This window comes from Pseudoliparis swirei, chromosome 9 (genome assembly GCF_029220125.1).
Source record: "Pseudoliparis swirei isolate HS2019 ecotype Mariana Trench chromosome 9, NWPU_hadal_v1, whole genome shotgun sequence".
Classification (NCBI taxonomy): domain Eukaryota; kingdom Metazoa; phylum Chordata; class Actinopteri; order Perciformes; family Liparidae; genus Pseudoliparis; species Pseudoliparis swirei.
The window spans coordinates 5,896,833-6,390,739 of NC_079396.1; the positions used below are offsets into that span (position 1 = coordinate 5,896,833).

General features: G+C 44.2%; 1 protein-coding gene and 1 pseudogene across 4 annotated transcripts; both read right to left on the minus strand.

Annotated features, from left to right (window-relative positions):
* Positions 1-177,833: 177,833 nt before the first annotated feature.
* plxna1a (plexin A1a) lies at positions 177,834-435,073 on the minus strand. Of its 4 annotated transcripts, none has more exons than XM_056423991.1 (33): positions 434,922-435,073; positions 399,978-401,379; positions 377,932-378,114; positions 312,432-312,563; positions 300,562-300,662; positions 298,473-298,596; positions 298,048-298,201; positions 296,773-296,872; positions 285,442-285,556; positions 267,013-267,213; positions 258,311-258,407; positions 250,811-251,034; positions 243,267-243,418; positions 241,350-241,470; positions 240,654-240,790; positions 236,406-236,573; positions 227,043-227,136; positions 225,285-225,521; positions 222,811-222,954; positions 215,658-215,892; positions 209,842-209,984; positions 204,929-205,026; positions 204,377-204,535; positions 199,644-199,710; positions 196,411-196,557; positions 195,639-195,798; positions 194,365-194,468; positions 194,195-194,291; positions 191,252-191,442; positions 188,547-188,716; positions 187,370-187,582; positions 185,074-185,224; positions 177,834-183,380 (listed from the first exon to the last, which is right to left on the minus strand). In XM_056423991.1, the coding sequence occupies exons 2-33, from the start codon at positions 401,166-401,168 to the stop codon at positions 183,285-183,287; spliced, it is 5,706 nt and encodes a 1,901-aa protein (XP_056279966.1). In that variant the 5' UTR covers positions 401,169-401,379; positions 434,922-435,073; the 3' UTR covers positions 177,834-183,284. The 4 variants fall into 4 exon arrangements, with proteins under 4 accessions (XP_056279966.1, XP_056279965.1, XP_056279967.1 ...); XM_056423990.1 differs by having other exon boundaries at positions 209,836-209,984; XM_056423992.1 differs by lacking the exons at positions 177,834-183,380; positions 185,074-185,224; positions 187,370-187,582; ... (13 more) ...; positions 227,043-227,136; positions 236,406-236,573 and adding an exon at positions 237,992-238,537.
* LOC130199637 (histone H3-like) lies at positions 288,027-288,469 on the minus strand (annotated as a pseudogene).
* Positions 435,074-493,907: the final 58,834 nt, after the last annotated feature.

Here is a 493,907-nt window from a genome sequence, read left to right on the forward strand (position 1 = left end):
ACACACACACATAAACACACACACACACACACGCAAGCATTTATGTACACAGACTTCATGAATATGAGCACAGACCCAAATGCATGCGCTCTAGCACGTACTAATAGTGTGTTAATACTCTTAATACAAACGACCACAGCAGAAACACACACTTTTATTATAATCCATACAACATTTTTTTGCTTGTGATGAAATGACCCTGTTCTGATTCATCTTTATATCTCATCCCTTGAGGTTGGACTGGACAGAGGAAGAGCAAGCGGATGAAGATGGGGATGAGGGAGGGGGATGGGCAGGAGAGAGAGAAAGAAAGAGAGTGCGAGAGACTGCAAATCCTTTACAAAGGCAAGTCATTGATTCTGGGATGGGGAATTAATGAAGCCTGGGCCGGATATGACAGTACAGTGTCAGACAGTGAAGAGTTATGCAGGCCGTTGGGCTCTGGCAGCCATTAGCTTACAGACAGTGTGTGTCTGAAGATGACAAAAGAAGAAGCAGGACAAGTTAAAAAGGCATTCATTAAAATAAAAATAAAAAGCCAAATCTGCGGCCCAGCGTAGGCGCATCTTGAGGCGGAGCTGTCGATCCTAATGGTGGTTTTCACTCAAAGCCGCTCAGCGCCCGCTCTTATCTAAAACAAACGCTCCGTGGTGTCGTTTCCTTACTGATGAGTCATGCTTGTGATAAATCAAGTGTAATGTGTCGGTTTTTGTGCCTGATTTTTGCCAGAAAGAAAATGTGCTCCCGGCTATATCAAACAGTCTTTTATCTTGATGAGTCAAAACAGAATAAATGTTCACATTATTGCTGCACAAATACCATTCTACTTTCTGTCTGAATATTTCTATATGCTCTAGATTTCAAATGCCAAAGTATAAACAAATCAAACAAATGAAAAAAATTAAGTGAAATACTCTACACAATGTTTAAAATATTTCCTTTTTTTTACTGACGCATTTACCGAGTCAGAATAAAATAGAGAACCCATGTTAAATGGCGATTGTTTTTGGACACATTAACAAAGAAGAGAAAGGTCGACTGGTAAATTAATGCAGCTTCATTATCATCAGGTTTCGGCTGCTTAGTAATGCCAGGCGCGAGAGTGGTGCAACCCCCCGCCCCCCCCACCCCCACCCAGGGACCTTGGTTAAAATGATGAAAGCACCACAACGGCTGCCGCCGCTTTCCACGGATTTTTAGACGCAACATGTGAACGGCCCTGAAAACAGTTGCCTGAAGGCAACGCGGTTGCATGGATTCTACGATTGATTTTACGTTTACAATTAGTGATTGACTGTCTTAAGTTGTGAGGGATGGACTGCAGAAAGCTGTAGTGTACAACACACACACACACTACACAATTCTTGGTAGGCTAAGTATGGCTTTTTTAGTGTTGTAAAACTAGCTTTAGCTTACAGTTTTCACCAATTGGTTTAATGGAGGAGCAGCCTGGTCTCTAAAAATTGCGCTGTCTATTGACCCTTCGCTAAGACCCACCCTCAAATGCAAACTAGCCAATCAAAGCGTAGCGTCTGCCATTTCCGACCAGGGTCTGACATCTATAGGCCTACGGCTAGTTTTGTGGCTCGTTTTGTGGATTTTGGAGCAAGTCTATACATTGTGCAATTATGATACTCGTAAAGTGGAGAGGTTGGAAGAGGATATATAGTTCTAAAACGTGATGTTTCTACGTAAAAGGATGCGGAGCTAACATTAGCAGAGTACGTTAGCACATCAATAGCATTAGCACTTCTATGCTACGCTATGTGTCGGCTACACATCTTGCTTTTGTTTTTTTAATGACTGAAAGAGTAAATAAAGAACCACTGGCTTCACAGGAACAATGTTCCTCAATTTCATTGTTTTTTGTCTCGATCATCAGGTAATGTGATGGTTCACTTTTACTGTGTGACCTGTAGGCTTAGCTTCTATTTGTTTTATCTTTTTAACCTGTTTTCACTGCTCATTAAGTTTTACATCGTGCATAAATTCTTCAAACGCATATTACAGACCTTTCGATCTGCTTCTCCTTGAAATCTGTTTATTTCTTCCCCAAACATTTCTAATATTCATACAGTGAGTGCACTGAGTGACAGTGTGGACTCCATGGTAGCTCTGACAGTTGGACTGAGTAGCAGAGGGGCGCAGGGCTCGAGTTTCGAGAGAAGGTATTATCTCCCACATTACATTTGTATTTGACATTTCACAAATATATTTGATCAAAGTCTCAAGAGAAGGTCGCGGTGAATGGACGGTCAAACGATGATGTCATACAAGGTACCAGTGCTTGTGTTTTGTGTGAAACCAAAAGTAACTTATTTGAATCCAAAACATGGTCTTTTACCATGGTCCTTATCAAGTAGTTCCCTTTCCCTAAATGTCACAGTGCAGCAAAAGCATTAGATATCTTTATTAAAAATGTATTTTAGTTTTAGAGATGTTAAGTATTCAAAAATCCCCTGGTGCTGAACTGAAGAAAATGTCCGGAGTCGAAAAGTTATAATAAAATGTATTTAATAAAAAGTATTACCAATAGTTGATAATAACTAATGCTTTAGTAAATTGTGTAATTCAACAGAGACGTCAAGTTTCAACATATCTCTGGTTTTCAGAAATGTACGACGGCAACGTATCTGCACCGGGTCGGCAGGGAGAATAAGCTAATGCTAAATAATCCATTTTATTCTGATTCCAGTGAATGTGTGCAAAAAAGGAAATTCATATTGCAACATGTTTTGTATTTCACTTTGTCTTTTTCGGGCATTTGAATATCTGTGTGAACTTTTGTATGACCTGGCCTGCTGTGGGATTACACGTCTGCATATGGTTGTGTCTTTATCTCTGCGTGTCATACTCACTTACTTGCCAGAGATAAATAATAGCACAAGGCCTTGAAGCTGCACCGGCGCACATTACCCGATAGATCTGAAGTGACAAGTGTTCAGGGCAGATTCATCGCAAACACACTCGCGTGACAGTTCAGCGGGATGGTTTGGAAAATTCACCAAAAGGATTTAAAATGTTTGCTGAAAACATCTCAGAAGAGAACAAGGCTCTGATTATGTTCTGATATTAAGGCCAATTATTTATTAATATTTTCTATTTAAACATTTAATCATCAGAGATGTGAAAATAAATGGTGCAGATAAAAGTTCAGAGTTGCAGCTATTTTTGGACATGTTATCCAAAAAAACTAAAAAAATATATTTAAAAAGAAAAGGCAGTCTTGTTGAGCGGATGATGAAGTCTCAATTTTCTTTCACTCCTACATCAATGCGTGGCCATCCGGCCAGTCAATCATCATCAGATATTTTCAGGTAATATCTCAACCACTTTATCACCGGGAACAATTCAAAGGAAGTTTGCTAACGGTCTAATCTCGGTCGAGATGAAAAATGTCAATATTCATTCCTGTCAAGGAAATATATGACACCTGAGATTCCCCGGAGAGGAATGAGGGACACGCAAGCATTTTCAACTCAGACATTGCTCATGCTATGACAGTCTCTCTCTCTCTCTCTCTCTCTCTCTAAACCGCGATAGAGGCTCATTGAGGGAAGGAGGCAGCACTGATTATCTGAAGGTATTCCTGTCTGACCTGGATTGGAGGGTTATTAGGGTGAAGTGGTTTGACTGCCTGGTCCTCTCCTCTCCCCCCTTCCCCCTCCACTCTCCTCCACTGCCTCGCTCCCTCCCCTCTCTCCTTCATCGCAAGCCATTAATGCAGAAGCATAGCTGGGTCCGCATCTAAATGTTTCATTATAGCAAGAGTGGAGATACCAATTTCTTTGCCCATCTCTCCTCACTTCTCCCGACGCACTCCTCTTCACCCCCCCCCCCCCCACGCCTCCTCCTCCCTCCCCATCACACACTCCACCCGCCGTCTAACCCCGGACCGAGGGAGGGGAGCATGACAAATTTAAATAAATGAGAGAGGAGAAATAAAAAGTGGCGTGGGGACAATGCCAGTGCCCGGCTACTTCTCTGGTCGGAGAGGAGAAGGACGGCAGAGAGAAGAGGACCGTGATGGCAAAGGCAGGAAAAGCCTTGTGAGGATCCAGCCAAATACATCAAGTGAGAAAATGAAAAGGGGGGCGGGAGGGGATGCGAGAGGGGGCCGAATGGTGAGAAGGACAGATTATTTATCCAACTACTATTATCATTTCACCACCGGCTGTCCTCTCACAGCTCTGAGTCCACTGTTTCATCCCCCCCCCCCCTGCTCCCTTCTCTCCTCTATGAGTAATGAGTGGTGGTAATTGGTGGATCTCTTTGACCTTTCCTCCTCTTCACCTCCATGTGTGAGCGTCCATGTATGCATGCGCTCGCGGCTCAGGTTGCGGTACATGACAACATGTCCTCCTCTTTCGATCCAGCTCACGGAGCGCTCCTAACAATGTTTTGCGATGTAACGTGACAAATTGGGCCGACCCTGTCAGAGAGGAGGATATAGGCCATAATGGTGTCGAGTCAAACACAGATACTTGTGTCAAAACAATCCCTCTCCGGTCAGCTTTACTTCCCACTCATTAAAAAAATTGGGCGTAAAATGCGACTTCTTTTAATGGTAGCTCCCTGTGTGAGGGCTGAGTCTTCTATTTCTCTTCTTTTTTTTTTTTGCACGATGTGAGTTTTATTCAAAGTAATTGCTTTGCTTGTCTGTTTCAAATTGAGCTGATTTCCAAAGTCAAATGAGAAAAACCTGAAAAGGAAAAACAAAACTATAAAATGAGCTTAACAATATGAAATATTGTAAACTAGATTGGTAGATGTGCCCCGAATAAAACAGGTCAATTTAACCCCTTGAATAAACATTTGATCATGATTGAATTCCAAAAGGCCAAAGAGGACCTTTGGAGCCATCGTCGGTTCTGCTGTCGAGTTGATGTGAAGCCCGTCTTCTGCACTGTAGACATCCGACATGATTGGAAGAGAGGCTTTAAAGGGGGACACCACCTACATTACCAAATCCAACAGGTTATTACCATGGTCAAGGAAAGTTTGATTAATATTTGTGAGCTACTCTCTCTCTCTCCAATGCCCGTCACCAGAGGAGTAAGTCTTAAACGTATGACGTCATCACATTTAAAGTCTGGACTTGCATAATAGACAATGAATGGGAGAAAAAAAGTGGAAAAGTTTCATGAAGACAAATGCTCCACTAAACAGTCCGAATGGCAAAAAAATAATATTTGAATTGTTCTCGAGTCTGTACCATCAGGTGACGAAGGCAGCAGTGTTCGGTTCAGTCCGTGGTCACAGGCCCTCTGGCTCTGCAGGTCGATGCTTGTCGGTGTCTCACTTAAGGTCGTGGAAGGTGAGCCTTCCCCCTTTTATCTTCACAAATCTGTCACAATTATCTTTATTTGCTCACGCATTCCCACCCCGTAATCCACCAGTTGAAGGGTTTTTGTATTTTGCCAAAATCTTTGTTGAATATAGTTTCCTCTCCCTCACCCCGAGTGCAACTACAGCGTGTGCGATTCCCTGTTCCCCCGTCAAGAGCCGGGTCGTGACACCGGCTGGTTGAACATAAGCCTCGTGACAGCTTCAACGTGTGAGCAGCGTCCAGTCGAACTGCAGTCAGACTCGACATGCAAGTCCTCTCAAAACGTTTTAATTCAGCGGGGTAATGAGGAAAGGACGGACATCGTTGCCAACACTCGGGCTTCTTGTCTTCTGTCATTTCCTCTTTTTTTCGACATTGCATTTCTCATTTACAGCATCTCTTTTGAGCGGCTATAATTGATAGTGTTGTCAGAACAATGTGTCAAATGACAAAGGAAACGGGGCTCTTACATTCGCCCCGCATTATAGAAAAGAACCTGCTATCAAACATAAACTGAGTCCAGCCGAGGTGTAACGGGCCTCATCTAAAAGGTCCTGGCACTATTTGGTAGAAAATACGCAAAATGTAATTTAATTTCTTAAGGAAATGTAAATCATTCGACAATAAAGATTTCTATTTAAGACACACTAATAATAGCAGGCGTGATCAGTTCATACACGGTAAACGGCAGATAGGAATGGCGGCATCACAGCCTGATAACGGTAACAGTGTAACAATGTATTCAGCGTTTGAAAGGTGAGACAAGAAGAGAAAGGGAACCGGGTATTTTCAGATCTACGAGGTGAAATAGCGTCCCTCGGAGGTGTCCTGTGTTTGAGCTCCCCAGGCCATTCCTACTCGAGCTGAACTGAAAGTGAGCGCTCTTTTTTAATCTATATAACAAAGCAAACATTTTAGGTGTCCCTGCATTAAGTTCAGCTCATTTCCTAAGACCGGCTTCCTGGTCTCACCGCGTAGCAAGTTAATTCATCTCTGATACCCGAGGATACCGTATTTGTAGATGTCGCCTACCTGTTGCTTTGGCGTCTGCGTGGAGAGATCGGGCCAATAACAACGTGTGTGTTTTAGCTCCTTGTGTGTACTGCGGCAACAAAAAAAAGATTCTCAGCATACAACAGGTGACTTTATTATCTATGAATACAAATGTAATCAGTGAAATGTCACTTTGTGTCTTTCTCCCACAACTGATGTTTGCCTTAAGGCTCCACGGTGCTGTTGTGTGTGTGCGTGTGTGTGTGTACCTCTATGAATGACATCGCAGGGATAATAATTGTTTCATACAGTCACATTTAGGAGACTTACAAAAGTCAGTGCCCAGACTCTCTTCCTGTAACCACGCCATTTGGCTCAGCAGACACAACCGCCAGACAAAATGTCAACAGGTGGTTTAGAAAAACCTATTTGGGAGAAAACAGAAGCCAGACGTTTGAATTACCTCAGGACCAATCTCTGAGCATTGACAGTTTCTAGCGTAGCGAGGCAACATTAATACTGCCATTACATATACTTATTTATAATTAGTAGTTCTTCTTTTCCTCTCTTTCTCTCTCTGCTTTCAGACAATGACTTCTCCTCTACACACACCAACACACACACACGGCGACTGGGGTCTCGCGATGTCACGGGACCCTCGCGAATTACGGGACCAATTTTTATACCAAAAAAAATATCTCAGCAGGCTTTAACCTTTTAAGCACCAAGCTATTTGTAACCTGTTTGTAAGTCAGACGGCACGGCCCAATCAGCGCCCTGTGAGGAGGTACCGGCAGATAAGCGACGATGGCAGCTCCTAAAGCAATAGCATCAGTCAGCATCAGAACTGGAGAGTACTTTTTTTTGATGGAGATGTTTTCGCTCTCCTCTTGACCCGCTTTGTTTTACGAGATTGATTGACAGGTCACCTCCAAAGTATATTATTTCATGTAATTTAAAAAAAACTATTTTTTAATTATAAGACAAAAGACAATACATAGACATAACACCTCTAAGGACGACAACACAGTGGACAAAACATCATAAAGTCAGAGTATTGAGAAAAAGAAAAAAGAAATAAAAAGAAAGAAATAAAAATGCGTGTGTGTGTGACTTGTATTTAATTAAATTTTTTATTTAAAGAAACAAAATACATTGACGATGGCAGATGTATATGAGTGTATGCATGTACGTGGAATTGAATTGGTTTCCAGGCAAAGGAAAATAATAAAAATAAATGAATGAATTAAATTTTTTCTTTTTTTTAATGCCCGCTCTTCAGAGGGTTCTGTGTAACAAACCATCTGGCGAGTTTGGGTTGGTATAAATTAAACAGAACAAGGTCTGAGCATCAGGCTTTCCTCCGTGCTTCAGCACCGATATTGATCGGTCCATAAAGATTACAGGGAATGAAAAAAAACTACAAAATACAGACGCCTCCTAACCCTAAATCCCAAGACACCTTCCATGTACGCTTATGAGTTTTGCTCATGAGATCGAGTCAGGAATGGAATGCATTAATGAGTCCGATTGATAATCTTCACACGTCACAAAATGCGATCAAAGCTTTTTACAACAAAATCAATCCTGATCTAGGACCCTACGAAGGATTCTGTTTATTCACTTTATTAAATTACCTGTTGCAATCCAACCGCAGCAGGATCGGTTTTCCCAATTGAGAAATTGGCACATTTGTTACGCATGAAGGCACACGAGTGGTAACTTCCATAATGATTTAAATCTCCTCATATGGCCACAGGATTGCTCATGGTCTAACACAAATTAATACTCTGTATGTCAACTGAAAAGATATAAGACATTTAACAAAGTTTATACAGCCAAATGGTTTGTAGCAACGGCGGTGTCCTCAGGCTGAGTTCAGGTCCATCAGAGCTGAGGGGACATTTTTATTATGATTTAAAGCCCCCCAGAGAGTCCTCTTCTCTGGAGACTCTAAATATATATATCATCCATCCTGGAAAATGTATTAATAAAGCAATCCTGTCCCTTCAAAATTACCTTCCCGAGCAACGAAACTGCATTTTCAATAAGGTTTTGGGGGCAGGGGGAACTTTTTTTTCCTCCCGACATACGGTCGTAGTTTTAAACAAGAGATCAATGTTGTGAATCGAAACAAAACTAAATGCAAAAAAAAAAAAAAAAATACTTTAAAATAAGTCAACCGTCATTTTGTTTTCACACGGGACATGGAAAGCAGCTTTCTAAGTCCTGTGTTTGTTTGACTCATTTATCCAACCCAACCTCCTTCCTACAAAACATGCACTTCCATAGACTTTTATAAAAAAATAAAACGTTTTGAGGAGAGATCAGGCTGAAAATGGGGGTGCTGCTACATAAATGCAAGGCTTGTTTTTGCAAGGGTGGTATTATTATGTGCATGGACGCGTCTCCATATACAGAACACGTAGTCTCTAATATTGAATTTAATGATTATTTTTTTCGTTCAATAAATTACTTTAGCTGAAGCAAATAAAAAGAACTTCGAGCTGCAGAAGTGATCGCCTTGGGTGACATCGGCCCACGTCTGCCTGAATAAGGGTTACGGTGAAGGTTGAGGGCCTGTAGTGGTCAATGTAAAGTTTCACGAATAGACACAAACACATGTGTGGGTTGATGTGTGCTTATGTAATTGGGCCTACGTGTTATCTCACAAACATATCTAGCCAGAGCTCTGGAGGCAGTACGATTCTCATTGCTTGTATTGCACCTCAGTGGAGGAGCCAAGGAACCAACGTTTCTTAAAGTGCAAATTAGGCAAAAAAGGAAGTCTGGTTGTAGTGTAAAGAGAAAGAAACATAAAAAAGACATCAGGGGTGCAGTGTAAAGACTGAACATTATTTAGTCACTTTCTCTTCCCAATACTTCTGTCCTCTACCCAACTCTCCCGCTCCCTTGATGCCTCCATCTTTACCCACTGCCCTCACTCACGACCTCCTTACTTTCTGCTCTTTCCCATCCTTCTTTCCCTGTTGCCCTCATTACTTCATCTCAGGATTCGCTTCCCTCACTCTTTCTTTACAACGTACTCTTCTAGACTCACCACAATCTATCTTTTTTTCGTTCCCACCTCTAAGCCTTCCATCTCAATCACGTCAACCACACCTCCCCCCACCCAGTCATCCTCAGCTCATCCATTCATCTCCACCATAAGCTTTTCTTGAAAACCCCAGTCAACTTCCCTCCCCATCCGTGAACCGCTTTTGTGCAGCGCACTGATTTCTTTGCACCAATTTCCCTCACCCACCTCGAAAAAATCATTAACACCCTTCTGCTCTTTATTCATCTACCACATTTCTTTCTCCCTTTTCTGTTTACGATCTGGGGTCATACGCCCTGCACTTTTCTTCTGTTGTGTGACAGCAAGGCAGAGAGGCAGATAAGTCATAATGACACAAACAAAACAAAAAAAGTTCCTATCTTTGGGTTTAATTCACACTTTAAAGCACTTTCCATCAATTTAAAAGCAGAGCCAACGTGGGATTGAGGACCTTGAAAAGAAAATAAGCCTGATACATTATTCAAGGCTGAAAAGAAAGAAAAAAATAGTTATGCATAGAGTCTTCGGTCAGACTCAACTGCATGAAAACGTGTCTGGCCAACACTAGTTCTAGTGTATCTCGGTTGCATGGGGCCGTTGGGTTTGTGCCGATCTTCAAATATAACGTGCAAATACAATGACTTAAAATACACCTTTAGCCTGTACAGTACAAAAATAGTACTTTCCAAGAACACATATTTGGTTAGCACGGTAGGAAACAAACATGTTGACAGAGTTTCAACGCAAACATATGTGGAAAAAAACTGCAGTTATAGCTCCAGCAGGAAGTGGAGAGTTCTGGGCTCCAGGGCAGCGTCTCCGTGCTGTGAGCCAACACCGACACCACGCTACTGGAGGCCAGGGCCCTTTGGCTGTGAAGGAAAGTACATGAGAAACCGGAATCAGGGCTGGACTAAAGACTAATTTTAAGACGCCTGATACAGTAAAATTAGTCTTTTTCTAATGGTTCACAGGAACACTACCTTTCTTGTCCATAAGGGACAGTCAAATGCAACACAAAAAGAAAGTTCCTCATAGTAGCTTTAACTTCCTCTATCTGGTGTGCTGACAAAATGAGAAACTAAAGGGCACTCGATTAATGACAGACAGGATAAGGGTATAAGGCTCAGACCTAAGGGTATAATGCATGTATTTTTATATTCTTAACAATGTTCATAGTCATTGTTAGGTTGTAATAGTTTATTTTGATTTTGCACATTAGAGGAAGTCTTATGCTTTAAATGAATACATATAATAAGATATTATAATAGGAAATATTAGGGAGAATATTATTCTGATTGTATTATGGGATTTATTGTGGAGCATAAGGGAAAGACACTGTATTGACTGTATGTGATGTTCAAATGTCAATGGCAAGAAGTAATGTTTATTTCAGAATTGTTGGAGCCGGTTGAAGCCCGTGAAGTGACTCTAATGCGGACAATAACAGACGGGACTTTTATTGTGAAAATACTTGTTTAGTAACTTGACGTTTGACCTCTCCATTTTGATAGCAGACTTTTATCCAACAGGAAGGTGTTAAAGGCTGAACTAACTTTGGAGAGTAGGTGATTGGCTGATTTGCGACTAACACTCTTTCGTCTTGACCCGGGTCAGACAGCAACACCTGCTTGCTTCGAGCTTGTACCTGTGGAGCCCGCGATCACCACGGAACCCACGATCGTGAGCTTTTGGTTGTTTGTTAAACTTTTGTTTATATTTCTTGCCATTAAAAATCGTTAAATTGATTCATCGCATTCTAGTCTTGATTTCCATCGAGCGTGAGGGGCCCCATCATAACTCACTCTTTATCATCGTAAAAATATACAACAAAATGAGGTTTGGGTGCTCATCAGTCAGTTCAGCAGCAAAGATATTACTGATTCAAACCTCAAGACATTAAATAAATATATAACGGAGAACGGCATCAAAAGAAACTCATCTTTATGTTCTGTTCATCGGGTTCTTTGAAGCATTCCTTCAGAGTTTAAATCACAGCATTTCCTTTACATGTGATACTTCTTCAAAAGAGGTAGACAAGTTGAGATTTTTTTAAAACACGTACAGCCTCGTACCCTCGTGGTGAAATGAACTGAGCATTTAAGGTAGTCCGACAACACGACTTCGCCAGCAATAAAAAGTATGTTAATCAGCATAGGGGAACTACCGGGTTCACCGGCCGCTGCCGGTCTTCCTGTCAGCGAGGCATTTCACGCTGGTAGGCTTTGATTAGGAATTTATTTTTACACACAGAAATTGAAAAAAACTAAAACTTGAAACTGAAAGACAGAACTTGGAACTTCAGACCTCAGTAGCAACTTCTTTCATATGGGCATGAATCAGTGAGGCCGATATGCCTGCCCCTGGCGCTGCCTCTGCTGAAGAAGGAATTGCACTGATCTGCATGTAAAGAAAACCAAGACAGACTGCCGAAAAATCAGATTGGTGATCTGTCCTGTGAATCAGGGTGATTATTGTCAACTAAAACAAAAATGAGCAGTTAAAGAACTCAAACTTTACTTAAAGCATATTGTCTGGTTGAAGTTTAAATGAACATGAATTCAGTTCCAGTTTATTTTGAATAGCCCATTCCCACAAATTTGTCTCAGAATGCTTTACAATCTGTACACATAGCACATCCCTGTCCCAGGACCTCACGTCGGACCAGGAAAAACTCCCAAACAACCCTTCACGGGGGAAAGAGGGAAGAAACCTTCAGGAGAGCAACAGAGGAGGATCCCTCTCCAGGATGGACAGGAGTAATAGATGTCATGTGACCAGAAGGAATCATTACAGAGTTACAACATATTCAATGAATATGACAGAGTGTATGAATAGTTGGAATTAATTTCAGCATGAACTTTTTTAATATTTAATATCTAGGGCATGAATTTGTCAACTCCTGTGACATTGAGCAACAGAAATTAAATGGACGTGACATTTAAGGAGACCGCGGGTGCTCTGTTACAATTGCTTCACATCAGACACTAAAGCAGCACTTTAAAAAACATGAATCTAAATTAAAAATGACTAATTTTGCAATAGACAAGCGTCTGTGTGGCTGGGTATGCAGAAAAGTGTATTCAATCTCATTTGAGTCTCAAACAAATGGACAATGAGAATCAAAATTGCAATAAAAGAGATGAAAAAGGCATTTGTTCCAAGTGTTCATGTGTCTCGTTTATATGTGCGTGGTGGTGTGTCTGTGTTCATCAAGAGGTTGACAAGTAAAGTAGATAAAGAGAAATTGGAAAAGACTTCTCTATGGAATTAATTACTTCGGGAGGCTGAAATGATTTTTCCTTTTGCCGAATGGAATACAAAAATGAAAACAGTCTTTCTCTTCAAAACATTTTCCTTTTGTGTTGACTCTGTGCTTGAATTAGTTTTCTACTATTTAGATGGCACCCATACTCAGAACTATTTCTTTTCTGTCGCAGCAAAACTTTGGTTCAGAATTCTTATGCCAACACATATCTCTTTTTCAAGGACATCATAACCACGCAGAACCTTTTTATTATAGATCGTGAACACAACTCATAGGCCCGAGGCACTGCGAGTACTAAGGTGCAGGGAGGAGGCGTGTGGGACAGATCAATACATTGACAGAGGGCTGGCCTGAGGTTGTCTATCAATCCAGGCAAATCTTAACAAAGAGATATTCATCCTTGCTCAAGGTTTTAAAACAAGGCTGGTTTTGAAACTTGAACAACTTTTATGAAAAAGCCACAACAGTTCATGACACAAATGCTTGACTTTGTTCCCCTCAAGGATAGCTCTCACACGTCATGGTGTTTTTGTGCCACTATGTGCATCTGAAATTGACTTTGTTTATCCATCCAGATTCTTGATGGTCTACCCCCTCATTAATGACTGAAGTTGTTTGTGTACAAAACACCTGAAAATAGGAATAAGGTATGTTGAAACGGTGAGAATGTGGCTTAATTTAGGATAGCTGTGTGTTTTAAAGTGTCACACTTAAGTTCCTTAAGAAACAGCTTTCAACAAGAGTCTACAGCCTAGCTAGCTGCTCAGTGAGGCCAGCACAACAGTGCGTCGAGCTAAATGCTACTGCTAGCATTGCAACATGTAAACACTGACAATGCAGACATGCTGACGTTTGCTGTTGGTATGATGTTTAAAATGTTCAACATCGTAGCGTGTGAATATTAGCAAATAAGCCAAGAAAAAACGTCCGTACATCTGAGGCGGATGCAGGGCTCTCATGTTTTGATGACATGAGAGTCCCCCCCCCCCGCAGAGCGAAATTTTCGGATATCAGTCAGTCGCGCGCAATTCCAGGATGCTATATTTTCATTGGTTGCTGGATTAAATCTTACCCAGATGCAACAGATACGTTTTTTTTTTCTGATTGGCTATTGTGTAGCCCATTTCTTTTTTTGGATTGGCTAATAAGTGGCACCTCACAAGCAGAACTCCAGGGGAGCGCTTGATTCCTCCACAGTGAGGGCAGCGCAGCCAGCTCATGTTTGCGCGCTGCGGCACATTAAAACATTAAATAGCCGAGAGTTTTTTTCAGCGTGAGAAATACGATGTGTGGCGGGAGTGCGTGACTTAAGACCGAAATGCGTGAGTCTCACGCTCAATGCGTGACAGTTGAGAGCCCTGTGTGTAGGTACTTGGTCATCAACTTTGATCTGAAGATGGTGTCAGATGAAACGGTTAAGGGCTCACAAGAATCAAAATGTATCCTGGGTGGAGCATCAATGCTTGTATCAAGTTCCATGACAGTCCATCCCAGAGTTTTCAGTACGTTTCATTAAAAACCACAAAAGTCAACCTCATAGTGGCATTAAAGGAAAAGTCAGAGGTTAAACCTCAGTTAGCTACAACCTCTGGGGATCATGAATGTCTGAAGACACTTCAAGGGAATCGACAATGCCGTCAGAGAGCCGAGCCTTATCGTGTCTGAAATATTATTGTCATTAATTGGCCGGATAAAATAATTATTGAGTTGGCCAACAGGAAAAACCACCATTGCTGATTTGAAGCCTCTATTATTCAATTTACCCGACACTCTCCAAGACTGGTGCAACATTCTTTCCACCCTTTTGGCAAAATTGTTGCAATAAATGCTAACGTGGCTCAGGCAGTCACAGTGAACATGACACACGACACATAAAAAGCGTAAGATTTAAACCCACAAGCAGCTCTCCACCCTCTAAAAAAGCACAACCTAATATAATTTAGTTTCCATCCAGTCTGTTTGTATTGGCTCAATTATAGATATCCTGAGGGAAATATGCAGATGTTGGGCATGCTGGGAGTGTGTACATTTATGAATAGTTATCAAGAACACTTTGTTAAGAAAATAATTTGAAAATGTAATGCACGAGAAGTACTTCCTGCCCTCATTTGAAGTACAAGGTTCCAGCTATGCAGAGTGCTCCCCACCACCTTTCCTGATAAGTTTGTTACTATGCCAACTCCTGAAGGAAAGATTTTTGAATAATTAGTTTTTATTATGGTACTGTACGCTCCATTCTGCTAAAAAAGACGAACAGCACATTTAGAAGGCCATATTACTGAAGGATGGCTATCAGTGCAAATCAGTAATGACTTTGTACTCTTAGACACAAACAAACCGTCTCACATAGTGCATGTCTAATTGTGATTAAAGCACATAGTGTACAACAGTATAAAGTAAGAGGGTATTTCGGAGGTATAGATTGATTGTTACCTCAGTCCATACAGGGCTATTAGGCCTTGCACACCATTTCAGCAACAAGGGTGCATGATATTTCAGTATTAAAATCAAAACTAAAAACAAGTATAACACTAACACCCACTGCAAGCAGACAAACTTGTAATCAAAGTGCAACAGTGTCTTTTCAACTTACAAACAAAGGCGGAATTGGCCGAGAAGGTGAGAGCTTTCGTCGTTGTCTGAGTCAGAGGCTGTGACCAATTCTTGGAAGCAGTACATACCAATGCAAATAAGCACTGACGGAAAGAAAATGGTTTGTTTGTTAATCTTTTTGCCAGCACTAGTTATCATCATTATCCTTAGTTTTTGGTCAACATTTATTCATGCCAACAACGAGGGTTTGGAGAAAAATTGACTTGTACTTTCATTCAAACAACTCCATTTTATTTAAATCCCTAGTTGATTTAATTGAACAAAGACAGATTTTTTGTGAACAAGATTTATGGACTAACTATAATTAAAAGCTACTTTCAAGGTTAGGATTTGACACTTATTATGAAAGACATCCTTTGATGAGTTTATTAAACAATATCTTTTCTAGGATTCATAGAGAAGGTTCAATGATCACAACCTTGACTCGCAACAACATTTAAACGTGACTTAGATCTCATTAGTGATGATCTGATAGTATACGATAGTCATATACTGTAGCCTGCTGCCTAATGAGTCCTGTTACCTCCGAAACTCAAAGTACATTTTCTTGCTCATACTGTTCAAGAAGCTTTGGCTGAGAGGCTCAATCATCTGCAAAATGGAAAAATTATACATGTGGAGTTTGGAATAACAAGTACGCTAGCTAGCGTTAGACATAAATACGTTACATCTAAATTGTAATAGCCAGCTTTCGCTTAATAATCAAAACAACTCAACTATATTTGGCTAATTGACATTCCCAAACTTGAACATGTGAGGGAATTAAGGTGAGCAGGACACTACTGTGACAAACTTCGCCAAAAGGTGTCCACTCTAGAATGACTTTCCCGCCACTGATTATTTCTGACCCCTTCCAGAATTGACCACATTTACGTCCTGTATAAATGTGGATAGAGACATGTTCAGAGACACATGGTAGCTTTGTGTTACACTCCCACTCGAGGGAAACATCAGTGCCATGACAAACTGGAACAGAATAAGTCAACCGTCTTCTCTGTTATCAGTGAAATAACTCTCGATTGTACCTCATCCATACTGGCGGATTAACACAAAATAAATTCTTCATTTTAGTTCAAGGCTCAACGTTAGATTAGACTATCAATCCAACTAGCTATCAAACCTGGCAGCCAACCCAGCGGTCCCAGTCAGTTCTGTATGAAGTTCAGTATATCGTTCTCTCTCCTTTGTGTGGCTCGCTATCATGTTTTCCGCATCTTTCCGTTATCTCACCGCATGCAGCTGCGCACCCTGCTACGAGCAGAAATTCACCAAGGGCCACTTCGGGGTGAACGCCAGAGAATTAGCTATTGTGAATATGCATAAAAATCACTTCAATAGGCAGTAAGGGAAAAAGGAAGAGTGACAAAGACATTGTCTGCGTAGCTGGCATCGATTTTTCTCGGATAAGACCGTCTGTGGACTCTTGTTTGAAGGTTTAGACTGTGGGTGTTGGGGGAAGCAATCATACCAATTACTCTCTCTGTGTATGTCTGTGTGTGTGTGTCTTATAATGAACCCGTTTGTCTTAAATCTTTTGCTCGTTCATAAAATATAGATGTTACAGACTCCCATTAGAATTGCAATGGTTATTTATTATTTCTGTGGGATGAATAATTCAGTTTTCTTTTTTTTTCAAATGCAGCACTCAAAAAGATGAGACGAGAATAGTCATCATTAACAGCCTCTCACTGCTGTTGCTGATGTGACACAAAAAACTATCACTACCACTGGCCTGGCCCCAGTTTGGCATCAGCCAGTGAAAAAATTCCAAATGAGGCAAAAAAAACACACGATCTGCATCGTGACTAACAACGTCCCTTAGCTGTTATAATACGGTGGAGGGGGGGGGGGTGCTCGTGAGAATGTGCTCACCTGTGTGCGCGCATCACGGCTGAGCGATGCGCGCGCCACTCGCTGTAAGTGCTGCGCGTGCAGACAGCATTTAACGGAGCGGAGCAGCGCGTGCGCTCTGATCGCTCTTTTAATGAAGTATCGATACTAGAAATATGCTAAATCACATCATTTTTAACGTACGGGTACTTTGTTAGTATCGCTACACCGTGCAGCGTGACAGCAGCAGATGTAGCAGACTAACATTCAAGCTAACCTAACTTCCCAAACGCTGTGGACATCTGAACGCTGATTGGCCGAGACGCGACACGTCCCATCAAAGATGTTCTATTGCGAAGAGCACCACTCCACATTTTCTCCGCGTCTCACTGCAATCTCAACGGCAGCGGGCCAGGTGAAAAAAATAATAAATCGGAACGCGTCTCTGGTATTGTTCAGGGGGCCGGTCCAAATGGGGAGGCGGGCCGAATCCGGCCCGCGGGCCGTAGTTTGGGGACCACTGCCTAACAAGCACTCCAACAAATACAGATCAGAGATTCTAACATGGCATCAGTAACTTCTGAGTTTGATTTTCCTTTGGTTATTCTTCTTCTGTCCAAGTCTTACTCACCTCCTTTTATTCTACTCTCACTAATCTTCATTCTCTGACGTGCTTTCTTCCCTCTCTTTGCGTCAGTATGCGACAGGTGAGTGGGGAATTGGAAATGGGACATCTGAAAGAGGCCAACTACGACACAAGGGGATGAATACTAACATCCGCACCTCTGCCACTTTCATCGCAACATTTTTCCTATTCCCCATCTCCCTCTTTTTCTTTTTTACTTGTCACACTGACACTTAAGTAGCTACTAAAAAAAGTGTATGGAGAATCTAAAGTTGCATCACAACACCAGGGAAAAACATATAATTTAGGTGCCACTATAGACACCCATTGGAAAACAGGCTCTAATAACAATAATAAAATGGCACGAAATGAAATGGCTAGATATTTGACGGGATTTAAAAAGGTGTGTTATAATGTGGGTCCAAGTCAAATCAAAAGGTACAATTTCATTATTTGAGGTAGATGCGTTCCTTAACTGTTTACGGTTTGTACCCTTCCATGTCTTCAGCTTTTGTTTCTACCTTTGAAATTGACCATTCACTAAATTCCTCCTCCAAAAAGCAACTGTCCAATCTCAGCTTAGAATATTTGGCCTCGAGGTAAGCCACGTGCCAAGTCCCTAGCTGCTGCGTTAACACCATGGGAACTGTTTGGCTACAAAGACACAGAAACTAAAAATACAAAATATCTAATACATTTAAAGTTCAATATTGTACGAATGTACTATTGCACAGAGGCGTAATTCGCGTTTCAGAAATCTTCTTTGCAACTCCGCCAACAGTTGAAATGTTGCAAAGCTAGCCAGCGACACGGCCATTGTCTGTATGCACCGTAGACTGTATATAAAGACCTTTTATTATAAAGAGGAGTAAGCTAACATTCCCTCAAAGGTAAAGAATGGGCACATTATTAGTTATGTTATTTTCATGTATCTTTTGTAGCCCTCTTATTGTCACAACAGTCAGCTAGAAATACAAAAATGTCAGCCGGAGACATTCTTCAACCCAAGGTACATGTTAATTAGCTAGCTATAGGTAATCCAATCTGACAGCTTGGTACTACAACTACTAAATTGAAAAGAAGAAGTGTGCTACAGTCAACGTCTTTGTGACGCCAACAACCAGGAAGCTTAACCTCCCTCTTTGTTTCACATTTCTTCATCTATTTTTAATCTTTTTTTGTTCTCCAACTGTTTTACTCTGTATTTGTGTTCAGCTGGTTCCCCACTGGCCTTTGATGGCGAGTCCACTGCGGTTGCTATGAAACCACTGATATATCTAAAAAGCCTCCATACAGACGGGGAGAGTTCTGCTCTTCTTTCAGCTGCCAGTAATTGTGAGGGCTTTTGAGATTTGTGGTACATAATATAAAACCGTCTGTACCGCATTGCGTTCAAGAGGGAATCAACTGCAGTGGTGTTGTCGGACAAGCATGCAGGCAGACATTGGCGAACGATACCGGCGTCCTTCATGCTATATTTCTTTATCCCCTCTCAATTTCATTTTTGAAGCGCTCCAATGGAACTAAGTGAATTTTATAAATGGTTTGACTGCGTCAGAGGTCAATGGAAAGATGCAAAGACACCTTGAATGGGACAGTCTCCTCCAACCCCCCCCCCCCCCCCAACAAAATCAGATACATATTTTCTTACCTGTAGTGCTATTCATCTAACTAGTTGCCGAGTGTTGATGATGTTGTCCGTCGAAAAGACTGCCCTCTTTCAAACATTATGGAATTAGATTGCCCTCGGATTGTGGTGCTCAAAGCTTCAAGAAAACATGATGGAAGTCATAAAAATCATGATTCCATTGGATAATCCATCCACTATATTGTAACCAGTTGCATGTAGGAACTATTTTATTTATACCAAACGACAACCACCAACCGTTTCACCACGCAGAAAGAAGTGTGCATCAGCACGGATCAAGCTTACAGTTGATCAGTTACACTCACCGACACTATGAGGCATTAGGGTGTGTTGGTTTCTAGCCTCATCCTCTCCCTTACACCCAATTGATGCCTCTTTGTCTCACTCTTTTGACGACTGGAGATCGTAAAACTCTGTCCTCAAGGATAATGACAAGAAAGGACACAGTTGCTTCCAGTGGCATGAGTGAATGATGAATATTGTAGCACGTTAAAGGTTAATAGACCAGGGACGGATCCACCATTGCACATCATATGAATACAAAAATAAGAAAATATCAGATCATCACTGTGGTTGCTGTATGCCAAGGGCGAGTTGATCTGATGGGACACCATGTGAGGTGAAGTTTATCATGAAGTTTGATCATTTTCCAAGTATTATACTAATCCTTACTCAGTCATCTGTGAAAAACAACTTTTTTATGCTGACCTTATGTATAAACCACATAGAGCAACGAAGAGTCAAATTAGTTGTATTTTTACACATACTTGTCCAATAAAGCAAAGTACACACACAATGCAGTATATGAGCGTGCACCATGTGTGTGTGTGTGTGTGTGTGTGTGTGTGTGTGCTGGAGAGAGACAGAGACGGTGTGAAAATACCCTGTAAGTTTCACTCCAGCGCCTCTCATCCTGACAGCCCTCTGCAAGGCCGGGTCACCTCAGGGTCAGCCCATTTCTGATTATCCCAGATGATTGGCGGCTCTGTCTGCGGCCATGGGTGAGTGCTTTGCTGTGACGTCAAGCCTTATTGGAGGAGACCTGAGTTCAGGGGCGGGGTCAAAGATGGCAGAGGAGGGAGATGTTAGCTTATGATTGGTTTATGAGTGACAGCCTGACGTAGCATGGCAGGCAGAGAAGAAGAGCGAAACAACGGGGTCAAGGTATTACTCGTATGTTGTATTGGATTAGTTACCTTGGGGTTGGTAATGAGGTTTGAATATGAATCAGCATCAGACACATTAGTTTGTGGAAGGACAGTATGTTGATCATTATAATGCTGCACCTCAAAAACATCAATAATCTTTATTATTAAAAGTGCAAGTGGGTAAAATGTATTGGGAAAATGTAATATTGAAATCCAATCACACGAGGCAGAGTACTCCGACTGCTTTGAAGTTGCCATCATTTAAGTACATGAAGCTTATAGAGATCTGTACACACAGAAGGTTTGGTTAGCCGGATGCTGTCGTGCTAATGCCGTACTTTTCATTATAAATCAACGGGGACCGATCCAGCATTGACAGATACGGGAGTAAGGGACGTGAAGCACTTGTCGGAAAAATTAAGAAAACATGAGAACACCAGGACACACATGGATAACTCCGTCAAGCAGCAATATTGGCCAAAAGGAAAGTCGCTACCAGCTGGATTATTGACACAGGATTGAGGTGAAGAAACAAAATGAGGAGGTGGATAAAAAGAGGCACATTTGAATGCTCACAAGATTCATAAAAATGTTCTATTCGATGTTATATATACATATATATATATGATTTATAATATACACAAATTATATTTTAATAAAATATATTTATGATTTTTGAGTTTTAAAATATATATAGTTGAGCTTTAATATATATATATATATGTGTTACAGCTCAACTACAATATGTAAATGCATAATTACTGCCAAGATGAAGGTTGAAATAAAAACTCCAACACTGCCATGGTAATAATAAATTGAATGTGAAATGTCAGTTTTCTATTTTGAATCGGCACACAGCATGGGATAAACTTGATTTAAATATCAAACGAGACATTTAAATTGTCACAATGTCACTTTCAAAAAGAGTATTCTCAATCATTTTAATCACTGGAGATTTAGGTTGGCGGTATAAAAGGAAAATAGATTTATTTCAGTTTATTTACATTTTGTTTTAAGGTCCGTCTATATGCAATAGGTTTTTTTCACACCAGACATTTTGATATAAAAGGAAAAGCACAGGTGTTACCAATTCCATTAATGACGGCTCTTCTGTGTTCAAATGCTCCAATAAGCCACGACAGGGTGACCTGAAACCTAGGCAGCTAAATTAATTCAACATAAATGTATTTCATTAGTTACACCTGTGCTTTTTTCTTCTATGAAACACACATTTTCCCAACTTGGGCATTTATATCCGATCGACATCCATTTTTTTAAGAATGGTCTGAAGATGAACAAAATTGGGAGTTTAAACCTTGACGTTGTGTGGACCCCAACACACACACACACACACACACACACACACACACACACACACACACACACACACACACACACACACACACACACACACACACACACACACACACACACACAAACACTTTGTGTGGTTTGTTATGTTAAAGAAAGTTGCTGTCACTCAAATGTACATCATCAAATCCTCTCAAAAATAATCATGCATGATGCTGGTTAAGGCCTGAGCACATTTACAACAAATGAAGAAATGTGTCATTGGTCAAACTAATGGAAAAAGGAAATAACACGTTTTGTCCGATAAAGTATTAAACCTAGCCAAGTCAATAACTTATTTAGACAACTGAGGTTAAGCTCACCTTGATAGGTCTTTGTTCTGTACCATAAGGCCCCAGTTAGAATCCCAGCCAGGGCAAAATTTCTTGGATTTTATATACATGACTTTTCGTAGAGACACATGATGTATTCATATGGTCACATTGTCACAGCGCCACCTACTGACTACACTGAACTTCCTCGAATCTGACCCAAACTTGTCATGCTTGATAAAAGTTACGGAGGATATCGACAAGCCTATTTTCAGCCAGTCAAAGCGCCACCTACTGGCGAAAGGAAATCGGAGTATAAGGCATCGGATTCACATGTATTTCATATGACGAGGTCTACACTTCACGTAGAGACGCATGATGCATGCAGTGGCGTGCCGTGGGCCTGGGCCTTCAGTGAGGTCCTACACAGTCCCACCAGAATTAATCCACCTCTCATTACATCATTATGATGCCATGGCTCTAGACACTATACAGTTAGACAGAGACGCAGTATAACCAGGCGTTACGTCACCTTGAAATTGACATTTTTATTCAGAGAATTGCAGGGGAAGAGTACAATACAGTACAGTTCAACTAATAGGCAAGAACATACTCAAGTGCAACAGAGTTATATTAATATTCTTCTTCTATCCATTTCTGGTTGACAAACTTTGAGCTTTAAGTCCAACATTTTTTTACAGTGTGTTCACTAAACAGCGCATTGTCGCACCCAAAGCAGTTTCACCGTGATGATGAAGATGAAAGTTCCTGTTTACCCAAACACATGACACAATTGTCTTTTCAATATTTCCCTATTGTTCTTCACCTTTTCATTGTGCAGATCGGTTTCCCTGCGCGCGTGTTCGTTGATCTGTAGATCCGCTCGGGTGTCCCCAAAAGTTTTCAAAAGCACCGATGCTTGAAAGTGCCAAGCCGTACTTTGGTGTCTCGTTGCTGCCTTGGTTAGACAACTCAAGTTTGCAAAGCCAGTGTGGCTCCCAACACCAAATCGATCACTTGCAAATAACAGGCATTCCCAGCAGTCCGGTGTGCAGAGCTTCTCGGAGCCTGTGAGCCATTGGTAGCGCTCGTAGTTGGAACTTTGAAAGTGGCGAACGAACCCCTTCCCCGCCTGTGACGGGCTTTGTAGCGTCGGCGTCGGTCTTAAAGTTCGTCTTGAGAATGGCGTTATAATTATATCCTCGACCAAATCGATATCTTCTCCTCCTTCCGCCATTGTGGGTTGAAAAAATAGCTTAGTAGTACGCGAATTAATTCGTTTATCAAATTCAGTTTCCTAGTTCTGAGGTTCTGCATATACCTGCCCATAGGCCCCGCCTCTCAATATTGGTAATCCAATCAAAAGACGTGCACGCACTCCGCCTGCTCGCTGCTCCTGTGCCGGTTCCGGGGCCAGCTAGCAGGCCTACAGGAGCCAACTCTAAAGCTGATTGGTTGACACAACATTGTCATTCCCATTCACTTGAAGCTACCAGCGCCCGCAATGTTGATTCTGAAGGCCTCAGGGCAGATTTTAACCCCCTGGCAACACACGATGGCTGAATATGATTGGATAAAAGATCTAATATAAAGACCAGCCCTCCAAATCTCAACCTGGGGCTGTAAGCAGTGCAACCAAGAGGAAAGCTATGAAATGAAGAGTATAACTCTTATTCTGGGGAATAATTGAATCCATATTTGTGAGAACATTTATTTAAAAAAAAAATTATATTCTGATGATGTTTAGGCCAGCAGAGAAGGCCTTGCTGGCCCTGACGGCCCACCATTGGATGCATGTATATGTTCACATTGTCACAGCGCCACCTGCTGACTCCACTGGACTTCCTCTAATCTGCCCCAAACTGTTCATGCTTGACAGATGAGCGAGGACCCGTTCAGCGCTGCTTGCAGCTTGGATTTTGGCATAAATCATGTGCACACACATTTTTATTCAATCTGATTAAATACCCATATTTAATATTAGCAAACCTGGACTTACATAATGGATCATGTTTAAGTGCTCTTCGAGTGAAACACTCAAACTCTATTTGCCAGGCTTTATAATCAATCAATGAAATGCCATTTGAATGGCAACTTTCATACGGGTTATATCAATTCATAGCCCTTGAAAGGATATTGATAAGTCAATTATCACAGCCTGGATATAAACACTTCAACAACTACTGCAGAACATTAGAAGACTGTTGAAGGACAGAGGAGCTGTCTGGTATATCTGCAGGGTCCACTATACCTTGAGATAGATAAAGCTTTTCTAAAAGGTGATGTATGTTTGGGAGGAAAGCACTTTCAGTGTAGAATACAGCGGTGCAGCTGCCTCCCCTCACTCATCTTCCCTCTCTTACACTCCTAACCGTTGCTCTTAATTCATCCTCCCTTTCTTAATCATTTCTGCACTTCAGCCCTACTTTGATACGCTGCCTCACATCTCCACCTCCGTTCACGCTCCTCTTACTTAAAGCCTCCTTCCCCGCTTTCCTCTCTCTATCCGTCTCTGCTCAGACTTATCCTCTTTTCCGCCCCCCCACCCAACACCCTCCGCTCTGTCCATCTTCATCTCTGTACACTATCTCTCTCTTTCTACCCTCTCTCGACCTCTCACTAATCAGTGTCTCATCCTTAAAAGCTTCTTGTTACAGCGAGAGAAAAAAGAAGATGAAGAAGAAGAATTAAAAAAAAGGCAGCGCTTCAGCGTAAAGTGAGCAATGTTGAGGCCAATCTTCTCCACTCTCTCTCTCTCTCTCACGAGGGTCCATCTAAGCTAAGAGGTCAAGTGCTGCTAAGGGCTGTTCGGATCACATCAAATCCACATCTAACTTCACCTCAGAGATTGTTAGAAATAGTGAGATTCTAATTAAGCTCCCAGAGCACAGTCAAATGTCAGCAAACTGAGCCTGCAAAATGTTAGCGAAACATTCCCCCGCCTTTGTTACAACAACAGGAGAAGAATGTCAGGTGAAAGGTCAAATGGATTATTGAGCCAACCAATAGCACCCATCTCAGACTGACCATATAAACGTTGTGCAGGTGATGTGGAGAGGAGTGAAGAGGGTTCTTTTAACACCTCGACGCCTTCAGATGAGTAAAACAAGTATGGAAGTCAAGACAGAACCTATATTGTGATACAGAATTAACGTAGTTTATTCGCGACCATTAATATGTTTATTTGCGATCATTAACATAGTTTATTTGCGAGCATCAATGTTGTTTATTTGCGAGCATTAACGTGGTTTATTCGCGAGCATTAATGTGTTTATTTGCAAGCTTTAACGTAGTTTATTTGCGAGCATTAACATAGTTTATTCGCAACCATTAATGTGTTTATTTGCGAGTTTTAACGTAGTTTATTCGCGAGCAGTAACGTAGTTTATTCGCGAGCATTAATGAGTTTATTTGCGAGCATTAACGTAGTTTATTCACGAGCATTAATGTGTTTATTCGTGAGCATTAACGTGTTTATTCGCGAGCATTAACGTGTTTATTCGCGACCATTAATGTGTTTATTTGCGAACTTTAACGTGTTTATTTGCAAGCTTTGACGTGTTTATTCGCAAGCATTAATGTGTTTATTCATGAGCTTTAACGTGTTTATTCGCGAGCATTAACGTTGTTTATTCGCAAGCATTAACGTTGTTTATTCGCAAGCATTATTGTGTTTATTTGCAAGCTTTAACGTGTTTATTCGCAAGCATTAACGTTGTTTATTCGCAAGCATTAATGTATTTAATTGCGAGCTTTAACGTGTTTATTCAAGAGCATTTATGTGTTTAATTGTGAGCATTAACGTAGTTTATTTGCGAGCATTAACATCGTTTTTTCACGCGCATTAATATATTTATTCGCGAGTAGTACCGTAGTTTATTCGTGAGCATTAACGTGTTTATTCGCGAGCATTAACGTAGTTTATTCGCCACCATTAAAATAGTTTATTTGTGAGCATTAACGTAGATTATTCACGAGCATAAATGTATTTATTCGCAAGCGTTAACATAGTTTATTTGCCACCATTAACATAGTTTATTCGCGGTTGTCGGTCCCGCCATCTGGTAAACTGCCTGTCTAGTCATCAAAGTTAAACTGCGGAAAAACAATCCAATAAAACACATAGAATAAAATAAAAGTTTAAATAAGCAATACAGATTTGTACAGTAAACTCGTTCATGAGAAACTTCAACTTCCGTTTCACTTCAAGCAGAGCAATTAGTTTGCGGTTAAGTTTTGAGATTTTTTGGATAAGAAGTTGCCATTGAGTGCATTTATATGCATCCCAATATTCAGGCTACTGCCTTTGATCTGAAAAAGACCATATTCCTAATAAATAGTTTAAACGGCTGATGAAAAATAAATATCCCACCAATATTACTGTTTACTCTAAATGATTGGCTAGTTGGTTTGTGAACAGGAAAGAAGATGTGTGGTAAGAACCCCTATTGAGAAGCAAAAATACATCCAAAGATTTCTCATGAAAACCAGAATTATATCGGCATAAACAATATGTCATAGTCACAAAATGCTCCATTTTATGAATTACGTTTTTTATGTGCCATATCAAATTCAGAATATTGTCATGATAGCAGCTTAGAACAACCTTCCTTTTCTACTTTGTAGAAATACAGTGTTTAATAACAATTCAGTCCAAAAAGTACATTTAGGCAAAATAAAAAAAAAGAAAGAAAAGACGCAGAGAATCTCAGCTCCTGTCCAGGGAAAGGTTGAATCACTGTTGCCGGACACTGTATGATGGGGACTTGAGACTGTGCTTTAGAAATGGTACTTCCTGCTCCTTTAACCTTTGACATCTCAAGTAGAATTGCTCCTCGGCTTTATTTGCCCCGTGTGTCTAACTTAAAGAATGAGAGGCAGGTCGCTTTTGAAAATGAGAAGATCTCAGCAAAAAACTCTCAAAGGATAAAACGAGGATAACAAGTGATTTTCTGTCTCCTAAAATGCAAAAAGTAAAAATGTCCCTAAATCAAAGGCCATTCTTGTTTTTTTTATGCACCGATGTGAATATCCTCCTTCCGATGATTGCGTTTGATTTGGCATGCAGGGGCCTCTGGGCTGTAATCATAAAGCAGCATTTCTAGCAGCGGGGGGTGCCTTTTGTAGTTGTTTTGAATGAGTTGGAGGCATTGTGTATTCTGCGTCTGCGCTCCAGGTGCCTCTCATTTATTAACCACTTGTTTCACCCCGCTTTTATTAACTAGGCACCTGCACTCCCAATGGAAAATGGACGTTCTTTTATAGGCTCCAAGCATAAAACAACACTGCTTTACCTCTTTTGTTAATTTTTCTTAACCCTTGTGTTGCCTTCGGGTCAATTTGACCCGATTCAATGTTTCACCCTCCTGTTACCTTTATATTTACTAATATATTTTACCCTTGAGGTCAATATGACCTCAGCTATTAAAATCTCCAGAAAATTATTAGAATTAATATTGTTTTCCAAGTTTAAGTGTGAGGTACTTTATGTTTGTTTGTTGACTCCCGAAAGAACACCGACATTAAACATTGAATCGGGTCAAATTGACCCGAAGGCGACAGAAGGGTTAAATATTGAATCGGGTCAAAATGACCCGAAGGCAACACAAGGGTTAAACTCTTGTCGTCTAATCAGATGATTGAACAGAACCGCTAGGTCTGATGTAAGCGAGGAACATGTGCCTGTTTGCCTCTACCCGTGCTGTTTCCGTAACAGAGAATATGAGAGAGCAACAGGCTGAGACTGAAATAGATGCTAAGTCTCGTCTTTTAGTTAGCTTATTACTTTACTTATTGTTTTTCTTAACTCGCAAAATGATTGACAGCTGGTGATTTTGCCTTGTTGCTTGGCAACAACAAAAAAGACACTTTGAGCGCCTCGGCTTCTGCGCAGCCTTTTCAGAATAAAGGTCTTTTGAAAACATGCTCCATCTATTGTACCTCTAGTTCGAGGATGCTGAATGACACAAAGAAAACACAGCGGTGGAACCAACTTGAGACTCGGAAAAATGAGCGGCGGCCTTTGCTTCGCATCTCACTTTAAATATGCAGCGTATTTTGGTAAACATGCTGCCGGTGTCTCACACATGCACACACTGCAGGGTTTTCGCCCGGAAAATGTCAGCTTACACGATGGTCAATACCTGATAACCTTTTTATGCTCGATCAGAATGTTTAACTACCGGGTTAGGCGCCGCTTAAAGCAACGCTGCAAAATGTTTTTTCAAATATCAAATGAAAGTTTGTGGCTTTCAAAGGTTTGTAACTTGGGGAGGTCAGTGGCCGTCGTCGCCGGTGACCCAATTTAATGTCGATAGCAAAGTACCAAATCGAAGAAAGTTCTGAAACACGCCGGGAGGACAATCCACTTCTCAACTCTCCATATATAAACTGAATTTTCCAAACACCTTTTTGCTAAATATGGCCAAAATACTAAAATATTATACGTGCTTATACATTCGATTTGGTGAAAGAGGCTCTGCTTTTGGAGTGAGCTCTTGCCGCATCAGGGCCATCACATATTCACGTGTACTGATATACACATATATGAAAAAAAGAAAAGAAAAAAAAAACTTTCTAGCAACCAAGTACTACATATAAAAGTGTAGTGTGGAGTATTCTGGGGGGTTCTAATAGCAGATATGGAATATTATATTCATAAATATGTTTTCATTTGGGTGTAAAACCTGACACTAGGAATCTTTATGTTTTCAATAGTTTAGAATGAGCCCTTTATATCGAGGGTCCTCTTCACAGAGAACGCCATGTTGCACTGCCGCCTTTCGAGGGTCTCTTATGTCTGGATTTTGTGCCTCCTTGATTCCTCACTCCTCCGTCATGTGACCCGTAAATAGTTTTCAGTGCTCTCACATCCCAATTCCTGAAATGCATCTCGAGGAGCAAGAAACGAGGAACGAGGATCTAGGAGGCTGGCCGAAGGAGCTATGGTGCATCCTTTACGAAAGTCTTCTCGTTACCCGAAAACAAATAATGACCTCAAACCGCAGCAGGAGTCCACCAACGTTTTCCTTTTGTATTCATAAGTTGTATTTATTTAAGACGCTCAAACTTTCTGCAGTTCACCGTTTGTGTCGTGCCTCATGTGGCTCAGCGCTAACCACATTCCTTTGTGGCATTTCTCCTGCTACTACTATTTTATCTTGAAAGTAGGTTACATCCAATTCAACTGCCATAATCCTGCACACGTCAACTTCTTATATCAATAAGAATATTCTCTTAAATGTAGCACTGATTTACCGTCTTTCATGTTGCCATATAGAGAGACAGGACTGTGTTTGTGTATAATAAATCATATATCAATCATATGTCCCTCTTTATTTCTATGATACTTTTCATACAAACGTTTAAGCTTCATATATAAAGCCTTTAATATACATGTACATACACACACACATATATATATATACATATACACATATAGATACATAGATAGGGGGAGAGGGATCCTTCTCTGTTACTCTCCTGAAGGTTTCTTCCCTTTTTTCCCCGTGAAAGGGTTTACAAATATTTTTGGGAGTTTTTCCTGATCCAAAGTCATGTGTACAGATTGTAAAGCCCGCTGAGGCTAATTTGCCATTTTGGGCTATATATATATATATATATAGCCCAAAATATATATTATATATATATATATAAGTATTTGTTTTTAACGCTGTGTACAGGTGGTTATACTTGTATATTCCGGTCATGACACGCTGTGCAGTCCGGCGAGGAAGAGGCGCCATGAGTTGTGTGTCACGTCGCCCACCCGCTCGGTTTCACTGATCCCAAACGGCTGGTGTTGGTGGTTGTAGTCTCACTGTTGAAGACACGGAACAGTAGGACTGCCTGTGCAGGCACGCACACTCCCGGAGTGTGATACACATCAAGAACAATGTCCTCCTCCTCCTCCTCTTCCTCCTACTCCTCTTCCTCCTCCTACTCCTCCACCTCCTCCCCGGTGTTAGTAGTTATCTCCTTCCAACAGAACACGAGTGTGAAATAAAACCACGGCATGAGTCGGTGATGGAATAAAGTGTGTGTGTGTGTGTGTGTGTGTGTGGGATAAGCGGAGGCTAAATCAATTAATGGCAGCGAAATGCCTCAAAAGATAATAAAATCTGATTGCATTCAGACGTTAAGTTATCTCCCTTATCGCTGTTTATTGATCACATTTAGCTGCATCGGAGCTGTATTTTAGATACAGTATGTGTTCATCTATTGCTTATGCAAGCTAAACGCTTTCCAGCTGCCACCCCACGTTAAAGGTTTACCACTGACGGAACAGTAGGAGTCCTCATTGTGAAGCAGCTATAGGAAATGCAATGTGTGTGTGTGTGTGTGTGTGTCACAGTCCGTTAGCGGTGCTACTCTGGAATACAAATTGGTCCGCACAACAAGATACAGGCAGCACTGGGGGCCATTTGGTCAGGAGGTCAGTTAAATATTGTCTGGAGGGATGCTACATGGGAGAAAACGCCCAGAGTGAGTGAGATGTTGCAGGAGGAGCCGTTTGTGTATAAACCGTTGTGCCATTTCAGCAATGGCTTGAACATCACTGTCCTTTGGCTTTTCACGGTGCTCAAATAAAAGCGGACTCAGTTCAAATACATTTGCGTACAAAGACGCAGGGCCGAAGCCGTTTCATCCGCCACCGATCTACCGCGTGCACAAATCCTTTCTACTCAAGTGTCTTGAATTGCTATTAAAATGGCACCATTTTTGTGGACTTTATTATTATGTAGGTTCTCTTTAGCCCAGATGTCCCACTTCCTGTGATTGGGTCAGATAGTGCTCTAACTGCTATCGAACCGCATTAGGGTTTGCTTGGAAAGGGGTTGAGACCACCCCTCTCAAGTGGTTGTTTTGGACTACTGCTTTCAAACTAGGGTTCAAATTAAACCAGGTTTAACTGTTGGAGCCGAAAGTCATGTGCTCGCTGGTCTTCGAGGCTGTACTTGGGCGTAGACACTATTTGTGTGTGCAAAGTCTCAATGGAAATGCTTAGATGTTATTTCCATCAAAATGTTTACCGTGTCCATCGTCTTAGTTTGACATGTCGGCATGATAGCATGAGCACAGCGTAAACTTTTGTCAGGAAGCAAAAACAAAGTTCTGACTTTTTAATGGTGCTCCATGAAAAGTTGTGTTTTTCCCTCCGGGGGCCCATGAATGCCTCTACATAATTCCATGGCAATTCCATTTTCGTCTCGAACTAAAACGGCGGACCGAACGGGTCAGATTTCTGTTGCATTTTGTTCTCCGGAGAACAATTTGGATTGATTTTACTGACCCACTTTCTAGATGGTGCCTCCATCAAGTCAAAACTAATTCCTAGTTTTGTTTTTATTAAATATGCTGTCGATATTCATAGGCCCCAGAGGAAGAATACTAATGTCTGCAGTGTGCCCCGTGACCTTTCTTACTTTCACCATACACAAGACACATCCAAATCCAATGGCCATGTTTTGGCAGAATGCCCATTTCCGACATTCACATTTACGCTCGCCAAAGAATAAATCCCTCCGTGAGCTTTCTTCTTGAAGCGCTCTCATGCTACATTTTCTGAGAGGATATATCTCACGATCCACAAGACAGACGACTACGAGGATGTACTTGCCGATCACATTCATTAGTCTACATCCCAGAACATCTTTTAGCCGGTAGGTTATCTATTCGACCCACCATTGTCATGTTACCGGGTAGAATAGACAAGGGAGGCTGTACTGGTTGGTGGCTTCGGGCTTTAAGCCACCAACAAGACGCATGAATCCAAATACCTACTTTAATCACCTTTTACATGTACATTGCATTATTTTCCAATGTATTACGTAATGCAATTCCTTAGTGTTACCAGCGTATACTACTGTTCATCACAATGACTAGGCACGTGCACAGATAGACCCCTCGTGGTGCTCAAGCACCGGCCCTTTTGCTCTGGATGAGAAAAAGTGCCTCTTATGCTGGAGACACATTTTGAATATCAATTGAAAATAAAAATTACTCTCTCTGTCATCAATTCCCCCAAATGTGTTTTGATATTTGACAGGGCATTTATTGTAGTTCTTGTGATGACCCCCCCCCCCCACCAAACATGCTCCGCGGCGTTCACGAGCCCCCGCCGTGCCCCCCCCCCACCCCCTTCCTCCTCGCAGTTTATTATATGGCATTTTCGCTCCTTTGATTTTGTAAATGAAATTAAATTGTAATTGTTAATAGAAAACATGTCATTGTGTTCAGCTCTCATGTCTCACGACACAATGTGTTTCAGGTGTTGTGAACAAATTACTTGCCAACTTCAAGTTACAGTGATCAACAGATAAATAATTTTGGCGATGGGTGCTCTATTTTTTGGTTTGAGCACCTGCCCCCAACATGTCTGTGCACGTGCCTGACAATGACCATCAACATTGTGATTTCCCCATTATTTCATCGGACTCATCCAACTTTAAAAGGCAGGACCAGGTCACGCAGGGGCCACTGTGGCAGCAGTAACATCAAACGAGTGCAGTGAGTATTGCTGGGAATACTAATGGAAGCACAACGCATGAATAGATCCTTGTCCCACCTACTGTACAGTGGTAGCTAATGCATAAAATACACACAAATACGAACATGCAAGCACATTAACTCTCCCTTCCACCCCTTCTCTCCCTCACACAAACACAAAGCAGTAAAAAAACACTTCCCTGTCCACGAACTAACTAATGCATGCTTTGAGGGCTGTATTATCTCCCTCTACATCATTAATGAAGAAAGGAACATGGCAGCAGACCTACAAATGCGTCCATTAATGTGTGCAAAGAACCCCCCCCCAAAAAACTGATGACAACTAGATTTGAACTCTACACACACTTTTTTACACCTTTTATTTACAAGCTTTTGTCTCTAAATGTCTTTGCAAGGCATTCCAAATATTGCGACAGCCCATGGCCCACTGGTGAAAGTATGACAATATGTATATATATATTCAGTATTACCAACGTCTGTGGGGACATTCCCATGGGGGGGAAAAAGCTGTTATAAGTTACTGCTAATGAAAACAAAACATTTGCTATCGCTGCAGCTTCCTTTTCAAGGCATTTCACTGGGGAAACGCAAGATGACTTTTATTGTGAAGCAGTGGCGGGAAATGCACTGTGTTTGTCAGCGAGCTCGACACTTTACTGCTATCGTACATCAACAATGTGCCTCCGCAACAACGACAACGGAGCCAAAGTGAGTTGTGAAGACGGAGCTCTTGCAGGTGGCAGGCTGCACACCTGCAACCTTTCAGCAAGGTACTATTTTCACTTCTGCTGTGTGTGCACTGATGCCATGTGCAGCACTAATTGAGGTCACTGCTGCCCGCAAAAGGGTGGAAAAAGGTCAATTATTGTCGAACTTCTTTATTAAAATGACAGTAGTTTGTTTTCCTTTCCCCAGTCTGCTGGGAGCTAACCCTGCCCTGTGGTATTGAACCGCATTGGCTGTTAATCCATCCTGATTTAAAGTCTATGGATTGCCACTTCAAAAGGCCCTGGAAATGACTCTCAATCAACATCACATTACAAGTGATTTGTATTTATTTGTAAGTATTTTGGGTGCTTTTTACGGCTCATTGCCAAGTTGACAGACAAAAGACAATAAATAAAAAGAAATGAGAAATGACTAGGAGATCCAAGAAAAGGGACTTGAATCAAGGCGGTGCGGGTCATGGTTCACGGCACCTCAACCCCAAGACCCCCGTGGTTTTGTCGTTGCAGGGGTTCAGTTGGAAAAAGGGGATGTGGTTCTGTTTACCAGTCAGTTTGTTTATGTCAGCAGTATCATTGAAATCTGATTAAACCACATGCACACCGTCCTGATGACTTTTTGAACGGTACACTCGCAATTGATACCAAACTTTGATTTGTTGCCTATTCAGTCACAAGAGTAAATAAATACAAATAATAATATTTCACAAATATTAAGGAAGAATGTGAGAGACGGAAGAAAAAAATCATTATATGCAACTCTCAGCCAAGATAATGATTGAGAGAATCCAGCTGGACTGAGTTTAATGTGAGCGCTATGTTTTCCTAAGTGAGAGAAAATTACATATTTAAGACACAAAAAATACAGATTCATCGATTAAAGGTGCTACAAATGCAAGACTGGGAGCATTTTTTATTGCCTCTTCATGGCTCTCAACATGGCGATGGCGGCTCACAACTAACAGCGAGAACATGCACTAAGAAGCAGCGCGGACAGTACAGTAAACAAAGCACAGAGATGCTCCTCGGATAATACATCATTCTCTGCTCCGGTAGTTAATCCAAAATATATGTTGAAAAGTTGTTTGCTGCAATGTAATCACTCTGAATATCTAAAGTGGCACCTTTTTAAGATTAGTGTTATCAGTGACGTTAAATGCCATTCAAACTATGTTTTAATAACGTCCTGGGTGACACTGGGAACCGATTTAACAAAATATGCAAAGACAATTACGTTCCAGAGACGCAAGCTGGTGGTCCAGGAGGTACGTCAGCAAGAGGAGGCAGCAAGGTGTGCAAAAGCTGTGTCACAGGCAAGGCAGGGGCAGTGGATGAATTGGGAGGGAGTGGAGAAGAGGAAGATCTCCTGGCAGGAGCTGTGGGAGATGGAGGCATTTAAGGCTAGCTTCACCATCAGGGCCACTTATGATGTACTGCCGTCTCCCAAGAATCTTAGCCAGTGGTACGGAGAAGACCCCACATGCTCCCTCTGCCCGACTCCAGCTACACTAAAGCACATCCTGGTGGGCTGCAAGACCGGCCTCACTCAAGGCCGGTACACCTGGCGGCACAACCAGGTGCTACAATGTCTTGCGGCAGTGCTGGAGAGTCGACGGATGAGCGTCAATGCCCTTCCTCCACCATCTCGTAGGCCGGCAACAACATTTGTCCGGGAGGGCGGGGGCCAGGCCACTCTCACCACTTCAAGACCAGAAACTGGACAGCTAAGTGGGGCACGGGACTGGAAGATGCTGGCAGACCTAGGCCAGAAGCTCCGCTTTCCAGCAGAAATAGCATTAACAAATCTGCGACCAGACCTTGTGCTTTGGTCGGCCTCACTCAAGCAAGTTTATATCATCGAGCTCACGGTGCCCTGGGAGAGTGCGGTGGAGGAGGCCTACGAGCGCAAGAAGATAAGGCATGCGGACCTTGCAGCAGATGCACATCAACGAGGCTGGAAAGCTAGGGTCTGTCCAGTTGAAGTAGGCTGCAGAGGATTTGTAGCCACTTCTATGACGACTTGACGGGGCGCCACAGAACGTAGGACTCAATTGCGGAAATGAGGAAGTCAGAATTCAGGAAAAAGTAACATCTTTTACTGGGCAACATTTAGAGACGAACCGACAGACAAGAGGTCGACACAGACTAAATACAAAGGGGAATGAGGCACAGGTGGAAACAATGAGGGCGGGGTCTGCAATCACAGGAGGGCGGCACACAAGGAGGGAGGAGTCTGAAACGAGAGACAAGGTGAGTGACAGACAACACAACAGAAACAGACAGTGAACACAGAACTACCCAGAGGGTCTGGGTGTAACAGTACCCCCCTCTCTATGGCCGGCGCGTGACGGCCCAGGTTCGTCGGGGAACCTTAGGTGGAAGTCTCTGATGAGGTCTGGGCACAATATGTTGCTGGCCTTCTCCCAAGACCTCTCCTCTGGGCCATATCCCTCCCAGTCCACGAGGTATTGTCGACCACGGCCTCAGCACCGAACCGCCATGAGACGCTTGACAGTGTAGGCAGGGCCGCCATCGATGAGATGGGGTGGTGGTCTGGTGGCAGGAACCAACCGGCTCTCCTTGGCTGGCTTCAGACGAGCCACGTGAAATGTTGGGTGTACCCTCATGGGTCTCGGGAGCTTGAGCCTCATGGCTACAGGGTTGATCACTTTGGATATTGGGAAGGGGCCCACGTACCGAGGAGCCAGCTTGCGCGACTCCGCATGGAGGGGGAGGTCCCGTGTGGACAGCCATACCTTCTCGCCGACGCGATAGTTAGGGGCCTGGGTCCGCCGTAGATCCGCCGTCCTCTTGTACTGGGTTGAATTCTTGAGGAGGGTCCGGCGGGCTCGGTCCCAGGTGCGCCGGCAGCGGCGGACCATGGCCAGAGCGGAGGGGACTCTAGACTCCTTCTCCAGAGCAGGAAACAGCGGTGGCTGGTAGCCATAGGCGCACTGGAAGGGGGAGAAACCAGTGGATGATGAGGGAAGAGTATTGTGTGCACACTCCACCCAAATAAGGTGTCTGCACCATGTACTGGGATTCTGGGACACCAGATAGCGAAGGCCTGTCTCTAACTCCTGATTCAATCGCTCCGTCTGACCATTGGATTGGGAGTGGTACCCAGAAGACAGACTGACCGTGGCACCCAGGAGACTGCAGAACTCCCTCCAGAACTTAGACACAAACTGGGGGCCCCGGTCCGACACCACATCTGCAGGGAAACCATGGAGACGGAAAACATGAGATAGCACCGCCTCCGCCGTCTCTTTGGCGGAGGGCAACTTAGGCAGGGGAATGAAGTGCACCATCTTAGAACATCTGTCCACCACCGTGAGAACGGTGGTGTTACCCTCGGACAGGGGAAACCCAGTGACAAAGTCCAGAGAGATGTCCGACCAGGGGCGATGTGGAACAGGTAGCGGGCGTAGGAGGCCAGACGGAGGACTTCGGGGAACCTTGCTTCGTGCGCACACCTGACATGCAGACACATACTCTCCTACCTCCCTCTCCATCGCGGGCCACCAGAACCGCTGCTTGATGACGAACATAGTCCTCCGCACCCCGGGGTGACAGGAAACTCGAGACGTGTGCCCACTGGATGACCTGAGCTCGGAGGGAAGAGGGTACAAACATCCTATTGGGGGGCCAACCGTCGGGAACAGAAACATTTGCGACAACCCGTCTAACCCTCTCCTCAATGTCCCACGTGACAGCCCCAACCAGACAGGATGGGGGCAGAATGTATGAGGGGGGTTGGGAGGGGCACCAGGATCAAACAGCCGTGACAGGGAGTCAGGTTTCACATTCTTAGAACCTGGGCGGAAAGATAAAGAAAAGTTAAATCTACAAAAGAATAGAGCCCACCTGGCCTGGCGAGGGTTCAGTCTTTTCGCAGGTACTCAAGGTTCTTATGATCTGTCCAGACAATGAATGGGTGCTCCGCCCCCTCCAGCCAGTTCCGCCATTCCTCCAGAGCCACTTTGACGGCGAGAAGTTCCCGGTCACCAATATCATAATTCCTCTCTACCGGTGAAAGCTTCCGAGAGAGGAAGGCACAGGGGTGCAGCTTATTATCGTTCGTGGATCTCTGGGAAAGTATCGCTCCAATACCCATATCTGAGGCATCCACCTCCACCACGAACTGCTGGCGGGAGTCTGGGAGGGTAAGCACCGGAGCAGTGGTAAATGCTCTCTTAAGCCGTTGGAAGGCAGCGTCAGCAGTGAGATTCCACTGAAACCTAGCGGCAGGAGAGGTTAGAACATGCAGGGGGGCTGCAACAGAGCTGAAGTTCCTAATGAACCTCCTATAGAAATTAGCAAACCCCAAAAACCGTTGGACCTCCTTGCGGTTGCTAGGAGTGGGCCAATCGGTGACTGCTTCGACCTTCCCCGGCTCCATCTTCACCTTGCCCTCTGACGCAATAAACCCCAGGAATGAAACGGTAGCGACGTGAAACTCACACTTCTCCGCCTTTACAAACAGTTGGTGGTCCAGGAGGCGTTGGAGGACCTGTCTGACATGACCCCGATGAGTCTCTTCATCGGGGGAGAAGATAAGAATATCGTCCAAATAAACAACAACAGAGAGGTTAAGTAGGTCCCGGAGAACATCGTTCGCCATGGCCTGGAAAACAGCTGGAGCATTGGTTAGTCCAAAGGGCATTACGAGATATTCGTAATGCCCACTAGGGGTGTTGAAAGCAGTCTTCCACTCGTCCCCCTCCCTAATTCTGACCAGATGATAGGCATTTCTTAAGTCGAGCTTGGTAAAGACCTTAGCACCTTATAACAAATCAAATGCCGAAGAAATAAGTGGGAGGGGGTACCTGTTCTTGATGGTCATGTCATTCAGACCCCTGTAATCAATACAGGGGCGGAGAGTCTTATCCTTTTTGCTGACAAGAAAAAAAACCTGCTCCCGCTGGAGATGAAGGTCTGATCAGACCTGCAGCCAACGCGGAGGTCACATAATCCTTCATTGCCTGCGTCTCAGGCACGGACAAAGAATAGAGCATTCCCCTGGGAGGAGAAGATCCCGGGAGCAGATCAATGGCGCAGTCATACTCCCGGTGCGGAGGCAAAGCGGTGGCTCGGGCCTTATTAAATACATCCTTAAGGTCAAGGTAGCATGTTGGTACCTTGGAAAGGTCCGGGTAATCGGGATCCAGCATAGGCGCTGGCTGGGACGTAGGTGAGGGTAAAGTCTGAGATGTTCTTGTGGGGAAGCATGTCTCAGAACACTCACTCCTCCATGCTATCACCCTCCCCGAAGCCCAGTCCATGTGAGGATTGTGTTGAGTAAGCCAGGGGTGGCCCAAAATGAGGGGGTGTTGCAGGGACTGGAACAAGTGAAAACAGATAGTCTCCGTGTGATGGTCTGGAAAGGCTAGCTGTACAGGAGACGAGCGATGAGTTATCCGACAGAGTAGACGCCCATCGAGGGCACTAGCTTCCAAGGGTCTGGCGAGGGGGTGGACCTCCAACCCTAGCTTGCAAGCCAATTCACTGTCCATTAGGTTAGCATCGGAACCGGAATCCACCAACACCTCCTGATTGAGAGAGGCGGTTGGAGAAATGATAGAAACCCTTGGGAGTGACCGAGGGGGAACTAGGTTGTACGGCTCACCAGTGTTGTCCCTCTCCCTGATGAGCCCGGTCTTTTACTGGACAGGAGGCAATGAGGTGGCCCCTCTGGCCGCAATAGATACACCTGCCCTCTCGACGCCGACGCTGCCGTTCCTCGTGAGTCAAGGTGGTCCTCCCGATCTGCATGGGTTCTTCAGCGGAGAGGTGGGGAGCGGAGTTGCTGACAGAAGCAGCGAACCCAGGGGCTGGGCCGGTAGAGGGGTTGCGGGGAAATAGATCTTGGTCAAGGCGTGGACCGGATCTCCCGTGGAGAGAAGGAGGGGCAGGACCAGGGGCTGGAAAACTAAAAGAGCGGCTAGGTCTCTCTCTCCTAAGCTCCCCAAGACGGCTCTCCAGCCTAACAGCAAGAGCGATTAAGGCATCGAGACTCTCAGAGTCATCCCTCACAACTAGTTCCTCCCTCACTGGGTTATTTAGTCCCTTGAGAAAAACCCCCTGGAAAGATACATCAGACCACCCAGAACCCTGCGCTATAGTCCTAAAGTCAATAGAGTACTCACCTACGCTGCGGGGTCCCTGTCGTAGTGAGAGCAGACGTGAGGCAATGTCTTTATAGCTAACAGGATGATCAAAAACCTTCCGCATCTCACTAGAGAAGAGTGGGAATGAGGAGTTGGCGGGAGACTGACGCTCTCATATGCTAGCAGCCCAAGCTAACGCTCTCCCAGTGAGTGAACCCATAATAAAGGCAAACTTAGCTCTATCAGACAAATACCTAGATGGTTGCTGGTCAAAGACTAAGGAGTACTGCATGAGGAAAGATCTGCATGTATCCAGATCTCCAGCATACCGCTCTGGAGCAGGGACGTGTGGCTCCCGGGAGCCAACGGAGGGCTGGGTAGGAGGCAAAGGAGGAGTCGGGGCTTCTGGGGCCGAAGAGAAGTGCTGTGTTGCAATCTGGTGGAGCTGCTGTCCAAGTTGGTTGACGTTAGCCGTGAGGGTCTGGAGGGAATCCATCATGCTCTTGATCCTGTGGTCGTGACCACCCACGAGGACACCTTGAGAGGCGATAGCCTGACGGAGATGATCAGAGTCCGCTGAGTCCATATCTGGTCTGTTCGTACTATCACGACTTGACGGGGCGCCACAGAACGTATGACTCAATTGCGGAAATGAGGAAGTCAGAATTCAGGAAAAAGTAACATCTTTTACTGGGCAACATTTAGAGACGAACCGACACAGACAAGAGGTCGACACAGACTAAATACAAAGGGGAATGAGACACAGGTGGAAACAATGAGGGCGGGGTCTGCAATCACAGGAGGGCGGCACACAAGGACGGAGGAGTCTGAAACGAGAGACAAGGTGAGTGACAGACAACACAACAGAAACAGACAGTGAACACAGAACTACCGAGAGGGTCTGGGTGTAACAACTTCAACATCCAGGCTTCTTCGAGAGATGGGAGTGCGGGGGAAGGCCCACAGGCAAGCAGTCAAAGACCTTTCCAGGGCTGCTGAAAAGGGAAGTCAGTGGCTGTGGATTAAGAGGAAGGACTCCACCTGGGCTGTCGGATGAGTGATGACATCTAGGGAGTGAGCCCGGGACGCCGGATCTCACTGCTGAACCCTCTGGAGATGTCGTGGGTCAATCAGCGAAACATCGAAGAAGGAGGGCGCCCACTTGATAACCCATAGGATGCCATCAATCATTCGACCAGCCCACGGAGTCTCGAGTATGCAGAAAGGGATATTTAATTCAATTCAATTCAGTTTATTTGTATAGCCCAATTTCACAAATTACAAATTTGTCTCGGAGTGCTTTACAATCTGTACACATAGACATCCCTGCCCCAAAACCTCACATCGGACCAGGAAAAACTCCCAAATAACCCTTCAGGGGGGGAAAAAAAGGGAAGAAACCTGCAGGAGAGCAACAGAGGAGGATCCCTCTCCTAGGATGGACAGATGCAATAGATGTAATGTGTACAGAAGGACAGATTTAGAGTTAAAATACATTCAATGAATATGACAGAGTGTATGAATAGTTCATAGTAGGCATATTCCACGATGGAGACCTCCACGATCCATCAGGCAGATGGCGGTGGGGAGGAGGAGTGGGCGGAGTCTCAACAGGACAGTGGCGTAGTCATGAGCAGGAATTCCACGACCCAGACGATCCATCAGGCAGATAGGATCTATGCCGTCTCATAGGGTCCGATGACCCCATGAGACGTAAAGTCAAAAGGACTTCGGGAGAAAGCAGAGTTAGTAACGTGTGATTGAGAGATGAAAATTCATCCTTAAGGAGAGAAAAAGAGGAGATAGGTACTCAGTGCATCCTAAAACGTCCCCGGCAGCTATAAGCCTATAGCAGCATATCAAGGGGCTGGACCAGGGCAAACCTGATTCAGCCCTAACTATAAGCTCTGTCAAAGAGGAAGGTCTTAAGTCTACTCTTAAACGAGGTGACTGTGTCTGCCTCCCGGACTGAAATTGGAAGCTGGTTCCATAAAGAGGAGCTTGATAACTAAAGGCTCTGGCTCCCATTCTACTTTTAAGACTCTAGGAACTACAAGTAGTCCCGCATTTAGTGAGCGTAGCTCTCTAGTGGGGCAATATGGTACTACAAGCTCCTTAAGATATGATGGAGCATCACCAATCAAGGCTTTGTAGGTTAAGAGAAGAATTTTAAAAGTGATTCTTGATTTTACTGGGAGCCAGTGCAGAGCAGCTAGTGCAGGAGTGATGTGATCTCTTTTCTTAGTTTTAGTGAGAACACGAGCTGCAGCATTCTGGATCAACTGGAGGGACCTAAGAGATTTATTAGAGCAGCCTGATAATAAGGAGTTGCAGTAATCCAGTCTCAAGTAACGACGCGTGAACCAATTTTTCTGCATCTTTTGAGACAAGATGTGCCTGATTTTTGAAATATTACGTAGATGAAAGAATGCAGTCCTTGAGATTTGCTTTACGTGGGAGTTAAAGGACAAGTCCCGATCAAAGATAACGCCAAGATTCTTTACAGTGGTGTTGGATGCCAGGGCAATGCCGTCTACAGAATCCACATCACCAGATAATTGATCTCTGAGGTGCTCAGGGCCGATTAAAATTACTTCGTATTTGTCTGAGATTGACATCAAGAAGTTGCAGGTCATCCATGTTTTATGTCTTTAAGACATGCTTGAATTTTACAGAGTTGGTTGCTCTCCTCTGGTTTTATCGATAAATATAGTTGAGTGTCATCTGCATAACAATGAAAGTTTATGGAGTGTTTCCTGATAATATTGCCCAAAGGAAGCATGTATAAGGTAAATAAAATTGGTCCAAGCACAGAACCTTGTGGAACTCCGTGATTAACGTTGGTGGTTATCGAGGCGTCATCGTTTACAAATACAAACTGAGATCGATCTGATAAATAGGATTTAAACCAAATTAGTGCCGTGCCTGAAATGCCAATCGACTGCTCCAGTCTCTGTAACAGGATGTCATGGTCAATGGTGTCGAATGCAGCACTAAGGTCTAACAAGACCAGGACAGAGAGGAGTCCTTTATCTGCTGCCATTAAGAGGTCATTTGTAATTTTCACCAGTGCCGTCTCAGTGCTGTGGTGTTTTCTAAATCCTGATTGAAATTTCTCAAATAAACTATTATGATGTAGAAAGTCGCACAACTGATTTGCGACCACTTTCTCAAGGATCTTGGAGAGGAAGGGAGGTTAGAGATCGGTCTGTAGTTAGCCAATACCTCTGGATCCAGAGTGGGCTTCTTCAGGAGAGGTTTAATAACAGCCACCTTGAAGGAGTGTGGTACGTGGCCTGTTAGCAGAGACACATTGATAATATCTAATAGAGAGCCGCCAATTAAAGGCAAAACGTCTTTAAGCAGCCTCGTCGGGATGGGGTCCAAGAGACAGGTAGACGTGTTCGAAGTAGAAACCGTTGAAAATAATTGGTCACGGTTGATAGGAGAAAATCCTCAAATATACACCAGGGCATACAGCGGTTTCCAAGGCCATTCCACTTGAGGACAGATTGGCACTGGTTATGGGCAAGAGATTATTAATCTTGTCCCTAATAGTTAAAATCTTTTCATTAAAGAAGTTCATAAAGTCATTACCACTAAGGTTTATAGGAATGCTCGGCTCCACAGAGCTGTGACTCTGTCAGCCTGGCTACAGTGCTGAAGAGAAACCTGGGGTTGTTTTATTTTTTCTATTATTGATGAGTAATAGGCTGCTCTGGCATTACGGAGGGCCTTCTTATATGTTTTAAGACTATCTCGCCAAACTAAGCGGGATTCTTGAGATTAGTTGAGCCATATGCGTTCAAGCTTTCGTGATGTTTGCTTCAGTTTGCGGGTCTGAGGGTTATACCAGGGAGCAAACCTCCTCTTCCTCACTGTCTTCTTCTTCAGAGGGGCTATCGAGTCCAGTGTCATTCTCAGAGAGCCTATGGCACTGTCAACAAGATGATCAATCTGGGACGGACTAAAGTTAGACCAGGAGTCCTCTGTTATATTGAGACGTGGTATCGAATCAAATACAGAAGGAATCGCTTCTTTAAATTTAGCTACAGCACTGTCAGTTAGACATCTGGTGTAGAAACTTTTGACTAATGGAGTACACTCCGGTAGTATAAATTCAAAAGTTATGAGGTTGTGGTCTGACAGAAGAGGATTCTGTGGGAAGACATTCAAATGCTCAATGTCAACGCCATAAGTAAGAACAAGATCAAGCGTGTGGCCAAAGCTGTGAGTGGGTTTCTGTACTCTCTGACAGAAGCCAATCGAGTCCAACAAGGAGATGAATGCAGCACTAAGGCAATCATTATCAACATCCACATGGATATTAAAATCTCCAACAATAATAACTTTATCGGTTTTAAGAACCAAACTTGATATAAATTCTGAGAATTCAGATATAAACTCTGAATATGGACCTGGTGGCGGGTACAGAATCACAAATCGAATTGGCTGTAGTGTTTTCCAGGTTGGATGTGAAAGACTAAGAACAAGGCTTTCAAATGAGGTGTAGTGTAATTTTGGTTGAGGATTAATTAATAGGCTCGATTCAAAGATGGCTGCTACTCCACCTCCTTGACCGGTGCCTCGAGGAATGTGAGTATTAATATGACTTGGAGGAGTCGATTCATTCAGGCAGACATATTCTTCATGGCTCAGCCAGGTTTCAGTTAGGCAACATAAATCAATGTGATTATCTGATATTAAATCATTCAGTAACACAGCTTTAGATGACAGAGATCGAATATTTAGGAGACCACATTTAATAGACCTATTTTGTTGCACTGCTGAAATAATGGTGTTAACTTGTATAAGGTTATTGTGTACGACTCCTCTTCTGCTTACTTTTGATTTATTTAATTGAAGTGGCCGTGGGACAGACACAGTCTCTACTCTAAAGTCAAGGGTGGGTAACTGCTCGAATGGAAGAGCAGAGAAGGGTGTTAAACTACAACTCTGCTCCCGGTTCCTGATCTGAACCCTGGGTTGTCATAGATTAAGTCCGGTGATCAACTTGGTCATATTCGCAGAAATGAGACGCGCTCCGTCCAACGTGGGATGAATGCCGTCTCTCCTCATCAGATCAGGTTTTCCCCAGAAAGTCTTCCAGTTGTCTACGTAGCCCACATTATTCGCTGGGCACCACCTCGACAGCCAGCGGTTGAACACCTTGTCCTACATAACAGATCTGAGTAACGTTAAATGCCATTTAAACTATGTTTTAATAACGTCCTGGGTGACACTGGGAACCGATTTAACAAAATATGCAAAGACAATTACCCAAAAATATAATTCTTTGTGTTTTCTATATCAAAAAACAATCTTCTTTTAGTCCTGTCAATCCAAATATGTCCTCACATAAAAGTTTTACCTAATAATGAATTTAAACCAATGATATCATGAAATTATTCAATAAATCAACTTTTAGTGACTCAGGAGGTGGCCGTATTGTGCCCACCCCACCCCAAAAAAGAAGAAGAAGCCCTGTTGTCGGGTCGAGAGAGGAAGGCGAGCGCACGACTTAGCAGCACGACAAAGATGAATTCAGAAACAGTCTTGGCAGAGAATCAAATGCGAAAAGTTTGCTTTAGAACTAAAACCCCACTCGAATGTACCTTTCCAGTGGAAAATGCATCTCAGAACAGAAATATGTCCTGACTTCCGCTTCACTGGGACTTTATGTGAGGTTACTACCCCAACTTGTCTTCCGAGCCAGACCCAAAAACAGAACTTTAATGACCTGTTTTAGCTGAGTGGGAGAGATACTGCGGTAAGGAAGAGTTGGAGAGGTGGGAGATGAGGAGGAGATGGTGCGTATTAAATATGAATACCCCCCCATCTGTACGTTGCCTTTACCCTGTCCATCCACAAATCCTCTTCACACCCAGTCCACCATACTGCTCCCACTTGACAAACCCTAAACACCCGATGCATAATTCACTTCCCACCTCACAACACACACACACACACACTCAATGTACAAAATGTTAATAACATGTATATTTGTTTGTGTAATGGTATTAAATGAGATGCATTTCTCAGATATTTACCTTGAAGATAATGTGTAAAAAAAAAACCATTCTTGTGGAGGGATTTTAATCTACTTGTTATGCATCATATCACACTTCAAGGAGGTGTGAGTTAAGTGTGTGCGTGTTTCAGTGCCGCGTTAAATTCATGCGTCGCGAACAACGCACATTATTAGAACAATGACAGCTTATATCATAATATCACGTCGGGAGAAGAAGTTCTGATGAAGAGAGCTCGACGGCCGCTGATGGAAGGAGACGAAAGGGCTCACGATAAAGAGAGCACGTACAAGACATGCAGAAACAGAGAGAAAGAGAAGAGAGGGCAGATCAAAGCTGCTTTCCCCGCTCTTTGCAGCTCTTGATTCGCAGCAGCGGGAGGTGGTGCGCTGCGAGTGTTTCCATCCCCAGTCGTAGCTCCCTGGCTTTGTTGTCGTTCGGGGAGCGCCGCCGTCCCCGCTGGGCTGCGTACATGCCAGTCAGGCAGGCGGCCTGCATCAACGAGCCAGGCAGGAGAGGCTTCTTTTTTTCTTTCCAATCGTACAGTATCTCGCTCTCTCACATGCCCGAGTCCTTTTTTTTCTTCTTCTACTTCTTTTCCTTTTTTTTCTATGTTATGTCTCTAATAGTTTGGCCATGTACTCCCCTTGTATTGCTCTCCTTTGCTCTCTCTCTTTCTCTCTCTGGACTTTCTTATCTCGAAAACCAACTTTTTTCTCCTTCGCGGTATAACTTTCTGTCCTCCGAGGACAAGTGCACAGCACACTTGCAAAACTTTATTCGCAGCCAGACAGTTGGTAGCGGAGGTGGTAGAGCTTGATAGAAAGTGAGGTGTGTGTGTGTGTGTGTGTGTGTGTGTAAAGGGTGATTAAAGCTTGGTTTGCTTCGCGGAGCTTCTCTCTTTTTCTTGCTTTTTGCTCTTCCTTCCTTGCCCCCTCTTTATTTCTCTTCACACAGCGGCCCGTGAAACGTTTTTGTTTCTCAATGTTCCTCTAAAAGAGCAGTAGGGGGCAGCCAACAGAAAGGGGCCTCTGATAAGCTCCCATACATATCACAGCGGAGGGCGATCCCCCGCGTTGCGCTAGCAGAACGATTAAAAGCTACCTGTGCCAAGTGATTGTTGCCGCGTCCCAGTGCGAGGCGCCCTTTCGCCGGGTCGGCGCTGTTAAATTAAAAAACAGTAAAATAAGATTTTGCCACAATAAGGGCCGATAATCGGTCAGCGCGCTGATAGCGGGAGCTTTATCCATCTCATTAACCACTCCCTCGATAGCATTCATGTAATGGAGGAGTCCATCACGGCAGACAGAGGGCAGCTTGTTGGAAATAATACCATTAAGAACATGCTAAGTCTTAGAGAGCTATTATCCCTGTGGGCAGATGTCATGGGACGTGGTATAGTTGTGAATTGAAGACGTCGGCAAAGCTCTAATTGCGCTCATATATTTAGCTGGACCTCCCAATCTGCTGACACCGAGGGGCTGCAGAGTCATCGCCTGTCCAGTTGACACTTAACATAACCCAATTTGGTCCAAAAACTACACGCGGTAATTGTACATCGGGGGATATACATAATGTCATAAGGAGTAGAGAGGCACCTGTGGGACTCCCCCGCCCCCAACATCGATCCCACAGCCCACCATCCGGAGAAATTATGCACATATTACACAATTCCACACCTCATTATTTTCATCCAATTAAAGTCTGTGCCAATTGTGGTGCGGTGGAAATTAAAAGGTGAGGAGCAGGGACCAATGGTCTCTCGGATGCGCAAAAAAACTGACAAAATTAGGGTTTCCTAAAAAAAAAGAAAATTTGACCGTAAAGAATAATGTGGAATATGACAAAATGTGGATGAAATTTATGAAAATCATGAACATTAAAAGTGTTATTTTTGTTCAGAGCTCCTGAATTGAATAAAGAGAAAAGTAAAACTATGGCTGCTATGCGTTTGTCCTCCGCTGCGCTTTGTGTCTGTGTTTCATCGAGAGAAGGACTCAGCTCACACACCCCACACATACACACACACACACACACAGGCTCGCTGATGCATTACCGTTTCTTTCTTTTCTATTGTAGGTTCCCCAGGTGCTGTGTTCTAGAGCTGACAGTCGGCCTTGTGACAGTTTGTGACTCGTTCACGTCAGATTGATGGCACATTTGGATTTGGCTCTCGACGGAGGCGGTCGCACTTTTCTCCCCCTCTCCTCCCCATGACCTTCCCCTCCCTGCTTGGCTCTCTCGTCTTGTCTGTCTGTATACTTGTGAAGACTCTCTCCTCTCGCTCTTACAATTCTAAAAAAATGGGGCGTAACGTAATCAACTGTAGCAAACGACTACACTTTCTCATTCTCTCGGACGAGGTGGGAACCTGCCTGTCTGCTGCCTGTCTGATGACACATATTGCACGAAGCGCTGGGTCTTGGCGGTAGCGGAGTCTTGTGCTTAACACCCCACTCTCCCGTGGAGGACGAGAAGACATCTACATATTCATGATTTGAACTTTGATTACAGGATTTTTGTTGTTGGCGCTGCCCTGGTTTATCGGAAAATTAAAGAAGCGGTGACGGCCGTTAAAAGCCCCCGCCCCCGGCGATTGACGGGGACATGAGTTGGCAGAGAGTGCACTTTGTTGTAACCTCATGCATGACAACGTCACCGAGAAGCCGACAGCTGGCAAATGAAAGCTGGCAATGAAAAATTCGATTTGAAATCCTATTGGCAAGCGGGAGAATAGAATGTGATGGGCTGTGGGTGAAAAAAAGGTGCAGCTACTGGAAGACCAAACAATCCCAATCTTATCTGCTTCTGAAGGAGGGCCAGGGCCCAGGCCCACTGGAACAACAACTCAACAATCCTGAAGCGAGACTTCTCATTCCCATTCCCCCTTCCTCCACCCACACCTGTGTGGTTTTTTCTCCAGGCCCCTTCAGGCCATCTCTCCACCATCTCTTCTGCATCTTGTGACTTGAGAACTTTACTGGGGGTTGACTGGGGAGGAAGGACCACACACGACACACACACTTAACAAACTGAAATGCACTCCCCCCCTACCCCCCCCGCCTGCTTTGCTGCTTCCCACAGGCTCGGGCCAGCCCGGGCTGGTCGGGCTCGCCAGGGCGATGGACGGGCTAGGCTGCTTATCGGTGCTAGTTTACCTTCACCCCCCCAATAGCGGGGCTATGTCTTTGGATGGCCTCCCCCCACCTCCCCCCCTAAGATGTGGTGCAAGTCATGTCATGTTTTTGTCTGTATGGTGCCAATGGTGTTTCTTTCTCCCTGCTCCCACTGTACCCCTCTGGGGCATAGTCGAGGGGGCTTTTTTTTTTTTTCTCGCCTCTCTTCCCTTTCATCTTGCAACTTTCTAGATTCCACCCTTTCCTAGATGGGCGCGCCGGGGTGTCGTATCGATGTTTGATTTGGACATGGACAAGATTCCCAACCCAACTCTTAAAACCATTGCTCCATGGATTAGTGGTCTCAAACCCCACAGCCGTACCTTTGACTTCCATCTCTTTAGGAACAGTGACCACCATCTTTCCATCAAGCTTTAACAAGTGCTGCCCCGATGGAACCATTCCTTAACCATGTTTTTTTTGCTCTAACTACAGTTTCCATTACATTTTTGCCATACTGTTTGTCAGCCATTTGCAGCTTTTGTACACGTGAGAATTGTAAAACAATGGCGGACATAAAACAACATAATCTCGGCTATATTGTCCGGAGAAAGGGTTGCAATATTGATAATGCCAAACACAAGTATCAAACTGGTACCAGTGCTCTCTTTATTTTTCACACTATTATAAATACAAATATTTTACTTTAGATACATTTTACCTGGGAACAATCATGCCCTCGGTATATCTAAATACTGTGTTGATGACCCTGAATGTAAATGCTTTTAAAAAGTCCCTGAATGCAGCACACGCAGGTCAGAGGGGAGTTAGCGTGAATTCAAGGTGTACAATAACAACAAATATTGCATCTCGAAAGCACTGTTGGTCATAAATCTGCTTCTCAGCGAAGTTATATTAGACGAGGCACATGCTTTAATTCACACACACGCTTTAAAATCAACCCAAAACTTCACACGTCCTTGGCACTCAGACAACCGACACAGAACAAAACACGTCGTCTTTCAGAACATCATGTGACCCCTTTGAGTGCACTTGGCATTGGCCTTCGAACGTGGCGACCCAGCTCTTTGTGTAGACACGGAGGGTCACTTGTAACTCAGACCTCGGGCGGATGCTTGGAAGGGGGACAAATCAATGACAAGGAGGTTTGGGCAGATTTGAAATTGACAAACTGTGAAAAGGGGGATGAGGGAGCGGAGGAGGCACCCTTCAACATGAATCTTTGAAACAAACAAAAAAAAGGTTTGCTGTAAAAAAGAAAATCCAAAAGAAGTTGGTTGGAGTGTTATGTTTTTATGTGAGGTGCTTCAACAGTCATACGAAGAAAATTCCGTCATAAAAATAACTGATCTATTGTGAGCAGAAGACACACGATCTCATTAATTGAACATTCTTTGTTTCTGCGAGGAGCTCACAACACAAAAGCAACTGTTTCCACGGGGAAAATACTCACATAGGTAGATTATCAGCTTATTTTAACATTGCGATGGCACGATTAAAATATTATTTAAAAATAATGATCACATTATCCTTCATTACTAAATCTGTATCACGGTGACCGACGCCTTCAATAACAAGTGGTCAAACGATGACATGGCCGTGGCTGTGTTGCACAGGATCGGTCTGATTCAGTTCAGGTAACGATGTTTGATTGCGTCACATGCCTATAGATTATTAAATCAGAGCAAAATGTTGCAATGTCAGGGAAAAATAAAACCATTGGAGTTATTCTAAGCTGTTGAAACAATAAGTCATAGTCAGGCGGAGATTTGTGGGAAGAAATGTATCGCAACTCAGAAATCAATTATCTGGTGATGTGGTTTCTGTAGACGGCATTGCCCTGGCATCAAACACCACTGTAAAGAATCTTGGTGTTATCTTTGATTGGGACTTGTCCTTTACCTCCCATGTAAAGCAAATCTGCATTTTTTCTCAAAAAGATGCAGAAAAACTAGTTCACCCTTTTGTCACTTCTAGACTAGATTACTGAAATTTCTTATTGGCTGCTCTAATAAGTCCCACCAGTTAATCCAGAATGCTGTAACTTGTGTACTCACAAAAACTCCCCTGCACTAGCTGCTCTGCATTGGCTCCCTGTAAAATTCAGAATCACTTTTAAAATTCTTCTCCACACCTACAAAGCCTTGATTGGTGATGCACCATCATATCTTAAGGAGCTTGTAGTACCATATTGCCCCACAAGAGAGCTGCGCTCTAAATGCGGGGCTACTTGTGGTTCCTAGAGTCCTAAAAAGTAGAACGGGAGCCAGAGCCTTTAGTTATCAAGCTCCTCATTTATGGAACCATGCTTCCACTTTCAGTCCGGGGGCAGGACACAGTCGCCTCATTTAAGAGTAGACTTAAGACTTTCCTCTTTAATAGTGCTTATAGTTAGGGCTGAATCAGGTTTGCCCTGGTCCAACCCTTATATATGCAGCTATAGGCTGCTGGGGGACTTTTAGGATACACTGAGCTCCTCTCACCTCTTCTCTCTCTCCTTATGGACAAATTTACATCTCTCCATTGCACATTATTAACTCTACTTCTTCCCCAGAGTCTTTGTGCTTTCTCGCCTAATAGGGTCCATTGGACACAGCGTCTGAAGCCGATCCTGGCTCCTGCCTTCTGCCTCCCCTGCCTCCTTGCCCCTGCTTCCTGCACACAGCCCCTGGCCTCCTTCCCAATGGCCCTGCCTGTCAGGTCTTTGTGACGGGGTGAGGCTCAGGTGCAGAGAGACAGGCTGGACGCAATATAAATAACAAAAAAAGCACTCTTTAATGAGGCAAAACCGTTTACAAAAAAACAAGGTCCAAAAGGGGCAGGCAGAGGATCGTCGGTCAGGGCAGGCAGGCAGGCAGGCAGGGTCGAAGCAGGCAGGATCAGATACGACAGACAGGACGACGGAAAAAAGACACGGAACTAGAGGCGACAATCCGACAGCAGACAAGGGAAAGACTGACACAATATATAGGGGGGAAACACAGGTGTACGACATCAGACAGTAACGAGACAAGAGTGGCTGAGGGCAGGTGCAGGGAATTAAACAATTAAGACAGAGAAGACACAGAGGAGACATAGGAGACACGGAACACAGGAGAAACAGAACAGGGTGTTACACTGCCTGCTTCTCTGTGCCTCCTGCCTCAAGGGCTTGGCCTCATTGGTCCGGCCTCTTTCGCGATGCCTCCTGCCTCCTGCCATGGTCCTGCTGATACCCCCCCTCATGGATTGTGGCGGTCTGGATCGTGGTCCATGCCTAATACTCATTATTCATACATTTCTGTCATATTCATTGAATGTGTGGTAACGCTGTAATGCTGTTCATTCTGTACACATGACTACATCCGATGTGAGGTACTGGGAGAGGGATGTCGTATGTTTATAGATCGTAAAGCCCTCTAAGTATAATTTATTGATTTTGAGCAGTACTCAAACTGAATTGAATCACCCAAGCAGGGTAAAACATACATAGAAAAATACAGTTTTAAACTCCTCCCACCAATGAACTAGCTCTGACTTTTCTGTATTTTTTAACGTCAGCAGGTTTCAGTAGATTCTAGTAAATGCACTGTTGTTTCGTTTATTCTCGTCAACAAGGGAGAAAAGCGAAGACTGTACCGAAGAGAACAACAGCTCTATGAGCGCACATCCTTCTATGTGAGAGCTAATTGTTTGTACTAATTCTCTTTCCAATTCACTTCCCCCTGCCTGCTATTATCAGAATCATTAGGCAGAATAATTAAGCAATCGGGAGGAGCATACCTACCTTTGTGCGAGACAATTGCATAGAACTGCACGGATATCTGCCCACTTGTCTTTGCTTGAGCGTCGGTGAAGTGATTTTCAAATTAAAAGGACAAAAAGTTGACGTGATGATGGTTCCGGGTGTGTTTACACCGACTGATTATCCTCTTATCACTTCTCTCCTTGGAAAATATGGTGTTAATAACACGAATAAGCTCTGTGTTTTGTCATAGAAATAAGATACGTTCACTTGTTTACACTGCAGTTTATTTTATTTTCGTCTCCGACAGAGAAAGAAAATCTCGAAAAATAATGAATTTGAAATTGTATGCAAATATAGCTGTGCTGTCCTGGTTTTGTGACATCCACAAGAAAAACAAAGTCCTGTATTTTGCTCTCCTTTATCTTTTGCTGTGTGGTAGATACCCTGTACCGGCCTATATAATGATGATCTCTGTGGGGAGATTTCTTTGACAGAGCAGGAAGAGAAAGGATATACGTCAATAAAAACCACACTGGAAACAATTGGTGCATACTTATTCATATTTGATATTCAGAGCATTATTATAGCAGCGAAAAACTATTTGCAATGTAAAAACACGGTGAAGAAAATGAAGTCGCTCTCCCTTTGTGCGTGTTGTTATCTGAGCTTCTCCTTGCTTTATAGACATAGCCAGCATGGCCGCGCTGCTTTCAGAGCACGTACGCCCAACTCGTTAGCTCATGTCTGATGCTCTGCACTGAGCTCACACGGCGATTCCGCCTCAGATAAACACCGTTTCCGCTCTGTCAGCACCGTTAGCTGCAAGCACTGTTAGCTGCAAGCACCGTTAGCTGTAAGCACCGTTAGCTGTAAGCACAGTTGTCTGTAAGCCCCGTTAGCTGCAAGCACCGTTAGCTGTAACCACAGTTGGCTGTAAGCACTGTTAGCTGCAAGCACCGTTAGCTGTAAGCACTGTTAGCTGCCAGCACCGTTAGCTGCAAGGCACTGGCTCACCTGTCACCCTGTTGAGAGCCGTTGAGAGGCCAGGCAAATCTAAAGTCACAGTGATCGTTGACAACCAAATTCTAATCAGTTCATCCTGGACTCTTTGAGCAAAAACTTGGATGAAATTCCCTCCAGGTGCTCCTGAGATATCGCGTTCACAAGAATGGAACTATAGGCACACAATATAACTATGCAACTGGAAGAGGCTGCACCTGGGACGTCATTGTGGTCAGACTAATAATAATAAACTCACTGACACACTTGTCAGAAACGTCACTGCAGCAACCGATTTATCATCCAGAAAGTTTAGGACATGTGTAGTCCCACTGTAAATGAGTCTCAACGAGCTGACGGGGCCGGCTGCTGCCACTTCTGCTTATTAGGATCACATTAATTAGATTTTTAATTAACCGTACTACTGACTATAATTCACTGCCAAGACTCACACATCGAGGTTGTCAGGTGAAAACCACGTACCTCCATAAAGTCGGCCCCCAGGGAGCAGTTTGAGGCTCGATGACAATACACTTTTGTAATTGGTTTTGGACAGATTTTATGAGCATGAGAGATTCCATGGACTCACAGAAGACCAGATATGAAAACATGATAATTACTAAACTCGGTGATACGGAGTGTTTTTTTCCGACGAGACATGGGCATTCACACATGCGTGTGCTGACGTGTCCAGCCTACGCAATGAAACAAAAGCCTGTAACATGCACTTCACACTCTTACTTTGCCAGCTGGGTGAGTTACATCACAAGTTGTGCGATCACTCGCATAGAAGTTGCCCGATCACTTAAATGTTACACCGTCAGCACATTTCTTTATAGCAGAAGACGACGACAGGACAGCCGGAGGGCCGTCAGCTGCTTCGTTAGGGATCTCGGCATATCCAATTAAAGAGTTACGACTGTTTGGTTAAGGGAAAGAAAGCTTGAGAGGAAAAGAGAAGCATTAAAAGTGTGTGTGTGTGGGGGGGAGTGAAGGTCAGAGAATGTGTGAATGCAGAGATGAAATGATCCAATATTAAATCGTGCAGCCTAATAATCCTGAAGTCAATCAAAGCCCAGGTTATAAGATAATGTGAGTAGCCTCAGTAAAACAATGTAAAAAGACTTTGACTACCAATCCTTCAATAATAACATAACATATTACCAAAATGCTTTGTAGAATTACATTACCCTTCTTTTTTTTGACTGTTTACTGTTTTTTACTGCCTCCAGTTAGTTGCATACATCGTTTCGCCCACATAGATTTCAACAATGAGGAGTGACGCCACTAAGGAACATTCAGTACCGTGTGCTGGCCAAGAGACACTGCTTCCACTGGTGCTTACTACAGAATGTGATCTCAACCATGACATCAGGTTTATTCATTTTCAGTCAGTTCTGAGAACTTGCCACAGCACAGAGAGGAGAGGGCCTTCAAGATACCCAAGGTTTTTTTGAAAGCCGAACAAATAAACCACGGAATCCATCAGCTATCGGTCTGAGTGGGTTCTCGTGTAGCCAAGACATCCTTTCCATCCATCCTTTTATTGTTTTCAGGTTGATTAGCAGAGTTAGCATTAACTACAGTTTGAGTCAAGGATTATTTCACAAGTAGCCTGTTAACAAACTGGGTTCCCAGATTGCATTAGGAGCTCTGCCACTTTCACTCTCCACACAGACCTCTTACCTGCATGAACCCAAAGCCTGCTTGAATGTGATTGGTCTAAGCCAGGGGTGCTCACACTTTTTCAGCATGCGAGCTACCTATAATGTGACCAGGTCAAGACGATCGACCGCCGGGGGGGGGGGGGGGGGGGGGGGTCTGCGGCGCGCGAGACGACGAGCAGAGGACTGTGTAGCGTAGGATCTCATTTACCCAGTATTTGAAGTTTACTAACTCAACAATAAGGGCCCAGCTGGCTAGCCCGTTCCTTCACTACAAAAAACACGCAGGACACAAAGCAAAACACAAAAAACACAACCCGGAATACAGTTCATTCAGTGACTTTCAAGTTTTATATAGTTCTTCGGGTCAAAAGAAACAAACATTGTCCTTTAACGGAAAACCCGACTCAAAAGGAGTCTGCAGATAACTGAAATATTTATCTTATCACGTTAATTAAATAACATATAATTTCCAAAACCACAATGAAATAAGTGTGTGGGGCAGTGGGATGTGTGCAATGGCAGGAGGGTGGAAATGTCCTGTAGAGTCCAGTTCAGAAGGTGTGTGTGTGTGTGTGTGTGCACATGAGAGAGTGTTTGTGCGGAATCACGTTGAATGCTGTCGTTCGTAATCCTTATTCCCTAAATGTGCAACGTGTAATCTTGTTATCTACCTTTATGAATGTATCTGTACATACTGAACAGGTGTAAAGTACATCGCAGGCTGTAATTTAAAGCTTTAGCAGATATTTATGTATTTTTAGAATTGGTACATCGATTGAGGTTTCTGTTCAGCATGCATTGTAGGTATTTCACTGGCCTTTCTATCCAAAATTGGTATTTCACATTCATCCAGAGTATCATATTAAGGAGTAATTATCAAAGCAGCTTCATGAGATGATGCAGGAGCCAAAAGGCAAGAAAAAATGGAACGCATAAACCTACACACGGAAGTTGAAAACCCAGAGGAACATTGTTTATAGATGCAATTCAGTGAAAGCCTTGTGTAGACATTTTAGTTTATTGTTTATTTAAAGCTACTGCATATATGGCATCTAATGGATTGCTTCAAGAAGGTCTTACATTAAATCATAATAACGCAAAGGCAGCAGAGATCTCAGACAACTGGCATGCCAAACAAATATATCCGCTTCAAAGTTAGGATCAGAAATACACCAGAAGGCTATTCCTTACTAAAGACTCTATTTAAAGCTGCCCTAACCAATATTTTTTACATTTAACGTAGATCCAATTTTGTTGTGTCGTATAAAAGAAATTACTAATAGTGATGACCTCACAGCAGATTACATCTTTTAGCTCCCCCAATAAGAATCTCTTACAGGAAGTGGCACAACACAACATGTTAATGTTCAGGTGTTAAAGTGGCCATTTGAATTTTTTCCATTTTGATGAATCACCCACTGCAGATCTTGGAGTAACTCAAGAGTAATAAAATAGGCACCACAAACGGAAATACATAATTAGGAAGCATGTGTGGAAGCCAATCCCAAGTCCATTCTCTTTTTCGAACAAACCATTCATCATTACTCCGCCATGAGGTTGACTGTTGTGGTTTCTCGTGAAATATCTCAGCAACTACTGGACGGATTGAGATCACATTTGGTGGAGACACCCGTGTCCCCGTTCGGAATGAAATACAACGGCTCCAGTGACCTGCAAACAGGCAACACATTTTATTTGTCAGAAAAATGACGTGCTTATAACTGCACAGCCACGGCTAATTAGTAGGACGTGTGATGGGCATGCCCAGTGGGCCATTAGCACGTGAGTGTGTGTGAGTTGGTGAATAAGATGCAGGTTGTCATGAACACATCATGTAAGTTCAGTCCATGTAACATGAATGCTATTGTCTTTCGTTTTCCTGTTCACAGCCTTCTCCCTTTCCCTACATCTCAGTGTTGATTTTTCATTATAGGCTTGAGACTTGATTTGAAACAGTTGTTATTTGAGCACTTACCTGTATATTTTGTGTTCTTTCACGGTAGCATTCCACGGGTTAATGCGGTGACCGCAGCCGGCGGCCAGTGCCAGTGCCTGCCAGTGCATTTCCACTCCAGCTTGGCGGAGATCCCGGCGTTGGCAGCCTGCCTCACCTGGCCAGCGAAGCAGAGCAATGTGGTCCAAATATCTATAGAGCCCCCCCGGGCAGCTCAACCTCACATTACCGGCCAGCTGATTAGCATAGACGCTTTGATATAAAGAAGCACACACTGTCGTCCCTCCGTTCCCATTCACGCTGCTACTTGCTTTTCGTCTTTTCAAATTCTCCATTTGGCACAAGACGACTGTGTGGGTGACATGGCCCAAATGGAGGGAAGTATTAATATGAAGTATTTGGTAATTTGTTGCCATAGATTATTTAAACAGTCTGCCTTTGGTAATTGTCCTGATTCACTGGGTATTTTATGGCAGGAAAGTGCAAGAAAATGAAATAATCACTGAGGAGAATTGGGAGCATTGAATGTTGTAGAACACTTTTCAATAGACTTCATTTAATTCATCTTGATTTCAAAGTCATTTAAAAACTAATTCACAAACAGGTGAAAAGATGTATCTTGCGATTTATCTAGCGTTAGCAGAAAGGATTGATCACCTATCTTAGATGTGCCTGAAGTACAGGTATAAATGTCAGCTAAGGGTGTAGTAATTGATTAATTTGTATTTAAAATGGCTAGTAAGAGATTGAAGGTGTTATAATAAACACAGGAGTGATGTCGAGACACTGTATACGGCCCTGGGAGCGTGTGTCAATCACAGCAAGGCCGCCCTATAGCATACTCTGCTTACTCTAAATGGGTCCATCATATACTAAATGAACATTATACTGTATTGAAGAAGACTTGAAACTAGCGAGTGAGACCATCATGTTTACAATGTTTTACAGAAGTAATAAATCAAGTGAGAAGTACGGTCATTTTCTTAAAGACTCCTTGTCGCCCCCTGTTGTTCAGAAGAGGGAATGCACTTTTTAAGACACTTCCGCATCGGCTTTGCTAGCAGAACCGGACAGAACCAACATCTATGCCATTGTTTAGAGTTTGGAGTCTTGTCAAAATCTAATTGAAATCGTGACACTCCCTGCACAGAAAGAGAGTTGTGAGGAGTGAAGTGTTGAGGACACGTCCTCCCCATCCCAAATGGAAATTAGACCCCTGAAAATCATAAAAGACTAAATAAAATAATCCGTTAAATTTCAAATTACTAATAAATGGCTAGACGTTGATCCCTAAACTTGAATTTCACTGTAGCTCAACATAAAATGGTACAGGGTAAGTGCTGTAGTTCCCTTCTTCTGGACTTGTATTTACTGTACCGCATCCCACCACACATGTATTCAGATCACAAGTGAAGCACTTAAACCTTGCTTGTAATAAAAGCACTTCCTGTACGTGACGTGCCTCGGATTCTCTGTGAGCGTTAAACTCTTCCACCGGTGACAGCATCACATGGCCGTCAGCGTCGTTACAACTCTCTCTGCCTGCCTGTGTTCCCACTCTTTAAATCGTAGCTCCGACACAGACTGATGTCTCCTTAATTATTTGGCAAACAAACAAGTTGCTTGTCAACCTGTCTTAGCCTATCTCTTCATCTCCCGCTCCTTCATTCCCTGCTCTGTTGGCAGATTTCTGAATAATGGAGTGTGGCGGAGTGTGTGGGTTTTGCGAGCATGCAAACATTTATGTGTGCGTGGTATATGAATGTGCGTGTGTGTGTGACTGTGTGTGTGTGCGTGTGCGGAGTTGATGCCTGAGGGTTGTCCTGCAGCTAATCTCTAGTGACCTGCTCGCATGCCCCTAATAACAGACACACACACACACACACACTTGCTCTCCTACCGTAGAGAGCAGAGAGAGCCAGGTGAAAAAGGGAAAGTCAATGAGGGGCACCGATCCCCAAAAGAACCCCCCCTAATACATTATTCAGCTATTGTGTCAAAACACACCAATACTGTGTATTTTCAGCATCAATTATCTGTTCAAACAACATAAATATCATGTTAATTTTTGTAATTATATAGGTTCCCTATGTGTGTGGCTCTAAAGTCCAAAGAGAGTGCTTTCCTAAATCCCTCCCTTGTTATGCAGCAGCAGGATCTACTGGTTTATTACAACCCCCATCGCCTGACATGAACATCAATACTGGAAATTTGAATTCTCTTTTTTCTCTAAAACACATGTGCTGCAGCTATGGTGTGGTGGAGTATAAATTGGTCTTTTAACCCCCCGGTTTCCTGCATGGAAGTCAAACTTCCAATATGCCCGTCCATCACACTTCATTCCGTCCCTTTGGTGTAAATGTAGGCACTCTGGACTCAAATGGGGTCACACACTTGAGGACGACTTCAGAGTTTAATGAAGAGGACGTGAGGCTCTCATATCACCAAAATGCTTCAGAGTCCACAAGTGAGTCACTTAATAAGTACCATCTAAGAGAGAGCATCTCTCTTTAGGGGACACATATAAACCACCTCTCTCTGCGGTGATGCATGAACTCTCACGTTTTACATTATTACAGGTTAGTTCACTGCAGACACCAACGTGTTCCTGGCATTATGAGCAACTACACGTGGCATGCAATATTTAGTATGATGCAGCTATCCTGAATAGATGAGAAATACTTAAAATATGTTCCAAAACCTTCAGCGCATTGTGAACACATGGGGAAAGGCAGTGATATAATTAAGTAACTGCCGAAGCACAACAAAAATAGGGCTAAAAAATGAGAGAATTTTGCGATAACATTTGTCAGTTGGGCTAAAGAAAAGAAACACTCCTAATATCACTGAATGTGTGTTGATAGTTAATAGTTTGATAAAAATAAATGGCAATACCATATGTGTTTTGACCGCATTCACATCTCGCGTTTACAGAGCAGCATTATCTGTCATTTCGAGTCCTGTTTCTAATCAGCTGAAGAATGGACATCCAATATTCACTCTCTTTTAATAGTTTTTTTGGGACCTTAGGAATGGAATATCTGGCTCTTGGGCTGCTAAATGCTCCACTATGTCCGTCAGCTAGCGGCTCACTGTCTACTGATTGGCTGAGCACGATGTCGTTTTCTTTCTTCAGTAAAGCCGAGGGCATGTGCAGATTCAGGTCAACCACTTTCACATCATCTTTCACACCGCCGTTTGATAGATCGTTGTTTAAAGAAATATTGATTACAGCTTCACTTTGTAGAACTTACATTGGGACTCTTTGGTAACTGGATAGAGCTACCGACAGCTCCCGGGGAAAACAGCAGCTCCGTCTTCTTCGGAGTTTAATTTTTCCCAGGAGCTCGTACCCGCTGGCAGACAGAATTGCAAAGTACCAGCGAGACTCAAGCAACGCCAATCTATAGGCCGATGATGGTGTCACTTGCTAATAATAAGTTAAAGCAAAAGCTACGACTTTGGATACCGGACTAAATAAAATACAGTCTCAAGGTAGAAAAGTATCCAAGCCTTGCCAATCTGATACATGATACTCAATACAATACATTTCAGCTGGAGCTGTATGAATTAGTTGTGTAGCGTCTTCCCTCTTGGTTTAATTCTGTGAGAAGTGTTGCACTCTATATTACTTGTGCAACTCAGAATGTTCTATTGATGTATTTCCTCATGTTCCATGTGCATAAAGAAACATTGTGAAAAAGAGGATTTTTTTCATCATGGTTGTGAAAAAAATCGTTGCTGAATGTTGCACCGGCTCCTCAGGAAGGCACGGAGAGTTACTGCATGATGGGCCAGATTCTATGACTCATCTTACCACCGGGGCAGATCTTTTGTTTTGGCCCTATCTGTACTGCATGTGCGATATGCAGATTCTGCTTCACTGAGCCTCCCAAAAAAAAAGACCAGAAGCCACCAAACATGCATCATTGTGTTGGTGTCATGTGTACATGTATAGAGGACTCATGTGGCCCTCATTTCACAGCTGCCTCTGATTCACCAGTCAGCTGCCCGTGATTCATCATTAAGTGTCTGAGCAGTGTTTGCACGGTAGATTATGTGCTCTTTTTCACAACAGTGTAATAATACTAATTTGATGCTATTGAAGGGAAACGATATAGCTATGGAGGGCAAATGAGGGAGGTTGTTATGTTACATGAGTAATGAGCGGTGGCTGTGAAATAACTTTTTTTTCTTCTTAACCTTCAACAATTTGGCCATGAAAAAAATGAAGTTGCAATCGACATGTGAAAAAATTAAAGCTGCACTGGTGCGATGAAAACCTCATTTGTTTCAAAATTCTGAGGAGAATCTTGATTACAAGGAGCATTCAACTTTATATATATATATATATATATATACACTACCGTTCAAAAGTTTGGGGTCATCCAGACAATTTTGTGTCGTCCATGAAAACTCACTTTTATTTATCAAATTAATTGAAAATTGAATAGAAAATATAGTCAACACATTGACAAGGTTAGAAGTAATGATTAATATTTGAAGTATTAATTTTGTTCTTCAAACTTCAAGCTCAAAGGAAGGCCAGTTGTATAGCTTATATCACCAGCATAACTGTTTTCAGCTGTGCTAGCATAATTGCACAAGGGTTTTCTAATCAGATATTAGTCTTCTAAGGCGATTAGCAAACACAATGTACCATTAGAACACTGGAGTGATCGTTGATGGAAATGGGCCTCTATACACCTATGGAGATATTTCATCAGAAACCAGACGTTTCCACCTAGAATAGTCATTTACCACATTAACAATGTATAGTGTGTATTTTTGATTAATGTTATCTTTATTGAAAAAACAGTGCTTTTCTTTGAAAAATAAAGACATTTCTAAGTGACCCCAAACTTTTGAACGGTAGTGTATATATATACATTTTCTTTTTAAAAAGTTGACATTTTGTTGCCTTTGCCTTTTTGGGGTGATTTCCAAAGAGCTGCACTCAAGACATCCGGTATCTCTTTTACTGTTTACTACTTCAGAGGCAAAGCGGCGTTTCAATCCGCTCCCTGCATGCTGTTGATTATTCATATTGAATGTGAGTAATGAAGAACGAAAGTGAGATGCCGTAGTGATGAAAGAGGACGAAATAGTTAGACCAGAGGAGGGAAATATTGATAGAGAGAGAAAATAAAAGTCCAGAGAAAAGATAAATATAAAGGCAATGTGAGGAGTGTTGAACAGGGGGAAGAAATAGAATAGAAGGGAAAGAAGAAAATGTATTAAGTAGGAGAGGAGTGTACCTGTCAGTCCTGTGCTGCTCATCCTCAGGCCATCTGCTCCACTACATCAAGGGCTTTGCATTGATTAGCATGCCATTACACCCTGCACATGGTGTGTGTTTGTGTGTCATACCAACTATACTGTTTGTGTGTGTGCTCGAGTGAGTGTGATGTGTTAATGTGTGTGCATCTGTGAGCTTGTGTGTTTGTGTGTGTGTGTGTGTGTGTGTGTGTGTGTGTGTGCCCGATTGTGTATGACTGTGTTGGTCCTGTGTGTACATATGGGACTTGTTTGGCCATAATTACACCGGTGCATTGAGGTTTCCAATTGAATGCTAGTGGGAAATGGGTGACGGCCTGAGTAGAATAACCAGGGTTACAGATCAACAGGGTTTTACCCCAGGGCCTTCACCCTGATTATGGCTAGACATGAGAAAGAATGACCATCTGGGGCAGCCTGGGACTGTTCTCACTGTAGTAGTAAAAAAAGAAAAGAATCAGTGCCAATTGAGACACTTGCAGAATCTCACTGCCTTCCTAAAATCAGTTGTGGTCAAGGCTGGTTATTGAACCACAATATTTTGTTTAGTATGGACCAACTCGAAAGCCACGTTCACACCAAAAGCGTTGCGAAAATTTGCGTGGGTTTACTCGCTTGACCATTTGTGGCTTTTCGCTTCAGTTGCGCGAGAGGCGGGGCTTATCTCAGTGGCTTCATTTCCGCCATCCACCACGGAAGAACTAATCACTAGTATATTTGTTGTGGACATCCCACACATGTCGGAACATCTAACGCCCTCGTGTCTGGGTTCATAACATTGATATCATATATATACATAACATCACCCGTAGGCTCACACAGTCTGAATGACTTCCGCTTCCAGCTCTACTCGAGCAGCAGCATCTTAATTACGTTAAACATATGACGTTAACATATGACGTTAACATATGACGTTAATATATGACGTTAATATGTTATTAATATAATATATCTATAATATATAGTTAATAATTAGTTGTCGTGACAGATTGTCTCTCTGATCAAACTTGATCAAAACACAACAAATTATAAAAAAACTCTTTTTAAAATTACTAAAAACTATTTTGAAGTTAACTTCTCGATCAACATCTCATTTAGACTTAAAAAAAGTTCATATTTTATTTTCACTGAAACGTTTCTGTTACTCTCAGATAAAATACTTTTTGTAGCGATTCTGACGAAACTGGAGAAAAAGTTGTTGTTGTTGTCTCAACCATTCGCATCTGTACGTTGACTTTGCATGGGATCTAATCTAACACTTTTGGTGGGAACCCACCTTAACACGTACAAGTATTGGAGACTGCCAAGTACTCTCATCTCTGGTTAAATTTTTTCATCTTGTTTCCTTTTTGTTTATTCACATCATCCTTTTGCCAATTATATACTGTATTTGGGAAAAGTGTTTAAAAATGTTGAATGAACACGATTAAAAGCAGTTTCACACCTACGGATTTTCATCGGATAAAATACCCACAGAAATGTATTAACACTGAACTTGTGGGTTCTTATGAATGCTTGCACACATACATCCGGTCATAGCTTTTGGACAACATGGTGAAAGGTCTTCTCAATTTGCATTTTACATCCAATATTATTCAACAACCAATGTGCCAACTACCACAACAACCACGTAAAGGACAATAGATGGTTTGAGAGGATCTATGTTGGTCTCTGGTTCTCTCTCTGGATATGTTTATGTGCCAAATATACACGGGCAGTATTTAGGAGGAAAGTCATTGGGCCTCAATCTAGAAATGTGTGTAGGTTAACAGCTGGTTAGTTGGTCTAGATCAGGGCTATTCAACTTCAGTAGCAAGTGGGCCGAATAAGAAAATCACGGGGGGTGTGAGGGCCGCACAGAATATTGATCAAATAATGGCTAAAAATGAAAAACAGTAATGTATATTTCCACAGGTAAACAGTCACACACGAAAATGCATCGGTATTGTGTGGCAAAAGTGTTGCGAACAAGCATCACTATAAACATGTTTCAAAGTGTAAATATCCGCTCAAGGTAACCAGTTGTTTCAGATCCCTTCAACCAAACTGTTCCCATGAAAAAATAAGAAATGTGACTTAATGGATCAATATATAAATTACTTGAGTTGAAACTAATATCTGGTGGTGCAGTGCACAGACTGCATGTGTTTGAGTGCAGTCTCCTTTTGCGTGAAAGAGATCGAAACCAGGTCGGGCGATCTTTTTATTTGTATTTTTTCGAAAATGTATTTCTTCATACGTGGCTGTGATGCGCTGCTCACTTATACAATCGTAATCGCCCAAATGGATATGAACGGTGGCTTGAAGATCTCCAGCAATATGTTTGTGAATGTGTGACGAATCTGGTGCGCGAGACAGAGCCCCGCTGCAGATATTAAGAGAACACAACGCACGCACGCGTAGGGAAACCAGTAGGTTTGAAAACCAGTAGGGGTGTAACACCGGCAACCAACACGGGTGCGTAACATAAAGATGAAACCATACAGGTTTGGTTGAGGCAACAGTGAAACTCAATGGCTCTGGGTTAGATGTCTCAATGTATAAAAGGGGCGTGTCCGTCAGTTATATTTTTTCTTACCAAGCTATACTGATTTGCAGGCAGTCTTGCGGGCCATAGTTAAATTCAAACGGGCCGTATCCGGCCCTCGGGCCGCTAGTTGAATAGGCCTGTTCTAGATCTATGCTGAAAGCTCTATGAGCTTTTTTTTAGAGACACAAGCCCTTTCAGCTAAATGGTTAAATCATAATGCTAACAGTAGTCACATCTAAAGTCTTTGGTCCCAAGTAAAAGTCTCAAGCCGAGGTCAAGTCTCAAGTCTTTGCTCACTAGAAGTCAAGTCTCAATGTTTGGTCACTTTTAGAAGTAAAGTTTCAAGTATTTGGTCAAAAGTATAAGTCTAATCTCAATTGTGGTCACTCGCAAAAGTCTAGTCACATTTCAAACTTTTACACCGGGAAATGTATCACCTCCTGTCAAAGGAGATGTTGGACATCCTGACGAGAAAATTCAAAGACTTGCTAAAGAATGTGCCTGTAAAGTGCAGATCTAGGCCGACTATAACGAAGAGTTCCAATAATACCATATCCTCATACATGTCCACTTAAAAAAAACATTTAAGCACCCTGTCAGTGGGGAACTCGTCACAGGTTATCACACCCACATGTCCACATAGGCAGGCTAACTGGGACACATGGAGGATTTGAAGACACTGTTGGTCATCTCAGGTGTCGAATTGAGTATTACAATTTGGTAAAATGACATATCAAAACAAAATTCACATGAGCAAAACCTCTTTCAAGGTCACGTGTGAAGCAGCAGTGAAACATACTGTAGCAGACACTCCGGTATGTTTTATGGCTGAAATAAAAACTGTCTGATGTTCAACTATCGTGTCCAAAAAAAGAAGAAGATCCAGCTGAAGAAGTGCACTGAGTATTTTATGGCATAATTAATGTTTTGCAGTATAATTTGGTCACAGCTCAGGGTACCGAGCCCAACAGGCGGTTCACCGAGCCACTGCTAACTACTCTTTATATCACGGTAAAACTTCCCATCACAGCTGTGATTGACGAGAGACTCCGACCTCCAAATTACACCCGCTCAATGAAATTGAATTATGGATCATCTGAACAATAATATCTCTCTGTCCTTGCCAAGTCATCACAACACCTAATATGTATCTTGGAAATGCATATTTATAGCACTTATTACAACCAATCTAGCGGGAAGCATTCTTGTGGAGGGATCTTACTTTTAGTAGAAGCAGACTATTATTTAGATCCAAGCTTTCATTAACAGTGATTATTCTATCATTATGCTCTAATTGAATTAGAAAAGAATATGCGTGTTGAACAGGCATAATTTTTGATTGATTTCGAGAAGTGAAAGAAACCCACATGGCTGGCGACAGGTTGATATCCTTCTTTGCACCGCTGCACGGTGGAGTTACTTTCACACGGCAGGCCTCAAATGTTTGAAGCTCTGAATATTTGATGGTGAAATAAATCCCTCGGTGCTGCTGGTGGTTGGTGTTTTTGTCTTTTGTGGCAAGAGTGTGTGTAATGAAAGCACACCCTTGTACAGCAGTAGGTTTCTTTGGGGAGGCGGGGGGGTTTTGGTCTAGATGTGAGGCAGCTCCGATCACACACAGACACACAAAGACACACACGCGGCTGGCAGTAGACAGCTTGCCAGCGCGCCAGCTGTAGCATGAGGCTCCAGATCCATCTCAAGCCAGGATCAGAGCAGCAGGCTCCCTCTCATGACAACACACACACACACACACACTAACACACTCGGGAGGGGCTGTGAGCAATACCTTTAGCTGCTGCGCTGTTGGGTTGCTGCAGGGTCCATGAATGAGATATCGACGCGGGCCACAGGGAGAAGAGGAGACAATGTGAATCAAGCAGGCGTGGGGTTGAAAGCCCGGTCTGTGATTGCAAAATGGCGCTCCAATTTTAGGCCCCCAGCTCACTGCCGTCTCTGGCGGGGGTCAAAGGTGGCGATGGATCAATGTTCCAGCAACTGGATGGTGGCCCGCTAGAGGTCCAGCGGGACGTAGGAATTAATAAGGTAGTCCTCGTGCAAGGTTCCATTGTCGGACCTTTTAAAAACTGCTAATTCTCGACACCCGATGACTTGTTTCACCAGTATTTTTTTTGTCTCGACAGGAATAAAGGAGCTCGTATTGAATGTTAAGTGAGTAAATACAAATGTTAATACACGGGACGACAGGTAGACGTGACAAGCTTTTAATTTTTAAATAGCACGTCTTTGGCACACACTTGTGTCGCTAATGGATGCACTGATCCGACTGATCAAAAAGACTGTTCACGTTAATACATATTTAAACTAGAACGGGCACTCGGTAGAGCGCATACCTTCGCCGCAGCCACTTTTTTGGTACCTTTTCATGACCTTGACCTTTGACCCGATCGATCTCAACATCTAATCAAATGGTCCGCGGATAATAACCAATCATCCCACCAAATTCCATGCGATTCGGTTTAATACTTTTTGAGTTATGCGAATAACACACATACAAATAAATAAATAAATACACAGCGATCAAAACAAAGAAATACAAAGATCAAACGCCGCCGATTCAAATGGCTCGGACACGTTCTCAGGATGGACCAGGACCGCATCCCCAAGATCGCCCTACGATGGACTCCACCTGGGAAAAGGAAGCAAGGCCGGCCCAAGAACACCTGGTGGCGAACGGTGACAGCGGAGCTGAAGGAGATGAACCTAACCTGGGGCGAGGCACAGCATGCGGCACAAGACAGGTCCAGATAGAGGCAGATCGTCGAAGCCTTATGTCCCATTAGGGACGAAGAGGATTAACCCTCTGGAGTCAGGGGTCATTTTCTCGATTTTACAAACAAAATTAAATCCACCTTTAAAAGGCTTTTGCATATGACACATACTGTGTTATACAAAAAAAAAAAAGAACAATCTCAGCCTCTCTATATAATGAGCACAATTGTGTCTCAGGTACAAGTGAAAAGAAAAATATAAGCTAAAAAGAAAAAATGTAAGTTCGATTTTTCAAAATTCTTCATATCTCTTCTGAAAACACACCTTTACTTGTGGACCAAACTGTTTTTGTTTAGTTTATTAAAAGGTCAAAGGTCATCAAGTTCAAAAAAAAGCAAAATATCTGAATACACATATGTATATAAATAAAAAAAAATTTTTTTTAATTTTTTTTTTTGAGAAATTTTGAGGTCTGATGATGGTTCATCCAATATGATAAATGAATATGATAAAGATGACTGATGAAGATACAGTTTCATAGGGTTGTGCAATAAAAATGAACATTACATTAATTCTTCTTTCAATAAAATATTTATTATACATTTATGTATTATACATTCAAAAAAATAATATATATTCAAAATAATAAACAATATTGATAGAAAAACACATAATGATATATAATATAATATATGGCACATCATGTCATGTCATGTCATCCTCCCGGGTCCTCTGGCTTTACGGCCCGGGCAGGTGGAGCTGCAGGTGAGGGGCAGGGCTGCAGGGTGCTGCAGGCGCTGGTGAATTAAATATAATATAATACTAGCGCACGCACCACCACACGTAACGTAACGGACAGGACACAGTAACAGAACAGACACGTAACAGTAACGCAACAACAGATGACAGACACGGTAACGCGTAACGAGACTCTTCTCCTCGCCCTCGCTGATCTCTTCTGGCTGCGTCCGTCGTTCTCTCTTCCTGCAGCTGTCTCTGGCTGCTGCTGCTTCCTGGCTGCTTCCTTCGTTGTTTGCCGTGTGCTCTCTTCTCTGACACTCTGCTACTGACTGACTGACATGAGGGCTGGTGAGCTTCACCTGGGTGGTGGTTAGGTCCTTGTGATTTTCTGGTTGTTCATTGTTCTTCTCCAAAACGTTCAACAACCGCCGTTGCACGTCATCCGCATCTCGTGTCGTCCGATAAATGAACACTCTGTTATCTTTCTATCGCAGAGGAGGAAATGAACTTGAAATGAAATGAAGAGGAAATATAAAGGAAGAGAAACCGATTCGTGTCAAAACGCACTGCCGAGGATATTAAATTTTAAACGTAAAGATACAAACGCACAAAAACGACACACGTGCAGAGGGTTAAGATAAGATAAGATGATCAAAACATAACCTTCCGCATTCTCGAATGCAAAGGTAAAAATATGGTATGGGCCCAATACTCAGTGGTGAAAGAAGTTCTCAGATCTTTTACTCACCCTAGTAACTGATCAGAAGGAAACCACACATTGAGGTTTCATCACCCATTGATGAGCCAACTTAAGTGCTTAAGTCTGAATCACAACTATAGCCAGCTCTCCAATTGTAAGTTGTATCTGACCCTTAACCTTTGGGCACGGAGCTCCTGAACCCACTTAAAACTCAAAAACTAATAATACTTTTTAAGACATAAACAAATGTATATTGGGAATGGGCATCGTTTAACGAGTACACCATTAAATTATATGAATTTTCATATTCAGTCCCCTATAATTCACGTTTAATGATCGCACATGTGACTACAAAGAATAATGAGACAAGAGGGCCGGCAAACATATAATGATGTGCTGGACAAGGCTCTGAACTGCCTAGAGGCTAATAGCACCTCGTACTAAACAGTTTCTATTGATTAAGTCTTAGCCTCTAAATGAGTTGTTGTAATAAAATCAATCTTCATTTCATCTGGAGCCCCCCCCCCCCCCCCCATGCACCTTCATCCGTGTGAGCTCGGTATGGTGATTTTCTTTGTTCGGAAACAAATTTGACACATCAGGCACAACAGATTATCCATCTAATGAAACAAGAACAAATTCAATGCTTCACATTTATGTAATTGGCTACCATGGTAATGCTTGTTGAACAAGAAAGAAATAACTAATTTCTGAAATAAAGAACTAATCTTTGAAACTATATTTAAACCCACACAAATCAGATGGAATTTATTAAATAAAGAGTCTGAAGAAGTTTTGGGGAAAAAATATACAATTATTAGAAATGTATTGCTGCTTTCTCTTCTTATGATCATCAGGTGTAGTTGCTTATACATAATTAATTACCCAATTGTATGGCACTGTATCACTGAGCTACAAATGACTGAAACATGAACAAAAAGGGGCGTATCTCAGGCATTTAGAGTGCTACTGTGCACCATGATGGTTTTTTTTTACCCACACACACACACATGTTCTAAACTTATTCCCTGACTTCTGCTTAAAGTTTTGGTCGGACCTGCAGTTCAGCCCCGATTGTGGACTGAACACCCCGGTGTTTGGAGGCTGACATGTTGAGTGTTTCTTTTCTCTGTAAGTACGGCATGTCACCGGGGTTAAATACCACCTTAAGGAACAATGGAATTGAAAGTGAAGGCAATTAACAAATCAATAGCTGTTTAGAGCTGGCGGTTACTAGGGAGGTTAAACATCATCATTCTAGAAGTGGGGTTGGCAGCGTTGTTTTTTTTCTCCCTTTCTTTCTGAAACTTATTTTTCTTTCTTACCGCTAATTAGCAAAAATGCAACCCCCGCCTCCTTAAAAGCACTTCACTGGAAAATGGAACATTGATTTTATTTATGTTTGCATCAAGGCGCTTTATAAAATATTGAGGTGGGTAAAAAATGCAGCGAATTGATTCCGGCAAACTGGGAGGAAGAGGTCCGACAATCTAAATGACAAAGTAGAGGTTGCGCCGACTAAAACTTTTTCATAAAGGATTTTAATCTATCGCTTTGAATGAATCAAAGATGGGAATTCTCGGGGAGAGCATTGATTTTTTCAAAGTAATTGCTCACCTTGCAATCCATGTGAAAGCAAGCTGGTGTAGAGAGCACTCAAAAGCATGTTGAGCTGTGACAATGAGAACTGTGCAACACATTATGGAGTTTTTATCGGAGTAACTAATGCAGACTTGAAGTAAGCTTCATTGGGTCAGGGCAAAGCACCCAGTCTGATAACTGTGCTTCAGTCACTTAACTTAAGTTCAATGTCAAAGCTCACACATTAAGAACAAGTCTGTGATGTTCGCCCTGTATGATCGGTGCTCTGTACTCCGAGGCAAAGGGACTACGGCGCATGGCTGTCACCAGACTTGGTCAGACCTGACAGACCGGCAAGATGTTCCCCCGTCATACCGCCGGGTCGATGTTGAGGCCGACACCTCATCCATCTCCGCCCTAGCGAGCCGACTGAGTCCGCCCCTAACAAGGAGCTGGGGGAATCCAGAGACGAGCCAGGGGGAGGGTCTGGGGGGACACGATGAAGGGGGAAGGAGATGAAGTGTGGAAGGACGAGGAAGGAAAGGACAAAGGAAAATGGGGGAGGTCAGGAGAAAGTGAGAAATGGAAAAGTGAGGAGTGGGGTCGGGCAACAAGTGTTCTTTAAAATCTACAAAAGAATGGTCGGTGAGTTAGAGGGAGGGGAGGACAAAAAAAAACGTGGTCACCCTATTTGAGGGGCTGTCATTATATTATAGCTCCCAAAGGCATCCACCTTCTGAGATGGCAAGGTGACTTTTCGTGCTCAGGCAACGGAACAAACCAACTGTCAATTAGCGTTATCACCCACTGGTGGCCTTCGCAAGTTGAGCCAATGGGTCCACCGTGGTCTCCTTTTTCTATAACTTGATTTCAGTCTTAATGGCGTATGGCTTTCGCACCGGCCTAATTGTGATCAGGTATCCAGAAGAGCTATATGATCATATCTTTTAAGTTGGGAAATAAATCAATTTCATCTAAAAACACTATTAAAATAGAGAAACAGTCACTTTTCAAACCATCTGAGAAGCAACCATTGTTGGTGCACACTTGAAAGGGCAGGCACTTTAAAAACATATATATATATATATATATATAACTTTACATGTAGGCCTAATTGGATGGACCATCCTTCAAGCAAACTGTTACCGAAGCAAGTCAGAAAAAGAGCGGGAAAAAAAATGTCAAAGAGAAAAGCCTTTAGTGCTCGCTACTTCTGCGACAGAACTGTCAACAATGGAAAGAGTGGCGCTAATATTGATTTTCTTCCCCTTTACCACATGATTTTCAGACGTCAGTATTATTATTAATGGAAGGACAACAGAATTTACGCAGAGGGTGAACAAGACCATCAAAGGGCCAGCTTCCTCTCCATGATGCCAACAAACTCTGAACTGAACAAGACTGAAAACTGATTGCATGCCAATCATTTCTGTAGGATTATTTGGCATTTGATTGAAAGAATAGCCACCGACATCCCCAAGAGTACCTGAATCTAGAATCCAGCTGCACTGCTGAAATGTTCTTCCAGGAACTACATTTCTTGTCATTAAGTGTCGCTGTCAAACCACTGAACCAAGCAGAACACGCATAATCCAAATGACACGACACCACCACAGGCCCTCAAATTCACTGAGTAGCATTGAGCCTTTTGACCTCGACGACATCAACGTATGCACAAAGGTAAACCCAGGTATAACACAATAAATCATTAAGCATCCGCTTCAGCTGCAGGGCCAAAGCGACTCCACCTAACTCCACGACACTCTCCCTCCTTCCCTCCCTCCCTCCCTCCCTCCCTCCTTGTGATTTCACTCCAGAGAGAGAGTCTACCATTCTCGAGAATCTTCTCTCCACTCTCCTTAAAAACTTCTCTTCCCCCAAAACCCAGTCACTAAAAAGCCCTTCCACTATCATTAATTATTGCACAGTTGATTAGTTTTCCTCGCTTGCCGCTTCACAGCCCGGTTGACTTTTTTTTCGCGACACACTTATAAAATAGAGAGAAGCAGCGTTGCGGTGCTGAAATGTGGTCGATCGTGGTTGGAAATTAAAGTCCATTGAAAAGTGGACTGTTCAGTAGTGCGTGGAGAAGGAGAGCCTCAAGTGTATGTATCTGTTTGTGTGTTGTTGGAAAAAGAGTTGATGCATAAAGTATCCACATAGATAGAGGAGGGGTATAATTAAATGTACTATAATCTTATAATCCCCCCCCCCCCCACACAGTTTTGGTTGTCTCAATAGAATCTGATAATAGAGCTTCACAAAAGGTTTGGATGACATCAAGGTACGAATGTGTTGCTTTTATTGTATTGCGGAGCCCGCAGGTATCTCTCGTCTACGAGATCGACTTTTTGCAGACGCGTGTCTTTTTACGAAGGAAATAGGAGAGACGGAGCAGGGTAAAAAGGAAATGGGTGAAGGAGTGGGAGACGGAGGGAGTCGAGAGCTCATAGCAAAACGCACGGCTTGCAGCTCATTAAAAAAGTGCCTCTCGGAGGGCTCCAGAGGCGGCGGCCCAGTCGGACCCAGAGGCGGCAGTCCAGTCCCCTTGTCCTCCCGGCTCAATACTAAACAGCCTAATTAGACACAGGTGCTCCGTAGCTCCCTCGTGATAGCGCCTCGCAAAGACGGCGTGAGGAAATGCGGCACGTCGCTGAGCATCTCCTCTGATGCTCTGGTCATGCTTCTCCCTCCCTCTCATCCATACTGTCAGTGTATCCACTCGATCCGTCTGCCGCAGTGGGATTGTGTTTTGGCGGGATTGAGCCGCTCAACCGTTAACGCTTGTTGTTTCCGTGCCTTTCTTTAATGCTCGGCAAACTGACTGTACAGCCGGCGGGAAAAAATGCAGCATGATGGAATGACAAATAACTTGAAACTTGACACCAATTTGGAGTCCAAACTATTTCCAAAAGAATGCACTTTTAACCAGTATAGTTCTAGCATACTTCCCTTATGTCTTAGACAGCCATTCCATATATTGTTATGTTGTGCTTATTATGAAATACAATCTCTGAGCATATATGGCACTTTTATGCAATTACTTTGATTTTTGACTTCTACAAATATCTGTATGTGAGAGTATCCCTGTTTCAGGAGGACCTCCCACAATAAATGTTAAAGGTTTATTCACAACTTAAAAAATACTTACAAATAATCGTGGGCCACTTTACCAATATCGCCAAAAAAGCAATATTCTGGAAATGGAAAAGGGCAGATTCAGAGCACCTGTAAATAGTGTTCCATCAATAAAAAATGCATCACAAATAAAATCATTATGATCAGTTCACTAATATGTATTTGTCTCAAAAAGGAAAAGAGTGACTAGCAGATGATTCACCTCTAATCTGTATTAGTAAAACCTGTTTAACTTCCTGAATCTATCTTTTAATTCTTTGTTTATCTTTTTAACTGTTGTATGAAATTTGGCAATGATGAATGTCACTGGTATTACCAAATGTCTGGTGTCGTTACTTTCCTCGTGATTGGCGTGGTGCCCGAACACCATGTAACACCGACTAACGCGGCTCGGGGTTATGAGTTATGTGAGTTCTGATGCTAAATCTCTCAATCGGGTGCTGAGGATTAGTTCTGCCTGCGGTCATGCAACCTCATCTGTTCACGTGTGTAAATTATGTCAGCAGTAATTACGCACGGTGATCGTTTGAGGGATTAAAAGTGATCCCAGAGTGCCGTCGAGTGTCTTTGCACATTACTCTTCCCACAGATCCCTTGCAGATTATCCTGTCCACAAATGTGACTTTTGTCTTTGAATTAAAAGTTGATAAAGTTTGAGTCTCTGGCATTCTATTTTTTTTTATTTTCTACTTCTGTTAAGCAGCACTTCTGCTAACCATCTAGTGGATTCGCATGGAAATGTCAACAGCACCTCTCAATGTTCCAATTCCTTTTTTTAGGATGAACCACTCAAACCCACAACATGGAGAAAAACACGAGTGAAGTGACAAATAACGCAGACAGAGGGAGTGAATCACTGACAATAAGTCAGCTAGAACGAGGCAGCGACAAAGAAGGTTCTCAACGCGTGGCCTTTATCTCCACCAGACGAGCGCAGTCACCGTCTTCCATTCGTCTCCCCGTGTTCAGCTGCTGCGAGGAAGAAACGCTGAGACGCTGAGAGAGAGGAAGGCGGGAGACGAAGAGGAGAGGAGTGCAGGGGCTTGAGGAGGAGAGCATAAAATTGAAAGATCAGCTAATGGGCTTTGTCGAAACAAAGCTCGCTGAGGGGCATCAAAGGCGGCGGGGGGAGGAGGGAGGAGATGACCAATGGGGGACAATAAACACTGTAACCCCAAAGGGGGGGTTGGGGGGGGGACCTGTAAAATGAGGATGTGATGAGAGTTCTATTACCTTGCCCTTACTCCCCAGCTATCGCGTTTACTGCTAGTATACAGCAACACGCACAGCTCACATAGGCGTGACATACGGTGCGTGACATACGGTGCGTGTGAACACACACGTGTCCTTATCGGACCAGACACCCCATCATAAAAAGGCCCTCCCGGCCCTCTGCAGACTTTTTCTGACACGCAGGATTACAGTGATTTGCTGTGATTAATCAGCCGCCAGTTAAGTTCAAGCAGGTTTTTTGTAATGGTTTAATTCATGGGCGAGGAGACAGGCTTAAATCAGATTGTAGAGTTTAGTCGATTAAGCTCATTAGGCGCTTTGAAGAGGGCGGCCTTTTCTCGCATCCCTCTTCTTCCCGCAATCAGATTCAGGATGAAAATGGGAATTAATTAGGAGGAGAGGCTCCCGCTGTCTTGTCCCAATGTGATGTACCGTGTGTGTGTGTGTGTGTGTGTGTGTTTGTGTGTGAGGCTCAGTGCTTTATCCATCTCAGGCATGACCATGATGTGCTAAATCCACATTTTACCTGGGTAGCCAAATTTGGTCCACATATAAGTAAACTCTATAACTTTTAAATGTAAAACAAAAAAGTAAGGGATGTAATTGATCTTTTGACAATTGACAGACAAGTAACAATGTATCTGGAAAAAAATTTATTGAAAAAGCTGAGGGAAAGAGCTTTTCTTGGAGAGAATAGCTTGTCCGCTTAAAAAGTCTGCTCACCTTAAGTCTTGAGTCTAACCTGAAGTTGTTGCTGAATTCCTAAAGACCCTTCAGTACGTGTCTGGCAAGCACGACCAGGTCTTGAACTGTTGTAGCATTTATTAACTGACGAATGGCATTGAAGTGGCATTGAGGGGAGAAAAAAAGTAAAAAACAGAATGGCTGCGCTGCAGAAAGTGACCGCTGAGTGTTGCCACACTTGTGTTCGGATGCTGGGATGCATAAGGTGAAAAGGCTCAGGCCCATGTGGAGGGCTAGATTTGGCAACGCCTTCATGGTATAGATACGGGCCGAACTGGGATACCAAATGGCTGAAGTCTCAGGCAGTGTCGACACAGTGTACCTGGACCCGTTCTTCGGCCTCATTTATCAGGAGTCAGCTATACGCTCCTGGCAAGCCGTCTGTGCCCGATTTAGGCTGCTGTTGGGAGATGCCATTTTTGGATCGCAACTTTGGAAATGTACTGATTCTCTGAAACAGAAGCCCTGAAAAAGCACCTCCCCCCCCCTCCCCCCCACCCCAAGAGGGCAGAGAAGACTGAAACCAGGTCAGTAAGAAGACTGCAGCCAACCGAAGGAACACAGTGGCTACCACTGGGGAGGCCAAACTCAAAGTGCTCCCAAGAAAAGCCCATGTCAAACTGTGTATTGGCTTTTAGGGGAAACTGCATTCTCCCCCACTACTCATTTCCATTTACGACCGGGATCATTTGGGATTGTATCTTTGTTCATAATAAGTAACATTCGTGGCCTTTATTTTAAAGCTGTGAAATAGCTCATGTGTTGTGCTGTGTATTTCTCGCGGTAATTCAGAAAATGTCAAACCATCCCTTTTAAAAGCAACAAGAAAAACATTCAAAGTGGTTCGAGTCCAAATCCATTCTGTCATGATGTAAGAACTGATTAAATCTACGACGCGATTTATGAATACGCAAACAACATTTCAGAAATACATCCCATTATCCTTGTGGATTACGACCTCCAACTTCAGTTCCTAAAATCAAGATGTTGCGACGTTTCGGTGACAAGGCGGGGAGTATTTGCAGCGAGTCTCAGTGAAACATGAAGCCATAAGGAGAGGCGGTACTCCGGGAAGTTTTTGAGAAGCCATTTGGTATTCCCTTTGTCTTTGACTGGCCCCTTTTTACGTGGTTTAATGTGTACATCCACACACCTCAGAGTTTTCCAGATGAAGATACATTTAATTCATTGCTGTTAATTATTCAACATGACTTCATAAAGGATAGCTTTGTGTGATGAATATTTAATTTAAGGACGGGCCGTCTCTCAGCAACCCTGTATCACAAAAATTACGTTCCCCCAGACCTAAAATGCAATTTGCAGTTACGTTTGACTCAAACGTATTTCTCTCCAGATTACGTTTGTATTTGACGTATTATAATTACAAATACGTCTCTGATGAACGTATCTTTGCCGTTTGTTATCTCTCTTTTCTACAATGCTGTTATGAATTGTAAAAAGCGTCCTCTAGTCTTATTTATTATTATGTTATATATGTTGTTTCGCCTGCGTATTCTGACAGCAATAAGCGTTGTAACGGATCATATGAATTGGCGTGAAGACTTACTGCTGGTGACTCTCCTTTATTTTCTTTTTTTAGGTGACAATACATTAATTAAAACTCGGCCACTATCACCACCTCATCACCACCGAAACAGAGTTAGTCCCATACGGGTCAAATCAACTATTAAACTTGTTATAAAATGCGCATCTGTCCGTAATCTATACCATAAAGTTCGCATTTTAACCTAAAAAAAAGTGCGCTTCCTTTTAACCTTTCAAAATAAAAGTCCGATTTATCTGTTAAGCGGAAGTAGTATAAAACGTCTATATTTATTCAAACAATACAATATAAAAGTCATACATACATCAAAATCAATAAGGAAAATGCTAAACAGTCAAACAACTCAAAACAATAAACCCTTCATGGCGTTATTTACAGGTGTGTTTACTTCTCATCAAACAAAAAGAGCAGGTACCTGGAAAAATTGGGGAAATAATTTGAGAATTGTGAATAAAACATGATTTACCCTACAACTTCCACTGATATGCATGCAAACTAATACATCGCTTCACACACACACACACACACACACACACACACACACACACACACACACACACACTGACAGAAACACATAGACACTCACATACGTACACACACACACAGGCAGAGACACACACATACTCACACACAGACACACACGCACACACACACAGACAGACACACACTCACACACGCACACAGAATGACAGACACACACACAGAGACACACACAGGCAGAGACACACACTCACACACACACATTTACACATGCACACACACGCATACTCTGCAGACTGACCCTTGACCTCCCAATTGTCTCTCAGATATAACCCTACTGCTTTATATTTAATATATTATATTTACCTAAATATAAGACTTTGAGGTCATGAGGGGAATCCCCTCCAAAACTTTCAGAAGAGAAAATTGTCACCGTGCCAATAACCCTTGTACGATCCTTAAAACCAGTCTTTTAGTTAATTTTCATACTTTCAATCAACTTAAAGATCTGGATTCTTTTCAGATTCAAAGAGGGGCCTCTGAATATGAATACCCTAACGTTTTGGACCGATAGCTCTGAGTTAAGGGCCCCAAAAACAGGTCCAAAGGGTCAAATTGGGTAAACATGTCAGAGCTTAGCTTTCTTTTCCAGGTTGTAGCCACTCCCAAATGGGGTAGAATACAATTGAAATTGTTCATATAGTACAAACATGTAAGGAGTTGTTAACCTTTGAAGGAAGGAATTTTGTTTTTTCCGGGTTTTTAAACCCTTCCCAAGCAGGGATGCTAAGTGCTATATGTTGCCAGCCTACATGGTTGGGCCCCATTTGGGAGGGGCTACAACCTGCAAAAGAAAGCTAAGCTCTGACATGTTTCGAAGAAAAAAAAGCTAAAATCAGCCCAAGCTCACAACAGGGTCTCAGATTTGTTAAACCACACACCCTCTTCAAGTCCTGGATTTCAGACAGCCAATTAACTCTTGTGGGTGTTTCGGAGGAAATTTCACCCCATCACCTCATTGTAGGCCCTGTCCTGAGTGTCTGTGTTCAATTTGGGATTTCCAGGACAAATATTTAGGAGATTATGGCCATTTTTGCACTTGTCAAAAAATATGCAAATTTAAGAGAATAAGGCCCAATTTGACCCTTTGGACCTGTTTTTGGGGCCCTTAATTCAGAGCTATCGGTCCAACGCCGTAGGGTATTCATATTCAGAGGCCCTTCTTTGAATCTGAAAAGAATCCAGATCTTTAAGTTGATTGAAAGTCTGAAAAATTAACTAAAAGACTGGTTTTAAGGATCGTATAAGGGTTATTGGCACGGTGACAATTTTCTCTTGTGAATGTTTTGGAGGGGATTCCCCCCACGACCTCAAAGTATTACATTTTGGTAAATATAATATATTAAATATAAAGCAGTAGGTTTATATCTGAGAGACAATTGGGAGGTCAAGGGTCAGTCTGCAGAGTATGCATGTGTGTGCATCTGTATTTGTGTGTGTGTGTGTGTGTGTGTGTGTGTGTGTGTGATTCTGCCTGTGTTTGTATGTATGTGAGTGTCTGTATGTGTGTCTGAGTGTGTGTCTGTGTGTGTGTGTGTCTGTCATTCTGTGTGTGTGTGTGTGTGTGAGTGTGTGTCTGTCTGTGTGTGTGTGCGTGTGTAAGAGTGTGTGCGTATGAGAGTGTGTCTGCGTGTGAGTATGTGTGTGTCTCTGCCTGTGTGTGTGTACGTATGTGAGTGTCTATGTGTTTCTGTCAGTGTGTGTGTGTGTGTGTGTGTGAAACGATGTATTAATTTGCATGCATATCAGTGGAAGTTGAAGGGTAAATCATGTTTCATTAACAATTCCCAAATTATTATTTCCCAGATCTTTCCGGGTACCTGCTCTTTTTGTTTGATGAGAAGTAAACACACCTGTAAATAACGCCATGAAGGGTTTATTGTTTTGAGTTGTTTGACTGTTTAGCATTTTCCTTATTGATTTTGATGTATGCGTTTTATATTGTATGATTTGAATAAATATAGACGTTTTATACTACTTCCGCTTAACAGACAAATCAGACTTTTATTTTGAAACGTTAAAAGGAAGCGCACTTTTTTTAGGTTAAAATGCGAACTTTATGGTATAGATTACGGACAGATGCGCATTTTATAACAAGTTTAATCGTTTATTTGACCCGTATGGGACTAACTCTGTTAAGGTGGTGATGAGGTGGTGATAGTGTACGAGTTTTAATTCATGTATTGTCACCTAAAGAAAGAAAATAAAGGAGAGTCACCAGCAGTAAGTCTTCACGCCAATTCATATGATCAGTTACAACGCTTATTGCTGTCAGAATACGCAGGCGAAACAACATATATAACATAATAATAAATAAGACTAGAGGACGCTTTTTACAATTCATAACAGCATTGTAGAAAAGAGAGATAACAAACGGCAAAGATACGTTCATCAGAGACGTATTTGTAATTATAATACGTCAAATACAAACGTAATCTGGAGAGAAATACGTTTCATTCAAACGTAATTTGGAGAGAAATACGTTTGAGTCAAACGTAACTACAAATTGCATTTTAGGTCTGGGGGAACGTAATTTTTGTGATACAGGGTTGCTCTCAGAGAACACCCTTTCCAGAGGAGGCGTTCATACTTCAGTGGATGGTCACTGCCGACTGACAGGAGCGAGGACAACGTCGGGAGCGCTTGTGGTGCTCAAATGCGTTGAAACGCCCCCGGGCCCACGAAGCTTTTTCTATTCACATCCTCCAGAGGTTGTGTTGTGTCCGATTTTTTTGGTTTTTATCCCTCCACTTTGAAGTTTAGCTTTTTGAAGCTTAATTAGTTTTGTCTTACTTTTAACCCATCAGAGCCAGAGCTTGTATAATTCAATAGAGGAGCTTTCATGGACAATTAGTTCCAGATAAAAGCAGTTGTTTTTGTTATCGTGGGTTCTTCAAAAAGGAGTCGATGTGCTATGAATAAAATTCAAGCAGCAGAAACTGTTTATTTCTATATCTAAAGGTTTTCTATGGGGTTTTCCCTTCAGAATTAGCTGGTGTCTCAGTACAGACTCAAAACAATTACATTCCAAAGATCTTTCCAAAGATCCAAAAAACTTCTGACTGGATTTTCACTAGAAAAAAATGTGTACAAAATAAGTAGGCAAAATAAATCTGGACCCTTTGATGGAATAAAGTGTTTCCTAATGTTACAGTGACCATTGACCACCAAATTCTGATCAGTTCATCCTTGATTCCAGATGGCTGTTTGTGTCACATTTAAAGAAATCGCCTTCCTGTTCACGAACATGGGGTGTTTATTTTGAATGTAACATCCAGACCTCTTGGGCAGTTTTGATTGTCACTGTCCGATTCTGTTGTGTTTTCTGTCACTCACATTCAGTGCGGTTACATGCAATCGAATTATTGGCTTAGTCGGACTGAAATCGAATTATCCGTTTCATGTAAACACCTTAGTCGGACTATGTGCGGTCCGATTAACACCCCTGGATAGCTCGGTCCGATCCAGTTGATAATTCGACTCTCGCGGCATGTAACTCTGAATTCGATTCGCAACTGGACTTTGCGTCTTTGCGCATGCTCGAGATCCCGCCGCCCTCCTCCCTCCCATGTCGTGACCCGGAAGTCGAAAGAGACGATAAATTAAATTCTCTGTGTACCTTCGGCGACGGCGTCTTCTCTCCGTTATCAACTCAGCCAATAGCGCCATTTGCATTCGCTGTACTCCTATTAACACCATGGAAAAATAGTAGAGGGATGTAGCTTCGCCTTGCTCTCTGTTCGCCATCTTTCTCGAAATGTTGTTGTTGGTAGTGGTGAAGAGGTCAAGCGGAAATGGCTGTATCACCACGAGTTGTAATGAAAACAGCGCCGCCTATCGTATCGGATATGACATGCTTTCGGCCAATGATTCGAATTACTCACTGCCATGTATATTGGGATAATAGCAGATCCCCCAAAAGATAGCATAGTCCGACTAAAGCAAGATTCAAATTATACCATCATGTAAACGCACTGATTGTCTCTCGTTTCAGACACCTCACCCCCAATGTCCTTTCCTCCTGTGTGATTGCAAGCCCCGCCCTCATTGTTTTCACCTGTGCCTCGTTGACCCCCCCACCCCATATTCATATAATGAGTATATGCATGGGCCATGATGCAGATAACCACAATCCATGTAAACTGGAAGAAGTAGAGAGGAGGGGCATGGCAGGAGGTTCAGGAGGCGGGGCCCAGGAAGGCAGGAGGCAGGGCCCGGGAAGGTAGGAGGCAGGGCCCAAGAGGGGCAGGAGGCAGGGCCCAGGAAGACAGGAGGCAGGGCCCAGGAGGGGCAGGAGGCAGGGCCCAGGAAGGCAGGAGGCAGGGCCCTGGAGGGGCAGGAGGCAGGGCCCAGGAGGGGCAGGAAGGCAGGAGGCAGGGCCCAGGAAGGCAGGAGGCAGTGCCCTGGAGGGGCAGGAGGCAGGGCTCAGGAGGGGCAGGAAGGCAGGAGGCAGGGCCCTGGAGGGGCAGGAGGCAGGGCTCAGGAGGGGCAGGAAGGCAGGAGGCAGGGCCCAAGAGGGGCAGGAGGCAGGACCCAGGAAGGCAGGAGGCAGGGCCCAGGAGGGGCAGGAAGGCAGGAGGCAGGGCCCTGGAGGGGCAGGAGGCAGGGCTCAGGAGGGGCAGGAAGGCAGGAGGCAGGGCCCAAGAGGGGCAGGAGGCAGGACCCAGGAAGGCAGGAGGCAGGGCCCAGGAGGGGCAGGAAGGCAGGAGGCAGGGCCCTGGAGGGGCAGGAGGCAGGGCCCAGGAGGGGCTGGAGGCAGGGAGGGGGAGGAGGGGCCCAGGAGGCAGGACCGGCTCCAGATACATCAACGATCCATGGAAACCTAAGAGGCGAGAAAGCACAACGACTCCGGGGAAGAAGTAGAGCTAGTAATCTGCATTGAAGAGACATGAAGAGAGCCATTTTTACAATAAAGATGCATAGAATATAATTGGCTGCACTTCCGAAAGCTGTATGCACGGGGTCGGCTTTATCGCTTCATCATCTGTCAGGTTTCAAAGAGAAAAAGGAAATAAATTATTCATGTGAAAGTACGCATTATATATTTCAAAGTGAAGTGGTGGGGGTTTAAGATCAAACCAGAGTCATGTATGGTCTGAAGACAGTATAGGCCTGTTTCCTCATCCTCATCTGAGAAACAGCCCAGTTTACCGTCTCTAGCCTAATGAAGAATGCCAGGTAACGCCGGAACCGGCTCACTGAAGCCCTTTGTGTCTGAATCGCTTTTCACTGAAGAAGGAAGGCCTGTTCTAGCCTGCAGCACGCCTGTGTAGTTCTGAACGACTTGTTAAGAAATACTGTAAACAGCGCTGCATTTGAAATGAGTTTGCTTTATACATAATATATCACAAACATCGGCGTTCACAAGTAATGAACCGCTGCAGTTTCAAACAACTCTTTTGAAGAGCTACGTTTTTTCTTTTTTTTCTTAAAAAAAATAAGATTTTCCTTCTGACCCAAATCCAACACTAAATGATTTGACCATTTTTCCTCCATTAATGGAGAGATAAGTCTGGCACCAAACACAGAGAAAGAGGCTACTTCAATATTTCTTTGATAAATGGCATTTTGTTTACATTAAGCAACAATGAAAAGAGATATTACAATAAATAGTATGTGCATCGATCAAAATAATCAATGCGGCGACGTTGAGGTACCAATCTGTTGGGAGGCACTACTAGGCCATATCAGGATGTGGATTCGGACATGGAAACACTTGAACCCAGTTAAATGTGTAATATCCGTATGCACATGCGCCCCTCACTATTAAAAAGGAAAAACAGAGGATTTTGCTTTAAGAAAACAACAACACAAACAGGATGAAATGTAGAAGCTCCTCTATGACTGATGCCTTTTAAAAAACACTTGTAAAACATGTCTACGGATCCGCTGAGCCGTAAGCCAATCACTCCTGTTTGATGATAACCAAACCATCGAGGATGCCAGTTACCTCGATTATTTGTCATTCATTACCAGTGACAAATGTCGTAATAAATCCACGCGCAGCGCGGAGGCGATGTGTCATGAAAGCGCCGTCTCTGTCACACGGCTGTCGGACGGATGCACAATAAAAGTCGGTTCTACAATTAAAAACTGCTGTCTTGTTATAAATAACTGATGAAGGTATTTATTGCTGTATATATATATATAAATATATATATATATATATTTCCTTAGCTCTACTTTGTGTGAACCTATAGTTTTTACCTGCACTGCCCAGCAGCCAGCTCGGAGCAGATTTGATTAGCCTACTTGTCAGGTAGCGAAGTGATTTAGAGGTGATTGCGGGTAACGGCTCGACTCCGATGCCGAGCTTTGCAGCTGAGGAGACAAGAAACTCTCAGGACTGTGGACAGAAGGTGGAAAATGTCTCCCCATTTTGCAATTTAAAATGTTTTTTCGCAAGACGTAAAGGATGAAAAAAAAGTGCATTAATGAGTGGCGGATTTTTTTTTTATGTCAGAATAAATTAAGACAGATACTAGGTCTTTCTTGAGAACAGATCACTGGATAATTACGTATACATTAACTAATCATCCTACCTGAAAGGGGCTAAAGTCGCAGTAACTAGTTCTACTCCGGGAACTGTGGAATGAGATAAATTACTATAGCTGTGAGTACATGGGAATTTGATGATCTGCTATAACTTCACACAGGTTATTAAAGAATATCTTCTTTGCATTATTGTTTGGTGATTTACTATATTATTAAAGTATATCTCTGTGTAGATTGTTTGATAATATACTGTATTATTAAAGAATGTCTTTGGATTGGGAAATTTAGGAAGGACACTCTTTGTGTGAGGTTGGCCACAGACACACACATGCTTGTGTCTCTTAGGAAGTTCACACCTGGCTCGGAGAGGAGGGGGTAGCAGACTGAGATGCATCCTGAGGACCCCTGCGATGCCATTCTACTACCAACTATTCATACACTCTGTCATTGTCATATTAATTGAATGTGTAATCTGTCCTTCTGTACACATTACATCTATTGCACCTGTCCATCTTGGAGAGGGATCCTCCTCTGTTGCTCTCCTAAAGGTTTCTTTCCTTTTTCCCCCCATGAAGGGTTATTTGGGAGTTTTTCCTGATCCGATGAGGTTTTTGGACAGGGATGTCTATGTGTACAGATTGTAAAGCACTCTGAGACAAATGTGTAATTAGTGAAAATGGGCTATACAAATAGAGTGAGCAGGGGACAGAACGGAGCAGAGGAAGATGGAGTGATGACTTCAAGTGTCAAGGGGCGTGGACACGCTTTCGACACCGACGGAGACGGCTCGGCCAATGAGCGAATTAGGACTAATGTTTTACCTAGACAGGTTAACCAATGAGAAGTGAATATCTTCCCCTGGGGCCGGGATGCCCGGGAGGTATAAAAACAGATGTTGACCAGAGAGACGATGCTTTTTGACCTTTTGGATGACGGCAGAGATGCACTGCATGCAGGTTAGCTGCATGTAGGCCGTAATCCTTTGAGAAGCCCTCAGTTGAGGATTATATTTAGTGAGCTTGACTTACTGTTAGACAGTTAACTGCTTAGCGGTCTGTGGACGCAGTGATTCATGCTCCCTCAGCTGAGTTATACTCTGTATCGCAACCGTTATTGACCATTGGTAATATTTTCAATCAAACACTTTTTATTATAATTTGCCACTGTCCACACATTCTTCCTCGGTTCTGCACTCGGAGATTTTTGAAACACAACCGAACAAAATAAGTTTCTTCTTGCCCACTCCTCCACCAAGCATCCCTTCTTTCTTTGCTCTCAATCACCCAGGGAGGGGTCATTGTGACGCCCTCTGTCATCCGTGGTCGGCGTGACGTGAGCCCATGAAGAGATACCTGATAAACACTCACAAGACGAAATAAATAGATAAATGAAGCAGATCTATTGGCGCTGGGTACGGTCGCATAGTAATTACTTCTAATTACCTCGTCTAAAAACAGACGCATATCACACATTCGCACACAGACAGATACATTCCTACTCCGCAGCATGTAATCATGCTGCAAACATCATAATAGGTTTTTGGTTTGAAAACGCCATAATGATAGAGAGCTCGGACAATTATTTTTGTTCTCCCCTTCTTCTGATGTCCCCCCCCCCCCCCCACCCTGCACTTAGGTCCATTGTAAGACTTGCGAGACTTGTTCTAAACTGTATGATTTCATATTGAGGTCGGTACAATGCAAAATGATTATGTCTTTCCCTGTTTGTGTGTTTGTGTGGAGGGATGGGTAAATAAATAGCCTCACAAGATGTATGTGACCACCATATTTAAAAGAAACATACATATATTAGCGAGAACACGAGAACTTTGTGTAGGTAGATGTTTTGTTTGTTTTGTTTCTCTCCGTCTCTCTCTTCTTATTTCCATCACACACGCAAACACACCTTAGACAGACACTGCGAGAAAACTGCCACCGGAAGAAAAAAAAACGTGAGCGCTCGCTCACAGCCTTGCAAATAAGCCTATTAGCACATGCTAATACTATTCTGACTTTCACATTAGAACTTCCTCCAGGCTGCGGCTACGACTGCTGGCTTATTTTATATATATAAATATATATATATATGTATGTGTATAAAAATATACATATATATATACATAAATATATATATATAAATATATATATGTATATATATCTGCATGTATATTTATATGTTGACATATATATTTATATATTTGTGTGTATATATACACATACATATATATATATATAATATAAGTTTATATATAAATATACATATATGTTTATTTTATATCTATATGTGTGTGTATATATATATACTACAAGCACCCGTGCATGCTCCTATTCGCAAACTGACGACCCGCTCACACCAGCTGACAGGCGCTGTCACACACACACACACACACACACAAACATCATGCAAGTGAAATCAAAACCAGAGTTTTGAAGCCATCTTACCGTGGGGCTGTTGCCCTGGCAACCTCGTTTTTGAAGAGGAAAATTCCTGCCGAGGATCCATAAACAGGGTGGAAAATCACTCGGAGAAAAATCAATGGAACATCTATTGTTGTGGATTGAATCAACGGCGTGATACAAGAAGACATTTCTGGTGTTCAGTGGGAAATTGGTGCTGTGAATTAGAAGGAATAATTGAGAGCAGTGTAATCGTGTAATAGTAGTTGTTGTGGAGGGAGAAAAGAAAAAGACATACCGCTGTTTTAACTCGGTTTGGGAGGAATCTATGATGCCAGTCGATAAATTCAGAACTGCGGTGGCTGTCAAGGACAAACAGACGATTTCAAGATGTAACAAAAGATGTGTTTTTCACAATATAAGAGCAACTTTGTATGCATATGGCGAGTGATGTCAACGAGGCACGACATCACAAAGTAAAGTGGGAACATTTCAAATACTAAATTGCAGCACAGTAATATGAGGCCATAATGGATGCCTCAGGAAACTCAGTCGAATCTTCTGGCCTGAGAAAATATCCAATGCACATCTATACAAGAAGACTAAGTGCAACAGTGTGGTGCTAGAGATCAAACGCCGCCGATTCAAATGGCTCAGACACGTTCTCAGGATGGACCAGGATCCCCAAGATCGCCCTACGATGGACTCCACCTTGGAAAAGGAAGCAAGGCCGGCCCAAGAACACCTGGCGGCGAACGGTGAAAGCGGAGCTGAAGGAGATGAACCTAACCTGGGGCGAGGCACAGCATGCGGCACAAGACAGGTCCAGATGGAGGCAGATCGTCGAAGCCTTATGTCCCATTAGGGACGAAGAGGATTAAGATAAGATAAGAATATGAGGCCATAACACACAGTTTTGGAAAGGTTGAATACTGGCTTGAATTAATGTTTCATTATAGAGAAGGCAGGCAAAAAGTATTGAAGCTACATATGATTTACAGTCATTGCACCTGAATTAAACATCGTTATGAATCTATAAATTCAAGTTTTCGAAAGACAGCGTAAAAATTAAAATAAACACCATTCAAACTAGAGCAAAATGGAATAATTGAAAGTGAAAATATTATAATTAAATGATTATATGCTCTTTGATCAAATAGAAGTATCAAGGACAGACTGGTAACACTAGCTTCACCAATAATGTTGACATTTAGCAGAAGGTGCAGTAAGAGGAAAAGCTATAATTATCCTATTTTATTGGACACTTTCATCAACAATTTATATGCAATCATTCATTTCATCTGTATATTTCCAAATTGTTGTACTCACTCATGAATTACTTGATGTATTCCTCTATATTTCCCCTTGTAAAAAAATAACTAATTTTAATTGAATGTATTATTATGTAACCCGTATGATTTTTTTCTAACTCGGCCGATTGGAATACAAACTGAATAACCCTGGTTCAGAGTTTCAGACCCATGGCTTTGGATTGCAAATTAATTAATAATTCACAAACGGGTGAGAAGAGTCCCTTTTTAATAATTGCCCGAAGCTTATCAACAACTCTTGATCCTGTAATGACACAGCTCGTTATGAGTGAACTTGTTGCTTCTGACTGAAGAGGTATGGCTTACGTCCACTTCCCTTTTAGACTGTATTTTGACGGTTGGCTCAGGCTGAGGTTACCAACACCCTGAATGAGGCGGCTTCTGTGCCCTCACTATGTGTGTGTGTGTGTGTGCAGATGGCCAGAGAAGTGCATCCATTGGACCCTTCTGGGGGAGTCCACTGGCCCCGTGGAGAGACACACCTGTTTGAATCCTCACTAACCGACGGCTGCCGCCTCCCACTGGAATTCCACCTGTTGCTATGCCAGAGTTGATCAACGTATTCCTCTTCATAAGAAAAAAACATTTTTACTCGTCGCCAGCATTCCAATACTTTCACATTAGACATTGTCATTTCGATCTGCAGTTTAATTTAAATATTGATTCTCCACACTCACGACATTTACTTCTCGGCATCTGACCGTTTCTCTGTGTTCGCTGCCGCTTCCCGTCAACCTTGAAGTCGCATTCAGGCGTTTTGACGGCGAGTTCAATAAAGTAATAATGGTGTTATGGGAGATGAGAGAAAAAAACGCAAGAAGATACACAGATGGGGGGGAAAAAGGGAAAGGTGTTGTGGGAGTTACCTGCCCGTGCCGTGTTTCTGATGGATGGCCTTGCCTGCAGCCCTACCACTTTTAACGCTCTCGCTTTTAAGAGCTGGGGCCTTGCATGAACACACACACACACACATGGAGACACACACACACACACAGTGTTTGAATTGTTTGAACTACTTCTAATGTATCTTGCGATGCGTTTGTGTCCCGTGAACACGTTTCTGCAGAAAGCCAACTCAGCTTTTTTCCCCCCTCATTCTCCACAGACGCACTTATACGCGCCCACTCACACACACACACACACACACTCACGCACACACTCACAAAGCCAGCTTGGATTCTATATTGTACCGGCACTCTTCTTTAATATCATGACATTCAGAGGTAGTAATATGACAGCCTCTGCAAAGCAGAGTGCCTGTACCTCAATATTCATCTCACCGGGAGCTGCACAGGAGCCCTCTCACTGTAAAAGCTGTATTTTCGAATCAGCACTGAGCCCAGAATTATTGTCAGCACTGCTTTTGCGTGACTGCATTTCACTATTCATACCATTATGCCGGTAGCTGGTACTAAAGCTGCCACGGAGTCCCGGCCTCAGTGTTTGAAATGCAGTCAATTTTGTTCCCACTGAGCATGAAACCTGACGTGCTACTCCCCTTAAAAGTAAAACAGAATAAAAGTATAACAGAATTATTATTTTTTGAAGTGGGGGTGGAGGGTCTTTCTGTCCCCTCCTGTCTTTCTTGGAAACTTCTTCTTAGCCTCAGCAGGTACAAACCGTTAATCTTACACAACAGATGGCAGACATTGCCTTTTTTTTCTCAGTTCCCACCCAAATCAAGAGCTCTGTACGTGCGAGAATCTGTTAACACGTGGGTGAAGCATTGGGATGGAGGGCAGGGGGAAAAAAGGTGGCATCGCATTCCCACGAGGGACTGTGACAAGGCATTGTGGGCCATCGGCGCGGGGGCCCTGCCTCCAGTCTGTCCGTCTAGCACCCCGCCTGCCTTGTCCGAGCGTCCATCTGCCCGCCCATCGCACATGAGCCCACTCCATCCAGCGCCGAGGCTTTAACAATAGATGACACTGTTTTAGTTCTCCGATTAGCACTTTGGAACCACAGTGTTCTTTTCTACACAAAAGGAAAAAGGCTCAGAGGACAGACAATGGCAGCTGAATTTGAAATTTGCCGCAAATGGCTGAACAGCAGGAAGAAGTGTTATTGGCTCTCGCATGCAAAGGCATTGGGCGACATCGACTTAAACCACAGGGTGCTTCTCTTGGCACCACGACAAAACATGCAAGGCTGCCGCGCTTTACAATGGCCATCAGTCAACGTGGAAACTGTGAAGTCCAGCAGTTATTTTACTGCTTGGTACGTATGAAAAATGAATATAAATTCCAAATTGATTTTCAGGCTTTAATAAAGACAACGCTGATTATGTGCATCACAAGGTAGCCACGCCCTAAAACGCACTCTTGATGTTCTATTTGACACTAAATGGGACCATAATGTACTCAATGAACATCATTCTGTATTAAAGAAGACTTGAAAGTCGTGAATGGGACCATACACTCATGTTTCCTGAGCTAATAAATCAAGTAGGGTCATTTTCTCATAGACTACCATACATTCAGACTTCTTTTTTTCAAACCAGAGGTTGCAAGTTTGAGTCACTTCAGCACGGGCTTCACATTTTGGAAGTGTGCTTTAAAGAGAGGAATTCTGCTGATAGTATCTTTTTTTTGATTATTCTGCCAATATGAAAGGTAACATTTCCTGCTCAGCACATATCTGTAGATACATATCTAAAGTCTCTTTCACACCTATACTGGTTTGAAAGTACCACTTTGAATTCAAGCTATTTACTTATTTACATTACTCTTTCTTTCTTTGGAAGGTCATCGCCGGCGCTACATCACCGATACGTGGATCCACGTGAGGAAATAATAATAATTGTGCTTAACTTCTCGCCGTTGGGGGTCACACAGACTTCACTTGGGAATACATGATTTTGAGCATAAGGTCATCATTATGCTCGATGGTGTTTTGAGCCCTCACCGGCACCTTCCAGGCAGCCGCTGCCTGGAAGGAGGAAGGTGAAGGTCCCCGCCCCAGACTTCTATCCAATCAATGCGCACCCACTTGAGCGCATATTATCAAAAACTTGAGCGGAGCGCATATTCACCACTTGGGCGCTTGATTTTTTTAACCCATTTAACCCAACAATTTCAATTTCAAATTTCAAAGGCATATATTTATATTTTTTTTTTTTTTAATGTGTGTTGTGTGTGGTGCATTTCAACCTGCTAGCTAGAGATAGATGCTAATCTTCTTAGCTGTGGTGGTGTCATTTCAACCTTCAACTAAGCAAAATCTGGTTAAACATTAGGTAAAGATGCCTGTGAGGCACTTGACGTTGAGACTGGTTGACTTCCAGGCTGCTTTGGAATAAGGATACCTCTGAGGCAGCCACCAGTTTTTGGACAACTCTGCATCATATCATGTGTGGACTGCTGCCAGGCCTGCTAGGGTTATATTACAGGTTAAACAGGCATCCAGGCAGTTTTTTTTAGTTTTAGATAACTGTAAGGCATAGACACATTAGGTTTACTTAATTACTAATAGGGGCATGTGTCTCAGGAGTCATTAGGCTGTTTTTTCATTTTTCCCCGTTCAGGCAATGGAAGCATTGGCTGAAGCTGAAGTCAATTGAAAGAAAAAAGGGAAAGGAAACCAGAAGAAAGCGTAACCCCTAGTTCCCCCTTTCCCCTCCTCCCCCCCCTGTCCCCCAATAAAACAAGATGCCAAGTTCAATACACTTCCAATTCACGACACACACACATGTAGAACAATTGTTAATTGTTAATATTTTCAATGTGTGTCAACACACTTTTAAAATCCACCACCACCCTCTACATTTCTGGCCCCAAGGTGCGTGAGGAGGTCAAAAATCATTTGACCTCACCCACCTGGTTAGTGCTGGAGTGCTTGTCTGGAGGAAAAGATAAAAAAATAAAAATTCAGGATAAATAATGTCTATTAAACCTGTCAGGCAGATATAGGATTGTGGAATATTTGCATTACTTGAACTCCTCCGGCTCCCCCTGGGCCCTGAGTGGGGCCACATGCCCAGCAGCATTTTTTCTTTAAATTCGATGCTCTCCTGGCAGCCAGGCACAGCACGGAGGCGGTTGGCTTCGCAAATAACAAACAAAAACAAATCAACATATCATGACACGATTACAGTCAGTTTTAAATTTGATGTGATGTGCATATACTGACAACTGATTGACACTGATAGACACAGTGGATTTTTGGTTCTTGGCTCTGAGATATGTATATTGAAATAAAATGTGTAAAATAAATGTAAAGTAAATAGATAAGGATTGAACTGTGAGCTCCTGAGCAGCTGACAGCTTTGAGTGAGTGAGCTTTGGTCACTGTGCCCAGTCACCCCTCCTCCTACTGCTGCCTCCTGGGTCTCTCTTCTCGGTTGTCAGGTCTTCTCAGGGTACAGTGAGGGGTATTGTTCTCATGCTCTCAGGTCCTCCTCCTCTCCTCCTCTCTCCACTGTGATCTGGTATCTTTGTAAAAAAATTTCACACACTCAAAGTTTCAGGTTCAATTCAATAACAATATAATATTATCATATTTAGGATTTTCATACAGTTTAGTATTGTACAGTACAATTGTACACATGTGTCTTTCTTTCTGCCATCCCAATGTTCCTATAACACAACAAACTGTGATGGGCTCTGGAAACCAGTCACATGGTGAAAAGGGACATTTTTTGATTAGTGAAAAAATACTAGTGAAACTCAGTAGTATGTTTTTGATTGAGTTTTTTGATTTTCAATTATTATTCTATAACATGTTGTCTATCATCCCACATCTACTTTTTTGTCAAGTGCCTCACAGCATCCAAAGCCAATTGGCTGCCTGAGCTAACCCAGTAGTAAGCAGCCTGGCCTGTCGTCAGCCTCTTAATCCATCTAGATGCCTTACAGGAAAACCAACTGGATGCCTGTGAGTTAACCTGTATACCAACGACTAGCAGCCTGGCAGTCAAACACTACCTGTATGCCCTCTCAGTTATCCAAAAAACTGTGGCTGCCTCAGAGGTATCCTTATTCCAAAGCAGCAGCCTGTCAGTCAGTCAGTGCCCGCCAACAGGCATCATGCAGTAATTAATCTTACTTGTTACCAATGTTTTTAACCAGATTTAGCTCTCTACAGGTTGAAATGACACATCATTATGGAGCTCTGGATCGTTGTCTATGACGACTACCAACTATTCATACACTCTGTCATACTCATTGATTGTGTTTATGTAACTTTGAAATGCTTCCTTCTGGTCACATGACATATTGTTCTGTCCATCCTGGAGAGGGATCCTCCTCTCTTGCTCTCCTGAAGGTTTCTTCCCTTTCTTTCCCTGTGAAAGTTTTTCTTCTATTTCTTGAGAGTTTTTCCTGATCCGATGTGAGATCAAAGGTCAGGGATGTCCTATGTGTACAGATTGTAAATGTGTGATATTCGGCTATATAAAATAAACTGAATTGAATAATCGTGACGAACAGGTAGGAACAGGGCAAGACATTGCAATAGGAGAATAGATGAATAGGAGAATGGTTACTGCGTTCCCTGACTTTTTAGCGGGCAACTGCTAATATACACAAAGTAGAACCATGGGGTGTCACACAATGCTCAACACACATCTGGTTTACCATCTTTTTACTTTTAGATGAAGCCAGACATGTAAGACAAAGACGTGTAGGTCAGTATCAACTTTTAATCATAGCTTAGGTTTTGAGTTGATGCTTAAATCCCATGTCTATATCACACAGGTTGATCTGCTGGAACATTTTGGCATTGGGCTTTCTAATAAAGAAAAAAGTTCTGCAGTGAACAAAGAACGGATTATATGAACACATTTTAGCTCGACACTATCATCTCGCACACGTCGCACATGAACAGACTCACTGCATTGAACCGTGTGCTGCTTTAAGAGATCGTGGTTAGGATATTCATTTGTATTGCACTGCAGAACTGAACCAAAGATATTAGTTGTAAAATAAAATCCAGCCTTAAAGATCTTTACTATAATGGCTTGTGTGTATGTGTGTATGTATATATATTTAGGCCAAAACTGTCACAGCCAGTTTGATTCAAATCAGGGCTGCATGATGCGATGCCTTTCCACAATTTGAAATTCATGTTGTAATAACGTGAAATACCGATTGTGATTAGGCTGAAAGAGCCCTGGGGTCTGAGAGGTTAGACAGACAAAACCTTTCTGTGTAATCTGTGCATACTCGACATCAGCCAGAATGCACTGACCTCGTCAGCTGATGATAATGGTAGCCGGATGCCTGGAGAGTCTTGTTTGCACCTCGGTAGATGACCTCATATTGTCTCAAATCAGATACAGTAAGAACACACAAAGTCTCCAGGCGATCGAAGCTGTCACACTTCATAAACGAGACGATGAATAAAATCAACAGAGAGAGAGAGAGAGAGAGAAAAAAAGAAAAACGTTTTCTGTCAAGTGGGGTATTGACTTCTACCGTCTGAATATCGAACAATGTGTATAAATGTCCTCCAAACTTTCCTCACAAACTGCACAAATGCATACAATCAACTGCAGTCTGAGTTAATTTTCTCCCTGTGGCTGAAAAAAAATAAAAACTTTAACGAAGTGTCGGAACATGTGGGCGGTAAAACAATTTGTGTTTTTGACGTGCATAACATTTCAACGGAAACTTTCTGAACGCTTAATAAGAGTTATCAAGAAACTTACATAATTGCAACAAAATAGATCCGTAAAAATAGTTTTTCTTCTGCACAATCAATAGAAGAATGATTCGATTACAAAGATGTCCATAATACATCGGGGCTGTATGTAGTTGTATCTCTGATCCAGCCTGGGTCCACTTCTCTAAAATGTGGTGATTTCAACGTTACCTGGTCCGGCCAGTGACTTGAATCCTGTCTACAGCAATTCTGTGGGTCATTTTATCCTCCGACTCCCATAATAATTCCTGCAGCAGTTACCCACCATTATTCTGTGAACTGGCTGGACCTCTTGTAAGTTGAATCCCGTGCCGAGAGTTGTTTCCGTGTGACTACGCTGCCTACTTGTTTCTTTTCATTTATCAGCTCAGTGTGAAATGAGACTGAACATGTTCAGGTTGTTCCTAAGATTCCAACACCGACATTATGGAGCCATTTGGGAACCAATTTGATGATGGAAAAGAAAACGGAGAGCAAGACCCCCTGAAAGCTCATCAAATATGAGGTTCAGCTTCAGCCCAGTTAAGGTCAGAGTCTTAAAATCGACCATTGCAGAATCAAATTTACATTACAGACATATGTATTGATTATGTATTTGTTATTGACAACATTTGAGTGCCTTTTTCTGTTAAAGTAGTATGGCCACTGAGCAACTAATGGTTTCTAAAGGAATAAGCAAAAAAGGTTATTTTCGACATACCCAAAAAACCAAAAACAGGTACCACGAGTTGTGTGTCCCGTTACACAGTTACTACAGCGACCAAAGTATTGCCTCTTTGTCTTCAAATTCTATGCGTGAATCAATAATCTGTATTAGTGTTGCGCAGTTGATATCTACGCTAGCACATTTAGCATCGCGGCTGCGCGGTCACAGCAGATATAAGGACACGCCCTCTGTTGGTGAAACGTGATATCAAAGGGACATTTGTTTAAAAGCATAATTACGGCCTTACTTTGGCACTGAAGAATAATATTTAATACATTTCTATAATTTTTGGGTCGATTCATGGACATTTATAGGTACTGGACACATAATGACATCATTAATTTTCTTCTTCCGTGTTCAGGTTTGACCGAGTATGACATTTGACGTACTATAGACTCTCCCGAGGCTTTATCCTGCAGAATGTCTACGTCAATTACTGATAATATTTTGTATGTACGCAGTGAATATTTCATCCCCCACCTCCCCAATGCGGTGCTAATCTTGTCCGTGTTGAGCTAGACTGTTTTTGGGAGATTTTCCAAGGTTTGCATGTACCAGATAATGATGCAAGATATATTTTCAAAGCTCAAACTTGACTTCCAAGTTCACTCTTTTTTTATTATTTCTCTTTCATATTCTTTGCACGACTGAAAATAGAATACGTTCCATTTCAAAGACGGTTGGTTGCATCTGATATCTCCGAAAACATTTTCCGGGGATTTTTGTTATTTCCTTTTTTTCTTTCTTTCAGCGATACATTACCACGGAGCAGATTGAGATAGTTAATGCTCCAGGATGCGAGTCAGATTGGGAGGGATACGTGTCAAACCACCATAATCTTTCTATATTTACATCCACAGCTCCCATCTCACACTGTGTGTTTACCTTGGCAACAGCTGGTTTCGGATCAGCTCTGTGTTGCCTTTGGCCTCTGCCCCTTCCCTCTACTCTGCCCACTCAGGTTGCATCCCTGCCTGCTGCCAGCCAAACAGGTCTGTACCAGTGGCAGAGGGAGACACACAGAGAGAGAGAGAGAGAGAGGCAGACAGAAAGAGGCAGGAGGCAAAAGATCATCGGGGAGGAAAAAGTTCTCTCTCCAGTATGAGGGAAACTTTTGATAGGAGCTGAAGTTGTTGGCGCCGTTGCTGCACGGTTTACCCAACCGTAGCTGCTGTCAAGCCACATTCAGGCATACTTTTTTTTAAAGATACTGATTAAAAAGTTCCCATCGTCACGGTGAATCCAGTAAACGGGCTTTAAAGGAGACGTAAATGGCAAAAAATTAAGAAAAAATCTGCTGGTGGAATGAGATTCAAATGGTGAAGTTGTTTCTTCAGGTAGCAGCTGTGCTGGCTCTTATTTCACACTCAGTGCGATTACATGCAATCGAATTATTGGCTTAGTCGGACTGAAATCGAATTATCCGTTTCATGTAAACACCTTAGTCGGACTATGTGCGGTCCGACTTCGGTCCGATTAACACCCCTGGATAGCTCGGTCCGATCCAGTTGATAATTCGACTCTCGCGGCATGTAACTCTGAATTCGATTCGGAACTGGACTTTGCGTCTTTGCGCATGCTCGAGATCCCGCCGCCCTCCTCCCTCCTCCCTCCCTCCCATGTCGTGACCCGGAAGTCGAAAGAGACGATAAATTAAATTCTCCGTGTACCGACGGCGTCTTCTCTGTTATCAACTCAGCCAATAGCGCCATTTGCATTCGCTGTACTCCTATTAACACCATGGAAGAATAGCAGAGGGATTTAGCTTCGCCTTGCTCTCTGTTCGCCATCTTTCTCGAAATGTTGTTGTTGGTGGTGGTGAAGAGGTCAAGCGGAAATGGCTGTATCACCACGAGTTGTAATGAAAACAGCGCCGCCTATCGTATCGGATATGACATGCTTTCAAAGGCCAATGATTCGAATTACTCACTGCCATGTATATTGGGATAACAGCAGATCCCCCAAAAGATAGCATAGTCCGACTAAAGCAAGATTCGAATTATACCATCATGTAAACGCACTGACTGCCTCGAGATAAACGTAAACCACTGGGTGATCGTCTGCTGTACAAACGAATAAACGTACAACCGTAAAGCAAAAGGTTCCCGGAGCCGGGCCACTACAGCAATGGGATATGATGCAGTGCACCTTCAGGGGGACACCATTGTTACTACTAGGTCAGTTCATCAAACATGACTTCAATCTATATCGCAGTTAATCCAGGCGAAGAATAAAAGAAAATGGGACTGCCTTTTTGATTTTCCGGGAGAAGGGTCGATATTATTGAATTGTCATACACATGTGATCAATTTATATCGATTCCGCATTTCTCATGTCGGGCGGTTGAACCGCGTCACTTCCCGCTCGAGTGTGACGTACTGGAATTTAATCATATCAAGTTACGTTGTGGAATGAGACGTTTGGCATTTGAAATTGAAAGTGTCTCGTTGACAGGCTGATTATCTTTTAAGAGACTCGACGACAAAAAAAATCTTGTGGAAAATATCACAGAAAGCAAGCGGTGTTAGAACAGGGGAGTAGACCGGGACTTGTTCATAGGAAAATGTTAAACTCTGAAATACCCCAGTGGTAGCATTCAATAAAAGACACTGACAGAAAGTATTTTCTTATTTCTGACATAAGAGATCATTTGAAGTGAAGTTGTGTCCATTGGCAACACGAAAATGACTAAACATAGTGGCTTTAATATAACTTTTTTCCATGTAACGATACATTAATAACATTGTAGTAAATCAGACATTTTTTGTTGTTGAAGACTATACTATATAGAGAGCAATTTTTGAGATTACATTTTTTTTGGCCTAATAAAAAAAAAAACACTGAATAATTACATTTCTTCAAAGATCCCTGAAGTGTGTTGGTTTCGTCAGAGCCTTAACACATCCGGGTCAGCCTTACACTTAACTAAATGGAATATTTACAGAATTTTAGGATTAAATGTTCACACTTGTGTCTTTGTAAAGTACACAGATGTTACGACGGTATCAGCGGCACCAAAAAAAGATAAATTTTTCAAACCCCATATGATGTATTTTTATCTCTTTGTCATTCTCTTTATTGTTGACTGTCGTGACCAAAGAGCTGGAGGACAACTCAACTATTAATAAACACACACACACACACACATGCATGGCAGCAGTGCTGGCACCACACTTGACATCAGAGACTAGGGAGCATTCTCATATTCATAAGAACGAAATATGAATGAGTGCCGCGTGTATGAAAGATATGGCGCAGTTACACACTCAAATAAATCAAACATTCCTATTTACATTTGCAACAAAGTGGATATTGCAATTCCACCAATGCTGAATATTGTATAAAGGGCGTTTGTGTTCAGGCACACATCGATTCTGTTTGAAAGTGATGTGGGGCTGTGGCGTTCCTAACAAAGGCCTTGATTTATTGAACATTTTTCAAATGTGTGTTATGCGAGAAAGAATGGGAAGTTGCAATCTCGGTGTGGAGCAAACGACCTGCACCTCCACCAACACATCATCGGAACAAGGGTTTCTTTACATCATATGTTATCACCCACTAATTCTGTAAAAAGAGGGAAGATATGTGTACTCATAATTGGTGTGACTGTGGTTAGCAGGTCCATCTTCCAATCAGGGGGTTGGCAGTTCAATCCCCGCTCTATTCAATTCAATTCAGTTTATTTTATATAGCCCAATATCAGAAATTACAAATTCGCCTCAAAGGGCTTTACTATCTGTACACATAAACATCCATGTCCCAGGACCTCACATCGGATCAGGAAAAACTCCCAAGAAATAGAAAAAGAATCGCCCTAGTCGATGTGTCCATGACCTATCACCCTGAATTGCTCCCCGTAGCTGTGTCTAACATGTATGAATGTAACATGTAAAGAGTATCTTAAAAAGTCATTGTTATTATAATTCATGCAAAGCATCATGGGCCCAGGAATATAGATAGTCTTAACGTGGTTATCCCCCCTCTGGCAGTGAGCATAAATGCAGCTCCATCTGTACGTAGTCGTTGCGACGTCACTCATTGGTTCGTGGCCTGCGGTTTTAATAGCCTAGAGTTTGGCATTTTGGCCGTCGCCATCTTGGATTTTGGACATCGGCGTTTTCGTGAACGCAAGCGACCATATTTGGACTGCGGAGGATTGATGTAGAGACGCCGTAGACGGCTCTTGTAGTGGTTGCGACCTGTCAATCACAAGGTAGCCAACCCCTAAAGCATGGACCGAATACAAGCTTAAGGCACTTCTGAATTGGCTTCACTTTTCAGAAGCAAAGGTTGGTGCCTGCTTTCCGCTGCATGAATGTAACTGGCTGTAATTGACATCTCTCTCTTAATAGCCCTCAAAATAACCTCTCGACATTTTCCTCCTCTATTATTTTGCAAAACATCCACACATTAAAATACCCCCAAGACATACACACGATTAGCCAAAGTACTCCTAATACTCTGTCGTACATAGAAACAACACGATCTGACTGTCACAGCCTGAGTGTATGAAACCCCAAGTCAAGTGAGTTTGAGATGCAATCGCACCAGACCCAGGTTTCCCCTCGGTTTGCTTTGATATAGAAATAAATTCACCATTGCAACATACAGGTAGCAATACAAATGTGAAGATATAACATATACAACTAGAATGGGCACTCGGTAGAGCGCATACCTTCGCATATCACAAGATTGGGCATTGAATTATGAACATTTTGGCATTAGTTGCATGCCAATTGGACAAAAATGTATCGTGCTATGGTAAAAAAAGAGTTTGACCTTTCCATAACCTTGACCTTGACCTTTGACCCGATTCATGCGATTCAAGAACATGTTGACCTGTTCATGACCTTTGACCTTTGACCCGATCAATCCCAAAATCTAGTCAACTGGTCCCCGGATAATAAACAATCATCCCACCAAATTTCATGCGATTCGGTTCAATACTTTTTGAGTTCTGCGAAGGATTTTGACCTGTTCATGACCTTTGACCTTTGACCCGATCGATCCCAAAATCAAATCAACTGGTCCCCGGATAATAAACAATCATCCCACCAAATTTCATGCGATTCGGTTCAATACTTTTTGAGTTCTGCGAAAGATTTTGACCTGTTCATGACCTTTGACCTTTGACCCGATCGATCCCAAAATCTAATCAACTGGTCCCCGGATAATAAACAATCATCCCACCAAATTTCATGCGATTCGGTTCAATACTTTTTGAGTTCTGCGAAATATTTTGACCTGTTCATGACCTTTGACCTTGACCCGATCGATCCCAAAATCTAATCAACTGGTCCCCGGATAATAAACAATCATCCCACCAAATTTCATGCGATCGATCAAAACATAACCTTCCGGCATTTTCAATGCGAAGGTAATGAAAATCTGAAGAGGTAAAAGAGCATGAACTTGATTTCTGCTGTTCTGACTAGACTGCAGCCCAAAGAGGAAAGATATAAAACATGTTTTAATCCATCATCCATCCATTTTGCTCTTATTAAAGTGAAAAAAAAACATACTTTTACAGCGGATACAAGCAGTTTGGTCATCTACACCTGGTGACCAGAAGAAGGAAAAAACATGCTTTTTTACAATGCTTTAAAATCTAAGAAACTAACTAAATATTGTCTTAAATCTGCTTAAAATGTATCGGTGAACAACAACAGTGTAGGGAAATACATTCAAGTTATGCTTGTATTTTTTCACACCAATTTCCTGGTACAAGTGCTTTTGTGTCCACAGATGATTTTATTTGGTCTCCTGCCATCAGACCAGCTGAGGCAAATCACGTGCCTGTCACTCTACCTAATGATGAGATTTGTCCAAAAGCAATAACACCTTTGATATGTTTTCCACTTCACATGTTTTAGATATTGTTGAGCACATTGGAGAGGGACGCACCTGCATGAGATCTGATTCTCATGCCCTCGTCCCTGAAAATAATTGCTGCTTCATTCCTGTGAATACATGTGACACGGGGCCCCTTCTTTGATCACGAACACTGTGAGAAACTGAGAAGACAGCTTTCCAAAAGGAATTCAAACAGATCCGTTTTTTTCATTGACGATTTGGAAAGAATGTGTCTTTCTTAAGTAGGTATAAAGTGGTAATCATTTGAGAATGATAAACTCATGAAGGATATGGGGTTCTTTCCATTATTCATGTCATGTCTAATAGATTGCTATATAGACGCAACGATTAAGATCCCTATAGGTTCTAATAAATGTAATGTAAAAGGTACATTTACCAAAGTGTGGACAATATGAATTAGTTCCAAATATAAAAAACGCGTAGATTACTCAATAGTAGTTATGATATTTAAATTAGAGGAGCTTTCAATAAAGCTTTGCTAAAGTTGATGCTTTTCAGTAACAGCCAACATGACGCTTGAATATCTGGACACAAAGATGGAGTCAAAGGGGGTCTGAAAAATAATAAATAAGCAAGTGGAAGTGCATTATTCTTTCCAGGAATGTCGCCAGGGTCCAGTCTGAGTCGGGTGTCTTTTGTTGTTGTTGAGAAGGTCGTTCTCTTTGTGAAAACTCTGTGTGGAAACTGCTGTGTGCAGCGGCTCAAACATTCATATGCAGTGTTGAAGCATCTAGAGGAGAATGTATGATTATATTAGTGGCTTCTTAAAAATAAAATAAAGACATTCATAGTTATTTCACAATCTTTCTGTATGACAACTGTGTGTGTGTGTGTGTGTGTGTGTGCGTGTTTGTGTGTTTGCTACCTCTGGCTTCCAGCCCCCGCTTCCTATGAAGATAAAAGTCTGACTTCAGTAATTACTGATATTTCACTTTTAAAGCGCAATTTTCATTTATTACGAAACCACACCATTGCCTTCATTGCGTATTCACCGGCGGCTCGCAGGCTTTACTTTCAGCGGTTCTCTTTGATCAATAATTGAAGAAGCAAACATGCCGTCTGAAAAGTGATCCACGAACCGAGGGGAACCAGTCAACCTGCCTCAGTGTGTAAACAACTGCCGTGGATTTGGTTTGGCGGGGTTCACATGTTAAAATACTGATTTCTGATGAAGGCTCGGCAGGGATGTGAATGAAATGTCGCGTCCAAACCGCACATTTCATAACAGGAGTTCCCTGGGATTATTTATAACAATAGATCTTTTTTTTCATCAAACATAACATATTGGTCTGGGCGGCAGAATAATTTGCTAAATGCTAGGTGGCAAGTTTCTCTTGCTAGTTTCAATATGTAAAGTCATTCAATCTCTCGATGACCGTGCTTATATGGAGGACAGAAAATGTCATAAGTATAAATAAATAAATGCATGAATAAATACAGGCATACATAAATAAATGCTTAAATAAATGTATAAATAAATACAGGAATGAATAAATAAATGCTTAAATAAATACAGGAATAAATAAATACATGCTTAAATAAATGTATCAATAAATAAATAAGCACAGGAATAAATAAATAAATACTTAAATAAATGTAAAAATAAATAAATAAGCACAGGAATAAATAAATATAAGTCTACATTTCTGTATTTCTTCATTTGTTTTTGTCTGTATTTGTGTCACCACGTATTTCTTCATTTATTTATGCATGTATTTATGTGTCCTCGTATGCAAATGAGCTGTGAGTGAGTGAAGCGTGAGAGACGACTGACGCTGGTGAAGGGAACGCAGTAACTGTGCTAACACAGCCAACAGGGAAAACTACGACAGCAGTGTTCACAGAGCTAACGGTGATCACGACGCCGCCGCAGTCGATCGGATATGATATGATTGGTTGAAATCGGTTCGTACTAATGCACAAGACGACCGAGGACGGGATCTGAATGGGTAAAATATTCCTTTTTTTGATTCATCCCCACTTTAAGTAGTTCAATCAGGAGAGACTGGTATTTAGAGTTTAACAATAACTTATGAACGCCACATTCGTCTGCTCCGATGCCGTGAATGCGAGCCGTCGGTACACAGTGGGGCCCTCAGATGAACACCTGCCTTTGAGAGAGAGAGGCAGTTAATATCAGCCGGGGCCACGGACTGACAGTGATGGAATCAAGATGACACATCCATCTCAGGTCGGCAGTGCATTAGCTTGCAAATGAGCCATTCAAAATGTCTTTTTCGACACGGAAAAAGTTGCGGTGAGGGGCAGCCATTCTACTTTGACATCATCTCAATATTTTTCCCCCTCTAGTGGTTTTCTAATGGGCCTACTTAAGTAGGACCTTGCACCGCTATATCACACTGAGTGTTGCGGCGCTCGCCTGACAAGAAAGGACATTTCCCTGGAAGTCCGTGTGGCGAAGTAAAGTACACGTGGACAGAGAAGCCGGGCTCCACGTCTTCTATGATACTATCTTCTGTGAATTTGTGGACGCGTAGCGTCAAGTTGTGGCTGTTATTCTTATTCCTGAGCCCACTTGAATGCTTCTTCCTTCTTTTTTTCTTCTTTTTTCACGAGGCCGAGGCCGTCGGCTCTATCGGGTGTGAATCCGCGCGGGCGGTCAGAATCTCAGACAGGATGTCATCACTTCGTTGGGAGGAAACAACATTCTGACACCTCGGAGAGGAGTGGCGCCATCGCTGTCGGTCTCTAGGGAGACGTTTTCCCCGGCAAACGAGGACACTGTCGCGTACACACGCGCACACACACACACACACACACAAATGGATGAATAAGATGGCAGACAATTTGAGCAAGCAGACAGGCTCCGAGACAAAGTGTCCACACAAACTCCAAACACGAAAGATTTAACAGTAGGCGAGATTGCGGGGACTTTCACACCTCTCCGTCTTCCTCGTCTCTCATTTGTCCCTCTTTCGCGGTGACGGGGCCCAATGGGAGACTTGTGTGAAGGACAGGGGAGAGAGAGAGAGTGATGCGGCTGATGTGTGTGTCCATGAATCTGGGAGGTGATTGTGTGTAAAGAAACGAAAAAGCTGATTTTTTTATTAGACCGAACGTACTGGCCAATTCTGATGTCACACTCAAAGTCTATGAAGTAGTGATGACCTTCAGGTCAGGGTTTGACCAAATGCTGTTTATTTCTTTCATTCAACAATCCACCGGACCAGGTGTCAGTCTTTCGTATTTTAACTTGAAGAGACAAGCTTGATTCAAGCAGCTTCATCTTGACCTCCCATAGTTCTTCCTTTTTTTTCTCTATCGGTTTATTTTTTAAAGGTCAACAGAGTTTTATGCTGGACTTTCATGCTTGAGTCAAGAAATTGGAGATGCACCGATTGATCGGCTGTAGGTGTGCAACGGATCATCAAAAGTCGCTCGCTTCGGAATCCGGCATTGCATCAGAAGAAAGAAAAATAAGGGCCCGCTCAAATAACCTCTAGAGATTATTCGATCAACTTTATTTCTCTGCTTGCCATCGCCAAATGAGCCACATCGTCATTCTTTTTCTTTTTCCTGTCCCGTAAAGTCCTCAAACAGCCCCAAAAGTCAGTGTACAACGTCACACATAGAAATAAACATTATCCTTTGACTTTGTACCTTCATCTGTCGTGGCTATTTCTGTACACACAATTCAAATTATTAGGACATTCAAGATTATATTGGGTAGTTTGAAAAAAGAAAGTTTGCTGTTAAATGTAATTCTGAGATTGCAACATTAATCATCTCGAAAAGAAATCCTGAAAAGTAATTTGTGTGTGTGTGTGTGTGTGTGTGTGTAGTTTGTGCATGTGTTCCCAACTTGAAGCGCACTCACATAATTCCACTGCATGTTTTCCTCTGCGTGCGTACTTGGCCCGGTACCAGCAGTTTAGCTTTTTAACACCTGTGTGCCAGGCGTCGCCTCGTGAGCTGCAGCGCCGCTACACTTTCTTCACCAGGCTGCAAATGGAGTTGACTCCAGCCGAGTCAACACACATCACGCGGTCTGCGGGGAGTATATCTCAACACTCCGCGTGAATAATAGCAGCACTCTGTACTGAGGGAGATGGTGTGTGTGAGTGTGTATGTGTGTGTGTCCCTTTCTCTCACCTCTCTCTGGTTCGCCGAAGGCCTCTGCAGAGCGCCGCAGGGGGACCTTTCTTTAAAGTAAAGACGTTGACCTTTACAAATAGAGGTGGGCCGCGGCCCAGACTGCCGCTGCTCAGTATCTGTGCATCACCATACAGGAACGACGCATTTATGCCACAAGTACCTCAGGAAGGCACACTAAATGGGTTCACATGCTCTTTGTTTTTTTCTCCCCATCAGCTTTTATTTTTCCGGCCAATTTCTGGAGAGCGGTGGAAATTGGCAGAGAAAGTTTGATGACACGGACTCGAAATCTTTTCGCGACGTAAACACCCGATGATGAAAAACACTCGAGCGGTGCTTGAAATTTTATGAAAAGGCCTTCTGCAGGAGTGTGAAACTGAATGCCTTTGGTAAATCTCTGCCTGATGCCAGAGCTGCAGCTCAACGGGAGAAAGGGACATCCGATTGTTTTTGGTGGTATAAACTTTTTTATTTCAATAGAAGTGTGTTAACAACCATCTTCTTTCCTTCTTTTCCGTTTCTCCTCCTCAGCAATACACTTTTCTTTCACATCACAAACACACATTTGCATTCCTGTCGTCAAGTAGTATTCAAGCTTCAACTCTACACATTTGTACGATGGTTAACTTTGGCAACCTTTTAACCGACTTTTTCAAGAAAGGCGGTAAAAGGAATGAAAGAGGAAGGGACGCACTCTCACGGTCCAACAAGTCCGCCGCCGGTGGGAAAACATCAAACATATTTGGATGCAAGGAAGCCAAATGGCACAGGCGGCTCCTGCTTTTGCACTTTGCCATATTTTGATGTGATAAACGACATGCACGGGATGAACGTAAACGGGAATATCAGTGGAATATTCATCTTCATAAGCCATGTCAATGGCATATTTGGAATATTGTCTTTTTGGAAAGAAAAGGCAAAAGCTGGAACGTAGTCATGGAGACAAAAGGTTTCATCATGGAGGTCTGGATGGTGGTCCATGCCTACTATCAACTATTCATACACTCACCATACTCATTGAATGTGTTTTAATTCTAATGATTCCTTCTGTACACATGGCATCTATTGCACCTGTCCATCCTGGAGAGGGATCCTCCTCTGTTCTCTTGAAGGTTTCTTCCATTTTTTCCCTGTTTGGGAGTTTTTCCTGATCCGATGTGAGGTTCTGGGACAGGGATGTCTATGTGTACAGATTGTAAGGCCCTCTGAGGCAAATTTTGTAATATGTGAGAATGGGCTATACAAAATAATCTGAATTTAATTGAAAATCCTCTGGGAGCATGAATGTGTTCAGTAAGTTTTACTGCATTGCCCATCTTTTTTGTGGGTATTTCTGGCATGTCTGTTAAAATTGTATTTGGCCGTCGAGTAAAAGTCATAGTCACCAACAACATTAGAATGTGTCCTATGTGGCTGATAAGTATCCTTTGTGCTAGCTTTGCATGGACCAAAGTGTTGGTCGAGGGGAAGCTCAAAGCGGAACCAAAGGTCAGCAGGTCATCAGAAACATGGATTCACTCTCCAGGGGCCATACATAGAAAGAAGGACTTGAAAATATGACATGTACTTGTCAAGAATCAACGCCTCCACCAGCACCAGACAAAGGTTTCAGCGATCTCTTGTGGGGTGAAGAAAAAGCTAATTGTTTCATTCGCCCGGACAGCATTTTGGCTTCAGATTACTTTTACTGTTGCTAATGTTGCAACAGAGAAATTATTCTCCATTGTTGGAGACTTAACGTCAGCAGGATGGCTCCGTTTTTTTGGGTACATTTTGGACAGGAAATTGCACTTTCATTATTCTCATACAGGCAGAAGACAGTTACATGCTTCCAAATGAATGCAGTTAATTACAAAAAGAAAGCAACGACAGAAAGCTGAATACTTTTAAACTATTTGCTCTGCTTTTTTTCTTATTGTTTTGTCAGATGAGTTTAATCAACTGCCAGCTTTGTGTCATATTGCAATTTAATGGACTAGGGACACAACTGAATGGTTTGGCACAGAAATATCCTAAAACCATTGCTACGACTTCTGCATCACGCAAAGATAAAATTCTCCAAAGTTAATATTCACAACCAAGTATTATAGTACAAGTATCGTTTTGGAAGCGCCAAAAAACAAAATGTAATTACACTGTTTTTCTCTAGGTACAAGTGCAGTGATCCATCTCCTTTCATAACTAATCCAAACTGAATGACATGACATTTGAGGATTTCTTTTTTAAAATATTGTTCAAGACTAGACAAGTGTTTTTGTTTTCTTTGGTACCATGGCAGTCAAAAATGGCACTTTGAGAAAATAGAATATTTCAGGCTTAATGTGAGACAAATTACTTTTCGAAAAATAGTTTAGCAGTCTAAAGTGTGTGACGGAAAGTTTTTCTCACACACACACACAGTAATGTCTGCCATCCAGCCTGTTTTTTTGTATGTATGTTTCTTCTTCTTCTATCCTATCACATGTTCACCCATTATTGTGTTTCTTCTCTTTCCACATCCTTGATTCTAAACCAATACATCCCAATTTCTCTTTTTTTTGTTGGAAAGGGAGAGCACGCACACATTCAGTGAAGGGATACACGGTAGAGGGCGCCTCTCCAGGGTGTCCTTTGGATTAGGGTGAACCACCTGGACGTGCAGTACTTCACATGAGACAGACGTATAAAAGTGGGAGGAATTGGCCAGCTGGTGGGTGTGCGTGTGTCTGTGTTATGAGATATGCAAAGCTCCTCATGCCTTTCCCAGTGGATTTCCTATCACAACACATTACACACTTTATAGCTCTCACCTCTTAAATCCATCCTTCTTAGACTCTCTCGTACATATACACACTTAATGCGCACACGCTTGACTGCAGAATGCAAAACCAAACACACACACACACACAGAGAGAGAGCGAGAGAGAGAGAGATAGCTGAGTAACATTCAAAGACAAAGTGCAGTGGGAGGTTTGGATGCTGTCCCAGTCTTCATTGGGGAGAGGGCCAGTGGTGGAGTGACGCTGAGAGCCTGATTGGGCCCACTCTACCTCCCACATGACATCCTCTTAATGTTGTACATACAGAATGGGAAAGCTCTGCGGACATACACTCGAATTCAAAAAGCGGCTAATTAAGAGTTTTGTTCTGAATACATATTAATATTCCAGAAATAAAATAAAATGTGGAGGTTGTAAATCAATATGATGCTAAATCCAACTCCAGTTAGTGCAAATGTTCTTGTGCAAATGGAGTATTGCAAGTGAACTGTAAGCACAATCTTAACACAACGATTCACTGAAGGTTTTTGGTGATGTAATGCGTGGAAGTTTATAGTGCAGATATACGCATTGGTATATATGGCGGGCAATAAGCACCAAGAAATGTCATAACACGAATGCCATAGTTCGCTTGAGTAAATATTGCACTGTTTGTCCATCAGATGGCACGAACAGGTGTATTGTTCTACAGCAATATGTCATTACATTCTTTCATCAAATACCTTTTTTTTTTTTTTTAAAGATTGCATTTTAAAATTGGGAAATAAAATTCTGACTTTGGCAAAAATATTGTTTGTTACTTATTGAACACGAATATAACCATATGCCCAACATAATTGTTCAGATTCAACCTTTTGCTGTTGTGACAATTCTTTGTCACTTCCCGTTTGCCCAATTGTATTCGTTCTTCCTGTTTAGAGCTAGAAGCGCTGGAAACAGTGAATCATATTTAGCAGCAACGCTGTGGCTATCAGATAGTTTAACAAACCACGTCCATCGGGCACCGGTGACCGGCCTGAAATCACATTAGTACCTGTACCTCAGACTCATTATACTGAAGCACACTGTCAGAAGGGTAGACGTGAGTATGCACAGAGCAGAGAAATGAACACAAATATGTTTATCTAGGGATCAAATTGGACAAACCTGTCTTGTCCGGCTGCTAGCTAGTAGCTAAAAGTTATATATTAATTATACAATGCCGATAAGGGGTTCTTGCGTGTCGACCAGCTGGTCTCACTCAGCCAGCAGCTACTCAAAGCTCCAAAAAATGTTGTTGTACATTTTTAAATTGGCGTTATTGGATACACTGATCACAAATTGGAAATCTAAATGGTCATTTTCTCTCCGTAAGTATGATGAAAACGTAATAACTGCTTTACAAATATAAATGAAAGATAATCGTGGGTTGGCTACAGCACAACAAATCAGGAAACAACAATAAGTAATTACACATATTGGTTATTTGTAAATACCAGTACATTATTAGAAAGCCCTTTGAGACATTTAGGTAGTTCAAGACTTTAACCCTGATTTTACACGAAGATCTTTTGATCAGAGCCGATTAATAAAAGAAAATTAGAAGATAAAAAAAAAATTTTATTTCACAGGGCCTTATTCTTTACATTCCCACACAGATTGGAAATGTAATAGTAACCATAAAAGCCATGAGTGTATTCAGAGGCAGATACAGATACTTTAATGGAACTACATCTGAACCAACTCAAAGCCACAAGTTCATTGACCACGCCCGCAGAACTGTAACAGGCTAATAATAAGACAAGCAAAATGCTATGAGACACTGCACAAAGAAAAACAAAAAGAAACTATCCAACACATGTAAGTGACGCCTGTCAAAGATGGCATGCTGTTGCAAAACTAACCAGAAATGTCTCCTTCACCGTGTGGGTAGTTCACAATCACATTCAGCACACCCTCTGTGGGTTGTGTGATCCCTGCTAGCCACCATAGCTGTCATCCTAATATGATGGATTTTGATGAAATGCCTCCCACAAGATGAGGAAGAGGTACTGGTGCTGTCAAGGGCCATACACTGTGGACTTCCATTTGGATTACCCGCAGCCCTTTACTCCAACTGGCTTTAAAAGAGAAATCGTTTCAACAAAATTCTGAATTTATGTTGATAAAGACTGCGAGGCACCCTCTGAAGCAGCCATCGGTCGTCCCCTCCTCCTGGTATTATTCCAGCACTTGGTATTGGACATATTCCAAACAGAGAAGGACAGCATGGGGCCTTGTTGGGGGGAGAGTCCCCTTACCTGAGGCCAGATCTTTGGGTAAATGTGAGGATCCCAATTCTGACAGGGTGTCAATACAAAGCAATTTACGGGACCCCATGAAGAATCGACCTCCTGGATAACAGGCAATTTCTCTGCTCTGCTGGTCACCATGGCTCGCAGAAGACCAAATCAGGGCAGAGATAGCAAAGCAGAGAGAGAGAGAGAGAGAGAGAGAGAGAGAGATTGGAAGAAAAGAGTGAGGGGATGTGATTAGGGCCATACACTGTAGAGCATCAACACATGCCCAGAGTGATGCACTGTGGACATTTACACATGTACTCATACAATAGGGCTTAAGCACACACGTACAGTGCGTGCGCACACACACACACACACAGACACAGCTGATATGGATGCGGCTCAGCAGAGAGGGAGGATGGGAATGCAGTGTTCACTGCAGAATAAGAGGCAGAACCAGACCGAGAGAAGGACAGAAAATTAAACAGAGAGGCGGGAAACTCCCACTGAAAGAAAATGGATTCTGAAAAGGAATGAATGGCGTTATTAAAAGTAAAGAAAGGCGAGTTAGAAAGTTTGCTTTAGCCAAAAAAATGACAAAAGGAGAAAATTGACTGGGCTGCTTTTCAAGGTTTGGAGCTCGGCCCCTTTGTCTATCATGAAGGGAAATGCTCCGGCTTTGACGTGCATTTGTATGATTTAAGACATCGGGTCTCTCTTCATTTATTATATTGATTAGCGGGCGTGGTAGCTTTAATCTGACACAAAAACGAGACAGTGCTAACAATAATTACAATATATTGCAATGTAAAGCCCAGTCAACACATGTCCGATCAGTTGTGATTCAATATGTATTTTTTGTACTTTTAATCATGATAGTGACATCAATTATTTATTTTCCCAAGTAAAGAGCTTATACGTATGTACAGTGTAAACATGCAGAGATACACTGGATTGCTTTATAGCTAGTCTCTAAAGAGGATAAACATTACAATATGAACATAAGAGTCAGTGTCATCCTTCTGAATTTGTAAATATCATAAAGGCTGAGTGTTGATTGTGTACACTCAGAAATTGAAGCCACGTCTACGCGTCACAGACAATTTAGAAAGCTAGAAAAAGAGATGTTTATTTGAAAATATGGTTCAATTCAGTTTATTCAATTCAGTTTATTTTATATAGCCCAATATCACAAATTACGAATTTGCTTCAGTGGGATTTATAATCTGTGCACATACGACATTCCTGTCCCAGGACCTCATAGCATACATTTTGCTTCCCCTTCCGAATGTTCTTATGATTTGTTGCATCGGATCTGTCTTCATGCTCATGTCCGTGTAGCAGAGTCTCTGACTCTTTCATCAGTGTTCTGCATTGGTTAATCCTCACACCCGACCTCCTGCACAAATCAAGGGCTATGTAAAGAAATGGTTTTCCCAGTTTGGCGTGGACCTGACCTCAAACTCTCGTCAATACAGTTGGGGACTTTCTGGAGCGAGGTTTTGAAGGAGACCCTTGCCCAAAGACGGAAGGCTGCTGGTAGAAAACACGGAAAAACCAAGATGGGAAAACTGCGTGGTAGCAGCCTGTCAATCACAGGGTAGCATAGCCGGCTTAATGGTCTATTTAACTCTAAATGGGATCATAATTTACTAAAAGAACATCATGCTGTATTGTAGACGAGTTGAAACTAGAGATTGAGACCATGAACTCATGTTTAAAATGTTTACTGAGGTAGTAAATCAAGGGAGAAGTAGAGTAATTTCCCCATAGATGTCTACACAATCAAACTTCAACAAGAGGAGCCGCCCCCTGATGGCCATTGAAAAAATGGCACGTCCACATTGGCATCACTTTTGCGACCCTGAGGTTGTTGCCTGGTGTCCACATACGTTTGGCCACATAACATCTAAATCAGGGGTGTTCAATACGTCGATCGCGATCTACCAGTCGATCGCAGCGATCTACCAGTCGATCGCGGCGTAGTATTGGTAGATGGCATGACATTAAAAAAAAATTGGCCCGCCCCAATGAAATCTCCGCCCGCCACCCTATAATTTTCTCTAAAGCGCCAGATTACAGCAGAAGTAATGTAAGGTCCCTTTTCTTAAAGAGCACCTCTTTGTTCTTGTATTAAACTAAACAGCCGTCTGTTTTTGATCGTATCCAAACAACAGCATGTCATTTCTGTCTCTACGTGTCGCGTAAAAAAATCTCGCCTCGCCGTCTCGCGCGCAGCAGAGCTCCGATGCCGGCGTGTCTGCGCGCATCGGGACGGAGCAACCAAAAAAAAGTCACTTGCACCCCCAAAAAGTGTTCACTTTTTGGGGGTGCAAGTACTTTTTAAATTTCTTTATGTAAGAAATGAATTCCCTTTTTGTTTCTCTTTTATCTATTGTCCTTGGCAATTCTCATTTCTGAGAATCACCTTCCCACCCACCCGTTTTGTGATCTCACAGCAGAGCCCACCCACCCCCTTCTCCAATTCAGCCACTTCCCTGGGTGGAGGGGGGTTTCTGTGAGATTCACAGACGTAACTTCTGCTGGAAGTCACTTCTAGTTACAGACTCTGGTTCGCTGCTCCGTGACGTCACTACTCACTAACGACGTCACAGCACAGAACCAGAGTGCTTACATGTCATGTGACAATGTTTCCATGGTGACTGTAACGGATCCCCGTATTTGAATCTGCGTGAGACTTACTGCTGGTGAACTTCTTTATTTTCTTTCTTTCGGCGAATACAATTGAACCAAAAATCTTTCTTAAATACCTCCTTGTCACCACCGTAAGAGCATTAGCCTCATACGGGACCATTCAAACTATTACAACTTTATATGAAATGCGCATCCGTCCGTAACATTTAGCCGTACCGTCAAGTTTGAATTTTAACAAAATAAAGGTGCGCTTCCTTTTAACATTTCAAAATAAAAGTCCGATTTAGCTCTAAGAGGAAGTAGATTAAAACATATACAAAATCATTAAAACAATACAATATAAAAAGGCATACATAAAAACAAATAAAGCAGATACAAAAGAAGGCAATCAACATGAAACAATACACCTTTTAAGGGGTTATTTACAGTGACAATAGCCGTTTCTCAATTCAAAGTACACTGAGTACAGACTTGTGTTCTTTTGGAGTCTGGTCTTCGGAGTCTGGTCTTGGGAGTCCAGACTCCGAAGGACGGGAGGACGGGAGAACGGTCTTTCTGCGATTGGAACAGCAGCTAACTTGATGACGTCACCACATCAGCTGTTCTTGCTCATGAGTTTACTTCAATTTTTAACTGTAAATTACTTTTTACAGTCAAACAAAATATGACAACCCTGCTTTTTCAGGGTTTGTGTGTTTATAAATAAATACATATATAACATATTATAAGTAGCTCGCATGCTGAAAAAGTGTGAGCACCCCTGATCTAAATAATGGAAATAATAAAAATAAGGCTGCTGAGACACTGAGACGACACTGTGAGCGAGAGCAAGGCAGAGGGAGAAGATTCAAAGAACACACCACGTGAGGAAATGTCTCTTCTGACATCATCACATGCTGCCTGAAACAGTGCCAGGCTTATGAAAAGAGGTGAAAGGGATTCTGGGAAAAGAAATTCATAAGTTTGCCTGCTGCCAAGGGTGAATGTCTGAACTCTGTGGGAGAGGCGCAGGGAAGCCAGGGAAAGCTCCTCCAATCCAGAGCTGGTCTGTCAAGTAGTGAGTAATGGTGAATGATATCGCTGATCTCCCCCAATCCTTTTTTAACCCTTGTGTTGCCTTAGGGTCATTTTGACCCGAATCAATATTACACCCTCCCCCCGCTTTAGGATTAATTTGACCCCATTCAATGTTTAATGTCGGTGTTCTTTCGGTAGTCAACAAACAAACATAAAGTGCCTCACACTTAAACTTGGAAAACAATATTAATTCTAATAATTTTCTGGAGGTTTTAATTGCTGGCGTCAAATTGAACCCAAAGGGTAAAATATGTTAGTAAATATAAAGGTAACAGGAGGGTGAAACATTGAATCGGGTCAAAATGACCCAAAGGCGGGGGGAGGGTGTAATATTGATTCGGGTCAAAATGACCCTAAGGCAACACAAGGGTTAAAATGTCCTTGTTTCTTTTTCCAAAGGGTACACATGGCCCATGTTGGTAATTTTCTCACTTTAAAAAGTGTCCTTGGCTATTTCATGGGGGGGATATGATTGTCTGTAAAAAAAAATAAAAAGGAGGAAAAAGAAACAAATACACAAGCAAACATATATAGGAGTCGTTACATGTATACAGTGTTATAGTTACAACCCTTTGAGGGCAGTGACTATTAACGGTCGAGGTGAACGCAGCCATCATCAGTTTGAACACTAATGCCAATGTTCAGATGGTCAGATGGTTCCCTTGCAGTCAAAATTAAGAAAGCTATTAAACATATGCTTGTCATGTGTGGTCACGGGTGTCGTGCAAAAGAGAGGGAACAGGAACGAGAAAAACGCCACCAACAACATGATGACACACACTGGGAATGAGACAGGTTTATTTATAACACACAGGGTGGGAGGAGGATTGGACGGAGGGGACACAATGCTGTGCTCTTTTAAACGCTTCCTTTAGCCAGATGTATGACCAGCTTTTGAAAACACATTTGCACATACATCAAGTCACCATGGTAACTTTCATCTGGAGGGAAACACTTGCTCTTATTTACCGATAAGCCGTCCACAAATAAACCAACCATGGGTTTAAATGACACAAACTGGAAAAGTAAAAAGTTGAGTAAAAAGTAAAGGGCCTTTTTCCAAGGACCACTGGTAGCCTATAACTAGTTAAGAATCCTAATGTTACACATTTTACAAGAGCACATTTAAACACATCATAATAACTATAATAAATGATTTACCTTTTTACTAAATACAGCTTGAACATAATGTAACTCAAGGCCACCTCCATTACGTTAGCAGTTAGCTTCGTTATTCATATTGTAGGATGGTACTGCCCACAAGCTGCTAACTGCTGACGCTAACTAGCTCTTCTGCCAATCACAACGCAGTATTGCTGTTCACAGAGGAGCATCATGAGTGAACACAAGAAGGTGAGTCGTGTTTCACCACAGGTGTGTTGTACTAGTTTTCATATTAACTGTCCATTTTGGGCAGGATGTACGGATTGGGGAAAGAGTTACATGTGTTGTTGTTGTTGTTGTTGTCGCGTGAATGAGCTATTAAATGATAACCTGATATCGGATTAGTGTACATGAGTGTGATTTGCGTACTCCCTGATAACCAATTCAGCAGTTTTAACTTTATCGGTGCAGCATTTCCGAAACTTTATCGGAACAACTCAAACAAAAAGTATAACTAGACGTTAAATATAACTTCCATCAGGAACTTTACGGCTCGCTTCTCCATTTGCCTTTGACTCTTTCTTTTTTTTGCTCCGTGCTTTTGTCTCTCCTTGCCTTCACATTCTGCTTCTCGTCCCTTTTTGGAACAGGCAGGCGAGCTGATAGGGAGGCTGGATGAGATGCCCCTTTGTTGTTGACAGGTTAGCAGACAGAGAAGCTGAAAGACGGAGGACATGCGGGCAGATGCATCTCTTCCCCGTCTGCTTGAGGGAGGGCCTTCAAGCGCCTGCATTTATGCGACTGTTATTTTACTCCTGAAGTGATAATCATGAGTTTTTTTTGGGACATTTCTCTCCGTCTTTGGTCCAAAATGCTCATTGCTGGTTTTTTTATGTGTCCAAATATATCAAACGCACACAACACACAACACACACCTACACACACACACACAGAAAAATCTGTCGAAAATGATCAAGCTATTTCTTCATCTCCTTTGATCCTGTTCTTCCTCGCCCGCCACTCTTCCTCGCCCGCCAGTTTGCTTTCCGCGGCGCTCTTATCTCTGTTTCTGCCTCTGAACCATAAATGTATGAAAAGGATCGGGCGCAGCTGGGTGAATTCCCTATGACCCGGTTCCCATGGAAACGCAGGTAGCAACTCTCAAGGTGATGCTGTATTTAGAATTCTGAAAGGCGCACACACACACACACACACACACATGAACGGACACTACATTTTCTTACTGCTACTCGTTTGACCTTTTAACATATTAAACTTCCACAAACGATCCACTCGATTCTCTCGCTCGCCAGCAGGCTTTTATCTTTTCGACATGTTTTTCACTGCTGAATCATCATGGAGGCAAATTAATATCGTAGAGCCTGCTGTCTGCTTTTTAAAAACATCATTTGATCATATAGTAAACCACAGATTAGGTCATATTAGGGAGGGCAGTTAGGGAGAGCGTGGACTTGATGGTTGCTCTGACAGCTTGACAGAGTAGCAGCGGGTGTGTGTGTGTGTGGTGGGGGGAGGGGGGGGGGCTTAGCAAAGGGTCAATTATGTATTTATTCATCCATTGTGATGTCAATTTCACGGAATTTGACAACTGACATAAAAATAATGTGCAACAAAGTGCATAGAGTATTAGCTTAGTGCCTCATGAACACACACACACATTCTGACTGCAACTTATAAATGTCAATGTATGCAGTCATTCTAATGTAAGCCATGAACTGAACTGCCAGAATAATAAAAGGAATAAAAAGAGAAATAATAAAATATGCCTGTTTCCAACCGCTTCATAATGTTTAAGTAAAAAAAGTGGAATGACACCCGAAAACTAACCAGAAGTTCCGATAAACACAAATTACAAACTACGTAATAAAAGACGAGGTGAGAGGTTTGTTTGCGGCGGATGGAGGAAGTGGAGAGAACAGCGGTCGCTCTGGTGAGAGCATTGTACTCTCTAGCGCCCCCTGTTGCCTGCTTAAAGCCAGAAGAACAAGAATAAAAAATGTATACGACGGGCAGGAAAGAAGAAGAGTTGAAATGATGGCATGCCATCACCGGGCGCATCTCTCCCAGTTACTGAATGATTCATCTCAACATTGCTGATGCTGAACAGATTGCTCGTAACATCTTTTACTGAGCAGTTTACAATCAGCAGATGGATTCCTGGGCTGGCTTTTGAAATCATGTGAAAACCACATAAAGCCTTCAAAATGCTGCATTTGCCCAATTTATTTTCAGATCACATGGACGTTGACATGGACCCTACTTTCCAAGTCTCCCGTCCGGTTTTTAGTGTGCACCAGAGCTTGATTGACAGCTTTTACAGTAGCCCGAATGCACCGGAAATCAATTGAACCAAATCAAACATTTCTTGGTGAAAAGAAACTGGTGTAGTTTTACTAAAGTGATGAACTTCAAGTCGAACTTGGACTACTCCTTAGAAAGGATTCAGGATTCAATCATTTCCACGAGCTGGATTCAGTCCTTATCTGGTTTTATTGATATATTGATTGATAAAATGACTGATTATCTGGTGTGGAGTTGAAGTGAAATTCAGGGAGTAGAAAAGAAAATACTAAAATCGCTCCGTCGAAAGTGTAGAATGCTTCATACATAACCTTTACTTTGTGGTAAGAGTGCTTATGCAGGTCACCTCTTATGTTAACCCAGTTTTTAAAGCTGTAAATGTGTACTTGATGTGCTCTTCAACACATTAGTTGTGTCTATGTGAGGCTACATGGCATTTGGGGAGGGGGGCGTGTGCAACCCACAAGCTTTTATTCACATTCAGCGATATTTTTGCTCAAGTGACACTCACATACACCATTTACACACATCTTAAATGATCGTATTGTTTGTTTTAACAATGTGTGGTTATTAAATCTTGTCGCTCTCTTTTTAAGGTGTCTATATTTAAGATACAGGATTTGAAATACATCCAACGATATCAATTAGCAAAACAAAACCCCTTTTCTTCCTTTGTGTAATTGCCTCTAATGATGTAGTGACCTGCCACTGAAACAAGTGTTACCATGAGCTATTATCTCCGGAAATTAAAGAGATTACAAGGCTATCAAAAGGATATAGGCACCAAAGAAAAATTATGATCAAATACTTAATTTAGACTGCTATTTTCATCATTTCATGGAGATTTGACAAGCTCTGATTACAGCAGCGGGTTTAAATTATTGCTATCAAAACCACAAATCATGTAATGGATTCATGGGTATATTCATACATATGAATGTATTTGCATACATTTCTGCTTGAGAAACATTTAACAAATTAAACGTGGATTTAAATATGATGCCATTCGGCAGCCACCATTGACCCGCAATGCAGGCCTCCTAAATGGCCTGATGAGTGTCACTCATAATGGAGAACATAGTGGTTATTATTTACAGCCTGAATATGATGGAATGGACAAAATAAAAGATACATATTTCTACTTAATGCAATATGGCAGCATAACAGCAGCAGAAACGGCAGCCTCCACACTGACCATGAAGTTGAATTAACATCTCTTTGAAAGCGTTTCAACAAAACACGTGGACCCTAATGAAGGTGGAATACGCTGACGGGCCATATCCTTACTGGTGAAAGCGGGAGGCACTTATTTCACGGCCGAGAAAATTTAGTTTTCGAAAGGCTAAATAAATGTAAAAAAGGATGATGTTAACTTTACCGATAAATAATTCACGTGACACAATGTCCACGTTTACTTTTAGTTTCGCACAGCACATGAACAGAGGCCTCCTGGATGAAGGTCCTATTTGTTTGTTGGTTTGTTTGTTTCAACCTGAAGTTACCTCGCTTTCCCCAAATCCCCCTTCCTAGTTCAAGGCCCTGGTATTTGTACATATTGTGTACGTACATGTCGGCTGTGAAATCAACGTTTGAAATATTTATGGATTCAGACTTTGTGGAGCTACTTTAAATCTTCATATTCACACTAGTGTTATTGAGTCTGCTGTAAAGTATACAGTATTTAAAGTATATGTACACACTACTCATTCTTGGATCTTCTTGTATTATATTTATTATTAAGATCTGAAAACTTTCAACTCTTTGATCCATTTGAGATGTGCTTCATTATTAACGATCATGTAGTTTAAACAACCTTTAAAATAGTTTGGCTTTGTTCTTTCGACCATATCACGTTACATTCAGCTGAAGAAGTTAGCTTTTTATCTTCAAAGTTTGCTTGCAGAACAGCTTGGTACATTTCCTCCATAGAATCCACGCCTTAATGTCCAAAGGGATCGAAGCAGAATTTGGAATATTATTACATCCATCTTTTTTTCACTACTTTTTGACTGAAGATGGATAATTACAGGAACTAGGAGCGTTGAATCGCTCGCTGTGTGTATGAGAGAGTGACAGAGAGAAGGTGGACTATTGAAGTGTTTATGTAAGTTAATAATAATAATAATAAAAATAGTAGTGTAAATTTTAAACATTATGAAGTACAGCTTGAAGCTTAATATAGTTATTAAATAGATAGTGTTGTTTGTTTATGTCAGGATCTGGAGTTTTTGTGTCTTGTTTCCTGTCTTATTTTGAAGTCCCTGTCTCTCGTGTCCTCTGTTTCCCTGCACTTCCTGTCCCTGTGATTATCTGCCTTGTCCCTGATTGTCTCCTCCTGTGTGATTGCTAGCCCCGCCCTCATTGTTTCCACCTGTGTCTCGTTCCCTGGTGTATTTCGTGTCTAACTGCTTGTTCTTTGCCAGATCGTTTTCGTTTCCGTTCCGGCGCCAGACTGTGATTCTGCTCGGATTGAATAAACCTTTTTTATTTTTTATTCCTACCTAAACCGTTCTGTGTGCTGCTTTTGGGTCCACGTTTGTACCAGAATTAACAGATTAGATATCTTAAATAACATGTTCATGATTCACGTAACATTAACTGTATTGCGTTCACGAGGATAGGTTGGACCTAAGGTCAGAGGGACCTTGATCTTTGACCTCCACATTCTAATCATCCTTGAGTTTGACTGAATGTCCGTGCCAAAATATCACCAGGCATTGCTGAGATATCACATTTTCAATAAAGTGATAATGGACAAGATGGACAGACTTACGGAAGGACAGAGGTTAAAGGGGAGGACCCAAAAACGTGGGCCTCTAGTGTCGCCGGCGCCCAGGCGTAAAACACCTCCCTTTTTTTCCAAAGTCTACAACCACGGCCTTGAATTCTCAGCTTTATCTCAGAAAAGTGTCTTGAATAGTAAATCCTGAAACCAAATGTTCTGCGAATTATCTCTCCATCGCTTCACCTTCTCTTTGACCCTCCCATTTGTTTTCTCCTCCTTCACCCCCCACCCCTTTCTGCCATCCATCTCTCTTCTCCCCCGGGCCCCCCTGAGATCTCTCAGTATTTGCAGCCTTCTCCAGTCTTGATGCATGGCCCATTAATGAGGTGAGGTAAAGATATTGGATTAAGAGCAGATTAAAGATGATTAATGCTGCATAATGAGGACTAATCTGGTGCTCCACTGTTCCACTCTGTGTTTTAATGTGTGTTTTGCTCTGCCCCTCCTCGCTGGCTGAGTCATGCGCCTCTAGGTACAGCTGCTGAAATATACATGAGATGTTGGTTTACTGAAATAAAGAAGATCAGTTAGAAAAGAGGGCGCACGAGCTGTTTAAACAAGAAGGCTTGTGTCTCTTAAATCCACCGGGGGTAAATTATTAGCACGTGTCGACTATCCATTACGACACACACATACACACACAAACACACAGACACACACACACAGATACTTACCCTCAACACTACTACACCGAACAAACAAATGCAGACATGCACTTTTTCAGGCCACGACTTACTGCTGCAGTGCTTGAAGACACACACATGCAGACACACACACACACACACACACACACACATACTATGCCCTTGAACAGTGCAAAGACAAAGGGAAGGTCACAGACAATCATCCCATGGTCCTCTGAGACCTCTCAGCATTTGGGACGCCACCTTTGGGAGTCCCACCCCTTCCCCACTGCTCCTTCCTCCGCCTTTTTTCTGCTCCCTCCCCCTGGCCTCTCTCTCTGTCCTCCTATTTCTTATACATCCCAAATATATCTTTTAAGAGCAGCTCATGCCTAGTTTATTGCTCTAAAATTATAACGACAGTGAGCTCTTTCCGATTTATTCAAGAAAATGCGGCCACGCTGCTCATGGTCGAGTTCTCAGGTTAGAGTTGGACATCGAACACTCTGGATTGATTTAGATCAGCCTGAACAGCAGTCAATCTGGTGATAGCAACGTATTCTCTAGCGTCTCTTGTTGTCCGCTTAAAGCCAGAAGAACAGCAATACAACATTGATATGACGAGCGAGATGGAAGAAGAGTTCATCAGATGCCAAAACACAGTTCATGAATATTACAGCGTTCCTGCTTAGAGACTAATGAGGTGGCCTCCGTTAAATTCAATCACGCCTCCAGCTCTCTCTCCCAAAACTCCCGACAGTTGTCTTCATGTAAAATACAAGTTTTCGACAAGCATTGCACTAGGTGGATTTCTGTAATCTGTAAACAGCAGCAGCGCTCCGCCGCTGTGGTGGCGCTGTGTCCTCAACCACCTAGTAAACCAGGAAAAGAGAAGTCTGGAAAAGACAAGTCTGGTTTGGGCTGAAACGCTGCAAAGCTGGAGCCACCCAGCCAGCCCGCTGAAGTCTGTCACTGTCTGACTAAGCAAGTGATGAAATTACACCATTGGTTATCCATCCATCCATCCCTCCATCTTTCAATCCATTATCTTTTGCGCTTATCCGGGGGCCGGGTCACGGGGGCAGCAGGCTTGCGTTCCAGATGTGCGACACACAAGCAATGTTTTCAAGCTCTTTCTGGGTGATTCCAGGGCCTAGCCAGGCCAGATGAGCTGTATAATCCCTCCCAATGTGTTCTGAGTGAACCCCGGGGCCTCTTACCAGTTGGACGTGCCCAGAAAACCTTTAAAGGGAGGTGTCTATGAGGCCTCCTGATCAGATGCCCGAACCATCTCAGCTGGTCCCTTTTGATGTATATAAATGTGTATTTGTGGTCATATATTCAAATGCTGTGTTCACACCAATGGGGTGGTTATCCAATGTGAACTCCATAGTTTGGAGGTTGGAATCAACATCTATGTTGGTGTTTGGGAGGAAAAGGTATTAAAAAAAGTCCTCCCTCATTGACCGGTACGGTTTGGAGGGTTGAAGCCTGTTATTTGTTATTAGAAGAAATATGGCATGTTGTGGCCACATTCTCTTTTCATTATAAAGAAGTGAAAGTACAGGTCTGGTGTGATGATTTTAAAATAAAGGCTTTGATCAATGGAGAGACCATTCTGCTAGGACCATTCTTCTATCTAGCCGGAGGCTGAAATTCCTGCCAAGGACTTTGAAAAATTGTCCTATCCACACATTGCATAATTGCGAGTTTTTCTTTGCTGAAATCCCGGCATTAATTTGCCCTTTTCATTCCTCCTCCTCTACCTTTTCTGACCTACCATTCTCCAGCTAGTCTTTTTCTCCCTCCTTCATATCTACTTTCTTCTCCCCAAATCCCAATTCCCCATTTCCCTCCACACAGACTCCCTGAGGATTTGAGGCCCCGGCTAGTCAGCCTTTCCCCCATGAGACAAACACACACACACACACACACACACACACAAACGCACAGACGGCTCCATCCGTGCACACACAAAACACCAATCTCTCGGCTTCATCCCTTTATCCTCAATCACCATCCCTTTCCCAGATCTGCTCCATCCCATGAGAGGATCCCTCCTCGACCCGAAATAATAAAATAAAATCCCGCCTCCTTACTCTCCAGGCACCCCTGCCGCCCCTTTTCTGTAAAGGGGTAGACGAGCTGATGAATGTGATGGGGCAGACGTGGATGAGAGGAGAGCAATTAAAATGGTCTCTGCTCTCCTTTTTCTCTCTCCAGATCCAGAGGGAAAACTGGGTAGACAGAGATTGTGTCTGGCACTAAAAGCAAAAAAGAAAAAAATCAATCTCATCTCAATCAAAGAAACCTATTTTGAAGGCTGGATGAAGACAAAAGAACCACTGGCTTTTCATTGGACCTCCCGCATGCAGATTCAAGGGCATGTCGGTCCATTGAGGACAAAACAATAGCTCAGACAAAATGGGGCACATGTGAAAAATCGGAGAAGTGTGCAACTGTTGAGTGGAAGAGGATTCCTGCTTCAAATCCCTCAAGAAATCGAGCTGATATTGGCTTCTTCAAATCTACTGCACGGATAAAACAATATATATTAAAAATATATATATTTGGGTAAAAGCGAAACTAATAAACAATATCCGCATGAGGCGTGCAGACCCACATGTGAATCTGTCTGTGAATTGCAATGCGGCGGATTATTTAATACAGGCTATGCATTGATGTCACTTTTTGCTAAGTGGCCAAATCAATTCAGTTGACTTCAGTTTTTCAGAAGTGGAGTTTCCTGACACACATATTAAAGTTTGGAGGCAATATGAGCACATTTTGGTTTGACGCCGTATTGCTTGGCTGGAACTATTGTCTTTACATGTCCCCGATAACAGAGCGAGATTCAATTATGCAACGCCTTCTGTGTTATATTCAGTGTCTGTTTCTGGTGCCTTCTCTCCACTCTAATGCAGCAGAGATCGATAGTCTTATCAAAACCAGCTCTTTTATTTGTAAATGCAAACAGAGGCTACAATGTATTCATTTTTTACAGACCTACATGAGATCAAATTCGTTTTTATGGGCTATTTATGGGCTCCTGTAGATTTATTTGATATGATTATTGCATATTAAGCCATTTCGCTTCAATAGATCAGCCTACGATTGTCCTCAAGTAGAAAAGTAATGCTTAACTTGATTAAATGATGATGGATTTTAGATCTAAATTAAATTCAAAGGGAGAACAAATGAATCTGGTTCAGCTTTGTGTGGAGCTCCAGTCTGAACAGGAACAGGACAGAGGGCTCTCTGGCACCGGGCATCAGGATGTGCGTAAACACAACCTGCCAAGAGAGACAACATAAACCTGTTTCTAACAGCTGTCCAGCTGACTAAGATCTCTTTCTCTCACTGACTGCCTGAGTGAGTGAATGCGAGTGGCGACTGATGCCGACGATTACTGCAAGCGAGCGTTACCTGTGAGAGATTATGCCTCCAGTTAGCCGGCCCTTACCCTTCTTTAGGGCTTATCCTGGCTCCATGTGGGGCGGAGCTCGTACCATCATGATCATCTAGCGGCATTTTAGGAGTTCTTATAATTAGACGATTGAAGAAAACGCCTTCAGGGATAATCCCTGGTGGCTATAATGCAAATTCATGAGTGTAACTTTATGTCATGGTCCCTATAATATGTGTTTCTCAAGTTAGAACATGACCATGAATGTTGATGTATTAAATATCCGACAAAACAACAAATGGGATAAATGCATTTCCGACATCATAAAAATCTTGGCGAACATTCTATTTTTAAGAATATTTTGTAACCTGGATTGTTGACACACGTTTAAATAGCCTGGCAGTCTTCTTCTTCCCCGCCTTAGTTGGCACACTGCTATGTTTCTTGGCCTGCCAGCAACTGTCGATGAGTGGAATAACATGAAACCGTCGACAGAGATGGGTTTCGAACGCCCGTGCTGAGGAGGCTGTCCATGTTTTACAGACGCACAAGATACCAACGAAGCAGGGACCCGCCTTTAAAAACATTACTCCATAGCACCACCAGTGGTCAAAACCTCCACAGGGTACCTTTAAGTGTAGCTATATTACATATTAAAGATTGTACTGTTAGGATCTGAGTGTTTCCTGTTTTATGTTGAAGTCCCTGTCTCGTTTCCTGTTTCCCTGCATGCTCTTCCCTCCCTGTGCTTGTCGGTTTTCTTTCCTGATTGTTTCCAGCCACGCCCTGATTGTTTCCACCTGTGTCTCCACCTGTGTCTCCTTCCCCTGTGTATTTATTCTGTGTCTTTCTGTCTTCTTCCCGGCCGGCTCTAGTTCCCAGAGCCCTTTTGCTGTCCCGGCCGGGGCCATCTCCCCCTCTTTCGCCCCCGGCTCCCACTGTCCTACTTCCGGCTGTTCTGTCGCCGGCTTCCCCGTTCCCTGTGTCCCATCGCCGTCCTGTCCGGCTCTAGTTCCCCGTGTCCCGTCTCCATTTCTGCCGGTCCCAGTTTTTTTGAGAAAAAAGAAGAAGAAAAAAAAGGTTTATTTCCAGGACAGGAACCAAAACGATCCGACACCAGACAAACAGAAAGACACAGATTAAATACACAGGGGAACGATACACAGGTAGGGAAACAGGAAACGAGACAGGGACTTCAACATAAAACAGGAAACACTCCAAATCATAACAGTACAAGTCAATACTGTTGTAATAGAGTTTTTTTTCCCCTCAAGATAATAGATACATTCATATTTTTTTTTTTTTAAGGAATCAAATGAAAAAGGCCTGTGTCTCCAATGCACTCCACTCATGAACCTGTGTTGGTCTTCCCAATGAATGTTTAGCGATGAGACAAAATAAACACATCAAAACTGACATGCACGTGAGTATCAGAATAATTATGAAACTCTTTCATTGGGCATCCCTGAAATATAATAATGTGTTATGCTTGAGTTTAAAGATTGTTTTTAAAAGAAATGGCTCAGAAACAAATGACTTCAGATAATCAAACTACTTCAGCTGGGACTTAGGTAAAAAACTACTTTTTTTCTTCCTTTTTTTTCATAGCAGGATCCCTTTTTGTTCTTGCAGAATGCTTATCTGGCGCCATCCTATCATCCCATCAACTTCAAACTCTCCAATCAGTGAAATCAGTCAAGACCAGTGCAATCAGCGTGCCCAACAAATAGAGCTCAAATGATTGGTTTAGATTGTCAGTGTCCTCCAGAGATGCAATATCCAAAAACTCTACTTTTCAGCCACTGAGTGCTGCCTGATTTTCATCCAACTGACAGGGGCGAGTTTCTCTGTGAAAGTAATGCTGTGTCTAAGATCGAGAAGGTTTCACTCCCAATGCATCAAAAACCGTAGCGTGATGCTTGTATAGTGGCACTGATTAGTGTCCGTATGCAAAATTAAGTTTCACCTGCTATCATTATCGGCCAATATTAAGTACAAAATGATGTGATCAGGAGATCAGCATTAATGGTTTCTATTCGGCAATCCCTGATAATTCGTTAAAATGTGAACAACAAATCTGTGTTAAAATCAACAAGAAGAGAGCTAGTAAGGTTAGCAGCATTGCTAACGGCTCGGGAGGTTGCATTCAGTTTCATTATGACACGTTCAGGCTCTGTTTAGTGAAAATGAATATTGGGGCGAAGGTTAACTTTAAGGTTATCACGATATGTTTAAATATAATATTGGAAAATGTAGATGAGATGGGGGCTGAGAGATGTAATTCACTTACTAACATTAGCGCTCGGTAGCTATTATTACATCATTAAACTACAACACATTTTTTAAATAATCTTCTGTTTCCTCATCATTTAAATTGTGAAGAAAAAAACCCACTGAGTATAAAAAAGCAAAAGGATAACATTTAGAATTTTGTTATGCTTTACTTGGACTTCTTTTGAGGAGGCAAACAACTCCAAACCATGAATTTTATGATCCATTGCACCATCAAAAACCGATGCTCGAGTATTTGACACATTGGGGTTTGAATATATTGCTCAGATACAATCTGTTTCAAAAATCTGAAGTTTGGGTCCTTTTTGTGGTTCCGGTAGTTTGCTCTTGTGCACTTACTTCAAAACTTCCCAATCAGTGCAGAAGAAGCCCGGCTGGGATCACAGATTTGTGCGGTGGCTGAGTGAACGGACTACTTTCACACGGTGACCAATTAATCCCAAGCCTTGCTATATAAACACATATGTCAGGACTGAACCATGAATAAAATGGTGATAACCTAAAAATACATGCAACTTTTTCTCAACAAACCAGACTGAAACTTTGTCGCTGGGACTTAAGCTGGGAAATTGCTCCAGATTGGGTAAAAAATGAAAAATGTGCCACGAATGGTGACCAACAACCATTCAAGTTGCAGAATATATCCTCCGTCCAAAAATAATATTTTAATAATATGTCAAATTAGACATTAGAGATTAGATCCCAACCTTTGTCCTCCAAAATATAAGCAGCTCATCCTTGAGTCAAAGTGGCAGTTTGTGCCAAATTGAAAGAAATTCCCTGACCTTAAGACCTGCTAAAGGGGAGGACCTACAGACCGCTAGATGAAGAGACCCGAGTTATCCTCTCGGGACCATGAATGTCTCTCCAATAGTTGCTGAGATATTTCAGTCTGGACCAAAGTGGTGGGCCCTCCCAGTTTGTCCCTCTTCCTGTTTGGTCCATGAAGAGTTCTCCCCGGAGTCCTTTTGACTTCACGTCTCATAGGGTCGTCGGACCCTATGAGACGGCATAGATCCTATCTGCCTGATGGATCATCGAGGTCTGGGTCGTGGAATTCCTGCTACCAACTACGCCACTGCCCTGTTGAGACTCCGCCCACTCCTCCTCTCTACCTCCATCTACCTGATGGATCGTGGAGGTCTCCATCGTGGAATATGCCTACTACGAACTATTCATACACTCTGTCATATTCATTGAATGTATTTTAACTCTAAATCTGTCCTTCTGGTCACATGACATCTATTGCACCTGTCCATCCTGGAGAGGGATCCTCCTCTGTTGCTCTCCTGAAGGTTTCTTCCCTTTTTTTCCCCCTGAAGGGTTATTTGGGAGTTTTTCCTGATCCGATGCGAGGTTTTGGGACAGGGATGTCTGTGTGTACAGATTGTAAAGCACTCCGAGACAAATTTGTAATTTGTGAAATTGGGCTATACAAATAAACTGAATTGAATTGAACCTAGCAGCCCTGATGTTGAAGGGCCCATTGTTCTGGAAGTGTAAAGGACGCCCTGTCCTACACCACGTAGCGCACCACATCGTTTCCCCCCTTCGTCTCCCCTTCGGACTCTCTCTCTTTCTCTCTCCCACAATGCAACTCCTCCCTCCCAGTGGGGGACTGGTGCCATGCAGTGATGAATAGTCAGATCTGAGGCAGGAGGACGCACAATGTAGGTCGAGCTCCAGGGGTTGTCGTCTGCTGGCGTGTGTACGTGTAGATATGTGTGTGTGTGTGCATCAATGTACTTGGGTGGGGTGGTGCTGGGTACGTGCTGCTCTCCAGTGAGTGGTAGTGTTGTGTTGGGCGAGGTGGGGATGATGGAGAGTGCGTATGGCTGCTACAATATGAAGTATGGAGTGTCGGTACCACCTTATCCTTATTCACCTGTTCCCGTTGCCTATTCTATCTCTGCCATACACACAATCACACACGCACACGCACACACCTACACACACACCACCCAGAGACAAGGTGTGGATAATCAGCTCATTTGTTATGGTGCAGTGAGATTAGCGCATGAACATATGCATGATGATGAACCGCGCCGCACCAGAGTGGCGACCTTGTTCCGAGGGGACACAAAGTCGCGTGCGACAAGACAGACGGGGTAATAAACGTCAGCGAACCGAACTTCACACGGCTCTGGGGTCAGAGGAAGCTGGAGTGCAGCGGTGAGAGTAAGGCCGGGATACGGGGGTACAGGGATGTAAAGCACAAGTGTCATCGGGATCCGATGTTACGGCGAGGCCTTTGGCAGCGGTGAGATACCGTCTCAGGGGCCTGAGATGATATCGCAATAGATAAGCGACACTAATGTCAACTTGCAGAAAGTTAAAGTGTGGGAGGGAAGTCTGCTTGAACTGAAACGGGAACAGAATTTCAAAATAAAGGTGTGTTATTGATGTAAAGCGACGTTTTCACGTTGCTTCGGCGATACTGGATCGTTAATCACTGAATCGATGCATCAATCTGGATCGATGGATCTGACACGCCGAGAGGTCATGGAGTGGATGTCAAATACGCCTCCATTGTATTACGTGGATCAAACCACACTGACTCTGTGAGATGCCAGATGTCTGACAGGGAAATCTGTTCTTCGTGACAGCAAACCACGTGACGATAAACATGGGAACGTTTTTGATTCCACGCCATGGAAACATCGTGGATAAAGTGAGGCTGTTAGCTGCCTTGTAGCTACTGTAGCATACCCCTCAGACAGATGGTCGTGCACTTAACTGGTGATTTTTGTTTTTTCCTAACAATTCACAAAACTAACATAGGAGCTGTGTACAACGGCACACAATGCTAATTATGTGTTAGCTTACTCTTCGTTAGCATTAATATAGCATACAAACATAAATCCAAGAGTTACGCTAATGTTCTTAAAACATACACAGATATTACATTCATTACAATTCAAACTAACCTTGTGCCTCTTCGGGGGAATGTAACCATCTTTGTTTTGTATTTAAATCGGACATATTTGCTATAACCGTGACATTAAATCTGCGATGCAACTTGCTTAACTCCACGAGCTGCCTTCAAAATAAAAGCATCTTCTCGCAAAACAGGATACGAAACACATCTTGCTCAAGGCGGTCAAAGACATGCAACTAAAAACAAAATTGACTGACAAACAGTTTCCAAAGCCAAAACACAAATTGGGTTACATAAAGTTACATAAACCTGCCCCTTAGGTGAAGGAGCCCAGAGAGGTAAAAATCTGGATCAAATCTCCAATTAGCAGAGTTTATATTCCTATCCATTCTATTGTGATTACAACCAGTTGCATCAAAGACTACTAAAAACATTTTTTTTAAATGTTGAATATTTTCTCTCGCCACCAAGACATACATTAAAAAAAAAAATAGTTTAACCTTGATTTTGTGCCAATACATTTTTGCTATCAATGTATTTCTTATTGTTTTTCCCTGCCTTCACCATCCAAAACTAAGAAGGAAAAAAAAGACATGACATCTTAAACATTTGGAAAGCCTGTGAGACGCACAAATCAGAGAGGTATTTAAAAATGCTTTGAGTTCGTGAACAAATCAAGAGCACATTGATGAAAAGCTTGTTCTCAACACTGGAAACGCACACCCTGCCAATAGCAGCACACGTCGCACAATGTGAGTTTCTTGCAGAAATGCACTTTGTGAGACATAGGCAACTTTTCATAATGTTTTAAAATTTACATATGGTTTAAACCTTCTACTTTTTACCAATAAAACAGATCTATTCTAACGCAGTCGTTTATCTTTTGGCGTTGATGATTTGACGATGAGACTTCCCCGCCCCCATCCCGGGTTTAGAGGTGCTCCGACTGCGTGACACGTGAAGATGACTTTAAAAAGCTCGCTGAGCGAGTGTGGAGCAGACGTGAGCGAGTGTCAGTCGTAGAGAGGAGGAAGTGTTCCCGCGGAGCACAGCGCCACGCCGAACAACTACATTCACTTGCAAAGCGGCGAATTAGACTTGTGGGAATTTTAGTTGGGACACCCCAGTGCTTTATGATTATTCCTTCTCTTATTTGACTCAAACAAATACTTCCTACACATTGACTGTGATTTATTTCACTTAATTCATCTCTCTCTTCAAACCACCACCTTTTGGTCCGAAACATCTCACAGCGGTTTGTCTTACTTCTGAGAAGAAGAAAAACCCACACACACTCCTCTCTTTCCTTCTCATGTCTGTGCTTTCTATCTCCTTCTTCTTAGTGCAGCATGGTATTGCAACAGCAGGTAGGCACACCCCGAAAGCCTTTTCATCTTCTCTCCGTTTATATCTCTCTCTCTCTCTGCTTCTCTCGCGTAACAACCTCAATCTGTCTGTCTCTGTTAGCTATCGCCCCGGCGACAATAATTCTGTGATACGCTCAAGTGGGAGAACCTTGGATGTGGCATCTTCGCTCTGCTCTCGCAGCCATTTCGCTGACTTCGTTGACTGCTTATTAGAGTCCACATTGCCCATGCGGAGTGCCAAATAAGCAACTGGACAAAGCGTGTGAGATAATTTAGCATCGATACCTATGTGAGCGTGGACATATGTGTGTGTATGTGTGTGCTTGCATGCTGCGTCGGCACAAGTACTCTGGCGACTCTCAGCAAATCTGTGTGTGTGTCTGTGTGTCTGTGTGTGTGTGTGTGTGTGTTGGCCACAGTATCGGCGCCGGCCCGAGCAGCAGAACAAAACAAAACAGAGCAGAGCCGCGCTATCATCCCCAGGCAGGCCGCTGCTCTCTGTCTCTGCGCTCCGTTACCTGTTGGTCCTCATATAATTAGAGCAGCCACACTCATCCATCACGGTATTGTTGCGCTGTACGCCGGCCCGCTCTCTCTCTCTCTCTTTGACTCAGCAGCGTTACATAAAGAAACAATACCAGAGTCGAAACAAGCGCCATGAGTGTGTGTGGGGGGGAGTGTGAGTGTGTGTGATTCAGAGAGAAGGACATAGTGCAAGACAACACACACTCTCTCACAAACACACACGCAGTAAAGATTATTACACTAAGGTGCAGGTTGTTGTTGTTTTTTGTCCTGGTTGGGAGTTTTGATACACAGCCAGCTGGAGAACAGAAAACATAAGAAACACACCTGGTCTTTCTCTGTTATAGATGGGAGCCGGGCGAAGTTTGACCCTCCACAGAATTCACTTTGAGATCTGGTTTACCCACGAAGGACCGAGGGGTTTTGACTCCTGCAGACAGCCCAGGTAAGATCTGCCCAACATGGCGGGCCGGCGGTTTATATCTCGGAAAAGGGATCAGTCAGAACAGGAAAAAAAAATGCAAGGCCAAATATTTCAATATATATATATTTTTTTTTAATACATTTATTTATTTATTTTTATTTATTTTCTTTATTTCTTCATTTTCTTCATTTTCTTTATTTTATTTATTTTATAAAGGTTTAATTTGAGTAATTACCAATACTCATGTCATAGATATTGGCGGGGCTCAACAATAAGGATTGCCCAGTACATATTCTTCGAGGGTTGCTGATGGAATTAGCTGAGTTGCGAACCTTCTTCCCATAATGCATTGTTGTTCAACCACTGTGCAGCACTTTGATCAACTTCAGTTGTTTTAAAATATGTGCTCTTTGAGGAAATAAAATCTTGAATGTTAAAACTTGAGCCGCCTCGCTTCTTACTCATCTCTGATGAGAGCTGCACATGCACGGCACCGAAGGGCTACTCGCTAGAAAGTGACAAACATGTGCGTTCCAATACTCATAGAACCATTTAGCATGCCGAAAAAAGACTTAGAATGTCCCGGTACCTCGTACTATATGTCAATACAGTGTGCTAAAAATACCACCATGTCCTACTGCGCCCATTCACATTGTGCAGAAGGCAAGCCAGCATTCTTTTCTGGCTGTTCTGACCCACAATCCTTTGCAAAGCAGCCGTATGAGCAATAGGGTCAAAGTTCGAGGTGCAGCGTCATGACGAATACTCCATGCAACAGCACATACTTAAAGAAAAGGCCAGCCGCAGTTTATGTAGAACAAGTAAAAATAAGAAATATGCAATTCACTGAAAGTTTCAAGATTTGGATTGTCAACTGTTATTTGATTATTTGTAATAATCAAAATTATTTGTACACCAGCAGGTAAACATTTACTCTAAGGTTTCTAACCCACTTGCAAGTTATATAAAAACAATTAACGTTGGTGTCAGCGAGACAATATTCATTAATTCTAAAATCAAATAATTATTTCCAACAATTTACTTACTCATCTCACGCTCCACTCGCCGAGCGTAAGAATCTGTGGTGCAACTGATCATACAACTCACGGTTCAGAGCAGAGTCACGGATCGGATCAGCACAAAAGAAGGAAAAAAGAGCAACGTCCCTGATCACGTTCTTTTGTTTTGCCGCCAATACTAATTACAAATACACACCCATATATTGTGTTATTTGAGTAGAGCAGCTGGTCTACAGTGCTCCAGGCTATTTTTTATCTTTTTTTGCCACTGTTGCAAAAAGTCTTTTCAACCGCTCTCACAATTCTAAATGTTATCCTTTTATAATCGGTCTTTTTCTTCAGAAAATTATTAAGAAATGAAAACAAATGTTTACGAATTAGATTTTTTTTAATAATCTCAGTTGCTTATTTTACACAAAAATACTTTCTTTCAGCAACAAGTGTGAAACTTTGAGAGTAAATCATCTCCACCACTGAGACACCAGATGGTCCATTAAAATGACGTTTTTCACGCTGAACTCGACATAAACCATCACACACTCTGGGTAGACTAATTTATACATCTGTATACATAATTGTGTCGCTTCACAAGTTCAAATGGAGTCATTTCCACGGCTTCTGTACTGTATATTAATTTTTTTTAAACCCACATGAGAAATGTTTGTGCCCCACTTAAGACTCGCCATTAATAATTGTGTGTCTTCTGTCAACACGGATGCTGTTATTAAAAAGCAGCTCATGCCTCTGACGGAGGCGAGGAGGGCCGCAACAATACGCATGAAAAGTGGGACAGACGAGTGGGAGGAGTGACAACGAGATAATTGAATTCAAACCTGTTATATCCTATTTGAATTGACAGACAAATACTCAGTTTTGAGAATTCAATGTTTTCATTATTATTATTTAATCTCACTTTAACCTAATCTGCCTTGTAAATGATCTCCTTTGGTTAAGTCTTTTCACTCCATTTTTCATCCTAAGGAGCTGCATGCTCTGGTTGGTTGGTCAGCTTTTCCAAGTCCAGAGTAATGAGCTTTACTGGGACTACCAGTCAACCAGGATGAGCCCGGTTTAGGATTCGCTTCGGTCCGGCCGTCTCATCATTAATACGGCGAATAACGGGGTGCACCATCTCCTGTGTGTGTTATTAAAATGTCAGCAGAAAACAAACACGCACTTCATTATACTGTCTTTGCTAAACGGAATAAATTCAATTCAATTCAGTTTATTTGTATAGCCCAATTTCACAAATTACAAATTTGTAAAGGAGAGAGAGAGAGAGGGCGAGAGAGAGAGAGAGAGAGAGAGGCCCACCCCAGTGTCAGTACGGTGGTTTGTGTTGGAATAAAGTGCAAAATAAACATTTTAATCTATTTTTTCTGAAGGGAATTTAATACCAGCGGAATGACCAACTTATTTACACCTTAAAATTAAAACTTTAGTTTGCAAGAGAGGTGAAATATGTTAATTAGCACACTATTGTAAGTGTTTTACAAGTGTCAGGATAGCGCTGAGATATTTTAGGCGTTTGCTTCTTTTTCCTTCAAAATACCTCGCAGGAGGCAATCTGGAGGAAAGAAAAGGGTGTTTCCATCCTTCTTATTGAAATCGCCTCGATCAGAATACCGGAGATATGACGCCCCATGTTAAAGCTTTGAATACGTGAAAATGATTTCCTTTAATGCCGTTAATTGCCGTGTCAGCATGATCTTTGATTCCATCAACACACGGGGGAACAAACACACTGGATCACTGACCCGTTCAAAGAAGACCTCTGTGATGCTGGAGGTCAGGAAATGGTCACTCATTTCCCCCTTTTCCTCTCATTGCTCTCTTCTTCTCTGAGCCTGATTTATTTCTTCTTTTTTGGACAATTTTACTCTCCATTTAGAGTTATTCATAATCAATTAATTCCCACTGCACTTTTGTCCTTTTGGACAATAAAGTGTATTGTTAAACAGCAAAAATATTCAGGCTCCATTACATAGCTTTAATATAACAAACTAAGATATACTCATTATAATAATATCAATATGACTTATATTTCCTCTATTACTACTAATAATACATATTTAAATGAAGGGTGATACTTCTCGTATAAAGGAAACTACCAAGTCTTCAGTTTAGAAAATGAAAGTGATTTTGGTGCGGCTCTGGCTTAGCCCGGTGTTTCCCACAGGATGTTGCTGAAAAATATAGATTTTAAGTTAAATGCAAAATAAAAAAGATCTACGGGGAACTTTTTGCTGTTGGAAACACTTGTGCACTTGAAGAAAAAAAAACATATTCCTTCAGTGAACAATTGAATCCTAAAACATAGGATTGTACACAGAGATATTACAGTCCCGAGAGAGAAAAGGTCCCTTCTTCATCCTCGCACTATTATAAAGATAAACATAAGGATCCGATGGAGAAAGTGGAATAAGTGATGTGATTGTCTGTCCATTAGCCCCATTCAGAATCACTGGGATTGGATGCATTGGGATCTGTCTGATTAAGCTCAGCGGGTAGTTGATTGATTGATGACAGTGGATGCTCACTAGGCAGCAATTAATCAAAGCAGCAGGTCAGTGTCAGCAAAGAGGAGAGGAGTATTTACAAGATGGGGAAAAGGGGAGATAATCAGTCACAATGAGGTGCTGATTTGTGATGCAGGGCCGCAGACAATGAGCTGCCCGGCATTTAGCCGAATTAAAAGTTTTTGACCGGATAATAAACTGATCCAGGGATGAAAGTTCATCACAGATCATCTTGTCGGGAACGTGAATGATTGTGGTCTTTCGCCACTTCCACGCTAACGCCAAACTGCACACTGCAAATTAATCACATAAAAAGAGGATATCTTGTTTTTTGGACCAAGGTGGACGATCTCCGATAGAGAGACGGTCGACATTCGCCTCCTGAAACCATCACCACGTTTACAATCTCCACAGAGAGTTCTCGCAGCAATTCACGGACATAATTAACCTTTGTGCGAGCAGACGGGTTTTGCGTGTGTGAAAACCGCCGTCACGCGCCAGGCTATGCGCTTTCCATCCAATTAACTCCATGACCTGTTTACCAAGCCGCGTGTAGCACGGGAGGCTCCGCGACGCGAGCTACGTCTGCAGCTCTAGCACGTAGCTAATCGACAGCTCCGTCGGACATGCAGAGTTCACAATTAATTGCTGCCGTGTGCGCAAACAAAAAAAAGAAGAACAAAAACAAACCGTGGAAGGCAAAGTGTGATGTGTACACAGTGCCGTACCGATGGAGCTCTCGTATGCTCGGGCTTCACCCAACGTGCATCCTGAATATCAAATGTAACAACAAGCGCGAGACCACAGCGATACTCGCACTCAGCAACAACACCGAAGCTCAAGTCAGGAGGTCGCTGAGGAAAGCGGGTCAGATGGCAGCAAGAATCTAGTGTCCCCGTAAACACGTACTTTATCACTTTAGGTGTAGTTTCACCGCATGCTCATAGAAAGTGTTGTTGTTGTACCACATCTGAAGGCTCATTGACTTTAACAAGGGGGGTTTGTTTGAAGAGAAGTCTGTATTGTTGTTTTGTGTGAATAACAGCAGCTTTTTATGTCACGTAAGTCGAGGATGCTCCACACAGACAAATTAGGGTGCCATCTGGAACCGAAAATGGTTCTTCAGAGTGATGCCATAGAAGAACCATGTTTGGTTCCACAAAGAACCTTTCAAACCAGGGTTCTTTAAAGAACGAATTCCATAAATAGTTCTTCAAATAACCTATTAAGGTGACTCAAGGAACCTTCAAAAATGGTTCTTTAAGGCAACATTTATGGTTCCACAAAGAACCTTTCAAACCAGGGTTCTTTAAAGAACGAGTTCCTGAAATAGTTATTCAAATAACCTATGAAGGTGTTTCAAAGAACCTTCAAAAAATGGTTCTTTAAAGAACGAATTCCTGAAATAGTTCTTCAAATAATCTATTAAGGTGACTCAAGGAACCTTCAAAAATCGTTCTTTAAGGCAGCATTTCTGGCTCCACAAAGAACCTTTCAAACCAGGGTTCTTTAAAGAACCATTTCCTAAAATAATTCTTCAGATAACCTTTAACGGTGTTTCAAAGAACCTTCAAAAAATGGTTCTTTAAGGCACCATTTCTGGTTCCACAAAGAACCTTTCAAACCAGGGTTATTTAAAGAACCATTTCCTTAAATAGTTCTTCAAATAACCTATAAAGGTGTCTCAAAGAACCTCCAAAAAAATGCTTCTTTAAGTCACCATTTCCAAAATGGTTCTTCAGTAGGTGATGGTTCTTCGTAAAACCACAAAGACTTTAAAGAACCATTTAAGAACCATAATTTTTCTGTGTGTGCTACAGGCAGAATATTTCTTTTCATTTATTGTCTTGTTGGTTCTCTTTGCAATGCCGGGAAATGTAACCTGTCTCTTCTTTTTTGTTACCAAAATTGAATTACTACAAGATAATGGAAGTAAATTCTTTTTTTTTTCAATCACGAGTCAATAGAAACGCAGTGTTTAAAAAACTAAATTGCAGATAGTCACAGTGAGAAAAACTGAATCGTGTATCTAGAAATGTGGATGCATCGAGATGAATCAATAATCGTTTTATAATCGCATCGCAGCCATCGGAATCGAAAAGGTGCCGAGAGATGCCCACCTCTAATCTGCGTGGAATGAAAGCCGCTCCGAAGGGGAGATGCGATTATACGTGTGTCAAACAGAGGAGATTTTTTATTTATTTATTTATTGTATATAGTGATGAACGAAAAGCGATAAGTATCTTTATAATTGCTCACCGCCTCGCGTCGGGGAGTGAAAATATAGATACTTTGGCAATGTCCTGGATGTCTTCACAAAACATCTAATTTCTCCCTCTTTATGTGCTACAAAGGGAATACAAGTTATTACAGCCGCGAGAAAGTATTTGCTTAATTTACAATTTGACCGACACCAGTCCCTTATTACCGGGAGCGGCGTGGCCGCTGTTGAATCCTAACAGGACACGCTCATAATCTCCCATTAGCCACATTAGGGTGTTCATTTTCAGACAAATCTCTTTGATGTTGAGATCGGGCATGCTGAGGGACAGCCCACTCATCTATTCACACCATAATATCATGCGGAATTTAATTTCCCCGACTTATGATGTTGGCGATATCGTCCTTCATCTCCCTGTTTCTCTTCTCCTTTGTCAAAATACTAATTCATAAAAGATTTCACCGTCTTGGTTGTCGTATCAGTCAGTGAAGCGTCATGGCTTTAACTGAAATACGATGACCGCCGTCTCAAGACTTGAAGTGTGTTAGTGTAACAGTTTAGCTCCATACCTTCCTTTTTTTATTAGTTGTTTTCATCCTGTCTCAGGTCACGTTTACTCATAGCCGGGTATTTACAGAAACGAAGATTTCTGCCCCTCCGTTTTCAAAAATAACGTCGTACACACAAGGTCGTTTTCAAAAAAGTTTCTGTTTATATGAACCCGCATAAATACGCCGCCGGGCGCCATCATAACTATGCCAAACCTGTAGTCGGCAGTGTAACGAGAAAGAAAAAGACATGCAAACCAATCAGAATTCTCAAGACTCGAGACCTCCGAGAAGTATCCTCATGTCAAGGAGGAAATAACTTGGGCGCACCTGACAACGAAAATGAAGGCAGTCGACACTGGACGTAGGAGCCAGTGTTGCCAGGTCCGGTTTTCCCGCGGAATTGGGCTACTTTTGAAGTGTTGCCGCGGGTTGAATTTGTTGTCCGCTGGTTCGGGTAGACCTATTTTGCATGCAAATTACATTCAATTCAATTCAATTCAGTTTATTTGTATAGCCCAATTTCACAAATTACAAATTTGTCTCGGAGTGCTTTACAATCTGTACACATAGACATCCCTGCCCCAAAACCTCACATCGGACCAGGAAAAACTCCCAAATAACCCTTCAGGGGGAAAAAAGATGGCGGCGCGCACGGACGCAGCGGCCCCTCTCTGTCCTGACCATTTGGTGTTTTGTTCTGTTTTTAAATGTTTGTGCAAAAGTTCGTCCAAAAATTGTTCGTCTTCGCCTCGTCTGTCTACGTCGGAACCCAAATATAGTCGCCAGGTTCTGTTAACCATCGGCAGGACCAAACTACACGGCACTCTGGACGCTGAACAAGCGGAAACACTCGCGGAGCACGGATTACTTCGCCGGCCTACGACCACACCGACCTCGACTGCCACTCCTCCCCCAGAAAGGAGGCGCCGTAAGCGTTGTGAGAGGAAGCAGAAGAGGGGTAGGCGCGGAGGTATCCGAGCTAGGCTAGCGGCTAGGCCAACTCGTCCAGCCATACCATCCATTATCATGGCTAATGTGCGATCCTTGGACAATAAAATGGACCACATTAGACTGCTGCAGACGGAGCAGCGAGACGTGAGGAACTGCTGTGTGCTTATCTTCACGGAAACATGGCTAAACGACAACATCCCCGACTCTGCTGTGAGACTGGAGGAGCTAACATGCTACCGAGCGGACAGAGCCCTCGCTGATGGAGGAAAAACTCGCGGCGGCGGGGTATGTGTTTACATCCGGGATGCATGGTGCCGGGACGCTGCCGTGGTATGTAGACACTGCTCACCACTGGCGGAGTTTATGATCGTAAGGTGCCGTCCTTTTTATCTGCCGAGGGAATTCACGGCGATTCTGCTAGTCGCTGTTTACATTCCCCCGACCTCCAACAACAGTGATAGAAATGCGGCACTCGGTGAACTGTATCAGGCCATCAGCGAACAACAGACGGCTCACCCAGACGGCTTCACCATCTTTGCTGGAGATTTCAACCATGCAAACCTTAAGACTGTCCTTCCCAAACTACACCAGCATGTTGATTTCCTACAAGAGGAGACAACATTTTGGATCTGGTCTACACAACCCACAAAGGAGCGTACAAGGCCTCCCCCCGCGCTCACATAGGTCTCTCTGACCACATCACCGTCATGCTAATGCCAGCATACAGACCCAGAGTGAAAGCCGCCAGACCGGTTCTGAAGCAGGTACGGTGTGGCCAGAGGGGGCCTCCTGCGCTCTCCAAGACTGCTTTGACTCAACAGACTGGGGAATGTTTAAACAGGCAGCCACATACAACGACCACACAGACATTGGGGAGTACACAGACACTGTTACTTCTTACATTAGCAAGTGCATTGATGATGTGACCCATGTAAAGACCATCACCACTCAGGCTAACCAGAAGCCGTGGCTAACAGGGGAAGTCCATCGGCTGCTGAGGACTAGAAATAGGGTCTTCAGAGCTGGGGACTAAACGGACCTGAAAACAGCGAGAGCCAACCTGTCCCACGGCATCAGGAAAGCAAAAATTCCTACACAAAAAGATAACCCGGCACTTTAAAGACAGCAGAGACACACGCAGCCTGTGGCGGGCATTCAGACCATCACAGACTATAAACCCACGCCACAGAACTGCGACAGCAACATCTCTCTGCTAAACAACCTCAACAGCTTCTTTGCCCGGTTTGAAGCACAGTACAGCACTCGATCACACAAGACTCCGCCCCCTTCCCATGGTCCGGTTCTGTGCCTGTCTGCTGCCAGCGTGAAGAGGACTCTCGTCCATCAACACCCACAAGGCAACAGGTCCAGACAACATCCCTGGTTGTGTGCTGAAGGACTGCGCAGAGGAGCTTAAGGACGTCTTCACGGATGTCTTTAATACTTCTCTGAGACAAGCTGTTGTTCCATCATGCTTCAAGGTAACCACCATCATACCTGTGCCAAAGAAATCCACTCCGTCCTGCTTCAACGACTATCGTCCAGTGGCACTGACCCCCATAATCATGAAGTGCTTTGAACGACTAGTCATGTCGCATATCAAATCCATTCTCCCCCCCACTCTGGACCCTTTCCAGTTTGCATACCGGGCCAAACGGTCCACGGAGGATGCAATCTGCTCTGCTCTCCACCCAGCCCTCACCCACCTGGACAAAAAAGACTCCTATGTAAGAATGCTGTTCATAGACTTTAGCTCAGCATTCAACACAATCATCCCACAACAACTAATCTGCAAACTTGACCAGCTGGGGCTCAACACCTCGCTGTGTAACTGGCTGCTGGACTTCCTGAGTGAGAGGCCACAAGCAGTACGTGTTGGCAACAACACCTCGAGCAGCATCACACTCAGCACAGGGGCCCCTCAGGGCTGTGTGCTCAGTCCCCTGCTCTTCACCTTGCTGACTCACGACTGCAAAACCAGCTACAGCACCAATCACATGGTCAAGTTTGCAGACGACACAACATTGATAGGTCTCATCACCAAGGATGACGAGACCCTCTACAGGAGGGAGGTCAACCTTCTGACCACGTGGTGCGGAGCCAACAACCTCCTGCTCAACAACAGCAAGACCAAAGAGATCGTTGTTGACTTCCGGAAAGGCCACACCCATCACCCACCACTGACCATCAACGGTGCGGACATTGAGCAGGTCAGCAGCACCAAATTCCTGGGGGTGGAAATCAGTGAGGACCTCTCGTGGACAGCAAACACTACATCGCTGGCAAAGAAAGCACAGAGGCGCCTCTACTTCCTCCGGAAACTGAGGAAAGCAGGGAGCCCCCCATCCATCATGTGCACCTTCTACCGCGGCACCATCGAGAGCATCCTGACCAACTGCATCACTGTGTGCGGCGGAAGCTGCACAGACCACAGCAGGAACGCCCTGCAGCGCATAGTGAAGGCAGCTGGAAGGATCATGGGTGCCTCACTCCCCCCCCTCCCATCCCTGCAGGACATATACAACACCCGCCTCACCCGCAAAGCGACCTCGATTGTGAGTGACCCCTGCCACCCCTCACACGGTCTCTTCAGCCTCCTGCCCTCTGGGAGGAGATACCGGAGCCTCCGGGCTCACACCGCCAGGCTGTCCAACAGCTTCATCCACCAGGCGGTCAGGAAGCTGAACTCTCTCCCCATCCTCCCACTCCGTCCTCTTTCAGACTCACATGTCTGAATGCTGCTAGCACAATTTATGTTGTCTATATGTTCACAAGTTTTTTAATATTTTTGCACGCTATGTTGTCTATATGTTGCACAATTCACTTTATGTTGGACAGAAGAGAAACGCAATTTCGATCTTCTGTATGTTTGCACATATGGAAAATTGACAAATAAAACTGACTTTGACTTTGACTTGAAAAAGGGAAGAAACCTGCAGGAGAGCAACAGAGGAGGATCCCTCTCCAGGATGGACAGATGCAATAGATGTAATGTGTACAGAAGGACAGATTTAGAGTTAAAATACATTCAATGAATGTGACAGTGTATGAATAGTTCATAGTAGGCATATTCCACGATGGAGACCTCCACGATCCATCAGGCAGAGGGCGGTGGGGAGGAGGAGTGGGCGGAGTCTCAACAGTGGGCGGAGTCTCAACAGGACAGTGGCGTAGTCAGGAGCAGGAATTCCACGACCCAGACCTCGATGATCCATCAGGCAGATAGGATCTATGCCGTCTCATAGGGTCCGATGACCCCATGAGACGTGAAGTCAAAAGGACTCCGGGGAGAAAGCAGAGTTAGTAACGTGTGATTGAGAGATGAAAATTCATCCTTAAGGAGAGAAAAAGAGGAGATAGGTGCTCAGTGCATCCTAAACGTCCCCCAGCAGCTATAAGCCTATAGCAGCATATCAAGGGGCTGGACCAGGTGAACCTGATTCAGCCCTAACTATAAGCTCTGTCAAAGAGGAAGGTCTTAAGTCTACTCTTAAATGAGGTGACTGTGTCTGCCTCCCGGACTGAAATTGGAAGCTGGTTCCATAAAAGAGGAGCTTGATAACTAAAGGCTCTGGCTCCCATTCTACTTTTTAAGACTCTAGGAACTACAAGTAGTCCCGCATTTAGTGAGCCTAGCGCTCTAGTGGGGCAATATGGTACTACAAGCTCCTTAAGATATGATGGTGCATCACCAATCAAGGCTTTGTACGTTAAGAGAAGAATTTTAAAAGTGATTCTTGATTTTACTGGGAGCCAGTGCAGAGCAGCTAGTGCAGGAGTGATGTGATCTCTTTTCTTAGTTTTAGTGAGAACACGAGCTGCAGCATTCTGGATCAACTGGAGGGACCTAAGAGATTTATTAGAGCAGCCTGATAATAAGGAGTTGCAGTAATCCAGTCTCAAGTAACGAACGTGAACCAATTTTTTTCTGCATCTTTTTGAGACAAGATGTGCCTGATTTTTGAAATATTACGTAGATGAAAGAATGCAGTCCTTGAGATTTGCTTTACGTGGGAGTTAAAGGACAAGTCCCGATCAAAGATAACGCCAAGATTATTTACAGTGGTGTTGGATGCTAGGGCAATGCCGTCTACAGAAACCACATCACCAGATAATTGATCTCTGAGGTGCTCAGGGCCGATTAAAATTACTTCGGTTTTGTCTGAGTTTAACATCAAGAAGTTGCAGGTCATCCATGTTGCAGGTCATCCATGTTTTATGTCTTTAAGACATGCTTGAATTTTACCGAGTTGGTTGCTCTCCTCTGGTTTTATCGATAAATATAGTTGAGTATCATCTGCATAACAATGAAAGTTTATGGAGTGTTTCCTGATAATATTGCCCAAAGGAAGCATGTATAAGGTAAATAAAATTGGTCCAAGCACAGAACCTTGTGGAACTCCGTGACTAACGTTGGTGGTTATCGAGGCATCATCGTTTACAAATACAAACTGAGATCGATCTGATAAATAGGATTTAAACCAAATTAGTGGCGTGCCTGAAATGCCAATCGACTGCTCCAGTCTCTGTAACAGGATGTCATGGTCAATGGTGTCGAATGCAGCACTAAGGTCTAACAAGACCAGAACAGAGAGGAGTCCTTTATCTGCTGCCATTAAGAGGTCATTTGTAATTTTCACCAGTGCCGTCTCGTGCTGTGGTGTTTTTCTAATCCTGATTGAAATTTCAAAAAAAATATTATGATGAAAGTCGCAAGACTTGATTTGCGACACTTTCTCTCAAGGATCTTGGAGGAGAGGAAGAAGGAGGTTAGAGATCGGTAGTTAGCCAACACCTCCTCTGGAGAGGGCTTCTTCATGAATATTATAAATAAAAAAAAATTTAAAATGAAATTAATTATACACAAATCCTACAAACTGAACTGACTGTCCAGATCGAACACAACACATGGACATTGGACACACACACACCACATACACACTAAAAAAGCATTGTATATGGTGGCATCGGCATATTTTGAGTTCTGATATTGCCACACGTTTTAACCAGACCTGGGGACTGTGAAGGAGAGGCAAAACTACTGCGTACACATAGGACGTGATCATGACGGAAGCATTTTGTGAACGATACTGTACGTTTGACAACCCAAAACTCGCAAACACTAGTCACAAACAACAACAACATGAGTTCTTGGCGAAATAATGAAATGATCGCTTTCCTCCGTTTTGTGCCAACTCCCTGGATCCAGAGTGGGCTTCTTCATATCTTCTTTAAAAATCCAATCCATAAAAAATGATTATTATTTATACACAAATCCTCAAACTGGAGATCAGCATCAGCACACACACACATGACATTCCACACACACACACACACACACACCTTTAAAAGCATTGTATATGGTCGGCACGGGCATATTTTTTGTTCTGATTTTGGCCAGACTTTGTCACAGGCCCTGGCAACCCAACACTAGCGCCCACATAACGCTAACATACGTGGGTTTTTTTTATATCGTGAACCGTTTTTTTTCAATGATACCAAGTTCTTTGACAACGCAACAACGGCAAAAAATCTCGTTCAAAACAAAAAACTGGCAAAAATCCTCAAAACACGCGTTTTAATACAAATGAAAGGCCAAAACGCATGAAAATATATGTGTTTTCCCATCGTGTAAACGGGGCCTCACTAACTATCATGTCATTCCAGATCCTGCCTCCCACCTCGTCAGTCCAACTCCCTTCACCTGCCTCTGATCACTCCCTCGTTAGTCCCTCATTACCTTCACCTGGTCTTCATGCCCATCTCACCTGTTGCCCATTCCCAAATTAGTCCCTGTCTACTTAGGTTCCCTCACTTCCACTTGTCCTCTGCCAGATTGTTTTGTGTTTTTAGTGAATATTCCTGACCTGTGCCTGTTCTGACCCTGCCTGCCTGCCCTGCCCTCTGATTCTCTGCCCCGCCCCTTTTCGGACTTGTTTGCTTCTTGGACTGAACTCCCGGTTTTGACCCAGCCCGTTTTCAACTAAAGACATTCATCTTTGTTACTCCAGTCTGAGTCGTGCTTTTGGGTCCACTCTAATAGCAACGTGAAAGTTAGTGGGAGTTATTCTGCTCTTGGATGTAGCTGCTTCCCTTATTGGTCCTGTGGGAGTCCATAGAGAGCTTGGTAAGAATTAAAATGAAGAACACAATCATGGAAACAAAAATTAATTGGCTGAATTAGCTGTGCCGGTTAAATTCGCCGGTTATATCTACTCTATTTGCATTTCATATCATGGCTCGCCGCTCGTTGGCGGCCCTCCTCATAGGAGTTCCTCCTCTTAAGAGTTCATCTTCTTGAGAGTTTCTCTTCTCATGAGTTCCTCCTCATAAGAGTTCCCTCCTCTTAAAATTCCTACTCATAAGAGTTCCTTTTCTTAAGAGTTCCTCCTCATAAATATTCCTCGTCACGTTTGGTATTCTCGATCATGCCAACAACCTCATTTTTTTCCCCCTATTGATTCATAAATGATGTACGTGATGAAGTCTCTTTTTCCATAAAAAATCTGGCCCCTGACTTCCAAATAAGGGTAACCCGTAAGGGGGGGCAAAAGGCCTCCAACAAAAAGCTTGTTAAAACACCGTCTGAAATCTTCTCATGGTCAATGGGCTTGCATTGATACGGCGCCCCTCTAGTCTTCCGAAAACTCAAAGCGCTGTACACGGCATGTCACAGACGCCCTCTTTTTCCAATTTACGCCACTACTCGTGTGTTCCGACACCTCGGCTGCCTTTGAGGAGGCACTGGGAGAGCCGTCTGAAAGATTATCACATCTATGACAGATGGCTTTTCGCACCATCTTCGAGTGTGGCCATCATATTAAACTAGTTTTGTTTCTGGGCATGCTACAGCATATTATTATATAAAAGACAATATTGCCCTTCAAGCTGTCTGGGGAGGGCTCTTTACTGTACCGGAGGAAAACGTAAAATCTGTCCAATTCAAGAGGGACAATAACATGGGTTGTAAAAAAGTAACTGCGGATCCAATCGGACTGGAGCACCTCAGCTGATATTTGGTGTCAACAAACTTCCATTTATAGAGGGGGGGGAGACAGACTTTACCGGAGGTTATTCTGACTGGGCATCATCGAGGATGAGAAAGAGGCATGGGAGTTTCACCCACACATCCCCGGAAAAAATAAAATTTGGACCCGACTGCAACGTCAAGCATGTTTTGCGGTTATTAATATTACGTTTCTCCCTGTTCCCCTGCCATACCGATCCCTTCCCACGTTTCTCTTTTGTCTCTCTCTATCCAGAGACTAATTACTGAGAGGAGCCGTTGAGTGTCTCTGATTCAGAAACACACTGGTGAGAAAAAGAAAGCGTGTGCTGGTTCAGGAGTAATGCTTAAGAACCCAATTTCTGCTCTCAGACATGAACACAGCACACAACCTGAGGAATGAGTCGGGAGCATTGGGCATGCAGTGAATCGACACAAGCAACTACACACACACACACTGAGGGTGGTTACTGTACCGCATCCACAACAGAAGCTATAGCTTTGTTCCATAATACATCGATAGACTTTCATAGCTTCTTTTCCTCATGCACAATACATTAAAGCGGCGGAGAGGTGATGGGGGAATAGTTACCAGCTTATTTAAAGGTTGCAGCTTCACAGTGGTTGTCTCTGCCTCGCTGGTACTGATCTACTCGGTGTGTGGGGGTGGGGGCTCTGTAACCACAATGCCGTACCGTCTTCTAGAGCGTGCAGGGGCTGCAGGGCGCACGCCGACTGGAGAGACAGATGAAGGAAGTCGAAAACGGGAACAATAAATAGCGTGAGAGAGAGGCCTACTCTCATTAATTTAAAGTGATACAGGTAAATATCCTTTTGCGATTGAAACGCCCCCCCCCGCATATCGATTTCCCCCGTCGTCGTGCGGCCTAACGCCGTGCCATCATTTATAGACCAGGTGCTCAGCTTATCGCGCCCCGAAGCCACTATTACATTTAAGATTAGATTATGAATGATTAAAATGAACCAAGGCTGGGGCTATCGATTGAAATCCGGAAACTCAAAACACTGGCTGTTCGCTCCAGAGGCTTTTATAGATTTGGCTTTACTCGGCCCCGTAGACGACATTCTCCGTCAGTGCTCCGTCAGTTTCGCATGAAACCCACTCCGGATGAAAGACTTCTTTCACGTGGAAAATAAACAACAACATAAAAATTCACAGAATGCAAATCATGATAAAATGAGGCAGCGGCACTCGTTAACCAGCCACAAAATACCCAGCGGCTGTGCTGAAATTGCTACCGGGGGAGCAACGGTTGGAAAAAAAAGAAAGAAGAAAAGATTATTATAATTAAGTCGGCGCAAACCAGCCGCGTAGACGACAAATCATTTAAAGAAGACAAAGTGCGGTGATGACACGATACATGCCGTCAAAATAGAAACAACAAATACCCAGAAAGTCAAGTCACAGACAAGATTATTTTTTGTCGGAACAGATTGACAATCAGGGCGAGAAATTCGGTTGACGAGTGGAAATTGTCACATGTATCGACGTGTCCGCGGGATCTACATAACGCAAATCCTTAGAATGACAAACAATACAAGAAAACAATAGTGTTGAGCATCGGAAGTTTAGCCGCCAGCGACCCCGGTTGGCTCGGTGGAGGCTGGAGGAGAACCAGGAACCAGGAAGGACTGAGAGCAATGAGGAACCGTAGTTAAAGGCACAATATCATATCTATAAACTCTAAAAACACATTCACGTCCTGTGCACAAGAGCAGGACCAGACACAACTATTGCAGCGCTAATGCTTATTATTGATGAATCGTCATTGATTACTTTGGTAGTTCATCGATTCCTCATTTAGTCCATAAAAAGGTGAACATCATCCATCACCAAAGGGCCTGGGGCCAGACGTATTCAAGTAATATTCACGAGGTCCAGTTGAAGAGAATTCCCTCATGGAAAGGTCCAAACATCACAGTAATGTCTAACTGGAGCTACAGTTTAGTCCCAGAGAGAAGTTGGATTGACAAATCAAATGAGGAATGTTCGATTGAACAATATCTTAAAATATAGTGCTTCATTTTAGAAAATGTGACTTCTCTTTGCTTTAAATTCATATTTATTCAGGTGTGAAGTGATGTCAATCAAAAGAGACATGATATCCACAATATTCTCACCTTCTAAAAAGAGAATAGTGTGCATGTATTGTGGCTTTTGAAACCAGCTCTATTCTCCTCTGTTTTAATATTATTACTGTCAGGATTCTGATCATATTGGACTCTTGGGTTTATTTGTCTGTGCCTTCATTTTTCGGATGCGAGTGGGTACGTTTTCTCAAAAGAGTTGAGCTTTGCCTCGTAGTGGAGCCTCTTCACATTGCTGCTTTTAATATCCGTCACGGTCTCCGAACACACGAGGCGCACTGGTTCTGAACGGTCCGTGTGGAGAATATTGAAGAGTCTATCCAATCTTGGTTAAAGGCTCTGGTCTCGCTGTCCACTTTTCTCTTTTTAGAGAACGCCGTGTGAAATAACGTCAGTCGTACATCTCACTGCAGTGACTCTTATCGGAATGCACACATTTGATTGGCTGAGTAGCATCCCGCGATACGATGTACGTACAAGTCTTCGCGTAGGGCTCGGCGGTGTGGCCAACGTTTTATACCGCCGTATAATTTTGGATAGGGGCAGAGCACTGGTATGGCTAATGCATAAATTCAACCATCCCAAAGTCAATGAAATGTAAAGTCAATGTTATCTATATACTTTTATATTGCTTTGCAGCTCCGTGCTGCCGGCAGACAAGGTGGCCACTGTGATTAGTAAGAGCAGCGAGATGGGAATGAATTACAATATAATAAGTGTCTGATTAAGTTAGTTGTTCCGAATGCTTTTGAGGTTGTTCCCGACTTGCCTTTGCGGCAAATTGTGTCATTAATGTCTTCTCCGCTGTGTGTGTGTGTGTGTGTGTGTGACATTACCGTCCGTGAAGTCGTGTGCCCCTGTGACATTATTATGCGACCCTTGTAATAAAAAAAAACGGAAACAAGATACAGATTGGCACATTATTGTAAAAATTCATACTTACAGGGGAAATCCGCTCTCTAAATACATTTTCCTAAGTTTGTGTATCGATGGAAGCGAAATGCGTCAAAGTGGAATGGAAACAGGTGTTGCGAATAACTGGTGACGTACATGAGGCAGGTGACTTCAACGTCCACTGAAGAGACCTCGGCGCCCCCTAGTGCTGATCTACCACCAAACAATGCAGTTATCGCGTGACGCTGGGGGACAAAAACGAGAATATGTTTGCCAATTTTCTCAATTTGCGATACGTTTGGATACAACCATGTCTACAGAGGAGAACTAAAGATGTATTGTGTATATCTTGTCCTTTTTTTTCTTCTATTAGTCGATTCATAGCAGTGGCTCCAATTTAATTCCAACACATCCAACAGAAGACTGCACTTCTTTTCATGTGAACCTGTCTGTGTGTGTGTGTGTGTGTGTGTGTGTGTGTGGGTGTGGGTGTGCAATATCACGACTTCTGTGCGCCTGCCAGAGTGTGTGTGTGTGTGTGTGCTGGAGGAGAGAAGGCGATGAGAGGACCACCGCCAGTGAGTGTCTGACTTAACAGAGATAAGAGGCAGGGTCAGCGAGGAGGGGAAATGGCTCCCGGGCAGTACCTGACCCTGGATCAGAGCCGGGGAGCGAGAGGAGGGGGGGGGGAGAAATGAGACGTGACTTATGGAGACACTGGAGGCTGACCCCTGATCAGTCGGGAGCAGGGAGAAAAGAGAGGGGGGAGAGAGAGGTAGAGAAAGTGTGGAGCGGAGGGAAAGGACGTGCCCTGAATGAGGTGAAGCAGATTGAGGCTGGGAAGTGGGGTGGAAGGTGCGCTCGTGTTTGTGTTGGTGTGCAGCACGTTAAACGTGACGGCCGAGGGGTGATCGCCGACGTCAGGAGAGAGCCGAGACAATGTTTGTTCCCGAGCGTGTGCTCTTTAAGAGAGGTGAGATCCCGGGTGGGTCAGAGCACCCGCAGTGACCAAGAGGCCCGATGTTCACTGACACAGAAGAAGAAGAGGCAACACACAGGAAGTGAGAGAACGTGTGAGGTGGGAATAACGTGCGGACTTCTGTTTTTAGATGGACACCCAATAATCCCTCTTCCATCGTGGGGCATGCAAGGCTCCAATGTAACACAATTAATAATAACAATAAGGTGAATGCACTAGCATTTGATATCTGCAACCCATATTTTGATTTTCAAAATAAAATCAAGAGTTTGACCTCTCGCCATAGTTTATGGGTTAGTCTGGTTTGTGAGGCTCGGTTGATATTTTGAGTTTTTTTTCAATAATTGCTCCATATCCTCTCCACTCCTCTTTCATCTTGTGATTATGCTTTCATTTTTGAGGGCTGTACCCAATCCTGAATGGATTATTCACGCTATGGACCACATATGGCTATGTACGCGTGTGAGTCAGTTATTTTTCTCCTGAGATATCTTGAAAAAATTACATTATTGATGATTAGTATCGTTACACCTGACATATAATCATGAGATTGCCTCTTGGCTAGGTCATCATTGTAAATTGGTTCTCAATTGATTTTACCTTGTTAAATATCGGTCATATATGAGAAGCACTTTACTACTCACGAGTCACTCCAGCAATATGTCCTCGTACAACGGCTCGTAGTGCCTTAGATTATCATCTCTGATGTGAACATCATAGGCACTCAAATTTACCCCCGTCAAAAAAATCAAAAGTATCCGTGGTGATCATAGCTCTGCTTCTGTTTTCCAATACCGTGAGTGCTTGTGTATCAGTGAAATGCAACGCACCATATTTAGCAAGCATATGGGACAAAACACTTATTTAAGAAGATGTATTAAAAATAAACTATAAAACAAACAAACCATCTAAATATTTTAATTTTAAATAATAAATTGGATCATTCAGTGGAGCTGGATTAAATGACAACCACCTAAAAAGAGTCATTACAATTCATAACAACATTTACACCTTTGGATAAATACTCAAATACATTTTAAATTTGAAAATGAGAAACATTCAGTTATAAGGGATGTGAAAGAATAACTCTGTTTACTTATTTACCAGATTACTGATGTATTCTCTGTTTTCATGGACAGTATAGTTTTGCCTTTCCAGCTCATACAGGCAGTAGTACCAGCTGACACCTTCAACAATGACCTGACAACTAAAAAAGTTTACAAGTGAGCAAAAGTTGTCTTCCCTGAACTCTGAGTTGACGGTTTGGGAGCAGGGACCCAGTGTGTATTCACTGCAAGACACACAGCTTCCCTGAAGCCACTTCCTCTTTTCCAGCTTAGCTCTGTCAATTTTTCCATCTGCGCTCTACGAATTCAAGTGGGCGGCGAGAAATTCCCTTCTAGAGTCAGACTGTTCTGATATACTGGACCTGTAATTTAATTAATTAGGTTAATAAAAAAAAAGATACAAGTTAGTAGATACAGGATATTGTCCCGACTACTTTCTAGGGATGGGTCGTGATTTATTTTCATGAATTTTGAAGTCATTACATTGTTTCTGTTTTCCACTTTTTTCAGCGCAGATGTGTGCCTGTAGTTTTAGCTGGGTGGTGTTTTTAGTGGTGGAGCATCTTGAAACATGTTTCATTCAAACAAAAAAGGTTTGGTTAGTCCTCCCATTGTGCCAACAATGTAGTAGAAATGAACCTTTGATTCATCCACTTAGATTAAAAAATGCCCCCAATGGCCCTCAATCGCCCCCAGTGGCCCCCAATGGAGCAGATATTCAAAGAATGATGGAATAGTTCCAGGTGAGAATCAAATAGTATTTTTTCCTTGAAATGCCCATCCCTGCTACTTTAAATTCAATTCAGTTTATTTTGTATAGCCCATTATCACACATTACAAATTTGCCAATCTGTACACATACGAGATCCCTGACCTTTGACCTCACATCGGATCAGGAAAACTCCCAAAAAATTGAAAACTCTTTTACAGGGAAAAAAAGGGAAGAAACGTTCAGAAGAGCAAGAGAGGAGGATGGACAGGTGCAATATATGTCATGTGACCAGAAGGAATCATACTTTCTATCTACGTGTTGTAGATTGAACCTATATTGTGACCCACACCATTGGTACGTGATCAATAGATTAAATATCTTAATATCGTTATTGCGCCGACGTCATAGGGTTGATCCTCGGCTCTTTCTCCAAACCTGAGAAAACAAAGTAACAATAATGATTACAAGCGTAAAGGCAAATAATGAACAGTCTGATACCTTCAGGAAATGAACTCACAGGAAGAAAATGATAGAACATAAAAACTCAAAACAACATGGAGCAGCAGGTGAAGTGCATCCTTGGCGTACACGGCACACCTACGGGAGCATAGTGGGAGTCTCAGACTTTTTATTGGTAATAGGAGAAAGCGATGATAATATCAGAAACATTAACCTTGATATCTCCACAATCACTCGCTGCTCCGTTGCAACTTTAGTTTGATGGTGCGTGTGCGGGGCATCATCTTGCCTCGAGGCATTGTTTTTTGGCTCTGTGGTTTGTGATTACTTTTGTCTATCCTACTGCCAATTCCTCAGCTCTAACAGCAATGCGTTACTCGTAGACGCGGTTAGATATTGAGAACATTTGTCTTTTACGGCGATGAGGAACACAGAGTTCGACTTGTTTTTCAGACATGCAAAAACAATCGAAGCAAAATACATGCAACCTTGTATTTCATTTAAAGACCAATACAAATCTAACGTTATGTTTTACTTGGAGCCCAGTAGACAGTGCATGCTTGTTGTCTGTCTTGATTTGTAGAATTGGTTGGTAAAACTACTTTCGTAGTGAAATATAAACCTAATAGAGCAGAGTCAATGATCCCCCTTGTCATTATCACTGTGAATTTATTATTATTAGTCACCGGCTTATTTCACCGTCAGGTTTTTATTACTTTATATATCAAAGCAAGAGAGAGAGAGTTGATCATTGCGACATTAGCACAATGGGTCCTCCCAAATGTTGAAATGCTGAGCCTCTCAAGGTCATAGCCTTTGTGGTCATAGGTCGAGCCTCTGTAGGTCGTAGTTGGAGCCTCTGTACACTCGAGGCTCTCAAGGTCGTAGCCTTTGTGGACGTAGATTGAGCATCTGTAGGTCGAGCCTCTGTAGACTTGAGCCTCTCTAGGTCGTAGGTCGAGCCTCTGTAGGTTGAAGTTCGAGCCTCTGTAGACTCGAGCCTCTCTAGGTCGTAGGTTAAACCTCTGTAGTATCGAGCCTCTCTAGGTCCTAGCCTTTGTGGACGTAGATTGAGCCTCTGTAGGCCGAGCCTCTGTATTTCTTAGTTTGAGCCGATGTAGATCATAGGTCAAGCCTCTGCTGGTCGTAGGTCAAGCTTTTGCAGTCCAAGCCTCTGTATGTCGTAGGTCGAGCCTCTGGAGGCCAAACCTATGTAGGTCGTAAGTCGAGCCTCTGGAGGCCAAGCCTATGTAGGCCATAGGTTGAGCCTCTGCTGGTCGTAGGTCAAGCCTCTGCTGGTCGTAGGTCAAGCCTCTGTAGGCCGAGCCTCTGTAGGTCGTAGGCCAAGCTTCTGTAGGTCGTAGGTCGAGCCTCTGTAGGTCGTAGATCGAGCCTCTGTAGGCCATGCTTATGTAGGTCGTAGTTCAAGCCTCTACTGGTCGTAGGTCAAGCCTCTGTAGGCCAAGCCTCTGCTGGTCGTAGGTCAAGCCTATGTAGGCCATGCCTATGTAGGTCGTAGTTCAAGCCTCTGCTGGTCGTAGGTCAAGCCTCTGTAGGCCGAGCCTCTGTAGGTCATAGGCCAAGCTTCTGCAGTTCGTAGGTCAAGCCGCTGTAGGTCGAGCCTCTGTAGGCTTTGCAGCAGCCATAACGTCCTGGCGTTTTAGAGAATTGAAGTACTGCCTGTTACAGAGACACCGGGCACACAGACACACAGTGTGTATCCAGGTTGAAAATAACCCGCCCGCTTTTTGAAGAGACAATCACTAACATGCCTCTTGTCATGTCATAAAATTATTCAGAAAATATATTTAATAAATGTACACCATTACCTTCCAACTACCGATGTGCTATTACTGCATCTTGGCGTGACCTTTCCTGGTTACAGGCCTAAGTGGCGTGCTGCACAAGTGCCACTTGTTGTTGAACACTCGCTGTACTTTTTATGAGAGCTGCTCTACTCTTCAGAGAGGAAGTGCAAGAGGAAAATAGCAGACTTGAACATGGCATCAGTTTTTAGTTGGGAAAGTCAGCCCCGACTGTGAAAAGCAGTCACTTTCAGAGAGAGCAGGACCAGAAGCCAGCGGGGAGACGCTTAAAGGTGCGATCGTGCTTCAGTGTCAATGAAGCTTTAAGTACGAGGAGGACAGGTCATCTATATCGTCCCGCCCATCCATTTGCTATACACGCTCATCCTTTCGAGGGTCGGGGAGCCGATCTCAGCGGACGTTGAGTGACAGGTCGCCAGTCAATCATGGGGTCAACACGGTATTCAAGTGTTCTTCGGGGGGGCAATATGGCCTTAGAACCATATCAGAAGATTGTCTCCTCTACAGCACAGCCAGCATCTTACTACCACTCCTAACCTATACAACCAGTCAGAAAACTGTGATATGTCATATATGTATGACATTAAGGTGTATAATGGTATTAACATTAACTACACATTGTGTATCTGCGGTCTGCCTGGCGACCTTCATGTCAAAGGATGAACTGTCGGGTGTCGGTGCCCTGCTACATGGAACCTTTAGTCAAACTGCTCTTCCCCCATCGTATTTCATTATCTCCATCATAGGCTTATCGCAATTATTACAAATCGGCCTGATTGCAATCATTTGAGCGGACCCGCGTCCTTTTTGCATAATCTTTGGATTGAGTTGTCACTTCTATCCAGTTTTTCTAATTTTAAATAATTCATTTATGAATAAAAAAGCGTTCATATGGAAACAGCTCGGTGCACAGTGTGAGCGTAGAGTGTGATGTCATATCTCGATGTCTAGACCATGTTCTGGAAGCTGAAGCGGGAACGGTTCAGAGCGGCTTTTTTTGTGTGGTTCCACGTTGCATATCAACTTTAGAAAATACAATCAAGCGTCCTTCTAATGACTCGAATCACAAGTAAACCGACCTAATGTACCGGAAACATCAGTTTGAAAACAAGCCATTTAAAACAAATGTGCGCAGTGGAGTGAGAGGTGAAACCGCAACCCACAGCCAAAGGTTAGCAGATCCGTTTTTCAATCAGAGGGTTGGCGGTTCAATTCCCGCCCTAGCCGATGTGTCCTTGAGAAAGACACTTAACTCATAATTGTTCCCTGTAGCTGAATCTACGGTTTATGAATTAAAAAAATTATTGTAACTCGCTTTGGATAAAAGCGTCAGCTAAATGACATAATATTAGAACACTGACTGACAACCCTTTGCCAATGACCTCATCATTTCCATGAGCAGCTATCGAAGTAGATAACATAAAACAACAACACAAAATGAACAAACATTTTAGTCGTTGATTGCAGTTATTTGTATGTCAATTCATTATTAAATAAAAATTATGGATCGTGACCAATACAAAATGAACCCCGTCAAAAAAAGTTCCTTGCATACTTCTAACAATTCAATTCAATTCAGTTTATTTGTATAGCCCAATTTCACAAATTACAAATTTGTCTCGGAGTGCTTTACAATCTGTACACATAGACATCCCTGCCCCAAAACCTCACATCGGACCAGGAAAAACTCCCAAATAACCCTTCAGGGGGAACAAAAGGGAAGAAACCTTCAGGAGAGCAACAGAGGAGGATCCCTCTCCAGGATGGACAGATGCAATAGATGTAATGTGTACAGAAGGACAGATTTAGAGTTTAAATACATTCAATGAATATGACAGAGTGTATGAATAGTTCATAGTAGGCTTATTCCACGATGGAGACCTCCACGATCCATCAGGCAGATGGCAGTGGGGAGGAGGAGTAGACGGAGTCTCAACAGTGGGCGGAGTCTCAACAGGACAGTGGCGTCGTCTGTAGCAGGAATTCCACGACCCAGACCTCGATGATCCATCAGGCAGCTAGTTATGTTGTCTCATAGGGTCCGATGACCCTATGAGACGTGAAGTCAAAAGGACTCCGGGGAGAAAGCAGAGTTAGTAACGTGTGATTGAGAGATGAAAATTCATCCCTAAGGAGAGAAAAAAGAGGAGATAGGTGCTCAGTGCATCCTAAAACGTCCCCCGGCAGCTATAAGCCTATAGCGGCATATCAAGGGGCTGGACCAGGTGAACCTGATTCAGCCCTAACTATAAGCTCTGTCAAAGAGAAAAGTCTTCAGTCTACTCTTAAACGAGGTGACTGTGTCTGCCTCCCGGACTGAAATTGGAAGCTGGTTCCATAGAAGAGGAGCTTGATAACTAAAGGCTCTGGCTCCCATTCTACTTTTTAAGACTAGGAACTACAAGTAGTCCCGCATTTAGTGAGCGTAGCTCTCTAGTGGGGCAATATGGTACTACAAGCTCTTTAAGATATGATGGTGCATCACCAATCAAGGCTTTGTACGTTAAGAGAAGAATTTTAAAAGTGATTCTTGATTTTACTGGGAGCCAGTGCAGAGCAGCTAGTGCCAGGTATGCTCTGAAAGCACATCAGATTCATCATTTATCATTCCCTCTTTTGCTACTTGGGGTCTTCTTCATTAAGGTGACTTTATAATTTTACTAGAGCCTTTTTAAATCTTTCAAAAGAGATCATAAATTATCTAAATCTGTTTAACAATGGGCTTCACTTGGTCAAGAAAAAATACAGGGATATATAAATGTATAAACATATAATATATATATATTAGTGCTGTGAAAAATAACGCGTTAACTCAGTTAATCCAATTACAGGTTTAACTAGTTGTTTTTTTTAACGCATTTAACGCATGCGCAGAATGAGCTTCCAATCCGTCTGTTGTTGGTCGTTGGGACGAAAAAAAAGTCACTTGCAAAATGAGCTTCCAATACACCACTTCAATCTGAACTCTGTCCGCTCTCATGCAGACGGTCTGTTCATCGGTAATGATCCTTCCGCAGGTTCACCTACGGAAACCTTGCTACGACTTTTACTTCCTGTAGATCAGGGTCTCAACACGTCGATCGCGACCTGCCAGTCGATCGCGGCGTAGTGTCGGTAGATCGCATGACATTAAAAGATTGGCCCGCCCCTGACATGTTCTCTATAGCACGCCTTTGTTCTTTTATTAAACTAAACGTCAGTTGTTGATCGTATCTCCACAGCAGCATGTCATCTCTGTCTCTACGCGTTGCGTTAACACTTATCGATCTCCGTCTGGCGCGCCACAGAGCTCCGTGCGCGCATCGGGACCGAGCAAAAAAAGTCACTTGTCAATCTGTCCACCTTTAGATTGTATCATGGTGGAGTTAATGGTTGACAAACAAGAGAAAATGCTCTGTTTAACCCTCCTGTTACCTTTACATTTACGAACATATTTTACCCTCGGGTCAATTTGACCCCAGCAATTAAAACCTCCAGAAAATTATTAGAATTAATATTGTTTCCCAAGTTTAAGTGTGAGGTACTTTATGTTTGTTTGTTGACTACCTAAATAGCCCTTTAAATAAATAAAAAGTTGATATTTCTGATATGTTTGACACAGTGAAAATAGCCTGGGGTCAAATTGACCCCAAAGAACACCGACATTAAACATTGAATGGGGTCAAATTGACCCGAAAGGTAACAGGAGGGTTAAACATTCTGTTTAGGATGAAGATGTATTAATGTTCCATATGGAAGAAAACTGCTAAATAACTGCTGAGTTGCAGCACCATTGTATAGAAGAATGTATAAATGTATATATCCGTCTTTTGTCATAAATCTCTATGTTCTCACAAAATATACCGAGAATATCGGTAATATGTGATTAATCATGATTAATCCACAAAAACCTGTGATTAACCAGATTAAAAATTTTAATCGTTTCACAGCCCTAATATATATGTATACTGTATGTATATAAACATATATATATATATACTGTAGATATATGTACATACATATACAGGACTGTCTCAGAAAATTAGAATATTGTGATAAAGTTCTTTATTTTCTGTAATGCAATTAAAAAAACAAAATGTCATGCATTCTGGATTCATTACAAATCAACTGAAATATTGCAAGCCTTTTATTCTTTTAATATTGCTGATTATGGCTTACAGCTTAAGAAAACTCTAAAATCCTATCTCATAAAATTAGAATATTTCCTCAGACCAAGTAAAAAAGATTTATAACAGCAAAACAAAATCAAACATTTGAAAATGTCCATTAATGCACTCAGTACTTGGTTGGGAATCCTTTTGCACGGATTACTGCATCAATGCGGCGTGGCATGGAGGCAATCAGCCTGTGGCATTGCTGAGGGTTTATGGATGCCCAGGATGCTTCAATAGCGGCCTTTAGCTCATTTGCATTGTTGGGTCTGGTGTCTTTCAGCTTCTTCTTCATAATACCCCACAAATTCTCTATGGGGTTCAGGTCAGGGGAATTGGCAGGCCAATCGAGGACAGTAATGCCATGGTCAGTACACCAGTTACTGGTGGTTTTGGCACTGTGGGCAGGTGCCAGATCATGCTGGAAAATGAAATCCTCATCTCCATAGAGCTTTTCAGCAGACAGAAGCATGTAGTGCTCTAAAATCTCTTGGTACACAGCTGCATTTACTCTGGACTTGATGAAACACAGTGGACCAACACCAGCAGCTGACATGGCTCCCCAAACCATCACTGACTGTGGGAACTTCACACTGGATTTCAAGCAACTTGGATTTTGCGCCTCTTTTTGTGTCTTACCCTCCTGATGGAGGGTGTCAATGATGGTCCTCTGGACAGCAGTCAGATCAGCAGTCTTCCCCATACTTGTGATTTAGTTTACTGAACCAAGCTGAGTGTTTTTCAAGGCTCAGGAAACCCTTGCAGGTGTTTCGAGTTAATTAGACGATTCAAGTGATTTGTTTAATACCCTACTAGTATACTTTTTCATGATATTCTAATATTTAGAGATAGGATATTTGAGTTTTCTTAAGCTGTAAGCCATAATCAGCAATATTAAAAGAATAAAAGGCTTGCAATATTTCAGTTGATTTGTAATGAATCCAGAATGCATGACATTTTTGTTTTTTAATTGCATTACAGAAAATAAAGAACTTCATCACAATATTCTAATTTTCTGAGACAGTCCTGTATGTATGTACTGTACATTTATATATGTACATATATATATATACTGTATATAAATATATATATAGATGTATGTATATACATCTATAAATATACAACGTACTGTCACTGTTCTTTCAACAACAACAGAAACACAATGCCACAAATTAACACAAATCTACTCCCCTCGAAGAAGTTATTTGGGAAGTTGTCGACCTGGAAAACAAAGTGCCAACTTCCAGTGGAGAAGGCAAGGAAATAATAGTGCCATGCACATAAATCAAACCGGTCTCAACGGGCAACTGATCCTAGAAAGTAAACAATAATGTCCGCGGTAATGTGGGTGCAGCAGTGCATTGAGAAGCAGACGGTAAACACGGTCCTCGTATAACAAACTAATTATCCCGGGACTGAATTAGGCCTTAATACGCTGCTGGACAGTTGTTAACAGATTAATTGAACGGCCTGGGTCCGTCCTCGGTGCGTTGCCATGACCAAAGCTGCGGATGACAATAACCAGCCGTCATCAGGCTTCTGGGACGGGCTTTCAAATGCGGGCTAATCCAATTAATATGAGTGATTACCTGCACGCAGCAGCGACCAGTAATTCCGTGCTGAAGTCTGATTTCTTCTTCTTTTCCTTTTTATCCCACTATTACTATGCCACAGAAATCCATCGAGTGCGAAGTTGGAGGGATAATTTATTTCAATTTAAGGACTGTAATTTTAACAGTTCTTCAATAAACCATTATGAACCTCTTTTCTCCTTTCTGCATGTTTAATTCAAGCCGATACCCAAACACAAAAGACAGATTACAGATAGTTTTCAATGAAGTATTTTTTAAAGTATCTTTAAACCAATTCTTGGTGACTGTAATCCCCGTTACAGGTACCGTGTTACTCTCGTGGAGTAGCAGCAGCTCTTATTGATAAGCTTAACAGAATGTCATGCTCTGAGGAGATTCTCTTTAGATTCATCCCCTCCTCCCCTCTCCTCATTTTCTACTTTCTTTCATCCACCTCGGTGTCTTTCTGCCTCGGCTGTCGTCTCAGAACGAAATGCCATTCTGCATTAGGCAGTGAATTGGTGAAACCGATGGTTTTTGAGGATCTCGGTTCGAGAGCTTAGTCGAGAGTGAAAGAGTGTGTGATGGTGCGTGTTTGATCCTGTTTATCTGCGAGCGTGTGTGTGTGCGACTGTGCGTGCGTGTGTGTGCGTGCGCGTGTTACTGCAAAGGTGAGAGGCGAAGAGGAGAGAAAGTGAGTGAAAGAGAGCTAGAGAGGGAAGGAGGGAGCTTGTCAGCAAACACGGGTCATGAAAAATGCATGGAGGTTGTTGGTGTCAGTTTGCTGGAGCGAGAGCTGCAGAGAAAAAGAGCCCAGACAGGGGTTTCTGAACTCTCTCTGTCACCCGGCCGGCCCCGTGGCCTTCTCTCACGCTGCCTCGCTTCACACGTCCTGCTCGACGCTCGCCCGCCCCGTGCTCTACATTTGCTTTCTTTCTCTTCTTCACTGTGTTGTTATCGCTGATTGGGAACAGTCTATACCTCGCATCTTTATGGGGAGGTCCCCTTCATACATGTTCTGTAGCACAGAGAGAAAAACACGTGGCGGGAACCCAATCCCAACGGTTCCCTCTTTAGTCTACACCTGTACATGAGGGTTTTTAAACTGTGTTTCCACCAGGGGCGTCGTTAGGCCTGTTTTAGGGAGGCCAAGTTACGTCTCTCATCAATGACAGCCAGGAGGTTAGCTCAAAGGAAATGATGCACGGAGTGATATTGTAAGTCCAGGTAGTTACAGAATCTGGCTATATATAATATTTCAGTAATTGTTAACGATTTTTACCTGCTTACATTTAGGTTTATTTGAGGCAAATGAAAGGGAATAGCAGAAACTGTCTCCAGTGAGCGAGAGTGTGAACGAGTGAATTCAAAATACAAGACGTAACTATTGACATCTCTCTATTCTTAGCATTAATATATATTATTAAAGGATTTTTCTCCATTGAATGATATATCTGACACTGAACTGGTTCATCTTTATCTCAGTGATAGAGTCCAAATGAGCATACAATATCACTATGACCCTGACATTCTGTTTCTTGTGTTATATTCTGAATGAAGCAAAACTACAGAGCAACATCACTTTTTGATTTAACCAATCTATGAACTGTCGGAATCAATGGATATCAGGAGCCCCCCCGAAAAATGTTGGCACGCTGTGCGCGCAGAGATACTCAGGCTTGCCACTCAGCCTTGGGTCTTAGCCCCCCCCCCTTTCTTTGAATCCAACAAACGGCCCTGGTTTCCACCATCGGAACCATCCCAAACAATTATTTCAACCATTCACAAATCGGTGTTCAAAAAATCTAAATGTTCTCCTTCAATCTTTTATCGTAATCTATGATCCTAATTTGCATAAAACATGTCACAAATAAAGTTAATCAATTCAAGTTAATCTTCCTTCGTCCACGACACATTTTTACTGGATAGAGCTTGAACGCATCATCAATGCAACCTCCATTTACATCGGCTGTTAGCTCCTTTATGTAGCCAAGCAGGAATGTGCTGCCCGCCGGCTGCTAACAGCTAAAAGGAAGTGGCTGTCCTCCTGCCCATCTGAACAGGAAGTTGCTGTTGACAACATTATCAGGGAAAGAGGGGCTGCAAGTGTGTGGTGCTAGTTTGCGCATGTGCAGGACCGTTCAGGCAGAATGTACAGATCAGGTAGCAAGTGACATTTGTTGTTGTTGTTGTTGTTGTTCCTGTCTAGCCTAAATGAGCTGATAAATGATATGATATGGTGTTATCTGATCGTGCATTCACTCGCCGTTTCGGCTGAAAATCTTGATTACGTCTGACCTCACACATTGATTTACACGTCAGGTTTGGTGTTCCTGCGTTCATTTAAGTGTATCTTGACATAGGACACAAGGAGAGGAGTGTACCTTGACATAGGACACAAGGAGAGGAGTGTACCTTGACATAGGACACAAGGAGAGGAGTGTACCTTGACATAGGACACAAGGAGAGGTTTCAACCTTGAGAGGGAACATAGTTTGTAGTTATGTTTTTTCTCCTCAGGCTACAGGAAATGCCACCTTCAGTAATGATCACATAAACTTTGCATACATAACTTTGGTGACGATGGGTAACGATATGCAAACATATGCTCATCTTAAGAGGTTTAGTCCCATTTATATCTGAGACATACTTGAAAAAAGTGAATATGTATGCTTACTCACAGCGTCCTTGAGGGATAGGGACATCTTATGTAATCGAGATAGAACTGGCAAGAGCAGCGAGAATCAGTAATCAGGGATTAAAAGCCCAAATACTGAACGCAATGGGCCCTCCTCACAGTTAACATGATGACTAGACATATAAGAAAAGCACAGGTGTTACCGTTGGCTCCGATGTGTTTTTCTAATTGCGGGTTATCAATAAACGCAAACTATAAAATCAGTTTTTCGTCTTCTTTTTAATTGCACTGTTAAAATGTGGAAATATATATCATCCCTCTCGCTCACAGCAGTGCACATCGGGCCTCAGTTCACCTTGGCAGTCGAGGGGAAGACAAAATGCCGAATGTGTGCGGCAACACATCATGTTGAGCGCTCTACGAGACAAAGGCAGTGGGCCAAATGTGCAATTTTAAAACTGGCCCACCACTGTGGCAAAAATAAAAAGGCATGAAAAAACACCTGACTGCTGTATGTAGTAAACTACTGTTTGACCGAAGAAGAGTAGACCATAGTAACTAGTTCAACCCACCTAGTTTAGCGAATGTCTGTTGACCAGTTGAACATGATGAAAATAGTTGCAACCAATCTGCATGGTTTACATGATACACGAGGAGGAATGTGGGAACGTCTGTAGATAAGGCAATTATTTTTTATAAAAAACATTGAGTATCCCAACCTCTTCATAACTTGCCATCGACGTCCTCAACCACACCCAAAACGATAATGGAGAAAATAAAGAGCGGGATGACAGATGGCGTAGTAGGGTTCATCGTACGAGGCCTATATTAACGGAGATGAAGGCGAAGTTCTCGGAAAAAGAATGAAGACTAAACCGTCCCAACGAAACAACACTTTAAAGCTCAAGACACACGCCTACAGCTGTGCATCGACACAGCTCTAACACAATTGAAATTAGATTTGCTATTGTTATCCCGCACTACTTTGTCTTCATCAGCATATTTGACTAATGAAATGCTTTTTAATTTTAAGGTTATCCGCCTGGCTTAACATCTGCACCAGCAACCGGCCGCTTAGGAGGTAGAAGAAGATGCTGCAAGGAGACTAGAAGGAGACTAGAAGACACCAACACAATTAAAACACACAATACTGATGCAGTCCGAGTGATGAAGAGGAAGAAAGCGCAAAAGACATCGATCGACCAATATATAAGCAAAATGTTAGACTAAAACTGGCATATGCCTGCATATTTAAATCAACATTTTGATATTTGGTGATATTCAAAGTATTGAAGCAATATAATATATTCCTGGATCTTGATTTCCTCCTCCACCCTGAGTCATTTGCATGTTTGTGGGTCTATAATTCATCAATGATAAGATGAATTGTCACACAAGCTGTTCGTACGTCACAACTGGTGAAACCCTCTCGGTTGTATGTCATGTTCCAGCTTACATCCATTTCAATAATAAATGCCATCACTTCATAATTTTATCCAAATGGACGTTTGTGTGAATCGTCATTAGCATATATGAATTGAGTTAAAAACACGTCTTGTGAGGTCACAGTGACGTTGACCTTTGACCACATTGGTTGAATTCAGGTGGACGTTTTTGCCAAATTCAAAGAAATGTCATGAATTCCCGTTCCTGCATAAAACACATCACTCCAAGTATATTACTTTTTATTCAGCAACAAATAACAATACAAACAACGAACAGTAGAATAACGAAATCCCTAAAATGGTTGCCTCTAACCAAAATATTCAAGAGGCCGCCCATTCCATCCGATAACAGGGAAATGGCTGGATCGGTCCTTCTGGAGTCGTTTGACTCTCATAATTCGGGAACTGGTTCCGATTAAAACCGGTTCTTGATGCCCCGACCCTGGAAGTCCCAGAAAGCCTTGTCAGATCTCAGTCCCTGAGGCCACACAAGGACACAGACATCCCTGGTTACCCTGCTGATAACCGTAACAAAACGAAAACAAAAGTCAAATGAAAAGGCTTTCTCCTCATTTGCTGTGTCACGAAAAAACTAACCTTGTTTTGTCGCAAATTACACTCTTCGGGAGTTTGCCTCCCATGCACGATCGTATTCATTTTCAAATTCACAAACCTCAAACGCTGAAACACGCCGTCAACCGATGTTGCAGTCGCCTCCTGCTTCCAGGGCTCTGGAGAACGAGTGGGAGAGAGACGTCAAGCCGTTTCTCGTTAAACATTAAGACATTGTCGAGACATCCGACCTTAATGGACTTTGTGTGTAAAACATCATCAACGAGCGTCTCGATGAATAATTAACTGCGTTTCTGTTGAAGACGCGGCCGTGCTTTCATTCACTCGCCTACTTTCACGTAGTTCATGCAGTCCGTGTGTCTTGAAAGCCGAAGCCCAAATCACAGTGTTCCCACTATCGGCTATACTTTGAGTTGAAACAGAACCATCCACCGCCAACGCCACTGTGTTTTTGCCCGCTTCCCAGCCGTGGTTAAGTCGTCTTTTAGGCCACGCCTCTTCTGCCTGACCTTTGGCAGCAGACGAGCGGTGCTGTTTGATTCCCGCTCCCCTCTGTCAGTCTGCTGTGCGTTGCCAGCGTACAATATTTGTCTCCGGGCTCTGAGTCACAGGGAACGCTTTATGCTCAATACATATGCATAGCCTGTGTGTTGGCTGGCCTAACATCTTTATTTTTAGACGTTACTTCAAAAATGTGGCGTGGGTTTCACCTTCCCTATGTACACTACCATTCAAAAGTTTGGGGTCACTTAGAAATGTCTTTATTTTTCAAAGAAAAGCACTGTTTTTTCAATAAAGATAACATTTATCAAAAATACACACTATACATTGTTAATGTGGTAAATGACTATTCTAGGTGGAAACGTCTGGTTTCTAATGAAATATCTCCATAGGTGTATAGAGGCCCATTTCCATCAACTATCACTCCAGTGTTCTAATGGTACATTGTGTTTGCTAATTGGCTTAGAAGACTAATGTCTGATTAGAAAACCCTTGTGCAATTATGTTAGCACAGCTGAAAACAGTTATGCTGGTGATATAAGCTATACAACTGGCCTTCCTTTGAGCTTGAAGTTTGAAGAACAAAATTAATACTTCAAATATTAATCATTATTTCTAACCTTGTCAATGTCTTAACTATATTTTCTATTCAATTTTCAATTCATTTGATAAATAAAAGTGAGTTTTCATGGAAGACACGAAATTGTCTGGATGACCCCAAACTTTTGAACGTTAGTGTATGTGCGCGGGAGAGTAATGAATACGTCCCCGAGTTTCGAGTCGACTGTAGATCCTGCCCTACTTCGACAAAGTGTTTGAATTATTCCGTCACTTCAAATCTCGGGGATGAAACCTGAGTTCGAGGCGAATTCAAGGTCAAAGAGAGAGCGATGTGTTTTTGCTTGAAACTGTGACTTAGAGTGCATTCCTTAATGACATACTAACCGCGACTGTGGCTCAGTGATGATCGGGGTCGTCCTTCAATCACAGGATCGGTGGTTCGATCCCCGGCTCAAATAGCCCATGTCGATGTGTCCTTGGGAAACACACTTCATTCACCCCGATATTGCTCCTGTAGCTGAACCAACTATGGATGAATGTGAGTTAGCCATGATGGACAGATGGAATCTTAGCTCCTCCCATCCGTATATTAATGATGTCATGTAGTGTTAAAGTGCTTTGAGTTGTCGGAAGACTAGAAAAAGGTTCAATACTATTACCAACCAGGGCCACTTCCTCAGCAACGGCAGGTTGGTTGAGTTAGCTAAACATTTGGTGTCAGCACAGAGAGCAACAGGAAACCCAACACCGGGAATGCCACTGAAACACCCGTGATACAAAAAATAACATTCCTTTTTTTATGTTTCTAATTTATAATAAACAAATTCTGCAAAAAAAATCCATGGTGATCTTAATCTTTAAACTCAACAGAAAGTAATATATATATATATATTTATGAGTATGGTTCCACATCTCCCAGACAGACCACTATGTCTAAAAACAGAATACTTTACAACCTGGACCTGCTCTTGGAGACTTTCCAGTTCAGATAACTACATCCTGATCAGATGATAATTACTACCTGAATGCACCATTAAACAACTTATCTATTTTCATCAGGTAGTTCATGCGACAGAACAAACATTCAATTAAATTAAATTCAGTTCATTTTATATAGCCCAGAATCACAAATTACAATTTTGCCTCAGCAGGCTTAACAATCTGTACATATACGACGTCCCTGACCTTTGACCTCACATCGGATCCCGAAAAACTCCCAAGAAATGGAAAAAAAACTTTCACGGGGAAAAAAAGTGAAGGTAACTTCAGGAGAGCAACAGAGGAGGATCCCTCTCCAGGATGGACAGAAGCAATAGATGTCATGTGACCAGAAGGAATCATTACAGAGTTACATAAACACATTCAATGAATAGGACAGACATTATGAATAATGAGTAGTAGCATGGATCACAATCCAGATGACCACAATCCATGTAAACAGAAGGAGGTAAAGGGGGGGGGGGGGGCAGGGCCATGGCAGGATCATATCACTCACAATGAGAACCATTTCAATAAATTAAGCGGATAATTTACTACGAATAATGACCTTCAGAATGTGGAGCCTGCGAGCTTTTACGTAACAAAGTGTGCCAAAATTCGGAAGGCCACTGTCACTTCAATGTGTAATTACATTGTATATCTCCTGCAGCTATGCATATCTATTTTAATATTCATACTGAGCATCTTAGGCCCAAAAATATCTGGAGGATGAATTAGATTCCATGTTATCACATTGTCAGGCTGTACGCACAGCTTGTGAAAATAATATACAATGCACATTTGTTTCCAGGGAGGTATCAATGACTTAATATTGGGAGTTTTCTGCTTTAAAAAAATATGTAGATATATCTCAATTCTAAATGAATGCTAATCCTTTGAGAATTTGTTATGTTTTTAAAAGCAATATTTTAGTCGGGTAGTATTGATCAGAGTAACTTCTTGTTGCACTAAGTCCTAAAGATAACTCTCCTTTACCTCAAGGCCACCGTAGTTCTTCAACACGCTTTGAATGGGAGGGCTCAGCGGAGGGGTCTTCAGGGGCCCTAGATGCCACTAAATCACACACACACTCTTCCTTTAATTTCTAGAAATTAAATAGAATAAATGAAAGCGTGGGCGTATTACCTGTTTCTGCATACAGGTTCAAATGTAGAAGGTTATGTCAACTCTCGGTATATTAAAAGATGCAAATTAATTCAGGTGTTATGTTATTCCCATTTTGGTTTAAAATAATCATTTTAAAAAATCAAATAACAGTAAATTAAAATCAAATATTCTATAGGAAGAACCAGGACCAACAGGCAGAGCCACTTTGTGCGCTCCCAGTTGACTGGATGTCGAGCATGAGGCATCTTGTTGGGTATGATGGAGGCTGCATCACTGTGGGGTCGCTGTCACACTTTTTGATGGATTCAACTCACCAACAAAGTCCTCGGAGTCAGAGACAAGCACAGCAGTTGTCACAGCTTTTACCAATCCATTTTTATTATCAATTAGATGAAGTGTTGAGTTGCATGAGTGCATCACAAGATCGCTTCCTGAAAACAATGAATCATCAGTAGTTGGACACATTTGTAGCTTAGCTTGTTTTTAAATGACGCTAAAATTTCACATCTGCTGTGTTAAAAAAAACGGACCGAACCAATTACATTTTAAAAAGTGACTTGGAAGTGGAATTGGGACATAATCACTCTCGGATGAAGGGCAGCGGCTCGACCTATGACCTCTAAAGGAGGGCAGTGGAAAGGAAACTGGGAAGTCGCAAAGTATTTCAAATAGCCTCAATATTTTTTTTTTTTATTCAATTTGCCCCGACAGTGATAGCGTCTGTGTGCAAAAGTGCTTCAATCCACCTCTCTCTTTACCACATCTCTCTATGCCTGGCTAGCCCATCTTATTACCTCCAAGGCAATTTCCAAACAATCCTTCATTATTCCTTCTCTATATATCAGTCCTGTCAGCCGGACTGTCAGTCGTCTCTTTCCCCCTCCATCTTTTCTCTCCTCCCGTGTACCTAGATCTCTGTCTGCACTTTGCCGAGTCCATTGCGAGGACGAATGGTCTACCCGTCCCATGTTTAGCTTGCCTGGCTTGCATTGTGTCGGCCAGACTCGCTGTCTTTGTACATCACTGTCATGTTCCTTGACAGCCACACCTGTCTGCTAAGTACTCGTGTTTCTCCTGTCCGTCTCCATTTGTGTAGTTTGCGGCCTCCGAGTCTGAAAAGCTGGTCGTCTGAGCCGCTTGCGCCGCGCGTCTGATAATCAATGCGACACATGCGGACCCTCGGTGCCTCGACCTTGTCTGGTGCAGTGAAGTCGTCTCCGACAGGATTCTCTTTGTCTCTGTGGATAAGGGAGCTGTAGGAGAAAGATTTAAGCTTTCCGAAGCCTATGGACTCGTTTGATCACGTTTAATCCCTCAGACTTGATCAATTTACAGCCAGCGGTCGGTTAGCTTTGCTTAGCATAGAAAACGAGGATCCGTCGCTAAGCAACAAAACATTGCTTTCTGGAATGGAAATGAAGTGGCATGTCCAAAATGACGCGTTTCTCTGCCACTCCACCACTGAGTGTACTTCTGTGGACGAGGTGCATGCACTTATCTTTTTCGGACGTCAGGAGATGGAAGTACTGCATTGGGTTGCAAGTTGTCGGAAAGAAGACAACAAGATTGTGACGGACCGACTCCTCGGTCGGCCTTTTAAACATTGCTGATGGCCCAGCACCGTGAAGATTTCATCGACCCTGCTTTCAGTCGGAGTTTTCACGTCTTTAAACAAAGCGCTGCCCAAGGATTCCTGTCTGCCGTCGGGCTCATAAAGGAAGTGGGAGCTCGCAGATGTAATTTGGTGCTCGTCCAACACATGCCTCAAAGCTATTCTGCTAAATTACTTCTAAAAGCAGACGGTCTAAAATAGAGCAAACGAGGACGTGTTTCGAAGAATGACTTCACAACCAGATGTGATCTAATATCACCCAGATTTCTAGGAGCAGGCTTTAACCCTCGAGCCGACAAACATGAGACTGAATGAGTCATTTTTTTATTTTGCGTCCCAGAAGCATTTCATCTCAGATTTATTGTAACTATTTGTCCGTAAGGCAGACGGGTCTTTAGAGCAAGTTAAACATAATCCGATGATATCCGATAGCAAGGTTGGAAGACCAGAGATTGTCTATAAGAAGTAGATGTAGTCATCGTGACGTCACCCATTGGTTTGTTTACTGCAGTTTTGAAGCCTGGAGTTCTGTATTTTTTCTTCGGGAACTTCTCCATTGACTTTTCAGAACCGCGGGTTGTCACCGGGTTACAACTGCTGAGTAGGAGAATAACAAGTACCAAGAATTTAACTTTAAGGCAACATACTGTAAAACATAATTAGATCATTAGGGATGAGTTCTATGTTTCACAAAGCAAAAGGTCACCTGTTGACTCAGGCCTTTTGACTGTCTAAGCTCGGCTAGTATATAAAGCAGAGCCACATAACGATATGCTCAGTGCAAAAATAAAACACATTAGAATGTTGCATTGCTGAAAATAGAAATAGTGTAACATATATGTGTAAATAACATCGACAACCGTAAATCAGCGTAAAAAAAAGACTCACGACTGCAACTCACACACGGCACACCTGTTGGTCACTTTCTCTGAGAAACCATCAATTAAATGCTCAAACTAATAAGTTGAGATGTTAGCCGTGGCCCACGCGGGTCACACACTGTGCACAGCGCCGCCAGCATTAGCTAACCAATTAGCAAAGTATAAAAGCAGCGCAGGAGTGCTCATTAGACCAGCGGTAAACAGGATTAACACAGCGGGCGGTCTTAGAATATTAGCCCAGAACCACAGTCCATTGTAACTTTTACTGCCAGCAGTTCCCTGTTTCCATCCCACCACTTGTCTTGGTTGTTTGTGGCTTCGTAGCCCTCCTCGGTGTTATTGTAGCAGCTCGTCAGTTTCTTCTTCTTCCCGTAAAAAACGCCCGTTTCCATGATCAATGTTACTCCGTGTGTCCAGCAGCTCCAATAAATGTTTATTACAACTTTTGTTAATCGTTGTTGTTGCTCAACTGATCCATTTCTGAACAATAAATGTATGTAATTACCAATTGAGCTTTGCTATTCCGATGGCTTCTGGCCTTAGCCTCCATAATCTGGTGAATACCACTTTCATTTGTATCAATGGAAGTTTGACCACACCTGTTCACGATTACCACCTGATATTTTCTCAGTAGGCCTGTTGCGGGACTATGCTATGCTAACGGCTAATCCGTTGTGCAGGGTCTTTTAACAATTTTGTCAATGAGCGACCAACAACATGAATTAAATGAAAGTGATGAACTTCTAAACCCAAAGATAGAAAATAATTCAATTCATGTCCAGGGTATTATAATAGGACGGGAACTGACCTCTGTACAATGATTAACACGGGGTGTTGAAACGTTTGCTTTGTGTGTGTATATAATAATGCAAAGGAGTGCTCTCACGGGCGTCTGCTGCCCTCAGCTCCATGTAAGTGACTCTTGAAACTGTATTAACTACAGTATGAAAATGTCCTTCCTAATATTAGAGATCGGGAAAATTAGTCTTGATGATATTGGAGCGGTTCAGGGGTCCCTCACCTAAAAATCTAATTATGGTAATTATAATGACACATAATGCCCTGCATTTTCCTTGACCTTGACTCCCAGCAGCCTGTGCTGTAGGGCAGAGATGATGCAAACCTGCAGCACATGCTACACCTGCTTGGTAAGATGGCTGTAAAGTGAAAGACGATGCTGGTGTGACCTTATGCATCAGGGGAGGTACCATCCTTGGGCAAAGAGGAGGTTGGCAGGAACCTGTAAGGGTGCGGCTCACACGGGAAACTGATTAGGACTAGAAAAAAAACAGTGAGATTCAAAAGAACTTCTTTGCAATAGGAGATCAGAAACAGTGTGAGAGCTCCAGTGTTTCATGCTAATGCGAGCATTTTGGGATTACAGCGCTAGACAAGTCAAAGCAGGTACAGTGAACGTTTGATAGAAAGGGTGTTGATAGAGCAGTAAACCACAGGTCCAACCGCCACTTTATTATGTCAGCCTGGCTAAACTAATGCAGTCTAATACAACAGCCATGCAATAAATGTTAAATATTTTCCAGCCCATTGATATCAATGAGTATTCACAAAATAATAGAAAGGTCTTTCAGTATAATGCCTGGCGATCTAACAGGGCCCAGGATCCAAAATAGTCCTAAAGTTTAATCAACAAAATAATTTGTTTTAATAAAAACGGCACATTATATTTGACATTAAAATAGGATTTATGGTAGGGCTGTGGATTAGACCTCTCAGTTTTAGCGAGGTGTACCAAATAAACTGGCAACCAAGTGCACTGAGCTGAAAAGGAAACGCGTGAAGACAAAAAGAGGTCAAAAGACACAGAACACACAGACATAACGTGCCAGACTAAAATGTGTTTCATTGCACTGTAGAAGGAAACGTTGACATTTTAAGAGTTAAAACAAATATATATATATTTAAATGTCAGAGTTATTGAAAATAAGCATGAATCAAAAAGTCAAAGGACAACATTAGCTAATAGTAACTGCCCTCTAAAACGGCTGGACCCTGGTCAGGTCTGTTTTATGATGCTAACAGTTTGGTTTGGTTGAGGTAATAAAATGCCTTTGTTAGGATTTAGGTAAACATTGTGGTTTTGATTCAAATTACTTAGGAAGTCTTTTTTGCCAAGATTACAATAATAAACATGTTGTTAAAGGGGACATATGTTAACTTTTAGATTCATGCTTGTATTGGTTGACAGGAGTACATCTTTACATGCTTTAATTTTCAGATAATGTTATTATTCTCACACTGTCTGTCTGAGTATACCTGTCATCATCACCTTCGGCCTTAAAACACACAACAAAAAAACCCGCCTGCGAGAAGCATACGCAGCACTGTTGACCAGGTATAGTTCCCAAGCTGTGGGTGGAGTCCCGGTAGGTTCTAGAGAGCTGCATAGTGCCGGATCTGATGCCAAGTTTTCCCAATTAGACCCGATCTCGAGGTGTCCGAGGCCAAGTGCTCAGAGCCATCTGATTGTTTTTGTGAACCTCTCCAAACCAAAGTGCTAAGATGCTTTTCGGAAGCCGGGCTTAGCTCTGCTTAGTACCAGATGACTCCTCAAGCCCCATGCTGCTTCCAATACCGCAGCATTGCCTGCAGCCAAGCCAAGTGATGCAGAGAGAGAGAGAGAGCGAGAGAGAGAGAAGCAGGGGGCGCCAGGAGAGGAGAGGCGGCGGGAGACGGAGGGGGTAGATGAGAGGTCGGGAGAGATAAAAGGAAAACAGGGGATGTGGAAGAGTGACAGAGGTGGATGGAAAAGCAAGATAGGGAGAGAGAGAGAGCGCAGTGGGGTGGCGGTGGTCTAAGATGACTAGTTTGTTTGAGCATCCGTCCCTACCCGCTGAGACAGAGAGAGATGAAAGTGTGAGGATAGCTTTGGCGGCTAGTGAGAGGAAAGGTGAAGTGAGCTCCTGCGGGGACGGCGAGGAGCGAAGAAGGCGGGGGAGGGGTGGGGGGTTGTTTGCAGTTGGTGAAAATAGCTTGAGCTGAACTACAAGCTGAATTCCTAATGCCACATTTGCTTCTTCAGTCAGTGCATTTACATGCAATCGAATTATTGGCTTAGTCGGACTGAAATCGAATTATCCGTTTCATGTAAACACCTTAGTCGGACTATGTGCGGTCCGACTTCGGTCCGATTAACACCCCTGGATAGCTCGGTCCGATCCAGTTGATAATTCGACTCTCGCGGCATGTAACTCTGAATTCGATTCGGAGCTGGACTTTGCGTCTTTGCGCATGCTCGAGATCCCGCCGCCCTCCTCCCTCCCTCCCATGTCGTGACCCGGAAGTCGAAAGAGACGATAAATTAAATTCTCCGTGTACCTTCGGCGACGGCGTCTTCTCTCCGTTATCAACTCAGCCAATAGCGCCATTTGCATTCGCTGTACTCCTATTAACACCATGGAAGAATAGTAGAGGGATGTAGTCCTCGCTCTCTGTTCGCCATCTTTCTCGAAATGTTGTTGTTGGTGGTGGTGAAGAGGTCAAGCGGAAATGGCTGTATCACCACGAGTTGTAATGAAAACAGCGCCGTCTATCGTATCGGATATGACATGCTTTCGGCCAATGATTCGAATTACTCACTGCCATGTATATTGGGATAACAGCAGATCCACCAAAAGATAGCATAGTCCGACTAAAGCAAGATTTGAATTATACCATCATGTAAACGCACTGAGTGTCTCCGGCGGTCTGCCCGGCTCACAATAACAACGCTAACGTGACGATAGTGTTTCCAGGTTTTAATTTTTAACATTTATCGCCGTGTCGGTTTCAGCATGTTAGCCAATAATTAGCACCAAAAACACTAAGTACAGCTGAGGCTGAGGGGGAGCGACTCAAAGTATTGGACAAGTGGATTATTTCGACCGGATGAGAAGGTCTGGGAGATCACCAGCGTTATTACAAATTCCTTCTGAGGGGACAATGAATGCCTGGACCAAATTTCATTGCAATCCAAGAGGTTTTTGAGAGATTTCCCTCACTGGAGTTGGGTCGACCTCCATAGTGACGCTACATGAAGAGACATTAGCTCTCCAAAGTCATTAGAACTTGTCCTCCGGGCAGCACGGACATCTGTACAAAACTTCATGGCAATCCATCCGAGTAGTTAAAATACTCCTGCGTGGACCAAAGTCTTTGGACCAAAAAAACCAGACCGACTGGCCCACATTGCGATCCCCTGGAGTCACGGCACCAGCATGGCTAACATATAAAAGTAGTATCGCACCTTTTTTTCTTGCTGTTTCTAATGGGACGTCTCCGCCACTCGTTTTTTCTTTCACGGCTGATTTAATCGTGTGAAATTGTGGATATTTGTAAAATGGGCCCAGTATTGCAGAATCCGGTTTGAGTGGACAAGCCTGCAATTTTGTGATTTACATCCAATTCCAATGAGCCCCGAGGCGCCGGGCGATGAGCCCTTTGTCGATCGAGGCAGTCAGACCGAAGAGCTCACGATCCCTCGAGAGGCCGACAATGTATGTCGGCTTTTTTTTCTTCCGCGTAACACTCAAAGTTAACAAATACTTCTGTTGGCACTTACAGAAATTGTAAATATATAAAAAAAACATGTTGACAGACATGTCAAACAAGCAAAACATTTCAACATTCTTCGAGTCTGAGGTCCCTTTCTACTGAAGCACATCAGGAAGCAACAACAACCCATTTGTTGACAGACCTGTCAGATGTCACATGAATAGTCTTGAAGAACTTTTTTCTTTGCCGTTGGGATCCGTGATTAGTTTGAATCATGCAGGCTCACGTGCTTTCTGTTGCCGCATCCCGACATGCGCCCACACAGTCGCAACTTAGCAGCGCACTTAATTCATCTTTGACGGAGAGGAAGCAGCGAGGGGCGGACGTGACTGTCTGCCGCCCCGAGTCTGCGCCGCGGTCTTATTTCCCCTGCCGGTCCTCATTTATTGCGGCTTGATGTGAAGACGGACCGAGAGAGGCCGTATTAACCTACGAGGCAACCAAAACCTACGCTGGTCCCCTCGCTGTCCTTCTTACCTCATGTTGCTGTATTTCCAGGTCTATATTTTCTCACCCTCTCTCTCGTTATGCTCTCCTCCACTCTGGAGAAACAGAGGGGTCTTATTCCAGTATAATCTCCAGCTGAGAGTCGGGGGTGTGTGGCCCAAGCCAGTTTATAATGTGTGCGTCGAGGTGATGGAATTGCCAGAGAAGCCTCTGGGCCCAAATAAAACAAGAGAGAGAGAGAGAGAGAGAGAGATAGAGAGAGAGAGAGAGAAAGAGAGAAAAGTATCCCAACAAGCACAATTCAAACATGGGGGTCTGATGCCTTGAGATACTTGAAGACATAGCCAGACATTCGCGCTGTGGGCGCCGGGGGGGGGGGGGGGGGTCTGCCTGTCTGTGAGAGTGCGTGCAACCCGGGGCGTTGTATACGCACTGCTGTGCTCTACCCACTGTGACAAGTGCTACAGCCGGCAATCCACAATAACATGCAAGAGGCAAATATAAAAAAAGGAGTGGATGAAGAGGAGTGGGAGGTAACTGTGGAAACTCTGCCTCCCTGAAGGACCGTATTGGCTAGAGAGAGAGAGAGGGGAAATGGGAAAAGAAGGAGATCAGAGACAGGCAAGACAGATACGGAGGGGGTAAAAAGAAAGAAAGGAGAAATAATTACAAATACCCCGATATGCATTCAGGCCACGCATCAGCTTGAAACCTCCCCATGCAGAGGAAGAAATGAGAGTCTGAGATGGCCCCACAGAACACACAAAAAATCACTTAGGGTAATAAAGAGAGGTCAATCCCATAGAGAGCAAAGACGAGGTGTCTGTGATATCCAGGTCAGATTCTCTCCGGAGGTCTGAATCTCTCCTCTTTATGTTTTTGTAATGGGCTTTTTAATTTGATTGACGGGTTTGCCTGTCAACCCGCCCGGTCCCCGAGGGGGGCGGGCTCGACACATTTTAAATGTTACATTTTCCAACTGGCAATGGACAGTCGGAGGGACGTGAGGAGAGAAACGACACTTGATCTGTTTGCGTACCATTTGCTCCGGGAAGGACGGATGAAGGGAGAGAGAGAGAGAGAGAGAGAGAGAGACAGAGAGAGAGAGGCCAACATAAATAACGCACCAAAGCAGTTCTCTGAAATCAAAATGGACACCCTGCCGTTGGCTCCATTGCGAAAAGAATCATTGTCATTTTGTGTCATTGCTGATTGATGCAGTCACGCAACTGTCATTTTATAGCATCAGTGTTTGACTGATTGATTGATTAATCTTGTCTGATTGTCGTCACAAAGCTGTGTACATGTCCATGGAGAGAATGTTTTTGTGTTATTATTGGAATCTTTGAGGGCACTACACAGCGCAATAATTGCACACTCAATATTTCGGACACTGATTTAAACGAGGCCGTAATCACATTGGAGAAGACTTTGCCGGAGGCCTCCTTTTGTGTGTGCTTTCTGTTCAGGCACTTTCAACACCATTGAGCCCCAAGTTGGTTATATTGGTTCCCAGGTAGTTGTGAAATTTATGTTGAAGTCCATTCGCCATTTACAAGTTTGTAACTCGTAAGAACGATAACTCAAATTTGACCGTGAACATGGCTCAAGTATCTCGGGACACACACGCAGCTCTTTGCGGCCGTCCATCCCAACCGCTCGCATCAGAACGTCAATGTCGTGCCAATCCGTCCCGTAAATATTGAGATATTTCACTCCATGAAGGGTTAAAGTGTGACCTGCTGGTGGTGCGAGATAAACGGTAAATAACACTTTTTGATTGGGATTCATCCTTTGGGGACAACGGATATATGAACCAAAGTTCACGCCAATAGATTCAATAAGAAATTCAGGAATAAAAAAACAAATGTCAACTTCATGGTGGCATTAGATAAAATGTCATCAAATCATCCAAGTGCTTGAGATCTATCCTCTGGGAACATCGAATGTTTGTATACCATTTCATGGCAATCCATCCAAGATATTTTAGTTTGGACCAATGTGGACTAAAGAAAGAAATGTGTGTGCATATATATATATTATATATATATATGCACACACATTTCTTTTAGTCCAAGTTGGTCCAAACTAAAATATCTTGGATATATATATCCCTGTATTTTTTCTCGACCCAGTGAAGCCCATTGTTAAACAGATTTATATTATTTATGATCTCTTTTGAAAGATTTACAGCATATGAAAGATAAATGGAACACTGAGCACCTGAAGCCCATCTATCACATCATAACTGCGACATCTCTGACAGCGTCATTTAAGGATTCACTGGCCTCGCACTCACCGGCACAATTTCAGTCGTTTGACAAGTGTGGGAAAGTGAGTGGATACGGATGATTGTTCTCCTGAAAACCTGCTCTGCATCTTCCTGGCTCGCTGCAGGAAGGGATTTCTGACTGGATTTCCATCTGTGAGGGCTCATTATAATGTGTTCTATCTTTGTCAATGTCCTCATCACCATCACTGTGGTGAAAGTGGGGAAATCAAACAGGAGCTGTAGATTCCGCTCTGCCAGAATGCATAGAGTACAATCATGTGCCGCTTTTCATCTCTCGAGGCCTTTCGTGGTGACGTGCACTTGAAATAAACCTAAAACTTCTCACAACTTTCAAATCCACAACTTAGAGGCTATATGGGGACGGGAAATGAAAACATGAGACGAGACAGATTTAGCAAAAAAACATGTTTAATCTTTCCTTGATGCGTGTCTATTTACACGTAATAAATCTGCAAAATAGGAAAGAGCAGGATATTTACACGGCAGCAGCTTCAAGTCTGAAACTCTTAAAAAGGTATCAGAATTCATAAAGTATTAAAACTCTTCAAGATATTTTTTCCTCTCTCGACCGCTCTCTTCTTTAATCTGTGTGTGAAAGATGTTTTTTTAATTCACCTTTTTTACATCCTGTGCTCCTTCTCTGAAATGCACTCTAATGGAAGTGATCTCAGCAGGTGTGGAAGCTGGAGAGAACTGGAGGGAAGAGAAACTTTGAGTGTGGGGGACAAAATAAATGTCACATGAAGTATTACGGTTGTGTTGCAGTAGCAGCCCGGACTGAAAATGAGTACATTTTCACGAACACTTCAGAATAGATTGAGAGGCTTTCTGAATGGAAATGTGTTTATTTAGAATTATCATTAGTTTTTGTTTTTCATTTGCTGATGTACCAATTTTTAAATTTGGTAAATGCCCTGGATTCACTGTTTTGCTGAGAATTATATGGAAAACAATTGATATCGATTTCAGGTCTGAAGCATTATGCTAAATACGAAGCTAGAGCTAGGCTACGTTAGCTTAGCGGAGATACGGAAGTGGCTAGCCCGGCTCAAAGGAGTTATTAACGGGCTTAGCGGTGCTTGTCGGTGCATTTCATTTGTTCCCTCTGGGCCGAGCTTAGCGAGCCATTCTCCCTGCTTCCTGTCTTGGTGCTAAGCTAAGCTAACGGTATTCTCTCCCCAGCTTCACACTTAGCAGATATGAGAGTGGTATCGATTTTCTCTCTAACTCTGCTCCACGAATGAGAATAAGCACAATTCTGTAACAGGATAGTAAACTTTTCAGCTGTTTGGTTGTTTAACGAAAATAATACAACATATTTGATGTAAGGGGGAGTTAGCCTATCTGTCAGAGATTTTCTACGGTCACACTCCCTAAACCCACACCATGCGTTACATTACGTTAAGATCAAATGAATAAGATACAATTAGTTTTGTCGGTAGGCATATTCTACTTTCACTACGGACCGAGGCAGGCTAGCTCTTTAATGTGCTATGCTAAGCTAGGCTAAACATAGGCTGACATTTGATTTCTTAGCCAACAAACTTCTCACCTCAGACTGCGAAAGAAAGCAGAACTGTTGCATTTCAAAGTTCTTCTTGAATGATGTTGTAAAAATGCATTTTGAACTGTGCCTTGAATCAGAACCCTTCAAGTACATGAAAAAGAATAGAAATTCCCCATTTGCAGTACGGCCAGAGCCAGACGCGGTGAACGCTTCTGCGTCGGCCAATTGTCGAGAGAATGTCTTCCCTTCTCTCTCTCTCTCTCTCCTCCTGCCTCCTTCATCACTGCACGTATCCCTGTGGAAGTCGAGTGCCACGGATGCAACGGAATGGAGAACGAAGCATTGCCATGGTCTTCAAAGCGCTTCCTCTGCCGTTTCATCTTTTACCCCCAACAAGTGGGAAAGCAGAAAAAACACGAGGAAACAAAAGCACCAGAGACCAAGTCGGCCTTCTCCCGCCATCTTGCTGATTTTTTAATTATTTTTTTCTTCTTCTTTTTTCCCCATCACTTACTAAGCCTCATTGCTATTTCCACATCACTGAAAATTATCGTCACAAATCTCCATCAACGGAACAATTGAGCCGGTGGGTAGCGGTCCGACATAAACACATCAGGCCGAGTCAGTCATTCGATCAAAGTGAACAGAACGCTTTAATGAGCCTGCGGAAGTAACATCAGCTCAAACTCACCATTTACCAAGCGGAAATACAAACACTGAATACCTTCAATGAGGGAGTCTTTTTAAATGGCTATGAGTAAGTGCTGAATCCGTGTGTGGAAGAAGTGAAAAGTGGATACGAGATCGTCTCAAGTCACGAAGCTTTTCCCCCTGGATGACAATGAGCTGTGTGTTGTTACCCTGTGGAGATCAGTGGTTCAAGTATTGAAGCACGTACAGTACGTTTCACACATCTGACGGCAGATTCAACAAAAAAAAGAGCTGGCATCTTAACGACAACGACAGGCTAACGTCTAAATGTCTGGATGTTTTAAAGGGGTTCATAATCCTATCGAGGGGAAGTAATGCACGTCTTTTTCGATGCTTAGAGTTTTCACTTGACAGCAGCAGCAGCGTGTTTGGGTTAGGTGGCATTACCGGTTGGTCCAGGTCTGGTGTGTATCTTTAAAAAAAGAGAAAAGAATATGGGGCTCAAGAACTGTGTTACGCAAGTCTACATTTAAAGTGACACGCCCATTATCGGCCATGATTTAACTCTTGGGCAACCATGGAGAAAAAAGATGTCCAGTAACAGGAAGAAATCTATATATTGTACACTTTCAAGGCGATAAAATGTGCAAATGTGCACTCGGATTCATTTTTAGATTAGCATGTTAGCTCGATAGCCGACGTCAGCTAACGCGTGGCTCGTACCTAGCAGTACCGCGTAGTTACATCGTCTGATAAAAATGATAATTCCGGGGTTACCTTAATATGGATTCTTATCAGAACTTGGGTATTGTGTGCCGATTCTTTAAAGCTTAGACGGGAAGAGGATCGCTGCTCCAAGACACAAAGAAAAGTGTCTTGGCACTCTGGGAAGTGACTCAAACTCACCGATCCGAGAAATGAAAAAGTCACAGCTGCAGCTGAACAAATACCATCTGGTGCTTTGCTCACTTTCTCGCGACAGGTTAACAAGTGTGCAACCCTAACATAAGGCATGTTATGTATACAAATGCGGCGTATTGTATTTATAATTACAGTTAAGAAATGTACGTAGCTGTAATGTGTTTCTTCCCCTCGTGAGCGTGTGTGACTGCCATCGGAGCGCCGGCCGTCTTTAAAGAAGCGTCTACGCCAGTGTCGGTCCATGTGGGCGGGATGGATTGCGGGTGGCTTCTTAATGTGCTCGACAGTGTTTTGGGAGTTTCCCGGAGATCCACTGGGTTGGACTGAAGACGATCTATCGCCGAGATGGATAGTCTTTCATTTGAGAGAGAAACCTGCCGATGGTCCAGGGTTCTGCGGAAGTTCTGTGCCGTCTGATCTGGACTATAGTGTCAGCTGATTAGGCCTTTCCTTTGTGTGTGTGTGTGTGTGTGTGTGTGTGGGGGGGGGGTGGATTAGAGGGTAGCACTGCTGAAGAGGAAGAAAAAGAAAATGGTTTTGAGGCGTCTGGACCGATTTCCTTTGAAGACGCGTTCTAAAAGCTGCATTTGATGCATTTTAACCGACTTTTTTGTTCTTGTTGTTTTTCTCTCTCAAAGCAAACAGACAGGGACTTGATCTCCACCCCATCCGTCTGATCCGGTTGCCGATAGGCCCGGTTTAGTGCTCCACATGTCACAACAAGCTCTTACAGGATGGATGACAACACACAGTACATATTACCCTGGTTTTGTTCAACATCTTTCAATCTGGTTTTTTTAATCTGTATTTTCTAGCCGTTGTTATTAACCGTGTACCATTTTTATTTATTTTTTTACACTCATAGGAGAAAGGAATGTGTCGTTTATGAATGCACGTTTTTTTAAAAGCACTGCAAGATAATGCGGAGCAGCACGGGACTGGAAAGGAAACATTTAACGTGTTTTTCTTCTTTTTTGTTTTTTTACCCTACAAAACCACAAATGAAAAAAAAGAGAAAGGCCTTCGACTGGTACGAAATCACTGAACATAGATCAGGCTACATTTCATCTTCTTTTCATAAACCACATTCACGTTTTCAAAAGTGGGAACCTTCAGCCCGAGCGTCTTTCACCGCCGACCAGAAGACCGCGAGGCCGATTCGCCTCGCACGCCAAAGCCGGCCTTCATTCCGGAGCGCATGGTTGTTTTTTTCCAGGGAAGAGGAGGAGTCTAGAAAAGTGGATCAATAAGTCGTAGACACGGCGTGCCGAATGTCCAAATGACCGGCTCGGGCCTCTCTAGTCGTCTGCTGTCGCAGGAATGTCTCTGTCATCTAAATCAGCTGACCAGGCCTCCGTGTATTTGGTTTCTCTAAAACAAACACAAAAGCACTGTAGGTCGGTTTAATATACATATATATATATATATATACATATACATATTTATGTGTATAGATACATACACATATATAAATATATATATATATACAATTGTATATAAGTTAACTCTCACTTTTAGTCACTAAGCAACATTTTCATCATAGCACATCTCATTTGCACTAAACAACATTCAAAGTAAAACATGGCACAGGACAACTGTTTCCTTGTGTTTTCATAATTTGTCATCTTGGAAATATCAAATCCTCTTCGCAAACTTTTTTTTGTGTACATTACTATGGAAAACATCTCTTTTTTTTCAACTTTTTTTAAAAACAAAAGGTTTGTATTTATATATCTATATATCTCTATATATATTCATATATCCTCTTCTCTCTTTTGATTTAGCTTTGTTGTGCAAATTCAGCAGTAATACAAGTGGCACAGCACGGGGGGAGAGGACGCAGTTAAGGGAGAAAAAAACTGAAAAAGAAGAAGCTTTTAGTCAACATAAGCCGTGTTATGAAACTGAAAATGTAGAGTTGCAGAGTCGGTTCTGGAGGAAGAGTTTCCCTGCAATGTCCTTCCTCCTGGTCGTCCCTGCAGTGGCGGCAGCCCACGTGTTGCCAAGCATCCATCCTGCTGTCGTGTCTTTGAGCAACACACTGAATCCTCACCAGCTCCAAGGCTGCTGCGCTGTAGCTGACCCCGACCCCCGACCCCTGACCTCCCTGTGGAGGACGGCAACAGAAAATTCCGTAAGGGGATCGAGGCGTCGAGTATCGCGATAAAAGAATCCCTGATTCCTATCGGCTCGCAGGTCGAGCCGGCGGCGAACACCTTTCCGGTCGCGTTCCGGCTCTGCATCCAGCTCAAAGAGCTTTTTGGTCAGCGGTGCGCGTGTGCCGGTCCTGATCGTGGCCAAAGTACCCGACTGCTGCACCTGTAAGAGTCTAGATGTGATGAGGGCCTTGGTGAAGATAAACACTCTCCTGAGCTGAGGTCCATATCCGCCGAGGCTGAGGGTGCGCTTGATTTGGTTGTTGGGGGCTGGGTCGGTGGCTCAGAGACAACAACAACAACAACAAAGAACTAAAGAACAAAAGAGGGAAAAAAGCCAGCCCGGCCCGGCGTGGCGTGGCCTCAGTTCCAAACTCTGCCGTCTCCCCCGTGTGCTGCTGCTGCTGCTGCTGCTGCTGCTGCTGCTGCTGCTCGGGCGCTTGTGTCCTTGCAGTCTTCTCCGCCGCTGTCCGCTGCTGTTGGCGAGGGTGATGGCGGACAGACTTCAAACGTCGAAGGGTCAAAAATGTCGAAGGTTTGTCGTGGGAAGGCGTGTCGGTTGGCCAGCTCTCCCCGAGCCGAGGGGCGCGATCGGCCCGTCCTCAGCTGGCCAGCGCCATGGTGTCGATGACCTGCTCCAGCTTGCCGCGTAGCCGCTGTCGGCGCGACTGCTCGTCCTTCTGCAACTCCGACAGGATCTGCAAAGAACAGGATGTGGAGGCCGATTAAACTCCGCCGTCACACCCGGATCGCTTATGTCAATCCGATGTGTTTTATGTGTTGGTGCTCAGACACAGCAGCTCTTTGGCCAAAGAATAAACGACAAAAAAAAACTTCATTTCAGCTAATCTCAGCTGCCCTGTTAGTGATTACATTTCAAACTGATGCTGACAACATGGGGGGGTTGGGGGGTGGCAAACGTAATGCCTATAAAAGGCACGCTGACGGCTGCACGGGATGTGTGTGCTGAGGTCTGAACAAGGGAGGGGGGCTGTATTTATGTGTGCATTTGTCTTGGGTATGCGCCATTTCGTTTACTGTGAATGTTTGTGTGTGTGTGTGTGGGAGCGTGTCAAGGAACGTCCGTGTGTTTTTGTGCGCGTAAGGTCAGGGCACGTGTTCGAGGCGATTGGGGACCCAGCAGCTGCCTACATCTGGATAATAGGCTGTAATGAAGGGGAGCAGTTTGTTTGAATGGAGCCAGCTGCAACCAGCCAGCATAACTACTGTAATACTGTTGCTCGGGATGGGGACATGAGGGGGGGGGGGCTGCTTATCTTTCACTGCATAAATGCTTGATGAAGTTGGGAAAGCAGAGGTTGAAGGAGACCCGTCTATGAGGTACTCGGGTTCAACGCGCTGCTCATATGTATGGACTCATCTGTTTCTTGGCCGGTGCAGTGACTCTTCCCGAGTCTCCAGGAAGTCAATGCGCCCGGGCAAGAAAACACAAATTGATACTTTTCACTTTGGTTTTCAGAGGACAGATGTGGAAGGGGGGTCTCAATCGTCTCATCTACCCTCTTGAGCCTCTTTCAGCAAATGCCAAACATGTCGCGGATTTCAAAGCGTCGTGAGCGGCGGCGGACGTAAACGCGCCCGCAGTGGCGCTGCTCTCATTCCGCTCCCGTCCACACATGAGCCCGTGCAGGGAGAGTTCCTGGACATTACGGATTACATTAAGGATGGACTGCAAGCGTGAAAGGGACTTTAGCAAGAAAGCGAATGCCCGGCACACGTGCACGACTCAATGGCGACGCGTTTGAAATGTTCACGGCATGCCATTCATTCGCAGAGTGAGTTTCGAAGATGTGTGCGACACCGGAAAAAGTCCTTTCTAATACCTAGAGCTCTTATTTACTTCCCAGAGCCTCCGCCGGTTGCCTGGCAACCGCACTGTGTCTCTGCTTGCTGTAGTTTCATTATTGGCCTTCAGAAAGGGGGAGTGGTATTGATCTTCTCATCTAGTTTTCAGCAACAAAAAAAAGAATCAAATAAGCGCTTTTTTTCTCTCAAAATGATGAAACCTATACACACACACACACACACACACACACACTGATGGTTTTGTACATAAATGTTGAGTTTTAATCAACCAGCAGCAGCTCTAGCCTACTGTGCACGCAGGTCTCTCCTAATGAAGCGCCATTAGCTCCATAATGTGTTAAGCTCACGCTTTAATTGTGCACCCTGATGGCGATAATACCTTCCAGCTCTCACCAACGTGGACCGGGTATCAGCGTAATTGAATTCAAATGACCTCTTGCTATTAGTCAACACAAGTGAAGTGAAGCAGGCACACCCTGCTCCCGAGCACTTTCAACGCTCCGGTTCCCCTCCCACTCCATTTTCCTGCATCTCCGGGGGGGAGAAGGCGGGGGGGAAGCTCACCTCGTCTTTGTATTTGATAATGTAGGAGTAGATCTCGTGCAGCGCCGACATGCTGTTGAACTGGCTGAGGTGCAGGCGGGACTGCTCTGCAAGGTAGGCACTCATGTCCTGATCACTGATGACCGGCATTCGGGAGATATCGGAGTAGTACCTGGGGGAGAGACAAGAGTTTTATGCACCGCACACCGTTCGTATTCTGTCACAAAGCTCGGCTCACGGCTCGCGATTCAATACTCCGAATGCAAACGGAGGCAGCTGGCCGCCGGGCTCCTCACTGAGGGGGATGGATGCAGTTCACAGTTCCACGTTCAATATTTCGCCGATGTTTCAGTATCTCGCTCGAGGACACTTTGACGGGACCAATGGACGCGGGGAAGGGCGGTCGGGCGCAGCCGAGGACGGGTGGACCGTGTGGCGTTCGGGGGCATATCAATGTTGAATGTTGAAGTGGAGGAAAAATGATTATAGGGGGAAAAGGGAGTTTATTTTTGTTCTGCGCTAAGTGACTGAACTTTCAGGGGGAGCAGGGAAGCTCCTTTTGCTTTGTTTCACTCCAGATTTATATTGTATTTGAATATTCCCTCGTGAGCTGTGAAAGCTGTGGAGCCACTTCAGAGTTCAGCGTCTCGCACAAAGACACTTGGAGCTGGGAGGAGCCGGGGATCGCTCCACCAACTTTGTGATTAAAGGATGACCTGCTCCCTCCCTCCCCCCCTCCTCCCCGCCCCGGGCGACAGCCGCCCAGCTGATCTGATACATAGTGGGCGACAGCATCACCTAGTATATAAGTCATATTAGTGATTCTACTAATTTGAATTTAGGGTGGGGCGTTAATAGTCCACTTATTCCACCCTTTCCCATCCCAATCATTTTCATCCAGCTCCTTATTATGATAACTCGGCATTAACGGGTATCGGCTCGGGACAAAATGGCCTTAAACAGTGAGGCGGGAGTACAATAAGAATACCTAATATTGAGCTGTACCCAGACCTGTTTTCAGAATCCACCATCAACCATCTCAGGGTTTACAGCAGCGGAGCATCCTGGGTGGAGCGTGGATTTGGAGGCATAATGGAAACACGGTTTAACTGCAGCCAATTAACCGTCACCGATAAATCCTTATCTTATACTGCCTGCGGACACTCCGTCGAGAGCCCGAGGACTCGCCGCAGCACGCTCAAGTGTGTCGCTCGACACAAAGAAATGGACCCGGTACCGGGATAATTGTCTGCTCCTCTGTTGCAGCGGGAGGGAATGGGGACCATGCCCCAATGCACGCGCCATTGATTTTATTTATTTAACCTTTATTTATCCCAGTTAATCCCATTGAGATGACTTTTACTAGGGGCACAATGACCAAGATGGCGGCGTGGTTTCACACATGGCCACACATAAAACACAGACACACAAAAATAAAAATAAACACTTAAACAGCACGAGATAAAAAAATGAATACAAAAAGCGATCGTAAACACAAAAAGAGAGATGGACGTCAAGTAAACCAGTAAATTACTTTAACTAGAGAATTTTCATTCAGTGATTAAACAAAGTAGAAAAGGTATAAAACAAAGTTCATAAAAATGTTGCTGGAGTTATTTTTTAGCATTTGCTTTAGCTGCAATTCATTCTGCCGAAGCTATTTAGAAACCCCCCCCCCCCACACACACACACACACGCACAAGAAAAAAAGTTGTTTTTGAGAGATAACAGCTGCAACAAATCCATCTCTTATTTGTATGTTTTTACAACGCTTGCTACTTTACAGGTGATTTGACACTGTTGTCTTGGACCTTAATTCAAATGGCATTTTAAAATGTCACCGACGGAGCTGACATTTCACATATTTCCTACACTCTTTGTGAACTGTGTTTCATATTCACGGGACCTGGAGCGAGCTGTAATTAAAGTTGGTGACTTTTTTTGTGTGCACTAATTCAATAGAACCGTGTGGGACCAGAGAAATGCTTCCAATGCTCGTGGCGGACAAAGTTCAACCTGTTACGTTCTCCCAATCTTACGGCGGTTTTAAAAGAATCATTTACTCTGCCTCACTTTTATTTGAGGACAATTTTACAGATTAGTCAACCTTCCCAGCTTCAACAACTCATATGGATTTGTGTTCACTTCGCACTAAGAACTGTGGATGTGCTGTAGTTCACCCAGAAATATACCCAGAAAATACCACCGTTATCTCAATTATTCAGCCTGTGTTACCAAGAGTGATTATTATACAAATGGTCTTTTGTGGCTGAAGTGATGTGAACGTCCGCTCGTCTGGGTTCCACTTTTGACGTACCTCTCGACCCAGTTCTTGTAGTTGGGGATGTCTTTCGCGTAGAGGAGCTTATTGGAGGGCGAGTCCTTTCCCAGTTTGTGTTCTGACGTTGAACAGGAGTCCATGAAGGTCTGGGCCACCACGGACAGACAGGCGTCCGTGATGCTGTTCTTGTGGATGTCGAATACAAACTGGGGGTTCTTGATGACGTTCACCCAGAACCGCAGAGGAAGACTGGAGGGGCGATACAGAAGAGGCCACTTTGTTCAGGAACACATTTAACGACACATAATTAAATGCAACACGGGAAATTTGAAGTGACCGAGTGCTTCGCTTCGGCTGCATATTTTATTATTTTCCATATTGCATAACTTGTGTGCATTAAAAGCTTGTTTTTCAAGTTCATATTGTGTTTGTAATAATCTTGCACAGTGGGTGCCACGGCCCTCAGGCTGTGTAGCAGCTAACCGGTAGAACAATCTAATTGGTCATAACTTAAAAAGAGTGACCTAAAATCTTTGCAAATATAGCAAACCCTGTTAATGAAATAAATGCATACAAATGCTGCAATGCCAGTCTGAAGATATTATTAAATCGTCCAGTAAATTATGAACAAGCATCCGACACAGCAACTATTTTAATTTGTTTTGCATTTTGCAGACCTGGATTTATTGATTTAATATAATACTTTGGTTCATTTTGGTTCAGTGTTGTTCATAAAGATATTAACTTTCTAGACATTTGCAGATGGGGTATATAACATTACAGTGCTCCCAGGAGCACGGCCATTATGGTATGGGCTATTAACAGTTGGAACTGCAGGTCGCAGGATGTCCATCTGGCTCAGAAAAACGTAGCAAATGCATTACAATTCAAAGTAGCAAATGCAAAACTATCAGAAACATTCTTAATGTAGTCTTTGAATGATCACATTGTGAACTCTTCTAAAATGTAGGAAATGGACATCAAAAAGTCGAAAGGTGATGTCATTAAATTGCCATGTAGATATCCATGTAAACATTACATTGGACAAAGACGAGCAACAGATTCTCACATTTAAAAAAGCTGGAATCAGGCAATGTTTAACTTTATGCTTGAAAAAATTACTTGGGACGATTCTGGTTCCACCTTGGAACGGCATCCAATAACCATCCCACCAGCGCGGGTCTGCCAGTAACTGAATAACTCTCCCGCTCACCAGTTGCTCTTCCAGGTGTGCCGTACGTCGTAGTCCGTGATGGAGTGCTTGTCGGCCTGCTCGTCCAGGAAGTCGAACATGTACTTGATGGCCAGCGGCAGCGCGCTGCCTCTGTGGGCCGTGCTGAAGATGGTCTCGAACAGGTCGTCCACAAACTTCTGCAGCGTACCCTGAGTGGAAGGACGAGGACAGAGACAACAAGAGGAATTTAAACTGCACATTCCTACAAAGTATGAATTCTTCACAAACATATTGTTGCTTGAGAGTTGCTCGGTGGTAAAATATTAAAGTTTTAACATTGTAATATAGATGTAGGAGCCGGGATCTTTTGCAAGTCGGTAGTTTGTCTCTGATTCCTTTCGACGTTTTAATAAAGCTTATATCGCCTTATTATGGGAACTCACTCTGACCTTTGTCTTCAGAGGTTTTACTGTTTTGTTTTATTACTTGTATTGATTTCGGTCATTCGTGTGCTCATGAATTAATCCATATGGCCTCACAAACACCTCCTAAAAGAAAATCCTATGTGCCTAGGTTTAAATTCCACCTGTTAATCAGAAGAGGACCACCGTGTGAACGCTTCAGAGAGAAAGCAGAGGATGAAAATAACTACATTCTGTGCTGTGTGACAGAATGTAGTGCACCATTTCCAGCCACTTGTAGCCGCAGCACCTGAAGTGTGTGTGTTTCTAGTGTGAACGGCCCCGGTGGGAAACAAAGCAATAACCCGGGCTCTGTGACTGCCTCGCTCTGCCCACTGAGCTCTGCAGAATCACAAACAGGAACCCCGGCTCTCGGGTTCGGAATGGCGCGATCCTCCAATGACAGTGCCTCAAGATAATCGCATCAAATGAAGCTCAATGAATTCCCCTAACAACACATTTGTTTCCTAGATTCCTCCATCTGGCAGAATCTATTACCGAGGAGATGTTCGGGGATCGTATTTAGTCAGCCGTCGCGAAATGGAGCAGCAATTAATTCCTTGCCCTGGTCGCAGATCAAATGTACTGAGATCTACATAGACAGGAAGCAGAAAGACAGATATTGAGAGACAAGGACAAGATGAGTTTCTCAATTGCATTTGCCTCTGTTTTGTCATCTCACATCTTCCATCCTTTAATCTTCAATCCCTCGACAAATTACCTGCCTCCTGACATCTCCTGTATCTGCCTCCCTGCACTCTGCACCACAAGCCCACCTTTTATTAATCTGTTTCTTTTTCTTATTACCAGTGGAAATTGATAAGCCGGCTCACTTGTAACCGCTGCCCATTGCTATATTTCCATTCCCCCCGCTACAATTAGGAAAGAGACAATGAACTGAGAGACACCGGGGGAGGAAAAGAAGCCGCGTGCTGCAAGGATGGAAGATGGAAGGAATTGTTATGGGCCTGTTTATCCTTGTGTGTGTGTGTGTGTGTTTACAATCCTTTCTTACATTGGCAACCAATTTGGTTTGGTAGGTCTATTTATCTTTCCTGAGCAGCAAATATATATCTTAAAATACAATATTTCATTTCACCAACAAGCGACCCCACTGCTGAAACAGCTGACTCTATGTGGCACAACAGAGGGGGTATGGGGGTCCCACAGGGATCAGTGCTTGGTCCTCTTCTCCCTAATCGCATGACGCATCCACATTGGTGAAATTGGCGAAATCAACACAACAAGCTCTGACAACATCTCCCTCGCGTTTCCACAGTTGTCTCCCGGCAACAAGACACAACCAACACAACAACAGACATAAAGAGAAAGTTAATCAAAAACCTTTTAGTCCTCTGTATTCCTTTCTGTAATGACACATAATAACAATATGAGCCTGTCGGTGGCAAAACCAAGCACTTTGAGTGGATGCACATTGACCTCCAGAAGACGGCTGCTGTTTGCAGCATCCCCCCCCACCCCATTAATACTGGAAGAAAATGTAAAAAACCTGTTGTCGCCATTAGATACTTAGGATGGGGAAAAAAACACGAGAAAAAAGGGTCCAGGTTGATAATACTTTGAGTTCAAGTCATTAATGCACCGACAGAGTGGCCACTGGCTCGACACCCACCCACCCCCTACCCCCTGATTCACCACGAAGTGCAAATCAAACCTCATTACATGCCAATCCTTTCCTCTTGTGTGTGTGTGCTTCCTTGGTGATGGAACAAGTTACTCGACTCAATCCAGGTCTTAGTCTTTAGAGTGTCCCCCCCTCACTTCACATGATCTCCCTCCCTCCCTGTTTCTACCTCTCTCTCTAGAGAAACTACTCTCATTTCTCTTCCACACTAATGTGTAACTTCATGCACCTGCAGCCTTGTCGCACTTGGAACTGAGCGTTGTGACACTTGGCTTCTCCTCGATCTACTATGGCCGGGATGGTACCGCATTTGTACGTCACTATTGGACCAAAACGTCTGCCAACCAAATACATGCAAATGTCAATATGCTGACAGAGGAATGCTTTGAATTTTGATGATGTGTTTTGATATATTTTAAGACTCCTCAATGACCTGCAGACTCTCCGTACTCGCAGTTTCCGCAACCATCAAAGAGATGAGGTGGATCCCTTTGCTTTACAGAGCTAATAATGCACAAAAACAATACCCCATTAGGCGTCAGTGGTAAGTTGTACTGTTCCCCAATGGTTCGAAGTGCAGTTTGAGAGTTTTGTTTTCCCCTGACTTGACATTTACTTTTTAACACACTCTGTCTTACTTTTGTAGCGAGCAGCCGTGTCAGATAGATCTCAGAGACCATCTTGCTGCCTCGGTCGCCCTCCCTCTGGTCCGAATGGTCGTGGTTCTTCACCAGATGCCACAATTTAGTTCCGCTCTCCAGGTCAGGGGTTATCATGGGCGTTCGTGATCGGAGGCTGTCTGGACTACTGGCCGTCCTCAGCATACTCTCTAAAGACGGAAACACACAACACAATAGTTTGGAACTCGGTCAGCTTCGAAACTTGTGATTTAGTGATTAAAAAAAGAAAAAGAAAAGAGGCAGATTTAACTTTTTAGAGCAAATATGTATTTTTCCACAATGTTTTTTTAATTGTCTCAAATAAACAACAGACCTGAGATTTTAACATAGCATGAGCAAATACATGACATGCTTGCTAATGGCATGACAATACCTAGCACCTTCAGAGTAGTTTGACAACATTCACATAAAAAATAAAACAGCAACCACATCTAAGAAATAATAATACATAATAATACAAAAATAAACAATTCGAAAGGATTCTTATCACTTAATATCATGGTGTAAATCCTTATTTTGTCAGGTTTTACATGATTTTCTTCTAATTACTTTTAGGACAATGCGCTGGGCACTTAGCTTGATATACTTTTCTTGCATGTTTATGCATGTAATGTCCTGGATAGGGAGAAGGCACCGATTCTCATTACCTGACAGGTACAGTAACGAATAAACCAACAATCACTCCAAAAATCTACGTCTGTCATTTATTTTACTCTTTCGCTTCCAGACACTTACGATTGTATTGTATTGATATGTTTGCATTAGCTATCACCAATTTGTCCCTTGGGTATGAACATGGGATGCTTTTTTTCCCAGCAAATATACTCTTCAAAATAAATTCAACAGATTGACACGAGACAAACAAACGAGTGCATCATCTGATTTGTTCACCTACGTCGTCACAGATCACAGCACCCGTGTTTATCCACCTTTAACTTTCTGCCTCTGACCATCACAAACACCACCCCGCCCCTCGTCTCCATCATCTGTGTCTGTTTCATTACTCACGACCTGAGTGTCAGAGTTGATTCGAGCAAAACAAGAAGATGCATATATATGACTGTTTCATTTAGAAATGGAGAGGGGGCGGGCAACCAGGAAGGTGGGGCGAAGGGGTGGTGGTGGTGGTGGGGGGGGTCTAGCTGTTGCTCCGAGAGAAGAGGGAGATGTATGGGATGGACAAAAGAAAAGAGAGAGCTGCTGATGCATGTTGCAATTCCTTTATGTCCGGTGAAAGCAGGGAGAGGAGATGACAGAAAAAGCTGATGGGTGGGATAAAGGGACAGAGACACAAATAATGTGGAGAGAGATAGAGAGAGAGAGAGAAACAGAGAGGGAAGGGTGACTTGGAGAGTAATGGGAGATCGAAAAATGAAAGCGGCTAAGTGTCCTCGTGCTGTTGTTCCTCTTGCTGGCGGTGTGCTGAGTGGCTTTAATTCCAAACCCATCACATCCACTGGTGGACAACATTCACCCGTGCTCGTAAACACACCCGCCTACTCACGTGTACCCGCGCGTGTGCGCACACACACACACACACACACACGCTATTAAACCTCAAAGCAAATAAAAACTATTTTTTCCCTTTTCATTTATTCGCGTTGAAGCTAAATATCCACAGCTGTAAAGTTCTTGCAGGTTTAGATGATTCATAAAAATAAAATAAAAACTTTGATTGCAGAAAAGTAATTTTCTCCAACGACGTTGCTGCCCAATAATCCAGTACTCAAACAGTGTAGGTGTTGTGTGATTGCTTTTCATCAGACGTTTCCATTCTTGTTCAAGTCAAGGAGCCTTTGTATTATTAGCGTTATTCCAGGTTTAAATAAAGGATATCTTCGGGGGAGTGGTTAAAGTAGTGTCACAGTCACACACACACACACACACACACACACTCTCTCTCTGACCTCCTATTGGCTGTGGGTCTGGTGACAATTTAGCTTCTTGGGGCCAAGACTTCTTTGGTGCAGCCGGCTGCTTTCAGGGCCAAGAATTATTTGGTTCCTCTTCCTCGTGCCGATCGTTGTTCATCGTTTGACAAGCAACTTGAGATGCAAGGATTGACTTTTTTCCCGGTGTTTTAGGCCCAGAAATCATTTATGATATTCTCCATAAGCAGATATCTTCATTTGAATCCAGAAAAAAAGCAAAAAGCAAAGTAAATGCAAAATTGGCATCAGGCAATTTTGGGTTCCGAAATTGCATTTTGGCCTAATGGTTAATGTGCGTACTACATAACTGATTTCAAATGAATTGCATCCCGTCGAGGACCTCGAGTTGTATGTCATATCCTCCTCTCTGCCCGATCTACATTGTTGAATTACCTTCCACAAAAAACGCAGTGTCTAGTACGCATGCAAAAAAAGATTATTAACATTCTAGCCTCAGTGTTTAATGGGTACTTTTAGAGTAAATCCAGGTAGGTTGTGAGTTTAGATCAGTAGCGATGATAACAGCTGTGCATGCCTGAGGCACTGCCTATTTTGTATCAGACGAGGCTGCATTCTTTTTTTCTTTTTTTTACGACAGAGTAATTTATCTTCCAAATTGTTTAATTTTCCAGTGAAGTATACCATATTGATGCCAGGCATCTGCCGGTCGCTGACTGCCAGGTGCTCCCTGTCTCTCTAACTCTCTCTCCGTCACTCAGCTGGGAATGGAGGTGTCTACTTTAATGCCTGTCATTTACGGGCTGCTTTGAAATAGCCGTGGAATAGCTTTGGCCTGGGCTGATAGCGATGGCTAAAAAGGATTGCCATTCACAAAGAATAGAGTTCAATCATGGCCGCGATAAACAAAAAGACAAAGAGCGTATATAAAGGAATTGGCCGGAGGGGTGGGAGTCACTGACGGGACGGTTTTAAATAGTGTGAAGTCAAGAGGAAGGAACGGGAGTCCTACCGTATCTGCTGAGGCTCTTGGTGAAGGTGGAGGAGTTGGAGATGTTGTAGGCAGAGTTCTGCTTCGGCACCAGGGCGATCACGGAGCCGTCTGTCACCTGCACACAAAAGGCAAGCGGACAACATGAGCCCCGAGCCCCGAGCCCCGAGCCCCGAGCCCGTTTTCTTTACCTGGTAGTGAGCCAACGTGTTGAGTCGTTTCCAGTCGTTGTCGATCTTTGTTGTGACATCTTCATCTTGCAGAATGATTCGGGCCATGCGACCTTGGCGCCATTCTTCAGGGGAGAGATAGCAGACGTTCAGAGCAAAGAACACAACATGTGCGTGTGTGTTGCCGCTTCTACATCGAAATCTTTTAGTTCAAATTGCTTCTGGTCCCGGTCCGTATGTTCATTGGGACAGGGATGTCTATGTGTACAGATTGTAAAGCCCTTTGAGGCAAGTTTGTAATTTGTGATATTGGGCTGTACAAAATAAACTGAATTGAATTGAATTGCAGCTTCAGCTATTTGTCCTTTCCCAAATAACTCCTCTAGTCTAGAATAAACCAAACAAACAAAAAATGGCCCTGTAATTAGAAGACAATGTCACATTCACTTCAAAAGGCCCCTCGCAGCGTCACACGGACAGAAATCAACTCTCGGCGGTGCGGAGAGTTTCGAGTAGTTATTTGACATTGCCGGTCAAATTCATAAAGAATGCAATGCAGCCCATGAATTGCGTATTACTCGCAACCGCTATCTGGCCCCGCCGCGAGGTCCACAACAAACAAAGGATGTTGTGCTAATGATATTACAGCACAAATCCCTTGTTGTGTGTTTCAGAATGAAATGTCGGGCAGCTTTGTTCATTTATTCTACATCACACAACTGCTGTTGCGTCCACCCCCAAAAATAAATTAGCTTGAGTGGAGTGTGACGAGCCCGTCGTCTGGATAGGATCCCCGCTGGCATGATCACTGGGAGGTTTATTAATGCGCTTCGCTCACCACCAACTCTCTGAAGACGCTAACAATTACACCGTTACCGCGCGGGGAATATTATCCCCGATCTTATTTGCGCTGTTTTATGCGATTTGCACTATTTTTGCAATGAGGCTCAATTGTGAGGTAAGATGCCACTGTTAATGTCTGCATATTGATATAATTAATCAATTAAACACATGCGAATAACAGAGGCACAGCGACACAATTTGCTTTGCTGCAAAGTCATTTGAACCCTCTGCGGTGCAGAGTTTAAGAATTACTTTAATAGGAAGGACTTTCTTTGTGTCGTATTCATGGAGGTTTAGCGGTCGAGACGCACAATCCTTTTCGTGAATTCGCGCCCGAGATTAGAAGCAGTGTACGCCGTTGAGCACATAAATACACCCCATGGCCACCATTTTGTTCACACGTCTCATTCAGTTGGATATGAATATGCAATATGCAGCATTGTGAGCCTTACCCAGGTCCATGTCGGAAGCCTTGGGCCGCTGTGAATAGGGGCTGCCCTTGTACACGGCGTCGAGCAGCTTCTCTTTGACCTGAGTGATGGTGTCACAGTTCAGACACTTGACCGTCACCTCCTGGGCGGTCTCGTTCTCTGGGTTCACGCAGTGCAACGTCTGGCAAGGAGATAAATAAATACAAATAAACAGGTGGAAACAATGGAAAATGAAAGCAGACACAAGATGTTTAGGCTTAGGCAGAAACCCTGCGAGGAACACCGGCCACCAGTGAGATGTTGGGATGATTGCAACGCTGCATTTGAATGAACATGACATGCATTTTCACATCTGGTTTGTAGAAAGAAAAAAAAAGAAAGAAAAGAAACTGGAAATTGTTCTCGTCCGCTCAGATTGTTTGTTTGGATACAATAACTTGTGGGCGCAGATCAAAACCACTGAGGCGCGGCCTGCCGACACGTAGGTTGGTCTTTCCAATCCAAACCTGGAGTGCTTTGTTTGCAAGTGAGAGCGTGATCAACGCCGGGCAGGTTCACGGCCTTGAACTCCCTTTCCCAAACACAGCTGATGCTGCGGCCCGGTGTTTACGCTGGAAGGAAGCCTTTCCCCCCCTTCAGCATCAGACCAACTAAGCCAGCGGTGGCCGCCGCATTGCAGCCGCTGATTCGTTTGCGGGTTGCTTTAAGAGAATCTGTCATCGTCAAACTTTGCAACTCCCGCCAAGTGATTTCAGACGGAAAAGTCTGGAGACACACAGAAGGTCCAACTGACCAGGGTTTTGTAGTCTAGCTGTTGCCGGATGAGCTTGTCCTCGCTGAGGGAGTAGCGGGCTTCTCCCGTGATGGCGTCTATGGGCCCCTTCTCCATCTGCTGCTTGATGGCACAGTAGAGCATGAACAGAGGCTCCCCGGCACATTCCTGGTGAGAGAGCAGACAGACAGAGATGTCAGAGTTGCCGGCACAGTCTGACAAAAAGAGGAGTTTACTTTGAGTTGACTTCTTTTCTTTCTTATGGCCCCAAGGAAGGAAAAGAGGTCCAGAAATTTCAAGTCAAAAAACAAAAGAATCAAAACATTTTTACTGCAGAGCATATTTTCACATACAAGGAATTTATCAATGCGGGCCTGGGGAGGGGAGGCAATTTTGTGCTGTTATTTCCCATTTTCTGTCCCAGCCCATGAATCATCGCACATACCCCTGTTGGACTATTGATCGAAGAAGAAAAAAAGCTTGCGAGCGCGCATTAGTCCAACAATGCCTTTCTGCTCTTTCTTTTTTAATTGAGTCAAAGTCATTTGAAACGTACCGTTTAAACTACCATGACATCATCCTCCTCCACTTAATTAGCAGGAAACTGTTTCACTGTCGTCAGGTTATCATGTTGTGAAGCGGCCGCACAAGCAAATCAGAACTCGCTCTTGATATTATCGGACGTTAGAAGACTTATACGTCAGGATTCAGCCAATCAGGATTAAGAGTGGTATTGAGTTTGGACATATTTGAATACATACAGCCAAAAGGGCATTTCTCACAGAGATGAAGTTTTCATGGTCAGTATCGGGAGAATCTAAACCAAGAGGCCTCTCTCTCCGTCTCACAGCAGCGCCACGTAAACCCCTCTCGGTTCTCTCCCCTCGTCTCCGTCTCGGCGCTCATTCGACCCGGCACAGATGTTATAAATATGTTTCCCCGCTCAGAGACACTTGCCAATCATTAGTGTCGGTAGTCATCACTTGGGCCCAAGGAAAACACTGCCGACTGAAGTAGCGGCAATTCAGAGAGGAGAGAGAGGACATATCGCATACTCATCCTGACGAGAGCTTAATGATCGACCGTGCAGGGCTCAGGGAGATACTTCAGTCTGTGTGTGTGTGTGAATGTGTGTGTGTGTGTGTGTCGGAGATGCATGAGGTCCAGAGGAGAACAGGGGAAGGTACTAATTCATCCGTCTCACCTTCAAGCACACTCTACATATCGCTTTTTCTTTCACACACAGACACACAATCCCCCTCCGCCCCCCCCCCCCCTCTCACTGTAATACACCAATGCTCGTCGCATTACTGCCATTTCATCTTCCTTCCCCATTTTTCTTGAGTTTCCATCTTTTACCTCTTTTACATTCGCTAACGATATTGATCTGATGTCGTAATACCAGATGGTTGTTGCTGTTAGCATGTTTCAAACACATTTACCTAGTTTTGTGTGCCTGTGTTGATTGTTTGTTTATCTCTAGCTTGATGACAAATCTATGTGAAATAAAATCAGTATCAGTCTTTATTCATCACAATCTCTGTCATCTGACTGCTGTAATAGGGGTTAACATTTTTAATGACCCTAACCAAAACCAAATGTTTAAATAAAGCAGAACAGAAGAAACCTGGAGAATCAAGGACCATGACCCTCTTTTTCATCTTTTTTTAACACCTTAAATCCCCTTAAATGGTTGAAATGAAACTCAGACTTTCAACTTTGGATTCTCAGTCTCTAGAATTCAAAATAAATGCCATTATAACTCACGACTATTTGTCTTTTTGCTTCCATCCATCCACTCTGTTTGTCTCCCCCTCCTCCCCCTCACAATGAGCAGCACTGAGCAACAACATGTCCGACTACTTACAAACCAATGTTCCCAATGTGCTGGACATGCTGACAAAAAACAACATCTAATGAAGAAAAAAAGAAAGAAAAGTTGATGCCACGATTGCATATTTTTAAAATGTATTTCTATTTTGTACCGCACATTTGTATCTTTTGTTCCTTATTCAGTTTATCCCACATCCTTCTCTCTCTCTCTCCTTTTTCCCACCTCATCCTTTCTTCTACCTCACCTTTTCCTGCCTCTTCTCCCCTTCCTCGGCTGCTCTTAATTTTCATGCCCTCCTCAAATCTTCATATCTCTCCCCATCACCTCTGACCCCCCCACCCCCCTCCACCCCTCTTGTCTTCCCCATCCCACCGCCCATCGAGAAGCTCGTTAGCATCTGGGCCAATTAGGTGGGCAGCTGCTAACGAGACAGCGCGAGCATACATCACGGCTGCTTTGCTTTTCGCCTTCCGTGCTCGTCTTCGAAAAAATGTGCCTTTCGCGGCTTCGTTAAGGCCCCCTAATTGCACGCTGACATTTACACTTCGGGGACATCATGCCGTCTCTTGCTGTTCTGAAGGAGGATTGGGCTCAGATTCCTGCATCGGTAACAATCAATCGGAAATCTGCACGGGGAGATTGTGTATTAATTATTTCCTCATTCAAGAGATGTGAGACGTGGAAGATGTAGTACATGCCTGCACTACAACCGTGCTATGTACACAACACAAACTCATACTGCGATTGGGATTATACTGGCCTATAATGACAACTTCACAATGTGTGAGAGAAAGAGAGAGAGAGAGAAAGTAAGAGAGAGAGAAAGACAGAGGGAGAGAGAGCGAGGGAGACAGAGAGAGAGAACAAGAGAGAGAGAAAGAAGACCAGCTCTCCCTTCAGGCAGGCTCCGTAAAAGCAAGAGAGAGAGGAAGAGGGCAAGGAGGGAGAGGAGCGGGGTCATGGTGAGGCACATGACCTTAGGGCAGCAGAGAGGAGACCGACGGCGGAAACCACGCAGATGAAAGAGAGATCAGAGGGAAAAGAACGACACAGAGATCAGCGAGGTGGGACGGGTCGGCTACAAGAGTGAAACTAGGAGAGCGGAGAAGATCCGTGGACTCAAAAATAGAAGAAGAAAAATAACATTAAAACAGCAGAAGAAGAGCTACTGTGGGGCTTTGATGAGCTAATGTTTGTGTACTGCACGGGTAGAGGAAGAATATTTAAACGGCTGTGGAAGGAAAAAAAAACTTTTAATAACCGCAACAAGGAGAAAGAATACGGTTTTAATAAAACCCTCAAGACACAGGCGGTATGAATACGATGTGAATCCACTTAAGATGATGAGTATTCATCCGCGTTTGCAAAGAAAGAGATGTAACAAGGACGTTGTTGGATCATGCCTTGTTGTTGGGCTTACCTTGAGGAACTTATACAGCAGGAACGTAAACCAGTTGGTCAGCATCTTCTCAGCGACAGACTCCGTTCTGACACACAAGAGCAGAAAGACGACAATGAGAGGAGAACGCTGGAAACGCATCGCAGAGCGACAGGGTTATGAAAACACGCACGCATCGAGGCCACGAGGGAGCTTCTGCCGAGTTGAGAAGCAGTTGATGGTTTCCAGAAGAATGTCTCTGAAAGTGGGCAATGTGTAAGATCCAGCAAACAATACACTATATTACTGCTACAACTTTAGATTTTGCCCAATAATCAAACAAACTGATTTTTTTGGGCCTTCAGATTTATCCTCCCCAACTCCGGATTGGATTTATTATTCATAATTAATTTGACATTGGAAAATTAATATGGATTTTCTGTGCACGTTAGATGTGCTAACATTATTCATTGTTGTTCACACAGTGCTTATTATAAACTGAGGAAACAACTGTAACTTAAAGAGTTACAAAATAAGAAAATTTTGCCAAAATAAAAAAAATACATGTTTTTCCCACATTACCTGTCGTGCCATTAATCAACCAAGAATCTTTTGGTGTGAGTAGCCTGGTTTTCGAGATTGGCCCCAAAAGATATAACGGTGCTAGATGGAATTGGGCTTGTGGTGCTCAGGGTGTCAAAGTTTTTTTTTTAAACTCTCCCCCAGGTGAACAGTCAGCTTTGTCAGCTGTCAAATTGAGCAACTTTAAAGGACCCATCGTATGCCCATTTTTCCACAAGTTGATATGGTTCCTTGGGGTCTTAATGAAATGTTTGTAACATATTTTGGTCAAAATACCACAAGAATCATTTCAAACAGCACCCTTTTTACCCTGTCAAAAACACCTCCCCACAGATTTACCTGTTTTGAGTGCCTGTCTATATTTAATCTGTCTATATTTAATATTTTTATATTTTATTTAATTTGACACTGCAGTCATTAGTATTGTATTGTGTATGCATATACAGGACTGTCTCAGAAAATTAGAATATTGTGATGAAGTTCTTTATTTTCTGTAATGCAATTAAAAAAACAAAAATGTCATGCATTCTGGATTCATTACAAATCAACTGAAATATTGCAAGCCTTTTATTCTTTTAATATTGCTGATTATGGCTTACAGCTTAAGAAAACTCTAAAATCCTATCTCATAAAATTTTAATATTTCCTCAGACCAAGTAAAAAAAAAGATTTATAACAGCTGAGTGTTTGTCAAGGCTCAGGAAACCCTTGCAGGTGTTTCGAGTTAATTAGACAATTCAAGTGATTTGTTTAATACACTACTAGTATACTTTTTCATGATATTCTAATATTTAGAGATAGGATATTTGAGTTTTCTTAAGCTGTAAGCCATAATCAGCAATAAATCAGAATAAAAGGCTTGCAATATTTCAGTTGATTTGTAATGAATCCAGAATGCATGACATTTTGTTTTTTAAATTGCATTACAGAAAATAAAGAACTTCATCACAATATTCTAATTTTCTGAGACAGTCCTGTATGTTGTATATATATATACATATATATTTTATTTTATATTTTACTTTGTATACTTTGCACAGTCATTGTATGATATTTGTTTGTGTGTGTGTATATATATATATTAGTGCTGTGAAAAATAACGCGTTAACGCATTATGATTAAATTCCAGGATTAATTAGTTAATTTTTTTAAACGCATTTAACGCATGCGCAGAATGAGCTTCCAATCCATCTGTTGTTGGTCGTCTCTAACCAGCAGCATGTCATTTTGTCTCGACGTGTGGGGTTAACACGACTCCGATCTTCGTCTCGCGCGCCGCAGAGCTCCGATGCCGGCGTGTGCGCGCACATCGGGACGGAAAAAAGTCACTTGCCCCCCCCCCCGTCAACAACTCTTCTCGGCTTGCGCGCGCATCGCTCAGCCGCGATGCGCGCACACTGGTAAGCAAGTTCTGTGCACCCCTGTGTATAATAAATAATAATAATAAATATACACTTTTATTAATCCCCAAGGGGAAATTAGTTCTCTGCATCCTTAGTTATTAAGGAGCAGTGGGCTGCGGTGAAGCGCCCGGGAAGCAACTGGGGGTTCAGTGCCTTGCTCAAGGACACTTCAACTTGCAGCTAATGGGGAGAGCGGGGATCGAACCCACGACCTTGCGGTTGAAGGACGGCCCTCTTACCCCACTGAGCTAAATGTATATATCAGTCTTTTGTCATAAATCTTTATGTTCTCACAAAAATATACCGAGAATATCGGTAATATGTGATTAATCATGATTAATCCACAGAAACCTGTGATTAACCTGATTAAAAATGTTAATCGTTTCACAGCCCTAATATATATATACATATATGTTTCATTTTATATACATATATATACTTCATTTTGTATTTTAACTTCTATATCTTTCATCCCTGTTTTTTATATTTTATATTTTATTCTCGTGTGTTTAGTTTATTGGTGCTGCTACTGTGACGACAAATTTCCCCTTGGGGATTAATAAAGTATATATCTATCTATCTATCTATCTATCTGCCTGTTCCTTTAAATGCTAATGAGCCAGCTCCCCCCTCCCCCTCTCCCCTCCTCCACGAGATGCGCTCGCCTAGCTGCTGCCTGCCCAGCTAGCCATTACCTTTGTAGAAATATGGCTACTGCAGATGAAGATAGCGTCGTGCAACCATATTGTTTTGAACCAGAGTCAGACCCTGAACAAGAAGAGGCGCCCGAACAAGTTCGAGAAGTTAGGGCTCAATAGGACGTTTCTGAATGTCACTTCTACATTTACTTTTGTTTGTACATTGGCTAAGGTCTCACAGTCTTGTTAGCGGTTTTGAGAGCATAGTGGTGCTAGAGATTCGAGTATGTGAATAGTTTGTGCATGTATGAGTATGTAGCAAATACAGTGTGTTTATGTAAGTTACTGTTTGTGAAAGTGTTTGTATAAATGCAAGTAACGGGAATTCCATAAAGATATAAATGCTACATGAGTAAAGTTCCATCTGTAAACTAAAGTGTTATCTGACAACAGTAAGTGACCAAGCAGGGGCGGGGGTAACGTTTTTACCTCCATTAATTCGCGTTTAAACCTTGTTTACTTATTAAATCATTGTATTTGATGACTTATGACTTATTTGATGACTCATGTCTGTAATATGAACACAACTTTCAAATAAACTACCTGCAAAGTTGTGGTGGGGGGCGGTCCAAGGCCATGGAGCCAGACTCCCTACATGGGCGTGCTTCAAAATCTACGTAGACGTTGGTAGTGATCCCTTTGGACGCACTCAAGCATATCGTTTCTGACAGAGGAACCACAACAAGCCGCGTGAGTTGTTTTTTTCCAGCATTTTTGTGTTGGGAGTAGGGATGGGTATCGTTTGGGTTTTTTCCGATACCGGTGTTAAACCGGTACTTTTAAAACGATACCGGTGCCTAAACGGTGCCTGAACCGATACTTTTTTTTTAAACGCACAATGAGGACATTAAAAACCTCTTCGGCCATATTCCCTGTAGAAGCCGTTATCATGGAGCACTGACACACAACGGATATCAGACTGTTAACATACACAATATATGTTCTCCATTATATGCTATGTGTGTGTGTGTATATATATATATATTGTCATGTGCAGCCCTTATAGGGTTAATCCTGTCACTGTTTTGATGGGCAAAGAGAACAACCAATCAGAGGTACTGAAGATGACACGTGACAAATAAAGTTTTGCTTCTGACAGCGAGAGTTACACTGAAACAAAGTGACGCCCCATGGTCTTTATTCCTCCGTCATTATATTCCCGGTAACACCGGGTATACAGCCGGGACCGCTGTACATTAACACATCTGATGACAGACTGTCACGCTCGTAGCTCATAGCTAGCGCTAGCTACGAGCTAGCTTAAACATGGTTATAATGGATAATTTATTATTTCTTGGGCTACTTTTATGAATGCAAGACTTGCAGTCAACGTTACGGTACTAATCTGAGTTAAGGCTGCTCGTCATCATCGGTCTCCACGTGTTCAGGGGACCGGTGACGGTCTCCCCGTCGCGCCCAGCCTGACGCTGGTGTGCTCGACACCGGTTCACGCAGACCAACACGGCGCGTGCCTCCGCTGTCAAAGTTAAATATGAGAGGCTCGTAACCTGCTGACAGGGCGGAGTCACCAGAGAAGTTCACAACAATAGTTTTTTTCAATTTCAATCTGCTCAGAAGCAGAAGCACCGAAATGTGCGTTGCGTTTCGGTCCGGGTAATACCGGTTGTATTGGAACCGGTACCACATTGGCACCGGTTTCCGGTACCCAATCCTAGTTGGGAGACATGCCAGATACCCAAATTAACGTATAGAAGCACTAAAAAAGTGGAATTTTCATAATATGTCCCCTTTAACACTTTGATTAAAGACTTATTTAAGAAGCATGCGTGTTTTTCTTCAAACCACGAGGCAGAAGGATCTAAGAGCAAGAAAAATAGTTTTCACCCTCAAACGATGCATGCTGGGAAGTGTTCCTTTATGCCGACCCTCTTTCCTTAGAAACTTAATTTGATGAGTTTGGTGAACCAGAACCCGTTTCAAGTCAAAAGATCTCAAGATAGACCAACTAACGTTCATGAGTTCAACAATGAATGAATTATGTATTTATATTAAGTTTGAGTTGACACTAAATCCCTGCATGGTGTTTCACAGCGTCGTCTGTATTTGTCCCACGTCTCCCCATCGCCCTCACCTCCTGAGCAGCAGCTTGGGATGGTTTTTGCTCTCCAGGTTCCTGTCTATCAGGTCGGACAGCAGCTGCTTCAGGACTCCGGTGGCGTACTCCATCTCCCCCTGCAGGGCTGTCATGATGAGAGATGCCACATTGCCTCGGTCTCGCATGGAAAAAGACCTGCAAATAGACAGAAACGCCAGAAGTTGTTCAATAAAGATCTGAAGCTGGGCCTTAAACAACATGCCTAGCATTAAAGCAGTTTGTTTAATTATTAGTGTATGTTTAATCTTATCCAAAAGGTGTGTAGCTCTGTTTTGCCCAAGACCATTTGGTGAAGTGCTTCAGGCTAATTTTAGATGCAAAAATGTTTTTACTCTGTTTATGGATTTTTCTTCCCTGTCCTAATAAAAGGGAAAGGGCAGCCTTTCATGTTGAATCAGTCAGATTTAACCGGTGATGAATTACAGTTTTTGTATGGAATCAATTAATCAGACATGTGTTTTCTCACTAAAAACAAACAATGAAGCCTGTATGTGAACAATAAATGAAGACATGAAGAAAGGCAGACACCTCTGAGCCTCCAGGGTTCGTATGAACGTCAACAGGAAGTGCTTCTTCGTCAGCAGCTGGCCAAACAGCGTCAGAGCCTTCTCAACGTTCGCCTGGACCTGAAGAAAGACACAGAGACGGACAGTTGCATCACCGGCGAAGGGCAGCGGAGAGCTTTAGTTCTGCTCTAAATTAATGAGCATGTTTTCTTTGTATTGTGGGGGGTGGGGCACCTTCATCTGCTGGAGGACAACACATTGACCGTGTTTTAGTACCTCACACAACCCCACTTCAAATAAGAAGAACTATATGCAAAACTTGCCTGGATTGTTCTCCTTCAACCTTTAACCCATCGCAAAGACTTTCCATTATAATGAAGCTGCAGGTACATAGTATTTTTTTAGATTAATACTCTATTAATCTGCCAAATTGCTTTGTTTTGTCTGTCAAAATAAGTTTAACAATTCCAACATTCGCATGGCGACGTCTTTGACTTAATCGTTTTGTATGTACAACAGTCCAAAAGCTGCAGATCATGGTCCGGAGGTGAAATACTAGATATTAAAAACATATGCTTAAGCTACAATATGATGCACTGTCCACTACATTTGTTGATGGTATTCAACCCTGTGATTTTGACAATTAAAATCGTGTTTCAGTCCGAACGGTCACACACGTCGGTGAGGAACTGGTGTGTGCACAATCGATTGCGATGAATAGCATGCAGGATATAAAAGCTCACATGAAACTAGGATTCACTCTGAGGGGAGAGAGACTCTGAACACATGTTGTTGTTTTGCCACCGTGTAATGGGCTGAGATTGGCTTGTAAACAGCACGGTAAGACCGATTGGCTCCTTTCTCTCTCCTGCCGCACTGCTGTGTGCCGCGTTACGAGTGTTTCCGCACTTGTGTTGATTTTTTCAGGCATTTGAAATAAATGTCTTCTCGACATCGAGGGTCAGAGGTTAGGGGGGGGGGGGGGGGAATCGAAGCATCCTCCAGTGGAATGCCTAGTTATTTGTCATTGGACGCTGATACAAGAATGTGTGCATGTCCTGTATTGATCGCACAGGTCTTAAAGAAAGTTCCGTCATTTCCTGTCGCAATCGCCATTTTACTGAGTCGGTTATATAACTTGAAAGCCGTCAAACTGAATCTTTTAATCGCGCTTCTGACTGGCCCGGACCAGCCCGGCATGAGAGAAATTCCTATGTCAAATGGAGGAGCGAGGAAGAGATGGAAGGGTGCATGGCAGGATTGTGTGTGTATGTGTGTGTGTGTGGTGTGTGTGTGTGTGTGTCATGCTTGGTGACAGAGGTGCACCCTGCTTGTTCCACTGGCTGGCACCTGTCACTTCTCATCAGCAACACACTAAACCCCCTGAAGACCCCTCTCTGTCACTCAGTCCTCCTCACCGCTCTGATTCTTCCCCACGCGCTCGCCGTCGACTGTTTTGCATCATTGGCCTTCCTCCCATATTAATTTTTCCTGCTCTGTGTCTCTCTAACACACACATCATTTCTATCTCTCTCTCGCTTTCTATCTATTGTCATCCTTTCATATCGCTGCAACATCGATACTTCTTCCTCCGATGCACCATAATAAAGTGCCTGTGACTCTCTTTAAAGTGCTAAATGAGATTCTTGGGCCTCCAGGGTGGAAAGGGACTGTGATGTGTGTGTGTGTGTGTGTGTGTTTGAAAAGAGATCGTGGAAGCAAGAAAGGAGAAAGAGAGACGGATGGCGATGCATGTATGTACTGCACAGAATTTAAAAGATAGCTATCTGCACGTCGGTGTATACATGTACTGCGTGTGGTGTGTTTGTGTGTGTGTGTGTGTGTGTGTGAGAGAGCATCACTGGTGAGTAGTGTGGCTGTCTATCTTAGGGAAGAGAGCAGTCACACAGAGCAATAAAGCTCGGAGTGTTAGTTTACACAGGCCATTGGATTACACCGGCAACCCCTGGGGGAAATACAGAAGGAAATGGAAGGAAGTCTAGACATAACTATAAAACAGGTAAGATCCCTCTACCTCTCTGCCTGCCTGACACTTTAAATTAAAGGTGGACTGTATTTGTATCAGGGGACGTCATACGCTGACTGTCATATTTCTAGTGTGTATTTTGATGTGAGCCCCCCCTGGAGAAACGTAGATATTTTAGGACCTCAAAGGCAGATAAAACCTGCTGTGCATATTCATGCGAGACACGAAGCTTGACTTGCTTTCACAAAGTGAGGGAAAACTTGAGCTGATTCTATGTGGGGCAAAGACGTACAACTTTATATAATAGCAGTTTGGGGTCATCCTGGAATCGGAGTTTTGCCAACTAAAGTAACAAACGTCACCGGCGGGAGCTTCTTTTTTTGGCATAAGCTAATTAACGTTCTATCCTTCCCAGCTGGAAGGAAACTTCTGGCTGATGTCTGGTTCATGTGCTCTCTGCTGGCTGGTATCTGTACAAGCCCAAAGCTAGTTTTATTTATTGAAAAGGAACCGTACTCTCAACACACACTCTCCAAAGTTTTTTGGGGCATTGTACATTTCCTGCAAACCACTGGAAACTTTGAGCTGAAGCTTCTGAATCAAAATCACGTTTTTTAAGAATATGTTTCAAATCACCATAACCTAACGTGTCTCATGGTTAACGTTTAGGTTCGGGCAAAATAACTACTTGGTTAGGGTCAGAAAACAAGATCATGGTTTGAGTTCAAATAAAAGCGAAATAAAGTAGCTTAACGACATAAACACTAACTAAATAATCACCTTTCTTAGGTATCGTTGTGCAACAGCGTTCAATGTTTACTGTTGGTATCATGTGGGACACGAACAACGGCCTACAGGGTGAAGGTTCTGAGTTTGTTTGATTCATTCCACCATTATTTCTTCTTCAATGTTTGCTAACATCGGTTGGTGTACTGCTGCGAGTCATTTCGTATTATGGGCTCCATCTTCTTTTTATGTTTGTTGTAGAGGTGTTTTTTCACTGTGTGTGTGGGTCCACTGTACATGACGATTTAGCTTAAAGCTAACTCTAATTAACAATGGCTCAATACTGCCGATGCGTCGTGATCTGGAGTTTTTGTGTCTTGTTTCTTCTCTTATTTTGAAGTCCTTGTCTATCGTGACCTCTGTTTCCCTGCACTTCCTGTCCCTGTGATTGTCTGCCTTGTCCCTGATTGTTTCCTCCTGTGTGATTGCTAGCCCCGCCCTCATTGTGTCCACCTGTGTCCTGTTCCTCTGTGTTCAATCACCTGCACCTTCCCTATGTAATTAAACCCTGTTTGTCTCATTCCCCAATCTTGGTTCGTACTGTTTGGTTCGTTTTCATCATATTCGGAAAAACAAGCATCAGAAAAAGAAGATGTAAAAAGTAGGATACACCTGCGTCACACAATTAAACTACATTTCATATTGTATGCTGCTTATTATCCATTTTTTATGTTGTATATGTTGTTTGGGAAAGTTTTTTAGGTGAAGTGTTTCTGGTGTCTTGCACAAAAAAATGTCAATACAAAACTTAATTAAATGTTGAGCTTTTTGTTCTTTATAACTTTATGAATGTTGAAAGCTGAAACCTAAATTAGATTTTAAAAGATTTTGATTTTGAGTAAGCAGATGTAAATCTGCAAATGTGGTCAAACAAAACAATAGAGAGGATTACTTCCTAAATTCTTAATTTTTACCTACTCTGTCAGTTGTTTTATCTATATCAGCCATAGGTGTTTAGTCTCTGCTGGAAGCCTCCATGGGCTACTTTCTGTATCAAACAATGATTCGACTGTATTTAAGTAAACACTACTGTTTTCTTGACCCAAAAATAAAATAGGATGATTTATAATGAATCAAAAGAAGAAGACGTGGCAGCTATGAGATGGCTCAAAGGGCTTTTACTTCTCTTCTTCTTATTCTTTGTCTAGAAATATATAAATACACTTTCTGGGTTAGAGAGATTAAATGAAGCTGTAAAAGGTCAAACAAATTATTCCTTGACTCCAAAAAGTCAGCTCTCCAATCAAAGTCAATGGAGCAGCACCAGATTCTACATCTTAATGATACTGCTGATTGCAAACTTGGCTCTCTGGTTTCCAGCTTTGGAGGGGAGTAGTTTATGTTGACACACTATTAATTGTACTTCCCTTGGTCTCAGCCGTAGAATGTCCTTATAAATCGTGTGCACTCTCTCCATTGGGCTGTGCTGGCAAGGTGGTTGCATGTACTGGTTTAATTAATAACTTAACAGTGATGTATAATGCAAGGAAGAATCCTGGTAACCCTGAATCTCATTTCTCCCTCTGCTCTAATAAACGTTCCCTTCATATTTTGCTTTGTTTTTTGCTCTGCACTCTACTCTTCCCCCCCCCCCCCCCCTCTATCTTCTTGAACTTCTTTACATAACATTTGATTTCAGTCAATGTCAAGCATTCCTCACTTTAAAACTTCCCTCCCCTACATCTAGAGAATATGGTGAGCGTCTGTCCCCGGAGATCAAGCTAATGACGATGAGACTTCTGTGAAGCCATTTGCATTCACTGAGGCAAGCTGAATACGTCGTCACAAAATTTAGGTGAATTCCTAAACATGCAGCGCAAGTGAACTGTTCAACTGTAATAACGAATTAAGTTGTAATTTTCTGCTAATTTGAAACTAAACAAATGGTTGTGGTTATATAAGTTTCTAATTTCTTTCTACCCCATTGAGCATTAAAAGATTGAATGATTGTGTGCACGGATGCATGAACTGGAGAAGGGAGGAGATCAATATGAAGTGATGAAAGTTGGGGTTTTAGCACCTGCAAGAACTTCAATCTACTTGTTCTACCTCTGATGTTAATTAATTAGTGCAAAGGCTTGGTTGTTGGTTTGACTGGAACTGACCAATTAAGGAGAGTTTGTTTCAGTTTCAAACTCGGTTGGTGGTGTACTGACCCGTACCTCCATCTCCTTTAGCACAGGGTGGTCCTCAATGCCCGGGAACAGGACCCTCATTGCGTACGTCCGATAGTCCAGGAAGGGAATCCCAGCTCCGTCCAGCTCCTGGGTCAGCTCGTGGATGTCTGTCTGAAGCTCGGCAAACGCTGTTTGGTAAAACAATAGACAAGTAGAGAAGGTGACAGGATGAGGGATGGTGAACACGTACGGTTTTGTACGAACAAACAGTGAACATCATAGGCTATAAATGGCAAAAATCCATTGGTATTGCCTTGTGGTTTTAAGCATGTGAGAATGAATCTATTCCATAATGTTATTGTTGTGGTTTGTTTTTGACCACACGGTCCAATAAACCAATCGTGTCTAGTTCTAAAAAGCGGACACACCTTTGAAAATTGAACTCATGCTGTTACCCGATAGGAAGTGATCTTGCATTGGGCGGACATTTAACCCTGTAAGACCCCTCGTTGTAATATTACAACGTCACTTTTATCTCTCTAAAAAACACATTTGCAAAAACGTTTTTTGGGGAAAGACCATATTTACATAGTCAATGGGTCCTATTGTCTTGCCTTGCAATGCCATTGGATTGTAAATGTGTATATACTGTAGGTGTGGCCATAAGGCGATGAACTCACTCTACCTGCAAACTTTCCCGGAAGCACATCTCCTTGTTTCATTCAACTGGTTATATCAACATTGAAGTAAGTAAATTCCATGAAATATTTTTTTTGGTGATTGTTAGAATATGTAGTTCATGTAAATACTAAGTTATTGTGGAATTAATGCATCACATTAGATTTTCAGCTTGTTATGTCATTGTTGTAATTTTACAACGTTGGGTGAAAATGGTAGCTAAAATAGCAGGTGCACCTTGCACCCTACATGGAGACATTCCACTTCTCGGATGTTCAGATACAGGATAAATATAATGTATTTGATGATTCACACTTTACAAAAGGGTTATTTGTTATAATTTTAAGTTTAGACCATATTTGAATAATTCTAAATGGGTTAGGGTAACCCAAACCCTATGTTATTTCTATGTTCGCAGTGAGATATAGTCAACTGTTTTTTTAAATCTGGACTTTGTTGGTTTGCCCAAATATCTCCTTAATATTTCAAGCCAGATAATGTGTAGAATGCTTTGGAGGATGGTTGTTCAGGGACAAGTGTAAATGTTTTGGAATGTGGGAGTTGCATGTATTTTGCATTGGTCAGGGAGAGGTGTAAATGTTCTGGAATGTGGGGGTTGCATTTATAATGCAATTCAATTCAATTCAGTTTATTTGTATAGCCCAATTTCACAAATTACAAATTTGTCTCGGAGTGCTTTACAATCTGTACACATAGACATCCCTGCCCCAAAACCTCACATCGGACCAGGAAAAACTCCCAAATAACCCTTCAGGGGGAAATGCATTGTTCAGGGAGAGGTGTAAATGTTCTGGAATGTGGGGGTTGCATTTATAATGCTTTGTTCAGGGAGAGGTGTAAATGTTCTGGAATATGGTGGTTGCATTTATAATGCATGGTTCAGGGAGAGGTGTAAATGTTCTGGAATATGGGGATGTAAGAGTTCTGGGGGGGTTGTATTTTCCTTGTGTAAATGTAAGTCGAGAGCACATTAGGCTAGCCAGACAGTATTGTGTGCCATCAGTGGAGTGTATTGCCTGAATAGGATTAATTTGCATTGGAATTAGTTATACTTGAACATTCTCTAACTATTGTTTCCATTTCAGAATGCCACCAGCAAGGAGAGCAAATGCTGAAATTCTGCTACCAACTAGGCCCAACGTTGCAATATTACAACGTTTCCCTAAAAACTTACAAAAACATTTTTTTTAAATTAATCCTTCATTATCTGCATCAGAAGACTCTTACAACATCATCTGACTTAAAAAAAAAAGATTTAGATATTATTTCTATGCTTGGGTCTTACAGGGTTAAGGGAACAGCGTGCTGGAGAAAGCTAACGTAGCTTATTGCTGCGCCATCTAGTTTTATTTAACTTTCCTGTGCCAGAGTATAAACTGCTCCAGCTAGGAGTCGGCGGTAACATACGTCAATTGCACAAACAATGTTGGCTTATTGTCGTGTTAGTAACTGAGCTTATGCACTCGCTAAGTGCCAGTTAGCTAGTTCAGAGAGCTGAACCTCGCTATATGCCATCCTGAGAACAACATGCCGGCACAGAACAGAGACATGAGGAAGACGCTTGCATGGAGAGCTAATTGTGTCTCTCACTTGGGAGCAGTCCAGCTTGCTAGCGTGTTGGCCGTTAGCATGTCAGCTACAGGACTTCAGCAACTTTCCCCTCAAGTGGGGTCGTTCAATAAGTCCTTACACGCCCACATTTGGAATGATTAGTTCCCTCAGCACTGCATGATACTCCCTGTGACATACAGAGCACTGCCTTGCCAGAAATTACTTTGTTTATTGAATTACAAAGAGCCACGTTCTACCAGCTTGATGCGTAACATTGGAATCTCATTTTCATTATTTCATGAAAAGCAGAGATTGGAGGAAAATTTAGCAATCACAAGATGCTCAGCTCTGATGAGCCAAGAAGCCCACAAAGGCAACAAATAACAACCTAAATGCAGACGGGAAGAAATAAAGCAAGAGGGATAAGTAAGTAAAGTAAATATAATTTTCTTTTAAGATTATGAATTCATTGTTATATGTAGGCTAACGTAAAAAGCGGTGGTGTAATTCCTCTTCAATTTCCTCTCTCACAAATAATTCTTTAGAATAACACTTAATAACTGGATGAAAATAAGTAGTTAACTGAATTTGTTTTCTTGGTGTCTGAGCCTCGACAAATTCAATCTCTGCTTGTCAGAAGAAGAAAAAAAGAAGACCCAAATTTAATGCAATAAAAAAGGGAAAGCTAGCTTTGGGGGTGAAAGAGAGAGAGAGAGAGCGAAAACAAAGTTCCTGGAAAGGAAAGTCAATTAATTGCATGAGTGGATAATTATTAAGAGAGCGACGGATGAGTTTTCATGTATAATTTCTCCCAGCTGTTATTGGACTGTTTGGTCCACCAGAGAGATGGAGATAAAAGGAGAAGAAAAAAAATTAGGAGGGGGCGGGGGGAGAGAGGGGATGGGAGAAGAAAGAAAGAAAGATTAGGAAGTAACAAAGTGATGGTGGTAGGGGAAAGGAAATGCAGAGGACGTAAGTGATTAGGACAAAAAGACCGAAGAAAGAAAGATCAGCGTGTAAAGGTAAGACCTGGAGATAAGTGTGTGTGTGTGTGTGGGGGGGGGGGGGGGGGGGGCAGAGAGAGAGAAGAAACAGAATAGGAGATAAAGGCGCCCCATTCCTTTCACTTCATCAGCATCAAAATCCCTTCTCTATCATTAATCAGTCCCTCATTTATAGCAAGCCTGTGACTTTCACTGAACGGGGTTTTCACTGTGGCCGTAAGCAGTTTGAAGTTTCCTCAAGAATTTTTTGAGTGAGCTGCAAAACATGACTGCAAATCCTGCAAACACATTTCTAATAAACAAGACTTGCCGGTTACAGAAATAAATCAATCGAAAGTTTGCACACAAAGTTAGCTCCTGTGCCGTAGCAGTAAAATCACAGTATCACATGGAGAGGAGGTTCCTGTTACCTCTTACAACTACAACTAAGAATGTGACTGTTATTTATTCTCTAACGTTTTACATTGTCTCTCTTCAAGTCAAGACTTCCGCCACTATTAGCTATAGACGCCAATCACAACCGAACAAACTTAAACAGTAGGAATATACTGTGCCATTGACATTAGCCCAGGTTTTTGTTGGTCAATGGCACAATCCCCTATTGCTGCCGCAAGATGTTGATTAGATAACAATGTGCCTGACCAACCACACACACACACGGCCAGTCTTCAGTTGTCAATTCTGATGTGAAACTAATCCTCCGTGACTGCTAATATGCTAGTTTGGATCATTGTGTATAATGCGACTGAACCAAATGTCCCTCGTCTCTCCGCCCCCAGGACCCTCACACACACGCACACACACACGCACACACACACCCACACACACGCCCTCACACAAGGCGGACCGCCCACTTCATCTGTTCCTCCGCCCACACACACTGTCTCGTCTCTATAGGCCAGCTGGGAGTACAGCAGGCGGGGCGGGGTGGGAACACGGCCATGCTTCATTTCCTGGAGAACGGAGCGCTTTTATTCGACTCTTGATCACGTCTGGAGCCTCGTTGGGGAAAGAACAGGGGTATTTAGGTGTGTTCCTTCTTGAAAAGCGCAAACGTTGAAAAGGACGCAAGGTAAAAAACACTTTTTTTTCTCCTTCTCTTTTCTTTAATTCAACAACTGTTGCAGCTCCTCTGCGGCTGACGCCTCCGGCTCTGTGCCATGGCGGTGGTGTGACCCTATTATAACCTTGCACCATGGCAGTGTGTGCCTGTGTCATTAGATATCGAGTGCAAACACCTGGGCTGTCCTGACATCAGTCATCGACACTCAGCTGCTGAAACGTTGACCTCATCAGCTCCCTGTCAGCCCGGTCTGTCTATTACCCGTGTTTCTCTCTTCTACCTCTGGCTCATTATACCTTTAATGTCTCTGCTAACAATCAGGTCGTTACTTTGACCTCACATCAACTTTCCTCCCCCCCCTCCTCCTCCTCACCGCCCTCACCCCATCTCCTCCGAGCCAACGCTGAGCTCTTCTGCTGCCGCGGTGAGTTTTCACTCGGCGGGACACTGTTTTCCGTCAACATTTCAACAGTAAACGGGGGGAACATCCACTTCCACACACTTAAAAAAAGAAATCTATGAAAAGTTCATTTATGATGTTTTAAGTGCTTCATAATTTAATTTGTTTTCCCCTTTAATGTGTCACCCATCTGGGGCCGTGTCTATATGATGGCATAATAAAGCCAGAGGTAAAAATTAAAATAAGGGACATTATGGAGCCGGTGAAGGGGGCTAAATATACTGTATATATTCCTGATTACTCTCCCTTATCTGCCTGTTCTGACCCTGTCTGTTTTTGACTTTGGATTTATGAGTAAAAGAAACCGCAACACAACCTTTAGGATTTCAGAAAACCCATTGGCAAAACTAAACAGGTCTAACGTGTAGATAAAGTCAATGCAAACTGATGTCAGCATTATGTTCACGAAAAGAATACTTAAAGAACATGATTGAAGTTGACTATATGTAACTTACTATCTTACAGGACCTTCTTCACTCTCCGCCTTCGCCGGCCAAAATTTGGCTACCATTTTGCACTATTTTGGTGTTTTATCTCCACTTAATGACTTTATAACCTCAGATAACATTCAAGCCTTTTTTTTTTTGTCAACGTGTGAGACTTTTTTTTTCATAAATCTAACATATACACAGATAATATTAACACTTTTCTTATCGTTATTTTATAAAAAAAAGATAAACATTTGAATTAATGACCGCCTCCCCCGGCTCTGTGATCATACGATGGTTCTAACACACCGTTACATGTGTCAGAGATGCTCGGGGTAGAAACATCTCACTGAATATACATCATTTGCCTCCAGTCTGTATATTTCCGTGATGAAGGCAATATAACTGTAACAGTGTGATTTGAGATCAGCTTGGTATTTTTTGTAAATAAAACACTTTTGTACTTGCCATGACAAAGTGATGCATCTGCCTCAGTAAACATAGCCTTTCTCAACTATCTCTCTTTCGCTCTCCCCGTGTTGTCTTTGGCTTTAACGTTCGGTCGTGTCTTTAGAAATGTCCTGTAAAATGTTTCAGCTGGCTCATTCATACCATACAACATTTCGTCTTAGAAGTCCATACACGCTGTTTCCTACCTTCTTTACACTCCAGGGCCACTCTGGACTCCAGGTTGTCCATCTGGAGCTGTAGACGTTTCAGAGTGCGGTCAGCGTCCCTCGACTTCCTCTTGTAGGCGATCAGCACGGCGATGATGACCAACAGAAGCAAGCCGCCACCCCCGCCGATGCCGATAATGGCAGGAAGCGTCAGCAGGCTGTCCGAGTAGATGTGAAGAGTCCCGGGGGAGTACTCGAACCCGCCAGCACGAATCTGGAAACACACAACTGGTTTTCAGTGATCAAGAAAAGAGAAAAGAAACACACTTTGTTACTCCACTTTAATCTGAAACCCCAAAACCCACCGACGGGTTTGAAAATCACATATTCATTTTAAAAATTGGATCGCCAAAGAGAGGCTTAAAATGTCCTGGAAAACACTTTATTCTACATGTCTCTCAGCATGTATTTGTGCACTCTTCAGTGCAACTGGGAAGCCATGATTTAATTGCCTGAGATCAACAAATTGCTTCTTATTCACATCCCCCTGACTAGATTCTCCTCTGCTAGTCTGAGGAGTTGCACGCCTCTCAGGCAGCGGCCACTTCTCCAGCAACAGGTGGTTTGAGAACGGATGAGGGGGGTCGGCCGAGATGTTGAACCGATTTCTACCCCAGGCATCATTACACTTTCTTCCGGTCGGTACCGACCGGCTTTACGCCGCGGAGGCTCGCCTCGCCTGCTGTGAACGTTTGCTTCCAGGAAAGGCTGCTTCACACAGTTTTGGCAGTGGAGGACCCCACAAGTTCACTTGCCCGGTCCTTTGGAGCGACTCAGCTCCGCTCCTTCTGCATTCTCCGTGGATAAATATTTGGGGTTTTCAGACAATTTTGCCGCTAATGACCTCGTTTGTCAGTGTCAACTTTTAACAAACTGATTTAGGTCAGAGAAGCGAACGCCGGCCAAGGTTAAAGCTGTGCAAGTGGAGGTGGACACAGACAAAGTATGCACACAACACGCGGCCGACAACCAGAACACGCACACACTCATATACACACACACATGCATACATACATACAGCGTACACGTACTCACACACAACTATAAGTAATCAAACAAAGTAATCAACGGCATTTAAATCTCTCCCCAAGGAGTCCTGGTAATTATGGGTAGTCAAACACATGTAATGTGGTTTTTTTTCTTTTTTCCCCCTGACTAACTACATTTACATAAGAGCTTTGCGTCGCAAAGAGAGATAGAGAGAGATAGAGATAGAGATAGAGAGAGAGAGAGAGAGAACAAGAATCACAACGCTGGAATCCATCAAATCAAGCGATCCACCAGGGGGGTTGATAACCGATTAAAATGAGGTGTGATTATGAACTTTGAAGCTCTTCTAAGTGCACTTGCACGTTAACACTATCAAAGTCTGATTTAAAGAAATAAAATAGAGAAGCGGTGGCATCAATATCAACGTAGGCGGCGCCGACAAATTTAATCAGCAGCAGTAGAGACGCTCAGATTGGCTTGTATTGGATTAAGCAGCCAATTAGCTGCATGGACTCGATCAGGGTTAAACAGAATTTACCTCTGGGCAAAACGTAAGCCGAGAGGTTAGAGTTGGGGTTAGGTAGGCCGTATAGCAACTATCTGGAGACATGACCGAAGTCTGCGCAAGCAGATGGAGCTCCGTGTAGCTACAATGTAGATAATTCAAGTTATATTGGTATCTCTGTATAGCGTATATAACATTTGGCCCTTTCTTAAAGCGGCTCCGATCCTTTCCGAGTCGCTCGTAGGGAGGGAGCCTCTCTCTAGCTCCCCATCGGCTCAACTTCTAGCCTTCGAGCGTCTTTCGGCTCATTAAATGGGGAATTAAGCAGCTAAAGAGCCGGAGATTTCCCTCAGGAGACGCTAAGAACAGGTTGACGGGTTTAAGATTCATCCGGGTCTGTTTGTTGTTCATCCTCAATGTGCAATTAGTGGTTGGTACAGGCGCGCTCTTGTTTTGACAGAAGGGAGAAACCTTTACTTTGTATATCAGTGTTGACGGAAATGATTCCCCCAGATTGTGCCGGGATGACGGGTGGAAAGCCGAGCGCCGCGACGACAGTGCCTACACGTACCAGGATGCATTGCGTTGAGGCCATCGGCTATATCCTCCTGCGCGGCTGATGCAGACGTGCATGGATGGAAGTCAGCTGAAACACTGTGAAGTGGATCCTGTCGTCCATTATATCCTTTGCATTTCAGGATTGTTATTGTTGGAAACGTTCTGCTTTTGAGCCTTGGCTACCCAGTGCCGGCGACTAGAGAGGTAACAAGGAATGTGTGCCTTGTTACCTGGGTTCATCTATGCTCGCATATTGGACGTGCAGCAGGCCTTGCATGTAAAATGTAACAATAAAGCAAATGCTACTTCATGTGTATCATCTGATAAGAGGTCATTGCTATAACTGGTACCAATATCCGGGGGGGGAGACGTATCCTCGGATGACTGATATTAAGTTGGTGACACATTGTCTGGGCATATTTGTCTATTTTTATTCTCCTGACAGACTTTAGGAGGGAACTTAAAAAGCTGAAGGCCAAAACAACAAACACGTTTCTTCGAAGAACTCAAAGGAGGCGCTCAGCTGCCAACACACAGCTGAACATCTGAAGGACACACACACACACACACACACACACACACACACACACACACACACACACACACACACACACACACACACACACACACACACACACACACACACACACACACACACACACACACACACACACACACACACACACACACACACACACACACACACACACACACACGGTATGTCTGGGCACCCATTGGGGTCCCCTGTATGTAGGTCATTCTATACGGCAAATATTATTGTGTTACAGCTGTGCCCTTCTCTGAAGCATTCCACTATAGACAAAGATGTGCACGCTAAACACAAACATACGACAACACAAACACACACAGACACACAAACACAAACGAGAAGAGATCTGAACAGACAGCTCCATTTTTTTTCTTTGCCGATTGTCAGACGACTAACTCAAACACCCCCGCCAACACATCGCTCTGATATGCAACGTGACATTTAGTTTTGAAAAAAAGAGAAAGAAAGAAAATAAAAGGGCGTGAAAGTAAATAACCATATATATTTTATCTTCCAGTTTTCCTTGGAACTGGCTGTCTGCGTTGAGAGCTATCATATTGAATTACATGGATGAGCTGTCAGTGGCTTTCTAGGTATATTGGCTGCAGCTAGCAGGGAGTAAATGTCATAAAGATAATAGTGAATGACTGTGATAGTACATTGGTGATACGTTTAAAATGGGGGCAGGCGGTGCGGTGTGTGTGTGTGTGTGTGTGGGTGGGGGGTGGAAATACTGTTGGGTTATTCAGACACATATATTCAGAGTGAGCGCTGTGTCGCCGCGCTGATGTTTGACCTTCCTCAATACAGATGCTCCAGGAGCCGCACGGTGATTTTGAAAGTCTGCTGCCGTCGGAGTGAATCAGGGATTGCCGTCTGCTGACAGTTCTGGACGAGCGAAGCCCAACGGTTGCCCCTCGGGACACCGCTCGTAAGCTTGTTCCTAGACTTTTTTTCCCTGCCTGGCACTATTTGGTGCCGCGTCAGAATTTTTAGAGTCTGGAAAATTAAAGCGTCATCAACAGCATTCCCGCTGTGGGTGTTGATGGGGGAGAGAGAAAAAAAGAAGAAAAAAAAGCTGCATCTTACGACACAAAAGCAGGAAGTGCAACTGGGCGACGGTGATGTGGGCGACGGCTTTAAGAGGATGCAACTCTGGCACGGATTTGCTGAGAGTTGGACAAAATGTGCACATCCCAAAGGTTTATGCAGCGAGCGAGGTTCCTGGATTAGAGCTCGGAGACAAGCTTAGCGTCTGCATATCAATGGTATCCTGGAGAAACAATTCTATTCTAAATACCACCTTTTATGTTTCCGCATCAGTCGAGGACAGAGTCATGGACAACAAACTGCACAGAAAGTGGAAACTTCTTATCGTAATTTAACTCTATTTTACCCTGCTGTCATCTTACTAACGGCATTCTCTTTCGTGGACCAGGTATTGTTGGCCTGTTGATGAGTTTAACTGCCATCAATGTTATTTATGTCATTTATAATAAGTTTGGTTGCATATTATTATTTGTGCAACTCGTTTTGTTGAATATTGGTTTGTTTTTATTTGCATTTGATGGGAATTATTTTTGCGTCCAATGTTGCGCTCGGAAAAAAATGTGGTAGTAGTTTTTAAGAAGTGTAAGTGATTGCAAGATAAGTATTTCTAAGTGGACCCATTCCCTGTTGGTTGTGTGCAGCCAGTGAGGTACGCTCTGTATGTTTTATGTTTATGTTTTCGTCGTGCATATTTCTGTCCAAAATGTTTTTATGTAATGTGAACGCCAACCTTTGTTAAATTCAATTCAGTTTAAATGAATTTGTACAGTTCGACGGTGGATTGTGAAGCTGGATTGTGAAGCTGGATTGAGACGCTGGTTGACTGAAGTGCGCGTGAATCCAATAAATCAGAAACCCAAGAACGACGGTGTCGTGTATTTCCTGGAGGGAGTGATAGTCAAACTCAAAGCTGCATGTATTTCCTGGAGGGAGTGATAATGAGTCTTGAGAAGGAGGTATCTAAATAACGTAGGTGCTACATTTGCCTTGACTTGACGCAGTGTGCAGCTATCAACACTCCGCTGTTGGAAACAGGGGAATGCTAAAGGACTAAAGATGTAGAAGATGCTAGGTCAGGAACCTTTTTGACTGGAAGAGCCATAAAAGCCAAATATTTCTAAATATATTTCATTGAGAGCCATATAGTATTTTTAACGTATAATAAATTAAATATGTCTTGCTTTTAATGCGACTTCTGGTGCTGCATGATGCTGTTGGTTAGATACGATCAATAACAGACGGCTGTTTTGTTTAATAAAAGAACAAAGCCGTGCTCTTTAAGAAAAGGACCTTAAATTACTTCTGCTGTAATCTGGCGCTATAGAAAAAATTACAGGGTGGCGAGCGTAGATTTTTTTTTTTCCAACTCAAAATTGTCTGGGAGCCATATGCCGTCACTGGAAGAGCCATATATGGCTCGCGAGCCATAGGTTCCCGACCCCTGTGCTAGGTGGTGCTCTCTGATATGAAAAAAATAATTAGTTTTCTGTTGTGGGTTTCAAAAAGAAAAATCTAGACACCGACCACAAACCCTGCCAACCCACGACCCACTGCGCAATAATTCAGTATCACGAGCAATCGTGATACTGAATTCAAGTGCATCACTTTTAGTGCTGATGCGTTCCAAGCAACCGGTCAATGGACTGATCCCCAATCCATCACAAACTGAATGTCTTTGGATTTCGGGGGACTGTTAATGGAAGTCATTGTGGCGCTCATCTCCCGCTATTAACCGTAATTTCATAGAAGGAGCAATCAACGAAGATGATTCCACTAGAGTTGAGGTGGTGGATTTGGCCCATCGTTTTAACGAGGGGTCAGGTGTTTTCAGATTTTGTGCACTTTTAAACATCTACGCCAGGGCTATTCAACTTCAGTAGCAAGTGGGCCGAATAAGAAAATCACGGGGGGTGTGAGGGCCGCACAGAATATTGATCAAATAATGGCTAAAAATTAAAAACAGTAATGTATATTTCCACAGGTAAACAGTCACACACGAAAATGCGTCGGTATTGTGTGGCAAAAGTGTTGCGAACAAGCATCACTATAAACATGTTTCAAAGTGTAAATATCCGCTCAAGGTAACCAGTTGTTTCAGATCCCTTCAACCAAACTGTTCCCATGAAAACATAAGAAATGTGACTGAATGGATCAATATAATAATATTCACTTTTATTAATCCCCAAGGGGAAATTAGTTCTCTGCATTTAACCCATCCTTAGTTATTAAGGAGCAGTGGGCTGCGGTGAAGCGCCCGGGAAGCAACTGGGGGTTCAGTGCCTTGCTCAAGGACACTTCAACTTGCAACTAATGGGGAGAGCGGGGATCGAACCCACAACCTTGCGGTTGAAGGACGGCCCTCTTACCCCACTGAGCTACAGCCGCCAATATATAAATGACTTGGAATGAAACTAATATCTGGTGGCGCAGCGCACAGACTGCGTGTCTTTGAGTGCAGACTCCTTTTGCGTGAAAGGGATCGAAACCAGGTCGGGCGATCTTTTTATTTTTTCTAAAATGTATTTCTTCATACGTGGCTGTGATGCACTGCTCACTTATACAATCGTAATCGCCCAAATGGATATGAACGGTGGCTTGAAGATCTCCAGCAATATGTTTGTGAATGTGTGACGAATCTGGTGAGCGAGACAGAGCCCCGCTGCAGATGTGAAGAGAACACAACGCACGCGTAGGGAAACCAGTAGGTTTGAAAACCAGTAGGGGTGTAACACCGGCAACCAACACGGGTGCGTAACATAAAGATGTAACCATACAGGTTTGGTTGAGGCAACAGTGAAACTCAATGGCTCTGGGTTAGATGTCTCAATGTATAAAAGAGGCGTGTCCGTCAGTTTTATTTTTTCTTACCAAGCTATACTGATTTGCAGGCAGTCTTGCGGGCCATAGTTAAACTCAAACGGGCCGTATCCGGCCCGCGGGCCGCTAGTTGAATAGGCCTGATCTACGCCATCATCAAAGTAAAGTGAAGCTAATCAGAAAAATGGAGACGGTCCATGCTAATTCTGCAGATCGGTGCTTCGGACTCAAATATATGCGCCTGGAGGCTCCGCCTCCTGGAGAACCTCCCCTTATTTTCAGTAGAGGATCGAGTAAAGGCCGACGAGGAACAACATGTAAGCCTGGATCTGTCGGGAGGTTATTCACATAAATCAGCAACAAAGCGCGATGGGCTTCAGTTGTCAGTCGAGAGTGTTTTTTCTAATTCATATCAGTCAGTGTGGGTCAGGTGGTCTTTTTTTGGTCCTTTTTAAACTGCTCTTTTGATGAAATCTGGATAACTGTATCCTGACCCAGTTATTCAATGACTAAGAAAGATAAGAAGTCTGCCGCTAAACGTCTCGGTCATAAACACGCAACAAGTTCAGATAATCCAATCAATGCATTCCAAAGTGGGACGGTGAAAGAGAGAGAGAGAGAGAGAGAGAGAGGACAAGGGGGATGCGGAGTCGTGATCTGACCGTGACTTTGTGTTGTCCGGTGAGGTTGGGCCATTCACACAGCAGCTGGCTCTCAGAGAGGGTGAGGACGCAGGGAGTCTCGCCAATCAGCACCGTGTAGTTGAGGCGAGTGTTACCCGGAGCCGCTGGGATCAGGTTACGGCCCTAAACACAGACAGAGGGAGAGAGGCTCATTTACTCATTCGAACGATGCAAAACAACAGAGGTATACGGTACAGAGGAATATCAGGCTTCGGATACACAGGCATATGTTGGTTGTTTACGGCACCAATGCTTTGCATCCGATTGTTGCTTCATGAGTGAGTTTTGTTTTGCAGCACTTCTTATCAATCATGAGCCCAATTTGAAGAAATAAAGAATAATGCGACAGGAAGATGAAGAGCGTGAAATGCATATTGTGTATATTCTACAGAGGCGGATTGGAGGCACGCAAACTGTCAGAGGGTTTTGTCTTCTGTCCACTAAACTGAGATCCATTTGTGAAGTCTGAACCCCTGAGGTGTGTAAATTCGAGCATTTGTCAATTTCTGTCCCTGTTTTTCATTTCAATATCAAGTGCGCTCCTTCCAATTTGACACACACTTTGTCCGTGATGGAGGGGAGGCGGTTAGTGGTGAGGAAAAAAAGAGGGGGACTCGGGCAATGGTGAGAAAAAAACAAAAACAAAACGGCGACAGGGAAAGATGAATACAAAGAAAACAAGACGGAGAGAAAAAAACATCAGGAGATGCGGCGGCGGGAGTGGCGGAGAGGAGGTTACGGGAGAGGTTAGAAAACGATGAAAGAAACGCGCTCTGGAGTGAGAGAGAAAAAGGGATTGAGCGGCAAACAGAGCTGGCGTGTTAGACGGGGGGAGAGAGAGAGAGAGCGAGCGAGAGAAGATAGCTGCCGCGACTCCCGCTGGCTTAGCAGTGGGACGCAGAGACAGACTCCGTTTTCCAATCCCATCGTCTCTGCAGGCCGCCGCCCGGCCCCGCTCTGCAACCCTGTAAACATGCATCCCATTCCAGCTCTCGCACGCGCGCTTACACAAACACACACACAAACAAACAGATTTCAAGCAACACGGGCACTCAAGTTGAAACCACACATGGAGCTTCCCCACACACACACACACACACACTACAGGCAAGAAGCATCATGCGGGGGACAGGCTCTCAAAAACACACAAACACACACAGGAAGGCACTCACCAAACACCAAGACCAGATAAAGGTTTTTCTTTTACCCTTCTCTCTCTCTCTCTTTTTCACTCTCTCTCTCGCGCTAACACACCTCGGGAAAAACACACCCGACACTTCAGATGAGAAATTAATTGCGTGTCGAGCTCAGCGCATGCATCTCTGAGAACCCCCCCCATCCCCCCCGCCCCGCCAAATTGCATTTTAGTCCATCTCATCAGCGCTTCCAATGGGTAGGCAGTTCCACCAACAAGCCAAGCAGGAGATTTGGCAATTACCGAGAGGCTCTTTGCTAATAAATTATCATTTAAGGAATAAATTACGAAAGTTATGCTGCTTTCAATCTCTTCACGTAAATGAACAGCGCAGACACAGACCCTCTCCCCGTGATAACACGAGAGATAGTCAAGGCGAATTCTAGCCGAAGATACAGCAAAAAAAGAAGAAGCACTGAGCGCCGGAGTTCAATGCAAATGCAGCGCGTCGACATGACGCCGATCTGAAGGAAACGGAATGTCATGATGTCCCTCTATTATGCAAAGTGTGGCCTCGTAAAACAAGATGAGGCGAGTGTGTTTGACACACTTAAGTTAGATGCAGACGCCGACCCGCCGGATATTGCCTCAGTGCGAATTTTATTACCATTAACGGTCACCGGAAACAAGTGCCCACTGACCGTTAATGACAATAAAATAAACAATAAAATCCAAATGTGGTACGCGGGTCTTCGTGCTTCTCCAGCAGTGGACATTAATGACACAAATTTTAAATCGTTATTTCGTTGCCGAAGGAAATAAATCGGCCTTGGGACGACGTGTGTGGACGCTTGCTTTCAATTATATATAGGTGAGATCCCCCCCCCCTCACCACCTCCCTCCAAGAGTCAAACCATTTGAGATGTTCTTCCTTCATGAGGATCAAAATGCGAGTGAGCGAGTGTTTGCGTGTACCGGTGTGTATGTAGGCTGTGCCGTTATTAAAACAAGAAAAGTTCAATATCTTTAGAGATTCTTGAGGTCAAGCCCTTGGGAGGAAAAGAAGAAATAAAAACATCCACCACCACTCGCTGAGACCTGGGTTTGAGTAACATCTTAAGAATGTGTGCACACATCCTGTTGTTGTTGTAGTTGTTGTTGGAATGCTGTAAGTAATTACCCATCATTACAGTACATACGATAGTAGAAACAAAACACAGTGCATAAGCGTTCAGCTCCAGAGCAATGCTGATGGAAAAAGATTTTTTTTTTAAATGCACAAGCAAGCAATAAAACCAACACTTTGCGCCTCTCTGACCTTGAGAATGAGCGGCGACGTGGGCTTGAGCTCCAGTATCCCGGAGGGACTGAGCGGTTCGAACACGGGGTCGGGATAGTAGATGAAGGTCTCGTTGACGACCACCAGGGCGTTCACGTTGTCCATGTAGAAGCCAATCTCGTCCGGGCCCGTGCCAGCCTCGGGAAACCCCAGCTCCGAGTCGGCCAACGAGGGAGCCAGGCACACCATGACGGAGTTGTTGTACACCGTACAGTTCTGAAAGCGAGAGAAAAGGACGTGATTTTTTTTGAGTGGGTGAGTAGGTGGGGGGACGGCAATTCCATGAGTCGCCTTTGTATGGAACAAATGTACACTGAAGGTGAACACAAATCCCGACGCATTAATTTTCATTGTAATCAACCTTTTGAACAACCTCCTGCAGGCTATAATTCCATTTAAAAATAGATCTGTCGGGTATAATAACACATCCTTTATTTAAACACCCCGCAAAACTGTGATGCTGTTATACCTATTGGAAATGTAAATTGGTTGCAAATTTATAATCAACTGCTATTAATGAGCAATGTGCTCTTTGCCTCTGCTGGGAGCTGACACTGTTTTACACCAGTACTTTGGAGAATATATATATATATATATATATATATATATATATATATAAATATATATATATATATACATATATATATATATACATAAATATATATATATACATGATGTCATTGCCATGTTTGCTATAATTTACAGGACTTCTTTTATGTGTATGCACGTTTTAGATCGGTTACCTTAAATATATTTTCCTGTCGTTGCAACCATTTGTGTTTGCATACAGAAGATACAGTTGTGAATAACTGATTCCCTTTTGCTCTGAACTTATCGCAGAGATTTTCAATCAAGCCAAGCAATCAACGGCACCGCAATACAATCATGATGCCACTTTGATCCCAAAAACTAAACGAAGAAAAAAAGCAACTATCACGCTGTCATGAAATGAATAAGAAAGGCTCGCCAGAGGGGCCGGAAATATTTATACGACCACGCTTTGGGAACATGTCAGTATTCTTGTTTTGTAGTAAATGGGCGGCAACGTAAAAAAAGAAATCTTTAAAGTGCAAAGCAGCACTTTGAGTCGGGGCTGTGGTTTGCCTTGATAAGCGACCGCTTTATCTGCAAGTGGAATTGCCCCGCTGTTGTTTGAAGTTCAGTTCTTAACCTTGACAACTGACGGCTTCAACTCACAAGTGACAGTCACAAAGTGCTCTGTGAATCTTTAGAACCGACGTGACACTCTTCAACTTTACCGAAGTGGGACCTCGGGTTTTGCATGGATTTGATTATTTTCCCCCCTTCTCATCGTCATTCCCCTCAACACTCTCCCATCTCTCTCTCTCGCTCCATCTATCTATTTCCCCCCCACACACACATACCGTCTCTCATGTGTTTTTGTGACACAAACACTCACGCGGTGCGGTGACATTTAAAAAGCTGTGTGGCCCGAGGTAGCATTAGTCTGAAGCAGTCGCTGCAGAGAGCGACACACAGAGGCGCATGTCTGCGCATGTCGTATTCTTGTGTACGCCGAGCGGTTTGTCTGCATATGTTGGTCAGGTAATGTATGGACTGTATGCGTAAAGATGAATAATGCGTCCTGCGTGTCCTGCCAAAGTGGGTTCTTGAATTCATAATTAGTTAAGTGTGTGTGTCCCAGCATTGGCTGCAGTTGAACATAACTTTGTTGTTTAGTCTGTGTGTGTGTGTGTCATTTGCATCAATACTCACATGAAAGGATTCCGCCTGCCCGTACTTGGCCCTGATCTTCGGTTCTCGGATGGTTGCGAGGTTGGTCCCGCTCACCGTCAGCAGAGTCCCACCGCTGCGGGGATGAAGAGAGGGGGAGAAGCAGAGGGTGAGAGAACAAGAAGAAGATGAAAAAGAAGAAGATCTGTAAAATTGGTCGCAACCCAAAATGCACTGCTGGTGTGCATCTGCAGGAAGTGATGAGAAACATGTTTGCAAAGCAGCGGCATTAAGACACCGTGAGGCTGCGTACAATATGAGCTAACAAAGGGTCAATTGGGGAGGGAGGTCAGGCACAATAGTCTCCGGATTATGTTGAACAGCCAACATGTTTTTCAAAATTAACAAAATCCTGGATTTATGTGACGTACAGGAGCATAGGACGGCAGCAGAGTGCCTCCTGTTCTTAGGTTTTAGGCAATCAGCGCTCATTATGTTAAAAGAAAAAATTGACATTTAATTTCACCCAAAACTTATTTGGCATTTGCGAACTTTTGAGAAATGACGACAAGAAGAAGATTCAACACTGGCATTTTGTACGAAACTGTGTGGTTCAGAACTCCATGTGTGTAATGATAAGTTTGACTCAAGTGTATAGCGTTGAGCTCAGAGCATCAGGTATGGCTAACACTATATAATGGAGAGAATGAGGACACGGGGGGGGGAGCAACAGTGTGAGCGGAGGAGAAAGAGAATGAGGCGGTGAGAAAATAAGTGAAGGGGAAAGACCTCAGAGACACTCTACATGCTTTAATCCTAACTCCATCCACAGTAAATATGTGCATGGCGTGAGCCGGGGAAGGTCAGTGGACTGAATCCAGTAAATAACAAAGTTAGAACTTGGCTAAAGCCACCCAAGGTTTGGTTTTTGTTGGTGGGCAGTGTGTGAAGGCGGACTCGCTCGCTCTCGGTGGAACAATGTCGATATGGTTGGATCGATTCTTTGAGGAACATCGTTCTCATTGGCTGAAACTTTAAAAGTGTGTTGAGTTGAAACAACGGCAAATTCCACAAGTAAAATTGAAAGTATTGTTCGAGAGTTTTGGGAATAGTTTAGGTACCCTTTAGTGGGATGCCATCTTGGTCTGACACATTTGGATCCCAAAACACTTGTAAAGAAAATGGGAGTTAGTCTTCCCTTTTGTTTTACTGCAACAATTAAAAAGAAACTTATGGCGTTTTCATTAAAGATGTCTCATCTTCTTGATGCCTACCTTTTTTTCTCGTGGCAGCTGATACCTCTGAGGACTCTACCCTGTTTTATGCCAGTGAGTCTGTTCACTGCTTCCTCGACTATCCGTGCCCTCTGAGAAATGTAAGTTGTTAGATTCCCTACTTCTTCAGGCTGTAGAGTCATAGTAACCCAGTTTAAGAGTGATGAGAAACTCTGCTTAACTTGCACATACAATCTTTGATTTTAGAGGTAAGCATGGAACAGTTAATACATGGTTTGTATCTCTTTGTTTTCCCCCATCTGGGGATGCTAAAGTGACTGAAGTGAACTATTGTGTTTCTGTCTGCAGGTTTCTCGCTGCCTGGTGGCGGATAAGTGTCTCACACTGCTGTCTGAAAGAAAAGGATGAAATAAAACCTTGCATCTTGAAAAAGTCATAAATAATATGGAGCTCCCAGAAGTCCCATTGGACACTAAAGCATTTCTGAAAGCATACAGTGGGCCCTGAATGGGTGTTTTGGGCCTGGTGAAGTTTGAAGTTCAAACACCCACAGTTCTGATATATCTCCGTAGGCATCTAGCCGGCTGGATCTGGCGTGTACAGCATCTAATTCGCTGCCCAGAGATCTTAAAGACAAGTGGTTCTAAGATTAACTTCTGATGCTTGGGTGTTTTCAACGACGTCCGCTCTGTGCATGAGGTGCTGCCGAGGTAGGGAATGGCCAGTCGTCACTGCCTTGACCGTTAACTACTCTGTGGACTGTTTCGACTTCCATCTCTCACTGTGTTGTTCTTTTTGCTGCTTTTCAGGATTGTGAAGCTGAACCCCAGAGTGTATATCAAACATCTGGGTGTTTCTTTCTCTCCACCAGTCAAGATGGGGCATCGTACGACAAATTCTACCCCCCTGAAAAGGAAGGCAGGACCTCCCTGTGGTAGTCAGAGTCATTGCTAATTCAAAAGAAGTTCTAGGTCCCTTTTCAGTATCAGGTAACTGATCCAGGTCTGCAAGCCGTTATAATGGTCACACATGCAGACATGCCTCAAGCCACTCATTGAGGCATTGGACGAGCCTTCGTCGCTGGCTCAGCTTGCAGACAAAAGAGTACCGTCTCAAACACCCACCGCAGAAGATAACAACCAACATTCCTTATTGTGAGTTACCATGTTGTTACCAGGGTTATTTGGGAGTTTTTCCTGATCCGATGTGAGGTTTTGGGGCAGGGATGTCTATGTGTACAGATTGTAAAGCACTCCGAGACAAATTTGTAATTTGTGAAATTGGGCTATACAAATAAACTGAATTGAATTGAATTGATTTCCTGTAAAAAAAAACAAAAAAACAAGTGTCTTTTTCATCGGAGAGATTAATCCGACATTCATCCAGAAGGACTTTGTGTAAATGCACTGACGGCAGAGTAAGTGATATGGTTATACGAAGCAGAGACAAAGCCTCTTAATATCTTGGATGGAGAGTCTGGCTGGCTGACGCTAGACAATCATCTCTCACTCTAATCCAGGAAGATTTACAATAACAGCAAAAGGGAACAATAGGGAGGGGAAGGGGCTAAATAACAAAGATAGACGTACCATCTCTGGCAACAAGGATTCAAGTATTGCTATTCTTCTCAGCAAGACTTTGTCTTTTTTTTCTTTTGGCAGGTTCCTTATTACCGGCATATGCGACTGGGTGCCATTCATCTCCGATTTCTTTGGATAACAGTGTTATGTGTTAGATGTGATGGAAGCTGTTACTCGGCATATCACGTCTTTGACTGGGATATTGACAGCTGATGTAGGTGTTGCAGTATTTCTGTACTTACTGCTTACTATTTAAATTAATTTATTGTGAAACTGTATTCTTGTCACTTCTACTACAGCGGTGCTATCTTGGAGACCCACATTTTGATTGAGCAACTGGAAATTAGACACTTCAATTCACTATGGTGCCATGCAACACTGCCACGATGTCTATTCTGTTGAGTCTAATTAAAGTATAAGTTGTAATATTGTAGTACTTGAACAACAAAATTACTCTTTTTACATTCCAACATTTGTCATGTATGACCAAGGGAAAGTACTGAATTGTTCATATATATATACGATACATATACTTTTAATTAGGCCTATAATGTTGCATAAGCAATGTTTCAATAGCTGTTTGTTTGCCAGTGTAAACGGTGGTTGCTCATTCACGAGCATTACAGCACGTTGCTCTTCATAAGAGAGATGAAGGCAGCTGATTAACACAGGAGCAATGGAGCTGAGGCCACATTCAGATGAACTGTTTTTTAATAATGTTTGTGCCACAAATGCATCATGGGACTGGGCAGACTGCATTTACAGGATAATGCTGTCTCCTTTCTCCTCCTCCCCTCCCCTCTCCTCCTCCGCTTGATGTATATATGTGCTGAGTCCCTCTGTCCCTGTTGCTCCTCTCTTTGTCTAAGTGAGTCTCTTTCGCTCAGGTACATGCTTCAGGGAACCGACAACAAGACAATCAGGATGAACGCTCAGGGATCGCTGTGGAAATCCAACCGGTGCTGTCAGTATTTCTTTTAGTTTGCCCCCCTCTTCCCTCTCTGGCCTTCCCTGTCCTCTCTTTCTGTTTTACTAGTCTCTCTGCTCTCCATTTTCTCATCCTCTCTTTGTTCTTATCCTCATCCCACTGACTGTTTCATAATCATTTCATATCCTAAAATGCCCTGCAAGTTCATCGTAAAGCTGAAAACAGCAGTTGTGATTTCATCAAAAGGAGGAAGATTAGCTGAATGAAAATATTCAAACAGAAATTTTAGAAAAAATAGTCGTGGCTAACAATCATGAAAAATGGATTTGCATTGTTAGTGAATTGTAAACCGATAGTGGTGGAGAGTTGGAGGATCCAACATGGAGTACAAGTGGGATATATTTTGAATAAACAGTTAGCAGGCTAGCTAGCATTAGGACTTAGATGCCACCATTCAATAACTCTTTATTAAATTGCCTGATGTATAACATAATGCAAACAAAATACCAGAGGGCAGTAAATGGCACATTACAGAGACTGTACATGAGTGACTAGTAGTCCTAGCATGTTCCTGGCTTTCTAGAATGACAGTAGTTAGCTCTCCAACTATAAATAATAATATATCCTTTATTGATCCCCGTGGAGAAATTATTCTCTGAACCATTCTTAGAAATTAAGGAGCAGTTGGCTGCAGTAAAGCACCCACGGAGCAATTGGGGGGTTTAGTGTCTTGCTCAAGGACACTTCGGCATGCAACTACGGGGCGAGCAGGGATCGAACCGGCAAACTTTTGGTTCCGGGACGACGACTCATCCCCCTGAGCTACAGCCGACCCCAAACTACACTGTGCCAATTCACATTGGAGGATTTCTTTACTACTTTCTGGTTTGACCTATATTCCTTAAATCAAATAAATACTATGTTTAAGTAAATCTGCACTTTCAGAATATTATGAGAGCTGCCTGCTTATTGCCCACACACCTATATTTAGAGTACCCAATACTTATCTGCTAAATTCATCTTGCTGTTTTCATAGATTTGAAAATGTAGGTCCAAAAGGGCTTCTCTAACCTCTGCTGCTGCCAGAATATATTTCCTTTGTGCCGCAGATGAACACTCCTCATTGATTTATGTTTTAAGTGCTCCGGCTTCTTTCTAAATGGAATATCCTCAACGATAATGCACCCGCTACATGTTTGGAATAAACAGTGCAAGCTAAACGCCTCGTTGGCAACCAAGTTAAAAAACTTTCTACTTGAAGCGAGTTAATTAACAGTTTGCAAGCTAGCTAGCATGAAGAGCTTTTTTAAACACTTCAATACCTCTCGACTGAATGACCTGGAAACAAAATACCAGAAGGCACACAGCACGGTACAGGGGAAAAAGGGACATTTAGAAAACTACTGTGACCGATATTTAGACTACCCGGTGCAACCAGTTTTGTAATGGGTACCATTGAGCAGCCCCACTGGCGTGGTCGGTCTATTCGGGGATGGTAGTGGCTCGATCTGTAGGGACTTGGCTTGGGAACCGGAGGATGACGGGTCAAGTGTGTACTGGTATATAGAGAGGTACCATTCCACCTCCTGTGCACTGGCAAGGTGCCCTTGGCAACAGACCCCCCCCCCTCCCCCAACTCCCTGTGTAGTAGTAGCTGCCCACAGCTCTTAACACCAGGATGGGTTACGTCATGACAATTTCACCGTGTGTCGTGTCCTGTGTACATGTGTGACAAATAAAGTAACTTGCTGAAGTTGTGGCAAACCCAATACTATCTGCCGGTTTGGGAGGAGATTTGAAAATCTAGGTCCAAAATTGCTTCTCTAACCTCTGCTGCTGCCCAAATATCTTTCCACGGTGTCCCAGATGAGCACTCCTCATTGATTGATTTTTTTAAGTGCTCAGTATTCTTCCTAAATGGAATATCATCAGCCAAGTACAATGATAATGCACAATAACCCTCCTCCCCTGCTGTTTTCTCTTCTCACTGTCTTTCATCCACTCTTGCTATCATCAACCGAGCACAATGTTAATGCTATGTAGGCGTGCACGTATTGGCACAAAGGCAAACAATGAGGCAGATATGAACGGATTTGATGCCACATCTCGCTGAGTCGTTATACTTTCTACATGAGCCAACATGTGACACTGTGACAGGGCGCAGCGGGTGAAACGAGGCAGCTATATTAGAGCTTCCACGGACTGGAAGCTGCACACACAGGGTTGTTGTTGTTGTTGTTTGTGAGCTGTGTGTGTTGTGGCATCCTCAGCCAGATGGAGCAGTGATCATGGGCCAAACATCAGGGACCCTGGGAATCAGTGAGGTGTGTGCGTGCATGTGTTGTTTCTTTTAAGCGCGGTCATCACCCCTGAGTGAGCTCCCTGAAGTAAAAGCTCAGCTTTGAGCGCCACAGCGCACACAGACACAGACACACACAGTCACACACACACACACACACACACACACACACTCGCAGTGGGTGTGCGATGCAGTGATTAGGCCTCGGCTGCTTCTCGGCCGGTCCTGCTGGGCAAAAGGAGCAAAGCTGGATTCATCAACCTCTGTTCTCTAACAAGCTTTCTATCTATCTGCCACCATCTAGTGATGAGTCACTACTAGGAAGAACGCAGATAGAAAGCAACAGAGTGAAGGCAACAACAATAAACAGGATAAAAGAAGGTAAACTGAGAGGAAACAGAGTAAGATAGCTGTCTGTCGTAACATCTTGAAATACATTAGGAAGATAGGAAAAGAAAGAGATGCAGGATATCAGCGAGAATACGGAACGGGAAAGCGTACAGCAGGTGTCCTGACATATGTGAAGATGGAATAGGCCTATTCAAACAGGTGGATAACATCATACTGTGAACTCATTAGTCTGGGCAACATGTTAGGCACTGCCAATTCACAGGAGGTGGGTTTAATGGAGGAAAACATTCTCCAGGACACTCTTGACCTTCGTCACCAGCAGGCGTCAAGTTCTTAGAGATTCACTTTAAGATCCAAAATCCAGACGGAACCAGGCAGCAACCTCTTTTTGAAAGTGCCTTACACCTGCATTATGTCTCATGGCCAGCAGGAGGCGACTCCTCTAATTGCAAAAATATGTTTGATTATATAGAAGTCTATGAGAAAATTAATTCTCACTTGATTTATTAGTAAACTTTGTCAACATTAAGTTATGGTTTTTAATGATTGACAGATCCTTAAAAAATGTTTCGCTCATGAAAGGTATTTGGACATTTTTTGTTCCTGAGTGGGAGGAGAATCAAACACATATAGATAGATAGATAGATATATACTTTATTAATCCCCAAGGGGAAATTTGTCGTGACAGTAGCAGCAACACACAAGAGTAAAAACAAAACACAAAATGTAAGAAACAGGGATGAAAGATATAGAAGTATACAAGTAAAATAAAAGTAAAATACAAAACAAAATATATATGTAAATATACAACACACATGCATACACAACACACAACAACACTGACAAATCAAATACACAAAATATTAAATATAGACAGAGTGCAAAAAGCAAAGTGTGTGTATGAGTGCAGAGCTAATGAAATGCAATGTGTGTGTATGTGTGTAGTGCAAACAAATGAGATGTGTGAAGTGCAGATCAACACTATGATCTGGCAAGAGGTGATCTGTTGTAGAGCCTCATAGCCGTCGGCAGGAATGTTCTCCTGTATCTGTCCTTGTGGCAGCGGAGCGTGAGGAGACGTCTGGAGAAAGTCCTCCTCTGTCCCTGTAGGAGGTGGTGGAGAGGGTGGTCCGGGTTGTCCAATATGGACACAAGTTTCTTCAACGTCCTCCTCTCCACCACCTGTTCCAGGTGCTCCAGCTGGCAGCCGATGATGGAGCCAGCCTTCCTAACCAGTTTGTTGAGACGGCTGGTGTCACCGGCTCCGATGCTGCTCCCCAGCAGACAATGGCGAAGTGCAGCACACTGGCGACAACCGACTGGTAGAATAACTCCAGCATCTTGCTGCACACGTTGAAGGATCAAGCTTTCTCAGGAAAAAGAGTCGACTCATCCCCTTCTTGTACACAGCGTTGATGTTGGCCTTCCAGTTCAGTCGGCTGTCGATGGAGACGCCCAGGTACTTGTACTCCTCCACCATGTCCACGTCCACTCCCAGGACACTCAGCGGTGGAGGAGCTGTCGCCTTCCTCCTGAAGTCCACCACCATCTCTCTGGTCTTGGCCACGTTCAGCCGCAGGTGATTCTCCCCGGCCCACTTTACAAAGTCGCTCACCACTGCCCTGTACTCCTCCTCCCGTCCATCCCTAATACACCCGACCACTGCAGAGTCATCAGAGTACTTCTGCAGATGGCATGACTCCGTGTTGTACTGGAAGTCACTGGTGTACAGGGTGAAGAGGAAGGGAGACAGAACAGTTCCCTGTGGGGCTCCAACATCACTGACCACCGTTCCAGACAGCACACGCCCCATTCTGACAAACTGTGGTCTGCCTGTGAGGTAGTCAGTGATCCAGGAGATGGTGGACGCGTCCACACCGACCACCCGCAGCTTCTCACTCAGCAGCAGTGGCTGGATGGTGTTAAATGCACTGGAGAAGTCAAAGAAAGTGACTCTCACAGAGACACCGGTTCCATCCAGGTGCGACTGTCTGTGCCCCAGAGGGATTACAATCATTGTCAAATGCAAGAAAGATTCAAAGCACCCAGACTAAACAACTCGTGAAATAAAACTGAGGCTGAATGGGGCTTTAGAAAAGCCACTAAGTTAGGGCTCAGATCACAAGCAACCCAAGTCTGCATAATAAAGACCAACATATGTGTGTGCACGTCTGCCCTCCCTGAGAGTGAATTTACTTTCAAGTGAAAGTATTTGCATATGTGTGTGTGCTCCTCGTCTTCAATGCTTAGGCATGAAGGCAGTGTTTTCATTCAGTTTGCGTTATACAGAACCGTACTGCTTGACATGCACTAATTAAAGCAGCAAACTTCAGTCTCACACAGCTGATCAGTATTAGCTGCCTCTTCAATCACCGACCGCATTCAAACAATTAGCAAGCTGTAGGATCTTAAGAGGTAGATTTTAAAATCTCTTTGGGGATCAGGCAAGTCTCTGATTTCCTCAGCTAAAAATGTCTCACTTGAGCCAGATGAAAAATATCCAGAGGCACCGTCTGCTTGCCTCCATCAAAAACCCGTCGTCAGAGGCTCAGAACACTCGTCCAGCTTTACAGTCTGCTCAGACGGCTTTGAGAGCGCCTCCGTACATTTTGTCTAGCTAATGCTGCAGCATCACAAGCAGTGGCGGAAGAAAGTCAAGGTGCAGGCTCGGATTTCCTCAAGCCACGAGGCTTGAGGAACAACCATCTCCAAAAAAACGTGGAACTTTTTTTGTTGGTTTGGTGCATTCATTGAGCCCCCTTCAGGGACAAAGCTGCTTGGATGTATTTCAGGACCAACAGCCATTTGTTCCTCGAACACCCTCTCTCGACCAGAAACACTGTTATTTAGTGAGATGGCAAGTTGCCAGAAAAAGATACTGCGAGCCGGTTTGTCTAGAGGCATTAGTTGGGCAACAGATGGGCATAGCTGACATCAATGGACTCAATACAAGAAATTAATAAAACGACGTAATCCAGCTAAGTAAACGGTAACCACAACACAAGCGCTTACCTGGCAATGCTCCAGTCAGGCTCGATCTTCAGCACTGTGGGGTCTTCGGTGTAGTTGAACTTGACCTCAGGGTTTCGGAGCTCAGCGTCGTCGATGTCCACGAAGAGGGATGCACCGACCGTCGCTAATCCGGCTGGTGTCACGCACACTATCTCGCGGGCATTCCTCCTGGATGGACAGACAAAAAGGTTGTTGCGGGAAGGTGATCCGATAATCAATGTGCATTTCGACGGACAGCAGCCACATTCTGCGCCAGCTCGTTGAAATGCTATATCCGCGCAATGCATCGCGGGCGCAGAACTGTCGAGGTCCTGCTGTCTCATAGCAAACCCGTGATACAAATACATGCAAGATTGTGGAGAGAATATTTACAGTGAAGTGATTTTCTTCTGGAGCAAGAAATAATGCACAAATAAACCAGAGAGAAGCACAGAGAGGAGCCCTGCATGAAGAAGCTGTCTCGCAGAGTTTGATCACTTTAAACAGATAATTATAATGATAATAAAGAGGCAATGATTACTTTCTCGTGCCAAGACGTTCCCTAAATACGGTCCAGGCTGAGGCATTGACATATTTAATGACGTGCCGAATGTTTTTGTAATTATCAGTGTCCAGCCTGGAAAAGCCAATTAGTCTTATTCTCTGGAACGTCATGAGATAATCCCACTTGTGACTGACGCACTTCAGTCCAAGCAAGCCCCAGCAGGCATGGCTGCATTCTGCTGACCTGCTGGATCCGGGCAGTCACAGTTGGATCGTTTGATTGCAGCAGTGTGAGCCATAAACATCTATTTATAATTTGTGTGAATTGTACCGGCCGTCTCTAGCCTTGGAACCGTTGTTGCATGGATCACCCCTCTCTCTTCTCTCTCCTCTCCTATTTCTACACTGTCCTCTGGCAAATATAGGTGAAAAATGCCCAAAATAGGGGTTCCCTTTATCTAGTGTATGTTTGCATTTTTGATCAGATCTCAATATGCAAATTATTTAGGCTTGGCATGGGACTTAAAATATGTCAGGTCCCGGGTGAAGGCAAGCCCTGGCGTGGATGGGCGTCAGGTATTTTTAGGGCGCGCTATCTTCTCTGCCACTTGTAGCTTTTGCTGGGCTTGCTTAAAATGATGAGGTCAGATCAGTCTCAATCATTGCAAACGCACACAGAGAGACTCACAAATGCAAAACACAAAGACGTCACGGAGATAAACCACGCCACGAGAATGAAGCAAATGGCGCTCATGCGATTGGTTGAAAATCAGGGCGACATCTGATTAGCTACAGATAGGTGTATGTTGAATAAAACCGCATTTGCGAATCGAGCCACGGCATGGGGAGTCTCAAAAACCCGATTTGTAAATCGAATATAATTGTGAATTGTTCTTTGCGCATTTGTGATTATTGAGACTTATCTGACCCCAAATAAAATAGCAGGAAGAGGCACAGTTCAGGGCTCTTTTCAACTTGCCGAGTGGATTGTTTTCCTCTAGGATTAGAAAAAGTTACATCCGGCTGAGATCCAGAACCTCCACGTTTAGAGGTGGTCAGGACGATCCGATTGTAAGGCGATCACAATGTATTTACAGCTTGCATTAACATCCATGATGATGATGGTTTATTTGTCGTTTGCTAGAGTACAGGTACAAAAGCATCGAAATTGCAAGAAAGGGTGGATGAAAGATTACAGCATAACATGAGGGAAGAAGGCGAGAAAAAAACAACAACCCACCGACTATGCCCCGAGAGGGATACAGTGTGGGAGCAGGAAAAAAACACTTTAGCACATAAGCACATACATCTTAGACATGACTTGCAACGAGTAGGAAGGGGGGAGGGGAGGTAATCCAAAGACTGAGTGATCTAAGCCCATCCATTGGGGGCAGAAGGTAACCAGCACCGACAAGCAGCCAGCCGGTCCAGCAGCCTTTCACGGTGCCAGCCACAGCCCCGTCCTGTCACACTGGGGGTAAGAAGCAGGCGAAGGCGTGGGATGGGGGGGGGGGGGGGGTAGTGAATGCATATCAGTGTGAAGAAGTTTGTGTGTGAGTGGCCTGGTACGTCGTCCTCCCCCAGGCCACAACGGACAGAGTTCTCAGTCCGCAAGATGGTCGTTGCCATGGAGATAGCCTTGAAGGGTCCTGGGGAGAAAACAACCACAGGTGTCTGTGGATAGGGGGAAGGGAATGAGAGAGATTCTCACTTCAGTGATCTTCGGGGGAGTTGTTGTTCCAGTAACGGCCTTGGCCAAGTCCCGTTCTGGTAGAGGGAGCCGAAAGCAGATAAGATTGGGATTGTTTGGTCTTCCAGTAGCTGCATTCAATTTGCGCAACTATTATTCCTCCATTTTCCTCCCATTTCCCAATAGGATTTCAAATCGATCCAATTTCGTCGGGCACCCATAGGGGGCTCTTAACGGCTGTCACCGCTTCCTCAATTTTCCGATTAGCCAGGGCAACGCCAAATCCAAACAGCAGAAATCCTGTAATCATGTTTCCGAATAGGTAGATGTCTTCTACGTCCTCCACGGAAAGGGCTGCTAGGCACACGACACGCCAACGCTCCCACGCGTCCATCGTGTAACCAGCTGCAACCGTCCCGGCAGGACGGGCAGGTTCCCCGAACCCGAGCTTCTCGTCGAGAAGACGGTGTCAATTGCGTTGAGAGACCAGTTGATCAGATGATCAGTTGATCGGTCCATGGTTTTTAGTTCGAAGAGCGATGAGGAGAGAGTCTCTCAAGTATAAAACAAGACAAGACATGACGATAGGAGCCAAGCAGGGAAGGGAAGGTCATGGGGAGGAGAGGGAGAGAAATTGCGACCGCCTTCGAAGAATACATATATTATCTAAATAATATATGTATATATTATATATTATCTAAATAATATATGTATATTTAAGTTGCAAATGAGGCATGTGTGAACAGCAAAGCTTTGTTATATTTATGTGTTGGTATTATATGTGATATAACCCTTCCTCTACAATATTAACTTCCTATTAATATCAAATGTGATGCGTTAAGTGTTGGGAGCACGAGAAGGATGTAGAAACCAGTCATGTGAAGTCATGTTTAATGAAGTTAGTACCTACCATGATTGGTGCACAGACCAGGATCAACGGCACCAGTCACAAACACTGGGGGATGCAAAGAGTGTGTGTGTGTACTTATGACTGTGTGTGTGTGTGCGCGTGTGTGTCCCATAGGCAAAATAATATTTTCAATTGCAGTCCCCAGTAGCTACACTATCTAATATGTATTTAGCACAGTTGAGTGGTGGCTGCTTTTCTGGGCCACGACTTCACAGAAGCGACAGGGGGTGTGTGAGCGTGTGTGTGTGTGTGTGTGTGTGTGTGTGATGTGTATGTTCGTGTGCACACTTTAATGTATTGGCCCACGTTTTTTTCGTGCCTCTATGTGCCACGGCAGTCACACAGAAAGGGAGAGGAGTGAGAGAGGAGGGAAGGGAGAGAAAAAACCTACAACATCCACCTCTCCCAACGCCCCTTGGCCTGTAACCATAGCAACCCCATTCACAAAGAACACATGCCTACAAGCAACCGTCACGAGACGCCGCAAATACAGTCGCGCAGTTGCGGGTGGGACGGATGAAGACGCCGTTGAGTGGAGCAGACAGTTTGGGTGAAGTGGGTTGGATGACTGCGACATCAAAGCCAGCATGTAGATTAGCTAGGACAGGCTAATCCGTGCATTTGAAGAGCATGTAGCTGAGGTGGTACTTATTCCATGCATTAGATTAGAGAGTGAAGACAAAGAGATGTTGTGCGTCTGTAAGCAACTAGCATGCACACACACTTCAACACAATCATTTGGGGCGACTGAGTGAGTGGTTAACAGGTCCGTCTTTCAATCAGGGGGTTGGTGGTTCAATCCCCGCCCTAGTCGGTGTGTCCTTGAGCAAGACACTTATCCCTGAGTTTCTCCCCGTAGCTGTGTCTACGGTGTATGAATGTAACATTTAAAGTGTCTCTGAGTATCTTAAAAAGCGCTATAAAATAAATGGATTATTATTATGCATGCACGTATTTCTTTGAACCATTAATTTTCCCGTATTATCTACAGTACCTTCAGTCATAATTATGAATTGGTTTTACTATCTTAAGTGCTCTGTTTTTGTCTTATTCTTATCTTAAATGATATTCCCCTCTGTTGTGTTGTTTCCAATTTCCCCTCTGGAAATAATTAAAATTTCATTTAGATTCTAAAATACCCCCAAGAACAACAACTGTGCCTTACATTTTGAAGGAGCAGGGCTGCGGTCCGATGCTGACAGATACGTCGCTGCCCGCGTTGAGGTAGCTGCCCTCGATGGTGATCCGGGTGCCCCCGGAAATGGGCCCCTGAGACGGCTGGATGCGGCTGAAGTATGGAGTCTGGAGGAGAGAGGAGGAGAGAGAAGGAGAGAGGGAGGACACTTTATTTCTTCAGCAAATAAATCAAATAAAAAAAGGACAGAAAGCAGTGATGAGATGCTCAGTATAAAGTAATCCAACCACATGGGACACAATTGAGCATGAATGAGGTGGCATAAAAAACAGTCTATGATATAATAATAAAATATTCTTATGGATAAAATCCACTGAGTTAATATAAACAACATTTTAGAGGCGTGAAAATAAAGTACTGACTGAAAGCTCATGGAAAGTGAAATACGCACACTGGTTCTTCGTGACAGTGGGAGTCACCAGCATCTCTAAGCAATGCAGCCACAGACTAACCCAATTTGACAACTTGTATGCCCTAAATATAACACATTTAATAAGACAGCGATTGTCCATTAAAACTGATTGTGGTTGACCAAAAGAAAAACTCCTCGAAATGATCCAAGCCAATTTCAAATTGAACCCCGGTGATGTGTCAAGGAAGCGGGTTTGTCTTTGAGCCATCGCCGTCCATATAGAATAGAGTACAGCCCCTTTGCATGGCGCTTACCACAAAGGTGAATGGCCTGGGAGACAGGGCTCTGTAGTCGTTGACGCAGTCCCTCACACACACCTCCACCTGAGCTTCTTGGACCCTGTAGCTGGTCGCGTCATTCAGCAGACACACTATCCTGTGGAGGGAGAGTTGAAGGGATGGAGGAAAGGAGAGGGGTCAGGGTCAACCAAAGGAGTTTAAAGGGACAGGACACAAAATCACACGAACGCATATGTTCCCTGTAGTGCTACTCATTAATCTCGATTGTTTTGGTGTGAGCCGACGAGTGTGAAGAGTTTTTTCTTTCTTCCCGACTGCAGGCCTGCACAGAAGGAAGTATTCATTAACGCAAGGACAAAGAGGCTCGTGCTCCTGACCGCCGGCTCACCTGAGCGAGCTGAAGTCACAACGCCAAAGAGGACGCCATAAATGTTTACGTCTCTTCCTGTCACAAGCCTCTAGTCCATGAGTGGATGTAGCCCTCCTCCTGTGCTGTGAAACCAACTGCCGGCAGAAAGTACACGGGTACCACATGAAACTGCTCACAACTGCTTTTCAAAATTGTTTCCAACACTTGGCTACTCACACCATAACCTTATAAACTGATACATAGCACTACAGATAAGAGGAAGTGAACTGCTCCTTTGACACCAACCAAAACACCTCTGACATCTCACCAAAGGCTGCTTCAGTCCGTGCTCAGTATGTGTTAACCAAGAGGTTTGCACAAAATCACTGTTTCTACCCACAGTCATTATGTGCTTAAGCCTCAGCGAGTTTGGCCAATCTCATGACCGCGTCAGACTATGTATGCGTTCTACACGGCAATACGATATCTGACACAAATGTCTGGGTTTCAGGATGGGTGACTGAAAGAAATGAAAAAACAGGAGGATGACTCAGAAGGAGGGGAAGTTATATTCGAAAAAATGTAAAGATTCCTCGACATGTTCGAAGTAGTGCGTGGATGACGGGAATGATGTGCAAAATAACTGACGTGTGTGTAATATCGGACTCGAGAGGATGCCCTCTATCTCAACATGCATCGCTTCCCGACTAACTGCACGAGCGAGAGATTGTTTGATCGGCGTGAACTCAATTCCTCAGCCATGTAGGACTCTGCTGAGGAGTAAATGTCAGGATGAGAACAATAAAGGAAAGAGCATATGTAGGGAGTAATGGAGGGGAACAACAGATGGAATTTACAGACACACATAGACACACACACACTAAAATCACACACTCAGCTGCTTAGTGAGGCTGCGTGTGCTCTGGTCAACATTGGTCAGGATGAGAGGTGCTGCTGTGTGTGTGTGTGTGTCCTCAGATCAGTGAGCGTGTGTGTTTGTGAGGCAGACAATTGTTACCTGTCCAAGTGTGTGTGTAATGCATTCATCTGTGTGCCTGTGCCATTTTCACATTTTGTGAACGTCTTTCTTTGCTTGTTCGAGTATTGTGTCGCAATTTGCGTACTTTTGTACTCACTCTTGCTATTTTGAGTGCATAAGTGACAAAGTACAGCACAACACAGTGCGCTGTGATTACCCGGATGGTGTCATCAGAACTGTCGAAAAACTGTGGACCGCTGGACACTTGTCCACTCTCGATGGCAGCCATTGGCTAAGTAGTTGCTCCGGTGAACACTGCACTATGCTGTGTATATGTGTCAAGATCCAGTTTACCGTTGTCGGATCAAAGCCATCAGCTTCGTGGGTAAATCTGTTTTCTGAATGATTTGGCACTGCAAATAATGACACCGTTGCAATTGTAATTTCAGATGGTTGCACAACAGCTGTGTTCCATATGCTACAATACCCACTATTCAAGGAAGTATATCGTGTAACCTCAACTGTGCATTGAAGTGTACGAAAGCAGCGTTGGTGTGTTTGTGCTTGAATGCTTGCGAGACTTGTCCTCTGCTCCTCAGCTTACTTCTCTGCACTCACGTACTCCTCCTCGATAGGCACGCAGGGAACCTTGCCCAGCCGGACCCCCATCTTGATGTCTCTGAACTGTAGACCCAGGTTCTCCCCCAGGATGGTCACCCTGGTTCCCCCTTGGCGAGGCCCCGTCTCCGGGAACAACTGGACCAACAAGAGGATGGAGATGGAGGAGGAGGAGGAGAAAGAGGAGATGGAGGAGATTTAGTTCCCAAATTAAGAAGCAAAAGGAGACAATATATTATATTCACACATGCATGAACACATTGAGGGCACAACATGCATCCACTGTGTGCTGACCCATCCATCCAGCTTAAAGTCTGAAAACACCCCCAAATCAACACACAGGGATACCAATAAAAAAGCCTAAACACACACACACACACACACACTCACACTCACACACTCATTTAAATTTTAATGAAGAAAAATGACCCTCCCAGGATTGAAAAATACTGAAAATGAGAAAAAGAGAGGACGAAAAACTAAAAAACCCGGAACCAACCAGGCACCAAGCGAAAAGCATCATCTTGGGGGTTTAATTGAAACTTATTACGCCGGCTTGGCGGCGGGGCATCGCAGGTGCAACGCTCAGTTGCGCCGCCGAACCATAATGTGATTTATCTCGCCAGATTATGGTGCATAACGCGGACAGGTGTGGTGTGACAAAACAAATGCGGTGACTGATGGACGGTGGCTGTCAAGAGCACACACACACACACAAACACACACATACACACACAACTGCGGCACGGCAGCGCGCACACACACCTAATCCCTAACAAGCATCAGAAGGTAATTATGTGTAATCTGTCCGTTGCCCTGCTCTGCAGTGCTTGGCTGAGCAGAAATGCAAACAGGTGCCGGCAGCATGGAGTTATTATTACAACACAGACATCAACAAACAACAGACCTTGACAAATGGTGATTTATACAGTGTGGACTAGACTTGGGAATGAAAAGAAATTTGGCTTGCCAGACACACATGATCTAACTCGAAACTTTTATGCAGAGAAAGTCAGCTTTCGGACGCCTTGCTTCAGGAGGCAACAGCCACACTGTTGCCCAATGAACAGCATTAGTACATCCGCTGGAGGTTAAATGCCTTGCTCAAGGGCCCTTCATTTGAAGGCACTGATGAACGGAAGAACAATATGCATCGACTGCAAAAAAGGAAACCAGATGGTCCGGGGTTTCGTCTACTGCATTGCCGAACGTTCCCACAGAAATACAATTATAGTGGAAATCGAAAAAATTAAAGAAGGGGAAATGGAATGGAAATCATAATGAAAAATGATCAAATTGAAAGTTTAAACATGAGCGATTAGCATGAAAATGACAACGGGGAATAATTAAGAAAAATGTAACTAACACAAATGGAAAGGGATGAAAATTAAAAAGCTTACATATAAATGTACAAATGAAAAGCTGTGCCTGAAAGCCGGTTGTTACAACTCGGATATGACATATTTTTAAAAAGTGAGGAATTTGATCATCTCCCACTCCCAGTGGTAGCATCATCAGCAAATCATAAGAGGTTTGAGCCGTCTCATATTTCTACAGACAGAAAATGTATGCCATCAGAATAATCTAATCTGCCATGATCCCATAAATAACTACACATGGTTACTTAATCTTATTTTATTGTGGTAGATCGAGTACCAAATTATTCAGTGTAACAGACCGCCAGATTGAGCACATTTTGGAAGCTCTCAGCAAAAACCTTTGGCAGCATCATGCAAAGTACATACCTTACTTTAAATATGCAAAGACAGACAGGCAACATCAGTCTTAATGTGTTTAAGAGGAATGGGTTGAACTGGAACATAATGTCCAAATATATGAAGAGCTGGGTTTTAAAAACTAATAAATTCCAAAGAAATCTCTAAAAACAACCTCGGAACTGTCGCGAATTGACCTAAAAAACCAAGAGGGAGACGGAGAGCATTCTGGCCTGTGATCATGCGGCCCACTATTTGGAAGTTGACCCACGTTGGAACCTCAGGCGCCAGTACAGCCTCAGCTATCGCTTCCACAAACACAATAGCTGGTAAATACTGACCAGAGCGAGTAGCCATCGAGCTCTAGGGTACAATATGGACAACAGATGCCAGGTTGTGGAAATTGGTGCTTCAGATAGTTTGGGAAGAATGACGCTATGATACCACTTAACACAATATCAGCCCGCCACCAAGCCGTGGGACATAAACACTGGCAGGGCCACAGACAGGCAGGCAACAGAAGAAGTGGATCCGTGTAAAAGGATTACTCCCAACATTTGAGGGGGCGGGGGGGGGGGGGCACATTGCATTGAACTGGTGACGTTTTCCCAGTAGCCTAATAGGGTTAACCTGAAGCTCCAGATCATTGGAAAATGGGCAGGCCCTTTCAAAAAAAATACTTCGGGGTGGTTATTGGAAAAAACATGGAGACTGAACAAATTAGGTCAACCGGCTTCTTTCAATGGAGAAAGAACTGCTGCGAATGATTTACGGAGCCGCCAGCGTTGTTTTGAACAGACCGCCAGCCCTTTGCCCTGATTGGTCTGGAAGCTACTTGTGCCGACTCAAGCGCTCGACTTGATTCTTGCGTGAATCGCGCGACATCGAGAGAATCTGGGTGCCGTGCAAGGTAAGTCTCCTTGCCCAGATGGATACAAAAGCTATCTTCAACTTGTAAACTATGGAGTAATAAAATGCCCAGCTTAGTAATATTCATTGAATCTGTGACCCAACTCAACAACTTTCCTATGGACCATCTGTCCTTACACTTGTTTTGTGAGAAGATAGGTGAGGTTGCGATAGCTGCCGGCATATTTTGTGCAAACTGCCTCCACATGCATCCGGGCAGGCGGGATCATGATGGAACGCTCAAAACATTTGAGATTGGGGAAGCACTGAGAGAAAGAAAATAAGAAAAATAAAGGGTGCTGGATGCAACCCGGCTAAGAAACTGTAAGTTGACCAGAGGCCTCACATACTTCACTAAGGAGACTTAAGTAAGCAATAACATTGCCTCTAATGAGCCACATTTTGATCTCGAGCTATGCATCTGAAACATGATCGTTGTGGTACAGAACGTGGAGCCAGACCACTACACCTCCTAGCTGTTGGTTGAGTGCCATCATATTATTTCTGGGATATCTGTGAGTGGGTCTCGCTTGTAACCTCAGAAACTTTTGGAAGTATAAAAGTATGGCAACACATAAGATAACCATTGCTTACGGAGCCTGTGGGCTCGCAGGCAGACGCCGCAGTGTCGACATGAGACCTCAAAGCAACTTTAGACCCAGGCTGCAGTGATTTGACACGGCACGACCACATTCGAGCGCATAACCACCAACCTCTGGGGAGTATGAAGTAAAGACGCCCTGAAAGCTGGAAAACGGACCTCAGGAGGTTTTGGAGGGATATTGATGTCATACGACACAACAACCATCAAACCCTAACTCATGAGAGTTAGGATGGTTTTTAATGGATGACAGATTGAATTGTTCCCCGCGAGCAGACGAACCGATCTAGGACTAAACCGACACATGGTCCACAAACGCTTGCAAGCTCTGCCAGCTACGAGCCGCTAACCACCGGAACATGGAGCAGACCAGCGAAAAGGGCTGAATAGTCAGACTGAATGGCACATTTATTACCACTCTGCCTCACGTTGCACGCTGTTTTGGGCTGCATTAGCCAGCAAAGTTTGCGCATGTTGAGCAATTTTGCAGAGAACCGCAGTCTAAATTGAAAAAGCATGCCGTCTATGCAAAAAGGATGAATGGAGAAAAAGGATTTCCTTCCACCCGGTTTCCAATTTTGAGACAACTCAGAGCTTGAGAAGAAGTCTTCCGTGTAAATGTCGTGTAAGGGGGCTTACATGCTTTGGAGGTGGCAATAAATCAATTTCTTTGGAAAGAATCTTTGACATACTGTATGTTTTTTCTTTATGCGTTTGGCAACTTCATTTGGATACCAATGACCAAGAATCCAGTGGAGGTAAAGTAGTGTTGCGTCGTTATGTGGTGGTGTGGCCCTCATATTGCAGTCTGACCACAGGGTGGCCACATCAGATCGTCAACATTAGAGCAGTGGTTTCCTAGTAGTCTGTCATCTAGACTGTACACACATGTGTGTGTGTGTGTGTGTGTGTGTGTGGGCTGAAACATGCTGTGGTCTGAGCAGTAACCAATAGCACATGGGCCATGGAAGTGCAGCAGCTGTTTAAAAACTGGGAAAGTTGTCCATGTGTTCAGAAAACAATGAGGGGATTCTGTGGGAATGGTTCCATCAAAACGGGGAATGCGGAACATTTTTTATTTTCAGCGGGCTTTTTCTGGTTTCTTGAAACACTGCCTCAAACAAATTCATAATGTATTCATTTTGTAAAAGTTTGGAATGTTTAATTGGCCACTACATTTTCTCAAAATTAAATGTTAATTTTTTGGGAATATATGGAGAATATAACTCTATGAAGATTCATCACTGAACAACATTGTGAGAAATTGGCAACCAATACTTGGCCTTCTAAGACTTTTTTTTTTAAATTACAAAAATGGGAACAACAAACAGCAAAACATGCCTCGGTGTCTTCGGCTTGAGAGGATTCAGCTGTCTAAGCAGAACAAGACAAGACTGGAGGTCATTACTGGAGGTCGGCATGATGGACGAGCTGATGTTGGTGTCACTCGAGGGATCCACAGTCTAAGACTTTGATGCTGAAGGGTCAATGGACATGTGGTGAGTATCAGCACAAAGGTCCAGAAAACCAAACATTGAAAAGCGAGAGGACGGATGAACAAGCAACCGGTTGTACGCCCAAGTTATGGTCTGTTTGCACAGTGAGTTCTGGTGAAGAAATGTAAACGGAACATTGCCACGTAACCAGCATCTGGTGGTTTAATATAATTGATGTCCTTTTCCCTTTCAGTTTCTTTACAAGCTCGTTCAAGTCAACAGAATGCCTGTCAAGTGAATAGCTCATGTGCCGTATTTGTACACATAATGGAGGATCTGCAATGAAAAATACTAATAAAACCGTCCCGGAAGGTAATATAAACTAAACAGGTCAAACATTAATGCATGAATCAAGAGAATAGAGACATTTGTTATCGATATCAAGGTGTCTTTCACTCTTTGCCACCATAACTCTTTCGACATTTATTAGTCCCAGTCTCGCTCTGCTTGTTACTAGTTGATCACAATATAAACCCACAACACTCTAAAGCTCCTTCTCGCGTCCTTGTGCACAGCCTCATGCACATCACTCACATAAAAAAAAAAATGAATTTTTTTATTTTAATTTGAGAATGCATGTTTATTGGATGCATTTACAACGCGTATATTCTCACAGATGGTTAGTGTGTTGCTGTACGTGACCACCGTTAAGACACCAAACAGCATTATGCAGCAACACTTACTAACAAGAACTAGTTGCGGGGGAATAAAACCAGAAGAACTGCAGAAAGCTGTGTCTTCTCTCTGCGTCCTCCATGTTGACATTTACATCATTTTCTCATCCTCACACACATTTATGAAACCCTTTTATCCAGAATAAGTTATCTGACTATAAAGCGACACATCTCTCGATCTCCGTTATGTGGGTGTGTCTCAAGAACGGTTCGATCTACCTCACACTTGGTGGATGTATCGCTGGGGACCCAACGGTGTGCACTGTCAGAGGTTGCAGCTTGAACACTTGACCCATTCAATATTAATAAACTTTGAATAAACAAGCGTGGAGCTCTTGAGTCGAGCATGCTGCCCGCGGAGGGACTTTTCACGCCGTGTGTGGCATCACCAACCCAGTAAGGTTAAGAGTGAATCCCTCACCGAGTCACACGGCCATGATCCAGCGGTTGGGTCTGAACAATATATTGAGATGTAGTGAAAAGATTGACATGAAAACATCTACTTTCTCATGACATTCAGTTAATATGTGTACGTCTTTAATGAGACAAATTGCTCTTAAAACAAGTGGCCAATGTCCTTAAGGGACAGATTACAGCCCTGGTATGAAGATAATCATCTCATTCATTAAATGTTCATTTTAGTCTAAATCAAGCTTAAATATCTCATTCTATTCACAGATTGCGTCGCTGCTATGGCTGTGAAATTAATTGGTTTCCACAATAGCGTTTCTGAGAAGGGACGTTGTTCCTCACGTCTGTGACTAATACCCACTGAAAGTCAAGACGGAAAGAAAGGCGGGAAGGATAAACATCCACGAACAAAAAGGAAAGAACAGTTATGATTGATTCTAAAAATGCATCTGACAAATGCTGGATTTGTACCCTTTGAGCCTTAAAAACACTTCACAGAGAGAGAGCGACACGCAGAGAGATGACCCAACCTAAAAGACGGCTCAAGAAACAATCAAGCCAAACAAACCTCTCCGTGCCTCTCTCTCTCTGTGGAGTACCAGTGTGATGTAATAGTAAGTAATAATACCACATCCGTGCCAAGGGCAAGCACAAGGTCCCAACAAGTGTGTGTCTTAATAGCGGCACATTAAAAATGGAGCTTTTCATTCTCGGTTCAGGACACGTAGGGCTTCCGTGAGCACGGGGGGCTTCGACACAGAGAGCTGACGCAATGGCCTATCAAGGTCTACCAGCGTTGGCTCTCCGCAGGTGACTTTGCATCCTTCACGAGTTGACGGGATTACGAAGTGGTGCTCAAGGAAGTCCTGTCGCTTTTCTTTGTGTGATTTTAGAACTGTGACGTTGGAGAGAGTTTTGATGTGAGGAGAGACGGGTTTGGGGCTGTCGGATATTCTTTTCTTTTTTTTCCTACCAATTGAGGTTCTCTTGAGTTACACTGTCTCGGTTATTATACATTTATATATATATATATATATATATATATATATATATCGATATATACATACATTTAAAAGAAGACTCATATATTATAATATTTATGATTACAAGTCATTAAAATTATGAACAATTATCAAGCCACTGAGACTGAAAAGTGAGAAAATACAATTTCTTCTGCTTTTGATATTTGCTAAATCAATTGGTTTTCCACATCATGATAAACCAAATGACCCATTAGAACCTGCTATTACTACCTAAAGGATTCCTACTGTGTACACTAGACAACAGTGAATATAAATTATTGCATTTGTCGGTGTTGTATAATAGTGGTAAAACAGGTCATAATTCCATTATATTGGAAAAGTGCCTTTAGTTAGTCAAAAATAGGCCACACTGCATTCCGGTTTCTGCAGATGTAGCATCAAATGCCATTTTTGAGCTTTGGCTCATAAAAAAAAAAGCTGTCCGTATCACGTGATCTTCTTCACAAAGTTGAACTCTTCCGTGATTTGGAGCATTTTCTCTGTCTGAAAAGGCCAGCAGTCTCTCTCAGTCCACCTTGCAAGCATTCCTCATTAAGCAGTCGAACAATTCCTCAAAAGTAGCCTAAAAATACATGAGCATCCTCTCAGAATACACACACTCGCAGCCTGGTCAACACACAGTGGATTTGAGTGAACCTATGTATAGCCGCACCATGAAACACACCGAGACGCACCGCCTACCTTAGTGATCTTGGGGTGGGTGCAGCGGCTGTTTCCAGAGGTGGCGTGCATCCATCCTCCGACCTCCGCCGGCTGCAGCGGGAGGTGGAAATTCCCTCCACCGGTGCACTCCTGCCGGAGGGAGCACTTCCGGTCGTGGATGCACCAACCGCATTCGAACCTGGGCTCGGCCTTCAGGCACATGCCACAGCTGTCCCGCAACGCTCTGCACTTATACAGGTGGGCTGGGGAGAGAGACATCGTTGGTATGACTGGAGTTGTATTCGCACAAACATTTCAATGAACAGCTCACTTTATAGAACTTGCAAACCAAGACGTTCATTGGTGACTGATCGATACACGAATCCACAGACACGGCTGTGACATTGACTTTTGGGTGGTCATGGCATTTAAGATGTCAAAAAATGTGCGTGTCAGCCAGCATGCGAAAAACAGCTAGCGAAAATGGCTAACTAGCTAGCTAACCCAGCTGATTTAGCAACATGTTTTCAGTTAGCAGCAAGACTACAGTAGGACACCAAGGTCTATTATAGAGCAAAAGGACAGTCACACACTTGTTCGGCTCAGAGGTAGTTTAATTTTTAGCAATAATTCATGTTTTAAGGTTTTAGAAAGAGCTATTGTAGCAAGCCTGAGGCCGCCACCCGAGGGTTTCCCCCCCCAGCACCAAGGATCCGCCAGACCGCAAGAGGGTTTGTTCAAAGACATGTTTTATTCCGCACACACGACACCGAGCAGACCGCAAATCACCCGCCTCTGCTCACCTCCCCCTCTCCACTCTCGAGTGGGAGCTTTTATAAGGGTGGCCTCGGCTGCTGAGTGATTGCCAATCACCAGCAGCCGAGGCCAAATCAGACACAGCTGCCACAGCTATGAATCCCTCTAAGAAAATACATGAAGAACAAAAGCTAGCTTCTGTGAGGTGCAACAGGAACGTATATGGGAGCCAGAGCCTTTAGTTATCAAGCTCCTCTTTTATGGAACCAGCTTCCAATTTCAGTCCGGGAGGCAGACCCAGTCACCTCGTTTAAGAGTAGACTTAAGACTTTCCTCTTTGACAGAGCTTATAGTTAGGGCTGAATCAGGTTCACCTGGTCCAGCCCCTTGATATGCTGCTATAGGCTTATAGCTGCCGGGGGACGTTTAGGATGCACTGAGCACCTATCTCCTCTTTTTTCTCTCCTTAAGGATGAATTTTCATCTCTCAATCACACGTTACTAACTCTGCTTTCTCCCGAGTCCTTGACTTCACGTCTCATGGGGTCATCGGACCCTATGAGACGGCATAGATCCTATCTGCCTGATGGATCATCGAGGTCTGGGTCGTGGAATTCCTGCTCCTGACTACGCCACTGTCCTGTTGAGACTCCGCCCACTGTTGAGACTCCGCCCTCCTCCTCCCCACCGCCATCTGCCTGATGGATCGTGGAGGTCTCCATCGTGGAATATGCCTACTATGAACTATTCATACACTCTGTCACATTCATTGAATGTATTTTAACTCTAAATCTGTCCTTCTGTACACATTACATCTATTGCATCTGTCCATCCTGGAGAGGGATCCTCCTCTGTTGCTCTCCTGTAGGTTTCTTCCCTTTTTTTCCCCCTGAAGGGTTATTTGGGAGTTTTTCCTGGTCCGATGTGAGGTTTTGGGGCAGGGATGTCTATGTGTACAGATTGTAAAGCACTCCGAGACAAATTTGTAATTTGTGAAATTGGGCTATACAAATAAACTGAATTGAAACTGAATTGAATTGAATATGCTTTTTTCCCTGTTGTTTTTTTTGCACGAATGTGTTTTTAATAAGTGTGTCGGAAAAGCTGAAACACAACATTTTGGTCTTCCACCAACATCCACAGGGAAAATGTATATCTAATTCCTGAGCTCCATTTGTTGGCAACTAAAAAGGTAATTAATATGTCATGTACTTTGTTTAAAATGACAAGGACTTGTGAGCTCTGGTTGACATAACTACTTTATGTTTAAGCTTTGTACAGAGCCAGGAGAATTGTTTTTCCTATTTCCAATATTCATGCTAAGCTACAGAGAGCTGGTTGTAGAGAAGACAGCGTTCTCCTCTTTTGACCCTCAGAGGAGAGTGCATAACAATTGCAAGTAGCCAAAAACCTGTATGGTGTTTCAAAAAAGATTTCTCTCCCACTTTTCGACAGCAGGCTGTTGAATGATGTAAATGCATGAACTTGTTACTATATTTTGGAAATACTCTCAATTTTGCATACAAATATTTGTTTGATGAACAGAAAAGTCTGTAAACTGATCATTTGAAAGAAAGCAAAGGTGCCAAATGAAGGAAGAGGTTTTAAAAAGTAATCAGGAGTTAGTTTTGAGAGCTGTGTTGAGGGGGAGGGAGAGAGCGAGAGAGAGAGAAGCATACATGAATGTTAAATGCCTAAAACCTACAGTAGGCAATTATTACCAAGAAAATAACAGTTTCCACAGATAAACAGTGGGAGAAAAAATGAACAAGCAACCTAGAGGGATGTTACAGAATTTAATTCAAAAGGTAATGTCTTCTAACGCCAATAGAGAATTAATAACTTGTTGTGTGAATTTTTTAAAAATATATATATATATATTCCCTCAACTCTGCGGAGTGGAAAAAGTCATTTAAAGTACCAGAAAAATACATAACTAGATACATACATAGTCAAAACTAAAACACCTGAGGAGAGGAGATGAAAGGCAGTGGGGGAGGAGGGGAAGGCTACATTTTAGCTGCGCCTGTTAACAAAATAGCAACACAAATTGTTCTGAATTTGAAGATGGAGAGGCCCTGAGAGGCCGAGAGAATCAGAGAAACGGATTAGAGAGCCGGAGAGAGAGAGAGAGGTGGAGAGGCACGAGACTGAAAGAATCCGTGTGATGAGTAAAAACTAGGGCTGTGAAACGATTAAAATTTTTCATCGGGTTAATCACAGGTTTTTGTGGATTAATCATGATTAATCACATATTACCGATATTCTCGGTATATTTTGTGAGAACATAGAGATTTATGACAAAAGACGGATATATACATTTATACATTCTTCTATACAATGGTGCTGCAACTCAGCAGTTATTTAGCAGTTTTCTTCCATATGGAACATTAATACATCTTCATCCTAAACAGAATGTTTAACCCTCCTGTTACCTTTCGGGTCAATTTGACCCCATTCAATGTTTAATGTCGGTGTTCTTTGGGGTCAATTTGACCCCAGGCTGTTTTTCACTGTGTCAAACATATAAGAAATATCAACTTTTTTATTTATTTAAAGGGCTATTTAGGTAGTCAACAAACAAACATAAAGTACCTCACACTTAAACTTGGGAAGCAATATTAATTCTAATAATTTTCTGGAGGTTTTAATTGTTGGGGTCAAATTGACCCCGAGGGTAAAATATGTTAGTAAATGTAAAGGTAACAGGAGGGTTAAACAGAACATTTTTCTCTTGTTTGTCAACCATTAACTCCACCATGATACAATCTAAAGGCCTCTAGTCTTCCTCTAGCAGCTGCTGAGGCAAACTGACTGTATGGGTTTTCTTCATGAACTGGGCCGTGATGAAAGGGACGGCGGGGACACCGCTGCAAAGCTGAAACCTCACCGGCCCGGACAGGTGGACAGATTGACAAGTTACTTTTTTTTTGCTCGGTCCCGATGCGCGCGCACGGAGCTCTGTGGCGCGCGAGACGGAGATCGATAAGTGTTAACGCGAAGAGACAGAGATGACATGCTGCTGTGGAGATACGATCAACAACAGACGTTTAGTTTAATAAAAGAACAAAGACGTGCTCTAGAGAACATGTCAGGGGGCGGGCCAATCTCTTTAATGTCATGCGATCTACCGACACTACGCCGCGATCGACTGGCAGGTCGCGATCGACGTGTTGAGACCCTGATCTACAGGAAGTAAAAGTCGTAACAAGGTTTCCGTAGGTGAACCTGCGGAAGGATCATTACCGATGAACAGACCGTCTGCATGAGAGCGGACAGAGTTCAGATTGAAGTGGTGGATTGGAAGCTCATTTTGCAAGTGACTTTTTTTTCGTCCCGATGACCAACAACAGACGGATTGGAAGCTCATTCTGCGCATGCGTTAAATGCGTTTAAAAAAACCAACTAGTTAAACCTGTAATTGAATTAACTGAGTTAACGCGTTATTTTTCACAGCACTAGTAAAAACCAATAGAGGAGACAGCCACATACAGGGAGAGAGAGAGAGATAAGAAATACAGGTAAATGGACAGTTGTCGTCTTTTGGGGTTTTTTAGTACCATTTGCACATCTGGTAATTTCTCTCATTAGAATCTGTTGATGCTATGATGCCGTGAACTCTTTGCTGTCACACCAGTTAAACAGATTTAAAAGGAACTGAGGTGGAAACGCAAACAGGAAAAAATAAATAAAAAAGCATGAAAGAAATCTTCTCCCCTCTCCTCCCCATCGGCAGACTTCAAAGGCAGCTTCTCACATATCCATCCGCCCGCCTCGGCCCTCCGCTCGGCCCTAATCTGATTAGCCACGGCTCGGCTTAAAAGCAGCGGCGGTGCTAATTAATGTGAATAAAATGAATGATTTAATTAACACTAACATCTCCACTGGTTCCACCGGGGCAAAGACCGGCCAGCGTCGGGCGGCTCTGCCTCAGACGGATAATGCGGCTCCGACTCGGGGAGAGAAAGACGAGGATGGAGCCGAGAGGGATTAATAGGGGATGGAGAGGGGGGCGGGGGGGCAGAGAAGGAGGAGAAGGTCTTTATGAGATTTGTATGAATGAGGAGGGTTTCATAATGCGCCTTTTTTAAACACTAAGCATCGCATTGAACTAAATCCTAATCGGTATTCTGTGAGCCTTTAGCACCAAACTCATAATATATGTAAGGCGTTGGGGGGGGGGGTTGGATAGCATTGTTGATTGAAACTCAAGTCTAAGTCCGTCGTTGGCTTTGGGTGCTGCCTGCATAAATTCTCTGCTGCCGAGAAAGTCGATTAGCGAGCATTTCTTGCTCGTGGTCGGAACTACAGGAACATACTTGTCAAGTTCACACACGGCGCCTCCAAGATCATTTCACACTCCCAAACTCTCAACACCACTGCCGGTCACGTGCAGAGCGCTCGCTCTGTTTCTAGAGTCTGCTGGCGAACGCTGCTGTAAAAAAACAACAACAGCAGCAACTCAAAAGCCCCTTCATTTAAGTTGAATTCTAACATATCCAGATGGAAGCCTCTGCACTGCCAAGAGGCATCCGCAGTTCATGTTTTACACCATGATCTTTGAAATGTACAGAGAAAGAACTCTTCATCGTGAGGAAGAGTTTCCGCCGAGATTCCTCACCAGCTCACGGTCTTACCCTTTGAACTGTGAACTTTGTTTGTTTCTAAAAACACAGTGAGCTGGGAGGAAATTGGAGGATTTGGAGAAACAATAGCGTGAACTTGTTGGTGTTGCTCGTGGCAGGTTTTTGCGACCGTCCGTGCAAATAAAATAATTTCCTTTAAACGCAGACGTAGACGAAAACTTTGCGGAGCTCTGAGAACGTCGGCTTGTCAGAGGGTTAACGAGTACAGCTGAGGCCGATGGGAATGCAGGATTTGGGACACGAGCAAAAGTACTGGAACGAATAAAAAATGATGACGGTGCTACAAGTCATCAAAGTCATTAGGAGGCGTCCTCTGGGGAACATGAATGTCTGAACCAACGTACACGGCGACCGGCAAGTAGTCTGTGAGATATTTCAGCCTGAATTAAAGAGTCAGACCGGCAAAAGGAACCATTATCGCCTTTCAGTTCCACAGTGTGGACGTGCTCAGAGGAGGGCTGACCATGACACTTCTATGTCGGACAGTTTGGGTGACTGTCCTCATGTGGCGGCGCCGGCGTGCCACATGAGGACATCCTTCATCCACCACGGAATAACTAACCACTAGTTCTGCTTTTATATTTGTTGTGGACATCCCACACACTAACGCCCTCGTGTTTGGGTTCATGACATCAACCGTAGGCTCACTCAGCTCGGTCACTTTCACCGATGAAGTTAACCGTTACGTCTGAAAGACTTTCCGCTTCCAGCGCTACGAGAGCGGAACATCTAAACGCTGTTAGAGTGTTCATAACATTATTGTCCGTCTTGTTCTGATTCAACAGCGGCGGGACAGCGATGATGAGCGGAGCAACTCAAGAGCTGATTGGCCCAAATTGCGAGATTACCGCCTCAAAATTGAAATATTTCAACTAGGGGCAAAAATTGCGCCGCTGAAAACGCGCCGCTGTAATCGCGTCGCCCCAAACGCCCCGCCCGGAGAAATATCGCGTCTGTACGTTGACTTTTCATGGGATTCGGTCGCGCAAAAAAATCGCAGCGCTTTTGGTGTGAACGCACCTTCACTTGACTGACAAGATAAATAATAATATAGCCCTGACACAAACAAATATTCATCGGTCGAGTTCTTTTCCTGATGAGGAAAGGTCACCGGGCCCGGAGTTCTAAACTACAGTCCATCGGCACGAAAAGGGGATTTATTTGTTTGTCGTGGCCAAACTTAATACAAACTTTAATCTTTGATCTTTCAGCGCGGACAGACAGACTGAACATATTAGGAGGCGCACACTTCAAACTAAATAACAAGGAGAACTGGGCCGTGACCGATAAGCGACTAATTTCCAAAGCAATCTGCGAGAAAAAAAAGAAATGCGCGTCTGACATTTATCAAAATGAGGTCACAGGGAACACAAAGGACGCCAGATTAAAAGACACGTGTCGCGTGAAAGGCTGAAAGGAAGAAGAAGAAACAATAAGAGAATACAGTAGAGAGGGGGGGGGGAGTTAATCGGACCCCAGACTTGCAAATCGCGAGCCAAAAAACACTGTGCGACACACTCGAGAGCAAGACTCACATTATCTTGTGTAATGGGACGTCTAAAATCATTAGCCTCCACCACCCAATACTAATGTATTGGGTGGCGGATAAAGAATTCACAACTGGTAATTGTTTTCCACTTCATGCACAAATAGCGATGAAAAATAATAAATGCCATCCCTCCGTGTCGCTTTCTGTCCTTCTTGGTCAATTCCTTTATTCTCCCCCCCCCCATCCGCCCTTCATTACATGCTGCATTTATCAACTTGTCATCCATCGTTCTTCTCTCCTTCTGCCAATCGGTTTACGCCATTTGTTTATCTTCCCCTCTAACATCCATCCTTATTAACTTCCTCGTTGGATGTTTTTTTTTTATCATCGCTGTCCATCATTCACTTTTTACAGAACGGATGGTACACATTCAGCTTTCTCCCCCGATGGCTGCCAAAAATGAAGTGACAGATTTCTGATGAAGGGAGGGGAGGGGCACCGTTGTTGCTTTGCGGAAAATCATTACAGACAGATAAACAAGCGGAGTTGATTAAAATGATTGTTTTTGTGTTTTTGCTCCAGCAAAATGATTGTAAGAGAGTAAAGAGAGAGAGAGAGAGAGAGAGAGAGCAACAAAATGAGCTCTACCTTGAATGTTGAACGGGTTGTCGATCACAAAGTTTCCATTCCACACCACGGAGAGGTCGACCGGGAGGTCACTGATGTCGGCGCCCTCGTAGTCATACTGAGAGAGAAACAGAGGGTCGGGGGGGGGGACACACCGTGTTAGGAATGGTTGATTGATAATGGATCCCATGCAAACAGGGAATTGTGCGAAGGCATCGTTGTCATTTGCGAAGTGATTGGCCCCCGGCTGGCTCGCCACGCAGACAGTGATACATGAGGGGAGCGCGCACACATCCGTATTCGCCACAACAGGCATCCTTTCATAAATACACACAGGGAGAAAAACAGATGGGTTACAGCTGAGCGGGCACGGGTGAAGGGGAGACAAGGGGATGGGGAAGGGAGGCAGAGGAGCTGAGATAGGAGGAGGAGGAGGAGGAGCGGCCCGAGAGGTTGAAGGCGGACGGGAATCAGACAGTGGTAGACGTGAGAGAGGACCTTATTCATTTACCCGTGAGCTAAGTGGTGGAATGAGGGTGAAGGAGAGATAAGATGCGGAGCCGTGTAAAGTGAAATTGGCATTTCCAATTTGCTCTTTGACACGCGGGATTTGATAGACGGGACTCGACCATCCCATATGGGCAATAGGGCCTGAGACAAACACACACGCGCGCGCACACACACACACAGACACACACAGAGAGAGTGAATAGGGGCATTCACACCCGATGATGTCATTTTGTGTGTTGTTGCATTCCCTGTGTGGGACATCACGGCGGTAAATAACGGCGACGTTGCGGATCAAAGCCCTCAAACTCCGGTGACCTACAGGCAACCAAAAAAGGCGGGTTGCCTGTCCACCAGCAAAGCAGATGAACTGCTGATGTCGATGTCATCAGATGAGTAAAGGTTTCAGTTCAGGCCGTCACAAACCACAGGATTCTGGAAGGTCAGCAGCACGGGGATCATCAAACACCCACTGTAGTTCACGTGAGGAGGGCTGCCGACTTTATTCGCGTCACCATTACGTCTGTGTGTGTGTGTCACACACACACTCGTCTCTCTGCGGCGTGGCCCCCATTAAACTTTAAGGATTCGGACTCGTTTGCCGTCACCAAGACACTGGGTGAGCTTGTTCTCTTGTCAGCGCCCTGCCCATCCTGCTGCTCACCACATCATGCTTTATTCATGCCGTCACATGGCTCGAAGCGCCGGCCCCAAAACCTCACTGCGACACCGCTGCCCGGTCATTCTGGGCCGTCGCCCACTGACTCGCCTCCGGGGGGACACTTTGGAGTCAAGAAATACTCAGTTTTGAGGCCAGTTAAATGCTGAAAGTGAGGCAAACGCGAGGAAACGGGACAGGCGGCCGAAAGAGAAAGAACATGAGGAGGGCAACACGATCTGAGGCGGAGGAGGCGAGCCAGAAGAGCCTCCAGCCGAACAAACATTCTCACGATGACGACGTTTGCGCCCTCCGGCCTCCGGTCCTCGTGCTCGCGCGGTGCCATGCTTACATTTGCCAATTAGCACCGAAACTCCGGGGTGCAGCCGAGGCTCATGAGAACGACAACACTGATTAAACTGACTGTGTCAGCGTGAAGTCTGGAAAAATCAATGAAGTGAGGGTGCGCCAAGTTTTAGGCAAGTCGAGATTTGTTCCGTCAAAACCCAGAAACATCCACCTCTGGGTGGCGCTAGAGGGAAAATCAAGAGATCCCCAGAGTCCAATGGCGCCGTCGTTAGGGGGGAGAGGGTGGGAGGAATCTCCGTCGGTCATTCCAAGCGTTCCGGCGCATTCCGCCCCTCGCCGTGGCCCGCCCGCCATCTGCAGCGGCATTAAACCTCATCGCGGGAGCGTTCAGTTGAGCGTCTCTTTAAGCCGACACTTTAATAATGAATCACACCGGTCTTGTCAGTCACAGGTTATTGCTCTACTCTGACTTCTTGGAATATAATTTGTTTGAAAAAACCTCTTCTCTAATGAGATTCAGTGAGTGGCACCCGCTGTCGCTTTGCACGACTTCAAGGGGCTTCCGTTAACGCGGCCGAAGCACCGCGCAGTTTTGTTCTTGACGGAGAGGAGTCTAAATCCGGAGAGAGTCTCTGCGTCTGTCTCGGTTCGAAAAATATGAAGCGTGGCATGAAAGCACATCTAATTTTGGACCGGTGCCGACGCCATTGCCTCATCTGGAAGCTGTCTTTACTGACCTGTGTGTGAATATCAAGTGAGGACCAACACTTTGAACCGAGAAGTGGGCGTTTCAGTGCAGCTAATACAGTAAACTGAAGCTTTTTTAACTGAAACCGCCACAGGAAACAAGGAGTATTATTAATCGCGTGTAGCACTCTTCCTCAACGCTTCCCGTCCAGAGTCTTCTCTGGCAGTGAGATGATGATGTGCTGTCCTCCCTGTATCTCTGGAGCTCCACAGGGTTCGACCAATACGCTGACACGTGTTATCCAACTGTAACTAATGAGCATTTTTCTTCCTGAGACCATGTCAAGTCTTTCCATTTTCACGTCACTGTAGCTTTGACACACCTGCTGAAAAGCAACTGGACCCTTTACACCCTAAATCCATCTTTCTTTGGCTTAATGAGAAACGGTTTTGCTCTCTTTTGTTTGTGTGATTTATTATCCATGCCCATGTTTCCCAACATTTCCTAATTATGTTTTCCTTTGTCCCTCCGCCGTGCCCGTCCCACTCTGGGGTATCTCTTTAGCCACCGTGTGGCTTTCTTCCGTCTGCAATCTTTCCTACCGATGTGCTGGTGAAGACGTTTGGATCTCAGACCTACACCGTAATCGATTTCATCCATACACATATATGTGATAAGCTATTTAAGACACACACAGCTTCTGGTGTCCACATTCTCTCTTGGGTATTTTTTAAATTAACTTATTGAACCGCTTTTAACTATCGGATTTCAATGACTCTTGAGCAGAGCTTTGCACAAAAGACTAGTAAACTCTGTATTGGTGGCCTATGGGTAAAAGTGTCTCCCACCCCCCGCTGAGCGGCCTCTCTGCTAGCCTGCCGTCCTCACTTCCCTCCCCTGAGCGCCCAGAGCTGCTGGAGATGAGTAATCAGACTCATTACTGAAGCCTCTGGCCAGCTCCTCCATGTCACTGCATGTAATTAATCTACCTGCTCCAACTCATACTGTAGCCCCCCCCCTAGGGAAAAGAAAATAAGTTACGTAGAGGGAAGGGTAGGAGGGAAAAGGGGCAAATAGGATTGGGTGGATGCAAGTGGAGGACAGCTAGAGAGCAGATAAGGGGGAAGTGAGAGAGAGAGGGGGGGGGGGGGGTTAGAAGAAGGGAACAAGAGGAGAGGCCATGAGAGGAAAAGAGGGGAGACGGAAAGAAGGAGAGAAAAAGAGCAACGCACAGGAGGGAGAAAGAAGAGGCAGTGAGGGGCGAGAGAGGTACAGGGACGAGGGGGCAAAAGGGGAGAGAGGGAAGTGCGGTGACATGGGGAGGGGGGTGAAAAAAGAGGGGGGGGGGTATAAAACTACAAGGTGAGCACAAAGCCGTCCCTGGCCTCATTACAGTAACACAGCCGCCTGGCTCGGGTTCATTCGTTATCTGCTCCCGCACTCGTTTATTCTCTCGCAACATGAATCGTCTCCATGTCCCCATGGATTGCATGAATAGATATGGCCCGTGCATGTGTGCGTGTGTGTATGTGCGTGCGTGAGAGTGTCTGACGGACTGAAAACTTGCCGATGTTAACAAAACAGAGCAGCTGGCTGGTGAGGGGGGGGGGGGGAAGAGAGTTGCGCTTATGTGTGTGCAGGTCATCCGTATGTAATTAGTCATGTTGAAGGATACCTGAGTGTGTTAAACATACTCTGCCCACGCACACACACACACACACACACACACACACACACACACACACACACACACACACACACACACACACACACACACACACACACACACACACACACACACACACACACACACACACACACACACACACACACACACACACACACACACACACTCGCACAAATTCTCCATTGCAATTCAGTTCAATTTCATTCAGTTCAAACTGTTTTGCATGTGTTTAATGAACTAATTGAACCAGAGTGGGTGCCCTGCTGTTGATTTGCTCAGCAAACAGTCGAGGCTGCAGTTCACATCCATGTCACGACGTCATCATTTCAGCCTATTACAAATTTTGGTGTGAACTTGTCATAATCGGTCATCCTCGAGTGCAGGGTGGATGTTGGTACCACGTTGGAGGAATCAGCTCAGGTCTATAAAATATGTAAATGTTTCCTCTTCTTCCCACCTCACCTGTCTTTTGTTTTCCACTTTGTTTCAATGGCTCTCTGTTCCTCTCTCTCTCTCTCTAGTATGGGTTTTCTCGGCTGTTATATACTCTTACTGATTTACTGTAATCATAACAGAGCATGTGCATACAAGTGAGGAGCATACGTTGTGCATGTGATGTGTGTGTGTGTGCCACTGATTAGCGTCAGCGCATGCAGTTTTTCTGCCCACATTGCATTTTATTTTTCTATCATAACTGCAGAGGGTTTTTACTGCCGATGCTTTTTCTTTGTTTAATTTTGATGTTTGGCAACTCAAAGTGCTCGTGGAAGGTTAGAGAATGCCCGTTGTCTCGTTTGAATGTTCAAATATGACTACGCCGACAGTGAAGCTTTTAATAATTCATCAAAATAAGCTTTCCCTCGCTAAGTGCAGAGTTTAGCAGCCTATAGTACGTCTATGACAACAGATCAGAAGCCGTGCGCTTTTAAAAAGATGCATCAGAACCATCTGCTTAATGTGTATTTATAAGCACTCATAAATATCCAATAATGCTTTCGAAACAAATAACCAGAACACTTTAAAAAACAATTTATATTGACTTTTAAGTCAATATAAATGATATTGTTTACAGCTATAGGAATATTAATACAATATGATCCTTGATTAAAAAAAAGAGAGAAGAATGCCTAAGTATTTTGATACTTGACCCTTAAGTCATTTAAAAATACTTTAGAATGTGTTTCTAAAAAGGATTGCCCTAAAGCATTTCTTATAAATACAATTACTCAGTGCTATAAACAGATTTTAATGTATTTTAAGTTATGCATTATAGAAATGGGCGTCATCGGGACATTCATTGCATATAAACTTATTTTCTAGTGGTGCAAAAGAACACACACACACACACACACACAGTGCCCATGTGTGTCAGTGTAATAAATCATGTAAAGCAGGTTGCTGGTTGTTGCTGATGCTACAGTCTCCGTCTGCTCCACATGATTAGGAAGAAGATCATGTGGAGAATCTCCATATGTCTGCTTCACATGTGCTTCCAAACCCCTGGGGAGGATGTGTGTGTTTGTGTGCGTGTGTATGTGTGTGTGTGTGTGTGTGTGTATGTGTACAAACTAGTGGGTAGCCACTCAGCCTGCAGGCATCGAGTCGGCGTGAGCGCTCGCCAGCGTGTGCCCTCCCGTGAGCGCCCGTGCATTCAGGCTCCCCGGTGTAGTCGAGTGTGTGCAGAGTTCAATGTTTGAGTGTTTGTCCAGGGGCTAAATAATGCACAGAGAGACAGTAAGATGGAAGGGACGAGTGTACATCTACTGCTGGCTAATTCCATCTGTGATTTATTACACTCTACTGTCCCAGTCGCAGCCAGCTGCGATACATGTACACACTCATCCCTGCTGAGAATACAGAGGACAATGGGAGCAAAGTACACAGGCTCTCAATCATAGACGGACATCTTGCCTGCGTTCATTTTCTGCAAACACTTATTATTGCTGATGAGAACCTCGTTACTCGTAGAGTGCTCAGTCTTTGATGACAAACTGCAGCTTTCTCATCCCTACGGAAGGTTTTTGAGCATCTCGCAGCTCATCGTTTGGGTTTCCATCGGACCGACCCCCCCCCCCACCAACGCCCCCTAACGTTTGGCCTTTCTCTTTGGTGGGAAAGGTTACAGTCCACATTCACTCCCGAGACCAATTTATCGGCACCAACTACGGTCGGCAGGGCTGGAAAACGAGATGCCGGGCAGGATGCGCTCAATAACGCCCACTTTTCAAATTGGGTTTGTTTCGGGGAAGAAGTGGATGGTCCAATGGATTTCCATGACTTTAAACCAAATTTCCATGACTATGTACTTTTCCATATGTAGCCAAGCACGGTTAAATCTACACTTCCCTGGCATGGGGGATTATCCCGGCCGTTTCCCTGATCTACTTATGCTATGGCCACAGAATTCTTGTGCCGCGAGTATGATGAGCGTAATTATTTCAAACTCAGCGTAAACGATCATGTGAATATAAAACATCTCTATTACTTTTCCAAAACTTTTGGAGTCCAATTTGTTTCGAGGACTTTTCCAGGCCTGGAAATAATCATTTAAAATTCCATGACTTTTCCAAGTTTTTCATGATCGTATGAACCCTGCAGCGACCCTTCAGCCACGTGACACAACTGGTCAGTGTTGATGTTTTTGTCACAGCAACTAGCGTATCGTAGTAACGCCACTTTTAATCGGACCCAAACGACGGTCTGTCCCTCAACCCAACGAAGGTTGGTTTTTTGTTGCGTAAAACTTTCTCTGTGAAGACGCAGGCATATTTTAAAACAGCCGTCTGCGTGTAACAAATAGAAATGATGCAGGCTTTCATGGTCAAACGCACACGATATGAAGCGGGAACTTTTCCTCGGATGTCATAGGAACCGTTGGAACCTATTTTGACAGTTTTTCTTGCGTTTTAAACCAAAATTCTTCGACGCTGCACCTTTTAATGAGTGAAACTGGTGGGGCGCATCATTTCTGTCGAAAGCCTGCTTGATTTGTCACAGTGAAACCTCGAGTCAGCATTCATCTTTTGTCAAAGCTGAGGTCAAGCGATGCAGATTTTTTGTTCCTGATCGATCTGCACTCCAACTGCATTACCATGCGACATTAATGTCACGCCGGCAGAATTCAGACTCAGTTTTTTAGCTGTGTTGTCACACATGGGCTTCATCGCCTACAAGCACTGGCTCGGTTTCTTTTTGCTCACAGGCATCTCGAGCGGCGGTTGTCTCGTTGCTAACTTAACCGAACAGCTTTATCTGAAAAATATCTCCCTTGTCCCCAGCTGTTCTCCTCAATATCAGCAGTTTCACTTTTGCACGTATTGTGATTTTCTTTTCTTCTCCGGCGTCACTTTCTCAAACGTGTACATCTTTCTATGCTCCGCGGTCCCTCCTTTTGTTTGTGTCCCCCCCCCACCCCCCAAGTCGGCCTGCTGAGCTTAGCCTTTCCTTCCTCCACTCTGCCTCTGTTCTATTCTTCCCATTCTCTCGTCCCTCTTTCCACTTCCTCCATCAAACCCTTTGTTGCATTGTCTGCTCCTAATTCCCTCACCCCCTCTGTGGCTCTCTCTTTCTTTCTTTCTTTGTCTTTTCGCTTTCTTCTTTTCTGTTTTAGTGGTTTGCCAGGCGTGTGTGTGTGTTTGTGTGTGTGTTTGTGTTTGTATGTGCGTGTCTGTCAGTCTACCACAGCACTGCAATTTATCATCATTCTATCTACAGCTCCCTTAATTGGATCCTATGGATCCTATCACAGTCCCACCTGACGGGGGGGCGGGGTGGAGAGGCAGAGCCTCACTCCGCGTGAATCTGCCCCCCCCCCCGTTATGTCTAGCTTCGCAAGCTGCTGCAAAGTTGTTGTCGAGGCCTGTTTATTTACCGCTTCCCCTGCTGCCTGCAGAGAGAACGCTGGGGTTTTACAAAACAATGAAGTCCACCTGGGAATGAAAGAAGGAACGGCTGTGCACGTGTGTGTGTGTGTGTGTGTGTGTGTGTATTGATACAGATTCGATATTTAAGCAATATGTGATTCATCTATGGTTTATATACATTTTTTTTTAAAGTACTGGTGTTTCATACTAATTCTGAGAAGGGCTCACCATGCTGAAGTTTAAATGGAGACACTCAAGATAGCTAGAATTGTGTGTGCAATTAGTTCAGCTCGCTGTGCAGCAATTATGTTTTGTTTGCTTTAGCGGCTCCCCCTGTATTCAAGAAGCTTTCAAGAAGTCAGGCCACTGGGGATAAATCTGACAAAACCCCCAAAAGTCTGAAATTTGAAAAGAACACTCACTTGCATGGAGCAATTACAGAAACACAAGTGACTAAATATGCACAAATTACCTTTCCAAAAACACAAAAGAGCCGTTGTAGCCATCAATATGAGCTGGAAAATCAACTTCCATAATGTGCCTCAGAACTACTTTACGTGTCACCGCCCGCCGTCAGAGCGACTGACAGGGAATCATCGTGTGTCCCGGGCACAGCGGCGGGGCATAAAACGCCAGATGCCGGCTGAATGACCCCGAGCCACCGCACAACACTCGTGCGTGACTGAAGGTAAAGACGCGGCACACGCTACCACGCGCCGGCCGGCTCCCATAGAGGACTCGCCATCAGACCCATTGTCCAGAGCAGGAGCGCTGCGTCTAGCGCTAAGTAAGTCATAATTGCCGTCGTTGATTTGCGTTTCCTGTGCCTCGCGCCCTGATTGGAGCTGAGGAAATTAACATTGCTGAAACGGTCGCTGTCCATTAGCGGGGACAGGTTGATGGAAGGCTGAGAGGCATGGGGGCGGAGAGCGAGAGAGAGAGAGATAGAGAGAGCTCCTCATACCGCATGTATAGCAAGTGCATTTTCTTTGTGTTTTTTTCAAAGCTTACCATCGTCTTCTGACACTGGATGCTGGTGCTGTTGAACCTCAGAGCCGGGACGCTGTGCGTGCTGCCCTGGATGTGGAAGATGCACTCGTAGTTCCTCTGACCCGACTGTGGCTGGGGCAGGTTCTGGGCCAGCAGCGTGATCGGCCTTATGACTCCGGCGGGCATGTAGATCTGGGTGGAGGGCAGGATCTGAGGGCACTCCTGGAGATGGGAAACACAACACATGAACAAAGGGATTGAGACGTCGACTGGGAAAAACCAAAGTGGGATGAAGATCTGAGAGACGGGCTATTTTTCCCCCCCTAATTGACGAGTAATTTGTTGCGTATTAGAAATGGCAGAACTCGCTCATGTGCATCATCGCCTATGATTCCGTTTCTTTCCAGCCACGTACTCCTCGATGCGTTCCAGCATCCCTTTGTTCTCATGGAGGAGCTTGTTTGATGATTGAGGCAGCCTAAAACCTCCTTTTAAACTATCAACTCTCGTCAGGATCAACTCTTGTCCTATTTATGAACCACTGCATATTGAATGAGAACACGCCATTTTTGGAATAAAACCCTTTCCCTTCATTATCGAGGCTGTTATGGATATTAGGTATGTCGTTGCCTAAATGAATGCACTCAAGGATTTTGTAATTCTTTCGGGGTGGACAAAAATGAGAGCCCGAGGCGGCGTCTCTGAGGAACACGGACGGTGTTAATTCTCCCCACGCCGCTGTGAAACCGCGATCGTCTGACGGATTAGAGAGGGATGAGTGAGGGGTCAGCGCCTCCGTCCAGTGCTTTCCTGCTGCTGTTAAATCAATAAGAACGGTAGCACTGCGCCATGTTAATTGACGGGAGGTCAATTAAAATCTTTTTTTCCCATCCTGAAGTAAATCAAAAGAGGCACACAGCTGTCAGATGGATTCCATGCCGCTCATGCTCTCGGATTAATTTCTGTCTTCAGTTTTCAACTGGTAAACCAATAAAATGTCATTTTAACACGTCCCCGTGCAGCATTGAGACGACAGAATGGAACAAGTTTCCAAAGAAAAAAATAAATATTTGTTTCATGCTAATTAAATGTCAGAAATGTTGCCTTTTATTTATTGTTCCAAGTTGCACAAGTTATTGTTTGTTAACGCACATTAAGTCGGACTACAAGGCGGTGACTAGTTAAGACTGCAGTGTAAGTGGATCAAAGGAGCTTTTGCAATACCATAAAGGATGTAATTACCACTTAACAAGTCGTCTCCACTAATGTGTGTTTGGTATTCCTCTGGAGATGCTCGAAACAATCATACAGGTTGTACACATACCCAACTAGAATTTATAAATGAAGTCGTCTTCCACTTTCGGCGCCATTAGGCGAACTATAATTTTCCTATTAGGATGGCAAACGTTTCTATCTGCAATGATAAATCAGTGGGAACCGCATTCTATTTAATCAGGAGTGAATACCTAAAGTCAAGCTGCCGCAGCAGCAGCCCTCATAATCTGCAGGCTGATCTCAATATGAGTCTGCTCCGTGCAGAGGTGCTGTCTAATGGAGCATCGGTAATGACTTGCAGATTGGGCCCGGGAACGGCAGGGAGAAGATGCGGAAGGGAGCGAGGGAGCGAGGGAGGGGTTTGGATATCATGGCACCGGGAGACAGCGCGCCTGGCCCCGGACTGCAGCGCGCAGCCAGAGAGCATTGATGCCATACGGGGAGGAGAGAGGGAAAGTCAAAAGTTGTGAATATTTACAGATTGTGTGACACTGTAAATACATACACTACCGCTCAAAAGTTTGGGGTCATCCAGACAATCTTGTCTTTTCCATGAACACTCACAGTTTGATTTATCAAATGAATTGCTAAATAAATAGAAAATAAAGTCAAGACATTGACGTGGTTACAAATAATGGTTTTTATGTGAAAAATTAATTTTGTTCTTTAAACTTGTGGCTTAAAGGAAGGCCAGTTTTATAGCTTTTCTCACCAGCATAACTGTTTTCAGCTGTGCTAACATAAATAGGGTTTTCTAACCCTCCGTTAGTCTTCCAAGGCGATAAAACAATGTACCATTAGAACTCTGTAAATAGGCGTCTATACACCTATGTGGATATTCCATTAAAAACCAGACGTTTTCACCTAGAATAGTCATTTACCACATTAACAATGTATAGAGTGTATTTCTGATTAATTTAATGTTATCTTCATTTGAAAAATAAGGATATAATATAATATCTAAATGATCCCAATATATATACACACTACCGTTCAAAAGTTTGGGATCATTTAGAAATGTCCTTATTTTTCAAATGAAGATAACATTAAATTAATCAGAAATATATATATATATTTGTAACGCATACTAAGATGGCGTACAGCAGAGAAAAAATGCAGAATTCATATCAGTTGAATCCGCACAGCTCTCAACATGGAGACAGCTGAGCCAGAGTCTAGCAGCTAACTGGACCAACAGGGTGAGGTGATATTTGGGTGAGAGTACATTAACATTTCTGATTTGTTCGGCTGCCTCCAACTGGGCAAAACTAAAAAAAACTTGGAACATATTCGATGCACCTTTAATACTACCCCATGAACTAAATGGAACAAATATTGATTAATTTTGTAAATTTTTTTTTTAATTTGACCGAATCAATACCTTTGGGTCATTTTGACCCGATTCAATGTTTCACCCTCCTGTTACCTTTATATTTACTAACATATTTTACCCTTTGGGTTCAATTTGACGCCAGCAATTAAAACCTCCAGAAAATTATTAGAATTAATATTGTTTTCCAAGTTTAAGTGTGAGGCACTTTATGTTTGTTTGTTGACTACCCATTAAACATTGAATGGGGTCAAATTAATCCTAAGGCGGGGGGAGGGTGTAATATTGATTCGGGTCAAAATGACCCTAAGGCAACACAAGGGTTAAGGAGATCAGCTGCCTCAGTCCATTCAATGACTACTGTTGGGTAATGTGAAAGCTGCTCATTGGAATGATAAGTAGGAGGCTGGGATGAACAGGTGTTTACCCAGTTGGCAACTCATATTTCTATATGACGTGAATGTGGTTGCGTAAGATGAGGAGGAGGAGGAGGAGAAGGAGGAGGATGAGGAAAAATAACTGAAGAGAAGAGAGACAGAAAAGAGATCAAATCAATGCCAGCAAGTCCAGTGAAGCAGATTGTCAATTAGTGAGGCTGACTGTTAAAGTTTAAAGTATTCACAGATGGTGACAGGCCGCTAATGAACTGCTTCTAGCCTCTAATCAAATGCAAAACAGGCCTAAAGAAGCCCAGGAAGGAAAAGGGGAAGTGTGTGTGTGTGAGTGAGGAGAGAGTTGATGGTGGAGTTTCTTGTCTGAAGAGAGACTGGGTTCAAGCCTCTGCTCCAATTGTGACACACACACACACACACAGACACAGACACACACACACCTTCATATGTCATGTCTTTACCTCTGCTGCACATTCTGGTCCCCATTGCCTCTCTCTCTCTCTCTACATATATACGTACATACAGAGACTTGCGATAACACAGAAAGGGAAAAGAGTGCAACACACACACACACGTGCACGCGGAGGGAGGGAGTGAACAAAAGGTGCAGGAGCTGAGGATTGTGGGAGCTGTTTCATTAGGAGTGGTGACAGGTGTCAGAGCCGAGTCTGCATCAGATAGCGGCGCAGTTTCTACACAATGAGACACAACAATCTCTTTTACCTGGGGGATTCCTCTAATCCCTTCTCTTTTGCTCTCACTCGCGCGTGATCTTGTTTTAACATTCACTTTATCTCTTCCTCTCTCGTTGTCGCCTTGTTTTTCTTGTGCCATAAAAACCGGGGACGAGTTAACCGGTTCTGACCGCTGGAAGTTTCCCAGCAGCAGCCGGCACACAAAAGCCTCGTTGGGATTTAAATTGACTGCAGTGTGAGTCGGGGACGAGCGGAGATAAACACAGATAAAAGAAAAAGGGTGAGAGGCGAGAGGGAAGGAGGGGAAGAGACGAGGCGAGGTCTTGGGAGCCATATACACTCGTTTATTAAAGTGGGGGATGAGAGTCGAGGAGGTCAAGTTCCTAACAGAGCGAGGCAGGAAATGGAGCTCTGCAACCTGGGAGACATATATATAAATATATATATATATATTTATATAAACCTAAATATTTCCCAGATGAGCAATACAGACACACACACACACAAACAAAGACACACACACAAAAACGATGTTACTTCGAGCTCTAAAAGACACATCATATGTACACACAAACCAAACGTATGCAGCAGTTATCCTCACACACACACACACACACACACGTACACAGACACACGTATACAGACAGACACTTAATCTTGCCCTCTGGCTCTGTGCGGCGAGCTAGTCCCACAGTAGCCTGTGGAATGTTTTACAGTAGCCTTGGGCCAAACACACACACACACACACACACACACTGTGATCAAAGGTGGGAAAGTAACACCAGATTTTAAAAAATGTGTCCGTCGACGACAAAACCATCGAAGACTCTTCAGGTCAGCGTTTGAGCCCCGAGGCTACGAGCTCTTTTTGTTGTTTCTTGGAGCAGAAATAAATATTCCCAATGTGTGTTATTTTGGGATATGATGACTATTTTGATCACTATTGGAGGAATGGAAGCGCCGATATATAGATCTCGTGGGGCATCTCCGTCCCACAGTCGGCTCTTTTCACAGGTTACACCGAGGTACGAGAAGCGCAGCTGTGTTCGACGACCACCACGAGGCCCCGGCTCCGGGGGTCCGGATATTGGACGTGCCGGCTCGCGAGCATCGGCCTGTTGGAATGGGTGAAATGGGACGCGGCCATTCGTGAACAGCATTCACCGGTTCCCTTAGAAACGGCCCGCTGGGGAATAAAAGCCGACCGCATGTCACGTGCAGCGGAAATATCTGGAAAATAAACGGTTGGTCGATGGTGGCGCAACGGTTCCAGGGTTCACAGAGTACCGGGAAACTGAGGCACCCTTCTCTGCTCTTCCATTCGAGCAGTTACCCACCCTTGACTTTAGAGTAGAGACTGTGTCTGTCCCACGGCCACTTCAATTAAATAAATCAAAAGTAAGCAGAAGAGGAGTCGTACACAATAACCTTATACAAGTTAACACAATTATTTCAGCAGTGCAACAAAATAGGTCTATTAAATGTGGTCTCCTAAATATTCGATCTCTGTCATCTAAAGCTGTGTTACTGAATGATTTAATATCAGATAATCACATTGATTTATGTTGCCTAACTGAAACCTGGCTGAGCCATGAAGAATATGTCTGCCTGAATGAATCGACTCCTCCAAGTCATATTAATACTCACATTCCTCGAGGCACCGGTCGAGGAGGTGGAGTAGCAGCCATCTTTGAATCGAGCCTATTAATTAATCCTCAACCAAAATTACACTACACCTCATTTGAAAGCCTTGTTCTTAGTCTTTCACATCCAACCTGGAAAACACTACAGCCAATTCGATTTGTGATTCTGTACGGGCCACCAGGTCCATATTCAGAGTTTATATCTGAATTCTCAGAATTTATATCAAGTTTGGTTCTTAAAACCGATAAAGTTATTATTGTTGGAGATTTTAATATCCATGTGGATGTTGATAATGATTGCCTTAGTGCTGCATTCATCTCCTTGTTGGACTCGATTGGCTTCTGTCAGAGAGTACAGAAACCCACTCACAGCTTTGGCCACACGCTTGATCTTGTTCTTACTTATGGCGTTGACATTGAGCATTTGAACGTCTTCCCACAGAATCCTCTTCTGTCAGACCACAACCTCATAACTTTTGAATTTATACTACCGGAGTCAAAAGTTAGTCAAAAGTTAGTCAAAAGTTTCTACACTAGATGTCTAACTGCTAGTGCTGTAGCTAAATTTAAAGAAGCGATTCCTTCTGTATTTGATTCGATACCACGTCTCAATATAACAGAGGACTCCTGGTCTAACTTTAGTCCGTCCCAGATTGATCATCTTGTTGACAGTGCCATAGGCTCTCTGAGAATGACACTGGACTCGATAGCCCCTCTGAAGAAGAAGACAGTGAGGAAGAGGAGGTTTGCTCCCTGGTATAACCCTCAGACCCGCAAACTGAAGCAAACGTCACGAAGCTTGAACGCATATGGCGTTCAACTAATCTCGAAGAATCCCGCTTAGTTTGGCGAGATAGTCTTAAAACATATAAGAAGGCCCTCCGTAATGCCAGAGCAGCCTATTACTCATCAATAATAGAAAAAAATAAAAACAACCCCAGGTTTCTCTTCAGCACTGTAGCCAGGCTGACAGAGAGTCACAGCTCTGTGGAGCCGAGCATTCCTATAAACCTTAGTGGTAATGACTTTATGAACTTCTTTAATGAAAAGATTTTAACTATTAGGGACAAGATTAATAATCTCTTGCCCATAACCAGTGCCAATCTGTCCTCAAGTGGAATGGCCTTGGAAACCGCTGTATGCCCTGGTGTATATTTGGAGGGATTTTCTCCTATCAACCGTGACCAATTATTTTCAACGGTTTCTACTTCAAACACGTCTACCTGTCTCTTGGACCCCATCCCGGCGAGGCTGCTTAAAGACGTTTTGCCTCTAATTAGTGGCTCTCTATTAGATATTATCAATGTGTCTCTGCTAACAGGCCACGTACCACACTCCTTCAAGGTGGCTGTTATTAAACCTCTCCTGAAGAAGCCCACTCTGGATCCAGAGGTATTGGCTAACTACAGACCGATCTCTAACCTCCCTTCCTCTCCAAGATCCTTGAGAAAGTGGTGCAAATCAGTTGTGCGACTTTCTACATCATAATAGTTTATTTGAGAAATTTCAATCAGGATTTAGAAAACACCACAGCACCGAGACGGCACTGGTGAAAATTACAAATGACCTCTTAATGGCAGCAGATAAAGGACTCCTCTCTGTCCTGGTCTTGTTAGACCTTAGTGCTGCATTCGACACCATTGACCATGACATCCTGTTACAGAGACTGGAGCAGTCGATTGGCATTTCAGGCACGGCACTAATTTGGTTTAAATCCTATTTATCAGATCGATCTCAGTTTGTATTTGTAAACGATGACGCCTCGATAACCACCAACGTTAATCACGGAGTTCCACAAGGTTCTGTGCTTGGACCAATTTTATTTACCTTATACATGCTTCCTTTGGGCAATATTATCAGGAAACACTCCATAAACTTTCATTGTTATGCAGATGACACTCAACTATATTTATCGATAAAACCAGAGGAGAGCAACCAACTCTGTAAAATTCAAGCATGTCTTAAAGACATAAAACATGGATGACCTGCAACTTGATGTTAAACTCAGACAAAACCGAAGTAATTTTAATCGCCCTGAGCACTTGTGTGTCAATTATCTGGTGATGTGGAGGATGTCGCCGATAAGCATCGGCTGGTGGATCGATGGGAGCCTCTAAATATACACACATCCGTTTGTGAGTGTGTGTGTGTGTGTGTGTATTTCTGAGGGTGACACAGAAGATACAGTGCAGATAACAAGAAGCTTAGTCCCGTGTTCTCTTTTTCTTTCTTTCTTTTTTTCTTCTTCAAGCCTGCAGGATCAAAACTTGTCATCTTGTCTCAAAAATGCAGAAAATGTGCTCTTTGTCATGTGAGACTGGATTACTGCAACTCCTTAATTGGCAGGGCTCTAATAGATTTTAGGTCCCTCCTCAAAATCAGAATGCTGCAGCTCGTGTTCTCACTAAAACTAAGAAAATGCACGACATCACTCCTGCACTAGCTGCTCTGCACTGGCTCCCAGTAAAATCAAGAATCACTTTTAAACCAGCTTCTCAATTTCAGCCTTGAGGCAGACTCCATCATATCTTAAGGAGCTTGTCGTACCATATACATTATAGTTAGGGCTGAATCAGGTTTGCCCTGGTCCAGCCCCTTGATATGCTGCTATAGGCTTATAGCTGCCGGGGGACGTTTTAGGATGCACTGAGTACCTATCTCCTCTTTTTTCTCTCCTTAAGGATGAATTTTCATCTCTCAATCACACGTTACTAACTCTGCTTTCTCCCCGGAAGTCCTTTTGACTTTACGTCTCATGGGGTCATCGGACCCTATGAGACGGCATAGATCCTATCTGCCTGATGGATCGTCTGGGTCGGGAATTCCTGCTCATGACTACGCCACTGTCCTGTTGAGACTCCGCCACTCCTCCTCCCCACCGCCATCTGCCTGATGGATCGTGGAGGTCTCCATCGTGGAATATGCCTACTATGAACTATTCATACACTGTCATATTCATTGAATGTATTTTAACTCTAAATCTGTCCTTCTGTACACATTACATCTATTGCATCTGTCCATCCTAGGAGAGGATCCTCCTCTGTTGCTCTCCTGCAGGTTTCTTCCTTTTTTCCCCTGAAGGGTTATTTGGGAGTTTTTCCTGGTCCGATGTGAGGTTTTGGGGCAGGGATGTCTATGTGTACAGATTGTAAAGCACTCCGAGACAAATTTGTAATTTGTGAAATTGGGCTATACAAATAAACTGAATTGAATTGAATTAGCCCGGGCTTTTCAATCACTGAACTCAACCGGCGAGTTTGGGGGAGACAACTGCAAAACACAATCAAATTGTCTCCTTGCACCAGTATGGAGAGCAAAAAAAGATGAGGCTGTGGAATAACCGACCGATGATAACCCACCAATAACGCATCGTTGGTTTCATCGACGATTCATGCGACGACTTCAACTCTGTGTCCCACTTTTCTTTCCTTCTTACTTTTGACATTTGAACAGTGAGGCTTCGAATCAGCGAAGTGAGTGAGTAACTAACATCAGTTCGGTCCAAAGCAAGTGCAACAAGTCTTTTTTTCATATTTCTTTCATTACTTCACAGGAAGGTTGGGGATCCGGAGACTCACGGATAAAACACAGTGGGAGAGTTCACGCTGTTACGAACTTGAGATTTCTGACACTTAAAATAAAGATGCGCGAGCACAAACAGCGCCTTGACTTCATTACAGCTCGATCGGAAGTCGCGTAGCCATTGTTTTTACCTTCATCATTTTTAATCAAAGCGGATTATGCTTCCTTCCCTTTGTGTCACAAGGGGAGCAACACTGCCGGGAGCTCAAAGGACTTCACGCCGCCACTCGACTTGACGAAACCACAAAGACAAACTGAGAGTCCAGGAGAATTTTTTTTTTTTTACCGTGGCGACATACATGGTGAAATCTTTGAAACAGGCTTACGTCGAGAGCGGCGCAATGGTCATGCTCCCTTTCTTTACCAGTTCCGTGTGACTCCTGCACTGAACCTGGACGAGTTGCTCAATTTGATTCACAGAGCCTGGAATCACGAATCTCCTTCAAAGGGGCTTTGCAATCCGCCTCTCTCCTCGGACCCATCAGATCAAATGTTGCCCGACTGATGCAGTCATAATTATTATGCTTTGAACTGGCTGAATTTGAGTGCAACTCAAGAGGATTACCTCTCCAAAACCACAACTGTGTTCAAAGTGTTTCCTTTTAGACATGTTTGATCTGTCCGGGGCCAGATATCGAACCCGTTTTGCATTTAGATTGAGACCTCAAAGTCAAAGTCAGTTTTATTTGTCAATTTTCCATATATCGAAATTGCGTTTCTCTTCTGTCCAACATGAAGTGAATTGTGCAACATAGAGTGCAAAAATAGTAAAAAACATGTGAACATATAGACAACATAAAGTGCAAAAATAGTAAGAAACATGTAAACATATAGACAACATAAATTGTGCTAGCAGCATTCAGACATGTGAGTCTGAAAGAGGACGGAGTGGGAGGATGGGGAGAGAGTTCAGCTTCCTGACAGCCTGGTGGATGAAGCTGTTGGACAGCCTGGCGGTGTGAGCCCGGAGGCTCCGGTATCTCTCCCAGAGGGCAGGAGGCTGAAGAGACCGTGTGAGGGTGGCAGGGTCACTACAATCGAGGTCGCCGGCGGGTGAGGCGGTGTTGTATATGTCCTGCAAGGATGGGAGGGGGGGGAGTGAGGCACCCATGATCCTTCCAGCTGCCTTCACTATGCGCTGCAGGGCTTTCCTGCTGTGGTCTGTGCAGCTTCCGCCCACACAGTGATGCAGTTGGTCAGGATGCTCGATGGTGCCGCTGTAGAAGGTGCACATGATGGATGGGGGGCACCCTGCTTTCCTCAGTTTCCGGAGGAAGTAGAGGCGCCTCTGTGCTTTCTTTGCCAGCGATGTAGTGTTGGCTGTCCACGAGAGGTCCTCACTGATTTCCACCCCCAGGAATTTGGTGCTGCTGACCTGCTCAATGTCCGCACCGTTGATGGTCAGTGGTGGGTGATGGGTGTGGCCTTTCCGGAAGTCAACAACGATCTCTTTGGTCTTGCTGTTGTTGAGCAGGAGGTTGTTGGCTCCGCACCACGTGGTCAGAAGGTTGACCTCCCTCCTGTAGAGGGTCTCGACATCCTTGGTGATGAGACCTATCAATGTTGTGTCGTCTGCAAACTTGACCATGTGATTGGTGCTGTAGCTGGTTTTGCAGTCATGAGTCAGCAAGGTGAAGAGCAGAGGACTGAGCACACAGCCCTGAGGGGCCCCTGTGCTGAGTGTGATGCTGCTCGAGGTGTTGTTGCCAACACGTACTGCTTGTGGCCTCTCACTCAGGAAGTCCAGCAGCCAGTTACACAGCGAGGTGTTGAGCCCCAGCTGGTCAAGTTTGCAGATTAGTTGTTGTGGGATGATTGAGTTGAATGCTGAGCTAAAGTCTATGAACAGCATTCTTACATAGGAGTCTTTTTTGTCCAGGTGGGTGAGGGCTGGGTGGAGAGCAGAGCAGATTGCATCCTCCGTGGACCGTTTGGCCCGGTATGCAAACTGGAAAGGGTCCAGAGTGGGGGGGAGAATGGATTTGATATGCTTACATGACTAGTCGCTCAAAGCACTTCATGATTATGGGGTCAGTGCCACTGGACGATAGTCGTTGAAGCAGGACGGAGTGGATTTCTTTGGCACAGGTATGATGGTGGTTACCTTGAAGCATGATGGAACAACAGCTCGTCTCAGAGAAGTATTAAAGACATCCGTGAAGACGTCCTTAAGCTCCTCTGCGCAGTCCTTCAGCACACGACCAGGGATGTTGTCTGGACCTGTTGCCTTGTGGGTGTTGATAGACGAGAGAGTCCTCTTCACGCTGGCAGCAGACAGGCACAGAACCTGATCATGGGAGGGGCGGAGTCTTGTGTGGGAGTGCTGTTCTGTGCTTCAAACCGGCAAAGAAGCTGTTGAGGTTGTTTAGCAGAGAGATGTTGCTGTCGCAGTTCTGTGGCGTGGGTTTATAGTCTGTGATGGTCTGAATGCCCCGCCACAGGCTGCGTGTGTCTCTGCTGTCTTTAAAGTGCCGGGTTATCTTTTTTGTGTAGGAATTTTTTGCTTTCCTGATGCCGTGGGACAGGTTGGCTCTCGCTGTTTTCAGGTCCGTTTGCCCCAGCTCTGAAGACCCTATTTCTAGTCCTCAGCAGCCGATGGACTTCCCTGTTAGCCACGGCTTCTGGTTAGCCCAGTGGTGATGGTCTTTACATGGGTCACATCATCAATGCACTTGCTAATGTAAGAAGTAACAGTGTCTGTGTACTCCCCAATGTCTGTGTGGTCGTTGTAAGTGGCTGCCTGTTTAAACATTCCCCAGTCTGTTGAGTCAAAGCAGTCATGGAGAGCGCAGGAGGCCCCCTCTGGCCACACCCACTCTGCTTCAGAACCGGTCTGGAGGCTTTCACTCTGGGTCTGTATGCTGGCATTAGCATGACGGTGATGTGGTCAGAGAGACCTATGTGGGGGAGGGGGGAGGCCTTGTACGCTCCTTTGTGGGTTGTGTAGACTAGATCCAAAATGTTGTCTCCTCTTGTAGGAAATCAACATGCTGGTGTAGTTTGGGAAGGACAGTCTTAAGGTTTGCATGGTTGAAATCTCCAGCAAAGATGGTGAAGCGGTCTGGGTGAGCCGCCTGTTGTTCACTGATGGCCTGATACAGTTCACAAAGTGCCGCATTTCTATCACTGTTGTTGGAGGTCGGGGAATGTAAACAGCGACTAGCAGAATCGCCAGAATTCCCTCGGCAGATAAAAAGGACGGCACCACGATCATAAACTCCGCCAGTGGTGAGCAGTGTTTACATACCACGGCAGCGCCCCGCACCATGCATCCCGGATGTAAACACATACCCGCCGCCGCGAAGTTTTCCCTCCATCAGCGAGGGCTCTGTCCGCCGGTAGCATGTTAGCCGCCCAGTCTCACAGCAGAGTCGGGATGTTGTCGCTTAGCCATGTTTCCATGAAGATAAGCACAGCAGTTCCTCACGTCTCGCTGCTCCGTCTGCAGCAGTCTAATGTGGTCCATTTTATTGTCCAAGGATCGCACATTAGCCATGATAATGGATGGTATGGCTGGACGAGTTGGCTCAGCCGCTAGCCTAGCTCGGGTTCCTCCGCTACCTCTTCTGCTTCCTCTCACAGCGCTTGCGGCGCCCTTTCTGGGGAGGAGTGGCAGTCGAGTCCGTGTGGTCGGTGTGGTCGTGGGTCGGCGTAATCCGTGCTCCCCGAGTGTTTCCGCTTGTTCAGCGTCCAGAGTGCCGTGTAGTTTGGTCCTGCCGATGGTTAACAGAACCTGGCGACTATATTTGGGTTCCGCGAGACAGACGAGGCGACGAACAATTTTTGGACGAACTTTTGCACAAACATTTAGAAACAGAACAAAACACCAAATGGTCAGGACAGAGAGGGGCCGCTGCGTCCGTACGCGCCGCCACCTGAATCTAGATCTGTCCGCAGCGTCGTGTTCTCAAACCCCGAATGCTCTGTCGGGTCTTCACAGGTTCTTTAATCGGACATTTTCAGATTTACGGTCACCGCCGGAAATCGATGTATCATCAAACAAGACCCAGCCTTATAGAATGAAACAGAATCATCTAAACCAATGCTAAAATGTCGTGTCACGAAACACATCAAATTACAATAAGCGTGGATTTGAACCTTCAGTTTCTAGGACAGAACGACATTCATGTGCTTCTAACCCAGTAGAAGCAACTGGGACCAGCAGGACTAGACCAGGATCAATATTTAAGGCGTATTTCAGCAGTCGGGTTTATTGAACTGCGTGTAATATTCTGTGAATGATTGTTGGTGGAGTTTTTCAAAAGAGAAGTTGAGCCGATGCGGCCAACTCCACCGACCTTTTTTCCCCCCGACACTTTCGGTATTTCAGGATTAAAATAGTCAGAGCTCGTCCTTTGCTTTTCATATTAGGGCTAATCCAGCCTGTTAACACGGAACAATGGAGAGAAGAGCAGTGATACCCGAGTTAATTCCCCCGTCCCTCTGCCTCAGAGCACCATTCAACAGTCTGATGGCCATTTAATGTATCCACTGGGACAGAAAGCACCATCAGAACTCTTTCAAAACTAATTTCCTACATATGATTACTCATGGGAGGGGGGGAGAGAACAAGGGGAACGGTGGAGCGAAGTTTATTAAGCCGAAGTGGGGTCAGGCGGGAAACAACACTTCATTAGGACTGAGGCGGCGAGTCGTCGTCGCGGGTTCTCGCTTGGTACCCTGCTGGGGATGTAAAGTGGGAACAAGGCAGCGAACCAGAGGACGTGTGAATATTTCCTATTCATGCTACGCAGACAAAAGTAAACTCTGCAACGAGGCACGACCCTCAAGTATCCTCTCATCTTCCGACTGGTTGAGCGTCTCCCGCGTCCTCCTCCCAGTCCTCCTTTCATCCACTCGCTCGCTCTTTCCCTTCTGGTGATGTCGCTCCTTCTAACTCTTCTCGGCCTGCCTCGTCCTCCCTTTTTTCTTTTCTTCTTCAGTCGCCTTCCTCATTCCTCCTATCTTGCGCATCTTCTCACTTCTTGCAACATCTCTACTCTAATATGGATATTTCTCCTCCCAAGTCTCATTTGAGTGCGCCGACAAAAAAACAACAACCAAAAAAAAACACTTTCAATCTATCGCAACATCACGGAGCTGGTTAGACAAATTGGCCACTTGGACGAATGAGCAATCCGATCGTCCGTCTTTCTGGAATAATGAGACGATTAAAAATGAGCTCTCCGACCCGAGCTTAATTAGAGGCGACCTCTGGCCTCCGGAGTCAGGCAACGAATCAAGCCGGGGATCTTATCGTTTACAATATGTTTATCAAACCGGAGCCGTCAGAGGCATCATTAGAAGCAGCATCAGTGTATTTGACACATTTGGGCATTTTAATTAACCATGTGTGTTAACTGTATACTGAAAGGGTCAGATGTGAGGCCAGCGTGCACAATCACAGCCGAGCTATGAAAAAGGAAAAGGATTGTAGTAGAAAGTCGACTGTGACTCGCAGACGGCATTTCATCTTTCTTTATTTCATGTGCACATGCTGTGGATTCATAAATGAGGCCCCTGGCTGTATTAGCAAAGTAGCTTCTCCTCTTAACAACTAGGCCACTGCCACCCTCCTCCCCTTGTGTTTTACTCCACCTCTCCCTTCTCATCTCATCTGTCTCTCTCCATTAAACACGCCAGCGATCAGAGAGGCATCTGGAGATGCATCTTTAAGCTTTAATACACTTTGAATAATTAACACACACAAACACACGTACACAGCTGTGTCGATCATTGGCAGGCGGCTCCCCCTCCCCCGGCCAGAGAGACCTAGAGGGAGGAGGGAAGCTCGCTCCGTGCCAGCAAACCGGCCCCCCGGAGCCTCGGAGCCGCGTAGCAGCCTGCGCTCCAGCGGCAAGAGGAAGACAGATGTAATTGTGACACACTGAGCTGAGAGACTAAAGAAGAGAGAGAGAGAGAGAGAGAGAGGGGGTTGTCAAGGCCTAGGCTAATTGACTTGTGGAAGGAATGAGGGAGTGGGCGAACAAGAAGAGTGCGCTCATTGGGTTAGAGATCAGACAGGAGACGGCTGGCTGGAGAAGGTGGGCGGCGGCCGGGGGGGGGGGGCACACGGCGCTCCGACGTAGCATTCCCGCCGCGGCGCACGGAGACTTGACAGGAAGGTACGGCAGTCCGAGCGACTCGTCGTGGCGATCCATCCGCTAATTAGGACTCGAAAGGCCAACAGCGATCCCCGTATCTCTAGTCACCTTCTGTTCATCGGGAGCCCAACGCAGCCGGCTAATGATTATCAATGAGGCTCGGCTGCAAAGCCCCGAATGCAGCAGCAATGCATCATGGAAACCTACTGTATGTATTGCACTGAGCGTAAGGAGGTCAGGCTTCTGGGAGGATGGAGAAGCGGGGGTGGAGGGGGGCAGAAAAGAGAGAACACAAGAACGGGAAGGGGGGTGGGGGGGGAGGAAAAGGAGAAGGACTGGGAAGAGGAGGAAAGGAGGTGAGGAAATGAAGATCGCAGTGAGTCAGAGATGATGGGTCGCAGCTTCACACGTTGGAAAGGTCAGCGCCTCCATCGTTACATGAACTGTTTTGGAGCGGCGGACGCGGAACAAGCGGCGGCTCGTAATGTTCACTTCCTCCGTCGGGCTCGAGTCTTGACGAATACGTCATCCGACCTCAACACTTTCCCCCAGAACACGAGAATCCAAATAACTGCCGCTCCACTGAAATGGACACTGGGGGGACACAGCGGAAATACGTCACTGTTTTGAATTCATGCGCACGCAGGAGGATCGTTACTTGGCAGCCATTTTGCTGTCAGTCACGTAGGGCATTAATTGAATTTTTGTGGGACATGAAATATCCTGAGTGAAAAGCGCTCACCATGCAGGACGAACGAACGACTTAACGAGTGAGCGAGCGGCAAACAAATACAAACAGCCCCCCCTCCCTTTTTGTTGTTGTTGCTTTCTGACACTACTTCTGTCGCTTTTTTATTCGCGTCTTGAATCTGGATGGACGTCATCGGAACCGACCACCGTGGGCCGCGCGCCGGGCTGCAAAGTCGGCGCACTAATGTCGGGATTCGTCGGAGCGGAGCCAATTTGTTTGTCTCGGCGTTTGTTTCTCCCGGTGTTTGTTTCTCCTTTTTGTTTCCGTTCGTTCGCTTTTCCGTTCATGGCCTTCTCAAGTGTTTCCCTGAGTCTGGCAATTTTCTGCCTGATCGCCCCTAATGTGCCTCTCTGTTTATCCGTTGTCACAACACAGCTGATTTATATATATATTTACATATCCAGGAAGTGACATCGACGGATTAAATTTACTTTCAGGGGGGGACACACACACAAACACACAAAATAATACACTATACATTTTTTTCAGTTTATGCACAGGATGAAGAAGGAGAAAAAAAGAAAGAAAGGAATTTTTGTGATGTGGAACCGATTCACAGATGCCATGAGTTTGAATCAGATATGAAGTGAAGAAATATGACAAATGCCTCTGGGAAGATAACCAGTCTAGTGTGAATTCAATCACTCTGGCAACCGACTGCTAATGACACGGGGGGGAACTTTTCCAGGCAGCGGAGATGGCCGATATTGCTTTCGGCAGGGGCTACGAACTGGCAAATTGGAACAAAACCGAGGCTATGGGGAGATAAATGTGTGACGACAAACCGGCCGCCGTTGGCTCAAGTGCGCTTATGCATAGCTTCACGATGTCATAACCACGCGATGACACGCCCGCCGAAGTCACTTCACTCGCTGCGGTGTAAGACTTTCTTAAAGAAATGTTACTTTCTGGATTCTTGTTGTACTTTTGGTTGAGTGCACTTATTGTTAGTCGCTTTGGATAAAAGCGTCTGCTAAATGTCATGTGATGTAACAACAAGATCTGTGTAAGGATGTGGTAATGACACTGGTGTGTGTGTGTGTGTGTGTCTGTGTGTCTATCAAAATTCTTCCCTGACATTTATAATGACTTGGTAACCATGGCGACGCCTGCACCAAAAGAAGATCAAGTACATCAGAAGGTAAAATAGGAAATAATAAAATATAGGTAAGGATGGATGTCAGCCTCACACACACACACACACGCACACACGGCATACTCAGCTGTCAATATTGCAGTACCTGAGGAATCCATTGGGTCACTGGACTACATCTGACATACACTGTCATATTCATTGATTGTGTTCTTACTGTGTTTTAATTTGTGTGTAATGATTCCTTCTGTACACATGGCATCTATTGCACCTGTCCATCCTGGAGAGGGATCCTCCTCTGTTGCTCTCCTGAAGGGTTCTTCACTTTTTTCCCCTGTGAAGGGTTGTTTTGGAGGTTTTCCTGAACCGATGCGAGGTTCTGGGACAGGGATGTCTATATGTGTATATATACAGGACTGTCTCAGAAAATTAGAATATTGTGATAAAGTTCTTTATTTTCTGTAAAATAATAAAAAACAAATGTCATGCATTCTGGTTCATTACAACAAATGCTGATTTTTTGTCTCTTTTTTATTCTTTATAATATTGCTGAGAAAACTAAACATCCTATCTCACAAAATTCCTATATCATAATTTTTGAAAAAAAAAGATTCAGTAAAAAAAAAAAAAAGATTTATAACAAATGTCAAAATTTTGTTTTGTTAAATGTGTTCGATTTTAGTTAGATAGTTAATTGGGATTTTCAAGTGATTTACTTTAATAGATTACTTTTTGATGTTTCCTTAATCTTTTATTTAGAATTATAGGCTTTTCTTAAATTGTAATGTAAGCCATAATGTAATATTAAAGAATGTTTTTTGCATGATTTACATGGATTTGTTTTCTTGTATTTTAATAAATAATTTTGTTTATAGAGTCCTGTATATATATATATATATATATGAGACAAATTTGTAATTTGTGAAAATGGGCTGTATAAATAAACTGAATTGACACTGATTGGACCTTTAAGTCAAGGAAATAGTCATGTGTGCTGCATATTAAAAGATATGTTTTTATTTTCTATGAATATGTTAAATTATCCATAAAAATAGCCATACAACCACAGGGAGATCCTAAATTACACAAACACACACACTTATGCATGCCTTCTTTATGCCTGCACACACAGAATGAGAGAAAAAGGGAGAACGAGTGGCATCTTGAGCTTTGTGTCCACGCAACACTTCAAATGTTACCCCCGAAAGTTCACTTATGTTTTTGAGAGAGAGGATGAGAATTCAGAGAGAGGGTGCAGATGAAACATTTGCATACTCATTCACCCCGCAAATAAATCCAGTGCTGCTTGGAGGACAACAGCTGCTGCGCCACACACACACACACACACACACACACACACACACACACACACACACACACACACACACACACACACACACACACACACACACACACACACACACACACACACACACACACACACACACACACACACACACACACACACACACACACACACACACACACACACACACACACACACACACACACACACACACACACACACACACACACACACACACACACACACACACTGCTCGCGGCCGTCTGCGTGCACACTCACCTCCGAGCTGTTGACTCGTCCTTCCTGGAAGGAGCAGTCGCCGGCGTCCTGCGTGCACATGTGGCGGTACTTGCACCAGTGGCAGGGGAAGTTTCCGTTGACGCAGGACAGGCACCTGGAGCGAGTGAGAGCAGCGAAAGGAATAGTCACCAACAATTCAATGTTATTTCTATTTCTCCACTTTCCGCTTTCCTTTTGTCTTTGTTCGGTCAGCTGTGTGGCTGCCAGAGAAGTTTCCCCACTAGAGACACTGACAAGTAACTATTTCAAGTGTCCCACAACCAATTGCCTCATATTTAAACCCAAAGTATTGATATTTTGTATTTATATTTATATATCAGGCTATAAATGAAACAAAAATAATTTGGTTTCGCCAGTAGGATCTTTCTCAATCAGAATGTATGGGGCTTTAATGTTGAATGCTTTTACCTGAGAACAAATACAACATGTAATGTGAACATTTAGGACACAAAAGACAATTCTTGTGGAAAAAAGTAAAACCCCACTTGAACGCAGATTGGACGATCGGATTGGAAAATTGCTCTTTACAAATGTTAGTATATATATATACTGTATATAAATAAAGAAATCCCACTGATTGAAACCTCCCATCACGAGCGTGGCTCATATCAAACACTGACAGACACGCCGTGGACACGCATCGACACATCGATGCCGCAGCATCAAGCGGTTACGGACAAATCTGTGGAAATTGCGTTGGAATGACGAGTGTTCGCCGCGGCCCACGTGCGCTGCGACTTCATTCCGAGGCCGAGACGGACTCGGAGAGGCAGCAGGAGGGAATCCTTGGTGATCCACTGCCCTCTTCTCATTCTCCATGCTCGCATGCTCGGAGGGCTTTACAGGGAACTCAGCTGGCAGACCAAGATAAGCCTGTTTTTATACAACACTTGTGGGGTATTTCGTCTTCAGAGTTGAGCAAAAGGAATATATATGCAACATGGATTACTGCACGAAAACAAGAGCTATCATGGCGAACAGGAAAAAAAAGAAGACAAATGCAAGGGATGTTTGTACAAAAAACCCTGCAAAAGCTTATTTTCGGATTTTGCTCTACAATTATTATTGGAAGTGATTACATTTTAGCGACGCTTTGTTTTCCTGATGAAATTAATTAATTCGAGCAATTCTTCTTTTCTGAATTCGCCCGCCAACATGTTCCGCAGGAGGATGACGAAATTGAGTTTGTTCAAAGTCTTTGCTCGCAGAGACATGCGATGCAAAACAATGTCAAGTTCAAAGGTAAATAAACAATACTTACGGAAGTCGGTTTTCAGTAGCTCTTAAAAAACAAACAAAAAACCCACTCCCATTGTCTTTGAACACCACCCCTGAACTAAATGTCCCTCGGCTGGCTTCATAACGGTGAGCTCTAATTACACGTTACGTCCTCTGTATGCTGACGCCGTTTGTGTTCAAGCAGGCGCTCCCACAGCTCAACCCACACGCTCGGCTCACCGACTCGCATCCGCCCGGGGAATCGCACCGGCAGCCCGAGGGGGTCCTTCGCCCATCGTCCAGTTACTGCTCTAACACGCGTTGACGCTGTGCTTCCAATGGAGCATTCTACTGAAGGTCTTAGCAGTGTTTTGTCATTTTGGGAGACGCTGCTCTCAATGCTAAGCTAACAGCTAGCGGGCCGACGAACAAGCTACAACAGAATGCGCCGAGGCAAGAGCGGGACGGAACTGTCGTAGAGACCGCCAACAACTGGCTTTCTGTGTGAGCATGTTGTACATAATCCTTCTGGGAGGGAGGGTATTGAAAAATGAAAAAAATAAAATGGTGGTAAGAATGATAAAACAGAAATTGTTATCGTAGGTTCAATATGGAGGAGGATGACTTATGAAGATCGATTCATGTTCGTCTTTGTCTGATTGTTCGTATATAATTGGTTGTTATGCTGTTATGTATTTTTTTATTTATTCTTGTTGCTTTTTGTTGTCTGGTAATGTGAAACTTGTAAAAACATCAATAAAATGATTGAAAGAAAGACAGCCAAAAACAAAACACGTTTCCCAAAATGTGGAACTATTTCCTCATCGATAATGTTAAAGCCAACGATGGGCTTTAAAACGACATGATATTTGAGCTTGTTATGGTTTATGGTGGGCTTAACTGTACATGCCGTTCTCGTACGCTGTTCGTCAGACACCAACGAAGAGTAATGCACCGTGAATTGTACATAACCCACTTGATTAACTTGAATGTAATCCAACATAGTGGTGAGCCGGGACAGGGGTCGCAGTCTAAAGAGAGATAAAGTCAGGCAGTGGGGAGGTCGGGGTTGGATTTGTTAAAGCTCCACAGAGTCTCAATTTGACCCTCCGTTTGCGTTAGGCTTCATGATACACTCTATCTCGTGACAGACACAACACACCGGTGATCCAGCTCTCAGATACTGTCCTGTTAAGTTGGAAATGGAAAGAAATCGCCCTTCACTGTTTGACTGACAAGTCTAGAGCAAAAGCACCATAGTGATGATCCATCAGAGGATATGATGATCAGAGGATATGATGATCCATCAGAGGATATGATGGTGTTACACTAGTCGTAGGGTAAGTTTAGGCGCGGATGCGGCGGGCCAGCTGGATGTCTTTGGGCATGATGGTGACCCTCTTGGCGTGGATGGCGCACAGGTTGGTGTCCTCGAACAGGCCGACCAGGTAAGCCTCGCTGGACTCCTGCAGCGCCATGATGGCGGAGCTCTGGAAGCGCAGGTCGGTCTTGAAGTCCTGAGCGATTTCCCTCACCAGGCGCTGGAAGGGCAGCTTGGATCAGCAGCTCGGTGGACTTCTGGTAGCGGGGATCTCCCTCAGAGCCACGGTACCGGGCCTATAGCGATGGGGCTTCTTCACGCCGCCGGTGGCTGGGGCGCTCTTACGGGCAGCCTTGGTGGCCAGCTGCTTCCTGGGAGCCTTTCCTCCGGTGGATTTACGGGCGGTCTGCTTAGTTCTGGCCATTTTTACTGCTCGTGCTCTTCTCTTTTAGTCGCCCTCACCTCCCATGTGATGAAGGTGCTGGAGAGGCTGGTCTTGGCCCACCTCCGGCCGCAGGTGAAATCGTCGTTGGACCCTCTGCAATTTGCTTACCAGCCTCATGTGGGAGTCGCCATCATCTACCTGCTGCAACGAGCTCAGTCGCACCTGGATGGAACCGTGTCTCTGTGAGAGTCACTTTGACTTCTCCAGTGCATTTAACACCATCCAGCCACTGCTGCTGAGTGAGAAGCTGGTGGCCGTGTGGCCACCATCTCCTGGATCACTGACTACCTCACAGGCAGACCACAGTTTGTCAGAATGGGCCGTGTGCTGTCTGGAACGGTGGTCAGTGATGTTGAACTGTTCTGTCTCCTTCCTCTTCACCCTGTACACCAGTGACTTCCAGTACAACACGGAGTCATGCCATCTGCAGAAGTACTCTGATGATTCTGCAGTGGTCGGGTGTATTAGGGATGGACGGGAGGAGGAGTACAGGGCAGTGGTGAGTGACTTTGTAAAGTGGGCCGATCGAACCACCTGCGGCTGAACGTGGCCAAGACCAGAGAGATGGTGGTGGACTTCAGGAGGAAGGCGACAGCTACACCTCTGAGTGTCCTGGGAGTGGACGTGGACATGGTGGAGGAGTACAAGTACCTCTCCATCGACAGCCGACTGAACTGGAAGGCCAACATCAACGCTGTGTACAAGAAGGGATGAGTCGACTTTTTCCTGAGAAAGCTTGATCCTTCAACGTGTGCAGCAAGATGCTGGAGTTATTCTACCAGTCGGTTGTCGCCAGTGTGCTGCACTTTGCCATTGTCTGCTGGGGAGCAGCATCGAGCCGGTGACACCAGCCGTCTCAACAAACTGGTTAGGAAGGCTGGCTCCATCATCGGCTGCCAGCTGGAGCACCTGGAACAGGTGGTGGAGAGGAGGACGTTGAAGAAACTTGTGTCCATATTGGACAACCCGGACCACCCTTCCACCACCTCCTACAGGGACAGAGGAGTACTTTCTCCAGACGCTCCTCACGCCCCGCTGCCACAAGGACAGATACAGGAGAACATTCCTGCCGACGGCTATGAGGCTCTACAACAGTTCACCTCTTGCCAGATCACCCTAACCCTTCTTATATTTTGTGTTTTTTATTTTATTTTTATTTTTATTTTTTATTCTTGTGTTGCTGCTACTGGCTCGACAAATTTCCCCTTGGGGATTAATAAAGTATATTTCTATTCTATTCTATTCTATTCTATATGTGTCTGTGTGTGTGTGTGTGTGTGTGGCCGGGGGGGGCGGGGGGGTCCTCTAAACTGAAGGACAATGCTCAAGAAAGACTTAAAATTGGATTTCAGTTTAATCCTCATTGCGTGTCTGTCCCTCGGTCCTCGGGGTTTATTCAGATTTCAGTGGGTTAACTCCTAAGTGGCCTGCGTTGGAGGGGCAGGAAGACTGGGGGCTTCATAGAGCCCAGCGATAAGCTGGTGAGACTGGACAGAACTGCAGTGTGAGCTTTATAATCAATGCCGGTGGATTTCCGCAGGGAGCCGGGTGGACGGAGGTTAGCTAACAGTCTGCTGTTTGTTAGAGGAGCTGGTGAGCCAGTTCCTCCTCACTATTAACCCCGCTTCATCGATTTCTTGTTGCAGGGACGTGCGTGCCCACACACACTCACAGCCGTGTTGTGTGTGTGGTACTGCCGCACACACACATATAGACTGAGACGCACCTGTACACACACACACACACACGCCAGTGTTGACATGGCAGCATTCCTCTGGGTCACCTGGGCAGTGGAGACCTGTCCTACGGTAGAGTCGTCAATGCCCGGGCCGCTGGCTCGGGTAAGTGGCTTGGCTGCTGCAATGTAGTCAATAACCCCCCCCCCCCCACATCACCCTCTATTTAACATGGCCTTTGCAACAGAGTCAAACGCCTTCTTCCTCTTCCCCGAGCTTTGGCTTCTGGCGCGCCCGGATCGATGGAACAAATCTGCAGATATGCGAGCGCTGCTAACGAGGGAGGGATGTCAACGTGGGGGCCGATTCAAATGAAGCATCTCGTCGTTATCTACTGAGCTCGCACTTTGTAAACTCTGGGCTTTAAATATATTTTTTTTAAAGGTGCTCTAGAAATAAAGTTATACTCGGTAATATACGACCGGCTGTGCTGCGTGATCTATAAATAGGCCCCTTTGTTTTTTCGTCCAATAAAGCTCGCAGTGAGCGGCCATAAAATGAGGCGCACGTCGTTAAGTTATACAGAACCCGAACCAAATGAGAGCTTTTGACTCGCAACCTGGGACTTAGACCCATGACACATTATGATTGCATCTTCTTTTGCGGTGAGTCTCAACGCACAGTTTAATCAAAGCCCGTATGAAAAACGGAAGCGGCAACACACAACATTGTGACGTAAACAGAGAAGTCGACCCTTCGACTGTTTCCAACGCGGTAAGTAGCTGTTGGCCAAAGTGAAAGGTCGGCCCGGAAAGTGAGGGCCCTTGCTGGGGGCCGGTGCCCTGCCATAAGTGCCTCTTGCCCCCGCATACATTTCAGACACCCTTTCATATTGTAATGGTCACTGCGGCGCTAACCTGTTAGCTGCGTGGGGCGCATTATTCCTGACACAATGGACACAATTGCTGCTTTACATCTCTCTTCCCCTCTTCATGCCGCCACCGCCTCCTCTTCCTCCTCCTCTTCCTTCTCCTCCTGCGTTTTTTCCCTCACCACTCTTCCCTCCAGCTACCATTTATCTCTCTTTAAAAGATGCATTATTCCTTCTCCCGCATGCTCAATTAAACTATCCCAAACCTCTGTTCTAATATTCCAACAGCGCACAGTATGGCACTAGCTTGCAGCTGTATTCGCTGTGCCGTGTGTGAGCTCCTTCTGACTGCGCGTGCACCTGTTTGCATGACGGAGCGTGCGGGGCTGGTCGATGCAGGTGCTGCATCCGCCTTTGAGAAAGTCGAGAGGGGGCCGCATGAGGTTGCACAGGAGCACCCCCTCCCCCTCCCCCCCTGCTGGTACTTGCCTGTGGGCTACTCTGCTTGTGTATCGGTGCTGGTGCCGTGCTGCACTTTTAACCCGCCTACAAGGAGAACTCCCATTATCTGCCACTGAACGCCGCAGCACACACCCACCCGGCGTGCACGGCTTCCTTCAAGGCGGGGTAAAAAGATTCGGAGGCGAAAAAGATGACGGCGAAGGGGGGAGGAGAGAGGGGTGGGGGAGTATAATATGTGGGTTTACGTTACAACTGCTGCGGTGTTAACTGCACTGTTGTCTCACAGTCCTGCAGAGTCCTGTGGGGGCCAACGCAGCCAACATCAAAGGCTTAAACAGCAGCACGCCTGTTTATGCAGCAGAGAGAGGAGGGCTAGGTGGGTGTGTTAATCAGGGGGGCAGAGCATGAACACACACACACACAAACGGGAAGGACACTTTGCGCATCAACAAAAATATGCATAACTATCCACGACGGTGCATTCACACACACACACACACACACACACACACACACACACACACACACACACACACACACACACACACACACACACACACACACACACACACACACACACACACACACACACACACACACACACACACACACACACACACACACACACACACACACACACACACACACACACACACACACACACACACGGCCCTGAGAAGTGGCCCAGGTGAGCTCTCTCCCTCCAAGCCCACTCCATTAAGACGATCTCCATACAGGCACCCCGGATAGAGCTAATTAACGGCCTATTACTATGCAGATATATTCAAGGCCAAGAGCGAAGAGCAGGCAATAAATGGGCTCGATGAACAAGACCGGGGCAAGAAGGGATCGTGGCGGGGGTGGATGGAAAGGGCTAAGAGGGGCCTGGGTCGGTTGAGGGGGAGGGAGAGAGGGATGAGAGGGGAGAAAGTAATAATGGTGGCATGAATGGGAACGAAAGCAGGACAAGTGCACTTCACACTCCTTAATACGAGTCGCTCGTAACGCGGGCGATTCCAGAACTGAAGGTTCTGGATATAATTCGTAGTTGTGTCAGTTTTAAACTCTTGCCAGTGTTTTTGGCTCGGGATGCGTGAACCACAGTCTGACTGTAGTTCCTTGTCCATATAGTTGAATTAGAAATAATGCACAGAGGGAACCATACGATACACAAGACACTTTGGAGATGGAGTACTATCTGGTTTCATTACGTCCTTATATTTTGACTTCACCTTCCCTGCTTTCTCAATTATTTGCTAGAAGATACGCTCACCTCATTTCAAAGAAAGAAGGAAAGACGGAAAATGTATTCTCCTTTTAGGATACTTTAAATCAGGGGTGTCAAACTCATTTTCACCGAGGGTCACATCCGCCTCATGGCTGCCCTCAAAGGGCCGGTTGTCACTAACACGGTATAATTCTAACTACTCCAGAACATATTGTTAAATAACTGTCTTTGCATTTGTTTATTGTTTATTTAGGTGTACTTATATAAATGTATAACTAGATATGCAAATGTATGAATATTATAAAATAAATCTATTTAATTTCATTATATTTATTTTAACCCACATTACTTTATCAAAGATCAAACAAACATTATTACATTAACTTTGTTAAAAGCTTTGTCACAGTTGAGACAGGTGGTTCTCCACTGGTCTGGGTAGTGGTTCTCCACTGGTCTGGGTAGTGGTTCTCCACTGGTCTGGGTAGTGGTTCTCCACTGGTCTGGGTAGTGGTTCTCCACTGGTCTGGGTAGTGGTTCTCCACTGGTCTGGGTAGTGGTTCTCCACTGGTCTGTGGCAGTGGTTCTCCACTGGTCTGGGCAGTGGTTCTCCACTGGTCTGGGTAGTGGTTCTCCACTGGTCTGGGTAGTGGTTCTCCACTGGTCTGGGCAGTGGTTCTCCACTGGTCTGGGCAGTGGTTCTCCACTGGTCTGGGCAGTGGTTCTCCACTGGTCTGGGTAGTGGTTCTCCACTGGTCTGGGCAGTGGTTCTCCACTAGTCTGGGTAGTGGTTCTCCACTGGTCTGGGTAGTGGTTCTCCACTGGTCTGGGGCTGTGGTTCTCTACTGGTCTGGCTTTGGGACGCACTATCACGCCTGCATGACAAGCTGAGACCTAAATCGAGGGACATTTTTAACTTCTCAAATGTATTTAATAAAAAGATGGTGCAGTTTGAACCTGAGAGTTCAGAATATCACATAACAAAACTATTTAGTAATATTCCCTTTTACAGTCAATTATGAACCAACAAGTGAATCTTAACCCTTGTGTTGCCTTCGGGTCATTTTGACCCGATTCAATATTGAACCCTCCTGTCGCCTTCGGGTCAATTTGACCCGATTCAATGTTTAACCCTCCTGTCGCCTTCGGGTCAATTTGACCCGATTCAATGTTTAATGTCGGTGTTCTTTCGGGAGTCAACAAACAAACATAAAGTACCTCACACTTAAACTTGGAAAACAATATTAATTCTAATAATTTTCTGGAGATTTTAATAGCTGGGGTCATATTGACCTCAAGGGTAAAATATGTTAGTAAATATAAAGGTAACAGGAGGGTTAAACATTGAATCGGGTCATATTGACCCGAAGGCGACAGGAGGGTGAAAAATTTAATCGGGTCAAATTGACCCGAAGGCAACACAAGGGTTAAGGACACAAGGTAATACAACATACATTACTCCTCTGTAACTTCAGACTTTAAAACATGTCTAAACAGTGCTTTCATGCAAAACATGAAATAAGAAAGTCTGGTTTTAAAAAGCCTCAAAAGATGTAATTCATGTCTCACTCACTGAACCTATGACACATAAAGCTGCTCAACAAGTCAGAGTCTTGAGGAGCAGCTTTTATACACAAACTATGAATAAATTAAACAAGGGTAATTAAAAAAGATTCACATATTCAACATTAACTTTTCTTCTGACTATAGCCTATTATAAATACTGAACAACATGAAGCAGCACTCACTTCAACCTTAGTGACCACTGACATAGACCTGATGGAGGAATTCATAATAGGGGAACTGGGGATGTTTGTTAATACAAAGTCAATGTTGTCACACATGCACGCACACGCGTCTGGATGTCCGCCGGGCGCGTGAATGACAGGACGCGAAAAATGCGCCTCATTCGGGCTGATTTTTTTAACTCGGGCGGTAAAAGTAGGCGAGACTGTTGAAATGCGCCGCGTGACATCACTGACGTCATACCGTTGAATCAGAACCTCCGGAGGATATTGATCGTCTGGAAGCGGCCGTCATCCAGACGCAGCTCCTGGAGAAGCTGCGAGCGGCTACGGATAATATAATATGTCATATTTATATTATTAACCCAGACTCGAGGGCTTGATGGTCCGACGTGTGTGGGACTTCCTCAACAGAACAAAGAGTGTGTATTTGTTCCGTGGTGGACGGTGGTAACGAACTATTATGCCACGATAAGCCACGCCCCCTCTCCGGCGCTTCAAGCGCGAGTGAAGAAGACGTGACAAATAGTCTGGCGACTGAACTCACGCGAGTACATTTAGTAAAGCAAAGCCAGGTTCGCCTCTATCTGGCGTGAACGCAGCATGAAGGAGAGTGAACAGACTGCAGTCCGCTGCAAAAAAATGACCTTCAAAATAAAAGCACAAGATTTTTTTCCTCCCTTTTTTAAGAAAAGGCATCATATTTATTTCATGCCGTCGCGGGCCACATAAAATGACGTGGCGGGCCACATTTGACCCGCGGGCCATGAGTTTGACACGTATGCTTTAAAGCATGTAAACATTTGAGGGGGTTATGACGCCATCATCAATCTATGCTTGGCAAGAGAAAGAGAAATCCACTTTCGCGTATGCCACGGATGCATTTTAATTTCAGGTGTATCGACACAAAGTGCAGATACCTAAATGAGAGGAGACCGGAGTGAGCGAGAGAGAGAGTGTGTGTGTGTGTGTAACAGTGGATCTCGGCAACTTCAGAGCAGCAGCCAAGAGTCATTTAGGAATGACATTGTATTTATTTTCCTTTAACCTTTATTTAACAAGGCAGGTCAATTAAGGACACATGCTTCAGTCATTATCAGACCCATCTCCCTGCTGCTCTGCATCCCTCCTCGTCTCTCTTTGTGTAAGTTCAACTGAAAATAGTTTAAAGACTAAACAACTAAGTGAATTATTTTAGGAACAACATATTTTTTTCAAGGTCTTACATTGCGATTTAAACTCTAGGTCTGCATATGGATTTCTACATCATAAAATAAGACACATTTTTAAGTACTTTATCTTAACAATTAAGCACATAACAACAAATTAGTGACTTTTGCCAGATTTGCCAATAAAGTGATACTGTAAGATTCGGACTGCCAGCTGTTGCTCACTTGCAAAACATTTCACTTTTCACAGCTCACCCTCCAACTCTTTAAACTCCATTAAAGTTTCTTTAAAAACAACAAAAAAGCATCTTGTGAGGAGAATGAACTGTATAACACCAGCGCGCAGAGAGCAGGTGACATTATACAGACAACAGCAGTTTCCCGTCACCCAATTAGCATTAATTAGCTATTAGCTACAGCTGTGTGTTGTCCTTGAAGCTAACAACAGTCGACGACCAAAACAACGATCACCTCTACAGCTCTTGAAGGTGTCACGCCGTGAACGTTGCTTTCTTACAAATTGCAGTTTTGATGGAAACCAATTAATTATTCAGCTCTAACAAGTACAAATAATATTGCATCAACTCAAGTAAAAAAGACTATGATTAATGACTCATTTATTCACCAAATCAGAATAATCTCTCTACTTCCTCAAACAACCAATTCAGCCATGGCTAGAACAAAAATAACAAAAATAACAGTGCTGAAAGGCCAATCAGTATTCCTATACAAAAATTAGGGACAATTCATTTCCAAGAAACACGACTGAAATGTTGTGGCCTCCCAAGCTTGGCTGCCCTTCTGCGTCTTGCATGGTTAGGAATCAATTTATTATTTCACTCACCGGCAGTTCCTTTATTGCTTGAGATTTAATTAACTAATTGATTTGTAAAAAGCTTGAATACATTGAATAATGAATTAGCAAAGGTTGCATTCCATTCTCTCCGTTCTCCATTATAGGGTTTTTTTTCCCGGCCAATATTTTAGCATTATTGCTTTTGGGAAAGAACCACAGTCACCCTTCTATTGATCAATGCTTTCTACCGGTCTGCATTTCGCTGGGTGTCGCGCCTACGCAGAGAGAAACGGTCTCACTCCTTTCATCCACTTTAATTCCACTCCATTCACACCCAGCGACAACACTTTTAATTTGTGAAACTTGAAAGGCAACAACTTACGATTGGTGGACGCTGCAGTTGTAGAAGACAAAGTCCACGCTGGCAAACTTCTTCCCCGTCTCCTTCGACTTCAGATACAACTTTATCACGCGTTGGTCACCTACGAAGAGGAACATAACACCATTTTACCAGTGATCTTTTTCTCTTTTCTTTCAACAGCCTTCCAATATGTCTATGCTATGCCATTTATATTATCATATACAGTAAGTATATGGGTTCATGATTTTGAAATGTTAAGCCTGGAGCTGAATCAATAGAATTTGAAAGTGTTACTCCGTGGAGGAAGCGCTTCAGATGCATTCATGGGTTTTGCGCAGTAAGTTCTATGACTCAGCAATTTCTAATTATGAGAATAACAAAGAAATGGATGCCGTTAAAGAGCAGTGCCCCGTGCTTTCACACAGTTAAACAAACTGAATGGAGTAAACAATTCATATTTGTGCGGCATAAAAAAAAACTGCTCAACCGAGAACATTTGTTTAGCGTCTGAAATGTCAGTTACGTGCATGTTTTTATAGAAAGTGAAACTTACCCAATTTTGACAACTGTTACCAGGACAAATTTACTGAGATAGATATTTAAAGCCCAAACGTGTCTAATATTACATTGATAGGTTGATCATTGTAAATAGGCATATAAATATATTAGTGTGACAGTGGTGTTTGGTGCCTTTTAAACAAACCAGCTCTGCAGCTCCAACCAGACTTAACTAGTTAGCGCCTGTAGGCTAGAGCGACAACAACACAACAGTAAATCTATTGTATATGAGCTGTACATTAATACAGGATTCAGAATAACTCTGTCAGTGTTGTTGGTTTAGCTAACAGGAGCTAACTGGCTAAATGTCTAAATGTACAGTAGCAGAGCTTAAAGAGACACATGATTTATCTGACCGGGGAGGGCTCTATGGAACATTATGAAAAATGGCATTATTAAATAAAAACTTGACAATAAATAAAAGTGTCTGAGAAAAACACCAATAGGAAAAAAAAGAACCAAAAATATATTTCAATACATTTCACGAATATTTTTTTAAATTATTGGTTAATTGAGATTTTACACGCGTGATTCCTATGATTATCCATTTTACACATTTCGAGGTTGTCTACACAAATGGCTGGTTTTGAATTTTAACAAAATCATTAGATATTCTTTAGGTAGTCCAAAAAGAGTTCAATTCAGAGAGCTAGGAACTTCACTCCATAATTTTACAGTTCTACAGATTTCTCACAGCCTGTTTTTTAGTTTTTTATTGGGATGTATCATTACTTTTACCTTGATCTCGTGTGATGGGGGACACCTCTTTTGTTGAAGGGGACAAGCAGAAGATCCGTCCCCCATAGATGCGTCCTTCTGTCTCGACATAGTCCCCGAAGGAGCAGTTCACTCCGGCAGACAGGCTGGGAACATTCTGCGTCTGAAGTGACAACTAGGAGAGGGAAGGAAAGGAGAAAGGTCACGGACAACATACATTTTAAATCGACCTACTTTATGAGTGATGCGAAAAGCAACGCAGAAGGATTTTGACTTTTCAGCTCAAACTTTAACTGAAGGACCGATTGCCATGGATGACACAAGAACAAGCTAAATTGAGTCTAATTTGTACATTTATCTTGCTCACATATCCCCTGTCACACAACACTACACACACACACACACACATCTAAACACACATACGTCGATACGCCCACACACTGTACCTGCACTTCAGACATGGTGACGGAGATTGTGTTGGGCTGGACGGAGAGCCGGACGCACAGCTCCACTCGGGTGGTGAAACGCTGAGGCTCCTCTGCTCGTTCGCAGTGGTTCTTCCTCGAACATCTATCGGAGGATCATTTTTCGCACATCAAATCCCCAACGATCCCGTTCACTGATTGTTTAGGATAGAAACATTTTGCTTCGTATCATGGGTAAAGTCATCTGGACTTTCAAAAAGAATGCATCAGCTGCTTCTCACATGGGAAATATGAATCAAAAACCCTTCCTCACAAAGTTAACGTTCAAGGTTGCTTGAAGTGAAGTGCGCTGGATTAGTGATTCACAGTATGTGTTGAACAGCTCCGGGATGCTGGGTTTCATGCAGAGACTTACACATATTTCAAAGGCTGTCTGTCATTATGGCAGATAGAAACAGTCGACGCAGAGCGAGAAACAAATGGGGCACAGCGCTAGCTCAGGCACAGCACTGAAGTCCAGCTTGCATTAGCTGATTGGCACCAGCTGCTCATTCATGCGTCGCCATCATTCATCAGCTGCTCGGCGATCAGCTGACCGCTCGCATCCACTCGTTTGAACACAGGTGTATATGGTGGCCTTGAAGACCTGACACTTCTCACTGTTACTCTGATAACGTGTTCATGTGTGTTTGTGTCTCAGGGCGTGAAAAGTTGGGTAAACAAAACACAGGAGACCGCTTTCTGTGTGGCGGATGAAACCAAAAGTCAACCCTGAGTAGGGCTGGGTTTTGGTACGCGGTAACTTTAAAACTTATCAACCGCAATAACCCGGTATCAAGTAGTATCAACACCTCTCCGGTAAAAAAGAAAGAATCCCTGCAAAGCAAAAGACAAATGTTTTTTTTCCTCCTCAGTCAATCGCTGCAGGTATTCTTCGATGTAATGCGGCGTGTGATTTAACCGCGACTGCAGCAGCTACGACCCAAACATCTGGGATCTCCTGCCTGCTTAAGACTCTGAGTAGTAGAGACACGTCTGAGCCGACGGCTAGCAGCTAGTGCTGCTGAAAGCGTGAACAGCGCTAAGCAGAGCTCACAGTTTATATGGATGGATGGATAGCACTGTTATGGTATCAGAATATCCTTAATAGTAATGGATAATAATATTTAAAATGGTTACTGAGCCCTAGTAAGTTTGTTATGTAATGTACTAAACTCGCCTCATGTCAAATTAAGCAGCCTAATGACCGCGTAATAACCACTTCTTATAACAAAGAACATAATAGTTTATCCTAACATAACTAGGTAGTTTTCTTGCTGAAGCCTAAGTCGTGTCACGGTGCAGTCAGTGTGACAAAAAGTCACGCCAAGAAGTCTCGACCAAGCGTCGACGCGCGTGGCGAGTGAAACATGAGAAGGGGCCGCATTGTGCAGTGTGTTTCCGTCTGGGCTCTCAACAGAATCCTCGTCGCATCTCTGATTCTCTGGGACCTCCCTGATGGAGCAGAACCTATCCCACTAAATCTGACTGTTATAAAACTGGAGTTTGTTCCCAAAATAATTGTCAATTCATTGACATAAGTGTCTCAGGAGGCAATTTACTGAGCAGGAAAAGACCCTTGGGGAAATCTGAGTTCGCTAACTGTAAGTGATTGGAGTGCAAAGGGGTCAGTAGGAGTCAAACCGTGTGCTTGTGAGATTATTCTGCACAGTTGAAGCCCCTCCCACCACAACTTTCTGATGTCAGAATTGGGGCGGCTCTATCGAAACTGTCAACACAACGAGCACGACCACTTCGAGCAGGGAGCGGTGAAGGTAGAGGCAAAGTTTGAACTTGATGTACTTCTTTCATCTCTTTTAATAAGTCTGATCAGTTTATTCTCGTGTCCAGGTGGACGTCTGGGCCAAATTTGATGGATTTTTCCCTCCAGGCGTTCCTGAGTTATCGCGGTCACGAAGATGAAGCAGATGGACAGACAGCGGCTGTTGACCGGTGCAAATGCGTCGTAAAAATGTAATTAATAGACTCTCCACATTACTGTCCGTATTTTATGTAACCACGGACAATGACGGCATGACAACAACACAGTGACCAGCGTATGTGTACTTACACATTATGGAGTACACACCAGCCGCAGTGAGGGTCCCCTGATCCCAGACAGGCTCCACAGTCGCTGTACTGCTCGCAGCTCTCCACTGGTACACGGTTGACCTGGGAATGAAACACACACACACAAACACACAGACACACACAGCGGTCTGGTTAATATCGCACACAGGGGCCTCCGTGCACACCCCAAGCAAAACGGCTTACACCATACATGTCCGGTGAACGTGGGATCTACCGGAGGTGTCCTGAGCCTGGAACGCGAGATTAGACGGGGAACAAGCCCACTGTGACTATCGGAGATAAACCGCTCTGGAAGGGTTTGCTTTTCACTCCTCGCCGCCGGAGGGGGAGAAGCAGAGGCTCAAACGCGTGTAAACACACACATGGGTTCAGATTACACCGTGTGACAATCTCTTTGTGATATATGCTGAGTATTGCCCACAGTTCTCCAGTGGACCAGGAACACGAGTGCCAGCAAGCAGTTACATCCAATAAACACAGAACATCATGAAGGAGAAAAGTAAATGGCTCACAACTGTTGGCTAAAATCAATCTGACTGGGCTGTGTATACTTTCCATCTCCAATAGATTCATGTTGTACAGAGAGAAATGCATTCACTTCCTGTATTATCCTCATGTTTTCTTGGGATGTGTATTGGTCATTTTATATTGTTTCATGTCGAACAATTTGTCCTCAATCACCTATGTTTCTCTCTTAACAGATTCAAATTGAAATCCGGTCTGAGAGCCAGACTTTTCAACCTCGGATACCCCTTCAAACCTCAGCTTTAATTGTAAATGAATAATAATAACATGTTCTTCATATTACCTTTGAGTTGTCAAAAAATTGAGAAAACAAATAACATTGAAAGGTCCCTTCCTTTCCTTTGTTTTTCACACTGGAACTTACACACGGTTGACACACACTTCTGCACTAACACCCACAAGAACATAACAAGGACTACAATTGCTTCATATCAGTGACTCCCTTGCAACGAATATGCTATAGAACATAACCGCATCGAGATAAGCATCGGGGGTTACTCCTTTTGTCTTCTAAGTCTCTCCCGGCTGCCATCTGTGTGTCTGCATGACTAAGATAAGATGAAACTTTAATGATGGGGAAATCGGAGAACTTGGGTATTAACATGGCGCCCAAATATACCTGCCTCTTAAACTTCAACCAAAGAAGTACACAAACGCAAGGGAATAATCCACTGATGGTTGTCTTTGCACGTTTTTTTCTCCCCGCTATCCGCCATCTGTCTGCTGTGTTTATCAGGAAGGGCTACCTGGAGTTTCACCCACGCGCCGGGAAATTAGCCATAAAGTGGCCGATATTGAAACGCTTTAACCACACCTGTGCGCACTCGGGTGTATTCTCTTCACTCTCCAAAATCACCAGCGCATCAGCCTCCATGTGTTTTAGCTCAACTTGCCCGAAGCAGTTTGCTGGTGACAGACGGATTGGCAGACATAAAACTGCCCCGGGCAAACACACACACACACACCCACATCCACACACACACATACACACTCGGCAGTGGAAAGTCACAATTTTGGACCGATGTTGAGATTTTCAGACAAGTTTTGGTGGGGCAGTTGTTAAATTCTTCATTGCTGACCACCCAAGAAATCCACACGCACGCACCACCAGCTGCCTCAGTCGGGTTGAAGTACGACATCAATAACACTGCAGATGCATGGGAAGGGGGGGGGCGGCACACCAGGTGAGCAGGAAGGTGGTGAGGGTTTATTTTAATGGAAGCTGCAGGCGCTGCAGTGTGGAAACCTTCAAAGGAAACAACTCTTAGAGCTCAATCACGCCACAAAGCGCAGCCGCTTCAATAACGCTGTGGCTTTGGGCCTGCGTGCGCAACCGGGCGATATAACTTCCTTTACAAAATGGATTCAAGCAGACGTCGCGCTCCTGCCCTTGCTGTGTTGTGGGAAGAGGAGGAGGAAAAGGCCCCCAAAAAGCGAAGGTTTTGGGTTCACGATTATTTTAAAGAAAAGGAAAGAGTACGGCGAATACCATCATCTATTCCGCGAATTGCGTCTCGATGACGAGCGCTTTGAGTTGTACTTTCCACTGAGTCAGTTGGAGTCGTGTTTCGAATTAGAATCATAAAGCTCTTCGTAATTAAATACCGCTAATACTAGTGTCTCGTCGGAGTTTGCCATTTTCTTTTGAATTTCCCGCTGCTCAAACTACACGAAAACCGGAAGGAAAGCCCGCCTCTTGCTTGATCCGATTGGCTGGCTTGGTGTGACATTGATGAGCTGTGCGACTCCACGCCTCGCGGCATTTAAAAGGCGCGAATGAAAGGCGCCGTGCCATAGGAAAACAATGGTTTTGTTAGCGACGCGTTTTTGAGCGTCTCGCCTGGTGTGATGGAGCCCTTAGGGGCCGATCACACCAGGCGAGACTCTGGTGCACCACACAACGAGGTAACTAGTGTAAATACGAGCGTTATTTGGGACAGTTAACATGCAGTGAATGATTGGAAAGGAGAATAAGTCTTCTCGTGCCGTTCCGCCTACACAGGCAGTCGGTAGATAGCTAGTAGGCGCCCTTTCATTCTCTTTTGATATCCTGCTCACCTAAATACTACCAAACACTCTCTCTTAGTCACATGACTCATAGCTCCAGTCACAGGCGGACAGGTGGACTGTAATATTGGACGATTTGGACCCTCACTATTTTTGCGATAGTTCTAATATAACCCTCCTTTTAGTAGTCAGTGGAAATGAATAGTACACAAGAGCATATGCACTGCGGAGGTTTTTTAAGATAAAACATGAGAAGCTACTTTCGCTGAGCCCAGAAAAATCAAAGTGTCATCAAAATAAAAACAGTACAGGAATACAGCAATACAGGAATATTACACATGTGTTGCCTTTTGTGCGAGGGATGTATATGTTTATATGACATTATTTATAAAGTTGCATCGGTAGAGACATTTTTATAACAGTACATCTCAGAACTAGATACCTGTTATCAACCCCCCCCCCCCCCTCCCCCAACCCCTTTTTATTCCTCACATTGTCAATCTCTTTCTGTGTCACTCCGCTGTACAGTAGGACACAATGGCTTATGGCGGATTCATAGCATGATGATAGTAACCTGTGTTTGATGACTATTATAATGCTACCATTACAAGGCACAGGCCTCTTACGGAACACCAAATAGCAGCAAATTGCCGTCATTACTTGCGCCTGGACAAATACCATGCTAGTAATACAGCGTATCTGATAGAGGGAGGAGAGAAGAAAAAACATGTCACGCTCAAACACAATAGCCAGGCACAGGAGCTCATTCATTGGGGCTTTGTGGTCGGAGGGCGGATGATGTATTCCAATGGAACAGTTCAATTACTGAGTTTTAGAAAACAGATAATGGGACGGGAAACAGGAGATACTCAGCCAGATACTCTTTGTCTTACTGAGGTGGCAAGGGAGTGTGTTGTTGTTGTTCTGTGTGCGTGTGTGTGTGTGTGTGTGTGTGTGTGAGAGAGACAGTCAGTAAGAAAGCCTTTTTATATTAAATATGGCTTCCATTCCTGGCCTATTTGCTGCTGCAGAGGAAAACACATCTATCTGTGGACAGTGGAGGGAGGAGGAGAGGGAGTGGATTTAGGAGACGAGGAAGATAGACGGACCGGGTTCACGTTGGGGACAAAAAAAGAATAATTCTGTTTTAACCGTTTATTTTAATCTTCAAACGATAAAAAAAAAAAAATGTTGTCATTGTGTTTCCAGAAGAGGAGCGAAGAACGGAGGAAGCAGGGGAGATGATGGCGGGGAGTTTATTGCAAATAAATAACAGCTCTCTCATTTGGGTGATGATAGAGAGGCTCTTAATTTGCCTCGTGGCAAATGAGGTTGTGTGTCTGGGAGGGGGTGGGGGGAGCCAGGGGGGTGTCAGGGGTAGGGATGAAGTGGATGGGGGTGAGAGACGCAAGGGGAGGATGGATGAGAAAGACACACAACTGTAATTGCGACTGATGTTCCATTCCGCATATGGGGGCCTGTGCCGTGCCAGCTCGTCGCGGCTATAGGCCCATGGCTGTAATTGTCCATTGGGTGTAATATGGGGGAGAATGTGAGGCGCTATTACTACACGATAGGCTGACGGATGGCTCATCCTAACAGCCAGCTGGGTTTGAAGGCGTACAGGCCTCACAAACGCACACGCAACCAGCAACGAGGCGGTTGCAATGAGGTGGAATGCACGTTCCGGCGTAACAAAGACGGTCGATGTGGATTAAAAGGTGACCGTCAACGTGGGGATATGAAGTCAACCAGCCGGCTTGCCACGTGCACAACATGCATCGACACACCCTCTGGATGGAGGAGTTGCGGAATGAACTTACATACACACAGGTGTTTCCTGGATAAAATACACAACATTTCCCTTCTCTTTATTTTTTCTCTCTTTTTGTCTATCTCTCCAATTTCCTTCCTTTCGCCGGCTCTTTCATTCTCAGTCTTTCTGTTATGCTCTCATCTGTCATGAATTTGGCTGGACACTGAAAAAACACAGCAAATGAGGCCATAGATCACGAGTAGACACCGACACACACACACACACAAGGAGGAGACGGAGAGGCGAGATACAGATGAGACACATAAAGACCCTTTAAAAGTGCATTCTTGGTTTCTTTTTCATGAGCTTGCTAGTCACCAGCAGGTGTTATCCGTACCCCAACAATGAATGCAATGATAAAGTGTCATATCCAGACACTGAGGTAAGAAAGTAGCACTTTGGTCGCACTTAGATGACACTTACTTGGAGCACTTTGTAGTTTGGCTTTCTTGAAAAAACTAGTTATTTCTTGATTCTTGTTGTTTCGAGTTTGTACTCACGGTTAAATGCACTTATTGTAAGCGCTTTGGATCAAATGAAATATAGTGTAATGTAATGTAACCAGACGGCAACCTCCGGTTGTGCAAAGTGAAGCCAACGGCACAGTGTCCAAAATGTGCGTTCTTCATAATATCCAGCAGGGGGCGACCTCTCTGGTTGCTTAAAATAAGTCGGATTGTATAGACATCTATGAGAAAATGACTCTCCTTCTCACTTCATCTATTCCCTTAATAAACATTGTAAACATGAGTGTATGGTCCCAATCTCTAGTTTCAAGTCTTCTAAAATACAGAGTAAATTATGATCTGGTTCGAGTGAAGTAGATGACAGAGAAGGAAAGGCTTTAGCGCATGGCTACCTTGTGATTGATGCTAGTTCAGCCTAAAAATGTCTCATTGGGCGTTGGGTAGAGCTTAACCCGCTCGTGTGACTTCTGGTTGCAAATAGCCAAGATGGCGACGGCCAGAAACCGAGATGGTGCCGAACTCGGGGCTTCAACACAGCAGTCCACAAACCGATGGGTGACATCCCAATGACTCCGTCCACTTCTTCAATAACGTCTCGGGTGGAAACCAGAGAGTCTCTGACAGCGTATATATAATCAGCACGATCTGAACAGTGCTCCCCTTTTATCATCTAATCCTCTTGATGATTTATGACGTCTAGAAAGGGGTAAAAAAGGCTATTTTTCATTTCATGTCGACTTTTAGTAAGGTGTTAGCGCATCTGCATAAATGAGCTTCGGTCCATGTCCTGATTCAAACTGTTCCTTTCTACCACATTAAGACATCTCTCTCTTTCGACAGCTGTCCTTCTCTTTGACCGTCTCACAAATCACAATCTGATCAGCCGATCAATCATCTCTCTGCCTTGACAGTCAGCTGGAGCATGTGTGTGTGTGTGTGTGTTTGTGTAGAAGACAGTAAAGGACTTTGGCAGACATGACGCCGCTCAATCACATGTTCGTTTGATGCAATTGTTACAAAAGGTATGTCAGACCACTGTCGAAAGACTTTTCTTTTAGTTTTTGACAGCACACTGCGAATACGCAAAGAATGTACACATTGAAATATGAAATTTGAAATGCCATCATGAGTCATGAACATATAATAACACGATATCTCTTTGAAATAACAATCAAATGGTTTGCAAAGTCCATGTAATTTACCTCAAGGCGGCGTGATGTGCTCAGCCAGACTGCTAATGAGTGCAGGGGCAGCTGCGATCGACTCTTCTCTTGTCGTCACTTCCTCTACTGTTGTCGACTTAAGAAAGAGCAACAGTAATTTCTACTGTCTTTAAATGTACCTTAAGTTGCTGTTATCGTGGTTGTTTGTTCACTGCATTTGAAATATTTGTATATATTGACAGTGTGTCACAGTTACACAACCTCCAAACGACTGAATGTAAAGTTCTGTATCCTCCAACTTCTTGGAGGTGGTATTTTTCTTCATTCCTGTGTTTGCAAAATGAATAAAAAAAGATTTAAAATAAGAACGAGGAACAGCTTTTTCTTTTATGTGGCTGTCTGCTTTTGGGGCTAAAAAATAATAATTTAGGAATGTGCAAACGTGAGTGTTTAAGTGTTTGTTAACCGATGGTTAAATCTACAAGGGGCTCAGAGCGGTCGGGAAAAGCCAAGTATGAGAGTTTGAGACAGCAGCAGCCCCGGAGGACTTTTGCTCAGAGACACTCCAGAAATTATATTCACAGTTTGTCCCTTATAGAAACATCGAAGGCGGCTTCAAGCGATAGTCCTAACCCGAACCACCATGTCACTCATTCCAACCCACGCAAAAAAACACTGCTAAGCCACACAATAAGCACCACCGGGTCTAGGGGCCCCTCCAGCAGATTCCCGTCTCCTCTCCTCGTTAGTCTCCCTGTCCCGGTCTCCACGAACAGAAACTTCAGAGTCGGACAAACACGAGAGAAACGGCTTTAAAAAAGGAGCGTGGCGGCGGTCTTCCATCCCTGACCTCCAAGTGCCGTAAACGCTGAGTGAATCGAATATGAACCGTCTCAGATGCGGGTGCCAGGGGTCGGGTTTCTCCACTGTGCAGTACAGCGCGGCCGAGCACATTTTCTATACTGTGGCTGAATCGATACACGGAGGTACATCATGGAACCATTATGCCGCTGTCTGAAGGGGACGGATGGGGGGGGGGGGCGAAGGTGCGAAGGTAGGAAGATGTTTTTACAAGCGGAGGCCTGGACCTCGCCCCCGCCGCGGTGATGCTCGAGTGGAGGAAAGATCAGACCTCGGCCTCACAGACACGGCTCGTGTGCATCCACACAAGAACGGATCGCAAAATATCCCATCCAGAACAACCTGAATGTTAAGTGCGAGTCCAGTTTATAAATTTAAAGAATAACTGATCGTGACGGGTAGTGGGTGAGGAGAGAGCGTGAACTCCAAGCAGCGGCAAGACCGGTAAGTATACGATAAGCGAGTCACTCGGTACAAAGGTACAGCAGAAATCAATAACTTATGAGCTGTAATCCGCTTAGTCATTTATTCAAAGCAATTAGGGTGATGTCATCCTTAGGGACGCGCAGGATACAAGAAATATCTGTCCCTGTGACATCGACAGCGGAGGGTGGTGACAGGATGAAAAATCTCCCTGGCCCCGCTGTTTTTATTAGATCGGGACAATTTAAACATGTAACGAGGAAACAACGGCAGTGATCACATTGATTTAGTGCCGCTGTTCATTTTTTATGAGCACAAAAAATGACGTGATATCGCCGAACAGAATGGAACGGGTCGGAAGGCAAGCTAAAGATGCATGGAGTAGGGGAACATTGAGAGTGTGTGTGTGTGTGTGTGTGTGTGTGTGTGAAGCAGAGACACAAAGAGAGCCATATAAATCCATCGCTCGCTAATCGAAAACTACCCTCTCGTGGTGAATCGGGCAGTTTTATGTTTTCGCACTTTGTGCGTGCATGTTTGTGTGTGTGCGTGCGTGTGTATGCATGTGTGTGTATGTGTGTGTGTATACAGAGTATGTGCTCTGCAGTCCAATAAACCACTTTAATTATGTGTGTGAGTGAATATGGGAAAAGGTAAATTGCTCTGTCAAGCGGGGGAATGGGCTTTGTGATGTTTGAGCTCTCATCACTTGGCATTTCTATTATTCAAGAAGGGGAGAGGAGCGAGGAGGAGGAGGAGGATGGTATACCTCACTTCTAAAAGTGATTATCACAAAGTATGAAAATAACTAGTATATGGCTAGGTGAGAAGAGTCCTGACACAGGCCCCGGTGAGGCGCATCCCCTCCATCAGCAGCATTCTGTTGTGTTCTGTTGATTACACACCTAGCACGAACCAGCAGGCGGACAGACGAACATCGTGAAGCATTCAGCGGCGAAAGAGACAGATGTGTCCCTCAGGACAGAAAATGATGTCGAAAACTAGAACTCGCCCAAAAGATTTCTCCAAATGAGAGCTAATATTAAACTGTGTCTGTTGGATGCGTAGGTTTGTGACTAATGCGTTCACCAGTAGCACTACTTCACGAGCTGAATGCATCAGTGTTTTGTGTTGCTTCCCCAAAAAAAGGGATATTCAACTGAATTAGCTAAAGAAATACGAGGCTCAATGTTACAGGGTTGCCGTTTACATCCACATCCTTTATTTTACCGTTTGTGTGATGATTAGCGAATGGCTTCTTGATTTATGATGAAAAAACATGTATTGTGAGGTCACAGTGACTTTTGAATGGTTATTACGTGAATTCAGTAAATATAAATTAAAAGTATATCTAGAGTCCAAAGAAAACAGCAAATGTTTAAAAAAACCAATTTAATAATAATTGTTTTGCTTGAAAAAAAGAAAGAAATTGAACCACCCCAAGGCTTGGCCAGCAACCTGAAACCCAGATACCTTATCTCTAGTCCACGCAGCCTCTGGCTAAGAAGACGGCCCTCATCAGCAGGCCGGGGAGCCGCTGCTGGAACACAAGTTCACATTCTGCTGCAGAGAGAAGATCCTTTTTCTGAAGCTGCTGCTGGAAGAGCAGTTACTTCACAAACTCACTCCATCCCAGGCTCAGAAGTGAGAAGATGAGGCAGGGAAGAGTCGGAGAAAAGGGGACAGACTATCCTGCGAGCCAATTATATTTCCCCACCTCCTTGGCTCTCTCTCTCTCTCTCTTTTCTTTTCGCTGACTGGACTGTGAATTTGTTTCTATGTCGGAGCTCAGAGAAAGATGGCCATTCCATCTCTCCTCTGACGATTAGTCCGAGTCTGATTTTCAAATAAACAATATGAAACAGAGTAATTGGACAAAACCTGCCATCGCGCGCAGATCTGACACAAAAGAATGAGCGCCTATGACGGAAGCCATCATCTAAAAAAAGTCTTAAATTCGATACCATGAAAACCGTTCTCATATCTGCCAGCGGAAGGAAGAAGCAATTAGCTTAGCTTAGCATTTGGACATGAAGCAGGGGGACACGGCTAGGCAGGCTCTTTCCAAAGCATACATATTAAACAAATGAATCCCCCTGAAAGCACCACGACAAACACATTAAAAACTAATGACGCCTGGGCTTCCGTTATCCGCTAATAGCCAAACCCATCTGTCCGGCACAGTGACGCTTTCCAGGACACGTGGACCGGCACCAATTTGACCAGATGCTAAGCTAATCGTTCTTTCTGTCGCGTCATATTTGATGGGCAGACAAGAGGCTCATATGGCATCTACCCGTCTCTCTTTTCATCCAACGCACATCGGGAAAGGGAAGCGAATCCCCCATCACTACGTGGGATGAAGTGGCCAGACGCGTTGGGTGTGAACGCTCTCTGCGCCTCTCGTGCCGCCAGACCTCCTCACCGTCGCCGCGCTAACATGCACAGACATGTCGCGGACATATCAGCGCTCATCAAAAATAAAACACCGGCTTCAATAATTGAAAGAGACTTCCTGGCAGTCATCTTGAATGCAGATGACAGGAGTTAAAAGGGGGAGTGTGCGAACACTCTGGACTGCCGGCTAAAACAGGGATTGCTGAACACTCTGCCGGAGCATCATCCAACGGGATATCATCGCTTCAGTCTTATGGCCTTCCGTTGACCACCCACCGATCTTTACACAGACGCTGCATTATTCTGAAGGTTTCCTCAAAGCTCTGGCGTCTCTTTTTTCAACAACGTGCGCGAGTGCTCTGACTCTGGACCTTTTCGACATTTCTTTTCAACACGTTTGAGAATCAAATCCCATTCCGATTCAACTTGCAGTGCGCGTGTGCATTCGTGTGGGCGGACTCCCTCTGCTTGAATACGCATTCATGGATCTCTGTGTTCAGTAAACGCCAGCCCCCCCCCCCCCCCCCACCCCCGTCACATCAACACCGACACCGTCCACTCTCATCAATTACACTCCACTGCCACTGTCAATCATGTCTAATTGCTGGTAATTTACACAACACTCACATGGCAGTTAATGTCCACGTAGTGCGGAATTCTTGGTGCAGGTTACCGCAGCGTGCTCATTAAGCGTTATGAGATAAGAGAGCGGAGGGAGTGGGGGGAGGGAAGGCGGGCGCTGCGGAACTCTGCAAACTGGAGCATCAAACATGGTTGAAGTCGTTTTCTAGTTATCAGCATCGACATGCCGGGACCGATTCCCTTCTACATGTCACTCTGCAGATGTGGTCCTCTACACATGCTTTTACACACCGGGGGAGGGGCGAATAAACAACATGAAAATGCTAAACACTTCCCTGCGAATATTATATGTCTTACATACAGGGCTTTTATCGTTATCGTGAAACGTAAGATGGGAAGCAGCACATATGGTTGGCGCCATTCTTTGTCGAGGTTTCAACGAGTAATATAATTAGCCATTCTGGTTTGGGCTCCAGAGCCTCCATGATGTTGTTAATATAAGGGCAACTCAACCTGATTCCTACGATGTGATTGGTTGATGCCTTTATTTTGCGATGCGAAACCTTATCTTTAACTTATGCCACTTTTTTTATCAAGCGCTGTGTTAAAGTATTCATGGCAAAACCAACAGTTCAATCAAAATGTGTCAATGAATCACACAACCAAAACACCCAGGTGTGTAAAGGCCTTTAGACTGGAGAATAGGAAGAATTGCATAACGTTTTCTCATCTGACTCCATCTCTCAAGTGAAATATTTACTCAAAGACATGTATACTTTAGGCCGGGCCACGCTAGACACTGGCGCAATTCATTCGCATGTCTTCATTAATCGTTTGATTGTAGAAGCTCGGTGACGTGGTGAGGACGTGGAGGTTGTCGGAGCAGCGGGGGAAAGCGCTCCGCTCACATGGCAGCTGGGAAGGTGTGAGCAAATGTGATCAAGTGTTCCCGTTTAAAATGATAATGCCACAAAGCAATGTGGTTAAAACCAATAAGATCTTTCACACAACACCAATTAAAGTGCAAAGACGGTATGTGTGCACCGCATCCCCAGTGGATGGGTGGTCTGGGACTTATCCTATAGGTGAGACATTTTAATATTCATGATATTAATTATCAATACTGCTTAAATTGCAAATGCTTCTATGCGCTTCATGTGGTAACGTATGGATGTAATTAGCATTACTGCTCCTTTCCCCCGTGCATGTTTTTAATACACTTTTCCTCATGAAGTCTTCATGGTGCTATTACGCTGTCTCCATGTTCTTTTTTGCTCGCCCTTTCTAACCTTCACTACATCTATTGTCAGTAGTGAAGAGTGGTGTGTGTGTGTGTGTGTGTGTGTGTGTGTATTGCTCTGAGCACTCAGCAAGTCTAATTTCTAGTTATGAAAGTGTGGATTGCAAAATCGTTGCAAATACACACTCTCAGAAAACACACACACCAGCCGAGCTAGGATGTGTTTGTGCCCCACGGGCCGTCACGCAATTGCTGGATCTCTCCTCACTGAAATCACCGGACCTCATCAGGGATGTCAAGGCCGACCCAGCGGGCTGCGTTAAGGGCCGCAGACCGCTTTGGTTTTTTCCGCGTGTGGGATTCTCGTACCTGCTTATTGGTGAGGGCGTATAGGTACTGGTGGTCCGGGCTGAACAGCATGTCTCTCAGGATGGGGCTCCCGTCGCTCACCACCACATTCTCATACAGCAAGGCAGGCTGGGTGATGGAGTTCACCAGGATCTGGAGAAGGGAAAAAAGGACACGGGGGGGGAAAAAGTCACGATCACAATCCAATGTTTCGGAAATTAGGGTTCGACAATGACACAAATAGCAAAAGAAGTAGTACCCTGTCAAAATATTGAACTTTACGGTAGGCCTACTATTCTAGAAATATGACATTTCCATACTGTTTCCATACTCGTCCACGACGAGGACTGACACTGGAGGAGGAGGACTGAAGCTATGTCTGTCAACTTGTATTTTTAGCTGGAGCTAACTGAACGACAACTCAGCTAACTGAAGCTACTTTTCATTACGTTGATGCAGTTTTGCTTCGCGTCATGTGCACGGCCCGGTGTTGTTTTATGTTGAAAGTTAGCTTTGGCTATGTCGTTAGCTGCCAGCTGGTGCTCCGGTGAGTTTGAGTACCAGCGTTTTCAGCTAAGCTAGCTAGCTCTCAATGCCCCACACAAACCACGGAACAACCAAACTTTGCGTCACTCTTCACGCTTAATACTTTCATTATTTATGAATGCGAGTGGTTGTAAGTTACATTTTTGACTAAATATAACCTTTTACCAAATGTTGTCAGTCTGGGGCATCCTCGTTAAACATCGTTTCTCCTGTGCATAGACCACCGTTATTTGGTGAAGCCGAAATACAGTAATAAACTATAATGACGGCTCTTTTGTTGGAGCTCACAGAGTTGAGTCTGGCGAAATTACAGAGTTACTCGGGTTCTTCTTCTTCCTTGAACCAGAAAGTAATTCTCCTTCTCTCTCTTCTCGTGTAGATTATTTCTAATTTCCTCGACGCCCATCTGCTCATCCATCACCTGACAGCCTTTTATTCTGATACAACTTTTTAGTTTTTCTGTCGCCCAGCATCGCTCTGTCGTCTTACTTTCTTTTTTCTCTCTTCTTTCCTACTCTCGTCTTTGCGGATATTATCTGCCAGATCACTGCCAGACTTTTTCCGTAATCAGTTTTTTTCGGAACAGAAGGTTCATTATCAGACAGACTGTCATCACTGACTGTGCTTTTGTCGCTCAAGAGGGGAGGGGAGGAGGCGTTGCTTCAATTTCAAGTGCTTTGACAAATCTGCATTTCGGCAGGACGCTTGTTTTTTTGTGTTGCGATAGAAAACCTGACACTGGGCCAGTACAGTTTGTATAGACGTGTGCAGTTTACCACCCTCTGACAAAAAAAGTTGCAAATTACAGAACTTTTTCGACTTCCAAGGTGTGGGTGTGTATGTGTGTGTGTGTGTGTTTGTGCGTGCATGTGTGTGTGTGTGTGTTGGAGGTGTATCCGAGTTGTTACTATCCAAAGGTCATTTGTTTTAGCTGTCCCTTATGTTGCTCCCACATGAACACAAACACCCTGAAACCTGTATTGATGCGAGTGTGACCTTTTGTCCCTCTGTATGTCTGGCTGTGAACGACACTGCAGGCGAGCCCAAAAAAAAAGAAAGGATTTGGGCCACTCTAAAACTGCTCGACGCCCTGGGCCGCCTCATCGGTTGCTATGAGTGAAGGACTGTGGCGGCGAGGGGAGGGGTTGACGGGGGATGGGAGGGAGTGTTTGGAGCAAGGAGCGTGGCCTGGCCTACAGCTCGGGGCAGAGGGCAGTTGGAGTGGGATTCAGGTCAGCTGGCACAGAGGGGACTGCAGACCGGAGCAGGTGACTGAAGATTCTCATCTAGTCGAGTCGCCTGCAGGTGTCTGCTCCTCTTCTCTGACCTCTGGAAGTTAGTGTGCGCAAACACGGACTTCTCAGGGAGGGTGAGAAACTTTCGTAAACGCTCCAGTTAATCCACTTTTGTCGTTTTCTTTTGTTTTTTCTTCTTAGAAACCAACTGGTATGGCTTCATATCATAAAGAGAGTTCCAAATAAATGCCATCTGTTTACCTTGCTGAAAACCCCCTGCATGGGGACCATGAATCCCACTTCTTCTTTCTAAATTCAAAGCCATAAACATGTGTGTGTGCGTGTGTGTGCGTGTGTGTGTGTGGCGCGACACAAGGGCATCTGGAATTATTTGTATGCTACCATTCGTCCGGCTTCTTACTTTCTGGAACATATTAGCACCGAGTCCTGGCCATAAGATCAAAGAGACGGCCCTCTTAAAGCAGCGTCTACCTGTTTTAAAAAGGCACTTATTGAATATGGTTTTATAACTGCTTTGAGGGTGACTATTAGACCGAAAAGAAAGAAGAAAAGAAAACCATAAAGGATCCCACTTTGATGTCACTGACAGCTTATGAGTCATTAAAACTGCGGCTGTTATTTCGTACTGATTAGTTTACCTCTTTGGAGCTCGACAATCACGCATATTTTTATCCCGCTCGGCGGGGGCCGCTCCATGGTGAGGGCGCCCGAAACATTAACTGCTCCCATTTGCATTCAAATTATCCACCAATCAATGAGTTTCAAAACAATGTTCATTTGGAGTCTGCGCTGGCTAAAATGACTGTCAATTCAGGAGGGAGAGAGAGAGAGAGAGAGAGTTAAATGTTTTCAGGCTCTCACTAATGCTCTAGTTCCAGGGTGATGGACATTGAGGGACAGGGTGTCTCGCTTCAGGACGGCGTAGTGAGACACGCATGGTGTCTTTGACCTTTCTGACGAAGAGGGGGCGGGGCCTTCTCGCCGGGCCACCTTCAGCCACAAGGAACGTTAAAAGGTGACTTCTCCTGATGAGTTTGCGGCCCACACTTAACTTTCATCCACTTCTTCACCGCCCCCAAGTGTGCCCCCCCACCCCCACCCCCACTCCACCCTCCCTCTGGGATTAGGCTGATTTCCATAGCACCGCTGATATAAGAAAGGTTACGGTAACCCTCACATAGACAAATACACACAAGAACACACCGAGGTCCACGGGTACACAAAAAAAAATGCATATCTGAGCACACACTCGCGTACACACACACACTCCCGAACCCATGGGGATGACAATGCCGAGCTACTTCTACCTTTGATTCCAAATGGACAAAAGCTATAAGGTCACATTGCCACGAGGGATCTTAGTTAGTTGTTGTTTCAGCGCTTTTAAAAAGAACTTCTTCTTCTTCGATGAACGTCGGCTGCCAAGGAAGCCGCTTTCAGGAGCAGAGCAAAATCCCCGATAATTTAACGGAAAAGGTGAAGGGTAGGAGAGTGTGCGTCCAGGTCAAAGGTGTTTGGCTATTTAAAACACATGAATTGAGTTACACTATTGTGTGTATTGTGTGTTCTCCTTCCCACACAATAAAATGTTGTATTACCACATACAATGTATTATAATGTGTCTTATTCTGTACTGTTTGCTATTGTTTTATGTTCGTTATGGATGTAGCTACAATCTGGTACAGTGCATCAAATGGTGACATTTATGTTTTAACTGTACATGGTCCCTATGAAATAAAGATATTAAAAAAGAACAACAACAAAAAGTTTTGGATAAGCGGTTATATATATAATTCTGCTTTACTTCATCAAAGGCTATTTTAACAAAGACACACATTTATATTTTTATATTTGTATTATTAGTATTTTCATTTTTTATTTTTGTAGTATAATTAAATTAATTAAAACATCCATTCAAACGATGTCACAGTGTTGCATGAAAAGTGTGAAACTTCTACAAGCAACGGAAGTAATCGCAAATCGTCCTGTACCTGTCCATTTTAATATGGAAAGGGCACAACTTATATCGGGATATTTACTGGAAATCAGAGAAATTGTAGCCAATGGCAAGTAAGAACACTTCTCCCTCCAGCTAGCAGCCGCATATTTAGGTTTCCGTCGCAAATTGACGAGGTAATCGTGCGGATAACTCGACTTTGACACACTTTTGGCAGCGTTTAGTTGAACGCCGAGCTCGGCAAAGTTCACACGCAGCGATGCACTGGATGGAGACGGATGAGGAGGAGTGGTGGACGAGAGAGAGAGGGATGGTGTGTGTGTGTGTGTGTGTTATAGAGGAGGACGAGCCAATAAAAGGTGAACAAAGGGGAGTAATGAGGTTTGGGTGGAGTGGCGCAGTGATTAATGCCACGCTGGGTTCAACCACCGGTCACACCTTTGGGTCAGGTAGACTGGAAAAACACAAGCGCCTGCTATCAATTCTTCTTCCCTCCAAAAAGATTACTTGGTTCTTATTTTCCCAGTGTCTTTGTTTGACTTTCTGTCTCTTAATCATTCTTTCTCTCCTCCGTCTTTCTCTTTTTCATTCGTTCACGTGCATTATGTATTTTTGCACTTTCTCCTTACTCCAGCTTTCTTTCATTTGCCGCCCCTTTCTTCTCACCTGCCTTCTTCATCACCTTCTCCACTTCATTTTGATCTTCATTTCACCTCTTCCGTTTCTTTTCCTGCTTATGATTGCTCTTTGTACGTGCACATTTCTTGTTTTATTCTCCCCCTTGTTGTTTTCCTTCTCTCACGACGCAGACCTCTGAGAGTGTGCGTGTGTGTGTGTGTGTGTGTGTCTGCATGCACATGTGTGTCCAGACACAGCAGTGCCCTGTCCAACCTCAGCTGTTAAACATCTAGTTAATTACATGGCTGGACAAAGGGAGGGACGATAAAAAAAGGAAGGAGGGAAGGAGGCAGAGACGGGGGGGTAGGGGGGGAGGAAAAAGAGGGAAGGATACAGGAGCAGCGCGTTAACCTTGTTAGCATTTCTCATTGAAACCGATGTTACGAATGTCCGGTGAGGAGGAGTAATGAATTGATGTCCTAAATGTTCAAGTAGCTATTTGATGATGGAGGGAACAGGAGGTCGGGGGGGCGGGGAGCTTTTCCTTAATGAAATTAACGGTGGCGCGCGTGTGTGTGTGTGTGTGTGCATAAGAGTGTGCGTGTTAACGGCTCCTCGTTGAATTCATGATCCATAATGAAATTGATTTTTTGGACTCATCTGTTGAGAGGAGGGTCAAACACACGCATACACACACACAGACAAGCACACGCACACACACACAGACTGACAGCAGGATCCAACAGAAGGAAGTTCGATGTAATACCAACTACGGACTCTATAAGAAATGCCCGGTCGCCGTGACGACCCCATTGGTTTGTGGACTACGGTTATGAAGCCTCGGTTTGTCTTTTTCTCCATCGACATCTTGTTTTATCTGCAACTAGAAGTGGCACGAGAGGGTGGAGCTAAGGACAAGCATTCTCTGCTGCATGGTCCATTCTACTCTAAACTGGGACCATAATTTACTGAGTGAACATCGTTCTGTGTTGAAGAACACGGAGACCATAAACTCATGATTTCAATGTTTAATGACTGAGGTAATAAATCAAGAGAGAAGTAGAGTCATTTTCTCAGAGACCTATATACGATCGGACTTCTTTTCGCAACTGAAGGAGGAGAGAGAGAGAAAGAGAGAGAGAGTTGGTGTAAGCTCGTGGGCTAAGATTTATAAGGTGGTAGTCATGTCCATTGAATGTGTATGTGAGTGTGTGTGCGCATCTGACCCTGACTGGAGGGCATCCAAAGTATCACAGCACACCTGCTGACTGCACAGTCTACAGCTCTCTCACACACACACACACACAGACACACACAACGGCATGTAGAGCCACATCAGCGAGACAGGTTACTCCGAGTGAAATTAATCATCGTTCTTTTGTCGCACTGCTGCTCTCACAACAGGAGGCCGGCCCCAGGTGACACACACATATGCACACACAGAGAGAGACACACACACACACACACACACACAGTGACAGGCAGACAGCTGGCCGGTGACAGCATGCCACTATGAAGCTGTTTTCCTAACATCTAACAATCGTTGACTTTGGTTAAAAGAGAGCAACGCTGCCAAAGTGTAAATGTACAGTACACACTGAGGGTCGCTGCTTAGGTCAGATTGGACTTTTGGGGGGGAAGGGGACAGTTATCCATATGATATAATAGCAGCAATCCAATGTGGATGCTGGATTGCTGCTGAACATGTGGTGGAGTACAGCTGCTTTGCTCAGAGAGTTCACTGTGGCGGAGCTGAAAACGCTTTGAGGCCGATTCTACTTCCTGGAGCTCTGGCCAGAATCTAAACATTAGTTGCTGCGAATTAGTGACACAAAAAAGGAGGCTTGCTGCTGTTGCTTCCCCTCTTTGGAAGAGAGCTCTCGATAAAGTTTCAATTTAAAAAAAAGCATTCTTAATCTCACTTTCTTTCTTTAAAGGGTACCTGTAGTGCAAAACAACAACGTGCTACATCCATTCGGCGCATCAAATAAATCATATTTACCCCGCCGCTATTGTCAACAAAAGTCATAGCCGGTTACATTACATTTTTTTTGTCAACATTCCGAGTCCGGGCGCAGCCATTTTTTAGTTATTTACCCAGCTCAGCTCAATGACGTAGAGCAGTTGAAAGTCATTCATTCATCTAATCCGAGAGCTAATTTGTTGTTTTGGGATAGGATAGGATAGATCGGCCTCAATCATTACACAATCTATATCAATCGTGTCAATGCGACTGCGCGATCAGCGTGCCAGCGCATCGCGCGGCGTAGTATTGGTAGATAAAATGTCAAAAAAAAAAATCTCTATCTCGCCACATTACACAGCACGCATTCAGCACGTCATTTCTGTCTCTCTCGGTCGCCGTCTCCCGCCGCGCCTCGCCGCCTCGCGGACGGCGCCTCCGGGCGCCGCGGCGCGCCGGACAGAGCAGGACAAAACGGAGCAGCATGGAACCCCGAACATGTGGGCGGCATCAACGCCAATGCTCATGGCGCCCTATTGTGGCCTGGCAAGCTGATGCAGCCTACTTTTGTGATGACAGGTGATCAAGGCTCACGCTTTTTGTGTGAAGCAGATGAACACCAACACATTATATCTTCACTCATTGATCTTATTCTCTATCTCACTCACCACTCACGCCATCCTCCTCTCACGCTGAATTCACGCCTCGGAACCTCTCTGCAGAAGACGCTTGAATGTTAGCAATATCATTGATTGTTGACTCACTTGACCTGCTAGACACGACAACTATTCGCTGCTATGAAATGCCACATGCCGCAACAGTCAAATGCTGTATGCATCGCTGAGGTTTAAAACTTGACTTGTGTGTTCAATCTTTGACATAAGTTCGCGTTCATTTATGTCAAATGCACTTAAACAAATTTTCATAAGTCCTTTTGTTTGAACACCACACCGTCGGGTCGGGACGCACACTTGCGTCCGCTGGCCGAAGCGCCGCGTCGCGGTCGTTCAAGGTCCATCGCATCAGAATCATCACTATCAAATCATCACATCACTAATCAATGATCATCTGCTTCATCGCTTCAACAAAGTAGTTCAAGCTTGAATCAGTATCATAATCCATCATCATTTTTTCAATCTCTCAGCATTTGTTTGCGAATGGCGTTTTTATTTACACATTGCTTTCTGGCCTTTGTGCCTGTCTATCCATCCCTCACACTCGTTTCTGATGCTCAACGCATCTGACGCCACACCACCCCGGAGCATATTCAAGCTCCGAGCCTGTCGATCCAGTGTTGTTGATGAATTGGTAATGTCGGAATGAATGTGTATTTTTAGAAACACATTATCAGTGATATTGCTACCTTTGAATACATATTGTTTTGATGGCCTTTACTTTAAACATATTTACTATCTTTAGTTCAGTGAATATTCTAGTTCATTTGAATTTTGGGTCTGTTTGTTGTTGCTTTTGCCATTATTTGACATTGTTCATCAAAGTCATAGATGTCACTAACTGGACACAAACCCATAGCTAATAGAATATTAAGAATGACTACATTTAACTGAGTGTTTCTATTATAAATGGGCCTTGAGGCACTGGTTTACCAGCCCATGACAAACTGCAGGGGTTGGAAATCATCTCACCTGACGCTCCCCCCCAGCCAATCAAATGGGTGCATTTCAGAGAAAGGTGTTTCCACGTGGCCAGATGGTGATCATCAACTGAATTCCCTTTTAGCAACACCGCCACCTTCCCAGTTCTCATATATATTTACTTTAAAATATTGTTAGAAGTCAAAGTAAATCTGTCCAAAACAACACAAAGTTGGAGCCAAAAACCAAACATGTTTTATCTAGTGCATGATGCAACAACCTGTAAAGCCAGCACTGTTGTAATAGAGCAGTTAACATGTCGCAGGTATGAATCAGTAGTATAGTAGTATAGCAGCAGTGAAGCATTTTAACTTTTAGCTGCCTCTGCTCACCAGAGTGTGACAACTTGGCTGAAGCAGCCGGAGCAATTACACCCACAAAAAAAACAAAAAAGTCTCAAAGGCATGACTTGACAACAGCTTGAATTATACCGCTGTTATTTTTCCTCCCCAGACCTCTGGCCTGCTTTATTAGCACCATTAGCACATAAACTACGGGGCTCTGGGAGCGTCAAAATGTCACTGGATCCCTTTGACTTGCATCCCTGCTGGGGAATACGCCCCACCAAATGTCACTTTGTAACCACAAGACGCCACCAGAAGACGTCTCCTTCTATTCAAGTCGTGAGCACACGAGCGCGCGCTCACTCAAACACACACGACTCCCATTTATTTGCCGACGCTGCATTCTGTCCCCTTCTTGCCAGATAGTGAGACAGGGCACAGGGCTTTTTTTCCTGCTGTCAGTCAGGATGCGAGTATGTGTGTGTGTGTGTGTGTGTGTTTGCGGGACCTCTTTAATCTTTCACAAGGACTTGAGTTTCCCAGCACCCGCTCTTATAAGCCATTTTTCAAGTACTCCCCCCCCCCCCCCCCCACACACACACAGACAGTAAGCAGTCTCCTTTTGCTTCTTTATTTCCCATCTTTTTTATCCCCCTACCTTCTTTTCGGTCCCTCTTGTTAACTTCCTCTCTATCCATCTCACATGCTTTTCGCTCTCATCCTCCCTGCTCCCTTCTCTTCTCATCGCCTTATACATCTATATCAGGTACTTTCAAAAACTTGTGGAAAAACTCTGTGCCTTCTAAAATCGCTCAGGTGGTAGCGGGATAAAAAAAGAAAAGACAATGCGCTCGCTCGCAATGGGTCATGCGCCTCGGACCGTCGCCAGTTAAAGATTACTTTTGTGCGGTTCCTCTGGAAAACCAGTGCCAAATATATACTTCTCTGGTGACTCCGCCCTGTCAGCAGGTTACGATAGCCTATCAGATTGAACTTTGAAAGCGGAGACATGCACCGTGTTGGTCTGCGTGAACCATCAGCGTCAGGCTGGGCGCGATGTGGAGACCGTCACCGGTCCGCCTGAACACGTGGAGCCCGATGATGACAAGAGCAGCTGAACTCAGAGTAGTACCATAACGTTGATTGCACGTCTTGCTTTCATAAAAGTAGGCCAACAAATAAGAAATTAGCCATTATGAACATGTTTAATTAAGCTAGCTCGTAGCTAGCGCTAGCTACGAGCGCGACAGTCTGATATCCGTTTTTTGTCAGTGTGGCCTTGAGAACGGCTTTTACAGTGAATATGGCCGAAGAGGTTTTTAATGTCCTCATTTTCAATCCTTGTTTCGTGCTTCTTTTTTTAAAGTATCGGTTTAGGCACCGGTATCGGAAAGAAGAAATAAAAACGATACCCATCCCTAGCCACGACACCCCCTGAGAATGCGTATGAAATAACTGAGTCTGGCTGTGCGCTACAGCAGCAGCAGCTCCACATTCTTGCCCGAGGCCTATCCTGCAAGCAGAGGCCAATGTGAGGATAACGACAATCACGCACAGAATGTCTGTGTGTCTGTGTGTGAGTGTGTGTGTGTGGGGGGGGGGATGTGGACGAGGTGGATCGTGACTGTGAGCCAGTCCCGGGCGTATCCACGCTTGTAGAGAAGCATTCTCGGCCGCTCCTGAGCCTCAAGTCGGGAGGCGCTCTCGCAAGAAGAGGTGGGATTTTCAACTTTCTGTGGAGGAAGATGAGGGAGGAGGAAGACACTTTCCCTGCAGCCAGGGGGTGTTAGGCTGCAAGACTGTTCCCGAATAACAGTTTTTACATCAGAGTTTGGAGGGTGGGTGAAGCCAGTGTCACTTCACTGGGATGATGGGATGTCTGAAGTGCTGTCTGAGGTCCTTCTGAATGCACGTTGAAGTATTTGTTCTTGAAAAAGATGTCCGGTCGGGGCGAAATGATGGCTCTCTGGCGGTGTTGGAAAAAGAGAGAGGGAAAAGCTTTCGCCGAATAATTTCTTCCAAAGCTCACATGGCTGACCAGCTGGTTCCGGCACGTCAGCGGGCCGTCATTGTATGAATGTATCTTCAGCCCCGGCAGCGTGAAACACGGCCAATATCTGACATAAAGAAACAATTAAAAACTAGCACAATGACAAAACAAATTCCTGAAGACCCGTATCTCCGCATTATATTTTGCAGTTGGATGTGGCCCATGCCTTTGTCATAACGGGGGGAAATAATAATGAGCCGAGTGTTTGTGGCAGGTAGAGTGTGTCCTACCGAGCAATGGGCATTCAGAACAACGGGAGTGCTGGCTGATGATGACAGACATTTACATTTGCTTTGAATAACTTTTCACTTTTGGAAATTATTCGACTGCCTTTTCTCTTTTTATCTTCCTCTTGTGTGTGTGTGTGTGTGTGTGTGTGTGTGTGTGTGTGTGTGTTTTTTGCCCATCATTGCTTTCTGGAGATACCTGAGAGAAAACAAATACAAGGCCACTAGTATCCCTGCAGAGAATCACTGATGCCTCATTGGCTGTCAGTCCAACTCCTCACTCTAAGTGGTGCTTGAAGTGGGATTGCTTTGCCAAACTGCTTTTTTCCCCAAGGTCAGAAAATAACCTTCAAGCTTCATTTATAAGCCGTCATTGGAAGTCGTGAAAGAGCTGCGGATGAAATCCGAACGGCTACCGAGCTTTGGTGTCAACAGATCCATCGCCATGACAACTGTGCAAACTCCATCCACCTCGAGAGAGTGTATGATATGGTGGAAAGCTCCAGAAAGAAAGCGCTATCAAGTGGACTTTCGTGTTGGAATTGTTTGCTGTAGGTGTAGTAACGACGTCTGGAGCATTAAGAACTGCTAATAGAGCGTTTTTGTGTTAGATGACAAACAGCTCATGCTCCTCCTGAAGAAGTAGTAATAATGCAGTCGGAGGGATCTCAATCGCCTGTCAGAGAAAGATTCCCTCTGAAAATCAGGAGAGAGAGAGAGAGAGAGAGAGAGAGATGATGCCCAGAACTGCTGGCCCCCTGAGCTACTGTTCTCCATCCCAACCATAATAGTTTTATCTCAACAGCTCTGAGAGGACGACAAGTGAGGACAAATCTTCGTCTCCCGAGCCATTTCAATGATATGTTTGTGCGTTGCATTTGCATACGCAGCGTTTCCCCTCGCAGTATCTGATTTGGCCTCTCCCTCGCTCCTCTGAGCTTTATAAAACAATTGCCTTTCTCCTTGGTTTCTCCCTCCCTTTCTCTCTCTCTCTGTCTTTATCTCTTGCTTCACCCATCTGCCCCTCTGTCGTCCCAATCTCTTCTCTTCCGTCTTGTCACACTCTCTCCCTCTTTTGCTTTTTCTCCCCGCCTTGATGTAGCAGCTCAGCTGACACACCTGATCGGCCAAGCAGAACACACTTGTGTATAACTCAGCCGAGCAGTGTGCTTAGGTGTGAGTGTTTGTACGTGCACATGTATGTGTGTGTGTTTGTGTATTTGCCCTGCATTGAGGAGTGAAACTATCGCTAAACTAGCTCAATTTGTCCAGAGCTGAGAGGTGTAGGCCTCGAGGACCAGCATACCGCATGCCTTCAAGGTAAACAGAGGAGTATGGATTGAAAAGAAAGGAAAAGAAAGAAGAAAAAAATCATTTCAAGAATGAAATGCCCACCGATGCCACACACACAAACACATTCTGTATGTACACACAGACACATGCACAATTCTGTAGTTTCAGATAAGCCTGACTGAAGCACCAGGAAGGGGACAATGCTTCATCACTGACACTCCTACAGCGTGTGTGTGTGTGTGTGTGTGTGTGTTGACTTTGAAAAAGAGCAGTCAAGACCCCAATGTTGACTGAGCATGTTACATATGTGTGTGTGTGTGTATGTAGGTGTGTGTGTGTGTCCCACCTCGGGAAGACGACAACTTATTATGAAAAAGGGTATAAATTATTGTGAGCTGGCCCGAATGAACTGAATAAAGACAACAAAGTCACGGCGCGGTCACAGGGTGAACGTCTACTGAGCGAATGATGAATGTCTCCCTCTTCCTTTCTCTTTGCTCTCCTCCGCTGGCCCAATGCCACGGTGATTAATTCCGGGGCCGCAGAGAGAGAGAGAGAGAGAGAGAGAGAGAGAGAGAGAGAGAGAAAAAAAGCAATGAGAGTGACATAATGTGGACAACCTTCCCCGAAAGACACGCCCCCACACACACACACACACACAGATATGAATACACAGAAACCCAAAGTTGTGAGTGATGAGTTACTCCCGGTAGATTGTGAGTTGATGCATTGGGGGCGAGTCGTTATGAAGGCAGGAGCAGCGTGAATTTGTCATCTGTGCCGGTTAGATAATAAAAAATGCTCAGGAACTATGTTTTCTTCTTCTTCTTTAACTCACTAATCTCTGACCGATCTCAGACGCAGAGACTTCCCACCGACCTCGTCCACCTCCTGGCTCCTCGGTCAGAGTCGCTGAGGACACCGACTCGGCAAAGTGACCTCAGCCGGCCTCGGAGACAGAGGAAGCTCCGGATAACCAGTGGATCCGACCGGAGTCGGCTCAATGACACGTCCAGAGATTGACAGGCGCCATCATTCAGGATACATTCGCCATTTATTGCACACTTGCTGTAAATGTTGTGGCCGGAAGGTCACATTGTGCCTTTATCGAGACAATAACAATGCTTGCAATTTATAGAGTAGCATGCAGCTATTATGCAGTAGAAAATAGAAACAATTAAATGCAGATCCACCGTCTATGAATTTCTATATATACAGTATATGTATATAAATATACATACAGTATATATATATATATGTACAATATATATATATATATACTGTTTTTACATATACTGTATATGTATATATATTTTTTTTTAAAATATATATGTATACAATTTTTACATATATATATATTTATATATGTAGAAATTGTATACTTTTGTATTAATTGTAAAAAGACTACTTTTAGGACTTATCTATGACTCGAAGAGATATACCAGTGAATGAGCATTGCACTTCCATTACGTTTTAAGATTGTGGATTTCCCACAATGCATCAAACAGTATCCTTTTTGGTTGACCCTAGCTGTCTAGTAAAAGCCAGTGGCGGGCCGTCAGGGCCAGCAAGGCCTTCTCTGCTGGCCTAAACATCATCAGAATATATATTTTTTTCTAAATATATTTGCCCACAAATATGTATTCACTTATTTCCCAGAGTAAGAGTTTTTCTCTTAATTTCATAGCGTTCCTCTTGGTTGCGCTGCTGCCAGCGCCAGGTTGAGATTTGGAGGGCTGGTCTTTATCTTAGATCTTTTATCCAATCATATTCAGCCATCGTGTGTTGCCAGGGGGCTAACATCTGCCCTTAGGCCTTCAGAATCAACATTGCGGGCGCTGGTAGCTTCAAGTGAATGGGAATGACGATGTTGTGTCAACCAATCAGCTTTAGAGTTGGCTCCTCTAGGCCTTCGAGAAGGCCCCGGAACCGGCACAGGAGCAGCGAGCAGGCGGAGTGCTGCACGTCTTTTGATTGGATTACCAATATTGAGAGGCGGGTCTATGGGCAGGTAGATGCAGAACCTCAGAACTAGGAAACTGAATTTGATAAACGAAATAATTCGCATACTACTAAGCTGTTTGTTCAACCCACAATGGCGGAAGGAGGAGAAGATATCGATTTGGTCGAGGATATAATTATAAGGCCATTCTCAACGAACTTTAAGACCGACGCCGACGCTACAAAGCCCGTCACAGGCGGGACAGGGTTCGTTCGCCACTTTCAAAGTTCCAACTACGAGCGCTACCGATGGCTCAGGCTCCGAGAAGCTCTGCACACCGGACTGCTGGGGATGCCTGTTGCAAGTGATCGATTTGGTGTTGGGAGCCACACTGGCTTTGCAAACTTGAGTTGTCTAACCGAGGCAGCAACGAGACACTAGAGTACGACTCGGCACCTACAAGCACCGGTGCTTTGAAAACTTTTGGGGACACGGAGCGGATCTACAGATCAACGAACAAGCGGCAACGGAGCTGCACAATGAACAGGTGAAGAACAAGAGGGACATATTGAAAAGACTCATTAATTGTGTCATGTGTTTGGGTAAACAGGAACTTTCATCTTCATCATATTTCTATCGATGTATGTGTGTGTATAAATACACACACATACATCGATAGAAATATACATATACATGTACGATACGATTCTCTGAATTCTCAATGTAACTGAGGGTTTTACGTTACTTAATAACACAAGAAACACGACAACTTTATCTTTTTCCGTCTGCTCCTTCACAATAAAAGCCCCGCACCGGAACACTGGTGAACTAATATCTTACATTAGGTTGTTCAGCTGTAGTAAGACGGCATTGAAGGCCTAGATAGAAAATGCACGGCCCGCCACTGGTAAAAGCACATGGCTGTCAAACTCCATATAGATTGGAACCCACGATAAAAAAATAAAAAAGCTAGCGAGTTGGCGTCAGACACAGCTGACACGCTGTGTCTGACGTAGCTCATCTCTGGGACAGGAGCAGCGATCATACCGTTGTCCTCTCCCTCTGCTCCCTGCGTGTTCGCTCTCCTCGTCTCCCTTGCTTTTTCTTTTTTGTCTCGGGGAACAGAGAGAGCAGTGGACAGTCAGATTAATGACCTCGTTCTCTAACACACTCTGTCTTCCCTTTTATGTCTATCTGCAGCAGCCTCACAGCCGCAGTGGTGTGAGACACACACGCACGCACACACACGCACATGGCTCTCGCAAAACGAGAGCAGCACTCATCATATTTCTGCGCTGTCTGTTCTTCTGCCCTGACCGCCGTTCATCTCCACGTTTGCGTATTTGTCGCAGCTGTTGACAGAAAAGTAGAAGTCATTTCCTCTGGCACACGGGCAGGAAGTCCGTGCTTTGGCGTATCGGCACAGGTGGCAAATCTCGCTGCAATGCAGTGTGCCCTCCGCTCATCTGATCCACTTGGCACATGGGTGGGTGTACTGCTCGGGGGCCCGTCAAAACGTGGTGCAATTTAGACACGTCCGGGACGAATAAACGAGCGAACGGCGCTCTGTTCAGAAAAAAGGGGGCGGGGGTGCAGTCCAGTATGTTTTCTGCAGTAACATCGCTCCGTCAAGTTGGTGCTCCAATGTTCTCCTCTAAAGTAGAAGTACACAGTAAGTAGCACACAGTGGAGTTGTGTATTTAAAGTCCTTTGGGGGCGTTTTTCATATCAATAAATCTATAGCTGTTAGGGGACCACGTTGTCTACCCCCTCCCCCCACACTCGGGGTGCATTTCTTTGGGGTTCCTGACTCGGGTGTGCGAGGCCGGGCGTGTTACTGAGGAGGACGCCGTTTGTCGAGCGGTTCTCGAGGAAAGCGGCGGGCAGCGACAGACACGTGCCAGGCATCTGGCACGATAGGAACAGGCATGTTTTTGTTTGTTTGTTCTTCTTCTTCTGCGCTAGCTCACAACCAGACGTGCATGTCCATTGCTGCTACGTGCACACCCTTGCCATGTCTGCACATCTGTCTGCACTCGTGTCTGCTTATGCGAGTGTGTGTCGCCCGACTCGGATGTGTAATTACACGGGAGAGACGATAAGGCCGTTTTTTCTCCTACTTCCCTCCTCTCTCCTGTGGGAGCTCACAGATAATTATAGAGCCAGCGGAGCTTAAAATTGCCATTTAAAACAGCCATACGGTGGGAGACAATAACACACTCCCCCGGTGGTGTCACCACTGTGTAGTAAGTGTGTCTGCATGGAGGTAGAGAGAAGAGGCAGCAATCGAGGCAGCGACGGTGGGCAGAGGGGAAGAAGAACAAAAGTAACCTGTAGTTCTGTTCGCCAAAAGTGACCGATTCCCTGAACAGGAAGTTGTGTTTCAGGAGGCGGAGATGCTCGTGAATTGTACAGCGTCGTCGGCTGTACGGGCAGATTAAGAAGAGAAGGGGTTTGGGGCTGATTAACGGGTGAAGTAAGTATGTAGGGCAGGGGTGTCCAAACTTTTTGCAATGAGGGCCAATTGTGATAAAGTAAAGATGCCCGGGGGCCAATAGTTCCTTTAGACATTTTTTAAACCACAAAAGTTACATGAAAATACACTGTTATAAAACAATTTATTTTTACTGTCACAATTACTTTTATTTTTTAAATGACAATGTAACCACATATAATATAACCAAGTCTGCCTTTCATTCAGTCAGATAACAATGAAAAAGTTGTATATAGAATACCATACATTTCTATGAGTTACATAACGTTGCTTAAATTAATGAACACTTTAAACAGGAGTTATAATGCAAAGTGGTCTGTTATCATTACACTTAAAAACTAATTAATTTTGCCCTTATCTTTTACTAGATCTTTTCAGAAAAGCAATAGTTTGTCACATCTACAGGTTTTTCACTGTTAATGACATATGTTACCGTTCAACACACTTCACATTTAGCTTATTGTGGCTGCAATTAACCTGTTTTGCACTGAATACCTTTTCAAGATAATATCAATAAAGTGCAACCTGGGAAAAAATAAACAAAATAAGATCAAATATTTGGGCATAAGGAGTTTTACTGAGCGTTAGTTACACTGCATATCTTTTCAAAATAACAATAACGCGCAACCTTTGAAAAACAAAACAAGTGCAGATATGTCTGAGTCATTAAGTTTTACTCTATGTGATAAAATGGGCTTTCCACTTCACCTCTTTTTAAAACGGGGTTGCAGGCTTGATACGGCCACTCTCAATAAAGCTCAATATTGAGCTCTTGTTTTGAAGGGCAACAGCTGGAACGCTGAGAGGTAACACCTGGCAAGTCGCCAAGAATCTCGTCTGTCGCGCATGCGCAGCGTAACCGGTTAATGCCGTAACGTACACATTTACACGAAAGTAGGCGACAGGCATTTCGCTCTTTATTTATTAATGACTTAGTTTTATGTCCGTGTAGTTTGTAATATGTGAAGTTCTCAAACATGGTCTTGAAATAAAAGAATCTGCATTTCCCCTCGCGCCCCACCTGGTCTCTGCTCTTGAACCCGGAGCAGAGAGCGACTCTGAGACGACGTGTCCGTCTTCACCACCGTGGGAACGCAGAGGTGTCGGTTTGCTGTTCCCGCTCTCTGCCGGCTGGTTGGAGCGCGCTCACCTGTATGTGCGCACCTGTCTGTGCGCATGGGGGCGGAGCTCCGCCGCGATAACGAGAGCCAGGAGAAGTGTGAACGCCACCACGTAGAGACAGAAATGACATGCCGCTGTGTAGATACGATCAATAATATACGACCGTTTAGTTGAATAAAACAACCTGACGTTACTTATGTTGTAATCTGGCGCTATAGAGAACATGTCAGTGGGGCGGACCCCCACCCTGTTCTCATGGTAGGGGAAACACTCGTAATTCCCACCGCTCCTGAAAGCGGCGGCCCTCACTGTCAACTTTTCTCCTTTTTTTTTGCCGTCGCCATGGCAAATAGGTTTCGAGACGGGTTCACGCCACGGATGCAGAGCCAGATACATTAGAAAGGAGGAATTATGTCTTTCAAGTTTTTCTGACAGATCTGGCGGGCCAGAAATAACACATTATATGACCGATGTTGCGGGCCTTATGAAATCTGCCATTGGCCCGCGGGCCGGACTTTGGACACCCCTGATGTAGGGCAACATCATTTCACGGGTAGGTTTCTTTCCTAAAATCCAATGGTTTTCATTCGTTCATGTAATTCCTTCATTAACACAAACCAGACCGATTTCTACTCTTTACCTGTACCCCTCTCTGCCTAAACAAACTCCAGAGTCACTCAGCCGAGGAAGAGATTGAATCCAGAGACACTTTGAAGAGAAAAGAGGAAGAGAGGAAGGGAGAGAGAGAGAGAGGTAGGTTGAGGGAGAAAAGATGGGAGAGGAAGAGAGAAATAACAGAAAGATGGAGTGAGGGAGGTTAGAGAAAGGACATGGGGGGATTTGCTTTGAGGGGACGATCACTGCCGGCGCGCGCGCACACACACAGACACACACACAGACACACACACACACAGATGAAACACTATTTATCTGCCTCTGTACACAGATTGTTGTACAAGTTTGATACACATTAACATAACATTTTCCTTCTACACCGTGCTTTACCCAAACAGGAACCCCACCGTATTCTATCTCTCTATCTCCCTCTCTCTCTGTGTCTCACTCACACACACACACACACACACACACACACAGATGGACATAATAGCTGCAGGATGTACTATAGCAAGATAAGATGAGAACAACCCACATTAATGAGTCATCACTCAATTTATGTTCATTATGTACACTCTTAGAAGCATGTGTGTGTGTGTGTGTGTAATGGGAGAGGAGACGGGGGAAAGAACATGTGATCATTGCTCTTTGCACACAGTGTGTGTGTGTGTGTGTGCACTCTTTATTGGCGTCTCTCCTGGCAAAACTCCCTCGGGTTTACATGGACTGTAACTCATGTGTCAATTAATTACCAGCATGGGAATCTGTCTCTGTGTGTGTGCGTGTGCGTGTGTGTGTGTGTGATAGAGTTACAGTCCATCAGTGTAATGAGTGTAAGAGGATATGTCACCAGACACTGGTCCTATCTGTAACTAACACCAGCGGTCAGCTCAGGTCTGCAATCCCACCGCTATGTACGCAGCACCAAAGCATCATGGGAGCTGAAGTTGATAAAAGCCCACAGTAGCTATCGTTATATCTATAATGAAAGGACAAGATGTGTTGTCGGTCACACATAAACATTTGATATTCCTTTGAATTCCTCATCGAAATTCAATTATTCAACGTTTAATATGCAACAAGAGCCACTGGCTGGACTCGATTTAGGGACATGGCGGTTGTGTATCGCCGGCTTTAGATCCTCGATAATTGGATTTCCTGATGTCCACACTCTTTTTTTCATCTTTGGAATTAGCAGCCAGAGAATGTGCGCTGTGTTTACAATGAAGGAAGCACAAAGCACAAGCAGGTACCCTCCAAGTATAAACACCTTTTTAAAAACTTTTAATGGCATTTAATTTCCATTTCTATCTCTTGAATAAAAAAACACAACGTGGCGGGCATGGCGATAACACATCGCCGGCCCCGGAACACGGTGTGAATCAACAGTGTTGAGCTGAATCTGAGGGCCTAGCTGTGTGAGACTACAGTTCCCAGAGTGCAGCAGCAGCAGCAATCAGTGTCGCTTATTAGGAGCACCTGTGGGGATGCTCTGATGCATTTTGCAAAGACAAGCAGCAGAGAGAGGACGCTTCAGGTCACTCCACGGTTCAACCCAAAGACGGCAATGGTGAAATGATTTGTTTAATTTCATGGTGTTTAAAAATGCTGATTTTGTGTTAAAAGAATATTTCATTTTGAGTTTGGTAAAAATGAAAAGTATAAAATGTTTAATTAAAATGTGTAATTTAAAATGTAATTCATGTTCTGTCTTAAAGGTTACAACCTAATTCACTGGCAGAGCAATCAACAAACAAAAGAAAAAGAAAAGAAAGATTAAGTCAGTAATTTGAGTTGTCTTCACGTCCTTTGGAAACGGTGAACAGGAGCTGGACTTGACAAACAGCGCGAGGTGATTGAAGCCATGCAGCCGCTCTGTGACGGTGAATGGACAGAGCTAAACGCTAATGTTAGCATGCAGGGTTTTTCCTGCATAGAGAAAATGTGGGCGCGCGCCTAAGCCGTTTTCCCGAACGCCTATGACAAATCCCGAGCGCCTAAAGGTGCGTTCACACCAAAAGCTAAACTATTTTTCGCGTCGCCCAAAACGCGTGAGTTTACTCGCTCGACCATTCACCGTGTTCAAGCCATGAGCGTCGAGACGCTCCGCGAGGGGCGGGGCTTATCTCCGTGTCTCGTCGGAACACAAGAGCCGATTGGCCCGAGTTGCGAGATGACTGCCTCAAAGTTGAAATATTTCAACTAGGGGCGAAAATTGCGCCGCTGGAAACGCGCCGCTGTCGACGCGCCGCCCCAAACGCGCCGCCCTGGAAAATATCGCGTCTGTACGTTGACTTTTCATGGGATTTGGTCGCGCGAAAAAATAGTTTCGCTTTTGGTGTGAACGCACCTTGAGGCAAAAAAAGTCTGCGATAAAAAAATAAAAAATGTGTTCATCACGTGCATGTCAGCAAATATGTTCTCAATAGTATGTTTCAAGTAGGCTACAGCCGAACCCTCGTTCTGTTTTGATCAATAGTAATCGAGTTGATAAGCCTGTCTTCTTGTCTGATCAATATGCAACTGTGAGGTGCGCGAATGGACAGAGCGGCCAGCTGCTGATCACTCAACAGCCCGACGTGCACAAATACACCTGGACTATTTGTCAATCTATTAGCCTATCTATTTTAGCAAAATGATTTCCTCAAGCATTGCCTCCATTATTTATGGGAAGAAAAGAAAAATTACATAGATGTCTGCTAATTACGGTGATACGGTAATACAGACCATTTTTTTTGGGAGCACCGAAGACCCATTTTGACCCAGGAAAAACCCTGGCATGCCGATGTTTAGTGAGTATCCTATCACGTGTCATGAACATTTTAGCTGCGCATGTTAGCATGCTGCGAGTACAGCTGAGGCTCATGGGAGTGCTGTATATCTTGCACTAATTTAGTCACAAATCAGGGCAATGAAAATATTGGAAAATTCTATATTTTGACCAGAGAATGACGCTGGATATAACTTCAAGGCATTACCAAAGTTATTAAAAGTCATCCTGAGGGGAACATGAATGTCTGCACCAAATGTCCGGGGGATCCATCGACCCGCTGTCTAAACATTACACTCAAACGTACGACAATCAACTTCTCGGTGGCGGGAGAGGAAACCCCAAAGCTTCTAGCTACACACAGAACAATGACACACACACACACACACACACACACACAACGCCTCCCGTGACAGGTAATCTCGTTACAGTGCCAGGCAGAGACGTGCACACACTCAAACACAAGTCCTCAATCCAGCCCACTGACCCTTCCTCTACCTCCCACCCACGACATCCACTAGCGACTCTTTATCCGATGCAATGTTGAACGGTTTGATGGCGCCAGGGAAGGCCTTGGGACTGCAGCCTCAACACAAGGATCAGGTGTGTAAACCGTGCTAAACCCAGACTACCCGATTTTATGTGTGCAGAACGGTGTTTACCAACCTTTCCAAGATGATTGGAGAAAGAAAAAGGCTTCATGGCGTGAATTCATAGTCCACGTTAAACTGAATGGCATCAAACGGAAGCTACTGGTGGATGGATTTGTTTCAGGGCATAATATAAATCAATGCTTTGCTGCACATGTAATTGACTTTGCGCATATCCGCCGCCTGCAGGCGTTGGGGCATAATAGTTTATTCACCTTTTTATTGACCACAGCATCATTGCGGATAATGCCTGGCTGTAAACCGCAGCTCCTGACTGGAGGCGATGAAAGGTTCCTCCCTTTGCATTATTGCTATATAACTGTATTCATGCATATGGGGATTCGCCCCTACAGCCAGCTCCAAGTCACAGCTGGCGGTAAAGCTCGAGCCGTGCATTGCGCAAACAGCCGAGCGCACATCGTTTACACAACACAACAGACCCAGAGGGGCATATTTGAATATGACTCAGAACAGAAGTTTTTTTCAGTTATCTTTTACGGCAATTTTAAAAGTTTCTGTAATTACTTTTATTTCCCCTCTTTGCGTTACCGCGATGATCTTTAATGTTAGTTATGGCCCTTCCTGTTTCTCATTATTACTGTATTAATATAAATGGAGACGAACGAGACTAGGAAGTAATGATGAGGCAGCACTAATTTGATCTTCCGTGATGGACTAAAGGAGGACGAAGCGAGGAAGGAATGAAGGAAACATTGATTAGAGGGGCATTCCAACAAGTAGAACAATACAATAATAAGTCAATAACAGTTTTATCACATTGTGTTCACAGTCAAACATCGACCGCAAAAATAAATGTCTCACCTCCAGAATAAATGCATTGACGTGGTTATGTTCTACAAACTATACACAGATCTACAGAATGTCATGGTCACCTGCTTCAGCACGGAACAACTTCTCCATGGCAACATCCACGGGCCACAATCCCAGTAGTACAGAAGTATCATCAGTTGTAAAGTAGTGAACAGGTCGGGAGGAAAGGATTAGAAAAGATATGAGTGGTTAGAAAAAGGTATAAGACGCAGAGAAGAAGACCTCCACCTCCACAGACCGCTGTCTGAGTGCCGCCCGCCGACGGAGCGCTACCCCGGGGCTCATCTCCTGTCACTCCCCAAACCCCGCCCCCCCGCCCCACTCCTTTGCAGCTCTGGGCTTGTGAATGAAAAAGGCGTCAGCGCGAATGTCGGCTGTGGCAGAAGTGACAACGTCACCATTTGGATGTGACCTCAGGGACCCGGGCGGCTGTGCGAGCGAGAACGCGTGAGGGTGCGAGGGAGAGAAGTGTCGGTTTAACACGTGGCGATGCCAATAGTCATGTGTGTGTTTACGGGAGTGCGTGCGTGATGTCAAGTTTCCTAATCAGAGTGGAAACTGTAGCCTAAGAAATAAATACACTGGCTCTAACCTTGTGTTAAACCAAAAGGGGAAACTCCAAAAACACGACTTTGTCATATACCGGCCGATTGGAGAGAGGTCAGAGCTCTCATGTCAAATGTTAATACTGTACTTATTTTATATTAACGCTATAATCCATTATCTGTTTAACCTGCGCAATTATTCAATGATATTATGATTCGAGTAGAAGAAATAGCTGTTTCTATCGCATTATTTTAGCTTTCCCCAATATCGTATTTGGGTACATCCCTACTACACCAGCCCCCTGAGCCGAAACAGCGAAGCAGATCAACTTTGTGGGGCATGTTCCCCAAACCCAGAGGGGGAATTGTTACAGTTCTAGTGACCTATGACCCATCTCGTTTAATACTATCTGGCCACAACTTACACTTGTACAATTAACAAGATCTCTAATGGGCTGATTGCTTTGGTACATTTACTTATTTTGATGAGTGCATTGGCTTTATTGTCATGACACCCTGAAAACAAACCGGACATTTTAGAAGAGCAGACATTGTCATTGTTTTTGTTCCATCCCAAATGTCTTCATGTCCTACGTTGGAGCTTCTGGGAGCTACTTTGACAAAACTACTGGAATAATGACGTCTCTAACCCGTATAATAATAATGTTGAAGTGTGTCAGTGAGTTTCTCTGCATGGAAAGCCGTTCTATATGGTTGACAGTGTTCTTTATGCAGGGAAAACAACATGTTCGTTAAACTGCATGTGTGCGTACAGCGAGTGTGACTATATGCCAGCAGTTGTGTGCTTGTGGTAAGCCGAAGGAGGAATTCGGGCATCTGTTGATTGCCCTTTTCTTTTTTTTTTGCCGTGGGTGGGCCCCGGTGTTGTTGCTGTGCCAAGCAGTAAAAGACACCAATCCAGCACCAAGTGCCCTAATCCCTCCCTCCCTCCCTCCCCCCTCCTTTCTTTTTCACCAGGTCTCATTTGCACTTGACGTATATATATTTTCCCGTTTGCCTTGGCAGGCCGAGAAAAGGACCGAAACAGAGAGGAGAATAACGAAGAAGGGAGAATTAGAAAGACGTGCATAAATGTTGTGAGTGCGCGCAGAAGGCGGGACGTCTCGGCCCGGTGGAGACGGACAGTTCAGCGTCAGTCGGGATGAATGGGGGAGACGAGGGAGGGCGGAGGGCCGAGCGAGGAGGCATGGAAACGGCCCAGTGGAAAGCATGAGGTCATGATAAGTGAGGTGCGACCATCCTGCAGTCCCATTGGCACCACATGGACATCAGTGGAAAGCGCGCGTACACACACACACACACACACACACACACAAAATGTCCTGGTGTCTAACCGCTCACAGCTGCTGTAAGAAACAATGCCGCCATTGTTGCTCTTAACCTCCGCCATGGGCATGCAAAAACACACACACACACACACACAGTGGAAGCACAGCAGACATATTAAAACATTCTGATGCTTTAAGCCCTGGTGAAGCGTGAAGTTGGTAAAGATTTAGGTTCAATATCTCTAGAAGAGTGAAGAAAATCTCATTTAAGTCACATTAAACGGCATCATAAACGCTTATGAAACAAGTGTTTCATGGTTATGAGCAAGGAGCGAAATGGTCCGCTCTCATTAGGAATGCAATCTCCCTGCATCGGAATCTGTGCCAGATTAAGCCAAAGTAAAGTTCCTGCGTATTCCTGCCTTTCTATTAATAGAAACGACACACATGGTGATCCAAACCAAAACTGGCAGCACCGACTGAGGTTGCTTCCCGTTGCCTCACGGGACTCCTCAGAGGAGAGCAAACAAGCAAACTGGGTGGGGAGACTCAACTCGAGTTTACTGGACTGATGCCTGCAACTGAAGAAAGACAAGCGAGCTTGTTCAGGAAGAATTAAGGAGTGACGGAGCTGACGGGGGAATATGTAGAGAGAGGCGCTCCGTCCCTGTTCTGTGCTCGTGTGTGTGGTTTGAAAAGGTTTCGGGGGGGTCCAACAGAAATTGTAACCCTAACCCATGAGTGAGAAAGGCAGAAAGGCCGCTCCTCTTCTCGCCAACGCTATGACGCAAGTCCTCCGAGTTGAACAAGAAAATGCACTGTTCGCCAGAGAAGAAGACGGAGGAGGACAACACTGTGTCCGTGCCTTCCAAAACTCTTGCAACCCACTTTTTTATTCTTTTTTATCTCCATTTGACTCTAATCTTAATGCATGTTGGTAAAAGCATCGATTTTCAAAGAGATACATAAAATAAAATAAAGAGTACCCCACCTTATTATCAAGGTATTTGTTTTTTTGTTGAAAGCATATCTGCCTTCTCTCAAAGTCAATGTCAAGCAGTAGTTTCTACATCTATCTCCAGAGAACTAAGGATCTGAAGGGAGTGAAGATAGAGGATCACTTCTCTGATAAGGAGAAGCTGTTTCTCCCTCTGCTCGGCTCCACATGGCCAGAAAAAGCCGAGGAGGCTTTACACCAACGGAGGTCTACGGATTAAAAAAGATCAATAGAGAGCTAAATGATGATGATGAATATTAAACACACTGAACATGAACGGGGCCAGAGATCCAGGGAGGAGCACAACGCCAGACCAGACCAGCATGCTGTGCTCTTCCGGAACCACGACTGAGGAGGCTGGGGCAGGTAGCCGGTCCTGGACTGGGAGGCGTGTCTGCAGTGGCTTCCCGACTCAGGCAGGCTGGACTCCGTCCGGCAGAGCCCAGTGTTCCTGAGTGGATGGGCGGGAAAACTGACGGAGGACGAGATGCTGCAGGAGTATGGAAGAGGAGAGGAAGCTCCCGACTGTGGATTCTTTTCCGGATTTAGGATGCATTCCAATGCTGAATTGGGTCTCAGGACCACTATTCAGGGGAACAGAGCGCAAACTCTTGGACGCAAAACAAACTGGACCAGTGAGCCGACACTGTGGAGGCAAAAGCCTTCGTTTCATTTTTTGTGTTTTTGGTTTTCTTTGTCTTTCTCTCTCTCTCTGATTAAATGAGAGAGAGGGATGAGATCAGAGCTTTGACCTCTACCCATCTCACGAAACGCACACATGCACTTCAAGACGAGGGGGGGGGGCCTATATGAGGAAATGACATCATCAGCTGCGGTGTCCCCGGGGTCAAGGCTGGCTCGGACCCGTCCCATCACGGCGGAGATTACCCCCGGCGAATGGTTATTACACTTTATGAGGGATGGCAGCGACGAGGGTGACTCCAGGTACACCCCCTCAGCGGGCCGGATTGATGGCGCAGGCCCATTACTGATAGATGGATGGAGCAGATTATGGAACGCTCCATTAGTGTCACTTCATACAGTTGGGCGAGGCGTGTGTGTGTGTGTGTGTGTGTGTCTGCAGCGAATGGAGAAGGGAGCGAGGTGGCGGGGAGGACCCGGCACTCGTCGCTGATGGCAGTGTGGGGGCCTGAAGGTTATCTACGGTGTGGTCTATTGGAACTCTGGCAACCAAACTGGTCATCTAAAGCCTGATTGGACATTTGTAAAGACGACTTAAACGCACTTGATCTGCAGATACGCCGCACATGAAATTGCTTATGATGCTATGTCCTTATATTCTCTCATGCTTTGGACGGGTGCTATCCGCAGTAGAACAAAAAAAGATCTCGGAAAAAGTCATCTAAATCATCGGTCCCCAACCTTTTTTGAGCCACGGACCGGTTCCGTGTCAGAAATTATTTTCACGGACCGGCAATATAAATGACGTAATAAATATGACGTCATACAATTATACGAAGGGCATGAAGTGCCAAAACTACAACTCATCATTACGCCGAATTAGTGTGAGCCGTGCGCTTGTTGACCTGCAACGAGCCGCTAATGGAGGCGGCGACACAGACGTGTGTTTGGTCCGCTGCTCCGAACCGAGTTCTGGTCGCTGTCATTAGAACAGGCAGAGTTGTTGTGTGAAATGTCCCTTAAGGCCACCATTTTGCATCTCTCCATTTTCTTCTCTTCTATTTCACACGGGTGTCTATTCTTTGCAGGCGGGTCTTTGTGGGGTGAGTACCGCTCAAACTTAAAAAAAAGCTCTTCCACCGTCAGTCAGTGAAAACAACATGTTATTCCGCCGCTGTCCACACCCCCACACAGCGACTTTTATTTTACATGAAAACAAAAACAGTCCTCATCTGGTGACAATGTGCCGCCAGCAGAGGGTTCGGCGCAGAGAGACTCGCCTGCAGCAACCCGAACTTTAAGACTCCTGACGGTGGCTCAGGGCTATACACGGGTGGATCCGCTCCTTTTTCAAAATAAAATATTTTTCCGACTGATTAAAAAAAAAAATTTACAACTTTTTGGATTCACTTTTTTTCCGCGGCCCGGTTCCAACCAAGCCGTGGACCGGTACCGGTATCAGGAGGTATTGTCTTTTTTTAGATATCAATTGTGCGTTCCCTTTCTTGCATGGCCTGTGTGCAGAGGACTCACTCAACAAACTGCTTATCGTGCACATTTGTTTTTATCTTCTCTCCATTTTGGGAAACCCGAATAATAAAAAGCAACTCTTGACTTCGCCTCGAAGAGGGCGGGACATCGGGCCCGACTGGCATTTACTGGCCGTGACTGGCGTGACTGCGCGCTTCATAACGAGCCGCCAACACACCCGTTTACCTCGACCTGAGACTGAACCGCAGCGGCACAGAAGGTCTCCCCCCCCCCCCCCCGTCCCATTCCCTCGCCGTCCCATTCCCAGACGAGAGTGTTATTAACACCAGTGGAGCCGGTGGGAAGGTGATTCACCTCAGTTAAGATAATGCCGCCCCTCCTCACCTCATCTCTCGTCTAATGGAGCCCGGAGGGCTGGCTGACGTAGGGCGGAGGGGGCATTTCATCTGGGGACAAAGATGACTCCATCATCACACGGAATTTAATAGAAGCTGCGTATCAGCGGCTTCAAGGAAGACTTTCTATTTTTTGGGGGGGACGTCATATGATGTGTGAACTAAACTGTATTCAACACATTTTCAGCCCATAGCTGCAATTCATGCGCCATCTATATTTAAATATGCTGTCTAATTAAGTCCGTCACGGTGGCCCCTGTCATTAGGTGAGGCTCTCAATGGTTTGTGGGAGGAGGCGAGCACCGGGTCCTTTTAGCCCGCCGTGACCTGGCAGAGTTTGAGCTTCTATCTGTTCTACCTCTCCTGCGCTCTGCCTCTCTTTCTCCTCTTTGACAGTCTCGCTCTGTCGAATTCCCCCCGTGCTGCTAGCGCCACCATCTCTCCTCCTCTCCTTCCTCTCTCTTCTCTGTCACATCCATCTCCCCACTTTTAATCTCTCCCTCCTCCCTTCCTGTTCACTTTCATCCCTCTCGCTCCCGCTCGGCGCCGCTGAGTGACAGTACAGTTAAACTGTTATTGGCTCCTGCAGAGGAAGCGAAGCAGCAGCACGAGCAGCGCCGAGGCTCGGCGGCACAGAAAGAAGGAGCGTGTGTTCGTGTGCGCGTGTTGTTGAAAGTCAAATATGAAATTGTGTGATTTGAATGAATTGTTCCAACTTGTGAAAAAAAAGTTGCATGACTGTGGCTGAGGAAGGAAGGGGGATGGAGAGAGGGGGGGGGGGTTGTAGGAAGAAAAACATATTCGACGGGTGGAACACTGACATAATATCTCAAGCCGATCCAGTAAAAACACACCACAATGCAGTGCTATCTCTTAGCATAACAATACTCACCAAAGAGAACACACACACACACGCACACACGCACACACTGCCACTTTGGACACAGTCTGCAGATTGCTGAATCTAGGTCGTAAAGAGAATCATTCATTTTAATTCCAGCGGTCAGTTTCATTTCAGTCATGATGAAAGGGGAGTCGTCGGGCTCGCTGCCAGGTCCCATATGTGCCTCGGCTCTACGCTGGCCACCTCACTCCAAGGAAGTTAAACCAATACATGAGTGTGAATAAAAAAGTGTGCATAAAAAAAACACACAGTTTGAAGATAATTTTTTAAAAAGCAGTGATTCATTACATTTGGTTACAAGACATTTCCTTTGCTTTCCCTCCACATGAAGAACCGGAGTTCCCTCTCTTTCAACTTGTGTTTCTCACGTCTTACGGACTCTACCTCCGTCCTCTTCGGCTGTCCGAACGACAACGAAGCAGCTTCAGAGATGATTTCACAGCACTGTGCTTCTCTTTTGGACAGCTGGCAAATTCGCCGTCAAGAATGCGGCATCACAACTATCGCGACAACTCGTCGGTGACTGTTCTACCGGCGGACCCTTTTGAATTCTTTGCTCGCTCCGTTATCTTCCAAAGTCGAGAGGAAACAGGAAGAAGCTCGAGGAGCTACCCTCAGCCAGCAGTTGTCCACATGCTAATCTTAAAAAGTAGAGTGTATTTTCAATTTGCACAGTAAAAAAAAAAACCTTAATGGAAACACTGGCAATGTGTACAATGTTTTAAAAAAGTATTCTAAAACAATAGCCTTTTTGGAGCTCAACTGAGGTGGAAAAGTTTATGTCTGGACGAAAGCAAAATGTGAGAAAATGGAACAGAGAGAGATCTCGCGAATAAATGATGGCTTCCATGAAGCATGTGACTGCTACGTCCAACGAAACTTCTGACGCTAACCGCCGCGGACACATGAGAGGCGGAGTCCGTCCGAGCATCTGAGACGGGCAAAAACAGTCGTACTCTTTTTTTTCCGAACGTCGAATTGAAAGACCTAATCTGTGGCTGTTCAGAAGGAGCATCCCCAAACGGACACGTGGTCAGAGCGCCGCCCGCGTGAGTCAATATTCGCGTCGCGATGATTGGGTTTATGCAGCTCTCCGAAAATCAGATTTTCTCTCCATATGTGTGTATGTGTGTGCATGTGTGTGTGTGTGTGTGTGTGTGCGTGCGTGCGGTAGGACACATCCACCATCTCGCTCCATCACAAATTACCTCATTAAATTTCATTGCATTAAGCCACTTTCATGAATTTAGCGTAGTCCCAGGCCCATTGTTCGCCTGCAAATGAGATTAAAGCAACATTTGCCTTTCTCCTCGCTTTTCAATTATATTTCTGGAAGGACAGCTCGGGCACGCCGCCTTAATGAGGAGCGAAGGAAACATAAAGAGGAATAAATGAAAACGGGACATTCGTCGCACTTTGGACAGTTTTTCGTAATCAAGACAACTTTGTGACACATTTTTGGGGGGGGATGTTCAGACATTCATCCCACAGTGTCCTGTCACTGCTATGCAGATGTATTATTCCCAGTGTCAAAACTGCATAATTACTGACGTTTCTCTTCAGTCTTGGCTTTGCTTTTTGTCTATATTGTTTGTAAGATGGCACAGAAGTGAATGGCACCCATAGAAAATAAATGCAGAGCATGGTTTCATCCTCCCATTCAGATTAAGAATGAATATATAATAATACATTTATAATAATAAAATAAAAAAATGATTATTATTATAATGAGTGTGTCTTTTTTAATAAGCAGTGTGTACGCCTTTTCATGTTCATGTGACCCTAAATGGAGACAAATAAAACAGAATGAGTTTAAGGCTACCTTCACACAATGCAGATAACAGGACACACACACGTGCACAATGCACTTATGGCCATTGAGATCATGTTGCTAGGCGACATATACAACTCCTGCCAGTCAATGCACGTTTTTAGGAGCTGCTGAGGAGTGCAGAATAGAGTTAGAAGAGTAAGTTAGAACAGAAAACGTCAAAGTGGCAAAATTCTTGACCTCCCCGAGGCTACCCACGATGCCCAGGGGGGAAATTAACCTTTTTGTTCTTCTTTTTTTTCTCGGGATTTGCCCATATATGAACCTTAATAACTCAAAACTGTGCAGGCGGAACTAACTAGCCATTCGGTTGGTAATAATCTGCTGGAGTTCAACATTCTCTGTGGATTAGCGCACGAGGCTGTGAGATTCACTGCGAGTCTGCTCTGAAAGTCTGAAATCACCTGTTGGCAAACATGTTTGTTTACATTGTTGACACACTTTGTGCTCGTTGTAATCAGGGAAAGCCCTGCAGGAGACAGAGACGTGGGCGTTCACAGGCGGGAGATTTCCTGGGGTAAACACTAGAACATCATTTGAGAGGAAGTAGATAGAATATCTCCAATAGTTAAACAAATAAAACCTGTAGACTTGTAAAGAGCTTTAAATACAGAATAAAACAACCTGATGACAGAAACTTCCCATGCCGCCTCACAGCTTTGACTCGACCGGAATCAAACGAACCTCGAGCCCTCGGCCGAGTCAACAAGCAGCCAGCGAGCATTGTGTCTGCAGAAAGGAGCTGGTGGCCCGCGGGCCACCTACACAGGACAAGTGGGTCTTGTGGAGAACTAGAAGACTTTGGCGGGTCCATGTGAAAGCCTGTGTGGAGATGAGAGGCTTACGTGGCTCATCTGCATGTGAAAGAAATACAATGGAGGGGGGCGGGGGGTCTTCACGCACACATTTTACAAGGCTTGGACCCTCTCAAAGAAATGGACACACACACACACACACACTTGAACAACAAACATGAGGCGAGGGAGGGGATCTCTTCAGGACTCCACAAGGTCACATGACGTCTGATTCGTCGCATAACTGAAAATTCAAATTACGGCGAAACAAAAACTGAATCGTGAAATAAAAGAATGCACTGCATGTGTCCCGAATCAGTACTCTAGTCGACTCGAGCAGTGCAGGAGTTGACAAAATAAAATAAAAAATGCAACAGGCCAAAATGAGCCCCAGTAAACAGTGAGGGAGGCTTGTGCGACCGCGGAATCCCAATTTGTTCCCTGTTGTTGCTCCAGCCATTGACGGAGGCTTTGCTATAATTAGTTTATTTTTATATAGAATGGACCTTTTTGTCCTTTTTTTTTTTGGTGAATTCCAACTCATCTGTATTCGTCTGGGCTGCGGTATCACTCGCAGCCAAATCTTTCTCCTATGGCGTTCCCTTTCAACAACAAGCCGCCCCCCCCCCCCAGCAGCTCTTTTCTCCCCCAACAATTATTTGAATAGAAACAAAAAGAGAAAACACCTCCTTCCCTCACCTTTTTATTTTTTTTTACTCTAAAAGCTCTGTTCGTTCCTTTTTCCGCCGGCATTATTTCGAGGACGCCTGCCATCCCTTTCTCTCTGCCTCCTCCTCTCTCTTTTCATATACTCCTCCTTCCCCGCTTATTTTCCTCTTCGCTCTTAACGACGTCTCTTCATTTATTTTCTTTTTTTCTTCCCAAATAACCTATTTTCCTTATAGCATCTATTGATTCTGATGACTGCTCTCCGGCCCGCTTGATGCGTGAAAGTAATCAAGTGTGTGTGTGTGTGTCTGTGTGAGTGTGCGTAAGTGTGTGTGTGAGAGAGAAAGGTTGCGTTTGTGTGAGACAGAATATGTGTCCTGGTTTATTAGCCTGCACGTCTAGAGGTGTGTGACAGAATGCATGCGAGTGTGGGGGAATGTGGTGTGTGTGTGTGTGTGAGAGAGAGAGTGCTAGTATTTGCGCACACACACATTTATGTATTTAATTGTTAAAAGTGTATTTTAGTAAATGTGTATATGCATATCTACCCGTGTATGTCCTTTCAAGAGCATGCCTCCATGTTTAAATCTGTGTGTGTGTGTGTGTGTGTGTTAAGATGGGAGGCTGGCAGATGTGACACACCTCATCTTCCCTTTCCATCGGCCTCTATTCTAATCTGGCAAAACAGGCTGTGCGTGTAATGACCTTTAGAAAGGGTGAAGATAAGTAGATGAGGCCGAGTGCGAGGAGTGTTGAGTTACTGTATGGAGGAGAATGAGAATATGGCGGCAGATGACAGAGGGAGGAAGATAAATGGATGAGGGGATAAAGTGGAGCATTTAACGAGATATATGCAGACGGAGGGCTGAGAACGTGGAGGAGGACTGTGAATGTTAAGCCGAGGGGATCCGAACCTTCAGTCCGGCAGCGCCACGCATGTCCTCTGTCCTCTTACTTCATCGAGCTCAGCAAACCTTTTGTTCCTCCGGGCTGACTGTGTCTCAGCGGTCAGCAGGTCCATCCTTCAATCAGAGCATCGGCGGTTCGATCCCCGGCTCTGCTAGCCCATGTCGATGTCGCCTTGAGCCAGACCCGTAACTCCAAACTTCTCCCGTAGCTGTGTCTACGGTGTAAAAAGCGTCAGCTAAATGTAATGGAGTCATTTTTTTCACAAGCGGCTCCAATGCTAGTGGCTCCGACGGATTTAACGTCCAGAAATGCATCGGGACTGTCGGTAGATTTGAACCTCAGGATTGAACTATATGGAAGAAAAATACCAACTAATATTGAGTATCGGGATATAAATGAAACATGGCCAGACATGAAAGAACAAGTCAAACGTGCAGAGTAGGAACCGATTCCCAAAGATCTCTCTCCGCTTTACTCTTGGTTGGATAAAGTTTGATGGCGAACCGACTTGTGGCCGAGTTAAAACCAGTTGAGGGAAACGCGGCCTCTGAGCATTTCTTTCCAAGAGATTTTGCTCAAAGGGTTTCTCTTCTCCGGCGTGGAGTGAAAACTACCAACATGAAGAAATTAGTATGCAGCACCAGCCGCTCGCTTGCGTTTCTGCTTTGGTTGTAGCCGATGTGAGGATATCGGGGGTGGAAAAATAAAATAAAACACCTGCGCACCTCGCCTCTAGTGCAGCTCTACATCACTCTAAATGGCGTTTCTTTTTCTTTCCCACCCCCCCAGGCGCTGCTCTTGTGTGGCCGGTCGGTCTTCACAGGGATATCGGACTTTGCTCCACAGCTCGGGGCGTCTAAACTGTGATGCTCGGTATCGCGGGACCGCAGCGCACTCGGGCGGGAGCTTGTAATTCCAAGCCGCTGAGCTAAACGCCTACAATGTAGAAGGTAATGATAAGGATGAGTGTAAGAGGATGAGGTCAGCGGGATGAATGGCAGCGCGGGGATGAGGAACTGAGCAGGCGCCATGAAGAGACTGAGGGACGGATAGAGGGTTAAGGGGGAGGATTGAGAGATGAAGGGCAGGCTGACGGGGGGAGGGAGGGAGGAGGAGGCGGATGGTGGGCAGAGCAGCCGAGGGACGACGGGATAAGGAGGTGGAGCGCGGTGAGGGGCTGAGGGGGGGTCCTCACAAGCCCCTGATTATACTAATCCTGGTGGACCCCCCTCATAGCAGATTAGTGCCTGTACACACACACACACACACATTCAGAGTGACACATACACACACACCTTCTGTCGCTCCCAGCACATGTTGATTTGCCCCTCTCTCTGGCACCCGCGAGGCCACGCCCAAATCCCTCACAGATTGGGCTGAGGAGCAGCTCGGACGCGGAGGGATTGTGATGAAGTCACGACTCCCTTCTGAACGAGACTCACTTTGATTCATGCCGAACTTCTAAAGCAGACCAACAAGCATTTTTTTTCCGGAATTGCACTTCCTAAAACAGCATTTACATCGTCACATGAGACCGTGGCCTTCAGGTGTCGGAAACACAACGACGGTCTCTCCAGAGCCATTGTTGGTTTGTCCACTCTGGGCTACCGAAGAAACATGGCGGAGCAACACAGCAGTACAAAAACATAGTTTGTTCACCAGCGAGAGGGAACATTTTCTTTCAATTGTGGAAGTTATCTGATTTAAACTCTCAAATCATCAACATCATCACTATCGAAGCCCCAAATGGAATCAGTCGTGGGGGTATTATATATACCATACAATAGAGGTGTATAGAATAAGAAAAATTGACTGACGAAAAATCTCACGGTGTCCATTGTTAATCATAAGAGTTTGCTCAGTTCTCATAGAGCTGGAGGAGTGGGGCGCTTTTATTGTGAAAAGTTTACTGGTAATGGAATGTGTCTATCCACCGGTTCTCCTTTGACCGCGAAACATTTACGATCAACGTGAGGATTTGGTCCGATAGAATCTATGCTTTTCTGGGAGCGGTCCTTAGTTTAAAAAAAAAAATGTTAACCCCCCTGTTACCTTAACATTTACTAACATATTTTACCCCCGGGGTCAATTTGACCCCAGCAATTAAAACCTCCAGAAAATTATTAGGATTCATATTGTTTCCCAAGTTTAAGTGTGAGGTACTTTATGTTTGTTTGTTGACTACCTAAATAGCCCTTTAAATATATAAAAAAGTTGATATTTCTTATATGTTTGACACAGTGAAAAACAGCCTGGGGTCAAATTGACCCCAAAGAACACCGACATTAAACATTGAATGGGGTCAAATTGACCCTAAAGGTAACAGGAGGGTTAAAGGAAGACAAAAGAGACTCAACTCACAATAAGACCTTAAAGACCGGGCGCCGGATCCTTAATAGTAGATGATAAAAAAAAAAAGGAAAGAGTAGGCTATTAAAAAGTCAAACTGGAGCGCTGTCCTCTCTGTCCTTTATTCCCCATTGTATTTGAAAAACACGGCGCAGGTTCATGTTTTGTGTGCTTTTGGACCTACTCGAGTCTTACCTGTGGAAAACGATTAAAAACTGTTTAAAAATGAAAAGCCAATTTCTAAGGTCAAAACTTGCAAGCAGAATTCAAGAGCAAGCGTGTCCCTCCAGAGACAATTGCTCTGACGAAATCCACAGAACGTTCAATCAATGCACCGGTGAAAGAAAGCACTTCCTGTAAAACTGCGAGTGTGAATCTTGAAAGCCTCGCCGCCCGCTCCGGTTTGGCCCTTTAAAGCGGGCGTTCGACTCCTGGCTGCCGCTCTGCGGTCCGCAGCCGTCACCGCGGCGCCGCCGAGCGGGTTCAAACATGTCACACTACACGGGAAGCGAAGCAGAAGGGTGTTATAACAGAACATGTGTGCTCAGCAGACATGCCCCGGGTGAATGGCATTTTTCAGAAGAAAAAGAAGAACGCCGGAGTGATTGTGTCGCGGTAAGCCACTAGTCAAGCGGTGAGAGAAGAGGGGCTGAATGGCAGGATATGCTTTACGTCAGCCCGATTGCACCGCGCAGCACTTCTCTCTGCGAGTGACACCGAACGGGGATGAAGAGGGATTAGAGGACGCGGCGTGCCGCAGTCACGGGCCGGAGCCGCCTCCGCAAAGTCACCAATTGACTGCCGCCGTTAAAGCGCGCATCTGCAAATCACGCTCTGTTCATCACCAGGACCAGTACGTCATGGAGGATGAACAACAGTGGAGCTGTTGTTTCCGGCTGTGTGTGTGTGTGTGTGTGTGTGTGTGTGTGTGTGTGTGCGTCGGTTTGGCGTCTCCTGTTTTGTCATGAAAGTGGGGCCCGTTACGGACACAAATTGCTACGTTGGGTCTGAGTTTCACAGATTAGCTGTACACACAGGCACATACACACACACCTGTGTTGCTCTTTCTCAGGTCACCCAATACTCCCTCTGCAAATATTAAATCTGTTTTAGATTCCACTGAGAGAGAGAGTGAGAGAGAGAGAGGGGGGGGGGGGGAGGTAAACAAAGAGAGGGGGATATGGCGGATAGCTAGAAGAGATAAAGAGGTGAGAGACAGCTGATGTGTTTTGGTATTCGGTATCATTATTATTTTGTCTCTTACTCTTGAATGATAAGCATCCGTGGCATCTTATTACACCTCATCTCAGAAAGACACACAGTGGTGACTTCTTTGTCTTTTGAGTTAAGGGAGTTTATAGCTAGAGGGGAGACACCAGATGAATAGGGGTGGGGGGAAGAACATTTTCAAAGTTCTGCTTGAATTTTTGTGTAAATGTTAAGAGTCAAAGAGTTTTACAGAGGGACTTTTGGATATCTCTCTTTATTTCACACCATGAATGAGAAAATACTTATAAAATCTATTTCTGCCAGGGTTTTCATGGCAAAAATGTTCTCCAAATCAGGCTATGAATGATATATGACGGAGAGAAAAAAACTTCAGAATTTAGAATGTTTGGTCAGAGCTTCTGAAGTAGAGATTTCTTCTGGGAAAAAAGTAAATTATAGAAAACCGCCTTTAAAGATGCGTTTTGTAAAAAGACATTACATTTCTATAAAACCTCTGACCAATGCAAAGTGCTGAGGAACCGGAAATCGATATGATTCAGAGGAATGATTAAATAACTCACTCGGTTCCATCTCCCACCCACAACAGGCCAGATGAACTGAAGTAGGTCATCCGTACGGTGTCTGATCAGTCCATCATCAGCCACCACCGCTCCTCCGTCTGCGTGACGGTCAACACTAAAACCGTCTGGCGGTGCCAACATGCTCGGGAACTGTTGGCCAGCAAGGGCGGAAGCGATGAAGATGGAGACATGCGTCTTTTTCTCCGCTTTTTTTCCCGAGACTGAAGCCGAGGAGACATTTGCTTTGGTGTGAAATTTCACAGATTCTTACATCCACTGCTTGTTAACTGACTCGTAATTACCAGGATTTCCGTGATCTCTAGCTGCCGCGCATAAACGTTCAGTGACAATCTGAGGCAGGTGTTGCCAATGGCAATGCAGAGCGGCGGACCAAAACTGGATTGGATTGACGAAGAGAAAAGCAAGCAAAATACAAACAGGGGGAACAAATAGGAGATAAAAGAAGTAGTCATTTTCTTCGATACAATATTACCCTTTTTCGCCCCCTGATGGCCATTAGGAAGAATGCAGTTCCTCCGCTTTGGCTTAACTGTTCAGATCTCACTGCATGAACGTAAAAAGCAAAATTCTGATGTCTAAGGAGATTAAAAACCTTCATTCCTAAGACTCTCACTCGTGTCTCCTGAAAATACACTTTCACAGGATGCTTTTCAAGTCCTTGTCGGAATGTCATTAAACCGCTCTAAAGATTCGCCTCCTTTGATCGCCAGGAAATGTCTTCAGTCAGTTGACATTGTAGTCAAGTTAAGTCTGCCGTCCCTCAAACCAGATCGGATGCTGGCCCTGTCGCGCTCTCGCACCCATTCCGTTCGGTGACTTTCCATGGCTGATTGAATTAATGTCGCATCTGCTCGTGTTGACATGGGAAAACCTGCGCTGATATTTTGGTGCTGTCTGTTTCTGTTGGGTATCCAAGCCGAGACACTCAGAGTAGCAGGTAGTGTGGCCTGGCCTGGTGTGTGTGTGTGTGTGTGTGCCTGTGTAGGCCACATGGCTAGGGGGTAATAATGTTAGCAACAGAGTTGATAAGTTCACGTCCGCCAAACACACATACACACACATATACACACACACACACACACACTGTTATGGCAAAATAGCCTTCCTTCCCCGACTGTTCACTCTTCTGAACTTCCTTAAATGGATTTATTAGGAAATGTTCCACGAAGGTTTTATACATTGCCTCCGAGTAAAAGCTCAATCAAATTACATTACAGTGGATACCAGCTTCGAATAGGCAAACACAACACAGCTTTATAGTTGTTGGAGCAAAACAATTATGAATAAAAATATACTGGGTCTGTTCAAAGGAAATACTCTGAAAGCCTCGACAAAGTGACACTCATTCAGGATTTCACAGAGGTCATCTCAAGCAAGACGCATGCACATTTGCCCCCAGCGTGCTTCACCAGATACCTGTCACACGTTTTGCACTAACTGTCAAATCCATAGAGAATTTTCTCATGTTTGGTCGCTGTGGATACGGCGTTTCCTTTGTGTGGGAACAAAGTGAACACATTGTTTGTCCACAAGAGGCGGGGACACTACTCGTTCGGGCTGAGGGGGTCTCCAGCTGTGATGATTGTCCCTCCCCACACAGTTTTTGTTGAAGCCCCGACTCTCTCCGACGGGGCCCCGGCACACAGCGAGCTGACCCCCAAGAGCGACTGCTCATACTGAATTTGCATATATATATATATATATACACATATAATATATATGGCTGATACAGATCACTTAGACTATCATTTAATCCAACAATTCACGACTGGCAGATAGGAGTAAGGTTTTTTTAAATCATGCTACTATTTCCACCCAAAACCCTGCGTTTGGAAGGATCTGCCTTCGCACTGCAGACTCACATAAACCGAGGCAGCCATCAGTTCAGGAAGGTTCTGGTCCTGTTGCCTGGTCCCACCAGAGTTCCATCGGAGGCTTTCACGGCAGCCCGAAATGTACCAGGGCAAATGCACCTGTGTGAATATGAACCGGACACTAATTCAATTCAATTCAATTCAGTTCAGTTTATTTGAATAGCCCAATTTCACAAATTACAAATTTGTCTCGGAGTGCTTTACAATCTGTACACATAGACATCCCTGTCCCAAAACCTCACATCGGACCAGGAAAAACTCCCAAATAACCCTTCAGGGGGGAAAAAAGGGAAGAAACCACTAGCGCATGTTATGGGAGGATCCGGGCCCTTATCATCCAGCATCAGCGTTGACCATCAGGTAATGCCATCATGGTTTCCAAAATCTTGTTATGAAGCCTCAAACCACAAGAGCGGAAGAGACTCGTGGTTTTGGACTTTGAGCCTTTACAACCACATATGAGTGGGACGGTTGGCTGTCTATAGAAAGAAAGTCAAGGAAGTATACGTGAAGCTCTCATTCTCCATCTCGCCCAACGTGCTTTAGAAGCTACAGGTGACCATCGGCCACAGCGGCGGCCTATCAGCAGCTGGCGGCCAGCCGGGTGCATCTTATAAAAATATAGATATTTTATGGCATATGGCACCGACAAAAAGCCCAAACGCATTGGGCATCAATACTTAATACAGTTCAACGACTGAATTACATTGGAGATGGGAACCCTGTGCTTCATTTGGGTCACAGATGAGCGCTTGTTTCTCCGGAGAAAGAGCGATCGCAGCGATGTCTGTCTAGACACTGATGCCTTAGAGTCATGCTGGGAGTGGGAATGAGGAGGGGGGGGGGGGGGTCATCACATGCGTGTGCACAAGAGCTCTGGGGGAAAGTAAGCCAACAGCCATCCCAGCTGTAATTAGCCTAATGTTGCTAGTAGGCTGAGCGTGATGCACGCTGAATGAGAATGGAGCGAAGTTCACAGCGAGGTCGCGAGTTCAGTGAGTGGCTGCAACTACCACACACACACACACACACACACACACACCTCGTACACTGTATATACATTCACACACTGATAATGCATTGGCTGAGACACACATGCGTGTAGAATAGCTGTCTGTCAGATAGTTGGAGCGTCTGGTCAGTGTCACTTCGGTCGGGACGGAAGACACTGACAGTCCTCTGTGCCACAAACTGACCTCGGTACTGCAGAGCAGCAAGGCTCACACACACGCACACACACACACACACACATTGCCATATTATCTGCCCCGAAAAAGCTTTTTAATTCTGCCATTTGCATGTCGTGCAGCACCGTGTTGCGTAATGACAACAAAACGATCCTCGAATCCGTTTCTTTGTTGTTGCCGTGGCAGCGATCCGTTTTCGCCAAGCTTCAGCCATCCATGTGACACGAATGAAAGTTTCACTTGGGGGCGATTCAAGACCTACGAAAAAATACAAATGCGACACAATCACCTTGGTAGTTCCATTAAAACTCAACACGTCGTGTTTTCTCTCACAAATAGACATTTAAAAAATGAGCCGAGTTTCATTTGAACCTTTCGTCAACTTTTTTTTAATCAACATGTTTTAGCTGCAGCAGTATGTCATTTCTAATTTGCGATAAGTGATGTTTGACTTTTCAACTCAGGAAAAGAGACGGTCAGTGCCGGTCAATACTTGAAATTGCTCTTTGGTTATTAAAAAAGGGAAGAGTTCAAGAGATTCGTCGTTTAGCGAATCCAGGCGCTCGGCCAACCTGGAGCCGCATCAATAAAGAAACATTGAATCACATTTCAGGAAACAAATGAATATAGGTTATTATTAATACTTTTAGTAAACGTATTAAGTAAGTCATCTGAGAGGTGAGAGGAGACGTGCACCCAAAAAAAAACGACCCCGGATAGAGACGGCAGCGCCCTGCGTTGCCCGCGATGGAGAGTGGGAACAAGGTCAAAAGAGAATGGCGACAAAAGTGATGGAGAGAGAGAAAGATGGATGGGGGGGGGGGGGGTGGGGGGAGTGACGATGCGTCCCTTAGTCCCTTCGCCTGCTTCCCCTTCAGCAGCCCGTATGCAAACGTCTGTGCCGCCGCCACAGCCGGCGCTCTAATGTCATGTTGCCGGTAACAGTAAGCAGTAATCATATTTAAGGAGTATGGGTGGGGAACATCAAACAAGGGTCTTTATTATCCGGCGATCCTTAATCCGATAAGCTGTCAGCACTTCACTCTGCAGCAATGCTTTCAAAAGACGAAGGAACGCTCTCTGCTGCAAAGGAATGAGGGAGAGAGAGAGAGAGAGAGAGCTTCAGTATGGCTAAAGTCTCTCTATCTCGTTCTCTCTCCCAGATAAATCTGGATGTAGCCCTGTTATTGTGTCTGTCGGGTTGTGGGTAATTAAATGTAGCTGATAATTTGATCTTTTTGTCTCGTGTCTATTCTTCCCGTTCTCACAGCCGCCGTGGGAGACTACACTGTGTGTGTGTGTGTGTGTGTGCGTGTGTGTGTGTGTGCGTATGTGTGTGCGTGTGCGTGTGTACGTGTGCATGCGTGTGAGATCAGACTCGCTCCCCTTCTAGACGTCTTCCAATTAGAAGGTTAAACAAAGGAAAGTGTTGAATAGCAGCTTTACCCCAAAGGACGCGACAACCAAAAAGAAAACGATAGGGAGCATAGGCTGATCCAAAACACACACACACACACACACACACACACACTACAAATAATGACTGCATTGTCCGATGTGCCCGGTCCTGTCTTTCTTTTGAATGATTTTTTTGCTCCATTTATTAACTATAAAAAGCCAAGGTTATTATTATTATTATTATAATAGATTCGGATAATTATATACTACCGTGTCATAAAAGTTTTAAAGCCCAAATGATTCCTCTGCTCTCACTGTTCCTCCATATTTCTCCCATTGCTATGGCAACGTGTTTTTGTAATAAACACCCATTCGAGACACTGGAGTGGCCGGAGTAGCCACGCGGTAGAGAGGGATGAGAGAATGGAGAGAGCTGACAGGAAGCAATCAATCAAACGCCATCCCCCTGGCACATCTCGCCCTCCCTTTCTTTCTTTATTAAACTTCCTCTCAGTTGACCTTTGACCTCGCCGCTCCCAGCTCCCCACGAGCTCTAAAAGTGAAGCTTTTTGCCTTTTGAACCCCGTCTACAGGCTTTCGCCCCGAGGCTGACTGACTAAATGTTTCTCAGTGCTTTTCTTTCTCCCCCCCCAACCCATCCATTCCCTTTCTTTGCAGAAATAAACAACTCACAATGGCTGACCTGGGAGCAGCAGATTACGGCTTCAGTCCAAATAAACAATAAAGGGGCGAAAAAGACCGTTGTATGTGTTTATATATCTATATATATATATATATATGCTTGTGATTACTAACACACGCCTCAGACACAGAACCATTTCCTTCCAGGGACTCACATGATCAGACGTAACTTCCGATAAAAAACAAACTGACGTGGAGGGGGCCGGTCACATCTTGCACCAAACAACCAAAGAAATCCTCAAGCTTGTCCTCCATGAGACACCGACCACCAGAGACAGAAGTTCCGTTCCCGCTCTGCACACGTGGGCAGCCCCCAGCCAGCTCGCTCCCATCGGCTTTAAGGTGTATCCTGTTGTAAATATAGCAGACGCAAAGTAAATAAAAAGCTGCGGAAGCATTAAGGGTAATCTCCAAATATTAACTCAGAAAAACAATCACATTTAGGCCTTTGGCATTTTCAATATATTGCCACGAGGGCACTGTGAAAAACAAATTGATTCTCTGTAACACTATGATCCATTTGTTTTCCAAAAAGACATTTTTATTGATCTAATTGTGGCCTATACATTGAATTATGACAAACAAAGTGAAGTCTAGTGGAGAGCACAAGACCTGTGGCCCTCCGGTCGAAGCGGTTCACAGACGCGACCACCGTTTCCAAACACACTCACTTGAGATCGTGCTGACATGTGCGATGCCTCGGTACAGCACCGAGGTAAACGCGGTCCCAGAATGCACCACAGAAGATCAGCTGCAGCCTGTGCCGCTATCACAACGACGTAAATGTCAAACTCAAAGTTCATCGCAACACAAACCGACGCTCCCGGCCCTCGATATCTTTTATTCGTCGCATTATTATATTTAATTGCTCTCCGGACGCGTGAAGTCGGATGTCGTTGATATTTTCGTGGATTAAAAGTAACCGCACGTTTGCTTCCCTCGACGACAGCCGTCCTTGTGGCCTCTTTGTGTGCTCTTATTTTGATCCACGTCTGTGGTTGTGGGGATCGGGGAAGGGTGTAAATGCTCGCCACATATTTCTGGTCGTGCATACGGAGCACACACTCGACCACAGAGGCCGTTCTCCGTAAGGGAACACACGTTCCACTGCCTTCCAAGAATGTGGAATCCCTTTGAATCCGTCGCCCGCCAAACCCCCCCTCCCTCTCCCGGCATCTCTCCGCCTAAATCCCTCCCTCCTCATTGTGTCATCCGTCCGACAGAGAGGAAAACAAACAAATGGGAGAGAGAGAGAAAGAGAGAGACTCCTGGCTGGCGTGCAGCTTGTTTGAACTGATACAGGAGAGTGTGGAGAGGAGAGCCCTCTATTCTCTAATCGTACCCCTTCTTCCATCTCGTCGAACCACCGTTTTTAAATTGAATTTCATGAATCAATGTATCGCCCTTTTATCGCATTTTGTTTTTGTTCTTTTTTTGTCTGTCCCATCTGTATTGCTTGTACTAGGTAGGTACACACAAAAATCTATACATATCATTTTGAATTATAAAAAAAACAAAGAAATAAGTTCTAATTGTTAATAGTCGTTTAAAATTTTTTTATAACAATAAACCTCAAAGAAATAAGAATACCTTTTAATATGATTGTCTGATTTGTTAAAAAAATGTCAGAAAACACTTTGAATCTGGACTACTGCCATTTGATGGCAATAGCTCATAACTGTAAGCCTAAATAAATGTATTATTTTAAAGAAAGGTTAAATATTATTTCACAAGTTTCAAAAAGTGCCTCCAATTTATTTTTGAAATGCCCCTGGAATTTCAGTCAGTATGGGGAATGTTTGCCCCCACTGACTGAAAAACAATTAACCTTTTTTCTTTGTTGGAGCTCCACAGAGATGGATCAGTCATATCCATAAATCCCAAAATATTTTTTTCATTAAAAATATGTAAGTTTCCTACCCTGATTTAACATGTATAATATATATTATAATAATGATGTGCATGTATTATGTATTATGAGGAACATTAGTTCTAGTTCAAAAGAAACATGTATAAAATCTCACTGTGTCACAGCTGAGAGAAAAACAAAAACGGTTAAACCGGGAGAAGAAAGAAAAATCTAGTTTGGGATGACTGACAGTTCAAAAACAACTTGGCAAAGAGCATCTTGATCTCGACAGTTATATGTTCAACGTACTGCGCACACGAAAAAACAAACATATGTTGCTGACAAGAAGTTGCCGGTGTGGTGGAGCCGGTGTTTCCAGCGTGTTAATAGACCAAACGGCCTTTCGGTTACACTGTATTAATCCGATTACACCGACTACACTCTCCTGGCCACTGCTTCCCCGACTGGCCCCCGAGGAGAAAGGTGGAATAGTGTCATCTCACCACTGTTCAATTGACCACAAGCTGTCCTGATGGCCTCGGCTCGGGTCTAGTCAAGTGGACAATGATGCGATTGTTCCGACACTGTAAGCCCAGGCGGCTATCATGTGGCGGGGCCCGGTGTCTGTACCTCTGGCGTCACCGGCTCATGCGATTAAATGTCACGACACTGAGTCAGGGTGCAGATTATCGACACACACACACACACACACACTGTGCGGTTCCAATGAGGCCGGCATCACAAGGAAGACTAACGGTGTTTGCTTTTATTCACCACTTCCCAACGTTGAGTCCATTTAACCCGAGAGTTGTAGTCCTTCAAACATCGGCAATCGTAATCAGTCGCATTTCTTTCTTCAACAATACAGTATGTCCTTAACCTCTACCAACGTCAATTGGGTGTCATTTGTCGGTTGTTATATTTGATACTTGAATGTTTCATTGCTATAGTATTACAAATCTGTCAGCGAACGATGGCAGTGTAAATGTTCCATTGTTGTTGTTCCATGTTAATTTTGTGTGGTGGTGTCGTATAATGGCAATGCGATGTAACCACTCATCTGTTGTTTGTTCTGTACATCAATTTATCTTCGTATAATTCTTTATGAGCTCTCGTTTGCACCATCTGGTGAAGATGTTAATCCGTGTGCATTGACAATTCATCTCTTTCCTAATCTCATTCATCTTCTCGTACAAATTACGTGATACGACGATCATTTTTTAAAAACAATCTGGGAAAAACACATCTGCTGTCGGTCTTACGAAGGAGCCTCCGGGGCGCAAAGGCCAATAACTTGGGTGTTTTGCGGCGTAGCCGGCGGGTATCCGGAGAACAAATACCGGGGCCGAGGCGTCCTCTTCCATGCGACGGGCCACTATTCTCAGTCCCAAACGCAACGTCAGGCGTGAGAACGGAGTTGCATTTGAGAGACCACGTCTGGATTGATAACTGTTTGTTTGTCAGCAAATTAGAAAAAGGCTGTATCATCATCATCATCATCAGAAGACAGGGTTCTCTTTTGCTTCCCACACAGACTGTTTACCTGCATACAACCAACGTTCGCTCAAACGTGATTCGTTAATACTTTAAACGTCTTTTGATGGAGAAAGAAAGACTTGAAAGCGTCTCCTTTATTCCTGACCGTTGGGTCCGCCTGGAGCTGGGGGTTTGACCATTTAGTGACTTTGTGCTCCCTGACACCAATGTCCAGGACCAAGTGGATCCTTTGTAGGATGTGAGCTGATGTGATTCTGTGTGTTCTGCCTGCAGATGAAGTGCACGGTTGCCACGTGTCTTTTACATTACATTACATTACATGTAATTTAGCTGATGCTTTAATCCAAAGTAATTTACAATCCTGTTACAATCATACACCGTAGACACAGCTACAGGGAGCAAATCAGGGTTAAGTGTCTTGCTCAAGGACACATCGACTAGGGCGGGATTGAACCTCCAACCCCCTGATTGAAAGACGGACCTGCTACCCACTGACCCACAGTCGCCCTCGTGTCTTGTCGTATATAAACACGTCTGACCGCTAAAGTTAAAGGAACAGTGTCAAACATTTAGGGAGTGTAATTGGCAGGAATGGAATATAATATGCAAAAATGTGTTCATTAATGTACCTTAATGTACACTTAGTTTAGAAATTTTAAGGATTTCAAACATTTGCTTGATTCTTACTTTGACCGTTGAAGAGGAGAAGGAACAAAAGTCAGTCTGAGGGATTTCATTTCCACCCACTGACCTCAGTCATGTCACAACGAGCATCGACGGGCCGAGGAAGACTCCTGTGGTCAATTTGTTTTGTATTTTCTGATGAGAAAAAAACAGTTAAACCAAAAGCTTCCAGGACAAGTTCATGCCAGGGAAACAAGTCCATCCCCTGATCAATCGTTGATCCCTCAACTTCTATCACTCTGCACCATCCATCCATTCCATTATTCTGCACTCATCTCTCTGTTATAATCTCCAATTCGTCCGTCCCCGGTGCTTTGTAATCTGCTGTAATCTGACGGATTAACCTCGCTGCGCTTTCTCATCAGCGGAGGGCGCTGGCTCAGAGCTGCTCGTTTTCCGCTCCTTGACAGTCTGTGCAAATGCGAGCAAAGTTCCCTTTGTGTTCATGTGAAATACGGCAGGGACCAATAGGGAGGGAGGAAACACAACACAATCACGGACACATCACACAGAAATAAAAACATGTTTTTAGTTTGTAGCAGAAGAAAGGAGGGGCATATGATCGTATCTCATCGCAAAAAAGCCAAATCAAATAAAAAGACAATCAGATTTAATTCTGCCCAATATGCACAAGAACAATGACAACATATTGTCAAATCTGGTATCATACCGTTTAGTACAAAATATAACACGTCCAGCAAGCAGCTTCCAGAGTTTGAAGGATTTATATTTTGATATGTGTGAATGTACAAAATGAAAGATGTCAAAACACACACACACATACACACACACACACATACACACTTCAGAGAGTGGATTAACTTCTTTTGGAGATGTAATGTTAATTAGAGTGTGTGACAGCTAACACCTGGGATGCCATATGAGGGTCTGCGAATGAAGCACAGAGGCACCAATTCATATCAATAACAATACATACGGAAACTAATTAATCATTTAAAGGAATGTTTAAAAACACACGGTTCTCAAATCTGAGCTCACAGACAATGAGGCACACATTGTTGTTGTTGTTGTTTTTAGATCCATACATCGACAACAGATATTGCTAATACCTGATTCAGTACAACTTTAATGGGACGGTCCCGACGTGGTGGTAGTGGAGAGTCTCTCAGGCTGAGACGCTTGCTTATTCAATTTAAACAGACTCACAATACTAAATACAAAAAGCAGAAATGAATGTCCTCATCAAATATCCGAGCAATTTTGAAATAGGACTCCAAAACACATGCAGTACTATCCGAAATGTAATATCGTTCTGTTACGATCCGCCGGGGAAAGTCTAACTGCATTAGGGCTGTTGTTGCTGTCTAATTACCTCCTTCATCAGTTCATCCCTCTTCTTCTCCACCTCCATCCTCTCCTCTTCCTCTCATCATTCAGTTTCTACAACTCATACCTCTCTCTCTAATCTCTCTCTTTCTTGCTCTTCCTCTATTGTCCATCTGCATGACTCGGTGACATCAGGCAGCCTGCCAAGTCACTGTACACTTCAATTAGAGGAGGGACCTTGGCACACGCACACACACACAAACACACACACACGCACACACACGCACACACACATACGGGCACCTGTCTTTCAGCTAAATGCTTTGTAAGCTTCTCAGTGAAAACCAAAAGGCTGCAAACAGACCGTGTGTGTGTGTGTGTGTGTGTATGTGTGTGTGTGTGTGTGTGTGTTTGAGTGTGTGTTTGTGTAAGTGTGTGTCTGCCATTTGGAGCGTGTCCTCGAGTGTGACTTTCATATCAGTCTTGGTAATCTAAGTCATTCTCTCCGCTGCATTCAGATACAATAGAAAGAAGGCACACACACACACACACACACACACAAACACACTCACAGAGACCAGATGGCTGAATAACACCAGCTCTGGTTGGCTCTTTGTCCTCCTCCATTCTCAGTCTGTATATATTTTCTCAGTAGTTCTCGAACGTCGTGTCTGCTTATCTGTTTGTTTGTGTGCGTGCGTGCGTGCTTGTGTGCGTGTGTGTGCGTGTGCGTGGGGGGGGGGGCGTGCGTGTGTGTGTGTTGCTTCTGAATTCTAAAAAGGTAAAAAAAAAAAATCAATAGAATTGTCTGATGCGGCTGACCAGACAGACGGCAAAGCCATTAAAAAAATGTAAATAAATACGATCTGGATTTCTTTTGCTCCTGTGCCAGATCAGTTAATGAGCAGAGAGCGGCGGAGCGAGAGAGAGAGCAGGAAGTCGAAAAAGAAGAGACGTGGTGAGAAAACAAATTATGTTTAATTGTTTAAAATATATATATTGCAAAACATTCAAGTGTTTTCAACCAGGATGTGAGGGACATAAAGTGGATCCAGTTTCTCACTGGGGCCTCGCCAGTTCATCACTCCATCTACTCTTTTGTATCTTTGGTGTCTTATGACCATGTTCGTCTGGAGCAATCAAAAATCCGTGATGCTCAATTAAAAAGAATGTTTTGTTACTTTAAAACCAAGGTCATATTGTTATAGTGTTCCCATCAGCTATGTTCACATGTTAACCAAAACAAATGCTGAAAACTGGAGAATGAAGACCAGCAGGGGAAGCCACATAGCTGTCCGATAGCAGAGGCCCTTTCACATTATTACAGTTCCACGGTACACTCCCTGATCTCTATTCTGCACCCGCGCGTCTCTATGTCGCTCCTCCACGGCCTGAATGTGGTCACTTCTGTTCCCTGGTTGCAAATGAAACCAAGATGGCGACAGTCAAAACGGCAGTCCCCAAACAAGTGTGTGAAGCCACGACGACTACGCCCACTTTTTATACACGGTCTACGATTGTGTCGTTATTTAAAAAGAAGAAGAAAATCTACAGTGGATTATATTAATATCAGGAAATGCAGCTTTAAAGAATCTAAACTGAACTAACCAGAGAAGACGACGACACACCAAATGCCCTGAAAGGGAAAGTATCTGTGAAACCTCGGATGGAGCCAAGACGCACACATGAAAACTTTAGGTAAGTAAGCATGTGTGTGTGTGTGCTGGAGAGCGGGATCTGCACGTGGAGTGAAGGGTCATTGTCCTTGATTGCAGAGGCCACTCGAGACATTAGACGTTCTTCGCCGCAATCACAATGTTCACAAACGTTCAAATCAGAAATCAGGAGGCTTCTGGAGAGCCGCCAATCGATGATATGATAAACATCATCAAGAGCGGCGCTCCGACGCTCTCCCTCGCACTCAAACTCCTTGTTTTCCATGTCATTAAGTCTCCTTGACCCCCGCCAACTCACTCTCTGTCATTTACATGCACACTGCAGAGCGGGGCAGACTATAGAAATATATCATGATAGTTAGACATACATCGTTTGTCCCCCATCCCGATGTTCGCCTCACATAATAAACCACACGAGAATGGCTGTTGGAGCTATTTATTTGCTATTAGAATTTTTTTTTTTTCAAAATGTGTTTATTTGGTTTTTCTTTTTTTTTCTCCTAAAAGGAGGAACAAGTTACAAATACAGTAAACATATGAAACATGTTACCAGACAATAACAAAATTAAAATACAAATGATAAAAAATTAAATACATTATATAAAATGACACTCCATACTGGATGGCGCACTCATTGGTACATTTGTGAGGGGTATTTAGACAGTGGGTTGCTCAGAGATTGTACATGGGTCATGACTGTAAGGTCACTTTAGAGCCCTAATAAATTGGGGGCCCTTTACAAAGTCCAAGAAGGAAGTCCACATCTCTTCAAACTGTGCATATTTTCCTTTCAGTGAGTATGTTATTTTTTCCATGGCTATAACTTGTACAATGTCCTCTAACCAGCCTTTGGTAGTCGGCTTCTGTATAGATTTCCAACATTTTGCAATAGTCCGTCTGGCTTGTAGTAGGCATAGGATAACCATCTTTATGTTAGCTCTGCTGAGGTTAATGTCCTTTGGTATGAGTCCCAAAACACACATTCTTGGGCACATAGGGAGAACCACCTTTGTTGCATTTGAGAGTGTCTCCACAGCCATCCTCCAAAATTCCTGTACTTTTGAACAGGACCATAAACAATGGAAAAGTGTCCCCCTATGTGTTTCACATTTAATACATACATCAGGAATATTAACATTGAAACGGTTCAAAAGCTCTGGAGTGATGTACAGCCTCATGGACCATTTGTACTGTAACAGTCTGAAACCTGAATTAGACGTTTGTGTTTGTGATTGGGTACAAATATTTTGCCATTCCGACTCCGTTATCTCCTCCCCTATGTCTGCGCACCAGGCAAGTCTCTTGTCCTCTGATGTCTCTGGAGACCCAGCTGACAAGATCTTATAAAAGATGGAAATAAGTCTTCTCTGGTGAGGTCTTACCATAATGTTTTCTACTGCTGAGAGGTCAGGTATTGAGAGCTTCTTTTGGGTCTTATATATGAAGTCTCTGACTTGTAGGTATTTGAAGAAATGTTTAGCAGGTATGTCAAATTGTTTTCGAATATCTTCAAATGACATGAGAACACCCTCCTGAAAGAGAGCTGCTATTTGGCCAATACCTTTGTCTGCCCATAGTTTAAATCCCTTGTCTTTAGCCCCTGGATGAAAATTGTTGTTTCCCCAAATGGGTGTGAACTGCGATAGATTTAGGGGAACCTTTAGGTATTTATGAACTTCATGCCAAGAACGAATGGAGTTGGAAACAAATGGGTTACCTGTGAATTTCTTTAGTTTATCTGGCTTATCTGAGTATAGATACATATGAAGAGGTATGTTGGATGTAGTCTCTCTTTCCATGGCCACCCATGCGAGTGATGAACTGGATCTGTGCTATTAGAATTTAGTTATTTTATTGACAAGTAATATTGTTGAATCATTGCTTGATATATGAGAAAAGCTTTTTGTTTTTATATTTTTAGTCTAGTTTAATTAATTGTTGTTGTTGTTTAAATATATTTAGTCTGTTGATTGTTCACTAATTGGGTAACACTGTGGGCACCTGTGATTATATGTAGGAGTAGACAGGTACAGGACCAGCATGCACCTGGGTAGGCCTATGTTTTTTTACCAGCCAATGAGAGGCAGCGTGAGGAGTTCCTTTGTTCTTTGGTTTGTTTGCTTGTTTTGTTTAGTCCAATAAATGATCAGAAAAACGGAATCCTGAATGGACAATACTTTCTTATTGGCTGCGTGAACCACAAACCAACAATGCGTCTGTGGCAATTTGATTGATGTTTGTTTTTGATTTATTGGACAAATGGTCAATTCCACCCTAATTCTACCATTGCACAATTTGCCACGATTGGTGTGTCCCGCAAACATTAGGCGTCAGAGAATACGCGTAAGGTCGTGACAAACCCCGTAGAATGCAACGGGTGATGCGCGCGTGTGATAAGTTGATAGAAGGGCCGCGTGTATGCATTAGTGTGTGTGTGTGCGTGCGTGTGTGTGTTAATGCACAGACAGATGGGGCAGTCTAGAGGAACAGTTGATGAAGGCTTTACACTGCAGCTGGCCCTTTCTCTTCCCCTCAGCAGCAAACACACACTCAGAGATACAGAAAAGGGCTGCTGGCACTATGTCTGTCTGAGTGTGTGTGTGTGTGTGTGTGTGTGTGTGTGTGTGTGTGTGTGTGTGTGTGTGTGTGTGTGTAGTGGGCTGTTAGTGTGGCAGCTGCCCTGGCATCAGGTGGGCAGCTTCCATGCTACACAAAGAAAGCACAGCTGCTGTAATATGTAAACACACACCGCTTCCTACATTAACTGATGAAGATGAGCTCACACCCACATAGACACACACACACACACACACACTCACACTCGTAGGGAGTGTGAGATTCCCCTACATCTAAGGATCGGTATCTCTCAGAGACAGACAGATACACACAGTTGCACATGTGCAGACAACAAAATGGACCCTGTGCAGTCCTATTGAAACACACACACACACACACACACTCAGTCTCCATCCTTTCCTGCATGTACTCTCTAATCAGTACACACAAACACACACACACACACACACACAAACACACGCCCACGCGGGCTGCGTCTTTTCTTGATGCGATAGAGATTAACAGAGGAGGCAAAAACACACTCTGAAATGTTTCTTCGGCCCTCTAATCACACATAAACACATATACACATATACACACACACACACACAAACCCATCCAGACCACATCTTTTCCTTGATGTTAATCACCTTCATTTGTTGTTATATTTGCTGAAATTCCCATTACATCCCGACAGCAATCCATAAATCAAATGCTCTGACAGTAAAAACATTATTTATTTATTCTGTATCTTGTATCTGCGGCCCAAATGGTACGATTGGACAGGTGCAGTATTGGCATCTTTCCCTCGATAACAGTAAAAGCATAGATGAGACACACACACACACACACACACACACACACCCCTCCCCACCTAAAACATGCCAGTTGTTCTCCAGATGCACGCCAGCTACAGAGACACATGTCCGGCCCTGACCTCGCGTATCAGCCGCGGCACGTTTTCCACGAGAGGGGGTCGGCCGGCTTGAATCGGGCCACGGGCACCTGACACCGGTCAGCAGCACAACAGCTGCCCGAGCACATCGCCGACCGTTGCAGAGCGTCTGCATATGTGTCTGGGTCTGTTGTTCGGCTCCACTCGTGGCCCCGCATGGCCCTCACGATGGAACCGCCGGTGTCTTCAGCACAGGGGTTAGGGCGGAGGCTCTTAAGCTTGTTCGTGCCCCACCAACAACAAAATGGTCAATGCTGACTTTTTATGGAAATAGATTTTTGTGACTCCTCCATCTGTGCTTTTCTTCAAATCATAGAATACAGAAAATTGCAATCACTTTCAAGTAAACCAAATGCGCAATCACTTTGTTAGAACAATGCAAATAAGTTATATATGTGCAAAAAAGCCGTTCAAATAGTTGGCAATAAAGAGTTTTACACTTCATACATTGTCAAAACACTAATGTGCAACCTGGGCAAAACTAAATTAGTGCAGATATACGTGTCAAGCTTTATTCGTGTTAGTCGCTGCAATGAGCTTTCTTTTTGACTCCAAATCTTTTTTAAACGGGGTTGCAGGCTTAAGAGGGCCATACTCCATTCATGCTCAATGTAGAGCGACAGCGGAAAAGCGGAAAAGCCGATCTCATAGAGATCAGCTTTTGGCTAAACGCCAAGAATCAGCGAGTCGGCAATCGTCTTGGCCGTCGCGTAACCTGTTCACGGCGTGACGTAAACATGTACACGAAGGTACAGGCATTTCACTGTGTATTTATTAATTTGTATTAGTTTTATGTGCGTGTACTTTGAACACGCGCCCAACATGTAGTACCACTGCGCCCCACCAGAGGGGTGCGCCCCACAGTTTGAGAACCACTGGCTGAAGGGGACCTAGATTTCTGGGCAGCATAGAAATGGAAGCCCTTCATGGAAACAATGGAAAAGGGAGAAACAAAACAAATCAAAATACTAATATTGGCAACCAAATTACCAATAATTATAGGTAATTTAATATATATGAGCTTAGAAATCGAGAAAGGCTTAACTGGACAACAATAGACTGAAGAAAACAATGGGATGTCATCCATTGGTTTGTGGACTGACATTTTCAATCCTCAAGTTCGGCATTTTGGCCATGGACAAGAACCAGAACAGTTCAACATGCTGAATAAGACATTTTCAGGTGAACAAATTTGACAATAAACTTTTATGAACTGAAAAAACGAAACAATAAAAGGTTAGAATGTTAGGCGCACCCAACCACCACCAAGGCCAGACTAGTAGTATTTTCTCATTGACTTCTAAACAATCAGACTTCCTTTTGCAACCGCAGTCACCGCCTGCTGGCCATTAGAAACTATTTACTTTTAAGGCACTTCCTTATCTTCACTTGTCAGACCCGGAGTATGCTGTCTGATAATAACACACTGAATTACGATTTATATATGTGTCCAAACACCAGTGTTGGGAGTAACGCGTTACTTTTTGTAGCGTAACTTGTAATCCCACCACTTTTTTATAAAACGAGGTAATTCAAGTATTTTTTTAATCACTAACGCAGTTACAGTTACTGAAATTATGAAAGTCTTCATCGTTTTACTCTTTTGTGAAAAAAAAAAATGACAGACAGAGAAGAAAGAAGTAGTGCCTCTTTAGCTGCTTCTGATCTGACATCGCAGGACCTTTGTGGAAATGATATTGTAACGTCTCGGGACTTATGGATCGACTGATGACGGAGACGGGCGACGTTAAATCCTCCCTTTATTGGGCATTCACCAACACAGACAGCGTGCTCTCTCAGCTCAGCAGCGACAAATAACAACAACGGTCAACCAACCACCACCTGTAACTTCCGCGCTCCCCGACAGGGCCTCCCCTCCTCTCCTCCGCCACGCCGCCTCCCTCTACTCCGCCAATCACAGGCCGCCCCACCACAGAGCACGGTGCCACACTGCCACACACCCACTTCCAGCACAGTGTTGGTCGCGTTTTTTTTGCTTTTGCATTGAATTTTGTCCGGTCCGGTCCGTGTAGTAGACCTATTTAATTGCAATGCACATGATAAAAATAAAAATAAATTAAAATTTTAAAATAATTTATACCCCAAATCCAAATCCTGACAAACTGACTCCAGATACACGCCTTTTCTACTACTACCCCCCCCAATTATATGCAGCACTTTGAGGACCCTTGTTTTCTTTAATTGGTAAAATACTGTGTGCAATCCACTTTTTTTAATCTTGGGCCTATTGGTAAAAAAAAAAAAAAAAAAAACTGAGATGTAAGTTATTTGTATTAAGTTAACTAAAAAGGGTTTTTTACTTTGCTTGATTTGAAGGCCTGTTGCCCTGTTGATTTGATTATAAATAATCACAACATATGTTTATTGTTTGACTGTTCAGTACTGTTCATGTATATAAAAAGCAGACAAAAAGTAACTTAAAAGTTACTTTAACTACAAACTATTAACTTTTTACTACTAACTTTAGTAAAGTAATTCAATAATTTTTAAAAGTAACTAGTACGCCAAACACATAGGATCTTGCCTTGTTTTCGCATGCCTTTGCTTTATAGAAACCAAAAGGCACATCATTTTGTTTCCAAGACGAAAGCCTGACTGCAGATGTTTAGTGTGGATTAAATTCATCCCACAGTTGATAGGTTTAGCTGTGATCTTTCCCTCCGTCTCTTGACACTCACAAAGCCTTCCCACTTATCAAAGATTCATTAGCTCACTAATCCATCCATCTCGCTCTCCATGCACATCGCCGGTCCATTAACATCGAGCCATATTCCTCCAGAGGAACGGCTGAGATAATGCCCTGCTCAAGGACACAGGGGGTAACACATATGAAGCGATAGCCCGCCTGGGAATTGAACCCACAGTCACACATTAGCAGCGGCTGCCTCTGCGACCCGGAGGTGGCAGAGATCCTGCTGTAATTCAGATCACTCTGCCAGTGCTGTAAAATTGACTATTTGTGTATCGCTCCATCCTCATTTGATGCTGCGCTGACTTTTCTCCCCAACACACTGTCCATGTGTCTCCTCCTGTAATGAGTAACACCTGGAGAATTCAAATGCAAATGAGTCTGGAGGAGACATTTTAACGCGTGGCAGCCAGTCTTAGGTGTAGTCCCTCTGATTCATTTTCACGCTAATGCCTTCATTTCCTGTGAGGCCGTAAAAAGAGGCAGGAAGAAGGACTTTGATGTCCTTAAAAGAAAGCCACTTCAGATGCGCTTCAGAAGGGAGGCGTTTTCCAAATCCTCATTTTTCAAAAAGCGACTGAATAGTGGGGCAGGAGCGAGCTCGAAAAAGCCCAGAAATGAGTCCGCGCTTTTTGTTTTCACATCCGGATCGCTCATTGCGAAGTCAGTGGGTTTTATGAATGTTTTTGTTATTTCATTTTTGGTGAGATAACGAGAGTTGCAGTTAACACAAGCTCAAAGCGATTGAAGCGTTCATGCGTCGTAACATCGTGCGGCCGGTTCAAACACGTTTCTTTCCCGTGGGTCGACGTTCCATTGAGCTACAATTTAAAACCCTCCTGACGCAGCTGTGTTGGGTCACTTCGGTGTCTCCACAACTTGACTCCACGCTGGCTTGGGACGCCGCGAAGGAGTACAACGGCCTTTTTTGCAAATTGCTCTGATCTCCCGGACAAACATGGGGGGGGGGGGCATGTCGATGCTCTGTGTAATCATTTACAAGCATCACTGTCTGCGTTACATGTCCTCATATCTGTTCATCTAAATCTCGCTTCCTCTTTGTGTCCCTCTAAGTCTCTCTTTCTCTTTTTTTTGGTCCCAGGTTGACGTACACTAATGTACTAATGGGGAGAGGAGATAAGGAGAATGAGGGAGAAGAGAGAAGGACGGTGCGCCCCACAAACACACACACACACACACACACACATAGATGAGGCTGGAAATTCTCTGGGGGGTGGGGGGGTTTGTGGGCATCTCGCCCACCTCGGATGGAAGAGATGGAGCTGAAGGTGACATACGAGCGAGAGAGGGAGTAGAGGGGATAAGGGGGGGGGGGGGGGAGGTTGTGGACGGGATAAGATCTGAAGAGAGGGAGTGCAGCAGCGTATTAGCAGAGGAATAGGATTATAATTTACTCAAACATTAGCATCGCTTATAGTGGTAATATTATCTTTGTGAGATGTACACACTGGCGCTCTCAGAGAAGCTACACACCAACACACACACACTTTTATCTAAAGAGGATCACACCACGGTCACACTGACGGACACGTGTCCACATAATTGTAAGTACACAACGACACATGCAGTCAGTGTGCATGCCACACTACAGATTCAGAAACTCACTCACACTTCAAGCTCCAGGCATGAATGACGCCACTGACACACGCACACACACTCGCACACACACACAAAGCAGACTTCACAAAAGTGTCTGTGTGTATGCCGTGAAACTAATAAGACATTACACGACTAACTTCTACTTAATGGGATAAGGATGGAATTAGAGTGAGCTCAGGTGTTGCGATCATCTGCTCATTATGAAGGTTGCATTGGAGAGGAGAGGAGCTGTAGCACACACACACACACACACAAACAGGGCCGGAGACAGCAGCCCGATCCGAGATTATCAATCATCTTCGCCAGCATGGTGTTTTTGCCATTTAACCGGGCTGAGCAGCCGATGCGCCGCTTCAATCATCGTCAGCCGGTCTAAATGCTAGTGCTAATTAGCATTCACATGCTAAATTACCTCCCATCCCATGTTTCCTGATTAGGCTTAATCATTCTGACAGCGAGTTTTACTGGTAAGCTCGTAGAGCCATCGCATGCACCGCCATCTAAACCTCTGGGAAGAGATCCAAGGCGCTCTCATCCCCAGGACACCGGGACCGGCAGAGCTGGTATCCTGCAAAGCACACAGCTGAGACCGCTGGTTCCCATAATGCTGAACACAATTTGAATGGTTGCAAGATAATTCACAGGCGTTGCAAATTCTCCTCAAATAACCACTGTTTCTGTAAAATGTTCCCTGTTGCCTTCCAAAGGAATTCAGAGGAACTGGAGAGGAGGAGAAGCATCGGCAGACGGTGTGTGTGTAGGAGTTGAGGCATAATGCTTTTATATTGATCTCCATTAACTTAAGAAGGACCATAAACGAGTGAATGAGAGGCAGTAGTTTAATTAAAATAATAAACGTGTATGTCTTTTCAGTTAAGGTGCGCTCACTTGCAGCGTATGCCGGCTTATATTTTGAGCGTCATTCTTTTCGAAGCATATTGATTATTTAAAACTCAGCGTGAATGGATATATGAATATAACAAATTTCCATCAGTTTTTGCAAAACTTTTGAGATTTCTTTTTTCAGGACTTTTCCAGGTCTGGAAATAACCATTTACCACTTCCATAACGTTTCCAGGTTTTCCATGACCGTACGAACCCTGTGACGTCATTGACCATGCTCAGAGGCCACAATAATAAGATCGAAGGATGGAAAAACTCACATGACCACTGGTTTGTGGGCTTGTCGGTGAGCTACGATGGCCTTCGGGTGACGTACAAATGCAGCTCTGGGCGACCTTTGAAACATGGCCGACGGATGTGGAGGTGCTCATTCTAAGCTTACGGAAAAACAACAATTCTTAGTTGCAGGTGATTAGCTACTTCACTGAAAACACAGCTATGATGATGTCCTGAAATACTGATCTCTGAAAGCTGTCATGAGGACGGTCATAGGCGGTGTTTAAATTACAGTTGGAATCTGCTGGTGAGATAAAACTTTCACAAAGGATTCAGACAATACTGACAAAATAGCAGATTACTGGAAGGGGGTGGGCCACTGTTCAATGTGAGGCTGGTACAGTACACAGGACAAGGTAGTATATGTACGCAAAGGAGATCGTCTCTCAACGGGACCGCAGGGCCAGAGAACTTCTGGTCTGCCTCGGAGTCTAACCGGTCCCTCACTTGTCTCTGTGTCCCAAGGCGGCAAAGTGCCCAGCGCTCTGTCAATCAACCCGGGTTGGCACGGTTACCGCGGCAGCGCTGCACCAATCGGCGCTGTCACTCAGGCTATCTTCCGAGATGGAAAGGGAAAAGTAATTGGATTCGCTGCTCACAGAGAAATGATGAAATGACATGAAACCGCACCCACCCTCCCCTGCCACACACACACATTCACACACCTATCCACTGCTGAGTAACCCCCCCCCCCTTTGTCTTCATTGTGCTTTCCTCTTTTTGTTTCTTGACTGTGGAAATACTTGAGGCTGTTGAGAGTTCCTTTTCATCTCACCCGATGCCTTGTTCTCTCCAGGTAGACAAAAGACGCAACGAAATGAGGGGAATGAAAGGATTCCCAGGTTTTTACTGAGATCTGAAGAGGGTTTATTTAAATTGTGGTAATTTTATTTTTTATTAGGGATGTTTCTGTCAAACGGCACAGAGAAGGCGGCCCGTGGTGCAATTTCGTGATGTCAAAAAGCTTTCGGTCCGCCGCCTAGTCCCGTGTCTACAAAGTGACGCACTGTGGGTGTTTTTTTCCAAAAGGGATATGTTTGACTTTGAAGCACCGAGCAAAGAACAACAATATACAATGTGTAGACATATGCTGCTGGCAGGCGTGAGACTGGTGGCTTTTCACGAGGAGAGGGGAGGCCCGGTGTGACAAGGCTGGAACTGTTCCCTGCACCATACAGCCAGACTCTATCTCTCATGTCCCGCGTCCTACTGTCCATCCTTCAGTCCACCTCAGACACCCTCCCTCCGCCTCGTGTCTTTGTATATATGCATGTATATCACAAAACAGGCAGAACAAGAGATATATTTAATTGCTAAAAGAAAGTTACGATGGTGCCCCCCCCCCCGCTGGTCGCCGTGGGGTCCCTTTCCTATCTCAGGGGGGGCATCATGAAGGAGTTATGCTTAGGGCACCAACATGGCGAGCAGCGGCACTGCATAAGACTATTGTTAGCTTGTGTTTGCAATTTTTCCAAATACCACACAAAGTCCTGCATAATCATTTACAACAGTAATAATACTTATTAGCTTTTTCAAGAGCTCTCAACTGGATCGGATCATCAAAGAAAGAATATAATATGGATATGTATATTTTCTGTCCCTTTAGAAAGCAGCATTACATCGTAGCTCCCTCATTTTGCAAACGGGTGGTCATCGAGTACAGCTCATTACCTTCGCATTGAAAATGCGGAAGGTTATGTTTTGATCGCCGTGTATTTATTTATTTATTTATTTGTATGCGTGTTACTCGCATAACTAAAAAAGTATTAAACCGAATCGCATGCAATTTGGTGGGATGATTGGTTATTATCCGGGGACCATTTGATTAGATTTTGGGATCGATCGGGTCAAAGTCATGAAAAGGTCAAAATCTTCTTTTTACCATAGTCAATTTGTATCCAATTGGCATGCAACTAATGCCAAAATGTTCATAATTCAATGCCCAATCTTGTGATATGCGAAGGTATGCGCTCTACCGAGTGCCCGTTCTAGTTTGTTTTATTATGACCAGCTGTCAATCTGCCGATTATTTCTAAATGTGGTTGGTCATTTGAAAATATCAACCCAACCCAACTTGTCAGTTGAAAAGTCACAAACTGATACTCAATCGAAGTGACCGAATCATGGATTTACTTCTTCCAGCCCTACTCATACCACCCATCTGCATCCCGCCATGTGTCCATGCATCCCACATGTTGCATGGTTTGCGTCATAAGATATCCAACGTTATATCGGCGTGAACACAGTGTCCGCAGTCTGTCGACGGCCTTATGTCTTTCTTAGTTTTTAGTTTAGTTTAGTTTAGTTTATTGGACATAAATACAATACATGAAACAAAAGGTCACATAAAAAAAAAAAGGATATATAAAAAAAGTCACTTATTTATTTGTTGTCCTTGGTCTTGGTTTTAAAAAAAAAAACACACATTCACACAACCACATCACAAAAGCAATAAAAAGCAATACACACATACACATACATACACATTACAACATTAATCATTTTTTTTTTTTTTTCCTATTAACGTCCCTACTCCTAATTGGGTTCAGGGGTTTTTAATGGCCAAAGGCCATTCATTTGAGCTCCTCTTGAGCGAGCAATCCTATTGCCCATCTTTGATCTCCCCATCTTGATCTACACCTTGGGTGGATGCTTGTCGTGTTCCATAGCTGTGTGTTCCCGAACACTAGGAAAATAGTTATTAAAATATTTTATTAATTTTTTATTTTTTGTTGTGTGATGTGTTTGTAAAGCAGTGCCACCAGCTCTGGCCCCTGCTGGAAGCCAAAGTGTTTCTTAAGTTAAGTTCCTTGACCAACATGAGCATGATCACAGGGCACAACTCCATCAACACAACTTGTTTTGTACTGGTCGCTCATCGCAATGGCGACCTTCTCCTCACAAAAATCCAACCTGCTCAATTAAATAACAACATTAGCTTCTATTTCCGACACGGGGCTCTTAATCAGTTGTTCACCGATGGAGGTTGTGAACGGAATGCTGGTTTGGTTTGACCCCAAAGTTAGACTTCGTATTCTGATTAGTCACGCCGATGACGTCTGTGTGGCTTTACGGAAGGGTCTGGCGGGCCGGGACATGTCCGTGCAACCGTCACACTGTGGGATCCCTAATGAGCGTGAGCGTGCACGTGCACGTGCGCAGACCGCCAGCAAGCTTTACATTGCATTAGGGCCAAGGAGTGCAGATAAACTCCCAATGAACAGCAATAATCATTTTTAAAAAGTCAAAGACACACACGTAGCCCATAACCATCTCTCATCCCATCTGCCTCGCTCTCGGCTTCTCTCTAATCCCGGCTCCCTCCCCTCTTCCTCCCTCCGTTTTGGTACAAATCCAGTTCCCGTCATTTAGGAGTCGCCATCCAATTTAGTTTGGAGGAGACCTTGTTTAGAGCCCAAAAAAAAGAATCGCATCCTGTGTCGCGGGAAAGACTTAATGAGGCACCGGCGGACGTAAGCGCCTCGTGAACGGCGGAATTGTGCCGATTTATTGTTATTGGTGCCCCTGTACTGCCAGGCCCCCCCGCCCCCCGCCCCCCGCATGCTGCTGCAGCATCTGCATTGATCGACACCCGGGACACCAACCGCCTCCATCCTCCTCCCGAATTCACCTTCCTCTTCTCAGTCTCCCGGAGCACAGGAAGGCATGCCGGCTGAGGGGAAATGGGATTCCGATCGGCGGGGTATCATCCAGGATCCGCTGACCCCCCCCCCCCCACACACACACACACACACACAAGCTAACCCAGCACAAATCATCCATCTGCACACACACACCAGCATAGGGGTCAGGCACAAGGACTCGCGGGCCGGGTTTCAGTCGACGTGGCAAAACACTCGAGACAGGAAGCCGTGTAAGGAGGCACGTGTTTGTGCGCGTTTGTGCGTGTTTGTGCGGGTGTACATGTGTGTGTGTGTGTGTGTCTGCGCGAGCTTGCACATTATCATATCCAATATAAAAGCAGTTGACAGCAGCATTACTGCGGCAGACGTTCCTCCGGCTACACGGAAACACAGGGGCCCAACGCTTAAGCTGTCAAACTCGTATGAAAAAGTGGAGCAGCTGAATATTACGCACGCATCCTGGCTTCCACAGAGTAAGCAGCGGAAAGTGCGATGTAAACACAAACACTTCCAACCCGAGACACGAGCCCTCGACTTGAAAGCGTTCCGAAAATAATCTTGAAAAACTTCAATTTCAAATCAAGCTGACAGTGAAATGTGGATGTAACTTCCTTTCAAATATATATGTATAATTACCAATGTATTCATAGAATCATGTGTATCATTAGGTGACTTTCTTTTGCTTTCTTTTTTCAGTTTTCAGATTATTGGTGACACACTCGTAGGGTTGGGTACCGAAAGCCGGTGCCAATGTGAACTTCTCTGGTGACTCCGCCCTGTCAGCAGGTTACGATAGCCTATCAGATTGAACTATAAAAGTGGAGGCATGCGCCGTGTTGGTCTGCGTGAGCCGGTGCCGAGCACATCAGCGTCAGGCTGGGCGCGACGGGGAGACCGTCACCGGTCCGCCTGAACACGTGGAGCCCGATGATGACAAGAGCAGCCTGAACTCGGCTATTGCATCTGTCCATCCTGGAGAGGGATCCTCCTCTGTTCTCTCCTGCAGGTTTCTTCCCTTTTTTTCCCCCTGAAGGGTTATTTGGGAGTTTTTCCTGGTCCGATGTGAGGTTTTGGGGCAGGGATGTCTATGTGTACAGATTGTAAAGCACTCCGAGACAAATTTGTAATTTGTGAAATTGGGCTATACAAATAAACTGAATTGAATTGAATTGAACTCAGAGTAGTACCGTAACGTTGATTGCACGTCTTGCTTTCATAAAAGTAGGCCAACTAATAAGAAATTAGCCATTATGAACATGTTTAAGCTAGCTCGTAGCTAGCGCTACAATCTGATATCCGTTTTTTTTTTCTTCAGTGCGGCCTTGAGAACGGCTTTTACAGTGAATATGGCCGAAGAGGTTTTTAATGTCCTCATTGTCAATCCTCGTTTTGGGTTTCTTTTTTTTTTAAGTATCGGTTCAGGCACCGTTTAGGCACCGGTATCGTTTTAAAAGTACCGGTTTAGCACCGGTATCGAAAAGAAGGAAAACCGATACCCATCCCTACACACTCGTATAGAGATGTCCTGCGAAGGATAAAAAGAGAGAAGAAAACCCAGAAGAAACAGAAGCGGCTCAGACGGATCTCAGATGAAGGAGCGGCTGATTGGCACACACACCCTGCGGTCCACTCAACATGGGTACACACACACACACACAATGTAAACCCACAGGCACACACACACACAAACTGACTGCGTGCTGGGCGTACGCTGAACATGGTGGGAAATTACCGCTTGCCTGTGATTGAGGAGAGATTTCCGAGGCCACCGAGCATGAGAAGGCGAACAGACACACACATCCACAGACAAATAAATCACCAGCAAACACTGGGCTTCCTTCACCACAAGGGATGCACAGGAAACCATACTCACACACATTGAAGCCACTCAGATACACTCCCTGGGCTCTAGACACTGGGACTAGACTAGGGCTGCAACTAACGATTATTTTGATAATCGATTAATCGGTTGATTATTTTATCGATTAATCGATTAATCAGATAAAAAAACAAAAAAACTTAAATTTTCAACCTTTTATTCAAAACAGGGTCCGTACGGTCATGGAAAACCTGGAAAAGTCATGGAATTTTTAAATGGCTCTTCGCAGGCCTAGAAAAGTAATTGAACAAAATAAAATCCCAAAATATTTGGGAAAGTAATGCAAATTTGTTTTATTCAAATGTTAATTTACACGGTATATATACGGTATGCTTTGGAATTCTCATTGTTATTTTAAATACTACATCTTCTCACTTTGTCACGTATAGACAGAGTTTTCACAAAATGTTTAATCATGGACATTTGGTTTAAAGTCATGGAAAGGTCCTGGAGATCCACTGGTCACCATGGTGATGAACCTGTTCACTGGTCAGCATGTGGATGAACCCGTCACAAACAGACTGACAGCTTTACTCTCCTGAGCAGTGGTCCCCATGTGGCCCCCTGAACAATATCAGAGACGCGTTACGATTTATTATTTTTTTCACCTGGCCCGCTGCCGTTGAGATTACAGTGAGACGCGGAAGAAATGTGAAGTGGTGCTCTTCGCAATAAAACATCTTTGATGGGACGTGTCGCGTCTCGGCCAATCAGCGTTCAGATGTCCACAGCGTTTGGGAAGTTAGGTTAGCTTGAATGTTAGTCCGCTACATCTGCTGCTGTCACGCTGCACGGTGTAGCGATACTAACAAAGTACCCGTACGTTAAAAACGATGTGATTTAGCATATTTTTAGTATCGATACTTCATTAAAAGAGCGATCAGAGCGCACGCGCTGCTCCGCTCCGTTAAATGTTGTCTGCACGCGCAGCGCTCACAGCGAGTGGCGTCGTGGCTTATCTCCGTTGCCTTTCTCCGTGGAAAAATATTTTCCGCTATCCGCCACGGAATAAATAACCACGTTTTCTACGTTATACTCTTGTGTTAATGCCACACACGTCGTGACATGTAGCGCCCTGGTGTCTGGGTTCATAACGTCACCCGTAGGCGCACTTAGCTCCGTGAATGTCTCCGACTACGTGAATGACTTCCGCATCCAGCGCCACGTGAGCAGCAGCAGCCAATTAGATTCATCAACAGAGGAGCAGCTCAGCGCTGATTGGCTCTCACAACGCAGCATTATGCTCTCTGCTCTCCCTCCGCTCCTCTCTGGTTTCCCCTGCGCCGCTCTGCGCTCAACTCAACTTTGTTTATACTCCGTGACTTATTGAGCGCCGTAATAATCGCGCGACACAACGAATCGAGAATGAAATTCGTTGCCAACTATTTTAATAATCGATTTTTATCGATTCGTTGTTGCAGCCCAAGACTAGACCACCAAACAACACTGGCAAGATAAAAAAAACACACAGCTTGGGTTTGTCAAACAACACTAGCTCTACGCACGCACACACACACCTTCATGGGAGAAAACAAGCATCTCTCCAGAGCTGCTGCCTTTATATATATATATATATATATATATAAAACAGTGAGAAGCATGCGTGTGTGCATGTGTGTGTGCATGTGTGTATATATATAAATAAATATAGTGCTGTCTACAATGAGATTTGATGACAAAACCATTTGTCAGCAATGTCAAAACCAATGACCATTGAAAATACATAATGAAATGACACAAAATTGCTTCAGAGTGAAAGTGGTTTTCTGTAGAGCATGCCACACACATGCACACACACACACACACACACACAGAAACTCTCCTCCGGCAGGAGCATTTGAATCCCCATTTATTACACATTTTTTATTAGCTGTGTCGGCTATCGCTGTAGAATCGTCAGAACACACATGACCAACAGTGCCTACCTTCTTCATGCGCCCGCCGCGGGTGCCCGTGAACGCCACGGTGTGCCCGCGGTAGTCGTAGGCCGTCACGGAGGTCATGCCGTCGTCCTTGTCCACGTAGAGCGGGATGCCCTCGATGGCGGTGGTGCCCCCTAGAGGCTGGTTGAAGTCCTGGCCGCAGAAGTTGTCGTCTATCTGCAGCGGCTGCATGGGGGGGGGGGGGGGGGGGGGGACAAGAGGAAGGCCATTAACTCAACCATTCACGTTTTTTTCTTTTTCCTTTATTAAATCCCTTTTTTTCCCCGTGAGACTGACATTCATTCTGAAAGGAGGAGGAGGCTTTTCGGATCTCGCCGACACTCGTTCGACCTTTCATGGCGCTGCAGATTTACTGACAAATCGCTAGAAAAATTAACTTCAGTTTCCTCCCCTTTGAAATAAAAAAAATGTTTTATTGAAAAGCAAGCCGATAGAAAAAAAGCACAGACAGTGACGTGTGTTTTTCATTCGGTCCAAAGGCACAATCCATCCAGTGTGTACAGTTTTTGCTCCTGTGATTAATGCCCTCCCCTCCATTCCAGACTTTGATTATTTCATCGTACATGATGTCAAACTAAGCAATTAAGCATCTCAGCATGGTTTGAATGGATGGACGGTTGCTTGCTAATGTTGTAAAATATTGATTCCTTTTGTATACGGCTTTGGCAATGTAGCTTCTAATAAGAGACAAGCCAATACAGCGAGTAAATCAAATGGAGCCGGGAGCAAAGACAAGGAAGAGAGAAGGGGGGGGGGGGGGTTGCAACACACGGGCAGGACACTGGAGGAGTCGACAGAGACATGACAGGAAGTAAATTAGAGGTCAGATTAGCATATCATAACCAAAGTGTCTGGTACAGGCACATCTCCACGCTGATATGGCACGCTTGATTTATGAATGTGTATGTGTGTGTGTGTGGAGGGGGGGAGGGGGGTGGTAGCATGTCATTAAAAAGCATGCGATAGCTGTGTTCGCATCAGGTGGCAGAAAATCGACTGCATCTAAATTACCGCGGCGACGACACACGCGAGCGCCTTCACGCAAACAACATGCGCGTGTAGAGCGACGCGCAAACGTGTGCGTCTCGTCTTCATCAGCCAAATTTCCATCCGTGTGTAATTTCAACAGAATGTTCTGAGCAGAGGCAAAGGGAGGTTTCCCTCCGCTGTGCTGTGAACTCAGGAGTTGGGAGGAACAGTCCAGTGACCTCAGGCGCCTCGCCGGCCAGTCTGTGTCCAGACGACGCAGCGGCGGGAACATGTGGGAATGAGAAACAGGATCATTACATTCTGGGTAATAGGGGTGCTTCAAGTGTCTTTTTTTTGGGAGGGGTGGGGGAACAAATGTCCGTCTATTGATAATAAAATAGGGATGCACCGATCTGATCGGCGCCGATCCATATCGGCCGATATTCCCATTATCGGTTTTGATCGGCGTTCTCAAAACGGCCGATCAGATGACGTAACATCTGCGAGAACTATCAGACGTTTCAATCGCGGCGCACCGCAACGGAGACGATGCGCCCGGCGAGGGCCGCAGAGGTCAGAGGTCAGAGGGGATCCTCACCACCGAGCGGCGTCCCCGTCCCCCGAGTTGAATCTCTGGGTCGACTCAGCCGACTCTCACATGTCTGTTCACCTATAGACTTATGTTGACGGTAAACACATTGGATCGGGAGCTCGCGAGGGTTTTGATCAAGTTAGCGGAAAGATTCACGTGACAACATCCGGTTTTGCAAAGTTAACGGAAAGAACCACGTGAAACAACATCCGTTTATCAAAATAAGATGTCGACAAATCATACACTAGCATATAAAAGTAAACAATGAACTGATTTTGTATCTTTATAGATCGTTTCTGAGATTTAGCTTAAATTATGCTAACATTAAAACATTTTTACTGTACCAAGGAAGAGTTTATAAAAATAAGTCAGACTTTTGTATGTTAAAAAAAGATTCCAGGAAATGAATGATGCAGATGTGTTCCATACATATCTGAAATCCCCTACAATAGCAATCAAACAATTTTAATGTACGGTATCAATTAGGACATTTTTCAAAGTAAAAGTCCTAAATGTTTAAAGAAATCTGTAATTTCTTTAATGTTTGAGGTGCTTTATATATATTTCCTCATAGTCCTAGGCAATAATGCTACACAATAAATAGAATGCTTCAATCGACACCGTGATCGGTATTATCGGTGATCGGCAGATACTGATTTCAGTGATCGGTGATCGGCACAAAAAACCTGATCGGTGCATCTCTATAATAAAACCATGTGGCCGAACTAAGTTTGTGAGACCATCGGAGCATTAGGACCCAGAAGTTCTGTCAACATCCACGAAAAGTAATCAGGCACCGCATCTGTCGCTCTGTTTCAGTACTCTGGACAGCGCCACACACACACACTTGTCGGCTGACCTTTTAACCGGATGTTGTGACGTCAAAGGGTGAATGATTTAAAATAGCCCTGCACTGAAAACATTCTCCATCATATAACATGAAATAATTAATATCTGGTTTGTCTCTTCAGTTTATGTCACATGCCTCGTCCGTATGACATGATTCACTGGAAAAAATCAAGTGCACACACATACACACAAACACACACACACACACACACGCGAGCACGACCCATCCTTTCCACGAGACACAAATTAGCATGCAAGCTTTCCCCTTGGTTCATTAGAAAACGCATCGTCTCCATAGAGACTAATCAATCACCCCTATCCCACCCAAACAGCAAAGCTGTCAGGGGAGCGGGTCTGTTTGCACACATAAGTGTGTGTGTGTGTGTGTGTGTGTGTGTGTGAAAAGAAGCATGGCCTTTTAGCGAACATTGTGTCACTTGTACGTTCAAAGGCCGCCTGACAACACAGCAAAGTTGAACTTCTCTGGACGCCGTGAGAGCGAGAGAGACTTCTGTTTCTTTTGCGTGAACGTGTGTTTTTAATTATGGAACCGTTTTTGAGTCATTTGCGAGGAGGGGAGGACAAAAGGTAAGATTTGTCAACTTATTCATAGTCACTCATTGATTGTGTTGTAGCTCTGTCATGATTCCTTCTGGTCACATGACGTCTATTGTTCTGACCATCCTGGAGAGAGATCCTCCTCTGTAGCTCTCCTGAAGGTTTCTTCCCTTTTTTTTCCCGTGAAAGAGTTTGTTCTATTTCTTGGGAGTTTTTCCTGATCCCATGTGAGGTCAAAGGTCAGGGATGTCGTATTTGTACAGGTTGAAAAGCCCACTGAGGAAAATGTGTAATTTGTGATATTGGGCTGTATAAAATAAACTGAAATGAATTGAATAGACAGATATGATGAGGAGGGAATTACTAATAGTAGCAAGTGAGGGAAAGAATGAAGAAGCTGGGCGCGGCTCAGTGAGAGTATGAACCCTGGTCTTGGGTCCCAGCCATACAGCTTCCCTTGTTTCTTCTGATAAAGGCCGAGCAGAGCCAGACCTCTTATTCATTTCTTTCCCTCGTTTCCTGTGTTTCCATCTTCTTTTCCTTCCAGCCTCCTGCTGCTGCTGCTCATCCTGCTCTACTTTCTCTTCTCTGTCGCCGCATAGTTCTCGTCTTCTCCATTTTCTTCATGTTTTTCCTCATAGGTTCCCTGGGACCGGCCCGGTGGGAAATCATGTCCGCCCTAAAGGGCTTTATCTTGTTTTTTTTCTTCCTTTTTTTTTTTGCTTTCACATGCCTGCAGCTCTCTGAGACCATCTTTCTTTCCTTCCTTTTTTTTTTTTTAAAGAGCATTAGCAGAACGATGATCCCGGACTTCGAGCATTTAGAGGTCACGTGATTCTTGAGATAAATAACTAATTGCAGTTGCAGATGTCTTTCCAGCGAGCCGAGGATAAACGACAGGGTGGAGAGGAAAAAAAGACATGGCGGTCAAACGCGAGGTCACTGAACGAAAACCCCGTCCGTGGTGCGCTTCTACACTTTCTGTTGTAAAAAGGCCAAAATCAGAAGTTTGAAAGAACCGAATTATTACAGCGGCTCATAATTACATAATTTAGCCGGGACGTGTTCGTGCCGGCGCCTCGCACCCGCCGACTAATCTGCATGACCCGTGTCTGTCGAGATGTCTGTCGAGATCTCGTGCGCACACGGTAGTGAGATCTGCCGGCACGCCGAAGGACGCTAATGGTTTGTTATGTTTCGCCTGACTGGCATCATTACCGAAGAGTCAACGGCTCGGATCGAGGCACAGTGGAGCGTTCAGCCGACGCGTTCTTTTTTTTTCTTCTCCCTTGCTGCAGACGAATTGGGGCCTCACACAGACCGGAGAGCTGCTAGCTGACGTGTGGCCTCGCAGACGTGTGATTCCTGCAGCCTGCGGCGCTTTGAGGGCGCGTTGAAGCTCCGTCAGCCGCCGACACGGAAGTGACGAGACGGCCCACTTTATAAAAAAGAAAAATAGAGGGGAAACTGCATTTTCCTTGTTATTATTCCCGTGTTCAGACCACAAACAGGTGTCATCTCACACTCCTTTTGGAAAACTATTACCGACTCACACAGACAACTATAACGTTAACAGAACAGAATAAAGTTTACTCTCCTTTTGGCAATCCCAAAAAAGAATATGTTTGTTTGATCCAAGTCATTATTTTGTGAAACAAAAAGGAGAGTAAACTTTATGTTGAGAATATTAATAAATGCCAGCTACCCCGTCGTTAAAAAACATAAATGTCACATCATCAGGGCCTGATTTGAGCGGTTAAATCATACTTCAATCATCCGCTGCGTGACTCCAAAAAATGTAACCGCTACTTACTGCTTCTACTTTCTGCCACTGAGGCTTGAATTAAAAATGTGCACTTGAAGGGCCGTGCTGTCTTCCATATATATGTTTAAAAGGCTCAATGGTCAGGGGGGGGGGGGGGGGGGGTCTGTGTGACAGACCTGAACTGTGTCACAACAGAAGGCGAGCTGCAGTCCTCTTTTATTGGGGCTTCTATACGCTCTGCGTAGCTGGTCTCTGTTGGCCAAAGACCCTGACCACGCTATTATTATTACAAGCTATTGCTCATACTCGGGACACTGTACATAGCATTACACACACACACAAACACCTTTCTGTTATTTCCAGGGGGTTAGACAAGGACAGAGTCCCCTGTGTTGTCCTTGCCGAAGACCTCTGCTGGACACAGGCGCAGGCTGGCCCCTGGCGACACACACACACGCGCGCACACACGCAGACCCCTGCCAAACTCTTGCTGGGTGAATGATGATGGTGTGATGAGGGAGAGAGAGTGGGGCAAGTGAGATGAAGAGAAAGGAGAGGAGATGGGGTGGGAGAAAATAGTGGGGAGATGGAGAGGAGAGACAAAAGGGGGGAAGGCTGGGGGGTCAACGGCGCTGTGGTCGCCACTAATGAGCCCCATCCAGGAAGAGAGGACTAGAGGTGGGCATGTGAGCATGTCACCAACATCACCACCACGCCAAACATTCCTTTTTTTAGAAGAATAGAGATTGGGAGCGTTCTTTGTGTCGTGTGCACGAAGTTTAAAGAAAACTTGGTTTCTATTCATAATTTAAGCGAGGGGTGGACAAACACTTTGGATTGAGGGCCGACAAGGGAGCAAACAATAAGTTAAACTGCAAGAACATCTGTGTTTCTAGATCACAGAATCCCATGTGCCACATAGTTTTCTCTCCCAAAAAATATGTCTGCCTCTCCTTAATTCATAATTGAATACACTACAAACACTGCATGGATGTTGTGCCCACTGAAAATATCACGATATTATGTGTACATATGTAATTGAGTAGAGGGCATATAGAATATAGAAATTGCCATATATTTGGTTTACTTAAAAGGTTACGATGCAAATGTGAACATGAGATGTAAATCTGTAAGACGAATATGAAGATAAAACAAACGGAAGAGGCAGAAATGGTAAAACATCTCGTATTTAAATTTTGATCTAAAAACAGTGTAATGCAAAGTGGCTGATGCTCTAGCCATTTTGAATTATTTACTTATTTATTTGTATTCACATGGGTCATTTAAAGTTGCTAAGCGAGCCGTAGTCAGGCACCCTTTTATTTCCATCAATTCAATTCAATTCAGTTTATTTGTAAAGCCCAATTTCACAAATTTGTCTCGGAGTGCTTTACAATCTGTACACATAGACATCCCTGCCCCAAAACCTCGCATCGGATCAGGAAAAACTCCCAAATAACCCTTCAGGGGGAAAAAATGGAAGAAACCTTCAACATTTGCATCAGTCTGCAAAGGTGAAGATTCTGAGATCGGTTCACTGCAGCCGCGAAGTAGATTACAAAGTCTTGTTGTATTTGCGGGGGGGGGGGGGGGGGGGGGGCTGTGATCGAGGTAAACAGAGAGGGAGAGCGAGATGTTGTCAACATGCTCTCATGAGAGCCAAATGTCTCAAGAATCTCCTCATCCGATACCGGCATAAACACATTGCTACAATCCCCCGGAGAGTGTGTGTGTTATTGTGTCTTTCTGTGTCTGTGTGTGCGTGTGTGTTAAACAGAGCTCGTGCCACGTTCCCACGTGAGAAAGATAATGTTGAAGCGCGTGAGAGTTGTCCTACTGAGACGCGCCGGCTGATGCAACGAACAACAAGACTTGCAGAGTGTAAATCTGTATTTCGTTATTTGAGTGTGTGTGTGTGTGTGCGTGCGTGCGAGTGAGTGAGTGAGAGATGCGCGTGCTGTTTAAGAGCCGGCGTTGTGGAAATGTGTGTGTTTTTTAAAAAGAATAAAGAACTGAGATGACATTGTACTTACAAACTTGGGATGAAGTCAACAACACACATACAAACGCCCTTGCATGTATACGCATGCACACGCACACACACACACACACACACACACTCCTGGCCTGCATCCAGGTATTTGTTGTGACTTGGCGTTGGAAGCGGAGAACAGCACTGGTTGGCCTTTAGTTTCCCCCAGTGAGCCAATATCTGCTCTCTAATTGGTTGTTAATGAGTGGGTGTCTGTTTGTGCATGTTTGTTTGTCAGTGAATATGAGAGAAGGTAGGTTGTCTGTGTGTGTGCGTGTGTGTGTGTGTGTGTGTGTGTGCTTGTGTGTCTGTGAGCGTGACAGAGGAGGGGCTGCAACAGGGATCTGAAACATCTGTCTAACAGACTGAGACACTTGAAGCTTTGACCTGGCTAACTAAAAACACACAAACACACATTCACACACACACACACACACATATATTCACATTCCATTGTTGTTCAATGTGAATTTAGTGCCAGTGGAGGAAAGTGTCCAGCCACTGTAAGACACACACACACACACACACACACACAGGACTTTGTGCCGACATCTGGCAGTGCAGTCTGCTCTAATGGCAACAGAACTACGGGCATCTGCATCTCACACCCACACACACATGCCGTCACTCGCACAGACACACAGACACACACACACACACACACTGCCCGCCTTCTCTGACTGCAGTTGGCGTCGTGGCTGTTGGAACAATTCGTCACGTCGAGCCTTTGTCACTCATCTCATGAAGGAAGCGGCTCGAGTGTCTGATCTGAGCGTCCCGAGACGTGCAACGGAGCAGCGGGGCCGCTCGTCTGTTCTCACCGTTTAAAAAGGGCCTTGTGGAGGTTGCTTTTTTTCTCCCCGGTGGCGGTATGTAGCAATGCAAAGCATTTCCTTTGCATCTTTGAGCAGCATCCACTCAAGACTGCAAACGTAGGCAAACCGAGCGATATATATATATATATATATATATATATATACACACACACTACAAAATACAAACATATTGCACCAGTTTGAAACTTATCTGCTGGTGGCAGTAAAAAGCCAGCAACGACAAGAAAGGAGATGAGTGTGGGGAGGGGAGCCTGTACATTTATGACACATTAAAGCAGCAGTTTGACTTTTTATAGAAAAGATACGCCTCCTTTTAGTGCCCCTTATTGCGTTTGCAACATTCTACCGACCCGAAGGGAAAGCCACCAATCAAGAGGCGAGGGGTAACGCAGCCGTCACTCAGTGCTCATGAATTCCGATCAAACCAAGCAGATGAACCTGATGTGTGTCTCGCGGTGCGGTCAAATACACGACAAGCAAATATATTCATCAATAATACTACAAGGTTACAGACGGCAGCTTTCACCGCAACATTCCAGGTTTGCCTTGGAGATGATTGCATAGCGAATGTGCCCATGTGTATGCACATTTTTTTAATATACAGGACTGTCTCAGAAAATTAGAATATTGTGATGAAGTTCTTTATTTTCTGTAATGCAATTAAAAAAACAAAAATGTCATGCATTCTGGATTCATTACAAATCAACTGAAATATTGCAAGCCTTTTATTCTTTTATTATTGCTGATTATGGCTTACAGCTTAAGAAAACTCAAATATCCTATCTCTAAATATTAGAATATCATGAAAAAGTATACTAGTAGGGTATTAAACAAATCACTTGAATTGTCTAATTAACTCGAAACACCTGCAAGGGTTTCCTGAGCCTTGACAAACACTCAGCTGTTATAAATCTTTTTTTTTACTTGGTCTGAGGAAATATTAAAATTTTATGAGATAGGATTTTAGAGTTTTCTTAAGCTGTAAGCCATAATCAGCAATATTAAAAGAATAAAAGGCTTGCAATATTTCAGTTGATTTGTAATGAATCCAGAATGCATGACATTTTTGTTTTTTTAATTGCATTACAGAAAATAAAGAACTTTATCACAATATTCTAATTTTCTGAGACAGTCCTGTATATTCCCCCCAAAAAATCGGCTTTGCAAATGTTTGAATTTAGTTCCCTGGAGGAAACGCTGGACGGAGGGACGTTTTCATTCACAGGAGAACTCATACGGAACAGGTCTCACAAAGCTCCTTTGTTGGTCGGTCGGTACAGATGCTGGAGGAAGTAATATTACATCTTTTTTTTAACCATTGCAAAAAAAGATGAATCTAAAAACAGGTTAAAGTACCCTTATCGGGCAGATTATCAAAAGAAATCATCCAGATCCCCTTCAGATCAGTCTTCCTGCAAAACAACTGAACATTTGGCATCCCCGCTTCGACTAAGACCACCGGGCACCGCTGGGTTCCTCACTGACATGGTGAAGGAACAGAACAAGCCGCTATTGGCTGGATGCTTTCTATCTTTTGGTGGGTTCTTTTTTTCTTTTGCCTTTTACTTTTCTGCAAGTTCATGAGTGAAGGGAAGGCACTTTGACATTTCAGCATCTGTTGTTTTGGCTCGGGTGGAAATGAGGAGCATTAAAATGGAAGAGATGGAAGGAGAGCCTGGCAGCGAGGAGATGTGCTTTGGTGGAACGAAAAGCTGCAGGCGAGAGAGAGAGTGGGGGAGAGAGAGAGAGAGACACTTCAGCCTCATAGGTCAGAAATCGAGGAATAGCAGGGATGCCAGGAGATCAATGTTTTTTCGGTTTCATCGTTCTCCGCCTTGATCCGTCCTTCTTGGATTCCTTCGTTCTTTTCCTTTATATCTTCCCTTTTTCAACGCTTCCTTAACCTTCCCCCACCCTCCCATCCCCCCCTCTTTCTTTGATTGAAAGAATATGTGCAGATGCGAGGAGCTGAAACATTTTAAGATGAAAAACATAGAAAACTTCACTGACCTGCAACGGCCAGGATGTGTGAACGTGTGTGTGTGTGAGTGAGTGAGTGTGTGTGAAAATATTCAGCGGTCGCAAAAAACGGCTGAAAGTTCGTCTATGTCGTTTGTGTATGAAACAGAACACTGTGTGTGTTTCAGTGCCACTTTTCTTCCAGTTTCAAGATGTCTAGCTGTTCTCTCGTCACCCGACGCTCTGCATCTGAACACATGAGTTAAAAAAATAAAACATGAAATGCCCAGGCGTTTCAATAATCACGTATTTCTCAACAGTCTCACTTCCATTCTGAAAGACTGTCTTTTCCCCGGTATTCAACGCAGGGCTCTGTGAATGCAGCAGGCCTCATCAGATCCAATATTGGTCACACTCAATATACTTTAAAAACACCTTGAACCACTCTTTTGGGATAATTAGTTTAATTGCAGAGTGTAAACGAGGAGGCTGGATGGTGAACGTGAGCCGGCGATCGCTTTAATTGCCACAATGGTTTTAAAAAAAAGACAAAATAAATAAACAAGGTGGAGCGGATGGTGAATCCCTGCCAGTCCGTGCGTTTGTGATTTGCTGAATCCCGTCGGGAAAACCTTTCTATGTCACAGTTTTTCACGGAGGCGTGCAGAAAAATAATTAAAAAAGGTACACAGAGGAATCCCAGAGAGACGGAGCTCTGTGGGAGGAGAGGGCTCGGCTCCGACGGGCTGCAGCGGTTGGCCGTTGAGGTTAATGTGGGGCAGCTCGCTTTACCCCAGATACCCTCGGCCTTCCTGGCTGGGCTGATTCCACATGGAAGGCTCCGGTCTGGCGTGTTGCCTTTCTGGCAAAGCACACGCTAGTGCAGTGATATCTGAATACCTGCTGTACTTTGTGTACTTTTTTTTTATGTAGCGTTTGTGGATCCGTGAGACTCAACGACTCATATACACATCTCTTTTATTGAGCCTTTATCTGGCAAAGAGCATATCATTCACATGCAACCCAATTTTACATATTGTCACATCTAGTAATCTTGTCCGTGTCGGGATCTGGAGTTTTTGTGTCTTGTCTTATTTTGAAGTCCTTGTCTCTTGTGTCCTCTGTTTCCCTGCACTTCCTGTCCCCGTGGTTGTCTGCCCTGTCCCTGATTGTTTCCACCGGTGTCCAATCACCTGCGCCTTCCCTGTGTATTTAAACCCCGTTTGTCTCATTCCCCAGTGTTGCTTCGTACTGTTTAAAACCATGGTGATTGTGCGTGTTAGACCTGTTATTTTTTATTATTCTCTGCGTTAAGATTTAAGTTTCTGTGGAACGCTGTTGGTGTTTCGCTCCTCTCCCTCCGGCTACAACAGTTGTGACAGTCTGGATACGACTCATCTCGAGAGCTTGGGATAGGTACCCTGGGGTCGGGACAGGACCTGATCCATGCATATTCTATTGGCCCAGAATCATCCAGATGGAATGTGGCTCTTCTCCTCGCCGTGATGCGTTTTGGCATTTGCTGCTTTTTTAGCCCCTGTTGACCAAATTGTGGGCAAACGTCTGCAGATCTTCCACGTTCGTCCGAACCGAGCGCTCGCGTACCACGAGCCGGACGATGCTCTTTAAAGCGCGCCGTCCGTCCCAGCACCTCAGCCTGTAATCTGTTTTAATCTGAACTAAAGCCTTCCCTGACAGCTTTAATCCAATAACAACGGGACTGCGGCTGAGCCTGTGAAACACTGAACTGCGTGGTCAAAGTGAGCGGGATGTGCCCGGCAATACCGACGCACGTACGCGCGCGCGGCCGGAACGCGACACCCTATTAAACACAATTTCACGGAATTGTCGGCTGGCTCACAAAATTGCGATATCCTTTTCGTAATGAAACATGTCAAGTCGACGCCGCAGCAATTAGCTGCGAGGTTGTCAGCTGTGCGTCTGCCTGCCACACTCCGCCGTGTCGGGGTTTCTGCCGGTGTATTTGCAAGCCGTGTGTGACGAAGAGTGTGAAGCTATAGCGGCGGCGATGATGATTCCTGCAGGGTTGGGAAAACAAAGTATTTGTCAGGGGCATTGTTCCAATCGAATAAAGTGCAACGCATGTATGTGGGGCTTCCAACTGACTGCATTAATGTGGTAAAAGTGTTATCGGGTGGTTCACTGTGAACATCTGTGCTAGAGAATCATGTTTAAGATCCACGATGGAACAACCAGATCACTGGATGTTATTGTAAGGCTTTTTTTCCCACCAATTTGTTTAGATACAAGTCATGCTGATGAAACGCTGACAAAAGACCTTGGATGAGTGTGTGTGGGGGATTTTCATCTCAGATGTAAACTTTCCACTTTGTTTTTACAACATGAGCTGTTGGATGCCGTGTGCGCGTGAAGACAACTCGTGTCACAGCTTCTGGTGAGCAGCGACAGCACTGCTCCAGAGACACTTACAGAACCCCCCCCCCCCCCCCCCAGCGTTCACACATGTGCACGTGACTAATTAACGGACACAAATATATAGGAGGAAAGAGACAAACACAGCATAAAACGCCCGTCAATAAATGATTACATGCTGGTTGGATGCTGCAGGTCAGCAGTTTGCCAGTGGGCTGCAGAGAGGACGGCGAGGAAAGGAGTGTAAACGTTACACTACCACTGGTGGAGAGGGGGGAGGTCACTGGTTGGGAAGCTGTAGAAGATACGCATTGGACGTTGAGCGAGTTGCTCTCCCTTTTAACAGATCGTTCGGTGGACACCAGCGTAGTTTAGGGTTTAGTGAATTGTTGCAGGGGCCGTTTATTTCCCAATTGTGACACTGTGTGCCCCCAGAAAGCATGGCTTCTTTAAACCATTGGCAAAAAGGACACCGTTCGTCAAAGCCAGAAGCTGTAAAAACGGTCAGATTTCCCTCTCCGGAAACACATCACATGTGACAAATGCTTCCGTCTTAAAAAGCAACCGTACATAAGCCTAAAATTGTGATATTTCATTGAAAACATTTATAACTCTACATGTCTCATGTAGGATCTCGCCCTGATTAAACCTGTTGCTGTCACCGGGTCTTGTCCAAAGCATGAACTTCTGCTCTCCTCGACGGAACCAGGAAGCCATGATTGACTTCACTGAGACCAACGGTCACATGGCACAAATTATTTGACATTTCAAAGAACTCCAGGCTGCTGAACATGTATTTTTCACCCAACATTGGTGACACTTGAGGGCACTTGGAACAAAGTTGGAAATATAGATTATCTCGGTTGCTGATTATTGAAAATAAATTATCAAAGAAATGCAACTTTTTTTTTGATGTTTAATTATTTGTGGCTTTGTAACTGTTGTACTGCACACAACACTCTTTGTGTTCTCTCTACTTCTAGCCATCATTGTGCCGTTTCCATAGAGGTGTCGGACAACAACAAAAAACACAGCGAAACTGCTTGGGGTTCAGAGGGTTAAACTTGCTGCTGATATCTGAGGTTAAAAAAAAGGGAAAAAGGTCACTAAAGGTCAGACTCACACAGCAAATCCACGACGAGCCGACACTCTCGTAAGCCTATAGCAGTCACGCATCCATTCGGGGAACAATGAACACCACTGTGCACGGGATGTACTCCACAGCCGCCATGCATGCGGTCCTGTAGGATCGGGAGAAATTCCCCAAATAATATCGGGAAGATTCCACAGCACGGTGGACACCGCGTGCTTCGGCCCGAGGCGGAACATCTCACAAGACTGAAGCCTAATGGTGGAGTGTGAGAGCTGAAGTCATTAAAATGCCTCAAGGCGTGTGACATTCTGCTGCGTCACCATGCATCAAAACGTCTCAAACTGCACCTCGTCAAGAAGTGCTCCCCTCAACGGGCCGCGTTCTAGACAGCGTGTATCCATCGCGCCACTGACGAGACGGAATTCATCCCGACAAGACTTTGGTTTCTGCGAAACGCCGGAGAAATGATCCGTGTGGCCCGAGATGTTTTAGGCTTTCGGGGGTTCTCTCACATGGTCTTCAAGAAACAGCTCAATAAATATTGGGCCCACCGGGATGTGCGTCGGCTTCTGAGGAGGAAATGAAAGCTTTTTCCGTTCAGAAAACCTCTAATTTAACTGCAGCGGTTCCCACTGCCCCCCTCCCCCCCCCTTCTCTCCAGGTGGCACGGCAAATACGACCCGACTCTCCAGCAACGCTCCCACGAGAGAAGGGGTGTCAAACTCATTTTCACCGTGGGCCACATCAGCATCATGGCTGCCCTCAACGGGCCGGTTGTAGCTGAAACACGGCATGTACTCACAAACATATTGTCAAATACCTCTCTGTGCATTTGATTAGAGCTTCAGATTGCTGTCAAGCATTGACTATAACTATGTACAAACAGCCAGTCTCCCTGGTTATGGTCTGGATTACTCATGTAGCGTCAGAGGCATCGGTGTTAAATTGAGCTTGTTTCAGAAGCAGTTAAAAGTTCCTCACAGTAACTTTAGGACCGTCTTATTTTGTAGGTATATGACCGTGTGATAGTCACAAGCGATGACTTACTGGCAGATAACTGTGCAGTGTGTTCTTTTTCAAGATATTGCTTTGGTTGTGCACCAAGCGGCAGACGGACGACGATGACTAGCTGGTGTGTGCTGCGAAAGCATTTAGCAGCTGAAGAGATGGATATTTCCCCAAGGAGTCTCCGGGAAAAACACGAAAAAGGAGCTAAAAGTAGAGTGAGTGAACATTGAACGGAGACTCGACTCGAATGAATGCTAATGCTGCTTCCTGCTCGATGTGATGTGATGTGAGCAGGCATCTGTTTGCAAACGGTTTCACCACGACATCTTTGTGAGGCAATAATATGCCATTTACAGCTTATTCCCCCGGGCGGAAAAATCAATGACTACCTCTTCAACAACGCTCCAGAACTTTGTAACAGATGTCACTTTCAGAACTTAATTTCAGGACTTTTGGGGGGTTTGTTTGTTCATCAAATCAAAATCACTGTGTGATGCAATTCAGAGTCAGGACAATGAGGACCCAGGCAGCGCTGAGCCATATTTTGCAAACCTTATCCAAAATGAGCCAAGATTCTGAAAGATGGCCGCCTTAAGCTGCTTAAGGTATCATATGTGTGTTTTTTTACAAAGTGTCAATGTTAATGGTTGTAGCGTAGGATCTCATTTACCCAGTATTTGAAGTTTACTAACTCAACAATAAGGGCCCAGCTGGCTAGCCCGTTCCTTCACTACAAAAAACACGCAGGACACAAAGCAAAACACAAAAAACACAACCCGGAATACAGTTCATTCAGTGTCTTTCAAGTTTTATATAGTTCTTCGGGTCAAAAGAAACAAACATTGTCCTTTAACGGAAAACCCGACTCAAAAGGAGTCTGCAGATAACTGAAATATTTCTCTTATCCCGTTAATTAAATAACATATCATTTCTAAAACCACAATGAAATAAGTGTGTGGGGCAGTGGGATGTGTGCAATGGCAGGAGTGTGGAAATGTCCTGTAGAGTCCAGTTCAGAAGATGGGGAAGGTGTGTGTGTGTGTGTGTGTGTGTGTGTGTGTGTGTGTGTGTGTGTGTGTGTGTGTGTGTGTGTGTGTGGGATTGTTGGGTGAAACAGAGAGGTCGGGCCTGGAGAGGAGGGTGTACAGGACTTATCTGTAGGGCATTTCTGTAGGGAAGGAGATTCTCGGGCATCCGAGCAGGATCTGGTCTGGAGGGCTCCTGACAGCTACTTGGATCATCTGCTTCTTTTCCGGTTTCACCCACTCTCGCTCCTCGCTCTGGTCACCATGTTGGTTTTTCCCCAAATGTTTGTTGGTTCTCCCTCTTTTCCTGCTCACAGGTGCTCTAATTTATCAACTTTTAGGTTCCACCCACTTTTCCTGTGGGGGAGGGATAAGGCTGTCCTTCGCTACATGGTGCACACAACATAATGTCTAGCTCGGCGATTGAAAATTATCTTAACCAAAAACGCTGCTCACAATTCTATACCCACATCCTTGTGCCTTTTTTTGGGGTGGGGGGACCCATGCTATCTTCAACCGGGACGGATTTAAGCCAGCTGAAAGTGCTCCAACTAGTCGCAGACAACAATGGCTGAAATAAACGACACATTTGCTTCCGGTATCCTAAATACCTGAAATGGCTTCCGTGCTCAATATGCCGTTCACAAATGTATACTAGCTGGCATGAGAGGTTGTCTATAGGTCAATGTCAGGTCGTCACAAACCAAACACTTTGGCTTCACAAATATTCAGGGAGGATAGGTGTGCTGGGAAGCAAAGCCACGAGTGCCTCGGTATTCCCCACCCACCAGGCGTGATGCAATGTGTGTGGGTGATCCATCCACTAGGGCCCGAGCTCACGCTAATGAGACTGAAGATACAATGGAGAGATAGAGAGAGAATGAAGCAGTGAGCGGACACACTCACACACTCACACACACACACACACACACACACACACACACACACACAGCACCGCCTGGAAGACACAATACGAAATGCCACAGGGATAGACTGCAATAATGGCGAGCACTGATCAACACTGATAAGTTTTAATAAACACTATTATGTTCGAAGAAAAAGAGACGCAATGAGAGAGAGAGAGAGGGCAGTAAAAAAAGAGTCTTCTTGCACTATGTTATTGCAGCCAATTTTCCCACTGACATCCTCCACCTTGTGGGACTGCAGACAATGCAGAAACAACACACACACAGACACACACACACAGGAACACACACTTCTTATTATCAGCCCATTTTCCTTTGTTGTTTCCTTCCCCTCCTCTTCTTTGGGGGCCAGGATAAGGTGGACACACACACACACACACACACACACAAACAAATGAGGACTCGGTGAAGTATATAGCGAGGCTAAGAAAGAGGGAGATGAAGTGAGTCCTAAACACACACGCGCAAACACACACAGGAGATAGTATCTCCTCTGTGTCTGAATCGGTCTCATTAGTCATGCCGAGGCCGTAGCGTTGCCGGCCCGGCCTGCTTACAGAGCTGTGGAGCTGGACGGCTGGACGGCAGCCCGCAGCCGGCGAAGGTCACCCAGCGCTCAGTTTGACTCCCAGGAGGCCGACGCCGGGCCTCTTCCTGGTTATGAGTTAAACATAAAGATGCACGGAGAACTCGGGAGGACGCACGGACACGCGAACCCCGCCGAGTCATCTGAGGGGGAGGTGTACTGACAACATATGACAGAAAACAATGTACAACAGAAGTTTTGCTGGGAAAAAAAAAGGACAAAATATTATACATCTATGATCTGCATCTTGGTCTGCCTCTCAGACTGATATAAATGTTCATTACATGTCATTTAGATGACTATCATATACATATATATATACATATATACAAACATATACATATATATATATATATATATATATATATATAGTGCCCTGGATGGACTGGCGGCCTGTCCAGGGTGTGCCCTGCCTTCGCCCTATGTCAGCTGGGATCGGCTCCAGCGCCCCGCGACCCTAATGAGGATAAGCGGTATTGATAATATATATATATATATATATATATATATTAGATGACTATAATCCAAAGTGATTTACAATCATGTTACATTCATACACCATAGACACAGCTACAAGGACACATTTAGGGTTAAGTGTCTTGCTCAAGGACACATCGACTAGGGTGGGGATTGAACCTCCAACCCCCTGATTGAAAGACGGACCTGTAACCACTGACCCAGAGTCGTAATGTAATGAAAAAATATAATATATGAATCAACAATCTGTAATCCTGGATCGGACCGTAAGACGAACCAACCAATCCAAATAAAGGCATGAGACGATGCAGAGCAGGCTGGCGTAACATTGTTTTAATAAATTCTATAAATAAAGGTTTTGGAGGCATAGAAGAACCCCAGAGCATTTTTCATTAGTCCTTTTGAGCGTAGCCATTGTACGATCTGAGATGCCTCAAACGGATATTTTGACATCAATTGACAATGTGGCAGAGATTGCGACCGAGATGTTATTAGACGACATGCAGAGTGTGACATAAGCTGAACGGTCGTTGAAAGGGATCTCTGTTCAGTGCAATGTTTTGTTTTGATTTTTGATTTTTGCTCCTGCTACCCTTAACAAGTGCATTTATTATTAAAAAGATAACCCAATCAGTCAGCTTCAGAGGGGGGGCAATGGTGCTTTTGGCCACCCGACAACAAAGAGCATCAACTATTGCATATAATCTGTCCACTAGATACAATTTCCAAACTGACCTGTCTAAAAAGTCATCGTTGGTTCACTTGTTGACCACCAAACACGAGTCAGTTGAAGTCCACGTTTGTGCTAAATTGAAAAAAAATGCGATCAAGATGGACCTTGACCTTTGACCACCAAATGACAGACGAGAAGTAATGTAAAGTGCGGCGTGGCGGTAGTCGTCATTTTTTATTTATCTAAATCGAGGTGCCGACAGATGTTTTCTGACATTGACGAGGGGAGTCTGTTTGATGACCACCAGGCTGTTCTTAGGTTCCCCCCCCCCCCCCACCACCTTTTGTTTACTCCTTCGGGGAGGCCAGAAGTTGGAAGGATGCGCTCATTCCTATCACTGGAAGAAAGGAAGTCAGGCTGATCCAAACATATACATGACTTACACATACAGTATGACTCGAGATCTTATGATTATTAGCCACTATTTAGACTGGATGCCTTACAGTTCAGTCTCTTGCATTATCCATTGCTCGTCTATATTTCCCCTCAATCGCAGCATCTCTTTCCATTTCCCCTTTCACAATGCAAATGCAGGATATAATGTCCCACTAGCTGGCCATGGAGGTGGGTTTCATGTGCGTTCCAGTCTGCGGGTCCTAAATATACTCAAACAGCAGGCCTGGCATTGTAGTGACCCTTATGGACGGACCAAATGACTTCCTCTCCAATATGAGAATTATACTACCCAAGCCCTCGGAGAGAGATCGGAATTAAACTTGGACTGATCTCAAGTCCATTTGAGACGGGGTGTGTAACCGTGACCATAAAGCCCCTCCTGCTAGTCGCTATAAACCTGATGCTAGTCGTCGAGGATAACCCGCAGCCTGAGGGAAGTGAGAGCTCATTAATCATCTGAAAGACCGGTGAACATTTTGACATCCTTCTAACATTACTAAAAAAATCTTATATCGATCTTCAAAGAGCACGTTATGGTTTTCCTCAAGTGAAGTTTGACGGCCCCCAGGCGAAGCTGTTGACCGACTCGCCCCGACCTCGTCCCTGGCCCAACGTGAGTGTCCGCGTGAGGGCCATGTCGCCGCTCTCGTCCGTAAGAAAAAACCGCTGAACACGCCCGTGTGCGAGGAGATGATAAATCCATCACGGCGGCGTCCCAGAGCTCGCTCGGCTGACACGACCTTGATCGATCGGCAGGCGGAACGACAGATGGCCATAAAGGACGATCATGTAACTGTAGCTCCATTAGCATAATCACATGCATATACAGTACACTTTAGACTACAAGGCCACATGGCGCTCGCACTGCTCCGGTGGGCCCGTGACGGAGGTGTCATTGTCTTGTAAGCGGGGCACATATAAAAAGAACATTTTATTAGAAGGCATAGCGCAGAATCACATCCAGAACTTCCTAGATTCCAAGGCTTGTGCCAGCTGAACACATGGAGGACTTTCCCCAAGATATATTTTTTTTAAAGTGATGAGGTTCTTCATAACGATAAAATACAGTCTACACTCGCCAGAAATCTTTAAAAAACAGAACATAACGTTGGATAATCAAAGGCTATTCACACAGAGCAGAGGAGAGGACCGGAGAAATGATGATAATGTCTGTTCTTTTTAAATATTGGGCACCCTAATGGGTCCTTGGAAACATATTTCAATTTGTTTCCAATTTTTGTCAAATAAAATAATGATGAAATTCAACTTTCATTCTATTTTTTTCATTATTTTCAGCTCTCAGTGTTATGCTGCAATAAGTCATTTTGTTTGCCCCCCTCCCCTCCCCTCCCCTCCACCACTTCTAGCCGTGATTGTGCTGTTTTAGTCAAGGTGCAGGACTTATATTTATATATAAAGAAGTAAAAAAACGCCCTGGAACTGCTTGGGGTTGACAGGGTTAATGGAATAGACACACGTTTGATCCCTACAGCTGCCGTACGACCAGTCCAAGCACAAAAAATTAACTTGCTGACTCATTCTAACTCCCACCAGGTCTTGCCATAATTGGACCAGTGGCATTGGACACATTGCGTTGTCATGACAAAACGGGTTGGAAAACTGAGAATAAAGAGAAAAGACTCGTTCAAACTTGGACTCAAAGAGGCCACATTTGTCTGTGTTGTTCTAAATACTTTAAGTCTGTCAACACCTATCAACAAGCCATCAACTCAGCGGCTGCGCTGAGGCACAGCGGTGCTTTGTTTCGTTCCTCTCTGCTCTCCTCCCAGTGAGCCTTCCTCACATCACACCCTTCTCCTTTCTCTTTCTTCTTCAGCTCTGCACTCTATTGCGCATCCCCCCCCCTCCTTCCCCCCCTTTCTGCCCCCCTTCCTGCCCACAAAACCGACGAATCACGTTTATTTTTTCATCCCCTCCACATTCTTACTAGCATCGTCTGTTCCCCACCACATTTTATTTTCAGATCACATCCCGGCACTGGCTTTACACACTAAGTCACTCTGCACCTCATCACTCAGTGGGAAGTCAAGGAGAGGGCAGAGAGAGATGGTGCAGCAGCGAAGGTTCGAGAAAGAGAGAGAGAGAGAGAGATGGAAGAAGCCGAAGAGGGGCAAAAGGAGCAAGAATGTATAGATGAAGGAGGTTAAAGGTTAAAAAATAAAAGGTAAGGAAGAGGTCAGGGAGAGGAGTTGAGGGACACAGAGGAGAAGCAAGTGAAAGGCAGATAAAAGGAGGAGGAGAGGGAGAATGGGGTTAGCAAAATATAGAAGGAGGCACAGCCGAGAGAGAGAGAGAGACAGAGAGAGAGAGAGAGTGTGTGTGTAGACCAGAGATTTATGGCAGGTTGTTATGGAGCACCGACTGAATAACAGAAGGTGAGACCAGGTGAATTATTCATGAGGATACAGGGCGGTGTGTGTGTGTGACATGTGGATAACACACACTCACACGCACATGCACACGCACGCGCACACATACACACACACACAAAAAACAATGCATCTCAAGCACCCTTAGGCCAGCTCATCTTTGAAAGAAGGGAAAGACAAGCCACCCACAACCTGTGGACAGTCGGAATGATTCCTCGGAGACAGCCGCCCTCGCCCTCGGGCTGAGGAGTCTCACTTAGCTGTGGATCCATTTTGACCAAATTACATTCAATCATGATGGAATAGATTCACGTTCATTCCTTCTTGTTTTCACATCCGCCAGTGGTAAGAGAGTCCCACCTTTGACGATGGACGCGTTGAGCTCTTTTCGTTCCCCGTCAGGTCAGTTCACATGGACTCACATCACGTCAGACATTGTGCAGGCGAGTCGGAGGGATGGAGGTTTTCTAACCCCGGAGAAAATGTAGGCTACTGTATGGCAGGTGGGCCCGATAATAATAATCATCTTCACAAGTGAAACAACACTTTTACAAGTTTCGAGGCGTAGATGCAATCGCCCCGTTAAAAGCTTAACGTCAGGCAATAAGTGGCAAATGGACCTGTCCTTGTGAAGCACCTGAACACTACTGGTCCTCATTCACCCGCTTACACCCATTCATACACTGATGGCCCATCAGGACTAACTCACCTATAAGTGAACTACACCACTGTCACGTCACATCACCAACACTAAGCTAAAGGTGATGTAGCGTTTGAAGAGTTGTTGCAGACTAATTGAGCCTCAAATGCTTTGCAATATCCGATTGAGGTATTTACTGACATTGTGTTATGTTGTAGAATAAAATCTCATAACTTTGTTTTAACCACAGACCCATTCAAAAGAAACATTGACTTGGAGACGAGGTATCAGGAAGTGCAAACATGTTAAATTATTTATGGGTTTTAGGACTCATTCCAGTCGCACTCTCGTATTTCCTGTAGAAATTGACACTTTGGTAGATTTGGCCCGACCAGAACGGGAAATATTACTTAATTGCAGTTAGTAATGTGTCGAGATTAATACTTTCCACTTGCAGGTTGACCAGATAAACTTGCACAAGCAGCTTGAAGTTCTCAGACACATGAGTAAATGCTTTAGAGCTGGACTGTAACTCTCTTTTTATAAATATGAAATATATAATAATAACATACAACCGAAACTACTAAAATGCTTTTGGCGAGGGCAAGACAATCTATCCAATCCAACAAGAAACTGTTCTCGAAGTGAAGGGATGTGAACTGGCCCATTTCGATTTTTTCCGATTAGAAACCAACACATGCACGCACAACCACAACCCAAAACAAGCAGGAACAACATCTTCTTCATGTCTGACAACGATCACAAACACACTTCTGGGAGCTGCTGCCTCAAACACTCACCGAGTTGATGCAGGCCAGCTCCTTGTTGAGCAGCCAGGGCAGGGAGAGTTTCCCCTCTCCTCTGTAGCACGACTGAATCCTCTCTTTAATCTTCTCCTTTATCCGTTTCATTGTGAACAGACACAGAGCCGTCTCCTTGGGCGGCTTGGCTCTGTTCTTCTGACCCTGTGCGAATACAGTAAACAGAACCTCCTCGTGCTCTTGAATACCGAGCGAACGGGCCAAGCGGATCCCCGGCCGGGCCAAATAAGCATCCTGAACCAAGCGGTACTCCACTCCGTCCTTGGTGCAGCCGATGGGGAACTCGACGTAGGAGTAGAACTTTGGATCGTCGACGCAAAGGCGCACGATTTTAGACGTGAAGAACTGTTCGCTGCTCGCGTCCGGCGAGGTCAGCTGGGTGTCGAGCTGCAGGGTGAGATAATAAACAAACTGCTCGCTGCTGAAGCCGTAGATGTAGTAGATGTCGAACGCCGGGAACTTCGACAGCGTGTCGGAGGGAATCTTCAGCTGCGAGGAGACAAACTCATCCTGGTAGACGAAGCTGAACATCTCAGCATTCTCCTCGTTGGACATCAACTTGCGGCTGGATAGTGTTGGGAAGTACTCCGATTTACCGTCGATCGGGGTGCCGACAAAAAGCTTCCCGCCGCCGCCAAAAAGATCCGGAGAGATAACGACGCCCGACATGGTGCCCGCCTCGGCAACGCTGGATAGATAATGCTCTTTACGGTGGTGCGGTTCGCCCAGCTTGAACAAATCATCCAGACGTAGGAACTGGCAAATTCCCTGGGAGGTACTCCCACAGGCAATCAAGCGGTTGTGGGCAGCATCAAGTAGCAGGAGCTTGTTGACATTAGAGGTCTGCACCAGCTCGTGGGGGCAGGACTGGACACCGGGTGGAGGGTAGCAGCGAGGGTTGTCTGTGACCGGGCCAGTGACGTGGCTCCGTAGCTTGGTCAGGTTGCTTGACAGCTTGTAGATCCAGTTGACGGCGCCCAGGTAGACCTCGCCGGTTTTGTTGTGAACCACCAAATGTGTGAGGCCCCCTTCCGGTGGGAGGAAGGAGAGGAGGGAGGAGGGAGGAGTGGACGTGGAGATTGAGATGGAGGTAGAGGGCGCGGACAGGGAGAGGAGAAGGAAGAAGAGGATGGGGGGAATGAGAAGAGGTGGGTTGAGGTGGGAGGTCATGACGGTGAGGGGAGGCGGGAACGAGCAGGTGTCGGTCGTGTATTTCGGAGTCCGTAATCCTCTGCAGGGTCAGTCAGTGCCTTTAAGGGTATAATAATACGAAAGAAGAGTTTCCAAGCAGTTCGGCTTCCTCTGTCTTCTTCTTGCTCCTTCCTCCGCTGTTGTTTTTATAACCTCAACCTCTGATCCTCAGCCCCGTCCGACACCAATCCTGTTGAAGAGAAACGAGGAAAAATCTTAGCAAAAAACGACATCAATACATTCATGGACTTGTGTTTTGCACATCCAAAGGTCTGACAAAAAGGATTAACTTGTTTGTAGGGAAAGGACATGACACAGAATATTCGCCCACAGATTCGGACTCCGAGGCCTCGATGCCAAACTCCCCCCCAAAAATTAATGAAAGCACTATCGGCTTTGTTTTATTGACTTCTCGACTCTTGGCTCACACCACTCTGTGGAGTGCATCTTTTAAAAGAAGACAGGGCCGATCATTGCTCCTCTGCGTATTGATTGTCTGGAGGTATTAAAGGATCCAGCAGACAAATTGTTCATGTGCAAACAAGAATACATTTAATACACTTCAAATAGACACAAATAGAACTACAACGATTAAGAAAACATCCAAAATATTATTCTAGATAGGATATGCAGCCAACACACAAAGTAAAGACCTACATAGAACAATCACACACTAATGTGCAGCATCGTGGAAGCAGGCAAACATCCATAAATTACTACAAGGGCTGCAGGAAGACTCCTACAGGATATTTACAACAGAGTAGATAAAAACAAGCGCACTGCTTCTAAAAAATAATAAAAAAGGGGCAGAGAGAGAGAACTGGTTCAACATGATAAAGAGAAGAGTGAGAGAGAAACTATTTGGCTTCATACCAGTTCAATATAAGGCAGGAGAGATAAAAACTACAGGAAGACAAAGTGAGGAAGTAAAGAATAGGAGATGAACCTCCCAACCAGCCAATTCCGATATCCGCACTCAGAGTCGCTCGAGATGCAGGGGCCTATCCCTGAATGCACTGGGGGACAGGTAAAGCCTCGGGAGTTCTACGGCAAAAGCAACACGGCCGGCCCCACGTGGCCAATCATCGACACCATTGTTGTCAGTATTACCATCACAGTGTGATGGGTGTTGTTGAAAGTTTGAACTTGGTTGAGAGAAGGACATCCTGGCTCTGAGTTGGATCATCCCTCCACGGCCAATCCCCACTGAAGGAGGTTTTTTTTATGTCCGTCACTCAGACAGCACACAAATTGCACCGATATATGGGTTTTGGACTCATTTACTGTATCTATGTTGATTGATCGAGGCACCCAATCAGTGACACTATGGGCAGATTACCCATAGTGTTAAAATCAATGAATTAACGCCTTCAAACATCATTGATTTCTAACCCTGGAAGCCGAGATGAAAACTATTTTTGTTCAGTAATTGTGTGCCGTCGGTCAGCCTGGTAAAAGCAGGCAAGCAAGCGTCCACTCAGCTGCCACTGACAGACGGGCAGAGACGCTGACCGAAGACGACCCAGTGTGGATCGGATGACACAGTGGGGGAACTCACCATTACAAAAAGAAAAGACCTGTCTTCTGACCGGAAGCTTTTTCCTTAAACCTTGCTCAAACTGGCACTCATCGGACCGATCGTCCCCGGGCCCCACAAAGGGGAAGCAGCCTGAAGAGAAAAGGCATTGTCGGCGTATGCTGGTAAGTAATCTTCAGGCACCGTCTTGAGACAAAGGTATCCAGTTCTCGCATCGCATCGCTGGGGTCGACCATGAGAGGAAGCCTTCCAGGATGTTAAAGGTCATAGTAAATGGACTTGGACGTGTCACTTTTTTTAGACCTACGACCACTCAAAGCACTTTCACACGACCCGTCGTTCACCCATTCGCACCCAAATACACTGATGGTGGGGGCGGCCCTGCGAGGTGCCCACCTGCCCATCACGACTGTCTCACCACATACCCATTCAGCCTACGAGAGCAATTTGGAGTTTGGAGTCTCGCCCATCGACATGGACTAGCGGAGCCCGAGCCGCCAATCCTCTGATTGAATCAACAAACTTTTAAATGGGCTATCATCATCTGCATTTGCTTTGAACCAACGACAATGGCCCCACACACTGCCCAACTTTCTCTTCATTAGCTTATTGGCTTATGCTCGGCTAAATAAAGAGCACAAGGCAAAGGCTTGTTTCATTATGGAGTTTGGTCAGCAAGCTATTCTCGTCTCGGTTGTTTCTCATTGCTCCCTTTCATTACATTCCTCTCTCTCTCTCTCAGACGCTTCACTTCTTGTCAATAGTGTCTTTCAACTCCAGTTCAGCCATGATTACAGTGGCCAGGATGACGTTGCTGTTGCCTGTCCCATCAGGACAATACATCTAGTGTTGTCATCTTTGACCCACACACACACACACACATACATACACTTGCACATATTGTGAGCATGCAACAAACGCATCCAGTACATTGACATTAAACAGACCTGCCCACACACACATGCGCACTAAACCGATCAACACAAGAATGTGCGCACATGAATAGACGAGGAAATTCAACTGGCGACAATAAACGACACGTTGCGATGGCTGTTCCTGCAGCATTCTCTCCTCTCACCTTCTCTGATGCATTACAGATTATATAAATAAGTCAAAACTCGGTGTCCATGCAGCGCTGGAAGCGAGTGGAGCTGAGCTGTTTGACTAAACTGGGACAAATAGATGAGAGGAAAAAGAAAGTGAAAAACAAGTTTCTGATTTAAAAGTGTTGCTTTTATGTCTAAATTAGATCAAAATACATTTGTTTCTTTGCTTCTGGATGAAGAATTTCTTCTTTCTCTTAAATGACTGAAGACACAAGAAAAAAACAAGATGGGACAGAATACTCTCATAGGACTTGTGTCCTGCTTTGATGCTCGCAATCCGAATTTAAATAGTCAGATAATTCATGATACAATTGTGTGCTCATCAAATTGAGTGTGTCTTGAATTACCGGGCTTCACTGAAGTGTGTATGTGTGTGTGTGTGTGTGGGGGGGGGGGGGGGGGGGGGTCAGGGCCTGATTCCCACCTGCCACATCAGATGAAGCTGGAGAGGAGTTCAGGTCTGTCCCGCGCTGATTTATTGCTGTTGGCACATCGATTGCACACACAGCCGCAGACCTTGGCCAAACACTTAGGCAAATTTATACACACCGCTTCTTTAGCATGGAGCTCACATCCGTGCCCGAGTCTATGCCTGTGTGCGTGTGTGCGTGCTTCTTGCATCTATTCAATCTTATTTACGACAACCCCACGAGCACATAAACTGTGTGTACACAGAGCATATATCACCACAGGGAAAGTATAAATGTTTACATTCATACCCTTTGCAATTTCTTAGCAGATTTTCTTTGCGATAAAGGACAGCGGAGAGAGCAAATACAGGGGGCATGAGCTGGAAATGAGCCACTTGGTACCTTTGCCTGCATTTAAGATCATGAAGATTGTTGATAAAAGCAAGTGAAGCTAGAAGTTTGGTTTTCCTACAAAGAATCAGCAGCAATGATGCGACCCACTGATGACTCCCTGGGCTCTGTAACATTAGACTGGGTCTAAGAAGTGGACACACTTGCTGTGACGTCGCCTACTGGTAAGTGGACTGCAATTTTAAAGCCTCAAGAAAGCCTTTTGACCATCACCATCGTGGTTTTTAGCCGTCGCCATATTGGTTTGTAGCAATCAGTAGTGACAATACGGAGGAGCTTAGTTCAGCCGAATGCTTAAGTCATTTTTAAATCAGCAAACCTTTTTACAATTAACTTTTATTTATGAAAAAATAAACTCCGAGACCTGCCAACACTGTGTTAGGGACCTGTCAATCACAAGGTAGCCACGCCCGAAAGCAGGGGTGTCAAACTCACTCTCACCGTGGGCCACTTCAGCATCATGGCCGCCTCTTAAAGGGCCAGTGTAACTGAAACTGTATAAACTACTCCTGAACATATAGTTAAATAACTCTTTGCATTTAATTATTGTTTATTTGAGTGTAGAAATATTGTACATAAGAAAATTTCTTTCATATTATAACATGAACCCGTTTAATTAGAAACGTTCAAAATAAAAGTATAGGATTTAAAAAATATATTTATTTAAGAAAAGGTGATCGTGTGTCTTTCAAGCCGTCAGGGGCCAAATAAAATGACGTGGCGAGCCGGATTCGGCCCCCGGGCCTTGAGTTTGACACCTGTGCCTTAAAGCATTCCCCTATTGTCTAGTTGACTCTAATTGGACCTTCATTTACTAAATAAACATCATGCTATGTTGAAGATTTTAAACTAGAGATTGAGATCATAAAGTTATGTTTCTGACTTCCATACAATCGGACTTCTTTCTGCAACCAGACGAGTCGCCCCCTGCTGGCTATTAGAAAGAATGCAGGTTAAAGGTACTGTCAGTTAACAACTCCATGCACATGGTGAAATCATCGGATTTCAAAATGAATGAGCTCTTCTTCAGCCTTGAGCTGGGTTCCCAGGACTAAGCCTGCGTCCAAACCAACAGCGAGGGCCTCTCACACTGCTGATCATGTGAGCCCTTATAAGCTCGACACATGACCAGAGGTTGGGAGGGGGCACGGAGTACGGAGCAGAAGCAGAGTATCGTGTCCAATTGCTTCTTGTGCTAAAAGTCTTAGTCAATTGAGAAATTCATTTTGGGGCTAACTCTCAGTTGTTTCATATATTTAACAAAGCGGCAGAACAAAAGCAAGTTTTTGATCTCTATTGGCTCCATGCGGCTGTTATTCTATGAGTGGGTCCTTGTTATCTTGTGAGACACAATAGACAATCCTGCGTTTCCCATTGTTCTCGTGATCTACAGGTGTGCTGCAATGGACCAACAAAGGCAGAGCAGAGGAAAACTGCCGGTAAGGTAAACACAGATGTAGACAGAACTGGATTATAAATACTTTGTCAAAGCATTTGCAAAACAGACTTAGATTTTGAAAGAGCAAAAAAAAACAGACTTCCGAAAGTGTGCATGCAGAATTCGATCCGATCAATTCTCGTTTTAAGTCCAGGCGTGGCGCAATAGATGGTGGCAAAGTTAAAGTCACGGAGCGGGTCGGTTGGGGACAGTGGAGGAGGAGGATATGAGAACCGGACAGAAGCGGACACACACTTGAACGTGAGGAGATTTCTATTCCAAATTCATTTTCCAAAAGGCGTGATATTGACAAGCGCTAATACTGCAGACAGTAGTCGGCTCACAGCCTCCTCGCCTGGCATTTTAACAGATAGACGAAGGTCAGACAAGACAAGGAGGATGAGGGAGGAACTTGAAATTGAAAAGGAAAAAAAAAAGACACAGAGAATATACCAACTGCCAGAAATATCCGGTTTGAAGAACGACTTGGAATCGAGCATTTATCGCTATGCATGTGTTAAACAGGCCGCTTGGTACCAATTAACACCAGACCTGTTTAACTTTTGACACTTGTGCAATTTTCCTGATACTTTCCTGATACTGTTGGAGATTTCATGTAGTTTACAAAGTCAAAATCAACTCTGACAAGGGGAACACTTCGGAATGAGCCCAAACCCTTTGCCAAGTTGGACGACGTTAGCTCACTTCAAACGTACGTTAACGAGTGTTCCCGAGAACGCTGTTCAGCGGACGCCCGTCTCCTCGGATGCTGTTTATGTTCGAGAACTTTGAATGCATGCACGCGCTGACCTGGTAGATAGCAAGTGGGTCAAAGAAGGCCAGTGGACGTTCAATTTATTTTAGCATGCAAGTTAACTAGACAGCTGTCAGCTAGGTAGCCTGCTAGCTTGCTTATTCCACAATGCTTTATTGCTACACTGGTAGAGTCAATGACCCCAAACCCAGTTGTCACTCGCAGTGCAAAAACTCAACTCAGTAAGTCCATGACTAAACTTGGTTAAGATAGCTCGCCATAGTTAGCCCGCCATAGCAACGGCCGCTCCAGACCACTCTGCGCCGATGATTTGAATGATAAAGTCCTTGCTTGCCCTGTTTGGACCGCATACTAAAGCACCAACATTGTAATTCCTTCCATTTGTGAGGTGACTCGCTCATTTTAAACCCATGCCAGGTTTCAACTGGCACCGGATGATGTCTTTTAATTGCATTTCGTGGTGTTTTATCTTTTATGCTAAAATAATTGGACGACACCGATGACAATATACCACACCGTCTAAATTAATTGGACCCCTCGCCTCTAGTTGCGTGTGAATCGAATTAAATAAAATCTGTGTAAGGATGAAGGAATGAAGGGAATTGGCTTGGAATCTGTGTGTGTGTGTGTGTGTGTGTGTGTCGACACAGTGGTTCATTTACAGTCGCACTCCTCAACCAACACAGAGACAGCTGCACACACACACACACACACACACACACACCTTTTTTTCTCCCAATAATAATAATAGGCTTCAGCAGGAGGAGGCAGACTACACAAAGACTCCGCTTCATTCGTTCGGACTATTCAAAACACACATACACACACACATGTGGGGAAACAGACGCATACATACATACATTACATGTATGTAGGAACGTGCAAATATAGGCGTGCATATATTTGTTCAACAAACAACCGTGGACACACACCCAACCCGGGCCCACGTCCAAATGCGTGGAGACGCCCACGCGGAAATACAAACAGATACATTAACACGCACAAGCTTTTCCGACATCCATCGCTCATTCAGGCGGCGCGGTGCAAATCTGTGCTAAACGGAGCCAAGTGGCTGAGCCCCCCCCCACCCCAATCCCCCCCCCCCCCCAAGCTCTCCAGAGTGAAGGGATTTGTGGATTTCTCAGATAATGTAAAACGTTATCTGCAGATACGCTTGTTTCTGCGCCCCGTAACGGACGAATCTCATGAGGCTTTCTTCCATTTTCCCCTCGGTAATTTTCATTTATTTCAATCTGCCTCCCCTGTGTGTGGAATCGCCGTTCTCGCTGGACCAGGCACTCCCATTACGGGGCAGCACTTGCTATTCATTTTACTCGTGTAGGGTGGAGAGGGCGGCCAATAATTGCAGCCGTGTAGTGAGAGTTTTCCCAATTAAGTGGGAGAAGTGAGCCATGCCTCTCACTCCAAACACCTATTAGAAGACCGTAGGTGGCTTTAATCTTTAATCTTCGCTTTTTAATAACTTATTTTTATGGAATTGAATCTGTACCGAAAATAGGCATGCAAAAGAAACAGTATATATTTGTATCATTCTCATACTATTGTTTTTGTACCTCCGTCTCTCTATCATGTCATACGCCAGGAGAGGCTAGAACCTCTCCGATCTACTCCAGCACAACGAAATACAATTCACACTGTATCAGAGTTGTTGAAAAGCTGTTGGAAAGCCGATTGGTTTGATTTGGATTCTTCATCTGCAGAAATGTCAATGGCAACTTCAGTCCGTTGACGTTATAATGAGAGTGCCTTCACCTCTTTGTTGCCACAAACACTGGTACTGCCAACTGGTACCTGATGTGTGTTTTCCCACAGTATGCTTCTAGTATTCGCTCCTCAACGGACTCTGTTTAACCATTGAAGCCGTCTGAACAAGAGGACAGTCTCATTTATGCAAATAGACATACAGTAATTGTCCAACAGGGGTGAAAGACTGTCAACAGATGCTGAGAGCTGGAAGGATTGTGAGAGAGGCAGAGACTTCAGACTGATGCCAGCCTAAAATAAAAGAGAAATTATTCTGCAGCTGTATAATTCTCATAATGGGTGTTGAACTCACTCCAATGGAGTGTGTGTGCTATTGTGTGCTTGTGTGTGTGTCTGTTTGCGTGTGTGTGTGTAGTCTCCAAAGAGGGGACCCTGCAGCTAAATGCATTTAGAGGGGCTTTAAGTGCTTGAAAAGGCCTCGAAACACAGTTCTTTATCAGGGAATTTGGCGTAGATAATCGAACCTGGCTCACATCCGCAGAAGTGCAATTTTGCAGTTTACAAAAAAATGAGAGGGAGAGAGAGCAGTAAAGGATGCAGAGCTGGAGAGGAAGATAATATAACACAGAAAAAAAAGAAGAGCCCATTCATTCCAGGTTGGTACAAAATTGCTGCATTGGAATGAGAGTGTTTGTGTGTATGTCATGCGTAAACATTTTGAATTAATTAACTTTTAAAATTGTGGAGAAACACTGACATGTTCTGAGGGATCGTCATCTTCCATCTTGGTTGAAGGACTGTGTATACTCTGGCCGTAGTGGAAACCGGTCTTATTGTCACGCCGGTGTGGTAACGCCACCTATGAACTTGAGGTGTTTGCACTAATGTCCAGGCGCCATCATGGAGGGCGGGGACACAAACAGTTCTGCGTGGGACCAAGCGGTGCCGGGTTTATGACACACAACAATGTAGTTGTAAGCAGATGTACTATATATATATATATATATACACATATATATATATATATATGTATATTATATATACATATATATATATTAGTGCTGTGAAAAATAACGCGTTAACGCGTTATGATTAAATTTCAGGATTAATGAGTTAATTTTTTTTACCGCATTTAACGCATGCGCAGAATGAGCTTCCAATCCGTCTGTTGTTGGTCGTCTCTAACCAGCAGCGTGTCATTTTGTCTCTAGTGTCGCGTTAACACAGTGGCCTTGGTAAACTGACAAATATGAAATGTTAACCCTCTGGAGTCTGGGCTCATTTTCTCGATTTTACAAAAAAATGTAAATTCACCTTTTAAAGGCTTTTGCATATGACACATCCCAGTGTTTCCCCCACCATTTTATCAGGGTGAGGCCCCGCCCCCCTGTAATTTTCTCTATAGCACCAGATTACAGCAGAAGTAATGTACGGTTATTTTCATCAAGACGTCTTTGTTCTTTTATTAAACTAAACGTCTGTTGTTGATCGTCTCTACACCAGCATGTCATTCTGTCTCGACGTGTCGTTCACTCTTCTCGGCTCTCCGTCTCGCGCGCCGCAGAGCTCCATGCCGGCGTGTCTGCGCGCGCATCGGGGCGGAGCAACAACAACAAAAGTCACCTGCACCTTCCGCCCCGCGTCACCGACACGTCGCCCTCTGTTTCTCTGTGAATATCGAGGAGCAGACGGGAGGAAGGAGGCGGACTGCCGCGGTTTGACACTCACAGGAGTGCAAAAACGTCACCGCACACCGGAAGTAAACAAAGTTGCGTTAATTGCATTGAAATATTTTAGTGCGTTAATCGCGGCCAAATTAATCGCATAGATTAATGCGTTAACGCTGACAGCCCTAATATATATATATATATATATTATGGCTGTCAATCGATTAAAACTAATTAATTAATTAATCGCACATTTTTTAATTCATTAATCACGATTAAAAGGGTTTTTTTCTTCTTCTTTTTAAAAGACAAAACTTCACACAGAGCTGTGTTTTCAAAGAGGCTCCTACCTATAAAGTGCCAGCGAGGTATTTAATATTGTGTATGATAAATTGTTTCTTCAGTGAAACATCCAGATTAGTAAAAAAAAAAGTGCATTAGAGACCCCATTGGTCCTGTCATCTTTAACATTGAACAACAGCAGAACCAGTGGCCTTGGTAAACTGACTGACATTCAAATACGTTAACCCTCTGGAGGCTGGGCTCATTTTCTCCATGTTACAAAAAAATTTAAATTCACCTTTTAAAGGCAATATGACACATACCCATGTGTTATACAGCAAACATTCCAGAACAATCTCAGCTCTAGAGGCACAGTTATCCTCGCGCCGTGTTCTCTGGCTTATGACTGACAGGTTGCTAATGAGCCTCACCTGTGAGGTGGGAGGTCCTTTGTGATTTACTGAGTGTTCATTGGTTGTTTTTTTCGCAAAATGTTGACAGACAAACAGATTGACAAATCACGGTGAAGGTTTCGTGTGACGAGTTCTTTCCGAGCCGCGTCACCCGACACGTCGCCCCTCTGTCTCTCTGTGGATCAGAGGAGGAGACAGGAGGAAGTAGCGCAGGAGGAACCCCGACTGATTCATCCTCTGAGTGTCAAACCGCACTGCCGCGGTTTGACACTCAGAGGAGTGCAAGAACTTCAACGAACACCGGAAGTAAACAAAGTTGCGTTAATTGCGTTAAAATATTTTAGTGCATTAATCGCGGCCAAATTATCTCATAGATTAACGCGTTAACGCTGACAGCCCTAATATATATATATATATATATATATACACACATATATATATATATACATATATATACACTACCGTTCAAAAGTTTGGGGTCACTTAGAAATGTCTTTATTTTTCAAAGAAAAGCACTGTTTTTTCAATAAAGATAACATTAATAAAAAATACACACTATACATTGTTAATGTGGTAAATGACTATTCTAGGTGGAAACGTCTGGTTTCTAATGAAATATCTCCAGAGGTGTATAGAGGCCCATTTCCATCAACGATCACTCCAGTGTTCTAATGGTACATTGTGTTTGATAATCGCCTTAGAAGACTAATATCTGATTAGAAAACCCTTGTGTAATTATGTTAGCACAGCTGAAAACAGTTATGCTGGTGATGTAAGCCATACAACTGGCCTTCCTTTGAGCTTGAAGTTTGAAGAACAAAATTAATACTTCAAATATTAATCATTATTTCTAACCTTGTCAATGTCTTGACTATATTTTATATTCAATTTTCAATTCATTTGATAAATAAAAGTGAGTTTTCATGGAAGACACGAAATTGTCTGGATGACCCCAAACTTTTGAACGGTAGTGTATATATATATATATATATATATATATATATATATATTATAGCCTGTTTGAACATAAATAGAAGCTGCTATATCAACAGAGAACGATGGTCAAAAACACTGTTGTAAGAATATGAAATATATCTTCATAGTAAGAGTTATAATTGCTGACAAATACTATACAATGCTATATTACACATAAATGTGTTTGCGCACTTCAATCATTTCAAGAGTTAATAAGAGGTTGAAATAACTGCGGAGGCTGCAGATGATTACGGTGAAATCTGTATTATGGTTGGAGTTCAACTATACTATAATTATACTATAATGTAGTTGTAAGCACCTATAAGGACAGTTTACCGTACTACAGATTATAGTTGATAATGTACGACCCTATCTATGTTAGTAAATTAGGATGAGCCTGACCTGTGTTTGCAAACAGTTATTTACCTGACATCTGTGTCTTGACGTCATAATGTTTGGTAGAACTGAGCCAGCAGGTCCACTCTGCTGTCAGCGCAGCTCTGAACACAGCCTGTGCACTTCAATCATTTAAAGGGGTAGTAATAAGATGCTAAAATAACTGCGGGGGCTGCAGATGATCACAGTTAAAGCCGTGAAATTCGGCTAAATTCGGCTCTTAAGTGTAACCACAACAGAGAAAAAGATTAACAGTGGCCATAAGCCAATTACTGGCAAATGTGGGTAATGGTCTACTCCAGCCACTCTGGCAGGTCACCAACCATCACTTGAAGGGCCTTTATAGGTATAATAAATACGAGAAATAATAAAGAAAATCACACTGCTTGGTACAATTGAAAGTAAGTGGGCAGATGCACTTGCTGCAGACTGAAGAGGACATTTGTATTGTGTGGATCTGTCCTGATGGACCCCATGAATTAAAATACAGCAGAAATGAGTCCCAAAACCCGGAAATGAGTTTCGCACTTCCGGTGTCCTCGTCTTGGAGGCAGTGGGTTATTTCGTTTGATTCTTGGATAAAAAACGACTCCGTCTTCAGCAGGTCACCGTAGCTGGTGATGGAGATGTGCGTCGCTTAAACTACAACAGCCGACATCTCGTTGCTTTTTTGTTTTTAGATAAACTCCTGCAGCAGCTGAGTCAGTGGCACTAAGCCTGAAACTGTGAGTCTACAAACCCCTGTAGCTTCAGTCCCCCCCCTCCCCCCCTCCCCTCTCCCCCTATCGTTACGGGCATGGTGTCTTCTTCAAAGGAGGTTTCATGGTATAGGCCAATGGGGTTAACGTCAACTTGGCTGACATTCCATTTGAATAACTGACCTAAACTTCCCTATTGGTTCCACATGGGACCAAGAGGTCTCCTGGACACAAGTCCGGCGTGTGCTTGACCCATTCGTCATACAAATACTTCCTTATAGGCCAGAATCTTCTTCTTTTTATTTTTTTTCATGTTACGTGCATCTCACAACTGGTAATTTGCAGGCAGTTGTATGCGTCTGTTTACCCTCACTCTCGCTCATGGTGCTATTTATGCTTCTAATCCTCTCTTCAAATCCTGTAGGTGTTGACTGCTGGATTATGTTGGCTTGTCGGACTTTTTGACACACACACACACACACACCACACAGGAGATAACGCAACTGCTCTTCCTGCTGCCTACATTGCAGATGCCAAGCACTCGAAGGAGGAATATCACAGTTGATTAAACACTGCCACTTGAATCCGCCAGTCGCACACCTACGCAGACCTACACCTACACACACACACACACACACGGGCGATTATGAAGACATATGCATACCTTAGGGCGAGAAGGACGCATTCCAAACTCTCAGCCAAAGCTGCCTTCATCCGAGAGTGGGGCGGTGCGTGCTGCTGTAGATGTGTGTTAGGTGTGTGTGTGTGTGTGTGTGTGTGTCATTTCTCCGTATGTCATCTCTCCTCTGATGTGACCTTTACACACAGATATGTTCTTCCCGCCCTGCCTGCAACACTGCTAACACAATTACACTGGGCTAATGAACAGAGGACCCTGATAAAGTGGCACACACACACACACACACACACAGACACACACACCTTCCTGTAAAGGCTACATTTGCATCTTTAATATAAAGGAAAGTGCTTATTAAAGTGCACGCAGCCGTTGGGATCAGATAGAGGAAGAGCTCGCGCTCCTCCTCTCGTCTTGTTAAACCCAACCCTCCTTTCTCCTCACACGTGTCCACGCGGGCCGGAGCCGTAGAAGCGCTCTGCTCCGACGGTGCCTTTGTTCAAAATGAATGCGTCTTCAAGAAAACGCTTTGTTTGCACACAGAGCGGTCCAAAAACCCACAAAAAAAGAATCAATTTGCATTCAGCAAAACGGAGAAGAGCAGCACAGGCTTGTCGCTCTCCCCCTTAATAAACGACTGAAACAATTTAAAATTGTTGTTCATCCATTAATCCACTAAAGCAGTAATTATGCCGCTTGTTAGTGGAGTGTTTTGGTAATCAGCGCTCCGCAGACAATGCGGTTATGGAGGCATTCGGGAGGAAATCTTCACTGCGAAAGCGGTCACATTCACATGCTGAATATCAGCGGCAGCTTTTATTTTTCTCGAGTATCAATACTGACATTTAGTGAGCGGGCGTCGGTTAACCCTACAATACTTGCGCGACTGAACGGCTTTTAACAGCAGTTAGTTAATGCTGCGAGGAAGCACAGCTGACTGAGGAGCTCTTCACAGGAAATGATCCCACTGTGACATTTTTGATTAGATTGCAGCACCGGTATGAATATGTTTTTTTCATTAGTGATAGCACTAATATTTACAAAATGCTCTCCCAGGGCTTTTTCACGGTACTATTGAGAGCCGAGGAAAGCTCTTCACAGGGTTTGGTCGCATTGCTTTAACCAGCCAACTAAAAAACAACAACCGTTGCCTCTCTTGAATGAATGCTAAAAACATGTCTCTGCTGCTTTATGACCAGAGAGAACATAACCTGCTCTCACTTCCTGTCGTAATATATTCCAATGAAGTGAATGTCAAAGTGGTCTCTATAAGGGGGGTTGAATCCAAGATCTCTGTAACAGGAGAAATACAACATAATTTAATTCTCTTTAAACGTTTCCATTTAGAGAAATGTATGACGTCTTTTCTCTTCACATGTCACCCCCAGATCTTCCCAGTTTGGACGGATACATAATTTGCTTCAGTCTCGTTTGACACTAAATCCACACCAGACCACTTTTCCTTATGAGGTCCCTGGGATGAAATCTTCTCAAATGGGGGTCCGGAGCCTAACTAGTCTTTACACAGGGGGCCGGGAGACATGAGAACATTGAAGAAACTTCTACTCTTATTCCTTTGCTAATCAAATCTGGTTCTAAATATCTGGCATAAGGTCACGGTCACTGACGAAGAGAGGCGGGGTTGCAGAGTCTGGTTCTCATTATCACGTCTATGAACTGACAGCATTCCAGCGCGGCTGCACAGGGGGGGAGAGGATTAACCAGAGCGCACGTGCTCCTCTCATCCTGTGGGGCTTTTATTTGACGGAACTAAAGAGGAACTGATGGATGCATGTAGATGACGGTTAGCCCTACTTCTCGATGAGCCAGCCCCGGAGGCCCGGATGCTGGCAACCATCAACTCTGCAGAAGAGTCTTTGATTACCGAGCTGAATCACTGAAAGCTCCAGGGCCGCCGCTGCTGCCGCTGCTCTGCAGCTGAACCTGACCTCTGACCTCCCCGTGGGCTGGTGAAAAGAAAATGTTCCTACCGGGAGTAATAAAGTACCACAATGGTGTTGTTGCAGGCTAATGGCGTGGAGGACGGCTTTGTGGTCCAAAAGCAACTGGACCAACCACAGGTATATGTGACTTTAGTATGACTTCAAAAGCTAAAAGCTTAACTTTTCATTTTGTTTGGCTTTTGGCAACCCTTTGGAAAAAAGCGGTAGTATTTTTCCGAGCACCAGGTTCCAAGTGTAGGGAACCTCTCATATTACGAGCCCCGGTTCTGGTGCTCCGTTGCCACCCAGCAATATGGCCTGGGCCTCCAGCCGAATGAGGAAGGTTTAAGCTCCGCCCCACTGAAGCTCAACTGCCAAAATCAGCTGGTCAATATCAATATGTCAATACCGTGAAAACTACAGATATCAACAAGCTCTTGATACTCCAGGTACAAAAAACACCCGAAGATGATCATTATAGGCGTCATTTATATAAGGCAGTCTCGTGTGTTTCTAGTGCAGATCATTTCTTTCGGAGAATGATCTTCTCTCAAGTGTTCATGGCTGGTGATGACAACGCATTATTAAGCCGACAAGGCAAGATTTCAAGCGGGACAGGTAGAGTGAACCTGACACAGCTTAGCCATAAAACTACTGGGAGGAGACTGGAGTTCACCTTTGGTCCAGGGTAATAAACCCATAATGGCCTACAAACATAGGAACTGATACTCTCTCTCACACACACACACACACACACACACACACACTATGTAAACACACATTAACACCTGAAAGTAGTTCCCTCATCCCATTAACTCTCCTAAACCCACACTTGAATGGCTTCACGATGCAGCAGCATATGGAGCCTTGCACAGATGACTCAACACACATTACGATTCTGAACACAATCTCTCGTCGCTCTCGTTAACGCCACATCTTAAGCCCGGCCCTGCAGCCACGCTCTCTGGCCGCACGCGTTCATCTCAGGCACGAGGACTTGAAGGCCTGTTGCACGCTCTGTGTGGGGGTCTATAGATATTCGGGATTTGCTCTGACTTGTTAACCTTAAAGCAAGATTTCAGCGTGTTGCAGTGCTGTGGTGTAGATGTTGGCAGGCACACGCCCACGGGGGTCCATAAATAATCAGCTGCATATGTTAGCTGTCCTGGTTGAGAGTGGTGATGTCTTGGAACTCGCCTTCCTTTTGCTTTTCTTTCAGCGTGGAAAATCATAATTCAAGTGGGTAAAATTGTTATGTTTTTTTAAATCTACTTCAAGCTGAATAAGAGGGTTTTTGGCTGCCGTTATTGTTGCTTCTTGCACCACTTGAAAAATTACAATAATAACTTAGAAGGATGAATAACAATGTTTTAAAAAACGGCCCAAAAATAAATGACAACAGAAATAATCTAATTGGTCAATAATAAAGAATAAACATAATGAAAGTACATAACACAAAATAAGCCTCTGAAACGAATGAGGAGAAAACAATAGATACTGACAGAAAAGTGAAGAATAAAATATTAAGCAAATTAAACGAGTAAAATGAGCACCATCCCACTCAAACAAGAACAGCTTCTTAAAGTTGTTTCCAAAGGAAATGTGTGCCGTTTGAAGGTATAGATGAAGAGGACGCGCTCCTTGACTCTGCCAATGTTGACCGGTCGGTGCAGCTCATGCCAAGTGCATGCTGGAGAATGAAAACACTGTTGCACTGTGAATTATTATATTGTCCAGCCACAGCCGTCGGTAGACCTGCTGCTGCTGAATAAATATTAAGTCGGACTATGTTACAGCTGGAGTCCTCCCGACACTGCCGTTAAACTGTGTTTGCTTCGGGCATGTGGAGGGGACACCCCTGGGCCCGGAGGTCAGCGAGGGCGTGAGAGCACAGGCAGGCTGGGAGGGACGGAGCGAACGAGACCGAAGCGATCGCGTCTCTCTGCGCTCCGGGGCGGCAATCCAATACTGTAAACTAGGCAACTCCCGTTAACCTGGGAGGGAGACACGGACCCCCGAGGGAGACACGGACCCACGGACACGGAGGACGGCGAAACTTTTAAGAAGAGTTCACGGGGTTACTGACGGTGGAGTCCATCTCGACAAGTCGTTAAGTGCTTGGCTGTAAACTCTCAAGCGCACACTCGCTCGCTTAATTGTCCCGAAACACTGCTGCTTCCTGCAAGTCCAACATGTGAAGTCCTCACGAATCACAGGACCTGTCCCTGCGTCTACGGGGTAAACTTCCACACATTGCTTCCTGTCGTCTCTGCTGACATTACCTAAGAAAGGCATCGCATGTCAAAATAATAATTGAAAAAAAACAGGAAACGCATCGCATTAAGGGAGCGATGACACTAACCCATGAGACCTCAGAGCGTCAAATACGTGGCCAGCACGTCAAAACACAACGTTTAGTCTTAATATCTCTTTTTTCATCCACTGAATTGTCCAAAACGTTCCTGAAGGAAGTGCACTTCCTCCAAACATAATGCCTTATCTGATCCGTCTAAATTGACATCGTTTTCATGGAGAGACTCAAAGTGACTGCAGCGCACGCCTCCGGTTAAGAAACCATATAATGAGCTGCATTTTATGGAGTACAACTCAGTATCGGAGCTGCACAAAGCCAATGATGTGACTCATCACTTTGTGCGAGCAGCAGACTGTCAGCGGATTTTAATTAAGCAAAGATGTGTCTTCATCAGCTGTCGCAAAAAAGAGCCGATTTATCATTTGCTCAGCCTCGACCAGCACGCCAACGTTTCTGGCTGCAACGTTCGACCGAGGCGCTGCGAAGACGACAAGGAGACGCTCATAAAGTACCGTTGAGTTCTCAAGGTGGCTAGTTATCATAGCTGGCCTTCCAAGTCCAAATTAGAGCCATAAACCACGGACAATGGAGGACAGCGAGTTAGCTGGCCGGCTGGATTCCCTTGACCGTGAATGCTCTGGTCATATTTCATATTAAAACCAAACATGTTGCCTGTAGCGAGTCGGGGATGACTTGTGCTCGGAAACCAAAAAAGTTACCCGGTTGACCTTATCCAATAAGAATATGTATTTGCCTTTGTTCAATTAAAAAGGGAAGGACTTGTTTTATTTGCCAGGACTTCTTGGTACAGAAGCCATGTCAAAATTTCTTTTGCAATCATTCTATCTGTTGCTGATGCCAGTGTGAGGAGAAGTGATAGCTTTCATCAAACCCCTTGTCTCATTTGGAGCGTTTGTAATCCCCTCATGACTTTTTTCTTTCTGAAACCTGGCAATGGCCAACTGTCTTCTCACAGTCTCCGTTTGTTTATTAAAGCATAAGCTTTTTGAACATTTCCATGACAGGGCGCGAGAGAATCGTTAACACATTTGATGGCGATTATTTTTTTAATTTATTTTTTTCCGATTGAGTGACTCTGCCTAAGTACAGTCCTGTCAGGTAGCCAGGCAAGTATTTTATGTTGAAGGAGAAAAAAAAAAAGAGAGAGAAGAGAGAAAGCAAGAATGATGGTAAGTAGATGTGTAGTCGTTAGCAGCTTCTCTCACTTTAGGGTTGTCACAATAACAGAAATGTAGTAGGCCATACCAATACTAGTGGAATGCCACCATTCTTGTTACCCTTTTCGACACCATGGTAATAAAGAACAAAACACAAAGCAGAAACTTCTTTTAACCTTTGCATACTGGTATTTGCTAATTCATTATTAAATCAAAAATGATCTGACCCAAGTTTCTAGCTAAAAATGTGAAAATTACCGTTGTAAACATAAAAACTATCATTTTCCTTTGTCTTTTTTTCGGAATCGAGCTGGAAAGCAACATAATGTAACCCGATGCAAACTTCCGTTATTTAGCCATGCAGGACTGTTCTGCCCACCAGCTGCTAACGACTAATGCTAAAGGCTAATGCTAACGGATAATGCTAACTAGCACACTTTCGGCCAATTTCAACACAGATTTGTTGTTAAAAATTCAGCTTCATCTGGGAACTTATTTATTGTCTGTGAGGAGAATGGGACGAAGGTAAAATGTTAGTTATGATCGCTAATCCAAGGTGCGTACTGTTTGCCTAAAACTGCAATATACTGCACACAACTAGTCCGTCACGTCACCATCAGGTCACAGTTTTTGAATTACATGTTTTCTGCAATTGTACGTTACAATATGTAAATGACGCGTTATCTTATGCTAACCTTTGGAGAATTTAGGAGAAATCTCCAGGCAATAAACAAACTTTAGACAAGTAAAAGCCTAAATGTATATTTTTTACATAGTTTATTTCTGCTTGTGAAGAAAAGTGGCCCATACTCTCTAAATTGACCAGTGAATGAAGAGCAATGTTTTCGACCTGGGTTGTCTTGCCTTTCCCAACAACAACAAAAAACTGCATCATCTGTCCATAAGGATCCCTCGTTAAACAGTGGGAGACTGGGAAAAAGTCAAAAAGAAAGAAGGAGAGCTCAGAAAGATTGTGAAAACAAGTTACATTTACGGCGATAAAATCTGTTAATCTGGCCGTGCCGGGCCCCCCTTGCCGTATTTATCGGCCCCATTTGTTTCCCTACAGGACCTCTGGAGTGGCGTAACGCTCTGAGCTCGACGTCTCACTCACACTCGCAGGGAGAACCAGATGTTGGAACTGCTTGCCGCAATCGAGCGGTAATCCCCCTCCGCAGTGACATCGGGGCTGACGCAGTCTTCTCGCCAGCGGGCACGCATTTGATGTAAACAAGACGTCAGCAGACGTTAGCTGCAAAAAGGCATTATCAACGCGCAAATGTCAAACATCCGGCTGCTCGGAAAGCAACAGTGTTGATGTCTAAACAGCGCTGAGAAAGTAACTTACATGCAGAAGAGGGTTGACAGAACTGGATTGTGTGTGTGTGTGTGTGTGTGTGTGCGTGCGTGTGTGTGTGTGTTGGGAATAGCCTGGTTTTTCCAGCCTGCAAAATGTGGAAAAAATGCACTCTCACTCCAAGCGTGAAGCAAAGTGCCAGAAAACACTGGACCGCTACACACACATAAAAGAATCCATGGCCCCATTAGCCATGTTCGAGCTTAGCCTGGTACGGCTCGGTTTGGTTCCACTTTTGGCGGTATGAAATAGATTCCAGATCGACAGCTGCACGTGATTACGAAGCTACGCTTTGGACTTCGGTAAAGACGGCTCCGTCGATGTCAACGCTGATGAAACCAGACAAAATCCTAAATTATTGTTTGCAGCAATGTCTCCTGCTGTACAACGATGATAATGTAGATCTTGCACAGGACTGTCGACGCTTAGTTGAAACATTGATTGCAATCTAACATGTCGCTGCCTTGATTGTGGTGCATGTGCGCTCACACAGCTGTGACAGTTTACAGTGGAACAGTGTGAAGAGTGGATCTAATGATCGGGGCTGGAATGCGACCTCTCACCGCTGGCCAGGGCCCTCTGCAGCCGCCTTATCTGATTGGTCTGTCTAGCGCGGTAATCATTTCCAGATTCCGAACGGGGGCCGCCAAAAAAGCTGCAGGGACCAGCCGTCTCTTTTTGTGGGGTGGGTGGGGAGGCGGCGCTTGAAAGCAAGAGTGCTGCAAAATCCAGCAAACTGTGTTGTGTAGCAATCTCGTCGAATGGTCTTTAGGACTACATGACTCAATGTTTGTGGCATTTCCCTTCCAGTAAAAGTCTTACCATTCCATAATGCACAGGAGGGGTGCATTCTGAGACTGCGATGCTCCCCCCCCTCCAGCAATAATGAAGCAGTACAAATGTTCTACCGATGGCTGACTTCTTCTTCTTCTTCTTCTTAGCAAAGGCACCCATGAGGCTCGTGGGTATCTTGGCATTTGGAGCCATCTGCCACCTAGGGGATTTTGATATTCTCAAAGAGACTGTTGGGCCTCCCCTCAGACAAAGCTTGGACTGTGTAGACAGAATCTCTCTTTCTCCAAATCACACACATTGAGGCTATTCTTCGTGATCCTCTCTTGATAACTTACCTCATGTGTTTTCACTTCCGTTCCTTGAGTCACCTTTTAAACTATTTGGATACATGATCCCCCATAGACTTACATTTAACTTCTTTTTAAATGCCATCAACTTCCCGCTACAAACCCTTAAATAGCCCTAATTTAAATGATTCGGTCCCTAATGTTGTAAAATGCACTAATAGCGGAACAGAGTTATTTTCTGGGAGGGCTGGGAGTCAAACTTATTTTGCTGAATACAACTTTGAGCAACTTTCAGAGGAATAAACATCGCAGTATCAAGTTTCTCTTCTACATCCGTGCACTGATGGGAAACTGCACTATAAAACAATTAGGACTGATCGACTCATTACATCATCCGGGGGATTCCTGCGTTTTAATGCAGAACGGGAGTTTTATTTCCAAGCTCTGACTGCATGACATAGAGGCTGCCATTGTTTGTTCACAGTAATCATAACAAGGTATCACAGGTAATTGGATCGCTGTATATAAAAGCAACTTGGAAGCCAAGGATATGGGAAAACAACTTCTTCATCTGGAATAACAATCCCTGTGTTCCTGTCAGTGTTATTGGGGGGGAACTTGTACTCGCACTAAAAGAGGAAGACGCACAAGCCTTTAATTTGTGATAAGAGGGAGCATATTTTGCCTGTTTTCTTATGTAACATGAAACTCTGTTTCCACAACGCCGGCTCTTAAACAGCACGAGCATTTCTCACTCACTCACACACTCATTTTGCATTTCTCTCCATGCCATTTCTCTTCTCTGTTTCTTCCCCCCGGTTCTGAGCATGCAGAGAAGAATCCATCCCCTGCTGCTCAGCTCTGGAAGTGCCTGTCTGCCTCATGGTAGTTATCGCTCACACACAAACACAGGCACACACACACACACACATCTAAATGCACAAATCCCCCACATCTACATGTATGACACTGTGTTTCCTGTGGGTCACGTTTTCTCTCTCTCTCTGACTCTGACACACACACACACACACACCAGTGTGTGACCGAGAAATGGCAGTCTTTAGTCTCTGCAGTTTAACCCCTTCTAATCCCCTCAGAGGGGCAGAGCTTTATGGTCAATTCACACCCTTTATGCTTTTTTTTCTTTCTTTGTGTCGCCTCAAGAGTTAACGGTGACACGGGTACAACAAACACACGCGAGAAGAGCACACTGACGCACAACGGCAGTCACTAAATACAGAGTGGCGAATGTGTAACGAAAGCGTAGTGTCGTTCCCGTACGTACAGAGAGCGTACGTACGGGAACAATTTCTACATTTGGTTTCACTTGGGACACGTACTCAAGGCAAACATGTTTTGGTCTTTTTTTACACATTTCATCGTGTGTAAATGTCACAAGCAAATATCTTTTTGTGGATAAAACATGTTATCGTTTTATAATTTGCCACAATTGGACTAAATGATGGATCCATTATTAACCCTTGTGTTGCCTTCGGGTTATTTTGACCCGATTCAATATTTAACCCTCCTGTCGCCTTCGGGTCAATTTGACCCGATTCAATGTTTAAAGGGTACCTGTAGTGCAAAACAATATGTAGCCAGATCAAAAGATAATGTGTTTCTAAAGTGTATTCATGCACTGACGGTCCAGTATTCAATAACAATACGTAGTTTAGGCTGTTCAAAGTCCTCAAATCCGACATGCGACAGTGCACTGGAGCTTGAATATGTCGCGGGTGGTGTGACGTCATATCGTTGATAGATCGACAGCCAGCCACAGCGGATGTGTTCAGATACCAATGTAAACAACGTCGAGCGCTCGCAAACAAATGCTGAGAGATTGAGAATATGGACGATGAAAGATTGTCTGATTCAGCAACTGGATACTTGTTTGAACCTTTAAAAGCAGACTATCCCCATTTAGTGAATTGTGACAGCGATGATAGCGATGATTCAGATGAAGTTGATGCCGAAGGACCGCCGGTCCAGATGCTTCACCGTGCGGACCGTGCACGCAAGTCGGCGGACGTTTGGTGCAGTTGTGGGAAATGTGTGCCACAGAAAACAGACATAGAGTGCATTTGTTGTAAAGAGCACGAACTTATGTCCGATGATATAGCAGGGCTCTCAAGTTTTGAAGACAGGCAAGCGTGAGATTTCCATCAGCACCCGATACAGCTGACTGTTGCGCGCCGCATCGAGCCGAAAAGAGTTGTCGACGGGGTGCTAGTGACTATTTCTACTCAACAATCGATCGGCGTATTGAGCACCCCTGCATTCAAGCATTAAATAGCCGAGAGGTTTTTCAGCGTGAGGAATTAGATGTGTGGCGGGAGTGCGTGAGATAAGACCGAAATGCGTGAGTCTCACGCTCAATGCGTGAGACTTGAGAGCCCTGATATAGTGTCATTAGACCTCATCTGCTTCACACAAAAGAGTGAGCTTGATAGCTACATCGCGCATAAGCCAGCGCTGGAGATGTCTTTCATTGATGCAATGTTCGGGGGTGCTAGTGACTTTTTCTTTGCTCCGTCCGTCCCGATGCGCGCAAACCGGTGTCGGGAGCTCCGCGCGCCGAGACGGCGGGCAGAGGACTGTCAACGCAACACGTAGAGACAGAAATGACGTGCTTCTGCTGTAATGTGGCGCTATAGAGAAAGTGACAGGGGGGCGGGCCAATTTTTTTTAATGTCATGCGATCTACCAATACTACGCCGCGATCGACTGGCAGGTCGCCGCGATCGACGTATTGAGCACCCCTGATATAGATTGTGTAATTCTTGAGGCCACCGATCTATCCCAAGAAGCAACGCGTGTAGAAGTGGCTCCGGATGGGCTGAATTCCTTTCAACGACTCTACGGCATAGTTAGCTTTGAGCTGGAGTAAATAACTAGCAAAATGGCTGCGCCCACGGATTCGGAATTTTGACAAAGAAATGTAAATCCTCGGGCTATGCGTGACTTGTTGACAATAGCAGCGGGGTAAATATGATTTATTTGATGCGCCGAATGGATGTAGCACGTTGTTGTTTTGCACTACAGGTACCCTTTAATGTCGGTGTTCTTTCGGGAGTCAACAAACAAACATAAAGTACCTCACACTTAAACTTGGAAAACAATATTAATTCCAATAATTTTCTGGAGATTTTAATAGCTGGGGTCATATTGACCTCAAGGGTAAAATATGTTAGTAAATATAAAGGTAACAGGAGGGTTAAACATTGAATCGGGTCATATTGACCCGAAGGCGACAGGAGGGTGAAACATTGAATCGGGTCAAATTGACCCGAAGGCAACACAAGGGTTAACAAAAATATCAAACTAATAGTTGCAGGAATATCTTATTGGTTCAATGTTTTTTTATTGAATAGAGACAAGAACCTCAGGCAGACTGGACTAAATCCTCTTCACTGACGAGAAATCTATTTCTATGGAGGAATCCATTTGTGAACTCTTGTCATGTCAAAAAGCACACAGGCCCCGGTATGCATGAACTGAGTTCATAATAAAGCTCCATGGAAGAAGGAACACAGAGTTGAATTCCTCCAGGAGAAAACAGGGAAGCCAGTCAACTCCATCGGCACACAGTGGGAAAAAGAAATGTTCTGTTCAACAGCCACATAAACTGTTCAGTTTCCTCGGTTTCACAAGAGGAAAGAATTTGAAACAGTGCGCGGAGAGGCGAGGCATGAAACACACGCGCGCACACACACACACACACACACACACACACACACAATTGCTCAAAATCAAACCCCATAGATACACACAAACCTATGCCGACTCCAACACACACACAATATTTCACACAGCCAATTTCACAAAACCACACACATAAACACTCAATCCCCCCCTCCCATCCCCCCTCCACCAGTGCCACTGCATACACACACACACACACGCACAAGCTGCCACGAATACACACCCACACAAAGCGAAGAAGTGTACGTATGCGGGCGAATGTCTCCGTTTCACTCATTAGGGAGAAGGAGCTGCTTGCAGCAAAGCCTCCTCTCGTCAGTCTGCCGAGATCTCTAAAACCAACAGTCAGACAGAGAGGAGGGGGGGACGGGGGGAGGGGGGCACACACTGCATCCACGAGCTGAAAGAAGAGATAACGAGACTGAATGGAGGAGAAAGTGGAAACATAAGGAGTAGATGCAAATTTACTGATTTGACTTGCGCCAGGAGCACATGGAAAACGGCCAATAGTAGCTGAGGTACAGTATCCGGGATGAGCGTCTTCTTGAGCATTAATGCATGTCGGTTGAGGGAAATGGCTGATTGGTGGCCAAGTACAAGCTCGCAATGGCAATGCTAACATGCGCATGTTTAGCAGGTATATTGTAACATTAGCTTGTGAGCACCAGTTAAAGTGCTGGCACCAAAGAAGGGGGATCACCAAAGTCAATAGGGTTCACCATCTGGGGACCATACATGTGGTGAGGTGACTTACATCACTATCCATATAGCTAAGCTGCTAATGTGGTTAAAAAAAGAAAAAAAAGACGACTGGGACCCAGTCAAAACCCAAAGGCCGACAGTGAGACGGGTCTGAATGAAAACACCCAGGGGGAAAAGACAGATCTGAGATAATGCATAAATTATCTTGAGACCGGACTTGAGTACTATAACAGTCTGGTCTGGAGGAATGGAAGAGCTAGGGGGGGAAAACAACAACAGCTATTTTATGGTGGAAAAACTTGAAAAGACCTTAAATAACTTTTTTATATCATCTATAGGGTTGAATAAACATACACCGATTTCACTTTTTTGACAAGACTTTGTGAATCCGGAAGAATGAGGAGAAAGCAAAGCAGGAAGAATGAAGAGAATTGGAGAGGAGAGCACAAACAAATGGCACACAGAGTACCTGAGCTGCGAATAAGAGCGAAATAGAGATGCGCATAAAAACAGGAAAATAATAGACAACTCCATTAGGCATGAGGTTATTGAGTAAATCTATCTCACCAGACAAAAGCTTCTCATGTGGCTGTGTCATGCTGTCGCCACAAACCATAACACTTTCTCTCCAATTGGTTTGGTTCCACTTTTACAGCCTTAAAACCTTACAGCCAGTTCTCCTTCACACAGGTTTGTGTTTGGTGAAGCACTCAACAAAATGAGATAAGTGTGCGTGTGCGTGCGTGTTTGTGTGTGTGTGTGTGATGATCGGGGGAGTGTCATTGTATTCACTGACTCAGCACTTCTGCCTGTCATTTCCTGTCTTCCTCCCTCACAGGAGGGCCAGGAGGAACCGACCAGGATCCCTTTAAAATGTTTGAAAGACCAGACCGATGGCGCTCTCTGTTTTCCTTGTATTTTCCCCCCAGCTGGCAAATTGTTTCCATTGGCAGCATGATGAAACACTAATGATATCAATACTTTTAAAAACATGTTTAGGGGGATTATGGTCTGTCTCTTTAACTCTTTCTTTTCTTTGGTTCAAATTGAGGGATGTACATATCGACTGGACTCCTAGTGAGCTTCGTTTGGCCACACAGTTTCGAGAGAAACCAAACAGTTGAAGAAGCCCTCGCTCAGCATTGCAGTGAAAGCAAAGTGACACTTGTAGGATACTGAGGACAATATATTCTTTGTACTACAATTATAAAATGGACATATATATTGTTTCTTTGGAATTGCCCCTCGAACTATTTTTTTCCCACCAATGTTAACCAAAAACGTTTTGAACATTAGACTAACTTTCAGCCAAATGTATCCATCCAAAAGTGTCGTGCAGAGTCCCTCACCATGATAACACAACATGTACAAGAGAAGAAACTCCACTGTGTAACACACCTGTGTCGCTGCTGCTGCTGTTGCCCCGCTCTAACCCCAGCATCCACCTTTAGGCGCTGAGAAAGTCCCCCTTGATCACTCCACCCTCAGTGCCTGAGCTGGTGCTTGGTGCTCCTCCATTATTTACACACAACCGTTTCTACATGTTTGTTTTGCCAACATCTGCTTCGCGAGATGCGGTTTTAAAAGGGAAATCCAGGGGATGGAGAACAGACTGCTCCGGCCTTTGTGGTCTCCCTTCGCCTCCTTGTCCCCAACCTCAGCGCTCTCTCCTCGTCCCCTGACAAAGTTAATCACTTCCAGGAAGACCCAAAGTTGAATTGCACAACCTCAACCTCAGAGTCCCTTTGTTTTCTACTTGTTTTATTTGTGACCCCACCCTCACCACCACCATTCTCTCTTCCTTTTCTTCTCTCTCTCTTCCAGATGCCTTGGGTCAAGTAAGACCATTTAATAGTCGCACATCCTCAACAGGGCTGTTAGTGGTTCCCCTCCCTTCCACCTGCTAGATTCTGTCTCTTTTTTTCCCACTTCACAAACACCAAAGCAAAGGATACACATGGAGGGAAAACCGGACTCGTCGAGTGTTATTCCTCCTTGGTTCCCGAGCTCCTTTGGTGTGCATTTGGTGCAAAGCAACAGACGCTGCTGAAAGGGAAGCCTGCAATGTGCCGTTTTGTGTGAATTCAGATATTTTCCTCCTCTCTGAGACTGCGAATGAGCATACTTAAACGGAGGCTTCATCGCAGAGTGCTTTACATGGGCTCGCCTGGGGGCAGAAATCCACACAAACAAGACAGCGCAAACCTACCCCTGTAAAAAAAACAATGTCGTTTTTGAAAATATTTTTTTACGCCATCATGATTGAACCTTTCCTGGCGCTGTAGAGTTGTTAGCAGCATAACAAAATATCTGCCATTGTTCCTAAAATTAAGCACACAGGGTATGATGCTTATGGTCCTATCGCCTCATCTTTCCTTCGGTCCGACTTTTGCATTTCCCTCCTCCTCCTCCTCCTCCTCATCGTCATCCTCCTCTTCCTCCTTCCCCATGGCCTGGGCAAAAGTCTAACCACCAACAACACAGATAACAGAAGACAGATCTGCATCCAAAAGCCATGTACGGAAAAAAACAGAAGGAAGCTCTCCAACTCCAACCTTGGCCCGGCACTAAATATAAATATAAATATATAAATATACATGGAGGGAAGGGTGGGGGGGGATGTCCGAGTGTGTGCATCCGCATCTGATTAATACAGGGACGTGCTGATATGACTACTGTTGCACAAGCACAGGAAACGCAGAGAAGTTCTGTGATGTTGGACTGCACACACACACACACACACAGATGATGTTGCTGCCTTTAGACAGCACAAAACATAAGGCAGAAATTGGCCATTTGGGACAACAAACACAAGCTGTATGGTCTGCAGCAGAAGAAAACGGGTAGCCGGAATGCTTTTTATTGCTGACAAACAACGGCAGAATTATCTTTGCTCACACGTAGGTAGGAATTAACTCCCCTGTCCACCCACAAGCCGATGGTCTCGCTTCAAAGTGCCATGCGCAGATATGACAGAGCCAATCAAACAAAGCTCCTCGCAAGTCCTATTTTGAACTTGGGAAGCGGGTGTTTGCAATCAGGCGACGTGCGAAAGTGGCAGCCACCTCGGCGTCGCGGTTACCCGTCACATCTGTGCGGCGATGGAGTGTCTTTTCCTCTTACTAGAGAAAACTGTTTCAACCTGCCTGCCCCGTTTGATCAGCCTTGGCCTTTCACTGCAGAGGCTGCATCAAAAAGGTGCCGGGGAACTTAAAAGCGCCACCGCTTTATCTCTCTCTCTCTCGCTCTCTCTACCTCTCTTTTTCTTTAGCTCTCATCCTCTTTTGCTCAACTTCTTATTCTGCGTGTTCAGTTTAGACAGAAATTGGGAGATGTAAACACTTTGTCCAAGCCTTGTCAACAAGAAAAACATGCTCATATTGGAGAGAGCTGTAATGTTATGAGCTTTCACAGAATAACCATCTACTGTTATTATTATTATTACTATTACTATCATCATTATTTTTGTTGTCATGAATTATATTATTTTTGTTGTCATGAATTATGTTATTTTTATTTTAACTTAGTTATCTTTAAAGGTTTGAAGACAGAAAATGAACTTTTAAAATAGCGTTTCATCCTTATTTACAAGTAACAATTGAAGTACTGACTTCAATACCATAGCTCTGAGAAATGATGCCAGCACACGGAAGTTCCAAAAAGACTGCAGTTCCTTAAATGACCACTCGAGCCTGGCTCCAAAAGCGAGACAATCCACATAAACCCCAATGTCAACATCTGGCGGGAACCTCTGGGTATGTCTTAAAACATTGCATTATCTCTCCTAACCAGCAGGGGGCGACTCCTTCTGGGTAAAAATGAAATACGATTGTATAGAAGTCTTTGAGAAATTGACTCTAGTTATTCCCTCAGTAAACATTGTACACATAAGTTTAAAGTCTTTTACAATACAGAATGATCTCCATTTCGTAAATGATGGTTCCTTTAAAGTCAGACAGACCATAAAGTGATTGCTTGAGGGCGGGCTTAATGTGATTGGCAGGTTGCTGCCGCAACCAGAGCTATCACTACGTCACTCCTCTGCAGTCCAAATATGGTAACTTCCGTTAACTGGTTGCAAAAAAACATTATGGCGACGGCTGTCATCCAAGATGGCGACGTCGAATCACCAAACTCGAGGCTTCAAAACGTCTCTTCAGAAACCTACGGGTGACGTCATAGAGACTATGTCCATATTTCATACTAGTATATGACAGCAATACAACCCCACTGAGTCAATATAACGGCATGTTAATGACAGTCACACTAAGACGCCTCTACTGGGGAGTTTTAACTTGTATCCATGCCAGGGTTCGTCTCAATCACAAAGGTTCTCCACCTTCTTTACTCCACCACCATCAGGAGGTTATCTCATCTGTCCAAATTGAGAATGATCATGACTGACATAGAGGGAGAGGAGAGGAGAACCGATCGTGCCTTTCGGTTCTAATCGAGTCAGTGGGAATGTCTCACTAACAAACCCATACCGTTACATCCCTCTGAAGTCCATCGCTCTGGTGTTTGATCTGCATGCCGGTCTGATTAGATAAACCGGGGATGTGTGTGGGATTCAAACTGGTGTTTTGCCGAGTGATATCGGCTTACGAGGCAGTGTACCGTCGTCTCGATAGGCGAGTGTGTTGGCTTCGACACTGCTGGGCCGGTGCTTCAGCTCCCGCTGGGGCCGCCCCGTGCAGCATTTTAATGTCGACCCTCAAAGCACTATGAATGAAACCCCTCCTCGGCTAAATGCCATTTTCATTACATCCATGTTGGATGGACCCTTGTTGTGGGTGTTTCTCAAATGGAAATCAGTTTAAACTGCTTTCAATCTGGTTTATTGGCTTTCCATTGCCAACTCTCCTGCTCAGTTTATCCAGCACTTGAGCTATGAAGGCTCGATGCAGACAGAACCGCAGGCCTCGTCTGTAAGCTCTCAGCTCGGCCGGGGTCTAAGCCACTGGCAAGACACACAGCTGAACACCCATCCACACACACACACACACACACACACACACACACACTCCCTTCCTCCCTGTAGCGGTTGGTGTTTGTCGCCTTAACACAGCGGCTTTCCGGCAAGGTGATGCGGTGAGTCCAAAGAGTCTATTCTCACTTATAATGTGACTGACAACGCTTGATGCCGAGGAAGCCCCAGAAGATAGAGGCTTGGGGTCAACCGTCAACAAAGTCACCTCCAGGAACCCAGTGTGGGGCGGGAACTAATATGTTCCAGTTGTCATTCACCTAAATGCCGCCTCATAAAAAAGTAATGCAGTAATTCATGCACCAATCGATCCCAGATAATCACATAATAAGGTTTCTTTAATATAATAGAAACTAAAAAGGGATTGAAACTATCTGTTGCTTACATAAACAAGTTATTTGACGGTGACAGGTACGGCTATTATTACATCTCAATTCTACGACTGAGCGGTCAGGGTGAGGTCAGAGCCTGTGTGGATGTGTCATCTTCTGGCCGAGGTCCAGAAGTGTTTGTACCTACAGTATCTGTGCTTCTTATCCAGCAGTGTCAGTATGTTCCAGAGCATGTGGGTGAGCATGAGTATGAGCTGTTCTCTCTGGTCAGGGCCCTAATGCCATAGAAGGACACAAGGTATGGTGCTTCGGGGCCTTAATACAAAGTGAGGGACATGGGGTACTATGTATGTATTTTTATATTCTTAACACTAGTAGCGCAAACACACATGCAGTTCCTGTAAAACACACATGAGGATAAGTGTAAGAAATAGGGCTGCAACAACGAATCGATAAAATCGATAAAAATCGATTATTAAAATAGTTGGCAACGAATTTCATTATCGATTCGTTATGTCGCGCGATTATTACGGCGCTCAATAAGTCACGGAGTATAAACAAAGTTGAGCTGGAGAAACAAGAGCGGAGGGAGAGGAGAGACGGAACGCTGCGTTGTGAGAGCCAATCAGCGCTGAGCTGCTCCGCTGTTGATGAATCTAATTGGCTGCTGCTGCTCACGTGGCGCTGGAAGCGGAAGTCATTCACGTAGTCGGAGACATTCACGGAGCTAAGTGCGCCCAGGGTGACGTTATGAACCCAGACACCAGGGCGCTACATGTCACGACGTGTGTGGCATTTCCACTAGAGTACAACGTAGAAAACGTGGTTATTTATTCCGTGGCAGATAGCGGAAAATATTTTTCCACGGAGAAAGGCAACGGAGATAAGCCACGACGCCACTCGCTGTGAGCGCTGCGCTGCGCAGACAACATTTAACGGAGCAGAGCAGCGCGTGAGCTCTGATCGGGCGCTCTTTAATGAAGTATCGACACAAAAAATATGCTAAATCACATCGTTTTTAACGTACGGGTACTTTGTTAGTATCGATACACCGTGCAGCGTGACAGCAGCAGATGTAGCAGACTAACATTCAAGCTAACCTAACTTCCCAAACGCTGTCGACATCTGAACGCTGATTGGCCGAGACGCGACACGTCTCATTAAAGATGTTTTATTGCGAAGAGCACCACTTCACATTTTTTCCACGTCTCACTGTAATCTCAACAGCAGCGGGCCAGGTGAAAAAAATAATAAATCTGAACGCGTCTCTGATATTGTTCAGGGTGCCGGTCCACATGGGGACCAATGCTCAGGAGAGGAAAGCTGTCAGTCTGTTTGTGACGGGTTCATCCACATGCTGACCAGTGAACAGGTTCATCACATGCTGACCAGTGGATCTCCAGGACCTTTCCATGACGTTAAATCAAATTTCCATGATTAAACATTTTGTGAAAACTCTGTCAATACGTGACAAAGTGAGAAGATGTAGTATTTAAAATAACAATGAGAATTCCAAAGCATACCGTATATATACCGTGTAAATTAAAATTTGAATAAAACAAATTGCATGACTTTTCCAAATATTTTGGGATTTTATTTTTTTCAATTACTTTTCTAGGCCTGCTAATAACCATTTAAAAATGCCATGACTTTTAAAGGTTTTCCATGACCGTACGGACCCTGTTTTGAATAAAGGGTTGACAATTAAAGTGTTTTTGTTTTTTTATCCGATTAATCGAAAAAATAATCAACCGATTAATCGATTATCGAAATAATCGTTAGTTGCAGCCCTAGTAAGAAAGTATGCTTATTTTAAATATGCAATTAAACACCACAGAGAGACACCGATGTCACGTGAGAACTTGCTTTAAATATGACTGAACCGTGGTTACTGAGCATAAAGAGGTGAAAACATAGAGAGCGTGAGGGAAAAGATAATCCTCTCAGAAAAAATTAATAATAAAAGACTCCAAGAATAAACTAGGTAATTAGGTTACAGGCGGCTCAACGCACACGTAACCTCGCTGTCTTCGGGAGTCCCATTCTGACTAATTTCAGGGCTAGAACCCCTTAAAAACATGTTTTAAAAAAAGAGAAACACAGCCGTGTCAGCGTGTGCTACGGGAACTAATATGTTCCACAGTTGTCATTGTGTCACTTTAACGATGCAAGCAGTCACTTCGGATGTCACGCCTCAGCCACAAAGTGGAGGTGATGTTCAGGGTTTCAGCCTTATCAACGCATCCCAGCACAGGCACATCATGACACACGCTTCAGAAAGAGTGGGAGGCGTCTTTCTTTCTTTCCCCCTCTCCATACATCTCCTCCAGCTCTCTCTCACACACACACTCACACGCACGCACACGCATGCATCCTCCCGAGAGAAGGAGATGAGAGGAGATTCAGAACGTGCAAAAAGAAGACTCTCATCTCTCCCTCTCTCTCCCTCCCTCTCTCTCCCCCTCTCTCTCTCACACACACACACACACCCTGAAGAGATTTTTTTCTCTATGTGCTTTGGCAGCCAAACCGATGGCTAGATGCCCGTAGTCTCTCGAAATCAGCCCGTCTGCCTCACCTACGCATTTCAAGTCAAAAAATGCATAAGGTGACACAAAACTGTCAGAGCATGTTGATGCCACTCCAAAATGATTAAGCTGCATGTGCATGTGTGGATACCCCCCCCCCCCCCACACACACACACACACACACACGCACACACATACATATGCACGTGTACTCACACAGGTCAAACACTATAAGCACCTATAGACACATTCAAACATTTAGATGTTGCAGCGGAACAAGCCCAAATAGGCGCACTGCTGCACATAAGTATAGCAACGTGTACACACGCACGCACACGGTCAAGACCGCATACATGCATTGATAAATGCGCGCGTGCACGCGCGCAGTTACCAGCAAAGCCTGTTTTCAAGTTCAAAATTGGGTCTGGAGTGCAGCTGGAACGTCCGCACTTGGTTTAATCACATCTGTCAGCGGAGAATCATCGCAATGAACCACAACGGCTGCGAATCATAAACTGGCGTCACTGGCGACCAGAACATTCCGATAATCCTCCCGCGATGTGACATGCACTATATCGACATGCCATTAAAGCTCACGCATGCGGGAGATAATACAAAACACACCCCCGTGGAGCTCTCAGACACGAAGAGGCCATTCATACAGACACTTTTGCTTCCAAAATCCGCAGTTATTTTGTTAATGAAGTTCAGAAATATGTCCCATTCAAACAACTAGGCCAATTCCAGGTAAACAAAACCAAAAAAGGGAAGGGTCGTTCAGTCATTTCGGAGCTGGTGTTGATCCGCAACCTCCTCGTGCGTCTGGCTGCTTCTCCCCGGGTGCGCAAACCTAGCCATGCGATGTTTCCAAGCACCAAAAAAAAATGAATTCAATAGAAAGCCGGATTTCTGCAGATTTGAGCAGCGTGTGCTCATGTTAGTGACATAAGGGAGAGAAAGAGACATCGGCAGAAAGTACAACCGAGGGCAAGGAGAGGGAAGGGTCGGGAGAGAAATGTCGCCAACATTTCAGATGTAGGAAAGAATACCCCCCAAAAGCTACGAGATGACTGGAGAGAAGATTATCAACCACAACAACAACAACAACCACCAAAACAAAAGTTTGCCTGTACTTACTGATCAAACCGCCCTTCGCGTTTGTCCTCCTTGGCATGTTTTGTCTGTTTTTTTAAGATGTCAGAGTTGCAGCAGAAGACATTTCCATTCCCGGCGGGCTTGTCGGACACTAGCAGCAGCAGCAGCGACAGAAGCAGCAGCAGCAGCACCGGTTTCTGAGCTCAGCTCTGCAGTTCCGTGCGCACAGGATAGCAACGATCAGCATGAATGAGAGGAGAGCTGCGGTTAGACTCCGGCATCCCTTGGTAGAGAGCGAGGGCAAGAGGGAGAGAGAGAGAGAGAGACGGAGAGGTTAGTGACATGAGTGCGCCCCCTGGCGGCGGACGCGGGTAACGGCGGGTCGCTGGACGCACCGCTGCGTGGCGCGCAAAGGCGGCAGCATCGGGCTCCTTGTGGTGCGTTTGAGGCTCACAAGTGTCACGGCGCAGGTTCGTTTTTTTACTGAAAAGCCAGAAGATGTTTGATGCATCCCTGATGAAAGGCTGCTCCTATTGAGCCTCCGTGGTGGCTGATTGTCATGCATAACGCACTGCTCCTGTTTTCAAGTCTCTCCTGCTGCTCGCTGTGTTGTTTGTGATCTTTTATTCTGTGATCTATTTGATTGTCTTTCGCTCATGTTGGCGCATGCACATGAGATAGTGTTTGGGAATATCTCTCTGTGTGTGTGTGTGTGTGTGTGTGTGTGTGTGTGTGTGTGTGTGTGTGCGTGTGTGTGTGTGTGTGTGTGTGTGTGTGTGTGTGTGTGTGTGTGTGTGTGTGTGTGTGTGTGTGTGTGTGTGTGTGTGTGTGTGTGTGTGTGTGTGTGTGTTCACTGCTGGAGGTTTTTGCTCATTTGAAACTAGTCGAATCATCTCTATTGGCATCGTCGGCCTTGTCTGTTGATCACCCTGGAAGATAGACTTGATTCTTTTCAGATAAGAGAGATACCTCACTATTTCGATGCAAAAAAAGAAGAAAGAAATTCACATTCCACTTTATATTTTGATGGTAGATTTCAAACAAATGCTTTAATCGTTTCCTGGCCTCAACACCGTCTTGTGCCCCTCACGAGCGCCCATAAACAAACAGTGTTTGAAAGAAGGTGACGTTGTGAGATATAGAGCTAGCAGGCGGACTTTCCAAAAAGAGGGATTTATTAACTTCGAAGAGAAGTAAACTGTGGACAGAACGTGTCACAAAGTCCCTGGCCCATAAATGAGATAAACTGAAACAAAATGTTGGCTCTTCTCAGAAGACAACTGAGGAGATGCTGTGTTCGGTCGTTGAATTCGGTTGGTTGGTGTCATATAGTGTCATATAGGAAATGTGATGCTACCAATGGACCAATCTCAGCAGTATGCGGAGAGATAATTTAAAAAATTTAAACCCCCTATGAGCTCAGATTTGAGGTACTTTTCTTTTTTGCTTCGACCTGACAAGATGTTTCTTCAGCATCAGCACTGGGAACTCAAATAAATAGAAGTTAGACTGATTTAAGGCAAACTTATCTTTGGACATAATGAAATGTGACTGAATACACTCATTCACTGTCAACACAATTAAGTTAACTGCCTATTTCCAGTGAAGCAGCTCTGATAAGCCTGCTGGATGCTAACGTTAATCCAACACTGTTGAGAGCAGACACGGCTAGCAGTTAGCAATAATACGATAAGATAAGATAGTTAAAAAACAAACTTTTTTTCAGGAACACAACAAAAAGGAAAATACATATTGGACTCCGAGACAAATTTGTAATTTGTGAAATTGGGCTATACAAATAAACTGAATTGAATTTAATTGAATTTAGTCATGAAACCAAAACTCCTAATGAATGCTGGTATGTGTCAACTGGTTCTGTAAATTGAGGTTAGCCTTCTGTTAGCTTACAACTATATTAACTTTAGTTAATTAGCTAAGTCAACCTGTTTTGGATACCCTTAACAAAAATTATAACAAAACTGATTTTATATCATTTCACTAAACTACAAACCACATGCGACCCTCATTATTGATTATTTCAGACCATTTCCCCAGAAACTACTATACCTTTTTTGAGGAAGCTTGATGAACACAATCAACGCAGCCTCGGAAGTGCAGTTGTAAATGTTATGAGGCATTCAAGAAGCTCCGTCATCTGAGATTCAGGAGTCGGCTGCTGCACAGACGACATTTCTGATGCGAGTAACATGTCATCTCACGTCATCCCCCTTCGTCGCAGCCATGTTTGCATGTCTGTTTATTTGGATTAACTTCACAACACAGGAAAATATCATGAAATTAATGAGGGCTAATTTCCATTTAGCTCCTTCAGTTTCACGGTCTTGGTAATGTGCATGTTGGCTCACTGTCAGGTTTTCCTTGGGCACTTGAATTGTACAGAGCATCCTTGAGGTAATTGGTAACACCTGTGGTTTTCCTACTGTAAAATGTTGTTTTTATAAAAAGGCTTACTGTCTTTATCCAGATCTCAGACCATCCCAAATTGCATTAAAAATAATGTTGCTTTTCTGTAACTGTAAATATAATGTAATAATGTGACTACGACACACACACAAAATGAGAACAATTGTTCAAACACAAATATGTGCAAGTTAATTAACAAAATGTCTGGACAATGTTTTTTATTTATTTTTTCGGAAGGGGCTTGTCAAGAATGTACATTATTATATATCATTGGTGAAATTTGTATTGTCCGGCTCTATCCTACCCTGTGTGGTACAATCACGACTTCCACTGTCACCCTTTAAACACAACGAGGGACTCGGAGAGAGAAGAGAGAGGTTCAGTTGCCCCATGAAGGAGGACGCATTGTTGGTGTGATTTCAAGAGCCATCATTTCTGCTAATCTGCAAGAATTTCCCTCCTCACCCTACTGCGACCTTTGCGGTCTCCTTTTGCATATTAAATGTTGATATTCTTGCCCATATTTGCGATGACTAGGGAGTTTTCATATAGGGCGATGGGGTGTCGGGTTGCTCCTCTCCACTTTGAGGATGTGGTGACACATATGATACTCCGCTGCTCAGATTACTGTGTGTGTGTGTGTGTGTGTGTGTGTACATCCTTTCCGCTAATGCTCCATTGCATTTGCCTCAGAAATCGGAAATCGGAAGTTGGAGCCGGGAACAACACCACACCGCTTCGATTGCGTCCCAGTCCAATAAATCGGACAATTTATTGGGATTTGCTCCAGCCAGGTTAGCCTATTTTAGAAATACCCGTTGATAACGTATTTTGCGTATACAAACACTGTAACTTGTGCAAACACCACAGAAGGTGGATAGTACTGTATGTATGACTGATTTATTGAGACAGAAGTGCTTATAAACTGCATATACCTCTTTTTTCCCTCTCCTTCTGTTGATGCAGAGAAGCCATCTTAGATTTTGGGGATCAGTTTTTGGTGGGGTCCGTCCAACTATCCGAGCGGGAAGTCCGACTTCAGGCGGCGTTCCACTTGCTATTTCCCAACTGGGAACTCATAAGTTCCAACTCTAATGTTCACAAGGAACACGGAATAACTCCCATGGTCTAACGTTGCTGAATGTGTCCCCGTTCATTTCCTCAACAAGAACAACTCGGAGTCATCCGCATATCTTCCCTGTTGTTCCTGGACAGCTGGAATCTTTATTAGTACAAATCAGTGTTATATTAAATGTCTAGATAAAGACCTGTGCATTTTGGTTGTTATGAGTTATGAGAATATATAAAGAAAAGGAATGGGAAAAAAATTATCGACATTTATATATTCATATATCTGCCTTATGAACACTAACTGGAAGGTATACTATTTATTCACGTTTTTGGATTAACTTCACAGCACAGGAACATATCATGCCATTTATGTGGGCTGATTTCCATTTAGCTCCTTCAATTTCACAGTCTTGGTAAAGTGCCTTTGACATTTATGTAATAATATATCTGCCTTATGATCACTAACTGTAAGGTACGTACGCATTCACGTTACACAACCGAGTGAAAGTTCATTATTATTGGTGAAAATTGGGTTTCACCTCCGAAGATGTTTATGAAGCTAAAACAAACAAATAAAAAGCAGAACAGACATCTTCTTTCAGTCAATAACTCATAGCCACCCTAGAAGGTATAATGGCTAAATCTGATTTTTATTTTTGAAACCCAAGGAGTTGCCCCCTGCTGGCCAGCAGAAATAAATCAGGTTTGAGGCACTTAATGCTGGCTACACTATTTATTAGTTTTTATATTTTATTTCCAACAAAGCAGAAACAAGAGGACACATCACTCCCTGTGCATCAAGTGAGTCTTCTGGTAAGAGACAAAGAGCCGACATTCAGTGTTTGGACTTACAAATGAAAAAGCTTTCATGACAAGAGAGACATTTCATTTATTTAAACATTTTTTGTGGCTTATGTCTCTTTTTGAGTACAAATTCTGCAGCAGGCAAAAAAAGGGCCCTGCTTCTGCCGTGGGTCTCGGTGTGTCACTGAGCATGGCATGAATGAAAATATGTTTGATCATCTCTCTCTCTCTCTCTCTCTCAGCGTGAGAAGACGTGAGTTTGTGGAGCAGAGGCGAATTGTTTGTCTAACGGTGGTTTTCCCCATTAAAAAGTGGCGTTTTAAGAAGGTATGTTTGTTGTGAGTGTCTGTGGATTCACCTGAATGTCTGTGTGAGTTCACGGAGGGTTTTGTTTGTGTGTCTGTGTGCGCGTTAGCGGCGTGCGGCTAGCGGGGAGCTAACCGGCGGGCTAGCGGGGTGCTAGCGGGGAGCTAGAGTCATGGAGGACTTGAGCTTCCTCACGCGGGCACACGGGATTAGAGTGGCGCCGAGTTTCCCGTGCTCGGAGGAGGAAGTGGGGCTGGCAGTGGGCGACGTGGTCGGCGACGACTGCGTGAGGTCCGCTGCCCGTATGAACGGAGCGGTGGTGCTGTTCTTAGACAGCGTGCCGAAGGTGAACGAGGTGGTGGTGTCTGGGGTGGTGATCAGGGGCATGTATGTGCCGGTGGCGCCGCTGGCCACACCGTCGGTTCGGGTCACCGTGGCCAACGTGCCTCCTTTTATAAAAGAGGAGGTGATTTTGAAGGAGCTGGTGAAGCACGGGAAGGTAGTGTCCCGGCTGAAGAAGATCCCCTCAGGGTGGAAGTCCTCTCGGATAAGGCACGTGTGATCCCACCGGAGGCATCTCTCTATGATCCTAAACAAAAGGGGAGAAGAGCTCCGCTTCCGGGTGTTCATCAGGGTGGCCGAGCACAACTACCCCATTTACATCTCCTCAGGGAACGGGAGGTGTTTCATCTGTGGGCGAGAGGGGCACATAGCCAGGGACTGCCACCGGTGGAGAGCTGCTGAGCAGAACACCAGCAGGGCAGCTCCTCGGGGGCAGAACCAGGGGGGTGCGGAGGGCACGGGGGGTGCACAGCAGGGGGGGGGAGGGGGAGCAACCAGAGACTGCAGGTACCCGGAGGGGGGAGGAGAGGGAGCAGGCAGGAACTGGGGGCTCCCAGCAGGATGAGGAGAGAGAGCAGGCAGAGATGGGGGGTGCCCAGCAGGTTGTGGAGGAGGAAGAGGAGGGGGGCACTGGTCCAGTCCAGCAAGGTGAGGAAGGAGAGGGGGAGACGGTCACAGGCCAGCAGGGTGAGGGTGAGGAGGTAGGAGAGAAGAGGGAGGGGCTGGTGCTGAACAACAGGTTGAGGAAGAAAGGGGAGAAGGGGGCGGGGCTGGTACAGTCCAGCTGGGTGAGGAAGAGGAAGAAGAGGGTGGGGCTGGGGCTGAGGTGGCCCAACAAAGTGAAGAGGTAGAAAAGGGCGAGTCAGAGGAAGAGAGGGGGGCAGGTGCCAGAGAGGTGGTGCTGTCGGACAGTGAGGTGGACATGGAGGGGGAGGAGGAGAGCCTCAGAGTCCCCCGGCTAAAGAGGAAGTGTAGGGAGGAAGGAGAAAACCCACAGGCGAAGAAGGTGACGGCGGGCAGACGGAGGTCGAGGAGGAGAGGAGAGGAGCCAGAGTCCAGCTCGGAGGAGGAATCCACCCCTCTTCCACACTACAGTGTGGAGGAGTTGAAAGACTTCCTCCGAAAGACGAAGCAGATGTGGCATGTAAAGGTGGAAGACTACTTCTGCAGAGACAGGTTCTTCCTCTCTGCCACCTTCCTCACAATGAAGGACGAGAGAGGAGCCTTCACTCCACAGGAATTCTTCAGGTTGAAGAAGATCCTGTGCGATCTCAGGAAGGTGCTGCTGGTGGAGGACGAGGAGAAGAGGGCGAGAGGCGAGGTCGACTGAGGGCCTCAGGGGAGCAGCTTTTGTTTTTTTGTTTCTAAAGAACCTGAGCACCATGAACAATTTTCTTTTTCAGGATTGGTGCTGCAGCTAAAGAGATTTGTGTTGATTGCAATTTGGTTTTATGTGGTGCACGGTTTGAAATAAAGCTTTTCAAAAATCAAAAAAAATCTCTCTCCCTCTCTCAGCGTGAGAGGACGTGTGACTGCGGAGCAGAGGAGAGTTGTTTGGTTTAAAGGTGGTTTTCCACGTTAACGAGTGACTGGGTTAACAGGTATGTTTGTTGTGAGTGTCTGTGGGTTCACCCGACTGTCTGTGTGAGTGTGTGAGTTCACGGAGAGGTTGTTTTGTGTGTCTGTGCGCGTTAGCGACGTGCGGCTAGCGGCGAGCTAACCGGCGGGCTAACGGGGTGCTAGCGGGGGGCCAGTGACATGGAGGACTTGAGCTTCCTCACGCGGGCACACGGGATCAGGGTGGCGCCGAGTTTCCCGTGCTCGGAGGAGGAGGTGGGGCTGGCAGTGGGCGACGTGGTCGGCGACGACCGCGTGAGGTCCGCTGCCCGTATGAACGGAGCGGTCGTGCTGTTCTTAGACAGCGTGCCGAAGGTGAACGAGGTGGTGGTGTCGGGGGTGGTGATCAGGGGCATGTATGTGCCGGTGGCGCCGCTGGCCACACCGTCGGTTCGGGTCACCGTGGCCAACGTGCCTCCTTTTATAAAAGAGGAGGTGATTTTGAAGGAGCTGGTAAAGCACGGGAAGGTAGTGTCCCGGCTGAAGAAGATCCCCTCCGGGTGGAAGTCCTCCCGGATGAAACACGTGTGGTCCCACCGGAGGCATCTCTCTATGATCCTAAACAAAAGGGGAGAAGAGCTCTGCTTCCGGGTGTTTATCAGGGTGGCCGAGCACAACTACCCCATTTACATCTCCTCAGGGAACGGGAGGTGCTTCATCTGCGGGCGAGAGGGGCACATAGCCAGGGACTGCCACCGGTGGAGAGCTGCTGAGCAGAACACCAGCAGGGCAGCTCCTCGGGGGCAGAACCAGGGGGGTGCGGAGGGCACGGGGGGTGCACAGCAGGGGGGGGAGGGGGAGCAACCAGGGACTGCAGGTTCCCAGAGGGGGGAGGAGAGGGAGCAGGCAGGAACTGGGGGCTCCCAGCAGGATGAGGAGAGAGAGCAGGCAGAGATGGGGGGTGCCCAGCAGGTTGTGGAGGAGGAAGAGGAGGGGGGCACTGGTCCAGTCCAGCAAGGTGAGGAGGGAGAGGGGGAGACGGTCACAGGCCAGCAGGGTGAGGGTGAGGAGGTAGGAGAGGAGGAGAGGAGAGAGGAGCGAGGGGCTGGTGCTGAACAGGAGTGTGAGGAGGAGAGGAGAGACGAGGGAGAGACGGTCACAGGCCAGCAGGGTGAGGAGGTAGGAGAGGAGAGAGGAGGGAGGGGCTGGTGCAGACCAGGAGGGTGAGGAAGAGAGGAGAGAAGAGGGTGGGGCTGGGGCTGAGGTGGCCCAACAAGGTGAAGAGGAAGACAAGGTGGAGTCAGAGGAAGAGAGGGAGACAGGTGTCAGGGAGGTGAGGCTGTCAGACAGTGAGGTGGACATGGAGGCGGAGGAGGAGAGCCTCAGAGTCCCCCGTTTAAAGAGGAAGTGTGGAGGAGGTGACGGAGGGAACCCACAGGCAAAGAAGGTGACGGCGGGAAGAAGGAGGTCCAGGACAGAGGGGGCGGAGCCAGAGTCCAGCTCGGAGGAAGACTCCGACTCTGCTCCACACTACAGTGTGGAGGAGATTAAAGAGTTCCTCCGGAAGACCAAGCAGACGTGGCACGTCAAGGTGGAGGACCACTTCCCATGCAGGGATAAGTTCTTCCTGTCCGCCACTTTCCTGACGTGCAAGGACGAGAGAGGAGCTTCACGCCACAGGAGTTCTACAGGCTCAAAAAGATCCTGTGCGAACTCCGAAAGGTGCTGCTGGTGGAGGACGAGGAGAAGAGGGCGAGAGGAGAGATTGAGTGAAGAGGAGGAGCCTGGAGCCAGAGCTTCAGCCTCAAGACGGAGGGCAGGAGGCACTTCCTGTCCTCAGTGGACTTTAGTTTAGTGTCCAACATGAGCATCATGGACGTTCTCTTTTTTTTCAGGATTGGTGCTGCATTTATGTTTGTGTGTTGAAAATAATTTGGTTTATTGTGGTTCAAAGTTTTTTTGAATAAAGGTTTTCTAAAAATCAAAAAAATCTCTCTCTCTCTCTCTCTCATCCTCATCTTCTGGTTTGCTTGTATCTCCCTCCATCTCTTTCGACTTTCCAACAGAGCCTTGATCAGTGACGTCCATTTCATCCAACAAATGCCAGCTGATGCCAAATCATAATTAAAATCTCCACAGAGAGAGAGAGAGAGATGCCTGAACAAATTAAGCTAATTAGGCTTTTCTTCTTTCTTTTTTTACTGTGTTTTTGTCCCTTTCTTTCTGGCTTTAAAACACAAATCAAATGAATTTTCTTCACTTTTGTGCTTATAAGAACCGACGTGTCGGCGCTTGTTCGTAGAGTTGTGTTGAAGTTTGTTTTGTTTCACCTACATGATTCTTTTTGTTATTTGCATTTTTGCTTTTGATCAGTGACAAAAAAAATTCACAACGATACCTCTGATGACACAGTTCTGACAGCAAATGCAGCGGCAATTGAGAAGAATGATATAGACGGGGAAAAAAGAGGAACACCAGCAGGAGAGCGACGAAGAGATGGAGAGAGGGGAGGGGGGGGGGGGGGAGTGATGGAGAGATGAGAGAGAGAGAAAAAGCGCAGAAGCTCAACGGACGATCAGGCTTCAGTTCTTTTCACTTGTTTTGTCTCAGCTTGATCTCTATCGCACATATGATGCACTCCTACGCACAGTGCACAGATGTAGCCACGCACAAACACACACACACACACACACAATCACACACTTGCGTGGCTAGAAAGGCCAGACTCCTTTGGAGCTTCTTCCTTTTGTCTCCTCTGGATCCGTCTGTAATTACAGCCCGGGCCCCCGTTGAACAGCTGGGGCCGGGCTGCTAATGCAACTGTACACGTGAAAGCAGGAGCGCCAATGTAAACGAGCCGGAAGGAGAGGGGGGGGGGGGGGGGAGCAAGGTGACCGGGTCACGTTTGTGTTGTATCTTCCAAGGCCGCGGAGAAACGGAGACGGACTAGAACTGCTGTACGTCCGCAAGCGTTACATGACATTATTACACTTCATGTCATTTAGCTGACGCTTTTATCCAAAGCGACTGACAATAAGTGCACTCAACCATGAGAACAAACTCAGAACAACAAGAATCCAGACAATTACAAAATACCATAAGTAATACTATAAATAATACTATAAGTAATACTATAAGTAAGTGCCATTTAAGTGCCACTGAAGTGCTAATCTGTTTTTTTCAAGGTATGGTGTTTTTAGTTTCCAGTGGTCCTGATGTCAGCGGGGAGCTCGTTCCACCAATGAGGAGCCAGGAGAGCAAACAGTTTGGGCATTAAGACATCTTGATTAGGGTTCATGAAAGATCATATTTCTAATCGGGAAAGATTGCTGTTTGGGGGAAGAGAAACAACTAAATGAAATATATACTATTTTAACTTTTGTCCTCAAGGTTAAAATAATAGGTGAGGAGGTGAGGCAACAATAGCGAACGTGGTGAGATGAAACCATCATTAACTGTCGCTAGGAAACGGGAAATGAAACGGAGGGAAATAGACTTAAAATAGAGACGACCTGCATCGACAAATGGATTAATTAAAACAGGAGCGTATGAATTCTGTCAGATTCACGTGAGAGGAACAAACGGAAAACTCTGTTTTGGCCGACAGTCTTGTAAAGCCGGGCTGCCGTGCAGCTTCCTGTTGGGATGCATCAAAGTGTTCATATTTCTTATTTTATTCATCTTTTCGGGGAAATTATTGCATATAATGCCCACTTCCTCACCTATTTTTGGACTTTTCCCCGGGGAGCCCGAGAGCGAGCAAATAGACCCGTGAAATACTTTGATTGTCTACAATTGCAAGTTGCTCGTGCACACACACACACACACACACACACGTACCTTTCGTTTCTACAGTCAACGACAACATTTACATTTCATCTCGGCCTCGGCTGATTCTGGCGGCTAACAAAAGGTCCGTGTGCCTATGTGTGTGAATGTGTGTTCCCCATTAGGGATTCAAAAACAGATGCAGTTACGGACCTTCAAACAGTTATTTGTACACACACACACACACACACACACGCACACCCACACACAAACACACACACATGCACACCCGCACACACTGAGAAAAGTCGCCCGCTGCTGAATTATCAGATCTTCGTGCAGTTTATCATCTCTGCATTTATACACATTTCAAATGAAGGTTTTAGAATATTACATTGTGTTATCACAGCACTCATATCTGATGTGTTCATTTTATTTCAGCTATGTTGCTTTGTGCAGTATATATTTCACTATCTTTGACGCTATAATTTATGTTGCAGGTGCCGCATAAAGTCTACCATACGACATGGAGCTGGGACTGCAAGCTGCATCACCAAGAGCTGATGTTTACAGTGTTAACATGTGGAATAACTTTACTATAACCCCCTTAGAAAAATAAGAGCTAATTAGTCCATTTTGCGATGCTCCTGACATAAATTAACCGGTTTTGTGGAGGTGCTTGCCCTGAAATATTTGAACCTCATTCTTCTGCTCCAGTGAGCCTCCAAGAAAGCTCGAAACCATTTTCTCGACATTCATTCGAATTACATGCCGTGTAAACACAAACGTCATCAGATCTCTTGATTTTTGAGCTCTACTATAAACAGCTCATTTGGAAACTCCAATGTATCCTCTGACAGTCGTGTAACTGCAGCTGCACGTAGATGTCGCCTGCGCTGTATCCATACAAATGTGTGCAGAAGCAAAACGAACGCTCCCCCACACAATGTGAGCTCCCCTTCGCCGATGACACGAGATAAAGCTGGCAGTTTCATTCCCCCCAGTGTCCCTGCTCATGTCGTTACGGCTCCTTGGTTTTTGAAAATTGGCACCGTTGTCATGATATCATAATGCAACTCCGTTTGGCATGACGGTGGAGCTGGGAGAGAGGAGGGAAGCCGGGACAAAAAAATATTTTTGCGGATGCTACACCAGGGGAGAGGCGAAATGAAAGTGTAATGGAAAAAATGCTGTTGATCATAAATGTCGGTGGTGAAATTGCTGCTCTGCATTCCCCCTAAAATGTCTCTGTGTGTTACCGTCTGCATGGGCTCAACACATCTGTAATTATTTCTCCGGGAAGGATTGGACTTGAACTTCAATATCGCCTCCTCCTCATCATCCTCCTCCCCTGTCCTAGCCTCCTCTCTTTACACCCCCCCCCCCCCCCCCCTGATCCGGACCAATTTGGGGTGGCGAGGCGATGGTTATCTAAATGCAAAGTGATGCTGTAATAGCACTCACGAGGAGGCGCAAATGACTAGTGAGACCCGGAGATGGAGGGGGATAGGAGGGGTAGAAGGAGGAGGGGGCCATTGGTAAGTTAGGGAGAGATACACACAAAAGAGAGGTGGAGGGAGGGGGCTCAGGTTGTAGGACAGGCTGAGTGAGAAAGAGAGAGAGAGGAAACTAAATAAAAGAGGAACAGTAGCAGAAACCTATACTGAAAGTGGGAATGATGGGAAAAGAGTGAGGAAGAGAGTGAAAAAGAGGGGGCTGTGGAGGGAAGGAAAATGAGAGTCTGACAGCAAGGAAGACAGTGCGGGTGAGTGAGAAAAAGAAAATGTAAAAATAACGGTACAAAAGGTAACTTTAATACAAAGTTAGAGAATAAATAGACGGTACTACAAAGAAAAGAAAAGGGGGAAAGAATAAGGATCCAGCAGAAGACATTACAGAGACTGTCCTCGCATGAGAAGCAGAAGCACCGGCTGTTTGCTCAAATGCCAAAAGCGATGTGTGCTTTTGCCTGATAAGGTCTGCATGTGGTTGTGGGAAACCCTGAATTGGAATTATGACTCTCAGAAGCAAAGTCAGAGTTAGAGTGATTTTACAGCGGCGCTACACCTCATAGGGAGCAGGTAGGAGCTATGTAGTCAAACTACTGATGATGGGTTGTTTGAACCAACATAACCTTGAAGCTGCTATGATCAATATTTATGTATCAACAAAGGAATGATGGTAAAATAACACATATGATGAGCGGTAAAGTTGCGTCCCGTTTGAAACCAAAAGTAAATGTTGACTTTCAGCATTTTATGCAAAGTTGTTTTATGTAGTGTTTTTTTACCTGATATTGTTTTAAAGCCCCATAATGGAGTTTTTCGCTTTTAGCGCCCCCTTCAGTTTTGGAGGTATTTAACGTTTACTTCAGTGTCGTAAATACCCAGTTACGATAGATGCAGCCTCGCATACACTTGTATTGATGACCAGACAAAGTCAGAAACCAAGAAATGATGTCAACCAATAAGGTAGGAATATTCAAAGATTTTACATAAATATGACTGCATAGTTTTATTCATTGTGATATCGGAGATGAATGCTAACATAACCAAAAGAATGACAACATTTAGTTTAGATGAAATACCCATCGCGTTTTCAGCCTATATACGTTGTTTTCTAAATGTTTGAATGTGGAGTACGTGTGATCGAATACAATATTGTTGACAACACCAAAAAGCTACATATTCATAATTTACATTGGAACGTGTAATTCATTACAAGAGACTTCGCTTGCTTCGCCCATATACTGTAGCTGCGAGCGTGGACTGGCACTATATGACATTGCGTAATCACTGCCAGAAAGCAGGTCGAAGGACATCCGCCCCGGATCGGGCGGCTCCAGAATCTTACATAGCGGAGTTATTTCCCCACAGACCCCCGATGACAATGGCGGAGGCGCAAATCGCCATATTAAAAGTAATTGTAGCGGCACAATTTTTTTCAAGCTGTTATTTTAAGGTACAATTGTTGCATAATGTTACTTTAAGTAAAGCTGTTTTATGCAATATTGTTTGACATAACATAATAATGTCAACTATGGGTGTTTGTTTTTTGCTTTTCAAAATGTACGGTAGCTACATTATTAGGGTTGTTACGTCATTATAGGGTCTCCACCTGCTACTGATGAAAATATCTGGCACTTCAGCTGCTAAATGCTCGACTTTCTAGGATCACAAACCATGTTTTTTTCTTACCAAATCGTTTCACATCGTTAAACACATTTTTATCGTGCACTTCTGCCAGTGTGATACAAAACGTATAAAACAATTAATTAATTGGTTTCACAATTGTTCACATTCAAAGTATCCTGTTGTTTGCAGAAAAGTACAATGCTAATTTATTTTCTGGCAACTGAGTTGTAAAGAACGACAAAGTTAACAACAAGATAGTAAAGAAAGTGGAGCATTTAGCAGCTGAAGAGCCAGCTATTTCCCTCAGTAGCAGGTAGAGACCAAAACAGAGCCACAAGGAGAGTGAGTGACAAACATTCGCCAGGAAGACAAGAAAACACAACTTCTGTCACAGTTCAGCTCCACACCCTCCTCGCACTTTTCTTTAGCCACGCCTACCTCGTCAGTCTAACTCCCTTCACCTGTTCACACACCTGCCTCTGATCACCAATCAAGTCCCGATGACTCTCCAGCACTCTCTCACGGACTGATCTCCTGTCACCGCCCCTGCCCGCCCCTGTTCAACCCACCAGCCTTTTGATCCTGACTCTGTCTAACTTCTCCTGCTGTTACGGGAGGTTCAAAATAAGGGTCGTTGATCTCTGGAAACGTGTGTGTTGCATTTGGGTCCATATACGAACTATGACAACTTTAAAGAAATGCTGGACAGGTCAATAGTCTCCTCAGCAACTTGATGTACATCACTGTTGTGTTTACAGTTTATTTCACTGTAACCAAGTTGCCCAAAATCTATTATTATTTTTAAACCATTTCAAATTTCTCATCCATTTTTAGCTTGGACCCTAGAGGATAAATTGTGATAACTTGGATCCACTAACTACTCTTTCATTTCGAGCCATCATTAAGTTAAAACATCTGCGAAGCTAATGCAATTAGCTTCAGTTAAACAATACGGTTTGTGCTAATTACGAAATGTTAGCATGCTAATGCACTAAACTAAGTGATGTTCAACCAAAATCATGAGCTTTCCCTCAACTTAACCTGGAAAAACCTTTAGATATGGCAGTGGGAGATCAGAAAACAAATCATTTCCATAGCACGTCTGGAAGACACTGACAGATGTCTTTTGTTGTGGGTTTCATTTTGGAGGGCAATGACAAACGACATGTTTTTCCTCTAAGTTTGGAAGACTTGATGAAACTAAGAAATATGTTGTCGAGCTTGTACTGCGAAAAGAAGGGAGGAACCATATGTTTTGGTTTCCTTTTGGTCATTTATTTTTAGTCCTTACTTTTTGCTGCCCTTTCAAAGGATGCAGTCTTTGCATGCAGTGTGGAGTCAACATACCATTTCGTCATAACAGTCGCAGTTGTTGAACTTTGACCCTCTTGCTTATCGATCTGCTTCGCAGAGTTGCCAGAAAGGCATGCTGTTCTTCAAGTGGCCATTTGAGAGTGGCTCCACAAGCGAGGTCATCTCCATGGATCCCCATGTTAAAATGGGTTTAGGTTTAGGTCATCGGCTAAATAGCAAACTGGTTTGAAAGTCTTTACCCTGGCCCAATCCCAGAAGACATTAGTCAGTTATTCTGTGCACTTTTCTAGCCTTCCAGAATATCTCCATGACTGTTGAGTCAATATCCAGACGAAGTAGTGCCAGTTCCAGCTCTCCATGTGGAGTGAAGGAGTCCCCTTTTGGCCTCTGCTAACAGGCCAGTTTGTCCGTCTGTGTCCCAGCCAAAGTGTTAGCGTTTAGCTCATTGATTTCCTCCAGTCGGTCGCTGTGATTAATCCGAGACAGGCGCCCTGCCCCACATTCTGAAAAGCACGTCCTCCGCTGCAGGGGGGCGAACAGCTTGAGACGCCGCCGATTCATTAGAGGCCTCGACACATTTTCTACATCTGACATACTGTAAGTGTTCCTCCGTCCTTGTTGACAACACGGATGATCTGACAGTTTGCGTTATAGAATCAGATGCACAAATCGAATGAGCAAATTATGCTTTACAGCCCATATTAGTGGCGTTTTGAATCAGATTCATGCACTACCTGAAAAGCCCCGGCGTAGAAAGAGAATGCGTTGATGGAAAACACTTCTCGATGCGATGGAAGCAGCACTTGATAATATTAAATCCAATAATGTAGTTACTAGCTAACATAAGTTTAATACAGAGGTTTAGTTGGTGATGAGTAGATAGAAATGTGAAGACAGAAGACTCTTATTCAATGCAGAGTTTAACTTTATTACATCCATGTTAGTTTCTTATCATGACATCTTTCTCCAAACCTGTTAAGTGACAACTAACTTCTATGAACAGATTTCCATGAGGAGTTCTGCCGTCCGTTTGTAGTCCGAGTAGCATTTACCAATTACGCTTGAGAGAGCTCTACGCATGCTTAAAGGCAATCTCTGATCCCATTGGCCCATTTAGATTTTTTTACTGGACTGTAAACACTCACTTGACGGTATTGCTGTGTCCGGATATCCTCTGGCTTCACTGGAACCCAAAGACGCTGTTGTAATAACCGATAGATAATTGAGAATTTTTACGTTTTCATGGATCGCTTCTATTTAACCGGCGCAGCTTTTCCAGCGACAGGAGAGAAACCCGACAGTTGGAAAAAGTACGTAAGTCAGAGAAGAAATAGAAATGTGGACAGAGCCTTTAATCAAGAATGGACTAGTATAAGTTTGTTGTTCCCACAGCCAGTTCCAAAGCAGTATGTTTCATACGTTCAGCGATATTAAAAGCAGCGGTGTGAAGCGCCACGACGAGACAAAGCACAGATCTTTTGAGCTAACGTACCGCCATCCGAAATGAAGGCACAGAAAAATAAACCTAGGAGCCCAATATGATCAGAATCCTGACGCATGAATGAACTGCCCAACAACGATGTTAACAGAGAGGAGAAATGAGCTGAAACAAGTGGTTAAATAACCACAGATAAAGTCCCTGCACACACATTTCTTTTTTTTAGATGACAAGAGTACAATATCTTGGCTCTTTTGATTGACATCGCTTGACAGTCGAATAAACTAAATTTAAAGCCGCAGGGCAATTCAGCTAAAACATTTTTTTTTTATTAAGTCAAAAGTTTTCTGTTTTTAAATCCAGCCTTTATTTTACTTTACATAAGAGAAGATAGTGTATTTATTATTAGAGTATGTATTATTTGGTATTAATCCAGTTAAATTGGAAATCTGTAGTAATTAATATTGTTTAGATGTTATTCAATTGAACTTTCTTTATTTAATTTGAGTCAGTTGTTGACTTAACAATACATATTGCACAAATTAATAGAGCGCAACATTTTAAATTATTGTGATGTTCCCGACCTGTGGCTGAGGAAATTCCCTCTAAGTGGACCTCGCTGAATTTTAGTTGAATACTCTATACTCTATGGATCCGAGACACACACACACACACACACAGACACACAGACACACACACACAACGCCTGGTTAAGTCAGAATCAAACTTTGAAACATTGCACCACATATTCATTTTCTTCACCGACTGATTTCTCTCACTTTTTTCTTTATAGATCATTTTCAAATGAGATTCAAACCCCGGCGGAACTCAGAGCAGTATTTTCCTGAATATGAACGTCCAAGGCTGCGCAGAGTGAGCTGAGATCTTAAGTTTGTACATATTTTCTATGCGCTGCTGTAATCCTTTCAGAACCTTTTCACTGCATGCTCACAATGACACGGCTCCCCGTACAATGGCAGACCTTACTCAAAAGTGGAGTCATTTAATTGAGGTGGCATTCGCAATCTGTGTTGCTCGCCCACAAGTGCTTTCAGTGACCGGGAGAATGTCAGGGTAAAACCTACAAAGAGATTTGTTTTCCGAGAGACAAAGAAAAAAACGTCGCTATTATATTACGGTGCATTAAAAGCAGGCCACTCGTGCCGAGGTTACTTCGCCTCTCACCGGGGAACTTTATACACCCTTCCTTCTACTCACAAACACAAATGAGTGTGAAATTCACTGCAAACATGAGTGAGTCGACACAATATACTGTGGAAGGGAATAATAGCTGACACGGGGAGCAGAAACTGTCGGCCAGGGGTGGTTAATATTGTTGAATCCTATATGAATGAGGATGTTTATACCTTGCATGTCAATTTTAATTGCTAGTTTAAGAGGTTTATAAGTTGCTAAAGAGGAGGTGGATATTGGTGCGACCTTTAATAACAGAATGATCATGTTGGATTGCATTGTTACTGTGAAGGCCCACGTTTCCAACGTAAAGGACAACAACCTACAGAGTCGGTTAGCAGTGAGGTGTGTAATTGTAAAATATAGTACTGCCATGTTATGGGATAAATGGAGCTGAGGTGATCAGGAGTTATATGAAAGAGTGTAAATCAATCGCATTCCACACTGGGGGTGAGGAGAAGCAGATACTTGGTCTCTGGGTCTCAATCAAGATAAGGAGCTGAGAAGTAATTTACAAACCAGACTCAGCCCTTTAGTTTGTTTGACCGGGGGCGTAAACCTAATGTTGTATAAGGAAGGCTGTGACTGTTGCTTCATTGAATCGTGTGTCACAGACTGCCCTGAGAAGCTCTGTCATAACGTTCTGCTAGGAATAAAACGGACACAGGCAATGTTTAGTCAGACTCTTCATTCCTCTTTTCCAGATTGACAGAGAAAATCTTCCATCACGGGTGTCAGCCCTGGATGGGTCCAGGCCAAGCCGCCGTGCAGCCTCCAACGGCTCCCTGCTCGTCCCGCTGTGCGTTCCCATAATCATCATGAACTACGTGGTGTTCAGGAGCCCAGCAGAAAAGACTTGGGCCAGATGTACAAACAATAACTAGGTTTGAAAGACAAACATATGCATTATATCTATAAAAGTAAAGATAATATTGGATGTCTGATATTTGTGAGAAAAGGGAACGTGCTGTGTGTGATGTTATGAAGTGGATATGAAAAATGCGAGAGACAGAATCCCATCGGCAATGCCACCGAGCATGTACGATTATTTTTCTTAAACTAACACAGGACTCTCATCCAGGTGACCAGCGTTCGTGTCCAGTCTGGTGACTTGTTAGACGCTGGTTAGTAAATCAAGTTAACGTCAACCAGGTCCTTTTCCTTCGCCTAAAGTTCATTTTGAAGACACATGTAATGGCCCTGGTGATGCTCTGCCCACTCCTCCTCTCTACCTCCATCTGCTTGATGGATCGTGGAGGTCTGGATCATAGAGTATGCCTACTACCAACTATTCATACACTGTCATATTCAATGAATGTGTTTTAACTCTAATGATTCCCATGACATCTATTGCACCTGTCCATCCTGGAGAGGGATCCTCCTCTGTTGCTCTCCTGAAGATTTCTTCCCTTTTTTCCCATGAAGGGTTGTTATGGAGTTTTTCCTGATCCCATGTGAGGTTTTGGGACAGGGATGTCTATGTGTACAGATTATAAAGCCCTCTGAGGCAAATTTGTAATTTGTGAGAATGGGCTAAACAAAACAAACTGAATTGAATGTAACGTGTGTATTACATCACTGACACGTTGCTATAGCGACGGTGTGAGAGCGTCACAGTTTGAACCTTACCACTGACCAAGCGCCTTGAGAATGTGTTGATGGTCACAGTTATTGACGTAAACTATAAATTCCCTTCGATGATATTGTGTGCGCTCAACTTCTGAATGGCTTCCACACTCTGTGAAGCATTTTGATATTTTCCTGTATCGCCAGTGCTGAGAAAATCAATTTCACTACTGTTTCAGTTCTTCTCACAGCCCTGGCATCTCTCCAAGTGAAACAACACTTTCCCGTATACAGCGTTTAATGGGTGTTACCTATGCTATTTATAAACAGCCACATGCCTGCAGTATAGTGGGATGCATCATTCAGCACACCTGGGTAAGAGCGCATGTGGACGGCTCAGAACATTTGGTGCATCTGGAGTTGACAGAGAATGAAAGAGTAGAAACATCCGGGAATTAGATTTTTATGACTTGAACTTTACTTCATGGCCTGGAGCTGACTTTAGCTGGATAAGTACTTCTGCCAACACGACCTGCCTATTTAAAATTTGATGGAGGGGTGTTAATGAATCTGTGGAAACTCTCTCGCTCTCTTTTCTAGTCTATCCTTTCTCATTCTCCCTCTACTTTAATCTGGACATGAATGAAAGTGAGAGAGGGATTTTGGCCATTACTAAATCTCTCGGGGGGGAATTAGAAAAAGAAAAGAGAAAAATCCCCTTCTGGGTAGCCCTCTGAATTGTTGCACAAATTAATCCCCTTTCCCAATTCCATCATTTGCCCCAAGCTCACATTTCAGAATTATCCCTTTTCAATTATTTCTCTCCCCCTCTTCTAATTTCTAGTCACCATTGGACATATCGATGGTGATGAGAGTCGAGGAAAGAAGAGGAGTGAATGCGTTATTAATTGCTCTGATGTGGATAAGATGTGAGCATCGTGGCAACCCCCTCCCCCCAATCACATTTCAATTAATAACAGTCAGCCGGGCTTCGCCTCAAGATGTGCTTGCAAGATGATTGGCCTGTCACTCAGAGCTGATAGGGAGCATTGGCAATTTGTCACCAGTTTCCTTTTTCCTCCCCTCTTTTTTATAAATGGCTCACTTTTGTTTCCATCTCCTAATCTTTTCCCTTGTTCCTTCCTCATCTGCCTCTTCACTCAGGTATTTTTTTTTCTGTCTTCAAAATCATGCCACATTTCATCCATTTATTCATTTTTCCCATGATAGCTTGGTCAGCGTTGAAATGGACTGTCAACGTGAGAGTGTCAGAGAGTGTCAGAGAGTGTGTCTATGTGCGTGTGTGTCAGTGAGTGTGTGTGCATGCACAGATCTGCTAAGAGGTTCTCTCCTGCCTGAGATGACACACAACTTTTTTTTTTTAAACGGACGTCCTGTGCCACATTTCAAATGAGATGGGCGACAACACAGCCTCTCTCCTCTCAGGCTCTCATGACAACCTGCTCCCCAAAACCAGTTTACCCTGAAAAAAACACTCTCTATCTCTCTCTCACACACACACACGCTTCAGTCATTTCTCTTTTATGTCCCCTCTTCTAAGAGCTATCTTCTTTTGTCACCTGCTCCTGTTTGTTAATATGATGCCAATGAGGATTTATGTTCCCGCTGTTTTGTTTTTCGGCTTCCTTTTTCTTTTAAACCTGTATTTATCTCCAACCATGTATTGCTCGTCGATATGTAACCTCACCAATGGTGAGCTACTGTAACAGAACAAAATAGAAAATGTAGAACAAATAAAAATAAGACTTATCTGAGGAGTCTTCTTTATTCCAGCTGTCTCACCCCACCTCACCATCTGGACCACTGAACTGCACTGTCCACTGGACTGGACAGTCCACTGGACCCATATGAATTGAAAGGATTTAGACACGGCAAACAAGCCACAATATTGAAAGAACAGGGATTTCAAATTGTATTCATTTACCCGACGATTGAAAACATTTCTGCAGTTTCCACATGGCAATTCAAGTATTCCCATTACGGCGACATGGGGGGGTGTCTGAAACCTCTCTCGGTCAATGTTGGGCAAGGTACTTTAAAAATGTCATCAGTTTCCAATGACATGTTTTCAACTGGAAGGGGTAACTACACTTGTTGTCGGGTCATAAGTAATGATTGAGAGGTAAAACAAAATCCGACTGTGAATTTGATGAACAACAAAATGATGACGTGTAGAAAAGGAAAACAAGAGATTGTGATCGAGCCCTTAAGTTCTCAAAATTGTGACTGGTCTGATTTAAGTTTAAGTCATGTGACGCAAGGCCACACCCCTGGCATCTATTGAACAACACATTACAGTCCATTAAATTAGATTTAAAAAGGTTCTAATCACATTACGCTAAATTGTCACTAAATGACTGCTCACAATCTGGCAACAGCCTGGATTACAACTTTATTTGGCCCTCAACAGTGTAAGAGACATGTATTTAGATGGAAATGTTGCAGATCATGGAGTGTTAACAGATGCCTTGAGCCAAGCAGGAAGATTGTGTCAGCCTTTGTCCATTTGTTTTCTGTCCACTTGTCTTTTCTCTGCATTTCCCTCTTCCTCTCCTTCTTCCAACACAGTATTCTTCATCCCAGAACAGAGTACTTCCCCTCTTCTTCCATCTGGGATGTATAAAGCCGACTCGCCGAGTGACCGGACACAATCTCCACCAAAAGAATATAATATAAGAGCTTCCAGCCAATCGTCCTCTGTGTACGCAAGTACGCATGTGTGTGCTTCTGACAGAAGGTGAATTAATCTTCTGCCAATATTTTGGAATTGCACGACTTGTTGTCGAGTCTCCGCAGATGGTCGGGAAAGCCTCCAGGCATTTGATTAAATACTATATCTTGTTTCGGGGCGCTTTGTTTTTCTTTGGGCCTCATTTGGTGCTGAGAGGGCCCCACAGGAGCTCTGTGAGGAACAGCAGCAGGCCGAGGCCTGTGCCTCACGAACCGGCATGTCAGAGGCCGTGTAGAGCGCAGGTCAGACATGGAACCCTTTCCTGGTTTCCCTCTCTGGATCTCTTGGAGCTCCGACCCCCCTTATTTTTTAGGCAAATCAGTCTCAATCATCTTTTATCAAAAGGGAATGCAAACAGAGATCCTTGAGTCCCCCTCACTGCTGCTGGCATCTTTTCAAACGCCTCGATTAGGTTTCATGTTTCATTTTTCCGAGCAATCAATAATTTTGTGTCGTTTTTTGTTGCTGCGTCGTTGAAATTGCATCTGCACAAATACAAGCTTGCTGCCTCAGCTTTTTACTGAAATACTCACTACCACAGTCGACGGCGCCATCCACGGAGCCCCTGAACATCTTTGACATGTAGTTACCCCACCAGACACGGTAGGAAATGGATTTTCCCCCACATCTCGGGATGGAAATGACAAGGAGACAAATGCAATGTTTTTGTTCATTGGTACAATTGTCTGTCCCCATCCCCAATATGACAGATATGCTGTGTGCCTTCTTCATGGCTGCAGAGAGTCACAAGACTCTATTCACAGTCTTCCAAGCAGCACAAACACAAACAGGTCTCAAAGAAAATTGTACTTTGAAGTGGTTCCTATGATGAGCACGACACACATGTGATACCGTGTAAGTTGAAGTGGTTATCTGCATCGTCAATTTGTCTTTGTTGCTAAGCAGCGTTTCCTGGTTTCCTTTGCACAGATCACTGGAATGTCATCGACTGCAAAATGGGGTGTTTGAGCACAAATGAATCTTTCACACCGAGTCCTCAGCTGTTGTGACGGAACTGAATCATCAGTATCACTCAGGAAACATGGTAGCTTTTGCATTGCGGTCGACGTCACTCACGATGAAGCCTGATGTGAATACTGCTGGTGGGCGGGCGGTTGCTCAGCTATTGGGCTACAAACAGAAAAAATTATCTGATCTGAAGAAATGCTGAGATGCCACCGTGTTCCATCACTTCTGATGCGTGCACTGGGATGCGTTGGAATGGCGATGCTTTTGCCAAGCTCGGAAAAAAGTCACATCTTTAAACTGAGCAGAACCGAAAATATTCATATTACCAAAGTAATTACTAATTCCCACCTCTACCCCTGTGAGACTATCCGAAGGCCACACCTTTTTCTTCTGCGACTGTTACTCAGTGCCGGCTATCTCCGGAGACTACACAATTATCCACACATGGAAGGAAGCCAGAGCTGTCAAACTAAAATGCGACTGGATACAATTTGACTTAGAGAAATAAGAAAATGTGTAATATCAGCGACGGAGAGGCATTTGCCAATTATGAATGTTGTTGTGACTCATTCTGGGAGGACAGGGTGGAGAGAAAACAAACTGTGAACACTCAACCTTATCTTGGAAAGGTGTGGAAGTGCTCTGATTGAGAAGCCAGATGCCGCCCCCCCCCCCCTCCCCATGGAACAGCAAGCACACAGCAGAGCTTAAGGAAGCAAGAATGTGAGGAGAAATGAGAAAAGCCTCGGCCTATCTCCTTTTGGACGAGTGACTCCGCACCGCTCTGCTCTCTCTCTCTCTCTTCCTCCCTCCCTCGCTCACTCTCCTTTCTTTATTAAAAAGAAACACATGTAGTGTCGGGGCATCCAAGTATGAAATTCAATTCTCATCCCCCAAACGGTGTTTTTATTAAAGCCGTTACTATCACGGCAAGCAGGCGGCCCTGGCCAGCTCTGCTTGGCTCGGCTCCGCTGTGCGGGTACATACGGTACGAGGACGGAGGGGATGGGGAGAGAAAGGGAGAGGCGGGGAGGACACGGTGTGAACGAGGCAGCGGAGGATTGGAACAGTCGGCACCGAGGCGACAGAGGGGCTTAATTTGCCCAAAAGGCAGCTCAGCCTCTTATGCAATTTAACACAGGACGTGCCTGACTTGGGTTAGCATCTCCGGCGCGGCCCGGTGCACAGGATCAATTCCTTATTGGACATGCAGAGAATTGTGCCACGCGGTCTTGTTTGCACCATGTGAATTATTATTTTTCCCATCGCTGCGACAACATTGGCCGGAATTGTGACCTAACAACTTCAGAGCCATCACCGGAAGCTGTGCTTGAGGAACGTTCTCTGACTCTCCAGTGGTACGACAGTTGGATGGATTTTGTGCTCCTTTTTTTTTTTTCCAACAACGAAAAAGAGGGAGAGAGAGAGCGAAGTGGTTCTTTAGGCTTTTCCTGGTGCTCCAAAGTGGAGACAACTATTCTGTAATGCTGAGATCCTTGTGTGTGTGTGTGTGAAGCCATTTCTGAATGTGTCAAATGCTCCACAGCAGTGGCTTAGCGTAGCTTAGGATTTTCCAATGGGAGTTTTTAATTGCTCCAACAGTTTTGGTGGTCGACCAAATCCCTGCAAAACTAGTGACGTACCCATCAGCATCAGCGGTACGTTGAATTTAGTCCTCAACAAAAACTGAACACTGTAAACACTATCCTGTTAAAAATCAACATGTTCGCTGTGAGCATGTTGCCATGCTGACATTAGCCTCACAGAGCCGCTAGCGGCTTCAAATGTATGTCTTTCTTTCCTCTTCCCGTTTAGCATACGTAGCTACAGGGCATCTGGCCTGTGCTTCCCAACCAATGATCACTCAGCGGTCCCGTAGCCGAGCGCATCCTGTGAAGCCGTGACAGAGGACTGAAGCTGCTGCTCCTGTACGGCTGACGTGACCCAGCTTGTGTCGACGACTCATATCGGATGAACTACATCTGGTGTGAAAAAATGTAACATGTTGAAAACACTGACTGAAGGACGCTGCTAGAACACACAGACTCCACATGAGACAACGCGCCTTTCCATAAGCAGCGCGTTGCATCTTTTTAGAGCCGGTATGTTTTGGGATTGGCATCTCAGTGTTTACATTTTCTATTTACTGCACTTTGTATTCATTTATAACATTTTCGGTGATTTCCCGCTTGCGCCTGTCTGTGCGATTCCACTTGAGCGGTTGGGTTCTGTGGCCTTTAATCACAAAAAGAATACAAGCTGGATAGTCAAACACTCCGCCACTGGATCCTTTCTGCTATGAATCTCTCCTTCCCGACAGTAAATACACAGCCGGGGTCAGTTGACCCCTGTCTGTGCCTCAGAGAAAGCAACGCATTGTTGCTAAACTATTCTGACAGGCCTGCCCTTTTTACACATGAGGAAGAGGAAGAAGGGGAGGGCAAGCGGAGAGATGGATGCGGGAAGGGGGGGAGGGGGGGACAATGCACACGAGTGAGGGAGGACAGGGAGGAGAAAGAAAGTGAAGGGACGACGATTGGGGGTCATAGTGGCCCTTGGGAGAACAAGTGGGGGCATGACTGCGTGTGTGGCTGATTAAGTGGATGGCCGTGTCACTGGCTGGCTGGAATCAAGGCTGCGTGGCTGACTGACGGGATTTTTGACCAACAGGCTTGCATGTTGATCCGGTGGCCAGCTGACGGGGGCAAAGGTTCCATCCATCTCAGTTGATGGCTAGTTGGCTCTCCGTGCTATTCATTATTCATTCGGTGTATCTGATGATGTGGGTCAGGCTCAGTTCTAGTCCAGCTGGGGCTGCTGACAGGCTGTGCAGAGAGCGAGGCAGCAAAACAGCTCGGGCCTCAGCGTCAGCAGAATCCTGATATCCCGCAGTTTACTGTGTTCCACTCTTTGTTTGGACTCCATGGACATATGCCTAATTTGTTCTGCCAAACTGTACAGTAAATTCAACCCCCCCTGAGGTGAGGGAGTATAGTTTTATTTTGGGGAAGCATGCCTAGCCTGTTCACTTTCCTGCCAGGCGATAAGATTGATGCCACTCTTATGTCTGAGCGGCAAATATGAAGCTACAGCGAGCATCTGGTTAGCTCAGCTTAGCATCGAGGCCGTGCACGGGGGGGAAACAGCGAGCCGGACTTTGTCTGAAATGCATAAGAATCTGGCAACTAGCAGACCTCAAAGCTCACTAATTAGCATGTTATTTGTATATTCTGTACAACACCCTAAAAAGAGTAGGACAAAAAGAGAGAGAGAACACAACGATTCATCCATTTACAGCGTGGTTATGTGCCGGGCTTTTTCTTGGCTGGGATAAGGAACTTTCTGGAGTCGCTGCTGGTTGCCTGGCAACTTATCCAAGCAAATAAATAGTCTGGCACATGAACTCCATCCTCACACAAAGCCGAACTGGCTTTTTTTTTCACTTTACAGATTAAACAAATAAGATATTTATTGGTTCCGATAGGCAGATTGATTGAGTAAGGCACGCGGTTCCACCCAGTTTACAGCCATTAAGCGACACTAATAAACTGCTTCATATTTACCATACAGAGAGCAATAGCTTTGTTAGACATGTTGTGGGATGTGGGCTCCACCTCAAGTGTGCATGGGTAATGTTGAGGCGTGATGAAGCAGAATTCTAAACACCTTGAGCTGAAACAACTTTGATTGACACGTGTCTATCCAAATCAACCGTGAGGAGAGACGTCATCCTTATATAAGAGTCCTGACCCAAGGAAGCAGACTGCCCTTGTCTCCATTCTTTTGTTATCCGTATTACTGGTTCTGTCTGTTTCTCTCTGGGACCAGAAACCAAATCCTCAAAGCTGTGCAAAATAAAGGCGTCAGAAAAGCATTGACTCAATTCCAACAGCAGATGCATTATCCAATATGTATCAGCCTGGGCTTAAACTTCACTGAAAATGTACATCAAACCATATTCCCATGTAGTTTGTATAAACCTAGTCGGAGTTACTTACTACTTGCTCATTAAATTCTATCCTGACCAGGTGAACCTGATTCAGCCCTAACTATAAGCTCTGTCAAAGAGGAAAGTCTTAAGTCTACTCTTAAATGAGGTGACTGTGTCTGCCTCCCGGACTGAAGGTGGAAGCTGGTTCCATAAAAGAGGAGCTTGATAACTAAAGGCTCTGGCTCCCATTCTACTTTTTAAGACTCTAGGAACCACAAGTAGCCCCGCATTTAGAGCGCAGCTCTCTAGTGGGGCAATATGGTACTACAAGCTCCATAAGATATGATGGTGAAAGAAGCGATTCCTTCTGCATTTGATTCAATACCATGTCTCAATATAACAGAGGACTCCTGGTCTAACTTTAGTCCGTCCCAGATTGATCATCTTGTTGATAGTGCCACAGGCTCTCTGAGAATGACACTGGACTCGATAGCCCCTCTGAAGAAGAAGACAGTGAGGAAGAGGAGGTTTGCTCCCTGGTATAACCCTCAGACCCGCAAACTAAAGCAAACGTCACGAAAGCTTGAAAGCATATGGCGTTCAACTAATCTGGAAGAATCCCGCTTAGTTTGGCGAGATAGTCTTAAAACTTATAAGAAGGCCCTCCGTAATGCCAGAGCAGCCTATTACTCATCAGTAATAGAGTAAAATAAGAACAACCCCAGGTTTCTCTTCAGCACTGTAGCCAGGCTGACAGAGAGTCACAGCTCTGTGGAGCCGAGCATTCCTATAAACCTCAGTGGTAATGACTTCATGAACTTCTTTAATGAAAAGATTTTAACTATTAGGGACAAGATTAATAATCTCTTGCCCTTAACCAGTGTCAATCTGTCCTCAAGTGGAATGGCCTTGGAAACCGCTGTATGCCCTGGTGTATATTTGGATGGCTTTTCTCCCATCAACCATGACCAATTATCTTCAACGGTTTCTACTTCGAACACGTCTACCTGTCTCTTGAACGCCATCCCGACGAGGCTGCTTAAAGACGTTTTGCCTTTAATTGGCGGCTCTCTATTAGATATTATCAATGTGTCTCTGCTAACAGGCCACGTACCACACTCCTTCAAAGTGGCTGTTATTAAACCTCTCCTGAAGAAGCCCACTCTGGATCCAGAGGTGTTGGCTAACTACAGACCGATCTCTAACCTCCCTTTCCTCTCCAAGATCCTTGAGAAAGTGGTCGCAAATCAGTTGTGCGACTTTCTACATCATAATAGTTTATTTGAGAAATTTCAATCAGGATTTAGAAAACACCACAGCACCGAGACAGCACTGGTGAAAATTACAAATGACCTCTTAATGGCAGCAGATAAAGGACTCCTCTCTGTACTGGTCTTGTTAGACCTTAGTGCTGCATTCGACACCATTGACCATGACATCCTGTTACAGAGACTGGAGCAGTCGATTGGCATTTCAGACACGGCACTAATTTGGTTTAAATCCTATTTATCAGATCGATCTCAGTTTGTATTTGTAAACGATGACGCCTCGATAACCACTAACGCTAATCACGGAGTTCCACAAGGTTCTGTGCTTGGACCAATTTTATTTACCTTATACATGCTTCCTTTGGGCAATATTATCAGGAAACACTCCATAAAATTTCATTGTTATGCAGATGATACTCAACTATATCTATCGATAAAACCAGAGGAGAGCAACCAACTCGGTAAAATTCAAGCATGTCTTAAAGACATAAAAACATGGATGACCTGCAACTTCTTGATGTTAAACTCAGACAAAACCGAAATAATTTTAATCGGCCCTGAGCACCTCAGAGATCAATTATCTGGTGATGTGGTTTCTGTAGACGGCATTGCCCTGGCATCCAACACCACTGTAAAGAATCTTGGCGTTATCTTTGATCGGAACTTGTCCTTTAACTCCCACGTAAAGCAAATCTCAAGGACTGCATTCTTTCATCGACGTAATATTTCAAAAATCAGGCACATCTTGTCTCAAAAAGATGCAGAAAAATTGGTTCACGCGTTCGTTACTTGAGACTGGATTAATGCAACTCCTTATTATCAGGCTGCTCTAATAAGTCTCTTAGGTCCCTCCAGTTGATCCAGAATGCTGCAGCTCGTGTTCTCACTAAAACTAAGAAAAGAGATCACATCACTCCTGCACTAGCTGCTCTGCACTGGCTCCCAGTAAAATCAAGAATCACTTTTAAAATTCTTCTCTTAACCTACAAAGCCTTGATTGGTGATGCACCATCATATCTTAAGGAGCTTGTAGTACCATATTGCCCCACTAGAGAGCTATGCTCACTAAATGCGGGACTACTTGTAGTTCCTAGAGTCTTAAAAAGTAGAATGGGAGCCAGAGCCTTTAGTTATCAAGCTCCTCTTTTATGGAACCAGCTTCCAATTTCAGTCCGGGAGGCAGACACAGTCACCTCGTTTAAGAGTCGACTTAAGACTTTCCTCTTTGACAGAGCTTATAGTTAGGGCTGAATCAGGTTCACCTGGTCCAGCCCCTTGATATGCTGCTATAGGCTTATAGCTGCCGGGGGATGTTTAGGATGCACTGAGCACCTATCTCCTCTTTTTTCTCTCCTTAAGGATGAATTTTTCATCTCTCAATCACACGTTACTAACTCTGCTTTCTCCCGGAGTCCTTTTGACTTCACGTCTCATGGGGTCATCGGACCCTATGAGACGGCATAGATCCTATCTGCCTGATGGATCATCGAGGTCTGGGTCGTGGAGTTCCTGCTCCTGACTACGCCACTGTCCTGTTGAGACTCCGCCCACTGTTGAGACTCCGCCCGCTCCTCCCCACCGCCATCTGCCTGATGGATCGTGGAGGTCTCCATCGTGGAATATGCCTACTATGAACTATTCATACACTCTGTCACATTCATTGAATATATTTAACTCTAAATCTGACCTTCTGTACACATTACATCTATTGCATCTGTCCATCCTGGAGAGAGATCCTCCTCTGGTGCTCTCCTGAAGGTTTCTTCCATTTTTTCCCCTGAAGGGTTATTTGGGAATTTTTCCTGGTCCGATGTGAGGTTTTGGGGCAGGGATGTCTATGTGTACAGATTGTAAAGCACTCCGAGACAAATTTGTAATTTGTGAAATTGGGCTATACAAATAAACTGAATTGAATTGAAATTGAATTGGTGCATCACCAATCAAGGCTTTGTAGGTGAGGAGAAGAATTTTAAAAGTGATTCTTGATTTTACAGGGAGCCAGTGCAGAGCAGCTAGTGCAGGAGTGATGTGATCTCTTTTCTTAGTTTTAGTGAGAATACGAGCTGCAGCATTCTGGATCAACTGGAGGGACCTAAGAGACTTATTAGAGCAGCCTGATAATAAGGAGTTGCAGTAATCTAGTCTAGAAGTAACAACATATCGGAGAACAAACAGCTCAAAAGGGATACTTTTGATGTAAATTTGGGAGATTTTTTGGGTGGGACTTTTCTTTACCTGTCATGGTGCGTTCACACCAAAAGCGTTGTGAATTGTTCGCGCCTGTAGATCCAAAGCAAAGTCAACGTACAGACGCGAGAGTGGTTGCGATAGACGTGAAATTTCTCCGGGTGGCGCGCTGTACACGAATTGAGAGTTGCTCATCACAACTAGTTTAAATATTTCAACTTTTGCCAAAATTTCGCAACTCGGGCCAATCAGTCCCGCCGCTGTTGAATCAGAAACAAGATGGAGGACACACTCATCGTTGCAGTTTGTGGGCACCCTTTAATACAACCTCTTTTGAAGTAAACGCGGCTTTAGGAGTTAACACTTAAAAAAGTAATGTAGCCTACACGATATTATTGGCTGATTCCATTACTATGTGTTGAATTCTGTCACGGATGTCAACATTTCCAAGTAAGCTGCCAAGCTAAATCACAAGGGAGACAATAATACAGGAGATAATGAGGAGAAGAAAGCAGCCTTTGTCTGAGGGCTTTTACAGTACATTTTAGAGAAAGTATGCCAGCTGGCAAAAAGAGAGACTATGCCAGAGCCACTTATTTTACACCAATAACAGGCAATTTGAAGAAGGCCTTGTCACTGTCGCCAAGGTAAGATTAATGTGTTTCTCAGTGAGACAGCACCACAGCTACAGACTGTGGTAACATGATGCAGGCTAAACCCGTGAAAAAACACACATTTATGCACAGAGCAACCACACAGCTGTAAATTGGGGCAGCTGTGGATGTAGAGCGGGTCATCCATTAATTATAGGTTTGGCAGTTCAATTCCCGGCTCCCGTCCGCATGTCCAGATGAATATGTGAATGGCTGAAAGAGAGGCATGACTGTAAAGTGCTTTATCTGTTCCGGTAGAAAAGCGCTATGGAAATGCATTCCAATTTGCCATCTTTATCAACTCTCGCTGGATATGAGCATGTTTGAGAATTCGAAGAGATTTCTTTTTCATAATTTTTAACTTGAAGTTACTGTGGGGAACTTTTAACTGGTGATGAGAAAGTATTAATTTAATACTGAAGCCTCTATGTGACCTTTGTAAGTAAACGAGACGATCGGTGAGAAGATGGACAGTTTTCATTTGATTATTCCGAGCAAAATCAGGCAGAATCACTAGAAACCCCGATCCGGCTTCGCTGCCGCCTCGTCGTTGGAGCACCATGCTACTGGAGACGCAGGCCATACTGCTGTGCCCACTGGAGGGGAGGGAGCCACGGGGAGAAACAGAACCAGGACTGAGACGGGTTTTTGAAGAGAATCTGGTGCTCTGAAACACAGGGACCGGCAAAATCAACACTAAATGAACAAATGAAAGTTCAATCAGGGGAGACGAATTCAACAATAATCTTTATTACATCGGTGTAACAAAAAGGGAATTGTGTGTAGTCTTTGGTGATCGGACTCTATCCTGAACCAGGATAAACAAGGGGCGGTGCCGCTGAGTTCTGATCTGACAGAATCCCCCCCTGGAGTTCAGAGACTGGTCGTGGTGAAGAAAGCAGTTGCTGCCTGGAGGTGAGTAGAGAACTCCTTTTAAAGTTTGACAGCAACGATCTGATTGGCGTAGAGACTTTGTGACGCATCTAATTGGCCGCTTAAAAGTGGACGCCCCCCAGTTCAGCTGGTAGCGTAATCACTGGGAGCAAAAGACTTAGATACTACGCGTGACCCGCAGTGTAAAGAGACTCTTCCTTCCTGAACTACTGCTTCAGCTGCAATTCCTCGTTGTAGCAAGTAACATGATCTACAATAAACATGCTTTCCTAGAGTAGAGGAACAAGGATTTGGTTTTCACCAATACATTCTCACTCCAAACTTTACCTCACTAAATAATAAAGTTATTCTTTTAGTCTTTTGATGATGCATCAATCCAAAGTTTAGACAATTCCAAAGGTTCAAAAGCAGGTGGATGGCTGTGAACTCGCACTGAGAGAACACTGTGCTGTTCTTTGATTCCATGCCCGGAACCTTTAAACTTTAATTTTCTACCTTAATCTACCTCAACCATCCTTTTCATGACATTCATCCGCTTTCCTTTCACTCATTCAACCCTTACTCCCCACCTTGAAACTCATTTCCTATGCTTTCATCCCTCCTTCCCCCTCAGCTTCCTTTCTTCTGTCCCTACTAGAATACAAATGTCTGCTAGCGGAGGACAACATACAAGATATAAGCAGCTTTATGCATGTCATTAGATAATGGGTCATTCTTTTCTACTGAGCACTGTACAACTCTGCATCCTTTCCATGTGACCCTGCTACCCCATTCTGGGCAGCTCGGGATCTCCTACCCTTTTTACCTTAACCCTATCCTGCCTTTATTCAAGATGAATTGAGGAGTAGCGATGGAGATTTCCCCCATGGCGAGACGGTGATCCTGTGATTAACACCAGAGAGACGGTGTCCTGGAGAAATAAAGAACACAAAAGAGGAAAATAAGGGGCAAATGGGAGAGTGGAACATGAGAAGAGAGAATGTGTAGGGTTAGGTGAGGACATCGCCCAGACCGAAGATTAAGAGATGAACATTGGGGATTTGCTGAGTAAAAAAGGAGACAAATGACTCATACAATTCCTCCAATTGATCCCTCCAAAATTGAGCAACAGGGGGACCCAGGGTGAAACTCTGATTAACACGGCAACGCAGTATTTTACCAACCGAAGCAATGGTTTCCATGAAAGTAGGCGGGAACTGTTGACAAGTGCTGTCTTCCCTAGTTCCATCACTCTTTCGTGACAGTGTTAAATCAAAGTGAATACTTTTGAGTTTCCTCGTGGCCGGAGGTGTCCAGTCCCATGCCATCGAACAGCCCGCAGGCTTTCATTCCAGCCATCCAACGAAATGATTGATTTCACACACCTTCAACCGGAAAGAAAGATATTCTAATTGGCGTGAATGAAAATCAGCATACCCTCTGATTCTAGATGAAAAGTTTGGAGGGTTAGACCGAGAAGGCATTCTGCTGTAATTGTTTTCAAGCGGCATTAGCTCCTCTGGATTTTCACGGCCGTTGGTTTTCCTTGATATGGCTGTGTCATGAGTAAAGCTCTGGACCTGCCTGTCAGTGCGAGAGTGCTCCATCTCCCCCGTCCCCAATCCAGCTCCAGGAAAATGCCAGGTTGAGTTTTCAGCCTGAGTGCCTGGGATGTGCACGGTGCAGCCATCAGTGTCAGCAGAGTACAGTACCTGAAGCAGCCCCAGTCAAAACGCTGACAGGCTGAAGAGATGGGAAAAGGAATCAACCAGCAGTCCAGCTAGTCAGCAACCATTAATTGCTCATAAATGCCATTTAAACAATTAAGGAATGTTTCTTCTCTATCATTATAATCATGTTCTTATTCACAGAATCATTCAGAAGCTAGCTTCACTCTCTTCTTCAATGAAATGCAGCCACAATGTTAACATGGTGATATTACAACATCTCGGGGAAGATTTATGGCAGATAGGTTACATCAATCCTGAACTAAAGCCTACAAACAGCCGACTAAAAGTTAAACCCACAGCCCTTGACGAGGTTATGGCTCCCATATCTCATCCGGCGTGCTGGCCTTCATGTTTTTGCAGTTCGGCTTAGCAGATATTCTGCTGCTTCTTGTCCATTTTCAGGTGGATTGTGGATAAACTTTAGTCTTTAATTCTGTTGCGGATCTCGTACAAAAGAACCGTGAACATTAGCTAATAATATTGGCAGAGCGATATCATGACTGAACTGCACAAAAGCCACAAGTGCAACACGTCGAAGGGCCGATTCAAGTTTTTGGAATGAGATTATTGGACGTAGCGTGAGACGATACATCCACAGTGAGTTAAATAAGACATGCTTCTCAACACGGAGACAGCTGAGCCAGCGGCTGTCGGTGCAACCGCACGAACAGTGCAAACACTGCAACAGTGCTGCGGAGCTAACAGCGTTAGCCTGCCGAGCTACCAGAGGGTAAACAAAGCACACAGAAAGGGATGTTGGTTTTCTGCTCATTAGTTAAGAGTTGTTTGACATTTATAGAGAAACAAAACAAACGAGCTAACTGAACTGAATAAATGTCTACTTATCAGTCAGGTAACTTAGATAAACTTACCCTCACGTGCACACAGCTACACAGTAAGGTGCTTCCCTCCTAACAGCCACATGCATCAGGTTAAATACAGCTGTCAATCAGCAGGATCTAGTTTGCACCATGAGAGCAGGTGAAACTTTCTTAAATATGTTAAATTACAAAAACTAAACCTTCATGTAGAAACACTTTTAAATACTTTTTCAATTCAGTCTATTTTATATAGCCCAATATCACAATTTACACATTTTCCTCAAAGGGCTTTACAATCTGTACACATATGACAATCCTGTCCCAGGACTTCACATCAAATCAGGAAAACTACCAAGAAATAGAAAGAACCTTTTCACATATAACATATACCTTGCAAATATCCATAATAAATCAGAGTCAACTTAAATACATGCCTTTACATAATCTACTTCCCCCTCCCTTACTTGGACTAACCCCATGATGTTACTGCTGACATTATTCAGTTTATAAATAAAGAAGATGGCTGGGCGCCTCCTCCTTTGGACTCTGAAACACACGTGTGGGTTTGGTAAGTAACACCAGATATGATTACCTTCGCATTGAAAATGCGGAAGTTTATGTTTTGATCGCCGTGTATTTATTTGTATGCGTGTTACTCGCATAACTAAAAAAGTATTAAACCGAATCGCATGAAATTTGGTGGGATGATTGGTTATTATCCGGGGACCATTTGATTAGATTTTGCGATCGATCAGGTCAAAGTCAAGGTCATGAAAAGGTCAACATCTTCTTTTTACCATAGCGCGGTCAATTTGTATCCAATGGGCATGCAACTAATGCCAACATGTCTTGTGATATGCGAAGGTATGCGCTCTACCGAGTGCCCATTCTAGTTCTTTATTGATTCAGTGCATCATTTCATTAGTTAACTAGAACGGGCACTCGGTAGAGCGCATACCTTCGCATACCACAAGATTGGGCATTGAATTATGAACATTTTGGCATTAGTTGCATGCCAATTGGACAAAAATGGATCGTGCTATGGTAAAAAAAACAATTTGACCTTTCCATGACCTTAAACTTTGACCCGATTGATCCCAAAATCTAATCAAATGGTCCCCGGATAATAACCAATCATCCCACCAAATTTCATGCGATTCAAGAAGATTTTGACCTGTTCATGACCTTTGACCCGATCGATCCCAAAATCGAATCAACTGGTCCCCGGATAATAACCAATCATCCCACCAAATTTCATGCGATTCGGTTCAATACTTTTTGAGTTCTGCGAATAACACGCATATAAATAAATAAATACACGGCGATCAAAACATTGCCTTCTGCATTTTCAATGCGAAGGTAAATATGGGGGCAAAAATGTGTGTTCTCACCCACTTGGTCACAATCAGATTCAATAAAATAAAAATAACAGTCATGAAAATGAATTAAAATACGATGAAAAGAAATGTACCACTACCATACAGATTATGCATGATATGGTAGGTACAGCTATATTTAGAGATGGGCAATATAGGGTGCTGCAGTTGTCTGGTTTAGAAAAAGACAGATTGCAGGGTGCAGTATCTCTTCCCCGGTCGCGGAGGCATGTTCTCTGACTGACTGAGCCTTCTTCCTCAGGTTTCTCAGCTCAGTTTTGCTCGTGGAATAAGCCCATCTAAGCACTTTATGCTCCTCTCCATTAAAACCTGCTTCCGACGATAGTTTCTGCGGATGCAGTGATTTTCTATCGCTCTGCTGTGACTCATCTTTGTCCTTCCTTCACAAATACAGCGAATCATTAAATATTTGTCCTTTGACGTTGTCTTTAAACACACGCATTCTCCTTCCATTATTTTTCTTCGGTTTGTCCTCCCACTCTGCCCTTCCCACTTTATATCTCCCCTTCTGCTTCTCCCCTCAGAACTCAGTCTCCTTCTCCCCAAACAATAATAACAAGCTTAGCGATGCGGCTCGCTGACCGGCTCATAATCCAGAAGGAACTGAATCCCACAGCTCGACTCCAACAGATAATCCTTTCTGCAAAGCCAGCCTAACCCCCTTCTGGAACAATGCTCTCATTTACACCAGAGTGACCCCCAAATTAGAGCAGGAAACGGTTGAGAGGAGGTAAAGATGGAAGGAAAGACGGACTGTGTCAAGTTCAGCACTGAAAATGATTTTCCAAGAGAGGGCACAGGTTTTTGGAAGTCTGAAAACATTTATTTTAAGCTCATCTAAAATTCAAAGCCTTAACATAGCCGTCATACCCTTCTGCCAACCCCATCACCGACCACGCACGCACACTGAGTGACATTGGGACGGTGGAAACCTCGCGGCTCGGCGTCCATCCTCAACCTCCGATGACTGCCAAGGCAAACCCAACAGCAGCTGCGAGGGCCGAAACAAGAGGATGAATTATTAGACTGCTCTTCAAAGCCGCAACCACTGGCTGGACTTGGTCACATCACACCAGGCAACACACACACACACTCCTGCAAGTAAGGGTTGTCGTTAGTGTCTTGAGAAATGAAGAAGTATACAGCCAAGAAGAATCCCTTTTTTTCCTGCCATCTCCTTGCCTTGAACGACATGAAGCATATAGTAGACTGCACTCCGCTGACTTCTTGACACATATTATTTACCAGGACATCTAATAAAGGATTATCTTATGTTGCTTTATATTGCTGATATGACTGTACATTGCACACTAATTAAGCTGGTTGACAAATGATCCAAACAAATGGCAGACATTCCACCTTTCTTTTGTGCAGGACCGTCCATTTCCTCCTCACCCTGATCCCACGTCGACCGTTTCTTTCACACGGTTGCGTTGGTGGACTCCGACTGCCTCTACCTTGTCCGGTGAATAAAAGATGGTTCCCACTCTCTGTGAGGCAGCATTAAAGACATGACTTTGCTGGGGCCGTTTCGCTGTGACTTCTACACCAGAGAACTGTTCCTGCCTCATACAGCCAGCTATTTAACAACATTAATCTACCTCATGAAGTCAATTAAAAGTGTTACAAATGACCTGCACACGGGCTTGAGCACTGTGCTGTCGATGTTTTTATTCAGATGCAGCGATAACATTGAACAGTGGACTCAGCAGCTGCTGCCTCACCAGGTAAGAGTCCCAGGTGAGGATCATCTTGCCTTCGCTTTCTTCCCTCATCTCATTAAGACACCTGGAGGGGGATCATGCGCTCAATCATGCGTGTGACGTCTGTCCGCAGCTAAGATATTTTTTCTCCTCTTCTTGTGTGCTCAAGGACCTCTCGTGGGTTACGGTGACGCACACGCTTTGGAAGGAAATGTGGTTTTGCCTGTTCCATACCGCCGACTGCCAGACTGCCGACTCCTCGCTCCTCTTGACCGGCCGCTTGTGTAATGGTTACAGGTACTGGAACCCAAAAGCACGACAAACAGAAGAATGCAGGAGGAGGCTGTTTACTTAATCTTTCAGGCAGGGTCAAAACCAGGTGGTCAGTCAAACAGGGCAACAAATCCAAAAGGGGCAGGCAAAAATCTCAAGTCCGGTGAACAGGCAAATCAGAACTAGTACAAGGAATTCGCTGGAGAGTTTGGTGGTGACACACAAGACAATCTGGCAGAGGGGAAGTGAGGGAGCTAAATAGTGAGGGACTAATGAGGGGATGGGCTGCAGGTGAGAAGGGCGTGAGGACCAGGTGAAGGGAATGAAGGATAATCAGGTGAGGATGACAGGATCTGGAATGACAGGAGAGTTAATTAAACGTGTAAGCAGGATAAATTTAACTAGGAATGTGGGGAATTCGTGACAGCTTGGGGCTGCGAAGTCATCGAAATCCGCTTCAGTTTGGATACGTGTGTCCGCTCTGGAATTAGGATTAAAGATTTGCATGCCATTGTGTTTTTTATATTTATTTAAACAGACAGAGTCAGAGGGCCATTTTTTTCAAATTGCTCCAGTTTCTGCTGCCAATCATAAAGACACTTTAAAGTATTTAAAAGTATTCATTGACTTATTGTTATTGATTACTCGATAGAGCTGTGTAGAATGACATATTACATTGTTTTTGTTTTCACTATTGTTATTAATTCACCTTATTTTGACACAGGCCATTCAGGATTTTAAAGCCTTGAATGTTTTACAATCATCCATCCATGTTATCAAACCATAGGACTTTAATAACAATGTCACCCATCAGTAATTTTAGCGTTAATGTCATGTTTTTTAATCTTCATTGTACAAAAACAAATTCATAAAACGAGATTTGTAGCCCATCATAAAGACACTTTAAAGTATTTTAAAGTATTCACAGACGTATTGGTATTGATTACTCTACGTTATGTTGTGGGCACTGAAACCTCCTGATGGTCGTACCTACATTACATTTATACATTGCTCATCAAGTTACGCATTGTAATTTTTCCTTTTCATTTGTCTATATTCTATCGCTGGTGACATACATCTGTAAGGCCAGCAGCGTGAAGCCTCGAGCTTCTATATTCACACCTCCATTTTCCTCCACACATTGTATTGTTCCCCTGCCATTGAGAATGAAATAGACTTTCCTCCAAGGACATCTATCCGACTACACCTACGACGAGGCGCAGAGGCAAGAAGCAAAACACGGGGGAAGTCATCGTTTCCTTGGGAATGACATACAATTTTGAAACAATAATAATTTCTTCACATATGTTCACTTACATCAAAGTGCATTCAACCATTAACGTTACTCCACTGATGCATCTCGTCTTTCCACTTCTCTACTTGCTACCACTGCCTCTATTAGACAAAGGGTCATTCACACACACACACACACACACACACACACAACCCTGTGAGTCACAGGGATAGTCCGCGTGTCCCTACCTGTCAGTCAAGCCGCCATTAGTGGCTACTTGGCTGGGTGGCTCGGGGTCCTCTGCTGAGCATGTAGATGTGAGATGACAGCACTGTTTCCTCCCCAATACACACACGCATCCTACATCCGTGTGTGTGTGTATCGCTGTTCGCTTTGTTAAACCACCGACACAAAGCAACGCATGATGCACACACCTGTGCATAACTGACCATGTTTGATTCCCTCGACGGAGAGACATCTTTTTTCATCTTGCACGTGTGTGTTTGTGTTTGTGTGTGTGTGTGTGTGTGGTTGTGCACGCTCAAGGACCCCGAGCGACGTTGGATTCCTGCAGGATTAAAATTGTATGTAACATTCTAATCTTGTTTTGCGGACTCCCAACCATTTTAAGTGTTTGTGTGAGTGTGTTTGTGTGTGTGTGTTTGTGTGTCACTGTTAGTGTGTGTGAGTGTCCCTCCCTTGTGCCCCCCCTGGAGGCAGGTCGTCATGAATCATGTCAAAGCGAATCTGCGATTAAAAGGAGCCCTCCGCCCTGAATGAAAAATCACACACAAACACACACACACACACACTGGTGGCCAGTGGCGGGTCTGTAGCCTGCGGCAGTGAATCACAGCGGTCATCACTTGGTGTTTCATATGCGGAACATGACAGACACAGATTAGTGGAGCGCTGCTGTAGAGCTGGCATCTGGTCCGCACCTCCACCTCCTTCCTTTATTTGCACTTCCTTTTGTTCCTCTTTCAGTTTGCCATTTTACTCTCTTCTATTCTGCACCTTCTTTCCATTTCCTTACACCTCCTTCCTTCTGTTACACTTCATTTTTTTCGTCTGCGCCTCCTCCTTCTTCTGCTCCTCCTGCCCTCTCTCCTATGACACACTGTTGTCGGCACCGTGTGCTTCTGTTCCCTCCACTGCACCTGCTCCTCTCTTTTCAGAACCTCCTGTGGCTCTCCTCCTCCTCCTCCTCTTCCTCCTCATCGACCTCTTCCCTTTCCTTCTCTGTTTTTCCACCACCTTTCCTTACTCATCGGGTCACTTTCTTTCTTCTTTTCTTCACCCCCCCCCCCCCCCCTCTCTCCCACCATGACATTTCCCTTACTTCCATTCTCCTCTATCCCTGAGTCACCTCCACCACATCCTCCTGCTGCCTCCTTTTCACTCATTACCTCTCTCTCTCTCCTCTTTTCTCTGTCCCCTCAAACACTACCCTCCTCCATGCATCCTTGCCTCCTTCGGCAGCCCAAAGCAACGTTTCAGAGCCCCTCAAGTCGATACGAACGATGTGTGGTTGGGAACAAAGGACGTGATAGAATTGTTTTTTAAACGACGAAACTCTTGCATGCTTGAGAAAAATAGAATTCAAGCCAAGGTTTCATCCTCGGCCCCGTCTTCATGGAATTGAACCTTGCCGGATGAGTCACCTGCCTGTTGCCTCCAGGTTGCCTCTGAGACGCGAAGCGTGCATGTCTCGGTAGTTTGGGATGGATCAAAACTTCTGTTAATCAGCTTTTTGGTTGAATCCTCATTTCTTTCTTGAGATTAATCTATTTTAATTCCTTTTCAGATATTATCTTATCACTCTGCTTCCAGGTTTCAACTGTTTATTTAAAAATGTTAAGCCCGAATGTTTAAGGTAAAACAAAAATGAAAGAAAGATTCAGCCCAGTGAGCACTGTGCTGTAAGACGTGTGTGTGTGTGTGTGTGTGTGTGTGCGTCTGTCTGTGTGGGTCTGTCTGTGCGTGTGTGTGTGCGTCTGTCTGTGCGTGTGTGTGTGTGAGTGAACTGAAGGCAAGGCTGCCATCTATCGTCCCCACACGATCTCACCATGTGCACACAGCCCCTGTGGAGCCCCACTGGGTGCTCAGCTTCCCGTCATCAGATGCTCAGGACAGTTAGCTGCTCCAATCAGAAATGTCTTGACTGTGTGTCACATGTGTTCATTGAGGTTTGACACCGGTGATGCCTAAAGTACCGCGGACACGGAATAGTCGTTCACATCTCGTGTGTCTGTATTGCGTTCTGTTCTGCTGCTGCTGTAACTCACACTCCCTTTAAGGGCCGCGAAGGAGAAATGAGAATGTGTTGTTCCAACGGCGCCTTTACTCTTTGATTCTAGGAGATTGACAATAAAAACTGACATTTACTGCAGTTTTAACATTCTTTGAAACATTTTCCTGCTGAAAGGCAAACCCATGTTTTGTGACTTTTATTTTTGCCCACTTTTCAAAGATGTTTGACTTCAGAGAGTAGAAATTATAGCTAATACTTTAACATCGATCTACACCAATTTCGAGAATATACTAATCCCTCTCTAAGTCGCCTTCTGACATCCATGACCGCAGTGGACCTTATGGCTGAGCAGTAACTATCAGATCTCGACAATGAAAGTTACATTTTTCTACCGTTACGTGATCTAATCACAAAGTGCAATACGATGTCTGAGTCTGAGTCTGAGTCTCCATCCATTATCCAAACTGCGTATCCTTCTTTAGGGCCGCGGGGCGCTAGAGCTGATCCCAGCTGACGTTGGGCGAAGGCGGGGTTCACCCTGGACGGGTCGCCAGTCCATCTCAGGACACAAATAGAGACAGAGAACCATTCATGCTCACATTCACACCTACGGACAATTCAGAGTCCAATTAACCTGACTGCATGTCTTTGGACTGTGGGAGGAAGTTGGAGAACCGGGAGGGAACCCATGCTGCGACGGGGAGAACATGCAAACTCCACACAGAAGGACCGCCCCCCGACCGCGCCCCGACAGGTCCTGCAGGGTGGTGTAGTGGCTAGCACTGTCGCCTCACAGCAAGAGGGCCACGGGGAAGTCTGAGCCTCTTGAATCAAAAATCCATTACTTATGTCTCAATAAAGTTCCCAAACATGGGTTGAAGCTAAAGAAATATCTGGAATGTTTTTGCTGGATTATGCGACAGGCGGATGGAAGAAGTTTACAAAAATGTAAAAAGCGACGTTCGTTCTGTAAACGCTGGTTTTGAGGTTCAAACAGGATGTCAAGGTGCACTTTCACAGCACTTTTCTACATGGTGCATCTCCAGGGGAAAGGTGTGGCTTTTGTTTTTACTTTTGGACACACCAAAGATGAGACTAACAGATAAATATCAAACGTGTTTCCAAAAATTGACATTTATCGCACAGACCTTCATCTGTGTGTTTTTCACAAGTCGACGAAAGCGACTCGGATGCTCATTAGCCGCTCTTGGAAGTCGGTCCGTTGTCTCCAGCTTCTAAGATCTTTCCTTTTTTCACCGATTGTGTTGAAGACCTCTGTTACCCACTCTAGCACGTTTCCACGGCAACCTCTAGTTAGGCTTGAAAAATACTACACGGTTTTGATAAGACTTAGCCCCAATTAGGCCAGCCCACACACATTTAGAAGGCCAGAGTGGAAATCACAGAGCAATTCCTCCCAAAGGGTGCTTTTTATTCCAGAAATATGCATGTTCGCCTGAAATGGCATTTTAACCAAGTAAAGCCTTACGTGATTAGCTGTTTGACTAGATCAAGGCAAAATATGAACCATTCATCAATGCCCAGAGCACTGTGGGTTGTGTGTGTTTTATCCAAGCCATTCCTCAGTGGACCACCGACAATGAGACAGAACATATAAACCTTAAACACACACTCACGCTCTCCTATCCACTCATATGTAAAACTTCCTCTCAATCACACCTGAGCATGTTTAAAACAACAACAACAACAACAACAACAGTGAATTGAGCGGGACTGTTTGTCTTCTTGGTGTCAAGTGCTTGTCTGCCAATCAGCTGACCATCGGGGAGGCAAACCAGACACACTGTCATACATCATTAAACAGGACTTGGTCTCCAAAGCTGTGGATATAACATTGTTAAAAAAATACAGTCTCGTTATAATTGGGTAAATAATGACATGTCCAGGAGGCATTTTGAGGGGATCGTGAGGTCGGCTGGTACCAACTGAGTAGATGTTTTGGCTCCTGGCTCCTTGTTAATAATGGATTGTAGAGGGTGCAGTAAAGCAGAGACTATTCCACTTTCCTCTCGTTAAATTTGACCCAGCTGCTCAATTTCATCATATAGAAAAATAAGTGTGTGTGTGTGTGGGGGGGGGGGGTCGCCCTAACCATACAAATAATATATACAGGATTTCCAAGAATAAATTCATTTAAATATTAATTGCAAGATTATATATTATATATATAGACATAATATATAAGATAGATATATAGATTATATATTTTGCATATATATACAGTATATAAACATATTTCCTCTTAATTATTTGAGATTCAACAGTTTGTTTTTGTTTAAGAGCACTCTTCCGAAGATAAGAGAAACACATCTTGTTGTCCTCGTCAACAAATTGTTCGTCTAACTCTTATTAGCAGCATGCATGTCTCTCATTTATGATGAAGTGGGATTCGTCGTTCAGCACTTCTAGCAAGTGCACATTCAGATGGTGAAGAGCATTTGGAGCATCCGGAGCCGACTTTTATGTTTCCTCTCTGACAGATGAAGAGAAATGTGAGCGAATGTTGCCGCCGATTTGTGTGTTACTTGTTGCACATGGGCCAAATGGACTGGAACCACACACTTATAAGCAACACTAATCAGTCACATTCAAAACCTAATTTATATTAGTAGGTGGAATCAGCGTGTGAGAATTTCCCCCTGAATGCAAAATTCCCCTCGGCTCAAAGGAACGTTTTAGCATTTTTCATCTAATTGCTTTGGTTTTAATTGTTTTGGCTCCGTCTCCCCCCGCCCCTCCCCTGCTCATCGCACAAGCTCCGATAGGCTTTCAGACTGTATTTCAAATTGTGAGAAACACAGCATTGTACATCGTTAAAGTCTTCGGGCTAAAAATGTAAACAGGAAGTGAAATGTATTTTATAGTTTTGTTGGTCTTTTTTCTTCTCAAGTAATTCCTTATTTTGGCTGTTTTGACACACAAAAGAATTGCTCGTCGGTTCAATGTGGAGATGTTCAAATGTTGCTATACAGACGGAGAACAACTTCTACTGGCTTGAATACTACGTGTGTGTGTGTGTGTATGAGTGTTTGTATTTGTGTGTATGTAACAACACATCACACCAAAGACCTCTCTAACGCAGTTGCTATGGGAGCAGCACCAAATATGAAGAAAAAAAATCAATGCGATGACATTTCAACGCATTCCATTCAAAGACTCGAACGGCGATGAAAAGAAAAACCTTGCGTGGATGAAATGTACTGCAAGTCCGTTCCAGCTATAGAAAAACCTGTTCATCTCCTCCCACCTGCAGCACCCCCCGACATCACTTTTTCAAACATATTTCTCGACTGGAGATGTCACGTCTTCTGGTGGACACTTAATCTAGTACATCTGTGTGGTTGCTGTTAGCAACAGGTATGATATCAGATCGCCTTGCCATACCTTCTGCAGGATGAGAAACATCCGGAAATGTGTTCAACTGGTCCCGATTGGCTCCGCACGTAATAAGCAACGTGCTGCATTGACTCAGAGTTAGTTCTGGGTTACATTCTCGGGTCAAAGGTGTCATCATTAAAACTGTGACCATCAGACCTGGAACATGAATGAGACTTGCAGCTATCGGTATCTTTTCACTTGTTCTTGCAGCTCTAAACCCATATTCATTTAACCCTGTAAGACCCCTCGTTGTAATATTACAACGTCACTTTTATCTCTCTAAAAAACACATTTGCAAAAACGTTTTTTGGGGAAAGACCATATTTACATAGTCAATGGGTCCTATTGTCTTGCCTTGCAATGCCATTGGATTGTAAATGTGTATATAGGTGTGGCCATAAGGCGATGAACTCACTCTACCTGCAAACTTTCCCGGAAGCACATCTCCTTGTTTCATTCAACTGGTTATATCAACATTGAAGTATGTAAATTCCATGAAATAATTTTTTTGGTGATTGTTAGAATATGTAGTTCATGTAAATACTAAGTTATTGTGGAATTAATGCATCATATTAGATTTTCAGCTTGTTATGTCATTGTTGTAATTTTACAACGTTGGGTGAAAATGGTAGCTAAAATAGCAGGTGCACCTTGCACCCTACATGGAGACATTCCACTTCTCGGATGTTCAAATACAGGATAAATATAATGTATTTGATGATTCACACTTTACAAAAGGGTTATTTGTTATAATTTTAAGTTTAGACCATATTTGAATAATTCTAAATGGGTTAGGGTAACCCAAACCCTATGTTATTTCTATGTTCGCAGTGAGATATAGTCAACTGTTTTTTTTATCTGGACTTTGTTGGTTTGCCCAAATATCTCCTTGTTACACAAGCCAGATAATGTGTGTAGAATGCTTTGGAGGATGGTTGTTTAGGGACAAGTTGTAAATGTTTTGGAATGTGGGAGTTGCATGTATTTTGCATTGGTCAGGGAGAGGGTAATTCAATTCAATTCAGTTTATTTGTATAGCCCAATTTCACAAATTACAAATTTGTCTCGGAGTGCTTTACAATCTGTACACATAGACATCCCTGCCCCAAAACCTCACATCGGACCAGGAAAAACTCCCAAATAACCCTTCAGGGGGGAAAAAAAGGGAAGAAACCTGCAGGAGAGCAACAGAGGAGGATCCCTCTCCTAGGATGGACAGATGCAATAGATGTAATGTGTACAGAAGGACAGATTTAGAGTTAAAATACATTCAATGAATATGACAGAGTGTATGAATAGTTCATAGTAGGCATATTCCACGATGGAGACCTCCACGATCCATCAGGCAGATGGCGGTGGGGAGGAGGAGTGCGGAGTCTCAACAGGACAGTGGCGTAGTCATGAGCAGGAATTCCACGACCCAGGCGATCCATCAGGCAGATAGGATCTATGCCGTCTCATAGGGTCCGATGACCCCATGAGACGTAAAGTCAAAAGGACTTCCGGGGAGAAAGCAGAGTTAGTAACGTGTGATTGAGAGATGAAAATTCATCCTTAAGGAGAGAAAAAAGAGGAGATAGGTACTCAGTGCATCCTAAAACGTCCTCCGGCAGCTATAAACCTATAGCAGCATATCAAGGGGCTGGACCAGGGCAAACCTGATTCAGCCCTAACTATAAGCTCTGTCAAAGAGGAAGGTCTTAAGTCTACTCTTAAACGAGGTGACTGTGTCTGCCTCCCGGACTGAAATTGGAAGCTGGTTCCATAAAAGAGGAGCTTGATAACTAAAGGCTCTGGCTCCCATTCTACTTTTTAAGACTCTAGGAACTACAAGTAGTCCCGCATTTAGTGAGCGTAGCTCTCTAGTGGGGCAATATGGTACGACAAGCTCCTTAAGATATGATGGAGCATCACCAATCAAGGCTTTGTAGGTTAAGAGAAGAATTTTAAAAGTGATTCTTGATTTTACTGGGAGCCAGTGCAGAGCAGCTAGTGCAGGAGTGATGTGATCTCTTTTCTTAGTTTTAGTGAGAACACGAGCTGCAGCATTCTGGATCAACTGGAGGGACCTAAGAGATTTATTAGAGCAGCCTGCTAATAAGGAGTTGCAGTAATCCAGTCTCGAAGTAACGAACGCGTGAACCAATTTTTCTGCATCTTTTGAGACAAGATGTGCCTGATTTTTGAAATATTACGTAGATGAAAGAATGCAGTCCTTGAGATTTGCTTTACGTGGGAGTTAAAGGACAAGTCCCGATCAAAGATAACGCCAAGATTCTTTACAGTGGTGTTGGATGCCAGGGCAATGCCGTCTACAGAATCCACATCACCAGATAATTGATCTCTGAGGTGCTCAGGGCCGATTAAAATTACTTGGTTTTGTCTGAGTTTAACATCAAGAAGTTGCAGGTCATCCATGTTTTATGTCTTTAAGACATGCTTGAATTTTACAGAGTTGGTTGCTCTCCTCTGGTTTTATCGATAAATATAGTTGAGTGTCATCTGCATAACAATGAAAGTTTATGGAGTGTTTCCTGATAATATTGCCCAAAGGAAGCATGTATAAGGTAAATAAAATTGGTCCAAGCACAGAACCTTGTGGAACTCCGTGATTAACGTTGGTGGTTATCGAGGCGTCATCGTTTACAAATACAAACTGAGATCGATCTGATAAATAGGATTTAAACCAAATTAGTGCCGTGCCTGAAATGCCAATCGACTGCTCCAGTCTCTGTAACAGGATGTCATGGTCAATGGTGTCGAATGCAGCACTAAGGTCTAACAAAACCAGGACAGAGAGGAGTCCTTTATCTGCTGCCATTAAGAGGTCATTTGTAATTTTCACCAGTGCCGTCTCGGTGCTGTGGTGTTTTCTAAATCCTGATTGAAATTTCTCAAATAAACTATTATGATGTAGAAAGTCGCACAACTGATTTGCGACCACTTTCTCAAGGATCTTGGAGAGGAAGGGCAGGTTAGAGATCGGTCTGTAGTTAGCCAATACCTCTGGATCCAGAGTGGGCTTCTTCAGGAGAGGTTTAATAACAGCCACCTTGAAGGAGTGTGGTACGTGGCCTGTTAGCAGAGACACATTGATAATATCTAATAGAGAGCCGCCAATTAAAGGCAAAACGTCTTTAAGCAGCCTCGTCGGGATGGGGTCCAAGAGACAGGTAGACGTGTTGGAAGTAGAAACCGTTGAAAATAATTGGTCACGGTTGATAGGAGAAAATCCTCAAATATACACCAGGGCATACAGCGGTTTCCAAGGCCATTCCACTTGAGGACAGATTGGCACTGGTTATGGGCAGGAGATTATTAATCTTGTCCCTAATAGTTAAAATCTTTTCATTAAAGAAGTTCATAAAGTCATTACCACTAAGGTTTATAGGAATGCTCGGCTCCACAGAGCTGTGACTCTCTGTCAGCCTGGCTACAGTGCTGAAGAGAAACCTGGGGTTGTTTTATTTTTCTATTATTGATGAGTAATAGGCTGCTCTGGCATTACGGAGGGCCTTCTTATATGTTTTAAGACTATCTCGCCAAACTAAGCGGGATTCTTGAGATTAGTTGAGCCATATGCGTTCAAGCTTTCGTGACGTTGCTTCAGTTTGCGGGTCTGAGGGTTATACCAGGGAGCAAACCTCCTCTTCCTCACTGTCTTCTTCTTCAGATGGGCTATCGAGTCCAGTGTCATTCTCAGAGAGCCTATGGCACTGTCAACAAGATGATCAATCTGGGACGGACTAAAGTTAGACCAGGAGTCCTCTGTTATATTGAGACGTGGTATCGAATCAAATACAGAAGGAATCGCTTCTTTAAATTTAGCTACAGCACTATCAGTTAGACATCTAGTGTAGAAACTTTTGACTAACGGAGTACACTCCGGTAGTATAAATTCAAAAGTTATGAGGTTGTGGTCTGACAGAAGAGGATTCTGTGGGAAGACGTTCAAATGCTCAATGTCAACGCCATAAGTAAGAACAAGATCAAGCGTGTGGCCAAAGCTGTGAGTGGGTTTCTGTACTCTCTGACAGAAGCCAATCGAGTCCAACAAGGAGATGAATGCAGCACTAAGGCAATCATTATCAACATCCACATGGATATTAAAATCTCCAACAATTTATAACTTTATCGGTTTTAAGAACCAAACTTGATATAAATTCTGAGAATTCAGATATAAACTCTGAATATGGACCTGGTGGCCGGTACAGAATCACAAATCGAATTGGCTGTAGTGTTTTCCAGGTTGGATGTGAAAGACTAAGAACAAGGCTTTCAAATGAGGTGTAGTGTAATTTTGGTAAATGTTTTGGAATGTGGGGGTTTCATTTGTAATGCATTGTTCAGGGAGAGGTGTAAATGTTCTGGAATGTGGGGGTTGCATTTATAATGCATTGTTCAGGGAGAGGTGTAAATGTTCTGGAATATGGTGGTTGCATTTATAATGCATTGTTCAGGGAGAGGTGTAAATGTTCTGGAATATGGGGATGCAAGAGTTCTGGGGGGGTTGTATTTTCCTAAGTAGAGAGCACATTAGGCTAGCCAGACAGTATTGTGTGCCATCAGTGGAGTGTATTGCCTGAATAGGATTAATTTGCATTGGAATTAGTTATACTTGAACATTCTCTAACTATTGTTTCCATTTCAGAATGCCACCAGCAAGGAGAGCAAATGCTGAAATTCTGCTACCAACTAGGCCCAACGTTGCAATATTACGTTTCCCTAAAAACTTACAAAAACATTTTTTAAATTATTAATCCTTCATTATCTGCATCAGAAGACTCTTACAACATCATCTGACTTTAAAAAAAAAAGTTTTAGATATTATTTCTATGCTTGGGTCTTATAAAGTCTTTTCATGTTGCTCTTCGCCTTCTTTTCTTTTTTTTGAAAGGTTACCATTCTCGTGGGCTTTTTTTCCTTCTTCTTATTCTTTTTTTCTCGTCCAAGAGACGTAGTGACCATCTTTCCGAAAAGTCTTTCAGTTCGGAGGGTCCAAACAGCCCCCGCGGAATCATCCGACCATGTCGGGACATCTTGAGGAGAGTGCTCCTCACGGGGACAGAGCGCACACTGTCGTGATCAACTGTCCCCGGTGGACTCGGGGTCACAGACTCTCAGCTTGAGCCTCTCCCACAAAAGCATTGCACAAGTCAAAGACTCGGTGGGGCGAGACCAACAATGATGACCATTCCAAAGAGTTTTTTGACAAAGAGCATTTCTTAGCCTCCATAATGGGGATCGGTCGTATGGATTGTGCTGCCTTGAAAAATCTGGTATCTGCGGCAAGCATCATAAAGCATCAAAACAAATAACAGGAATTCCTGAGGCATATCTGCAGGGCAGAAAGACATCTGATAAAGCCTCTCAGGAGAGTGCAAGCGTTTTTTTATACCTTCATTTAAGTAGAGACGAGACTCGTCTTCTATTGATCCGCCAGCAATCCAAGTGTCAAGGTGCATGAGTAAAGGTGTGCTGAACCTTTCAATTATTACATCCGAGTCCACGTCCCTCTACGCCAGCCGAGCGTACAGCCTCTCCGCGGGGGCTCAGGTGCATGCATTTGTAAATTGGAAAAGCTTTAATATTTCATTCTTCCACAAGGTTTAATAATATAAATATTTACCTTTTTAAACCATTAAAGGGGGGGGTTATTATTTGTAAACACAGTCATGAAATGCAATGTATTGGTTTTGTGTACAGAGACACGGAGTATCCGTATTATTGGTGTCGCTCAGAACTATTTTGTTTGTGTGTGTACGACATCACGGTAGGTTTAGGCAAAAAACACTTTTTCGGAAAAACTGAATCGGTGTCAAGGATGAGGACACAGCAGCCAGGTCATTGGTGTACATGAGGAATAACAGGGGTCCTAGTATAGATCCCTGAGGAACTCCACATGACATCATGAAAAACAACCATTAGCATACGCGTATTGTTCCCGGTTATCAACATAACCACACAGCCATTTAAAAATAAAACTTTGAAAACCATATTTATGTAATTTATCAAGTAATATTGTATAATCAACAGTATCAAAGGCTTTAGAAAGATCTAGGAATATGCCTATAGCAAATTCATTCTTATTAATGGATGTATGGATGTATAGATTTCCTAAAACCATACTGACTCTCATATATAATATTGTGTTCATTCAAGTGTTGCAACATTCTTTTATGAACCAGTTTTTTCAATATTTTAGAAAAGCATGGCAACACAGATATTGGTCTAACATTATTAAACAGTCTTGTATCTCCAGATTTATGCACATGAGTAACTTTGGCTATTTTTACATTTCCCCAGATTGCAGAGATAGGTTGAATATGTGTGTAAGGGGTTAATAATAGAAGAAGATACTGATTTAATCAATGAAGAACCAATATCATCATGACCGGCTGCTGATATCTTCAAGTTGAAAATTTATTCCAGCACCTCTGTCTCATTAGTATCTTCAAACTGTAAAAGAGTAGGGAAATTATCTAAATGATTACTATTAGTTTTTCTCATATCCTTTGACAGAGATGCAGACATTTGCAAAGAAATTGTTACATTAATTTAAAACAACAGGTTCATTAAACATATTTTCACCATCCTTGAACTGAGATGGGAGTGGTGCACAAGACTTTTTTTTGTTAAGAAGTTCATTGATAATTTTCCAAGTGGTCCTGGTGTCTCATGAGTCTCTGAATTTATTGGAAAAGTGCATTTTCTTAGATATCCTCAGCCAATTAATACATTTATTTTAATATTTTGTATAAATCGCAGATCGTGGAGTGGTAGCACAGGATTTTAAACAAAAGTGGTATTCTTCTTTCCTTTCTTTAGCAACATGGTGTTGAATCTCTCTTTCACACACCATATGCTGCTGAGCTGCACATCCACCGAGCCCTCAATAACAATGGGCTCCTCCACCCTCCCCCCTCTCTCTGTGACGACTGACCAGGTGAGAAGACAGCTGGAGAAACTACACCAGCGCAGAGCTGAAGGTCCTGATGGCATCAGCCCCAGGGTCCTAAAGACCTGCGCCACCCAGCTGTCTGGTGTCCTGCAGCACCTCTTCAACCTCAGCCTGAGGCTGGGGGAAGTCCCGGTGCTGTGGAAGACGTCGTGCCTGGTCCCTGTCCCATAGAAGTCAACACCATCTGGCCTCAACGACTACCGACCGGTCGCCCTCACCTCCCATGTGATGAAGGTGCTGGAGAGGCTGGTCTTGGCCCACCTCCGGCCGCAGGTGAAATCGTCGCTGGACCCTCTGCAATTTGCTTACCAGCCTCATGTGGGAGTGGGCGACGCCATCATCTACCTGCTGCAGAGCTCAGTCGCACCTGGATGGAACCGGTGTCTCTGTGAGAGTCACTTTCTTTGACTTCTCCAGTGCATTTAACACCATCCAGCCACTGCTGCTGAGTGAGAAGCTGCGGGTGGCGGTGTGGCGCGTCCACCATCTCCTGGATCACTGTCTACCTCACAGGCAGTCCACAGTTTGTCAGAATGGGCGTGTGCTGTCTGGAACGGACGTCAGTGATGTTGAGCCCACAGGAACTGTTCTGTCTCCTTCCTCTTCACCCTGTACACCAGTGACTTCCAGTACAACACGGAGTCATGCCATCTGCAGAAGTACTCTGATGATTCTGCAGTGGTCGGGTGTATTAGGGATGGACGGGAGGAGGAGTACAGGGCAGTGGTGAGTGACTTTGTAAAGTGGGCGATGAGAACCACCTGCGGCTGAACGTGGCCAAGACCAGAGAGATGGTGGTGGACTTCAGGAGGAAGCGACAGCTCCTACACCTCTGAGTGTCCTGGGAGTGGACGTGGACATGGTGGAGGTACAAGTACCTGGGCGTCTCCATCGACAGCCGACTGAACTGGAAGGCCAACATCAACGCTGTGTACAAGAAGGGGATGAGTCGACTCTTTTTCCTGAGAAAGCTTGATCCTTCAACGTGTGCAGCAAGATGCTGGAGTTATTCTACCAGTCGGTTGTGGCCAGTGTGCTGCACTTTGCCATTGTCTGCTGGGGAGCAGCATCGGGCCGGTGACACCAGCCGTCTTAACAAACTGGTTAGGAAGGCTGGCTCCATCATCGGCTGCCAGCTGGAGCACCTGGAACAGGTGGTGGAGAGGAGGCGTTGAAGAAACTGGTGTCCATATTGGACAACCCGGACCACCCTCTCCACCACCTCCTACAGGGACAGAGGAGTACTTTCTCCAAACGTCTCCTCACGCTCCGCTGCCACAAGGACAGATACAGGAGAACATTCCTGCCGACGGCTATGAGGCTCTACAACAGTTCACCTCTTGCCAGATCACCCTAACCCTTCTTATATTTGTGTTTTTTATTTTTATTTTTATTCTTGTGTGTTGCTGCTACTGGCTCGACAAATTTCCCCTTGGGGATTAATAAAGTATATATCTATCTATCTATCTATCTATATAAGGCATGATGCAACTCAAAGTAAGAGGTTGCTCAATAATTAGGGGTGTGTGAGTCATCACAGCAGACATGAACCCAGTTCCTTTTCCCACAGTCATTATCACCTTCTCTCTCTTCTCAGATGATCCCTACGTTATCTGATCGTATACCAGTAGCTGTAAAGGTGCAGGCACGTGCACATTTACACTCCCACGCACACATCAAAGGACATCATAGTTTCAGAAAGACTTTCAGAAAAATCATTTTTTGTGGAAGCTATATGATCAAGTCTCACACACACACACACACACACACACAATACACTATGATAATATTAAATGACCTCGGTAATATAATTAATTCCTGGGGAACTTGAATGTTTGCATCACATTTCATGCAAAGCCATCTAATACTCACTGAGACGGTTCATTCAAAAACCACAACCGTCAACCTCAGTGTGTTATGAGATCACCATTAGGGTTCAGCAGATGGGAAACATGAATGGCTTCAGAAACGTTGTGCCAATCTGTCAGTGTTCTTCTGGATTAGAGTGAAACGTTTGACCTGCTGAAGGAAAAGTCATCAGACTATCGGGTTTATCCTCTGGGGACCCTGCATGTCAATTCAATCAGGAGAGACTTCTTCCAAATTCAACAATAATCTTTATTACATCGGTATAACAAAAAAGGGAATCGTGCGTAGTCTTTGGTGATCGGACTTGAACCAGGATGAACGAGGGGCAGAATCCTCCCCTGGAGTCCAGATACTGGTGGTGGTGAAGAAAGGAGTTGCTGCCTGGAGGTGAGTGGGGAAGAGGATGGTCGCCTTCAGGTTCGAGCTGAAACGACAACTGACAGCAGAGTAGAGAACTCCGTTAAAGTTTTGACAGCAACGATCTGATTGGCTTAGAGACATCGTGATGCACCTAATTGGTCGCTTAAAACTGGTTGCCCCCCCAGATCAACTGGTAGCGTAATGACTGGGTGTAATAGACTGAGATACTTGTGCATGACCCGCCGTGTAAAGAGAGGCTTCCCTCCTGAACTACTACTTAAGTCATATGTAATGGCAAAACAGCTCATAGTTGTCTAATATTTGACATACAGTATTTCACTCTGGACCAAAATGGTGACGCGACCGAACGGCCATTTCCAAAGAGCACCGTGGCTAAAGGGTCTATCATTTTAAACTCTTTATGTCCGATGTTAAAACAAAGATACACGCAGAAAGACAATATACCCTAAAGGCGGGGTTATAGTTGATACACTAAATTCCTTGGATGTATACATGCGGTACCTTTTAATCCGCAGCAGATTGAGGAATACAATAACTGCAACAACAGTTGAAAATTCCACCTGATACACATTAAGAAAGAGTTAAAAAGACACTTTTAAAACCAATAATTGTAACTAAAACATGCAATCTATGGTGTTTTTTAAATATTTGCCAGTGGTTTATTTGCTTTGCCACAGGGTCAAAGCACAACATTCATCTTCTATTCATATATATATATCGTTTGAATGTGAAAGTTGAAGCCTATTACGGAAGTTATATCAGGATTTAGCCCAAAGCTGAGGAGCTGCTGTCCACTGTCTCCTTTTAGTTCTCACACTGCAACACTTTTCATTACCGCTAACGAGTTAATCAATTAATAGACAAAAATAAGAATTCCATAACCAATTATAAAAAACACCGCCACTTAAAAATGAAGTATTGACAGACATTGTTAAAAAAGAAAGAAAAGAAGCAGTTATGTTGTGGCCCCGAAGGGAATCGTCCCATAACCCGGGAATCCTCAGCAGAGACAAATGTTCCGGTTATAACGAGGCCGGTGGACAGCACACATCTTTTCCACATATAAAGAGGAGGCGACAAATCAGGATTTGTTTTTGTCGGCCTAACAAGGCGGAGGCCATTTAATGTGAGCCACCTGACAAGCGGCTGTGAGAGCAAAACATTTTGACAGCGGGCGACTGGGAGGCGGCTTGTTCCCATTTAACAAGGACTCCGGGCTGAGGATGGCTCTCCGTTCGCTTCACCTGTCCGTCACACTCGTCATCTCACAGGCCGGCAGATCGAATTATGACGGCCCCCGAGGGAACGGTGCACGCCGACGGTATGCTGGATTTCCAAAAGTTGCAACTGGCCAGGAAGTGAGCTCCATCAAGCGGTCGACCCACACGGACACGTTTGACCCTCGTGGTCCAGCCGGTCTGACGGGATGCCGCTGTTTACCTGTTGTTGTTGTTATTTTCACTCCTTTATCTTCCCAAATCTCACGCTCTCGCCGTCTGATACCTATCTTGGCCATTTCTGGGATGCGCCGGGCTTCCAACTAGCTCCAATGGCATCACTATAATGAACTGAATTGACCGACTTTCACCCAGGAGACCTCCGTTCATGTCCCTTGTGAAACCGAGTCAACGTTGATTCATTAAAGTAAGGTAAGGAAGTTTATTGTCATTGTAAAAAAACATACAACAAAATGAAGTTGGCGACTCATCAGTCAGGACAGCAGCAACAGTAAAAACATGTATAACAACATTAGGACAGGACATTTCTAATTTAAGTTTTTTGGTCCCGCTGGGTGGGGTTCTGGGTGTGGGGGTGATGGAGGAACCCGCTTTGGGGATCGAGCTGCTCCTCAGCCTGTTATCCAGGTTTTAATAATCCTGAATCTTTTTCCTGATCGCAGTTAAAACAAAGTTCTGTTGCATAACGTACGTAGCCTACTAAACTGACACGCTGCCTCTTAAATTCAAACTGGCGTGAGATTGGTGTGTATCTTCTTATCTCAAGAATGCTAATGAGTATTTTTACAATAATTTAAAAAAAGTATGTCTTTGAAGAAGCAATCATGGACTTCCATGTGTTTTTTTTATATATATATGGGTATTTCAACATCATTTTGGCACAAGTGCTGACTTATTTATTTAGACGGCACCATTTTAGCTCATCGGAAGCTCCACTACAGCAGCGCCTTTGTCCCTAAGAGAGAGTAATGACAATAGGCAGATAAAGGGAAGTCACCACATTAAACCGCATTAAGCCACTCAGTACCAGACGCATTACCGACACAGAAAGGAGGAATGAAGAAAGGGATGAGAGGGGGAGAGAAAAGAGCGAGGCGGCGATGAATCGCAGGACTAATCCGGGCTACTACAGAGGGATTACATCGTTCTCCTGCTGCACGTTCGCCCACTCGGTCAGACGGCGGAGGTTAAGCAGACCGTCACGTTCCCCCCCCACCACCATCACCACCCCCCACCCTCCCTCAACCTCAATCTGCTTTTTACTAATCCGTCTAATGGTATTAGAGGTGGAAGTCTTTAATCGGAAGAGAAATGTAGTGAGGGAGGCCTCTACGCACATACACACGCACGAACACACGCACGAACACACATATACACACACACACACACAGAGTAATAGATGTGTTTCTAATAATCTGATGGAGGGATGAGATAACAGAAAGAGTCATTGATTTCCCTTGTGGCAGGTCTGTGTGTGTGTGTGTGTGCACGTGTACATCTTGTGTATTTGTGTGTCTCGTTTCAATTGGGCGGTGAGACAAATTGCTTTGAGGAAAATAATAATGATTCTGTTCTACCATTTAACCATTTTAGGTTGATATACTTCATGTATTATGGTCCGCGTGTGCGTGTAGGCCCGTTTTCCAGGCTGGCAGAGACCATGACGTCATCACGTCCGTCCGCCAACATATCTACACATCTATTTATTTTGAAGGTGGAATTTCACAAGGAGAACGATTTGTGTGCATATGACTACCGGCACAACGACACACACAACACACACTTGTCCCCGCGATGCACAGTGCGGGGACCACTGCGCGCGCAGCGGCTGAGTCTCTCGTCCACACACGTTCACATGTGCAGGGAGAGGTTGTCACACACTGAAACGTGCACCTCCCTCTCGCACGCGTTCTCTTGAAGCTGCAGATGAGAGAGGTGTTCTTCTTGCCTCAACCTTCCCTCTCGCATTGGACGCGTAATGACAGGCGGGGGTGTTTACCTCGGCGCGAGAGGTTCCAGCAAACACCGGAATATGCTCCTCTCTCTTTCTCTCTGTAGGCTACTAAAATCATGCTTTAGACAGAGGTTCGGACCGCCCCAGCTCATTTGAATATACGGACACGTAAATGTAACACATAAATAAATGAAGAAATACGTGTGGACACATAAATAGATAAATAAATAAATGAAGAAATACAGAAATGTAGAAATACAGTGCATCCGGAAAGTATTCACAGCGCTTCATTCTTTCCACATTTTGTTATGTTACAGCCTTATTCCAAAATGGATTAAATTCATTATTTTCCTCAACATTCAATGCACAAAAACCCATAATGACAAAGTGAAAACTGTTTTTTGCACATTTTTGCACATTTATTAAAAATAAAGAACGAAAACATAACATGTACATAAGTATTCACAGCCTTTGCTCAATACTTTGTTGAAGCACCTTTGGCAGCAATTACAGCCTCAAGTTTTATTGGGTATGATTCCACAAGCATGGCACACCTATTTCTGGGCAGTTCCTCCCATTCTTCTTTGCAGAACCTCTCAAGTTCCATCAGGTTGGATGGGGAGCGTCGGTGCATAGCCATTTTCAGATCTCTCCAGAGATGTTCAATCGGGTTCAAGTCAGGGCCACTCAAGGACATTCACAGAGTTGTCCCGAAGCCACTCCTTTGTTATCTCGGCTGTGTGCTTCGGGTCGTTGTCCTGTTGGAAGATGAATCGTCGCCCCAGTCTGAGGTCCAGAGCGCTTTGGAGCATGTTTTCATCGAGGATGTCTCTGTACATTGCTGCATTCATCTTTCCCTCAATCCTGACTAGTCTCCCAGTTCCTCCCGCTGAAAAACATCCCCACAGCATGATGCTGCCACCACCATGCTTCACTGTAGGGATGGTGTTGGCCAGGTGATGAGCAGTGCCTGGTTTCCTCCAGACATGACGCTTGGCATTCAGGCCAAAGAGTTCAATCTTTGTTTCATCAGACCAGAGAATTTTGTTTCTCATGGTCTGAGAGTCCTTCAGGTGCTTTTTGCAAACTCTAGGCGGGCTGTCATGTGCTTTTTACTGAGGAGTGGCTTCCGTCTGGCCACTCTACCAAACAGGCCTGATTTGTGGAGTGCTGCAGAGATGGTTGTCCTTCTGGAAGGTTCTCCTCTCTTCATAGAACAACGCTGGAGCTCTGTCAGAGTGACCATCGGGTTCCTGGTCACCTCCCTGACTAAGGCCCTTCTCTCCCGATCGCTCAGTCTGGCTGGGCGGCCAACTCTAGGAAGAGTCCTGGTGGTTCCAAACTTCTTCCATTTCCGGATGATGGAGGCCACTGTGCTCATTGGGACTTTCAATGCTGCAGAAATCTTTCTGTACCCTTCGCCAGATCTGTGCCTCGATACAATTCTGTCTCGGCGGTCTATAGATAATTCCTTGAACTTCATGGCTTGGTTTATGCTCTGATATGCACTGTCAACTGTGATACCATATATAGACAGGTGTGTGCCTTTCTCAATCATGTCCAATCAACTGAATTTAGCACAGGTGGACTCCAATCAAACATCTCAAGGATGATCAGTGGAAACAGGATGCACCTGAGCTACATTTTGAGTGTCATGGCAAAGGCTGTGAATACTTATGTACATGTTATGTTTTCGTTCTTTATTTTTAACAGATTTGCAAAAATTTGCAAAAAACAGTTTTCACTTTGTCATTATGGGTTGTTGTGTGTAGAATGTTGAGGAAAATAATGAATTTAATCCATTTTGGAATAAGGCTGTAACATAACAAAATGTGGAAAAAGTGAGGCGCTGTGAATACTTTCCGGATGCACTGTATATTTATTTAATGATGTCCTGTTGATTTATAACTTATATTTATTCATTCCTGTATTTATTTATTTAAGCATATATTTATTTATTTTAGCATTTATTTATTTATTCCTATATTTATTCATGCATTTATTTATACATACTTAAGTCATTTTGAGTCCTCCATAATGGAGCGGAGCTAAACCGTATTGTTTTTATCCTACGGATAACTTCTTAGTCTCGATACACCGTGCAGTGTGACAGCTGTCGACATCTGAACGTTGACCGTCCGTTTCTGAGAATCTTTAATTTAAATGGATTTAAATGACAAATACAGTACTCCAATTTTTCACTTTTTAAATTTTTTTTTAAAAGGTCTCTGGTTTAAAGTTCATCGTCGAGCATCTTTTGCAT

Excerpts from the sequence above, each read along its gene's own strand:
- plxna1a (XM_056423990.1), bottom strand. The coding sequence starts at position 401,168 with ATGACCTCCCACCTCAACCCACCTCTTCTCATTCCCCCCATCCTCTTC. Across the intron at positions 241,471-243,266 it reads GAGTACGTGAGTGCAGAGAA|GATAGTGTGTCTGCTGAATG; the intron begins GTAAGCTGAGGA and ends CTCCCTCCACAG. Across the intron at positions 188,717-191,251 it reads CACGGCTGCTCGCTACAAAA|GGTACGCTGCAGAAGTTTGT; the intron begins GTAAGACAGAGT and ends CCTTCCACTCAG.